We start from the raw sequence: 576,716 nt of genomic DNA, 5'->3' as shown, positions 1-576,716 counted from the left end.
AACATAAATATTATTTCATAATTTGTGCAAAATTAAAAATATGATATTTTTGAATTTGTTAAAAAAAATGGCGGCTATAAAATATTACAATATTCGTTTTCGCTTTCGAAAAAAAATTCTTCAGTAGCGACGACCTCAAATGCATTGCATGGAGTCAATGGATACAGGTGACTCTGGTCTGTTCCTTATGATAGTATATGTGGGAGGCCTATGTTCAGCAGTGGACAAATAACGGTTGATATAATAATGATGAATTGTTTTTCACTAATTTGTGGTTATTAATTTTATACTCGAGTATACATTTATAACATGCTTATTGAGATAGTGAAACGTGAAGTATGAGGGAAAGAAGTTGGCGGGACCTTACTTAGAAAAGTAGTTTAGTGTCACTTCTACGCGGATATTTATTCTTATGGTATTAATGTTTACTGAGTACAAAGATTACCTACGACGTTAACTTACCCAGTCTCGGATCCAAAGCTAGCCTTTAATAAATTTAGTTAGGTGGCACAGCTGTGAAATAGTATTAAAGTATATTTTCCTCGTAATGGCACTTTTCCAGATTTAGCAAAAAAATTGTTTCTTTCACCTCTACATTTTAAGCGTCTGCAAAAAGGTCAGAGTGTTAGAACGTTAGCATCTTTGTTTGTATGTCTAATTGTTATGGGATTGTAATTCGTAGATGAAAAGACAGTTTTTAGTTTTAGAATATTGTTTAATCGTAATTTTTATACCAAAAATTATAATTGAAATAAGCCAGCAGTACACAAAGCACCTGAAAAAAATATACAGTGATGATGATGGTTTGTATGTATAGTATTAGACTACACATACAACACAATAACTAGCGCGTAAATTCTGTTTAGCATTTTTTTTTTTATATAGCCCATGTTACTCTCTAATAATGTAGCTTACTACAGATGAATGATTTTTCTTAATCATTTCGATCAAGATCGAGAATTCGTCTATTACAAACGAAAAAAATTATGTCTTTTCTTTTTATTTTATTAAATGTATAGATATTATATTTTATTTATCTGGATCGAAAATTTAAATAACATGGTTACGATATTTGACTAGACCTTGTGTAGAAATTGAGAATGCATTGGAAATTGGTGTAGTGTGGAAACCTTCCAGCATTGGGTAAAGTGTACGAGTACAGCATTACTGCATCGGTTATTATTGTACGTGCCAAAACGACATTAAAACTCTACTTCACCCTTTCTAGAACTGATTACAGGACTCGTATTTATCTTGTTACAAACTATTTCCCATGGACTTGCTCGCGTGAAATAGCTTATAACAAGATAAAGACAAGTCCGATAACCCACTCTTGTAACGAAATTCAAATCCATTCAACAATTTAAGCATAATTTAGTAGTAAACATTCAAATGTACAAATATTCATTATTTTTACTACAATATTAATAGAATATTAATCAATAAATACCGAATGTGTTCATAGTAAACAAGCACTTAATTTTTTGTTTAGACCTATGCAATAAATATTTCTTTGGAATTACTAAACTTACATAAAAAATACATAATATTATCTGTATAATATTGTCTTCATATTGTGTAGAATTGTAATTCACATAATGGAGAGAAAGAAACAATAGTTTTTTTTTTCCCGGACCGACCTTCCCGTTAAAGCTTCGGATAAAAAATCTCATCAGTCCCGTGAAATGGATGTCAAGTGATTCCAGCAACATAATATTATGACTGTAGCTACGCCGACCGAAAAAATAGACGCACAATATCCCAACCGCTTTACAGAACTGCTTGATAGCGTCTAGTATCTATAGAATTATATTATCTATGGCAACATTATGGTTATTTCTACCAACATGCGTTTTACCCTAACAACCGTTGTATCGATTTTAACGAAACTTTTATTTAATAGCCACTTAATGTAATAACATGATTTCAAAAGTTCATAGCCTATAACTTCTCTCGATAGCTTAGAGATACTTTCAAGGACCTGCCTAATAACATTTCTCGTAAGTACCTACCTTTTACGATAATTGGCACAGCCAAGGTTTACAGCCGGTTTTCTTCAGTTGTATACTTGTTTTAATCGTTATTCGCAAACGAAATATCTGCTCACGGAAACAACAAAAAAAGTTACAAGAATATTTTAAAGAAAGAACGTTGGAAATATAAATGAAAAAGTTCCCTGTAATCTGTGGGTAATGCTAAAATGAAAGAAAAAATGTATATAATTTAAATTAAACATGCTATTGTTTTGAATGTCGAACAATTGTATCCATATTCTTTATATTTTTTTTATATTTTGATAAAGATCAGGTACTTATCTACTAAATAAGTAATTAAGTACGAAATATTCAAAAATATAAAGTCTATTTGGAAAATTTTGTTAAGAGTCCTCAATTAACTAAAGTAACAAAATAACAAAGGGTTTTGGAAATTCACAAGGGAAAAACAAACAGAAACGCGTTTACTTCTTAATTATATCTACTCGTATCTTCACGTCAAATACGTTACAATGTAAATGTTCTATAGCCACGCATATATAATTTTGTTAAAATGTTACAACTGTAACAAAATTAATTTATAATTTGTTCGTATAAATATAGGCACATTATATTAACTCATAAAGTGATTTAAAGATACTATGTTTTGTCGTCATTGTAAGTTTACTTGATGATAACTTTTACTATATATATTAACTAACTGTATCTCGCGGCTTTGTTTAGGTAAATCAGTACATAAAATGTTCTATGTGCTAAGTTAAGATATAACCTACCTAAGTGCCAAATTTTATTCAAATCGGCACTGGAGCTCTGCAAGACATTTGCTTCTGCAAGAAGGATCTACCATAATAAAATCCCAAACAACATAACACATTATTAATCCTTTTAAATTATATAATATTTACATAAATGTACGTTATGGTAGGAATAATTTAAGTTAATGCAGACAATTTCCTGAATTTATGATAACTTATATTAGTCTAAGTATTACTATTCATTAATGCTATATTATATAGATAGAATTTTCATTAATATTTAATAAATAAACCTAAAACCAGTTTTAGGTCTCCGTAAGGGGATGTCCAATAATTACATGGGCTTAAAATGGGGAAAGGGACTGCAAATCTCACCAAATCTCATTTATAGGGTGGGTGATTAATGAAAATCTGTCGTCGACTTTTTGTTTTTCTCTTATTTCATGGAAATTAAACGCTGTACATAGAAGACTTAGCGTTGATAATGTTTTTTCGATACTTAAAATGACAAATAAAGTGACAACCTACCTGATAGAAAGCGACAACTGTCTAAATCACCTACAAGCATGGCCAGCAATATCAACGACACAGAATAGACTGTGGTGCTTATGAATTTATATTTTTTATAGGGCGGTCACACGTACCTACTCCAGAATTGTCTGGTGTCCACCCCAAAATAAGGAGCGAAGTTGTGTCTCTTGTAAGGGATCAGGCCCTTCTTGGAAAATAATGTTAACATGCCAATGGTGATGCTCATGGCATCCTCTTCACACGTAGCCACCTGTTACCACCTGTTACCACTACCATACCTCAACGAAAATTCCAAAATGAACATTATATGTAAGCATACCTGCTTCATGACAAAAACACGAGTAGAACAGAGGTACCCAAAATTTTGGTATAAATTTTCCCTCTGTAAATATTTTTTTTTTACAACGCAGGGTGCAAACATGCAAACACGCAGCATGCGGCTCACCTGATGGTAAGTGACTACCGCCGCCCATGATCACCCACAACACCAGTGGCATTACAGGTGTGCTGCCGGCCTTTTAAAAAGGAATATACTCTTTTCTTGAAGGTTATGTTGTCGTATCGGTTTGGAAATACAGCTGCTGGAAGTTGATTCCAAAGAATAGTTGTGCGTGGAAGAAAGTGCCTTGAAAAAAGCACGGTGGAAGACCGCCACTCGTCCAGATTATTGGGATGAAACTTTAGTTTGTGGCGGGTTGTACGGTGGTGAAATCAGCAGCAGGTATCAATCCGAACAATTCCTCAGAACACTCCCCATGATAAATTCGGTAGAAGATGCACAGAGATGCAACATCTCTGCACAGTTTCAGTGGGTCAAGTCGGACAGTAAGGCGTTGACTATCAATAATTCGAGCCGCCCGACTTTGAATGCGGTCTAACGGAAGGAGTTGGTACTGTGGCGCTCCTGCCCATAGATAAGAACAGTATTCCATATGCGGCCTGACTTGAACTTTATATAATTTCAGGCGGTGTTCCGGCATGAAATACCGTCTCACCCTATTGAACACTCGTAACTTTTTGGAAGCTATCTTAGCCTTCTATCTATATATTCTATCCAGATGACCGCAAAACTGGACGTTGCAAGATATATCAACGCCCAGAATTCCTAAACTCGACTTATTATCAAGGGAAGTGCCCTGAAAGTGAGGAGATACGACAAACGGCGTCTTTGTTTGCGGTGAACGCGCAGACTTGTGTCTTCTTAGGGTTAAATTGGACAAGATTTTGTTCACCCCAGATCGAAACTTGATGGAGTGATGTTTCGATATCAGACACAAGTCTGTTCTGGCACTCATCGGTATGTGCCCGCAAGATCTTTGCATGACCGGTATATAATGCATCTCCTGTACTGTCATAGCAATGAATATCACTGATCTGTAACATATCATTGATATGCAGAAGAAACAGAGTCGGAGATAGTACACAGCCTTGCGGGACACCAGCATTCACAGGTTTTAAATCAGAGGATGCTCCGTCGACTATGACCTGTCCCTTACTCTCGATTGCCACTGCCCATATATGTAGTATTTAAACTACTTTTAAAAGAAGAGCTTTGTCAATTCACCTATATTTTTATGGCTATATTAAAAAAGAAAGAAAACGTTTCTTTCTAATAACAAATACTATATTATGACGGAAATTCTGAACTAATTTTAATAATCACCGTATCAATTAAATGTCACGTGAGTGACAAGAGGATCCTACTAGATAAATTCATAAAATCTCACTAAGTGGGACGTGGTCGATATTGACAAAAAAAATCCTAATTATAGATGTTTTTGAAATATATATTCTATGAAACTGGAGACATTTCACCAGATCCCACCTAGGGGCCAAAAGGAGTCCAAATAAAAAAAAATACTCGCATAATTTTATAGACTATAATAGTTAATATTTTAAAAACTTTGATAAAAATTGCGTTATAATAATGACTTATTTTTATACTATATTTAATCATTTATATATTTACTAATGGATATGAAAGTGCGATGAAATGCGATATAATTAGATATTATAATTAATTATTAGCTTAGTGTAAATACTAGTAATACAAGAAATATAGATATTTCTAATTATAAACTCATAAAGGCTTCGCATCGCGTTCAATCTTTGATCGCAAATGACCTTGCGAATGAAAAACACTAACATTTGGCACGTTCTACTGTTGGCTAGGTAGCTAATGGACGTGTCGTTAGTACTAGTCTAGCCAAAAACTATGTTCAAAACTGTATTATTCCTTTTTTTTATTTAAAAGTTTTCTCTTGTCGAAGCAAATACTTTACGTTTTCTTCTACGACCAGCTCTATTCCAGGATACGTAGCATTTTCTTCTTCTAGTAGGGTTTTTATAAAATCATTATATCTTATAAGGTGGTTCAGCATTTTGCCTCAACTATTTTCTATTGTTTTAGTTCATGCTCTTTTCGCATTAAGTGAATAAATATCATATATTTAATTTATATAAATTATTTTATATAATAAATATATATAGTCACCGAAAACATCCTAATTCTGAATTCGGAATAAATTGCAATGAAACCAAAAATAAAGTAATTGCTTCTATTGCCAATTCTGTAATAAATATATTGATGTAAAATTTATTTTTTGATAAAGATGGATACAATTTTCTAAAGAATTTTTTAAAATTTACTTTAAAAAATTCTTTATTTTTGTAAAATGTACATAAATATTACAAAATTGCAAGAATACTCTTAGTATTCAATGTAAAAAAAAAATATTGTTCTAAATGTTGAGAAGCAACAATGGACTTCTTTTACGCGACATAGCTATTGCATATAGATTCTAATTATAAGAATACAACTTTAATAGATAAAACAAACTCGCGGTCCACATCTATTTGTTTCACTGCTCTTTTCTTCTAAACCACCACCATAATTTTGATATGAGTTTCACTTACATTTGTATATTTTTTACAGAATGTTGGTGTGTACAATTTACAACTACAGTTTGCAGCGTAATACGCTTAGTATGGGGGAAAGAGTTTGTTAGTAATGGGCTCTAACAGCCCTATTGCTAGCAATATACCTGGAAACCGTTGTGGTCAATTCTTATTCTCGCTGGGCCGACTGACCTACCATCATCCTCATCTGTCATCTATCTCTGGTGCCCCCGCCAGCATAAAGTGACAGCGTAGACGGAGTTACTTTACTCCTTGTTTACACATTATAATTTATAAAATACGTTTGGTATTTCATAATTTCCGATTTAGTGATGTAAACGAAGAAAGATATTTCACTCACAAATAGTGTCAGGTTACTTTGAGCTGAAACTTTTGGGTCAAATTCCCAAGTCAGTGGAACTTTGTTCGTGCCAGTTTGTTTTGAATTATATTAAAATAAACCCACATTGGAAATTTAATCCCTTCATTTAGGTGCTGTATTTATTCACATTAATTTTGTATTGTATCTGATATTATGATGTGTTATAATATTATTATATTCTGTATTATATTATGATATGAAAACCACAAACATTAATATTTGATATGTTAAAATATTAAAAATGTAAAAATGAGTTTAATTATATATATGCTTGTTACCTCATAGCGCCTTAATGGCTTAATTAACCTTTATGATATTTGGTATACACGTACTATATATCCGGCCATGCGAACGAAGTCGCCGATAAAATCTAGTAAAACAAAAATCAACATTAATTTAGTATTTCAAGTGTAACCAATGTATCAAATAAGAGCGTAATTAGACTATTACTACTACTCACCATATTTAATAACAGATGCACATAAAAAGTGAATATAAAAAAATTAAACGATTAAAATAATATTGTTATATGCTAATATTTATTTCTCTGTTTATTTTTATTTGAGCCAGATCTTACTATCGTGCAGATATTGTTTATTTAAAATTTATAACTACAATTTGTGCCGTGCTTTGTAATCCTAAACGAGTCGGTAGGGAAAAATTCCATTTGCCAAGCTGACAGTGATTCCAGATACTATAATATAGTAGACAAATAATTACAACATTGCTTATAATTTTACCTTACTAAGTTTTTTTATAAAACTTAGAATGGCAAACAAGCTGACAGCCCATCTAATGGAAAGTAGTAACCGTCGCCTATAGACATGAGCAGTACCATGGACATAACAGAGTATACTGTTTCGCCCATGATACCCCCCATGCCTTGCCATTCCTGAGGACTCAGGTGTACATATTCATCATCACATCTTGATCCAACTTAAACCTATTATACTATATTTAGAGAGAGCTCATTTTAGTGCTAGAACATTTTTGATCAGTAATGATAATGAATGGCGGCGTGGTGAGCCACTTCCTTGGGCTCCCTATAATATGGTTGAACGTGGCAATAACTGACTCATCCTTCATACTCGTAAACGGGTACTTCTAGTAGGGACTGGTCTATTCAAGCATACTGTGATGATACCCCCCATGCGTTGCCATTCCTGAGAACTCAGATCGTCATAGTCATAGAATACTGACGAATCTATATATGTTATATTTGTCAGATCCGTTAGTATTCTACGACTATGACGAGATGTTATTCCTCTGTACCCGGTAAATTCATGCCATATCCCTTCAAACCGTAACACAGCAATGCAAACACAACTGCTTTACGGTTGAATCACGAATGGGACAGAGGTACCCAAGCAAACGACTTTTGTACAAAGTCTCCTTCTGGTTAAACCCTCCCTAAATAAACTTAAAACACGGACAACATCAGTGACGAATCCTTTTTAAAATAATCCTGATGACAGTCGCTTTTTGTTTTCCATAATTTACGCAAAAAAAGTTATAAAATATCAGCTATTATAGATTCATTCCCAAGAATAACCGCTTTGATTTGTTGAACAAAGTAAATTTTACGAGACTTCACAACAAGTGAAATGATAAAAAAAATACCTTCCGTGTAAAACGCTATAAGTGAGGCACTTATTTGGTATATTTCCCTTGTCCCCTTTCTCCTCTCTAAGATAAGAGACGATAGACGTACAAAAGGGTCGTAATCACAAAGGACAACAAAATAATGACGTAAAATTTTTGACATAATTTTAATTAAAGACTAATTTGCGATATCACAAACCGGAAAATTGGCCTTTGTACGAAGCATTGTACGGAAAAAACGTAATACTTACCTAAATTTACGTGTGTAAAACGAAAATAAGCCCGCAGGTTGTCGCGCGAAAAACAAAATGGCGGCTTAATTTAATAATTTCTAATAATATCTTGCTGAACCTTCCCGCTTTTAAAAGAATCTCTCTTGTGTAAAAGGTAATTTTGTATTACTTGTCATAAATATACCTTTTATTGTACAAGATACAACTTTGGTGAAACGACGTTTCTTAATATTGGGCTTTTACTAAATTTCTTTATTACTTTTAATATCTAATAAGCTTTTTATTTATTTATAAAAAAATAAAATAAGTTTTAGTACTGTTTTATGTTAGTGACATCGTTTTCTTGTTTAATCTTGTTACTACTTTGTTGTAGTCTCCTACTTTCTTACTTTAGGTAGATAGGTACTTATGATTAAAAAGTTCTGTTATAATATTGATATATTTAATATATAAAATTATGTTGTAAATATATTTGTATAAAAATTAGAAATCAGAAACCTTCTGCTCTGCAAAACTGGAGAATAAATATGGACCCTACGGTTTAAGACATTTATTTCTCTTAATATTTGTATGTAAATTAAAAATTTTGAAGATAACTGAATATCTACTGTTAACGAGCACAATCTATTATTTTGTCTAAATGGCAAATACTGAAGATTAATAATACCGACATGATTCTTTTATTTATTTATCCGTCAATTTTGCCGTGTGGTTCTAGCATAGAATGACCGGCCGGCCACATTCCTTTCCTGTGGGTATATAGATAAGAGGCGACTAAGGGAACCTAATGGTCAAGGGATAGGCAGTAACGTCCCTTTAAAAAAAATTATCAAAGCCTTACTGCGGTTGTCAATCTGCCTACCAAGCTTGGCAACTACTGGCAAATTTCCAATAAGGGGAGGCCTGTGTTCAACAGTGGACAGTTAACGGTTGATATGAAGACGATGATGATATGTGTAATATCTTAAATATGTATTAAAATTTTTATTATAGAGATAAATTTACACAATTTCACCAGAATAAACCCCATTATCGAGGGTACCGTATATTGTATGAGGTCGATAGTACCTAGGTATATCGACGATATATACGAAACGTTGAATAAGGTTAATCCTTTTAAAACCGGGTTTTAAAATCTGCAATATTAATATTTTAAAAAACTAAAACTGTTAAATTTATTGATTTTTACAGCGTTAATTTCAAAATAACAAAGAAGTAATTACCATATCAGCCGTTAACTGTTCATTGCTAAACACCTTCTAAGGGAGGTTTTGCCAGTAGTTGCGACACTTAGCAGGCAAATTGGCAGCCGCAGTTAGGTTTCGGTGATGTTTTAATAGGGACGCTGCTGCCCATTCCTCGAATATTAAGTTCCCTTAGTGACCACTACTCTTACGATACTCACGAGAAAGAAAAGGGTGGTCTATTTTTTCTTTTTTTTTTTATACAACTTAGAATGGCAAACAAGCTGACGGCCACCTGATGGAAAGTGGTAACCGTTGCCAATAGACATGAGCAGTACCATGGAAGTAACAGAGTATACTGTTACGCTCATGATACCTCATGATACCGTTGAAACACGAATGGGAACACTTTTCTACGCCGTGACCACTCAGCGAAATAGGTAGTTAGATTTATTAAACAACAATCAAAATTGTTTTTTTATGATTCTGGCAAAAACGATTCCCAACTAGATGGGCTATATGTGTGTATTCGTTTAGCAATATCTTTGCCAATGCTGTATCACTTTTAATAATTTATTACGTAATCGATAATATTTAATCATGTATTAGTTCTTTATTACAGTCAATTTGTTGAGCGACTTCAAAAATTAGGAACTTTTCGATTCGTTGGCATTTACGCAATTCGTATAGAATGCTTCTCAATGTCTCCGTCAATTCGGAATTGAACTCGGGTGTGAGCCTTGAAAGTTTACTGCCGTAACTGAGTTAATCTCGTATTAATTATAGCGTAATTGCAGCCTGTTTTTTTTTTTTTTTTTTTGCGGTAAAAACTAATTTTAATATTATTTAAGATTCATAATTCGCCGTGTATTCCCGGCATAAAATAGGTCACCCCTTCCTTTCCCGTGGGTGTCGTAAGAGTCGTCTAAGCGAGAATGAGGAATAAGCAGCAGCATCCCTCTTAAAACATCTCTAAAGCCTAACTGCGGTTGCCAATCCGCCTGCCAAGCGTGGCAACTACTGGCAAAACGTCCAGTTAAAGGCCGATATGATGATTATGATGAAGATCATGACATTAAAAGTCTTAATTATTTTATTTATCATCTAATCAACAGTCGTCAACTTCGAAAAACGATTATCGAGATATTTCTCTCTGGGTCGTGTGTATAAGGATATCCTGCAAAATTTATGTGATTGATGCTACTTGATTGATGAGAAAGCAATCTCTATATACCTCAGTGAACTGACTTCGATGACATCAAAGAATAAATTGTAGGGAAAATAAACCACATAAAATGTTCATGAATTTTTTTAAGTCATCTTAAAAAAAATTGTTTCATCATTGAATCGTTAATTGAAATCATTTATGAAAAGACATTTTCAGCCGTTTTGTCTGTACAAAGAAAATATTCATAATCTATGAAATGCTCTATTAGTGTGTGAAATACTATTAGAGCATGATTTTTTTCCATTTATTCAAATGTCGTGAGAGGTTGTTTAAAAGTTTTGAAAAATAATCACCGTTGCGCCACGCCTATTATAATGTTCTGAAAAAGAAAATGACCCACAGGATTTCGCATTGAGATTTACGTGTCTCTTAGGTTTTCTATGCGAGCGCATTTTAACCGCGTTGGATGTAAGCCAGCTCGGAATATAAACAATGAAACTAGCAGATTCTATTTGAATATGTTTACGAAATGCTGTACCTACTGAAAAGGCTTGGAATCCTACTAATGTTATGAACATTAATGTATGTAATGATGTTTTAATGTGTCTTAATTGATGACGATTAAACGGCTGAAGGTTTTTTTTTTTATATATGAATAGATAATGAGCTGATGATTCACCTACCGATTATGGCTTCGTATCTTTATTTATGGATAGAAAAAAATCCTAGATACCTATTCATTTTACAGAATATACTGTGGCACCAATAATACTCCTAATGAATTCATTAACCTGGATTAACACAGAATACTTTCCAAGGATTAAATTTTAATAAGTTACGTAATTCATGAGAACAAAACGCAGGTTAGTACAAAAATAAAAAACAGTATTGAGCAATAGATTATTTTATAGAAAAACATTATTTTTTGTTTAGTTTAAGCAGTAATCGTAGCTAATATTAGAAAAAAATTTTTCATTCTTAAAAATTCTATTACAGAATTTTATGGAATTTTTCATTTGGTCAATAATGTTCTTTAAATAATAACAATCAAGTATATAGGTACTATTTACAGTATATTTATGACATAGCCTAAAGGATAAGCAAGTTGAATTAGCAATAGACAGATCACATAGCTCAAAGGACTGACAACTAATGATGAAGAAAGGTTCATGACTGGTGGCCTCGTACGAGCAAACGCAGTGTAGGACGACTCCCCACTAAATAGAGTAACGAAATCAATAGACGCGGGTGCCTCAGGACTGTTCCTTGTGGCAGTCTATGGGAAAGGCCTATGTTCAGCAGTGGACAGATAATAGCTAAGATGATGATGTAGGTACTATTTATCTGTAAACAATGCGATAGTTAAAAGTAAACTATTACATATTATCATAAGTACATCAAAGAAAGTACTAGTTTATATTTTCAATAATCATATACATATCTAATATTATAAGTTCATCAATATGCCTTTCGTATGCTGAAGATTAGAGGTAGGTAGGTACATATTTGTAATCCTCACCAGACGCACCAGGGCATATTGAATTTGCTTAATACAACTGTGACCTCGTTATCTTCCAGTAGGTTAAGCGAATTCAAATCAAATACACTCCTTGCAAAAAATAAGCAAGCACTTACGAGCATGATTTTTCGAATATTAAAAGTATAAGATTATTTAAACTGTATAAGATTACACCATTGAAGTATAACAGTAGTATTTTTTATGTTAGTGTATTTTGTATGTTAGTATATTTATGTTAGTATATTGTGTACATCTGTAATTTTTTATTATTTATTTTAATGTTCTATTTCTACTGTAGATTCTTTTGCATATTTACGTACTCCATTATCAATTCAAATGTTGTTTTCAAAAGATTACTTTCAACGTCTTTGCATTCATACTAATTTAATAAACATTATGAATGTGAAAGTTTGTTTATTATTGTATAGAATAGAAAAGAACATAGGCTACATTTTAAACCGGTTACTGAACATATTCTAGTCACGCGGACGAAATCATGGGTAAAAACCAATTATCTACATGTATGATATTATTATTTTTATTCAAACGCTTGTGGGATTCACAAAATAATTTTTCATCTCTCCCTCTCCCTCATTCTCGTTCTGTCTCCCTTTCTCTTTAAGTGGAATAAATTATTAATTTAGAGTAAAAAAATTATCTTATGAATTAGTCTCTCTTTGTTCCTTTTTTAATTATGCATTTAAAACAGGGCCTTCAACAAAATAAAACGGTCCGTACCGCACAATTTGAGCAAACCTCAACCTTGCAATACGGTGACCATGGAATAACTGAACAGGCATTTTTCAACTGTGCATAATAATTTCTACAAATCTGCTTCTAACTGATGAGATAATGAATTATCTGTAGGTTAAATTTTAACTTATTTAATCATATTTTAACAACATTATAAATGAATAAACTTCATAAACATTATCATTTTTAAATTAAATGGCAAAAAAATTACAAGACCCATCTATAAAATTAAAATAATAATGCTCTAAAACTATTCAATATTTTCTGACTGAAATTTTAGGAATTCTTACAGGAAGATATAACAAATCGAATCATTCGGCATTAAAAAAAAATACATAATAATGTCAATTCTATAATTCGTGATCATTTCAGATTTTATTCCACAAAAAAACAGGAAATTAAGTCGTAACAAAATTAATATAGAACCGATGAAATGAATTATAAACATTATGAACAGTTCAGAACTGGCGATGTCCGGTAACGATTTGAAATCCTCTTCATTCTATAAAATAGATAAAAATTATCTTTTACAACTCTTTTCTTTTTCCTTATCGTGGTATTAGTAAATGAATTCATAAAGCACAGATAATAAGAATCTTACAATTACTGACCCGAGTTTGTTATACTCGTATATATTTTATCCTATTTTATCCCGTTAATCGACAAAAAAAGGGTCAACAAACCAAACAGCTCAGCCGAGTTATCGAATTAGTTCGGTACTTGAATTTATCCAACCGATTGAATTGAATGATAAAATAATTTATTTTAGGTCAGTAGAAATGCTTTAATAGATGCTTCAATAAGCACTATTTTTAATTTAGTAAGTTTATATTAAACGTCAGCTCTAAGGACATACAATAAGGACAATATTAATAAATTAAAATAAAAAATATTTTTCTTTAATATAATCTCTAATGGAGTAGTCAGAGGCATTGATAAACTATTATCGTTAGCGGGGAAAGGAGATAGTAAGCAATGGGGAATATAGGCCCCATTGCTAAATATATATACTATTAGATTAACATTTACGCGCTTGTCCTGGAAAATTCATCCTGCTTAATTTTAGTGAATTCATCACGATATGCCAACTGACTGACCGAGTCAGTAATCCATTTTGATCCTATAAAAAAAAAACTATTATCGTTATGATAAACGTAACAATCGAAATACCCACATTTTACAAGGCTTACTGCCGCAGTCACGAGTAATATTGGTCAAATAATTTCACAATAACACTTTGTAGATTTTTATTATTATTTGCTACATGTTTTGTAGAGCATGTATTTTTTTTTATACAACTTAGAATGGCAAACAAGCTGACGGTCCACCTGATGGAAAGTGGTAACCGTCGCCTATAGACATGAGCAGTACCATGGACATAATAGAGTATACTGTTTTGCCCAAGATACCCCCCATGCGTTGCCATTCCTAAGGACTCAGATGTTATTCCTTTGTATCCAGTAAATTCACGCCATATCCCACCCTTCAAACCTAAACACAGCCATGTAAACACAACTGCTTCACGGTTGAAACACTAATGGAACAGAGGTACCCAAGCAATCGACTTTTGTACAAAGTCTCCCTCTGGTGAACCGGTGATGGCGACTGGTGAACTCTGGTGATGTAACACATTTGTCATTGTCTTTCTGAAATGATGATCTCATTTTATTGTTATCCTTATTAATATTACAAATGTGAAAAAGAGTTTGTTTTTTTGTTACCTTAATGGTTTAACCAGTCAGTGTGAAATTTGGTATACACGTACTATTTAGGATTGAAAAAGATATCATCATCATATTAGCCTTTAACTGTCCACTGCTGAATATAAACCTCCCCCTTGGGGGGGGTTTGCCAGTAGTTGCCACGCTAAGCAGGCGGATTGGCAAACGAAGTTACGCGTTAGAGTTGTTTTAAGAGGAACGTTACTGCCCAACCTCGCCCTCCTTTAGTCGCCGTTTATGACACCCATGATAATAGATGTGTCCTATTATATGCCGGGACTACACGGAGAAAGAAATAGGCTACATTTTATCCTTATTAGTAATTATATACCGGTCACGCGGACAAAGTCGCTAGTAAAAATCTAGTAAACTTATAATGCCCACAAATTTAATAACTCTCTTGAAACATCTAGAATTTTAACTTCAGTGAATAATATTAAATCAATATATTTCAAATTGTCGAACTAAAAGGGCTCTTGAACGGTACCTTTTATTACCTTAAAATAATTATGCTAATACCTGGGGTGACTCCCATCCGCGCTGACATTAATAGACATTAAATTTCAATAATTTGACGACGGGAATCAGTTTACTTCACTGAGGGAAATCCAACGAATTTTTGGTTTCCTGGTCGCATAAAAACTGGTATTTATTTGACTGTTCGTAGGTCCACAATAAAATGCATAAAAAAGATAGGTTCCTCTTACAAGTGAAATAGAAGATATCGAGAAAACACCAGGGGGATAAACAAAGATCAGTATATTAAAATAAAATGTTTCTTATTTTGGGTGGTCTTCATATACACTAAGGATACGATAATTTATTGTCATATTATGGGGTATATCAATTTCTATTTTTCAATAAAAAATGATTTCAAGCCTTAATGATTAGTAAAAAATTTAGATTATAATATTATTACTATCTATAATTTTTTCAGTCATTATATCAATAAATAGGATGAATCTTAACCGTTCATAATAATATTTTCAACTAATTGCATATATTTCGTTTCTTAATCATTAAGGCTTATAACAGATTTAACATATAAGTTACTAAATTTTTTATTAAACTATTTGCCATATTATACTTTCAGATTTATATTTAGATATCATACATATAATAAAACTGTAGACGTCGAATATCTTTACATAGAAAACAAACCGAATCAAGGAAATGATAGAAGTGAAATAGAACACATCTTGATTTTTCAGTTTTTTCTCTGCTTGTCTGTTTGTACGGGCTAATCTCCGAAACTGCTGGACCGATTTAAATGAAATTTTGTCAATATTAGAATCACGGAAAATTAACGAGTTTCTGTGGAATAGTTAAAAAAAGTATAGTAACTTATACAACTTTGTATACAACCTATTTAAGTAAAATCATTTTGACTTAAGGCAAAGAGCGAGAACGACACATTATTTGTTAACTCTGGTCTAGTATTCCCAGACATAACAAATAGGTAGGTACATACATCGATACATACTTAACAGGAATAACAAATACCACGCAGACAAAGTCGGGGACATCAGCTAGTTTAAATATAATATTAGTAAAAATTATCTATTATCATATTTTAATATTAGTCTGTAGTCTGTGGGACTAAAGAACAAGGTAAAAAGTAGATAGGTTGATGATAAAAAAGGTTGATAAATTAATTACTGTGATGTAAAATAAAAGTTTATAATCTTTAAGCGTTTAGGTATCTATTATTCAATCTCGCTTAATTAACTGAACAGATTTAAATAAAATTTGATGTACAAAAATTATAACTCTTTATCTTAATTATTAAATATTAACTTTAGCCTGCTAATTAGAAATCTATAGTAAAACATTACGTAATTTTTTCTACATAAACCATTGTAAACTATTACAATAAGTTTTAAAAAGTGGTGAAAAATATTTATTTGAAAGTATTAAAATAGATATTTTTTACCCAGTTGATTTATTTTTAACTATATTTATTTAACTCCTTATTATACCAGAAACATAAAAATAAATAATGACATATGTTTAAGATAGTCACATCACTACAAATTTTATAATACCCTCCAATCACGTAATATTCTACCGATTCCTCTAACTTAAGACGAAGAAAAAACTGGTCGGCCCCAGTCCAACGTCTACCGCGTAACACTCTGCAACGGGTTGCTGTTTTGTGCCTACTTACTGTGTGGAGAACTCGAGAACCCCCTGGACATTCCCTATTATCGTTCCCGAGTGTCGCGAGTGATTGTTTACCCAACATATATAGTGTGGTTTTCACGAAAAGATCAAAATAGATCAGGTCCATTGTGACATTCATGTGGCGTGGCTTCCTGAATCCTGGTGCGGTCTGAGCGTGTACCGCTTACGCTAAATCTGCAGACAAGGTGAGTCCGAACCATTTTGACATACAAAGTTCTTTTATGAGACCTAGAACCCGGGTCCAGCCTAGGTCTCATATTAATACTTTCGCTTCCACTTGTGCTAACATATATTACGATTTAAATTAGCCACTTTCCTTAACAACATATAAAGAATTCAAATTAAATACAATAACATAAAGTACAGATTAAAATATATACATTAAGGCACAAAAGACAGTGCTAGGGCAATCTCTTACAGACAACCTTTCGTAAAAGGAAAACATATAGAAATGGGTAAGTGGCGCAAGAAAATTAATATTTTCTTACAATATAAGAATTTTTTTCAGTCTATTAGACTCATGATTGAACCTTTGTATGTATATTTAACTATAAACAAATATCATCCCTTATTATATCTTAATGAATCAACTAAAGTCTCTACCAAGCGAATACACCCAGGAGTTTCGCTTATGTAAGATATTTATTTCGCGCTGTTACAGTGAAGTTTGTTTCAGTAATCAGGTATATTGGGAATCGGCTGGGACACGAAACGGGCGGACTTGATTTACATTCCAATTTAGTTTTGCATTCTAAGTTTTTTGCTGCGTCACATTCCTCTTCTAACTTTTTTTAGTTTGTCTACCAATCCTAACAGCTTCCATAAATAAGGTTCTGTCTATAAATTAGAGTGGTGAGATTACACTGCACATTGCGACTATTGAAAAATAAATAAAAATATAAAAACTTCGAATTAAGCATGATTGAGTAACAAAAATTCAAATATCTTTATAAAGTTTCACATTTATAACATTAATATTAGTAGAATATATATATATATATATATATATATATATATATATATATATATATATATATATATATATAATTTTAATGAAAAGCTATATACATAAGGGAATTTAATGGACGATCGCGGCAACTGGTAAAATGTCCCTTATGAATGAGTGTTTGAGAATCGTAGATTGTATATATATATATATATATATATATATATATATATATATATATATATATATATATATATATATATATATATATATTTTAATGAAAAGCTACATATTTGGAAATAAACAATTAATGGCTAACGTCGTGTGGGCTCCGCATAGAATGGCCACCGCTTTCTTTCCCATGGGGACGATCGTAAGAGAGAATCGTAGATTGTATCTATATATATATATATATATATATATATATATATATATATATATATATATATATATAATTTTAATGAAAAGCTACATATTTGGAAATAAACAATTAATGGCTAACGTCGTGTGGGCTCCGCATAGAATGGGCCACCGCTTTCTTTCCCATGGGCGTCGTAAGAGACGACTAAGGGAATTTAATGGACGATCGCGGCAACTGGTAAAATGTCCCTTATGAATGAGGCTATGTCAATGTGGACAGTTAACAGTTGATACAAAAAATTTACGATTGAAAAACTGTAACAACAATCATAATAGATCATGTACAGGATAATAATAAAATCATTAGTATTCTTTTAAAGAATTATTCTATTAATGGAATGGATATTTTTCTCAAAGCCAAATATGACAATGATAAAAAAAAAAATGTTTGCACTTCACATAAGTTATATGGCCCATCTAGCTGTCATGTAAGTAAAGGAGGTTCTAATTTTTTTTTTAGTTTATTCATCAATGCTTCATTATGAAAAATGTTTAATTTTACCAGTATAACAATCTCTTAAAAGGATGGTAATGATGCTGTGTAGGTAAATATTATTTTCAATCGCATCTTATGAGCGTCTGATTTCATTTGCGAAAAACGAAAAAAATGTAAGATACTTTAATAAGTAGGGATTTTATCGTAGAGACAGTCTCTCCAAAGCGTGATTTCAAGATCCTTTTGTCTCGTTACTGCCACGATAAAATTTGGTTATTATTTTTTTGTTCTTACTTTGATTTTCTACTTACGTTTGTTATAATGATAGTAATAAATCACAGCACATCTGATTTCTGATATTTCATAGTCTGTCTCTGCTTTATTTAATGACGAAACTTGTACTTGATAATATAAAGATGGAAATTAATAAGAAATATAATTAATAGCGGTGGATGCTCCTTTCCACTTTGTATTTTCTGGAAGATCACTCTTGCAGAGTTAAGCTCGTCTTTGCACATTTACTTATCATTGTCATATTTCTGTATGTATTATTAGTATGTACAACGATGTATGTATTATTAGTATGTATAAATAAATAATGGCAAAATTCTTGGATTAAAGTTTTTTTTTTTTATACAATTTAAACGTAATCATGGCTTAATACATCCCTATAAATACTTCCGATATTTAGTGTGATTAGTGTTCAGATTAATTTGTTTTTTTTTTTGCAACAGAGGGGACAAACGAGCATGCGGCTCACCTGATGGTAAGTGACTACCGCCGCCGATAATCACACACAACACCAACGGCATTGCAGATTTGCTGCCAGCCTTTTAAAAAGGAATATGCTCTTTTCTTGAAGATTATGTTGTTAATTTTTGTTATTAATTGATGATAATCACATATAATGTATTAGTAGAAACATCAATTTACGTTACCAAGGTTCCAGGTTTAATATACCGTGGTTTTTTGTTTATGATACAGAATAAAAAAATAGGTATTTAAGAATTTGGTGTCTGATAAATTTTCTCATTTTATAGTATAAATTCAGAATTGTCAATATCATGACTTTTCTCTCAACCTACCTATTATCTACTACTAAATACATACATACATACATATCTGTCACGCCTGTCTCCCATTAGGGTAGGCTGAAACAATGGAACGCCAAATACTACTACTAAATATATTTCATTTTCATATATTAGATACAATCTACGATTCTCAAACACCGCATCCATCGTCTTCCTTGAAATTTTCAGTTCATCTCGTGATGTGACGTCCAATACTGAGAATTTGTAATAACATTACAAATCTAATGAATATCATGTCTAACTCCTTGCTTTGTTGGCATAGAAAACCGAGTTTCCAATGCCTCTATTCTTATATACATCATCATAAAGGATATATGGTATAATTTATACTTACATTACTGTAATAAATTATATGTAGGCAGGTTACCTAAGCGGAAATTAAATAAATTCACCTTTTAAGTATCGTTCAAAATTTGAGTGGTATCAAAGTTTTGAAACACCTGTATTAACTCCGACGATATTTTATGAAAGTTTATGAAATAGAACTCAAAGCTATATCCAGGTTATTAAAGCGAATTACATTGATATTATAAAATTGGAATTTGACTAGATTACCTAATATAGTATTCAAAAATCTTCTCAAATCCGTTCTTGCTCCAATGTGATGAAGTCGATTAATGCAATTACTTGAGAATCAACTTTTGTGGCAATCTATATAGGAGGCTTATGGGCAGTAGTAAATAAAAATAAATAATATAAATGAAATAATAATAATATGAATGTGAATATAAATGGTGGAAGTTCGCTGAATGGTAACTTTGTATATATTTTTTTATAATCCCTTATTTTTTGATGCTCATAAAAAAATTTTAGTATTCACTTATATTAAATTTTAAAGTTTCGCACTGCATGTTTTTAGAAGAAAATTAATCCGATGATTTAGGTAAACTATAATAATTTATTTAAGTTATCTCGATGTTTCAACTAGATTACACTGGCCATAATCATGAGTCGATTGATTTGGTACTATCATATTTACGCTTTTGAAGCAGAACCATTTAGTATTCACTTGTTCTAGCAAATACTCCTAAATCAAGAAATACTCAAGTTGTCTAAGCATTTAAATGAAAGTGTATTCTGGAGTGAATCCAGTAAACAATAAGTTACAACTATTATTAGAATATCAATCCGAGCTTTCCTATTTAAATTTGTAAACGCTTTGTTATACTTTTTTTTTGCAGCAAAACTTGCTGTAAAATATTGAGAATTTCCTAATTAAAAAAAATTATTTAAATAATATGTATACTAAATATATTGTCATATATTGCACAAAACTAACATCTATTAAATTTTATTGCATATAGAATCGTAATCGTTCACACAGACGTATACATACCTAATATTACGTCTATATAGGCAGAAGATTTTTGTGTTAAAATATATAGAACAACCAGAAAGAATAGAGCACTTAAAACAGCTTTTACCGTTAGGGGTACATTCATCCCTTTATTGAAACTGGTCGCGTAGTTTCACCGTGCCAAAGGCAAGCGCCCTATATTCTGTAAAAAGTAATACATGTATTGACTACCCATCTCAAAAAAGCATAATAGTTCAGTTTCAATTAAACGCTAACCTTTTTTCCATTTTGTTCTTTTTCTAGTGTTTCAATAAACCTTATTGAAAACGTTATTGAAAGTATTTATTTATTTTATTTTAATATGTTTTTGTACATTCACTTATAATATAGATATTAGGTTATACAAAAATGTACACAGACTTATTCCTTAAAAGGATATCTTTCATTCAAACTTAAGAACCCGAAAGAGAAAAGTATTTATAGACTTATAGGGTTGGTATATAAAACATTACATATATTTCTCCCAACAAATCAGCATGTAACCGAAAAGAAATATATGGTGCAAAAATAATACTTTAAATAATATAAATGATATAATACATATATATACATACATATAAGTAATTCAACTGGCAATTATATTAATCGTTTTATTAATAAAATCTTTAAGTATTACATAATGCACAAACAGTTGCTAAATTAAATTAGTAACAACTCTAAATATCCAGCCACCTGTATCCATCAGCAGACTCTCTTATAGTCAGATCAATAATTCGTTTGTTTACATTTTCAGTGAGTTATATTAAAATACTATATTACTAATACCATGCTTTTTTTATTCAACTTCGCATAGCAAAAAACAAGTTGACGGCCCACCTGATGAAAGTGGTAACGGTCGCCTATAGACATGAGCAGTACCATGGACATAACAAAGTATACTGTTTCGCCCATGCTACCTCCCATGCGTTGCCATCCCTGAAGATTTAGATGTAATTTCTTTGTACCCTGTAAATTCACAGCCATATGCTGTATTCTAGTTTAAAGGGTTAAATTATAACAAAATATTTACTGGATACTGTGGCGTATGATCTTATAGCATCCCCATATTCGGCTTGCTCAAATATATTATAAATATTTTTAAACGAGCTTACATAATATATTATAATTCTTGAGGCTCTATAATTATAATCTCATCGGAACATATTTGCATTATTTTATTTAAAATATCTTAATTACTACAAACTTTCATAGAAATCCTATTCACATAATTAAAATTCTTGAAACAAATAAATGTCTAGACAAAAATATATATATATTATAATTTGTTTATGAAATTCAGCTCGACAGATGTAAACAGTATTACTTCCAAAAATAGCGACAAATTGAGAAAAACAGAGTCCATTATATGATGATATTAAGGGCAAGAGTATACGTATACCGCCCACGCCTTCACAATATCAAAGCTTAACGTTTACTGGTTTCGTTTTATTTATATTAATAATTTAATTACTACATTTATGTCATTTAATAATTTTATTTATTATTACTTTGAATGCTTTAAAATAAATACAATCAAGTGCGTAGTTTAGATACCATTGGCTTTGTACAGGTGTGCCAGATACCATTTTTTCATTCTAGAAATCTTCAAGTCTCTGCAAGGAGTCGTTACATACATTATACAAAAGTCGATTGCTTGGGTACCTCTGTCCCATTCGTGTTTCAACCGTGAAGCAGTTGTGTTTGCATAGCTGTGTTTCGGTTTGAAGGGTGGGATATGGCGTGAATTTACAGGGTACAGAGGAATAACACCTGAGTCCTCAGGAATGGCAACGCATGGGAAGTATCATGGGCGAAACAGTATACTCTGTTTTGTCCATGGTACTGCTCATGTCTATAGACGACGGTTACCACTTTCCATCAGGTGGGCCGTCAGCTTGTTTGCCATTCTAAGTTGTATAAAAAACAATACTTTGTGGCGTAATATGAGAGAGACCTATATTTAATTGACAATGAACAGGTTGCAATAATGGCTACCATGTAATCATTGTACTAACAACAAAACAAAACAATTTAATAATGCTGATTTGCAATATTTAAATACGCTGATTTACCTTTTGACGACTGTTGAATCAATCCCACGCCGTCCTGTTTGAATTTTTTTACTGATGAAACTGGAATAATAATTTCATCTGCATTAAGCATCAGTGAAACTGATAGGTAAAGATGAAGTCAGGTTAACTGGCCCATTGCAACGGATTCAGTAATAATAGACACAAACAAGTCTATTTATATTGGTTTGGATGTTTTTATTATATCTGTCATTATTTAGTACCTAATTCTGCTTAGTTTACGACTAGATGGCGCTATTTGTAAAACTATTATTATTACTCCCCATTCTACATGAACATACGGCTATATATCATACTTAGAACGATCAATATGTTATACTGTTATAATTAAAATTATTTAAAATGATAAATATTAATTAATTAATATGCCCTATGATTCAAGCACCTGGGTTCCAAGGGCTTGGGATTTTAAATAGCATGAAACCTTTTTCATAATAGATCCCAATTCATCATTGCCAGTTTTCTACGAAAATCCACAAATGTAACCGCTTTATGGGAAGTAATTTACCAACGCGTTTCTTCTAACAATTCTGCAATTTGGCATATCAACAATTCATAGCAATTTTACAAATACTCATTGTCAAATGAATGACGTAATTAAGAACGGTTTTAGGATTCCTGTTTACGCTTGAAGAACACGTTTTTACTTCGACCGATCTGTTTCAAAAAGCTGTATTTAAATAGTGAAAATATTAAACGAATTAATAAAAGAAAAAAAATTGTGAGTCATTGTTTTTTGTTTGTTTTTCTTTGTCTTTTTCCTTTTTGTTATTAAGGTGAAATTCAAGTGAGATCCGATAGTGACGTCGTAGACGAAAATAAACGACGGAATAAAGGGTAAACAGATATGTTTGCCCTTAATTCATTGTAGTACCTACTCACATTCATTTTTTGCGTCGTGACCCTAACTCTTGCAACAGCCACAAAATTTCGGGAAAATCTAATAAACTAAATATAACCATAGCAGGGTAAGTGCGGGTTTTCTATATGGAGATTAATTTCAAATCTTAATCCTTACTAATATTACAAATGTAAAAGTAAGTTTGTTTGTTTGTTTATTACTTTCCGGTGCGTTAACGTCTTAACCAATAGTTATGAAATTTGGCTTATATGTAGTATTCGAGATGGAAAACGACATAAGCTACTTTATAATATCATCAGCACAAATTAAGTCACAGCTAATTGACCTGATTTTCACCACCGTACAACCCGCTACAAACTAAAATTCCATCCCAACCATCTAGATGAGTGACGGTCCTCCACCGTGCGTTTTTCAAGGCATTTTCTTCTACGCATAACCAGTCTTGGGAATCAACTTCCAACAGCAGTATTTTCGAACCGATACAACGTCATATTTTTATTTTATTTTATTTCAATAGAAGAATTAACCGTTTTGTTCATACCTCCAAAAATTTGCGTCACACAGCTATCACACACATACAAACATATCATTTCAAGAAAAGAGCTTATTCCTTTTATAAAGGCCGGCAGCACACCTGCAATGCCTCTGATGTTGGGGGTGATCATGGGCGGCGGTGGTCACATACTATCAGGTGAACTGTGTTATGAAAAAAAGACTATAATCATCTTAGTACTGTACACTACAATTAGACAGAGATAAAATTTGGTTAAAAGTTGCTACCTTGGGTACATGTGTCCCACTCGTGTTTCTACTGCGAAATGTGTACATAACTACATTCCAGTCCTCAGTAATGGACAAATTAAATATACCATGGGTATCACAGTGTTTTTTTGACTTTATGGTGCTACTCAAATCTGTAAACGACGTTTACCACTTTCTATCAGGTAAGCAATTAACTCATTTGTCACTCTTTATATAATTAAACAACTTACGTAGGTACAAAAATAGGGAATAACATAAAACAAAAGTGGAAGATAGATGCGAAAAATTATGAACTTAATCTAAGAACAGGAAAATGAGAATCGATAAAGTTCGTCAGTGTGGACGTCATATCGATTACAGATTGGTGCAGTCAGCAAAAGTAAATTATTGAGGATACGACCAAATGCCTGGAAATAATCGATTGTAATCTATTATAGGTTGAACAACGGATTGCGGTTAAAACAATAGTTTCATTGACGTTCCCTTTGTACCAAATATCTAGTACTATCTTAAAGCTATAAAGGCATTAAGTAATTGAATCCCTTTATAACCAAAACAGATCTTTAATAAAACAACTTTAATCGCTTCAGTCAAGCTTTCCCAAAACTGAATCGAGCGAAAATGCAAAACGATAAACAAGCTTAATAATCGTGAAAATCGTTTCCAAGTGAATCGACGGTTTATATTGGCTTTATATAAAAGAGAGAGAAAAATAGCGACACTCCATAATAATTGGTGAAACGCATAGCTAACACGCGATCGCACCCTATCTCCGGCGGGTACGTTGGCACTGCGAAATTGCGTGATTTTGCGACGCAATAAAGTAACCAAACCGACCGCACACAAACTGGATAATCCAATTACTTTTACTAATACTAACAGTCTAATAGTAACCATGTCACTATACTATATTTATATTCGTGTTCATTATCATCATCATATTAGCTGTTAACTGTTAAACATAGGTCTCTCCCATAAAGAGGGGTTTGCTAATAGTTTCCATATTTGGCAAGTGAGTTGCCAACTGCAGTTAGACTTTAGTGATGCTGTAAGAAAGACGCTGCTGCCCATGCCTTGATGATTAAGTGCCCTTAGTCGTCTCCTACGACACCCACAGGAAAGGATGAGGTGGCACATTCCGTGCCGCGACCACACAGTAGATACTCATACTCTATCTTATTAATTTCTTCAAAAAATTCAATTCACGAATAGGGCTTAACACGACGCAATTACAGATTTGCCCACATATTTGATTTATATTGCCGGCATTTCGACGTGCTTTACTGTACATCGTGGTCATGGCAGGATTAAAGAAAATTAAGAAATGACAACGTCTTCTTTTGGTACTGGGGACCTACCATAAAATGAAATTCCGAAGTTTCGGGCTCAATTTTGTGTTTTTAAATTCGTACCGAAATCAGCCCAGTAAATGGAGCTCGACATTTCGTTTATCATAATTCTTACAATAAAAGTCCAAAAAAACGATATTTAAATATTTTTAAACTATATATTAATTTAACATCAAATTTGTTTTTCATTCGGCCTCTAAATTTCGGAAAATGTTACTTGGTAGGCTTTCAGTTTACCTGTAATCGCGTCGAGCTAAGACTCAGCCGTGAATTTAAATATATGTAAACAACATAAAAATTTAAAATTAACTACCTATAAATATATTAAAAAAAAAATCTGAAGTTTGCTCCAACATGAGAGATTGGATATTTCTATCACAATGAATAACCCTACCCTTCTACCCTTAGTATTTTTTGTGGAACAAATCAATATTTGCCGGGTCAAGTAGTAATATAATAAGGAAATAAAACTTCATTCATCCAAACATATTTCCTTATTTGACTGTTAATTGCCTATAATAAATGAAAAAAAATACATACATTCATACATATCTGTCACGCCTGCTTCCCATTAGGATAGGCAGAAACAATGTATCAAAAAATAACGAACAAGAAATTATCTTTAGATGTTTATCGAATAATTTCATAAAATCAATAACGAATTATGATTATTATCAATGACCTTGATATATATATATTTAATGTTTTCATGTCTAATCAATTACATTTTACCAATACATTCACATGAAAAAACATTGATTTATTCAATACTAGATATTTCCAGTAGCTTTCCCCATAAAATATGAATAAGAATAAATAAATAGCGTCGTATACTCGTAGATTCATCTATCTGTGCACAAAATTACATCATAACTTCATTATGCATCGTTGAATAATAATTTATTCAGATATCCTTATAAAATTTTATGTTTCTATTATTGTTCTTTTTGTTATGTCAAAACTTACATATTATTATTATTATTGAGTTACATACGAGTAGTATCTTCATGTTAGGAAAGGCAGAGAGAGAGAAAGTGCCTTTATCCTTACAAACACTGTTTGCTTCATCTTTTTCATAACTATTTTTTATGCCAGTTCCTGAGTGTTTTTATGTTAACTTACTGAGACCTTATTAAAGCATAATGTTTTAAATGATTTTATATAATTTCTATAGATTCCACTATAAGGCCTCTGCGTGTTTCTCAACAAAACAAACCCAATTGTAGCAAATTTTTATAAGCATACATGGTAAACGTTTACCATCAGACGAGACATATGTTTACCGAATTATGGTATAAAAATACGAGTATATATAGAAGTAGACCTTATTTACTTAAAAATCCATCGTATATACGGAAACAACAAATATATAATGAACTAGTCCGATGATAAAAACTACGATCACTAATGGGGTAGTCATTAGAAATTTATTCATAGTATTGAGTAATTTTTTACCATCCTATATGAATATTGTGGTAACCCTACAATACGCGACATGTATAAGTATGTGCACGCGTGAGACGCATTTTACGCGTAAGACCATTATTATGAAGTATCGTCGCTTCTTCTCTGTCTTCTGATGATACTATATGGAAACCCTTTTAAACTTAAGGTTGCGAGTGTGCGATACATAAGAATTTTATTAATGGTTCCAAATTTCATTAGTGACTCAGTTATAAGTGGATATAAGTTCAGTGATCGTTAATATATCAAAAGTCATCCAAAAAAGTTTTGACTGTTTTACTATTTGATAAGTATATTACTTATCAATCGGAACGTATCAATAGGAATTTATTACAATATATTCTATCGTTTTTAGACATTAGAGATACTCTTTAAATAAAACAAAAAACGTATTGGAAATTATTTGCTCTTATTTTGTAAGCCCACTTGATTCAAACAACTTTTTATCATCAATATCTTAAATAACACTAAGTATAAAATAAAATAAAAAACTATTTATACTAGCAATTTTATGACAAAATCGTACTAACTTTTGATAAAACTAATTGTTTTCTATCGCGTTCTTATATAAATATATATTATATTTAGCATTATACTGTTAAGAAATTCACAACAGATACACAAATAAGAGAGAGGTACCAAAACAGACAACTTTTGCACCAAGTCTCCTTGTGGTCTAAACTAATATAATAAAGAAGAAAATTTTTATTTTTGTGTATATTATCATCATTTCACTGGTGACTTGTAACACAGGTCTTCAAAACCTACCGCAAGCACCAGTTTCTCACAAAATTGGTCTTCATATCAAATTGTACATCAAGTTGTCACTTTATACTACCTTTTGTAAAGAGAAAATAAACCATTCATTCATTCATTTATTCATTCATTCATCATCATGTCAGTCGTTAACTGCTAAACATACGCCTCTCCCATTGCCGATACTTAACGAATTTTAAAAAACCTTTCACCTATATAGAAAGCGACATTGGCCGTGTGGTTCCGGCATAGAATAGGCCAACCCTTCCTATACCGTGGGTGTCGTAAGGGTCAACAAAGGGAGGGCGAGGGATGGCCAGCAGTGTACCTCTTAAAACACCTCTAAAGCTTGATTCTGGTTGCCAATCCGCCTTCCAAACGTGGCAACTACTAGCAAAACCCCCAAAGGGGAAGCTAATGTTCAACAGTGGACAGTTCAAGGCTGATATGATGCTGATAATAAGATGGACTATCTTATTTAAAAAAAAACGCGCATAGCCGAAGTGATACGCATCAAAAAAGGGGTTAATGGATAAGACGACTATAGGAAAAACCGTCTACTTTTATTGTGTACATTCATGAATATTTATTTATACGACTTATCTGATACATTTATCTTGTTATGATCTAGACATGGAAAGGGATAAAAGAATTTCTAAGGAATTGTGAATTTGGACGTGAACGGTAATGGGATAAGAAACGCCGTGATGGAAACGATAGAACCAAAAGTTTCGCCCAACACTTTTTTACCATTCGTTGGTCGTACCTTTCAATGCGTTTATCGAAATAACAAACAGATTTGGATCGAGTTTATCCGTTTACCAATAGGGAACATTGATTGATTGCTGTATTATATTTCATTTGCATTTACATTAAATATATTGAATGAATACAAGCGATTGAATGTCAGCGTATTTATTTAATAATAGCTATATGTTATCGCCCATATGATTTGGAATAAAAAAGTATTGGCATGTTATATCCTATATTATGTTAATTTATAATATTATTTATATCTTTTCATCAAATTGTATTTAAATTACTTCAGATATCTAAACATTTTTTTACATTTGTAATAATAAGTGCAACGGATACAATACTATGCAATATCGCGGATTTGCCAATGCCCTTATTATTTATGTTGTATGTAGAATCAGGAGTTAACAAAAAAGGGTTCTTCATCCGTATTAATGTATTTAGCTTCTTTTATGAAAAAAACTTTCGTACAACTCCGTCATCTGAATCTTCTGTGTATATATATATAGTGTAAATGAGATAGATAGAATATATATATATATATATATATATATATATATATATATATATATATATATATATATATATATATATATACATATATATATGTATATATAGGCCCACTATATTACATAAAAAAAACTAATAACCGATAATACCGACCGAGTAGCAACCATGAGTTGAATATTTTTATATTATTTTTAATTTATATAGATAGATAAGTAGGTATATACTCTTCTATATACCTACTTATCTAGGTTTATATTGTTTCCTCCAACAGATTACAATATGAAACTTATTATAAATATAAATTCTTTTAATTTTTCGTATGAATCATTGAATGAAAAAACATGAAATGAGTAATATGAAAATCAAGCACGCTGTTGACTAATTAAAAATTAACGAAATATTGGTTCGCAATAACGTTTAAATCAGTAAGTTTTCACTGAATATTTATTAAGTATTTATTGTATTTAATATTTGCGAATAAATATTTAGGCTATTGACTTTGTAAATCAATAGATTCAATAGAATATCAGTTTAAATTAAGATATTTTGTTATGCCTATCTTCGCTGTATCTGAATTGATTTTCTCTTTGCAATTAGTAACTATAAAGTTAGGTTACATTGGATTCGTGGCTTAGTTCACGTCATTAAAAAAATGGCCACCAAAGGCCGCAATCGCATTGGCTGGATCTCGACACGGGCCGGACTCCAGCGGCAAAAGACGTTACTTCCAGTAGTTAGAAATCAGGTATGTCAGAATAGTCTGCAGCCACGAGTTACCTCTGTAAAAAGACTGGCTATAAAGCGGCGACGTGTACCGAAAACATAAAGTGCTTCGTTTGCACTACACTGGGTCTACTGGCGAATCAATGAATGAAGGAAAAGGCATACACCCTGCTCAAGGTGGCCCTTCCTGCCCGAGCTGGAAGAAACAAGCCATGCTGGCCCCAGGAATTCGGGAGAAAGCAGAGAGGAAGGAAATGAACTCGGGCCCCTAGATCTATCCTTTTCTGATTATCCACTTAAAGACTGCTACATAGCCGGGGTGACAACTGCAATCAATCAATCATCTTTATTCATATACATCTGTTACAGACTCTTATGATACGTCAATTTATAATTATAATAATTACTATATAAAATAATATTAATTTAAAAAATTACAATAATTACATTTACAATACAATTTAATCTCAATATCGATAACATCTCTAACAACATAACCCTGAAGAGCATGTCTCTGTGTGCACTTCCCCTTAAAAAGTGTACAGGTGCTTACATCAGATACCTGCCCCAAGTCTGAGTCGAGGCACAAGCGGGCTGTCAACGCTGAGATCGTAGTGGCGTACAAATAGATTTGTCCACCACTGTAGACAATCAATCTACTACAATTAATCAATCGCAACACTACAGCGCAACGAGGGACACCTTGGTGGTTTTAGCCAGCAGGAGGCCGGCAGTAGCCATACGTCTTCCCTTGGGTACGAGAGTCTGCATGATACATTTCTCCACGTAAAAAAGATATCTCCCATTTTGATCTTTTATTAAATTTGTCACAATTGAAATCGCTGTTTTTTTTTGTGGCAGTAACATCTAAAATTGTAAGTGTTTTAATAACAACCTCGTTTAATACCAGAGAATTAGTAATAACAATCAATATACGACTTTCACTTCTTTTTATACTTATTCTATTTGCAACAAATTTACAATTTTAAAAATTGCAGTATGCACTCTAAGTATTACAAAACAGACTTTTAGACAATTATGTACTTTTAATCTTTTTCATTATTTACAACAATTTTAGCATACAAAATATTACAAATTTATAAGTAAAAATTTGAATAACCACAGTGATACCACACAATGTGTTATGCTTTTATAGTGCAATAAATAATAAGTATAATAAAGTAACATCAAGTATATTTTTATTTTATTTTACTTACTAGTTTACTCCTTTATTGTCGCTAATGCTATCTTTTTGTTATCCAAATAATAAATGAAAATATTGGTCAAGTATGAATAGACGTTATCAAAGGTACTTGTCACGAGTTTTTTTCTCCCAAAATGTACTGAATACAGCTGTTATTACATAAAATTTAATAAATGCCGACACTAACGTCATAACAAGATTAAAGCTACTTTACAGTGAGAATTACTATTTCAAGTGAGTTAATTATTACGTCGTTTAGAGCATTTACACTAAAATATCTATCATTACATTGTGCTATTATTATCACTATATTATAACATTTCAAAGATTTAATGACAGGCTAGTAAAGCTATTTTGCTATGTTGCGCCGTTTTTATTAAGTCAATAAAGTTTAATTATTTTTGAATGTTATAAAGACGAAAATAAGGTTATTTGTTAGATACTTCTTGGTTTAATATGAAATCTTAAAATAAGTATTAAAATTTGAGATATATAGATGTATTTATAAGCATTTTTTCAGTCAATAACATGTTCCGGTCACACGTGCGAAGACGAGAATAAAAGTATTAGTTAAATAAATAAACATTTATATTTATATTCATATTATACATGTTGTCTATTTAATTACATTTATACAAGTCTTTGACACACTAACATGCAAACAGTGTCAGTACATCAACGAAGTAGACCACCCAGTAGACAACCCACTAGATAGAGAACCCTAAAAAGGCACGAGCGGTCACTCACAAAGTCGAGTGTGCGCAAATACTTTTGTTAGCTATAAAAGTGTAAATATGTCCAAATGTTAGAGGTAATAAAACATTACACAGAGTTTGTGTATGTGTGTGTTTACTTTTTTTTATACTTAATTACGAGTAGTTTATTTGACAGACAACCTGGCTAATGTCCAATTTTTTTTTTTATTTCTCTTATAACCGTAATTAGACTATCATTTTGACATTTTGTGACCAACAGGCAAATTTGTAATGCTATATAATAATTAACTAATAAAATTAAAGTGCTTGTTTGTGATGTCTAAATAAGTGTGTCTGTGACACATTAAATAGTACCCAACTAATAGGTAATTATTATCTTTGACAATAAATCGAAATATCACAACAAACTTATTCCTTACTACAGTATATTTTATTAACATTCCTCCTTGCGGAAAATGCAGAAATAACTGATTGCAAGAAAAAAATAATATTTCGAATAATCCATATTACGAAGAAGTCGCAGAGGGAATGGGATTGTTATTGTTAGCAATGGAGCCTAACAATTCCAATGTTTATTCATTCATTCATTCGTTCTACAATATTAATATTATGAACAGATCTTAGTGAAGTACATTGTGAGACCCTGTCGAGCATAACAATTAGAAGCAAGGAGGGCGTTACCTTTAAAATTTTCGTACGTACGTAAAAAAAAGACAAAATTTACCCTATCAGATCGACCACCACTCGGTCTATTCTGGAGACCACCGTGATTAATTCCCAATGAATTCATCACGTAGGCTAACTGACCTAATTTCATCCTCGCCATCCCATTTTCAACCATAAAAAAAAAAAAGTATAACAACATTATTAATGTGGCACTTTAAATTGAAATAATCGTTTTCTTTACTAACTTGCAGTGCTTGTCCATAAATTACTGACCAGGTGTATAACAAGATATCTTGAAGTTCTTACACTTAGATCTTATTTAATCAACTAAGAATGGAGGTACAGCTAGTTGACAAGCGATGTTTACGTGAGAATCCTCCGGCATTGTCTCTAAATATTATCTCGCAAATAACAAAGTCATAGTGACCCTAGATATCAGATTGCATAGATAAGGCAAGATCAATATTCATTCAAATAATACACCCACATTATTAGACATCAAATGAATATTCTATCAATTTACTGAAACATGTCTGTGGACATCAAGTGTTTAATATTGCTCTTTTTTTAATTTACATGTTTAAAATAATTTATTTTATTTATTTATTCTTTACAAGCTTTTACCTGTAACTTCGTCTCTATTACCGAAATGTGTTTACTGACCGAATAAAAAGTAGCTTATATCTTTCACCATTTCCAATTTAAAGCGTTATATGGTGACAAACGAACAGACTCAATTTACATTATTATATTAGTAGGGATTGACCACATATTAAAAAATGTTACTTGTAGTTTTTTAATTATTTTTGTACACATAAAAATGTTCTGATTAATACAAATACACATTTTTTATGCAGCTTGGTTGGAGCAAATAAATTTACTACCCACCTGATGAAAAGTAAACCGTCATCTGTAATAGTAATAATATTCACTATGAGATTCACAGAATACATTGTAATACTCATTATACTAAACCTTCAGACGATTCTAGAGGATGAACAAAAAATGTCTCCTTATAATTTTACTCTTATATCCCACCCTTTTCAAATGAAAATGCTGTTAAGCAAATACAATTATTAAAGTTGTCTTGAAATATTGCTTTCAACAACAAAGCCACTATATTATATTTATACAAATGTATTTATTAATTGTTTTCTTTTATTCCCTATATAGTACAATAAAAATAAAATATACTCATTCATTCACAACCTCTTGCGGCAGACTGAGAAGCACTCGTCGTACTTATCTAGACTATTATAATATAATTGAAAAGAAAACTCTATTTGTCAATATTTATGATAAAAAACACATAGATTCTTTTTTAAAATCACTAGAAATACTTACCACTTAAATTATCCATTTACCTGTTAGTAAATGGCCGTATGGTCCCGTCATAGAATAGGCCACCCATTCTTTCCCGTAGTTGTCATAAAAGACCACTAAGGAACGGCGAGAGATGGGCAGTAGCGTCGTAAAACATCTCAAAAGGCTTACTGCAGTTGCCAATCCGCCTGCCAAGGATAGAAACTACTGACAAAATCCCCCAAGTAGGAGACTTATGTTCAACAGTGGACAGTTAAGGACTGATATGATGATGATAATGATGAACTGGTAGACTTTGTATTTTTTTTTTTTAGAATGAAGTAGTATATTTAATCATATAGACCATCTATTTGTCCCAACATCTATGTCATTTTCTCTGATATTAGTTTCATTACCCTGCGTCAACATGGAACTGACAGACACGGAGTGGGGTCAGAAGCTTGCGCACGAATTGTTTAGTGAACGCTAATATTTGCACGGGTTTTTGGTTAAAATTAGTCATGATGAGTTATAAGTTATAGTTACTCCGAGTTACAACTGATAACACATTTCATAACTTAAAGGGGTATATGTATGTTAAGAGGTATCTATATATATACAACACATGTATTATATATTACTAGGTAAAATCTAAGTCGTTGGCCTTACATAAAACTACTACCCAACTACCCATATTATAGAACAAATTGTACAGAAATTTTAATCAAAAATTAATTAAAAATAAATAATAGTAGAAATAGGAATATAGAGAAGATATGAAGAAAGTAATAAAGAGTTATATGAATGAAATATTAGAGCTAACAAAGGTGTTGGAAAAGGATTAAAAATATAAGGAATATTAATAATAACATACCTATATAATATCATATATATTATACACCGTATATAACTAACTTTCAAATTTTAAAGAAACAGGTTGTTGTTTTACAGAAACTGCATCTGGTATGCATGAATAAGTTAAATCCAATTAGTTTATCCATTGCAGCGTACATTAAATTATAGTTACAGATAAATATTAGAAAAACTGTTGTTTTTCATGTTGCATCGACGTGAATCGTATGTTATTTTTATATGTAAATAAACAATATTCAAAAGAGTAAAAAGTTGATAATTAAAACTAAAAATAATATTAATTTTTATTTATTTGTAACATATATCGTCATAGTCGTAGAATACTGACGGATCTATATATGTAATATTTGTCAGAACCGTCAGTATTCTACGACTATGACGATATGTACATTAATTTTGAGCGCTTACTTCTAAAAATTATTATTTATTTCAAATTATTTATAACAATAAGTATATTAAATGTATATAAAGACTATAGAATATTTAAAAAAACTGATTTACTGCCTCACTTATATTATAATTCGTTATTCTTTTACTACAGATCATCATATTATTACTATTAGTTAATTTGCAGATTTATTACCCAATTTGTCAGTAATAACACTTGTGTCAAGTAGTAAAGATATCAGATATATACCCCAAGTAGTTACGATACTATATCACTAATGTGATCGCATTAGTTTGTGCTCGTGAAATATGAGTGTGATTTAATTACTACAAACGTTGGGCGACGATTAATGTGAGTAAGTTTAAGAAATTAAGCTTTTTGTTATTTGAGATATATCAATCATGGTTACAATGTTAATAAATCATAGTTTACTAGCTATTTCCTGCAGCTTTACCCGCGTGCATCAATATATCAAGTATTCTATGTTTTAAATTATAGTATATAACCTCTCTCTGTACCAAAATTCATTTAAATCCGTTCAGCCGCTTAAACTTGATTATGTAACAAACAACGGAATATATTTACAATTTTTACGTTTATAATATTGTATGCTAATAGGAATAAGAGAAATGAGAATACTAGGGATTTTGTGAAATATCTAAGCCTGCCTAGATAGGTATAATTCTTCGTATACCTCAACAAAGAATAATGCCAAATATTCCAATACATTGTCTCATAAATGCGATAATGAAAAATATATTAAAGATAACTAACTAACAGATAATTCATTATCTTAACCAGTATGAGTCGAGAAATATTATTTGTACAGAAGTTCTTTACATAACTCAGAAGGACAGTGACCTCTTGTTTACGCCAAAATATATATTATCGCAAAATATGTATATTTTCAACATGTATTACGCCATCTATAACGAAATTCGTGGAATCTGCCGTTGAAATACAGGACATCTAATAAGTAAATAAAACCGGTCAAGCGAGAATTAAATTAACATATCAAAGGATTCCGTAAATATTACTCGTATTTACGTTTATAAATAACAACGCAGAAGCAAAGTATACAAATAAATCCCTTTCGTATGATTTGAATTCGAAGGTCAATTTTGAAAATTTTTGTGCCATTTTTGAACTCCCAAGCAAAATAAATAAAAATATTTTTTCAGTTGCAATATATGTGAGCAAACAATATATAAAATTCAAATTTATTAATCTATTCCAAATTAATAACATTAGTGAATGCTGAGCGTTGCGATAAACGGATAGATGGATGGACAAAGTCCCACAATTTCCTTTGTACCTTGTTAATACGAAACCTTAAAAACATGTTTTATACATACATATGTATACCACAAATAATACAAAACTGGCTATAGATACTATATAAGTATGACACATGTACATATAACACATGATCTATGTTTTGTTTCAACGAAAAGATTTTATTGTTAAAAGTTTCGTAAGCACACATTATCTTTTAATGTAATAACTACTGGTTTAACTTACATGTAATAAGATTGAAAAAGCTTGATTAGTTTATTTGGATAAGGATCACGAATTGATTCCGAAACTAGTCGAGCATTTACGACCTAATTACACGGTACCTAGTTATTATATTAAAATACGAAGAGATTTCCAACACTACTAATAAAAACGGAAGATAATACTCGTAGTTATACTATATTAAGCTACACAAATTGACGAAGATACCAATAATGGAAATTAAGTATACCTATACATATAATGTTATATTCCCATAAAGTAATAAATATATATATAGATATATATTTAGTTCTCTTTCACACTAACTACTCGTAAACATTCCAGCCATCCACCGAACAATCCATCTTTATTAATTTACCGCCAGCCAAAAACTCGGATCCCTTTTAAGAGAAATTGCGTCACAATAAACCCAGATAATGCCTTGGAGATTTCATAAAACTCCTAATACAATTAAAGGTTCAGAAGTTTATTTTTCCTTTCCCATTGGTAAATTATATTTAACAAAATACACGACTTTTTAATCGAAACAAATGTGATTAGCGATGAAAAAACGGGAACAATATAGGTAAATGTTAGTCGGATAATCTTCTCTGTTTGTATACGTAATTATGTCATGTTATTTTAATGGATACATCTAATAGAATATGCAAACAATGCTCCTGGCGCGATCTAGTAAAATAACAAGCAGTCACGATTTAAATTCAGTTTTTTTTTTGTATAATAAATCTTGAAATTATTATTTTAATTTATATTTCCCTTCATTTCATTTCAAATACGGCCTTGTACGTGCAAACGCAATATAGGACGATCCCCCATTAAATGGAGTGATGACATCAAATGCATTTCAGAGAATGGATACAGGTGTCTTGGGACCATTTCTTATGGCATTCTAGGCGGGATGCCTATATTCAATAGTAGATAGATAATGGCTAACATGATAATGACCTTTCTTCTTTTAATAGATCTACTAGCTTTTATCCGCACCATCATCCGCGTGTCTTAGCCTTTCATCTCATAATAATATGAGATATATATATGATATAAATCTTGTATACCAAATTTTATACTTGATTAAGGATTTAAGACGCTATGAAATAACTTAGCTCTAAACTCTATAATAACTCGCTTTCATATTTATATTATTAGTAAGGATTTCGGATTTTATTAAATGCTAGTAATCGTCACTACTATCGTATTATTTAAAATATTACGTTTATGTTTTTCTTTCTACATATTCTATTTTTATATACTTAATTTAAATAAATTTGAGTAGCTTTTTTTATGTCCACATTTAAATATTTCATTTCTTTATGCCCATGAAAAGCCTCACGCACATATACATTATTACATTACACTATGCCCCTAAAACACTTTACGAGTCACTAAAAACACAGGTTTAAAGCTATCGAAATATAGTTTTAAACAACCTTTATAAAGCTAAAGCAGGAAAGTTTTCTAGTTACACTTATGTGAGAGGGTTGCACGGTGCCTCATTAAAGTTAACTCAAAATTAAACTTGATAGTTGCGTAACGGAGCGAACAACAACAAAATTAATATATAATACCGTTCTACAATACACGAACTAAAGTATAAACATTTAACATAAAAATAAAATCCTACTACTTGGTATTATTAATATGATTTTTTTTTAAATGTATGTATGGATACGTTCCTCTTTCACACATAAACTACTGAACGAATCTAAACAAAATTTAGTACATAGATAGTTTATACCCTAACTAAGAACATTTACTACATGTCCTAGGATAATTTATATAATGATTCAGATAGATGAAAGCATGGAATACAACTAGTAAAAATACAGTTAACATTATAATAAAATATTCAGTTTTAATATAATATTAGAGTCTCCAAGATCAACATTTACTAGAGATAAAAAAAAGTAATACGCAATGGTAACAAACTGTATTTTCTTTCTTTTTTCGTCGCCAACAACATTCATACATATTTTATTAAGTATATTATTTTTCACATGTATATCATTAGATACGTATATTAATACAACAAAACAATATCATTCAAAATATAAATAATATCTTAAAATTTTAAGGAACTCTTCATAAAAGTGTAAAATAATATTTATTGTTTTAAGATACGAGTAGGTACAATTCTCACTATGTTAAATATGAAATGACAACTTTTCCTTATTACACCAAAAATTACAAATATCTAAACGTAAAATTAGATTAATTTGTATAAAATCGAGTATTCTTTAAGAAGATGAGACAACAGAATTGTAGAAATGTGTGTCGCAATGCAAATTGAAAGACTTAACTGAGAGCGACAGCTTTGAAACCCCGGAAAATTAAAGAAATGAAAAATACAACACGCCGCAGTCGCGAATTTACGAGTTTTTATATATGTATATATTTGACTATATGCTTGTTAGTATGAAGCTTTATTATAATTTAGTAAAAAGTATTTCTTTTTCTACTCTCTTAAATTATTCTGTTTATAAATAAAACAGAAAAACGAAAAATTATAAATATCTGTTTAACGTATTAAAATATAACACTAATGAATGAGTAAATAATTGACTAGATTTTATGTATTAATTTTTTTTATTTTTTTTTACATACATACATACATATCTGTCACGCCTGTCTCCCATTAGGGCAGGCAGAAACAATGGACTGCCAAATGCTTCGATTCAAACAAACCTCTTTCGCTTCTTCCACATTCATCAATCTTTTCATACACCCTCGCCGGTTATGGGTACTTTTAATTTGGCCCTTCTTCAGCACGTCGCCTACTTGGTCAACATACGTCCATCTAGGGCGGCCCCTACCGACATCTCCATTCATTCTTGCTCGATATATCTCTTTCGTAATTCTTTTTTCGTCTACACTCTCCAAATGACCAAATCAACGCAACATTCCTTTTTCGATTTTTTTTTATTTAGAAAAAATCTTTCAATATTGCTTAGAACAAGAATATTCTAAATTCTGTTTTCTTATTGGATAACTCAATATATAAAGTATAAATATAAAGTATAAAATAAGCGGTCCGGTTATAGATATATTAAAATTTCTCCAAGATATCTTTATCACCATGATTTTATAGACCAGTCTATTCAGATAGGATAAGAGACAAATGTGCATGCATTTTGGCGTATGAGCATGCTTTATTCATATTGAGAAAGCATAATGAAAAGCAAGAAAAAGATTTGAATGTAAACTGATTATGCACTACTTTGTAGTTACAGTATCCTATTTTTTTTTAAAGAATTTGGCTTTTGTTTTTATAAAATATATATAAAAATTGTTTACTAAAAGTTAGCAAATATATAATAATAAAAACACAAATACCATTCTTTATACGAGTAGGGAGATATACAATGCTAAACACAAGATTAAGTACATTTTGCACCTAATGGCCAATAACTATTACTAAACGACAAGAACACACTATAAAAAGTATCCACTGTACAATCCAATTTCCATTAAACTAACCTTACCGCGTTCCATTCAATATGGCTGCCTGAATTTTTAACAGTTTCATTGAATATAAAGCTTCTCTGTTCCGCCCTCGCTGTAGATACTACCTGTGTGTTACTAGCTGTTGTTCTGCGAATTAGTACAAAAAATAGCCAATAAGTTGATTTAGAACAAGGTCTACTGTGTAGAAAATTCCATTCAAATCCAGTTAGGCTTTTAATAGTAATTGAGGGAGAGGGAGACTTTGTATAAAAGTCGACTGCTTGGGTGCCTCTGTCCCATTCGTGTTTCAACCGTTAAGCAGTTGTGTTTGCATGGCTGTGTTTCGGTTTGAAGGGTGGGATATGGCGTGAATTTACTGGGTACAGAAGAGTAACATCTGGGTCCTCAGGAATGGCAACGTATGGGGGGTATCATGGGCGAAACAGTATACTCTGTTATGTCCATGGTACTGCTCATGTCTATAGGCGACGGTTGCCACTTTCCATCGGGTGGGCCATCAGCTTGTTTGCCATTCTAAGTTGTATAAAAAAAAATTAAATAACAAACATCACATTAATAATAGATAATAAATACTGAACACATATCACGCAAACATTTAGTTTTACTTATGGTAGACGACTCCTATAGCCTATGTAGGTAAATCTTGCAATACCAAAAACATCACTCCAGCACTGCCGAGCAATTTGTCATTAGGTAATTAGATCTTGAGTTATAATGTCCATTAGGTAATTAGATCAGTACAATCTACCGTACAGCAGCTAAGCTTGCATAACTGTATTTCGATTTGATGAGTGAAATATGCCAGTGAAAGTATAACACCATAGTTCTCAGGTCAGATCCTGTCATGTTTATAAATGACGGTGACCACTTTCCATCTAGTAAGCTATCAGCTTATTTGCCATTCTAAGTGTCATAAAAAAATACACAAATGAAAATATTGTTATATAACGTATGTATTAATTAAGCGGTCATTTTAATTGAAAACGTATATTAAATAAGATATTGTGAAACGAAACGGATTTAAGTCGACAATGCGCACGTAATAGCCCAGTATTGTAGGCGTTCATAACCATTTATTATCACACGAGTTGTATGTTTTTTTTTGGTTGAATTTTGTAAAAAAAAAAACAAATTATTGTACCAAGTCATGATTTTATTAGTGACTTCATTATAAAGACATCTTAAATGTAACACTATGTGAAAATTTGTAAAAGTATTTATTTATTTTCTTTAAGTGTGAGCGGTAGTATGTTTATTACTCAATCACGCTTAAAAAACTAAATAGATTGTATTGAATTTTGGTACACAGATGAGTTATATCCTATGCTTAACATATAGAATACTTTACATTCTGATGCACTCAAACTACGCCACGGGAAACAACTAGTCTTAAATGTAACCTGAAATGAGATTCTCCACTAAACAGAATTTGGTCCCATTATTCCTGAGTTCATATAACGCGGGATTGCCATTTATTAGAGCGTGCTCGATTTCCATAACGGAGTCGTGAGTACCTGATTGAACGACGTTATACTGAGGCCACCCTCATACAGTCTATTTTATGTTAATACTATCTGTATTCCGCGGCTTTGCTTGCGTGAATTAGCATAGAAAGTGTCTTAACAAAGAGAAACTTTGTATAAAAGACGTCTTCTAAGATATTTACAAGTCATGTTTCTGTCGTGAATTCTTTTTTACAGCACAGGGGGCAAACGAGCATGTGGCTCACCTGATGGTAAGTAACTACCGCCGCCCATGATTACCCACAACACCAACGGCATTTCAGGTTGCCGGCCTTATAAAAAGGAATATGCTCTTTTCTTGAAGGTTATGTTGTCGTATCAGTTCGGAAATACTGCTGCTGAAAGTTGATTCCAAAGGGTGATCGTGCGTGGAAGAAAGTGCCTTGAAAAACGCACGGTAGAGGACCGCCACTCGTCCAGATGGTTGATTACAATGAAATTATAGGGTATAGAGTTATAACACCATAACCCTCAGAAATAGCATCGTATTATGGGCGTTACAGTTGTTACAGTAATGTAATGACCATAGTACATGTCTATCGATAACGTTTACTACTCTCTATAAGGGCTATCAGCTTGTTTGTCATTCTAAATTACATGAATAAAAGTGGTTCAGAAGTAGTACGCTTAGTTTTCATATCCTTAGAATACATACAGTAAATTATTTGCGCTATCTATGTTTTTCATCATTATATCTGTTTTTCAACGTCGTGGAACTATCCGACAACCGACATCTCACCGATAACAAAATTGTTTGCAGTGCAAGATGCATCTTCCTTTGATAAAGTCAAAATCATTTATTTATATAGTACCTACATTGTTTTTTCTGTTACTCAAACACGTCAACTCTTAAACTTGTGTTTGTTTTTAGTTCACATCTAGGATAGATACCAAAAAAAATCATAGTAGTTATTCTATGGCCAAGGCCAAACTGTGGTTTAATTGAAAAAATCTTCTTGAGCACACACATAAGGCATATAAGACACATTGTTATATGCCCGGGAGTCAAACTGTAAAGGATTAGTTATGCTATTGACATTTCATTAATTTTTTTTACTTTAATTTCTCATAAAATACTTTTACAGGAATCAAATCTCTTCTGTATAAACCTTTTTAAGTTTACGTTCAATATGCTACACAATCATATTCGTATAAGTATATTAAACTTGCTTGTTTTATAATCTCGTGAATTTTATTATTGTTCTCGTAATCACGAGACATAAACTTTTTATCCCGAATAGTTTTAAAGAATGATCACTGTATATCTACTATTATCCTTGAATAAAAGACACTTTTCAGATCTGTTTTCTAAAAGGAGCAAATTCGAATGACGACTAGAATTCCAGATTTCAAACTCAAATGTTAAGCTTCTTACTTATCCGATGCGACTCTGATACGTCACGTCCGTAAAAATTTTTGCAGTATACTGCGTTTGCCTTCAGCAGTAAAACACTGTCCGTGATAGAAATTTTAAATCCGTTCGCGACTAGTCCATAAGTGAATTGTGCTTTTGAAAATAAATGTACCGTTGTTAATTTGAAACTGTCACGACCAGTATGTACAATTCACGTCGTAACGTTAACAATACAGATGCCTTCTCTAAAAATATAGGTATGTTAATAATATTTTTATTACTCGTATTTTTCGTAGTTTTTACCCCCAACTTCGTCCACGTGACCAGGATATGCTAATTGATCAGTATAAATAATATGTCCTTCTTCATTAAAAATACTTAGTATATGTATAAGTACTATGAATGTAACAAATAAACTCAGTTTTTTTTTTTCATATTTTTTTTCTATATCACAGTCTATTTTATTGAATACAGGAATTTTGAAATATATATATTTGTTTATATGTGTGTGTTTATATATGTATATATATTTGAATATATTAGTATCTCTATATTAGTGCGCCACCTGCCCTTTGTCTTTTTTCTCATTGACCTCTACTCAAAGGTTGTCTGGAAAAGATTGCTCAGCAATAAAGCTACCTTTTGTATTACCTAATCAATAAAATTTACTGTATTTATTATTTTTATAAATAGTCCAATGAAGTGTAAATAAATAAATAAATATATGGTACTATAGAAAATTGCATCTAGCTCATCTAGCGATTAAAAGCAATAGTGCTGCGAAACATAACTATTTTTAATTGTTAACAATCAGTCACAAATTGCTGGCGCAGTTTTCCTTAATTGTTAATTTATAGGATATCCATCTATCAATCGAAATCCAAATTTAATATGTAATATATATATATAATAATAATAAAATTAGATAGTTAATGTTGTAACATCCTCCTGCACAATTAAAACCAATAGAAATGAAACTGTCTTGAACTGGATTTATGCAATTAGTTTCCTCAGTTCGCTGAGCATCAAACTCTCAACAGATTGCATATAATCAAATCCTACAATCTTGCTTACATCCCAACTTTGCTACGTGACTTCTAGTAATATGACAATATATTGTTACACAAAAATTTAACCATTGTACATCCCAAATGTGTGCAAATGTAAAAACTAAATATGTATCTAGGAGATGTTCTATAAAATAACAGTTGTTTTAAATATAACAAAGTTAATAGGAGGTCGACTATATCGATTGCTAACGGTATTATCAATATTAAATTAAAATTGACGTCAATATTGCGTTATTATCTACGCTATAACCTTCTTTTTTTCATTGGAAATACTAAACAAGGTTATCTAGTCCCAAACTAAATAGTGCTTCTATTATGGGCACTAGACGACTGATAGACATATAAAGTACCTACTTTTTTGTAACTACTCGTACATAGATGCGTATTATATACTGAAAACACCCAGACTAATACAAAGAGGAAAAATACAAACTCACAAATATAAATATTTGTATTGAACAGGATCGAACCTGCAATACCCAATCGTCAATTTTCTTATAGCAGTTTATCATTGGGGGTGATTTTGCCTTATTAATTTATGGTATGATTTAATGGTAACATTCTAATATTTTTTATCACAAGATTTTGTACTACAAGAAAGCTTTCCGACTTCATTCGTAGCTAAACTAGTTTTTTTTTTATTCAAAAACTAAACTATTGAGTTAATTTTGATAAAATTTTATGGAACTAATTTGAGAAGATATTCCTTTAGATAAAGAAAGAAGTTTCCAAATCGGTTTATAACTTACAAAGTTTTAAAATGACGAACATGAAAAAAGTATAACCGAATTGAAAACCTTTTCCTTTTTTTGAAGTCGATTGAAAAGAACATGGATGGAGAGAAAAACAATAAAAAATATAGGTGTAATAATACGTGTGTAAATATCTCACCGATCTGTGGTCTGTTTCGATACTATTAAATTCGCTTTTATACGAAATAAAATAAACCTACTTGTTACAAATGTTCTAAATCTATAAATCCACAACAATACAAAATTCCGTCAAAAGAGCTAAATAAAAAAATGAAGTCTAAAAATAATATAATCCTATCCATCTTCACAGAACAGAAGTCTCTCTCTGTACATAAACAACACGGTCGGGTTTGTTTATTAAAAGCAGCCAAGCGAAAGTTGTTAATTAAGCAATTAGAGTTCCACGCCGTCCGTACTTCACAAGGCAACCACATACTAAAACTATAATGAAATTATATGGGAAATAGTTTCTAAGGTTTTCTGATAAAGACTGGATTATTTAATATTTACATCTGCCGTTTTCAGAGCCGTACGTAGATTTTTTAAGCGACTTTCAATTCAATAGTATTTTGTTTCTGTATGTTACGTAATATCTTATAAAATTTTGGTGTTTATTCGCTTCACAGGTGTCCAGAGGTCTCAACATCGAAATTCTAATTCACCTCGAATATTCCAATTCAATTAAACCTAGAATAGAAGAAAACCTAGTAGGTTTAAATTCATTTCGCATAATCGAAAAAAAAAATACTGTAATTGTCACTTAATGCTTTAGAGGACACGTATAAGTCGTCGTTTGGTAAACAATAACAAAGCCCTTCGTGTAAAATCTCGATAGTTTAGAAATTCTTGATATCAGAAAGCGCCGTCCTTATATAAGCTCGAACAGAAATTTAAGAAAAAATTAAAATTAATCGACCTTTAAATTTACATACACTATGATTTTTTATGTAAAATATATAAATAAAGAAAACCATTTATTACAACTTATCAAATATTATTATTCACTTCCTTAATGACATCAAATCACAAAAAAAAACAACTAATAATATAAATTTCGTTTAAAACATTCTATCGCGCGATACGCTGTTATGTTAGTGCAGCCCATTTCGAGAGAACAAGTTAATAATTACACCCATTTTGTGTCGAACATTGAATTCAGTTCCATTCCAACATTACATTTTTTAACACCAGATATGGTTAACCAAAAATAAAAAAAAAAACCTTTGCAAGATGGATATTAATTTATATATATTTATCTTTACTAATATTAAACGAATAATTGTCAGCAACTGCAGAATGATATTATATATTTAGTTGCAAAATATATTTAATGGCCTATATAAAACCTTGCTTTTTTTACAAACTCAAATTACTTACAGAATTATAAAGTAAATACGTCTCTAAATGACTACTTCAGGCAGTGACGAGGGTATTGGTATTAGTCATTTAGATAGCCAGTCCAACTCCAGGTACGTAATGTTTAGAGACTGTATATGCCATTATACGATTATCTGTAATAATCTAAAGAATTCACTTGTAGACTGACAGCTATCGTATGAATTTTGTAGCTTTCCCTCAGCTTTACAGCTGAAAACACCGCGTTACGTGCACATGAAATATTCTATTTTTTTGCGGATTTTGACTTTTTTGTAAAAAAAAAACATTCAGTTGCATTGGTAGACTACTTACTACTGAACCTAAACATTGTTAAAGAAGCATTGCGACGATTTACTCTATAAAACTTCAATGTCTCTATTTAAAATTTGACGACGTCTGCAAACTGGAACAAATAGTACAAGCGACGACAGCATGATTTTGTTTTTGGCAAGAACTCTTAAATATCACGTTGTAGCTTTCTATTGAATAAGAGTTCAAAATGTTTCGCTCGTATTTCAATAAGTACCTAATCAATTAATTTCAGATTGTTAGTGACTCTTCAAAAATGGCAACACTACAACACGTCAATCAATAATCTTCTGTCAATGTCAGTAGCCTGACATAATATATTTAGTTATAAGGAATTATGCTTTAGGTATGATAATAACACTATACCGTCCTTGTGTCGCAATGCTCTTGTGCTCATCTTCAGTGTATTTTATCTATAATTGTAATTGCCAATACAAGTATAAACTAATCTATTAGTTTCATTGCAACCTATTTACTATACATACTCGTGTGCAAATAATACACAATGACCTGAATAGTGTTTCTCAGCAGGTCGCTATGATGGTATTCATCGTAGCGACATATTATAAGCTGAATAAAGCTGAATGAAATTTAACGTATATCAGTTATAGTTTAGAATATTACTTACTTATAATGTCACTTTGTAAAAAACAGGTATTATTCGTATATGATACAATCAAAAAGTCAACAGAGAATCTTTTCCTTATGAACATTTCTTATAAACTATATTTTTTTTTTAATTTTTATGAATTTTAATCCTAAATCCTAAAGTATATATCTTATAAGTGATATACATATAGGGATAAAGATCAGTTAAAGGTTCTAAATTACTCCTTAAGCATTCATAAACTACATTAAATACGACTATCAAAAATATGCTGCAGACCCATGTCACCCCTTATAATTGTTGCCACTCCTAAGTATTAGTCCTTAAGTGAAAGATATGTTATGCCTCTTTCAGTAATTGCGCTAATTCCCATATAATTTACTAGCTGTATTCCGCAGCTTTGTTTGTATAAATCCGTACGTAAAGTATTCTTATATGTTCAATTTGTGTATAACCTATCCGTAAATCAACTTTCATTTAAATCCGTTCAGTAGTGTTAGCATGAAAGAGTAACCGCAGTCCGTTTATTCTCAAAACTTTACGCGTTGATAATATCAGAAGGATATTTTCTAGTTTATAACACAAACATAAATATTATCTTGAAGTACAACATTTTCATTAATATTATCTCATATTTTTTCGTATTACAGAGATAGTTGAAATTTAATATATTTATACGAAATCTTGTCAATATCATTAACTTTACAAATAAACCAATATATTTAGTAATAAGCATAGTTTTATGCTATACTGGTGTAATTTAACAGGAGATTAAACATTTTCTTTAGTTTTGTGCTCTCAAATCCCATTAAAAATATATCAGAAACATGTAGGTGTACTTTCAACATCTTATGTATAAAGTAAAACGCTAATGTCTCTAATAACACTTAAATAATGAAACAAGTTAAATGCAGAATCTTAAAAAAAATATACCTAAAGACTATATTTAACTTATCCCATAGGACACTATAAGTTTGACATCTTATTTTATAGCTTTTACGAAACAATTGAGTTTTCATTTAAAGTAACCTATGTAGGAAGGATCTCCATAAAAAATAATCAAAATCAATATGTTTAGCTGTGAAAAGCAAGTCACTTATAAAACTTAAATTCAAAATCATCTTTATTCAAATAGACTCGTTTACTAGCTCTTTTAAAACGTCATATTTTACGATTCTACTGCAGGGTTGGAAATATAGTTAGCTTCTGAGAGGGACCCGTGAAACTCAACAACTACTCTTATAAATCTCGGTTAACATTATTTGCACCTACTAGTCTAAACATAATCATAGCTCTAATTCAATTAAACTTGTACATGATTGACCAACAATGTACAGACTGTTATTATACATATTAATATTACAATAATAAGTAAAATTGATGAATAATAAGTAAAAGTTTGTAAAGATTATTGTACGTTTATTAATCAATCAAAGCTTAAAAAGCTGAAAGGATATGAAAGAAATTTATTTACTTTTTTTGTTTTTCTCTCTTTACTCTTCTTCAAAATCCGTATACTTCAAATTACTTAAATAGTAAATTCCAATCTCTTTTTCAAAATCTTGATCGTAACCTACGTTTCTGTGATATTCTCTGTCAATCCTCTCCCACTGTACTGGTTTTATATCAAATTCTTTTATGTTACATTCTTCACGGCTGTGGAACGCACTTTCCTGATATCATCAAGAGACTTCCGTCTAAACTGTCATTCTAAAAACGTTTATATACACATTTATACTTTTTACGAGCAGTAAGTATTATGTACTATCCTCATCTTCGTATATAATATACTATAACTTATATATATTTGTTATTTATACATATTTATCTGTGTATATATGTAAATTTTAGTATGTATGTATATCTATATATACTAGTATTTTGTTCACATATTTTAACTTTGTCCGCTTTGTGCATATACCTGTACTAAAGAATAAATAAATAAAAAATAAATTTGATATATGGGTAAGTTATATCCTAACTGAACATAGAATATTTTATATGCTCGTTCACGCGGGCATAGCCGAAAAAAAATGTTAAAAATAAACACAATTCTATGTGATCTTGAATAAACTATTATTACTTGACCTTGACCATATAACGGTATAAAATCTTTAACAGTTGATTAGATACATAGCCTTAATAAATTTTATTTTTTTATATAATTTATTTATTTTATTATATCCTAAAAAGTGGATTTGTTATTTGATAAATATGTACGAACATGTGCACATTCATTTATATCCCTCCTGTCGTCTGGGGTAAACAGAAACAATGGAACACCAAATGTTCCGATTCAAACAGAGCTCTTTTGCTTCCACATTCATCTTTCTATTTATACACACTCGTCGGTTACGGGTACTTTTAATTTGGGCCCTATTCAACACGTTGCCTATTTGGTCGACTTGCATACGTCTAGAGCATCCCCTACCGTCGTCTCCATCCATTAGTGCTTAATCTATTTTGTAACTGTTCTTTCATCTATTCCCTCCAAATTGATAGAAAAATCGACATGTACAAAAATATTTTTTAAGATTAAAAGTAATCATTTATTTAGGTATTACTCTGTCATAAACAGAAAATTCTAAGTAGTCTACTTGGGAAACGCCTCTTTTTGATGTCGTTTAAAAAATAAAACAACATCGCAAAATGTTTTCATTTCCCAATTCCTAATTCAATCGATAGCTGCAAATAAAAAACTCAAATTTCGTAGTCATCGCAAATATAAATTAAAAGCTTTGATGTTCGTAATAAAACAAAAACAAAAAATGTAGGATCCAGCGTCGACCCTCACTGCGCACTCTCGTAGATTTATGAGATCCGGTCGAGCAGTTGGCACGAAAATACTTTTAAAATACATGCATTCTGTACACGTAAAGTACGCTGACGTTATTTAAGCCACATATCCGTTGTGTTTCAAAAGCATTAATTAAGATTTAAAAGCAATAATTCAATTCAATACCATGGATTACTTTATCGTACTTCAAACCAAGTAATTCCTTGTCAATTTAAATTGATATTATCATGTAACAAAATTGGGTCAATAATATTATAGGTAATCGATATCTGGGCCAAATCTTTAGGCGTTTAACTCGTGCTATAAGTAATGCATAGCATAAATAAATATGTATCGATGTAAAATATTACAACTTTGTTATTTTACTTTGCAAAAAAAAAATAGACAACAACAACAAGCATAAAAAGATTAATATGGGACTAAAATTCAGAGTATAATCAAATTTATCAGCTTACTTTTTACCAGTAAATTCGAACATTTGAACAAATAAACATAAATAAAAAATTACAACAAAATGTGAACTCCGCTGTACTAAATTAATAACTGAACGCGATGTATTTCAATTCCGTCCTATATATAAAAAATTAAGTTAAAATAAAAATAAAAAAATATGGTCAAATAGAATCTAAAAGTATTATACTGTACTACTACCCCTTAAATATAAAAACAACAAAAAAATCTAATGCCATATAATTATTTTTTTTAAAAGTATGGAAAATTGAATCATTGTTACTTTAAGGTTTTCTCTTTACATGTTCTACGAGAACAAGATGAATACGTAAACGTACGTATTCTGAAAACACAAGTCCACATCTTATTAAATATCCACCTCACGGAATCATAATATATTTATTATTCCAGAGGCATACAAAAAGTGAAGCTATGACGTCAGCATCGTAATGCGTATACTCTGACGTCACTAATCTGTTTATCACAACTTTTGTAGCTTTTCCCCTACGTTTGCTTCACGTTCTGATAAAGCCTTTCTTCGATTGACATTCTTTTATTATATTTGCAACCTTTTATATATGTAACTGTATGATTCTATATTTCCTTTTTAAAAGTGTTGACTTAAAGTGAATACTCGTACTTATTGTATTCTTACTAATATTGTAAATGTAAAAGTAAGTTTGTTACCTCATAGCGCTTTAATGGCTCAACGCTACGAAATTTAATATATGTATATATATTTATCTTTTCCTGGTCAATAAACACATGTCAGTTACACGGACGAAGGTATAGATAAAACCAGTAAAACATGAATTATTAGTGTCTCTTGAAGGTGTTAACTCACAACTTTAATAATAATAAATGCAAGAGTAGTAATTGTTTAATCAATGCTTTCATAAACTTTACTGAAATATACGAGTATAAAACAAAAAGAAAAATAGATTGAAGATTTACCTTTCGATAATTGAATTCTATAGATCAAAACCAATATCTTTCAGCTATCTAGACCAAGTGTGTTCTTAGCTACACCATGGAAAGAATACTAAGTAGAAATATTTCAACCAAATGGGTGATTGTCAGCAAGTGAGTAAACCTTTCAACTGTACTTTCAAATTTGAATCCTCAGGAAAGCGAATATCCCCGAAATATAGAATAAGAATTTTATAGAATAGTTGTTAATGTTATCAATATCTCTAAAGACTCAAGATCTAAAAAATCGTAGAAATTCAATAGAAATCGCATTTGTTGATAATCATCCAAATAATATATTTATTTATAAGTAATACGAAACAAATAATTTCCCCAAGAAATAACATGATTGAAGTATATAACTTTCCATAAGAAATTAACTACATAATTATACAGCTTGAGTGAAATTATTTATTTATACAAATAAAAATCTTTTTCCCCAAAAATTTAGCTAAGTTTTTAAATTGTGACACAGATCATGTATTCGATACGAGAAAAAAGATTATCAAAAATTATTCAGAACTAGCTTACAAGGCACCATGTATAAAATACAAAAAAATACTGTCTAATTAAGAACTTTCTCTTTTTTTAATTTACAATACCAACCTTAGATCCAGTAAGCATATTCGTCAAACTAAGCATGCTTTCTCGAGGAACATAGTCTTAAGAAGTTTTACATGTGTCTACTAGTTGTCAATTAGATTGTGTTTATTGTATAACCAAACCTTTGAAGCGTGAATGATTGTATATTACAACGTGATAGAAAATGATGCGAAGAAAAATTGTCGCGTAAGTACCTCTTGGTAGTCAGATGAGCGTTATGATGTACCTATAAATGTTCTGGAGAGCCAACGGTCCGGAAGGATAGATAGTGTGTACAAGCACGTCACTTAATCCTTACTAATATCATAAACGTAAAACTGAGTTTGTTTGTTACCTTTTGACGCCTAAACCGTTGTACTCTATCTATCTATCGAGATAAAATTTGGCATACCCATAATAGTTGAGACAGAAAGGAAATAAACTATTTTAATTCTTGTCTATCAATATATCATATATTCTTATACGAAGCCGTCGATAATTATTTCTAATTTATTTGCTCAATAATAATTAATTAAAAAAATGACAATTTAACAGAAAATATTACTCACATAATGTACAAATATAGAAATATAACATATTTTACCCTTCAAACTGAAACAACTATGCTAATACAGCTGATTTGGAAAAGTCGAAAGAATTGCTCAGTCTGCCTCTAGTAATTTTTATATTATTTTGCTTTGGTGATTTCTCTAAAGAATTTGCAAGCAATTTACTAGTTAAAAATTCAAGTAACAGTCATATTAGAATTTGTATTAAAATATTTGAAGCAAGATTGAAAAATATTACAATAAAAGTACCTATTTGGGCGAGTCGCGTGCTGTTACGGGGAGTTTAATTTCCGTTTCGTAAGTACACATTCTTATAGTCTGGTCGTTGTAGCATTGCTTTTCATAATTTCACTATTTTGATTTATGTTGACAAATAATTGTAATATAATATTTATGTAGCAATTATTATAATAGTAGATATGAAAATTTATATAATACCCAAAAATTTTGTATTTTGTAATAACTTATTAATATTTCAGACTTGGGAACGGTTTCTCCTATAAAAGTAAATTATTTGACTAGGTCGTGAGGTCATTATAAAAATTAACTAAAACTTCACTTTAAATACTTCAAACGACTTCTTTTAGATCACTTAATCTACATTAACATGATCTATATAAAAATATATTGAAGTCTAGCTAGAACTTTAGATGCTTAAATATTTGCTACTCAAGAACAGTTTTTATTTTTGGAATTTCATTCACTGTATTGATTTTCTTTATTAAATACGATTATAAAATATTTAGTATGCATATAAATAATGTCGAATAAAATATTAATACCATTTTTATAAGACCAAATACAACTCCAAAAAGATAAAAAAATAGAGATAACATAAGAAAACCCTTTTACCATTATAAATATATTACACTTGACATCTTGTAAATCATATAATAACTTACATAAAATACAAGTTTTTATTCGCTACTTTGCCCGCGTGACGGATGTAAATCTATGTAGTTTTGGTGCTTTGGTTGAACCGTTAAAGCGTCAAGACAAAAAAAAAAAAATATTTTTATTTTTTATATAGTCTCCCGCGCTTTATTTGGTTAAATCACTACATAAATTATCCTATATGTTAAGTTAGCACATAACCTATTCATTTAATAAATTTCATTTAAATACAATCAATAATTTTTGCATGATAGAGTAACAAATATGCTTCTATATAACCACACAAACTATGCCTTAACAATAGTAGATAGTAGGATTACAATAGTACTACCCAACATTATAAGAGGAATCTTCGTCTCAGGTAGGAATAAAGAGATTTCGATCCTAGCGAAGGTAGGCGTTACGATGTAATATCCACGGATAAGCTCATTATAAGAGGCAACTAAAAGTGTTATATTCTATACAAGATGTAATAATACTTCTTAGCTCGTACTTCTTTAGTTATTTTATATTATTTAGATTTCGCAAATGTAGATTTCGTTATCTCATAAATCGAATTAAATTTACATTTTATGTTTAAAATGTTAACAATTCAAATTCAATAGAATAAATTGGGCATCTAATATTTGTAATATGAAATTACTTACTCCTAATAATTTTTGGAAAACTAACGACTTAGTTGTCGGGAATGGTAACATATGGGAGGTACAATGGGCATCGCAGTATATTCTGTAATATCCATGCTAGTAGTTGCCGTATTTGACAGGCGGGTTGGCAACCGCAGTTTGGCTTTAGTGTGAAGAGGATCGTTGATGTCCATCCCACAGCTATTAAGTTCCCTTGCGTTGAGTTGCCTCTTACGACACTCGCCTGAAAGGAAGGGAAAGCCTATTCTATGCTGGAACCACATGGCAAAATTCCGACAATATACCTACACAATAGACAATATACAATACACCTACAAGATACCTATTATTTATTTCGGGATGTAAAGTGCCCTAGGGGCTTAATACGTTTCAGGGTATATAGTATTGAAACTGTACTCCTGAAACATAATAAATTGATTCACCCACGTGTATATAATAATAATATGATACGTTAATATTATCGTGAAATAATTTGTGTATTAAAATTTATACAGAGATATATAAAACATATTTTTTTATAATCTTTTTTATTACACAAAAGAATTTTTCAAATGAATAAAAATAAATATTTAAATTCCTCACCCAATGTCATTCTATAAGTATAGAATTTTTTTCTCCCATTTGCTTGAATACACAAAAATTAAGCCCTTACATAAGCTTAATTTAAGCTGTTCTTACTTTTACGCTACGAATAATTATTTATTGTCTTCAACTTTGGGCGGTATTTATTCATTTCTCAGTAATACCACAGTTCCTGGTAATACGCTCTTAATGAATGAACATTACAGTTTTTCAATTCGCTTTCTAAATCAGGCCTGCGGGAGATTAACAACTTTGGAAGTATTGCAAGTATTCATTGGATATAAGAGAGACGATATCATAATTTGTGATGAAATGCAACCGAAACTTATGTTCGACAATAGACGATGGACAAGTTCTAACGAAGACGTCCACTGTTCATGAAACTGTTAATTTTACTTGAATAAATCTTGGGAATAGTTAAGTCGTTCAGATGCCTACAACGGTACCAGAAAGCCTCTTCGCTTTTAAGCGAAGCTTAGCTGGCTATGCTTGCTATGATTTTACATGCACAATAACCTTAATAAAAAGCTATATTTTTACTTAGTTTCTGATATTAGACGTTTCTTCAGGGTCGGCAACACACGCATAATACCTCTGGTGTTGCAGGTATTCATAGGCTACGGTAACCACTTACCATCAAGTGGGCCATATACTTGTTTGCCACCTCAGTAGTATAAAAAAATAAAAATCAAAGCAATATGGTTTTACAAAGCCCATCGGAGGCGAAAGACAATCATCTCTCGTCCTGAATCTAATCTGTGCAACTTCATATAAACAGTTTGGTCACTGCGTAATTAAAACCGTTTAAACTCTTCCACGAATTTTAATTAAAATGGAAATTTGTGGAAAATACAAATAGTTTTATACCAAAATGAATTCAACGTTCCGCTGTTTTTGTGGATGATATACTCTAGAAATTGCACTAGTGTTTGCAAAACAACTCGGTAATTAGCAGTACCTACATTTACATACTACATACCTAAGATTTCGCAACCATCTACACTCCTAGATTAAGGCGAATTTTAGACTTCGTTTATTCTTCTATCAATTTTCAACAGACTTCAGTTGGATTAGACTGTATTTTTTTATATTAAACTATATATTCGTCTATTTTTTTTGTTTATCAATAGGATTTACTTCGGTATTTATACAAGTGTTTATACAACATTTAGAAATGGAAAAAAAAGCATTCTTACTCTAAGAGATTTTTTTTTGTCAAACTTGTCAATTGTTTAGTATGTAAACGGAACTTTCATATGCTAATCAAGTATTAGAAGCTAAGAACATGGAATGTTAGAAGATTATAAAATAATAAGCGGTGTACTTAGAGAGTGATATTAATGAATCACGCCTTTTTGTATAAAGTAACTATGAAGTATTATCTATCAAATCATTTTAACTCTATTTTCTTTTAATCTAAATTCTTCTTAAAATAATACTTTACTTAATGTAACATATCGTTCACTTTATAAAAATCATCTATTTGGTTATGTCTGTTCTGTTCTTGTTTTCGCCACTAAGCAGCTATGTTTGTATGACTGTATGTACATTAAAAGATAGTATAATTTACTAGGGGTATAAACTAACAATAATAGTATAATAGAGATATCTTTTCCACTTTCCATCAAGTGAGCTATGAGTTGATTGTATTTTAAGTTGCATAAAAAAATTTATGTAGTTCCTAAATGGACCAAACATTTAACGTAAATATCACAAACTTGTCAAACTAGCAAATGACACAAACATAATTTTGATAACAGAATCTAAAGGCAGGCCAGATGGACGACATATTTTTATCATTGTGATTATCAGATTCGAATATATTTAAATGTACATACAAACAAAAGTCGATTGCTTGGGTATCTCTGTCCCATTCGTGTTTCAACCGTGAAGCAGTTGTGTTTACATGGCTATGTTTCAGTTTGAAGGGTGGGATATGGCGTGAATTTACTGGGTACAGAGGAATAACACCTGAGTCTTCAGGAATGGCAACGCATGGGGGGTATCATGGGCGAAACAGTATACTCTGTTAAGTCCATGGTATTACTCATGTCTATAGGCGACGGTTACCACATTCCATCAGGTGGGCCGTCAGCTTGTTTGCCATTCTAAGTTGTATAAAAAAAAACCAACACTTGTTAATGCCATAAAGATATGCTATGTAGGTTAACTTCAAAAAATTTCTGACAAAAGTAAAACCCAATCATATTTGGAGTAACAACCGCTATATACCCAATATTTATGGACTATTCCCTTCGTAGGATACAGTAATGTTTTCATAAATAAAATAGAGCATCGTCGGACACACGGTTTGGACGGCGAACATATCCGTTTAATAGTTTAAGACTTGACCCTTCTGTATTATCTGGAAAGTCGGTCAAAACGAATACGCCTCTACACGCTCTGTTTTTACTGGTTGGCTGAATCTTTAAGAGCGTTCATACTAAGATAGATAAAACAATAGTATAAAGTCTGGCAAACATAGGTCGAAGAACGACAAAAAATATTTGTGCCTCCCATACAAACACGACAAGTTCAGCTGTACATTTAGTATGATGGTAGATTCTTAGTTTTACACCATTTTCTGCTAACAATTTCTATTTTACCGTGTATAGAAATTCTGTGACACAATATTTGTTCACGTTAATCTCTAAACCGCTTACGCGATTTCAATGAAAATATATATATGTATATTGTATATATTTTCACTGCGTATATATCTATATGTATAGTGGATGTCCTAAGAGGGAACTATAGAAAGTTAATGGTTTAGAAATGGGCTACAGCGTCCCACTTTAAACATCACCAAAGGCTAACTGTGGTTACCAATCCAATTGCTAAGCATGGCAACTACTGGCAAAACCCCCCTTTTGGGAGAGGCCTATATTCAGCAGTGGACAGTAAACTGATATGATGATGATAATGTATATTTTTTATAATTTATTTCAACTTAAAATCTTATATATTTTGTATCTCGATAGGAAAAAAAATTGACCTAGTAAGTGGCAGTTGTAGTCAAAATGATGATTACCGTGTTAGCCAGTTTCTTTATAAAATATATGTTCTTATGATATGCCAGTTTTCAATCAATTTTAATTATTTTTTTAATAATATTATTATTTTGATATATCTATCCCACAAAGAATTTTAAGTAAAGAAATATAAAAACTTATATAGCTTACTATAACATTAATCATAGAATAAGAACATAAATCTGCCACAGAAATGTTGCAACTACTTCACATTTCGCTTTTAAAGTTTCCAAATTTAACCATCATAATCCAAAATTCTAGTGATAATGTGGTAAGAGTCTTCTTAAAAGATTAATATTTCATTCATCGCCATAAAAATGTTGTTTAAATACTCGTTCAGAAACATTGAAAATTGTTTATTTCTGAAAACTGACAAATAATGCAAACATTGCTAGATTTCGATATGAAGGCTTTTAAATTGATTCCACTTTCTACTAATACCAATTCTTAGCGAGAATTCTATTAATAGAATCGTCTTTCAGTTGATAAATTATAAATGCATACTGATATAAATATAGATTGCAAACGATAACATGGTACGTTCCTTCAAAATCAAATTAAAAATGTATGAGTAAAAATATTTATACCAAGAAAAATAATACTCCACTAGCCGAACCGCTACTAAAGACATTTCCTCACAAACACAAACAGAGGACCACGTCTTTATATGGACGAATACATGGAAGTAAAAAGTTAAAGAGGCGTACCATGTTAAAATAGATATTCTATAAGCCTATCTTCGCGGGTCCCTTCAAAAGAAAATAAATTTTATATATAAAAATCTCCTGTCATAATATTCGTTTACGCTAATTTGAAACGGCTTTAAAACCATTTAACCGACTTAGTGAAATTGTAAAATATACATGTCTTAACATCTCCATCTTTGTGTATATACATGTATATACTAGATACAAATAAAGAGTTTTTCTATTTATCTACATATGTTGTTTACCTCAACTTGAGGGAGAGGATACCTAGCATCTCAATTATAAGTTCTCGTCTGATTATTGTAAATAAAAAAAAATCTTATTAATGTAATAAAATTGTAAATAAACATTCAATATATTAAAGAAAAATTATATTTGAGGTGTTTAAATATGCACAATAGAAGGCATAATAGTATTTTTTAGGAATTTTGTCTATCTGTCTATATTTTTATTCCGGCATCACTTAAAAACTACTGCATCAAATTAGATGCAATTCACAGTTAATTTAACCTAAAATCTGGTATATGTTTCATCTTGATATTCCATCTAGAAGTAGTATGTTTCATTGATTGTCTTACTTCTGAAATCCATGCATAAGAAGTTCCGGTCAAAAAGCTAGTAATATTTAATAAAACAATCAACTATTGGCTGAGGATATGTTGATGTTATTGGCTATTGATAGGTCCGGAAAAATATAACTTATGTGCTCCTCTATCCCAAATACTACGTATATACCAATATGTGTATTTTTCATGACAATTAGTCAAACCGTTAAGCAATAAGTTATACCTAACAAGCTCACTTTTACGTTTATAATATGTCCTAATACACAGACTAGCTGCAACCCATAATTTTATCTATACAGGAATTATAATACAAAATATTCAATGTGTTAATCCATAAAAGGGTTTATCTCCGTACCTTTGCATTGAAATTCATTCAACCGTTGAAGCACGATTGAGTAACAAACATCCAAACATATTCACAAACTATCACATTTATTATATTAAGTAGGATATTTACGGATATTCCGGGAAAATAGCGGTGTTATACGTTAAAAGCCTTTGTCTGGACTGTTCGTGTATACCTTTGTGTGTGTCGTATGTATTGTTGTTGGTCCCAAAAGCATTGAACGGATTTTTATGACTTTTTTTTTTATATTTAATGGAATCAACATAAAAATAACGGTACGGAAGTAGGTATGTTTGAAAAATAAAAATAGAAAGGCCACGTAAATTTAGATACTTTATTTCATTGGACTAGGTGTTATTTTTCGCAAGTCCATGTCACTGGTTAGTCGAGTAGAATTATTTTGTTTAATTCCGCTACCATTAATATGCGTGCGACTGCTAACATTTAAGGATTGACTACGTTTACTATTAAAGAAGTTTTAAGATCCTGCATATTAATCATGAATCTCCGACCATTATTCAATCCACGCCCATGTTGCGCAGCGACTTTCACCTCTAAACAAGGCATCTACAGGCAAATTAATAGGTTCCAAGCAGCGATCTAAATACTCTTAATAGATTAATGACTAACAGCAAAAGTGGCTGAACTTCTACTAACAATAATAATATAATAGTGAATCCTGAAATGTTATCACACGCATACTACGAGTTATTGTAGCGGAATTAAACAAAATAATTGTAATCGACTAAACTAAGATACTTGATTTTATTTTGTTTTTTCTATTTAAGTTAACTTACTTTGGAGTTTTATGGAAAATTATGTGTTATGTTTATACTTAACATTTTTGAACGAATTCTAAAAGAAAGAATTTCTCAGTTCGCCTGTATTTTTGTGTATCTTACGCAATATCTTCGCCAGTTCTGAAGTGACTTTATACTTTTTGCAATCCGTAGTAATGCATAAGTAATAAATAAATAAATAAACATTATTTCAATTACAGATTCAATTTAGAGCGAAAAAAGAAAACAAAAATTATACTTACATTAGTAGGTAGTATTTTAGCAATATTTACAAGACAACCTTAAAGTAACAGGATATTTTCATGATTGTAATTGCTGAAGTGAAATCCTGTTTATCCATAATCATAATAAAACTCATGATATTTCAATAAATGCAACTAAAAGTAACATGATATGTTACCTATTAGTGAAAATGGGTCCATATTGATCTTCATTTCCGCTCCAATAATCAGGACGGCACGTGTTGACAAAAACTCATTGAAGAAAATATAATAGATTTTTATGTGAATCTAAAAAATATCGAAGTATGAACTGGACTCACACAAAGATTTAAAAAAGAGAGAATAAATCCGTAAATGAGTTTTTCTTTTTTATAGAGGAAAAATTATTTAAATAAATATGTATGTCGAAGTGAGATAAAATTACCATAAATAGGTTTATTGTATTTTCTATATAAAGTAGGTGCCTAATAATTATTACTATTATGTATGTTTATTTCTTTCGGACTCCTAGTAGAGAAAATAATAATATTTCTTTTAAAATAACTGCATGAGACAGATCAAGGAAACACTGAGTGTCACGTCGTATAAGTCGTAGGATAGTCAAAGATATAATCTGGAATAAAGCTGGCTGCAAGAGAATGCATGAATTGGTTGTCCCGACAAGAGGAAGCTTTAAAATAAGAAGAAGAAGAATAAGGAAGGGGGAATTAACAATATATTTAAATATTTCCAATATAAAATCAATAATATTAATAGATAGATAGATACTCTTTATTGTTTCCTCCAAAAGATTACAATAGTAAACTTATTATAAATATAAATAATTACAATAAATTATATTATAAGAATTATAAAAATAATTAATGTAACAAAGCGTAGTTTTTCAAAGTGAGGTACGCATATCACTTGAGTTACAACAATCAATCGTAGGGGTATATGTTACAAAATTTACGTAATGACTCGTAATGATCGACTAAATGCTGAATTTAAATTAAGATTGAAATTGAGGAAAATTTTCTGTGAAAATAAAAAAATATCTATTTACCTAAGAAACTTATCTATTACTCTTTTGTACTTCCAACCACTTAAAATACAAAATACTTTATTTGTTCTATCGATTATGAGTTTTTAAGGATTCGCCGTGACGTAGTAAATCTAAGAGGGGTAAGTGTGTCCATAGTTTTAAAAAATCCTAAGATACATTATGCGAGGCGGACAAACGGAAAGATGAACAAAGTCACACTATAAGAGTGTACTTGTAATGGTACAAGGACGATATGGATCTTATAAGTAATATTATTATAAAATAGTTGTTCAATTGTAGTATTTTTTTCAAACATAGGTATTTAATTTTCTTTAAAAACATATTTTTAGTAAAGTACTTGAATCAATGAATGAAGTTTTGAATCTTTCTTTATAGCAGTCTATATGATGATGAATAAAAATTTAGAGAATTTTTAATATTTGATTCGTATGAGTATATGTGTTTGTCTTGGAATCTAATATTATGCTTAATTAAAAACCGTCTGACCAACAAATTAAGGATTATTATTGTAAGCATTTTATTTGTTATATTCTTTCTGTTTTTATTTTATATTTTTATGTTCATATTTTTTCTGTCCTTTATGGACATTGTATACCGTAATCGGATACTAAATTAAAAAATAATAATGATACGTTGATAGAAAGGTAAAATTGTAACAGTGAATTAATCTGATATTAATTTAATTCATATAGTTAATCACTAGAAGTTTCAATTTATGTAAATAATTGAGCATCGATAACAGCATAATGAATATATACCTTGTTTAATATTACTAATACTACAGAATAATTAATACTACGTGTACGTACATACTACTAATACTATAAAAACTGAAAATTTACGAAGGATTGTGTCAATCAATTTAATTGAACTTAAAGTCTTGAAGGCGTTTAAATTATATTTCTTTTTTTCTTATTTGTTTTGGTATATTGGGTTATAGCTAATTTAAACATATTGCTGAAAGTATAACTTATTTAAAAGACGACTGATGAAAAATAATTTTACTGTAATCAAACTGAATAAAAAAAATTAACATTAAACTGTGGTCAATGTGATAGTTCTTTATAAAACTGAGTATAGGATTGATTCATATGTACGTAACTAGTTAGATATTATTATTTAAATGTAAGACTTAGATATTTGATTCTTCATTATTTCAACCGTTAATTGTCGATTGTTCATATAAATCTTCCCCATGGACCCCATAAATAACGTTCGTAAACTACTTGCACCCACTGATTCCCTGAAATCTTGTGGTCATCACTATCGCCCATCATCAGATTTCCAATTCAGACTTGCCTTATGGACTAGATATTAAATGAAGTAAATATAATTTAATTATGTTTGAAATGTAATTTAAAAATATTTAATAATTACAGTAAAAAATTTGTCAATCGTATAGCAACACCTTATCAATAAAAAGAAGAGTATTTTTCTTTCAAATTTCTCCAGTTGCGAATGGTTTTTAAAACGTTTGGTACCTAATTTAACAGCTTTATTGCTTGGAAACGCTCTGCGTGCTTTACAATATTAAATCGAGATTGTATATCACTATGGCAGTCCATTTTACGAGTACTTTTCTATAATTCGTTTTTATTCGTTTACTGTTACCTTTTTGAGCACTTCGAGCCAATGAAATTTTTTGTGCCCTTATTTCGACAATTTGTAAATATTAGATGTAATTTTTATATCATCTATTGACTTTGAAGTCTCTATAGATGTACAGACATACGCTTAGTTTTAAATACAAGGCTATATACAGTCAAATCGTTACATATAAATAATGTATAATCATAATAAATTTGTTGACGAAAATTTAATAAAATTATTTGGTCATCGTTACCGTTTCATTATAGTCGTATTTACGTTTTTTTTTATATATAAAACTCAGAATGGCAAGCAAGCTGATGTTAGGTTAGGTTAGCTGCTTACATCAGGCAATTATGTATTAAACTCAGTAATAATAAGATTTTATAGATGTTTAACCTTTTCACCCGAGTTCAAAAAAAGGAGATTGTCAAAATTTTTATTTTTTTATGTTTCTTACTTCATAATTCCATCAGTTATAAACCGATTTGGAAAATTCTTTTTTTTATCTGAAAGAATATACTTACTAATTGGTTCCATAGAATTTTAATCAAAGTCAATCCTGTAGTTTAGTTATTAAATCCAAATAACTGATATTGCCATAATTAAAGTGTTTTTTTTAACACAATTTAATTATATAAATTAATTATTTAGGTAAATTTTATATTTCAACGTACGAATCTAAGTGCCTATATATATTTTAAACAAATATAAATAGAAGTATTTTAATAAAGTATTTCCTTGTACTATGGTTTAATATTGAACTATTACGTTACTTTATTTAGGTTTCCCACATTGGTTATGCAATATAAGTTATGTACGTCATCACAGTATAACGGTATTATTCCTGACATTGTTCCCCGTTTCGTAGCGGTGGATGTTTTGCTTCAAGTATTCTGCGTTGCGAGCATGAAATACAAAATCGCGCATTTATTCACGTCGACTGCAAGGTAGCCACTTCGGCCGCTTTTGTTTCGCTACGAACACGCAAGACGTGAATTTAAATTTACGTATTCTGTTGCATACTAAATCTGTGAAATTGTATCTGTCAGATTTTAAATATCGCTATGTATAAATTGGTAATCACAAGTTTTTTGGAAAATTTAAAAATAGAATCATAACATCGCCGTATTAATATACACTGGCAATTCATCAGTGAAGGATGATAAATTGAGATGAAATCAATTCAGTTTGTCCAACGTGATGATTACCCCATTAATTAACCACGATGGTTTCCGGAGGGCCTGTGTGGAGGGCCATCTGATAACATATATTGCTAGCAAAAGGGTTTCCAGTACTATTCCAGCCTATTATTAACAATCCTAAACGCGTTTAGTACTGTTGATTTTGACCTCCTTTTGAGTGTGCTCCGTACCTTAAACATGTCTACTTCAAAACTTAAATGATTTTATTCGTATCTCGTAGGAAAACGCCAACTAGTTAAGGTTGATGACTGCCTCTCGAACTGGTGTGATACAACCACAGGTGTGCCAAAGGGACGATTGTCCCCAATACTTTTTTCTATTTTCATTAATACCGTACCTTAAACATGTCTACTTCAAAACTTAAATGATTTTATTCGTATCTCGTAGGGAAACGCCAACTAGTTAAGGTTGATGACTGCCTCTCGAACTGGTGTGATACTACCACAGGTGTGCCAAAGGGACGATTGTCCCCAATACTTTTTTCTATTTTCATTAATACCATTACATAGTGTTTACTATTCTCATATCATCTTTATGCAGATGACCTTTAAATCTATACGGCCACCCTCCTCTCACCTTTACCATTTTTATTCATTTATTTCGATCTCCATTTAGTTGCGTAATGGATTAAAAATTTCGTGCTAAAAATAAACGCCGCCAAGTCCCAAGAGATTCTCGATAGTCCATATTTTATTTCCAAAATCTCGTCCACAGCAATGCCTTAAATTACTTTTGATGGTATTGCCATTATTATAGTCCAAACTCTCTCCTGGGTCCTTCAAATCAAAGAGATAAGTCGCAAAATATACGCTACTCTTTATCCAATGCAAAGACTTCAATACTTCCTTTCTTATGTTACAAAAGTGTTGCTGACACAATCTCTACTCCTTTCTATTTTGGAAGACTGTAATTTTGCTTACCTAAAACTTTCAAAAGAGTTGCTTGACAACTTGGAGCTACTGTAAAATCAATGCATCAGGTATGTTTTTGGTTTGCGTAAATATAACCATGTCTTCAGCTACCGCAAGCAACTGAACTGGCTTCCTATAAGGTACCGACGCAGTATGCATATCTTATCCTTGCTGTACAAGATTTTGGTTGACCCTTTGGCCCCAGACTACCTCTAAGAGACATTTTCCTTCAGAATCCCTGATCCCCGGTTGCGTTGTCTAAAACATTATACATTGGATTTACCTATCTACAACTTCCACTCCTACACCAAATCCTTTACAGTGCAAGCTGCTAGACTGAAATTCCCTCCCAAATGACACCAGAATAGAGCAGACTATCCGTGCCTTCAAAGCTCAATCAAAAAGATTTTACATTACAATTACTTATCGTATTATTTTTGTACTATATATGTTATGCTATAGACATTTTCTACTTTCGGGTTCTCAAGATTGACCGGAAGAAATCCCTATAAGGGATAAGTCGACCTGTGTACATTTCTGTTATTACCTAATAACTACAAATCAAATGTAAAAAAGAAGATATCTCTTTTAGAGATAAGCCTTTCCTTGCTAACAAGTTGTTAAACAAACCGCTGTGTCTATTGTTCAAATGCAATAAAGAATATATAAAAAAGCATATACATAAATAAATAAATAATCCCCCCAACTCGAAGTAGATTTTTAATTTTACTGTCGAATTAAACATTGGCCCTAAAATAAACCCAGGTGACTTTCAATGCGATGTAATTGAATCAAATTAAAATCGTCAAATGGACTTTACCTTATATATATATGTGTTTACTTGTAGTGTTTCGCTTTGATCCCAATTCGGTTGCATAGAAAATCACCCCGTACGTAATTCTTTTATCTGCAATTAGTATTCAATCGTGAATTATTAAATTACAAATAATCAGTGATATAAATAAAAAAAAAAGTCATTTGTAGATGCCGGTATGCACATTTTACAGAATTTATAGGCTACAGAGGAATAACACCTTGTCCGCAATGACAACCCATAGGAAGTATCATGGGCGAAACAGTACACTCTGTTATGTCTGTTGTACTGTTTATATCTATAGGCGACGATTACCACTTTTCATCAGGTGGGTCGTAAGATTGTTTGCCATTCTAAGTTGCGTAAAAAAAATTCTAAATTGCAAAAAAAATTAAGACTAGTGAAACTAATTTATTTTAGAAAATGAAGTTATAATGATGTAGATTTAATGTTAATATTGTGGTAAAGTGGGTTTAATTTTATCAAAGATACGATATGTAATTGTATAATATACTCCTTCCTATGCCACTATGTAACATTGACTGGAACAAATCTCTTTTAGAGATAAGTTTCCCTTTGCTTATTTTGTTACTAATTTACTATTATTACTGTATGTTTTAGTGCAATAAAGAATATATATAATGTCTTCAATTAATGTGGAATGTTGGTTTATGGCATTTATCTTTTTTCCATGAGGAAATCCTCACTTGTCTCGTGGGAACGAATATTATATGCCAGATTTGAAGTGTACCGGACAAAATTAGCACGGGTGGTCCTCCTTCTCGCCAATGGTGAGGCTATGGTGTCACTGTAGCGATCCTCCATCAACTATGCTCTCATGGGCATCACTTTGAATTACGACATTAACCCAAATCAAACAGGATAATCTATGGAAACTACTTTGACAGATAATAAATACATTTTGCACTACAGTAAAAGCGTACTTCTATCGTAAACACACATACACACATATGCACACATATTTCAAAAGTTCAGAATTTTCGAAAATAATTACAGCCTATGTTACTCGCTGATAACATTTTTCTATAAGTAAAAGAAAATTTAAAATCAGTTGAATAATTTTTACAAAAGCCGTTTGTTTGGGCACCTCTGTCCCATTCGTGTTTCTACCTTGAAGCAGTCGTGTTTGCATGGTCGGTCTGAAGGGTGACATATGACAATGAATTTAGAGGGTACAGAGTAATAACACCTGAGTCCTCAAGAATAGCAACGCTTGGAGGGGTTATCATAGGTGAAACTGTATAATCTGTTACGTCCATGATACTGCTAATGTCTATAGGTGACGATTACTATTTTCCATCAGGTGGGCTGTTAGCTTGTTTGCCATTCTAATTTCATTACATAAAATAAAATAAATATAAACTTTGTGTTTATCCATTACAAACAAAGAAACAAACATGCAAATCTTTCTTTTTTGTAATGTTAGTATAGATTTGTTAACTACTACTACAACAACTACAACAAATATCATTGTGGTAACTAAGTATTTGTTGGTTACTTCTTGGTACAGTATTTCAGATGGAGAAGAATATAGACCAATTTTTATGAATGAATGAATGAGTATACTTTATTTGTATTATACAATATAGGAAATAAGCAAGACAATTTACAAACACAACGATACAATTGTATAAGTACAGTAAGGCGGTAAAGACCACTTTTTATGTTAACATATCTCGCTCATGCGGACGACATCGCGGTAAAACATATTATATCTATATAATATTGAACAAATAATAAAAGTGTAAACCAAAACTTTCTAACAAGCAACAACTTTGAAAGAACAATCGTTGAAAGTGATAAACTGATAAACTCCACTTTAACGTACTGTTTCTAAGTGGAAATTCGCACTTGATAATAATACCCACAATCCGGTGCCTGATCTTTATTCACCGAGACTACTAACGATAATCGAGTCGTTTTTTTAAATCGATACCACAGTAAGATGGCGAATTTCGTTGGAACACTTTAAATTTAAGTCCACGGGTACTTATAAAAGGCGATTATAATCAAATCGATTTCGTGATCACGCAATTTATCTTAAATTGAGTACGGACTTGAAGTGGGAACCGGGAAAAGCGATTGATTGGCCTCGTTTCGTTTTGGCGGATATCAAGATTTTAAAGTTAAGTTTAATTAAAACGAAACAAAGTTAACACTCCATCCATTGATGACGGCTATATTTAGTTCAAACTCCGCTAAAGCTTCTTTTTATCAATTTGACTTTTGTAAATAAATTGGATCTGTTTCTACATAGTATTTTTGAAATTAAAATACATCCCATATACTCACTGATAATGTAGGTTTCTGTGGCTAAAAGAAATTTTAAAATCGGTTAAATATTTTTATATTTATCCATTATAAATAAAAAAAGTTCTTTCCTCTTTATTATATTAATTTAGAGTATAAATACATACTAAACAAATTATTTAACGCCATCTAGTTTCAAACTAAGCAGAACTTGTATATAAGTACTAAATAACTGATGGAAATATACAAATTGATATTTTTTTAAATACAGATTTAAAAACACCTATCTTTAAAGATTGGTGCTGTTCTTCTTTATCTAGATTATTCTATTTTTATAGTCAATAGATTATTCTGTCTTGACCTTGAATACAGAAAACATTGTATTAATAATGGTTTATTGACACTCAGTTTATTTCATAAATATAAATGCTATTATCTAGTTTCAATAGTCTATTCAAGTTTAAGAAATATTCTATTATATTTTACAAGATCATTAAATAGAGTATTTTATTAAGAATTTGATTATAATAATTATATATAAATATCTCAAATAATTGTTATATAAAAAACAAATCCTTACAATTCACCTCTAAAGATAATAAACATGGATATAAAAAAATCCTAGATTCATACTACTATACAAAGTATCTTAGAAATAGCTAGTGATCGTTGTACAGGACATTAAACTTTTTTTTTTTAACAAAAATATACAGATGCATTTTCAAAAGGTATATCATTACATAATAATTCACAGTAAGTGTCTCTAGCCTTCATGCTAGAAAAAAAAATTCTGTGTTATAAAGGTCAGGCTACCGTACTTTACATAATTAAATTTCTTATATAAGTTTAAGGAATTTTTAATAAACAAAAAATATAGAATTAAAGGTTAAACTGCACAGGATAAACAAGTAATACTATAACACAATATAGATAACAGTAATAATAAATTAAAATAATATAAATAACAATAATATTACTGTAAAATAATAAATGATGGGTAATTTATAAATAAATAAATATAAGTAAGGGCACTAAAAATAATAAATTTAGTGTCCTTACTTATATTTATTTATTTATAAATTACCCATCACACTTACAGTATCCCATATATTTTTTACGTACATATGTGAACTAAGCCATGATCATGAGTACATAATATGTATTTGCATTTAGAAGAAAAAAAAATTAAAAAATGCAAAATGAAAAGTAAAATATATATGACTGTAAATCTAAATCTCTGTAAGCGATTAGTTTACCAAATTTATAAAGCTTATTGACATGTTTGGTTGCAAACGTCACTGGATGGTAAAAATTATATATATTTTTTAATATTTTTTTCTAGTGATATACTAGTATGTTCAAGTTAAAATTGTTAAAGTGATCTATATGGACTAGAGATGTCTTAATAAAATGTATCTACACATATTTTTAGTAATAATATGGTGACAATTTATTACGAAACCATAAATAAATGTAAAATGCTACATTTTAATATGTAAATTATAATAAAATATACCATATATGTGTATACCAAATTTCTTACAAATCCATTGTATAAGATATATAAATATCTTTTCTAACTTTCATATTTATTATATTAGTTTTTCTATTCACGAAATTTATCCCTCTTCTCTTATTAATCTGGTATTATGCTACAACATTATGCCGTATGTTTAGTAGAGTAAACAACTAATAATTTATATACTAATGAATAACATACACATACCCACACCAACACATTTATACTAATTATTATCTAAGGTTTACTTACACGTGCCGAAGAATAATGGATATGTGTCCTTTGAGATCAGCGCGTTTTCAAACCATAGACGGTTATTACACTAACAAATACAGAATTATAGAGTAATATATACAGGCTGGAAATAAAAAGTGACTATACACAGTCATTCTTAATTTAAAAAAAAATATCTTAGTATACTTCTTAATCGTATGCATTATATAATTCTTGATATAATTTTATTTTTTTTATTTTTTATCAATATGAAAAAAAAAAGAACTACCTAGTTGATAATCAGCTAACACAGTAACATGTGTTGGGAGGAAAAGGATTTTTAGCAATGGAGTTTCACAGCCCTATTGCTAGCAATATGCCCTATTAGGTCGACCTTCACGTGGTTTCCCCTGAAAACCATCGTGAACAATTCTTGTTGAATTCGTCACGATAGGCCAACTAACCTGCTTCATCCTCACCTAGCATCCTTCACTGGTGCCCCGCCGGTGTATACTGGTACCACGGTACCATTCCATTATCACCCATTAAAAAAACTAGTAACATGTACTTTCGCAAAATAACACCCAACTCTGTAAAATATATGCAAAGAGAGAAAGAATAAATTTATAAAATACGTTTACGTATATAAGTAATGACGTTTCAAACAAAACTTTGTTCATAATTTGAACACACACGAACGCCCTGTTGATATTTGTACTAAACTATATCGATTAAGCAAAGTACCATACTCAGATTCGTGTTTTAATATAATTTATGAAGGCCGTAGCCATTACAATTTCTCACCCAATTAGTAAGTTCAGAGACGAACTTTCTGACATAATGACAATCGCCAGAAGTTGTCCAAGTGGAATATTAAGTGACTAATTAGCACACTAATTAGTAATGTTTGAGAATCTCGAGCGGACTAAAAACTGAACGAAAGGTTATAATATACTAAAGCGTTTATTATTTTATTGAAAATTGATTCAATTTTATAATATAACACAGAGAGTCTGATGTCACTGGCACTCTTTATAAATGAGATAAGTTGCCAAGTAATAAATTAGATATGAGCAGTGTTGTTACGCCAATCTATACAAAGAATACTATATTTACTTATATTATTATTTATAACCCAAAAAAATACTGTTTAATCAATACATTAGGGATTATATTTAATGAATGCAAGTTAAATATATCTTGACATATAAGACATCAAAATAGACTAAACTAGATACGTCTGAACTATTCCAATCCCTTTATATTAAATCTGTAATAATCAAAGAGACCAAAATTATTCAAAATATATCATAAAATCAATAATAATAATAGTTATGCTGACGACGTTATTCGCATGGCAGTTGTTCATATTCTTTCATGTGAGTGACATATTTTTCCAACTGTAACATAATTATATGTCTGATAGACCTAAGTATACTAAGTTCTGACCATACAAAATTTTAACAAAATTCAGTTTCTGTTTGATGTATGCATTGACAAGGTACGGTATTAGTTACAGTATTAAAATACTAATATAAGTATTGATACTTGCAACATAATATGGAGATAGCTTTATTGTGAGTATAAGAGAAAATGTCTTGGGCTAAGTTTCCCCCCTTCTTACACATTGTTACGAACATTTGTCATGTAGAAGCTATGAAATTGATCGCTAGTGTATAGTACAGTCTCTAACATAATTTACTAAACAACTTAAATGTAAATATTTTATATCTGTTGAATAGTAATTATCATATATTATTTACTAGTATTTTATTGTAATTATTTGTCAGCTTTACTCATATTTTAAATTAACGCGCATGGCATCCCTGGTGTTACAGGTGTCCACAGACGGTAATCCCTTTTGTCATCAGACAGGCCGTATGCTTTTCTGTCACCATAGCAGTATAGAAAAATTTAATGAGAACTTCTATTGAGTTCAAAACTAGTCAGGAATCCCCAAATTTAAAATTTTTGTCTTATTTTCCAATCAGTTCTTTTTTAAAATTTATTATGAATTTTAGGTTATATCTTAAATAATAGTGGATTATATAAAAATATAGAGATGATATTATAATTAATGGTACTTCATTATTGATAAAATAAATATTTTTAATAATATATTAATTTAAATTAAAATGGATAAATAAAAATATTCTCATCTAATATTATTAATTAATTGAAATTAAAGTCGGATACTGTACAAAAGGGGGAAAATATAATAATAAAGATACCTTCCTTCCTCTCAAATATTGTCAAAATCAGTAAAAGTAATGTTTCGCTGCTGAGTAATTACTACGAATATTAAATTGTCGTTGTAATTACGTATTGATGGCATAGTTACAGTGTAAAATTTTTAAATATGCTTCGTATTTAAATCTAAATATGAATTATTACTATTTCTAACATTATTAAACTATTTATCTTAACTATATCTATATCGGACTTTGGGTTTCTGACACTCCTCTGCAAAGTTTTATCGAAATCGGTCTACTAAACATAACAAACAAACAGTCACAACTTTGCATTCATATTAATTACTCTTATGTAAAGAATTCTACCTATATTACAACTTTATGGTTTATAAAATAATAGACATATATTATCTGATAGTTAAGTACATGATCTGTGGTCGTCTAAATTTTTATATTATACTGTGTATGGTGACACTGGGCAATCACGCTGCCCGCCCTCCCTGTTATATCAATATCTGTCGTCATTGCTTGTACCATTGAAAATTCCGAGTATATATTGATTAAAAATATATCAATTCATGACCTCAAAAGTAACCGATACGACATCATAACCTTCAAGAAAAGAGCATATTCTTTTTAAAAGGAATATGCTCAGCAGGCAGCCAGCATACCTGCAATGCCTTTGGTGTTGCGGGTGACCATGGACGGCGATGATCACTTACCAACAGGTGAGTCGCATTCTCGTTTGCCCCCTTGTGTTATAAAAAAAACCCAAACAGTAGTCAAAGGTATTTGTCAACTAATATAGCTGTGGTGAACATAACTCATTTGTGGTCTAAGTACATTAAAAAAACCAGTAAATTGTAGTGTTTGTACAAGAAACTTACAGTAACATTTCAGGAAAGCATTCAGTGTTACGTTAAGATAAAATATATTTACTTTTTGTCTTCAGTTCCGGCTTACCTGCGGTGAACCGAGTATTTATGGGGCAGGCTGACCTAAGAGCTGTATTTATGTAGTCTTGCGGTTTGTGTAGAGATAATTACAAACAATGCCACAATTAACTAGGTATTTGTTAAAGGTATTTCACTATTATCTAATTTTGAAGTTAAATTTAATAAATAAAAATATCAAACTATGATGACCTATGCAATAGAGGACACCTCTGCTTATATACATAAATACATATATATAACCATCGTATATAACAAATGAGTCATCTATCCATCGTGGACTCTAAATATTATTGTTATTATTAAAGTGTGCGATGTGGCAGTGAAATTATAGACTACAATTTTATTACACATTATTCCATGTAAGAAAGTTTCATGGACGTCGCAATATAATGTGCGATGTTGCGATACTGTTCATGTTTGCAAGTGACGGTTATAGCTTTATATCAAAGAGCCTTCAGCTTGTTTGCTATTCCCAGTTTCATAAAAAAGCCTGTTTACTTGCAATTTAGACTGAAGTCACATAAAAAAAAACACACTCACACACTTGACCAATGATTTTAATTAAAGTGCCTAATTCATGTTTAGAACTATTTATTATTCGACAAGCTATAGAAAGAGCTTACAAATTTCACATCATAACAGAATCCGAAACAAACATATCCACAGAACTAAAAGTGACTAATATGATGTGAAAGATCAGCAAGCTGAAGGGATACTAGACCAACGAAATAACTCAAGCAACTCATAACTGATAGACAAAAGATACAAGGCAAGATAAGTGGTGATCCCGTACAGATAAACGCAGTATGAGGTTGTCTTTTAAAAACTTGGAAAATGGATGTTTTAATTTGCTTTTATATACAATTTATGATACAATGTATACCTTCGCCAATTCTAGTGAACCTATTCTAACCGGTTGTAGTGAAGCAATAAGGTTTATATTTATATTATTTTTTTTTTATTAATGATTAAAATAACTATTATCTTTTACGGAACAAAATCTTAAATTTTACAATCGGACACAGAACCGGAGGGCTTTTTAAAGTCGGTTATAATGAATACTTTAAGACATTAATAAAGTTTTATTATCACTATATAACAGTGGATCATTATATCAGGCAGATCAAGGAAGGAGTTGGAGTCGTGTCGTATCAAGAGGTGAAGAGACTCGCTGAAAATCGTAGTGAGTGGCAAGAGCTCCACCGACAAGAGCTGTGCTCTTAGCCTTTACAGCATCTAAATGGGATAAATAAATAGATAGATAATAGTGGATATGAAATAAAATATATTTTATATTATCTTGAAATATATTTCTATACCTCTATATCAAGCGAGCTAGCCAGCGCAACAATAATAGTAGGATACTTCTCTTGTAAAAATAGTTTCATACTCATCTGTGGGACATTAATGTGTCGTTCAGATAATGACAACAACTTGTTGGATAATTAAAAATCCAATCATAATAACACGCCGTTGACTGTACTCCCAGATTTTCAAGTTTTATGACAAATGAGCAAGTCGGTTACGCACCTGCCGCCGTTTGTTCCTAAATCACAGTTCCGCAATCAGTTATGCGTGGAAAAAGTACACGGGGGAATAAAACAGTCGAAAACATTCTAGCTTCTATCCGAGCAAGGACTTCGCACACAGTTATATCGATACCCCTATAAAAATACGATAGCTCCTCCCTAGAGGCTTAGGGTTGCCAAACGTTTTTATTGAAACGGAACGAATGAGATTGAAACGAACGAGAATAAACATCATAAAGTCTAAATTAATTTATTAAATGGTATTTCCAGATGTTAATTAAATGCATGAACCTACTATCTCAAGTATAGATATTTTTTAAAATCCTTACTGAGTGATTTTTATTAAAAAACTAAAAAAAAACTAAATTTAAACTTTTTTTTAATTATAAACACGAATCATCTCAACAATTAGGTATTAATATATTTATTTTTTAAGAGTCGGAGATTTCATTTGTATATATTAATAATATTTCTAAATTAAATTTATCTTCTCGAATGTGTCCCCATTAGAGAAGATGAGTGAAATAACGTTCTACTCTTACCCACCAGAGTACAAACGTTGGTAGTCACTAGTGGAACTGGTCGAAACACCTGCTTTAATGGGATTTTAAAATTCCACAATATTAATGTTCGTACACTTTTTTAAAACTATATTCTATGTATTTTATTTGCACTTTAATATCACTTATTACCATCTTTCCTAAATAAATAACTATAATAACAAACAACCGAAGAAAAATATAGTAAATAGCTATTCTCTATCCGCCATTATGACATATATAGCTCTTATAGGTCAATATATTTGCTTTCTGTCTTGTCTATAACTGTTAGCTGTATTCTATTTTCCCATGAGTATGTTTATTCTTTCCTTCAGTGCCATATTATCAACACTATACGATCTATCATTTACACTGACTCTTCACATGAGTAGGTAACAACAATGCGTGCAATTATCAAAGAGAAATATTAGAAATTGTTATGTTTGTATCGGCCAAAATTTAACTCATTATCTTATGAGATATTAGCTTTTGACCCGCTATTTCGTACACGTGGACTTTATAAGTGGAAAAAGAAAGTAATAGACCATCTCTAGACAGCGTATCAAGTTAAATCGTATACCAGTATTTAAGTTACACCCCTCACATAATTTTTTTTAATATCTCCCATGTACAGGCATCATCCAGTTATAATTTTATTGTATTATATAAAATGAGGCACCGCTAGGTTAACAGGCTAATATCTTTCTATTTATTTTTATAATTATAGCTTTATTTATAAGTCTGTAAAAGTAGTTAGTTCTTTCATAGATCTCATCTAATGGTATTTTTAATAAATTTATAATTATTTAATGAAATTTAGCAAATTAATCCCACTATTTAAATCAGGAGATAAATAATGTCAGTTCTAAGTAAGGTGTTTGAAAAGATAATGTTAAATCATAATTAACGGACACATACAATGCAAGTTTATTTATATGTGTATGTGTGTGTGTGTGTATATATATGTTATGGTATAAGTAATGATCTAAAATTAATGTTATTTATGTGTGTGTGTGTAAAATCTAAGGGAGCTGTATATATATGTATATATATGTGTATATATATATATATGTATATGTATATATATATGTATATATGTGTATGTGTATATGTGTGTATGTGTGTATATGTGTATATATATTTATATTGTAAATTTTTAATGAAAAGTTAACAGACGTCGCGGCTAAACTGATATTTTAGTTATTTCTCTAATGTCTTATGGCATACAGCAGAATATCAGTGTTTTGAGAGCTCTTTTAAAGAGAGTCATTACGTCAGTGCTTTAAAGACAAATATCCTCACAGTTACTTCACAATACATTTATGAAAATATTATGTATACTTAGTGAAAAAACTCATTTTGTATAAATAAGTTATTTTACCTAAATGCCGTCTGCACAAAATCAGTAATTCATTCTATGAATTGCATAAGAATAATAAACTGTTAACAAGAGAGGCAATTCAAATCTTATATTAAACAATTTTTATGATTGTTAGATTATGTATATTTAATTAGTTTTTAGTATTTTTTTATTTTCTCATTGCTTTCTTGATTTAATTGATTATTTTTATTCTTTTTGTCTCTTCTTATGTAATGTGTATTATAACTATCAGATGGCAATTGTTTTTTTTTTGAGTATTGCTCACTAAAATGTTGTGTGCGTGGTGGGCCGGTAATGGTCGAATAAATTGTGGCTATCTATCATATCGTGAACGGGTGCTGCTTGTCTATCTATCTTATTAATTGTTTAACCAGTTGGTTATTATATAAAATGAATTAGTGCTAATTGGTGGTTTGTATTCACACAATTAAACTTAAAAATGTAAAATAATAATAAAATTATTTAAAAGAGCATCAATATCTTTCTATTTATTTTTATAATTATAGCTTTATTTATAATTCAGCTTTTAAATTATTTTTATTAACTTAGAATTGATAGACAATTTTAAAACAGCCTGTATCCTTCCCCGGTCAAGATACCTATTCACATAACAAATTTTATAAATTGGTGTAACCATTAGGCCATCAAAATTAAGCAGATCAACAAAGTCATTTATAAAAAGTTACTAATATAAGTAAGCAACAGACTACATATACCTAATAAGTTTTTATTATCACCTTTATCTTTGTAAGTCTATAACTAATTGTTATATAAAATGAATAAACTAATGCCTAATAAATATATATATTAGACGAAGATATAAGAATAATTGTAATTCTCTTGCACGAGTTAGCGCGCATCGGAGCATATTTTACTACGCGGTAAAGTTCATATTTGTTAAACATAAACAACCCTATAACTACAACAATCCAACGTGACAAGGAGGGAACCTAACGTCACCTCTAGAATTAATCCGGTTTATTAACAATGTTTACTTTTGCAGAAGAGGTTTTAAAAGACGAAAATGGAGTAGCGAACATGAGTATACGCTATCAAGATATCAGTGAGGGGTTTATAGATGATGATGAAGTCATCGTTAAAATTTAACAATAATTCATACCAGGAAGAAAAGCTTAGAAATCAACATCACTGGGCCCTCTCACAGGGTATCAATGCTAACAACATGGCCTTATTACTATCAATTCCTTCGTTCTATCAGAAAAAAGTTATTCAGAAATTTAAACTAACACACAAAGATTTTAAAGTGAGATACGTACTCGCGATCTCTGTGGAATCCGGACTGTGATGCTCTTCACAATTCTACTGGTAATTGTAAAAAAAATATTCTAAAGCTTTTAAGACTAGACGTTAATTCTAAAATACTGCTTTTCTAATTTCAATTTCGTTTCTTATTCCATGCATTATCTGTTACTGACACTTTAGGAATTTAATATTGTAAAAATTTGGAAAATTCTGAATGTAAATATGCAACAAATTAATAAATACCCCGTGAAGGAATATTTTTAGAAATAATGCTGCGACATTATTTTTTAAAAGAAAATGAGAAGGATTTTTTTAATTCGCCCACTAAATAAATGTTACGATAAAGTAAAATTCTTATTAAATCTAATATTAAAAGGTACTTTAAGAAGGTCGTTAATGGTTTGATTTATAGCGATTGAAATCGCTTTCTTGTGGATAAAAATTATATAAACTATATTAAATATAACAAACAAATATCCATTTTTTCTATAAAGTTGTTCCTGTCCTACAGATTGTCAGGTTCAATCTGGCAACACTATTCACAATGTACCATTACCACAACCCGACCCGCCCGAGTTCTTTCATTCGAATAGAAAACGTTTGCGTCTCTGTTTACATACATCTTTTTAACCGAGTAAAGTAAATGAAACAATAATTTGTTTTCAGAATGATTTAGCGAATTCCATGTAAATCGAAATGAATAGATTTAATTAAAATTTCATTTTTTTATTAAGGATGTGGCTGTATATACGTACCTACATGATGTAGTAGCTGAACATCTATTGCAATCATATAAAAATAACTCTGTCGCAACTGTACAAGTTACCTAATAGAAAATTAAAAAGTATTATGTTTCTTCAGCATGAAATCTTTTACTAAAGAAGTATATTTATTTATAATCTAATTATTTTCTCTAATTATTCCATTATATTAAACGTCAAGGTAAAAACTAGGTACCTTAATAATGTTTGAAACTTGATTACTTTTGATAGATATCGAATTTAGCCATTATATCTAGACATATTCCTAATTAATGTACATGATTAAGCAGCAGTAATATGCAATAAATAGATTTAGTATTTGTAACATGAAACCTAAATATCTCCTAATATTGGCATTATATGATTTTAAACCCTGTCTTCAATAATTTTTGCATAATGCCGAAGCTAGCACACGAACAAAGAAAAGAAATTCAAAAATTTTTGTATTCTCTTGCTCATATTAAGACCCCTCTTATCAATTTCTAAATATCTACTATGTACAGATTTCGGCTAGTTTTATTGTATGCATTTAGGTGTTAGATTGAAGCAGCAGTATTTCCGAACCGATACAACAACATAACCTTCAAGAAAAGAGCATGTTCCTTTTTAAAAGGCCGGCAGCACACCTGCAATGCCGTAGGTGTTGTGGGTGACCATGGGCGGCGGTAGTCACTTACCATCAGGTGAGCCGCATGCTCGTTTGTCCCCTGTGTTGTAAAAAAAAAAAACAATTCAGGGCCGTATGGTACCGGCATATAATTGGTCATCCCTTCCTTTCCCGTGGGTATCACAAAAGGCGACTAAGAGAATTTAATGATTGAGGAATGGGCAACATGGTCCCTGTATAAACATCGCCAAAGCCTAACTGCGGTTGCCAACCCGCCTGCCGAGCGCGGCAACTACTGGCAAAACCCGCCATGGGGGAGAACTAAATTGAACAATGGACAATTAATGACTGGTATGGTAATCATCCATTTAAAAACTTTAAAACCCCACAACCTGATGACAGAAAATTATTACTTTATTTATAATTTAATAAACAGGTTAAGGACTTCGTGCCTCGATTAATCTAGTCTTCTAAAAAATACACTGAAATCAATCCGTCCGCTTGTGCACTACGATATTAATACATACATATATACAAATATTTCCCAGTTATTAAGTATGTACAAATATATAATAACTTCACATTTTCTTTATTTTACTATTCTTTGAGATCCGTTAATGAATAATACTAATGGAAAATTAATTTGTAAATTGAAAATAAAAGTAATTTTCATATTTCTTTACCACCTAAATATTTATGAAAACGAAAACTTATTACCTACAGTGTAACCTAAAATTCAATATTTAGGTATTACGACTGATAGTGAAAAATGAATATAAATGTTCTAGATAAAACCAGTAATAATATAGCAAAAAAAGAATATAGCAAGTCAAATATACTTTGCGTTAATGGCTGGTAAAAGCTCTTAGAAGAAAGTCAACTCGCCTGTGCGATAGACAAAGAGCTCATAAAATAAAATAGATTAATCTCTTTTCTTATCACATTTTAAACTAAGTGCATTTTACTTACCCGATGACACTACTGGCATAAGAATAAATATCCACGTAAAATTGAGAATTACATTAGTGCGCTGACGGTTCGCACTCAACTCGCGTTCATTTCAGTTAGGGTTTACAAGCAACAGATATCGCAATAAAACCATATGTATGTCTCGCTCACATGTTGCATAAGACTATCATGTCATAAACATTTGGGACAACCTTACAACGAGTACTAATTATGTTATACACATAGACGAATGCCGTCTGGACTCCGACCATATCGGTGCGGCAGCAGTCATTTACCGTCCTAAAGCAGAACCCAACATAAAAAAGGTCAAACTGCGCCACGCCATCTCCGTATTTACCACCGAGCTCGTGGCGATTAGATCAGGCATTATGGGATTGAAGATGCGTGCATAGCCGGCGCTGCCATTACTGTCCTATCCGATAGGCATTCGGTACTCATGGCGCTACGACAACACAGCACCAGAGAGAAGACAGTTAACGAGATTCACCAGATAATATCTGACTTATTGATGTCATATATCACCAATTTACTTGAATCAAAACTCACACAGGAATCGTATTATTTTTTTTAATATTTCATCCATATAATAATTAATTCAGTAACTCATTCATTAACCCAATTACAAATCTCCTATTCATGATTGTAGCATCGGTTCTAGTATCCAATTTGCCGTTCGGTCTGGCGTTCATTTCGCCGCCCGATTCAATACCGTCTTTATATAACTTGTCAAACTCCCACTTCGGCCCTTTGAAACTCCGTATTTTGACTTTCTATACCATATTCCATATTAGATATCATAAATGAAATTATATATAATATTTATTACTCGTAACCTAATGAGTGGAAAGAGCTCCACCGACAAGAGCGCAGCTCTTAAATAGGATAGATAGATGTACCATATTAACCTATGCCCGCGATTTCTAGTGCGTGAATTTTGAGTGTAACTACTTAGACGCCAGTCTCGAGGTAATAAAAACAAACATCAAATTTTAAGTTACACCTTCAAAAACATAACTATGTAAACCATCCAAGCATCCAATTTGGTGCGATAGTTTTTACGTGATATCGGAATAAAGATACAGACAGACGAAAATCTAAAAATTCTTTTGGCTTCTATTGCCCTTAAAGAGGCCTCGTTCGTAACATTTTTTCTTAAATATATTTTATGTACAGTCATCGTCTAGTTACAATTTCATTACGTGTATGTATATAGAATATATTGCAATTCCAAGCAGACATATCTCTAAAAGCTACATAAAAATTAATACCTACGCATTACTTAAAAAGATAAAAGCTGTCATGTATTTACATATCTACCTACTAAAAAAGAAACACTCTTAGATTCTATAAGAAAAATTGAGCCTTTTATTTCTTTGACTTTGAATGAAATGAAAATAATATTTTACCTATATTTATTTATGATTGATATAATTAATTGTCAACTAAAATAATGAAAATCATAATTAATTTAATTAAAATGATTCTCATATTTGAAGTATATTTCTATATTATTTTATACTCGATATAATAAAAACAAGGAAATGTATAATAATGGCTTTGTATTCCTTTGTTTCATTTGTGGACTTCGAGAGGAAAATTGGTGTCTTTCAATCTAAGTGGCAATTAATATATTAATTAACAAGAGTACCGTGCAGCGGCAACATAACGTGTGGTTAAAATGCAGTTACATGTAATTATTACTTGTCAACAACCACGATGTCGATGCTTCAATAAATATTTATAGAATATTTAAAGCGTATGCAGAAATTTTATACTTATAAATTACTAAACTTCATCTAGTGAAGTGTATTTTTCTCGCTAACGAAGCAAAGATCATGCCCATTTTATTATCATATTCATCATTTTTTCTAAAGCTATACTTATTTTAAGCGATGACTGAAGACAGAAGGTTTAAAATTCTTTACAATTTTGATAGACCATATTACGCAGTTACGTTGTCAATTTTAAATTACTTTGCACAATAAAGAACTACTTGTTACGAAGCAAAATTTTATTGTAGACACACATGATTGCACGTTCTAATTACAAATATTTACAATTAAATGTGTCTACGAAACATCTCGCCTGTCCTCAATTTGATATCTATAATGAATTCAAAATATTTACAGAATATAATATACTTGTATTATAAACTTTATATAACTGTTATCCAATCATAAACAAAAATTAATATACGAGTAAGTTTTTAATTTTACTCGAACTCTATCTCACTCGTAGTTTATCTTTGTTATAATCTTGATACACACTTGAATTACTGGAACTCGAGGTAGTTCTGTACTTGGCCTACAAAAATATTTTTTCTGTCCCGAAAAAGATACAAAAAGCCCGAGTAATAACATTATACCTAACAATAGAGATGAAAATTTATTACCCTATTCTTTTCTCTGGCGACTAACACAACAATACAATTAACAAAGAACTTAAAAATAAAAACCGCAAAATATGTACTTGACTTTGAATATTAAACGATTGTATATAATTTCATAGAGTATTTTAATTTGAAATTGTTTAAAAATAGCGATATTCTTGTTTTTATTCCCTAAGTATCACATTAATGTAACATATATTATACATAATATATTGTTCCCATTATTAAGCTACATAACAATAATAAAACAATATATTATGTGTCAACAGACTTTTATGGAACGCGAACAAAAAATTGTATATGCACTTATCAAATTTTCAAACAGCTAAAATACAGTAACGTGGGCTCAAGGAGTGGGTGGATACAATGAATGTTTTAAGTGATCTGTCATAACGACCCCAGGACGATTCTCATTAGTCACTATATCAAATTATTTCTTCTCATTAAACATAAAAACTCGGCAGATACGTTAAGGAAATATAAGCAGAATTGATCGTAATTTTTATTAATTAATTTCATTTAAATTATCATCTTCTCAAAAAATTCTAAATTTGCCATTTTTATTTTATATGTTACGCGATATCTTCGCTAATTCTGATTTGATTTTAATAATTTTTTTGCTATTGTTTACTCCCATGTCGACTCCATATTTTGTTGTAATTGAAGTAGCCGTTTTTTACGAAGCGATTTGTTAAATTATGTCTAATCGTTTTAAATTTTTGAGCATAAAGAACTGAAGGATACCTACGGGTATAAGTGACACTTTAAGTAACTTTTAAAATGCTAACATTCTTAATTCGCGCGTTTCTTTTTTATTTAAATATGTTACGCAATATCTTTAGCAATTCTGAACCTATGGTTGTAAATACTTTTGGAATTGACAATATTTACTTCCGTTTAGTCCCACGTTAATTTCTTACGATTAAAGTATCCGCCAATGCGATGTTGAATAACAAATATCTTTACTTTTACATTTTTAATATTAAGTAGGATAAATTTCCAGCGTTTCGTGCACAGATCCATCACTTGTCTTGATTCTATGCCAAAAAGTTCCCTTAATATATTTTCATTTCATCTTATACATAGAACCAAAGCTATGGATATCAAGCTTACCTCGCCTGATTCTTCACGCTTTAGCCGTCTTACTTCGCAATTTTGAACGTCTTAGATACAAGCTTTATTTATTATACATTATATACTACTTTTTCATTATATTTAAATTTAAAATTATGTACTTGAGTATACTGTAATCCAATTTTATTAGAATAAATATCTTACGAGCCATTTCCAGTAATGGAACTGTAATAAATAAATATTACTTGATATATTACACAGCGCGCTTTGGTCCTAAATTAAGCAGAACTAGTACTATAGATTCTAGTAAAGTTATAGATATAATGTAGTAGTTTTTTTTTTTTAGTTATATACGGTAAACATATAGACTAAAAAAAAACAAACATATTCATAAATATAAATAAAGTTGAAGCAGTATTTTAAGTCACTAGTTCATTATAGGTTATTAGAACTATGATATGGTGATAACTATAGCTTATAATATGTTATCCATAATAAAGTTGCACATAAATATTAACAGTACATTTTTATGATATTTTAAATGGTAAATAAGCCCACCTGAAAGTGACAATCGTCGACAATAGACTGGTATTTTTATGCGTTGCCATTCCTGACGACTATGGTGTTATGGCTTCGTATACTATAATTTCACGGCCATATCCCTGTAAACTGAAGCACAGATACATAAATGCTACTGTATCACACGGAAATACGCAGAAATACGGATGGAAAATACATAATAGATAAGCAGACGATTTTTTTACAAAATCTCTTTCTAGTAATATAATTACATATAAATTGTTCTTTATATACCTTTCTTAAAAACAAAATCTGAATTAATAGGCATATAAAGTCTTTACAGGCAACATGTATAATGCTTAAACTCTCAGACTTCGACTTGTTACCAAGCTACAGACGTTTAAAGATGGAGTTTTGTTATATTCTTGTTTTAACTTAATCCTAAGTGAGTGTTGTTGTATAATTTACCCTAATTATTGTTACAAGTATTACTGAAACCCTATATTCCTTCATGTGAACTCCTTTAGCTGAAAATACTTGTTTATATATTTAATAAATCATTATCATGAAAACAAGATTCAAATAATTTTGATAAAATATACAATAATAATTAATAAAAGAGTATATTCCTTTTTAAAAGGTCAGCAGCCCACCTGCAATACCTCTAGTGATGCGGGTGCTCATGGGTGGCAATAGTCACTCACCATCAGGTGAGCCAATAGCTCGTTTGTGGGGACAAACGAGCTATCTGCTCACCTGATGGTTTTGATGATGATGATGACCTGATGGAGGTGATTTTTTTTTGTTATAACACAGTGGTGTATTATAACAAAAAAAATTGTGTGAATGAAAAATAAAATCTCTTAAAACTTACCTATATAAATGTAATTAGGAATAATATATATAATACTAATTTATAAAAAAAAAACTAGAAATCACTGTGAGCCGCGTCTATGCTTCTTTGTTCTAGGATTAAATTTTAGACGCTATTAACATTGACCCTCATCAAAAGTTTCTTTGATGTTACACCCTTGTTGGTGTCCTAATATTTCGCGAATGTAAATTGTACATATTTGGTAAGCTTAAATCAAAAGATTTATATAAACACATAACTACTTATACGATTAAGAACACCTGTGTCATTTATGCTTGATTAATTTTGTTTCCTTAAGTTATTGGAGATTTATTCAGGGTTTAAATCAGGTAGGCGCTTAATATTCAGGTGAGAGCAATGATTCGTGACGTCATTGCTATATAGGCGATAAACCCTAAATCAAACTGGAAGAATGTCGATAATTTCATTACAAACAAGAATCGTGCTCGCTCGCCCGCGTTATATTATAAGTATAATGGTGCCACGGTGCGCGCGTTCATTGCATAACTCTCTTAAAATAATGTTTCTATATTGTCTTATAATTTACGATGTATTTAGAATTTTGTAGATGAAATTGTACTTCGGCTTGTACCACCGAACAGTTAATTAAAAAATAATAATACACATTTTTTCAAACTTACCTATCTCCTTTTCTATGTTACATACATAAATATTTTTTACATTTATACATTGTAACTTGACATTAAAACCAATTACTTTACTTTCTGGTTACATCTTAATTCCAATAGAAACATTCTAATCAAAAAATTCTATAATACTTCTAAAATTTTATCTACGTTAGAAGTTATTGGCGGTTATTTATCTTTTTACATCTCAGTAGATAAAATAAAAATGCTTTCTAAAATCAAGAAGAAATTTCGAGATTAAACGAAAGATACATTTCTAGAAATAAAGAGCATTGTCATTGGAAATCAAAATGCTCCATATAATAATAGGTATAAGTTTGAATTTTGCATGTGACTCATTTAGTAGCACTTTCTTTGTTGAGTTGCTATACTAGTCGAGATATATCGAAGCCTTACCATGAGAGTTCAATAATCACAGTCGAGTGGAGTTAAGGTCACAGTTCCCACGTATACAGGAACTAACTGTAGCGAAATGGTGGATAAACGCAAAAGTAGATAGTCTCCCAGCAATTAAAATGCAAACCGTCTCTAGAAAACTAATTTTTACCCTCGACTTCGTCCGGAGCCGAATATATTGACTAACTGGGACTAAAAGTAAACTATGATCTTCTCCATCCCTAATACTGTATCACTTTTCATGACAATTAATTGAACTGTTAAAATACCAAAATGTTACAAACTCACATTCACATTATATAATCAGTAAAAGTTACAAATATTAAACTACGATTACTGCAAACTTCTATGAACTTCTAGAAGATTTCAATTATCACCTTGCATTTCCTACATATTTATATATATAGATATTTGGTGAACAATACAACTTAGTCCGACAGAATTCATGGCTGTATCTTCTCGGACCGAGTATATTATCTGTTACGCAACATAATATGTACTCTTGATACGCCATTAAAGGAATTGTATATGTAAAGATAGAAAAGATCAGTTTGTCAGTGATTTTTTTTCAACCAAAATCCTTATCCAAGATATATATATAGTCGTGTGGTCCAGCATAGAATAGGCCACCCCTATCCCGTGGGTGTCGTGGGTTGGGCAGCAGCGTCCCTCATAAAACATCTCTAAAACCTGACTGCGGTTGCCAATGCGCCTGCCAAGCGTGGTAACTACTGGCAAAACCCCCTAAGAGGGAGGCTTATGTTCAGCAGTTAGTTCAACAGTTGAAAGCTGATATGATAATGATGATATATAATATCCTCCTAATCTTCTAGAACAATAATATTTAATTGTTTATATTTATAATAAGTTTACGATTGGAGGAAACAATAAAGAGTATCTATCTATCTATATTTATGACTAATAGTATTATATGCTATGATTAAATTGAATTGTGTGAAAGATTACTTAATTACGGATGAATAACAGAATAAACCATCCCTAGAGCTTTCCGGTCACTAAAAGTACACGCCCTTTGAGATAAGAGTCAGCTGGCAACGACCGGAGATCCTGATTCATTATTATTATTACGGGCAAGTACATTAAGGACCAACTGTAATACTCTACTTTACCTGCTTTAATTATACCTAATGCTATAATCGCAGTATAAAGAACTACTGCTATAATTATAGAACTGGTCATAGTTGATGACCAGGAGGATTAAAAAGCTCACCTTACACGAATCATCGTAGGATTCGCTTTGCATAACCCGTTGAGTTTAATAGACCACTTGCGCTGATGAGATTCTATCAGAGGGAGACTTTGTACAAAAGTCGTTTGCTTGGGTACCTCTGTCCCATTCGTGTTTCAACCGTAAAGCAATTGTGGCGTAAATGGCGTGAATTTACAGGGTACAGAGAAATAACACCGGAGTCCTCAGGAGTGGCAACGTTTGAGGGGTATCATGGGCGAAACAGTATACTCTGTTATGTCCATGGAGTACCATGGACATGACTATAGACATGAGTAATAACTCATGTCTATAGGCAACGGTTACCACTTTCCATCAGGTGGGCCGTCAGCTTGTTTGCCATTCTAGGTTGTATAAAAAATATATATATTATTAACGGACTAGAACATTTATGTCGGTAGGGTATATCATTATCATCATCATTTCAGCCATTATCCGTCCACAGCTGGACATAGGCCTCCCCCATAGACTGCCGCCGGAATGGTCCTGAGCCACCTGCATCCATTTAAAAAAAAAAAAAAAAATCCAATGCCTGTAGTCCCTGCAAAGCATTTGTGGTCGTCACTCCATCTAATGGGAGTTCGTCCTACACTACATTTGCCCGTACGGGGTCGCTACTCAAGAGGTATTTGTACATGGTGGGGTATATATACAATACAAAGCAAATTCTATTATAATTGGTGTGCAAATTTTCAACTCTCCATGACGTCTTAACATATTAGTGTTTTCTATGATCAAAGACGGAAATTTTCAATCACACAATCTTTTTAATCGGCTTAACTCCAACTCGCGATCTTTGTTTCTTTAAGAATAAATAATGTACTATTAAACTACAATGCTCTAAAGTATATCCACTTAAAATACAAAAATAATAATGTATTAATGTGCAAAGTTCAGAATGTTTTTTGACTACAAAATAAATTGCCTTCAATACTAGAAACATAATATCTAAATTAGTCCTGTATATGTATTCGCAACAAACAATTCTTTTTATTTTACCTTTATAATATATTCTTTGAACTGACTGTACTTGACTTGTTTGAATTTATAATTGCTCATAAAATTCCTTTAATTTTATCGAAATCAATAAAATTATCTGAAACTTGAAATATTGGCAATTTGTAAGAACTACATTCCTAAAAAAATCTAATTTTCATAATTGAGGCATTATTATTATCTATATACTCTGTAAATTACCAATTTACCAAAACAATGTTAATTTATGCATACACACATATATTTTATAAAATAAAAACTGACATCTGTTTTTAAGTTGGTCAGTCCAAATGCTCGATCATTAATAAATAAGTTATAAAATTTAATTAAAAACTATTTTCTATTGATAATGTAATAAACAAAAAGATATCAAATGCTAAATTAATTCTTTACATCCTTTGATTATCATGGATCATAGTGATACTTTATAGAGTAGTCAAAAACATTTAAGAACATCTTTAACTAATCTTCATGAAAGAAACTTAGATTTGAATTCATTTTAAATTAAATTACAGATTAAATTACCGTTAACTATGTACTGTTGAATATAGCCTCTCCCATAAAGGGGGGTTTTGACAGTAGTTGCCACGCTTAGCAGACGGGTTAGCAACCACAGGCATTTGATGATGTTTTAAAAGGGACGCTGCTGCCCATCCCTCCACCATATGCTCCCTTAGTCGCCTCATATGGGACGACATGGCTAAATATTGTATACTTATAGATAATTTTATTGTGTCTACTATTTACCTATTAAGCTATCTGTAAATAAGTAGATTATACTTGGAATTATTAATTTAAAATTATCATCAACATTAGCAACATTATTAAATTATGAAATCATGCATAAATAAATTAATATTGTTGCGTGTTGTTGTAATTACGAGTATGGTGTTAATTCATTAATAATAAATTTAATATTATATTAAATTCTACTAACACTATAATTACTCAAATAGTAAAAAATATATTCGTAAGTATAATGGTATAAATATATGTATTCATGAGTGTACATTTTCTGTGTATAGTATGTATATATTTAAAAAAAAAGTATTAAATTATGTCTGTCAGTTATTTAGTAGATACTCAAAGTATAAGCTCTGCTTAATTTGGAAATATATGGCACTGTGTAATGTGTCAATTAATCACAACAAATATTAATTCTTGATAAATCAATTATTTCATTGAAAACCCCCATCAATTATACTACCTGTCCTTGTGAAATCCAGTTTTGGAAAGAAGCAATCCACTTGCCCGTGTTTCCATCCATTTTGACATGCCACTTAGGGGATGACAGATCGCCAGATCAGCACCATCCTCCGTTGGCGGACGTAAAATGCCCCATAATCTCTTCTAGATTATAGCGATCCCTGCATTAGTTACTTTTAAGCTTTCCCGTTTAGTATATCGCTATCAATATACTTTATCGGGTTTTAGCGCGATTTATATATTTAATAATTTAATCCTAATAATATCGTTGCTACGATGTATAAATTTGTTAAAATGATAAATGTTTAGATATTTAAATGTTTTTAGTTTGGTTTGGAAAGAAACTTTATATATTTTTATAAATCAAGGTTACTTTTTATTCTAAAAATTGAACCTACTCGTAAATATTGCAAGCTTCCTCATGACCCCGCATCCACTCATCTTTATTAATATCTTTTTTAATACCTAAACGTTGACTGGTAACGTCCATTCATTTGCCAAAATCAAAGAATCCCACTCATCTTTCGAATATCTTCATGAACAACTCAGTCCAATAATGCCACAAAAATGTTTTTATTCTCAAGCATCTATTGAAATCGAAGAAAGTATTTTATAGTTCAAAGAAAATTAAAACATAACAAATAAAATAAATACTTACTTTGTTATTGAATAATTAGCGTTTAAACCCACAACGACTCATATTAATAATATGATATTCGCATTATAGAAACAGCTAGGATAGAGACAGAAGCGAGAAGCAATGGGCACATTTAACATGTCGCCTCTCGGTAGGGTCGATAATTGGATTCATTGGCTGTTCAGAGAAATATGGCCGCCATTTATTTTCAACGGACATATTGACGACGACTAAGAGATAATTCTCCCATATTAATGTCATTCGCAAAGTTATGCCCATATGTATGTGGAGTTATTGAAATATAAGTACAAGTAACACAACTATGACACATAAATATCGACTTCAATTGTGGCAAAACCAGTTATTTTAATTTGATTATTAAATTAAACCGATTTTGATAATTTTTTTTTGTAATCAAACTGTATGTTCTTTCAAATAAAAAAATCCTAAATCGGTTAACAACGGGATTATGAGGTACGAAACAAAAAATACAGATGAATTGAGAAACCCCTTCTTTTATAAATCCGTTGAAAATAATATCTTACTAGATGGAGACAATACAATAATTGTCTGCATGGGTATCTCTGTCTCATATATGTTTCAGTCGTGCTTTTAGGGCTGTATGCCAGTTTGACATGACAATTTTTTAAAGAGCATAGTAGAAGGAAAATAGAGGGCAAAAGAGGAAGAGGAATAACTACATGGGACAAATAAACATTAGGTGTCATGTCGTATAGGGAGGTCAAGGATATGGCCTGGGATAGAACTGGCTGGAAGAAGATGCATGAATTAGTTGCACCGACAAGAGGAAACTCTTAAATGAAAAAAAGAAGTCAGTTTTAAGGGTAGGACATGAAATTACAGGGTATACAGAATGATAATACTATAGTCCTTAAGAATGGCAACGAATGAGGGATACCATGGATGTTGTTTGTCCATTACACCAAATGGAGTTAGATTTGACTTTCCTTTTTTTACATTTTGTTCCCCGCAGTCACCTTTATGATTTTTTTATACCACAAAAATGGCAAAAGGCATACAACGCGTCTGATGGTAAACGGTCACTGTAGCCTATGGACACCTGCAACACTAGAGTTGTCAAATGCGCATTGCAAACTCTGAAGAAACCTAATAATGTAGGGATGAAAAAGACTGAAGACAACAGTATAGCTTATCACTTAAATTTTAAAAATAATATTGATCTCATATGATTAGTGAAAGAATAAGAATGTTCACACGATGTCTTCACAGCTTTGTGAGTGTCGATCGCAGTGCGAGATGAGACGCTGCAATGTAAGCACTCTAAATAAAACCTTCGGATGCAGTCGAAACATTTGTCGGAAGTGACAAGCATAGTAAGTTCATTCATTATTTCCGTGATCCAATTTTTTTAATGATAATTTGTTTCTTAATAACCCATATTTGAAATACAAAATGCCAAAGAATACTAAGAATAATAATAACAAGAATACTGTTTTATTGGTAATAAGAAAAGGCAACCAAAGATGAAGACGCTGAATACCTGCTCTCTTATTTTGTGAAATCTTAAATATAATAAGCGTATACTAAACTAATGAAAAATTTTAAATTAGTACATGTAAATACAAAGAAATTATATAATATAATTTAATATACTGAGAAAACTAACTGAATTAGTTTTAACAAGATGGTATATACTACATAAGTTCATTTACAGGCTGTAATTCACTAGTATAATTGAACCTAATTTGTATTAACGTTATCTACCGGCAACATTCATTCATCCATTTGCCAAATCTTAAACAATCACTCATCATGTCCAATCACGACATATATATCAGTTTGCTGAGTAGTAATTAATATGAAATTGACATCAGGGAGCTAGTAGTACTAGTCTAGATATAGTGCCATTATTAGTGTCAACAGATGACCTATACTGCATTACAATTGAGGTGCAGTAAGCTTGCTCTATAATTCCATGAAATAATACGACTAAGTATCTATAGGTAATTACCAGATCAATCTTGATACAACCATCAAGACCAATATTACATTTTATGTAAAAGCAATTATCTATATAAATTCCCAGTCTGCCACTGTGAACCATTTCAAGTAAGTTATTGAATAATAAAACTCAAATCACATTCTTATTAACTCACTTTGTTGTCTGTCTGTTATTCCATAATTTAGACAAAAGTATGTTATACTTTGTTTTGTTGTTAACAAAAACTGTTCATTTTACTTAACAACTCCAGTATACCGTAAACTACCAAAAGTCAGCTTAAATTAGAGATTTTCCGGTTAATAAAACGGAACACTCGCGAGGGGTAGATTCTGCTCAAATATTATATATTCTAAGGGATATTATGCACAAATTGAATAAAAAACTGGGAGCAACAGCGCCTTAATCTCGGCGGAAACGAGACATTGAACCTTGGGAATAATCTTGTTTATCCTCCCCTACTTTAATGAGATTGTACTGTGATGTGGCTGTCACGTCAACTGCTGTAAGTACCAGGTACTTGAGAGGCGAATTTGTCAATAGACACTCTGTTCGTTCATTTGAAATGGAAATAGATATATATTTTTAGATACGACTTTGCAAAATCGAATTTACAAATAACTTCAAATTGGGAATAAATTCTTAATAAAATTCAACTGTACTTTTATAGCATACTTTACGCATAATTTTTGTTCGTTTTAAATAGATATTAATGACTTTTTGTTTTATTAAGAAAAAAATACTCTGGTGTAAAGCTATTAGTGATAGTATTAATAGTTAGATAGTGTTAATAATTAGATCGTACTATTATTTATAAAAGAAATGAAAAGTCTTTAACATTAGAGACCATTTCCACTTACTTCTCTCTTCCTATTCCATAAGAGACCTGAGGTGAACTACAGATAATTAAATAATAAAATCGTCGGTAATGTTTTTCTGTAGTAATATGGAAAAACAATATTCAACAGTGAAGATGATGACTTAAAAAAAAAAAACAGAATTTATAATCTTTAAAAAGTGAAATTATTCTATTCCATTGTCTACAGTAAAATAAATATTTCTAATGGGAAAGAATATTCAAAGTCGCTACTTTTCAGAAAAACCAAAAAACTACTTTCATTTTTTTTTATTCAATTATTGGACTTATGGATACTGCAACACTAGGGGTGTCACGTGCGCGTTGCCGACTTTGAAAAAACCTTAATATGCCTTTTTTGAAGAACCCCATACTGTAGTCTCTAGAGAAAATGAAGACTCCTCATATTCATCTTTTTTAAATGTCTCCCATGGATAATTGTCTAATTACGATTTTATTATATTACTAATAAGACTTATATTAGTAAGGATTAAGAATATCCCTATTACTAATCGTAATATAATCCCACTTTGATAAACTAAACACTTCATCGAGAACAAATTAATCTATTTATGAGGGTCGATACGCCAACCAAACGCCCAACACTTTCTTAATAAATAAATCTTATAAGGACACGGAATCAGCACTTAGTTAATTCGAAGGAGTCTGTGATAATTTAGGCCGTACTAACGAGACCTTTTCCTTTATTCGAGGTATATTTATTACCGGCTTGGCACTGTAATCTTGTAGATAAACCAACATTGTTGCGAGAGAGCCAAGATTTTATGAAAAGTTTGTATTACAATTATTACTTCCCAAAGTAGGTCTTGCGTTGGAGACTAGAGGTAACTTATAATATAAAAACGAAGAAGTATCTTTTATGCTACTATATTATAACACGTCATATAAATTAAAAATTAATGATATATAGATCAATATTAATAATGAGTCAAATCCTAGATACCAAAAAGCAACAAATAGAACTATATTAGACTAACTGTCTCCCACAACATTTCTCAAATGCATCAAAATTTAACGTATCCTATGTGTTAAAATATAACATATCTGTATACTGAATTTTATTATAATGCATTAAGCCGTTTAAAAATGATTAAGTAACGAACATATAAACATGTTTACAAACTTTAACATTTATAATATGTTATAAGTAGAATAGTACATAAGAATCACCAGGGAATTAATTGTTCATACACAATTACCTTTGGGATTTTAGAGCTTATACTTACCCTTAGACAAAGGGTTAAGTGCTGTCATCTACTGTGTTTACATAGTCTGTTTAGACTTCAGGGTTAAACTACCTATACATTGAATTAACATGTACAATAGTTACTAAGAGGTTTATTGAATGATATGAAGTTCACATTGCGAACGTATCACAATAATTACTAATATTATACGTGAATGAAAATTTATTTATATCGTCTTAACTTCTTAACAGCCCAAAAATCGTCATTGAGATCGCTTTTTTGACACTAATACAGAATAAAGATAATTCTGAACCATCAATATCTTTAAAAATTTAAAATTTCATAAATATTTAGAATTCATACTAAAAGTTAAAATAATAATCATCAATTTGATCTTGTCGTCTAAATGGTAATGGTCATGTCATTACCTCGAAATTTTGGTCATCCAAATGATAAAAGCGATGCCATTACCTCAAAAAAATGGTATAATTTACAGCAGATAGGGGCAAGCTAGTTCTACAATTACACCAAATATGAAGTTCTGTTTTTTTTTTTATTACAATATGATTGGATCTCATATACAGATACACTAATCCATATTACTACGAGTATGATGCTATTTTAAGGTACTATATTAAAATTTTGATATAAAACCGTAGATTACCACGTTTGTATAAAATGAAAAAAAAAATAGCAACTGGATAACACAAGAAAAAGATTTTTTTTTTTTTGTTTTTCTAGCTATTAACCATCACTGGCCCTAACTGTAAATAGTCGAGGAGCCTGTGAATATTCATAAATCTTAAAATATTTACTTGTAATCGCCTGGGGCGGTGTTTTTCATCCAAATTGTGTTAATTGCGCCTAGTCTTCCGGTAGTTATAACATATTTATAGATTATTAGACTATTATTCTACATCCATAAGATATATCAGTATTCAATTTATTTGTTAACGACGATTAAAATATGAAACTAAAACTTTTAAGAAAATATGAACATTAAAATACATATTATCAAGAAATTTATTACTAGACAACTTATTTTTTTATTTTATTTCCTTAGAGCGAGGGAAAAATTAAATCATTAGATTTCAATTAAAACTTGCTCACATTATACATTTGCAGTATTATATTTTTATTTTTAAATACCATATATAACAAATCCATTAAATGCAAATAAATAAGTTCTTCACAATTTTGTTCTATGTACCTATAATTTATATTATGTAAATATTTAAAAGTATAATTTATATTATGTAAATATTTAAAAGCATACTGTTATATTTTTAGAAATATAAATAAAAAAAAAATAAAAATATAAAATAAAAGAAATATAATTGAATTGGGGCTAGTTGCTAAATATACCTTTACAACACATTATCCACCACCTATTGATCACGAGATTCTCTATATAAGGGGAAGATATCTAGCCATAGGGTATTTTTGTTTCTATTTCCTGCTATTGCAAGATATCTAGGATTTTTTTTATTGCTAAAGAGGCGAACGAAAAGACGGTCTACCAGATGGAAAGCGGCTACCGTTACCCATGAATACCTGCAACATAAAAGGAATTGCTTATGCTTTGCCGGCTTTCAAATAAAAAGCAAAACATTCTAGTTGTATAGGCGAAAAACTAAAAGTCCAAGGGTCGGCAGAGAGGGCGGTTAACAATGACTTTCCTAGACCGGGATGCCGTTCGCAACAACTTAAATTAATCGTACCTCTTTGATGTGCTGGTTCACTTGCCTCCTGGGTTTGCTGTCTTTCTCCACGGCGCAGCTAAGGATCCTCACGGTCTCCGGAGCACGCACAAATGTTGTATTTGAATATGGTGGCGTGATGTCGGGTACTTCACATGTCCATGACACACATATCAGTTTTTCCATTAATAGAAAATTAGTCTTATTATGAAATATAACAAGTTGCACACAAAACCACGTGGTAGCAATTTATGAATTTCACTTATATGTCTTTTATTATAAAATAAGTACACAAAACAGAGCGTATGCTGCTAACAACCCATCATCACTTTTCGCGCCAACGCCATATTACTTTTTTTTTTTATCAATCTGAACATAGTTGCGCTCAGGTGCGATGCGACAGCACTCTCTTGTGTGGTAAAACGACCTTTAAGCCGTGCGATGCAACCGGTATCGGATTATCACCATTAAACTAGCCCAAACACTAGTCACATGTTAAATAAAATTATTCCATAAAAATTGATATTTTCAATTGTTTAAAAACATATAGTCAAATGAATAATTTAATGTAAAAAATACTGCTGTGAAATATAATGCCAAATAATATCTAATAAAACTGGGTACATTACAGGAAAATTGTAGCTAGAAAAATGTAAGAAGAAAGAGCAAATTAAAAACAAATAGCTCGCGGACTGTTAATACATAGTAAAACATGAAATAAATGATGCTTAAACAATATTATTTTTCTCAAACGTATTCCCTATAGTGTGTAAAATGTATTCTTTTTTTACACTCATCTACTCTCTCTAACACTCTATGTACTCATATATAAATAAAGATGAAATATAAAAGTTCCAACAATTATTATTAAGAGTCGTATATTTTATAATTTCATACTCAATCGTTAGAATAATTTATACTTATACTCAATAATATTATAAAGAGATAAAGGTTGTCAGTTTGGACGTTCGGAGTAATCTCCGGTACTACTGATCCAATTTTGAAACGTCTTTCACTGCTAGAAAGGTATATTATCCCTCAGTACTGCAGACTACTTTTTATTATGATAAATACATATTTTCAATAATATATCACTATAAATGTAATTGAAATCAAAAAGTCTATAACGTGTGTCATCTGAACGGTTAAAAATAAATGAATAAAATCTATATATATATATATATATATATATATATATATATATATATATATATATATATATATATATATATAAGCAGGTTGCTAGTAAAATGCTTACTAATATTATAAATGTGAAACGTTATTTCTTGGTACCTTAATGGCTCAATTTTAAGAGTAACAATGAGATAAGCTACTATTTATACTGATGAATTAACACATTTCAGTCACAAAGACGAGGGTACAATCCAATAATTAATAAATATGCTTACGCTCATACCTTGTAATGAATACTAAGTAATTTAGGGGCATTTGATGACTGTTACCGTTGTGGTGAATGATACACTTAACATGCCAACTTTTTGCTGAGCATATTAGAATTCAACGTGGTAAGGAGCGAGTCTATTACCATTACTAGAGTTGACAAAATATTCTTAGAATAATATTCAACTAAAAGATTAATTTATCAATAATAATATCCATATTTATCGACTACGGGAAACACTATCGTCCCATAAGATTTAACTGATAATAAATGCCTCACTATTAGTAATTTAATTGTTTTGCTTAAAAATTTGTCACTTTCCAAACTGTTCAAATCCATTTTAATTAAGGCAGTCTCCCGACTTTCTGGCGAATATCAAAAGAAATTAAGATAAAAAGCAATATACAGTTCGAATGAATGCAGAGTGATGGCTGGATTAAATGAAATTTGGAGAAGGAAACTGAATAATGGAATCTTTGAAAATGAAATTGTGAACTATTTGAATATTTAATTATAGCTTACTGTTCCATTACCTTGTTTATTATAATATCGAGATATTAATGGGTTTAATATAAACCGATGTTAATATTATTATTATTCTATATAAATATTATTTATCTAAACTTAAAGCATATTTAATTACTGTAGAGCAAGAGTGGCCAACCGGTCGATCGCGATCGATCGTGGCAAAGCAAAAATATAATAATTTGTTAATCTAGCGTAAGATGCTTAGACCCAATGCTGACACTAATATAAATAAGTAGTTGCTAAGAATAATTTTCAGTTTCAATTTTCAGTCAATATATATTTTGGTTTATTTATACCATAAACTAAAATTTCATCCCAACCATCTGGACGAGTGGCGGTCCTCCACCGTGCGTTTTTCAAGGCACTTTCTTCCACGCACAACCACTCTTTGGAATCAACTTCCAGCAGCAGTATTTCCGAACCGATACGACAACATAACCTTCAAGAAAAGACCATATTCCTTTTTAAAAGGCCGGCAGCACACCTGCAATGCCGTAGGTGTTGTGGATGACCATGGGCGGCGGTAGTCACTTACCATCAGGTGAGCCACATGCTCGTTTGCCCCCTGTATTGTAAAAAAAATAAAAAAAAATGAAACTGAAAATTATTCTTAGCAACTACTTATTTATATATATATATATATATATATATATATATATATATATATATATATATATATATATATATATATATATATATATATAATACTTTAAAACATTATAATAAAAATACATCACCCTTATAAACATACATCCTCACAAACTTTCTCATTTATAATAATTGTAGGATATAGTGCGTATCATGGACATGCACGTACTCATAGTGCTGCTCATTCGAGCGTGCATTATCCACGTCGTAAAGACCGTAGCACTGTAGCCGCACCGTAGCGCTTTGTTTTGCTCCTGTGAAACTGTGAACTAGAGCAGCCCCAGTCCAGACTATGTCAGGTGCGGCCGGCCAGAAAGAGCATTTTACGCCTCACCTTACAACTGGAATTTGTAAAACGTTCGCTATGTTTAAAGTTACCGTGTAATAAAATTCACATACAAAAACTCATTGAAAAGTAAATATTGTCTTCTCATTGTTTGATTTTCCATTTGCAACGAGAATGGAATGAGGTCAACTCGAAAGAGGTCCAGAAAGTGTCCTTTGTAACTTAAACAGCTATAATTAATTATTGTTATTGTATGGATCCCCTTCCTTTTCCGTGGGTATTGTAAGAGATGACTAAAGGAACTCACTGGTCGAGGGATGGACAGTAGTGCCCCTCTTAAAATATCACCAAGTCTAACTGCGGTTGCCAAACTGCCTGCTAAGTGTGGCAACCACTGGTAACATGCCTCCCCCGTTTAGGGGAGACCTATGTTCAGCAGTAGACAGTTAACGGTATGATGATGATGATTGCACGGAGGCACTAATCTTCAAAAATTCAGTAATAAAAATTATTAAAGTAATTACTTTTAGGTTCAAATGAACCTTCATACTGATTCAATTTGATTAACTAAAATGTATTCAGTTTCATAAATACAATTTCATAAAAAAATAACTAATATGTGGTACAAACCTGGTAAAAAACATCCATCCTTCTTATTATCATATTACACAAATCCCAAAATGACGGTCATTATGTTAAACAACATATTTTATTCGTATACCTAAGCAGCTTATGTAAATTTTGTTTCTATTAACCAAAGGTACACGTCGGCAAACACTACATAAAGTGTTGACCTGACATTATGGAAAAAAATATGGGCGCATATGTAAATTCACTCATCCATAAAATCAAATGTCGGTGACAACGGGCAGGTTTTTATAAAAATACGAAAATAATTATGCGAGACCTTTTTGGACTCGTCCGAAAGTTTATCATAAAATATTATTATATATATAATCCAGAAACTTCAGACCCTTTGGTACATATGTTTAGACACATTCATGCATAATGTCATACTGACATTCTTCGTCATAATGCCTATCATAATATCTGTACGGCCGAAATGGTTCTAGTTAACATCACTTTATAATTTTAAAATAAAATTTGTGTTTTATTTGATTTCGAAATTTTAAATGAATTATCATTGAATTTTTAATTAAATGCTTATTCTGATTGAATTGATATGCGCTCTATATAAGAGAAATAATTTAGATTTATAGGCACTTAATTAAAATAAATTTTGAGGTTAGATATCCTTAAGATCTATTTTAATTAATCATAGTAGCAGCGTCTGATAATGGGTTGCTTAATATAATATTGCAATTAACAGTATCATCATGGGTGGTAGGAAAAGATTCGCGTACATATTCCATTAATATAGTAATATGATATAATGATTCTTTTGATACATACCGCATAATTTTGAGAATATATCCGAATTGAAACCAAAATGCCACTATAATACATTTCATTTCGAGTTGTTACTAATTTAATTTAGTTTCTTTGAACAAAACTTCAACTTTCAACTAGTTACCATTTATATCATTTACCATTTATATATTAGTTACTGTTACCGTTTTTTCAAATTCCACTGAAACATTTACGAGTACGAATAGCTAGACTTTTAATACCTACGACAGAATTATTATTTTTTCTACATTCCAGCCATGAAACAATATATGCATTAAACAATACATGTATTCCTAAATGGTACATATATCTAGATAGTGCAATTACTAATTCAGGAATTGAAACACCGTAAGATTGTGTAGCAAGTAGCAACCCATGTTCAGTGCGCATTTACTTACATATCAAGGGCTGTCGACTTGTAAAATAAGTAAGTTTATTTTAATAAACCTAGTAGATAGTATTTAAAGAAAGTAGTTTTAATAATCAGTTTTTTGTAAATCTTCACGAAAATCTATGTAATTCAACGTAATTATATTATTGTAAATTACGGTCCAAGCTTGAAAATAATTGCTATAATCGATTGTAAATACGAAAAATCATATGACGGACATTAAAGAATATATTATTTCTAATCATAAATAATAATGTCTACTTAGTTTAATTTAATAATCTACTCGTCACTGTGATTCTTTGATTCTCTTCATTTCAAATCAGATTAAATAGGTAGAGATTACACAGCTCTTTATTAATTTGCCAAATTCTGTTAATTACAAAGTATATAATCCTAATAATTAGAATAAGAAGGACCTCGCACTAATTAAAATTATAATTATCAAAAATGGGTAGAAAGCTACCTAAACGGAGTGAGGATTTCATTTTAATTAAGTTCTTTTAAATAAAATGATACCATTTTCTTAATCCCAATTCAGTATATGATATGGTGTAACGTAATTAGATAGTTATCTAAACTTAATTAAAATATGATACTGATATATTATAGATACCCATCAAGCACCTAGGTACTTAGCACCTACACAAGCAGTCCGAAACGATCTCCTTATCCCTTCAGGTGGGAATTGAGATACGACGGCTTGGCCGAGATAGGAACCGCTCCGCGATGTCCGCAGACTCAAAAGTCGTATCCGGTGGGTAAAAGATAGCGAAAGACCATTTCTAAGTACAACTGCGGGTTTGGAGTGCCGTCTACACTAGCCCCATTATCTCCGATGAAACTGTAAAGGCCATCTGCGGCCAACAGCATTATAGTATTTCAAAAAAAATAATGGCTATTATACGGTCTGTTACAATATGCTTCATTTCATCGTGAAGGTAAATTGTGAACATCTTGTGTCTGAATCGAGAAAATGTTAGCCAGGTTCTGCCATTTCTGATGACAAAACTTAATCAGTTCAACCCCACTAAGACCCAAGCTTGCGCATTAACAGCTAAAATAAAACCATTTCATGTGGCTTCATCATTCAGGGCACGTCCCTTATCATCTCTAAAAGCATTGGCATTCTTAATATCGACACTCATAGCAACGTACAGTTTCATAGCCACCTCGAAAATAAAGTAAAGCTGGCATCCAAAAAAAAACTAGATGTGCTTAATAGAGCGAAGCAATACTGCCCGCCGGATCAACGATTATTGCTCTATAAGTCGCAAATCCGGCCCCACATGGAATATTACTACCATTTATAGGCGGGAGCTACTAAATATCAGCTTAATAAACCCTTCAACTCAGTACAACGACGTATTATGAGAATTGTCGATTTCAGGCTCAGAAGCGATATCGAACCCTTAAGTCTTAGAAGAGATTTTAAAGTTCTACCTTAATTTGCATGTTCTACCATCTATACAATGGACTGTATTAGAATCAGAGTTATTATTAAATAGCATACCTTCCGACATGAAATTCACCCCCATATTTTAAAGCCTGGATGGTCACGTACAACGTGGTTTCAGAGACTCTTCCTCCCACGAAGGCTCAGATTATGGATTTAACTCCATGTCGAGATTTTCCTAAGAGACTACAGCATAGGATTCTTCAAAAAAGAGATATTAATTCAGACGTTCATATGCTATAATAACTATTATCCATCAGGTACTTCTTTAACACCTCAATGGTATAAAAAAAATATGAAAACAACTATATGACTACAAAATCTTCAAATGTATTATACAAATAAATATAGGTACCTATGTAATACGTGAATGAAATAAAAGAAAACATGAAAAAATTGATACTTAAGCAATATAACAATTTATTGTCTCATTTCTATAGCAAATAAATCGCAGCTGGCTCACAAAACATTCCGGGCCCAATATCATGTCGATATTGTCGCGAAGATATTTAATTTTGTTTGTTCGACCCGTGGCATCGTCGCGGGCCCCGTCCACTATGAAAAAAGAGCGCCCTTTAATTCAATAGTTTCATATTTATGCCTATTTATCTAAAGGTGAAATTAGACATAGCGAACGATGTTCTTACTTTTCTATCTACTATTTATTCGTACTAGCTTTTACCCGCGACTTCGACTGCGTGACCGGAATATACTCACTAACCGAATTAAAAAGTAGACTATAACCATCTCCATTCTATATACATATATAGCAAATTTTATAGTAATTAGTTAAACCGTTAAAGCACTATAAGGTAACAAAAAAACAAAAACACTCATACTTATAATATTAGTAAGGATTCTTTCATTATATTTGATTTGTGAATAATTCTGTATTATTCTGGCTATAGTTCTTGCTCTGTATTATTTATTTTTTTATATTTCATGCGCATACCAAACTAAGACTTTCTTTGTGAGAGTATAGTAGAGTGGTGACGAAAGAAGATTGTTAGTAAAAGCATGTAGTAGTCCCATTACTAACAAAAATACGTTCTATTTCGATGCTCACTTTGAAAAGTAAGCCCATTGCAAAATTTCGAGTACTCTTTGAAATCTTCTAGCAAAGAAAATAACAATATATATTCAATAAAGGTGAGCCAACAATAGACAAACTGTGATGGACGAACGAAGACGCACCATAAAGGTTCCTTTATACTATTTTTGTACAGAACCCTCAAAATGTTGGATTTAAGAACAATAATTAATCTGGCCCCCAAGACAAGTAGCAAACTAATCCATCGATGGAATCGTTATTGCTAGCGAGCCCAAGAGATAGAATGAGATTGAAACTAAGGGTTGCGACGTCCGGTGTCTCGTTTCGAGCAATAAATTCACTTACGATGATTTCATCATTGAATTCCCTTGATGCATGTCCAGTCTTTGTAAGTTCCTTAAAAATAAAAACTTGGCTAGTTACCTAAAAAGAGGTATTAAGATGACGAAAAAATACCCCAGGTTTTTGCCTTGAACCTCGACTTTGATATTTATTTTCTTGTAATTAATTCTACTACTTTTAATATTAGAGGCAAAAGCTATATTGAAAATTATATTTAAATAATAATTTTATTGTTATTTTATTAAATATGAAAGAGAATGTTGAAGATGATTAAAACTATACCTGTCTCCTTCCTGATTAGCGTAAGAAAAAAATAGAGATAATAATTTTTTAATTTTTTTTTTTTTATTTGAAATATTAAATTTACTCGAAAAGTAAGCAAATTTTAAATTTTATTTTTACATCATTTTTATAATAATAAAAAATACTAATATGTAAATCAATGGTCGAGAAATAACCAGAACGTTTCGTATTATGATCCATATTTCTTTCAAAAATTCTTCTTAACATGTAAAATATTCTGCATTAAATTTTTTTTTTTTTTTTTACAACACAGGGGGCAAACGAGCATGCGGCTCACCTGATGGTAAGTGACTACCGCCGCCCATGATCACCCACAACACCAGCGGCATTGCAGGTGTGCTGCCGGCCTTTTAAAAAGGAATATATTCTTTTCTTGAAGGTTATGTTGTCGTATCGGTTCGGAAATACTGCTGCTGGAAGTTGATTCCAAAGAATGGTTGTGCGTGGAAGAAAGTGCCTTGAAAAACGCACGGTGGAAGACCGCCACTCGTCCAGATGATTGGGATGAAACTTTAGTTTGTGGCGGGTTGTACGGTGGTGAAAATCAGCAGCAGGTATCAATCCGAACAATTCCTCAGAACACTCCCCATGATAAATTCGGTAGAAGATGCACAGAGACGCAACATCTCTGCGCAGTTTCAATGGGTCAAGTCGGACAGTAAGGCGTTGACTATCGATAATTCGAGCCGCCCGACTTTGAATGCGGTCTAACGGAAGGAGTTGGTACTGTGGCGCTCCTGCCCACAGGTGAGAACAGTATTCCATATGCGGCCTGACTTGGGCTTTATATAATTTCAGGCGGTGTTCTGGCATGAAATATCGTCTCACCCTATTGAGCACTCCTAACTTTTTGGAAGCTATCTTAGCCTTCTCCTCCAGATGACCGCAAAACTGGACGTCGCAAGATATATCAACGCCCAGGATTCCTAGACTTGACTTTTTATCAAGGGAAGTGCCCTGAAAGTGAGGAGATACGACAAACGGCGTCTTTTTTGCGGTAAACGCGCAGACTTGTGTCTTATTGGGGTTAAATTGGACAAGATTTTGTTCACCCCAGATCGAAACTTGATGGAGTGAAGTTTCGATTTCAGACACAAGTCTAGTCTGCATTAAATAATGCAGACAGATTGCTTTCATTTTTAAAACATAGTGAGCGAGAGATTAAAAACATATTTTTTTGTTCAGGCTTGTATAGTTTTTTTTTTATATTAGGTTTAGTCAGTTTTAATATAAAAAATCGATATTCATTATTATACACATTGCAAAACTTTAAAATAGTACTGAGTTTGATAAAAAAAAATCTAAATAATTTAAAATTATAAAAATAGTGTACGTGACCTCCATTCAGAAAAGCCACAATTATAAAGTACTTGTATTTGTATCTGATTCCCGCATAAAATAAAATGAGTAGCCATAAAAAAGTACACAATCATAAAATAAAATAAATTATCTTATGTAAATGTTTGAAACTACATATATTTTTTTTATTTATCTATAAATTAAAAAGATTGTTAATTCATATAAATAAAAATATATCTTGAAATTTCTTTATTTGCTTAACTCTATTCACATAACGGAATCAATTCCTCCATAAAGACCGTTGTGCGTGTTGTGTGTATGTTGGGGAATAACCAAATTTTCACGTTCACTTTTTATATCTTACATAAAGTTAAACAATATTTCCTGTTAAAATAACGTCAAGTTTGAAAAACAAAATAGCAAATAAAACTAATTTTACTAAAATCTTCCAATCATTTTACTACCATAGATTATGACTATGATTGTCAAACAAGTGTGTACTGCTATAATCTATTACGACTGCTGTCCATCTTATGTCAGTATGTCAGTTGATCAGTTGCCACAGTGCCAGCACAGACTAGGCAAGAACTACGTTGTTTAGGAGTTGACATTGCCCTTGCATTGATATACAAAACAATCTATGCAACTAGAAGTATATACTTTTAGTTAGTTGCATAGATTTTTTTAATTGTTGTAATTACAACACTAATGTGTATCACTACTCCACTCATTCAACTCTACAGAACAGTTGTCACTCAAGTACTCATATAAATACACATACACTTTTCTATTCTATTCACTTTCTCTTGCACCTGCATACACATACACCTGTTGTCTGTACTTTATAAATAATTTCATCTAAGTTATAATTCTACTAAGTTTTTATGTTAAGTTCATTCCCACAATTTATATCTCTTTAACCTTAATGTAACATACAACAAAACAAATAAATCTTCATATTATTGTAAAACTATTTATAATATATTCCAAAATATGGAAATGAATAGAAAATATAAAATATTTAGTCAATTAATAGTGTAAAATTTACTAACTCGATAAACTGCTTGCATAGATTTGATACAAATTTTTTTCTTCTAAGCGATATCTTAGTTGTCAATTCAACGTTAAACTACTCTCTCAAGTGCGTCTTTCATTAAAAAGTCATTTTAAATACTTCTTCTCATACATCTTTTTGTTTAACCAAATTATTTACAGTTTACAAAATTGTAAATATATAACTGACTATTTTTGATATTGTAAATAAGTGCTCAAGAAATTAGTCTTAGTGTCCCTAATAAATAACCCGCTGATTTGCCGCTAATTGTGATTATCATTCCAAAAAAAAATATTAAGTTGTGATCAATATAGACTCAGGAGATATGTCGAATCAACAATATTGTGTTATGCCTTTGTGAATTACTGGGTCACAAACATAAAAAGCATATATCGTCAAATTCATAAAATTCCTGAAGGATTAATAACGTGTATACAGCATGTCATAATATCTTTAGATTGGAGTTTGTAAACAATAAAGTGGTGGCAATGGAAACCAAAAAAATATCATTTGGTTTCATGAAAACCAAGAAAGCAGAAAAGCCTCATGTGGAAGAAAAAAAAGAATTCATAGAATGTGTAGAAGAAAAGGCGATAAAAGTCGTTGGGTATGTATTTATGATATTTTTTATTTTAATTTATAATGTATGAGTAATAATTCTAGACATAGGCTACTTTTTATCCAAGGCAGTTTTGAAATTTTCAGTTCCAAATAATTCAATATTTTTTTTTGTATAATAAAAACTAGGTGACATGCTTAAGAAGAACCAAAATAAAAGTACCTGTAACTAGTGAAAAGATTAATGAATGTAGAAGAAGCGAAAGAGGTTTGTTTGAATCGAACCATTTGACTTTCCATTGTTTCTGCCTACTTTATGGGAGACAGGCGTAACAGATATGTATTTATATATATTTTTAGAAAATTATTTATAATTTAGTTTAAAAGGTAGGCACAAGTACAAAGTAATCACATAATTTACATGAACAAAGATAGATAATAACCTTAATGTAACATACAATCAACAATTTACCATTTATCAATTTATGAAATCAAACAAGGTAACAGAGTAGTATTTGAATGCATACCTGATGACTAAACGGGTTTGTACTCAGTCTCTCTTAGGCTATATAGTTCCAGTAACAAGTGGGGGGGTAACTAAGTAGTGAGATACTGCTAACAATATATAATATTAATAGAAGCTTGTAAATGATAACTTTCAAATGTTTAATATTAGTACTATTTGTTGCTTGAGTAAGATTGTAATTCAAACTGATCTGGGGGGAAAGGAATTGTTAGCAATGGAGTTTGACAGTCCCATTACTAGCAATATGACTTATTAGGTTGACCTCCACATGGATCCCCCTGGAAGCCATTGTGAACAACCTACTTCATCCTTTACTGGTGCCCTGCCGGTGTATAGTGATAGCGCGGGTGTGGTTACCATTCCATTATAATACATTAAAAAAAAACTCAAACTGATCTAAGTATCATAAAATATAATATATATATTTTAATATTTAATGTTTACTTAAGTGGTTTAGGTTTCCATTTTAACAGTCCTATTAATTAGGAGTGCAATGCTCATAATGACCTAGTAATAATTTTGTATAATAAATAAATAAAATATGTTTTCAGGGGAGAGGTGATTGAAGAAAAAGCCCCATTAGTGATACCCATGAAGCCAAACACTTTAATTACAGCTGAGAAATTAAAGAAAATAGCAGAAGAAATGGAGAGTGCAATTGATGAACCAGAAAAAGACAATAAACCCAAGAGTCTAGCAAAGGAAATACCAGAAAATGAGACACTAGATCAAATGGCTGTTAGAGAACTTCTAGAAGATGCTAAAAAAGAGACTAAGGTAGATGGACCTATATTAACGGTGCCTTTACCTGCAATACCTATTATGGATGGTGAAAAAGAAGTAAGTTTAATAATTATTATATAAATAATATAAATAAATAGATAAATTATCTATATAATTTTAAACTTCTTTATTGTTTTAACATATTTTAAGTTCACAATCAGGACTTAATTAGAGGTTATTTATCTACATACCTGATTTTTATTGCTGACACTTACACCTCATGTTCAGTTGCTATTGTGAACTTAAAATTATCTGTTTGTATTGCCAGTTTGTATTATATGTATATAATGACAAAAATATATAAAAAAAAAGAAATGCATAAGGAAATCTTTTTTATTAACAAATCAGAAATAAGTAAATTTCCCAGTAACATAGAATGCTCAGAGCTTTTTTATTATTTTGTTTCTCAAAAAACCAAAACACTAATTATTCTGCAAAAATTAACCATTTCTAAAATAAAAGGTAATATAACGTCACAGATACACAGATAATATAATATACTTATGTTACAATTATGATAATTCATTTGCTTCTTGGAACTTTAAATTTTTGCCCACTAATAATAATTCCTGACTAAAAGTGAGTTTGTATGTTTGTAACCTTATTTGTGCTATAAGGGCTTAACATTGATTAATATGAAATTTGTTATACATATACTATATAGGATAAAGTAGAATATAGGCTATTTTTTATCCTGGTCCTAAAAACTAGTTCTTTTATACATCTATGTTTAATCTTTAAAACTCCTACAATTGAGAATCAGTGGAGACTACATCATATATTTATAAAAAAAAATATATAATTATATTGCTTCATTAATTTATCAATACATTTAGATTACACATACTACACATCTACAAAATGTAAATAAATGAAATTAAATAAAAATAATTTCTTTTCAGTCAACATTGGATGACTATGAAAGTGTGCCCATTGCAGAATTTGGAATGGCAATGCTTCGTGGAATGGGATGGAAACCAAATAAAGACCAGTAAGTATATATTTCTTAAAACTAATTAATTTTTTTTTAATATAATTTAATTCAATGTTAATTTATTAGTAATAAAAACATTAAACAGTTATACTGTGACTATTTTAGGAGTATATTTAACTATATTTTTTTTTATTTTTAAACCAGTTGTTTAATAATGATGATTATTATATATCCAATAGTCTGACTTGTACATTATCAATCTGAATTATTTTTTATAAAATCAATATTAAGTATATGAACAGAAACACTTAAGGCTCTGAAAGCTAATGTGTTATTACACATTAAGCTTAAAGTTATGTTTTATTTGTTGGTTTAAGCACATGATAAAATTTGATTTTTTTTTTGGAAATGAAGTAATCGTTATGAAATTTATTTTTCTCAGATCTAAATACAAGCAACCTCAACTACGACCAAAAGGCCTAGGTTTAGGAGCTGATAAAGTAATAGCTGACAGTCAAAAGAAAAAATCATCCAAAGACAAAGAGGAAGAATTGTCTATTGTCAAGAATTCTTATGTGAAAATTACCACTGGAAAAAATAGTGGTTATTATGGAAAAGTATGTACTAAACTTTTATAATTAAAAAGAAAGATTTTGTTTTTTTTTTAATTATATTCCATAAGAATTGGGAATCTGCCGCTTGGTGCAAAGTTCTCATATTCATTTAGGATAAAGACCATGAAGAAATTTACTATACCATGGGCATAATACAATAAATTCTGGCACCTATCATGTATTATTGTTGCTGAATACACCGAATATTCCAGTTCTTATACAGAAACCAACTTGTTTGTAGAATTTTGTATTAGTCATCTGTCAACCCTTTTATAATTTATTAACTACTAATGTAAGGGTGATGTGAGGTAATAGCACCCTCTTGTGTCAAGAGTTTATAGGTCGCCTTCGCTAATACAAAGGACTATGATATGGTTTTAAAAATATGGAAATGTATGCTCTATTTTTTTCATATTTTTTTAAATGTCATTTCCATATGTTTTTCACAGAGATATGAAATGTTATTATGTATTAAGAATATTTTGGAACCCCAAATTTAAAAGTTTAGGTACATATTTAAAAAGTATTATTTTCTTAAGCTTCTAAATTTGTGACTATGGCCATAGCGCTTCTTATTTGAAAAAAGCAAAAACAATTTTGTGTGTTAGAATTTCACAGATAAACTATTACACTTTCAGACAAAATTTGCCAATATAACATCCTAGAATCCTAAAACTTTGTATAAATAATTGTTGTCATTTCATTTTAACTATATTCAAGTTGGTCCTTTAATTTGGTAATGTTACTACCATATTTAGCTTTACCGCATTCAAAGTCGGGCGGCTCAAATTATTAATGATCAGCGCCTTACTGTCCATCTTGACCCCCTGAAACTGCGTAGAGATGTTGCATCTCTGTGCACGTAAGAGTACTCTGAGTAATTGTTTGAATTGATACCTGCTGCTGATTTCCACTACTGTTATACAACAAACTAAATTTCCATCCTAACCATCTGGATGAGTGGTGATCTTCCACCGTACGTTTTTCAAGACACTGTCTTACACGTACAACCATTCTCTGAAATCAACTTTCAGCAGCACTATTTGTGAACCTATACAATATCATAACCTTCAAGAAAAGAGCATATCCCTTTTTAAAAGACCGGCAGCACACCTGCAATGCCTCTAGTGTTGTGGGTTATCATGAGCGGCGGCAGTCACTTACCACCAGGTGAGCCGAATGCTCGCTTGTTCCCTGTGTAATAAAAATAAAATAGAAAATATGATACATTTTTAGAATTATAATCATTTTCATATCGATTGATTTTGAACATTTATAATTTCAGGTGGTAAGTTTAGACGAGGACAATGGTCGCGTTATGATCGACATAACAATAAAAAAAGAGACTGTCAGTTTGAGTGAATTTATGGTTCAACCCGTTACTAAATCCGAATTTGATAAGGAGTCTAAAGTGATAAGTAAGTTCTGATTTATTTGCCACACTTCTGTCTTACAATTTATGAACACCTTTAATATTAGAAACTGTAGTCTTTATTCACATCTATGTACAAATTTACAAAATCTCCTTTTTTAAAAAAAAATCCTAATTACATTTGCAATATTTACAAGTAATAATTATTTGAATACTGTCCAAGTATTGCAACTTGCTAATATCGAAACCTTAAATAATATATCTTAAAAAGTAAAATTGATTGGTTTCTGTCCACAGATACAATCGAGGATCTGTCGAATGATATCCGGTCTTATTTGTATGTGTACTCCTCACGCAGAGGGTTGTAACACAAGGTACAACACTTGGACATAAATTCAAAATATATTATCACTCTTTAATATCAATGTCATGACCTTTAATATTTTTAGATGCTGATTCATTTGAGGAATACAAGAAAAATGAGAAACTTGATAAGTCTTCCAAACACGATTCGTCTAGAGCAAACGAGAAAGAAGCGTCATCAAGCAAGAAATCTAACGATTTAAATAAAGAGTACGACAAAAGAGAGAGTAAGAATAAAGAAGATTACAGAACGAGGGACTACGAAAATTCTTCAAATGGCCGAAGCAGAGATAGGCATAGGAGAGACTCATCAGATAGTGAAGAGAGGTATAGACGCCGTAAAAAGAAAGAGAAAAAATACAGCAGTAGCGATTCTTTGAACTCTCTGTCCGATTCGGAAAAACGACGGAGACATAAAAGCAAAAATCGTCGCAAGAGCACTGATTCAGATTCTTCTCCTGTAAGAGATAAAAGAAAAAAGACTCCAGAGGGAAAACGAGATATTGATAAGAAACGTAAGGGTAAAAAAAAGAAGAGGGACAGAGATCGCTCACCAAATTATAAAAAATATAGGAAGTAAGTACAAGAAAATAAATCATTATCATAAATAATAATTAATTTTATTTCTGCCATTAATATTATTGTTGTTCATCAAATCCAAAAAAGTGATCTAGAAAACTGTTTTAAATTGTCAGTGCCTTGCAAGCTGGCATGCTATTGACGTCACTTATATATTTGAGTAAACTATAAACAACTTATCTCCAGGACAAAGTACTTATGCAAATAACACCATCTATTTTTTTTTTTTACTATACAGCTAGACTACTCGTAGAACAGACTGGCATGTACTCAGTGATTCTATATATGTATTCATTTATTAACTTATTATATATATTAATTATAGCCAAAACCCCTATGGGCGAGGATGTGCAGTAGGGGACACTTAAGGTCTGATATGATGATATTTAATTGACTAGTTCCTGCAAATTTATCTATGTGAATCAGTATAAAAAGAATCGTATGTTAAGTTACAATATAACCTACCGTCTTCCAAATTTCATTTAAACCTTTTCAGACGTGTAGTGATAATAATCATCCAAACATCTTTATAAACTTTCACGTTGATTTAGACATCGAAAGCCACTAATAACAGATTGAGAGAGTATACTCGTAATTATATAAATTAACGCCATCTGTGTTTAATTGTAGAAACCAAATATGTTTCTACTGTACTACACTTCGTCAACAGTTTTATTCATTTCTGGAAAAAAAAACATTACTGTCATAAATAGATGGCATCTTTCAACCATTATTTGGGGTCAGGTCTTGTACAGCGTCGCCTGAATCATTTGTCCTGGGTTGTCACAGAAGCTAGGTTCCGTGCCTTTATCTCCTCGATACTGGACCACCATGAAGCAGGAGATCTTCCTTTTCCCCGGCACGTTGCTGGGATATTTTTTGCCGAGAAGTTATAATCCCTTCTCATGATATGACTATACCATCTAGGCCTGCTTTTTTTTTACTTTGTCCGTTATAAGTGCAACTCACGCAAATAGATAACATCGTAAAAGTAAATTATTGTTTTAGATAATTCTATTAAAATAATAAAATAATATAAATGTATATAGATAGGTACAAGTAACATACTTATTAAAATCTTTTTAACCGGCTTCAAAAAGAAGTTCTCAATTCGCTTATTTTTTTTTTTTTTGTGTTTTTGTTATTAAACCTCATAACTTCGTCAGTTCTAAACCGATTTGAAATTTTTATTTTTATCTGAAGAAATTTTATCAAAATCAGTTTAGTTTTTGGATCAAAATAACTGGTTTTGTCACGATTAAAGTTTTTTTTTTATTGTAAGACAATCTTCAATTTATTAGATACTTCAAGTATATTTCAATGTACCTAAATATTAAAGATGATTCTTAAACAAGATTGTATAATTCTAGCTGATCCAACAATCTTGTATCTCATGTATTCTTATCTGTATATATTATTAAAAATATACAGATGTATGTATTATTATTAAATAATGTATATATACAGAATTCCATTAATATCGGTTCAGCAGTTTCGAAGATTAATGTAAACGACAGTCGTGACTCGCAATTTTTAAAAGTAATAGATTTTTGAAAATGCATCCCTGGCCTAATGAATGTTGTTATGATTTAGATATTTTGATGTTCCAAGCAGATATGTATGATACGTGCTAGTACGCAAATTATTTCCTAAATATGCCAAGTATAAAAAACAGGTTATTCTTACCAAATTTCAGCATCGTAGGTCAAGCAGTTTTTGAGATAACATTCAGCGACTGTTATCTTCGCTTCTAGATAGATTAATTAAATACTGTAATAGCTAAGTTTCATGTTTTCCCTATTTGGTACGGACAGCAGAATATCTGAAGTATCTAAGGGAAAAGTAATCGATTGGGGAAGCGAACAAACGTCGATTTCAGGTAGCTCATGGGATAGGTTAGGTTTTATATACTAATATAACCTAATCTATCCCTAAAATAATTTATATAAATAATGAATTAGTTTATAAATTAATAATGAGGTAAATAACATTACTTCTTTATTTACAAAATGACTTTATTTATAGGAATAGATGAGATTAGAATCGCACCGGAAGTGAAGGTTATAGGCAGGATATCACATATAACATTTATTTAAGTCGTTTATTTTAATCGTCCACTTAATGAGCTTGGAAATGGTAGTTAAGTAGTTGTTTACTTGAACAATGAAACCACTAATTATGTGTTATTTCTGTACTTAGGTTATTACTAGTGACGTCATCGGATTCTGCGGTGTTATCATTATATAAGTAACATAATTATATACTCTTTTATATACTACAAGTAATGGCAAGTAATTCGATGGGTGGGATGGTAACCATCACTGTTTAAATAGAAACAAGTGACAAAACTTGAGGGCCATGTTCTAATTCTATACTTTTAGAGCAATTTTTTATGAATCCGATGAAGTCAAGTTTGATAGTGAGCTAGTATCGAAAGGTTCTATTTTGAAATGATATTAGTATTAATAAACATATCGTTGGAATATTGTATTTTATTAGGATTATGGTAGAAATACGTTTTCCACGCTCATTAATATAACACTGAGACAGATTTTCGTATCCTAATTTTATTAAAGTATTCAAACAAAATATAAAATATTCACCAAATATCTCATCAATCCTCACGTTAATTACGTACACACATTTTGTTCACAACTATCAAAGCTCTTTTTTGTAATTTTTTACTAGTAAGTAGATATTTTTCTCTCTTCACATACTTAATCGAGTCGACACACTTGTCTTTAAGATCCATTAACATTTACATTGTTTAAAGTAAATTATTATTATTATTCTACTTCTTATACATTCCTATATGTCCATAAAATGTTTTGCATTTTCTAAACTAAAACAAAACACTCAAAATAAATTTTACATAATATTTGAGCTCGATTCGTTTTTCCTGACATTTGTGCTTGGGACAATTTTTTTATACAAATTAATACAATATATGGGGTACCTACTCACAAAATGTATTAATGAATTATATTATATTTTAAATACTATATAATAGATATGTGAAAACACATAAATCTTATAGCGTACACTTTATCAAGAAATAAATTTTACAATATCATAGAAGAGTGTAGAAAAAACGTAAATATAGAAAATGGGCAAATAGGTAATTTTTTATACACGAGTAAATATTTAGTCGAAAAGGCATAAAATTGGACAGTGTATAAACGATGGGAGTATCCAAATAGTATCTTCTGCTAAATATTGCTAAATACATAGTCTTACATACTATAAGCGTCATCACACCGATCACATAACACCATGTTACACCGTTTTCTGGAGACTAAATTTAGGAAGACACCAAGGTTTTTATAAGGGTTTAGTCGGATTACAACATTAATTTTTGGAACTTGGTGGTGCACTACTGCGCACTCAAACGTACTATAATACATATGATTAACATTAAATATAATTATTACATATTTTTTATTTCTTCTCTCATTGAGATATTAATGTTTTACTTCAATATACAATAGTATTTATTATAAATGACAATTGTATAGAATTTCCTGTATCATACAGTCATATTTGAAATTTTAGTAATCCATGTAGAACATGTAGGGAAACTGAACAACTTACCCAAAGAACATAGGGTGCAAAATAGAAATACTTGTAGGTAATTCAACTTAAGCATCTATCAAAGTTTTAAAAGCGTAATGTTATACATATCAGAGTAAATAAATACCACTAAACGACATTACACAGCGCTATGGGTATTGGACAAGTGATGGGCATACTTAAATACTTTTTGTAAATACACAAAATTATTTATACATAAAAAATACTTAAACCAATATAAAAAAACGTACATAAAAATACAAATCTTATTGTGCAGGGACCAAACCTTCAAACGTCAGAAGGTAAGGCGGTGTATTAAACCGCTACAGCGCCAAACTCAACTTACTAATTTATCAACATAAATATCAATACAGCTGTAAGGTTTGAAAATTATTTTCGAAACCTTCATAGGCAGGTGCAAGCCGCGTGTTCTGATTTATTTAGTAAGAAAGATTCAAGGTGAAAACTATGGTTTTTGGGGAACGTTCAGTTTCATTAATACCTATCATTGCTGGGTTTCCGATTGTTAAAACCCGTACAATGATTAGCAGGAAAAATTGTAACTATTGTCTATTATTTTTAACCGACTGCAGAAGAAATGAGAGTAATATCTTTCAGATGTGTGTTATAATATATGTAGGTATCTCCTGATATTTACCTCAATGTAAAACCTAAACGCCTTGATGAATTTTAATAAACGGCTCACCTTATACTCATTTTAATTTTGGGAATGGCATAAGTTAGATGACGACAGAATAAAATAAGAAATAGCGGCCGTGACCTGTCAAAAGTATTTAACAATCGGATTTTTTGTGACTTTGTCACATTCACTTGTTGACATTAGGACTCGAGCTTAGTAGCTTCATATTCTCGACCGGTATTATCGAGCGTGACCGGGTTAGCGCTTAGTGAATGGGTTGTTCCGGGCAGTGGTGCGGGCGGCGGCGGCCGCTGTCTGCGTACAGTTGCACAGTGCGTCAAACATGCGGAGAACGAAGCCCCTCGCTCGGCCTAGCCGCCGCTTCATGTTACCTGAAATTAATGGCAAGACATTTCTATTATATGAATTGAAACGGAATAGGAACGCAACCAGAGTACCAGTCATGGATATTAGGTGAGAATGAAGTCATATCTCAATTGGCCTATTATGAGAAATTACCAGAAATTAAGCGCAATAGTTTCCAGGGGAGACCGCGTAAAGGTCGAACTTGTAGTATATATATTTTGCTAACAATGACACCGTTAACCTAATCCCTATTCTAACAACCCCTACCATATTTCTTTGCAGTCTATACACACATATTTGAGGATCTATGCTGACGTTATCTGTTTATTATAATTGAATGGATAAATGTATAATCTCAAAACCTGTTTATGTTTATTCAGAATTAATAGAGTGAATCAGCATTTGATTAAAATATTATTGTTTTATACAACTTAGAATGAATAATAAACTAACGGTCCATCTAACGGAAAGTAGTAGATTATAACGTCGCCTGTAAACATGAACTGCACCTTGAATATCACAAAATACACTATGATGGTCAGGTACCTCCAGTTTGTTGCAATTCCTGATGATAATGGTATCATAATATGCCTATGATACTTTTAATTTCATTACCACATCCAACCCTTCAAACCGACATATATCCATACAAACACAGCTGTTTTACGGCAGAAACTCGAATGGGACAAATATGAAATGTAGGTGAAATTTTTCTTTACGATCTTTACGTTTTCAAAGGGGTGTGCACGTGCACATCGCCGCTCGTAAAACCTACCATTGTTCCTCCCTGTGACCTAATATAAATTATTACAAGTAACGCATGAACTTAATCCAACCATTCCTTGTTTAGCTGCGATTGCAATGAATATTACGTTGTGGCATATATAACAGTTAATAATAGACTACAAATATTATAAATGTTATTAGTTTTGGGAACATAATAATATAACCAGAGTGGTGAATACTTATTATTAGTATCATGGGCGAAACAGTATACTCTGTTATGTCCATGGTACTGCTCATGTCTATAGGCGACGGTTACCACTTTCCATCAGGTAGGCCGTCAACTTGTGTGCCATTCTAAGTTGTATAAAAAAAAATACAATAATTAGAGATGAAATTAACAAGTATTAAAAATATATTATTATTATAATATCAAAGTGCCATGCTTGTATAATATCGATTGTAAATCATTTAGTATCTGCATTGTGTACAAATCCTGGCCAGAGGTTGAAGCAGTCCTCGGCTAGCGCGACAAACTATATTAGGAAAAGTTCTTTTTGATAAAGTCTATACTATTTTCAACTAACTTACAAAAAAGAAGGTTCTCAATTCAGTTGTTTTTTTATGTTTCTTACCTCATAACTGTATATTTGTAATTTTTATTATTTTTTAACCTTATTATTTTTTTTAAATTGGTGTCATAAAAAACTTCTCAAAGTCTGTTAAATTTATATTTAAAATAAAAGACTGGCTTTGCCTGAATCGAAGCCGGTGTTTTTTTTTGTGGGACATAATTTTTAATTATTATAATAATATGGTTAATTTCCTACCTAATATTTCCATTATGGGGGGAAAGGGATTGTTAGTAATGGAGACTGAGAATCCCATTGCTAGCAATATACCCAACCAGGTCGACCTCCTCGCGGTTCCCCCTGGAAACTATCATGGTTAATTCCTGATGAATTCATCATGATGGGCTAACTGGCCTGTTTTCGTTCTCATCTATCATCCTTCACTGATGCTCCGCCAGCATATCCCGTTAGCGCAGGCAGGGCAAACCATTCCAATTTCACCCGTAAAAAAAACTATTATTGATACCTGAATAATGATATTTATAGAAGAGAAGAATCTATTTAATTTGATATACGAGTACATACACAAAATTAATTATACAATATAAATAACCAAAATTCACGAGCCACAAAACTAGGTAAAAATGCTATATGTATCTCTATCTGATGTTGTAAATATATAACGGTGACCTACATTCAATAAATATGCTCATAGTCTAGTTTGGTAGAAACGTTATGATAGTTCTACGTTTTACCACAAAGCTTAAATGTGGGTTAGCGTGTTTGCCTGTAACTTTGATAATAGCACTTACATAACCCTAAATGGGTCCCTTTGTTATATCCCTTTCTTTAAGTCGCAGAGTCATCTTATTGATCTAACACTCCTAAATTGAATATCTTATTTGCTATCAAAAACAAATAGCTATCAATTAACTAGGAGTGTCATTCCGGCATAGAATAGGTCACCTCTTCCTATCCTGTGAGTGTGGTAAGAGGCGACTAGGGGAGGGCAAGTGGTAGGCAGTAGCGTCCCTCTTAAAACATTTCTAAAGCCTATCTGCGGTTGCCAATCTGCCTGCTAAGCGTGGCATCTACTAGCAAAATCCGCAAGAGGGAGGCTAATCTTCAACAGTGGTTAGTTAAAGGCTGATCTGATGATGATGATGAATTAACTAGCAATGCTATTAATTACTTATGTTTTTTCTCCGCTTATACCTTGTAAGAGAAATGAAGTGACGCTAGATAAAATAAAAGGCCTCAAAATACATAATTGTTAACCTTGATAGTGCCTATTTTTACCTCAAATTTCATATTTATTCATATGATCGAGTCTTCTTTTTCTTTTATTAGCATGATGTAATACCGCTGAGCTGGTATTGATTGTTCATATTATATATATAAAAATATGAGAGACGACATCAAGGACATTTTGTTTACGTATCCTATACTATTCAGAAGTCAAACGGCATCTTATCCGAGAACAAAGACTGTTATCATATAAGCAAAGTAGGTATGCAAATGTGATACTAGGATAGTAAAACAGATAACTGTATAAATTACAGTAGATCGCTATCTAAAATATAGATATAAAGATCATGTTTGTAATTAATAATTCCTGCCTACGTACTTTTCCTCACTTTTCTTATTACCTTATCAAAATAATTCATTTTCAACCGACTTCAAAAAGAACAAAATACTCAATTCGGTTGTATTTTTTTGTTTGTTACCTCGTAACTTGTCAGTTCTAAACCGATTTAGAAAAATATTTTTTATCTGAAAGAAAAGTATGCTTACAGAATGATCTCATAGAAATTTTATGAAATCGGTTCAATAGTTTTTAAATCAAAATAAATGGTTTTGTTACGATTGGAACTGGTTTTTTTTTTCTGTAGGACACAATCTTTAATTATTATGAAAATTATTTAAGTTAAATTTGTTCTATTTAGACACAATGACTTATGTATATAAAGTAAAGAACCTAGTAGTTTTAAATACCAGAATATCAATGACAATTGATATTCTGGTATGATGATAATGGTATCTGGTACTGATTGTTGAGTGTAAGGTTTCTAATGACGATCGACGACAGAGCAAAGTGGCAATGAAATCTATTTTATTCCCATGAGATATATAACTAGGATCGGAAGAGAGAAAAAAATAAGTGGTTTCATTTTCAGAAGTAGGTAACTTACATTAGCTTTGGAAACATAAATGTAGTATATTCTTTATATATTATGTATAGAGCAAGAAATGTTTGTAAGAATAGATGTCTTTGAATTACTAGGTTCGCCTTACATTAGGTCAAAGAGACCCGGTTTGAAGATAAATATGTTATCCTTCCCCTTTACCATAAACTATCTATATAAATGCTTCAATAATAAAACACATGTGAGAATATGTTATACTAAGTTTATGTAAAACACAGATAGTATTATGGATCTATCCAAGAGCATGAATAGAATAAAAACGATATAGTACAAATATGTATCTCGTGGGTATTATCTTTGAATTTACTAGAATAAACAATAAGGATGTCGACATACAAAGGTCGGAAATACCAGCCACTGTATTACCGACAAATTCAGTAAATCTCGAACATATGCGATCCTTGAATATGTAGTGGAATTTTACGAGCAACTGAAGGTGTCCCCTATACTTGTCATTCATACCTACTGAATACAATTGAATCTGTAAAAGGTTGAGCAGTTGCCAATTCGAAGTGATCTTTTTTATCCGACTGCTGAAGAAATTAGGGTAATGTATTTTAAAGTGTATGTAAATAAATCACTGAAAATGGCATATTTTATACAGTAATACAAGTAATAACTAACTATTAATTATAAATTATTTTGATACCATATTATACGACAACGGACCGTGTAAGTAAGTTCAGGTATGATTTATGCTAGAAATTCACTGAATAACAGAAATAAAAATAGTTGGGCAATTTTTAATGAATGTATATTAGAACATTGTTACAACACAGGTATCAGATTTACAAGCGTATTTGTCACTACCAGTAATAAATAAACCATACGATAACGATTTGTGATGCACTATATATTTTTAATCGACTTCTAAAAGTTTTTATGTTTGTTACTTCATAACTTTGTGAATTCTGAACCGATTTGGAAAATTCTTTTTTTTTCTAAAAGGATATACTTACAGATTGCTGCCATAGAGATTAGATTTAGATCTAAATAACCGGTTTCATCATAAAAAAAAACGATTTTAATTGAAAAATCGTTTTTTAGAACACAATCTCGTTTTTAAATAGACCACGATTGAGAATCGAACGCGAGATCACACAATGCGATGTTCCGCTGAAAATAATTGTCACAACAATAGTGTCATTTCTTTATTTTGTTTAATCTTCATACCTAGAGATATATACTCCAAAGTTATCAGTAAGTATATGTATACTTACATTGTTGAAACAGGTTAGGCACTATCAAAGATTAGTTCCAAAGTAAACAATGTATTTTGTCATTCATGTTTTATTAACAAGCTATTTTATACCATCTATTGTAGGTAGATAGGTTAATGAAAACGATAAACAAGCTGCACAGCAGGAAAATTAGGTACCTACTGTTTACGGTTATAGTAATATTTTACTTTAAAATTTTTGACGTACTGACAATATTTTACAACCATTTATTTTTTATATAGGTACATATTGTTTTTAATTTTAAAATAAATGCCTTTAAATTAAGAATAATAACTAGTAATTGGGTTAGGTCAACAATCAGTTTTAAATCAATAACTTGAATAATTACGCAGATGGACGAATGAAAAAAGTTGCGCCGTAAGAATTCCACATTACATGTTTTTGTTATGAAAATATACTACATAAGTAAAAAGATGTTGATACATGTTGGGAGCCACGCAGAACTACTATGGACTCCCAATATTTATACTCAGTGATACCTACTCGTGGTGTAATTATGATATTACTTAATTAATTTTCAAAACGACTTTTGAACAGTTTGTCGATAATTTTGTAATTATTTTAGATACGATTGAATTCTTTTTGTGGAGAAAAATTCTAAATTACTAACATCTAAATATTAGTAATTGAGAAAGCTAAAATATTTTGAGGAATACTACTTCTTAAAATACAAAAATAATATTAGATATTGGCTTTTTGCACGCTACTTCGAGTTACACCACTCAGACAGACAGCATATCAAGATAAAACATCACCAGTTTTTAAGTTAAGCTTTCAAGAATACAACTATGCAAACCGCATTCAATTTGGTGCAGTAGTTTTTTGTGATTTCGGATCAAACATACAGATGGACAGATAGACAAAAGCTCAAAAAAGAAATATTATTGTGGCTTCTATTAAAACTCCTCACAACATTTTTTCTAAAATATCCTCTATGTACAAACGACGTCCAATTTACTAGGTATATTAGTAAAATTGTGGAGATGTACCTACAAGCTAAAAATAAAATATATTTACAGGGCAAGAAGTTTATTTGATATTATCATCATCATCATACCAGCCGTTAACTGTCCATTGCTAAAGATGAGCCTCCCTTTAGCATGATAGATCATTGCCATAAGGCGAGTTTTGCCAGTAGTTGCCATGCTTGGCAAGCAGTTCTCTTAGCTATCTCTTACGACATACACGGGAACAAAAGAGGTTGCCCATTCTATGCCGGGACCACACGGCATCCCTTTAATCTCTTAAAAGGATAAGACCAATCTGTAAGTATATCCTTTCAGATAAAAAGGAATTTTCCAAATCAGTTTGCAACTGACGGAGTGAATGACGTAACAAACATAAAAAATACAACCGAATTGAGATCCGCCTTCTTTTTGAAGTCGGTTAAAAATTACTTTAAAAAAATATTAATGATGTTCTTTTCACTCTGTATAAAATTTTAAAAGTAGAGAAAGATTATGCGCTTGAAATCGCCACCTTCATTTTGTCCACACTCACTAATTAAAGTTACTAGTTAAGATTGTTTGAGTACCTATTTATTTCAGATATAGTTATATAGAGGTTTTCTCCCGAGGGTGAGTGAGGTATATATGTGTCACATGACGTCATTATGTCATGGTCATATGACATAGGCGCATACCTAGCTAACATTTAGTTTTCCTATTAGTTTTTGCAGGTAACATTTCTCTTAATTTAATTCACAAAATGGGAACCACATTTCAGGATTACCTACATGCCTGATTAAACGTAATTCTATTATTATCTTTAACCATATTTACTACCATTAGCCTCCTAAAACACAGCAATTTAAATCGTAATATAATTACCTAATATGGTAAACGAAAACAAGTGTAAAATACCTAATCCTATTGACTGCGAAATAATTTATCAAAATAGAATTGACAAAGATGTCACGTAAACCTCCATCTTTTTGAAGTACATAACTTCATTAAGTCGGTCTCTCGAATTTCTGGGATTATCATAGGACACAAAATCCTTAATATTTACAGGCACTTACTATAGATATATATATTGAGGTGTTATACGTGTTTACCGAGGAAAAACGTATTAATCATTCTTACATCCTTAACATATCCTGAGAAAAATATACCAAAGAAAATATTTCAAAAATTCTTTATTTTTCTGCCTAAAAGTCACTATTTATTTCGAGTGATAAACTACACATAGCCTAAACCATAAATTTGGAAAATCTAAATCTGTAAGTACAAAATTAAACAAAGAAGTAACTTGATTATAGCATACATAAGAAGTTAAGAACAAAAGGGGAATTTTCTGATATTACCATGGGAACGGTAAGTATAGGCCTGGATTTCAAAGGGTTCGTTCCATAAAGTTTTCTACGAGAATTTCTACGAGAATACGAAATCATTAGAATTCGTTTCTTATCGATTTTCGATCCTTGTTTAAAGAAACATGGATCGAAAATCGATAAAAATTAAAGATTTTTTTCAGTTCTACATCTCTCCCTTAAAAATATAGTAATATATTCGATTTCACCCTGCATACATTTTTAAAACAAAAAAAAAAAAAAAACAATTACGTGCATAATTTAACGATAAGCAAAACTTGAAATGTATGTACGTATCTATTACTACATACATTTAATAATAAATACGTTTTAAAATTACCTAATTAAAAGTTCATAATAGAATTCTTTTTTACTTGAAACGTAACAAAATGAGTACTTATGTATTCAGATAAAAGTAGGTAATGATCGCACGTCATAAAATGTCCTGCCGTTGACAATAATGGCCTGCTATTTTTAACTTGTCATTGCGTTTAGCGAAGCATTAACTTCACGTCTAGCGACACAGTAATATTTTTTTTTAACAAAATATCCACAGCTACCCCTGTATACGAGTATAAAGTAAGATAACTTTATGATAGGTTATTATTTTTTAATAATGTACAACACATTTTAATCGTTAATAACGTAACTTTATATTGATGAAAGAAGTTTCAAAATCAAAGATTAAGTATTTTTCAGTTAAACGATTTAACGCTTACAAACGATTAGAAGCAAAAAATCAATTTTATTCTGTTCATAATATTAGTTCAGGTGATTATAATTAGAATAGGTAACTAACCATTGCAGCACATGAAATAGAATTTTCTATTTAAATTACATACCAATATTGTACCTAAGATTTTGCAATTGCATGTGGTTGAAATTATATGGCTTTGAAAAATACTAGCGACCTACCTTTTTGAGACGAGTATAAAATTACTTTGACATGCCCTAATTTTCAAACACCTCTTCAATTAGGAATAAACCTTTTAAATAAAATATAATGATCATAATCGGTTCACCAGTGACGACGTTGATCCATGATACACATGCATGTACTATAAAAATTAAAACTAGGTTATTTATCCTTTTGCATGTAAACTTACTTACACTACACTTACATAAACAGAATAATTAGATTGTGTTCCACGAAAAATACCGACTTTTGTGACGAAATCACTTATTTTGGTTTAAAAACTAAACTACAGATAAAAAAAGAATTCTCCAAATCAGTTTACAACTGACGGAGTTATGAACTAACAAACAAAAAAAATACAACCGAATTGAGAGCTTTCCTTTCATTTTGAAATCGGTTGAAAAATACGGTCTAATTGAAAGCTTTCTTTTTTTAACTCGGTTAACATGATAAGAATGGTTTTATGAACATTTAGTCATTATTGCGCTAAAAATATGAAAGATTTTATGAGACACTTTATAGTAGGTATCTGTTCTCATATTAACTTATAGTTAAGTATCTACTTAACGAGTACAATAACTACAAACATAATAATGTGTATTGATTAACTATATAATATATAATAATAATCGTTTTTGTTAATAGATGACATTGGAATGGTAATCCCGCCTGCGCTAATAGTATTCGCTGGCAGACACCAGTGAGGGATGACATGTGAAAATGAAAAGGCAGGTCAGTTATCCCGTCGTGATGAATACACCTGGAATTGAACACGATGGTTTCCAGGGAGGACCACGTGGAGATCGACCTGACAAGGTATACTGCTAGCAATGGAACTGGCAGTCCGCATTACTAACAATCCCTTTCCCCCCTATAAAAGTCGGTTGCCGAATGTACTCGTATGTAAGCACATCACTTCAGAACAGTAACAGCTCCTTGGATAATCCTTTTTGTTGTAAGTGTCAGGATATGGTTTGTATGAAATAAAATGTTTGAAAAAACATACGGAAAAGGTCCAAAATGTAGATTAAAACGTCTCCATATAAAAAAATGAAAGTTGTACTGAAAGATTTGATCTCATTTTTTTCATTAGTACACTCGTGCGACGGCGGTGGATAGGTAGTTTACAATATATCGTCATAGTCGTAGAATACTGACGGATCTGACAAATAATACATATATCGTCATAGTCATAGAATACTGACGGATCTGACGAATATTACATATAAAGATCCGTCAGTATTCTACGACTATGACGATATATATGTAACTTGTTGAGTTTGATAATAACTCCTGACACTTCTAGTTAGTGATTATAATAGTTTGTAAATTATAAGTATTATTACTAATATTATTCACTTCTTTATTTAAACTTTAATGCACAGTTAATAAAATAAGTTCTATGTATATTTGGTGGACCTAACACAAGACGGTGTGCTCTATAACCATCGGGCAAACCGAAAAATAAGTAGACGGTGCATTATTGAATTGAAGAAATATAAATATATCAATTTGTCTTTTGCTAGATATGTCTTCATTTCAATGCCTAAATAGGTTTCAAAGGTAAAATTATTATTATTAATTTATTGATGGTCGTAATAGTCAATTTTCTAACACAACGCCTGCTTTTATCGAATCTAAGATGAATTAAGTAAAAAAATATATATATATAAATGCACAGAACTAGAAAACTTATTATTAGACATTATGATGCAAAGAGGAAACAATTGTAGCGGAGATGAGGGGTTTCCGCCGCGAAGCGCGTAGGTCTGAGCCTATAGATAATAGAACTATAAATTGGATGAACTATAAGTTTAAACTATAATTTCATACGACATTTATAAATCAAATAATTAATAAATATGTTACACAAAAAACTGACTTAAATCGTGTCATAACCAGTTTTTTTTTTTTTATTTAAAAACTAAATTATTTACATTTGATAAAATTATCTGAGGTAACAACATAAATATATTCTTTCAGCTAAAAAAACCTTTCCATTTTTTTAAATCAGTTAAAAAAATATTATATAAATAATTATTATAAATTATATATAATTAGTAAATTTTATATAAATAATTCATATAGTCTATATGAATTATTTATATAAAATTTATTATTAATATTTATATAGGATTATATTTTATCGAGGCAAGTTTTTTTTTTATATAGCTGAGTGGCAAACAAGCATACAGTCCACCTGATGGTAAGTTTAATAAACTTTTGTTTTTTTCAACACTATCGCGATATATTTATTCCATAGCTATCTCATAGTAAATGGTTATGAAATTCAACTTTGTAGGCCACAGACCTTTAGTTTTTTTTTCATCCATCTGCCTAATTCAAACCTTTAAAACTTAAAGTTGCAAAATTAAACCTCTTTCATGTAGGTACATTCATCCTACATTACGAGACTGTACTAGGGATATATCAAAGGAATAACAGGTGAAAAGGATGATTTAACTAAAGTTGTAAACTCATTATAACTTTATATCGCACTCTACTTACCCGCAGCTGGGTCTTGTTCCTGAAACAAACAAAATAAACAATTTAACAACACTTCAAATTCCTTTACGTACACATTTAAAATTCAAGTACTGGCTTTAAGCAGGCAATTTATAACACACAAAAATAAATTTTGCCATGTTTATGATATGGTTTGTCGGAAAACACGATTGACTTATATTTATTTACATAGATATATAAATATGCTATTATTTCTAAATCTACAATACATAAAATAATTAATAATCCATTAGAGAAAATCGTGCTGATAATAGTGTGTTATATGAATACAATGCAAGAGTCATCACGCTACTTGAGAAAATACTTATAAACATGAATTGTATACCTATTTCAAGAGAAATAATTGAAAAGACAATGAAATTTATTAGAAACGAAATCTGCCACATAATAAAGATTCTATGTATTTTATTGAAGATAAAATTGGATAGGCTACAAAGCAATTTCCTGTTAATATAACGATTATCAAAGCAATTTCACGACCCCAAAGGTTCTTTGATATCCCTGTTTGAACCGAACAATTTAAATCAATTAATTAAATTGTTTAGAACTTTAAACTTGTACAACTAATGAACTGTAAAACGAAATCAATAGGATTAGATATAGTTGGTACTTTGCCAATGTCGCGAAATCTAGACTGTTGACCTAAATGACTATCGATCAAACAATATGTGTTTTTTATCAGATAAATGTTACTTGATTGGTCTCTATTATCTCGTTAACATCAATATAGTATCAAAACAGACAGATATTTAGGAAGATAATCAATAAAATATAGATAAAAAAGTTTGCTAAATGATGAATAAATTAAATGAAGGCAAAATACGTCTCGACAGCTTGTTCAGTAGTCAAACAAATTTATGAGCTACCAAAACTTTGTTATCTCTGGTTTTTATTGAGATTGAGGTAAAGATACGACTCACCATTACAAAGATAAAATGTTAATATATCGATTCTTTGTAGCTACTGAAAATGAGCATGAATGATCATAAATTAAGAATAGTACCTATATGAATGATAAATAGTAACTCATCATTTTGAAGTTCAAATAATGATGAAGAGCATGCAATTCAGATTAATTTTTAATCGTGTGTCAAAGATATACTCAATGATGGTACAGCGTACTATGTCGAAGAAGCCGATATTTGCAATCTACAGCGGTAATACAGCACTTTTAACACTTACCGCCCTATCAATCAATCCATTTGTTCCTTACTTGGAAAAATATACATTGATACTTACGAATTTACTTCTGTCTTTCTCTTTATGTTTAAGTTCTGCCTCTTTTTTTGCTTGCTGAATGAGTTGGTCTACAAACTCAGTGGCCTCGCGCAGTTTATCTGGATCACTCTTGAATGCGGCTATTCGTTCAGCCAACGCTGAGGCATCGCTGTCTTGTATCATTTTGAGTTAATAATAATCCGTGTCCAAAAGTACAGGTGCAAAGCGGTCACAATAATAAAGTCGTTTGTTTCACAAAACTAAAATTAAATAAATCACTATAAATGTGTGTACGCTAATGTTTTTCCATCGGCCATAACTCGGACAGAGGGTTTGTTTCCCTTTATTTAAAATTGAAGGGTGCTCGCAAGGTCTCGGGGGTGATGTCAGTCATTATTGTTGCAGGCCCTGTGTGAGTGTAGGTATGTAACGACAGGCGCGTGGAGACGACAGAATGCGCGGAGGTACTGTGCCCGGTACAGCGACGCTCGGCTTTCGACGCTCGGTCATGCGCCGACTGGCGATAGGCGTCGGTACTCGGTAAGTACGCGACTTTACTCCAAAGATTAGACTCAATCATAATCTATGAACGATCTCTAGACATTGTCTGAATCAGTTACTTATCTATAGTATCTGCACATTTCAAAGAGCCTTGCGAATTTGAATACAATTTGATCCATCGCCTTCTTTTCAAAACACCACCAACAAAAGCATTCTCTACACTCATGTACTATTGTATAACACGTACCTAACTACTTCTTATTTAATTCAGTAATATTTAGAAGCTTTATTTACATTACAATTTAACTAGAAATAAATAATACGTGCATCTATCCAATTTAAACGATTTTTAATTAATTAAATTAAATATTTCTTTATTACTTAAAAATTAATTTATATAAATTTAATTGCGCCTTAGTCGAATATGAGTTGTGACGTTTGATGCCAAAACCAAAGACAAAATTATGTTTGGGTTACGAGAAAATCAAATCGTTTATATACTTTGTATTATATTGAAATTTTTACAAATGTTCAAGTAACATCAATCACTTGATTTATCAGACAGAGAATTATAAATTATTTATGTATCTACTTTCATCTCATATCCACCGTTCCAACTCACCTTATTTTGATTTGTTTTTTTTTTTCAGGATCGTCAATACGCAGGTTTATCCTCAAACACTACGACTGTATGGAGCACACTGCTAACCGTATAAGAAGTGAGGATACTCCAAGTCATTCAGCGAGCTGTAGGAGGACTAGGTATTCTCGGAGTTTTACTACGTAGTAGAGTCCGAAACGTGGATATTTACGAAAGAACTAGAGACGGATCCCTAAGGATCTACAGACTTAAATGACGTTGAGCCCACTATATAGTTTAAGCAACTAATAATTGATGGGGAAGAAAGATACTTGAGTAATAATCCTTTGCAAGCAAACGTAGTGTGAAGCGAATCCCACGAGTAGTACTTACCTAAAGATAACCTTAAAATATTACAAGGAGCTGACGCAAGTGCCGCGAGGTCTTTTGTACTTTGTGTCGAAATGTTATATGAAAAAGACTTATGTTAGTTAGTGAACAAGAAGTGTATATGATATATATATATATATATATATATATATATATATATATATATATATTCCATATTATATAATATTGTCATATATATATATTATATATATATCTGTAAGTTTACATTATCCTAGTCATTATTTTATAATAAACTAACTTTATCTTTCTAGCTAAAACTAGCTTAAACAATATTTTTTTAGAAATTTTTAGAATGTCTGTCTATCTGTCTGTACATTTTCTCCAATGTCACATAAAAACTACTACACTTAATTGGATTTAGTTTTCACAATTGTATTCCTGAAGATCTTATTTAAAATCTGGTATATGTTTTATCGTTATACATGGTAAGTGGTTTATTTACGTACAAAGTAGCGAGCAAAAAAATACTAGTAAGAAATAAAAAATATGAAAACGATTTTACCAAAAATACATATCAAACTTTCCTGTTTACAACTCTAGCTACAGCAAGTTTTGTCCTCCTTACTCGTACATTGTTCTTCACTTGAATAAGTATTTGACTGTAAAATATTTACATACTTTTGTTTCTATAATCTCTTTTACTAACTTCGTATAAGTACGCAATAAACAATATTGATTTTTTATCAAAGAAACAATGCATATAATAAATAAATAGTTAAAATAGAAAGTATTTATAAATAACAATTATATATTTTGCACATATAAAAAAACAGTTACTTCAATCGTTTTGTTGATGCAATAATTGTTAGTATTTGATAAAATTTTTGTAAGTGATCTTACTTATAAATACTTACTACAATCGTGACAAAAGAGACGGATAAACAATTAAGTATTTAAAATTAATTTATTTTAAAACTCAGAATCTTATCTACAAATAGATTTTGCTTCATAGACACGTCTTTTACTCTGTATAAAAAAACGGAAGCAAAATTAACATATAACCAACACCACATGGATTAAAAAAAATATATGAATCATTTTATAGTTAATGACAAAAAAATGACGAATTAAGAATCTCCTCCTTTAGAAAATTGTCCTAAAATACATAGACTAAACCAAATTGATAGAAATGATGGACTATAAATTGGAAAGGTACCTGCTTACGTTTCAACCATGAAGTTCTTGGTGATATATTGGCGTAATCTACTAACTAACAATAGGTATCATCTATTGATTTATGAGGTTATAAATTAGTGGTAATCACCACGCAAGTACTTACAATTCGAAGATTCCTATAGATACAGAAATTATAAATGCATATATCTTTACGTATAAGGTCCCACCTTTTTATATATAGACTTAGAGAGTTTTGAAGTTTTATAAATTCCTTATTAAACCTAATATATTATGCCTTTGGGTACTTTGTCTCATTTATAATTAAATGTTTATTAATAAAAGTTTCGTAGCACAAAATACTTTATTTTTAATCATGGCTTAGTATATATATAGATATAAAATTCCAGAATGTATCCATATTTTCCAGCTACTTCATATTATTAACACAGAAAATAACAGTTACCTACCTTACCTTTCAGGTGCCAAGTGCCCATGAGATCTTTCGCGTGACCGGGGTAAAAAGTAGGTTGTGTCCTTCTCCATTCCAAATTGGTACTATGTTCATGCCAAACTTCATAACGATTCGAATAGGTAACAAATAAACTCAATTTTTTATTTATAACTCTACGTTGTATACTATAATCTAATGGTACCCTAATACCCTGTTTTACCGATAGTTGACCAATTTTCATAACATCCCTTCGTATAAAATTCCACGAAAGACTTCAATAACGATTTAATATTAAATACCTACATACAGAGCTTTAAAAAAAGTATGCCTGTTTATAAAAAAAAGAAGTACTATTAATTTTATTTATTTTTTTATTTATAGACTACTTTTGTTGTGTAGATTGCAGGTATATATGGTAATAAAATTACAAAGTATGGAGTCAGAACACGTTAAACCACAGGAATAATCGCCATGAAGGGTGTCACAATATCTCATAATATCCCGGTTGACGTGAGGCAGGCGGCCGGTCATAAAACTATAAGTCAAATCTTTTTATAATGTGGATAAAAAACATATTACGCAGATAATAATAATAATTAGGATAAGGATAGGAAGACGATGATGATGATGATCCTTCATAGTGTTATGTCTTCATCTGTCTCCGTAAAAAAAGAATGTGATAATAGTTTGTGATACTAAAAAAGTACTGTGATAATCTATGATATTCATAGTGTCGTTCAAATGTATAGGCGACGGTTATTGCTTTTTATTAAATAGGTAAATAAGTTTGTTTGTTATTATATGTTTAAAAAAAATATATGAAGTGATGGAAAAACTACAGCCGCGGACAAAGGCTAACTAAGCTTAGCTCTCGGAACGAACCACGGCTTACAGTTCATTAAACACAACCTCGTCCATTGACTAAAAGCCTTTGGGAAATCAATTAATACCTACCGAGAGAGAGAGATGAATATTTTGAACAACGCTTTGCTAGTTATACTTAATAGATATTTTTTCAGTAATTATTTTGTACTAGCTTTTACCTGCTACTTTGTCCGCGTCACCGAGATATATTTACTGGCCAGGATAAAAAGTAGCTTATATTCTTATCCATCCATTATAGTACGTATATACCAAATATAGTTATTGATTAAACCGATAAGGTAACAGAATCACTTTTAGATTAACATAACTCCTTAGTCCTCAGGAATGACAATGCATGAAGGGTATCATGAGTGAAAGAGTATACTCTGTTATGTCCATGTCTGTTCATGTCTATAGGCGACAATTACCACTTTTCATCAGGTAGGTCGTCGGCTTGTTTGCTTTTCTAAATTGCATAAAAAATAAAAAGTGAGCCTAGAAACTCAAAGTGTACCTTCGCTGAAATAGTGCCTAGTTACTTAATTTGTTGAAAATAATACGTATTTTAACTAGACATATCGAATCAACTACATAATTATAAGTAGGTAAACGAAGTAAAATTAATAGTAGATAGGAATTTTATAACAACGAATATAGATAAATTCTCAAATATTCTGTTTGGGAAATATACCTATAAAAAATAACTCAATGAAAATAGCAAGGTCCCAGTTTACCAATTCCAATTTCAATAAACTAAACATACACGTGAGGCCTCTTTAATATATAGGGTTGTCTATAAAAAAAAATATGTTACAATATTTTTTGAAAAATATAATCGCAATTTTTCCTTTTGTAAAAAAAAAGTTGATCGAAAATTGTTATCATAAAATGTGTTATAAAAAAAAAAATATGCTCACGACTATATTTGTAACGGGATAATCAAAGGCATATATCGCCTGGCGTCGCTGTGTGGTAAATGTAATACTCAACATAAGTATTATTATTCATAATTATAATTTATTAATGAAATAGAAATAAAAAATAGAAACATTTATGTATATATATAATATAAAAAGTATTTTATAATAATAAGTATTTTATTTTTAAAATTTTTTCCGTAGGCGTTGAATAGCCACTGCTTTAGCTTTGCGGATGAGCTGTTCACTATTAAGATTCGAAGCCTCGTCACTGCTAGTACATGAATACTCACACGCATCGTTAAATTGTTCGTCTTTACCATGGTCGCTATGCATTGCTTGTGGATCACTTTCACACCTAATCAAGTGACGGCGATTTCGCCTATACCTGGCACCGACACTATTTTTGACAATGTAAGAACGAGGAGTGTCCGCGCGCCCCACTATCTTTCCTCTGCTCCTAATCTTTCCATCTATACAGATTACTGAGTCACCTTCTCTTAACATAGGAAGAGTTTTACTGTGCTGATCATAGTACATTTTATTGTTATTTTGTTTATGTAACATAGTTTGGTACTCAGAAGGATCGACAGGTTTTGGTTTTAACAGATTTTCATGTACTGGCAATTGACAACGCAACCTGCGACCCATCAGCAACTGCGCAGGAGAACTCAACCCATCCCTATGTATTTCTATAGTTAAGAAGAGCTAAATCAAAATCTCCGTTACTTTTAATAGATTTCTTTAAAATCATTTTAATAGTTTGAACTGCGCGTTCACTTTTACCATTCGCCTGCGGGTAATTCGGCGAGGACGTCACATGGTTGAAACCCCACACATTACATTCACTACATGGTACTCCCCCCGCACGGCGGCGACCAGTGAACACGTATTACATTGTCACTCCGCTCATTTATTACATTTCGGAAGTTTACAGTTATCGAATACCAACAAAAGTGATATCAGTGTGTAGTGTTGATAACAATTTAGACAAATCAAGCATCTGTTGCAGCTCTGATTTGTGTATTATGCTATAAACTGTAAGTTTAACTATTATCGTTACACATTTAAAAGTTACCGTCAGTTGTCTTTCTTGGCTAATTATAACTGCCGATGACTCATTGCTACTCGTCGCTTACAGCGCTCGACTGAAAAACCTTCGTACCATATTAACGCATCAATTACGATACATATCGCTTTATTATCGCTTAGCTGTCGCAGTATTGTTTGAACCCGTACTATGAGATTGCAATTATAGCGATATAAATAGTTTATTGTTTCGCTGACAGACATTATTTAACATAAATATTAATAATAATAATACACATATATACAAAATGAAATGCGCAGCATGCCTTCAGGGTTTAAAAAAGCAGGAGAATGTTATTGTCTGCTCTTCCGTTTTGTGTAAACAAACCTTTCACGCAGCATGCACTAAAGCTGAACGACTTAAACAGGAGGAATTTAAGTCTTGGGTGTGTCCTGATTGTTGTGCCAAAATGAGAAAAGGTGGGGACAATTCCCAAACTCCGGTTCGTTCCACACCAGACAATATCACCGTTCGTAAGAAAAGTCAAATACCACCTGGCAATAACCTCAGTCCGTCAGAACATACTTCAACTGCATCGGAGCCAGAAGCACTGCTTTCCCTATCTTCAGAGATTAGTCTTTTGAGGCAAACCATGAATGAAATGTGGAACTGCTTTAGAGAGCGCCTCGATACCCTTGGCGAGAAATTATCAAATTACGACGAAAGACTTAGAGTGCTTGAAACTCAAGCATGTGAAAATGCTGCTCTTAAAGCCTCAATTTCTGCCTTGAAGGAGCAATTAAATAACCAGACGCAGCTATCATTAAGGAAGGAACTAGAAATTGCTGGTCTCGCGGAAAGTTTAAACGAGAATCCCGTGCACTTAGCTTTGACTATATTTAAAGTTGGGTATTAATCTCCAGGAAACTGATTTAGACTATGTTTCTCGGGCTGGTCCTAAGAGGCAGGGTAAAGAGAAGAACAACGACCATATCCATCGATGCCTCGTCCTTTGGTAGTTGCTTTTGTTCGGCGGGCTAAGCGAGATGAGTTTCTAAGCATTCAAGGAATCGCCGACCTTTGAAAAGCAAGGATATTATTACAAATGACTCTGATAGCACAATATATGTAAACGAACGCCTTAAACGATAACCGCCGTTTATTTCGAGATTCCAGACTCTTTGCAAAAAAGCATGGGTACAAACACTGTTGGGTACGTAACGGTTTCATATTTCTCAGGAAGGAGGATTATAGGGATGGAAGTCCAGCAATTAGAATACAATTCCAGGACGACCTCGAACGACTGGTTACATCGATCTCTAGACATTTTCCGAAGACTGACACTGCAAGAGATTCATCTGTTATTGCATCTTCTCCAGCCTAGTTTATTAATTTATACTCACTTGTTAAATTATTTATTTTTAAATTCATCTCTACTTTATTTAAATTTTTTAATTTTGTTTGTTATGACTTCTACACTTTGTTAAGCACACTATTCTCTACACATACTTTCATTACACATAAACATACGGTACGAAAATTAATTAGTTTTGTCCTTAATATTCAATTATTTGCGCACTATAATTGGGTACTTCATGTCACTTTTTCATGTCTGTGGCTCATTATTTGTATAATACAAAATATTTTCTTTTTTCGATATATCCATGGCTCAAATCTGTTGGACGAAATTGATAACTAAGATAAATTGCCACACAATACCAATACCTGAGAACTGTTCCCAAGTAATTTCTAAATATTTAACTAAATGTAAATATAAGAAGCTACAAAAAAACTTTGATAGCTTTCTTGTCATTTATAGGAGATTAAATATTGATTTTGACGTAATGGTTTTCTGAATGTTGGTTAAATGAAAATTCTAAATTAAAAATGCATGGTTACATTCCTTCTGCTCCAAAAAATATATAAATAAGTCAGGCGGTGTTACCTTTGTTGTGTAGATAAGTGGTATAGCATCTGAGCTGGAGGTGGAGGAGGCAAATTGTGTTCTGATTGAGGTTCTGAATTGTTTCAAATGATGGCAGTGTATAGAAAAATCCCTGTACATTTATCAATTCACTTAATTCAGTTTTAAAAGAATTTACATCACTTCATGTTTTGTATTTGCTGGTGATTTAAATATAGACATTTTGAGTTCAGAATTAGACAGCGATCCCTCTGAGTAATATCAATAGTTTAGCGGAATATGGACTTGTTTCTAGCATCAATATAGCAACTCGCCAAAGAACCTGTCTTGATCACATTTTTGTTCCAGCTCAGAGTAGGGCAGAATCTGTCGTTTGTTCCGCTGATTTAAATCATGACATTACTATGGCAGGAATCATAATAAGCAATATTCTCTGAATCGTTTTAGGGTTAAAATTGATTATGTATCACTTGAAACTGATCAGGGAGATAGATTGGTCTCCTTCATGAATTGTGATGATCTGGACACTGCTGTGACACAGTTTACATCTAAAATCACTGATACAATATCTAAACATTCAAAAAACTTGAAGGTAAGCCGCTCAAAATTTATTACAGCCTTGGATGACGCCTGGTTTGATTAGGTGCTCCAAACACCGTGACAGGCTGCACAATGATCTTCGCAAGGATCCTAATAACTCTATGAAAAAACTAATTTTTTCAAGATATAGAAATTTCTATATCAGTTTATTAAGAAAACTTAAAGCTGATTACTTTAATAGACAATTAAATGAAAATAAAAGTGCGCCAAAAAAGCTTTGGAGTACTATTAAACGCATTACTCATAATTCTGTTACTGTATCGACACCTGAAGAGTTGACCAAATCTAAGAACACTATTATGGAGTCTCTTAATTATTGCAATTCCTTTTTCTCCTCTATAGGACACAGGCTAAAATAACATTTTGATAAAATTAAATGAAACACAAGAATCACTTGCCAAAAAAATAAAATTCACTTCCACTCCCAAAAATTCCTTTTTCATCGATCCCACTGACGCACAAGAAGTATTAAATGTTATAAACACTCTAGATTCTGGTAACGCCTCTGGTTTTGATGGTCTTAACAATAATATTTTAAAAAACATTGGTAATTTTATTGCGAGCCCGCTGGAGAGAGAGTATATTGTCAGGATTTTTCCCTCAGATCAAAAACAGCTGTAGTAGTTCCTATACATAAAGGTGGAACTAAAGATGACCCCAGCAATTATCGTCCGATTTCACTAATTATTTTCCAAACTTCTAGAGCGTATCATCTACAAGCGGCTAGTTAGGTTTCTACAGGAAAATAAAATTTTAAACAACAATCAGTTCGGATTTCGTCAGGGTAAGTCAACTGAAGATATGTGACACTTCTGACGGATACTGTTGTCGATCATCTGGATGAAAATGCTGTATTGGTGTCTTTCTTGATCTTGCCAAGGCATTCGATACGGTTTCAGTTCCAATACTTCTAAGGAAACTATATATTCGTGGTTTGCCCTTAAATTGGTTCAATAGTTATTTGTCACAAAGAAGCCAATGTGTAAAAATAGGAGATCAGAGGAGCGATCTTAACTGTGTATCCTTTGGTGTTCCTCAGATTTTATATATTAACGATATTTTAAACGCCCAGCTGCAGAATTGTGATATAATATGTTACGCAGATGATACAGCTTTGATTTTTCACGGTCAATCGTGGCAGGAAAGCACAATACTTGACGGAAACTGGTCTTCAGCGAGTATACAAGTGGCTAAATCACAACCTCCTTACACTAAATGCTTCAAAAACACAATTCATGTGTTTTCATAAAACAGGCATCTCGTCCTCCTACACTGATCGCTCTTAGGGTTCATGCTAATGGCTGCTCTCTTTCTGGTGGTAATCTCTCTACAAATTGTAGTTGTAATCAAATTGAGAAGGTTCGCTCGTTAAGGTAATTGTATTAGATGAAAATCTAAACTTCAAGAATCACATATCAATAACAACTAAACGGGTCCGCAAATTAATATATACTATGAAATTATTGTGTTACCGATGGTCCTACTGTCAAATTGGTGTATTTAGCTTTGAAATCCATCCTTAATTATTGTCTGCTGGCCTGGGGTGGTATTTCAAACCTAATAGCCCTAGAGCATCAGCGCGCTGTCTTAAAAGTATCACTGAGAAAACCGCGGCGTTATGATACGAAAAAATTATATGAGGAAGCTCAGGTACTAAGTGTTCGTAAATTATTCATCTTGCGAGCGACTGTACACATGCATAAATATGCAATTCTCAACATATAATGACATGTTATCGAAACGAATTTACAAACTCCCTGTTACAGACGTAAGAACAACTTTTGCACAGCGTTTCAGAAAATATCTCTTTACACGAATTTACAATCACATCACAATTTACTGACATAAAAGATAGCCGATTATCAACTGCAAGGAGAGTCATTCAATTATTGATGTCTTGGTCCTACGAAGATACAGAATTTTTTTTAAAAAGCGCACTGTAATGTATGGTACAGAACTGTATATTCACTACCTTCATCTATATACATATGCACATGTTACACACACACACACACACACACACACACACACACACACACACACACACACACACACACATATATATATATACACACACTCTCACTCGTGTACCCAAACTCACATGAAACATTATATAATTAAATTATCCCTGTTCGCCGACCATAATTGTAAAATTACTTGCTTTGCCTTCCACAAGACAGGCTTTGCCTAGTGTGGGGTCATAGCTATATTGTACCATAGGCTAATTTTGTTAAAGGAAATAAAGATATTCTATTCTATTCTATTCTATTCTATATATCGTAATACATTTTGAAAATACAAAATGCACATAAAAAGTAAACAGGTATTCTATAATATTAGTTGTTGTTGTTGTTAGTATCTAATTGAAGAAGTCGGTATAATTATTGTTTATTTTTATTTGATTACTAGTCTAAATATTATTATTGATTGCTGATGATGATGATGATGATGATACAGCCGTTAACTGCCCACTACAGAACGTAGACCACCCCTTCGTGGGTTATGCCAGTAATTGCCACGCTTGGCAGGCGTGTTAACAACCGCAGTTAGGCTTTGGTAATGTTTTAAGAGGGACGCTGCTGCCCATCCTTCAGTCTTTAAGTTCCCTTAGTCGTCTCTTACGACACCCACGGGAAAGAAAGAGATGGTGCGTTCTACTCCAAGACCATACCATATCTACATATTATTTATTTATTATCTCAAAATTGTAAAACATAGTAGTATAATCCAACTTTAAAATAATCGACTTTCTAATTTCATTAATAATTATAATTGAATTTTGACTTGTTACTCAGAACGTTACGTTCGCTACGTTCTTGTTCAGTTACACGTAAGAAAGTAATTAGTCTCTACTGACATCACAAGCATTCGAAGCATAAAATTAGTACTGTTTATTATTATATCCAAAACAATTATTTTAGCTCCAGTTAAATTAACTAACAGAGATATGTTCTATTTAATTTAGATGCTGTATCGCACTAAAATTATATTTGTCAACCCTACATAGCGACGTACATTTAATTAGCAGTCCGCAGTTAAACGCATTAACGGTCGTCAAGGCACAATAGGGCGCCCGCGCTGGGAGTCATGAACGTAACCATTTATTTGATGCTGTTGTGAAACACAATAATTACAAATAGATAACATCCTGCTTGCTATACCTATACCTAATAAAAAATAAGTATATTTAATTAAAACGCATTACTCGTCGTTTTATCAACTTAGATGCATAAACACTATTTATTGTTTCCTCCAAAAACAAACAACAACAAACTTATTATAGATACAAACAATTATAAAAAATGTTCACATTGAGAAAACAATGGGCGGCCTTATCACTAAAAGCGATCTCTTCCAAGTAACCTTTGGATGGAGAGGAGTAGTTACAGACAGTTGGATCGGAGGCACGATGAAGAATTCTGTTAGTTTTAAATACATATGAAGATGTAATACATGCAATAATGTAAATACATATTTAAATAGTATTTTTTTTTTTTTCATTTATTTATAAATTACTCACTACGCTTACAGTATCCCATAACGTATAGTGAGCCATAGGTTTATTTTACAAACTTTTAAACAACATTTAGAAAATCTATCTAATTTATCATATATAGATAATTGATTATAAGAGAAGTCTCACTGTACGGTAGAGATACTAAATTATAATATTATTCCCTTGCTTGAATGTGTTGGGTACCTATATAATGCTTCGGTAATCGTATTGATTCTACTAATACTCTAAATATGAAAATTTCTAAAGATATTTGGACATTTGTTAGTCAATCACGCTCGAACAGCTGAACCACAGGCTGAACGAATTTGAAAGAAATTTAATATTATATCATCGATAGTTTATATAATTATTAATTTTAAAAAATTGTTTCAGTTACAAAAAAAATTACAAGCTTACTTTAAAGCAGGTATATAAATAATAAAAATAAACACTATTGGGCATATAACACGATGCCATCTATTCCCAAATTGAACAAAATTTCTTTTTTTTATAAATACATATAATATGTAATTGATCGTGTAGAATATATCGGCATAGAATATGTCACCTCTTTCCCGTAGGTGTCATAAGAACCAATTAAGAGAGGGCGAGGGATGGACAGCAGCGTTCCACTTAAAACATCTCTAAAGCCTGACTGTGGTTGTCAATCTGCCTGCCAAGCGTAGTAACTACTCCAAAGAGGAGACTTATGTTCAGCAGTGGACGGTTAAAAGCTGATATGGTGAACATATAATATTTAATACAATAGTCGTCATAAACATAAACTTATTCTCTTTATCCCTAGTATTAAACTTATATTCCTATTTACAATAAATGTGAAAGTGTGTTTGTTACTTCTTGGCGCCTTAAAGGCAATTGTTATAAAATTGATATAGTACCTACACGTATTATAGGATAGAGAAGAGCATAGACTATTTTGATCCCGGTTAATGAATGAATGATTGATCGGAAGATCATGAGGAGTAGAAGCTCTTAAAATGGTTTTGATAGACTACAAATGGCATACTTATTTTCAGCTAATTTTAAAATCATTGTTATTATTATTACTTACATGCCAAATCACGACAAAATTGAAAGTAAATAAGACAAGTATCTAGGTAAGTATAATTTTGTAATAACTGGTTCATAAAACCATTAAGTAAGCAAATGCAATTTCTGAGAAAACGCGTGACTGAGAGAAATTTATACAGTAGGTAATATGTAAACGATTTACTATTGTAAGTATTCAGTCTAAATGGATTTTCATGCAGATTGTTCTATACCATATTGAGCTGCTTGCCCCGGTTTTGCACGTGAACCCATTTTTTTCAATTTTCCGAACGTTTTCTAACTTAGACCTTAACCTTGTCCTAACAATTACAACCACAACAAAAAAGAATTAGCCAAATAAGTACAACCGTTCTGAAGTGATTCGCTTATATATATATATTCAACAATTGATTTTTATTTATATAAATAATAATAAAACAATATTAATTAATACATAAATTTAATTAATAGCTTATAAATAAATCATTTATTATCGCTCTTGCGGTTGCATGTTCACGTTATAGATGTATTTAGAGGGGGCTAGGGGGGAGGGATTGCCCATTTTAATAACCGCAAGATAATGTGGAATCATATATTTATTGACTAACACAACTTAGATAACAACACAACTCAACTAAAACTCTATACAGTTGATGATATGGTCATATCATATGGTCAATCATATGAGTATGACCATAAATTAATACATATATCTAATTTAAGAGACAGACGTGATATTCACAACAGAAGTGTTTCCACACTGAACAGTATCCACGCCAGTATTATCTGGTACCCACCCCAAGATGCAAACAAAGCTTCGCAGTCATGTTTGAGTGTATTTATGTGCCTCTTTATAAGGAGTCAAGCCCCTGTAGAAAGTAACATTAAATATGCCAGTTTATGTAGATATAACAGTATTATGACAGTAGGTATCCATTCATTTGGAGAGAAAGGAATTAATGCGGGCTACCAGTCCCATTGCTAGCAATATACCCTGTCAGGTCGCCCTCCACGTGGTTACCTCTGGAAATCATCGTATTGAATTCTAGGTGTATTCATCACGTTGGATTAACTGATCTATTTCATTCTCACCTATCATCCCTCACACGTGCCCCGTCAGTATATACCGATAACGCAAGTGGGGTCATCATTCCATTATCATCTATGAAGTACCTATTTAGGGGGAAAGCGATTGTTAATAATGGAGTCTGACTCATTGCATTATACCCTATCAGGTCGACCTTCTCGCGGTTCCTCCTAGAAACTATCGTGGTTAATTCTAGTAGAATTCGTCACGGTGGTTTAACTGACCTGCTTTCATCGTCACCTATCAACCCTCACTGGAGCCCTGCCGGTATACACCATTAGCGCGAGCAGGGTTACCTCCATTATCACCCATTAAAAAAAAGTACCTATTTATTCTATAGTACCTATTTATTTTCCACGTATAAAGTCAGAAGAAACAAATAATCCTTATTCTTATAGTTTAGCTATTTTAGTCCAATAATTACATATATTTATACATTCATATATAAAAATTGTAACGGCCACATCATGTATTAAGATAATAAAAAGATAGGTATAATTACTTCGTCCGTGGCCCTTAAATAAATAAACAATTTATGATATATCTAGTAACTACTGTGTACCAAATATCTATTGCGTGGTATGTAGACATCAATAAAAATTGTCTTCTAGCAAACACTTACAGATACGATCAACAAAATGCACGCAAGCATGTTACAAAATAGAAACACGTCCATTTTATGTAAGTGTAGAGTTCTGAAAGTAATAAACAAGCTGACTTGATGAAAAAGTTTATCTATCTTCTTACGTGTTCAGTTCAATATCATTGTAATTTACAAAACAAACTGTACGGGACTTGAAACCCTATTGTGGCAACTTAATAGAGGATTTGGAGGTTGTTCAGTTGGATAATGTTTATATTATATGAATTTATCATGTATTGCTTTATTTTTCCTCTATTCAAAAATGCACCATCTGTATTTCTCGGTTTGCCTAATGGTTGTTTGGTAGAGAACACCGTCCGGTGTTAAGTCCTCCAAATGTACATAGAATTTTACTGTGCATTAAAGATTAAATAAATAAATAATGCCTAACTACAGCTTGATAGATCTTAAATATATAGTTTACGGTAGGTACAGTATTTATGGCATTCCGTCCTCGCTATTGAATACAGGTGACGGAATACTTATAGTAGTAGATACATGGTGTATTAATTGGTAATTTAATAAGCGCCATATTCGTGTAGCATGATGAAGGCATTGGTGGACGGCAGGAGATTGCAACAAATGAGTAAGTATTTGGCCTCCGAATTGGCGACTTTCACCGTCAATCGATTCCCTCGTCACAATATCGAATCACTGATCTTTTCAAAATCATGTTTAGATCAGCACGAAATTTGCAAAAGGTGGATAGATGAAGTTCTGTAGTAACAATAAATCATTAAAGATTAACCGTCCTTGGGATCCACTTTGAAGGAATGCTGTTTTAAGGCCCAAATCGTAATCAACCTGTGCGTGATGAGTAATGACAGTAAACTTGACCACATAGCAAATTGCAAAGGCCCACTGTAATACATGTAACCAACACTCTTCATATTAAGGTTTTCTAACTGGAACTTTTTTTAATGGATGATAATGAAATCGTAACACCACCTGCGCTATCACACGCGTTATATGCTGGCGGGGTATCAGAGAAGTTCTCGGGAAATGACCCAGGACTGTTTCCAGGAAGACCGCGTGGTGATCGACCTAACCGAGTATACCTACTGCTGGCAATGAGGCCGTTACACCCCATTACTAACAATCCCTTCTCCTTAACACTCAAGATGTGAGGTAAGATGTGATCTTTCTGAACCATGAAAGACCTTTAAAATAAACTTTTTTATATTTTTGTTCATCATATAGGATGATATTGATTTATTTAAATAATTTAATTTAAATCGTATAGGTAGGCACATAATAATGAAACCTCTTACCTCCTAGTTTTTCTTAATTTTACTGACTCATCAAATAGCGTAAATACATACTAACAAAATATAGAATAGAATATTCTCGAATTTGCATGAAATAGCGCCTTCAATGCTTTGGTATTTTATCTGGTGTTAGAGGGCACGGGGGTTCATTAGACGGCTGGCAGGGGTCACAGGGAGAACAGGGAGGTGGCGACGGCGGTGTGGCGCAGTCTTTAGGTTCGGGCGGAGGAGGCGGGCATGGCGGCGGCGGGGGAGGTTCGGGATCAGGGACGCACTCATAGTAGCAGTGCCCATCCCACCACCATGCAGTACCTGGACTCGGTAAATAGCTGAAGCACACCTGTTAACGATTAGATTTATTTTTAACATTCTAATATCAAAAACAATTGTTTAAAGAATTCAGATTATTGAAAATTCGTACTGGTCATTACAACAAAGGCGCCGCGCGAGGACTATTTTGGAACCCTTTGATGTAGCATCATGTAACTATATTTCAAGATTTTTTTCTGGGCTACAGCTTGTATAGAGGAGAACAGAGATTGTTAGAAATGTAAACTATCAGCCAAATACTAGCAAATTGCTTTATTAGGTCGACCTCCACGCGTTTCCTGGAAACACAGATTTACAAAACTTATAAGCATCGACACTTATTGTATATACAGCGTGGGAGGAGCAGGCTGGCCAAAATGAAAACAGCAGATTCAGAGAATGGTCAGAAACAAATGGCAGATTATTTTACCATCGAAAATGCACAGCCATATAAATAACGATTCTTAGTTTTGACGCCGCACAATGTATTTGAAATTTTATGATACACACGACACGTGATACTTCTTATTACTACATTAACTACAAAGTACTCTATACTCTGTAATTAACGTAACATTATGAAAGTATTAGTGTTCATCGAGTTTCGATACTGACCGTCTCTCTGGAGAAATATGTAAATATTACTTTATACTCTTATGGTATATCTATACAGTTTACATTCTGAATATATTTGTTGGAAATGATTTGAAGTTTTTTATTATTATTTACCGCATCCGGTTTCACACCATCAGATTCGACCTTCTTAGTTGGATCTCTGTTCATCGGCAGACCTTCAGCTATTGGCGCCACCACTGGAGGCTTCACAGAATTGAATGCATTTCTCTTGAAATAGTACTGATTCGAATATCTATCATCCGGCCCTCGTGGTATGTCCGGAGGTGGGATAGTCCTAGATGCCATTTTTGGTGGAAAACGACCGTGCAAAGTATGTTTCCTTCCTAAAAGAAACTCACGCAATATTTGTAAACCTAATGATATGTCTCTGAAATCCCATTTTGGTTTAGACATTTTACCATAGAAATTTCAAATTTTACAGTACAAATATTATTATATGTCGAAATAGGTCAACTAAAAATCAACGTCAAAATTATTTTTAAATGTAAATAAATGAAAGAGTTATTCAAACTAAATTCTATTTCAATGGAATATTCTAAAACACTTTGTAAATAATGTTTAAAATCGGTAGTAGTTTCGGAGATAAGCGTTAATAAATATCAAGACGCATGATTAAATGATTCAAAAAAATATATTTTTTTCAAAAGTTCGTAGCGGATGACCGCACTATGCTGAGTTAACAATTGCTACTTAACACAAATATCACAAAACTTTATTATTAAAAAAAACTATGTTATACGTAGATTGTGTTATGTATGTATTGTTGTACATGTATCATAAAGCTAAACAGGTAAAGTGGAAAGTTATTTTTAATTAATATTTTAACTTGAAATACATTAAAAAATACTTAAAATGGATGTAATGTAGACACCAAATCTTAAAAATTGTAGACGAAATAGTGTAAATTCAAGGAAAACTACAAAAGAGAAGCAAATATTTTATTTATTGAATAATAATAATTATTATAGTAATTTACTAGACTTAAAAGAAGTGAACATCTGATATTTACACAAATTATATCTCAGTCAAAATCACACGACTCATCATCATTATGATTACAATGAACTTAATAACATTTTTCAATTAAAATAGGTAAATATACATAAGTCTGGTACCAATATTACGGTTTATACTACACTTTAGCTAAAATTGTTGGAAAGTTTAGACATAGATTAGATGTTATTAAACATCTATACTGCGACAAATACAGATTGAAATATGTTACAAGGAAACCAAGGCTTCACTTGAGTGAAATACTTTTTCTCCTTTACTTAAAAATCTTTCTTATGATACATAAATCACAGAGATTTTATGCAAAACTTTAGCTCAACTATGCTTTATGGTTCCACTGGTACATAAATACATAGAGATTATTGTAATTTTACACTTAAAAATCTGTGCTTTTTATAATTTAACTAACATCAACATATAGATAACTAAAACAGAGTTAAGAAATTAAAATACAGGCATATAGGTGTATAGGTATGTACCTATTTAAATATTAATAATTATCATGACACTAATAACTTGCACCATTTATATAAAATAATTTTTAAATGTTTAATAAAAAAATTTAAGATTTAATTTTAGTTAAAAATGAATTTATACCGGGTTGATTTTTCTTAACCTCTGGTGTGTTTTTCTTGATATCTCCTTTAGGTTTAGATTCTTTTTCTTTCTTTTCCTTCTTCTTTTTATCACTTTTTGGACTTTGATTTTCTAGTTCTGGTAGCTTCTTCTTTTTAACTTTTTTCTTCTCAGATTCCTCTGGTTCGATTGAAGATGTTAATAGTGATGTTGGATCATTCATAATCATGGATAATTTCCCAAAATAATTCCATAGAGCATCCACACAGTGCTCAGGTTTTCCACCATCACTTGTTTCCCACAATAACCCATACAATCTTGGTTTTAATTTTTCAGTTGGTTTCCTCATTTCAGATTCAAATTCATCCTCTAAATGTTTCAATCTAGCTTGTTGTGCTTCAGGGGATAGTGACAATACATCATCTTCGTCCATTGTGGCTTCCTGAAAAATATAAACAATCACACATAATACATCTATTGCACATACACTCTTTTTTACTAAGTATACAGTAGGCATTATAAAAAATAAAAAAAATTCAAGTTAATAATGCTAATACATCAAAAATAAATATGATTATTTTTGATGATATAGCTCGTAAAACCCCTAATATAACAATATAATGTGGAACAGATTTTTTTAAATTAGTCATAAATACTTGTACATAATGTCTTATTTTTTTTTTGTTCTAATCTTTGTTGCAAGATCAGTATACCTGGATGACTATGTTGGCTTTACAGGCAAGGTCTGCATGTAAGATTGTCAGATCAGTTTGTCAAAGACTTGTTTACCCATAGATATAGGCATTTGACATTGTGACTGCCAGGTTAGTTATCTTAATTTACATATACAGAAATAACACACCTCATCACTAAGGTATCCATGTGGCACAAAAACTTCATTGTCAACCTCATACTCGTCAGCATCCTGTTCATCATCACTACCGGCAGCACTACCATCAATACTTTCGCCTTCTTGCTCTTCTTCCCATTCTTCATCACTATCCACTTCATAGTCCAATTGTTTCTGAAATAATTATTTTACTTTATCATATCTCAATACAATAGAGAAATATTAAAATATATAATTCATATTCCATTAAATATTGAAGCAACTGAAAAATTTTCAAATTGAAATTCTCATCAGATTTGTGACTTTCTCTTTTTTTTAATAGATAATAATGGAATAGTAATCACGTCCGTGCTAACGGTATACGCTGGTGAGACACCAGTAAGGTATGATAGGTGAGAATGAAAAAGTAGGTCAATTAGCCCATCATGATAAATAAACCTGGAATTCAAGACGACGGTTTGCAGGGAGGACCACGTGGAGATCGACCTGACAGAATATATTACTAGCAATGGGAGTGGTAGTATGCATTACTAATAATAAATCCCTCCTCCCCACCCGGATTTGAGGCACACTCGTACAATACTAAATCCCAATTTCTTTTCATCCTTAAGTGTAAAAGACAAATAAAGAAACAAAGAAAGCACAATGCAAAAGCCAGAAAACACAAAATAAAACCCTATACCAAGCTATCTGGTTTGTATCCATGAACTACATATAATAACAAAAAAAAATGGTAATCACTTGATAGCTTTACACCTATAAAAAATTAAATGACAAAAGGTCCCCAGATACTGATAAAGTTTAATTAGGGTTGCATAAGGCTTAATATGGAAAAAGCTTACCTCATCCTGGCCAAAAGGTCTTCTAGGTTTAACAGCTGTGCTCTTTTTTCTCCATGTGCCCCAGTATGGTGGACGCCTATTCTCATGGAAGCTTAACAGTTTCGGACGGAGTTTCTCCCTTATAGCACTGTCACATGTAATAACCTCTCCTGTACCACTAAGAGGAGGTAACTCGTCTTCTGAAAATTAAAGTGATAATAAAATAAAGGTATAGAACATCAATAGAATTTTATACTATGCTTATGAGATTAAATAATGACAACAGAAATCTAGTCTATGCTATACTAATAACATAGAGATAAAATTTGACTACAGATTGGTCATAACATGCAATCTCTAGAATTCAGTCACTCAGTGTTGTGGGTGATCATGGGCGGCGGTAGTCACTTACCACCAGGTAAGCCGCATGCTCGTTTGCCCCCTGTTGTAAAAAAAACTCATAAAATATGTCAATAATCTGTCATAAAATTGAATGGTCCTAAATACTCAGTAGTGTCCTGAATTCAATGATTCCCTACAAGACAATGTTAGAGGGGCATGAAGAAATACATTTATGGGCTGTCAAGATGATGATCACCAACACAGTATAAATTTTTGTGATAGCAACCTTCACATTTGAACTACATTACCTGCTTACCAGGTGCGGTGTGGTTACTTTGACTATGTGACTACTCTAAAAATAAATCCATTAAAGAATTTAATAGGGGAAAGGAAAAGGGGTTGTTAATAATGGAGTCTCAAACACTATTGGTATTATATATCGCTAAATATACCATATCAGGTTGGCCTCCATGTTCCTCCTGGAAACCATCATAGTTAATTCTTGTAGAATTCATTATGATGGGCTAACTGATCTGCTTTCTTCTTGCCTATAATTTTTCACTAGTGTCCTGCCACTGTATACCAATAGTACAGGTAGGGTTACCATTCTATATCCACTCATTAAAAATAAAATAACTATTTTAAAGTATTTATTATAACCAATGGATATGATCATGTAAATTACTTAAAATCTGTGTATCAATTTCATAACTTTTATCCATTAAATTTTAGAGGTCTGAGGAACTAAGTAAATTTTCACATTATAATATAATAGAGAAAAAATACATAAGTATCAAATGTTTACTTACCAATTATCATGACATCATCATCTTTATCATCAAGTGGCCATGTCTTTCCACTTGAAAGTGGTTTAGAGATACCACTTCTAAGTTCCTTCAAATATAATGCTGATAATTCTTTGTCTTGTTTTTCCAAAAAAGTATCTAGCTCTTGCCGTTTACTTTCATCTAAGTTGGTTCTAACAATAGGAGCCAATCTCATATCAGCTTTAATTGTAAAGCTTGAAAGTACACTACTTTTACTTATGAGATCAACAATATTTTGGTCTTTTTCAATTTTTTGTTTAGGAACAAAGAAGTTTACAAAAGCCTCTGCAGCTTTCTTTTTCTTTAATTCTTGTTCTTGTTTCTCCAATTCCAAAGCTTCTTGTTTCTTTCGCTTTTCTTCCTCTCTTGCTTCTTTTTCCTTCCTTTTTTGTTCTTCCTTTTCTTCTTTTTCTTTCCGTTTTTGGTCTTCTTTTTCCTCTTTTAATTCTGAAATAAGACAATTATTAAATTAAATTGATGAAAATCAAAACTTATAAGGACAGTAAGACTACAGTCTATGGCAAGTCCCAAAAGGGTTTTAACATGAAAATTGAGAGATAGTAAGAAAAATTTAAACTTCATTAATACTTACTTCGTTCCAATTCCTTCTGTTTCTCCTTTTCTTCTCTTTCTTTTCTTTTTTGCTCTTCTTTTTCTTCCTTTTCTTTCCTTTTTGCTTCTTCCTTTTCTTCTCTTTCTTTTTTCTTTTGTTCCTCCTTTTCTTGTCTTAATTTTGCTTTCTCATCTTTTTCTTGTTGCCTCTTTCGCTCTCTTTCTAGTTTTTCTTTTTCCCTTTCTTCTTTCTTTTTAGCCGATTCCATTTTTTTCTGAAGCTATAAAATAAAATCATATATAAATATATTATTATCCTCATTCAGTCATTAATTGGTTATTGGTAATCATCATCATCAACATTTCAGCCATTACCCATCCACAGCTGGACATAAGCCTCCCTCGTAGACTGCCATAAAGAATAGTCCTAATCTACCTGAATTCACTGACACCCTGCAATGCTTTTCAGGTCGTCACTCCATCTAGTAGGTGGTCGGGCTATGTTGGTTATTTTTGTTCTTTTGCGGATATCCTCGTTTCGGATTCTATCACGCAAAGAAACTCCGAGCATAGCCCCTCCATAGCCCACTGAATAACATTGAGTAAACTGAGTCAGTTTGCACATGGGCAATCGTGTAAGACCATGTTTCGGTTCCATAAGGCAACACACTGGTTAAAGACTTTTGTCTTCAAATTCTGAGATATTTTGGATGAAAAGATATTGCATAATTTCCGGAACACTGCCCAGCCGAGGTGGATTCGTCGACCTTCCGTTCCGACTGACCGTCGTTAACCTATCCGTCGAAGCTGAATTCACCCATTCCTACAATTTGTCCCAGGTATATATACTCATCGACAACTTCGAGCATAGTGTTCTCAATCGTAACCAGTATATGTGTGACATGGACATTAGACATTTTAGTCTTGTTCATGTTCATCTTAAAACCTGCCTGTTGAGAAACACAATTGATGTCATTGAGCATAGTATTCAGGTCTTCCAGGGATTCCGCCATAATTATTATGTCATAGACAAATCGAAGGTATATATAATATCATTCATATTCACCATTGATGTTTATACTATATCTTTTCCAGTCCAAGAGTTTGAAAACATCTTCCAATGCAGCTGTGAAGAGTTTTGGGGATATGATGTGACCCTGTCTTACACCTTTCTGCACTGGGATGGATTACATACTCTGGTTCTGTACTTGGATAGACATCGTAGCCTTACTGTACATACACTTCAATACTTTGATATACCTATAGTCAATCTAGTACCATTAGAGGGACTGTAATACCACCCATGTCTAGACCCAATCAAAGGTTGTCTCATAATCTACAAACGCCAGACATATTGGCAGATTATACTCTTGTCTTCTGTATAATATACTGTAGTGTATGTTTTTAGAAGTCAGCTTGTTTAGGGCTCTCGAAAACAGTACATAGATGTGATTCAAAAGGGATATCAATCTATATTTTTTCTGTCAACCTTCTTGAAGAACAGGACTACCCCACTTCTGCTCCACACCTCTAGTGTAACATTGTTATAGATGATGAAATTAAATAGCTTCTGAAGAACTACAAGTATGGGTTTTCCACCTGTTCTCAGAAGCTCTGCTGTAATTACGTCCTCCCCAGGTGCCTTAACCATTTTCAAGCTGTTTGAAAGCCATTTCAATCTCTAGCAAACTAAAGTCCGGGATATCATTAGTATAGTGTAGGGCGATTTTTGGTGTTAATTTCTAATTAACTTTAAAAAAAATGGTTATATAATCAATAGATACTTTAAAATAAATATTTTCTAAATGTATATTTCTCAAAGAGTCTATATAGTAAAAATAGTTCACTTTCAAGATGTATTATTTTTTTTATTTTAAAAGTTATAATAACAAAAAAAAAATTATGTCCAGTTTCATAGTACATGCATATAAATGAAACAGCATGTTATAGTATGCTAATAGATAGTGATTGGAATTCAGTATCAAAATAATTCTATTATGAACAATTCGTAATATTTTATGAGGAATCAAGTGATAATTAACATTGAATTAAGCAATTTTGCATGTTGTCTAAATTTGGATGCATTATTTTACATAAGAAAAATAAAATACCTGTTTAGGAGTTAAATTTGTAGTTGATTCATTTAGAGATTCATTTCCATGACTATTTGCTGAAGAACTCCTATTATGTTTTGGAGTAGTAGGGTTTGAATTTAGTGTTTCATTAAAGTTATTGCTCGTTTTACTTTGATTATGTTCATCTACTTTATTTCTAGTACTCCTCTTTGAAGCTTCTTTGTCATTTGTTATTTTTTTCTCAATCAAAGATTGCTCAGTTTCCTCATTTTTACTCATTTCTTCATTTTGAGTATCACAAGTAGATTTTATTGTTGCCTCAATATCAACATTTATAATTTGTTTATTTTGGTATTTTTTACTAACTTCAACATTAGAATCACATTCATCTTCTAAATTTATAGTTTCCAGTTGATCTTTTTTAGAAGTGTCAACATTTTTAGATGAAGAACATGTGTCTTTTGATATATTTATATCTATTTTTATAGGACTTTGTTTACAGTCTGGTCCGCTGTTGTCTTCCTTGACATGTGATTCCTTCTCAACAGTTTCAGTTACATTATCATGCTGTAAATCTACCTCCATGACTTCATCACCACTACTTTTGTTGATAGAAATATCATTCTCATTGCATTCTACAGATACATTCAAATCTTTTGATATTCTTTTTTTCAGTGCTTTCTTCTTTTTTGACTTTTGAAGTTGCTTTTTCTTAAAAACAGTGTCGACTAATTTAACATAAGGATTTATAGGTTTCTCTATTTCTGGACACACTTGTTGGTCTTTAGAATCATCATCACTAATGACGACCAAGTTATCTACTAAGTCATTTTCGTTACTTATTTTACCGATCTTTGTGACAGATTCAGGATCAGGCGTTGAAAGTTTTCTTTTCCTTGTTTGAGGAGGAACAGGTGACGGTGAAGTTTCACTTATCAACTTAAAAGGGAGACGAGCTTGCTTTAATTTCTTTTTCGAGGGAGTTACTTCTATATTTTCTGGCGATTTACTATTTTTCATGATGATATGATGTATGATAATATGATGTATGATATAATAAGAAAACAAATTATTATTTAAACTATGAAATATACAAATATATTCAAAAATCACTAAAAGATTCGTTAAATAAATAAATAACACAACTCATTTCAACACATTCAAGAACTTTTAATTTGACAGATTCCAAAAACGCGGGAGTTCAACACGCGTTCGAAACAAATGTGTCATTGAAATTGGATTCCAGGTATTACAATCTGGCAACTACAAATTTAAATAATAACATAAAAAAATCAATATAAAAGCTTAAAGAGCGTAATATATTAATAAGTTAGAATAAAAAAATATCATTATCCCTTACTGAATAATATTAATAAAATTTCATAAAATAAATTAAAACAATTTATTTTATGAACCATAAATTCAAAGTTTTGAACATACTTTTTAAGCTCCTCATACACGAAGATAAATTTAGTATTCAACAATTGCAACAATAATCTCAAGGACTTGTATATTTATTTAAAGTTGATCATACATAGATATAATCTTGCATATTAATTTTTTAACAGAAAGTAGATTTAGTTATAAAGAATTAATAAAAAAGCATTTGTTAGTTTAAATTGTTTCTTGTGATATTTTAGTAGACATAAACAATATATATTATATAAATATTTTTTTTAATGCGATCTATGTTAAATCGATTAATCGAATTAGCGGAAAATTAATAATAACAATTTTAGTTCCTCAATGACTCTACAGTGGCAGCACTAGAAGTAAGTTTATTTTGAACAAAATAAGATAAAAAATATAACATGTCAAAAATTAAAATTGAAAACTAATATTGACAAATATGCTGTCAGCCTGCCTGATGGTAAGTAGTAACCGTTGTCTATAGACATGAGCAGTTCCATGGATATAACAGAGTATAATATTGTTTTGCCCATGATATCTCCCCAATGTACTGCCATTCCTGAGGATTCAAGTATTATTTCTCTGTACCCTATAAATTGATTGTATCATATTCCACCCTTGAAACCGAAACACAGCCATGCAAATACAGCTGCTTCACAGTAGAAACACGTTTAATTTTATGATGAAATCACAATAGCGCTAACTTAACTAACAAATAAATACTATCAAATGTAATACAAATGGCTTCCATTTAACTAAACTATTACATGTTACGCAGATGGGTACATTACCCACAAGTGCTAGAGACAGTCCAACTGCGAGTACCGAATGCTTATGTTAGCGCGCGCCGTCATCCGGTTACGTTTAATGCCCCGCCAGTAAGAACTAAACTACTTCAGCACGCTGCCTTAACTCACGCAGTACGGTTATTAAATAATATTATAAACACCATTGATATTTTTAGTAGTAGCCTACCAAAGATATTGATAGTCGGGTTAAATATATTTATTATACTTTTCTACACTAGGTTTATAACATTAATTTGGCTTTTGCTGTTATAATGTTGTAATTATTTTTAATGAATAAATAAATAAATATTTATGGAACAGTTTTAGCTTTGTATTTCATAGTTAGTTATTTATATTTTTAGAATTGATATGATATTTTGACGTGGAAATTATGACTATGTTATATATTATAGACTTTACTACGAGGTTTACTCTAGAAATGGACCAGATATTACGGGGAGTGTTGAAAACTTGTGTTTACTATCAATAATATTACGAAATTGAGATCCCAAGATAACATTTTATAAAGTAATAAATATATTTAAGAATATTGTTTTTATTATCATATTTGCTAAAAAAATGTTCATTGGAACATGCAATTTGACATAAAATATATATTTCTTTTATTATGTTATTTAATTCGCGTTTCTATTATTATATTATAATAAAACTATAACACTATTCGATTCCATTTTGAATATCAGGTTAGCCAACATAACGAGAAAAGAAGAATTTTGTGTAGATTAGTAAGATAATCCTGACCCAGTCGTTTTATGTGACTTGTACAAAGTATGTTCCTTTTCCTTTGGTTATATACTCTTTGGTTACAGCAAACATTGTGCTGGTATTTACTGATACGCCTGTTATGGAGAAAAGAAATGTGAATGCAAATCTCATGAGATCAAGATGTTAAAATGTATACTTTTCAATCGCAATTTAAGAGACAACAATTGGCTGATTTCATAAAGAAGGAGAAACTCTTTACCATAAAATCTTTTTTCCAAAAACAGCTACACAGAAGATGGATCTGGACTAACACCGACGGATAAATAAAAAATGAGAATAATACATCATGACAACTTTCAGTATTTAACAGGTCGAGAAACGAATTATAGATAGGCTGAAAAGATTATTTAGACTTCAGTCTACGCTTCAACCTACGTATGCCTTTATTGAAAACCCTGAGATAATATTAAGGATAGGCTAATGGAACCTGTTCAAGCAGTGGGAGTTAAATTTTGTAAGCCCCAATCCTCAAAAATATCCCGTGAAAATGTCTAAAGGCATTCTATTACATATCTCTAACTTAAACTGTTTTATAGATAATGACCTACTTCATTGATAAGTACCGCCTACTTAGTGATGTATCACGTAGAATGAATCATCACAGACTATAACAAATCTATTTTGAAATGTATGGAAACCATAATAACAATCGTAAGTATTAAAAAATGGCTCTTTATTAGTAAAAATGTCATATTACATATGGTATACTTTTTTTTTATGTAAATTAATTAAGGTTCTTAATTTATAATCTTAATTTTCTTTTGGTCATGCAGCCAAACAAGATATCTTGATCATTTACAATTAAGAAGTCGCTCACTTTATTGCAAAATGCATGTTATAATGTTAATGCGGATTACTGGAAAAAAGTGGTAAAAGACACTAAAAAATATGTATTTGAAGACTAGGAGTGAGATGTCCACTTTGATAGCGTTTATGATTAAGAATTTATAACCAACTTACAGGACAATTTTAATAGCAAACATAATGATGACGATAATTATAATTATGATAATAAATGAACATGATTTAAGTAATGTACTATTATATCAGTACTTGTATGTGTTATGTAAAACTTGCTCCAACTAACTGACTGAATAAAATTACGCATGAATCGTAATCCTCTTCTGTTGTTGTTATATTAACAAATTATTATTAATCCAACAGATCAGATATTGTTTTATAATCCATACTGCATAAACATGTACAATTAATATTGAATAATATGAGATTATTAATAGAATATATTCATAAAACGATCGAACACTACTACATCACTAACGTGAGCTGTCAAAATTATCATTCTAAAATTGACAGACCAAATTGTTTCTCATCGAATGCCATTTTATTTCTGTTTATTTATTCACTAAAATTAATTGAATTCAGTCGCATGGAGTCCAGTTATTATTCTTTTATATAAATGCCGTGACGAAAAAGTGTTGAAGATGAGTAAGATGTCAAAGAATAAATTGAATTTGACCCTCCCACCAGGGTCTATCGACACGGCCCCGGCGGTCAGCCCGTCTAACATGACTCCGCAGCTGAAATCTGCGACAGCTTCTGAGTAAGTGGACAAACTTTTATTTTTTCGGAAGTAGGTATTTAATTAAATAAATTGAAATTATTTTGCGTATCTGATCAGTTTATAATTTTTTAATTATTAAGTATTGGTTCAATATAGATAGGACTATTTAATCTAAAATGTTACTCCAGTGGTTTATATCTGATTGAAATTTGGCAGAAACAAATTTTTGTAACATGATTTAATTTTACTAAAATGGTACTGTACAGAAACTAGGTAAATATTCTTGTTTGGCTTGTTTTAGGTTAAAGGATGGGATATGAAAGAAATTACAGGGTATATAGGTACAAAATCTTTAGTTTTCAGAAATGGTGATGTATGAGGAATATCATTGATGAGTGTCTCTGTAGACTATGACCTGATTTAATTGATATGGTGTGATATAATTATATATTAAAACAGAAATAAAAAATGTCTGCTAACATAAGATAGCGCAAGAGTTTGTTTGTTTGTTGAAACATATAAATCTATGGAAATACCTATCAGTTTTATTTTTTGCATTTGATATATCATTGCTTGAGGAAGGTTATTGGCTATTCAAAATCACGATGCAACCACAGATAAAGCTATGGGATATAGCTAGCAATAAATATTGGATAGAGATTAGGGGTATATCTATTTATCTTATAATTCAAGTCTGTGGTTGTCTTCTACATTATCTTATTTACTCATTACCTTATGCTATATAGTATGATTCATTTTGTTTAACCACTAGAGTTGTGTAGATTGTTATAAGTATTCATACAAATGAATTAAATAGGGATTGACAAAAAGTTGTTATTTTTAAAGACATATTTTTCAGGTGTGTAGGTTATGATTTATAACTTGTACCTGTCTCTGATAATTATTTATATTTTTAGAATTAAGGTCTATATGTTTGTCTTTTATGTTGTATGCATCAGTTTATGTAATAATATGGTTTTTTTTTTATATTTTATATAACTAGTAGAGTTCAATACATATTTTATTATATGGGTATAAAATTTCTGTTATTGTATGAAATTCATTCGTTATGTGAAATTGCATGAATAGGGAAAAGTGATTATTGTAAATTTTGTGATCTAAACTTTTTTTAATAGGTGAATATGGGATGGTAACCCTGCTTGCACTATCAGTATATGTTAGTGGAGTACCAGTGAGAGATGAAAGATGAGGATGAAAGCAGGTCTGTTAAACATCATGACAAATTCAACAAGATTTAACCATGATGGTTTTCAGGAGGGAAAGGTCATGGAGGTCAACCTAATATAGTACATCCCATACAAACAATCCTTGGGCTGAATGTTCCAATGTTGTCTATTTTTAAAAAATAACAAATTTATATAATTGTCTCTTTCATCTTATTATTGTTTCTAGGCGACAGGGTTTGGCTGGCAAATCTAAGACCAGCATAGAAGCCCTGACTGAAAGGCTGGAGCAAATTGAGATGGATGACACCCAAAGGCGCAGAATCGAAGTGTTCCTCTGCCAAAAAGAAAAGATTGGGGAACTTAGTGATGATGACTTTGAGAAGCTTGGTGAATTAGGTAATTGATTCTTACAATTTCAGTGTAGATTTTTAGAGGTAAATATTATTATTGTGTCTAATATTTTTGTTAAAAGAACTTTATATTGATGGTTTTCTCTTAGCATCTTATATATTGGGGTGCTTAAATTAGTTCAGTTCTTAGGTAGGGCAAATATAATTTTGTGAATGAAAATTGAGTCTAATTTTGGATTATAATGGTGTAATAGTGGTTGAGATGCTGATAGTACTATTTGTAATGATAATTCAGTGTAGGAGCTAAGGTAAGTGAGCATAGCGAAGTGATTTATTATATTTTTACAGAATAAACCTTGTGCGAGCAAAGTTAAAGGAAAATCATTATTTTTAAAATATTTTGTTATAGGTCAGGGAAATGGTGGTGTTGTTATGAAGGTTCGGCATAAGTCCACTGGCCTGATAATGGCTAGAAAACTCATACACCTGGAAGTGAAGCCAGCTATAAAGAAACAGATCATCAGAGAACTCAAGGTGCTTCATGAATGCAACTTTGCCCATATAGTAGGCTTCTATGGGGCTTTCTACAGTGATGGAGAAATTTCTATTTGTATGGAATACATGGATGGTGGTTCGCTCGACTTGATACTAAAGAAGGCCGGCAGGATTCCCGAATCAATTCTAGGTAAATAAATGTTTATACTTAAGTATTAGATACCTAAAAATTTTTTCTTAATTAATTTATAGTGAAGGCTTTGTGACTGTCAGTTATAAAAATGAGAGATGGAATAAATAATATAGTCTGTATAATTTTACTAAGTAAACATGGATTTAAACAATCTTGTCTTTTTCATTAATTTTTTTTTTCACAGGATTTTGTAGCAAAATTAATATGGGACAGTATGCCGAATGCAGAAAAAACTTAGTAAAAACCTCTTCAATTTAATAGATCATTTGTTTTTTGTTTAATTTATAGGAACAATAACATCAGCAGTACTAAAAGGGCTGAGTTACCTTCGAGATAAGCACGCGATTATGCATCGAGACGTGAAGCCGTCCAATATTCTCGTCAACAGTAATGGGGAGATTAAGATTTGCGATTTTGGTGTGTCGGGTCAGCTCATAGATTCTATGGCCAACTCATTTGTTGGCACTAGGAGTTATATGTCTGTAAGTATATTATATTCAGTTGATTTTTCTTTTTTTATTTTCTATTTTTAGGTCTAAGCTGATAAAAAGATTAATATTATTTTGGAACAATATTAATATTATATATAAATGTCAAAGTGAGTTTGTTTATTACCTTTTAACATCTTTTTCAATCACTGAAATTTGGTATACGTGTACTATAAAGGTTGAAGTAGGATCAACTACTTTTTATCCCTGTCAATGAATATATTCTGTCACATGGATGAAGTCGCGGATAAAAGCTGGTATATGCAGTAAGTGACGAAAGAATATACATAATTATTTATGTATTTTATTTTACAGCCTGAACGTCTGCAAGGCACTCATTATTCAGTACAGTCTGACATTTGGTCGCTGGGTCTATCATTGGTTGAGATGGCGATAGGTATGTACCCCATCCCTCCGCCGGACGCAAAGACCTTGGCGGCCATATTTGGCGGACAAAATGAAGATCATTCACCAGGGCAGGTTAGTTCTCGTGTAATATGGACAAGTTTGTATTTATATTTTATTCTAATAATAGCACATATAAGAGAGTTACAAGGAATTCAGTAATTTACAATGATTGCTTTGAGTGCAAAAATACTCCGTTTTAGTATTAAAAATTTTTTTAAGTGTATTTGGTGAAATAACAGTTGAGTTTCTTGCCCTTTTCATAGTTGAAATGGCATTCCGAATTGGGCAGTAGGATCATAAAAATACTGAAAATGATTATAATTAATTACTTGAATATATATATGTATGTATTATTTATTAGATTTATGCTAAAACTAGAAATGTATGCAGGCTCCGAACTCGCCACGTCCCATGGCCATATTCGAGCTCCTAGACTACATTGTTAACGAACCACCGCCAAAATTGCCGTCCGGAATTTTTTCCGATGAGTTCAAAGACTTCGTCGATCGCTGCCTAAAAAAGAACCCCGACGAGAGGGCGGACCTAAAAACGTTGATGGTGAGTAAAATTTTAAGAATCTATTCTTAATTAAAAGAAGACAAGTGAATGAATCTATGAGTATTTATATCTCTTTGTACTATGGTAGCAATGAAATAGATTAATTTTACCTTAACGTGGTTATAAATGAAATTATTTATCTCTTATACTGGAACCTGTTAAAGAGTACTTGAAATCGGAAATCGGGATTTGTTGAATATTAATATAAAATATATTTAATTACTTAAATCTCATTTACTAATTTCCTTTACACATTTTCAACATTCCCTTCCTTTTTTTCCTCAATCCTTTCCTCCATACCGCAGGTGGTGGAAACCACCAACAAATGCATTCCCAAAGAGGGTTGACGTCAGGCAGATGGCCCATCGTAAAACTAAAAACCAAATCTTTTTGTAATATGGACAATACCATATTATGCCGACCTCAAATAATAATTGGGATAAGGCTAGGAAGATGATGATGATGATATCCAATTGCAAAACTTATTAACTGATTGTAAATGTATTTTTTTTATCATGCAATATGTCATGTGTAAAAAGAGTTCTTAGGTAAGCTATTTAAAAACAAGTTTATATTGTATGAGAATTACCCCGCGACCCTTCGAAAGTGAGGTGTACTGTACCACTACATTACCAGATAATCAAAATGGCACATTACCTCAGCAAAACGAATTCTATTATTTCAGAATCACGAATGGATCCGCAAGGCGGACGCCGAGAAAGTGGACATAGCAGGCTGGGTGTGTAAAACTATGGACCTCATGCCTTCTACGCCAAATTCTAACGTGTCTCCTTTTTCTTCATAAGCTGCAAGAAGTGCATACTTTCATCAGCGAAAAAGGGTATGCCAAATTCGTAATTGACTCATACTCATTACGCAATTTTTAGCTTTAATACAATGGATATGACCCTGATATATTAGATTAGGTATTTAACCTTACATATCTATCCGTCAGGGTCAAATGTACTTGTAAAAATTATAAATTTTCTCAATAATACGTAATTACATTACACCCTATCTATTTTCTACTGTTAAATTATATAGAACTCCCCTTTATTATGCTATAAAGTACGATTCTGCGCCACTTGCATTCAGAAATTCCTTGCAACACGTTTGAGATCGACTCTTCATCTCGTGGGGAGTTGATAATTATTTTAGTTGGAGTACAGATATAGATTATTCATAAAAACGTCAAATCTCTCATAAACCTATTTTAGCTATTAAAGTAGTTTGTTTTTTCTTTAGCACTAATTTTTCAATTTGAAAGACTGACAAAATACTCTAATATTTAATGTAGATTTGTAGGAGTTTTAGTTTTTATGAATAAGAGGGTAAGAATATAATAGATGAATATATAGACATAAATTTATTTGTATCACTTACAACACACGAATAATAACAGATAAAGGCATGCACAAAAAACAGAGAAAAAAATATATAAAAAAGGAAATTTCATTAATTTTTGAGATGTGTGAGCCACTGTAACACAAAATTGCCACAATTTAGTTTATTGCTTTGCCCTCAAAAGGTTAAATCACTTATTTTCTATTGTAGTCAAGAGAAATGTTTCTTCACAATTAAATTTCGAAATTTCACACATAAATTACTAATAGAATGTCATAATAAGCATTCATATATAAGTAAAGTCGCCTATTTGTATTATACTTTTGAGGATAATTATAATATAAAATGATAATAATAGTCTTGTTATATAAATAGTCCTGGATTTTGAAATTAAGCAATGCATGCAAATAGTTATGGGCCCAGCATTGTTAAATGGGTTCGTTTAATGGCCTCTGCTTGGTCGAATCCAGTCTTGGATGTAAAATTTCTTAAACCTCAAATAAATTACAGGTCAAAACATATCCCAAGAGAGAACGGGCGACACAATAAGTGAGGACGCTGGCGCAGAGGAATAGAAGCCCTGACACCAAGCGATGACAGTTCACAGTATGTCAACTCTAGATACCATTGTCCAAACAAACAGGCGAACACAACTATTACATAACGACATTTAATGAGGGACGTGGTTTTAAAACACTGTCACTATCATGTGCCTTCGCGGTACGTGTTTGTGATTAATTAAGAAATATCACTTTATATTTTAATCAACTAATGTTGCAGCATAGACAAGTATCGTCATACTAAGTATTGATAATTGTACTCTGTCTGTAACTCGTAATAGTGTCTACATGTTATAAAAGTAACAGATTTCTTGTTTAATCACAAATGTTATTCAAATATCAGTGATGGGATGTTTACCATAATCACGTCTCATTGTTAATTAAAACTTATCAAATCACAAAACAATTAGCATTCTTCGGGAGATACCTGTCATCGAATAATGAAACTCAAATTTAATAATTTAATTTATAGAATTGGCTAAAATTAAGGTAAATTTTGTAGGAATTATTGAAAACAATGTGTTACGCTACACTTTGATATCGATTTTAATGCTGTTCGGTGCGATTTCCAATGTAATTGTATTGCAAGTCACAACTTTTAATTGTAAGCTAAATTTAGCTGACATAAAGCGTATCAATAAAATATGATTGGTCAAATTATAATGTTGTATTACGTACGTAATCCGTAATGGGTTTACATGTCATTTTCTTTGTGTTAATTGGGTACATTGTGACTGCTATGCAATTTGGTTATCGTGCAATGGAAGTGAAAACTTTCCTTCTCATATACAGGCTATATGAATACGTGAAAGTTGTGGATTGTGAGTAACCGATACCAAGGTGTCTGAAGATAGATAGGGGTATAATACTAAAACATAGTGCATTCGTGGACGAACTAATCGAGGTTTTATAACGAATAAAAAAACAACTAATCGATTAATGGTCAAGTAGAGTTGATTTCACTAGTCGCAAGTCGAAAAAAATGTTAGTAGTGTTTTGACATATTTTTCTTTGCTGAAAGTGCGTAATTCATGTCAGCTGGTACTTGGTATTTGAATATTTGGACGTGCTGCAGTAATCTGCACGCGCGTCCGAAGTACTGGAATACTCCAACGGCCGCGGTGCGCGGGCGTGAGAGCGTTCCAGAACTCGCACGAACATCTTTATAACATGTAAAATAGAATGCATTTTTTAGACGACAAAAAAGAAAAAAAATATAAAAAATAAAAAAACGTAGGTATGTTTTACTATTTTGACGTGATGCACTTTTTACGTTTGGTTTGTTGTGTTAATCGCTTCGTTTTAGTAAGTCCGCCATTTTTTTTACCCTGTCCCGAGCACCTAGTGTAGATAGTTACCACTTGAGGCTAATTGTTGCTTCGATGTGTTTGCGCTATTGAACGAGGCACCATTCATTCGCGATTTCATTATTATATTTATGATTTGTGATTGTAAATCAAATCCCCGAGCTTCCATTATGCGGCGTTACCATTGTTTTAATCAGTTCACCTGCTTTTATGACCTCTATTTGGCGGACAGTTTTGTGTTATCGAATTGATTATCCCCGAAACTGTTGCGCCAATGAGAGTAATGTCGGAAAAGGAGACTTATATTTTATTAGCTCCTGCATGAATAATATATCTACGCTTGAGCTTAGCTTTGCAAATTTTATTTTGCCAGGTCTTCCTGTTAGAATGGATATTGTTTATTCACATTTCCCAGATGTTTGTTATGTATTCATTGAGTGTGGAGTGTTACGCCATTTTTATTGTGCATTTATTTATTTTTGTGTTACATCAAGATGCTTAATTATTAAGTAGATTTAATATATTTAAAAGGTGCTTTTAAGTTGTTGCTAATTGAATCATACACACATATTTATTGTTTTATCTGTAATTAAATAAATAAAAAAAAATTAAACAAAAAATGTTTTTTGTATATCAGTCTTCTCGTGTTTAGATAGGTGTTTAATTTAATTCTTAAGGTGTATTGTGTGTAATCACCGTGATAGGTTTAAGTTAATAATTAATAGTCGATGTATTCCAAACAAAATTTATTAATTAAGTCGAATTATAAAAGTCTGATATTTGGATACAGTTCGTTTAGTTTACGGCAGTCTTCTATTTGGCGTCATCATAATAAAGCAACACACATGTATATAAAGTCCACATTGTGCTAAAGATGTTTTAGAATAAAATCGTTACGATACGAGTACAAGTTACTTTAGCACTAATTTGTCTATTTCTATTGATCCAAGGACAAATATTCAAAGTGAATTATTATGTTTTATGTATTTTTCCTTTTTTTACGGTTTCATGAAAAATAAAAATAATCAGTAACTTGAAGTATGGTTTATGATCTGAATTAAAGATTTCTTAATTGTATTCCGTTCAATTTAAGAAATAAAGTACATGTTTTATTTCTTAGTAATTAATTATCCCAGTAAACGTCAATCTACTAAGAAAACGACTGTGGAGTGTTTTGTATTTTTTTTTGACTTAATTTTTATTAATTAGAAAAAGTGACAGAACATAGGTGTTACCTTTTATGATTAAAAAGTGTATTATGACATAATAATATAAATTTACATATGTATCCGTGATTATCATGTTTTTAATTTCATTATATTATATTTTTTTATTTGATCGTTGATAGCATGATCATTTATATATTACATTATTTTACTTTCGACTTGAACGAATTGTTATAACTCTTCCAATTTGATAATAAGGAATGTGATATATTTATTTCCAAAAATAATCACTAAATGTTGACGCTCAATGAAGATTCAATCAGTACAGCGATTATGGATCAAATTTATTAAGTTTATTTTACTATAATTTAAAATAAAAAAAAAAAAAAACCTAAGATAAGTTAAGAAGACACTATGGTAACAGACATAATAGTTTTGACTGTTCTAAGTGTTTTCTAGATAGATTGAAAACCACATTGTTGGTATTATGTAAGTATGCCTACGTATTGAATCCTACTATTTATGTATTAGAGAAGGGTATTCAAATCGACTCTGCTCTTCATGTATTAAATTTAAAGAAACCATTTATGTATTTTTGTGATGAATGTAAACGATAATATGTAAGGGTTCTTTGTAGTTGATTATAGTCTGCTCTTGTTTATTTGGCTTAAGGTGGATTTAAGACAAATTTGCTCCTTCTTCACAAATTTTCGACTAATTTCGCGACATTTTTCTTGTTGTTGATTAGTCTTGAGTCATTTTCAAAACTTTCAGTAATTTTACATAAATTTTTCTTGATCAGTTGAAGAATTACCACATGATTATATTATTATTTAGTGAATTTCAATTAGAATTGCCAATTAATAGAGGGCAGACAAAGTTGCCAGTAGGTACACAGAATAGAAAAAATAGTAAAGTGCACATGCCTTACTTATGATATGAAATTTTTATAATCAAGTTACCCCGATTATAAGTAAGATTAATAAATTATTTGATATTTTATTGTAGAATGCATTGTTTTTGAAATAAAGTATCATTTAATTGTACAATTATTGTACTTTTAGATAAGACATTTTATGATTTCTAGATACCTCTGGTTTGCTATTGTTACCATTTTTAATCAGGTAGGCAATGAGATTGTTTCATTCCAAGTTATATAAAAAATCGATGCATTTTCTACATGTTTTTTTTTCTATTCTGTGCCAATGATATAATCAACTCGTATTAATTACTAGTTGTATACTTTGTGTCTATAGAAATTATTAATAGAGATTCGCATCGACGATCTCTCAACGGAACAAAACACCAATTTAGCAAAAGTTGTACAGATTCTATGACGAAATGTGTTTTAATTTTTTCGAGAAATAACTTACACATCTTACAGTTCTGGTTGAGTTATATATTTCACTATAATATTTATATTTAATACATTTTAATGTCAGTCAATATTTTTAAAATCGCGTCCGATGTCACAGGCCAGGCACACACTATGCTATGTTCTTATTTATTGGTCTTTGCTTACATAACATTCCACTTTTATGTTAAAAATTAGCTTGTCAAGTTTTAGGGAGGTATATAATATAATGTCCTTGGAAAGATGACATTATGCGCCCATGGAACTCGCTGCCACCCTCTATATAGAGTGTTCAATCCTTAGCTTCGTTTAAAGGAGAAGTCAAATCATATTTTCCTTCACTATAGTTACTCTTTTCCATTCTTCTGTAATTTTTTGACTCGATTCATCATATTTCCTTGTGTGTGCTATGTATGTATTTATATGTATATGTTTATGTATTATAGTAAGTATTGTAAGTAGTTTAATAAATTATGTTTTTGATATTTTTGTGCAGTATAGGTTTTTGTATTTTATTGCACGAAATAATTATTAATTTACTCTTGCGCTACATACTCACTTCTATCTGTTCTCCTATAACCAAAGGTTATCTGTAAGAGATTGCTCTAGCGATAAGACCGCTTTTTAAACCTTTATGTACATATTCCAATCTGTATTTATGTTACTGTAATTCACTTTAATTATTCAATTGTCATTGTATATTTTTATGTTTCTGGTGCAATAAAGAGTTACATAAAAAAATAAACAATAAATAAATTATTTTTCATTAATTTGTATGTGTATTATTACTATAAAACAGCGCAATATATGAAAAAAATACTATATGAATACGTTTGTAAAAACAACTTTTTATAAAAAAAAAAAAAAAACAAATGCTTATGAAATATTTCTGAACAACCCAAAAATAATGTTTACAATTTTCTAAAGCTGAGAAATTTTCACTTCTGACGTGCAGTCCTATGACTGATTTTTTTAGGCACTTAATTTTAAAAAAACATCTGTTTATCTCTATCTTCATTACTATTCTTTTTTGTTTTTGTGCATATATTATTATATATAAGCACAACCTAATGTCGGTGTTCAGGTCAGTACTATTTTACCATAGTTTGTATCCTGAATTGCCTAGTTGGAGAATCCTGGAAATTTTCTGAAGGAGTCCAAATCTGTTAAAGATTTTCTTTTTATAAATAAAAATGGCAGCGCGTGCCTGGTCTGATTTTTAAATTTCGCTAAGCCAACGTAAGTGTATTTATATAAAAATAAATTCGTATTATTTATAGTTAGTTTCTTTGTAGTTAGATACTTATGTACAAATAAATGTTAATTAAAATACTATATTGTTTTATTTCTAATATAACACTTGTGCAAATGTACTTATATAAAATGGCTTTTGTACTAAAGGTGAAGTCAAACTAATAATTTTTTGCATTCTGTTTTTATAAGCCTTTGGAAAGAAGGTTCATTCGACAATATTTATGATATATAAACTTCTATGACCAAATTTATGTGCATACGTATCGTGGAAAATTACCAGTATGTGTAAATATTAGATAAATAGATAGATACCACCCTCCAAAAGATTACAGTAGTAAACGTAGTAAAAATACAAGAAAGAAAATTCCAGGAAAAATGTCACGTAATAAAGATCTTATTGGGAGAATTTGTGTTTACTTGCTATCCTACTTGTTACTAGTACAATACAAAGTTTTATAATTAAACAATTTGATATTGAATTTGATAAATCTTATTACATTATGAGTCTGTTTTTATGCTACAGTCTATTTGTCGTTTACAATTCGTTATTAATACCTACTTGTATAGTATTTTCTGTGTTTATAACGTATCGAGTATTTATTATCTATCTATAAGTAGCTATGAAAAATTGTTCAACTATTTACCTATTCCAGGGACAATAGCACATGCACCATATTATTGTCAGAAACCATTTATTTACACTTTACAATAGTGATGTTGACTTAATTTGTTGAACACAACGCATTGTCTCTTAACAATAGTAAAGGGCTTTTTTTTTTAATTGGAAAGTGCTCACCTCATCTATAAAGTACTAACTGATTATTAATTTTATTTGATTGATGTTATTAATTTATTGATGCCTTAAAACAGAAATACAATACAAGCTCTCAGAAAACTATAATTAGGTAGTAAGACTTCTCATAATAAAAATCTTTTTTATTTAATTTTTCTTACAGACTAGGTTCAAGATTGATTATAAAATAATTTATAAAATGGGTCGCAATGGTATTTCGTCCCCTTTCAGATAGCGAAGGTAATTAGGCGTAGATAGGCTGACCTTGTTTTAATCTATTTGAATACTCTCCTCACCTTTGAGCTTGAGCTATAAGGCACGTGATTTGTAGAAGCGAAGCGCCCCCTAACGGCCGGACATTAAAATGAAATATGCGAAGTTGAATCGTAAGAGGTTAGAGGGTGAGAGTTCTTGTTCCTCATTATAAATGTGCGTAAATATTGTTTCTGCGAAGAGCCCTTTTGTCTGGCCCCATTAAGAACCCATTATGAGTTTGGGTTTAATCCCCGCTGCGACTTTTGGCAAAATGTTTAAGAAAAAATTGTTCTTGCCGCTTGCGATTTTTTTACCCATAAATAAGTATTAGGGATGAGATTGGTATCCACGGATCATTTGGTACAAGTTTAATTATGTTTTGTAAATAAGATTTCTGGGCCGTTTCCCGCTGTTTTTATTTTTAGAAATCCGTTAGACTTCGTATTATAACTTTTTAACTTATTTATCTAGGTATATGTACCTATACAAATATATAGATAGATATATAATTTATTTGCATTACTTAAAACACACAAATTACAACAGACGAAGATAGACATACATGAAAAAGAGATAAAAGTATATACATACAAAAAATACAAAAAAGAAGTAATGTATAGAACAAAATAGTTTTCAGAGCCCCCGTTTACAAAATACTATAATAGATAGGTGCATAATTATATGTCGAAAAGTCAATTCACAATATAACTAGAAAGCCACTATAAAAGTTGACAGAATTCTGCCTCATTCAAGTTCCTTATTTTATTATTTGCTATTAAAATATAAGTAAGTATATCGAAATTAAAACTTTTCTACTTGTATAAGGCGTTATTTATTGGCACCATATTTGAGTTCAATTTTAGTTCACGAGGTTTCTAGTCTAAATTTTTTTTATATAACTTAGAATGGCAAACAAGCTGACGGCCCACCTGATGGAAAGTGGTAACCGTCGCCTATAGATATGATCAGTACCATGGACATAACAGAGTATACTGTTTCGCCCATGACACCCCCCATGCGTTACCATTCCTGAGGACTCAGATGTTATTCCTCTATACCCTGTAAATCCACGCCATATCCCACCCTTCAAACCGAAACACAGCCATACAAACACAACAGCTTCACGGTAGAAACATGAATGGTAGAGAGGTACCCAAGCAATCGACTTTTGTACAAAGTCTTCCTCTGCTTCTATTGATCTATCTATCTAGATTCTAGTGATGAGTACCTATTATCGGTTTAAACTTCAAAGAAATTATCTTAATTCATAGAAATTTTGCCGCTCCGGGTAGAAATAATATTTGCCGGCTATTTTAGCAATTCAGCCGCTTTAGTTTTCATCACTTTTGCTCACTACATAAAACAAACTCTAATAATTATTTAGTACCTACCTACTAAAACACTTGTTCTATTAAGGTGTGTACAGGTATTGTCAAATTATGTAGGTATTAGTAATTTTATGTCATATCAGGGGTGTTCTTTCATAGTGATCTGTCCGGTTCTAGAGTAAAGGCACACGTGTAACTGCAGTTTTTTACTAGTACCTCTGCAACTGCAGTGCCCTCCTTTTCCCTTTTGCCCATAAATCTTTCACTTCACGTTGGGAGTGAGCAAAGGAAATTGGTAAAAAAGAATTTTACCAACTTCCTTCACTTATTCCCAACGTCCCCTCCTTTTTGCTCAATCCTTTCTTCTGCTGGCGGATACTACCTTCAAATTCATTCCTTCTTAGGAATATAATATATAATTAACGTCAGGCAGGCGGCCGATAGTAACACTAAAAGTAAAAAAATTAATAATTAAAAAAAAAATATTTTACGTCGACCCTATAATTGAGATAAGGGCAGGAAGATGATGATTTTATATCATATCACATCACGATTTACTGACAACCGATTTATTTATTCATACTTATATAATTTTTGTACAAAGTTATATAAGTAGATGACCAATTAGTTTAGACGTATTTTCGATTTATATAACTTCGGTATCGATAAATTTTGACATCGGACACCTACATAACTAATGGACTTCTCTATGTATTTACAAAACCCTTCGTTGTTTTATTACTTCAAATTGGCTTCAATTTGGAAAGTTTTGACGAGACTTAAGTAAAATTCTACAGCGTTACTATTGATATAAATCAAGTTTATCGGAAATAATGTAACTATATCTGTTTTCAAGTTAACGACTTTACGGCATTGGCAGAAACAGAGAGCTACCAACAGTACAAACTAATATAGACAGAGGATATATTTGATTTCTTGTTTGTAATTGATAAACTTCAAAAATACTTTACTGATTTTAAAAATTTACATATAGAAAGCTGCATTATCAGCTATATAACATGGGCTATATTTTATTAAAAAAACCGAGCGAAGCTAGGAGAAGTTGCTAGTTTATATTATAATAGTGTGAAGGTTATGGTGGTATCTGCTGTTAAGAGTTTTAGATCACTTGGACGCGAAAGACGGCAAATGTCGCCTCCTATATGCAGGTATTTTTTCCGTTCTATGTACGTATATAGATACCTACGTAAAAAATACCTACCTATTGTCGACTTAACAACCTCATCCTTTATTAAATCTGTTCAGTTCAAAGAGCGAAACTGTCAAGTTTTTACGACAAATGAAATTCAAAATTTAAGGCTTGTTATACAATAGAGTCACGTCTAGTCTAGCGACATTTGTATACCTACTTTGTTGAGAAGAACGAAAGTTTGAGATTGTTCTTCATTTTATATGCACTTTAAGTTAAACATTGTATTTTGAGTTGGATATGTAAATTCAATTACGGGATTAATTTCTTCTGCTCAGTAATTTCATTATATTTTTTAAAAGAAACTCATTAATGGACGAAAATATATTTAATAGACATCTTGGAATTTAGTACGCAGACAGAATAGTGTATCTGTCATAGAGTAGTAATAACTACGCAGAGTCAGAATAGCTTTTATATTAACGCAAATGGAAAATGAAACTATGCAACCATGTAGTAATACTTTTAAGTGGATGTATAGTTGCTTTGTGGAAGAGACTTGCTTAGTGTCGTCTACAAGTAAATTAAATCTAAGTAGAATAGGTTTTTGTTCTAAAAATAAAAATGGTTACTTTAGTCATGATATAATTTTATTAATCTAGAATTTGTACGGAATTGGCGAAAGTTTACCTAATGTATATACAAAGTACACAAGTGACTTGAACTTTGTCATTTTTGGTAATTTCTTAAAAGTAATGAATATGTAATCTCAAGATTTGTAGAACTATGATATATCAAAACGGAAATAAAAAAAAGGTACTAGATATTACCTGAAGACAATGGCTGTATAGGTTTAGTTCTTTTGTCTTCCCAATTTATAGGGAAAACGGTACGAAAAAAAGTAGGTAAGTACCTGTTAATTAACAACTATTAATAATTTAAAAAAGCATAAGATACTCTATTTCTAAATAGTAATAGTAAATAAAGTAGTAAATAGTAATAAAGTCGTTCTCCGCATTATTTGTTTCTCTGCTTACTTTTATTAAATTACGCAATGGACTTTGACGTGGGTTTCATTATCATTTAGATATTTTTTACAGAAGGTAATATGAGAAGATAAATTTAATATAATATAGGCAGATATATTTAATGTTTCGTAATAAACTTCTGGGAAGCCGGAGTCGATAATAAATATTTTCAATAATATATTAATTATCATAAGTTCGTTGTATCAAGTCTCCTAAAATTTTTTCCCTTCTGACCTTAATAGTTCTTGTAATTTGTCTCTTTCCTTTAACTCTAAAAGGACCTCCTCATTACTAATTCGATCTCTCCAGCAAATTTTCTCTATTCTTCTCCAGCACCACATTTCAAGACCAAAACATAGTTACATCAGGCAGATCAAGGAAAAAGTTGGTGTCGTGTCGTATCAAGAGGTGAAGAGACTTGCAGAAAATCGTAGTGAGTGAATAGGATAGATAGATTAATCATTATAGATTCGCAATCATACATGATAGCAGTAAACGTATTTGTAGGCTTCTGTCCAAGCACAATATCCTTGATATTTTACTAAAGGACCTGAAGCCCGTCTAAAAAGCCAATAAAATATCTTCGATGCATTTGTCTAGAGTTGTTTTAAGTTACAGTTAGATACCTAATAGTTGGCTGTTATATAATTACTTTAACTGATTTTTATTCACTAGAATGAATAAGTAAGTACCGAAGCTATTATAAATAAACTAGAACTACTTTGTTTCTCAAGTAACGCCAATGTAATAGAATGGAGCCACTTGCTTTGTGAAACTGCTTCCGAGCTTTACGGCGTAACAGCGAGGTAGGTATTATCCTTAGACATGTTTATGTTTGATTTATGATCGCTTACCTAATATTTTTGTATAAATATGGCAAACAAGTAGATGGCCCACCTGATGGAGAGTGGTGTATGTCGCTTATAGACATGAATTCACACCTGCAATGCCGTAGGTGTTGTGGGTGACCGTGGGCGGCGGTAGTCACTTACCATCAGGTGAGCCGCATACTCGTTTGCCCCTGTGTTGTAAAAAAAAAAATGAAGAGCCTGGACATTACTGAGTATACAATGATACTCGTGGTACATCTCATGTGATGCCATTTGTAAGTACTATGGGATTATAGCTTCGTACTCTGTTATTTTACTTTTACATTTATTTATTTAAATTTTAATGCACAGTGAAACTTTATGTAAATACGGCGGACTTAACACCGGATGGTGTTCTCTACCAGTCAACCATTGGGCAAACCGAGAAATAAGTAGGTAGTGAAAATTTGAATAGAGGAAATATAATAAAATAATATTTAATATATTCATATATACGAGTAATAAACATATAGTTAGACTAATATAAATATTCACATAATATGTTAAATAATGAAATATATAAATCCATAAATCCCTGCAATATTATAAATGCGAAAGTAACTCTGTCTGTCTGTTACGCTTTCACGTCTAAACCACTGAACCGATTTTGATGAAATTTGGTACAGAGATAGTCTAGAGCTTGAGAAAGGATTATTGCGAAAAAAGGGTTCAAAAGGTTGAAATAGGGATTGAATATAGTTACACGTCGCGCTCACGGGACTCGCCAAACGCCATGCACAATGAATGATGCGTTGCCGGCGGCGCGACGCCGTTTACTAGAGGTAATATTGCTAAGTGTGACTATCCGAAGGGCCAGATACGTGATGGCAGACGATTGTGTCGGATGTATGCGAGTATTGGAAATTTTCCGATTCAGCGGTTTTAATTGGTTTTTAGGATTTTTTTCTTTAGTTAATGTTCTTCGTCAAAAAATATCTTATCGAATTCTTTCGGTTTTTTTGTAAGTTCATGCATTTTTGCTTTTGTTGGATCGTTTTTTCTTTCTTTCAATCGTCAAAAGTAATTTATTATATATGATTTAAAAAATAATGTATATCCTGATCTACATATAAATAGGCTAAGCTATAATCATGACTGGAAGGGCAAAAGAAGAAAATGTTTTAATTTCCCGTATTCCGGTAATTCCGACCGATTTGCCATTTCAGTTAAAAGAGTGCAATTTCCCTTGAAAGTAGCCTTTGAAATGACAATAAACAAAACTTAAGGACAGACCCTTAAAGATACAGGTGTGTGTATAGAAAAAAAAACTGTAAATATATAAATATATTAAAATAGTTATTTACTACAGCAGTTTGTAAGTATAGTACATTACTGCAGCGGCCAGAAACTGAGGCATTGATGGACGAACGTGCAAATGTAAGCCGAGGCGTAGTCGAGGCACACATATGTGAGTCCATCAATACCTAGTTGTGGCCAAGGTTTGTATAGAACTTTTCTCAAACAATGCGCGGAAATCAAAAACACAATTTTACTTTTTAAGTTCAATGACGAATAACGAACAATAATAATTTTTCACGCGCCATAATGTTCATTTGTTTTTTTTTTTTCAATAAACAACTTTATATTTGCAAGGCAGTTTGAAATTTAAATAAAACCTTTTATTAGTTACCTCCTTGGTAGCCATGTTTCGAAGTAAAAGGTCATTCCATATTTAAATTACAGGACAGATATGAGTTTACATAGTAATTTATCTGACCGCAAAACACGACAGATATGGATTTTCATACAACTTTTGCCGGCCGCTGCCCGCATGTATCTGGCCAGTACGGCAATTTTGATTTATCTCTAAGAAGATTGTCAAAATAATGTTTACATTTCCAAGCATGTTTGAGAAAATACATATTTGCAAAATATGATATCCAAAAATATTCAAATTCTGTCTAAAATAACTATTCCACGCGGATGAAGATGCAAGTAAAAGCTAGTAAATACCTAAATATTACTATAATAAACAATTAACTGTATTGGAAGAGTAAATAAAAAAAAATATAACTCAAACAGTAACCAGCAAGATTGTTTAAAGGGAAAGTGAAAAAAAAAGGAATTAAAATTTATAAAGCGGTCTTTTTTAAGAAAGAGTAGCGCAATTTATGTTTAAAAGCTGGTTTTCTTAAGGAAGATTTTGTGTCAAGTGGGATTATTATATCATTCAAAACGAAAAACTGTCATGAAAACACGGTTGCTTCACGGCAGACACGAACACGGGTGGGACAGAGGTATCCATGCAGATAACCTTTGTACAAAGTCTCCCTCTAGTATATATTATATTTTATAGGTTTACGGTGTAGTACTGATAATTCAAAAGACCCCAGATCCTTTACTGTCTTTTTCTGTTTCCATGTTTGTAGGACGGAGAAAGGGTAGCGAGTTCCTAAGACCTCTATTTTTTAGCTTCTTACTTCATACACTTTAATAATTCCTCTCAATTCGTCTAAGGAATATACTTACTTTCGTGTATAAAAATATCTGGATATCTTTATTAAATATAGTAGGGAGGTAATATATATGTAAACCAAATCTAGTCTTCGAATAGTGCCCCTTTTTTTCAATCGACTTCAAAAAGAAGAAAGTTTCCAAATCAGTTGAATTTTTTTTATGTTTTTTACCTCATAACTTCGTCAGATCTAAACCAATTTAGAAAATTATTATTTATCTGTTTAGTAGAAAATAAATGTAATAGTAAAAAATAAAAGGTGTTGCCATGATTGAAATCACTGTATTTTTTTGTGAAAGGAAAACTACTTACTAAACTATTATGATTAAAAAAAATATATAATATAAAAAAAAATGTTTTATGTAAATGTAAATATCGATCAATCTGAGAAAGAAGATATCTTTCAGCAGAATTGTCATCAGACGAGAGCAGATTAGAAGTCTTGGGATATAAAACGTGTCGGGATATCATAAGTAGGTCAATCGATATACCATATCCAGTAGATGCGGCGATTAAAATCCTATAGGCAATATGGGAATCATAAAGTTTAAGATTTTTATTAAAAACATTATTAAAATTAAAACATGATAAAATTATATAGCCTTGTAAATATATTATTAATTTTTTTTAAGTAAATATCGAAATATAAACAAGCTAAAGTGGCAAGGGCTGGTTACGTAGCTTAAAGAACCGACAAAGTAATTGAGTGACAACCTAGTACAGGGAAATATAATGTAAGACGACCCCCCATTAGATGGAGTGACGACCTTAAATGTATTGCAGGAGTCAATGGATATAAGTGGCTTGTGACTTTTCCTTATGGCGATCTATCGCGGTGGCCTATGTTCAGCAGTGAACAAATAATGGTGAAGATGTTGATTGAAATATAATTTCAAAATTTTTAATATGGACCTTAACATATATTACAGAAAATCATTATTACTGTAAAACTAATTTCATGGGAATAATTTGATTTTTAAAAATCCCAGTTCACCATTTAGTTAGATTCTTAAGTATTTTGAGTGTTCTATTATGTAGGTATTATGTAGACAGAGTATTCATTCATTATTTCTTATTCTTATTTCTCTAATAAAATGAAAGGATACGGCAATTTAAAATGATATGGGATAAAAGATAATACAGTTTTTTTAGTTTGAGAACCCATTAGGAATCGTTCATAACTTATGCTTACCGAAGTGTGGCAACTGCAACGTAGTAATTATCCGTCAATTTACAAAAACATTTGAAAACTTTCAATATTTCTGATTGATTATTTAAAAATCGTTATGATAGCCAACTTAAACGTGAATCATAGAATACATTGTATATATAATCTATCACTAAAAATTTTGAACCTACTTTATATTTTACTTTGGCATCTTTCAAATATACTTTTGCTATCAAAGTCCAAATTTTCATTGATCGCTTAAAAATAACATTATTGCTAGATTAATTAAAAAATAATTAACATTTTTTTATTATTTTCAATTTATTTTTTGTTATACTAACCGTGTTAAGTTCCCAGTACAAATGATACTCAGTACCCACTTACTTAACCTATTAAATATAATAATACTTTCAGATAATTTTTTCGATTGTCATTGATCACACAATAATTACAGATACTTACTAGTAAGTAGTAAGTATAGGTAAGGTATTTAATAAGAAAGTATTTGATATTTCGATATGAGGTTATCGTATCTATGTTTCGCTTCGGCACGTTATTATCTTTTTCTATGACAGTATTTCATAAACCTACATTTATCTATTTCTATTTAGGCTCCGAATTGATAAATTTTCTTTGCACGAGTAATCCTGAATAAGATTCAGCGTTCGCCCTCTATCGGAACACCTTAAAGTGTATTACCTGGGATTAGGGGTTCGATCTTTAGAAATCATACATTGGAAAATATTCCCCACAACCTTAATATCATTTTTTGTCACAGATAGGTCTCTAAGCTATAAAATAACTCCTTTTCTCATAAAATATATGAATGTATCTGTCACTGGGAAAGGGATTGTTAGTAATGAGGTATAATAGCCTCATTGCAGGGGGAAAGGGATTGTTGGTAATGGGGTCTAACTGATCTATTGCTAGCAATACACCCTGTCAGGTCAACCTCCACGCGGTTCCCCTTGGAAACCATCGTGGTTAATTCTAGTGGGATTCGTCACGATGGGCTAACTGACCTCCTTTCATTGTCACCTATCATCCCTCACTGGTGCCCTGCCAGCGTATATCGATAGTGCAGGCCATTATTACCCATTAAAAAAATAGCCTCATTGCTAGCAATATATCCTCTCAGGTCGACATCTACGCGGTTCCCCTTGGAAACCATCATGGTTAATTCTTGCCAAATTTATCATGGAGGGCCAACTGATCTGTATTCGTTCTCACCTATCATCTTCAATTGGTGCCCCTCCAATGTATCAATAGCGCGGGCGGAGTTACTATTCTATTTTACCTATTAAAAATATCTGTCACTACTTTTAACTTTATCAAATGATTCTAAAAAATTATGGACTACTATTAAAAAAATAACTAACATTAACACTGCTAAAATTCCACCGCTGGAACTTCTAAAAACCGAAAATAGACCAGACATTGCAGTTAACAATATTAATAAATATTTCACAAATATAGGAAAGCAATTAGCAGATAAAATTCCAACTACCATCCCTTATTTTGCCTGTGAAGCTGAACCTTCTGTAAACTCCTTGTTCTGTTGCCAACTGATATTGAAGAAGTTCAATCTACTATTAAACAATTAAAACGTAATTGCTCTCCTGGGTGGGATATGATTTCTACTGAGGTTTTATATGCTATTTCTGATACGGTATCTCCTGTTATTACAGATCTAATAAATCGATGCTTCGATTCAGGAATTTTTCCGGATGCCTTAAAAAAAGCTGTGGTCCATCCTATATATAAAGCGGGTGACAGAGGTTGTGTCAATAACTATAGACCGATTGCTATATTGTCAACATTATCTAAGGTATTTGAGCGAATCGTAAATTCAAGATTAGTTAAATTTCTAGAAAAATATAAATTACTCTCAAAAGCACAATATGGTTTTAGACCAGGACTTTCTACAGATGATGCAATCAATGATTTTGTAAATTACCTTGTTGATAAAATTGATACTAAAAAGAAATGTTTGACAATATTTACTGACCTTGCCAAGGCATTTGATACGGTCTCTGCCACAAAAGTTATTAATAAACTGAACAATTTGGGTATTAGAGGTACGACACTTAAACTAATAACTGACTACCTTAGAAATAGAACACAGTGCATTAAAATAGGAAACTTTGTGAGTAGTGACTTACCTATAGAATTTGGTGTGCCGCAGTAGCATTATGGGCCCAACGTTGTTATATATATATATACAACTTAATTTGAGAAATTGTAGAATAGCGTCATATGCAGATGATACCACTCTCACATTTTTGCAGACTCATGGGAAGAACTATTTGAACTTGCACAAAGTGGATTTAATAAAGTATCTCATTGGCTTATGAGTAATTCTCTTACTTTAAATGAAGATAAAACTAAATATATTATTTTTTCAATGTATAAATGCGCTAAAATGTACAATAATAATTACTCTATTCGCGCACACAAATGTAACTTTCCTCCAATATCAGATTGCAATTGCCCCAAAATTAACACAACACAACACATAAAATATCTAGGTGTTATAATAGATGCAAATTTAACATTTGAAAAGCACATTGATTCTGTTTCACATAGGGTGCGTAAACTTGTCTATATCTTTAAACAACTTCGAAATGTCGCAGACGAGAAAACTATAAAATTGGTATACGATGCATTAGCAAGATCTGTCTTAACCTACTGTATTAGTACATGGGGTGGCTGTGCAAAAACTAAATTGATAACACTAGAAAGAGCTCAAAGATTAATATTGAAGGTAATGCTGCATAAACCTCGTCTTTTTCCTACTATAAAACTTTATGAAGACGCAGAGAGGCTTACTGTACGACAGCTGTATATATTACAAATAGTCTTGCGCAAACATTGCTCTCTATCATATGAAAAAATAATTAGCGTCAGCAACACAAGAAGACACTTCCAAGTCTGTGAATCAGTAAATGTTAAGACCTCATTTGCGCAGAGATTTTACCAATTCCGCAGTGGAATCGTATATAACAGGATAAACAAATTATTAAACATCTTTAAATATAGTAAAAATGAATGTAAACATATTGTAACAAATTGGCTATTAAAACAAACCTATAACGATACGGAAAAAGTAATAGAAGTAATAAAATTATAATAGTGTATAACAGCGTTATCTACGCTTAAGTACATAATTAATTAAAACAATAGAAAAGGAAGGGTATAATAAAACAAAATAAAACATATATGATATTTTTATTTGTAATTCGAATACAACACATACCTAATATAACACATACACACACACGCACACACACACACACACACACACACACACACACACACACACACACACACACACGCACACACACGCGCACGTACACGCCCACGCACACGCACGCAAGCGCGCTTGCACACATACACACACACACACACACACACACACACACACACACACACACACACACACACACACACAGGAGCGCGCGCGCGCGCTCGCACCTCTTTGTTCTAATATTAAATTATATTTATTTTTACTCCACGCAACTACCTTTTACTTTGAATTGTCAATACTTTATTATGGGGGGGGACCTGGTGTCTAAGATACAAGTTACGACTTAGTTTAGGCTCCAGATCTCCCACAAATTATGATACTTTTATTTTGTATAAAGTAAAATGTAATATTATTATACATTGTAATTTGTGGAGATGAATAAACTAATTTTTATTTATTTATTTATTATTTACTCACATAGTGTTTTATTCCGTAAAACATCATATTTCTAATAGGGGTTCAGTAAATAGTTATATATATATGTATATATTTACACGCCGTATATAAAAATTTCGATATTTTCAGTACCGTATCATCAAGGTTTTTTACGCAAACATTTATTGCATATACCTACTTGTTAAAGAAGAGGGGTACAAGAGAAATACTTCGGAAATGTGACGGGAATAATAAGCGAGTAGGTATCAAAAGAGAATATAAACAAAACTGAGGCGACCTTACCTCTTATTTATATTGAAGTTTGCTGGAACTTTCTAACGAATGGAAAGACAAAGTTTGCGTTGAAACATACCTTAGGATTACATGAGTGTGATTGCTTACCTTTATGATTATAACTTGCCAAAGATTGTGGGTGAAGTTAGTACTTATTTCTCGAAGATATTCCATTAGTAACTCTAGCCAATTAAAGTTCATTTACTGCGTAGAAGCCTTATTACTCGCAGGTATATTAAAGTCTTTCGGACTAGATATTTTATCGTTGCTTTTGATGTTTATTTTTAATATATGAGTAAAAGCCATGATTAAGTTCAATCATAATAAAAAATATAAAATACATTTAATGTAAATAAAATAAAATACCGTTTGTAAGCGCATACGGCTAGATAGATTTGACAAAATTTTATTAGAAAGGTTCTTCAGTAGCGACCCCGTATGGGCAAACGCAGTGTAGGACGACCTCTCACTAGATGAAATGACGACCTCAAATGCAATGCAGGAATTTTGTGGATGCAGGTGGTATCTGTGAGGTGGCTCAGGACCGTTCTTTATGGCAGTATACGGGAGGCCTATAAATAAATAAATAAATAAATATATACGGACAAATCACACAGATTGAGCTAGCCCCAAAGTAAGTTCGAGACTTGTGTTATGGGATACTAACTCAACGATACTATATTTATAATAGATACATATATAGATAAACATCCAAGACCCAGGCCAATCAGGAAAAGATCGTTTTCCATCATGACCTGGCCGGGAATCGAACCCGGGGCCTCCACGTCGCAGGCAGGCGTGTTGACCGCTGCGCCATGGAGGACGACATGTTCAGCAGTGGACAGATAATGGTTGAGATAATAAAGAAGATGATGATAGACTACTAGAATCATTTATTAACATACCTTCTTATATGTACGAGGTATGAATAGAAAATTCAAAGAAAAAGTTTTTTAATTTTTTTTATAAATATGTTAAGCAATTAAATCGCCAATTCTAAATTGAAGAATTGTGAATATTAGATTCACAATTCTTTGTCTAGTCGATAAAGTTTATTCTTGTGTTGATTCAATATTATGTTGTAATTTAATTTACTATTTTTCTTTGCAGATCAATTAACTACTTGTTAAGGCAGTAAATTTTGTAAACACGCGGTACCGTGTTCTAAATTAAAATATTGTCAATGTTAGTTGTCTATGAAACATTTCGTTCAGCTATGTGTCCTACGTGTGTATTCACGATTGACGTTGCTTTTTAGCGGAGCAAAACGTATTTGTTTGTCTCACATCGAATAGCGTCTGAAACCAATATCGTCAGCTTTTTACTACAAGTTATTTGAATAAGGACGTTTGTTATCGGCTTATGAAAGTTTCGGTGTATGCAAAGGCGCCATATTGACGTGGTATGGTAACGCAACTAAGTTTCCAACATGTGACAAAGTGTAACATCTTTCATGTAAGTCTCATAATCTCGACACTTTATTATTTTAATTATATTTACATTTATTTCTTGCGCTACTTATAGGAGCGTATTTATTAATATTTCTTATTATGTCACTAAATTAAAAGATATAAATTACAAATAACTATTGTAAATAATGTAATTAAAAGATTTGGGATTTTCCTTTTTTTTTTAAAATAAATAAGTGTATGCGAGTTCACGAATAAACTCTCGGTTAAATACTGGTTCTATATATACTTATTTTGTATTACGAATATGAAAGTGAGTTTATTTGTTACCTCTCGATGAATAAACGAGTAAACGAATAAAGAAATAAATATATGATTTATTTTTAACAATTAAATATGTTAGATCAGTTTTGTGACAGACCGGTGGCTGCAGTAGGTTATATAAAGACCTGTCACCTCTTGATGTTTGAACGGCTCAACCAATCGTTATGAAATTTGATTTTTAGTTTGATTCAATTCATTTCAATTTATTTATTGCATTCTACAATATTATTATGAAAGATGTTAATAATTGATATAGTACATATGAGTATGTAATGTTTGGGTTGGAGGAGCTAATATTTATTCCTATAAATCAACATATTCCGGTGACGTGTATGAAATCGCGAGTAATTACTAATCTATACAAATATTATAAAGAGGAAAGATTTGATTGTTTGTTTGAAATAATTAAACTCAAAAATTTTATTTATAAATTCTTTCATCTATAACAAGCTAACCGAAGACAGTATTGTAGGTCACGGCATAGAATAGGGCAACCTTTTTCCCGTAGGTGTCGTAAGTGGTGACTAAGGGAGCTTATGGTCGAGAGATGGGCAGCAACGTCCCTCTTAAAATATTAACAAAAGCCAAATTGCGGTTGCCAATCTACCTGCCAAGCATAGCAACTAATGGCAAAACCCCACTTTTGGGGTGGCTATGTTCAACAGTGGACTGTTAACAACTGATACAATACAATTGAAAGCTACATCATCCGCGAGTGACATAGGTCATATATTATTTTCGAAAATTCTATTTATTCGTGCGAAACCCGGCCGAATTGCTAGTAATACTTAGTATAACAGCTTGCTAAAAATTTGTATTTTCACTGTATTTCACAATTATTTTATAATAAAATGTATAAGATATTTTTAAAGATTTTAGTTTCCGATATTAGACTACTTTGTACAGTTTAATTTGTAACCTATATTTTATCACACTATTGTCCACGATAATATTTATGAATGGTAAACAATCATATTGTCTTATATTATAGAAGGCTTTCCATTACATTCGATTACTTTCCTTATTTCCTTAACTGAATGTAGGTAGGGTCTGTCCCATTAGCTCGACTGGCCTATTGAACGAGGGACAGGATTTCATTAATTCGCTTTACGACAGTACCCAGGTAGAAACAGTAAAATATATGGCCAGAGGTGAAGGAAGCTACTCTAAGAATTTTCGTTTGTCCTCTCCCTTAATTTAATAGGTCACTGTGTTTGATAATTTATTTACTTACTCTAACTCGTGGCTTTGTCTGTATTGTGTATATTATTTCAGAATATGGCATATTTAATTTACAAGTTTAATTAAAGTTCATTGATTTAATTTTTTTTTTTGCATTAATACTAGTATTAGCTATTATCAACAGCTATTTCAAAGTAATTTAGAATAAAAATATTCTATAAATGTACAGGATATTATATATCTCTACACCGCGTATTTTTAGCTATTTAGAAACGATTCCGTGACAAATATTTACATATTAAAATATCCTTACAAACTTTTACGTTCATAATATTATTAAAAACTAGATAAAAGATTTTTTTTCTCACGCAAATTATTATAAATTAGGACTTGGTTTTAATAAGGGTCTTAAATTAAGTTTTTAAACAACGGTAAACGTAAAGAATTAAAAAGGTTTTGTCTGTCAAGGTTGAATTCACAGTTTCTGATGCTTGTTGGTGAACATAATCAACACTAAGCTATATATATGTTGGGTATAAATTATCCAATTAATGTTAACTAACAGCGTAATACGAAACATCAATCCACAAGTTTATGTACATAGTTTATTATGTTTCAAATCCTCTGACCAGTGTCCGACGAATAGTTGAACCATATTTTAATTAAACTACATAATAATAACTAAACCAACTAAATGTAATAAACCGAACTAACAACAGGATCGTAAAGTCAATGAAGAAGTAAGTAAGCTAGTTAGAGGCTCGCAGCTGTGCATAACTGAATTTATAACTCCCCAAATACCTGTTAGAATAGTTAACTCAGACTGCATGCTTCCCCGACTGACTTGAGTAGAGTCGAACAGAATTCTTAATGTCACACTATGCTTACATAATAATCTCGTAGCGATAGGTCCTTAATTATATTATAATTAACAATCCGCCCTGGCTTCGCACGGGTAGATTAATAAAAAGATAAATTAGTATTTTAAATTAGCGCTAATTATTGTAGCTTTAATTGGGTATTAAATTTTTTTTGAAAATAATATACAGCCTATGTTACTTGTAGATAATACAGCTTTTTATAAGTGAAAGCATTTTTAAAGTCGGTTACGCAGTTTTCGAGTTTATCTATTCTAACCGCACTAGTCCCCAAAATACAAATCTGACCTAGTTTGGTGACTGATGGTAATACAGACTTTTCTCTTTCAATATAATTTGCAAAAGTAACTTATTTTCATAATTATCAAATACTGTTTGGCATATTTGTAAATATTTAAATGTTCAATCTCGTTTTAAACTTTTATCATTGTGATCAACTAAAACTTGCTCAGCGGTCGGTCAACTGTCAGACTACGTAGATTGACTTTTGACGGACAGTGTTGCGGGTGTCAATTCTTTTTTATTCTAAGTTGAATTGTATTTGTTAATGAGACTCGATGTAAAATTGGAGGAATGATTTGAACGTGTAATATGTAGTATGTAATTGGTGATCTGTTCTTGCAGATTAAACTTATTTATTTATTTATTATAAACAATAAAAATCTTTCTTGTCTTTCTTGTAGATTTCACCTTTGGGATGTACCCTAAAAAGTGACATAATTTTTTAAGAAAATTTCGGTGAAGGTATACGACACCTCGCAAATTAAAAATGTCAACCGCATAAAATGTAAGTGTGAAGTACCAAAACTCATAAAATTCGACATTAATCCTATATTAAAGTAATTTCATTTTCAAATGAGTGACGCCCACGGACTTCATTCAGATTTAATCGTAAATTTAATTGCACGTAACATTTCTAAAATATTGTATAATATTTTATTTTTCGATCACTTAAAGAAATTTGATGTGAATAAAAGTATTCGAATGGAATATTAGTTTTAAAAATTATACATAAAATGATCTACTTCTATATGTATCTTATTTTTTATTTGCATTAATTTTGCACAGCTGAGTTTTCTATATGTTATATAATATTTATTTCGATGAGAAATAATGTTTTATGAAACGGAGAGACTTAAACTTTTATGTATAGTAATTACAATTTCCATTTCGCTTGCCTATCGCACGAATGTTTCATATTGAATGGTTTTCCATAAATTCGTATCGACACAATATTTCCAAGTATCATATATTTTTAGCTTTCAAATCTGTAAAAGAATTAAAAATCAAACAGTTTAAAGAAAACATATGAAAATAGGAATTGTAAAGATATTAATCAGTTCTGAAAGATTAAAGATTCACGTAATAAATCCTACATATAGATATTAATAAAATTCCTCTCAACTAAGTACGCAGTAATAATATTTTTTTGCAAGTTTTTATGTTTCGTTTTTAAGATTATATTAAATCTGTGGGAAGGAAACTCTTTTAGGCTAACTTCAACATTTTCATTCCAGCAACTGGAATGGTATGTCATTTTTCTTGGTATATTACGAGTATAATAAGAAAAGTTTCCATCGTTCGGACACTTTATGGTGAAGTTTATTACGAATAAAGCATCGTTTTTCCGTGTAAGGGCCTGATTTCAATATGAACGTGGTTTATATTACGTATGACATTCGTGTCCGAAAATTCGGAAATATATTTTATGGCAGATCAGATGAATTCTTATAACTCTTAAATAATACGGATATATTTACCGGATTCTAACTTAAGGTAAGGTAAAGTATGCTTGTATTATAAAAACAAAAATACAATGCCCAAGCAATTCTACGTCATAAGACAAGCGAGGCTCCATTTATAACTATTTTATTACCTTAATATATAAAAATTTCGTGTTACAATATTCGTTCACGAGAATCTCTAAATCCGTTTTAATTAAATTTTGTATTGTATTATGAATTGTTTTTTCCAACAACTAGAGACAGGATATTTTTTATTTCGATAAGAAAAAGAATATTTGCCGGGTCAGATAGATAAAAAAAAATTGATTATCTTCGTGCTATAGGTGATAAAGCACCCTGCATTGCACAAATTTGGTCCTGAGTTCGATTCTCGGCCAGGCTCATTTTTGGGTAAAACTTTTCTGTTGTACTCTAGGCCAAATGCTCGTTGTCTGATTGGATGACATTTAGATATTATTAGTTTATTGCACATAAGTACATTACACATATATGTTATAGTATCTATGTGTTAATTCTAAAAATAACGACTAAATTTAATATTGCTACATGTAGATTAATGTAATATATTTTTAATTAATTCTGTCTAATGAAGGTTTTGCATTTAAAGTAAAATACTTTTGGATTTTTCAAACATAATTACTCCAAATTTAACTCACGAGAAGTATAAATCTCCAATTTAAAACAAAGGCAAAGATTTAATTAGTTTTTATTTTTACTTCTTTAATTAATTGGGCTCTTGTATCATATTATTATTATTTAATTTATATGAATATATGAGATTTATGGTATTGTTAGAGAAATTGAATATTACGTTACCAGATTTTATTAAAATCTGTCAATTGTGAAAATATCGGCCAGGTGTATAATTATTTAATCATATCGTTTTCGTTTCGTATATAAATATTTTTAAGTTAAGTCGAGTTTGCTTTATATTTTGAACGTGCAGAAATAGAATATATATATATATATATATATATATATATATATATATATATATATAATATATATATATAACGTCTTTAGTTATATACGCAGTCGGGTTAATGAGGATATTTATTTTATTTACGCCGCCCCCTGTACCATTAGCCGTCCGTTCCGGAACTCTAGCTGTGACATTGTCCATTATTAGGGGCCCTTGTAATACGTAACCATATATTGTCGAAAGGGAAATTCCTTTTGTTCGGTTGCACAAAGTTAATATACTATTTATGTAATGTCATAATCCATGTTTGTGGTCAAAATGATTAATTTTCTGCTCTTTTTTATTATTTAATTTTAAACTGTATAAAAGTTTAGTAGTACCATTGCTAGCAATGTACCCTGTGAGGTTGAGAGCTTGAAACTTGTCTGCGAATTATTCAGATTCTAATTGAACTGACTTATTTGCATTTATCATTACTAACTGGTACCTAGCGTATTACTAATAAAGCAGACCCGCTTGCGCCTATTATTAAATTTTCATCTAATTAGAAACTGCGAACACTTAAAAAATAGATTCTTTAAAAATCAATTCATCGCTAAAAATATGCAATATCTAAAAATATCTTTTTGTTCAATTCATTTGGTAATTGACTAGAAAATCTTTCAAATAATGCGATGAAATTTTTTTAATAATCTAATTATTTAGAGAAAGCCACAATATTCGTCGCCAAATTAAAATCATCTTCACGCTTGTTCACATGAAAAGCGCCATTTGCGTGCAAATTAAAGTTAGAAAGTATGTTAATTCATTCAGTATTCGTAGCAGAGGGCGTGACAGACACTGGGATCACACAGTTCTCGCAACCACAGGGTCCAAGACTGGGGTATCCACAGAAACACCCAGCGCCAGAGTTTTGGCGTGACAGGCGGCCCAAATTAGTACATTTACATATTTTCTCTCTGAATTTTGGCAGTGTAAATATTTTCTAGTAACTTCGAAAATGAAGTTATGAATTTTATACATCTATAGGATTAATTTTAAATGATTTTCCAAAGTCAGTGATCGTATTTATAAACTGAACAACAAAAAATTCTGCAAAAGTGAATATTTCTGTTATCATCTGATAAGTTTATACGAAATTTGTACACACTAATCATTAGTTTTTTAATAATTATTTATTGACCACATTACAAAAAATTTTTGGTACATAAGGAGAATTTAATGCTATATAATATTCTTATCCAGTCAACCTTTGGCTAAACAGAAATGTAATTATTTAGTAAAAAATTGAAAAATTATATCTTATGAACAAGCTGAAGATGGTCACTAAGTTTTGGGTTGGTAGGTAGGTATAGGTACTTTTTACTGCTGACCTGAAAAAAAATTAGTCTACAATGAGAAAAGAAACAATATACCACTTTAAAAATGTAGCATTATATATTAAAGGAAGAACACAATGAATATTTAGTATTAGTACAAAACAGTTTTCTATTTGCAAGCCAGTTTGAAATTTAAATAGAACCTTTTATTAGTTACCTCCTTAGTAGTCATGTTTCGAAGTAAAAGATCATTCCATTTTTAAATTACAGGACAGATATGAGTTTACATAGTAATTTATTTGACCGCAAAACACGACAGATATGGTTTTTCATACAACTTTTGCCGGCCGCTGCCCGCATGTATCTGGCCAGTACGGCAATTTTGATTTATCTCTAAGAAGATTGTCAAAATAATGCTCACATTTCCAAGCATGTTTGTGAAAATAATATTATTACTGGCTAAATTGTTAGTAACAATAATATATATTATTGTTACTAACAATTTAGCCAGTCGACTTATATTTTATAGTTGCTGTATCACGTGGCTTCGTCCGTATAAACAAATAATATTAATCTCCAGAGGGAGATTTTGAACAAAAGTCGATTGCTTGGGTACCTCTGTCCTATTCGTGTTTTTACCGTGAAGCAGTTGTGTTTGCATGGCTGTGTTTCGGTTTGAAGGTTGGGATATGGGGTGAATTTACAGGGTACAGAGGAATAACACATGAGTCCTCAGGAGTGGCAACGCATGGGGGGAAACAGTATACCCTGTTATGTTAATGGAACTGCTCATGTCTATAGGCGACGATTACCACTTTCCATCAGGTGGGCCGTCAGCTTATTTGCCATTCTAAGTTGTATATAAAAAAAAAGCAAGGTATAATATCTGATAAGTTAGGATATAACCTTTCTGTGTACCAAATTTCATTTAATTCCGTTCAGTGGTTTTTGTGCGAAAGAGTAACAAATATCCATCCATCCATTCGCCCTTACAAATTTTCGCATTTATAATATTTAGCCTTTAACTATCCACTGCTGAACATAAGCCTCCCCCTTGGACGGTTTTGTCAATAGTTACCAAGCTTGGTAGGCAAATTGGCAACCGCAGTTAGGTTTTGAAGGGACGCTGCTGACCATCCCTCGCCTTCTCTTAGTTGTCTCTTACAACAACCATGCGAAAAAAATGGGTGTCCTTTTCTAGAACTAAACGGTCGAATTTGAAATAATTGGATTTCTAAATTTGAACCTTTATACAAAATTTCAACGCATTAATATTATAAACCCCTTGTAATAGATATGTATGCTATAATTTGTGGAAACCCATAAACTCTCTCGGGTTTATGACTTGTGATTCAACGACATCTGGTGTGTAATAATTTATATGAGTATGTATGTACATACAACAGTAGGTACTGTTAGTGACATGGTCTATTGACTACTATAACGCATTATATAATTTGCACCTTATTGCCACCCATTATGGTTTATTAACGTTTGATCACAGTACTTGCTAGCTGTAGGTACAACATTGTTCTGTTACATCATGAGTAGTATGGCGCAATTGCACCTAAGTAAACTGTCTAATAACCTTGCCTTGCTCATAGTTATGACAGTCTTGCCAGGTAGATATTTCTTCCGACATTATAAGTTATCACAGAGGGTAGTTATTAGGTTAGTCATTGTGCATCATAATATTTTACTAACATAAAAAAATTATGACTAAATGATATATATCGTAATTAAAAATAATTTTATTATATATGTACATATATATACATGGGATATATTTAAGAAAGAATAAAATTAGTGATCTCGGTAAAACCTATCATCATCTTCCAATCCTTATTCCAATTATTATTTGGAGTCGGCGTAATATTTTTTTTATCCATATTACAAAAATATTTGGCTTATAGTTTTACGACCGGCCGCCTGCCTGACATTAACACAAAAAGGGTTGAGTCGTAAGTCGGCAGGCAGACTAATAGATACTAAAACAATAATTTTTGAATTTTTTTCTGTCTGTATGTTTGTTCCGGAATCACGCACAACTCTCAATTTGGTACAATATTTATTGTACCAAATTGAATGAGGTTTTCATAGTTGTGTTTCTAAAAATCTAACTTAAAAACTGGTGTATATGGTACTTTCTTTTGATATACTATCTAGAAGTGATCTATTTACTTGGTTTTCCTATTTTTGAAATCTACGAATACAAAGTAGCAAGCAAGAAGCCAGTTGAAAATATAAAAAAATTAAGAACACTAGCTGACACGGCAAATGTTGTTACGTCCTGCCGCTACCAATTGTGTCTACTCTTTCTTGTCAGAATATAAATCTATTCAACTCTCAAATTAGAACAAATAATTAACTGTCTATCGCTGAACATAAGAGGGGTTTTAGCAGTAGTTGCCATGCTTGGCAACTGCAGTTAGGCTTTGATAATGTTTTAAAAGAGACGTTGCTGATCATCCTTCGACTAATAAGTTCCCTTAGTCGCCTTTTATTACATCCACGGAAAAGTAAGTGGTGGTCCATTCTATACCGAGTATATACGGCAAGAATATTATAGGTATATTTAAAATTTAGCTCTGCAAAAATCTTTATTTGTGACACTTACCATAGATACAATAAATTAAATAGACACGTCTACAAGTATAGTTTGCTACGTCTACAAATATACTTCGTTTCGCAACAAGCAGGTTTTTGATCAGTTAAGAAAAATGTCAGTTTCAATCGTGACTAAAGTAACATGGGACCAACACGTGAGTAAACCCTCTCGATTGCATAAACAATTGTATACACAAAAAGTATATAAGTAAATAGTAAGTATAAATAAAAAAAAAACTCTTGGAAATCGCTTAAAAGGTATTTCATTTGTTATATGCACGTCAAGTTTTCCAATATACTACACGCCAAAGTGATAATACAAGTCCCAGGACATCACGTTCACGGAACTATTGAAATTCGGAAATATCACTGCTTACTTCTCCCGGGACGTTCAGTGTGAGCCAGAAAATCCTCTATTTATATCTGTTAATGTCCGTATTGCGTTCAGGCCACCTGTCTCGGTACCGGTTTTGCGAATACTTGCCTGCTTTTTGATTACTTTTGCATTATATATTTATGTAGTTTTCCTTATATTTTTATGAAATATATTTGTGGAACTAGGTATTAACCAGCTATAAACTGTGATTTGCATGCATGTATGAATCCTAAGCAAATATTCATCACATCTTGATCACAAGATATTAGTTCCAGTAAAAATGTTTATATATCCGGTTCCATGGATCAATGTATTTTCATTTTTATACAACTTGGTATCGTAAACAAGCTGATGGTTTACGTCAGTAAGAGGCTATATACATAAACCACAATATGTACATTACAGAATACACCATAATCTTCTAGAATACCATTTATTCATATGTTTTGCTATTCTAGAAGATTAAGGTGTTTTACCTCTCTTCTAATTTTTAAAACTAATATTATTTTTGTAAATTTTATCTTTGTAAAATTTTTAATAATAATATTTTTTATATATCTAATATATAAATGTATTATTGGATTAATAATAGTTATTAAACCAATCTTCATACAATTTACAGTATTACACGAACAGTTTTTAGCATAGAGAAGGAAATGGGCTTTTTGGTCAAGCGGACAAAGTCACGAGCATATCTAGTAAGACATAAATATCTTAAAACTGATTTATTGTGTTGTGTTATGACTCGGAATCTAACTACGACGCTGCCAATTCCGCAGAGTCGGAAGGATACAATGGCTGCCAGTTTGTTATTGTGAAATGAATTTAGGATAGACAATACAATCTCAAATTCTGTGTTGCTGTATTCCTGTCGCCTAAACAAATCTTCATCTATGTATGTACTTTCGTCGATCCATTACAGATAACTAATTTTATTAGGTTTGTTTGACGACACGCGTGCCAGAAGTTGTGTTGATGTTTGAGATAAACATTGGCGTTGTGTATCTTACGAATATAATAAAATTATAATAAGACGATGTCTGTACATGGAACATATTTAAGAAAATTTAATAGGAGGAGTCTTCATGAGACTCATATATGAAAAAAATATAATTTTTGAAATTTTGTCACGTTTCAGTATCACGCGATACTATTGCACCAAATTCGATGTGGTTGACACAGTTACGTTCCTGAAGGGTTAATTTAAAATCTGATGTTTGTTTTATCTTGATATGGCGTTTGTATGTATATTAAATAGATAATTAGTTTTTGTACTTTTGAAATATATGTGTACGAAGTAGCGCGCAAAAGCTAGCAATAACGTAATCCAGTTACGTAAACAACTAAACGTGACGAGGTTTTATGGTATATTGCTTATTACAGATGGGTGTAAATATTTTATATACAATTTTACAACATATATATATATATATATATATATATATATATATATATATATATATATATATATATATATAAAATACAACTCAGCTTTTTGCTTTGCCCTAAAAAGAGCAAAACAGTAGTTGTAGTAGTAGTAACGACAAATTAACGTTTCTCCATAAGGGGACAAATGAGACTATTATACGCTGGCCAGATTGTTTGGTATAGACATTTATTTAGAGTTGCTCTTTTTTATACTGGTGTCTATTATATTTTGGTACTGATATTATAGTTTGATATTTTTGAAAATTTATAGAAACATGAGCAACAAAGTACTTATAAAAACCAAGTCGAAACCTACGAACGCTACGGCAAGCTAAGGCGTGCTACGGTATGCTACGATATGCATATCGTAGCATACTTCGACACGTCGTAGCATACTTCGGCAGGCTCGTAGCTGTTTTTAAAACTGTAATAATTTTGTTTGATTGTGCACATTACTCGTACATTGCAAAATAAAGAACTTCCTTCTTCCAGAATAAAGTATAAAATACTTACGGAATAGTTAAAGGACTTACAGAGTAAAATACTTACGAGTTTGCTTAAGTTCACTTAAGTTGTCACAAGTTGGCTCAACTGTCATCTTTTTATTTATACTGTCTAATATCAAGTAGGTTATTCTCTACAAGACAATAGATGGCGTTAAAAAATATATATTAAGTAATAATTACGTATATGTCTCTATTACTATATATTTAGCTAAATCTACTGAGAAAATGTTGTCACGGTAAGTTCGACTGTTTTAATGTAAAACACTAACGTCTTCGGTTCAGTTTCGCATAGAAATTATACAATTATGGAAATAAAAATAATAGGTAATAGTGAATGTATAATTTAATTTCGCGTTGATTCTTATTTATTTATTTAACACTTTCATCATCATCATTATATCAGCCGTTAATTATCCATTGTTGAATATGGGCGTTCCACATAAGGAGTGTTTCGCCAGTGGTTGTCACGCTTGATAGCCGGGTTGTCAACTGCAGTTAAGTTTTTGGTGATATTTTAAAAGGTGTTGCTCATTCTTCGACCATTAAGTTCTTTTAGTCGTCTCTTACGATAACCACGGGTTTATTGTACTAGTATTACATGAATAAAGAGCGAATACAGTTAATCCACTTTATTTAGTGATAATAAATTTATTATTTAGTTGTATTTTGTTGTTGTTAAATACAATTCTCAGAATTTTGGTGGCTGTTAATAGATGTCCTTTACCTTCGTATCATTCGTTTGCATGCCTGAAACCGATATAAACCGATTTAAAAGGGACTATACGAAACGACTAAGGCTTCTATTCCAGACCAAATTTAATTTTAGGCCAGCTAGACTCTCAGAAATTACTATTATCGAATTAGTACTCCTTGAGCGGGTAGACTATGTTGTAATTATATTCATAGATATACGTATTATTACCTATATATCTGTATATGTCTCCCAAGCTTAGAAGGAGATTTTGAGATTTTAGAGATTGACGAACGACGAGATGTTTTGGAGCATTAAAAATATTTTCGTTTAGAACGCTAAGATCTAACGCACAATAAAAATATGTTTATTTTTGCTCTGTAACGGCGATTTCGGTCGGTCCAAAAAAAAAAAAATAAAGGAGCAACATGGAAGTAAATAACATCGTTTGCAAAGAAAATTTATTTTTGTTTATTTAAATAACTTTATTGACCAAAAGAAAATATGGTACAAAAGGCGGACTTAATGCTACTAGCATCCCTACCAGTGAATTTTTGGGGAAAATTATAAAAATCTGCTCAATATTGGCGATATAATCGGATCTATATTATTTTATTACGTCCACAAAAAATCTGATGAATTGAGAATCTCCTTCTTTTGAAAATAATTTGAAAAAAAAAACTATAATAGGTTATAATTATGGGCGCAATACATATTTTATAATATGATCATATACAAGTAGTTTAAAGCACTTCTGTAATTAAGTCAAATATAAATACATTCTATTTTATTAACCATTTTGACTACACTTTGCTTCGAAGAACTATACTTGTATGTTATGTACATGTTTTCTTCAACATTCAGGTAAAAATAAGTAAGCTTAAATACTGGACTTACAATTTTAATTACAATATATGGAAAACACTGATAATAAATCAAATTAATTCGAGTAACGGCGATAGGTATTCCCCCTGCCGCGTTGGATTTTAATATGCTCGGCGGAAGGCAGCCATGTTGAATGTTACGTTCACCACAACGGCAAAAGTCGACTAATGTTTTTGACTATTCCATTCGTTTTATTTTTAAATAATTTTAAAAGGAGGTACTTCTCGATTCCTCTAATTTTTTTTTGCATTTATTTTGTTTATTTGTTTTATTAAATTATGTTACAGGATAACGATAATTCTGAACTGGTTTTCATAATCATTTTAATTTTATAACAATTTAAGCTACTATATTTATGGAGAAAAAAAATTTTTGCTGCATAGCAAAAACTATTAATGGGTAAATGCAAAATGATTACAAATTAGGGCATTTTAAAATTTAGTCGTTGTAAGGTATCATATTGTAATATTGTAGATATTTCGTTATTTATTGGTGCATTCAGAATTGAAGGTGCTTGATTTTTACAATATACATTTTTGTGGATCCGGCCCGACTTTGCACGGGTAGATGGAATTTTTGAATATAATATACAGGCTATAATTCTCGTTGACAATGAAGCTTTCTATAATTAAAAGAATTTTAAAATCGATTAAGTAGTTTTTGAGTCTGTCCATTATAAACAACTAAACAATCTAATCTTTCCTCTCTATAATGTTAATATAAACAATATAGATATAGTATATGGACTACTATTGAAGTTAATTGCTAATGCTATCGTCTATTGAAATAGGATGAAATACATACATTAGCACTACTCTAAATTGCTATCAGCCATTACAATGAGCTGTGCAGCACGAAATAATGTACGCTAAACCCAGTTTGCTATCTATTTGATACGTAACCCTCCATTATAATTTAACGTCCAAATTGTGTCCAATTACGGAATTGCTTTGTTCGGACCTTGTTTATATATTTTAATTGAACTATGACGTCATTACTCATTATGATTGTCTCAAATTAATATTTATTATTAAATAGGTAGAGAGAGGGAAGGGATTATTAGTAGTAGTTCTATCAGTTTGGTCTTTACGCAGTTTCTTCTAGAAACCATCGGGATTAATACTTGTTGAATTTGTCAATATGAGTGAATCGACTTGTATTTATTATCATTTATCATCCTTCACTGATACCAGCTTATATCGATAGCAAGGGTTATTATTTCATTTTTAAAAAGTTTTTTAAAAAATGTAGGAAGGTAGCGTCCGAATGATTTCGTCAGCTTGAACATGATTTAATTAACCGAGTCAATTTTTTTTATTAAAAATCAGGGACTCAGAAAAGTATACTTGCCACACGAATGATTCGCCCAAGTGAGGGTTTTATACTGCACGATGGGAAACAAGCAAAAAACTCGCCTGATGGTAAACATCTAAGCGGGTATTTTACCCCGCTGCTGTATATAGATACACAAAGTGTCATGTGTGTTCTTTCCGTCCTTAAATTCCTAAAGAAACCTATATGAATATGTTTCACCAATAAATAGTAGCCTTTTTAACAAATTTCATTAAAGAGTTAGTATTTACCCAAATCGGTTAAATATAATTTCTATTACCTTATTCATAGATATATATGTTTGTTTATTGTAAAATATATAAACATAAACAGTATGAATCTAATATTACTTCAAAATATTAAAAAAAAAGATAAATATAAAGTGATGAAAAAAAAAAGCTAATGTTAATTAAAACGAAAACAAAATACCATTCAGCACCTGGTTTTATTCTAAATTTGAGTTTAGCGTGTTTATCTACAATAAAGAAACCGCCGCAATATAAAGTGTGCAATGTAATTAAAACTCAAGTATTACTATGACTAGGATCGATTTTGTCGTGCACTTATTCGATTATATAGTCTTCGAGACAAGAAAATAGCAAGTAAATAGGTTTCTAAATTTATTAAGTTCCATCTTACAACACGTTATAAGAAGAAAATTTACATTTAATCCAAACGAAATCTCATTTTGGCACCTAATATAAAATCCCTTGATGTAATTTAATATAGGTAGGTAATATGAAAGAATTTAGAGAAATATAATAAATGCTTCCTTATTGGTTTTATATGCTCACATATAACAATAAAATACCAAATGAATTTTAAAAATGTAATAACAATTTGTTTAGAAAGAAATTGTACAAATAGCTCGTAGGAAACAATTTTTATTATGTAAAAAAATTTCTTGATAACAATGTTTGACTTGTAACAAATTTTCTGCACAAAATAATATTAATTAAATAATCTTTTTATAGATCTTTATATTTTAAATCGTAATGGAGTTAAAACTGTAAAAAATATATATTATTATTACAAACTAGGATAATTGGGTTACTACATTAAAAAATATTATGTTTTTATTTCAATTTTAACAGACTAGTCATCACATTGAAACCACTATATATAAGTATAGGTGATGACCTCGTAGCACAATGGTGAGTACTTTATATAAATAATCTTAGTTCGACTATTCATCAAGATAATTTCTTGTTTCTTATTGAATTTATTTTTTCTACTTATTGTCACATTATTACACATTATGGTTATTATTATTTACGTTTATTATTATAATCCACATTCATTTACTCAGTAACACGTCCCACGCGACGGTAAAGCTATTTCCGTATATCAACTCACGCTAGCACCACTTCCGTCGCTCGGGGCCAGCAAATCAGTAAATTCAGTAAATATCGGTTTTTTGTACAACCTCTATTGTCCGTGACGTAAAACCTTTGTAGTTTATTTAAAAATAAACTATTATGTATTTTCTCAGAATAAATTTATTGACTGATAAAAAAATACTATTATGATATTTTGTTCGCGTCAAAATGGAAAACTGATTTATACATAGTTTTTGGTCCTTCGAGCCGGACATAATATAGTTATCCATAGATCCATAAATCAAGGTTTAATAGTTGGGACAAATAAAATATCATAATTATGTTTTTTCATTGGACAAAAACAATTTATTTTAAAAATACGTAAGAAAAAGGGACATGGCGGGCAGATGCCTAGATTGACAGAAATTATGACTGACAAGATCGGGTTACTTGAGATGACTGTCGGCTCAAAAATAATATTCGAAAGATAATAAGTTTATTTTTAGTGAGCATGTGACTATATTTAATACCATATAGTGCTAGTGACAACATTCTTAAGAATTAGTGTTGGTAAAAGCGTTAGTTTCATTACGTGTGGAGCCCAAATAAGAATAACAACAAAACAACACGTCCAAAACAACGAGCACATTTATTTGGGCAACGTCACACTGGATAATGTCGTTTCTGTGTGTTAATATATCGGTGACACAAAATATATTTCATTATAATACTTAATTATCATTGTCACTTCCATGTGTTATTCTTAATTATTTTATCACAATAATCTTTTACGCTTATTTGCTCGACGTGAAGTGGCAGTGTAATTATTTTTCTATGTTAGATGAAAATTGCTTCGCGGTATTATTCTTAATTTCGTGGGCAATGTTGAGATTACTTTTAAAATTGCAAAAGACTGTATTATAAATATTATAATTATTAATGAAATTCGACATTGCATGTTTCTAAGAATAAATTTGAATAAAAGAATTGTTGAGAGTTAATTGAAAATTTAAAAAGATGCTTATAATTTTTGGTACTTTAATTGTCTTTATTAAATAGTAAATCACATATAGTCAGATCTACTAGCCACCGAATTAGACCGAGCCTATATCTCAGTGGATAATTAAATAACTTCCATTGACTTAAATATTAAATATTTACAATGTTTAAAATACTTTTGGTGCAACATAGTTAAATGTGGGTAGAATCAAATTACCTCTATTACAGTTACATTATAGTTTACCCACCCAATATATTATATAATTTACCAGTCATCTTATTAACCACATAAAGTGTTGACTTACGACAGAAATATACGAGTATTATATAGGTAATGTAAACAGACACCTAGTATTGTTAAACATATTATTAAAATTACTATGCATGTATGTATTGCCATTTCACATTTAATAATTTATGAGAACATTTATGTTGATTTTTTTATTATTATTTAAACATCCTATGAGTGATAAAGTTAAAAGAGAAAAAATAATCATAAATCTTTAAGTTGACATAGCTTATCACTGGTTCACATTGCTTTCTTTTAAGAAAATATTATATACTTTAATTTTCTATTTCTCTTACTGCAAGTAGGTAAATGATACTTTTTAATCTAAGAATTGCATGACGAGTCGTAGCTTATAATGATAATAATTATAAGTAAATTCAGCAGAGACAGTTAATGAAATACGTATAAAAATTACGCTACTCGGTTATAAATGGCAAATGTATGAGGAACTTTTAAGTAGGGTCTAAAAAATAAATTGTCATTTTTTATTTAATTTTGTAGTAGTAGTATTATTCAGACAAACATGTTAGGTATATAAAATTGCTTGTTCCAACAATGTCCAAGCCTATTTGCTCAGCGTGACATCCAACACGACGCGGTGGTGGTGACGCTATTTCCGCGCGTCTAACTCACGCCTACCCTGTTTCCGTAAGGCCAGAGCTACAGGAGTATCTTTACAGAGTCTAAACTACATATAAGTAGCCTTTTGTAGGTACATTCACACATAGCTGAGACTTAGCGGTGGCGGTATATAGGAATGTTTGTAGTGTAATGTAATGTAAATTAGACTCTATGTAGGAATGTTTATTCGTACTGCTACTAAACCATTGAAAATTAATGGTAAAAATTTAAAAATTACAACTCGAAATTATAAGATTCAAATCAGTTTTTTTTTCAATGAGTATGAAATGGCAAATTCCCTCCTTTGCTATCGCTATACGTTGGCGGAACACTAGTGAAAGATGATAGGTGAGGATAAAAGCAGATCAGTTGGCCCTTCGTGATGAATTTAATAATAATTAATAATTATGATTTCCAGGAGGAATAGCATGAACGTTGATCTTTTAGGGTATATTAAGATATAGTGTCTGGGACTTCGAACCAGGCTAGACCGAGTGCGTTTTAAGTCCATTTATATCATGAACAGTATTAAATGATAAACTCATTCTCTTGAATGTAATTAAGCATGACTTAGGTGTTCTTTACAATAAAAAAAAAGAATCCAAACGATTAAAAAAAAGAAACTTGTAAGTGAAGCAAGATATAATTCATAGCATAAAAAGTTACGTCCACATAGTCAAGCTATGTGTGAGTGCACTATTAACAAGCCACTTGTATATAGTTTGGGCTCTGTAGAAATACTTAGTCATGTGTCAGAGCCATCCAGGGCGCTTCAGTAAACGAAGGTTTTGTATGAAAGTACGTGATAGGAAATCATCTGAGATGTGGGCAACAAGAATCGAATTCCAATTCCCACATTATAAAGATTTTTAGAGCGTTATTTTTAAATATATACGACGTTTAAATAATTTGTGTACTTTATTATTATTTCCATTTATATTTTATTTGACAAATTATATAATTATATTTATTTATATACGTATTTCGGTGATAAGTAAAACACAACCTTTTATTTTTTCTCTGCACGATTTCTCGTTAACCGACTTCAATTACGGAGGAGGTTCTGAATTCAATGGTATTTTTTCATGTTTGTTACCTCATAACTCTATCAGTAAACTGATTTAGAAAATTCTGTTTTTGTTGTTTTATTTTCAAATTAGTCTTATAGAAATTTTATCAAAATTTATTCAGTAATTTAGTTTCAATTGTGGTTTGGCCACAATTAAAATTTGTTTCTGTTTGTGGAATACAATCTTAAATTATTTTTAAACAAAGGTTGTTGTTGGTGTACAATATATAGAGCTATACTGTAAATAAATTTAAACTACATTTAATAATAAAATTTATTACTTGGATTTTACGTATTCTACTACACATAAAAATTTGATTCATATCTACCGGATGATGTAAACACTCCTTTCTATTCTCTGCACATTTTCAAAGTCGTTATAGCCATTCTATCTCGTAGAGACTATCAACTAAAAGTAAAATAATATAGAAATAACAAATTTATATCTAATTCATATCAATAAGTTTAATTTCATCTATTTAGCTCTTATTTCATTATATTTATTTATCAATAAGAATAACAACCCTCATGACCGTATAGTATCATATGGGTGATCGGAGATATTGCCCATTGTTCGCAATATGGAGACCGTAATATTTGATTTGGCAAGCTTCGCCGAGTATATTCAGACCCAATGTGGTAACGGAAAAGCTTATCGCCGACTCACAGATCAATTAGATTTTCTGACGTAAAATAAATAATAAAAAAAGTAAATAACTATGTACTGTGTCATTATATCTGGAAGGATATATATTTTTAATACAGCCTATTCAAAATGTATGGGTATATACGTATTTATTCTGAACACTTCCTATAGCAATCTTAGTTTACTTCTAGACGTCTAGAATAGTCTAGATTAATTAATCTAACTATATTCTCTCGCACAATGACGCACTCAGGTTGTTAAGTGTGGATATACCTTATCAATCAGGCTAGGCGACCCAATGTGTTTATCATCACCAAAAATAGTTCAAATGTGCTCTAAGATATGTTTTCGCGTATCTTAAAGATCCACTTTGAACTTAGGGTGCGCATCAAACAATTCTGAGATGGGCACGGCTTCCTCTTTAATAATTTGCCTATGAAGAAAAATATATGCAATTATATATATAAAAACGCCTTTTTCTGTGCCAATATCGTAAACATTCAAGCCATGATAATATCGTGCACGTGTACGGAAATTTAAAAACGTCTCCGTACAATTGCGTATATTTTCCTTTCTTATTATATCGTGAAGGTAAAATTATACGTTATTCCACCGTTCTACGGTAAACGATAAATTATAAAAGCGTTTAATGACTTGGGTACGAATCCTCGTGTCAGACTAAATTTGATTTAGCGATATAAAATAAAATAAATAAATGCAATTTGCGATCAGACCTCATTTGCTGGTTGCTGATTACAATTTAATATATTATATACATACAAATGTAAATGTAATGTAGACAATTTTAATACATTCGTGACAAGTAAACGCTGCTTGTGGTAACACGACTCACTGAATTCGTATTCTAACAAACGTATAATAAAATTACGTTTGGTATGAGACGTGAGTTAAACAAGGAAATACGACGCGTACTTATTATAGACATTGTTTGGTTTTATCGCGAAACCACATGCGAAACTTTCTGAGAATTTCTCTAAAAATATTTCTAATGTCTCGTCGTATTTAAAATATCACTTACAATGTTATCTTTACTAATTAATAACATTGTAAATATGAGTGAGTTTAAAATCGTCATGAAATTTCGTATATACGTTATTACAGACAGGTAGACTGTGATAAACGATAAAGAAATTTAGCAAAGAAAAATGTTTTAAACAACGACCTAGAAGGAGAAGAATATATGCTGTCAAAAGATACAAAATTGAAATTACAAATTAAAACATTCTAAAAGTCAATCTGTATAATGAAGTATATATATTAAAATAAAAAAGCATTATTTATTAACGTATCTTAATCTATTTTATTACGTTATACATTTTCATTTGATCCTTTCTTTCGTGACGTGACGTGACGTTGAGCACATAAGCAGTATTTGCGGTAATACCATTTTACTCGTACGAACGTCTAAAAGATACTCCAAGAGTCGTCAATATTTCACCAACATGTTTTAATATTTTTTTGTGCAAGCCATCTCTTTAAGTGTAATTGATGTAGGATAATCTTCCAAGTTTTTTAAAGCAGAAAAGGTGAAGTTATAAGGTGTATAGATCTAAAGGAATGTGAAAGGAGTCTTTTTGTTTTTTTTTTTACCTCTTGGTGCCTTAATTCTTTAACCAATCATTTATAAATTTAATATACATAGAACAAGGACATAAGCTACTTTTTATTCCGTTAATTGTTATGTTATATATATATATATATAACATAATGAAACGCAATAATGAAAAGCCTTAATCTGTTATATAATTAGTTATTATTTATATATTTATTAATTTAGTATATACTATGTATGATAATTTATATATGTATTCTATGTGTATCATAGATTGTGATTTCTTAAAATATTTATTTAATTTACTATTTTCTTAAATCTGTGCACCGCCATTTGCTCTCTCTATTTGGCGCGGTGGTTGACTGGCCATAGAAAATGCCATCAGGCATTAAGTCCGCCCTGTAGACATTTTTCAATGTGTGCCAAAGTATAAATAAATAAATAAATATAAAGAAACTTTATAAAGTTTACTTATATATTTTTTATCAATTTATAATTATATGAAATGATAAAAAAAATAAGTGAACGTCGGTGAAATATGTTTTTCTTTTCCATTCTTCTCTATTAGCAGTTATTTCCGCATTTATTAAAATTACCTAAATTAAAAATCTTGACTGATTGGTTGTCATTAGATTAGACCGAGTGTGTACAGGGCCTCAGTTCTAGGCGTGCTATTGAACATGTCACAAAAAGAGACATACCTACATGCATGTTGGACAAATTGTACTCGCGTGATCCATTGTCCTTTCCATGTTACTGTTGTTACTGTTTATATTTGACAGTGTGAAGTATGGCAGTGCTTTGTTTTCTTTATGAGAACTGCTGTAATATATTGCTTTTGCTTTCACATATCGGTGATTCTGTGTTAACGAAATACCTACATGTTATCAAATGGATATAAATTGATAATGACATAGAAAAAGGATATTATTTAGCATTTATTTGCTATTGGTGTAATTATTTGATAAAGAATGAAATTAATTTATTATTCCACAGCTCTTAAAATCTACATCTACAATATTTTAGTGTTATTATATATATTTTTAGTACCTACAGCCAATTACAAATTCACAATTTATAAAATATTTCTTATTAGCGGCCCATCCCGGCGTCGCACGGGTAGACATTTTTACATTTTAAAAAGTGGCCATTAAGGCTGCACACGCGACGGAAGCTTAAAAATAGAGTAACTTTTCCCGTTTTCCCAACATTTCTCTCCACTGCTCTGCTCCTATTGATCGTAGCGTGCTGAAAAGTATACTATAACCTGCCCAGGAGTATGAAGAATAATTGTACCAAGTTTCGTTAAAATCTGTTGAGTAGTTTTTGTTTCTATAACGAACGTATGTTTTTTTTTTTTTACTGATTGCATTTTTGGCATCAGTATTGATCATTAATCACCTCCTGATAGTTATTTTGGAAATATATTTCATGTACAGAATTGACCTCTCTACAGATTTATTATAAGTATAGATTAAAAAGTAAGTGTTCACAAAGCTGGTATTGTGCATGAGTACGTGCGTGCGTGCGTGCGTGCGTGCGTGCGTGCGTGCGTGCGTGCGTGTGTGCGTGCAGGCGTGCATGCGTGCGTGCGTGCGTGCGTTCGTGCGTGCGTGCGTGCGTGCGTGTGCGTGTGCGTGTGCGTGTGCGTGTGCGTGTGCGTGTGCGTGTGCGCGTGTGTGTGTGTATTTCAATTTTAGCAGATAATATGATTTTTATATGATATTTGCATAGAGTAGTGCCAAGTAATTAAATTTATTTTTCTACGGCCATACCTATTTTACGTATTCTGAATTGTTATCATGATCGTCTTTTCAACTGTTAATTATCTACTGTTTATCTAGACCTGAATTTTATTACAAAATATTTTTAATACAGTCAACCTTATCTTATCTAATATATGAGAATTTCAGTGAATAATAAAGAAACAGAATTATTTATTCATTCATGGGGATGGACTTTGCTATTCAATTTTATTGGATGATTTTTTATTCTATATATATATGAAACAAATAAAAGCGGTTACTGACGTAGGTCGATGTCAAACATTAATAATATCGTGGAATTTTCCAATATCGGTCGAGACCTAGTTGAGATGAAGCATTTCAAGACGTGTGGGTATTCGAGGGTAGTTAGGTATTTTTATATAAAAGATCCGATCGCTTATTGTAATTAATTCCAGACTAATACTTTTAAGAAATATATTATATAAAGGTTTCTTCAAGAAATGTTTTAAATCATATTATCTTTCCAATATCACTTGATTATTACCTACTACTATTATTGATTACAAGACCGTCATAATTGTGTTCTCATTTATTTAATATGCATATTTATGGTATATATATATATATATATATACATATATATATATATATATATATATATATATATATATATCTGTTTTGCACTATATATATATATATATATATATATATATATATATATATATATATATATATATATAAATGTGAAATCGAAGTTGTTGACTATACGTAAAAGTAAAAATGTACGCAAGCTAAAGGATATATTAGGACAGGAAGTTTCGTGAATCCAAAACACAAAAAAGACAAAATGTCTCGTTTTTCCCATCTTACCAGAGGGAACCTTTGTACAATAGTCGTTTGCTTGGGTACCTCTGTCCCATTCATATTTCTACCGTGAAGCAGTTGTGTTTGCATGGCTGTGTTACGGTTTGAACGTTGAGATATGGCAGTGAATTTACAGGGTATAGAGGAAAAACATTTGAGTCCTCAGGAATGGCAACGCATGGGGGGTATCATAGGCGAAACAATATACTCTCTTATGTCCATGGTACTGCTCATGTCTATAGGCAATGGTTACTACTTTCCATCAGGTGGGCCGTCAGCTTGTTTGCCATTCTAAGTTGGATAACAAGAAATTTTATAGTGTAATTATTACTAATATTTTAAATTCGGGGATTCTCGACTAGTTTCGAACTCAACAAGAATCTTTATTCGTGAGCGCGACTGTGTTGCAAGCAGCAAATCGAGTATCTCTGAATTTAAAACATGAGTAAAATCGATAATCAATGTAAATCACGATAGTTATTATTTCTCATACTAACTTGATAGTTCGACGCTTCGTATTAGGGAGGTTCAACATTGTTGTCGTTTCTCGATCCATGTTCCTTACGAAAAATTATTTAGTATTACATATTCCCTTGAAAGGAATTTAATTACTAAGATTTCATTAAACTTGTAGTAAAGTGTATAATTATTATTCAACTTTATAAAATTCTGTTAAGATCCAGCTTAAAAATAAATCCAAGGTTACTTAGTTTTTATTCTAAAAGACTAATAAACGAAGGATATATTTTGTTTTAAAACAAAATATATAAAAAAGTCGAAATCACTGTTTATATATGATTATCTGCTAATAAAGATTCAAATTGACGGTGTGGAAGGAAAATATAATGGAAATTAACATTGTGATTGAGAGGGACGCAAATTATGTTTTAAATTATAAATTTTTAAAGTATACATTTTCATTTTAGGTACCAGAATACAATTATCACAAACGAGATCGATTTGATTGTTATTTAGACCATTAGAAGCAGATCTTTTTTTTTTAATTGACTAGGGTCTGACGTTTCCCTGTTGTGATTTATTTAGTTTCGATTTACAGGTTTTTCTTGTTAGAGAACCTAATGCCTTTATAAAAAATGTATACAAAAGGATCTTGCGAATAGTAAGTACGTAGTATTTGTTAATTTGATAGTACTTACGGAGAAATAGGATTAAATTCATTGTTAGTAATGTCAATATACTTAACAGGCAACGGATTGCATCTGAAGTACAGACTACTTAGCCACGTTACTTCCTTTGTATAAAAGGATTCGCGTCGATATAGTTACGAAAACTACAAATAGATGGTAGTTCTATTGAATTATATTGATTATATTTACAAAAGAGTATGAGAGAATATTTCATATTTGCCTTAGACACAATATTCGATAAATATAATGGTACCACAATTATTATAAATCCAACAGGATCACGTTATTGCTAAAAGTAACCTTGAAAAAAATAAAAAAGTCCTTTTACTTCCACTTTTACTATTTTATGCAAATAGTAGGTATACGTATTAATCTCATATCTGTATTTAATATTAAAATTGTTATTCTATTAATATTATAAATGGGAAAGTTTGTAGGGATAGACAGATGATATTTGTTACTAATTTCCCTCAAGAACTTGGTATACCTATAGATTAAATCCTAATTTAACATATAAGACACTTTATGAACTGATTCACGCGGACGAAGCCACGAGATACAGCTAGTTAATTATAAATATCGACAATATTTTAATGTCGTAAGCAAAATATCGATATTAAAAGAATATTGATATTTGTTTAACAGTTAATTTGATCAGTAAAAAATATATATTCAGAACATTTGAGCGTTCCATTCTTGTCAGCATAAATTGCGCATAAGCGGTACTAGCTTACGAATTATTAAATTACAATTACTTTGATATTTATATATCGATATTTCTTCTAAAACGTCGATATTGCTATGTTTTTATGATACTAGAGTTGTTGTTAAAATTTCGATATTTATTATCAGTAATATCGCTCATCTCTATCTTGAAGTCTTTACTGGTAGTGGTCTCGATATATATGTGTGTATATATGATCACTCTTCCTAATAAAAATAAAAATAATTGGACGTTATATGATCACTTACCTTACACGTCTTTAAAATTTTGTATCTATAATTGCTAAAAATTTATTCACTTTGAGAATTGGAATACTTCAATGAGATATAGTACAGACCCATATCACCAAGCGGTAGTTTCATCTCCTAGCAACTAATTAATACCCGCCTCCTTCCAATTAATTAGTTAGACGCGCAAATGAATGCCCAGCATTGCTTAGCTAACTTACTACATTACTTCCAGGAATATTATAAATTCTTGTTTTATAATATATACCACAATACTACTTTATGTACCGCTCTAAATTTATCTTCTTATATTGGAAAAAGCGTGAAGAACTAAATCCTTTCCAATAGGTGTCACGTTTTTATAAATATCACGTTTCTTGGAATGTCAGGAAACGGTTATGTGAAGTGTGAAGGAGTGTAAATGCAAAGAAATATTACTGATAAGGTAACCCACGACAAAATAAAGTTAATAAAATATTTTATCGTCTTTACAATTCAAGAGTTTCCTTTGGTCGGGGTAACTAGTTCATGTACCTTTTTTATAATGGACTCCGATCATCTTTTTGAATTAATGAAGTTCAGTAGGACTTCTACTATGTATGGGTATTGCCCTTTTATGCCAAGAGTGTTTAGGCCGCTTCCCTTATTGAAGGCCTCTGACGTGCTTTTTCCGAAACACGAAGTATGAATTTAAGGAAAAGAGAATATATATATATTATATTTTGAGATCCTGGATTGTAGTTGAGTGTTGTTCCACTGAGCTATTGGCTATTTACGGAAGCTGATTTTATTTTGGACATCTTAGAAAAGTCAAAGAAATGGCTAAATAAGTACTTATAATTGTTATTCAGAATAAGTTGCTAACATGAAGAATTAAAGTGAAAAAGAATAGTAAAAAATATAAGCCGCATGCCACATTCTTTGAGGAGTCCGCTCCATTTATCATCTTAACAGCTGGGTAAAAGAAAAGTTTTCGTGTTTGTTTAAGAAAGTATCTAAAATGTGATACTTTCAAAGAAAGTATTAACCAAATATTTTGCAATAGTTTAAAACAACGTCAGCTTGTAGGGGTACATATATAAAAGTAATATAATTATATAAGTACTTTTAAAAAAGTAGTCGAGGGAAAGAAATGGGATCTAATTGTTCCATTGCTAGCAATATACATTATTAGGACATGAATTCACAACGATGGGACTACCGACCTGATTTCATTATCAGATATACAGACATTGCATATCAATAGCTCCTATAGGTCACCATTCTATTCGTAATATTTTATGATGCCTAGAATGATAAACAAGCTGACCCATCTGAAAAACTTAAAACCTTTTGAAGCTGATTGCGAATGTTATTACAAATGAGAATCATTACATACATGCGTTTAATATTTTTCCATTATTATTAATATTTATGAGTGATATTACTAATTGTGAATTTATTTTGTTAATTTTCACTTTCCATAAATAACAATAGTAGGTTAACAGGTACTGTTACAGGTATCTCATGTCACCTTAACGCCTTCGTAATGTTTGTGTAGGTATTTGAGATGGAGAAGATCAGAGGCTTCTCATTATTTTGAACAATCAACGTACTCAAAAATAAGTAGAGACCACTGTTGTGTTTTGTAATATTGTTACTTATATTTAGGAATTTGTGTCTTGAAGATAAAATGTTTAAAAAGTATAAACATTTTAAATGAAAAGCAAAACATTAAAGCAAATTCCATAAAGGAAATCTGTGAAATTTTTATGAAGTTAAGTTAAAGATATAGCAGCGGTTACCTCCTCGCTGAGCTTAGAAAATGAGACATTATGTCCGTATTACGCTAGTAAGTAGCTATATGAAACAGGATATGAATGAGTTATAAAAAATGAAACTTTTTACAGGGGATTTTTTTACAAAATTGTTATTTATTTTGTTTTTTGGAAGAAATTTGAATGAAGCGCAAGTATATATATAAGAATTTAGTATAATATAATATTTGGGCGAGAGGTGGGCAGCAGCGTCACTCTTAAAACATCTCTGAAAGCCTAACTGCGGTTGCCAAACCATCTGCCAAGCGTGGTAGCTACTGGCAAAACTCCCCTTTTGGAGAAGGCTTATGTTCAGCGGTGGGCAGTTAACGGCTGATATGATAGTGACGATAATATTTGAAATAAGAAGGATTTTGCAAAAAAAAACTAAAGAGTGAATTCTATCTAAATATAAGAGATATTTTGATCCTTGATTATATTTGATATTGATTGAGATTGATCGTAAAGCCTTTACCAGTGGTGATATTTTGGTGATGGTTAGTTATTATAAATTTAGTATCCATGTCAGCTAAAGATAGATTAACTATGAAAGTTGGATTATTAATTTAGTTAATGAAGTAACTAAATCTGTGTTAATCTAATAAGTTTATTTATAAGTAGTTCCAAATTGGCACAGAATTTGCCTAAATAAATATAAGAAATTTGAAAAGTACTTAATTTTTAAAATTCCATAAAAATGTTAAATAGAATTTAACAAGTTATTGCTGGCAGTTGGTGAAACTATAAATTTTTTTTACTCTTCCAAAATTTGTAGGAAATAATATTTTGTAGGATAAAACTTACTGATCGAGAGATGGACAGCAGCGTTCCTCTTTAAACATTATCAAAGCTTGATTGTGGTTGCCAATTGATCTGTTAAGCGTGGTAACTACTGGCAAATTCTGTCAATAGGAGGAAGCTTATGTTCAGTAGAGATAGATAAGACAGATAATGGTTGATACGATGTTGATGATAACGAATACTTTGTAAATAGAATATGTTACAATTTTAGTTTAAAATTATAATAATTACAATATGTTGCTTATAAGTCAGTACGAGCTGTTTTTTTACTGCTATTTTATACGCCACATAAGTTTTTACTATTACAATAGACAGTGTTACTTTACAAAAATATTTACCTAGAAGTTTGTTTTAGTATATCTCTATGTACTCTACATAAAGATATATACAACGCAAGTTTCAAGGTATTTCTGGCTCTAGTCCATGCAAACATGCTATTTCAATTACCTAGTAGATATTTGTCGCAGTATTGTACTGAAATTTATCGTAGATATACTTTAAAATTTAAAAAACTTATAAAACAATTGTTAATTAGAACTACAATTGAAATACAAAAATTATATTTCAATAATTATTTAGTGGTTGAATAGTTTTGAAACCGACGGGACCTAAACCTTTTTACGCCATATCGGAGCCTATGTTTTCATCAGTTGTGCTACCACTTCACTGGACATTTGGCCGAAATCAACAGGTATTTAAATATTCATACTTCAATTTGAAACCTTCCGAACAGGTATAAAATTTCTCTTTCTATATTATATATATATGACATATGTCCTAATTTTTTGAATACATAAGTTATATTGTACTACTGGAATTCCAAATTTAACTCACTATAATTGTATATATTTTATTGTGCAGGGTGAAATCGATCATCGGCTTCCACATTTCCATCAATTCGGTGCTGTTCTATCAGTGAAATTGTATATTTTACGTAGAGTCTAGAAATGACAAAAAAAAATTGAGCCACCCATACAAATGCAAACGAATAACGACAATGGATAAAAATTGTTATTATATTGCTAGTGATTTTTATTTAATTTTGTTTATTGTTATTTAATATTAATACTTGTTAGTCGTAGATCTCTTATAAGTGAGCAGAGGAATTATGTATTTGAATTTCGAAGACAAGTTAATTTTACGTGATATCTTTATTGAAATATTTGAACATTGATATTAGAAATAGTGTAGTATACACTCATAGGTAATATTTTATTATAGTATTCATATATGATAGAAAATATGAAAGAAACATTCCAATTTTAAATAAATACCTAGGCACTTTAAGAAATATGTATTTGAAAAGAAAAAATCATATTACGCACATTCGAATTGGATTCATTAACAATTACTGATGATTACATGGATATATGTCTTTTATTATCATCTGTGCTTAGTCAATAGGAAATAGGAATTACAAAGAAAATAGAGACAAGAATTGTCAATCAATTTTCGACTACCATTTATTATAAGAGAAATAAATTTTATTTTCCAAATAAAGTGACTTCGACGTTGCATGTTGTTGTAAACAGCTAAAAATATTAGATAGATTGTGTCTCTAGGAGTATAATTTGTTTTATAATTAACAAAATTATGCTTCGTTAAAAAAGCGGATTTAATCTTCACAGATTTAAAATAGAAATAAAATGAAATAATCCCTATCGTTAGCAAATCGAATTATTAAAATCGCGTCAGAGCTTGTGACGTAATTGGTACACACAAATCAAAAATACAGGTGAATTGAAAATACTTCTATTTGGAAGTGGCGTAAAAATTAGATTGAGTGTATTAGATATCTATACAAAAGTTATATAAGTTTGTTAGTTTGTTTGAACGCGTTAATCCCTGAACTACTAATTAGATTTGATAAATTCTTTTTGTATCTGATAGATTAATGTAGATTATCGAGTATAGCCGCAGAGTTGAGCTTGTAGCACATTACAGTTGATCAATATGTAACAATTTTATTTTATTTTAGGTCAATACTTTTAAAATGTATTAAGAATACATTTTGAAAAAGTTTAATTAATTCGGTATTTATTTAATCAAACATTTCAATACTCGGAGTATTGTACTGCTTAATAGGAAAATGACCCTTTAAGTGGGTCAATTTTTTTAATTTTTGTGAACAATACAACAGAGATTTGAAAAGCGATGTAAGTAATTAACTATATAAATTCCAATCAAGTTCGGGGTATTTAAATTAACGCTTAATACAAAGTTTTCAATGAAATTGAGGCATGGAGAACTTTTACTTCCACTGACTTATATTTTAGCTAATGTATTTTATTCAAAGGTCTTTAAACTTTGTGTGGGAATAAAACAAGGCTTGTACTTATTTAATGAAGTGGTATCATTTGCAAACGAGTTTCATAAAATATTATTGCTCTAAGCATTTATTTATAACTGAATATTTTTTTAATGTAATAACTACTGGTTTAATATACGTGTAATTAGATCCAAAAATCTAGATTAGTTTTGGGATCAATTTTTGATCCTTCGTCATGAGTGGCTGTGATGCGAGCACGAGCCTGACTGTCTGAATATGTTTTGTAAACAAAATTTTAATATATCTATTAGTTTGTTTTACAGTGCTGTTAGTCCATATTATAATAGGATTTCATTGGCTTGTGATGATGACGATGTATTCGAAATACATTCTGAATATAGACAGATACATTTGGAGAACCAATTAAATATTCATTATTTGAGAGGGAGAAAAAGGGACTCGCATATAGCCCGCGGGATTTTTGCTTGTTTTGAATTTGTAAAGTACTTAAGTACGTATATACAAAGAGGAATTGTCGTTTATAAGTATTGAGTTGAGTGTAAGAAGTATTCCATATTGCAAATTGCTACAGGCTGCTTGTTAATGCAAATTTGTTACTAACATGTTGATTTTAAATTATATGAAACTAACTTTTACCAGTGACTTTATCTGCGTGACTGGGATATATTGATTGGGATATAAGAAGTCTATGTCTTCCCCATTCCTTATAGAATGTGTACATCAAATTAAATAGAAATTGGTTAAGGCGTTAAAGAGGTAACAAATAAATAAACTCACTATCATATTAATAATATTAATAAGAATTAAATTACATTTTTTTAAGTAAACTAAAAGAGTTAAGAGACTCATCCTTGTCTGTTTTAAATTAATATAATATATATCTAACCCAAAAATATAGGTTTTCCCTCTTCCTCTTTCTCTTTCCCCCAAACTTTTTCATACTCTGTTGCGTACAGACAATAAAAAAAATTAAATTATAATATTTGGCATAACTATTAATTATAATATTGACGAGGTACTTGGTTCACACATAAGATACTTTTATACTAATTCACGTAGGAAAATAGGTAGCCAATTCAAGTATAATTTTTTTAAATGTTTTATTTGCGAAATTATATATATATATATATATATATATATATATATATATATATATATATATATATATATATATATATATATATATATATATATATATATATATATATATATATATATAATGGACTACTATATATACAGAGAACTACCGTTACGTAACGACCTCATCTTAATTTATGAATTTTGTACAAAAGAAAATTACATTTTGTTTTAACATTTATAAAAATAAAAAGACAAATATTTTATATTCAGGCGGGTCAATCTTGCCATAGAACAGTGCATCTGTTTTTGTAATATCAAAGACAATAATAAATCACAGATTAAATTAAATTTTGAGTCACAACAAGGTAAAAGATAAATAAAATTCGGACTAACAGACTGACTATTTAATCAATTTTTTACAATTAAGTCCGCCCCCTTATCCTAATGTTTTATCTTTTCTTTCAGAATTTATAGCGTTAATATACGTAATACAAACCTACGTAATATATTCGTGAAATAATTGAGAATAATAGATTGTAATTTAATGCTACTCTCTTAATATTAAATATTGTTGATAAATAAAAAAAGAACTCAAGGAAAAAAAAACAATCGAATTAAAAAGTTCCTTTTTAGATATTTTTACTTAGAACGACAAACAAGTTGACGGCTGACCTGATAGGAAGTGATAACCATCGTCTATAGATATGTACCTATTATGATTTGCTATAACTGAAGAATATGGTGTATGTTTTACCGAGCGGTCCCGGCATAGAACGGGCCACTCCTTCCCTCCCAGTGGATGTCGTAATAGCCGATTTAATGAATTTATGGTCGTGGGAAGGGTAGCAGCATCCTTCTTAAAACCAACAACTACTCCAAAGCCTAACTGTGGTTGCCAACCCGCTTGCTAAACGTAGCAACTACTGGTAAATTTTTCCTTATGTGGGAGGCTATGTTCAGTAATGGACAGTTAACGGCTGACACAATGGTGTAGGCTTTGGTAATTTGTAATTTTGTTTGCTATATCTCACCCATTATGTCGAGTAGTCCTGACATAGAATAGGCCACCCCTTCCTTTCCCGTAGGTGTCGTAAGAGGTGACTAAGGGAGGGCAAGAGATGGGCGGCAGAGTCCCTCTTAAAACATCTTCAAAGCCTAACTACGGTTGCCAATTCGCTTGCCTGCGTAGCAACTGCTGGTAAAACCCCTTCAAGGGAAGGCTTAAGTTTAGCAGTGGACAGTTAAAGGACTGATATAGTGATGATGATGATGATATCACCCATCAAATCAAAACATAGTCATGCAAGCACATGCTGCTTCACGACAAAAAAGAACAAACGATTTTTTTCTACACAATCTCCTCCTAGTATTTAAATATTTGTAATATTCCCTTGGGTAATAAGGTAAGTATCGCATTTAGGTCATCTGTTAGGGTGCTAGCAGCGTCAAGCACGAAGTGTAGCGGCAATTTATCAATGCTGCTGGAACTTTTGCTGTGTCTGTGCCGTACAAGTGCTTACTGCGCTGTCTTTTCTGAGCTAATTAATTTAAATACAGTATCAGATGATAAGTAAAAGTCAGTGTAGATTTATTTTGTTATTTTATAATACATCGTAAAGTGATACACATTATAAATTTTTGATATTAATGTGTACTAAATTCATCCTCACATTCTAGAATCTAAATGGTACACTGCGTTTTTTTAAGTAGTTTTCTTCCGTAAACACACAGACTGTAGAATAATCCATATGCATACTTATATATATAATCGTGCATTTGTTTTAAATAAATAAAAAATAAATAAATATTGCCAACATAGATGAATTATTTTGTTTAGTAGAGTAATTTATTATTTAACCTATTCATACTGTGTCAATATATTTATAGAGTTTAGTAAATATAAATAATTGAAGTAGTTAAATTACCTATATGTCAAAGAAATTTACATGTGGTATTATGTCAAAAGAAATTTAAATTTTTTTTAAAAGATTATCTGATGTTTTAGTATATTTTTTTTCTACTAATTTGACCTACCCACTTATGCATGGGAAAAAACTAGTGTAAAAATTAACCTTTGAAAACGCCCTAAATAGTGAATCCGGTCAGGTATTTATTATAACACATTTTTGTGGAAGTGTCCTTTAATAGTATAAATATTTTTTTGTAATTTAACTTGCATAATAAAATGCCAAAATGCTTAAAATCTATTTTATTATTTCAGTCGTTAACTGTCCACTGCGGAACATAAGCCTTCCCCATAAGTAGTTGCCATGCTTTGGCAAGTGGGTTGGCATCCGCAGTCAGGCTTTATAGCTGTTTTAAGAGAAACGCTGCTGCCCATCCTTCGCGCTCCCTTAGTCGACTCAGTCACACAGCGGCTTGAAATCTATGTTATCTGTATATAATATTAATGTAAACTATTTAAGATCTTTACTAAAAATATTTACATTTTCATCTGTATGTAAGTATATTACAAATGTCTTGCCAAGAACACAGTACAGCTACATAAATATATAAATTATTCTGACTGCTATCCTCAAAACATTCAAGAAATAAACTGACATTCAGCATCTCGTGGCTACATCAAAGGTGCAATAAAACATGGCTGAGTCACTTTATTGCATCTCGACGCAGTCGTTACAGGCACGTGTGTGCATATTGCCGATAAAAATATATTAAAATCTATATTAAAGCACAAACTGTGTGACTAAATGTGTGTAATGCACAGATAAAATTGATGGGGTTTAGAAAGGTGAAATTTGGTGTATGTATAAAATTGGCGAGCTTAAAGACTTTCGAAATTTCCACGAGAATTGTAAGTAAAATTGCGGGAAACAGCTATTTGAATAGAGGATATATGACAATAATCAATTGTTTTTGGCGGTTTTATTCGCGTGAATACATTATCTTTTGTTCATCTTAATATTATTTAATATTATAATGTGAAAGTCCTTCAGAGAATTACATAAATACTAGTTTTTGCTCGTGATTTTGTCCGCGCGACCAGAATATATTGATTGAGACGACCCGTTATAAATAAATAAACAATCAAACTCATTTTTACATTTATAATATTGTGAAGAATAAGAAAATTATGAAAGATCATTGGGAAAGAGATCTTATAAAAAATATGTAAGGTCCCATATTTTGTAATTTATATTTGTATTTTATAACAAGTATGTACCGTACAAAAGTTAATCAAATTTAATATAGTGAACTGTTAACCCAACGAACATCTGGAGCTCAATCTAAATAACTAGACCCAATAAAATTGAGTCGAGAACTTGGAAGGGAAGCTGAGATCTTATTTATGCAAAACAATGTGCTTCAAGGCTCAATGCATACAGACAGATGGCGTGAAATTACAATTAGTTTCCTTTTGAAGTGTTTTATGTTCTATATTTCCTTTAGTAATACGGACTGAATCACGATAAAAAATTTTGAGTTTCCCATACAAATAGCAGTTAGTATACGAAGCATCAATTTATAGTTGAAAAATTAAAAAAAAATCTTTCTCTTTGGTGATTTATACGAATGGGGGTTTCGATATATAATTTAACAATCAACCGCATGACCGACATCAAAAAAATCGTTTAAAAAAATGTTTAATTTGAACATTCCCGTAAAAAAATGATTTCATTGATATTTCATCTGTAGGTATACTTTATTATTATCATTATTATATCAGCCGTTAACTGTCCATTGTTGAACATAGGCCTCCACCATACAAGGAGGGATTTCCAAGTAGTTTCCATGCTTGGCAGGAGGATTGGCGACCGCAGTTATGCTTTGGTGATGTTTAAGAGAGATGTTGCTACCCATTCCTCGACCATTAAATTCTCTTAGTCACTTTTTATGATACCTACAGGAAAGGAAGGGGTGGCCTATTCTATGTCAGGACTAAAAGGCAGGTAGGTATAACATATACCTGGGAATATACATCGGAAAAAATAAACAAACTGACCTCCCTTTGATGCCAAAATGTTGTTTGTAAAATGTGAATACGTAACAATCGTCTTATCCTTTAGATTTAGATGCTTAAATAAGAATAATATTATATATTCTCTTATCTACTTTTGAAGAAATACGTAAAAGCGTATTCTTTCTCTCTCTCTTTCTCTCCGAGTCATGTAAAACTTTAGTAATATTACGTCGACTTTGCAACTGAATTGGAAACGTACGTACATCCTTATATGTATATAGAATAATTTAATGTTATTTCCGAGCAGCATTTTCATTTCTACTACTTTTAATATCGGCATAGACGCTGCGGTCGGTCTTTTTCCGAGGAATCTAATTTACTTTTCGACTTTTACACCAACGAACGAAATAAACCAGAGAGAAATAACAAGATGAGACGGCTTCTAGCAATACGGTAATGGAGATATTTTCTTATATCTAAAGGATATAGCATTATGGATGTTTTACTTAAAGATAAGTTTTTGCTATTGCATTACCTAGTTGTTCTGTTACAGAGGCGTTGTGTCTGCATTAGAAGACAATATTGTAAAATTTTAATCATGTGACTAAGGAACTTCATTCGTAAAATGTATTAAAGAATGATGTTCTAAATTTCTAATTGTTACTTACGACTTTGTTCGAATATCTGGTATTATCTATATTGATTGACAAGCTTCTTGTTCGCTATTTTGTATGTATGAATTTCAGAAGTAAGGTAATCAATGAAATAGACCACATGTAAATAGTGTATAAGAAGGATGGGCAGCAGCGTACCTCTTAAAACATCACTAAAGTCTAACTGCAGTTGCCAAACCGCCTACCAAGCGTGGCAACTTGGCAAATTGGCAAAACCCCCAAGGAGACAGTTAACGGCTAATATTATGAAATAGTGTATAAAAATAAAACATACAGATCTGATCAGAGGGGAGGGAAGGAATTGTTAGTAATGCGGACTACCAGTCCTATTGCTAGTAATATATCCTATCAGGTGGACCTCCACGCGATCCCCTCTAGAAACCATCGTGCTGAATTTCAACTGGCAAGTCATCATGATGGGCCAACTAACTTGCCTATCCATTCTCGCGTATCATTTCTCACTGGTGCCGCCAACGTATATCGTCATCATTCATTAAAAAAATAAACTGTGAATCAGAAAGGAACTAGGAGGTACCTAGAATTAAGTAGGTTTAGATTAAAAACACAGCGTATAAAATTGTTTACGTAATGAAATAATGTTTTTAGAATGATTTTAAAGTTTTATTAACATGATTATTAAAAACAATATGTTATGGAATAACGAAGGATAAGAATGTCTATCTTGATCTAATTATCTTTCCTTTAGATGGTTGTATTTGCCTATTAGCCAATTACAATCCTATATGACACATTGAATTGACAATTTCCACGTAATTGCGCCTCCGTATACATCTATTGGTTTAATTATTAATACCTACATTAATTTTGCCTATGACATTACATTGATTAAAATAGGTATGTATATACCTTGATTATATGGCGTATTCACAAACCTTATGAACTTAATTAATTAAATGACGAAAACATTCAAGCGATGAAAATGTACCATAATAACATCTATTCAATTTAGTTTTGCCTTTGATAGTTACGTACCTTTGATATCATTACCGTGTTATATTCCCGTGCCGTAATTAAATTCTCATATTACAGGAACCACTATAGTAAACAATTATCTAAAAACTGTTAGTTGTGAAGTAAAATCTGCTTGACTAGAGGCGCAGTCACGCGTTCCAATTTCAAATGGGTTTAATATAAGATATTTAAAAACTACCATGCCGTTTATCGGCGTACATATACTCTTATAATTAATGTTTTTTTTTTTTGAAATTGTAGTTGTACTCGTATTCTCTATAGTTACAGAAACATAAGCGGTCTCATAAGCAATTTAAAACACTGTATATCATCTGAAGAGTTTAACAAAATTATGTCTAACTGATTAAATATTTTTTAGTCATTATATTAATGTTTAGTTGTAAGTTTATGTGCTAAAATTTATATTTTGAACAGCCTTTATTTCTAAGATAACAGATTTTATTTTGTTTAAACATAAACTGTTTTTAGATATGCACACATATATATTAATAGATTCTTCATAATTATATTTTACAAAACTGGTATATGGTATACTTTTTCCTTTGCATTTGTAATGGGAAAAATGGATCCAAATATACTTTATATTTGGATCCATTTTTCCCATTACAAATTATGGATCCAAATATAAAGTGATTATCACGCCGTAAGCTATAATCAAATGTATTGCTTTTAAGTTCTTAATGGGAATATCTTTATTAACGGTCGTATAGCTTATAATTTAATTAACATAAAATGGATTGGATTTGGTAGAGACTCTGAATTTCATGCTCAAGTTTCATTTAAGTATTATCAATATTGTAATAAAAGGTGCAAGATTAGTCAGTTCGTCTTATTTCTTTCAATCGATTTCAAAAAAAGGAGTTTCTTTATTTAGTAGTATTTTTTTATGTTTGTTTGTTACCTGATCTCCGTTATTTATAAATCAATTTTGAAAATTCTTTTTATATCTAAGAAATATTTTAGATTCGTCTTTAAGAAATTTTATCAAAATCAATTCAGTGGTTTAGTTAGTAAATTAAAAAAAAGCATAGCTGTTTTGTCAGAGCAAAAACCTCAGAAGGTTGACTAGGAAAGAATATTATTTAGCATTAAGATCGCCTCCTGTATCATATAGTGTGTGTGGTCAATAAAGTTTTTAAATAAATAAAAAATCGTCAAAGTTTTCAAATAATATATAACAAGGAAGAAAAAGCAAGGAATAAAGATAAAACTTTACGAATTCACAATATTATACTTTTCGTTATAGAATAGAATTCAATGAGGGAGACATGTGAATGTGTCCTTATATTTGCGATGATATATTGACCACACTGCAAGTGACCAGTTCCGGAATTTGCCACATATTTTTCGTCAAACCGTATTTTTCTCAGTTTGAGCTTTATCATGTGTGAAAATGCCTCCGCAAAAACTTTCTGAAGTATGACATAAGTTTATTGTTCGTTTTTCTAGTTGAAATAATATATCTTTGGATTCATAGAAATGATAAGTGATACGTTGATAAATGAGTTTTTGGGCTCGGGGAGGTTATGTAAAAAATCCGAGAAGTGATGTATCCTTTCCCTAGAGGCGCGAGTCCATAATGGCGTTAGCTAACGACTGGAAATGTTTGAATATTTAAATGTGCACTTTTTCTGTAGGTTTCGCTTAGAAAGGCGGAAGCAAGGGATTGTAAGTAATGGAGCCTCGTGACCTCATTTTTAACAATATATCTTGTTAGGTTCAATGATAAATTACGACGTCACGATGGGTTAACTGGCCAGCATTCATCCTCAACTATCATTCTTCATTGATGCCCCGCTAGCATATATTAATAGCACAGGCTGGGTTGCCATTTAATTGTATATTGTATAACAATAATATATATTGAAATTATAGACTTGCCTTAAAGAAAAAGGTAAATGTGGTGATACTGTTGATAATTATATATGAAAACAGTTTTCAAAATCCTTACTAATCCTACTACCGTTACAAACGCGACGGTTTATGAGACCGTATGGATAGACATTTGTTACTCTTTTACGCAAAAAGTAATGTAATAATAAAATTTGGTATACGACTTTTCTTTTTTAATGAGAGAAAATGAAATGGTGAATACCAGCGCTATCGGTATACGGTGGCGGGGTACCAATAAGGGATGTAAGGTGAGAAAGGAAGCGGGTCAGTTGGCCAATCATGACGAATTGAACAATAATCAACCACGATAGTTTCCAGTGACCTTGGACGTTGTCCTGATAGGGTATTTTGCTAACTATAAGGCAGTTAGACCTTATTATTAACAATCCTTTTCCCCCTAGTACACAGTTAAGTAGTGGTATACATGACCTTAGAATACATCCTAAATTAACATATTGGATATCACAAAACCAAACATCACAAAGTTTGGCATACACGTACTATTTGGGATGGAGAAGAATTATAGAATATTTTTATCCAGGTCTCGTTTACAGAACGTAGTCGCGGGTAAAGATAAGTATCATATAAATGATACTAAATTCTTCATGATTTTTAAGTCTGATGAATATAAGAAAAAAATAAAGTACACACAACCCTACTATATAAAAAAATATTGGAGTAACGAGCAACAGTTTTATTATGATTGTACAGCGAAAGTACTCTCCGGTACATTGATTTTACGAAAAAGGTTTACTTATAGCCTATAAAAAGACACTTGGACCACAAAAGCTTTTGGTTGGTTAACGGATCATAACTAATATTGTTGTGGACAAGCCCACATGACGAGGAGTGTGTCAAGTTATAAACCACTTTTGGAAATTCCTGAAACATACATTGAAAATAAATATCTAGAAATGTCCGTGATTTGATTCTTATAATGATCTAATTTTAAGTTTTACGCAGGTTAAAATAAAGAATCGAAAAATATAATCATTAACAGCAACAACAAATAATATTTATACACAAAAATGTCCAAATGTGAAATTGTTTTATAGTTATAATAAATATGATGAATGTAATTAAAAAAATAAATAAAAAAAGTAGCTATTTTTATTTTAATGAAAAGATTTTAACTAAGTATAAAATTTATTTAATACAAATTAGAAATATAATTAAACAGAGATTTCTAAGTATCAACTAGGAAATATCAACAAAAGACATCGGTGTGTTTTACTCAAAGAGTTTATATCAGATAAATCACCACAGTCATTAAATAATTCTCAGTATTGCGACTGGAGAGTTTGGTCTGAATTAAAATAATTTTGTACTAAAGTGAAATATTCAAGTTTAAAATATAATTAAATTTGTGTTTTAATTTTATCAGTTTCAAAATACAATACAATGAAACTGATAAATACATTTTAATCAGTGATCAATTTGTTTCAATTCAGATGAATTACCATTGTTTCCACGTATTATATATACATAAAAAATGCAATAAAGAATTTTAATATACATACATGCAATATCATTTTATTTTTACATCGAAATCAAGTAATAAATTATATTATTAACTTTATTAAATTATTAGAAAAATATGTGTGACAAAATACATCATCATCATCATATCAGCCGTTATCTATCCACTGATGAACACAGGGCTCCATCGTAAATTACGGGGGTTTGCCAATAGTTGCCAGCCTTGGCAGGCAGATTGGTAACTACAGTTAGGCTTTGGTGATATCTTAACAGGTGCTGCCCATCTTTCGACCTCTAAGTTCCCTTAGTCGTCTTTTACAACACACGGGAAAGGAAGATGTGTCTCACTCTATGCCGGGGCTACACGGCGAAAAGTAAATTTATGTAGTTATAATTTGACACAAAAAAAGAACAAGCTTACAAGAGTCATCATACAGTTTGCATATTTCGTTATTAGAGGCTCTTCCAGTATAATAATTGCAGCTGTAGGTTCTTGCTTTTCAACAATTTGCTTCATCACTCGTAATAATGGTTGCGGACAGGCTTTCAGCTTTTATGCGAGCAACGTGTGTGAATTGAAGAAGCTTGTTTGTCGGACATCGCTTTTTAGCGTCATTGTAATTATACGCTATATTTTAATTAGATTTAACATTAATATTATGAGAAAATTTTTGCGCAAATAAGGTTTTTGATGTAATAAAAACTTACTACTGAGTAACCTTTATTAATCTTCAAAGTAATAAGCCTTAAGGGTCTGTACGTCCCTTACCACTCTCGTTCAATTTAAGCATTATTTGGCATATACCGTCCAGGGGAAGGTATTTGGTCTAATTTGATTTTTCGTTTATTATTTTTTTTTATATTTTAAAAAGTTTCTATTGATTGTGACATATTTTGCATTAAAACACGTAGCAAATATTTTTAGATAACTTTTAATTGATTCTTTCTCACTGACTGCCGTATATAACAGTCTGTAGCCATCTTCATTTATTGACTTCCTGCAAAACATTTGAGGTTTTGAGGTAGTTGTTTCATTCAAAGGAGGCCATAGTTTACAATACTTGCACATACGGGGTTTTATTCGACAACTTTTCTTCCCATCATCGATAGTTGATAATTCCAGCTTTGCAGTCAATCTTACTTAATTTAAAACTATCACGTAGCGAAACTCAGAACCGATTGCCATAAATATAAAGATAGAAACTATTATTTTTTAATGCATGTCTTTAACTTCAAAGTTCTCGCTCAGTGAGTTTCCTCATACGGTGCTAAACTTGGATCATTAAAGATACAAGATATCGTTATATATATCCGAGTCTGAACTTCTATTCTAAGAATATATTTAGAACAAACCAAGGTTTCTAGGTTTCTAGGTAGATTGATCCATTATAATCAAAAACTTAGCACCTGCGACGAGGAGTTGGAACGAGTGTTGACAAACTCCTGTTACTACTTTTGATAGATAACGCGACGAATGATAAATGACGTTCGAGATATTATATTTATATTAAAATAATTTATTTCTTTTGATAATTATTTTATGGTCGTATTTTTTGTGTTACGTTATATACATATACGTTTGTTATATGATATTATATTATGATAAAATATACATTTATTTTGTATGTCCTTCATATTCTAGTAGAATCGATTCTGGTATAATCTGGTAGAATTTATTATTTTAATGACAATGTTTATTTGGAAGAATTCACCTTAATAGAAGGAAAGTCAAAATGATTAACATTGCACTCAGTCAGTTAGCTAAAGTGTCGAGGGGCAGAGGACTAATCACATCTACAGAGGAAGAGATGGAGCAGAATACGTAGAGGAGATCGCAAGCAGAAAAACGCTTCGTGGGTCGATCGGGAGATCGACCCACGAAAGGGATTTAAATGGGCCGACGATTTTCAAAAGACAGCGGGAAGACATCATTCATTTAAGACATAAAAAGCAGGCAACCGTATGATTGGGAAACATTAACGGACGGTTATATTCAGCAATAGTTTAAAATTGATGATGATGATCCTTGACGTTTTTTGTTATTTTAATCTTTGTTCCATTTGTAAAAGAAAGTGTTACAGTATTTTTATATGGTTCTATTTCTGGATCGGATAAGATTTTAAAAATGTGAATGATTATTTGAATTAAAGGAAAATGTTCTTTTATTTTTAGAAGTAAGTTATAAAAATATCACAACTTTTAATTTGGGCAAAATTTGTTATCTTTAATATTTACGAATAATAAACATACTTTTCTTTCATATCCTTATAATTTTTTCCACTTTGCGCACGTCCTACTCCTACATATATTATAAATGTGAAAGTTTGTAAAAATATTTGTATTATGGATGTTTGGATATTTGTTACCCAATCACGCTTAAACGGAATACATTTGAATGATACTTAGTACATAGGTAGATTATGTCCATATTTAACATATAAGAAACTTTATATACAGTACGCAGGCAAAAATGCAGAAAATAGCTAGTACAGAATAACCCTTTAGGGTTTTGAAGAACATATATATGATAATAAATCTTACGTACACAACCAGTATAAGTCTCTGTAAGATTGGATTACCTACAAGATCCCCTTTTTTATAATTTCATAAAAATGTTTATCATTATTTTTAGTGGTCGATAAAAAGTTAATATTATTATACTATAAGAAAGAATGTGCAAAGCACATTTATTTGAAATCGGTAATGGTTTATGAGCTGTGTAATTCTAGCTGTCGGCAGTTAATGAACATTGAATCTCAAGGGACTTTGTATGTATTTTATGTTGGAAAACTGTATTCGCAAATGTACAGAATTTTTTAATTATTTTATTTTATTAAATTTTCACCGATTAAAAAAGTTCATTGATAAATTGGAGGATTAGGATATAGCAAACAATGGCAGAGCATACGTGAAAACTTCATAAATTTCCTTGTGTATTAGTAACATAGATAATGGTATGGAAATTGACATGTTAGCTTTAATATCGATAATCCCATATGATCGGTTTCAAAATATATATCTTAATATAAATATATTAAAAATAAAAATCAATAAAAAAGTTCTCTAATATTATATTTTAACAAATAGTAATTGCATATAAAAGGATCAGCTTAATCCCAATTTTGAAATACTATATGTCTTTTTTCTAAAATATTTCAACTCTAGCTCGTACATCCAGATATACATCTGGATGTACGATAAATATTTCTTATTCCGGAAATGCAAATATTTGTACTTGAAATAATAAAAATTGTTCCGAACGATCGAGTCAAGTGCAAATGGATTTGACTGAAAGCCAACATGCGTTCTAACATTTAGGGAGGCACATCACGTCTGCAAATACTTTTGTGCGTAGCTAAAGTCGCAAAAATCGACTTAAGAAGTTTCTATGTATTAAATAAATATACACTTATATATATTTCGTGTTGATCATTTATTATTTATTATAATAACTTAACATATCGTTCTTTATTTAGAAAGCATATATTTGTACTATCATTTTATATAAATATGCAGTTTTATTCAATTTATAATAAAAAAGAATGCCCTAAAGCAGATATTCGCTGCTGTTTCATAAAAAGTATGCACCAAAACTTATTTTATAAAACTGTAGTAACAATCCGGTCTAACAGAAATGCATAGTGACTCTCCTGAGAACGAGAAAACAAATTGCTCGCGATTGCACTGAAAAATACGGGAATAATGATAAAATGGTTGTGTACTTATGTTTTAAAAAGATTTATATACTATTTATTTATATTTATGACTAGTTTTTAAGGGTTTGGAAGAAAATACTTAGTATCAAGTGAAAGGAGCAAGTGGTCTTTGTTCCTCCGAAGGTATTGTACGTACTTACTATTTATTAATGTAATTTCACCTCACCATTGGATGGCGGGTTACCATAGGTATAAACGTAGTTCAGTTAACTAATTGTGATAAATTCAACAGAAATCTAACCGCGGGGTTAATGGTTTCTAGGAAATGCGTTTTACCTGGAAATCGACTCCAGCCATTCTATAGTGTATACGTATATCTTATATATTGAAGGTCAAGAGGTCTATTCTGAATTTCAAGTTTATTGACCATTAGTGATATTTTTTTATTCCAGTTTTCGATTGAGAGGTAGATAATGCTATGTGGTATTAAGTCCACATTTTACACCGTCTATTAAGTATATTAAAGTTAAAAATTAATTGATATCTATTATATTTACTGATTACTAATAATTCCTTTTTCGTGTAAAAATTATATTGCCGTGTGGTCCTAGCATAGAAGGGGCCTATTTCTTTCCCGTGGGTGACAGAAGGAGCTTAACGGTCGGGGGGTGGGCAGCACCATCAAGCATGGCCACTAATGACGAAACCCGTGATATATGATACGATATGATGATGATATGATGTAGAAATTATAAAATAAATATAAGAATATATGTGACAATTGAAAAAGATTTTGAAATTTTTGAAATGAACATAAACAGCTGCATAGTGTTGCCTAACTTTAGCATATAGCTACACAATATCTTGAATTACTATTACTACTGGTACATAAGTTGCATTTTACCTAGTTAATGCGACCCAGAGGGATAATATACATTCGTAGTCTATGCCAGTGAAACCTACTAGGATAACATGTTTTTAATCTGTTGTATCTTTTTAAATGGATAGATAAGTCATTCTGCATAGTTGTCTATTATTTTAGATCATTTCAATATAGAGAATTAAGTGTAAAACAGACCAAAGGATGGTCAACCAACTCATTATTTTGTTTAAACAAAATTATCCCCACCCTTTTGATATTGCAAGTAATAATTACCTAATATGATATTTTGATATCTCTATTCATATACACACTGATTAATAATGGTGAAAATTTAATTTAACAATTACATAATTTACACAAGAAGAAAAACGTTGAACTATTTTAAAAAAAAAACTTAAATAAGCGGCTAAAAAAATAACATATTAAAAAGAGAGAGAGAGAGAGAGAGAGAGAGATTTACATCCTATTTATTATATTTGATAAGAAATTGTCTTTTTATCAGTACTTCTTCGAAAACATTCCAATTTGATGACAATTTGTTATTGTGTAAATGTAATTCTATTATAAATCATATTTACAAATATAAATTAGGTATAAATTTGTGAGTGTGTATTTTCTATCCCTATACACCTAAAGGAATAGAGAAATATTACAGTTTAAAATTATTCGTGTTTTAATCATAAGTTGGTTGATTCACAAAATTGAGGTTATTAAATATCCGATCAAGGTGGCAGCGTTCCGGGCCAGAGGCGAGACGCCCGCGGCGGGCTGTCATCGGTGTACGAGCAAGACCCGTCTCGCATCCGGCTCGGATTGCCCCCGTTCCGGTTTCTGTGTGGGTGAGAAATTACAATTGTAAATGCTCTAAGCTTTCCGGTGCAGGTAAACAGTTAACGTCATTAATTAAAGTTATTAATCCTAAAAGCGGCGGTAAGCGCTCCCTCTGGTGTTTTGAATTTAAATATTTTCCGTGAAATGTCGGCAAGTCGAGTGTTACTTTCGAGTGATAGCAACAGTTTACAAAATGGTTCATACTGGAGGGGAAGGAAAAATACCTATTATTTAAATAGATAGATAGATACTCTTTATTGTTTCCTTCAAAAGATTACAATAGTAAATTTATTATAAACACATACCTGTTAGGTCAACATTCACAAGGTTATTCTAAAATTTCTTTAATTCGTAGTGAATTTTCTACTTAAAATACTATTATGTTTTTAGTTCCTGACATATAGTGATTTAATATCTATAATAAAAGCTTAAGAATAATAATAACTCACGTGAATCATACTGTATTGTAATTATTAATGTTCGCTTTAATCATGTTTTTTATTCAGGTATGTTTTATTAGTTTCCAACTCAATAGCAACTCGTAATAAGATTCATGAGCGCGGTTCACGGCTGTGTGACAGTGAGCAGCTCGAAACCGACATAAATAATTAGAAAAGTAAATTTAGGACCGTATGTTATATATATAACATACGGGCCTAAATTTACTTTTCTAATTATAGGGATATTTATATGTTTATATTCATGCTAGATACCTTATGAGGTACGCAAGATATTTCTGTCTATAGAGAAAACTGAATGCCAAAAGCCTATTTTTACTTCACACTACCTATTTCATAACTCGTCTCATATAGGTATACATGCTAATTCCTGGAATTATTTATCTTTTTCTAAAGATATTATAAGCTTGTTCAAATCAACCTAGGTCAATTAAGGTATCCTCATCCATTCGTTTTCGCATTGCCATAGTATTTGATACATATATAATAAATATTCAATCAAATATCAATATCACGATTATTATATTATATTTGAGAAATATTACATGGTTGACATGTGTTGAAAATGTTAGATCAACTTTGACTACAAGCAAGTCACGAGTTCTCCACATATTATATATCTATATCACGTATCAATTTCAGCCAATTGTTACATGACGTATGTGGCAAAGCTTTTGATAGTTCGAAATGTACGGTTACACAACTTGCAACATTTCTCCATTCACAATGTATTCCTAATAAATCAATATACTCGATTACTCGGAATAAATCTATCTACACACTACATTTCATTGTAACTAATCTCGTATTAAATACACTGTATAAGCGATTGCTGTAATGACCAAAATTATTTTCGGTTATTGAAGACTAACAATATCAGAACGTTCTATAAATGTTTCAATTATTATTAGTTGCTTGGTTACCTCTATTCTACTCGCGTTTTCCTGCCGTGAATATGAAATGGTCACGAAATTATAGTTTACGAAGCCATAATATCATAATCTTCAGCAATTTCAAGGCATGTCTTATTGAAGTGTACGAGGTCTGTCCGGAAAGTTCGTATAAAAGTGTTCTGGAATGCGAGAAAGAGGAGTAGGCCAGGTAAGCGCAGGACCCCTTCCTTATGTCCCTAACAATGCTTCATGGTCTGACCGCCGTGCGGTGCGAACTGGCTTGTCACGCCATCTGTGAAGTTACCTCTTAACGAAACCCCGTCGGCATGGAGCCCGCTTCCGTTGAAGAGCAGCGCGTCGTAATCAAGTATTTTTGCCGATCTCAGAACAGTTTATGGGGATGATGCAATCTGAAAACGACAATGTTGATTGTTTTTTTCGATGTTCGGGGGATTGTCCATCAAGAATTCTTTTTTCTACGATTCTTCAAAGCTCGTGTGGCACGAGTTCGTCCAGAATTGGACAATGCTCTTGTTGTCCGTGAGGAAAGATTCTTCTTGTTCCCAAAAACCAAATGTATTTTTCGATAGTCACTCAGGTTTACAACCAGGTTTTTTTATGTCATTATAAAATTGATTTAGAATAATTGTAAAATAAAATTTTTAAAAAACTTTTATACGTACTTTCCGGACAAACCTCGATTGATCACGATCTTTTTTTGATTCTTGCATGATGATAAGCAAGGATGTGGTCTTGATCACGATCTCGCATGATGATAAGCAAGGATGTGGTCTAAGGTGGAGCTCGCGAGCACACGGTATTGTTGACCCTGCTTCAATAGGAGGAAATTCTAAATTTGATTTAATTTTCTGTATTTATTCGGTGCTTCTAAAACGAATTCATGTATCTTTTTAAATCGAAAGGATATTTTCCATCCTAATTTTCTTAACATTGATGTCGGTTTTTTACAGAACAAAATTTTAAACTGGGAGTTCCAAAAGGAGAAAGCTCTGTATTTGTCTGTATTTTTTATGTAACTACGTCATGATTTATAGACTTATTTTGATGGCACTTTTTGCAATCGACAGGATTTACTCCTGTGTTGGTTCCATCTTCATTTTGTGACTGATGCTGTCACTATAATAATTAATTAAAGCTGTAGTTTTTTTATGGGACAAAGTCATGCCTGTTACGAAGCTAAATGCTTCTAACAGGCATGACCGCTTCCATTTTCTGCATTCTAAATTCAAATATTTGAGTTCGTATTTTTTTGGAGAAACCGCTTATTATATCACAAAAGAAATAAGGAACATTTAGTAAGCTGTTCCCGTTCTCGTCATATTATGGTTCAGCTTTTCACAAAGGCTGTAATATTCCACATTGTGATTTGTAAATAAACACGTATTCCCGCGAATTACCACATGAGTGGTATTAAACTGTATGTCAGCAACGATAATATTGTAGTGCGGCAATCGTCGCTTGCTCAGTTCGAACACACGTCACGTCGCCGCGTCGTGTTCGGAAAGCGGCGGCACGTTTAGATTCAGGCGCACGTTCCCACGTTTGTCTTATTCTGTGTACTACTAACGCTTTTGCTTTTGAAATGTACTTAGGTATGCCCTTTATATATTTTCTAGTACTACTAGAGAAATAAAATATACTTAAGTTAGCTCAAAACACAAATTTGTATTCCGTAGCACAGAACTATGTTTGAAGTCATGGAGTCTCAATAATTTTATTACATATGTATAACGGACGATAAAAGGCGGAAGACTTTGAAATTTAGCTTGTCGATTGTCACTGCCGCAGCAGATGACTGATTCTATTGTTAATTTCTGCATCAAGATAGTTTTTGGATGATATAATGCTCCTTAGAAAGCGAAATTTATCGACTTGCATATATAATCAATAAAAAATAAATTACGTAGGTATATACTAGGTACTTATCTATAATTTAATATATAGGTATATTATGAATATACTATGCCTGAAATTCTATAACTATGCGTAAAACAAAGTTATTTTATGGTCTTTCTTGAGTTAAAGGGCAACCGCGCTTAAATTAAGGCTGAACTTTTTGATTTACATGAATTACTCATCTTTACATAGAATTAATTATTCAAAAACAGAAGAATTAATTTCAAGACTCCGTCGGTTGTTAGATAAAAGCAGTTTCTTCACAGGCCTCGAGTGTAAATTATTCACAAAGTATCCCAATGGCCAAGTCATAAAAACCTTTGTAATTAATTTTTTTCTTTTAAAATATGAAAAGAGTTTTATCATTAAGTTAGAAGTACCTATACGATTGCGACTTGTGTCCCATTGTTTTTTTTTTTTTCAGAAAAAGTTTATTTGACACGGGCAATTTAATTAATTAAATCTAGTTGTACCCGTGGGTTTGCCATTTTCTGTCAGTTTCTGAATCGATTAATAAGTCTGCAGTATAGTTTAGTTAAGTAGGTACTATTCCTTTTCTAAATAATATTTTTTTATACTCTAAGGTCTTAAAATGTACCTTTTCCTTGTACTATATAGGCTAAAAACTATAAGCAATTTTATTGTAATTTAAATTAATAAAGAGTAATACTAAAAATATGTCCAACAACTACTGTTGTTGTAAATATTTTAAATATACTGTAAATACACTTTGTTCACGTGTTCTTTACAAATAGCACTAAAAGCACTAAAGTTATGTTCTTTTCAATTTTCTGACTATGTTCATGTTGGATGGCCTCGACATTTACATGATGATGAAGTCTGTGTTGGTGAACGGTTGCTAACTATCAATATTATTACAAATTATTATAAAATCCATTTTGTAGTCATCGTCATTTATAATGTATTTTTTTTTTCTTGTTGGGTGAAAATGGTATGGTAACCCTACCTGTACTAACGGTATACGTTTGCGGAGTACCAGTGAAGGGTGATAGATGAGAATGAAAACAGGCCAGTTAGTCCATCATGATGAATTCATTAGGAATTAACCATGATAGTTTCCAGGGAGAACCGCGAGGAGGTCGACCTGGTTGGGTATATTGCTAGCAATAGGATTCTCAGTCTCCATTACTAACAATCCCTTTCCCCCCTTTCTAATATATTAGAATGCGTTTACCTCTAAGTTCTTTATTCTGAAAACGTTGTATAGATTTCGTATTGTTTTATATGGTACATTTCATAATTGTATACCATAAGTTTATATTAAAGACTTAGCTGTACAATTATTCTTCATTGTGTACTGACAACTTAGAATTCTTTACAAGTAGCCAGTACATATTTTTATAGCGAAGTTTTAATTTATCACGTTTCTTTTCGACATAAGCTTTCCAGGGAAGCTTCGTGCCGAATGACATGCCCAGTTCTCATAAATACTGTATGTTTTTGCAAGATTATTTATTAATGTGTTATAACTTTCTTATTAGTATTAGTACTAGATTTTGTCTTATTTAAAAAATAATTAATTTCATTAACTACGGTTATTAATCCGCCTGCGAATCGTAACAACTCTTGATAAAAACCCCCAACGGGGAAGTCCTATGTTCAGCAGTGGGCAGTTAACTGCTAATTTAGAATTTGATTAATTTAATTTAATGCACCAATCCAGTCTTCCAGAGAATTAATAGTAGTTTGTACTTTGTCTGCTATTTCCTTGTGAGTGACTTCAGTAGTTAATAAGTATAACAATCGTGTCATCTGCGAAGGTAGAAATAATGTTGACTCTTAAATGTGGTTATTTTTTATTTATTTATTTAATAAGCATGCAAATACATAAAAAAAAACTATTGATTTTTAGTACCACTTAAACCCTTTGGGCTTGTGTGTGATACTTTACATTTCGTTCTCAAATGTCAATATTTACATTAATATTCTGCTGTTTTACAGCAGAATATTAATGTAAATATTGACATAAAAACATAAAAAATTGATGCAAGGTCGGACAGTAAATAAGCTTTCAGTTTATTTGATTAGAATTATTTTGTTTTATTATTTATTTATTATTAACAAAATAAATCTGCTATTATATATATCTTTAGTATGTGTGTGATTGCCAACTGGCACAATTGGCAGTTACACATATACTAATTAGTGGTAGCGGAATTAAACAAAGTAATTGTAATCAAATAACCAGTGATTTCCGTGAAATAACATCTAGTTTATTAAAATATTTCTTAACTGTGGGATATCACAAGTATGTAAGGTTTGGACCTAGTATGCTTCCTTGAGTCACACCAGCCTTTATTTGTTTTTTGTTTGTTTTAATTCGAATTTTCATAAGTAATAAATAATTATACACTATGTATTTAAGGTATTTTGAATTTACAACCGATACTTTACAAACATTTTGACAAGAAAAATAAACAGACAATAACGGTTAGAATAAGGTATATAAATAAAATTTTATTTAATACTATACAATATTTCAGTCATTCTATAGCTCATTATAAATTAACATAGTAAGTATAACGTACTAGCTTGTTGAAACAAAACAATTCTATTCAGGATCACTTTAGCACCTAATTTACTCACCCCAAAAGCCCCTAAAGTGCCTAGTATAAGAAACTTTCCGTATTGTTTAAGAAAGTATAAACCTGCTTTTTAAATTAATGATTATTTAATTTACTTACAACAAACCAGCCATAATTTAATTATATTGCCATTATATTTAATTGAATTATAATAAAACTTAAATATTAATACATACAAACATTAAATATATTTAGAAATATATATTATGAGTACATAGTATATGTGATATCGAACTGAAAACGATGGTTTTTAAAATATTTATCTATTTGTATTTTAAATTAGAATGCCCCAGATTTTCAGAAAGAAATTTTCACAATATACTAAACTAAATATGATTCAATATTAAAAGGCTATAGAAAACTTTAAAATTTATTCCAAAAAGACCGTAAATCATCATTTTCAAAGCTATCTACTGTTATGAAGAGTATTGACTCTACTTGATATTGGGTGGCGTAAAAAATAAAATAAAAATCTGTAAAAATATTGTGTAAATTAATTGTAATGAAAGGTTATTTCAGTACCTTAATACAAAGTTAAGAGTACATTTAGTCTTTAATAAATTATATTCAGTGAGCGATTAGATTTTAATTTTCAATAGTTGGTACACAGTTGCACTATGAGCTTGAAATTTCTGGATAAATATACTTTACACTATGTATTATTTCATGCTAGCGAAGCTATGGGTTACATCTAAAGCAAAGAATTTTACCTTTTCTGCGATTGTCTTCAGAGTTTTGAAGAATTTGTCAGCATTCTCAATCTTTACCATACCTCCATAAGTACGAATCGTCTTTGATGTTCCTTCTTTTTTTTGCGTAAGACAGTTCGCTGACATATCGCCACATGTGGAACTGTTCAGCTGTCACTTGACCTATTTCACACGACCCCTCACTTTGACTACAACCCTTGTAATATGACAGTCTATCAGAAATATTCTCGTATTTCAATGTCAGAGACTTGAATGACATTGATTTGTCTGAAAGTTTTACAGTGTTTGCAAACATATTTATTTGTCTGGGGGAACACGATACAGTATACGATACGCTTTTATAGAATATTGACCAGAGGAAGACTTTTGTTATTAGCTTTAGTGCTGACTTCAGATTATAAGAATTTTTGTGAATTAAAGATATTTAAAGTTATTTTTTATATTTACTATTGGTAGTGGGAATCGTAAACATGCTTCCTTTTTTTTTCTATACGCAATAATTTACTACAATATTCATTTTATATTCAAATAATATTTTTATAATAATTAATATAATTAATAAGTGTCCGTTAATAAATTTTTGATACTGAATCCCGTTTATAGAATATAGTGCTTTCCGCGCTTGAGATTATGTAAATATTTTATAACAACAGATTATACTGACTGAAATAGAACACTAATTAAGTTAAAATTATAAAGACAAAGATAATTAATTCTTTTTTCTAATTTTTTACTTTCTGTTGAAAATAAGTATGCAAAATTTGTCCTCACATCAATAAAATAAATTTACCTACTTGAAAAACAAGGAGGTGATCGACTCTATTTCGGTCCCACATTTATAAATTCTCGTTTAAATTGCAATAAACATGTCAGCAAAATTAAACTTACCTAAGCGTTTTTTTTTTCAGAATGAATTCCCAAGAAAATAAGAGAATCTCCAATCACAATATTTTACCGCTTTTGCAGGTGTTCACTTACGTTACCGATAACGTGAAAGCCTGACGTTTGCATCTATTCGCTGAAACAGGACCCTTGAGATTCTAACTTAAGTTAGAGTAGATGGAGTTTTGTTGGAGAGAGAAATCCTTTTGGACTGTTATTTTATGTTTAACTGTTATTAATAAGTTTTAACCAATTTCAAAAAGGACATAGTAATCAAATTAATTTTAGGTATATTTTTTATTACAAAGATCGTGACTTTGGATTGGGGTGATATCAAACATTTAATTTATTAATTTAAATTTCCCAAAGATGATGGAAAACACTGTAATTACCAAATCAATGCCCAGTGCCGTCGCCTTCAATGAACCGAGACATCCAATGTGGTAAGCTCGCCCCCACATTAGATTCTAATATGCCCAGCGAAAAGAGGGTAGGTATGTTGAGTGTTTAAAGTTTACCACAATGGCAATAAATTGTAAACCTATTTTAATGATTATTATTATTTTTTTGTAACTGTCGTAAACATTTTTACATACAGAATAATCTTTTACTATCTTCGCAGATATAAAAGCTACCTACTTATTTTATTTTTCTTTGGTTAATAACTTTTATGTCAAGATTTCACACTAAAATGTTAGGCGAAGCTTTTATATGACATCTCATAAGTCGAAGCCCTACTCGAGTTTATGTAGGACGATCGGATTAGGGCTGTAGTGAATCCGAGATGGCACGATGCGATAGAACACGCCACATTGCTGTCGATGGACTGACAGACAGTAGTTTGCGAAATAATCACTTACATATAACAAACCTTTACACCGTGCGTTGTTACACGATGCAAGTGACTGATGGTATTTTGATTTGAAAATTAAAAAATAACGGTATTTAAAGATTTCGATGTAAACCATGACAATTTTTTTTTATGCAAGTTATGTTTTAGTAAAAGATAGTTTTTATTCTGTTTTAATAATCTATCATCCACACTGTGTTATGATGTTCATGTTTATAAATAGTATACTTATATATATTAAGAAATTCCTATATGATGTGTTTAAAAATCTTTAACATTATACCTATGGATATAAAGTAACTTCCATTAAATAAATTTAAAATTGTATTACGTAAATGGTTACTTAGCAAAAGCTTTTACTCTGTTGATGAATTTTTCAAAAAAGAATAGATAAATATCTAATATAGTTGTCGATGCATAAATTAATCAGTTCTTCTCAAAATGGGACATTTGCATGCTATTCTGTAATGGCTAAATAGGCACGAAACTTTATAATGCAAATAAATTTATTATTATTATTATTATAGATTGTCGAATACTTTTGTTAAAATAGTTAAAGGTACGGAAATTTCATTATAATTTTTTTTATTATACTTCATTTGTACATGTTCTTTCCTAGTAAACTTGTTGGGCAACTGTGGCATAGGACTTTAAATACATTTCTACTTACATGTGATATTTGTTCTTTTTTTTTACAACACAGGGGACAAACGAGCATGCGGCTCACCTGATGGTAAGTGACTCCCGCCGCCCATGATCACCCACAACACCAGTGGCATTGGAAAAGGAAGAGGAAGAGGCCACAGACAAGAGAGCACACACTGTCATAAAAAACTATAAGCAGGTGTGCTGCCGGCTTTTAATATATATACACATAATATACTCTTTTCTTGAAGGTTATGTTGTCGTATCGGTTCGGAAATACTGCTACTGGAAGTTGATTCCAAAGAATGGTTGTGCGTGGAAGAAAGTGCCTTGAAAAACACACAGTGGAAGACCGCCACTCGTCCAGATGATTGGGATGAAACTTTAGTTTAGTCTTTAAAAAGAATGAAATATTTATTTAGTGTTTAGTTTTGTATTTAATTATAAAAATATATAATATTTCCTTGAGTTAAAAGCTTGCCAAATCAATTTAAATAAATCCCTATAAATATTGTAAAAGTAAAACTACATACTGGTAAATTAAAATATCTCGGTCACACGGGCAAAAATGATTATCATATAAATATATTTTATACGTCATTCACTTTTATAAGTCATTTAAAAAAAGAATAAGCTATGCGTAATAATAAATTTGTGTGAGTGCTCGGTAAACGTAAATTACAACAGGCAAATATTAAAATTCCGTGCATAATAGCAGGGCGTCTTGAGAGCTGGCTGCTTTTATTGCAAAGAATTAGCGTCGCGTCGCTATTCAACGTTCTACAGTTAGTATCTTGGACGTCGTGCCTCGATGAATTTTCTTTTCTTAATACTTCTAATTCTTCTAATATAATTTATATTTGTATTAGTTTTTAGACATGGATAATATCAGGGCGGGGGAAGGGATTGTTAATAATGCTAGCAATATATCCTATCAGACCGACCTGCTCGAAGTTCCTCATGGAAGCTATCGTGTTAAATTCCAGATATATTCATCACGATGAGCTAATTGACCTGTCTTTCCATTCTCACTTATCATCTCGCACTGTCCCGCCAGCGCAAATCGTTAGCATCCATAAAATATATATCGTACCGATATCTATATATCAGGATATTTATGGCAAAAACCTATTTTGATATCGCCTCTTATCAGCGGTCAGGTATCTATATTCGTTTTTATTGTGTTTTTCATCCCGATATTATATTTTGAATAACCGTTATTGACATATCCGTTTTTCGGCTGATATATAGATATTACGAATACAATTTATAGATTTTACTATATTTTACCAATTACTTATAGTTTTAAACAAAAATTTCATCCGAAGTACGTTACAACGTACAACGTACAATTATTCATAATTGAAATCTATTGTTTGATTACTTTCTGGAACTAAAATTATTTTAAAAAACATTTTATCCGTATTACTGTCCAATATCCTTCTCCGTTTGATATAAAAAGAGAAATGGAAAAACTTGTTGTTCTATATGAAGACCGATTTTTTCATATATGATAATCGTGCCGATTTTGCGTTTATGATGTGCGGATGTTTAAAACAATTAATGATTGGTTTCGAATTTTTGTCAATCAAATAAACATACTTCCATGTGGTAATATTGTTTAATAATAGATCTTGAAGTTTTATTCTCGATTTTGTTGAGTTAATCAGAACTTTAAAATGAACTAACTACAACTATTTTTAATAATATTTAATTTATCTTTTTGGATCAAGTTTCAGTTGGAAAAGGAAGAGGAAGAGGCCAACATTCATAAAAAACTATAAGTTAATGAATAATAAGTTAATATTAGAATATTAGTCTCTATAAATAGCTAAAGTGCTAAAACAATTAATTCAAACTTATGCAATATTACGACTTTACAATGCGGTTTCAGCATTGAATAGGCCACTTCTTCCTTTACTGTGGGTGTAGGAGGCAACTCAGGGTACTTAGTGGTAGAAGGATGGACAGCAGCGTACATTTTAAAACATTATTAGAAACCTAACTGCAGTGATCAATTCCTCTACCAAGCGTGGCAACTGGCAAAACAACTTTTATAGGGAAGGCTTTAACAGCGGACAGTTAATTGTTAATATGATGTCTGGTATTAGCTTTTACCCACGATCCGTGGGTAAATGTTCATCGTTTGGATAAAAAGTAGCCTATATTCTTTTCGATCTCATATAGTACGTGTAAACAAAATTACATAACGATGGTTAAATTGTTAACATAAACAGAACAAAGATTTAATAAACAAACCCACTTTCACATTTATAATTTTAGTAAGGAAAGGATGCAGAATATCATTCGTAAAACAATTACTGCAATAATTTGATAAAAGGTAATAGAAGCAGATATGGTTATTACGATGATGCTAGTACAATAACTATTTCATAATTTTATTTGCGAAACACTAAGTTTCTACGCAGATAAATCTTTCTTCTATCTACTGAAGTTATTATGGAAGATATTTATAGTATAAACACACAACAAACTATTGTTAGACAACAAATAAGAAGCTTAACCTGTAGCCTAGAAATATCTTCCAATGAATATTGCAGTTCATTGTAAGGAAATAGAGTTTTAGTAGCTTTACTATTCTGTACAATTGTGTATAAACATCGGTGGACTATAAGCCGGTTGATAGTTTTGAAGAGTAGAAAAATTGTTTTAAAAGAAGGTTTGATGTTAGAAGCACAAAATACATTTTAAAGTTTAAATATTACATAACAAAACATATTTTGGAGTAGATTTCGGCGCACCGCTCTTCATCTCTATGTTTAAAATTTAATTTTGTTATTACTGTAAAATTATTATTTCAAGGACCTGTATAAACTAAATTTTTAGTAGAATTACGGTACAAGTGCTTTACGTCTAGTCCTCAATGGTAAAGTTTTGCTTAACCATCAAATAAAATAATTAAATTTAGGAATAAATTTAGGGAATTCTCATCATCATATCAAAAGATAGGGTTTGCCAGTACTTGCCACGCTTGGCATGTGGGTTGGCAATCACAGTTAGACGCTGGTGATGTTGTAAAAAGGACGGGAATAGAAGCGGTGGCTTTTTCTATGCCGGGATCATATGGCTTTATATATATATATATATATATATATATATAAATTGTCCCCTGATCAAAATAAAATATGCATAGGTCAATATGATTAGTTTATACAGTTTAAACGAATATTTTCTATTAATTTTAATTGTAAAAATAAACAAGTTGCAAAATAAAAAAAAATAAAAAAACGCCATTAATAAAAATGCTGTAAGCTTAATATCCTTCTGTGAATTTTGGTGGGCTAAGAAATTCATGAACGTACTAATCCGTACAATAGATACGGTCATTCCTTGCCTCTCCTCTCTTGAGGAATATAGCAACATTAAATTTACGACCTGCGTAAAATAAAAATATTACCATCTAAAATTAAAAAAAGCTGTAATTATTCTATATAATCACCACCCCAACTGACAAGCTACGAGCTTGCAAATGAATTTTATAATAGAACTCATAAAATGGAAACTTTGCGAAATGTGGCAGGACGTCGTAAAAGGATCTTTACTGACTCAGCCCAATCCAGTTTAAGAGTATGATTTTATATATTAATAACAATATAATCGCAGAAAAAATTGTATCTATGTATGTACTGATATTTTTTTAAAGGCAGATCATCACCATCATCATTCACACATCTATACAATCTATACAAAATCAACAAATGGACTTTCGATATCAGTTTACACAAATCAATTAATGTAGATTTTAACTGCCCACTTATTTGCTACGGTGTCACGAAATAGCATCTGAAATAATTTTGATAAAATTTTATAAAACCTTTATGGGTTACAAGTTGTAATAAAAACAGTGTGCATTTTCATGGTAAAAATATTCGATTTAAAATAATTGGTTCAGAATTGGCAATGGTAACATGACACATAAATATATAAATGATGAAATTAGGTGATGATTAGGTTTATTCCTATTTATGGTGTTGGTTAAAAAACATATATAAGATATGTATTTTCGCCTCTATACAAAAAACCATAATACGGATCGAATAGAAAATAATGCCTTGGTATGCGGATCACGAGATTATAGTAGAAACGTACGGAATATGTGTTGAAAACAGCAAGTGGACAAAAGTAAGCACTACTTGGCATTAATATTAGCCGAGGACAAGAATGGAAAAAAAATCTACTATTATTATTTTAAAATACGAAATATGTAATAGAAAATTATTGTGTCGGAGAGTCTCTAACAAGTTAAAAATGATATTTGAGACTTTTCTTTTTATATTTTTTTTAAACCTCTCAATAAAGAGCATCACATTCTTGAGTTTTTCTGTACAAACTTTCTATCCATATATCTTAGTACTAATACCTACGATGTAATAAGTAATTGTGATATCATGGCGAAAGCACAGAAGAGCGATGTTTCAATTTCAATACAACAAAAAGAGTACAAAACAAATATTACATATTGTTTTGTTTGCCATAATCACTCACAATGATTGAGCAATGCAATATTCGTCAAACCTTTTGTATAAGACGAGATCTTGTTTACCTTAACAATCGTAACAGAATAAATGAAATAATATCTACCAACGTGAATACTATTTTAGCCTCAGTCTGTTTTGTCAACGAGTGAAATGTCAACAAAATAACATTAGAGCGAAGCGCTATTAATTAATTAATTTTCAACTAAATTATTTTCACCTATTTTTTAATTACTTAACTGTATAGTTGTAGATTGTTTGCAAAATAATTATAAGTACTTAATCAAAGTAAAATATATATTTTGTAGTGACCATTATAAAGGTCATATTGAAGATCAACAATAATATAGGTACAAGTTCAACGCGATATTTTTAATAATAACTGTGTATATGTAAATAATATTATATTAACTATGTACTGTTAAAATAGTTATTAGTTTTAGGTACAATAAATAGGTTGTTTAAACTATCTACAGCAATTTAATGTTTGCGATAAGAACGATTACAAAAGACTGGTTGCTACAGATTATGAAATAAAAATTGTAATCAATCGATCCATACTTAGTATTATAATACAAATACTCGTACTAGTTGATTTAGGACATTTGGAAATTTGAACACTAATTGGCTAATGTGTGTCAAATATTTAAATTAGTTCAGTTGTTTGAAGGTAATTGAGTGACAAACTTCAAATATGATTCTTACTAATATTATAAATGTGAAAGTGAGTTTGTTTGTTTTTTACTTTATAATACCTTAATAGTTTAACCAATCACTATGAAATTTGGTAAACACGTACTATATTATATGGTGAAGAATATAGACTACTTTTTATCCTGGTCAATAAACATATCCTGGTCACATAAAGAAAGTAATAATTTTGTTTATGCAACTTAGAATGGTAAACATGCTGACGGCCCACTAGATGGAAAGTGGTAACCGTCACCTATGAGCAGTACCATGGACGTACCAGAGTATACTATTTCGCTCGTCGCTTATAGACATAATAGAGTATATTGTTTTGCCCATGCGTTGCCATTTTTGAGGACTCAGTTGTTATTCCTCTGTACCCAGTAAATTCACTGTCATATCCCACCCTTCAAACCGAAACACAGCCATGCAAATACAACTGCTTCACGGTAGAAATACGAATGGGACAGAGTTACCCAAGCAAACGTCTTTTGTACAAAGTCTCCCTCTGGTGAAATATTATTAAGATGTATGAGTATATTCTGATAGTAGTGAAATGTCGCGGAAACTGGGATCACTCTGAACCCATCTTAAAGCAAAACATGACACTCATACTGATATTGTTTATAATGCAGTATTGTTTCATTAGGTTATTTTACAATAGTAATATGCACAAAATCACATGTAGCATACTTGTATAACAATACAAAGTCGAATATAATGGCTGTATGTTATGGTTTTGAACAGCTAATCTAGATAATGGTTTTCATATATTATTCATATAGGTATCGGAATATTTGCTGTGTGCCCGCATTGAACCGATATCGACGAAATATACCTGGAAATGTTATTTTTGGAAAATTAATTCATATGAGAGCCTTGTGGCCCAGTGGTGCACTACTCTGATTTATAAACCGTAAAGATGGCAAGTTCAAATCTGGCCTGTTATTGGCCAACCTATTTCCACTTTTCCCACTATATGAAATGCCCTTAAATACATTGCAATGGATACAGGTGGCTTGGGACCGTTCCATATGGCAGTCGGTAGGACTTATGACGATGAACCAAAAATTTTATGTTAATTTAAACCTTACAAATCTTAAAGCTCTTTATGAGTCTGACGAGGATTACTGACAATAAATACAGTCAAACGAAGCTTTTATAACTCTTCACCTTAGTCCTGGACTGAATAGTGTCAATTTGTACAATGAAATAGTTATGTATGAAATAGTATTTAAAATTTCGTTCTATATGCATTTAAAAATAAAATTGAGTTTTATATATTTTTCAAATGCTTTATTTACAAGAAATATAAATGAAATTCATTTGGATAATAAAAATAGCAGCGGTTAGCGGTTTATGTGAAATCCCCTAAAAGCTGAATGAGTCGAGTACTCCATTAGTTTAACGCAGTGAATGTTCCGTCCGTTTTACGTTTCAAATCCCTATAAATGTTATTGCTTCACGATCGATTTGTGATTATTAGTATTGTGCTTTTAACCAAATAGTGAGGTATAAATTATTAGTAAATGCATTTTATTGGCATCTAATTCAATATTCGATTTAAATGAATGCTGCCACAGCACGTAGTTAGGTACTACTTTGCGTTTTAATTTTTAATCTTTGACTGAGTAGAGTACAAATTGCTCTTATTTTATTTATGCCTATTTTATATTATAATAAATTATTTTTCAAAATAGTCTAGTGCATGAGAGGATTTATTCATATCAAAAATTATCATTGAGAATAGAACATTTTCTTTTAAGTCGAAGATCGCATTCATGAACCATTTTGTCCCTGTGTCTATTCAGAATGATGTCACATGTCGTGCTATAATAATAATACAGTGTACCAGTTAATCTGTGTGGTCCCGGCATAGAATAGGCAACTCCTAACTTTTCTGAGGGTGTCGTAAGAGGCGACTAAGGGAACTTAATGGTAGAGAAGGCCAGCAGCTTCCCTCTTAAAACATCTCCAAAAGGCTAACTGCGATTGCCAACCCGTCTACCAAGCGTAGCGAGTATTAGCAAATATCCCTTTATGGGGAAGGCTAATGTTCAGCAGGGCTGAAATGAATGAACACCAGCTAATGCTGTGAAAAATGAAAGGATGATAATAATAATAAAAAATCTGTATTTTCTTTTATATAGATTAAAGTAACTATAAATATTCATAAACACCGATTATAAAACAATTTTTGCTGTAATTGAGAATTGTTACTATAATTTTACTGAGATTTTTGTCTATATCTACGAGGTTTGTCCGGAAAGTACGTATAAAAGTTTTTTAAAAATTTTATTTTACAATTATTCAGGTAAATCAATTTTATCCCCTTCAAAGTACTCCCCCTGTGACATAATGCACTTGTGCCAACGCCGTTTCCACTGTGAGAAGGCTCCTTGAAAGTCCTCTGGTTGTAGGTTTCTCAGCTGCCCCGTCGTAGCTTTTTTTATCTCATTTATGTCCCCCAAATGCCGCCCCCGAAGTACCAATTTGGTTTTTGGGAACAAGAAGAAGTCACACGGGGCCAAATCCGGCGAATAGGGGGGTGTTCGGTCACCGTAATGGAATTTTTACTCAAAAACTCACGGACAACAAGAGAGGTGTGGGCAGGGGCATTGTCGTGGTGAAGAATCCAACGCCCCTCTCGCGCCAATTCTGGACGAACTCGTGCCACACGAGCTTTGAGGCGTCTGAGCACATCGTCGTAGAATTTTCCATCAACTGTCTGGCCTGGAGGGACGAATTCTTGATGGACAATCCCCCGAACATCGAACTCTTTCTCGGCCCTCTCTGAATCTTTTTAGCCACTTGTGGACGGTTGGTTCCTTCACAGCATCATCCCCATAAACTGTTCTGAGATCGGCAAAAATTTCACGGCCATTCTTGCCGAGTTTCGAGAGAAACTTGATTACGACGCGCTGCTCTTCAACGGAAGCGGGCTCCATGCCGACGGGGTTTCGTTAAGAGGTAACTTCACAGATGGCGTGACAAGCCAGTTCGCACCGCACGGCGGTCAGACCAGAACTGAAGCATTGTTAGGGACATAAGGAAGGGGTCCTGCGCTTACCTGGCCTCCCCACTCCTCTTTCTCGCATTCCAGAACACTTTTATACGAACTTTCCGGACAGACCTCGTATACTAATATTGTAAAAATGAAAGATTTGATTGTGTGTTTGTTTGTAATGGATAAACTTAAAAATTACTAAATTTTTTTAAAAAATTCTTACACCTGTAGAAAACTACATTATTAGCGAATAATACAGCATTAAGTAATTACTTTCGAAAATTGTTTCTACCCATGTGAAAGCTGGGCCGGATTATTAGTATTTGGATAATTATTATTAAGTTTATTAAGATAAATATAATTATTTGAAAAAGTGTCGTATACATATTAGTTAATGGAAAATGATATGAAGCATGTTCACATCTGACCTAATATTATGAAAAAGGACTATTTAATTTTTTCTTTGTTATGGATAAGGTTAAAAGAAATTGTTTCACTTAGAAAAAGCTACATTATTTTATTATTAATCTGCAGAAATAATTTCTTGAGTACAAACACAACGTAACGGGAATAAGAGGATATTTATTGTGTACTTTAAAATTAGGTCTTGTTAAACTTAATAATTCGTTTAATATTTTACTCTTGAGTATTATACAAAGCCAAATAAAATCATAGCGGGTTAATTAACACTATTATCTAGAAACAGAATAATCTGCTTTGTTATATTCTAGAAATTCTTCTGTTAATTATTGAGCCCATTTTCTTTCACTGAAGAGAATATTAAATCCATATTTTGTTTAATAAATTGCACTGTAATTTCTGACTTCACTACTGTTGACCTTAATTTTAGTGTTATTGGAGCGTGTCGTCTCTTTATTTACGTAATACCTATTTGCTGTGGAAACGTTTACTTTCAAAGTCGAGTCTAGTTTTACAGCTTTTGTAACTATGATATTCTTTAGTACGCACCAATTATTGGACTCTGTTACAGAACTATGTTTTAGGTTTAGATTTATAGTTAGTTACTCAAACAAATAATTGTTAGTTAATCATAAATGTATAAACTATTAGAAAGTACATATGTGTATTTAACAAAGTCTACAAACATACACATACATATAATATTGTGTTTTAAACAAAATATGAGTAAAAATTGATATTTGCAGATAAACGTTTATTTTTTCGCATATTCATTGTCAAAACAAGAAAATAATTTAATAGTAAAAAATTGAGTTAATTCACTATTGTAATGTTTGCATAATTTTATTTATTTAAAAAGCATTATTGTCAGTTTATTTTAACATTCTTATTACTATCAATTCTATATCCTCCTTCCGTTTTGCTTTTAAAATAATAGTTTTTGAAGAAACCAATTGACATTTTGAAGAATGTAAAGGAAATGTTACGTAATATGAGGAAGTATGCCAACATAGCGCATATCTTAGGATTTCTCCTTTGTCGGCTTATGAAATGATGGTAGCCAATTCTCAGGCCCATAAAGCGTGTACAATACATCTTTCTCAGGGTTTTGTATTAGCATAAATTGACATAATGTAATATCCTCGCCTTAGGACGGTATTACATTTGTGTAAATATTTGGCATACGGAAATCTTATACATCCAATATTGCGAGATATTCCAGTTCTCTGTAATACCTAAGAATTATAGGTCTTATTAAATTAGTTGTTTTTGTGGTGTGCGTGTAATATTTTTTCCAAAGTAGGCGACAGAGCCTTGGAGGCATGTTTATTGCAGGCACCCTACCATTCATCGTATAAGTGCTCCCGTAAGAAATATTTTGTATTTCCTACGCCAATATTTGCGTTAATCCTTTCGCCTCATTGAATCGTTCCAGATTCTTTATGTAAACATTACGTATGGTTAGTCGACGAACCAGTTGATTTTAGCGGCAACGAAGGTGAAAATTTGGTTAAATTTATTTCTTTTTTTTATTTAGTTTTAATGTAACTTACCATGTCCTCTGAATACATGTACCTTTTGGGTATGGGCAGCAGGGCCCCTCTTAAAACACCACCAAAGCCTAACTGCGGTTGCCAGTTTGCCTGCCAAGCATGTTAACTATTATCAAAACTCTCTATATGAGCCTATGTTCAGGAGTGGATAGTGAACAGTTGATCTAGTATGGTATGGATATGTTAAGATATAGACAGTGGTTTTGGTAATTTGTAAATAATTGACTGACGAATATTTAAATGAACATAGGATTCCTGCATAGACAGCCATAGGATACTGCCCTGAACCACCCTTATCCCTCAAATACGTTTGAGGTCGCCACTCCATTTAGTTGGTTGTGGTCATACACCGCGTTTTTCCGTATGTATCGCCTGTCAAAAGTTCTTTTAATTACTAATTATGTATGAGAATATACTTTCATAACATGGATATCAATGAATAATTAGATAACACTTTAATGATCCAGGAAGATTAATTTATTAATTTAATTCATTCAGAACGAAATATATTATAATGATTGATCATGTAAAATCATTAAACCAATAAATTACGTAGCTATCATATAAATGTACACAATTACAGCAAACATATATATATGTACATAAAGTTGAAAATAATAGTAATTTGTTACTATATTTTTTCATCACAATATTTCCCAATGAAGAGTGGATTTGTTAATTTAATTTTGAAATAATAATTTGTACTTTTGAAACAGATACTTTTCAACATTTATCCGAAAATGTGCCTAGTTTCAAGAATAAACCTTGTATAATGGTCCCATTTATAAGGTCTGCTTGAGCCTGTTATTTAAGCTTAAATACAAAGTAATTAGCAAAGTATTTCATCGTCTAATTTGGCGCCTTCTTGTAAGAGCATAAAATTTACATTTGTTATAGATTCATAAAGATCTTTCAGAAACTTTTCTCCACTGTGCTAACATTGCCTACCTACTTTTGATTTTAGATAATAATAGTGTAGGTATTGTAAATTAATAACAGAACATCGAGATAAGAAATGCAGTATTTTTTATTCGGTGTGATCATTATAATTATAATATAACTTTTAATCTAGTTATATCTTCTTGTGTGTATATTGTTTGATAGTGTGTGTATGAATAGCATTTTCTTCGTTACTTCTAAATAGATTGTAGTAAATATTATTGTAATTGACAGTCCCATATTAATAATATATATATATATATATATATATAACTTTTTATATAATTTATGATATATTATTAATTGATAGATTGCTATGGTAGATTGGTATGGTATGGTAACTTGGTATATGCTTAATATTTTCGGGCTATTATTGCTTTTATCAAAATAGCTGTCGATAAAATTCTTTAGAAATAAATATTATAAATTGTTTGTTTTTTTTTTTAAATAACAAACAATTCGTTGTTTAACTTTTGTGCATTGTTTTTAATAAATAATGTATTGGTAATAAATAATAAAGTAAATGTGGATAGATAACCCTTAAAAACAATGGCTCATGACTGTAAAAGATCTAAAAATATCCATTATTAGGTTTATACACATGTATCATGTAGGTTTTTGTAAGTATATTGTTTCGGAAATTGTATGGCTACCCAACGATGACGTTGAATAAATCATTACCAGGATAAAAAGTTCATTCCCCGGAATCAAAGTGCAAGAAGTGCGGTCCATCAGTCATAGGACGTCAGTGTCTGGGACGCACCATTTATCATGGCCGCCGGCGTGACTGGAACGAAAATCTGTTCTCAAGTTATACATCTAAACCGAGTGACCTACTATTGCTACGTCAATCTCGATTATTTTGTGTAGGGTACGTCAAATTAAGTAGCTCTTCAGATTTGCTGAACAGTAAAATTTTAAATGACAGACAATTGACGGTGCGTTTTGCGAATAATTGGATGGTTACGAGTACAGTCAATCAATTAATAACAGAATTATTTTATTTAGTTCTTAATTTTATTAATACCAGAGAATAACACCTGAGTCCTCAGGAGTGGCAACGCATGGGGGATATCATGGGCGAAACAGTATGCTCTGTTACGTCCATGGTACTGCTCATGTCTATAGGTGTCGGTTACCACTTTCCATCAGGTGGGCCGTCAGCTTGTTTGCCATTCTAAGTTGTATAAAACAAAAACAAAAACTATTATATATCGTATATCGATTTTCACAGAATTGAAGCGTATGAGTTTATTTATTCTAACTTTAATGCATAGTGTAAATAAATACATTTGGAGTAATTTTACGTCACATGGTGATTTCTACTTGTCACCCATTGGGCAAACAGAGAAATAGGTAGACGGTGCATGAGTTAAGTGAAAGAAATTAGTCTACTACTCATATAACAGTTATATTTTGAGTTTTCTTTGTCTTATTTTGATACAGCATTGTTTGATTATGAGAAATTGGATAGTAAACATCTGAGAAAAGCCAGCTCAACTAGATCGGAGTAAAATTTTTGGTTGAGATTGTGTATTAACTGAATTGTGAACTTAGTACTTCTATTTTATCTGTCAAAAGGTTAATTAATTCCATTACAACTTAGTTTTTCAGAATTTGAGAAGTTTGTTTTAATTTTAAATAATATTGTTTCTTTTCGAGTATTCTTTTTATCTGAGTAAACTTTATTGGCTAATAAATTATTCAATTGTGTAATTTATTTTAAGCATACATATTTTTAAATATGTATGCTTAAAATAAATAAATAAATAAATATAGTATTTATTTCCAATACCATTCTGTCCAATAAAAGGCGCGAATTACATATTTTATGAATTTTTATTACCTCTATTCTCAGATGCAAAAAAAAATTTACTGTTTAAGATTATTGCAATCTTGCTTGCAATTACAACTTGGCACATGCACTTATATGTAATGTACGAGTGCTTCAGCAATAATTTTTTTTTTCTTAAAAACATATTGTTTTTTTGTTATGAAGATTGCGTTAGTATTAATATAGATTTATTTCTGTGGTATTGGTATACACAATACGCAAGAATACGTATAAGATAAAGCATAAGGACGATTGTAGCTTTGTGTTTGGATAAGGCATTGTTTATACAAGTTTTGTTTTGTATGCGTATTTTAGTATACAATTAACGTATTTACTTCGTAATGGTTAGGTATATCATGAAAATGAACAAATCATTGTACATTATGTATTTTGTAGACATCTTAATAATATTATAATTGTGAAAGTTTCTAAAGAAGTATTTGTATGTTTGTTACTTAATCACACTTAAACGGCTGAATGATTTTGGATGAAATTTGGTACATAGATAAAACCTTATCATATGGGATACTTTACATACTTTACATATTATAAATGTGAAAGTTTGTAAATAAATTTGTTACTCCATCATGTTTAACTGATTAAACTAATTTAGAATCGAATGTAGTATACAGAGACATCATGTCTTTTATTAATATATTACACATTTTATTTTAATTCACGTGAGCAAAGCCGCGCCAAATAGCTAGTAATTATCGAACATTAACTACTTTTAACGCATCTTACAGAAAGTATGTATAAATTTACTCCTTCGGTCTATCAACCAATCACAATTTACAACACCAATTTCATCACCTTGACATCAATGTATAATATATAGCTAATATAATATAATAAACATGTGTATAATATCAACTTACAACCATTGTTTTGACGGATATTGTTATTATTCCTGTTTCTTAGGATTATATTTACTATTTTTTGTTTTATAAAAGGTTATGATGCTGTAACATACGGACGGATACCTATACAACTAATATGATAAAAGAAGATCCTCATTCAGACATTTGGCACAGAGCAGAAAAATAATAATAATATTCATGAAAAAGTATAGCAAAGTTTCGTAATATGGAACTACATTAACATCTGTAATGTTCAAAGTTGCAGACTTTTATTGAATATTTAATACTCATTATCTCTGTCACTTACCTCATCCTTGTTTATATCAAAACTTTAGATCGTTTTCTTACATACTTGCACCCTACACTCTACGAGGTTTGTCCGGAAAGTACGTATAAAAGTTTTTTTTTATTTTACAATTATTCAGGTAAATCAATTTTATCCCCTTCAAAGTACTCCCCCTGTGACATAATGCACTTGTGCCAACGCCGTTTCCACTGTGACTCCTAAATAACTCTGGTTGTAGGTTTCTCAGCTGCCCCGTCGTAGCTTTTTTTATCTCATTTATGTCCCCCAAATGCCGCCCCCGAAGTACCAATTTGGTTTTTGGGAACAAGAAGAAGTCACACGGGGCCAAATCCGGCGAATAGGGGGGGTGTTCGGTCACCGTAATGGAATTTTTACTCAAAAACTCACGGAACGATCTTGGCGCAAATTTTTTTCATTTGAAGTTCGTTTCTTAGAATTTCGTGGACCACGGTTTTGCCCAAATTAAGCTCTTCAGCCACCTGTTTGACCGTTAAACGACGGTCCCCATTAACACAAGTTCGAATTCTTTCCACGTTTTCGTTGGAATGTGAAGTGGAAGGACGTCCTGAACGTGGGTCATCTTGAACGCTTTCTCGGCCCTCTCTGAATCTTTTTAGCCACTTGTGGACGGTTGGTTCCTTCACAGCATCATCCCCATAAACTGTTCTGAGATCGGCAAAAATTTCACGGCCATTCTTGCCGAGTTTCGAGAGAAACTTGATTACGACGCGCTGCTCTTCAACGGAAGCGGGCTCCATGCCGACGGGGTTTCGTTAAAAGGTAACTTCACAGATGGCGTGACAAGCCAGTTCGCACAGCACGGCGGTCAGACCAGAACTGAAGCATTGTTAGGGACATAAGGAAGGGGTCCTGCGCTTACCTGGCCTCCCCACTCCTCTTTCTCGCATTCCAGAACACTTTTATACGAACTTTCCGGACAGACCTCGTACTTAGAAGTTAGAACAAACTGAGTTTTTTTTTGCATTGGGGTTAATAAGAAAGTTATATAGGTGTGTAAGAGATACACACCTATATAACTTTCTTGTAATAAGTTTGTTTCTTTTTTATACTTTTTTTTGCTTCTTTTTTCAAAGTATGTATTCATGTTTCCTTGATTACTTTTATTGTACTTTTATATCTGTATAAATGGAGATGTTTTTTTCGGAATATAGATCACTAAAGAACGTAAATCGATGAGATAAAGTCATATTTCAATTTACATTTCCAACTATCTTTTATGTTATTTCAAAAACAGTTAATCTAAATCTATAATTGTCGAATTACTTAGTGTACCAGTATATTTACGATAGTGGACTATAAGGGTGATATAAAGATAATATAATTTCTCAGATTATGTCAGTACACACACAGCCTTAGAAATATAAATAAAGGCAGGTGTTCATGTGACATGTTTCAGTAAACATCACGCTTGAGGGTGGGTGTATTTGATAATAATATATATTATAATATGCCTGTCAAGACGTAGTACGAATATGTATTATATATTATATTGTGTAGTTTTCGTGTGGAAAAATATTAGATAAGAATGAATAATATCGGCGATTGCTTTGAGTAGGTACTTGAACGATTGTATACGACGCGTTTAGCGTGAGTTTCCACCTTCCATGTTACAGATATGAATCCTTTCTCTATTTATATGGAAATTTGTTTATTTTATTTGGGCTGGAATTTTTTGTTGTTTGTTTCACAAGACTTTATTTTATTTTATTAACATGTTTTTCTATAATAATATAAAAATTGGTAGTTTCTCAATTTGTTACCTTTTCTACGTTTTGATATTAATTCTTACTAATTTTATAAATGTGAACATTTGTATAAATATAAAATATTTTACATGTATATAAAAGAGCTTTAATTCTTGATCCAACTACAAGAAATTGTTATTAAATCATGTACATACATATCTGTCACGCCTGTCTCCCATTAGTCCATAAACAATGAAACGCCAAATGATTCGATATAAACAAACCTCTTTCGCTTTCTCAGCTTTCATCAAGATTTTCATACACGTTCGCCGGTTTCGGGTAATTTGGCCCTTCTTCAGCACGTCGCCTATTTGACACATGCCCATCTAGGTCGTCTCCTATCGACATTTCCATTTATTCTTGCTCGACAAATCTCTTTTGTAATTCTTCTTTCGTCCAACCTTTCCAAATGGCCAAATCAATGCAAAATTTTCTTGTTAAAAGTAGAAGGACGTAGGGGTAGCCTATGTCCTTCTTTTATATTCCAGTTAATCAATATCTCCCAATTAGGCCTGCTAAGTTGCTGCTAAAACCAGTACATTATAAACTATAACATAATATCTATAACAAAATAAATTAATAAAGTAAAAGTTAAATAAGAAATTATCATATTGATTTTGTTTTTGTAAAATACAGTGTATATATCATCTGGACCATAATGAATCGATTGACATCACGTTTTTCATAATCGAATAAGTAGTTTAGGCGTTGCGGTAGAACGTACGTAAATATATAATGTGTAAATACATAGACTGTTACAAATTTGCCCTAGTCGAGTAATGCTTACTAATATTATAAACATGTAAATGGGTATGTTTGATTATTTGTTGATATTTAGTGCTTTAAGCTCAACCAATCATCATGAAATAATAAGTAGACATGTAGTATTTGGAATAGAAAAGGACCTAACTACTATTTGTTTCGGTCAATCGATATATCCCTAAACTGCGTCGCCTAAATTGCGGGAAAAATCACGTATTATATATATATATATATATATATATATATATATATATTATAGTATGTAATTATTGCTTACATGTCTTTGTTCTTATATCGCCTTTGATACAATATATACTTGATATTGTATTAAAGCCATCCAATCATTGTTATGATACAATAGAAGTCTCAAGATAGCAAATTAAGCAGTATCCTCTCCAGTTCTCGTCTATGACATATTTGGAAAATCCAATATCCTCCCATCATTACTCACTACACATATATAATGATCATAAAACCCGAGTACACTTATAATTGGTTTTACTTCGGAAAAACAAATCAATTCAAGGTATTCCTCACATGTAAAACCATTATTATTCAGTATAAACTTTTGATAAAAAAATATTCACGTCCAGAGTCGTGCCAGTGTGATCCAGGGTTGATAATTTTGTCGATTTGTCACTGGGCTCGAGCTTGAACCAGACGGTAGGTTAATCAGGCGTGAACTGATAAAACTGTTCCGTCAACCGATCTCAAAACGAAATATAACACGTGCACGACATTTTTCAGCTCTATTGTGACCTATAAAGGGGAATATTGAAAGTAATAGGTTAATAAAATAAAATATTTTTTATTTAAAAAAAACTTATTTACGAGCTCTTTTAAACATTCATTTTTTATGATTCTACTGCTAAGTTTGGAATGTTGTTACCTGTTGAGAATAACCAGCAAGAAACTCCACTATTATTTTTTTTAATTTACTTACGTACAAGATAATATTAGATACATTTGTATGGGCATAGTAATTATAATTAGCGTTAAATTCTATTCATATTTATAACTCAATGTAAAATTACACAATCAGTTATAAACAATAAACATAAGCAGATCAGTAGCTACAAGCAGCACTCTTTCACGAGTATGACGGATAAACCAGTCAAAAATGCGCGCAATTATATTTTAGGGAACTCAGTGACTAGGCCCACCACAAATATACCACTTTATAGTAAACATGATTTGCTCTAAGTATTTACAATTTACATCAATTATCCATCCATTATAAGATTTGAATTGCCATTTACAGTCAGATATTTATATCATAACAAGTTTTACTAAGTTTATGTAAATGCGAGTTAGTTATTGAGCTTATATGTCAAATTAAGTTTGTATCCATTATATAAAATAGTTATATTAACTATTTATTATATAGGCTATATGGTGGCCCACCTATAGGTGCTGATATTGTTTTGGTCTTGTGATGCATCATGGCGGCGCGCCACCGCGATCAATTATTATATATTTATATTCCTTATTGCACAAAATATTTTATTCAGTCAAAAAGCTAATAATAATATACCAATTGAAGATAAAAGTAAAGTGAAAGGTCGTTACAACACAAACTACTTGAATTTTACGAAAGTCGCTCAAATGACATAGATCAAAGATATGACCAATCGTGGAAGACATATCATCAAACATTGACGTTTAAACAATATAGTCAGTTGTATCTGGCTATGTCATGAAATACAACCATTTTATGAATGGAAAACTTTTCGGAAACTTATTACTCACATTGCTTGGGTGCGTGGTACACTACCATTGACCATGCATCCTGTTCATTCCTTCCTCGTAAATCTGTGTTGTGGAATGCTTCCTTCTTTTCTTTTCCTCTTATAATATACGCGGCATTTGTCATTTTCCATCAGGTAGTCTGTCTGCTCGTTTGCCTTCCCAATAATAAAAAAAAAAAAATTTCTAACGGGATTAGTATCCATGTAAGAAAAAATTTTACTTAGTATTAATATATATTAATTAATAATATTTATAGAATATTATAAATATTATTAATGTAAATTTATTTTAAACTTATAACCAAGGCTTTAATGTGAAATTTTGTGAAAATCCATGTTCCAATCTTCTTGTTTATTATAAGACCCTGTTATATCCAAGAAATACTTCAGTTCAGTTAACTGTCTATGTGAAACGATAGATAATGTCCGTTGTTAGTCTTTTCATTTCCGGGGACGGATGTTATTTCAACTTAGCGAAGTTCAAGTCAAATATATTTTACCATCTACCATTTAATTCAGAATTGTTTAGTAAACAATAACTGGCATGGTGTATTGTGATATTATTAAAAAAAAAAGAAACACAATCATGGCAGGTTTTTTGGGATAAAAATAAAATCACATTTCATTGTGTCTATGACTCTTGCATCAGGTTCGAAATATCAATGCGTTGCAAACAAATAAATGTGATCGTGGTAACAGTCCATTAATCGCGTGTATAGTCAAAACAAACGCTAAAATATAGAAAGTTTTATAATTGACGTTAATGCTGCAACGCCTCAATACACTACCTTATTATCCGATGGTCGCGGGTTCAATTCTCGCACAATACAAACATTTGTATACATGAGTACATCTGTTTCTATTGGACTGGGTATTTTCTATTTATAATATAGGTATGTATTAAAAATATATTTAAGTAGGACGACCTCCATGTAGTCTCCTTTGTGAATCATCATGGTTATTTAATAGTCATTATTTTTAGGGTTCCGTGCCGTAACGCTATCAAACGATATGGCCGTTTATTGATGTATATATGGAACATTTTGCTTATTTTGACATTCGCAAAGAGAACCGAAGTCTATAAAGTAAATTTCGTTGACTTAGAATCATGAAATTTGGCAAGAAGCAATGTCATATAGCACAAGTAAAGGGAAAATCTGAAAACTGTAAATTACATATTTATTTTACAAAAAAAAAACAACTTTTTTAAACTTGATGATTTTGTACGGAAATTTGTTGCGCTAGTCCGACTCGTACTTGACCGGCTTTTTTAATATAAGCTAATTGATCTGACTTCATTCTTACTTGTTTTTCTTCATTGGTATCCTGCCACTGCAAAAAGGAAACGTAAATTCCATTTATTTCTGTAAAACATGAATAATTCGTAACGATTGCGAAAGCCGCCGTTGTGGTCTTGGCTATAGAAAGGGCTACTACTTCCTTTCCCGTGGGTGTTGTAAGGCGACTAAGGGAACTTAAAGGTTGGGGGAGGGCAGCGGCGTTCCCTTTAACACATCATCAAAGCGTAACTGCAGTTGCCAATCCATCTGCCAAGCGTGGCAACTATTGGCAAAGCCCCTTAATAGGGGTAGGCCTATGTTCAGCAGTGGACAATTAAAGGCTGATATAATGATACTGATGATTGCTGAAAGTATTACCAAGATCGGTACAGAATTGGCAATATATAAAAAATTCTGCTATTTTCGAAGTCGATTAAAAATAAATCTTTTATTCGGTAGCAATATTGATTGTTCTGTCAAAACAAGTCACTCTTGTATAGACGTACTCAGGGAAAATTGACTTGACACGTTGTCGTCCATGACTGCGGCCTCTTGTGATGTAATTGAATAACTGTCATCGTCTTATTCATAGCCCTAATGAAGTATCTGCAAGAAAGAAAAAAAAAACATTTAACGTTATGCACTATTATACTAAATTTTGTATTCATAAAATTTGGAGATCAACATTTAAAAAATAGCACTCATTTTAGTATTTACGAGTGAAAAAAAAAGACTACACAGAAACAAAAGACCAAAAACTTATAAAATAACTTTAATATTAGAAAGATACAATTTTAATTCTAATTACAAATTACAAAATATCGATGGGTCAAAGTAGGAATCAAAAGAGACGCCGCGAATAATTGGAGCTTACGTTAAAATTCACCGACGCGTTGTGCTGACTAGGCGTCACGTGCAGGTGGTATTATGCGCCGTGTGGGGGCCGTTGCTTGTGCAGCGCTTTCCGTGAATTATGCTTTCGTACCAAGTGCTTATTGGTGGGATTTGACAAAACGAATATTTAGCGGCGCTTATGGATCTTTTAAAAATATTAAATTGAATGTTACATTTCACCTCAGGAATGGCAACGCATGGGGGTATCATGGGCGAAACAGTATACTCTGTTATGTCTATGGTACTGCTCATGTATATAGGCGACGGTTACCACTTTCCATCAGGTGGGCCGTCAGCTTTTTTGCCATTCTAAGTTGTATATAAAAAAAAAAAAAAAACCTCAAAATATTTTTGCAGGTTCAGCAGGATGCCAAGATTCGCTGTCCAGATCATATTTGATGTAAAGTGACAGGAGTACTTCCGTATACTCCCGTTTAAAGATTAATTAGTAGTTTAATAATGGTTTTAAGTAGCTTAATGTTGATATAGAAACCATAGAATTCGTTTAATGTAGCGATAGTGAACTATAAAGATGAAATCTATATAATTAATATCATTTTAAGGAAATGTTCTACAAGTGAAATTTAATTTTTTCCTAAAAGAAACATAGGTTAAAATTCAATAAAAAAAGTTTGAGCGTTTCATACTAATTTGACAGCTTGATGTGCCGTAGTGGCACAAGAACGTCAAAACTTTTTTTTCGTATTTCGACCGATGTTTCTGTTGATAAGATATATTACTGATCGGGCACTACTTTTAAAGTATGCTACTGATTGAAGAGTCGACTTTAATTATGTATAAAAATACACTAAGTTTTATGAATAATTAAAGTTAACTTAATAATGTTGAAGTAATACTTGAATTTTAATATAACTTTATTGGTATAGCCACAAAACTCTTTAATTGCCTACAGTGCGGTTTCAAAGGAATTTTATCCCGCAAACGCTCAGCCTGTGGAATGAGCCCACTGCCAAAGTTTTCCCTAAAGAGTACAGTATAGGGTACTTCAAACAGAGTATATTAAGGTTTCTTCAGGGTCGACAATGCACACGTAACACAGTGTTGCAGATGTCCATAGGTTACAGTGACCGTTTACCATCAGACGGGCTGTATGCTTGTTTACCACCTGTATGGTATAAAATAATTTGGCATTTCTCGTTCATAGTTACATTGCAAAACTTTAGTGTGTAATGAAAATTTACGGTTCATACATTCTTTCAAGAGGTCACTACATTCATTACCTTATTAGGTATATATATATATATATATATATATATATATATATATATATATATATATATATATATATATATATATATATATAGGTATTTAAACGTTTAAAATAATACATACTTTATTTCAACGATGTATTGTATTATACCTACACAAAGAAGGTATTATCAATATAAATTTAATACCAGATTATTAGTTTTTAAGTTAATGGAATATATAAATTATTGAATCCTCTTGTTTCGTGCATTTTTTTGGCGACAACTCGCGTATCCCGTTTCTGTGGAAAATATCAAAAAAATCATCAGTGTTTACTTTACTTTTACGTTAACCGTATAAAGAATTTTTGGGCAAAATTTCATCGTCCTAGACCAATAGTGAATAGTTATTCTTATAGCCAGTCTAGGACTCAATAGCTTTGATCGTTTATTGAATAGTCAGAATAAAGGAAAACAATTTACTAAATGCTTTTCAATTTTAGGTTTAATTTTTTGTCCATCAACAGGACAAAAAAAATTATTGGATTCAGTAGAATAGCATAATAAGTAGATGATATAATAACATATATAGTAAAAAACTTAGTATTCAAAATTAAGAAGACAAATTTACCTTATGAAATATATTAAAGGTCAATGGGTCCTTGGTTCAGCTCAAGATGCGAGATATACCTGCTACAACTTTGCTTTTAAGTCGGCTTATTGTTCGCATTAAGTCTGCTAGGTCTGTATCAATAATTCAGTATCCTTAATAAGGTTGATGTAATGTTGATGCAGGAGTGAGTCGATTCTAAATTAATAAACAGAATAATTTATCAAATGGACAAAAATATATTACAATAGAAGAGTATAATTTTAATTTTAAAATTAGACCAACAAAACTATTTAAATAATAAATGTTAATATTGCTAACAAAGATAAGGGGGGAAAATATTTATATATGTATATATATACTTTTTTATGCAACCTAGAATGACAAACATGCTGATAGCCCACCTGATGGAAAATTATAGTCGTCACCTATCGACATAAACAGTACCATGGACATAACGGAGTATACTGTTTCGCCCATGAAACCCCGCATGCGTTGGCATTTCTGAGGACTAAGATGTTATACCTCTGTACTCTGTAAACATACTACTATATCTCACCATTCAAACCGAAACAACCATGCAAACACAACTGTTTCATGGTGGAAACACAAATGGGTAGAGGTACCCTAGGAAACGTCTTTTGTACAAAGTCTCCCTCTGGTGAAATTATATATACACATATAATTTTAAATAACTCCCATTTCGATATTTCTTTTTTAGAAATATATATGAGGGGCCTTTGTAAGAGCTATAGAAGGAAAAGCAATAATTTTTAAGTTTTTTGTTTGTCTTTTTACAAAGACGTGTATATGTTTAGTGTGGCTTCACGCAATAATTGTTGCATCAAATTGGATGCCATCTAATCTAACTTCAAACCTAGTGTATTCCAAATTACAAGTATACGAGTTCAGAGGGCAAAAACTACTCTTCAGCTATTATAGTACGTAATTATTGCTTACATGCTCTTGTTATTATATTGCCTTTGATACAATAGAAGTCTCAAGATAGCAAAATAGGCAGCATCCTCTTCAGTTCTCGTCTATGACATATTTGGGAAATCCAATATCCCCCTATCATCATTAAAGATTTCTTTACAGTATAATATATATATATATATATATATATATATATATATATATATATATATATATATATATATATATATATATATATATACTATGATGAAAGATATGTGGTATTTAAGACTCAAAGAAAATATCTTATACTGTATGTATTTACTTCATTAGACACTTTAGTTCCTATTATTTAATTTTTTCACCATTTGATTCAGATCGGCAATTTTAAATCATGCTTAGTTTTAATTTCAATATTCCTGATTATGATCAGTAATACTGTTATATACTTGTAATATAATTATTGCCCATTTGGAACAGCAAATAAAATAAATGTATACAAAACAATAAAAAAAAAGTCTTCTACCATCGCCATCTATCATTTATATTCTACTCAAATCTGTCTTGAATAGATTTCCCTAGCGATAAAATCACTTGTTTTATTTTCGACTTCTTGTAATATTTTCGAATAAGAAATCTCACTGTCCTATATATAAAATTTGATTTTAAGTAATTAAAGAGTTTATACTCTTATTAGAACTTTTAAGATTATTAAACAATACAAATTGAAGTTATTTTGAGAAATTGTATGTCAACCCAATAATTTAAAGAAAAAAAATAACTTGGATTCCAATGTTTCGGTAAGGGGTGGTACCGAAGGCCGGAGTTTATTCCTGACCCAGCAACAGGACCGGCCCCACGGATCTCGATTCAAAGTCCCTAAAAGTTCGTCATTGGCTCAAATCTAGGCCTCGCTGATCATGTACTGTAACTTACAGTACATGATTAGTAGTATACTTACAGTCTGTAAGGCTTTCTTGGTCGTAAACCTCATAAATGTTATATCTTATCAAACTTATATAATAAACAACTGCTAATCTTTCTACTATATATACTTCGGAGATTTTCCTTACTAAGTACAGTACGGGGTTCTTTAATAAAGCGTATTAAGATTTTTTCAAGGTCGGTAACGCGCATGTGACATACCTAGTTTTGCAGGCGGGAGGGATAGGGGTTTTTAGGTATTGTTGTCTAAAGCTTCAAAAAAAAAAACAATTAACCTCCCTGGGTTTTTCTTGGGAACTATGGTGGTTAATTCTTATTGAATTCATCACAATAGGCTAGGATGACTTGCTTTCATCGTCACTTATCATCAGTTACTAGTAACCAGCCAACGTATACCGAGACCACGGATGGGGTTATTATTCCATTTTTATCCATAAAATAAAGTATTGCAGGCTGCAAAGACCGTTTACCATCAGACATATGATGATAAACAAAATAAACAAGCAGACGGATGTAAGCTTGTTTACTATTTTCGCGGCATAAAAAATAAAACATTTTAAACATTTAATTTGCTTATAATTATTAGTATAAATGTATCCTATAAATAATTTCTTCAATTATTCGATTTCCCTAAAAATATCCAAGATACAAAGTTTTTCCCAGAATTGTTGAATATCCAATTTGGCAACACTAAGTTAAGCGTTCAGCACAACGGTCGTTTCTAATGGAGACCCTTTGTGAGTTATTCATTACTACGAGCTCATTGACGGAAACACTTGAAATGTTCTCATAAGTGGAAAACTATTTACAATATTAAAACGTTTAAATAGTAATGGTTTAATTCTGTTTTATTTTTAACCACTATAAAATAAAGGAGGTTATAAATTCGCGAATATTTTTTTGCGATGTGACCAATAACCGATGAGATGTCGCGAATTTATTTATTTGTTGTTCTAATATTATTAATTTGGAGTGGCGACCTCGTACTGACAAACGTATTGTAAAACGACCCCTGACTTGATGACCCCTGACCTCAAATGCTTTGCAGGGAATCATTGGTTGCAGGTGCCTCAGGACGTTCTTTATGGCAATTATGATGATAATGATTACACAACATTATTGCAGAGTTTAAATTGATTTTGAAAATTCTTTTTACAAATAATATTGTTTTATTCCATATCAATTTTATCACGATTAGAATAACTTTCTTACGAATTGAAGTCTTCAAATGTTTTATTTTTATTGTTAGGAAGGTAAACGAGCAGACGATCCACCTGATGGAAAGCAGCTACCGTCGCCCATTAACACCTGCGACACTAGAGGAAATGCTTGTGCATTGTCGGCCTTTTAAATATTTGTTGCCTCTAAATATTTAAAAGACTTATGTATTTTAAACACATATCTATATATAATACTAATCATCATACTATCACGTCTTTAATGTTCCATGTGGTGATGTTTCGATTTTGTTTTTTATATATAGATCGAGTATAAATATCTCACATTAATTGTAATAAAAATAAGTAGGTACGAAATCCAATTAAAACCTTTTTTTTTTTAATTTGTAGATCTTTTAAAATGTAAATCCGTAACCGTAGGCGTCCAATAAATTGCTTTTTAAATAATGCATAAGCTATATTATTTTGTATGTGTATAAATTCAGCTGAATGCAGCTTAACATAAAGAGATAAAAAAATTATATTTATTAAATATTTTGTGTTTTGTTTAATATAATATAAAAAGGTACAATGATGACTTATGGTACCCAAACATGGTCCTATTGTTGTTCCGGTTGTTGTATGCAAAAGTTTCAAGTTACTCAGCGAGCTATGGGCTATGCTCGGAGTTTCGTTACGTGACAGAATTTGAAATGAGGATATCCCCAATAAAACCAGGGAGGGACATAGCTCGAAGGATAAACAAGCGGAAGTGGAAATGGGTTGGTCTCATAGCTCAAAGAATCGACAACCGATGGGAAGAAGGGTTCTTAAGTGATGACCCCGTACGGACAAACGGTAGATGGAGTAACGACCTCAAATGCATTGAAGGCTGATATGAAGATAATAAAAAAATATACAATAACTTGTGAAAGATAGAAAGGGCTTGTGACATACAATTTTTTAAATGTAATTCAAGGATAAAAAAAGTAGATAGATAGATACCTTTTATTGTTTTCTCCAAAAGATTACAATAAAACTTATTATCGATATATATATATATATATATATAATATATATATATATATATATATATATATATATATATATATATATATATATATATATATATATATATATAAAGTATTTCAAGTTTGAAACAGAAATGGAGATTTGAAACTTTTAATCATGAAATAATTATCTAAGACGGTTTAAAATTGACAACCATATCGGGTAATATGTATCCATAACCATATAGGGAAAAGATTTGAGTTTTTTATTTGTAATGTAAAAACCTAAAAATACCCAATCGATTTCGAAAAATTTTCACCTATTGAACACTACATTATCAGTGAGTGTTATGGACTGTATTTTATTTGCAAAAAAATAGAGATACAATAATGATAATTTATTAGTGCAAAGTCGGGGTGAGTAGCTAGTAATTTATACAATAAATTATATAATACAATAATAAATTATGTCTATTTATTATGAACTAAATCACGCTGTTAATTACAACTTGGTCAATAACAAACCTCTTCGACGATCTCAGGTCCGATTCTAAAGTAGACAATAGTCTCTTTAATTGCTTGTCAAATAGGTTTGCCTAGTAAATATGGCTGTAGTACCTCAGTTCTCAAACTTTTTTAGCGACAGGTCTCATTTAAAACATACATTTTTCTATTAAGACCTTAATTAGAAAAAAATACCTGTTATTTTTTTTAGTTAAAGTCATATAAAAATAGTAAATTTACATAACACTGTATTGATTATATTGTGAAATGAAACTTAGTTATATTTTTTCTTTATGTATTATATTTTTTTACAGTACATCACCGCTAAAATTTACTTTATTCTTTGAGTAGCCTTTTACGAGTATGTCTTCCTACTTCGTATTTTATAATTTTATTACTATATAACACGTACAGCTGATCGATTTTAAAAATACAAGTGGTATAAAGGCAAGCTGGTATAAAGGCAAGCTCTCCTTTTAGTGTGACTTGGTACATTTTTTCAAAGGGACTCCTTGGGCAAATATAATATGTACTGACTATAGTTTTTTTTATATCTGAAGCCATTCGCGTAGCTGTATCTGTGATAAGTTAATTAATTTTCAATTCAATAAGTATATTGAAGCATTTCACATATCAGTGAGATTAATTACGAATAAAAAAAAATCATGGTCGATTTATACTATGGTTTAAAAAGGAGTTCGAATGGCCTCATAGAAACAATTAACATCGTAGTCTGATCCGAACTGCATGTCGCTCATGAATGGCGCGGAACGTCCAAAAACAGATAGTTATTCCTAAAATTCAACGATAAACCTTCCATTCATTGGTAAACGATTATCGATTATCCGATATTTCAATATTCACAGTGGATATTCAAAAATGTAAACGCTTTGTAATATTAATACCGATTACTCACTCGAATTATAAAATTTTTAATCCGACATACAGAGATTTGTTTAATATATATTTCGTGTGTATTTGTCTAAGTAAATAAATGTGTACTCTGTTGCATAATTATCCATAATTTAATCGATAATGATAACAAACAATAATTTAAATAGCGATTGATATTGATTAAATTGCTTGCACTGCGCGAAGTTTTACGCAATGTAATCATTTTATAATCTAGTAATCGATAAATCACAGTGTTATCCTAGTATACCACCTCATTCTCCCGTTCCTTACCTGTACCTCTCAAAATATCACCAAAGCCTAACTGCGGTCGTCAACCAGCCTGCAATGCGTGGCAACTATTGGAAAAACGATCTAACTAACAGGGAGGTCTATATTTAGTAGTGAACAGATAACGGCTGATATGATGATAAACCGATGACAATGTTTAGATTAGTTATCAATTAATAAACAAAAAAACAAAAATACTATATCATCTTCTTCAATTATAATCAATTGTTATTATAATTGAAGAAGATGTATACAATATATACTGTCGATTATATAATCGATTTTTAGGTTATTTGTATCCTCACGGAAATTATTACAATTAATAATGGATACGCTAGCTAAAGGTACCGATTATTAATTGTTAATGAACAGTGTGGCTTTTTTCTAAAATTTCTATTTTATATCACAGCGTAATCTTCATTCTTAGGACCAATATTAGTGAAATTTTTAATAAATTTAAGTGAAAATGATTATTTTAATGTGTCATCGTCCATAAAACGGTAATTTTGCGAAATTATCAAATTAAAATTATGTTAAGAGATAGGTTTAGAGAAATAGCGCCTCAGAATCGATCTCAGTAAACATTTTCCTAATCCTTATGACTTATACTCGTACATGTTGCATGCAGGTATATCTAATATCTGAAAAATATTATAACAAATTTTGCATTTGAATTATAAGATAAGTGATACACGTATATATATGTGTAACATATACATAGATACTATATTCATTATAAAATATTTCTAATTCTGATGTGAAGTTCAGAAAAATGATACGTACCTTTACTCAAACACTCCTCGTCCTATATACGTCATACAGTCTTTATAATTCAATAATCTTCTGATAATGTTACATGTTTTGCCATAAAGTGTAATAATATACTACTTAATATTCTCTACATTTGTAAATCTTATAATATAATATTTAATATAGAAGTAATGCAAATAAGTATTATACGTTACAAAAGAGTAAAATATAAAGTAATATTAAATTATATTTTGACATTAGAAGGCAATAATATGCGACATGCAAGTAAGCAAAACTTGAATCAACACTAAGCCGGATTATTGTATAATAAATTTGTGGAAGTAAGAAATTCCTTGTACAGTCACGAATAAATTTAATGTAAACACTTTATTACTTTATTGAATAAACCATTTATTGAAGTAAATGATTAAAATCGATCTTTAGAATTGTCGGCAGAATCTTTAAATAAATAACCAAAATGCTAACATATTTATCGTTATTATCTTACAATAACGAATTTAAACATGATTTTACAAGTAGAGACTTGAGGTGTGCCAACCCTTAAAGAGAGGGGGGAAAGGGATTGTTAGTAATGGAATCAAATAGTCCCATTACTAGCAATATACCCTGTCAAGTCGACTTCCACGTGGATCCTCCTGGAAACCATCGTGACTAATTTTAGTTGAATTCGTCAGGATAGGCTAACTGACCTAATTTCATCCCCATCAGTCATCTATCACTGGTGCCCTGCTAGTGTATACCGATAGTGTAGACGGGGTTAACATACCATTATCACCTATTAAAAAAACCTTAAAGAGAAAAAGACCTGTAAATGTTGTAATAAAAAAAAAAAAACTTCCAAAACTGTCAGTGTAAACACTAGCATTTATTTATAGTCTAGTAAAAAGGCAGATTCGCTTATCTAAAACTCCCACGTGTATGACCAAATTTAATTTTACGAGCTGTCAGGAAGAGTGTTGAAATACTTGTATGTAAATTCTGTGCCAACGGTCGTCGTCCTAAGAGACCGACATTGTAGTTTCATAATCGGATATTTTGACAGTAATGCTTTCGAGTTTATATTATACGGTTTTTTTACGGATTTCAATAGAAAAGAGAAGTTTCTTATTAAAAATGTTTATTTTATAAAATCATTTTATACTCGATATCTTCTTTACTTCCGTGTTGGTTTTATACAAATTTTGTTAAAATTAAAAAAAATATTTCTAAATATATAATATTGGAAATTTAATCAAGGATGTTTAAGATAGCCTTCATTAAAATTGTGTTTACATTAATAATATTTGAAGGAAGTAGGATAATTTATTCTACTATCACTAAAAAAAATATAATTTTATAAGAACGTTTGAATGAATTTAAAAGAAATATGTTTGTATATTGACTAACCATGCTTGGATTGATTTTATTCTTCTTTTTTATTCTATTTGATGCAGAAAAATCTATAGAATATAGCTAGATATATAAAGTTTGATTAAAATGTAGTCAAAGGGATTTTAAAGCATTTTTTTAAAGGAATTTTGTATTCAAAACTTGAAAGGAGCCCAAGTTGATAATCTGATCAACGAAGCGAAGCTACTGAGGCTTGCTAGTCTATATAGATGTATAAATAGAATTTAATTACTCGTTGAGATTTAAAATTAATTTTGTAATAATTATCAAAATTAGTTTTTTTTTATATACCACGGTGATGGCCATCAACCCGCTTGATGTTAAATTCTGTGGCTTCGGTCCATAGATCATAAGGTGTACGTCTATGGTCACAACTGTGAGCTGAAATGTTTTTTTTTTTTTGCTTCGTAGACATAGTATATACATGCTAATTAAATCTAATCTATTCACAGATACATTTAAAATTCCTGTGGTTTTTTTTTTTTTTTTGGTTAATATTTACATATTTCGTTACTATAATTTATTGATTGATAATAATAAAATGTAGTTTATATATTTTTCCAAACTTTGTGATACTTGGATGATATGTTGAAAGTAAAAGCTAATAGATAGGTGTACTTTTCATCCTCTAACCTCGGATCCTTCAAACGTATCGTGAAAAAACACTTAGTGAATCAGTATAGTGCGACTATCCGTTGTAACTAGAACATTATCTTTTTGATTGATCGGATTATTGGACCATATTGTCCCTATATTCAGAACAGTGTGTTTATGTGTTATATTATTATAAAGAACAAATAAATAAACTAACTTTTATATTTATATCATCAATTCTTTTTTTTTATCTAATAATAAGTGTTACACAGAGAATGTATCTGAATGTGTCTACGCTGTCATTTATTTATTTTCATTTATTTATTTAGGTTCACCAACAATTGTTTCCACAAGATAGTGTAAGTATTTATACAATCATGGAGTTTAGAAATAAGTGTAACAATTTTTTATAGGCAATTAGCATATATTAATACTGACAATTAGTACGGAAAAAAGCAAATATATACAGCTTATAACTATTATTAAATGCTTAACAACTAAAGCCACCATATCCATAAACAGATTTAGCAATACGACTCTTTTTATACATTTATAGACATTTCGTACAAAAGCATTTGGACTATCAAAATTAATATCGACCTGGTCACTGCAGCTGTTTATAGTTTTACAGAACGTTACCTGTCCTATTGTATATTGTGGTGAGAGTTAAAATAATTTATTCCTATTTTATTCTAATTAATATTCTACGTTATATAATGCATACTTAAATATGTGATGAGTTATTAAGTACAATACATTAGCGGGGTAAAGTCAGTGGGGGTACTCTTGGTATTCCCTGGGTACACCTCGTAATATGCAAATATTGAACGATTAATTAACCAAAATGCTACCTTCTATTTTGCAAGCTCCACGAATACATGAATAAATTATTACTTCTACTTAAATGTATAATAATGTAGTTTCATGCTTGATATCGATCACCTGAATTTTTTATCGCTTCAGTCTAGTAAAATGTTAAAAGTTCGTATACATTTAGACTTTCAGAAAATGTTTTTTAAATGTACTTTATCGTTCAATTTGTAACGTTTAATTTTTAAAAAGTGGAAAGGTTAATTTATCTTATTGGATTTTTCTTAAATATATAATAATTGTGTTTCTTTTTAAACGACTCCAAAAAGTAGGTTTTCAATTCAGTCGTATTGTTTTATGTTTGTTACCTCATAATTTAACAGTTCAAAACCTTTTTGGACAATTTGTTCTATATCTGAGAAAATATACTTAGAGATTGGTCCCATAGAAATTTTATCAAAATCGATTCAGTAGCTTAGTTTTCAGATCAAAATTTTTCTCATATTTGATGTCGGTTATATGTCAGACACATCCTTTATTGATATGGAAAGCGTAGAGTTAAAATAATCTAATTGCTTCCAACTTAATATAAAATATTTTCTATTCTCATCAAAATAACACTATCGAGGCGAGCTTATCTCCAAAAGAGATTATATAGCTTGTTTATTTAGTTGTTTCTTTAAATTGAATGTTTAAAAGGTTTACTTAAATAAGCCATGAAAATTAAGAGTTTACTCGGTTCGCTCAAAGAAATCACTTCGGAAGTACTTGGCTTTGCCTCGTCCTTATGATATTACTAGGCCGTCAATTATTTTATTTCCTTTCTCGATGGTCATGTATTATTATGTAGACTAATAGTCCCTAGTGAAGTCCTTTTTGTAGTTTTATTTTATTACAAACCCTTACGACTCCCTTGAGATAAGATGAAGTGGCCCAATTTGTAACCATGAAACTACCTCTAAACGACGTGATGCAATAAAATTATATAAGTGAATTTTGTACATTACTTATAAATTATATATGTCATATAGAATAAATAAACATTTATTTCTGGATTTCTCATCTAGTCCCAAAGTTAGAGCTAGAACTGTGAGGATTTCATTTATAATGGACATATTGTAATACATTTATTTTTTCTTAAAAATAATTCGTAGAGAATGTCCTGATCAATACAAACAGACTTACACATAAATACTGTAATAATAAATTTGCATTGTGCGCGGATTAAACCAGTAATCTTGGTAAAGTACTCGTACATCAAAATAAATACCTTAAACTATTAAGGAAATGTTAGAAATACTAGGCATAGGTAATATTGGTACCGCTCTGATACCTGTATATACCGGTCAAAAATCTATATTTATTTCGTTCGGGATATAGTCTCCAAGATTACATTTTAGGGATATATTACCTTTTCCTAAGATGTAAGAGTATGTGCTTATATTACAAATACATACTCTGCGACAGATGTGTGTGATCTAACTTCCTAACTTACTTATAATTCTAAAATACACACATCTGTGTACAGCATTTACATCAACGAAGAGAAAGTTATCCAGATTTATTACCGTGCCGTGTGCATTTTGTTTTGTCGAATAAAGTTTCGTCATATTGTTGCACATTGCACCTCGTCGCAACCAACCCCAAGCAAGTATTTGACGTAACGTGGCTGAAACAAATTACAGTACCAACGGAGACTTTAATAAATGCTCTGGTCCAAAACGAGTGCTATAATATTTTTCTATTTTAAATAAAGTTTTTCCAGCTCAGCGTAGTTAATTGGATTTCTAGAATTTTTTTTTAATTTAAAAACGCATAATATACATTTATGTCAGTGGAAACTACGAACTGAATAATTTAATATTGCCCATTAAGTTAGTTTTCAAAGCGTGTGATATATTAATTTATCGGTATTTTGTTTTTCTACTTGGGTGAAATATATCTATTTATAATTCTACTAGCTATCCGATATACTTCGCATGAATTTTTTTTAAATTAAAATATAATTTCTCTCTATAGGTTGCCCATAAGCTTTTTATAGGTGAATATTTTTTTTATAATATAGTATAAATATTTTTTTGGTTTAACCATTACAAACAAAAAGTCTATCCTCTTGATTATATTAATTTAAATATGTATAATTTTATATATAATTTATAGAATTTTAAATTATGCATTCACCCAACAAATTCCTTTGTTAACTGGTAAGGAATCTTTATTATCGTTTTATTACGAGTTATGTCCGCTGTGTTTACCTTTTTACATTAAACTCAATAAAATATATTCACTCATAGCTATGTGTAGTTCTTACAATACGCTATAAAATCTTATATTTACAATTTTTTTTTAATTAAAGTAATATGCATACTTTGTTTCTGTTTTGTACTCATTTTTTGTTCTTTGTGATGATCGTCCATGAAAGACATTGATGAATTTATAAGGCTATTACAAAAGGTAATCTGGTTTTTCTTTTAAATTTTCTATATTTATTGTAAATGAATATTTTATATTTCGATGTAACAACGGCTATAAATAATAATGATAAGACAGTGTATATACTACCTATTTACTTTTTTTTACCAATTTTCATCTCTAAAATATATGTTCCTTTAGATAAGTTAACAAATTTATTAGACAACGTGAATTTTTTTATATATTTACTACTAGCTGTATTTAATGGCTTTGCCCGCATGAATAAATACATAAACTACCTTATGTGCTAAGTTAGGATACAATCTACCCGTATACCAATTTCATTCAAATCCGTTGAGTAGTTTTTTATAAAAGTATAACAAATATCCATCCATCCATTATTATAAACTCTCCCATGTATTATATTAACAGGATAATAAAAAAATTATACTTACATACAACAGTTTTCATAAATTATAAAATAAAAATAAACAATATCAACTCATTCATTATAAATGTAATATTGGTAATTACCGACCGCCTGCAGGCAACAGCCACGTGTTGTGGTTGGATGGCATTATGGCAATGCATGCTCATATTACAGCCTATTTTACAAAATTAAGCTTAAACTTAACAATCTAGATTTTTTTTTTTTAATAAAACCGGTAAAATATTTGATGCTAAAAACGCCAATAATTTTTAATCTTAAAGTTTTGGTATTATTTGTTTTTGGAACACTAGAGAGATAGTAAAAGAAAGGATCTTAACGTGCTTCCGTATAGTTAATTTGTTGTTTTTTCTTTAGCACTTTTTTTACGCAAATTGAAACATCGTTGCAAGAAAGTTGATAATCAACCTCGTTGAGTTTTTGTCGTTTATCGACAAAAACAATAACATGGGTTTCTCAGAATAAATACTTTTCTATACATACAAGATTCATGCAGGATCCATAGGTGTCAGGATACATAGTGCATAACACCTAATTGCCTTTTAGTTAAAGTCCATTTTTACGTGGAGAAATCGATCAGAATCCACTCGTTTCGTCGGAAAGGAGAAGACTGACGGCCAACTAGTATTTAAAATCCTACGGTGTTCTGCCTCTTTGTCGTTGTGGTAGATCACTGATTCGCTTTCGCATTTTACCGCAACCTCGGCTGCGATGGCCTACTCAGGCCTCTCCTCCTCACGTGAAAAGAAACCGCTTCATCTACTTTCCAACTTTAAGGGGCCTCTCATGAAGTTATACTAAAATATTCACAGCTATTAACTTAGGTCCTTCTCACACGTGAAGGTTCTAAGCTGGAAGAAAATTACAATTAAATGTTAGTAACCAAAACATCAAACAACAATGAACCTTTTTGGCATTCGAGAGTTGCACTTATCAGAACACTTATTTTTGACTGTATCACCTGGAATTAGAGTAGTGAAGTCACTTTTTGTCAATGGACTCAATCTATTTTTGTTAGATACTATTTAACTTTTTAATCTTTGAGTGCCGTTTTCATTTTGATTTATATATAGCAATGGTTTTGCGAAAATCAACATCATTTATCATTCGGAGTTAGAAATTAATGATGCTACCCCACCCGGGGATATTAATGATATTCTTGCTATATTTCTATTATTTTAAAATCCGGATGCCATGAGAAAATATTAATCTTATTTAATGTAAGCTGAAAATGTACATTTTTATTTAATTTACAATATTGTATATACAAGAAGCATTGACCCGCTTTTCTCAAAGCATTTGTATGAAGATACTCTATCTATATAATCTAAGATAAAAAAATTATTAGTCCTTCATAGTTATTTAACTTTAAGAAGATTATTTACACTTTTTTATGGTTTCCAGGGGAAATCGCGTAGAGATCGAACTAATAGGGTATATTGCTAGCCATAATCTCCATTACTAACAATCTCTTTCCCCCCAAACCGGTTTGGGTTTGAATGAAAATTAGTACACGGGTAGGTGTACTAATTTCCTGTCCTAACTTAATAGATAGAATACTTTATATAATAATACACGCACGTAAAGCTGCAGGAAACAGGTAGTTTAAACATACTTTTTGTATTTACGTATAGGACAAAGGCATGAGAGTGTACTCACACGATTGGTCGTTATTTAAAGGTAATTTTTGCCTTTTCTCTTTGCATACTTTCAACATTCGCATTATTGAGTTTTCCATAAAGTTGAAAAAGTCTCAAGTTTATAATGCGCGTAACGGAATAATTGGCCACACAGCCAATTAAAGCGTCTTCAATCAAATATGATTCTGAATTCACTTGTTATTTCGTTACGCGAATAATAAACTTGATATATTTTTTCCGTCTACTTTTGAAATGGTGTCAGTTACAAATTCTAAAGTAACTTACGTCATTATAACAAAGAGGCGATGTAAACTCATAATGGGTCTTTCGTCTTCCTCAAAAAGGCAATTTAGAGAAAAATATTTACGTAGACAATTTTTGAATAGCGTCAAAGACGTAAAACGAATGAAAGAGTCTGCGTGTTTCTAAGATTGATTTGCTTCTGTAATTAACATTATTTATTATCACTCATTTACTCATTTTCCTCACAAAATAGAATCCTTCGTCATTTACATTTAACGATTCTTCGTAATACCTTTGAGTCGGTCACTCAATTTTGCGGGTTATCACCTCATCTTTGCTTGCTTGTACGAGGTCAAAGAGAATTTTTCTTTCTCATCAGTTACCAGTTGCTCAAGCTATATAGCAGTCCCCTTACCAATTCGGCTCTGAGTTTTTTAGATTACGACGAAATATGATGGAGATATATGTATGTTTAACAATAGGTGGTAGGTTATAATGATGGTAATGATTATGTAGGAATTGATATTCTTACAAAATGATGGTAGATACATTAATTTAGAAAGTAATTTTCTATACTTTTTCTTCGTAGGGTATTTTTTTAATAAACATTTTGTTTATTTATAGGATCACCAACATAAGATATAGCGAAGCATTTCAATACAATACACTACTGGATTAGATCTAACTGTTCTTACATGTAGAGGCAACCACATGCTTTGTGTTTGATAAATATTAAAATGGAATTAAATTATTAAATTTCATTAAATATTACCAATATAAGTAAATGATGAAAATTATGATAAAATTATTTTAAATTATAAATAAATAAAATATATTATAATATAATGGCGAGGTACATCAACTTTTTAATTTAGACATACACATAGAGTGGCTATGGTTGTGAATAAAGTTCACCCTTGGTTTTTACGATATCGTTATACAGATGTATTATGCGGACGATAAATTTATTAATCCATAAGATTTATAAAATATTGACATTTGATAAAACTATGTGTAGGCCACTCGAACAATCGACAACCGATGGGGAAGAAAGGATCTTGAGTGTCGACTCCCATTAGATAGATTGAAGACCTCAAGTGCATTTCAGGAAGTCAGTGGATACAGGTGGCTCGGAAACGTTTCCTATAGCAGTCTATGGGGGAGGCAGTTAATGTTGTTGTGGAACATAGTTCAGCAGCGGACAGTTAACAGCTGGAACGACAATGATGTGTAGATTGAAGTTTTCTAATACAGCTATATAAGATATGGCTTACTAAATTGGAGTATAAATAATGTTTGCATATTTATCGGAAATACAGTTTCAAATAATTTATTTGATTACAAAACTATACGTATTTCATAATTATTGTAAACAATTTTGGAGGATGAAAAAATTTAAATTTAGAGCTCAATTAGCGTCTATTATTATTCATCGCATATTATTCAAATATACTACCTAGAGTTTCTAGGTAAATGTAAGTAATTTCCATTTTCTAGATTTAATCCAGATTTTTAAAACATTATCATAAGAATACCTTTCTAATCTCTTATCATGGTCACACCGCGTACTACACTTACGTATTCTGAAGCAATATTCTCACTATGCTTTATAACCGAGTTTTGCTTGTCTCTCGTCATTTGTCCGCGTAATTGCAGCCGCTTTGAGTCATCTCGCAAACGGCAGACGGCTTGTTTTAAAGGGTCCCTCTTTTTATCTACACTCTTGATTCTCCTCAGTGGAGGCGTACTGAATCGCGAGGCTGCAAAAAATGGTCTTATAACAAATTGCTGTAATTTGTTTCGTAGCTGCTACGAGGAAGGAAAGGAGAGACTGATCGTCTTGAGATCGTGTGATTTTTGATTGCATGGATAAAGAATGAATAAACAAAATATTTTACAACAAATTGTTTTTTTTTTTCGGAAAACTAAGTACCTAATTTGGATATTAATAACTAAATAAATAAATCAGTATTAGAATTTATATAATTACTTTTATTTTGGAGAGATTATCTAGGGATATAAATATAGCCTTTGTACTTCTCCATTCTAAATGCAGTATATATGCTAAACTTCACGATATTGAAAACGCGAAGAGGTAACAAACAAACAGTCATTTTTACATTTACAATATTAGTAACAATTATGTATATTGTTGTAGAAAAATTGAGAAATGTTTTGTCTGAAAGCAATCATCTTTAATATATAATATCTAATTATTATTCTTTGAATTGAAATAATTTGAAATCGAATGCCCGGAACATAAGTATAATATAAAGAAACAAAAGTAAAAAATGTCTATTTTAGAGAATTCATTGTCAGGTGAAAAACATTCAGCAGAAAAATAAGGAAAATGGAGAGATTAACAGGTAAATACATTGTTGCTAAAAATATTTTATGAGGTGCTGTTTTAGCCATAAATTTGCTGATATTTATAGAAATAAAATTCAAATCTAAGTATTTCCTTTTTTCTACAGCTTGATAAAAGACACCATTTTTACACATAGGTAGGTTTATTTTTATATAGGTTTCCTAGTTTTTATCAGTCTTTTTCTCTTTGGTTTTAATTCTGTATGGTGTCTATATACTGTAAAATCTAACTATTATTGTTTGTTGTACCATGTCGAGATGGGATATATTCTGTAAGGACACGGAAACAAGGAAATAAAATAAATAAATATATGTTTTTTCTTTGATTATATTGATTTCAATTTATTATTACAAACTTTATTTGTTCTGAATTCTAAATCCATAATTTTAAAACTAATATATCTATACAGACTGTAAATAAAAAAATAAACAACTTTAAAGCTAATACCTGATAAAATAAATTTGGGCGTACGATGGAGCCACATATGTGTTTTTTTATTTAGTTTTCCAGCTATTTGTACCAAAAGTGCTATTTGTTCCGTCCTCAATACTCATTTAAAGCACCCATTGATGTTAGAAATGGGGCAGAAAATGGTTTTCCCATACAATTTTCCTGTTTACTACCCACAATCTTGGCTATCCAGTTTATCAAGATTTCGACCCAAGATTTTTATTTTACGACCAACCACTTTAGTGATATTGTAGTCATTTGTGTAAATGTGCCAGTTATTATAGTTAGTTCGTTGTAAGAGCACTATTTAAATGGTCATTCAGAAAAATTCTTTACATGTAACAGAATTGTTATGAAGTCAGAAATACACGTATTAGGTAAACATTTTAAAAAAGTGAAAAGCGATTGTTATTATATTTTGTTTGTATGTGTGTTGACTTGTATTGACTGTTTGTGTGTTAACGTTATAAGTACTATTAAAAACGGTTAAATTAATCATGATGTTCACAATATATTAAAGTTACCAATTCTGAACCGATTTCCTCGATTCTTTTTGCAGTCACCTATGACTATAACCCTATAACCCCTAGGTTACTTCCGTATTCGTTCTGTTTTCAACCGACTTCATAAAGAAGGAGGTTCTCAATTCGATTGATTTTTTTATGTTTGTTACCTCATAACTTCTTCAGTTGTAAACCATTTTGGAAAATTCTTTATTTATCTGAATGAATGAATCAGATCGGTCCCCTAGAAATTATCGAAATCGATTCAGTAGTTTAATTCTTAAATCAAAATAACTGGTTTTATCACAACTGAACTAGTTTTTTTTTTTTAATGTGGGACACGATCTTTAATTAAACTATGGGACAATCGAAGCTGTCGATTTACTTTGCAGAGCAAAAAACTACTTACTGCTTATTAAAATCAATCCTTTTATTCTAAATTTCAATATTTACAAAGTATTAAATATATATTTACATCTATAAAATAACATGTTGTTCATCAATGTGTTTTTGTATTTGTTCACAGTTGAAGTCAGCAGAGAAAGACTGTACAAAAGTCGTTTGCTTGGGCACCTCTGTCCTATTCGTGGTTCTACCATGAAGTAGTTGTGTTTGTATGGCTGTGTTTCGGTTTGAAGGGTGACATATGGCAGTGAATTTACAAGATACAAAGGAATAACACCTGAGTCCTCAGGAAGTGCAACACATGGGGGGTATTATTGGCGAAACAGTATACTCTGTTATGTCCATGGTACTGCTCATGTCTATAGGTGACGGTTACCACTTCCCATCAGGTAGGTCGTCAGCTTATTTGCCATTCTAAGTTGCATAAAAAAATTATATAAAAACTTTATTGCAGAGCAGAATATATTTGTAACTTTGCATTAGTTACCGAATTCCAATAATGAGAATGTAATTTACTAAAATGGTTATAATAGGTCGATCATTAATTCCTAAAAGTGCATATACCGAAAAGCAAATACGTATTATATTGAAATTAGCCTGAATAGCAGTGGGTAATAGTTTTGTGTATTCTATATCAACTTCCCAATATCAATTACCAACCCTCTATTTACCTACGAACGACCTACGTGTCTGTACATTTGTGTATATCTGTAATATGCATATTGGCCATTCAATCAGTCTAATAAATACTTGACCTGTAACTATAATATAGTCGTGTATGGATCTAATAATTTAACAAATGTCCTGTAATGAGGGATATTTTGTATGCGAATAACATTTTTCCTTATATTTCTTTATTTATAATACACATATATACATATTTTTGGTGAACTTTACAGATTTACCAATGCACTCACCAAAAACCAAAAATAGAACATTATAATAATACGATAATGGAAAAATAATGGTAAAAATAAAAAAAATCTAATTATACTATAAAAATAAATATTAAAAATGCGATTCTGCGTAATTTGTTACCGTCCTGCGAAACTCTGTGGCAGTACAGTGTAAAAAGTCCAGTTCTGAACACGCAACTACCTCATTGAGCCTATATTATATCTGTATACTTATTATACTGCTTTTTAAATCGAACATAAAAAATATAAAGAAAAACATTCTAAATTTATTTATTAATTAATTTATTTATTCATCAAGTCAAGTATATATTCATCAAGTTTATTTATAATTTTAAATAATTACATTTCAATTTCCATTATTATTCACATTGTTAATATTTTTACTTATTTAATGACATTTAATAATTTAATTTTATTTTAATGTTTATCAAACATAAGGCATGCTGTGGTTGCCTATAAATGTAAGAACAGTTAGATTTAATCTACCAGTGTATTGTACTAAAATGTTTAGCTGTATCCTATGTTGGTAATCCTATAAATAAATAAATAAATAAGTCATTAAACTCGCTAAGAGAGGAATTTCTCAATTTGTCGGAATATTTTCATGTATGTTACGCGATATGATTGAAAATTCTAAGTACGTTTTCATATTTTTCTTGCAATTGAATTGAAGTTTGAAAGCAATTACAAACTTACGTCTTTCTATCAAAACTTTATTTCCGTTATTGCTCCATATTATTCGTCTTTATTTACATGTGTATTATTTAGGCATATATTACTAATATACTTAAACTAATATAATAAATTTATTTATTTGAACGTAAATGCGCTTATCATTGGAACTATCAGTAAGATTTGAAAAATTCTTTTTGCACTTGATAGCTCATTGCTCGAGGAAAGTACTGACTATTCAACATTATTATACCACCACGGGCAAAGTCAGAGAATACAATTAGTTTGTTATATAACCATGTAACACTGAAATTCTTGTTTGAAGCTAATATAGTTGATATCGTGATAACTTGCTTATGTCAATAAATAGTAAAGGCTATTTGGACGTTGGCCAAGTTTGATCGGCATACCGACCTAATTTGCCTTGAATGACAGTAACATGACCAGTATTGGACACTGGTTCGAATTAAGTCATGTTTAAACTAAATAGTATTTTGGTGACTTGAAAGAAGGTTCAGTTTTCGGGTATTATAAAGGCAATGTATAAATCAATGATGTAAAGTTGAATAACATAATATTGTGCGAATGTTCATTTGAGAGAGTCAAATTAATTCCAAAACTTTTGTATCGTATAACGACCCATTAAATTTCACTGCTGAGTAGTAGTCTTTCCCCTTATAAGTGAAATTATCATTATAACGCTAGCAAATTAAGAAGCATTGATAGCACCAGCTATTTTGTTTTTAAAAGCAAAGTACAAATATATTTCTTATCAAAGTATGTTTGTATAAGTACAAAATTTCTCATTCATTCGTATACAAGGCTAAGTCTGTTCTGTAGGAAACAGGATTAGTATTACAATATACATACAGAAATTTACTTAGCCTTTACAGATAATTATTTACATACAAATTTATATAAAATAGTGAAATAAGAAATATAAACGTCAGTAATCGAGAGTGACTCAAATTGTAATAACATAGAACCCCTCAGAAAACTGTGAAGACTTTTTCAATATAACCTCCCTTCTCTCTACCTACCCTCATATTGTTTTTTCCATAAGAATTGTAAGGGGCGATTAATTTTAATGAAAATATACCCTAAGTTATGTTATCCGCCGTACGAAACATGCGTTTCTGGAAATCGCGACGTATATTCCACGAGTCTATGTCCAATTTTGTATACATTTTATTTGCTAATTTCCGAAAACCGATTACTGCGGTTTGCACAGCGAATGTCATTGTAAGCCCACTGTTGTTGATTGTTTCGGTTTATGCCATTTTGTAGAATAAATGTTAATCGTGAATTAGCTTCATTTGTTCTTGTAATGTATACAATGTGTACATAGATAAAATCTGTTGTTATTTGTTATTTTTTTTTGTTATGTTTGTTTTTTTTTCATACAATCTTGCCCTGAAAAAAAATCGTTCAGATAAATGAAACTACTACCTGTCCTAAGCCAGGACATTTTTCCAATTGTCAAACTATGTATGTGTCTATGTGTGTGTGCGTGTGTGTGGCTGTGTGTGCGTGTGTGGCCGTGTGTGCGTGCATGGGTGCGTATGTGTACTCTAGCCATATACCGCGAACTAATAACATAATCTACTCTTTTACAGAAAATAGCAGTAGAAAATGACGGGACTACGGTAACAGTAAAGGATAATGTTGTAAGAACAAAATCAGGTTAATAAATTAGTTTTGAGACTAATTCACAAGGAATTAATGAGGAAGAATTTTTAGAGGACTCAGTGCAGAAGTATACCTCAGAGAAAATATTGAGGGAAAGGGATTATTAGTAGTAGGGTTAAATAGCCTCATTACTAGAAACATACCCTATCATGTCCTTCATGGAATTCCTATTAAATATCGTGGTTAATTATTATTGTTGAAGTTACCAGGTCGGTTACCATTCCATTATTATTCATTAGAAAACAAATCTTACAGACGATGTTTGTCAAATTTTTCTCTACTCGATTCTAAATTTTGTACCAGAGAGTCAGTAGGTAGTTCAGGCTCGACCCTTAGATTCTTGACATACACTGCGCGGCCGGGTGCAAAAACTCCGCGAAGTTCATATAGTGCAGTATCATACGAATAATTAATCTTATGGCTGTACTTTGCCTCTTGTGCCTAGCCGCGGGGCCAACCACACGGTTGGGAAGTATGCATAATTGAAAATCACCTTATCTTTGTATATGGCGCAGGGGCGCATTTGCGATGGGCCTTATTCCAGTGTGTTTCAAACTAGATGAATCTAAAAAAAATCTAATCACTAAATTAAAGGATAAAGTTTCAGATTTTGATCTCTGTTCAACAGGCAATTAACAGGTTAAATGGTGATGACGAATGATCTTAACTTCGACCCTTCTCACAAATATCATAAGGTACAGGACTAAGAAATGTTTTTAATATATTTCAAGCTAGCGAACTTATTATCAACTCTCGAACAGTTGTTGTGAACAAAAATAAAAGGTATTAAAACTTTTGAATTGACAGCAGACATTATCAATGCTGTTTGGCCTCAAAATTGTTTCAAAATTGCAAAGTTAACTTGTCTAGTATACGTATCAAGTTAATAATTTTGCCGAGTTTCATTTTTAACTTACACAATGTTAAGAAACACACAATAAACTTAAATATCATCTAGATAGGTTTCTTTAGAAATTTTTTATTAAAATAATTTACCTTTTTTTTTAAACTTGGCACACTCTTTGAAGATAATAAAATTAATTGTGTTAATCTTATAATCGGTAACTTCACAGAAACCGTAAATTTATATAGAAATATTATTAAAATATAAAAATCATATTCCTGTAATTATTTAGTGGTTGAAAATTTTCGAAACGTCAATAATAAATCATAAATTAATGTAATTTCATCAATGTATTTTACCATTTAATTTCATAATCAATTACATAATATACATTATAGATAATTTAAAACTAATGACAAAAAATAATAAGTAAATGAAATTTATCCTATTTTTTATGATTATTACATTAGTAGTACAAATTATCAATAAAACAAATATTATATAAAGTATAATAATTAAAAATGACGATTTTTACCTAAACAATGATTTGTAAAAAATATCCTCATGTGGCCGTATTACTGGCCACCGTAATACGTAAGATGAAATAAAGAGAACTACAATATCAAGCATTTTTATTATCAACCTTCTATAAACTACAATCTCTCATGAGGTAGCCGGAGGTATTTGTCAAATGTTGCCGTTATAATGAAGTTAAGTAAAAATTTTAGAATAGACATGTTCTATTAGCATTTGGTAATCACGCAGGTTTATATTAATGCTATATACATTGAAACTTTAAATTAGAGTTTTACTTTTTTTATAACTTTCATTGAAGTCATTTTTTTTAAGTCAATAAATTGATTTCTTTATAATAATTTTATTATAAACGTTCAGTTTACTTATTAAATTGAAATTATTATAATATGAACTTTTTTTAACATTATCATTATATTAAAGGTTCGGATAATTAAATGTTGGCGAAAGAACTCGCCTTTGTCTTTATGTCCGTCTTTAGTTTAGTGGAATTTGGGGTTCAATATTCCGTGAAAATTTTCTTTGTAGTAACACAATATGTCTCTGTTGAGCTCTTATATTGCTAAAAGAATGTATTTAAAAGAATTCCGTTGATTCTACTTTTTATTAGTTTTTAAGACAACATACTGATATATTCTACTGTACTGATATATATATATATATATAAATATATATATATATATATATATATATATATATATATATATATATATGGATTACATTTTGGGAATAAATTTCGTAGTTCTACATTTTTTTTAAATATTTTTATACAGATTAAATTAAACCTTTTACGTTTACAAATTAAGTTAAAATTAATGTAAAAAAAATTATAACCATTAAAAATTAAGTAAACTAAGTTGAAATTTATTTTTTATAACTCATCAATTTATGGGTAGGTGCTCCTTTTTAATAAACTTTTTTGAATTGGGTCTCTTTAATATTAGGTTGAATTGTTAAATCATTGAGTCCGGTAATATTCCTTTTATAGCTCATTACTTCCACGGTTTTAACTTTCATAACCATTTAAAATGAAATGTTTAAGTACCTATTGCCTCAAATATTTTCCTCGACAACATTAAATGTTATCTAAATAAAAAAAAATCGAATCACTAAATTGAAGGATAAAGTTTCAAATTTTGCGCAGTCATTGGAAAGTAATCTTATTATTTATAGAGTTAGCCCAAAGGGACTAAGGGTACAATAATAGCTTTGTAATACTGGTAATTAGGTAAAACTTCGTACTTTAGGTTGAGCACTTTAAACATTGTAAAGAACAGTTTAAAGAACTTGATGATAATACAATGTATCGTATAATTCTTATTAAAATTTGAAAAAAAAAAAAAAACTATAAGCGTAATTCTATTGCACAATACTGTTTTACTTGTATACTGCTAAAGATAACAAACAAGGTAATTATTCCGATTTAACTATGTATATGTATTTTAAAAAAATCTTTGTATGCTAATGGTAATTCCACTTTTGAAATAACTGTTGAAAGCTGAGGTCATTAATTTTTTTATAAATATTTATTTACACAAATAACCAACTAATTAGATATATAGTTAGACTGAAAATACTTTGTACCAGAACATACGGGTAACGCGTCGAAGTCATATTTAAAATGACAAGTGAATGTGAGTCGAGGCCTCCAAGTTCCGTGGGCAAATGGGAAAGTTCGTACTAATTAAATACCACTCATTTCATGTTAAGCGGCACGTACATGCTTTAGTTTGTTTGCCGTGCCGGCAGGCCGTCCAGCCTTTATGCTAATTGGCTGAAGTTTCACACAAAGGGGTGAAGCTCGGCCGTGTTTGATCCCACTTGTTTGTGTTTGGGGACAGATGAGTGCGTGACGATTAACCGTTTAGCCCCTTTGTACATTACGCTGAAGTTTAGTCAATGAAACCGACTTGACAGGAACTCTGTAAAGCTTATTATGTTTTAAACTACAAACTTTGTTGTAAATGAAAACTTTGTTCTCATGCTATGCAATTGGAAGCCTTCATTCTGGATGTTCAGCCCTAGTGATATTTAAGCAAGTCACAACTAAAGAATATGCTGAGTCTTTCTATCTTATAATCATTCCTGATTGATGAGGAGCGTGAGTCCATCTTAGACAGTCAATATTTTATTTATAATATTTACTACTTTATAAATGATGCAATAAAGTTTAAAATAAATAAATATTTTGTGTCAATTTGTTACGGTATATTATCAAATGGATGCTATTCTATTTGACTAGAATTTTTTTTAATGCTTCTACCATAAATATACGTGTGCATTCGATTTTGGAAACTAACCACTATTTTTTTTACAACCTTTCCTAACAGCAATGAAGCTCTGGTCGTTATTAAACCTACACCTATATTACGGGACGTATTACCTCTAAACAAGACAACATCAGACAGTAAATTGATCAAAGCTTAACCCTTTAGCTTAAAATTAAGTAAAATAATTCTAATTAAGTATGTAAACAGTGCCACTATTCTGACTTGTGCGAAATATCACTTATTTCAAAAAATTACAAATTATGCACAAATTGATAGTGGCAAAGCTATTAGCTATAAGCTATTTAGTAGTAATTCTATTAAATTTAATACATTATATATTATAATATTTCGTGTAGCGTTTAATACTTTTGGATGCAGATTTATTAGTTTCAAAGTCTACCTCTATTAATAATAATTGTGACTCAGACGATAAGGGTTTTGATTTTTATATTGATAGAGGAGAGTTAATATAGTACAGTTTAGTTCATTACTGTAATACTCTCCGAGTTCAGTAACAATATGCAACATAATCTTCATTAAATTATAAGCAAAGTGAACTAAACCTAACAATTTGTTTACTAATAGTACCATAAAATACACTAACGCCCTTGGAACGTATGATTATTGCCCCTTATTTTCACTATCATGTTGCAATTTTTATATATTTTCATGCCATGACCATTGTGAGGCATGCAGAAAGAATCAAGTGTCAAAAGCATCTCCATATATATATATGTTTTTTGCTTCATGACAAAGTATAATTAATATTAAATATTACACCGAAACACTTATCATTCATAGTGACGTTGTAAAAATCACTCCGCTTTAATTAAATTAATTATGTGCCTATTAAGATTAATTAGAGGATGTCACAAAATTAAGCGTTGGTGTTCGATTTACATAATTGGGACATAATTGCTGTGTATGACAAATATTAATAGCTATTGTGATGATTATAAATATTTGAAAATATTATAATATTTTAAAATTAGCCGACTCGACAGATGTCATTTTGTCAAAAAGTGAGTTTGTATGGAAAATAGAAAATTAGGGTTTTTAGAGTAATTTTTTCAAATTTTTTTTTCGCTAAAACCTCCCTAAGTTCTAACGAATATTTGAAAAACATTGCCGAAGTGGTACAGTCATTCTCGAGGCTTTGCAACAGATTTAGCGATTCATTTTTATTAATATAAATAGATAATCGATAATACAGAAACCTGCATTTGGCAATTCTAAATAATAGGTTAAATATTTATCTTAGGACAGCTCAATCGGATGAGATTCCAACACGATACTTCTCTTATATCCAGGCTAAGTACAATATGTTCTCAGGTATAGAAGGAATACTATAAGATGACAAATTTCTTAACCATCCTTCTACACCGATATAATAGATTATCAATTTGTACGTCTACAATACAGTAGGAATAGACAATTTTTGATAAAACGTATCTAATTATACTTGAAAACGTTTTAAAACTAGTTGTTTACCCGCTACTTCCTACGCATGGATTTCAGAAGGAAAATCAATTAAATAGATCTACCTAATAGACCAAACAGATCCAAATAGATAGCGCATCAAGATAATACTTACACCAGATTTTAAGTTAGACTTTTAAAACACGACTCTGAAAACCTCACCCAATTTGGTAGTAGTATTTCCGTGATGCTAAAATAAACATACGAACAGACAGATAACATTTCTAAAATTGTTGTTTTGGCATCTTAAATAAAATACGAGTATATTGCATCATCTAGTTACAATTTTATTATATTAGTATGATTCGTAATCCTCTATTGGAGTAAGTGGCTTAAATAATATATTGTACACATAGTACGAACCCTACCAAAAGGTGTTGTAATAACTTTGTAGGCTACCTGCGAAATAACATGGACATAATTCTTTGAATTATTAAATCGTGGGATAAGTTACGTATAAGTATTCATGGGGTTACATTAGGCATAAAAAGGTTTCATCAGGGTCGGTAACGTGTAATTTATACGCTTTATTATATACATATAACGTGTAGATATATTAGTTAAAAATGCAGAAAATTTAATAAAATTATCTAACTTAAGTGTCACGAATTTGCTTAAATTTTTGTTGAAAATTAGTATAAGTATTTCAAATTTAATTTTAAAAGACCTTTCGAAATATTATCTACTTTTGATGTATATAAACAACTAAATACTTGAAGGTAAAACCCCATTTTAAAAAATTGTTTTAATAGCAATAAGGTTAACTTCCGTGTTTGTTTCATATTAATGACCTACTTAATTAAGTATATATATATATATATATATATATATATATATATATATATATATTTCTGTAGGTTTATTTTATATATATATATGTGTATGTATGTATTGTATTGTTATTTAGATTTCTGTTTTACACTACTGCTGCTCACTCTCTACTTTCTACGCCACCGTGTTAGGTTGGAAGAATTCTCTTTTAGAGATAAATTTACCTTTGATTTTCTTTTTTTTCTTGATCTTTCATTGTCTTTAATTGTTATTTTTAACTTTATGTTTTAATGTAATAAAGAATATAATTGTAATATTTGGATGATTGAACTTAATATCCCATCCTTACAATAATTAATTTTGTCCCAATTAAAGTCGTGGTTATTTCTGCGAATCTAAATGTACTTATTACTAAACTAATAACTCACATTAGCTTCGCACAGATTTTTAATATAAAATAGTTAATATGTTACTCGCTGAAAATGAAACTTTTAAACACACGGGATTTTTTTTAATCCCTCAAGTATTTTTAAGTTTATCCATTACAAACAAAAGATCTTTCCTTTTATTGGTTTTGACATAAAATTGTACTTTGGGCATTTGATAAAAGAACTCTAAAAAGTATTTTTCACTCTAACAACTTGATTCCTGGGAAACTAGAATAAAATACTTATTTCTTACTATACAATTACCATGTAGAATAAAGCTGAACTTAAGTCGACGGGCGAATAAGTGCGAATTCTTGGGTGGATCAACTCCGAATTCCTTCAGGACCTTTTTCTTGTCACTTTCTTTTATCTTTAGTTTTTATTAAATATGTAAAGCTGGCGTATATAAAGGTCCAACTAGTTATAAGGAAAAGTTTTCTTTTTTTATTTCCTTCATGCAATACTAGTATTTTTTTTTACGATTTCGTCCCCTTAATCTAAATAAAAAGTAGCCTTTTCCGTACCCTCCATTTTATATTTCTAATACTACGTGTATCTATATAAAAATTTAATGGCAACTAGTTGAATCGTTAAAGCATAAAAATGTAATAAACTTTTTCACTTTCTTGTTTATAAAATAAATTCTTATTGAAGAATAAAATTTGATTGTTTGTAGTATAATAAGGATATGTAAATCCATGATTATACAGAAATTGGTTTTCCTCCAAACTGATGAAATATATACCAATTATAGTAATTTTACTTATGACATAAAAAAAAATAAACATCATTTACTTTTTTCTAATCCAACTAGATTCTAATATGGTCTTCTAACCTGTGGGCATATCGAATTTTGCGTTCACTACTAGGACAACAAATGCCAATTTTATTGTAGCCGTAGTGAATATATTCTCATAACCGATTTCAAGAAAAGAATAAGTTCTTTAAAATCAACACTTGCACCTACAATGAATAAAATATAGTAACCTATTTTTTAAGTCTCTCCAAGCGTTTATAGGGAAGTGATCAAAGATTGTGCATTAAACCAACTTCACCTTTGTTCATATATAAAACATTTTACGTTAAACCTCATTTATCATCCCATTAAGGTGTAGGACTTTGGCATAAGACATTTTTTTATTTAATTTAATCCCATCTCATTCTTTCCATGTGGCTTACACAAGATAAAGTAACAAAATATTTTTATGTTGAAAATATTTCGTTAAGTTGAATCCTTAAAGCGTGTTTAATTTAGTATTCGTTTAATGGATTTTATTACGGAGACATTATAATACTATAGCAAGCTTGCTAGCGTTTTAGTAAAGATTTAAATTCTATTAAAATAAAATAAATACCAAAATTTTAAAGTTTGTAAAGATGTTTATAGTTAATTCTAAATTTGAATGAGATAAGCAATCCGACGGTTAATATTCTTAAGTAATAAATTAATAATAAAAAATTAAGTACTCATTCTATAATTTTATTTTCGTTTCTAAAAAACAAACAAAATTACAACACTTATATATCCTGTTCACACAATTTATCAATAATAAAAATATAGTAGAAAACCTCCTATACTTTTTGAGCGCAGTTCTTTTTGACTATATACAATATATCATATTTGACGTTAACTGTCCACTGCTGAACATAGGCCTTACACTTATTAACAATAGAAAACAAACATATTTGTTGTTGCCAATGTAACCGCCACTCAGCATGTGCTGCAGAAAAAATTGATTACTGTAGCACTAATACTCTGTGTTGGTCATGCATCTTTCTTCATCATACAAACGGCCAAGGAGTGGAATTCTCTCATTGCTCATGTTTTAAATATAATCTGTACTAATTTAAGATAAATGTGAATAGATTATTTGTGGGCCCATGAGCTCCATTTTAGACCACATCATCGCTGTCTATCTGGTGAGACTGTCATCAGTACGGGACCCTTCAATAGATGGCACGAAAAACAACAAAAATTTTGAGTGTGATGGGAGCATTCAGCAGTTAGTATGGGAAGTTCGACATTTATTGCTGATTTTGAATTTTAGATTAAAGAAATTTCTATCCTAATATGTATATTTTACAGCTTTTTACTTTTTACGCGTCGCTAATGATTTAAATTTCATTCCATATATTCCATTCATTGACTTCAGTAGATTTTCTCTTATCTATCTAGACCCTGATCTATTTTTAGGCCCTTATTTAGAGCAATTACAAATTTTTAATTTCAGTAAACTCATTAAAATGTCATGACAATGTTACTATTGAATATGAGATTCAGGCCAAAATACGTATGTTATATGTTAGGAACATTTCCGTGGAAATGTCGAAACTCTGCGAGAACTTCTAAGAAATTTTCCTTTTGAAGCAAACGAGTGCCTCAGTGAATTCAGACCGTGATTGTTAATTAGTATTTTCTAAATGACTTTTGATCACCTTTGATTACGATTTACTTATCTTTTGAATAAATAAATTGCTATGATTAAATAAATTACTATTCCGATTTGTTTGTTTGTCTAAATTCATATTATAAAGAGGAAACGATATATTTTTGTTTTTTAATGGATAAACTTAAAAGTATTCAGCCAACTTTAAAAAAAAATCACTTGTAAAAAACAATAGGAACAAGTATTATGGGCTGTATTTTATTTTCATAAAAATCGTGCGAATCCAAGATGTGTCGCTTGCGCATTATAAAAAAAAAATTCTTGATAGCAGTCGTAATTTTTTCTTTATTTTGATATATTTCTCTCCTATTTCATTAGATATTTTATTCAAACAATATTATAGGTTTAAATAATAAATAATAGTAAAAATATATCAAACTATTTAAGAACACGAATCAATATAAATAAAAACAATGATATCAGCATTTAACTGTCTATTGTTAAACATAAACCTCACCCTTGGGGGATTTCGCCAGTAGTTGCCAGGCTTAGCATACGGATTGGCAACTGCAGTTAGGCTTTGGAGATGTTTTAAGAGGGACGCTGCTGCCCATCCCTCGCCCTCCCTTAATCGCCTCTTACGACACCCACGGGAAAGAAAGGGGTAGTCTGTTCTAAGCCGGGACTAAGATATAGTCTTCTGCAAAGTAACAACTAATTTAGTAAAATATTTAAAAACAATTAATTATTAAATGAACATTAACTTGAAAGCTCTATTGACATAACCTATTTAGTGGGGCTGTAATTAATTACATATGGAATTTGCCAATGATTACATATTCATTAGACATTGCACATACGAGTAGTATTAAATATTTCAAATCTTTCAAGGTATGATGTAAGTATAAAACCTGGATATAATTAAGGAAGATTTAGGTGGGATGAAGATAAATTATGAAACATGACAGAGACAAATCGACTAGACTAACTGAAGGTCGCTTCCTCATTTATGCGGCAATCAATTGAAATAACCCTTAAAATACCACTAAGTCAATTACAATAAAGACAATTTAACTGTAATCTTACTAACTCTTACCCGCAACTTCGACTACTATATTCTTCTCCTCTGTATATAGTACGTGTATACTTAATTTCATAGTTAAATCGTTAAAGTACTAAGAGGTAACAAATATACTTTTAAGTTTATAATGTTAGAAAGGATTTATTATCCTGCTATTGGTCTTGACGGCCAGTACTCGGAAATATATTCTAGGAAATCAGACAATTGTCTTTTAGGTTTGGAATATAGAGACGAGTTTAGGAGTTTTGTTTTTAAATTAATCCAATTAGTAACAATTTGTTAAAATTTATTTGAGGCAAAGGAAAATATATCACTCCGCTATTATAATAGTAAAAATAATTATAGTCTAAAGAATTCTTCTGTATATCACTTATGTATACCACAGTATACTTTTTATATGATGTAGTAAGATTAAATAATTAATAATTGAAATTACAATTTTTCTTATTTTACATAAAATGACAAATAAATTGCAAGTCCACCTGATAAAAAGTGCTAACCGTCGCTTATAAACGCAAGCTGCATAGTTGTCACAAAATACGAGAAAAATGATTAAAAGGAATTCTATCTTGAGAGCTACGGATCGCCTGATGAATATTTTTTTTCTTAGATAAAAATCAAATAATGACCTCGCCTGCGCTATTAGTAATCACTGGCGGAGTACCAGACAGTGATAACTAATAGCTTAATATGAGACTCAAATCAATGGGTTCAACATGACGAATTAAATTTCATGATTTTTAAAGGGAACCGCATGAAAGTTGATCTGGCAATTAAATGTCGTAAACTAAGCTGTCGCCACTGTAATTAAAAAAAAAAAACGGAATTTGACGCGCCAAAAATACTTTACATATTTTATAATAACGGGCCAAGGTCATTATTAAAAAAAAAAGTATGTTTTCACGATCGCTCTACTTGACCTAACTCTGTGGCTTTACCGCAAAGCCTCTGCGGAAATAATTCACAGCTTCATTCTCTTTACAGCCTCGTAAATACAGATTGTGTCGAACATTCATTTGTTTTAGGTAAAACGTATTGCGTACGATTGTTTGTTCGCACGAATATTTAGCTGTTTATGCCCTTAATACTGTATATATATAACCATTGTTTTCTATCTCGTAACGCCATATATTTTCATTTAAAAAGATTATAATAAAAATATACTGTACACAGTCGTTTTTACAACTTTTATTTGTAGGAGAAAAGTTTTGTAAAGCCGATTTTATAATTAAATTTAAATTTATTAATGTATACTTTAAAATAAAAAAAAGCGTTACAAAGAGACATCACTTCTTTTTGTTTGAATTTTTATTAATTAAGAAAATCAATAGCGTTAAAACAAATGGTTAACAAATAGATTACTGATTATAGTGAAGCCTTCCTATATTAAATACTGTAGTGACCGTAGTGTCAGCATTCTTTATAACTATATGCTTTCTTTATAACTGTATAAAATTAGCTCTATAATTTGTAGAATCAAATCAGTGGTACATAGATAAAACTTGTAATAAAAAAATATATATATTTCTACGAATGTTAATAGTTTAGATTACATATATTTTTAGACGTATATTAAGAATCCTATGCTTTAATAATCTCCACTAATTAAACAAAGTTTTATAAAAAAAAATATTAAATTTTATATAACGTAACTTTGTTTTAAATTATTTACTATCTAGTCTGCATTCGCTAGTGCTTGTATGTGACAACTTTATAGATAGATTGTAGATAGTTGACTAATAAAAATTATAACTAGTACGAAAACTATTTCAAGAAGTCAATATTTTTATATCATGAGACTAGTAAGTATTATTACAAATAACAACACAATAATCAGCCTCTGATTACCCCATTAGGGATTTTAGTCGCAAGCATATTTTAATTCCTATAAATCTCATAATTGTATAGAAATATATTTATTTATTAAATTTTTATTGCACCAGAAACATAAAAATATTCAATAATAATTAACCAATTTAATTGAAATACAGTATTTTATATACATCTTTTTACTCAGCTTTTATTTATTTACCACTGCAGTGTTATCTAAGCATCATGATTTCGTGTCGTTCTTGTCCTGCTTAGAATATGGACATATTAAAAATATACTGCAATTTAATCATTTTGTGTTCTCAGTACTCACTTTGTTTCATGAAACAACTTTAAGAAATTCTTATTTAAAGACACTTATTTTTATTCATAAGCTTTTATTTATCTATAACTGCAATGTGTAAATTTGTTAGTTTCGAATTGCCCTTGTTTTTTTTTTCACCAACGTGGATATTTTAAAATAAATAGTTATTTAATCGTTTTGTACATTTTTTGCATTTTTATAGTCACGAAAATACCAATTGGATTACGTAAAATCCCGTTGCAAACGAATAAAAACCGTTCAAATCTTTTATGCCCTCTCCTCAGAGATGTGGAAACGTAACAAACCTGTAAATAAAAGTTTATGTATATGCGTAGTCAGTATGGGATTTCTTCCTGATGTTTATTTTATCTTTTAAATTATGCATGACAAACCCAAGGGTCGTAACGACTGTTACTTGCGGTTACGGATTGTAAACTTTTCAGACCCTTTTTTTCATATCATTATATAGTATCTAAATATAAACAAAAAAGATAAAAATAAATTTTAGACTTTCGTGCATGTTTTATAGTTTATAAAAAATGGTAATTAATAATTTAATATCGATGGAATGGAATTATAAAATAAATATAGGTAATAGGTAATACCTATTTAAAGAAAGTAAATTTATAAAACAGAAAATAATAGAATATATAATTTAAATAAAAATTTAATAGGTATTCAACTACTTATTAAATCACAGTATCTGTTATAATTGTGTAATTCTAAAAATGTTTATAAAATCCAACAATAAAAATAAAATAAATATAGTATGCATATAGAATATACTTCCCAAATTACTGGCAACAGTTGTTATGGATATATAATCTGGAGTTATAGTCCGATGTCTATTCCTATGAAAAAAAACACTCTTTCATAAAACTTGATTCTGATAAAATAAAATTGAAAAGATTTTTAAAAAGAAAATCAACCACAGTTGTATCATAATGTAAATAGTAATAATACTAAAAGGAAATCGTAGAAGGAAAAAGGTCGTTACTGTACGATGTACATAAAAATATTATTTGTGCTTTTAAACAGAAAATAAGAAACGAGGGAAAAAGTAAAAGAGAATATGGCCAATAGGAAAAAATTCATAGCGTTTACAGTTCACCCGAAACGGTTAGATAAAGCGTAAGATAAAAAATACTAATAAAATTTTTCCCACCAGTACTCAGGAGAGAGCTAGGAAAATCCGAGATAGAACCCGGCTCGCATTTGATCCTACATAATTCTATTGATTTGGTGTTTCGCACACGAATTTGAAGGGATATTACTTTATTAATATATATATATATATATATATATATATATATATATATATATATATATATATATATATATATATTTTTAATACGTCAACGAATTTGGATTCTTTTTTTTTTTTTTTTTACATTAAAAATAAAGTTTATTTTTAATACATCAACTTTCGATTCTTTCTGGCTAGTTCTCAAGATTCCTGCTCTTAACGAGAAAACGCTTTTTCTAATGTAACAATAAATCTTTTCTTTATCATTCATTACCAAAATATTTATATACTGTAAGTTGACATACAAAAAAAAATATTTGAGTTAAAAAAAAAGGCTAAAAGAATACTTAAATAAGATTTTTGGAAAATTTATGATTCCATGGCGTCTTTCTAACGTCACCACTTCTATGGTTTAACCCCTTTATTCACAAAACTATAATATTTTAGAAATATATTTCAACTATTACAGTTTTGTCACTTTCTTTTAGATTGGAAATTTAATTAAAAAAAAAAGAGTAAAAATAGTCAAAATAGATCTACAAGAGATTTGACGTTATTATGAATAAGAGGATAAGATGGTAATTATCGACTATATTATAATTATAAAAAACAAAAAAATATGAATAATAATTATCTAAATACTAAGTTTGTGTGTTGTTGAACCTGTTACGCTTTAGAAATACGTGTAAATCAGTCTAAGTTTGTCGCTAACGTTTTTGTTAACCCCGAGATGTTTTCAGAGACTGGTTGTTTGCTTTTGTTTTATACTTCTTAGTCCCGAAAAATAAAGGCACTTGAATAAGGACCGTGACAATTCAGACCCGTACAGATAGTTGCCGTAACACAGTACGTGGCAATTTACATTAATTCGCAATATTTTTGTGTACGCCCGTGCCGGTGGCCCGCATTATGCAAACAGTGGTGTCGTGACCTGATTCTAAACTGTTCCTTAGCAGGAACCTACAAATAGTGTTGTTAGCCTTATTTAGGACAGCTGGATAATTAAAACGGTAATTAACTTTTGGAAACTGGGAAACTGTTTCGAACGCTTTGTTTTAATTTCCATTTATCTTAATAACGTATGTTGAAAATAATTTCCGTCTAGCAATTGTACTTAAAAATATAATAAAATTAAACAGTTGTCACAACAGTGCGTCCTTTTAACGTAGTGCACTGTTGGGTACAGATCGCTAAGAGGAAGATCTTATACTCACAGGAAGGTCTAGACTACAGGATATATACTCTTTATTGTTTCCTCCTCGTTTCGGGATTTTCTTCTCTCTTTCGCTAGTACAAACAATATTATTAACATATGTGGAGTACAGGCGGTATATACTATTTATAGTTATTATATTATTATTTATTAAATTCGAAATTAACACATTTTTTATAGTTACCTTTTGGCTCCCCTTCATGGCTCTAGTGTTCTAAGTTTCTTTTTATAATATACATATATTATCAATTTCCATCCTTAGTTTCCTTTGTTGCACACATATTATTAGTGCTTTGTTCTCTTAACAACGACCACGTTAGTTTACGGTAATTTTATATTCCTTTTCAGTGCTCTTAATTAATTCTCTGTGATATTCTTTTTTTTTCTTTTCTGTAAAGATGGCATAACAGTGTATATATATTGTAAAAAGTGTATTGTGACAAATAAAAGGAACAGATACAACTTACGCTAGTTACATTAAGATAATATGTTAGGATCGAAGTTTGTTTCTTTGATGTTTCTTACTACTTATATCCTGCGGAGGAGATTGAGCAGTAGCATCGTTAATTGTAGGTATATATATTAAATGATCTATAACCAAAAATGTAACAGGAAAAAAATCTTCACGTGTTTTTTTATGCATTAGGTGTCTATCTACACCCATTAGGGGATACATCGCAAACATGGCGGCGAAATGACGAATGCCGAAGCAATAAATGGAGGGCACGACGCTTTGAGATGACGAGCGATCGGGTGCCTCTTTTATTGCACTAGCTAAGAATTTACGAGGCTCTCAAGGAAATGGCCCGGTCGATACGCGCCCCTAGCACTTTGACATAGTTTTCATTGTGATTTATTGTATACACGCCGATATCTATTGCGGGAAGACGTGAAATATCTTGGGATTGCAGTGAGAAATGCCGCGGTTATTCTATGGTTATTGTGTGGCGAGTCGTGTCCTACTGTGTATTCTAGTATATCTTGTTAATGGATTTCATACGAACACCACTTCTGATACGAACAGTCGCTTATATGTCAAATGATATTGAATAAAAATAATAAATTGTAATGTAGGTAAGTACGAACCTACAGACTGTTTTAAATCATACTAATCACTGAATTAATATTATAAAAGTGAAAGTTTATAAAGATGTTTGGATGTTTAAATGTTTCAATATTAGTTAGCTGACCAGATGTGATTGATATTTGATACACTGATAGGTTATATTCTAACCTAACGTACAGGTTACTTTACATAATGATGCACGTAGGAAAGAGTAAGAATATAGTATGATGAACGATTTAAGATTTTTTTCATGCAACTTAGAATGGCAAACAAGCTGACAGCCCATTTGATGGAAAGTGGAAACCGCCGCATATACATAGACATGAGCAGTACCATGAACATAACCGAGTATACTGTTTCGTTCATGCGTTGACATTCTTGAGGACTTAGGTGTTATTCCTCTGTACTCTGTAAATTCATTGCCATATCCCACCCTTCAAATCGAAACACAGCCATGCAAACACAACTGCTTCACGGTTGAAACATAAATGGGACAGAGGTGCCCAAGCAAACGACTTTTGTATAAAGTCTCCTTCTGGTAGATTTCTCTAAGAGGTTCTATATACCAGATACGCATTAAATACTAAATAAACAGAGTGTTGCAAATTATGTAACAATAAGTAAGTTAATATTCAGAGATGTGCAGATCATTTTCTATGACTACCTACATTCCTTTAGACCATTGAACTCCATCGCTCTAAACATCGATAGCAATTTTTATATTAAGAACTTCAATAATATTCTACAAAGATATGACGGTTAATAGTGTAAAAAATTTCTATTCCCACAGAATAGATAAATATTTACATTTCTTAGTCCTTAAACATTCATTTTTTAGGGTCAAATTATTGTATACAGTTTACATTTAAACTAAAAAATGAATGAAATGGAGAATTGATAATGGAAACTTAAAAATAAGCGATCAAATATTATGGCATAATAATTGGAAAACTTTGAGTTATCGATATAAGTATATCAAATACGCAAAAAATTCTACCTTGGAGAATAGAAAAAAATAATTTATAAAGCTATTTAATAAACTTTTTCACTTTAATTCCTTTTTCATATACTTGGAACGAGCAGGTATCTATAATTCGATCATTTCAACATTTCCTCATACAACTTTACAAGAAAATCAACAAACGCATCACAACTTCTAACACGTGTTTAAACTTTCTTCGCGTTCACTTCAAGATAGCAAGCATTCAATATTTTTTTTATTCCACTTTGAATTCCACTTTCTAAGATAGATGTTAAAGAAGAGCTAACTTTTAAGGTAATTTCAACCTAAAGTTCTAGTAATTCAATATTCGCTCCATTGTTAGTCTAGCGTTTGATATTTGATAATCTTTTTTTTATAAGATTTATCTTGAATGAAGTTACAAGTATGTTATTCACGACTTACTTTTGCTTAAATTGGTAGTACTGGATAGTATTTTAAGTTCATATGTATTACTTTATATAATTATTACCTAAACAAAATATAAAACATTAAGATCAAATTAATATTATTAATAAAAGGTATAAAAGAGTCCATGGTAATATATTACAAAATGAAGCTGAATAATAATTGTAGTTAATAAAATATTTGAACTCGAACTATTCATATTGTTAGGTATTTACGTACTTACGTAGTTTATTGATTTAGTTTTATTAGCGCTTATTAAGGAAGTTTCGAAAGGACTCGAATTATTTTCCCTATTTGTAGTTTTGGGAGAAAATATCAAGGGTAAGGTCCTTGATACATATAATATTTATTAAGCAATTTTAATTTGGTCATATGGTCCCGGCATAGAAGGCCTCCTTTTCCCGTGAGTATCGTAAGAGGCGACTAAGAGAGGGCGGAGGATGAGTAGTAGAAAACAACCTCCTAAAACAACTCCAAAGCCTAACTGCAGTTGTCAATCCACCTGTCAAGTGTGGCAACTACTGGCAAAAGACCCAGTGGACAGTTAAAAGCTGATATGATGATGATGAAGCAATTTTAAAATAAAAAAATATTCTAAAATTATATAGTCATTATATTATGAGAACAAAATATGCGAAGATGTATGGAGATGTTTTTGATTTTCTACAACGATGGACGACCACAGAAATTTAAATACAATTCAATGAATTAGTTAATCCACTTACTGGGTGCTTACACATACATAAATACACTTCCTGTTATATACATGTCACGAGGTCGACAGCGCGTAAGTGAATTATTTAAAATAACGTCAAAACTGACAATGATGATCGTGTAACATACACGTGAAAAATAAAATAAAAGAAAATATATACGATATGAGAAGTGTTTTTTATAATTCGTTGACGAATAAAGAATCTTCTTTTTGAAATAAATGAAAAACTTATTAAACCATTTTATGTTTGAATTCGCATTTCACTGTAGCCTTACGTTTAAAAAAAAAATTAACGTATTTTACTATATTTTTGCTTCATTACAATCAGTTGGTAGATAGCACAAAAGAACTTAAAAGCAGAACCGAGTATTCGTATATTTGATCTCTCTATGAGTGTTTGTTATCTCGGAATCTTATTTCCGCGTCTTTGGTTAGTTTTCTTAACACTTTGATTTATATCGAACGTAATAAAGTCACTGATATTTTAATTTATTTTAAACTTTAGCGTTGATTACGTATATTTAAATACACAATCAGGACGTGACGCGGTTGGAGATAAATAGTACCTACCTGTTGTTAATCGCATCGCCTTAAGTCGCGATTGTGAATAATATTTTAATTTTATTACGACGAAGCTGTACCTTCTTAAAATAATTTAGTTTTCCTTACTACGTTTACAGATGTAGACGCAATTTTAGTAGGAAACCTTTACATTTTTTATGACGATTTTTGACACTTTTTTTGAGAATAATGTTTAGTTTCATCGATAATTACATACATTTTGGAAATATTACGATATTTTCGATTTCAATATGTATTAAGTAGAATAGATATTCCCGCGTTGTAATATAGCTGTATAGTATAGTAGCCGATACTTAATATATTAGGACTAAATTAAATGTTGTATCCTTTAATACACTTGATTGTTATTATAAATAAAGTATTATTCATGTTAGAATGGTGATACCAATATAACCTCTACAATTACATGGAGATGTAGACTCTCTTAGTGTCTTCTATCGCCTTTTCCACGGGGAGTACTCAGAGGAATTTCCTTCCCTTATTCCACCTTTCCTTTTCCGATATCGCACCATGAAGATAGACCAGCAACTACATTCATATACGTAAGAACGCCTCAGCTCACGTGCAAATAAGTTTGCCAATTCTTACGTGAACCGTACCGTAGCGATGTGGAATGGCCTTTCCCGAGACATGTTTCCTTCATCCTATAACCTCGGATCTTTCAAAGGCAGAGTAAAAAAGCATTTAGCCATCCAGCATAGTACACTCAACTGTTGAGATTTAATCACTTTCTTTTCGGTTGATCGTATTCATGGACCATATTATTTCTGTGTTCACTCAACATAGTGTAGTCACAAGTCGTGCTATAATAAAAAATATATCATTATTTTTTTACGAATTACCTGCTAAGTTATTCCAACTTGTTTTCACCTTATATTTACAAGTTAGATGTATCTGTCAAATACGCTTTTGTAGTCAAAAAATATTTTTGTCAAATTGTAGTAAAATTATGACAAGGAGATAAAAAAATATTGAGACTGGAATTAATTATATTTACCAAACAAAATAAAGTTAGTTAACCGACTTCTTTTGTTAATGCTAATAATTTTTCATGAATGAATATGGTATGCTCATAGTATAAAATGGCAGGGCAATAATGAAGGAGGAAATGATAAGAATGAAGTAAGGTCAGTGGGTATTTTATGGTATTTCTTCTCCATACGAAATAGTATATAGTGTGTGTTCCAAAATTGACATACTTAGCGCTTCAATGATTTTCCATTAAAGCACTGAGATAATAAAAAACTTTTTTACATTTCTAATATTAGTAAGGACTAGTTTTAATTGTCTAGCTTCGCTCGCCTGAATTAATTCTATATGTTAGGTTAGGATATAACTTATCTGTGTGCCTAATTTTATTCAAATTAATTCAGTGTTTCTTGCGTGAAAGAGTAACAAATATCCATCCATGTATGGATGTTTCCTTACAAACTTCACATTTTTAATAATAATAGGGTTTCAATAAAATAATGTTCTAGTGAAATCGACAACTATATATTGTATGCGTAATTATGTATTACAATTTCTAGAATTTATTGAAGTAAACCTCAAATTGCTAGAATTTTGGATATTATACACATGTAGTTAGATGATATTTTCGCTTAACAATCTCAAATTTTATCTGTGTAAAAATAAGATGGCCAGAAACGGATATAAAGATGGATGAGAATGAAGATACTGAGATGAGTGCAAATAGAGGTTAATGAAAGAGAAAAAGATATTACGCCGACCCTAAATATGTACAGTAAAAGGGCAGCAAGATGATGAGTTACAGTAGCATAATACGTTAATTACCTAATTTGTTTATAATCTTTTAGATAAAGTTGGACAGACCATCAGCTTGTTTGTCAAACACCTTAAAAAATACATGTATTATTTAGATATGTGATACATATCAATAATATTTATACAATAAAACCATTATAAGTGAGTAATCAATAGATTTACTGTTTATTTTTGCCATAGATATTTGTTATATTAATAATTAATAATAGTAATAGAGTTCTCTAAAGGGGGTCATATATAAAAATATTATATATGCTTTTCAAACCAAATACGTCGATGCGAACACATCTACATCACGATAGAAACACGAATAGAAAAAGTTATCCATGCAGACCACTTTTATACAAAGTCTCTCTCTGTAGTCATATCATGAAGTAAGTCTAGTATTCGACATGTACATATTTCCCCGAGCATATTTGAACTCAATGTGACAGGAAGTGAGCGTACCTGGTAACCGTAAACTGTAAATAATAATAACAATACAAAAGTGCCTTTGTTTGTTTCTTTTTTACGTTAAAACGAAGCAGAAAGCGACGTGATTTTTTGCACAGATAACTCCTACTAGGCATGGGAGGGCCGGAGAGTGACATAGGCTACTTTTTATCTCGAGAAAATATCGTTCTCTCTCAGGAAAATAACAATAAATGCGAGCGTTTGTAAGCTTTTATGTATTATTCAAAGTACTGAAAAAATAATAAGGTATGTTATCTAATAGATACAAGTAGATTTCATATAATTTTAGATAAGATATTGTATAATTAAAACATATATATATATATATATATATATATATATATATATATATATATATATATATATATATATATATATATATATATATATATATATATATATGCCTGAATGACACAGATATGGATTTCAATAGATGTCGCAATTGTCGACTTTGAGTGTCTTTTTTGACTTACTATAGGTTTAATAAGAGCTCTTCCATTTATAAAATTTTAGAGAATAAAATTACTAATAAAGGTATTTAAAAAAAATAGCGTGAAAGATATCTGCTATCAATAAATAGATTTTGTAATATTACAGTAAAGGAATTTAGTAGCGGCACGCTTAGTTTTCATATGAAATTAAGTAGATTAACCAAACGTTAATAGATGAAAACAGAACGATAACTGGGAAATCGATTTAGGAATTTCTAGTAATACAAAGGTAGCAACTGGTGTTCACTCGTGGAAATGAAATTTGTTACGTAGAAGAATTGGGATCATGTAGGACAGAGTACGGAGTACAACATTCGTAAATGTCGAGTCGAAATTGTCGGATTAGTGACTTAGCTTAAATAAGCTGACAAGAAAAATACTCTCTACCTCGTTGCGATAATAAAATAAGATGTAGAATAAACACAAAAAAATGGTTAATGAAGTATTTCAATGTCATTAAATCTTTTTATACTTTCCTGGTTGTTTTTAAGTTAAATGTGTAACTGTTAACCTTGTTTTTACTATAATAATAAAAATGGTATTAATGGTAGATACCTGAAGCGTAATCTCACTAATTCCATTTAGTCTCATTTTCCATCAGTAGGGCGATGTCATATATTTAAGTATGTTATTTAATTAGTTTACGTTATGGATTTTAAATAAAAAACAAGAAATATATATGCTTAATTATTTCACCTCATATACTGTAGGTATATATTTCGTTTGAAACACAGACAGCAAAGACAAAGTAAGTGGCTCAATTATTCTAACAAGATGTCAAGTGTATTTACATAATTCACACATCTCCATCTTTTTGTTACTGTGAAAATTATGTTTCGTCTACAAATTGAAGTGAGGACCTACCAACGATGTAACTCTCACGATTGTAAATTTTATCGGAGCTCAAAAATTTTTTGGAACTTTTAACCCGAGTCTACGAGTTACTTGTTAACCAAATTAGATTGCTGTAAAATGTACCTAAAACCTTAAACATGCTAAATACTCTCTCTGTGTAAAGATATACGGTCGATGTGTGAAGCGCCTAACAGTATCCACCTTATTATATGAAAGATATGTTTCCAAGCGACTCGAAACTTCCGTGCGCGCTTATCTACACTTATCTAGTGACAAGAACCAGAACGTAAGGTGTTTCGTGTAGTCCAATATACTTCGATATATCTTCTAACAATTTTTACAAGTTTACATTGGTAATTTATATTTGTATAGTACATTCTTCTGATGTTCAAATAATGTGCTGTATTATCTAATATTTCCTTCATATTTTTTTTTGCTATAAAAAAAATACGAGAATAGTTACAAGTTCAGTTCAAAATAGTGATAGTTTTAATACTTAACATATGTATGTTATATCTTATTCTCAAGTGGTATGTATATATATCTTTTTCAAGTCCTTGCACCTTTGGAATACGATTGTCTACGATCAGGATTATTTCGGGATACAGGAACGTTTCATTGTCTTGTTTTGTGTGACTCGCTTTAGTGCAAACCTTTTCAACTATTTCTCCTGTGAAACTGCAATACTTACATTGTTTTGTGTGAAAGGTTTCCGCTTAATTTATATGAAATCCCGTTTTATACTTCATGGAAGGCAAGAAAGGCTAAGGTGTAACCTTCGTAGTATAGTAGTATAGTTATACTAAGTCTATGAGTGTAACAAAGATTTCCTTGTTCTTAGGAGTATACAGCTGTGCTCCATTTTACGCAATAGTCAATTAAATACTGCAATGCCTAGTTTCCAGGAAAGACGACGTATGTTGCACAAAAATCCTATTTATCTGCGATGCTTATAATTCTTAAATACTTCTCTCTTGTTACTAAGTTTATCTATTGAATAACAATTTTGTCCAACATTTTTAATTTATTGAATTTATGAAAGTATAAAATGAAGTGTCCCTTCTTAAAACTTTTATGTAATCAAAACTTTTTTGAACAAAAATTCTGATTTATTGTAGTAAGGGTTAATCTTGTGTCAACCTAACGAAGCGATGGTATCTTGCCCATTCTTTTAGGGAGACAAGCCAATTGAATTTTCAGTTGGTATTTCCAGTGTGCAGATACGTGAATAATTTTATTAAGAAACTAAACTTATTCACATACGTCTGTTGGCTATGTTTAGAATTTTAAAAATATATTCAGTATATCGGATTTACAAGTAGTTCATTATTTTTGACTAACGATGTTTCTTGACTTCGCATGTTTTATTTTAAATAAATGTACACTTGTTGGTAATGTAGCTTTCTAGGCAAAAGAATTTTTAAAATCATACCATCTTAGCTATTATCTGTCTACAGCTGAACATAGGCCTTACCCATAGACTACCATAAAGAACGCTTCTGAGCCACCTACATCCATTGACTCCACATAGTTACAGCGCGTTGAAGTCATCATTCCATCTAGTAGGAGGTCGCCCTACACTGCGTTTACTCGTACGGGGTCGCCACTCAAGAACCTTTCTTCTCCATTGGTTGTCAGTTTTTTGAGATATGTGAGTAACCCACGTGGCTATGTCGGTTTTAAAATAAGTTAAGTATTTTTTGAGTTTATCTATTGCAAACAAAAAGCCAAGCCATTCCTTTTTAATATTACTTTAGTTTATTAATATTACTGCATAGTCTATATTATATAGATACATCTCTTCCTTTTGTTATAAAGGGTTATTTTATTAACATAAATATTTCCTCACAGAAGAGTTCTTGGAACGAGTTGTGTAACTTAGTCATGCCCTAACTTTAATGTTGATATTACATTAAGTAGGCTACCTACACTTTATCAGCCACTTGAGCAAGCTTGAGTCTAGTTTGTAAAGTGTACTAAGGTATTATATTTGTTTACGGGTTTGTCGCAGATACTGTAGCCAAAGATGGTAAAAATAAGAGATGGTATAAACATGAATATTTTGTAATAGATACATGATAAATAAAATAATAAATAAAAACCTTCAAGAAAAGAGTATATTCCTTTTTAAAAGGCCGGCAGCACACCTGCAATGCCGCTGGTGTTGTGGGTGATCATGGGCGGCGGTAGTCACTTACCATCAGGTGAGCCGCATGCTCGTTTGCCCCCTGTGTTGTAAAAAAAAACACACATTTGCACATATACATGTACGTGTGCAAACATTTGCATGTATGCATATATACATGCCTTCTTTTTATATAGTATTCAGTGACAGTCATTAATCACGCCGTTTTTTATTGTTAGGGATGTACGTAGGAGATACGAGTAGATACTTAAATTGGCTGCGACATTTGCTAAAAGGAACTGAAATTATACAGAATCATGTTACGTACTTAGTAGTGTAATGATCGGTAATTAAAATATAATAGCAGTCCATTAAAGTTTTGTTCACGCAAACCTACTCACAATACGGAGTAGCTGCGGCGGATGAAGTTTTAGGAATTTGGTTTTTGTAATAAATAACAAGAGTTTTCGTTCCAAGTCAATTAGCGGAACTTGTTTTAGGGTGAGTGGGGTTCAAAAAATAAATGGACGGCCAAACAACCATTTGTTTCGTCCACAGATTCAACTTTGGGGAAAAAGTTGTGGTTCACGCAATGTCCGTATATGCATAATACGAGTATGTTGATGCCTAAAATCCTTTTTAAGCTTTTTTTCCAAACGGACGAGTTTATCGATTTGTCTATTTTTTTTGTGTGGACATAACGCTACTAGTATATCTACGTCAATTGTAAACTTATTTTTATACTAGTTTTTACCCGCAACTTTGTACGCGTGACCGAGTATGTTCGCGGCCAGCGATAAAAAGTAACCTATACAAAACATAGGGCACTTGAAGAAATAATGGTGAACAAATTCCATATACATATTATATGTATACCAAATTTCATAATAATTAGTTAAGCCATTAACTTATACATACCAATAAACAAATAAACTCACACATTTATAATATTTGTAAAGATACTTTACACATATAATAAATGTATAATATAAATATTATATATTACTGTCCGACTAGACCCACTGAAATTATAGAGATATTGCACTTGCATCTTCTACCGAATTTATCATGGAGAATGCTCTGAGGAATTGATATAATTGATAATTAAAAGGAATTGATATATAGGATATCTGCTGCTGATTATCACAGACGTGTGGCGGTCTTCACCATGCGTTTTTCAAGACACTTTCTTCCACGCACAACCACTCTTTGGAATCAACTTCCAGCAGTAGTACTTCTGAACCGATGCGACATCATAACTGTTAAGAAAAGAGCATATTCCTATTTAAAAGGCCGGCAGCACACCTGCAATGCTTTTGGTATTATAAGTGATCATGGGTGGGTAGTCACTTACCATCAGGTGAACTGCATGCTCGTTTGCCATTTTTGTACTTTATTGTTATTTTTTTTGCTATCTGATATGGGGTTTACTCTCAATTCAGTCCTATTGTATCAAGGTGTCACAGATTTTTCTTCTAAATGAGATTTGAATATATATTGTTATTAAACACTTGTAAATATAATAAATAATTTATGTAAATTTTAATAGATTTCAAAACCGATTTTAATTATTAATAATTTAGAGTTATTCTAAGTATAAATAAATGTTTATAATAAGTAAAAATAAATGTTTAATATTATAAAGAAAAAAATTAGCTTTTAAACTAGCAGAAACTAAATTTATGTACAGAGCAGGTTGGTAATTACTTTGAAAGTTCAAAATAAGCGGTAAATGTTGTATCGATAAGCGAAACATACAAGTTGTTGGTTTTAAGTTTGTTCGTTAACAATTTAGTTTTCTATATTATCTATTTTATAAAGTATTTTTACAGAAATGCATTAATATTCATAATTAATACGTATTGAAAATTGATTATGGTTTGTTTTGTTTGTTAAATTTTTTGAACCATTTGGTAGTGCAAAAATAAGTGAAGCACTATATTGAGAGCGTGGACTGTATTTGTGGAGTTAAAATACTGACTATACAAAATTGGTGTATTTGTACATATGTACTAGTTAACAATTATGTATAAAGGGCGACTGACGAGTTTAGAGTACGGATACCATGATACTTTGATAATACTATACTATGACGCAAGGTAGCGTCACCAGTTAAAAGTAAAGATATTTTTAAAAATACATTTTGTTGCTAGGCACACATTTAACATCATAAAATATATGCCTATGCCGCTCATGGCATCTATATTTCACAGTTAAACTATGGACACAATATTATATTAATATTTTGTTTTATTTCAACAATTTATTGTTTGCGACATTTATGTATACACAAGAGGTTATTAATTTCATCCGTTACATAAGCTAATAAGTAGCAAACAAATTAATTTTCCCATCTTTTTACATTACAATAAAACTGAGCTAAATTGCATTAAAATCTGTATAGTACATCCTGTTACGCAGATATACAAACACAAAAAAATATCCCTCAATGTAATATACAAGAAATGTAATCCCAACCATCCCCTCAGTAGCTAAATAGAAACTTAATAAACGGAGGCTTTGAGAGATTTCCTTTTTTTCAGAACTGTACAATTATTTACATAATTCACAATATTAATATTCAGCTTTTGCGATGGCCTCATCTTATCTTCACTTATATCTTCCTGTTCATTTATTTTTCTAATTTTAATTATCTAGATTAATTTTTCTATTTTATATATATTAAATCGAAATAGATAAAATGTATTTTTTAAATACCGGTTTTTAACGTTTGGATTAACGGTTGTATTATAAAAAAATGACTATTCATGAATACCCAAATTTAAGTTTATTCCAAACAATTTATGACTACAAAATCATTTTTTTACAAATAATTACTGGAACGCTACAAAGTTTAGTTGGATTATTTTGTTCAGAAAGACCGCTTACGAGTTTCACTGCAGGTCCAATATTTGCTTAATTTTAATACATCAATATAATATTTACCAGTCCAATTGTTAGTAATATATCCTGTCAGGTCCCCCCTAGAAACCATCGTGCTGAATTCCAGATGAATTCGTTACAATGGGTCTGGGCGTTAACTGATCTGGCTTTTCATTGTCACCGATTATCACTTCTGGTGCTTCGCGAGCGTTTACCATTAACACAGCCGGGGTTACCATTCATTTATTATCATGCATTAAGATAAATATTCCTTATGTGTTGCCATTCCTGAAGAGTATGGTGTTATAATGGAGACATTTTGTAATTTCACTATAATATCCTATCATTCAAACCGAAACAGCTATGCAAATATCAAAATAAATGAAATAAACAAAACAAAATTAACAAAATATTTACAACTGTGGTTTATATATTATTCCATTAGCCATAATATTTATGGAACCTCGGATTAAATCTTGTTGTTTTAGCATTATATATATAAGCCTTCAAATATGATGTATACAATATGAATGTAATAAATATGTTTTCAATCATTTCAATATGGATTCGCGTCAAGGGACCACCTTATTTAAAATTGTTTAATATCAATAATTGACATCAATGTACAAATAATATTGAACTAGTAATGTATATTATGCCGTGTGAGACCACACCGCATAGAATAAACCACCCCTTCCTTTCTTGTGGTTGTCGTAAGAAGTATCGTCGCTAAGGAAACTTAATGGTCGAGGCATGGGCAGCAGTGTTTGTACATCTTAAGAGCTCACCAAAGCCTTACAGTAGTTGCCAATCTACTTGCCAAACGTGGCAACTACTGGCAAAAACAAATAGGGGAAGCTTACGTTCACTAGTGGACAGTTATCGGCTGACATGACGAATCTATATTGAATGTTCTATGTGCTACGTTAGTTTGTAACCTGTGTACTAAACATTAAATTCCGTAATAGTCTTTGCATGAAAGTGTAATAAACATCCATACATCTATCCATCCACAGTTACAAAATTTTTGCATTTATAATATTATATTAATAACAGAATGTAATATAGTTATCAATTTAGTTCTATTGCTTTCACTGAAGCTAAAACTTGTTAGGTAGCTATCTTTCGAAGTTTGGAGTAAGTTAACAGCTCGGTAACTACAATTGCCAGTCAATTGACAAATCAAAACTGAATTTCTTGAATGAAACTTTCAAGAAACATTATATTTAATAACAAAGTTATCTAATGTAACACTTTCTGAATAAATGAAACAATTTCTGTGTTCATAAAACTCCCCTTATACATATATACCTATAGACATAGCAAAAATATTAACATATAACTAATTTAAATAATAAAACCATTTCTGTTTTGAATTGAACGTAGTGCACCTATTGTAATTATCAAAATATTTAAGAAAATAATGATATTATTTATATTGATTTAATTTTTTTTATGCAACTTAGAATGGTAAACAAGCTGACGGCCCACGTGATGGAAAGTGGTAACCGTCGCTTATAGACATAACAGAGTATATTGTTTTGCCCATGCATCACCATTTCTGAGGATTTAGATGTTATTCCTCTGAACCCTGTAAATTCACTGCCATATCCCACCCTTCAAACCGAAACACAGCCATGCAAACACAACTGCATCACGGTAGAAACACGAATGGGACAGAGGTATCCAAGCAAACGATTTTTGTACAAAGTCTCCCTTTGGTGAATATAATTATTTAGTTATGAAATTTAATAAAATTAAATTTGAAAAATAATAAAATTACTTTTTTTTTCTTAAAATGACATTTTCATAAATGTTTTGAGAATCTCTTATTGTTTAATTGAGTCTTATTTTATCATTATATTCGTTATTGGAAATTATTATCTCCCAGCGATAGATTTCCTGCGGTTTCTACGCCCACACCCATTGTGTGATAACATTTGATTACTTGCGTGAATATTTCAAATTACACAGATTCATTAAGTATATTAATAGATGCAACGTGGTTACAGGTGAACGAGGCCAGTATAACTTGGTCTAAATATTAAGATAATCCTAATAAATTATTATATTTTACCACCACGTAACAGTTTAAAAGTCAATATTAACATTCGGTTAACCGTATGCGTAGTACACATAAAAACACCTTAGCAATACTCAATGTAATAAAATTTTGTATTTCAACGTTTAATATCCTTGGACAAGTTTACTTGTCGACGACATCGTAAATTTGACCCCTGTCGAATATATATCACTACCAAAACGTGCTCGAGTTTATAAAGCCTCAAGCGGAGAAGTAGACCTGTACAGACAGCCAGGTCAGGAGCAAATTTTAAGATTTATAGGTACGATGATGTACGTAACGGTAATAGATTATTAGAGTGTCTCCATATAATTCATCATCATCATATCTGCCCTCTGTCTACTGCCGAACATAAACTTCCCCCATTAAAGGGGGTTTTGTCATTTTGCTATGCTTGGTAGATGGATTGGCAATCGCAGTTAGGCTTTTGGTGATATTTTAAGAGGGGCGCTGCTCCCCATCATGCCGGGACCACATGGTAATACGATACTCAGTAAAAACGCTTCGCTAAAAATAAGTTAACTTTTTTATCCATATATGCATGAATAGGGTTATCATGTTGTATTTATAATTTAATGTATAGGAAAAGTTCTATTGTAATATTAAATTAAAAAATACAATATATTTAAAAGAACAAGAGAAAAAATGCATAATTATTCGTAATGACGTTAATATTTACTGGATACTTTGACTTATATCTGAGTATAGACAAAAAATATGCTTTTGTTTTAAACCATTTAAAATGATCGCCATTTTAATTAATACATGTATAATAACTTTTAAGAAATATGTAGATGTAGAAAATTGACCATATACCTGGGAAACTTATAGTCTAATTACTTGATACACTAAAAAAAGGGTTTTCATATAAAAAAGATATGTATCAATTTTAGTGTGTCAAAAAAAAATCTAATTAGTTGACTAAATGTTGAACCGATTTTAATACTCGATGCTCGATGTATAATTTAAAATTACCACCTATAAGTATAATCTAAAATTAAAAAATAAATTCACCTAATATGCATAAATTTCTTGAAATTTTATTGTATATTGAACTATTGTACAGTTAATTACAAAGAACGAAAAAAAAAAAATTCAAATAATATTCTACTCTCCACTCATTAAAAATATCTTTCTAATGATTTTCTAAATAAATTTTAATGTAAATTGTCTATAAAAATATAATAATATATTATAAAAGTAAAATCTCAACAAAATTACTTTTTTTATGCAACTTAGAATGGCAAACCAGCTGAGGGTCCATCAGAAGGAAAGTGGTAACCGTCGCCTATAGATATGAGCAGTACCATGGATATAATAGAGTACACTGTTTCGCCCATGATACCCCCCATGCGTTGCCATTCCTGAGAACTCAGGTGTTATTCCTTTGTACCCTGTAAATTCACAGCCATGCAAATACAACTGCTTCACAGTTAAAACACGAATGGGATAAAGGTGCTCAAGCAAACGACTTTTTTACAGTCTCCCTTTGGTAGACATTGCGTAGTATATAAGAGTTAAACGGAAAAATAGACATGATTTTTTATTATTTTTTTTTTATCATTAAAATAGGTAATAGGTAAAAAAATATAGTAGAGTTGAAAACTTCTTTTTTGATCTCAAAAATGCAGCGTCTCACAAAATATATAAAGACTTCTAATGATTTTAGCAGTTTTTGAATCAACTTCCAGAATCAGTATTTCCGAACTAATACGATATCGTAAACTTCAAGAAATTATCATATTCCCTCCAATTAATCCGGTGTTGCAGGTACTCGTAGGCGAGGGTAGTTGTCATCAGGTGAGTTGCATGCTTGTTTGCCACCTGTTTTTAATAAAAAAAAAAAAACATTTAAATAAGGAATACCTACAGGTAGACAAAAGTTAATTAAAGTTACTAGAAATACGGGGATTCAGCTTCAGTTACAGTTTCGACAAGTTACAAGGCCAGTCATTTGTCTATTTAGGCTAATGGATGATCTCTCGTGTTTTGTATCTTCAGATTTTTGGACATAACTCCTATCATATTCTGCCGAATTTTAAGCATGAACAATTGCTCTCCAATATTTACATTATGATATTAATATTATGTACATTCAATATTTCACAATGAAGGCTATGTGTATCTTTGGAGCCTTGAGGGATCATTTCCAATTTTCTACACCGGTGGTTTTTTAACGATTTATAAACAGGTTTAATTGTATTCGTAGCATGTTTGTCTGCCTGCAACATAAATAAAGCGATTCTCTGTTATAATCAGAATATATCAAGGGACAGTAGTCATTGACCGTTTTGCTTAAAAAATACAGTAGGTAAATACACGTTGCAATTTTTTTTAATGGGTGATAATGGAATGGTAACCCTACCCGCGCTATCGGTATACACTAGTGGAGCACCAGTGAAGGATGATAGGTGAGGATGAAGTAGGTCAGTTAGCCCATCGTGACGAATTCAATAAGAATTGTTCGCGATATTTTCCAGGGGGATCCACGTGGAGGTCGATCTAATAGGGCATATTTCTTACAATGGGGTTGTCAAATTCCATTGTTAACAATCTCTTTCCCCCCACACGTTGCTATTAGCTATAGAACGAACATTTATTTTCTCATGAATCCCTAATTTTTTATCTGATTTATAAGTATTCCGTATATTTGTATATATTCATGTTTGCTAATAACTACAATTATTCTAAAAAGAAATCAATCAGTTTTATAAATACTATTGTTGTATTTCAGATTAGTAGAGTTTATTTATAATACATATATATGATTGAACTCTGATAGAACACCAGAGACACCAGGAACCCAATGAACAAATTATTGCATAGCTAGTATAAAAATCGCCGTGTGGTCCCGGCATAGAATGTGCCACTCCTTCCTTTTCCGTGGGTGTCGTAAAAGTCGACTAAGGGATGATGAGGGATGGGCAGCAGCATCCCTCTTAAAACATCTCTAAAAGCCTAGCTGCGGTTGCTAACCTGCCTGCCAAGCGTGGCAATTACTGGCAAAACTCCCCTTATGGGGAAGGCTTCTGTTCAGCAGAAATAATAATAATTAATATTGCATAATAAAATATAACATCATATAATATTTTAAATTTACCCAAGATACTGGCAGTCTTACCTCTTTGGATTGCCAAACTTATCTTTTATGCAAAGTAGCTACCAGCTCTTGGGTCACCAGTATACTCGATGAGGCATGTTGCGATCATTCGATAAAAATACTTTACATCTGGGCCCCACGGGCCCATGGTCTCTACAGAAAATGGCAGGAAATAATAAGAACCCTACAGATAAGATATAATTTAGTTAACATATTATATAATTGTAATCTGCGTCTAGATAAATCCTAAATTACATCTAATAGATTTATATCTATGTAAATGTAAAACTAATTATGTAATGTAGCCTTTGAATTTTTATTATTATATAACAAAATGGAACATCTAATGATGATTAAAATTTTTCTCTTCTTTACAATTGCGTTGCCTTTTTATTAGAATGAGCCAATTCTAAATGAACCAAATTAATTAAGGTAATACATTACATATACACCTACCTAAGTAAAATATCTTTTGATCTAAATTCAAAATATGTTAACGAAATATTTTTCAATACCACAACAATATATAATGTGGAACACGCGAATTCTTTTATAAAGCCTTTTCTATTTTTTAACAATCCTACATTTCATTTATTAAGTGGATCGAAGCTTACCCTCCGCATCCGCTTTCTGTATGATTGCGTTTTATAATAATTTTAAAAGCTTGCTATTTCATGTGCTTACTTACGTAACAAACAGATATTTTGTTTACCAAAATTCGTAAATACCTCTTATATTTGCGGCTTTTCTGCTAAAAACGCAAAATAATTTTGTGAACCTTTAATTAATAAAAATATTTTGTTTGATTTTAACAAAAATAAATTTGCCATGATGGATTAAGAAATAAACATATAATAAGCATAATTTTTCAAGTTTTTTTATGCAATTTAAAATGGGAAACAAGCAAACAGTCCACCTGATGGAAAGTGGTAACCGTCGCCTAAAGACGTGAAATTGTGCGTTTTATAATATATCTCGGTTGTGCCTGGTGAGAGGGTCCCTTTGATGTCAAGAGTTTTAAGATTGTCCGAAGGATGGCTTTCCATTTCCTTCAAAGCACGAAGCTTGTGTCAATTGTTTACATATGCTCCAAACATGAATTGAAAATTTAAAGGTTTGCGCTAGATATTCGGGCCATAATGAAGGGTTAATATCAGACTCAGATGTCATTGCTCTATTTAATATACTAATATATACTATTTGTATAAGTAGATAAATTTATACAGATAAGTAGGTATCTAAGCAAAAATACATTTAAGTAAGTATAAATTATATACAGGGAGAATCTTTGCCTAAGCCTAGCGAACTCACAAAATAACTTTCTAACTTTATCTACACCTACATAATATCGTGATAACAGAAGATTAGATCGCTGGGCATTCTCTCGGTTGGCCAGCCAACAAGGCTATAAAAACCTCTGCTCTATAAAAGACTTCAAGATAGGCTTATACGAGTTGTTTTATATCTAAACCTCGTTGGTAGTGGACAGATATCTTTTATGATCTGTTAAAGCTTATATAAAGGCGAAAAGGTGATTTATGGATGACAAACATACTCTCGTGTGTATTGTAGATGCGCTCCGGATGCTATATCGGATCTTTGGATTGTACGGGACACTTGGATGTAAGTTGTATAGATGCCTATATATGTAAGTATTCTTATTTCAATTTTCATTGCACATTTTTTTAAGATGACTTCCATGACGCAACGGTAGTCATAATGCTTTGCATAATGAGGTCTCAGGTTCGATTCTTGTGTCTATTTACGTATAACTACTGCTTATATTTAAATTTGATCTACATAACTATAACTATAAAAGTTTGTAAAAATGAATGTTTAGGTCTTATATTTAATAATAATAATAATAAGCCTTTCAAAGTCCAATCCTGTGTCCGGGTTGTTCAGCTCTTGCCAACACTGAGTACTTGCATAGACAAAACCAGATAGCCAAAATACTCCATCAAGAGTTAGCTCTGAAATACGGCTTCACGAATGAGAAGTTGCCGTACTATAAGTACGAGCCCCTGAGGGTCCACGAAAGCGACAGCGTCAGGCTCTACTGGGACCGATCACACATACAGGACAGTTCTTGCGAATAAACCTGATATCGTGGTGATATCAGGTTTGTTATCGGGCAATCTAGAGGGTGTTTTGGTGGATGTCACCATACCGCATGACGAGAACCTCGTGAAAGCCGAAACCGAGAAAAAGAGAAAATATCTCAACCTGGCTCATGAGGTGACCGAAATGTGGGGGGTGACATCCACCGAAATCATTCCAATCGTTATGTCGGTGAACAGTCTTATCCCAACCAGTCTGGAACAACATCTCAGACGGTTGGGATTCCGAGGCGGCTCACTCCTGGAAAAGATGCAGAAAGCGGTGCTCTTAGATTCTGCCCGCATTGTTCGCCGGCTTCTCTCCCTGGGGCCCTGAACTCCGGCCGACTATGCTTCTACCTGGTGTTAGTTTGCCATCTCCTCTACTTAAAAGGGAAGATGTGAATTTTTGTAGAATTTAAAAAATAATAAGAAACTCTTATTGTGCATAATAAAGATTCATACAAGGAATATTTATACAGAATATGCATATACAAAATGTTGCCTTATCGCTAAAAGCAATCTTTTACAGACAACCTGACATAATTAGTAGATAAGTACAGAGAAAAAAGTAGAAGGCGCATATCACATTCAGTAAATACACAAAAGTAACCAAACAAAATGCATAATATTGTAAATATCATTTATATAAAAATAAGATTACAATAAATACTAATACATCATATTCTAGATCAACGCTAATACTATCTCCTTTTCTTGGTCGTCATACAGAATGTCGATTCTAAATTAGCTCAATGATAGAACTTCACACGAATTATTTACCTTTCTTCTCTTCTGTTTGACCGAAAACCATATGCAGGATGAAGAATGGAAACTTTTGGCTGAATTGAATGAAACCAACATTTTTGGCTGATTTCGAATTGTTGTACAGTAACCGTAACTCCTTTTCTAATTAGGTACTAAAAATCACTCAATTCCGCTGTCTGGTCCAAAAATTTCCTGTTCTTACAAAACTGATGATATTTTGAAACAAATTTTTCATAGTTTAAGACATATCTAATGATCTAATTAGATTATTCGCATACTATATTAAGGAATATATTTTACTATTTAGTATACTGCCAATCCATCATCAATCATGTATATTTGATAGTATAGATATTGTACCTACTTACCCACATATATATTTTAAATTCTTAATATAGTTAAAAACCATAGGTTGAGATAGATGGTACATAAACTAGTAAATGGGTCACGTATTAGAGCGCGAGGGACATTGAAAATATAAAGCATCAGGAGTCTATTACCGAGAGCTAATGAGCTGGAAGTAATTTTAAGTGCTTTTAAATTTAATTGTTCAACGGAAAGCAATGATCACTTTATTTGAAGATTTTTGGGGATTATACTTATTTTGTAAGGATGTGCTACGAGGGGACTGACACGCGTAAAAAGGACAAAATCCCCAAATAAATAAAGATTAAACAAGCTTTTGCTTCGCATTGCTACATTTTGTAAATTAACATGGGAGTAAATCCTATATGTAAATAAATAATATGAAACTGAACCGTGAAAATATTTACAATTGGCATAATAGCATAGCAGTCAAAATAAAAAGACAAATAGAGACGTTTTTGAAATATCATTTTTAAACATTTGTCTGATGCCACTTCTACTTCCGCCCCCAGTCCTGCCCGCATTGATGTCTTCACAGATTCTGTGAGCTGCAAGCCACAGTGTTAGGTAAGACACTGCAACGTAAAGCATCGAAATTACCTGGAGAAGACTTCCGGATAAAACTATATATATTAAAAACAAAGTCTTCACATTTATTTAAGAAGTAGGTACGCATTTCTCGTGTAATGTAATTGAAAACATACTCAAATGCAAAAAACACATTTGAGGGATACAATTTCGAGTCTTGATGGGGAGTAAAATATATTAGTACAGTATTTACGATTATTTGTTAGAAAATTCACATGACTGTAAAAGTAAATGGGAAAGGCTCGTCGAGCCAAAATATTATTTACATCAAAATCACTTCATATTTATGTTGATACTCGAAAACTATCCACATTATGCAACTAAGCGTGAAATTGAATATTATCTGTTCATCATCACGTTGGCTTCCTTAGGGGGAGATGAAGAATTCAATACCAAAGTTCTGTACCTACATATCATGCGTCGTCCACTTGCTATTCTATGTTTTTGGAGTAAGATTTTTATTACTAAACTTTGTAAATATGTCTATTATTAGTTCGGCTAACTGTTGTGTATTTCTGGGACGAAAGTGATTCACTGCTCGGGTGTTGTGTGAACTGAGTGGGTACTATATATAATCTTAATTCTTGTTTCTGGTGTAAAGCAACATCGTATATTGTCGTGTAAAAATGTAATCTCTGACATCACACTTTTTTATGCCACTGAGATGGCGAACAACAAACATTGAATATTATATACAATTTCAATCTATATCAGCATTTTTTTACTGTTACCGTAGGTTATGGTGTTTAACTCATGGTATCACGTAATGGGAACTAATAGCCTAATTATTAGCAATATACCCTATAAGATCGACTTCCACGCGGTTTTCTCTGGGAACCATCGTAATTAATTTTTCAAATTCTTCATAATGGGCAACTGACCTGTGTTCATTCTATCATCTATTACTGATACCACGCCAGCGTATACCGATAGCGCAGACAGGGATATCATTCCATTTTCATCCATTAAAAAAATATATGATAGAATAAGATACTTAAGTGCATATAGACGATATATAATAACTATTCGCTAATAAGCGCTACATATCATGTTACCAATCTTATAAATATGAATCTTTATTACTCGATCTCTACTGAACGGATCTGTATGAAACTTGGTATCGACACATGTGAATCATATTTTAAATTATCACACTTTATTACTATATTTGATTACTTTTTATCACAGTTCACACAAGTACAGCTGCGGATTTTGTTGTGAAAATTTTGATACTCTGATTACTAAAAAGAACATAATATTTTATTTGAAAATAAAAATAAAATATGAAAAATAATTTATGAAGTTTTTATTGCTTTGGAATAAATACTTACATATATACTTACCTACACGAATGTAAGAAACATTCTTTGTAGTCCCTGTATAACGAGTAAGCGATGGGTTAGGGGAGCAAGCAAGTAAATATTTTTCTCCCCCACGTAATTATTGGTATTTTTGAGAGGAATCTCGAGTTTCGAAGGTGACAGGAACATGGGGGATCGGAAAATTTAGCGAAAACATGATTTTGGAACGGACATAATAATAAATTATATCGACTCTTTTATTTATTGTATTAGTACTAAACGTTGTATGTATCTATTAGCTTAAGACTTCCTTTTGTTGTGTTATCAACTAATAGAAGTGGAAAATAGAAAAAAAAATGAGAATTTAGAATGATTTTAGATAGATACTTATACCTACATCTATTCTATATTCAATCTTGGAGTTAAATTATTTTTATATTTCTTTTAAGTCAGGTAAATTGATAAGTATCTATTCGATGGATTGTGTTCAGAGGAATTGTTCAATATGATCGTGTACAGCGCGGTTTCAGAGATGTTTTCTCCCACCAACGCTCAGGTTATGGAATGAGCTTCCTGCCGAGATTTTTCCAAGGGACTACAGCATGGAGTTCTACAAAAAATGGATAAAGAAATTTCATCAGGATCAGCAACGCGCGCTTAACGCCCTTGGTACTGCAGGCGTTTATAGGCTACGGTAACCGCTTACCATCAGATTTTTGTAATCATCATTAGGTTATTTGTTGTATATCAGTAACACTATATATAGTATAGGGTAGAAAAATAAATTAATAAACAAAGTGCTCTTTCTAGTATCTATATGACTGTACAAAGGTCTTCCGTTTCCCGATACATTAGCTATATTGATCGTTCTACACGAACGCATTTATTTCAATAGAATCGACTTAATAATTGCGTTAGAATATAATATATATTATCATATATATTACTTTGCGTGGGAATAGGATATATTACCTATTTCTTTAACAAAATATATTATAAATTTTATTCAGAAGTGAAAACAAAGTAATAAAGCCTATGGTCCCGTGATTCGAATTTATTTAAATTTTAATATGAATTTCTCCAAATTCACCAGATCAGAAAAAAATTTTTTTGGCATCATACCATAAATATTAACAAGCTATTAAAGTCACACTGTTGGGCGTGGATTACACCCTCACCCCATAAGAAGTTCAGAACTTTAGGGCCTAGACCTAGGGAAATAGCCTACTAATGTTTTATCACCAAATTTTGGATTTTTATCTAATTACAACTTTGTATCAATTTTTACTTTCATTTTTTCATGCACCACAAAGTAAATGACGAAAAAGAAACATCTTTTCTTTTTTCTTTTAGCCTTATTTTACTTTCGCCTTCTGCCTTCTTATCCCATCCTCTTAAAAATTACTCAAATTTCTCCAAGTCTATTTCACTATTTTTCAAGAATTTCATTTCTTAAAAATTTTTCTATTAGAACATTTTTTACCTAAAATTGCAAATAAGTACCTAATCTGGCAACACTGAGTGTTCCTTTAGCCCCCTTTTTCATACTGGGAATAGAAATAATTGGTATTCGTACTCATCAGCACATAGATGACATTATTTTTTTGAGAAATTTAATTTAAAATTAGAACCTTACAATTTAAAATAGCTATATTTTATTTTTATAACAAAGTAAAATATATGTTAAGTATTCAAAATAGTGTATATCATGATTACTTTGTTCATCAAATCATGCATGATGGACCATAGACAATGATGACTGAGAACACCACGGTCGTGATATCCAGAACCAATAAGAAAAAATATATATTAAAAATAAAAAAAGAATTGATAGGTACATTTTGACTAAGAATTGACGTTAAATTTTTCAAAAAATCCAATACTTACCAGAAACTCAATAGTTTGATTGTTATTATAAGTATTCGCTTTAATAATTAAATTATGTGTAATTAATGCATTATGCACATAACCAGTACCTTTTTAAAAGGCTCAAGCAACTCCAATAAAAAGCTGAATAAAAATAGGAACTCATTTATTTACAATACAAATATTTACATCGTACAAATTGTGTTGAGTATCTACATACAATAAAATGGCAACTAGACTCAATGTACTTATATATCTATTTTTTATACTTGGCACATAGATTATAAATTAAATATTTTTTATCGAAATAACAGAATATGTAAACTGTAATATAATAAAAATATCTTTTAATTACTAGATTATATACTTTTGCAAATTATTATTATTTTTTTAAAAATAAATATAAAATGCCAAGAGTTTTTATTTAAGATTCAAAGTATAAAAAATAGATTATAGCAAGTTATGTTAAATATTCCTAATCATTACTTATTTGAAATATTATTCAGTGCATCTAAAATATTATTATACTTATCGTTTTATATAATACACAATCAAATTGTGATGTTTATTATATGGATGATGATTAATTTAAATACGCATTTCAGTTTGCAGAAAAATAAAACCATGGCTAAGGAAATATTCTGCAGAGAGTTAGTAACCTCAGTACTAATTTACCCTAAAACAAACATTAGACACTGTAAGCTTTCGTATAAGAATTTAACTTTAATAGCAATTACTAATATATCTTTGGGTCAAAATGAGATAAGAATTTAAGTAAATGTCTATGTAAGGGTCAAAATGAAATAAAATTATAAGTAAAAAGAGAAATAGTTCCCAATTAAGCATTCGGTAATATTATGGGAGAATTTTATTATTCATGCCATAATGCTTCGATTCGATGTCTATTCCAAGAAGCAATGACCTATGATATTTATTAACATCCTAGACAGAATTGTAATACATTATAACTCTTCTTATAATAATTATATTCTTTTATATTGAGCAATGTTGTAAATTATAAAAAAGAAATCATAATATTAATTTCATAATTTTTTTCTTGGCGAAACTGTACCGTCCATATTATTCTTCGTAATTATAGTTCTTGATACTTACCATAAAATCTAAAATACCTACCTAGTATTTATATAAATCTTATAAATTATCTGGAATGTTGAATATTATTCTGAAATAGGCTAAGATTATAAACTAATAGATCCTTGTTTTAGGAAAAAAGTTGTAAGAAATAAGGAGATCCACGTCGTTTCAATAAATTCAGTATATGTTCAGTAAAAATCGATAAAAATATCTAAATCAATGAAAAAAGAACATTGTATGAATAAAAATATGTATCTAACTATGGTACAATTTTTAAAGTAAATAGTGATATGATCGTTATAAGTATTTTAAAAGGAGAATTAAAAAAATTCTTTGGATTGTAAACAATTGCTGCTAATCTAAAGAAAATTTTGTACGAACATATTTTTCCCTATTTTTCTACTCCTTTCTTCTTACAACAGTCAATCATTAAAAAAATAATAATAAAATAAAAAATCTGTAAATTGTGACAATTGATTCTATAATATCACAATATATGCCCTGCATTTTGTCTTTATAAATGTTTTTTCAATCACTAATATATTGTTGACCAACTAATTCGTAATATTCACGACGAAAAGTAGCATCATATCGCTATAAATTCAAATCGTCTTCAGATTCACTTTCAGTATAATCGTGCAGTGCTTTTTTAATTTCATCCTCGATTTCTATAGCACTTTGATTTTTATCATCATTTGATAGCCTGTCATACGCTATATTAATATTAGAGTTGTAATAAGAACCACAACAATAATATCCGTACTTTCTTAGAATACACGCGATTAAAGTATATAAGGAAATAAAACTAATAATAAACAAGACGATAGAAAGAGCAACATTCAGCCTGTAATGCCAGTTGGCATTGTTAAGTTGCGGTACAATCGTATTAGGATAGCAGTAAACTTTGAGTTCTACGTCTGTCAAGTTATAAATTTGAGCGTCTTCTGAGCATGAGGTACACTGATTTTCGTGGGGACCGGAACATGTAGCACAGGTGTAGTGACAAGGAAGACAAACAGAAGGAGATGTTTCTAAATTAACTATAGGTTCCATATCTAGAGCCTCGAAAGCGGACGGTTTTGGAGCATCAGTGCCTTGACGTTTCATAACAGTGGCGCCAGTAGAGCTTTCAAAAAAGTAAGTAAGATTGCGTCTTCTTGAGCTTCGTTCCGTTAGAACTTCACTGGCATATGTACCGGCCGGGCAATGCTTGTAACACCGCCCGTCGTACAAGTGCAAACCCTTCGCGCATTCTAGTGAAAGAAAGAGAACAAAGATGTTTAATTACATAAACAAAAGGCAACTCCGCCACCACCCATCACCTTTCTGAGTCCATGCAGCTTACGATCTCTCGCCAGCAGATCAAATGATGCAGATGCGCCTCGTACGATGTAGGTATATTATGGTAAATTCGCAGCATAAGGAAATTACGGGAAGGATCGATAGAATCTTGTCACTGATCTCAAATAATTTTGTTCTTGATTAAAATAAAATAAAGTAAAAATAACAATAGGACATGCACAAACAAACAACGTGCTCAAAATTAAATGAAATCAGAGAGAGTTTAGGTGAACTTCTAAGTAAAAATTAAGAATGAGAAGTAATGAAAGTTAATTGAAGTTACTCGTGCAAGACGTGTGAACTAAATTATAAAGGTAGTGAAGCGTGAATAGCAAATTAATAAATATTAGAGGAAGCACGTAAAAAGCTAAGCAAACATGCAACAATCAGAGCGAATGTAAAACTAAATTACTCTAGTGAAATAACAATCGCATAAAACAAACAAAATAACAATAACAAATCGAGTTGTGACTAACTGCTACGTTATAAATCGACGATTTGATATCAGAGACAAGACTCGTAATTACATTATGATACAATCAAAATAAAAATCTGTATAAATTTTGTAATAAAAGATTGTTTTTATTATTATTCTCCGTCACATCAGGTTCCATATATACAAATTATGCATAAACATTTACAATACAATTTGATGGATCGCTAATTACTGCCAATATCGTTGAACAATTTTACATTTATACAACCAAAACGTTATAAAAATGATAGATTTCTAATACATCGAAAGATAGTTAATATATTTTCTATTCCTCGAGGCACAGACGATACAACGTAGTTTCATGCGCGCTTCAATTATCTATTAGAGATTAATTGTGTTTGTATAAGATATTGTATAAAATTGTAATTACACAAGATTATAATTAAGATAAAAGAACTTCAACGATGTTCAATGTGGCAAGCAGAAATTATGCATTGTATAGAATTGTGCTATGAGGAATCTGCCTAATTTAGACCATGATATAAATAAATAAATCACGACAGTGGACATGCATTACGCAAGTTAGGAAGTTACACTAAGCTGCTTAATTTAGTATACAATTTCTTAATTTAACTACCAGTCGATGAGAAATCGTGATCGTTCAGTCGTTTTCATTTACATGTTTGTGAGCAAATTTGTACAAGTTTCCAAATACTTATACCGATATTATATACTTAATATATACATTTCTATATATAGTTTAAATCTAGATGGATTGGCAATTTCTGCTAACATCACAACCACAATACGCAATTGTTTTGTTTTTAATATCTACATATTATGTCAAATACATCTAAGTTATATGTCTCAGTCATAACAGCATGACTAATTTGAAACCTGTCAGTTTGACATCTGTCAAATTGACACTCATCTCGCGTCTAGATCAACAATCAATGCAACAGTCTTTTTTCAATTTGCACTTTATATGTCCGCATTCATTCCGATAAATAACCTCTAGGTTACTCTTCTTAATCGTGACTATCATATACTAACATATCTCTACCAGAGCCATGACATACAATTTTTATACATGTATCAAAAAACGTTGTTAAAGAGAAATTAAAATAACTGTTTTACAAATAAAAATAAATCATGTATACATATAATAAAATGATTAACTTCATGATTAGAACGTGACCTTGAAAATATAATAAATTTATAAATAAAGATAATATAAAATATAAATTTGAAAATGAATCACAGCTACCGCGTGTGTTATTGTCATGCTGTTATAACTGTTGGCGAATTTTAATCATCGAGTCTAATAGACGGTTGGAAAGCCCTCGGTACAATCTGCATTCTCCTTAAACAGGCACGCCGGCGGCACACTGATAGCCTCATCCACACCAATCAGTAGTATGATACGATATTATACAATTTTACCGTTTTGGTAGGAAAATATATACAACTAGCTTTTATCTACGACTTCGTCCTTGTGACCGGAATATTGACTAACAGATTTCATAGAAATTGATTAAATCGTTAAATTGCCAAGAGGTTAGTAAAGATTAAGTAAGGATAACCTATACAGAGACGCTTTTAAAATTATAAATAAAGCATATCGTAAGTGCATCATTGGGGAAGATGAAATGCGTCTCATTACATTTATGTATATTCTATTTTTCCCATAATATAGTATACAGTAAAATAGTATGTGGACAGTGCGCTTCATTATCTTACTATAGTAACAGGGAAGGAGGAGATATTTAAAAAAAAAATAAAAAAAAACTATTTGATGAGGTATTGCTAGAACTCTATACATGTATTTAGGGTATCTATTTAATATATTAATTAATATCTATAAATTATCATCTACCGATGAGTGTGAATAGTTCCTTTAATCCAGCTGCGAAAATTCGGTAGGTAACTATCAGTGAGCGATCGGCATAACTTCAATCGAATAAGCGAATTGTCATTAAACTACACTATTACTAATGGTGTGCGAGTTAGTAGACAATCCGCCTATACAAACACTTAAAAACAGAGACTTTTATAATAATAATAAATTTATTTTAAATTCCACTTGCTAAATGTAAAGTTAATAAACAAATAAAGTTGAATAAATAAAATTTATTGCTAAATAAACAATAAACAAATAACTCATTAGTTAAATATATAACTCATTATAAATTGGAACAACTATTGAATTTCTAGCCATATTATTCATTTATATATGTACCAACGTTTTAGTAATTTTAGATTACCTTCGACTAGTAGATACAGAAACTTTCATTACTTTAAAAAGTAGAATAATGATAATATATAAATTATATTATATTAATGTGAAAAGTATTAGTAACTCACAGTATATGTCTACAACGAAAATATAATACACAGCACTAAATACACAGAGAGTGGAAATACAATAACAATATATAAATTAGGAGCCTCACAATTTATTAATTATGTTACCATATAACAAACATATTACATTCGTAACCACATTACATTAGTATGAGATAATACATACAGTCTACCAGGTGTTTCAGGTATTACGACGTGTATAGACGTATATAAAAATGTAATAAAGGAATCATTTGTGTGTGTATAACTAATAAATTATCTTGTTTATTAGATCAACTAATATATAATAAATATAATATATACTATCTATACTAATATTATAAAAAGAAAACGTTTTGTTGTTTGTTTGTAATAGATAAACTCAAAAACAACAGATTTAAAAAAAATCACATATAAAAAGTTACATTATCAACGAGTATTATAGGTTACGTATTATTTTCGAAAATTCTATTATCCGTGCGAAGCTGGGCCGTATCACTAACTTACTATATTTATGATAATTATATGTAAACCAGTTAATCCTTCTGCGTGTCTACCCATATGTCCAGTATTATAATTATAAATCGGATCATATAACAATTGTTTACTACTATTATTTCACCGTATTTCACAAATGGCATTACTCTACAAGTTTATGTTTATAAAGAGGTTTAGATCTTTGTTGGAATTTCTTTTTTTTTATTTAAAAAAGTACAACAGTAAAAAATACACTTAGCTGCAAAAGGCCGAAGCTCAGGATATGATCAGGCTTTTCTATGCAATTTCATTATTATTTATAAAAGTCTCTGAATAACTAACTACATTTAACAAATTATTATAATTTTGAAACTTATTATAACAGATATGTGTTTCTGTAATAATTATATGTAATTATTACATACGTATTGGCGAAATTGCTAATAATTATATTTTATTATCAAATAAATAATGACGTTTTGAATGAAATATAATTAATTATATGCAATATAATTAATTATATTTATCGTCGCGCTAGAATGCTTAATTTTTATAATATAAAAATTAATATGAGACTCATAATACAAAATTAATATAATTGTCCTATCTATTTATATATACGTACTTACTTAGAATAATGATAAATAAATAACTTAACGAGAAACGTTATTATCTCTTTAAATGCTTTTACATATTTTGGTATCATTATGCATTTAAAACAAAGAAATAATCATAGTTAAAGAAAATTATAGCTACTAAATTTTTGAACGAATGTCATTCAACAATAATTAAATATATTTGTAATATAAATAATTATAAAAGGTATAAAATTAAAATTATAATATATTTTATAAAAGACGGAAAAGGTAGTTGAAACAATCAAAATATTGATTAAGTTTTATTTATATATTTTTTTAGTATATTTCACTCAAATCATCAGTGAGGTGAAACTCCATAGTAACTTGACTAGAACATAGTCTATTAAGTACATTTAATGTTCCGGATGAAATGTTTAGTACAATTTCATTTTTTGACAAATATTATTTTACAATAACAATCGGTTAATTAATTGTTTTTTATACAATTTGTTTACTGAATTACTTCACATAACTCTAAGACCAGCTGTTATCAATCTATTCGTATTTACGTAATTAAGATTGCAATTACTCGATCAAAATGGACGTTATTCAAACCGTAAATATTATACATTATTTTAATTAGTATTTAATTGCACTTGGTCAATAGCTCTTTAATATTTTTTGCCAACTCATTATTGAATTTTCAAGTTAATTACGATATAAAATCGATCATTTGTAAAGCCAATGTTTCCAAACAAATATCATTATTCTGTTTTAGACAATGGAATTCCGTAAATAAATATCATTAATACAAAAATTAACAGGAGATTCTTTGAAGTACGGAAATTATGTTTTAATTTAAAATAATTATATTGAAATCATATTAATGTACTAAAATTGAAAATCGTAGATATTCATATTTAATTATGTCTAAAATGTACTTACTATATTTTAATAATATATTCGAAGTTTAATAAAAAGTAAGTACCTACAGATTTCTATTTTTAAAATTGAATATAGCTGACATTCACTAATGGTTAATTATAAAAAAGAAAACAATTTTTTCATGTATATATTGCTGTCAAAATTATTAAGTAGAATCTATTAGGTACTTGGACTCGCAATATGTAATATTTTTATTAATTAATATATATATAGGTTGAGCATTCATAATTAAAAAAAATCACTACATAATAAATTTCTGTTTCAAAATGAGTGCTGCCAATATAGATGTATCCTGATAATTAGTATGGCAAGTTATGGTCTATTTTGAATTCATTGTGTCGTATATCTTTATATACGTATTTATAAATTAATATTTTGATTGTATAAATAAAAAAAAGTTGTAAAAGTTTGCAAACAAGTTCTCAATGAGATATTTTTTATATATGTTATATCTAATAATTAATATAAATATCATAATAATATAGTAACCATGAAGTAAACGTGAAGTAAAATTATATAAGATAACAGCTTGTACTTAATTGTAACATGGTAAATTTAACTAAAATCACATGCCGTGAGATCGGCGAGTACAAAACAATTCTTATAAATCATATCATTCATATCAAAATTGTTGAAATATTGCATTACTTTATTTTAAACTGTAATGTATTCACTATAATTGCAATAAATCCGCACGTCTATTGAGACATTTATAATGAGTAATGCTTTGTGATAATATAACTGAGGTCCCTATGAATATGTACACACATTGCCGTTTTAGTATACACAAACAAAACATTTAAAAACCGAACAAGTATTTTGAAAATCGCTATGTCCTGATATTGAATTAAATAGATAACTTTGGATAACTATTATGCTTCCAGTCAAAATGTTAAGTAAAAAAAAACTTACAATTGGCATGGGTATAAGATATAAAAATAAAGTAGGTACTTCATGCTATGTATAATAGATAAAAAACATTATGTGAAATAAATTATGCCGAAAAGTTAAATAATTTTAAAATAAGCACGAAATATAAATTATAAATAATGTGCATATTTTATTTTTATATAAATCCTATCAATCGGACTTACCTTTACTATCTATTTAATTAAATATCCGTGAAATATATTAATTTTAAGCGTGTTCAGATGTCAAAAACGCTTTACTGGTTCCTAGAATACCTGCACATAGCGTCACATTTCATACATTCATGTAAATGTTATTTTTACAATTTTGACAATTTGATATAACTAGAACTGTCGTAAGTACTAGGGCACCTCCTTTGGGGTCCGAAGTAAGCACGGGGCTCGAGGGGGCCTACAACTATTTCCTCTTACATCTAAACTTAGACTAGCAGTTAGTGCACAGTCGCGCTTAACATTAGAGTACACATTGCCCGAATCCTGTGCAAATTCGGATGATTCTTTTTCCTCTGTGCACAAGACTCGGGTTTGCTGAGTTTTAGGGGGAAGTTCTATATTTGAGGATAGTAATAGGATGAGGAATAGGCACAAACCTAGGCAGCGATGCAGCGGTGGCGCGGAGTACGAGGCGCAGCCGCTGCTCGCGTGTTTTTGACCGGAAACCGCGTCCGGCACAGGTGTATTCTCATCGGATACCTGAATTAAAAGAAAATATATTCAGTACAATTGATTAATAAATTAATATTAGTTTGTTAGATATTATTTAATGTGATTTAGTTGCCCCATAAATTATTATATTGATAATTTTATTATTATATTGTCTTATTATAATAATAACTTATTTTTATATATAAAAATAATTTATATATTATATATATTTATATACAATATAAGATTTGTTACAAAATTTTTCCAATAATAATAATAAAATAGAATAGGTTGTTTCATTAAATACCTTTAAACAAGAAAAAGAAAGACTAAATTAGTATACTGTTTAGCAATGAAATTAATTTATTAAAAACATAATTTGTTATTTAAAATACATTTTTAAATATTTTTTAATTAAATATATATATATTTTTTAAAGTTATATAAGTATATTAGGCATTACCTTATTATGATGTTTAAAACACATAACAAAGAACAGAATGAACTATGAAATATAAAAAAGAAATTATTTTAAAATCAATGATATATAATATATATAAGTTAGCTAGCTAAACAGGCACTAAACATTTCAATAATATAAAATAGTCATAAACAATTATAATTTTTATTCATATAGTATGAATAAAAATTATAAATATTTGAGTAATTTCACGTTTTTCAACAAAATCATACATCTAATTGAAAAGTCATATAATTATTTCGTATAACATAAGCATATTGCAATGTCGGCATGTAAAACATATAAAAAAAGTTGACTCAGTATTTTACCCCTATCGTCTTCTGCTGTGTTATTTTTTCTTATCGGACAAAAACTATCTCATATGAGAGGAAACAATACTTATTTTTAAAATTTCATTACAATCAAATGCTGGGTTTTATAAAGAATATTAGAGTGAATAAAAATCGTGACAGGATTTTTAGCGTAATATTTTCACATACGCTAAAATATAAGTTTCTCACGTTTACTACTGCTCACGTTTACGAAATTGAAGAATACGCGAAAAATATTTTCCTTTCTTTTCGTAACAAAAAACGAAAACTGAAGTAATAAAAACCTTTTCATATAAACTCGAGACCTGAGACAACCGCTTGATAAAACGTTTCGCGTCGTCTTAAGGGTGATATGTATCATGTCGTGGCGAATTCTCCTCACAATACGGGAGTGTCATGAGTGGTAATCTCAGTTATTATTCATCTGTGGTCTCAGCTGAGTGCTGCTAAGATTACTTGTCTCATTACCTATATTAAGACGTACAAAAAGATTCTAAAATGCAGTCCTATAAAGAAGCGCATTCAATTAGAAAGCATTCTTTAGTTAGTTACGCACAAATATATACACAAACACTCTCACACACACACACACATACACACAAACACACACGCACGCACGCTCAAACACGCACGTACGCACTCACGCACGCACGCACGCACGGAAGTACGCATGCACGCATAGAAACTTTTCCTTTCTGAAATATAGAATTTATTCGTGCCATTATTTTTTTTTAATTAAAATCATTATGGAATCTGTATATATCTATATCTGTTGGTATATTAATGAAAAAGGTACATTTTTAAAAGAATGCAATATATAAACAGTTAAGGAAATCTCAAGGGGTCGAGATACTTTGAGCTAATTAACCCGGCCCTGAGCTAAACTGAGATAATAACATAATACTCGTAATGTATGAAAATTGGTAATTAAACGTATTAGATGGCCGCTTAATTTAAATTCTCTGATGACCTTTTTATATACGTAATATGTGTATATTATTTAAAGGTTTTTATAGACCTGCAATCAGAGATCTGCAAATAACCAAATATACAAAGATAAATAAATAAAGATAGATAATGTAGTCAATGTATATATGATTCGTTCCATGGCCATTTATAGAAAGATCTTTGAAAGATGTCAGCGTGAAAAATGTTATTTGTTAACTATAAATTAAAATTTATTAACTATAAATGTCTTAAAGACTAATCGTCATATTTGGTATATACGAAATATTTTATTGCAAAAATATTAGTATTTTATAATTGTACATACTAGAGTATATAATGCATACTCGTTCACTTAATGTACATTTGAAATATTCAATATTTATTTTAAGCTTTCCTTTTTATTTGAAAGTCTTTTGGTGATTTTCTGGTAATTACATCGTTGTAATCTCTTGTTAGTTAATTTGACAAGAAACTGTCATAGAGAAAATTTTAAGGTTTTCCAAGCTAAGATTTAGAACATTTTAATTTTTTGAATTTCTATTAATTACGGAGAAAAGCAATATTTTCTATTTCTATACACTGGAGTTCAATTATGAGCAAGTGAAATATGTTTCAACCATTGTTTTTTGACAATAACTTATCTGTTCCTAATCCCCATATTTTGCGGTCTCATTAAATTCGACGACCATAGATTTCCCCAGAGACGCCATGAGCTCCACCAATCATTTTGTCTATCTAATAAGACGCTGTATACTCCGATTTGCAAAAATAACAATGGTGGGATTGTTAGAGTAGGGGGATTTGTTTCCATAAATTCTTTAGCTAATTAAATCCAATTTACATTATGATTTTAATAATAAGACACTGATTTATGAACATTAATTTCATGAACATTTTTTTTTAATAAAACTAGTATCGCAAATTTAAATTCATCAGACATGATATAAAACTAGTACGAAGAAGACTTTTAAGCTAACAATATACAGAAAGAGTAGACAGTAGCAATAGAATGCTTAAATGATCTAAATGAAACAAGTTTTTTTGCCATCATATTAATTAATTATACAGATTTATCGATTCAAAAGAATATTTAACTCGATTCTGTTAGCATTTCACCTATTAGGGCGCAGTACGTAGAATGGCCTACTAACATTTATACTCAATCGTACACTTTAATCAAAACATCTTTCGTAATAATTTTTTCCAGCAAACTTCCAAATTTTCAAACCAACAAAAGAAACCTTTTCAATAAAGGCACAATTGTAGTGGCAATGTTTTCAACTCTAACGTCACTGATTAATTGATTACAGTTATTTTGCTTAATTTCGCTACCATTAATATGCGTGTGACTGCTAATTTGAAGATTGATACGAATAGAAGATTGACTATTATTATAAGTCAATCTTCTAATATTAGTAGACAGTATATCAACTAAACAGCGACATAGATTTAGCAAAATAACACTTAATTTAGTAAAATATAACGTCAATGAGTTTACATACCGAATGAGAGTCGTGCCAGACTAAAGCGATGCCATCGTCGATGTCGTTAGATCTACTCCAGGCTGTCACGGGTGGTCCTGCGTTCGTTCCTATGGAGTTGGTCTCCGAAGAAGCATCATACTCTTGCGCCGGAGTTTCTGTCCCGTAGAATATCAGCTCCCATTGTGTCAGCGGACCCGCTACTAAACAATTGTGTTGATTAGAGCACAATTTCGAATAGTTTAAATAAATATTGCAATAATAAATTTTATAGTGCAAATACATAATATCTCTCTATTATACAAGGTGCTGTAAGCAACCTTTTGAGGTAGTGTTCTAGTAAAACTAAATATTATTCCAAATTCCTGAAAAACAGATAGATTGTCATTTCATCTAAAGTAAGCAATATAATTATAATGTTTATATTCAAATAATCAAATTAAAATGATTGATTATTGCAATAATAATATAAATGAAGAATAGAATATTCAAATACCATACGTATTTTTTAATAATATTGCCAAATTTTTTCTTTTAATTTGATATCGCATGTTCGAGATATAATGTATGTACAAAAATGTTCCAGTAATATTATTAGGTACGTAATTAATAAGTTATTAATATAATATAGAAATAAAATAAGAAAAATTTTACGCCAAGCAAAAAAAAATACATTGAAACTTTAAAAAAAAAAAACAGCAACAGTTAATCAAAAATCTCCTGTATAGCGTAGGTACTGTGCGAAAACACATTTGTGATGTTTATAGGTTACAAAGCAATTAACGAAATTATAAAGTGAAAATACACGTATAACAAAATTATAGTTCCTGCCTGTTATAAGTTAATTACTCAACTGAACAAATTAAATTCAAAACGAAACACTTTCTATAAAATAAACTTGCACTACGAGATACAATTTAAACAATGCAAACACACGACATGCAAAGAGCGGCGGACTCTGGAACAAAGGTAATTGACGTGCAGGCTCAAACTAGGCGGCCAAATAAAACGCTGTCGACAAAACGAATCAACGGATACAACACATGCATTGGCAGTACCATTGGCCCGGAGTGGAGCCGGGTATATCCGCTGGATTTTCGGATATTGCTCGAAGAGACTAGACATCTTCCGCCCTCTGGCGTCTGCCAGGGGATCGGTTAAGTCGCCTCGCAAATTAAGGCTCAAATCCGGGGTCGACGACGTTGTTGTTCTCGTTGTGCTTTCGATAGGTGAGCGTGTCGCTGGCCGACCCTGTTTTGATTTCTGCGAGTTCCTATTCGGATTCTTCGAGTTTTTATTCTTCTTTCTCTTCACCAATCCCACAGTGTATGTCGGCACTATGGAGATCGCCTTTCCCTTATTTTTACGACCAGCTTGCACCATTACGGGCCGCGTTGCGTTACTCTTGTTCCGTGTAATCGGATTTCGGAACGGTATTGGGTCATTTTTAGCAGCCGGCGTACTAGTTCCGTACAACGTTAGAGACCAATCTTGCAATGTTGCTCGACCTATGACGTCGAAATTTAATATAACATAAACAGAATTCTTTGTTGCAAACTTATGTAAATTAAGAGAAGTTTGTATATTCATTTTGGAATAACAGTTTATACTAGTATCATTTGGTATTCGTAACATGTTATAGTTTACGCAATATATTACTTCGTATTATGCTTATACCGATACATTGGAATATAGTCTTTGAAATTCTATTAGGCACTTAATTGAGTTACATCATTAGGCCTCTATTGAGTTGGGATAAATTAGCTTTTACCTTTTATGCCTTATTCGATACATCACATAAGTAAATCATCATTTTTAATAATAAGGAAATTCGTTTTCAGATATCCAGCAATTGAATAATGGAAGAACTAATTGGCGGAATGGATCATTATAAGTTGGGAATACTTCGATGCTACGTGAACCATATTGAGAACGGTCCAATAAATTGTAAGTTCTCTACAAATGTTGAATATACCTATTTTAAACATTTCCATCCATTAAATCATTGAATTTTTCTGAAATTTAATAAAACATATATATATATATATATATATATATATATATATATATATAAAAAAAATGATAATAAGTATGTAAGTCTTATGTTGTTCTCGTTAGCCAATTAGGTACTTATTGAAAATCGCATATTTTTTATAAATTATATTATTCCTACTACCTGTATTTTATATTAAAAATATTATGCTATGCTCTCTATAAAGTAAGTATACAGGTTAAATCTGTAAATTAACCGTTAACTAACATTTCAACACACTCTTCGTACATACAATGAGAGTCAGACAGCATTAAATTCATTATAATAAATGTATTCACTACACTGCACTCCAGCGAGAACATTTTGCTGTCTGATTTTATTATGCATTTACTTTAAAACTATCTAAACATTAGTATTTCTTATTACAGGTTCATAATTATGATTCTTAAGAGATAAATTATTAACAGGCTCATATTAATAAAATTATTTGTACAATGTATAAATTGTAATTAAAATAGGTAATATGTATAATGCTAAGCTGTATAATTTACTGTTAATATTTGATGTAGTTTAGCAACTAATTCAACTTTGTAATATACCCTCATAAAGTTTCTAAATACTAGGATGTTTCAACTCTATAGTGAGTGCATTTATTTGAATAAGTTATTGAAATTTGCATAGTGAATGTTTTGCGTAATTGGCCCAAGTATTTGGGTAATAATAGTTTTACATAGAAAAGCGTCTACTGCGCACGTTTCATAGTGTATGGTTCTGTAAAAAGTTATTTGCAACGACCATATATGTGTCTACATAAATAACTTATTTCTTCGAAGCACTTTTATTTCTATATTTAAATTTTTGTTGTACTGTATTCTATATAAGATAAAAAATGTATCTATTTTTAATGATATTAATAAGAAATTTATATATAAGATCCTACATTCTAACATTAATTATGACTGCATACGATATATAATCTCATTTTATAACAATTATATTATTTTGCACATTAGTGCAAAACTGTAAACAGACATGTAAAAGTTAAAATATTATATTTTACGCGGGCGAGCCCTTGGGATAAGTTTACTGTAACCCGCGGCTTCACTCCGCATGAATTAGTGAGTATATAATGTATCCTACATGCTAAGTAAGGATGTAACTTACCCGTATTCCAAATTTCATTCTAATCCGTTCAGTAGTTTTTGTATAAAAAAGTAACAAATAACTATCCGTTCTATCTATCCATTCCTCCATCCATTCTCACAATCTGTCATATTTATATATTATATATTATTATGATTTCAAATGAATAGAATCTGAAGTAATTTAAAACTTTGATCTGCATAAAAAATGGCGACTTCAATCGTATCAAAACTGATGGACCCAACACGGAAGTGAACAAACAAACAAAAAATACAGACACATTACGAACCTCCTCATGATTGAAATCCCATTGAAAATTAGTCCTTAGGAATGACAACGCATGAGAGAAGACACTGGTGTTACCGTGTATTCTGTGATATTCATGGCGTTAGTCATGTTTATAGACGACGGTTATTACTTTCCATCAAGTAGAAGTTTATTGTAAGTTTCATAAAAAAATGGAACATTAAATTAGCTTACTTTATGAATACATATAATATCTAACAATCTTACCTAAGTAACGTCCTTCGTTGGAAACCTCAAGCTGCCAGATGCCTAGAGGCGACTCTCCCCACATATGCACCGACATAAAGGGCCAGGAGGTAAAACCCGACCGCGACGAGTCGTGAGCTCTGGCGGGAAATTAACTCTAATTACTTATGTTGTTTATGTTATGATTAACTTTAGTGTTATTTAGTTTACAACTCCTATTATAACACACATGAACTGATGACGTATTTCAAATAAAATAGGAAATAGATATAGATAGTACCAATTTTTAAAACATTTAATTCAAGAGCGCCACTTTGTACGCTTCTGTGCTTTACGCATCCAATCGTTTCTAACAATTTTGGAAAATTCGTAACGCCATCTATCATATATCACGCTAGGTAAATTCCTCACTTTACGCCTGCCTAAATACAGTCTCCACTTCAGAACACGTTTGCATAAACGGCAATCGTTTCTGTGACAAATGTGACAAACAATTTGCTATTTCAATCTACAATTCCTATTCGGTATATCAACGACTCTAATTCTTTAACAGATTATACTTTTTAGAATCAGATCTCTCAAAGAAACTCCGAGCATAGCCCTAAACCTATGGCTTTCTGAGCAACTTTCTGCTTATTCACTAGTCCCACAGTCAGCGTTCACGTCTGAGCAGCGTATGTTATTCGTATTACTGCAAGCACGCATTGATTGAAAACTTTTATTTTTAAGTTTCAAGTCGAGATGGACGACTTAAAGATGTGGCAAAACTTCCTCAATGTTGCTCAATCCAAATAAATCCTTTTATAGGTTTCCTTTTTGAATTTGATTTTACCTACCAGAGGGAGACTTTGTACAAAAGTCGTTTGCTTGGGTACCTCCGTCCCATTCGTGTTTCTACCGTAAAGCATTTGTGTTTGCATGGCTGTGTATCAGTTTGAAGGGTGGGATATGGCGTGAATTTACAGGGTACAGAGGAATAACACCTGAGTCCTCAGGAATGGCAACGCATGAGGGGTATCATGGGTGAAACAGTATACTCTGTTATGTCTATGGTACTGCCCATGTCTATAGGCGACGGTTACCACTTTCCATCAGATGGAATGTCAGCTTGTTTGCCATTCTAAGTTGTATAAAAAAAAACCTAATTTACATATTTGCCCGGAATAAGGATATTTTAAACAAATTAAGGAAGTGTATTAACGACGATAGGTCGTAGACATTACACATCGAGTGGTCATTAAAAACAACTTTAGTTTTATTTAAATATATCAGGAGACCCATGTATTGAGAAAAAAAAAAACATTAAAGTTATCACCACAATCTCATTGGCTAAACGCGAGTGTAAAACATGTTCTAGAAAGTACACAGAAAAAAAATTGCCTTATCGCCAAGAACATGTACATGCCAAAATCCTACCACGTTAGAATGAAAAGTAGTAGTTAGTAGAAAAAAGTAGATTGTTACTATTTATGATATATCATACAATTTTATAAATATTTCTAAAGATATATAAGAATTTAAAAAAATATATAGCATAACGTAATAAGTGTTTCGATGTTTCGTTTTCGATCGAAGATTTATAGGTATATGTATATAAGGTATCAATTTTGTATATGATATTTTTTTTAGTACAATAAAGATTTTAAACTGAAACTATAGAATGACACATAACAATATTGTCTACATAAAATTAATGTAATACAAGTAGCCTGTATAAACATGTATCATCATCATCATAGTCACTTTCAGCTATCCACGGCTGAACGAACATAGGCGTACCCAATAAGGGGCGATTTGCCAGTAGTTGCCACGTTTAGTGGGCGGGTTGGTAACCGCAGTTATGTTTTAGTGATGTTTTACGAGGAAGTCTGCTACCCATCCCTCGACCATTAATTAATTATAAACATGTATGCTGAACAGTAAATTTAAGAAAATTTCAACGAACCGAGCAACAAATTGGGATACAAATTTCCGCTCGTAAGATCTACAAGAATTACTCGTAGATATTTTTAAGTATTCAAATATCCAGAGCTAGAGGGTAGTGCCTCAAGAATACTTGCTTTCTCGCAAATTTTCCATAAATTTTCTCAGCAGACGCTAAAGCGTTTTGAGAGAAAAAAGCAAGCCTTTTATCCTCTTCTATAAATAGCGCAGAACTCTATGGATATTTTTTAATGTTGCTATTAGAATGATACTAATTTAAATAATCATTATTTAATAATGATGTTTTTTTTTATTTTTATTTATTTATTTATTTGATCAACTGGATGAGTTTTATAGTCTTCCTATACGCTCACCCAGGAAAACATCAGTATAATGACACATATTTTAATAACACCAAGATTTGATTACAAATGACGTGCGAAATAAAATCTTCATTATTACTACATATTTCCAACAAAAGTAGTGACAAATCAGACGTGATTAAAATATTAATAATCAGAGAATACACGTTGTCTTTAATAATTACATAAAATAACTAACGATCCGCCTCGGCTTCGTATACGACTACGTATACAAGAGCAAAAATAATTCTATCTCTCAAGTTGGAGTTAATAATGCAATTACAAAATACCTCTAACATCAGTTTTAGAAATTAGCGTGAGCGAAGGCGTGATAGTGGATTTTAATATATGAAAATAAATTTTAAAGACTTGAAGATATATTTGTTTTATTAATCACCATCACTGAAATTACAATTTGCAGCCTTACCTGGGAGCGAGTAGTGTGACATTAGTACCCGCTGGCGAAGACAACGTGATACGTAGATCTCCTCGACGGAAAGCTGATAGTGTCACTCTTGCTTGAACATGTTCTAAGTAGTTGACGCCCGGACATGATGCAACATCAAGCTGTAGAATAATATTAATTATTAGATTTTGACATAAAGTAAATAATTCAAAGGATATTAGATGCCTTTGATACTGCTATTGATGTATTTAAGATTATATTCCAGAAGCGAGATCTGACTCTTTAAAAAAGGAACATATTTACTCGCAGTTAAGTCTTTGAGCATAACTGAAAGCTTCGCTCGTATACTGAGGTGCCTACCAAACAATTATGGTGTGGGCACAAACATAATGGATCTCCCTATAAACTTTTTTATATCTGAATTATCTCGTCACCTTTTTTCGTTAATAAAAAAAACAATGTATATAACTATCGTAGTTTGAAATAACTAAGTTATATTTTATTCTTACTGAAAACTAGGTATCAAATCTAGTTTTTATTTAAAATTAAATATAAATAATACAAACTACCCTTTTAGAAGATGAACATTTGTAAATGACACAATTATAATTTCATTTTAGGTCTGGACATATATTGTGTTGTTATTTAACAAACCTGCAAGGTAACAGTAGACCTTGGGGGCACAGTTCTCTGTACCCTTGGTGCAGCCAGCTCGCATCTCCGTTGCGGCGGAACAGTCCTCCAGGTCTTGGCTAATCGTACCATCCCAGCAGCATCAAGTAAACCGTAGCCGAAGGAGTGAGAGACGTTCCTTCCAACGCCATTTACTCTCCATTCACCTCCCAGACTCAGACGTTCAGGTCTTGCCGTTCTAACCACTGTAAATGAGTTAAAAATTAAGCTGACAATAAGTGGTCTTGAGTCGGATGAACTATGCCATATTCTGTTGTTCTTATGGCAAATTTATATATATATATATATATATATATATACGAGGTCTGTCCGGAAAGTTCGTATAAAAGTGTTCTGGAATGCGAGAAAGAGGAGTGGGGAGGCCAGGTAAGCGCAGGACCCCTTCCTTATGTCCCTAACAATGCTTCAGTTCTGGTCTGACCGCCGTGCGGTGCGAACTGGCTTGTCACGCCATCTGTGAAGTTACCTCTTAACGAAACCCCGTCGGCATGGAGCCCGCTTCCGTTGAAGAGCAGCGCGTCGTAATCAAGTTTCTCTCGAAACTCGGCAAGAATGGCCGTGAAAGCAAAGAGTGGAAGACATCCGGGGAACCACGAACAAAAAAATCAAGAAAATCCCGCTCAAATGTCAAGACAATGTTGATTGTTTTTTTCGATGTTCGGGGGATTGTCCATCAAGAATTCGTCCCTCCAGGCCAGACAGTTGATGGAAAATTCTACGTCGATGTGCTCAGACGCCTCAAAGCTCGTGTGGCACGAGTTCGTCCAGAATTGGCGCGAGAGGGGCGTTGGATTCTTCACCACGACAATGCCCCTGCCCACACCTCTCTTGTTGTCCGTGAGTTTTTGAGTAAAAATTCCATTACGGTGACCGAACACCCCCCCTATTCGCCGGATTTGGCCCCGTGTGACTTCTTCTTGTTCCCAAAAACCAAATTGGTACTTCGGGGGCGGCATTTGGGGGACATAAATGAGATAAAAAAAGCTACGACGGGGCAGCTGAGAAACCTACAACCAGAGGACTTTCAAGGAGCCTTCTCACAGTGGAAACGGCGTTGGCACAAGTGCATTATGTCACAGGGGGAGTACTTTGAAGGGGATAAAATTGATTTACCTGAATAATTGTAAAATAAAATTTTTAAAAAAACTTTTATACGTACTTTCCGGACAAACCTCGTATATATATATATATATATATATATATATATATATATATATATATATATATATATATATTACGCGTCATTTTATAGATATACCACACATTAGTTAGCAGCAAGATTGATAAATCCATGAAATATTTTCCTTAAGTTGAAGATTGGTAGAAATTATTAGTAAAAAAAACAATAAGTCTTGGAGATATATAGGCAAGAGATACAGGCAAGGTAATGCACGCAATCAGTGTTACAATCTGTTATGTTGTTTTATTACAATGTTACGAATTTTTATCAGTTGAATTTCCTATGCATTCTTTGTACCTAGTAAAATTATTTACCGCAATTTATAACGTAGTAAAATAACAAATTTTCAATATAACTTTCTGCTTTAAGAAAAATAATTCTCAGAATAGATAAAAATAGCCGCTCACGAACGCCAATTATACGACATGACAGGAGGAGCTTTGAATTGTGAACCGAGGACCCTGTACCTCCACATGATTACAGTTGTACGCCTAATGGCCATTAATTATTTTTCTTACCTTCATTTTCACTCAGAACAATGCGATTGTAATTTGGAAGTGAGTGTCTCCCGTTATACGTGGGATCACTGAACAAATAGTGTACCTTTTTCTCAGAAACAGAGAAATCAATTTACTTTTCATAATATAATAGAGGTTAATAAATAATAACTTCATTGTTAGTATATAGTTTAAATAGTCTCCACTTAAATGCTCTTCTCTCTAAGCACGTTCCTAATTATTGCGATAAGTGATGTAGTAATTAAGCACCCTAAGGAATTCAGTTTCAGCTTAAATGAATCATTTTTGTCTTCGCAAAATGTAGTAGAGTTACTGTTTGAGTTACAATTAAATATGTAAGACCAGTATTGTGAGAGACTGGTGCCGGCAGTAGGTTTGAAAAGATCTGTGTTACAAGTCACTAGTGCTCCATTATTATAGACTACGTAATTAATATTATAATAGACAGATAAAAATCAAGCTAGAATTGTGAGAATAATAAGTTTATTCTATATATTAATATGTATTAAATACTTGAAATTTATTAGAATTATAATTTAGGTAACATTATCTATAAACTACAGACTGTATTTGTTGTTTATAAAAGAAAGAGAGAGAGATAGAGAGAGGGAGAGAGGGAGAGAGAGAGAGGAGAGAGAGAGAGAGAGGAGAGAGAGAGAAAGAGAGTATAGATAGAGTGAGTGAGTGTGTGTATGTATATGAGCGTAAGAATTATTTGTAGAGTCGAATATGTGGATATGCTAAGTCTACCTACTAAATTATTTTACATCGCTTTTCTATTTAATAAAGAACAACTTTTAGTTAATAGTAAATATTGATGTACTTTTTTTTATGCCATAAACAGCAAACAAGCATACAGCTCATTTGATGGTAAATGGTTACTGTAGTCTATGACGCCTGTAACACTAGGGATGCCACGTGCAAGTTGTCGATTCAAAATCACTATTATAATTACGCTAGACAGTGTTATTATCATTTAGTTGTTGTGTGACGCAAGTTGCAACGTACAAGCTGTCAAACTTAATCCAGTGCTTAACATTTCAATTATAAGTTTTGTCAAGTACACTCGTACGAGAGTATACTCTATCTAGATAGGCAAGTATGTAAGCGAGTTCGTGAAAGTTTGAATTTGACATTATAAAGTAAGAGTTGGCGACCAGTGCATCCTCGCAATAATAACGTATGGCTGTATAATCCAAACCTTGAGAAAGCAGATTAAAGCTATCAAATGCAAAAAGCATTTTTGCATTTATGGAGGAAAATTATTGGTTCTTCAAAATCATGATACGATCAAGAGTAAACCCGTGGGATACAGCTAGTAGATTATATTAGCAAATATGTTTTTATTGGTACGATATATATTAGATAAATAAAATATAATAAAAGATGAATTACTTACGTAGTTTTATTCATATACTTTTTATATCGACAAAAAAATTTAAAAGTTTTGAACATACCAATATGCTGCATATCCCTCCAAGTTAGGTCTCTGTTCGCTTGCAGCGCCAACGCACAGATGCCTGCGGCGAGCGGCGCAGATGCCGACGTGCCAGTGTGGCCGGCGGTACATGAGTGACGTAGATCGGTAGTTATTACCTGGTAATAAATATAGTACATTATAGTACAATTGATTCATTTTAATAAATTTAGGAACTTCTTATACTATTACTTATTATTGATTTTATCTGTAACAAATTTTGTTACGAATGAAATCGCGTTTTTACGTAATTAATTGTAAAAAAGAAATATCAATGTTGCCATAAAAATAAAAATCTTATACTTCAACTAAAAGCAAGTTCTCAATTCGGTTACTTTTTTTGTTACCTCATAACTCCCTCAGTTCTAAATTGATTTGGTTTTTTTATATGAAAGGATATTTTTTTATATTATTGATAGATATTATTGGATCTATAGAGATTTTATCAATATCGGCCCAGTAGTTTAGTTTTAAAATTAATATAATTGGTTTTGTCACAATTGAAGGCGGTTTTTTGTGAAACAATTTTTAATTATTAGCCATTTAGGAAGTAAAACGACTTAGCATGGTAATTATAGCAACCATTAATAAATAAATATTAATTATAGATATTATAATAGGTAAAATAATACAGCAGACTATATAATTTTACCTATCATAGTACTGTACTTATATGTAGATATAAAAATGCTAATATTCCATTATTTTCTTTACCGCTGTAAAAAATAGATGGTTTGTATAGGAACCTATAATAACCAAAGTTATATTTTTAATTTCCGACCAAGGAAAATGAATAGTATTTTGGTTTTTTTTTTCTACGTTTAACCGAAGACTTTTTACACTTAAAATGATAAAGAAATCTACGGTATCTTTTGATAAGAGACAGTCTATAGTCATTTATTTATTTAAGGAGAATGTATATTCAAGGTGCCAGCATAAATATGATTCATAAATATGCATCGTTTTCATGTTAAAGGCTCTCGCTCGACTTATTGTACGAAAAACAATTTCGTTTGACCCAAAAGTTAGTAACTTTTTTAGGTCGTCCCTTTAAGAATAAAATAAAGGCAAAGATGTCAACATATTGAACTATCAGAGACAAGTGTAACCTTTTTACTTTATTCACTCTTTTTTATAATATTATAATCTACTTTCAATACAATGTACTGGATAAAATGCGCTGCTTCCTTAGAAAAAAATAAACTCTTGTAAAGTTAAGCTCGCCTGTTATACATCTTTATACAAAATAAATTATAATAATGTAATTTTTATGTACAATAAAATATAAATAAAAAATAAAGAAATAAAAAAAAAACGGTTTTATAGTAAAGAAACAACAATGATGCAGATAATATACTAAAAGCTAAAAAATAATACCAAGCACCAGTCATAATACCACTCTCCTCATAATCATCAGTACTAAAGTTGTGTACCAAATTTCAGATCGATCGGTTAGCAGGAAAAGGGTAAAATTTCATTAACTAGAGTTAACCCAAATAAGAGACAAATAAGGTAAGTTGAATAAAACCGTTTAATATAAACCGTTTAAATAATTGACAATGTGTTAGTTTAGACGAATTCATAAAATTTTTAGAGTTGCATAAAACATGTGCACTTACAAGTATGCTTATTTATGTCTGGAATATTTTCTACATTACGTGTATTTAAAGAAAATATCCCAGACAAAGGTCAAAAATCCTAGACAGATATTTTATTACAACTTTATATTACCAATATTCAGTCAGATACTAATAAAATAAATTGAATCACTTAATGAAAAATTCGTTGGAATAGAATCTGATATTAAAGTAATTAAATCATTTAGTGTAAAAACTATATAAAATAATAGCATATATTTATTAGTTTAAGGGAAAGATCTTGTGAAAGTCTTTTGTTTCCTTTTGAAGAAATGTTTTAATACGAGTAATTAAATTAACAATAAAAGCAAAAGATAAAATTGATGGCAGAATTAGCACCTTTTTTTATCTCGGATCATAATAGAAAAAAAAAAAAATATATTTTACCTGTTTTTCATTAATCGCACCACTGCTGTACGTAGCCGCTAAGGTGGAACTACACATCTCTGAGTACCAAGGTACCTCGCCCCGCTCGGTCGCCGATGAGATCGACAGCGTCCATATCGAGTTTGTGTAGCCATCGCAGTTGCAGTTGTCATGTTCGCGGCCGCCATTCCCTGACGCCCAAACGAATATGGACCCTTTACCGTTACGACCCTGGTGTGGAGAAATGAATTTTAAATTGTAATATTATTTGAGTAGGTATAATACTTGCTAATATTATTAATGTGAAGTTTATTTTTATTGCCTCTATAAATTTAATTGTATATTGTAAGTAGACTTGCTCTGAATTATAATAAAATGAATACTAACTATAGTAATCTAATTATTCTTATTTAAAAATAAAGATATAACAAAATGTTTCATTTAGAATGTAAAATCGTGTCTATAAAAAATTTTGCCCTGGATCACGCAATTTGGATTTTTTTTCGACAAAGAATAATAATTGTTTTAATCGTTATAAACTACATAGACTAATAGAGGAGAGCGATTCTAAAAATGAATATCAAAATCAATTCAGATTTACTGTTTTAATTTTAATTTAAAATATCCACCAACTAGTAGAGTACTTCAGTTTCTTGTTTTAGATACATGAATATGTAAAGTGGTCCTAATTTATACAACATTAAAATTATGTATTACACGCTGAATATACGGGAATAAATTTAGATCCAACTTTCTAAAATTAAATTAAAACAATTCATATAGGTATTTTGTAAATGGTTTGTCTCGTATTCGTTAGTAGGTAGGTACGTACGATTCGACTCCCACGTGTGTCATTAATTTGCCGAGTCTCACCGTCCCGAGTTAAATTTTTAAATTGATCAAATTGTTTGTACTTTATAATAAATTACACTAGACACAATTATTATAATTATATACCTACGCCATTTAACACATTAGGCAAGATTACACAAAGTAATTTACTATTATTTCCCTTGCTTTCTTTATATTCACAAATTCTTCAAGCTCCTTTACTATTGGTTTATTTTTTATCGTCAACTCCATACAAAATAACTTTAACTTTGACCTGATGTTAAAATTCGAGTTAGGCTAAAATTATAAATATTCTTCTAATAGAGCGTTCTATCAGTAAATATATTTTTTTTTTTACAAAAAAAAACACACTAAGTATGACAACTATTGTAAGTCTCGCATGATAACAACACTCACGTTCAGCTGTCAATTTGGTATGTGACGCTAATATTTTTCTTTTTTGACCCATGCTTTTTCCCGAGAAAACGTTCACTTTTACTTATACACTCGTAAATATTACTATTTCATCCTATATTTACGCGAATGCAGTGACAGACTTCACTTAATACTCCTATTTAGTATTATTATTATTATTTTATATAAGCACGTACTATTTATCACAGTCGAGTCATAAAAAAATTAAAACGATTAAAAGAAGTATATAAATAAATATCTATCGTATAAATGAGAAGCAAACTAAACTTTGTATAGCTGAAAAGCCATACGGCATTATGTAAATTTTACGGCCGTCGAGCGCTTGACCATATAGTGCAGAAAATAGAGAGAAAGTAATTGCACCATTACAGAAATTACCGGAGCGAAGTGTCGCCTCGCTAGCTGCCATGTGCACCCTTCACTAACTTAGTTATAAAATCGACGTTTATTTATAAACTAAAAGTGATCTTAGTACACATTGCACAAAGACGAATTTTCGACGGCTACTGGAATACGACAAATTAAAGTTGCGAATTTAATGCAGTCGCTGTTGTATATTGGACTTTATGTACCATGACTGCACAGTCAGAGTGAGATGAACTCTCATATATATTTTTAAACGATATTCTCTCATTCTCGTTTATACGCTAAATAAAAAATATATATTTTAGTACGAATGTACTAATGTAGAATTTTCAAGCGCTAAATTAACTAGTGCTATTTCTTTTGTATACGACAGTGAAATGACAGGGAATTAAAACAATGTGTTAGAATGACACACATTACATAGGATTTATTATTGCATAGCGGATTGATATTAATAATACACTGATTGAGTTATTACTAGATTAATTTATAGTTTTTCATCGAGAAAATTATTTGGTTCCAACAATAGAACACTCATTTCAAAGTTCATTTAACGTCATAGAATAATATTTTATGGAAGCCAGTTGAAAATTAAAAACTAATATAGTTTATTTTAGCACTATGCATACTAATGTAGAGCGCTCTTGCCACTTCTTTTATTCGATTGTGAACTAATTATGGTTAATGGAGTATTGGATGACATTAGTATATATTCTCCCGTATGTACCTATATTAGTAAAATTATCACAGTCTAAAAAACTACCACCCATCCAACTGATATGTTTAGACAGAATAATGTGTCCCAAAATATAATGCAGGAGGCATGCTAAAAATATTGAATCACTACCAGTTTCTTACACAAATTAATATGATACATAGATATTTTCATAAAAAAACTGTACCCGAAATTTAGTCTCCATCAAGATTAAAAATAACCTATGTTTTTTTCCGAGCATAATATTACATACACGCCAAATTTCATGATGATTGGTTGAGTACAGAGGAATAACACCTGAGTCCTCAGGAATGGCAACGCATGGGGGGTATCATGGGCAAAACAGTATAGTCTGTTATGTCCATGGTACTGCTCATGTCTATAGGCGATGGTTACCACTTTCCATCAGGTGTACTGTCAGCTTGTTTGCCATTCTAAGTTGTATAAAAAAAAGCCCCTATAACGTCAATAAATAACAGAACTCACTTTCACATATATATTATTAGTAAAAACTATACATAAACTACTACGTACCTTAGTGACGCCCTCAATGAAGGCTCTAGTGGCTAGTTCTCCAGGGCCGTCCACAGTTTTTCCATCATCATCTGGTCCCCATGAAGCACTGTAGATATCAACATGCTGCGGGTTAAGGCTTAGAGAGCGAGCTTCTACAGCATCCGTGACGTCACCATCCAGCATTCGAACACCTGATATAAAGAACAAGCCATTATAAATTATTATAATCTTCTAGCTGATCTTTGCCGTATGATCCTGGCATAGAATGTGTGTGTGTGGCCACCCATTCCTTTTCCGTAAGTGTCGTAAGAGGTGATTAAGGGAACTTAATGGTCGTGGGATTGGCAGCAGCGACCCTCTTAAAACATCACCAAAAGCCTAAGTATGGTTGCCAATCCACCTGCCAAGCGTGGCAACTATTAGTAAAATCCTCTTTATGACAATTAACGGCTAATATGTGGATGACCATCTGATCCGTTAAACGTAGTTCTGCCATATAAATCTTTTTTTCTGGATAGGGATACCCTTATCACCTAGCGGTATTAAATATACATTACGACCTACCAAATGTAGATAAATAAATTTATAGAAATCGGTTTACTACAAACACCGTGACACGAGATTTTTGTACTCGTAAATAAGAAGATAAAATAATACCATAGTTCATGTTACTAACCTGTTTTAATTCCTTCACATTATTTAATGTTCACAAACTTACAATTCTGATTTCATACATAAATAGATAAACACATAATAATAATATTATTAAATGAATGATTATTCATTTATTTGTTTGTAATGAATAAATTCAGAAACTACTCAAACGATTTTAAAAATTCTTTCACCCATAGATAACTACTTTATCAACGAGTAACATTTTTTTTTGTATTATTTTCGAAAATTCTGTCTACCCGTATGAAGCCGAGCAGGTCGGATTAATAGTAAATAACATCAACATATATTGTAAACATAGATTATCGTCTGCATGAAACTTAACATATATCCATGATAATACAAGACGGAGGTCAAACGCTAAAAAATCTAATTTCGTTAAAACTTCGGCTACACTACGAGAGACTCGAAAATATTATGTAACTTATTGCATCTTCGTAGCGTATCCTCTCACTATATGAAAAGAGCAAAAAGAGCGTAGAAGAAAGTGAAATCTCTTTTAGTGTCCTTGTAGCATTGAGATAAGCGGATGATATATAAAAACTATTCTTTTGCAAAGATAGATAAAAAAAAATCTTGTAATATTTTCGTTAAATTATTTATATTTACTATTATATTAGCAATGTCAAACAAGCTAATGTCTCCGCCAATGGAAAGTTATAGCTGTCGACAACACAATGGGCATGACATAATGATGTCCCTCAATTGTTTAACAAACTTTCATCCATCTACTATTAACAGAGGTTTATACTAAGATGGACTGTAATAAGCGACCTTGACAACCGCAGTTTTAAGCAGCTTTAGTGACATTTTAAAAAAAAAGATGACTTCTATAAATTCACTATTAGACATCCTGATATCATGTAACAGTTACTCATCGTAAGGTTTAAAGTCATTTTATGTAAATGGTTAATAACAAAATGTTTTTATACACTGAAAGATTATTTTGCCCATTATATGATTGAATCTGTACCAAATATCATTTAAATCAGTTTAGTTGCTCTTGAGTCAAAATTAACAAACTTTCATCCATCTATATAGTTCTTTAGAATGGAATGGCACTAGCTTATTAGTACAAATATTGTTAACAGAGATTTAAAAGAGTAACTGTTGAGTTCTTACAATTTCTTCTCATAATAACATTCTGAAGCCAGCAGTAGAGTTATAACAGATGACGATTTAAAAGAGTTTGTAAACATTTTTTGTTTGAATAAAGATAAATTTGAATTTACACTGCTGAAGCATGTAACGGTACTTCAAAGTAAAAACGGATACATACTAGTAAAGTCTACATCAATCGATTTGCCTATGTGCTTTGATGGGGTAGACAACTTTTTTCGTAGTTTTAGGTTTTTTTTTAATAGGTGAAAATGGAATGGAATCCTACCTGTGCTGTCGATATACGCAGGTGTAGCTCGATTTCATTCTCACCTATTATAAAAAAATAACTCTCACACACAACTACAAAAAAAGTCTATGCCATCAAAGCATATAAGCATATCGAATGTTGACAGATTTTTGTTTACAAGTATGTATTCATTCAAGTGAGGATGAAAGCCGATCAGTTGGCCCTTTGTAACTAATTTCACAAGAATTGGCCATGACAATTTCCAGGGGAAACGCGTGGAGGATGACCTAATAGGGTACTTTGCTAGCAATGAAGCTATTATATCCCATTATTAATAATTACATTGTTCCTCGGTAGTTTTTTTAATGGATGACAATGCAATAGTAACCCCGCCTGCGTTAACGGGGACACTGACGGGGCACCAGTGAGGGATGATAGACGAGATGAAAAGCCATATCAGTGAATATTACACGTGATGAATACACCAGGAATTTAGCACGATGGTTTCCAGGTTAGGACCACGTGGAGGTCGACCTGACTATTTAACAATACGAGGTTTGTCCGGAAAGTACGTATAAAAGTTTTTTAAAAATTTTATTTTACAATTATTCAGGTAAATCAATTTTATCCCCTTCAAAGTACTCCCCCTGTGACATAATGCATTGTGCCAACGCCGTTTCCATCCTTGAAAGTCCTCTGGTTGTAGGTTTCTCATTTTTTTTATCTCATTTATGTCCCCCAAATGCCGCCCCCGAAGTACCAATTTGGTTTTTGGGAACAAGAAGAAGTCACACGGGGCCAAATCCGGCGATAGGGGGGGTGTTCGGTCACCGTCATGGAATTTTTACTCAAAAACTCACGGACAACAAGAGAGGTTGGGCAGGGGCATTGTCGTGGTGAAGAATCCAACGCCCCTCTCGCGCCAATTCTGGACGAACTCGTGCCACACGAGCTTTGAGGCGTCTGAGCACATCGACGTAGAATTTTCCATCAACTGGTGGCCTGGAGGGACGAATTCTTGATGGACAATCCCCCGAACATCGAACTCTTTCTCGGCCCTCTCTGAATCTTTTTAGCCACTTGTGGACGGTTGGTTCCTTCACAGCATCATCCCCATAAACTGTTCTGAGATCGGCAAAAATTTCACGGCCATTCTTGCCGAGTTTCGAGAGAAACTTGATTACGACGCGCTGCTCTTCAACGGAAGCGGGCTCTATGCCGACGGGGTTTCGTTAAGAGGTAACTTCACAGATGGCGTGACAAGCCAGTAGACCAGAACTGAAGCATTGTTAGGGACATAAGGAAGGGGTCCTGCGCACCTGGCCCCCACTCCTCTTTCTCGCATTCCAGAACACTTTTATACGAATTTTCCGGACAGACCTCGTACTAGGCATTACTAACAATTCCTATCCCCCTACTACTCGATAATTGTGGGTTTCGTAGATAATAGAGTGACTCTTCCTTGCAACAATATCAATGTTTAGAGATGACACGTAAAGGCGTACCGCAATTAGATACGGTAGGAATAGATGAAGTGAAATTGAATATTAGAGTGATTGGCATAATCGAATGGATAATTTATTGATATGGATATACTCATAGGGTATAGCTAAAATGGATAAATAAAGGTACACTAAGTAAAGTGGTATAAAGGATCTGTGAGTGGGTAGGCCGCATGCTTCCTAATAATAGCGAAAATAGTTCAAGCTATCTTTGTTAATTGACTTTAAATTTATCAATACCAAAATAGAACGCAGCGATTGAATTATGTAACAGTACCTGAAAATTTACAAAATTAATGATTCCCTCAATCGATTTTATATTATCCAAAGTGAAGTTGGTAATTGGATTTTCGTAAACCGAAGATAGTAGGTAAATTAATATCTGATGGGCAACCACTTGATATGCACGGGTAACTCGACTCAAAGTCGCTTACAATTAAAATTAAGCGATGTTGGAATTAGGTTAACGGAAAGAGTATCTTCGAGTTTTAATAACAGTTATTAATACTGAATGTTTCTTAGATAAAGTCATAAACAAGCAATAAATAAGATGCAGTAACTTATGTCAGTAGGTCAGAAAAATATTGAAATATATATTTTTAGTATTCTGTCTGCAAGAAAAAGCATTTAGACTTCAATTTTTATTAGTGCAAATCTATTTATTTATTTTAATTTTAATACATAGTGAAACTATGTACATATGGTCGACTTAACACCGGATAGTGTTTTCTACCAGTCAACCATTGGGCAAAACGAGAAATAAATAGGCGGTGAATTATTGAATTCAGGAGATATAAAAAGTAATACTTAATATATTCATATATTATAAACATATAAATAGACTAATATAAACATACACATAATATATTAAATAAATATATACATAAATATTACTATAACAAACAACTGTATTAGAAGAGCAAGTGAAACAATCTATAACACAAATCGGAGTAACCAGCAAGATTAAGTTTAAAGGGAAAGTGAGAAAAAAATAAATAAATAAAAGGGATAGAAGTTTATAAATTGGTCTTTTTTTTTTTAAATAGGAGCGCAATTTATGTTTAAATGCTACTTTGCTTAGGGTAGACCTTATGTCAAGCGGGTGTTTGTTATAGTGTTCATTAGCCTTATTCTTTTATTATTATTATGTTCATTAGTACGATGAGCAGGCATATAATTATTATTCATTAGCTGTAGCCTACGGTTTTTCCTGTATTAATCAATATATTCAATGTTCAAAGTTACGAAAAGGATATAACTAAAATATTTTTTTATTAAAATCCGTTCAGTACCTTTGCCAAGAAAGAGTAACAAACATTCATCCAACATCAAAAACTTTGACATTTATAATAGAAGTAGGAGATAGACGAATAAGTATAATAAATATAACAAAGTTATATTCTGCAACGTCGTCTGTGTAAATCAGTAAACGTATTAAGTATTCTATGAGTTGATTGAGTAGAGTATGAGATAGATAGATAGATTGATGCGTAGGTAACGCATGTACCAAATTTCATTGAAATCCGTCTAGTAGATTCTGTTTAACTTCTTAACTTCTTCTCAGCATATAGGTCATGTTCGCATACAACGTCTCTTTAAAGTTACATAAGTAAATATCATGTCTATTAATGCAATCCAGTCTTTATAACTGGTGTTATAGTATTCATTAATAGGGCCTCAAAATATTCCTTTTTTTTTTTTCTACAAAACAAAATTATCAAAACATAAAAATGTAATTAAAAATTTCCAAGAAAAAAATAATGCATATTAACACTAGTATTAAGGATTTGGTTACATTAATTAATTATATATAGCAGATTAAGAAAACTCGACGATTTAAAAGTGCTTGTAAACAAGTCTGAATAAAGATGATTTGAATTTGATGTATGTATATTGATTTTCCGTATGGTCCCGATATAGATAGGCCAGGCCTTCCTTTTCCGTGGGTATCATAGGAAGCAACTACGTGAACTTCATGATCTAGAGATGGGCAACAGCGACCCTTTTAGAACATCACCAAAGCCTAACTGCGGTCGCCAAATCTCCTGTTAATCGTGGCAACTACAGCCAAATCACCCTTTATGGGGAGGTCTTAGCAGTTCATTAGTGGATACTAGACGGCTGATGTGATGATGATGATTGATGTATATTAATGCTTTTTTTTTAATTATCTATACAGATTGCTATACGAAAACTTAAGATTTAGATATTCCACAAAAAAAAAAAAACCTACTAAACCTAATAATTGGTTAACAGTTATTTTGATTAACAACTACTGAATCATTTTTTGTAAAAAAAAAAACATTATGTGACCAATCTGAAAGCTTATCCTTTAAGATGAACAAATAATTTTTCAAATCGGTTTATAAATCACGAAGTTATGAGGTAACAAACATAAATAATACAACCGAACTGCAAACCCCACTTTTTTCTGGAATTCAGTCGAAGACTAGTTAATTCTGATCTAGAGACAAATTATCGCTGTTTTTGATAGCATCTCCATGTCATTTGACTCCTTAGAATATCAAAGAACCGTCCGAGTAGTCCATGGATAATAATGTTTACTTCTTCAAACAGAATAATCGTAATTATACGATCGATAGGTACAGTTAATAACTATGTATATAATATATGAATATATATTATGTAAATTGTTATATCCGTGGATTAAATTATGCTCTATTTTATATTTGGTAGATATATATCTTTTTATGTTAATCATTCACGCTTAACCTGCTGAAAAAATTGGAATAAAGTTTTTTGCACAACTAAATTATATCCTAACCTAACTTATAGGAAACTTTATATATCGATTCTGATTCTGTCAGCTGTAATTGAAATTAAGAAAAGTAATTGAAACATTCCAACATCTTTAGAAACTTTCACATTCATAATATTAGTATGATTTATATAATGAGACCTCATTAATTTTATTAAAATTCATAATGCGGCAAAATATAATCCGCCCTTTTTTGAGAAATCGGCTAAAAAGGTATCCAAATAGTAATAGTTTAAATTTATACATTCCCCCTGGGATCAAACTTCCAGCCGACCGAAGCTGTGGGTAAAAAGCAATCGCGTATAGAATAATAATGACAGCAATAAATGGATCCAATAAAATATATAACCGTGTTTTATATATCATAGTTTTCGTTTGGTTTATTGAAAACATGAAACATTGATTCTGAGAAATTGAATATAGTACTACGAGTATTAATCCATCAATTTTTTTCGGATATTGAGATTACTACAAGGGAGTATATATATGTAGTTTACATTTTCACATTTTAAATTCCATCTTTTGCAAACATTCCGGAATTCCTTGTTCTTAGCTCCCTTTTAATAATATTATAATAATAAACATACAGTTAAATACATTTTTATAAACATTATCTAGTGTAATTAATTAAAATTATGTTTTACAAAAAACAAAAAAATCCGACATCAATTATAGCAAAACCAGTAATTTTGATTTAAAAATTAAACTATTGAAACGATTGTAATAAAATTTTTATTACATCAAATAAAAAAATTAAAAGAAAAAAATTAAGAACCTTCTTTTTTGTAGTAATATAAAAATTATAAAAATATAATTATTTAATAAAGACGACCTTGGTGGTATAGCGGTTTAATACATCGCTTCATCTTCCGATGGTCGCTAGTTCGGTCCCCGCACAATACAAAAAAAATTATTTCATGAAGATGACTGTTTGTATTAGTCTGATTGTTTTCTATGTATAATAATAATATGTATTTACAAAAAAGTCTAGATGTGTGCTAGGTACATGTCCAGTGGTATTTATTAAAAAAATATTAATAACACACTTGGTCCTCTACAAAATATAAATATTTGTATTATGTAAGGATCAAATAGGAGTGTATTAATCACTTTATCGAATCATATATCATCAAATGGTAAAAACGCATAAATAAATTTATATCATTCCTTTCAAGAGTACTTACTATATTTATTAAACCTTTAATAGTTCTACCATTCTCATTTTCGTGTATAAAATATCTTATATATGTGTCAGTCCATTTGTTATTTATATATATGTATATAAATTAATACTAATACCGCGTTCAAGTTTTCCCTAAAGTTAACTGGGGGAGAATATTTTTAGCACTAAATCCTCCTTGTACACATATCTCGAACTAAAGAATAAATAAATCCTACATTTAAAATGAACGCATCAGCTGTGTCCTTATTACTGAATATTAGTTCATTTGCCAACACAGAACTACAGCAGTTCTTATTAGCCAACTTCCACACACGCCACGCCACCGAGCGTAATAACTCCATGCCCTGAAGGTATTTTCATATCTCTACCAGTGGTGGTAAATTCAGAAAATTTCACAGTTCTTATATACTGACACGATGCAGACAGCTTCACGTTTCGTATGGTTATATTTAAAGAGATACGAGCGTAATAAAAACGTATTACAGCATAAAGAGGCGCACGACCGGTAAGTGTGTATATTTTATTTTTTGTGTACCCCCGAGGAAGCTTTTATTGCACTTCGCGAGTTTTCAGATGGTACGATTTTTTCTAGGTTTACTTACGTATATATGCATAAAAACGAGTATAATACGTATAATAATATATAATATGTCACGCCTGTCTTCCGTTAGGGTAGGCAGAAACAATGGAACGCCAGATGCTTCGATTTAAACAAACCTCTTTCGCTTCCTCCACATTAATCAATCTTTTCGTATACGCTCGTCGGTTACGGGTATTTTTAATTTGGCCCTTTTTCAGTACGTCACTTATATATATATATCGTGTATAATTAAGTTAAAACTTCTGAAATACGACAGTGAAAACCGCATACAATCTTGTGTAGTAATTTTTGCATGACGTCGGAACAAACATAAATCAGACTTCTATTGGTTTTATTAAGACCCCTCATATCAGTTTCATTAAATACCTCCAATGTGCAGTCATTACCTAGTTCCAATTTTGTTATATAAGTAAGATAAGATTATACAAATTTAACCATTTAAAATTTTATTAGGCAATAAAGCACGACTTTAATCGTAATAAAATTAACATGGGAGCATCACGGATACCCATGTTGACTTATATTAATTTCGTTACGCGATAATTTATTCTGCAATCGATAGGGTAAATACACCCTCTCGATTGCAAAGAGAGTTATAAATTAGATTGTGCCTTCTTAATATAATTTAAAAAAATTTTAATAATGAATTCTAAATAGTTAAATAAATCAAATAAATATAAGCGAACTGGTAACCTCCTTTTATATGGATATTTAAAAGGTGTAAAAGTTGATAGCCCTCCTGATGGTGTGATGAACGCTAATGATTCTCCATAAAGGTCACAGATTATATTATAATATTGAAAAATTATAGAAAACTGTACAGTTAATGATGATAAATACATAATAAAACAGATCGTCTTACCTCCTACACTAGCTCCGAACGCGACACCAACAGCACACAAGGAGTTGTTAGCAGTGGCTGCAACCTCCCCGGCACACCTGGTCCCGTGGCGATTTGAGTCAATAGTGTCATACCGAGGTTGCGGGTTCGAGTCGTGAGAGTTCACATCGTACGAAGCCATCGGATCCTGATAAATAAAAATGAAACTATAAATATTTCTGTCTTGTGGACCCGGCATAAAATGGGCCACCGTTTACTTTCCCGTGGGTATCGTAAGAGGCGACTAAGGGAACTTGAATGTTAGAGTGATGGGCAGCAGTGTCTCTCTTAATACATCACCAAAAGCTTAGCTGTTTTTACTAATCCGTCAAGTGTAACAATTATTGGCAAAGGGGGGCCTTATGGAGAAATCGTATGTTTAACAATGAACGATTAACGGCTGATATAAAAAAAAGACGATGATGAAAATACCTCTGTACTTATCTATAAATAACAATTACAGAGTGTAACAATCTTTTTAGCTTGTGCCACTCTTATATATTCTAAGAATAAACCTGTAATTGTACTGAATTTAATAAAAGATACATATATTTCTATTTTCTTTATATATTTTAATGCCACTAATGTTTTTAAATGGCAAACGAAATTTCAAACATCGTTGTTTATATAAATTTATCTAAGATGCGTAATTAATGGATGACAGTGAGAAATGGCCAATATCGAGTGACGGTAGGTAAGATAAAAGATCTCCATTAAAGGATATAGTCGATAAAGCGTCCCTGAGAGTAAGTATCAGATTGCTTAGTATTGTTGTTTTTCGTGAACTGTTTAAAGACTACTACGACTGTAATACATCTTCATCATTATCATAATCTCAGCCATTATCTGTCCACTGCTGAACATAAGCCTTTCCTTGTAGTCTGCTAATTCAATTCAATTCAATTTAATTTATTCTATAACAATATTACATTGTGTTGAATACGATAGGATTTTTAGACTACAAGTGCAAAATTACAAAAATACAACAATTTTATATATTAACAATGTCACATACAATGTCACAACCAAAAACTAAATGGACAAGCCAAAAGGAATTGTATCTATTGACTCTCTACAATGCATTTGAGATTGCCACTCCATATAGTCAAGACATCCGATGAAAAAGAAAGGTGAGTGGCAACCTCGTACGTGCAAACGCAGTGTAGGCACGATCCCTTACTAGATGGAATACATCCTTAATTACATAAATAATAAATATATAGTAAAATTAAATACCGTTATTAATAAACATCACTAAAGAATAATTATACAGATTTAACTATATTTTATGTTCATAACAGTACCTATATTTTATATAGAACCTTTCTTAGGTTTATATATTTTTTTTAGGAAAAAACTGGAATTTAGATAGGATAATAGTTTTGAGATCGTTAAATTTGCGATTGTAATGTTCACATTCATTGTTCGTCAATTTAACTCGATATATTACATGAGTGCAAAAATTCTAACAGTAAATAGAGTACGAGTAGAAGAGTCCTTTTTTGTGGGATAAAATTGGAAATTTAAATTTAGAAGGGTATGACAAACATCCCTTTTCATCCCAAGGACCCTGTAACCAGGTCTGGAATGTGCAAATAAAATCCCTTCATGTGATACCTCAGTTAAACTATTTGGGGTAATAATATCTAAAACTATTCCAATTTTCTAATCGATAGTTGTTGAAATATTATATACGAGTAGTGCTGTGTCGGAGGGACGGACGGATGGGCGAAAATGTACCAAAAGGGACTTTTTTTGTGCGAAATCATTATAGAATAAAAAAAAGAGGAAAAGTAAATATTCCCAAAAGAACCCATTATAATAAAGGAGATGATCCACCGAGTATAACTTAGTAGATTACTGATATAATAATTATTAAGCTCCTTTTGTGTCTCTCCAAAATCCTTTCTCAAAATTGCGGTTCACGGTTTATTACGATTATAATTTAATTATGTAAAATCATAGAACCAAGTATGTCGAGGTACTAGGCCTCACTTAAAGATGAAAGGAAAGCTTCTACCCTGTTTCGCAATACAGTAAAGGGGGTAGCCCGCGACCCAATTACCTATTTTTCCGAACATCAACAGAGAAAATTAAAGCCTGAAACAGTGAATCGTGTAATTTGAAGCTAGCTTTTATTCGTAGATGTCGCTACTAGTTCCAACACGTACCAACCATTCAAACACTCGTCCCATTTCGTTTATCGTTGTTGCTCGTGATAATGTATGCGATTCCATTAAATGTTCCATTAAACCTTGCTTAGCAAAGAGCAGAGTCTCTTATACCATCTATATGATTACATAAATTCTTCATTAATACTCATTTATTAATACAAGCCAATTATTATTAGTATACATTTCTATCGGGGAATTTAAACAAAAAAGCCTTTTGTTCAACATTTTTATTTAAATTGAATTATTTTGATTTATTATCTACTACTTATATAAGTATTGGATAATGGAAGAAGTAAATCGTTTCATTATCAATCCAAATATCTTTAAGCACACTTTAAAATACCCAGAGGCAATTAAAGAAAGGTTATTTCCTAAATTAACACGAATAAAAATGTAATCCGACCAGATTGATATACTATATAACAACTGCCACTGACTGATGTCATTTCGAGATATATTTTATAGGAATTACACGTTCATAAAGTAATAAAAGAACACGGTAAATTCCGACACTCATTCCCGTTGCTGTCTATTCTATTTATCCGGGATTTACAAGGGCATCTTACAATTTACACTGAGATTGAATCCCATGGAATCTCAAGGGGAAATCTATTGCTGAAATTTAATCTGAAATAATTACAAAATAAAGATTGTAAATATAGATGTATGTACAATTCTCTCTGTTTAGAGAACAAGAACCTTTTAAATCAAGGAATAAATACTAAATATAAAATATTTTTATAGGGCTTAGCCGAAATTTATACTGTGTTGACGACCGTCATCTTGACCTTTCAAATACATCGCCGCCGGATTTAACAAATTACATTTATATTACATCAAGAGATATGAACAAAAATTAAAAATGTTGCAGGTGGCTGTGGGAAAAAAATATAACTTGGCCAGGAAAAAGGAGCCTAAATAAAATTCAATATCAATATTAAACTACCTGATCAGCGTAAACATTTTTTTTTTAATAAATTGTTATCATGACATAATACTCACGTAATTGGCAACTAAATCAGGATGGTCTGTCTCCAAGCCGTCATCGAGTATAGTGACGACCACACCCCGTCCTGTGATGCCTTCCCGCCAGGCGGGTATCACGTTCATGTCTAAACCGCCGCCACGGTTCTGAAAAATGTATCTTATTAATAAACAATACAGTTAACTGTCGATAAAGCTCAACACAGCTCAGTAATCTACCCACAGCTAAATAAATAAATACCAGTGGACTTATTATTTAACGCCATCTAGTTTATTAGTTTACTAGTACGGGTACTAAACAACTAATACACGTGCTCAATTGTTTTTATTATTAGCGTAGTTATTGTTTATTATTTCAACACTAAATAATTGTCATTATCCAGAAAAAAATAATTGTATTAGTTAATATAAAGCGTTCATTAATGATACTAACAATCACAACAATTGCCTAGTCTTTAAGCTAGAATACCGTGTGTTATAAGAAAGTTGATTACGTAAATCTGGGGTACAACCTAAAGCACACGAGTAAAATTAGAAAACTATTTCTTAAAAATTGGACAGACCGGTGTTCGAACCCGAGGCCTTATTTACGCAAATAATATGCTTGCCGCCGTGTCACTTATGTCATCGACACAATATATATTTTTCTACATGTATGTACACGCATGTATGGATTCGAAAGTATCTAATACACAATTTTAGCTTTACAATTTTTAATACTTGTAAGAACAGCACTTTTAATTCTTTAAGTAGCTCTATTCAGTAGAGACTACTTGACACGGTAATGGCCACGCTTATTACTACAATCCTATAAGTATTATTGAACGAGCTCAGTATATTATATATATATAATGATGATGAAAGTATTTTAATATTATTATTAACCGATTTCAAATAAGAGGTAATCATTTCCACTGTTCGCTTTTTGTGTATATATGACTTTTAGATGACCTAATAGGAATTTTGATAAACTTGCTATATATATTATAAAGGTATATCTTTAGTCAACAGTGTAATATAAAAGGATCAATTCCGAGGTATTAAAAACTTTGAATATTTTGAGGTTATTTTTTGCCAGAAGTCTCAAACACAAAAGAGATGCAATTCATAAATTTTAATATTGACAGATATAAAAATTTTTACGCTAGTGAAAAAAAATGAAATAAAGTAACATACGCTGATAAGAAATTGCTTGTGAGTACATCGTTGTCGATATCGATGGAAATAGTTATGAATTTTAAAATAAATTGTATTTCAATATGAAAAATAAATCAATATGCAGATAACCTCTCTTTGTGACTTTGCTTTGCCTCACACATTTTATTTAAAGTCGATTCTTCTCATTGCTATTCGCTTAGCATAAATGTTCTGAGTCATCGTAGTGTCTATTGTGTTGTAGAACTAGTGTAGACAATATTGTGTATGAAAAGAAAAACCCAGCAACAAACTTAGTTCCCAAATTGTGAGTGAAGTAAAATGTACTGACAAATCCGAAACAATAACAGGTAGAAAAGGAAAACAAGAAAGTAACCGTACACCTACAAACAAAACGGGAAAGTAAATAAAAATCTAATTTCGAAATTTTCTAACTTAATTATAAACACAATGCTTATTTATTCGAGTTACAACTTAATTTACGAAACAAAACTTAAACAAGCGAAAATATCAATTCTAATGAAAAATTCACGAATTTTCACTTGACTATTAAAAACTGGGAAATTAACATTCGAGGAAATTCTACGTAATATCCCAAGTGAAAAGAAAATTTTTGGCTTTACTCTCATCAATATTTTACGAGGCATAAGATGAACTTTCCGAAAAGAAAATTAAACTTCTGGAGGGTTTAGATGAAACCATTAAAAGAAAACAAAGCGTTCTAAAAATGAGTGCTTATATTGTGTTTTTTATCCCTCATCATAAACGCCTATTTTTTATCACAATTAAAATTGTATTTCATAGAAAATAAGACGAAGTTATTTTCTTGTGTATATTTTCTCTGAGTTTTAATACAGAATAATTTCGATAGGCGTGTAAAACCTACATAATTTTGCTATTATAAAGTGCTATTAAAATCCATTATAACAATACCTAAACTTGTACTTATGCTTTTATATAATATTAAAAGGGCCATTGTTAGATTTATTACCTTTCTACTAAATTTATAATTGGATTTTATTGCTTCTCTATTAAAACTGATATAACAAAGGTACTTATAATACATAATGTATGTGACTAAATATGCATTATATACATATTAAAAATTAAATTATTAACATCTTTTGAGGAAGTATTTTACCATCAAAAATAAGAATCCTTAAGAAACATAAGTCAAAGAACGACAACAACAAAACTACGCTTTATAATTCGCATTTAAAATTTAAGTTTGAATTAACATCGAAAATCTATAATGTTTTGATTTTTTTATGTCTTATTAAACATTATTTATTTATTATTTGTTTTAATTTCGTATACCAAAATAAATCTCAAATGTGTAAAAAATAACAAAACTCAATATATTTCAGTTTTGTATTTATCGTTTAGTGTATTTATCTCACAAAGACATTTTTTAAGCTATTATTGATCAAAATTTATAAAAAATATCTTACCAAGTACCACATATGGGGCCATTTGGGATCATTGAGCAGGAATTTCGAGTCAGCAAGTCGTGGCCGCCCCTTCACCCTCGCCTGTAGGAGATCTCTCTTGGAGCCAGCGTCGCGTTTTGTAGCGGACGATGGTGAAGGCACGTCAGATGTTTTTGTTTCAGCTGTTAATGTTATTCAGTATGTTAATAAAGTGAAGTGTACGTTATTATGATACTTAGAATGGCAAATAATTTAACGGTTAATCTAATGGATAGCGAGTACTATCGCCTATAGACTTGAAGAGTACAATATAATATTACAGAATATACTGTGATATCCATAGTAGTTTTCATGCATTACTATTTCTGAGGACTATCGTGTTGTGTCTTCGTATTCTGTTATTTTACCAGAGGGAGACTTTATACAAAAGTCGTTTGCTTGGATACATCTGTCCTATTCATGTTTATACCGTGAAGCAGTCGTGTTTGCATGACTGTATTTCGGTTTGAAGGATGGGATGTGGCAGTGAATTTACAAGATACAGAGGAATAATGCCTTGGTCCTCAGGAATAGCAACGCAAGGAGGGTATCATGGGCGAAATAGTATACTCTGTTATGTCTATGGTACTGCTCATGTCTATAGACGACGGGTTATTCGTATTTAAAGACGAATGTAGCTAGTATGATTTTTGACATTTTAAGACTCTTGTTTTATATCAATGCATATAGATAAGGTATATAAAATAGACCCTATCTAGATAGACGACCGTAGATATGTTGCAGAAAGTCATTGGATGCAAGTGTCTCATGTTCTTATGATAATCTATTCGAGAAGTAGAAGAACTCAACAGTAAATTGAGGGCATTTGATGATATTATGATTGTAGATCCCAGATTATGATGTAATATAATTATTAGCTGTTAGCCACGACTTCTTCCGCGGAATATATTAATTGATCCGGATAAAAAGTAAAAGATGACTCACTATGTATAATATGCTAAATTCCAAAACGGTTTGTTAAGTTGATCAGAAGGTAAAAACGAACAAGCTCTTTATCAGATTTATGATAGTATTAAAGATATTTGAATATTACCTGTAGAAGAAAAATCATGTAAAGGTATGAAATCCCTTTTTTTTCTGGAGAGAGCACGCTGTTGCTTCGCCCACCGCACTCTCGAATCTCCCTCCAGCCTGTTATGGTGTTCATGGGCGGCCGATATCGACCGCTTTGCTACTGAGTTGTGATGAAAATGATAATGGTTGTCAAATATCTGAAACAAAAGAAAAAAATATATTATGAGGACAAATAAATACGATACTTAGTATATATTCTGAATATTAGACTTGATTAGTTAATTTGAAAGATTCGCGTTGTTTGCACATATTTTAAATTAACGATCGGTACTTAACGCGATACCTGATTTTTTAATGATTACTTGATTAGAATTATTTTAATTAACTCCGCTACCATTAGTATTTTGTGACTGCTAATATTCAAGGATTGGCTACCACTATTATACTACCAGCAGTTCCACAACCTTACATATTAGCTATCAACTTCCGACTGCCATTTTGTTCACGCACGTTTTGCGAGAGGTTTTATTAGATTTCTACTCGGAACTTAGTATTAACCGTTAGTCACTCAAACTGCAAACTATATATATATATATATATATATATATATATATATATATATATATATATATATATATACTATTTATATTTATTTTATAGTAATTTACTTGTAATCGTGTCACGTTAAGTCCCGGTAATAAATTTAAAATAAACTTGATTAATTTGGTTTTCTCATATTTTCTTAGAATTTTGTACTTTGTTATTAAAATACACAGTAAGACAATTAGTTCCATTCAAGCTTTAACAATATAGGATGTCAGTAACTCTCAATATGGCACTAATATACACGTTAGACATTTTATTATTATTTTTGATACAACTCTCAAAATCAAAGCTTTTTATGTAGATATGTAAGTATTCAATACCTTATTTTGTAGACAATAGTATCAAAAAACAACATCACATTACATTATCACGTGGGTTTATTTTAAAATGTGAAATTTAAATTTAAAATAATTCTATTGTTAATTTAATATTAATTAATAAAATATTAATTTCAATTTATAATTAATTCTACATTTTGCAGTACACATCAGAATGCAGCACGACACAGAGTAACCTAGTTTTACTTTAATAAGAAATTTTAATTTATAATATCGCGGCATATTTAATAACTGTTAGAATTAAAATATAATTTTAGTAAATACTAATCTCTCCATATAAACAACAACTTAAAAAATCACTATTATGCACCAGTTACCTTGATTTAAAATCAAAAATACAAAACCGATTCTGACATGAAAGTATATCCTTTTAAATTTAACAATTTTCAAAATCAGTTTATAAATGACGGAGTTTTGAGGTAGGTAACAAACATAACAGAATTGAGATACTTCCTTTTTTAAAATTGGTTAATTAATGCCAGACTTTCCAACGTATATAATATCAAAAAACAACAATGCAACCACATTAAATTATCCCGTGGTTTTACTTTAACAATACAGTTAACGATTTTATGGTCATAAAATTTGTAAAGTGGTATTTGGCTTAATTTTATTTCGCGTTTATTTAATACGTTTATTTCGTTTACATACGGAAAACACTTATTAACACTTAGTGTTTGTTAAAAGCTATTTACATATATAGATATATGTAAATAGCTTTTACCCGCGTCTTCGCTCGCGTGACTAATATGTTTACTAACCGGGATTAAGAAGTTCATGTCTTTCTCCATTCCATATAGTAACATATATCTTGTATAGTACATCGATTCAGTTGTTAAAGCACTATTAGGTAACAAACTAACAAACAAATAACATCACTTCCAAATTGACAATATTGGTAAGGACTAGTAAGGATGATTATTGATTTGGTAAATACAGATTAATTACTAAGTCGCCGTAATTAAAAGCTCATGATGATGATATTTAGGTCTATATAAAGGTAAGGTCAATAAGGTATTTAATTAAAATTTCTATACATTGAATAACATAGTAAAAATCACGTGATTATATCGCAGGCCAATTTTAAAATTAGGCAGATCATGGTATTCTACATTGCATCATCATATAGGGTGCATTAACTGAATCTGATAACGATTAACGTTTAAAGGTATACTGTAATATATAAAGAGACGTAGAGCTCTGTTGAAACGATAAAGGTGGTAATTTATGGAATTATGATAAATTGATTGCGCATCTGAAAAAGGTATTTATAATATATATATATATATATATATATATATATATATATATATATATATATATATATATAGTATGTGGGGTACTACGTTATACTAACTTTACAAGTATATGATATATTATTTAACAATATAAAGGTTGTAAACCTCTTAGTGATAAATAGAAATGAAGCACAAGTACTTACAGTTCATTTAATTTAGATATCATACTATTAAATCATATATTTACTTATTTTACTTTGTATACGAGATATAATAAATAATATAACATAAATACCCAACTTCTGTTAATCCATTGACACTTATTTAACTATAGCTTCTTTAGGACTTCCATCATCAATAATTGTGATATATTTTATATAATGACAAGAAGTGTCTCCCCACCCAGATAACAATCTTTTATATCTACAGGGCTGAATTCGAGGGAACAAGTCAGCGAGACCACGTGTTTTTATAATTTCATTACTTTTTATTCAAGTATCATGACAATAAATAAAATTATATAATTAATTAAAATATAAATTAGTGTTCTATATACAATACAAGAATAATTTATTACTAAATTTGGTATAATAACAATTTTAACGTTTTATTATATTTAAAGTAGTTAGTCTGATTTTTATTAATAAATGTAGGTACACATTTTAACATAAGATGTTTAAGAAAATTAATATAATTTAAAATAAATATCTAACACACGCAACCTAACTCCATGCACAAACTACTTATGTATGCAAGCAAGAAGATACGACATCCATTAATGTAAGCGTCAAATGTACATATTCGTATTGTAAAGTACCTACAAATTAAGAATTATTATAACTGTGATATATGTTATATGCAGTGTGGTTCTGGAATAGAATGAGTTACCTCTTTCTTTCCCGTAGGTGTTATAAGTGGCGACTAAGAAAACTTAATCGTTAGGGGATGGGCAGCAGTGCCCTTTTTAAAACAACACCAAAAACCTAATTTGAGTTGTCAACCCGCCTGCCAACCATGGCAGTCACTGAAAAAACGCCCTCTAAAAGGTAAGCCAGAAGTAAACAGTCAAAGGCTGATATAATGATGATAAGATGGTAAGTGTGATCCTAAATTAAAATAAATCCTTTCAATAATAAAAAAAAAAAAAATAGAGATTTTAAAGGAGTAAAAAAAGCACTCTTTTTCATCACGAATTTCTTAAGAGTTGAAAGGAAAACAAACTACAACACAAAAAAATTTCGAATTATAACGCTGTACAAAACCGCTAGATAAGCGAGGTTAAAATAAAGGCTATATTAAAAGCAAATAGGAATGGCAAACAAATCTAATGGAAAGTGGTAACAGCCATAGACGTTTATAGACACGATTAGCACCATGAATGTCACAGAATAAATTATGACGCCCATGCGTTTCCATTTCTGAGGATCAATGTTAGTCCTTCGTGTTCCTGCTATCAAAACACAGCTATGTAATCACAGCTGTTTAGTGGTCATCAATGCAGATGATTATCGTAAAAAGTTTGTCAAATTTATTTATTTATTTCATCAACTAGGTGAGCTTTATAATCTCCCAATACGCAGGAATTTAAGATTACGCAACGCAATAAAATACAATCTGATTGTGAATTTAATTAACAAAGAGAGACTTTATACTAAAATCATTTGCTTAGGTCACCTCTGTCCCATTAGTGTTCCTACTGTGAAGTAGTTGTATGCATGGCTGTGTTTCAGTTTGAAGGGTGAGATATGGCAATGAATTTACAAGGTATAAAGGAATAATACCTTGGTTCCCAGGAATAGCAACTTATTGGGGGGGGGGGGGGGGTTCATGGGCGAAGCAGTATACTCTGTTATAACCATGGCACTGCTCATGTCTATAGGTGACGGTTACCACATTCCATCAAGTAGGTGTGCCGTCAGCTTGTTTGCCATTCTAAGTTGCATAAAAAAAACTTCCTTCTTAATCACAATATTTTCAAAAGAGCCAAATTATAACTAAATTATTAAAAAAGTCTCGATTCTGGCACGTCCTTGCGATAAAAGAAGCTTAAATAAATTTATCGAACAAAGTGGCAGAATTATGATAGTACCTACCTGAAAATATACTACGTTATATTTAAAATCCATGAAGAAATTTATGTGCAATATAATGTAACTTTATAGTCGTTCTTTGCGGAACATAAAGTTATGTTTATAGCAAGGTGGGACCATCTTTCTCTTCTTCGGATAATATCTCTAGTGAACGACTATTGTGCATATCCATTATCAATTTTTATTCTTCGGGTTTAGTATTACCAGAATAAAGTATTACATATGGATATGATACGTATTGTGGCTGCTTTTAGAGCGAACTCTTTTGTTTTATATCTAATATATTCGTAAAATAAATATTGTAAAACAATTAAACAAAAATTTTAATTTAAACTTTCCCTGCGACTTCATGCGCGTAGTTTTTTGAAGTAGTTAACTGTGTTTTTCCTACACACATTAAGTATACTGTGTGTGCTAATTAATCTATTGTAAAATAAGATTCGAACTTCAAATAAATATGATTATTCCTAAATTACACTGGGATATGACGTGCTAAATATAAAAAAATCTAAACATTAATTCATAATTGTATAAATAAACAACTTTAATTAAGAAATAAAGTAAAAAAATAAGGCAATAGTTACTACTTTTTTGAGATTGGTAACTAATCCAATATAAACCGACATATAACTAACAGAAAAACCGGCAGAAAAAAAAAATTATTCTATGTACCAAAATAAACAAAGAGCTCTTTAAAAATAAGGTTTCAACAACAATCAAGGGATCGCTCTGCTCTGGTTACTGCCATTATCTGCATTGCGGAGTCGTACATATGAATAATTTTATTATCCACTTCTCTCTCACGATGATGTCTTTTACGTCCCATTCAGTACTAAAATGAAGATATTACAAACATAGCTTTTTATTTCTTTTGTAGTGTATTATGATATACCTGTACATTTAAGCGAAATGCCTCGCGAAGTGGTGAAAATTATTGTTGCGAGAATTCGCTCTATGAAGAAAAAAAAAATCATTAATCACAGAGCTTTGAGAATGAAATTGAATTCCCTTTATAGGCTTCTATGATTTTCAACTCACAATATTTTATTCATTGATGTATTAAAAAAATTAAGTATCCATCTTTTTCTCACTGGAATTTTATTTTCAAAGTAAAATTCTAAAAAAATATTTAAATATTATTCAATTACATTTTCAGAGTCTGTCAATTTTATGCAAATATAAAGGTAATATATGGAAATGCAACACTTACAATTTTATTGTATGTGTTGCATAATCAGTAGTTGACTGGACAAGATATCAGTCTCTAGTTTGTCTTTTCCAATCAACTACTAGTACTTTATGGTCATTCTAATGAGAGTGGTAGGTTTACCATAAATATAGTAAGAATCCAATGACATCATCATCAGAAAAACCAATGTCGATTTGACATTTGATACGTATTGGACCGGAATTGTTCTGCCTATCATAATGGGAGACAAGCGTGACAGATATGTATGTATGTATGGACCGGAATTGTTCCTAAACTATCTAGCAATATTTGACCCAAAAATATTAACAAACTAAATAAAAGCTTGTATTAAAAAAAGGTCTCGACGGCAGCTGTGAATGATTAGGTCATATGCAAGTTATATATAACGTTGATATAAGACTTGTTACTTTACATCAACATTATTTGGTAACTTTTATAGTATGTTCTTACTTATTTACTATAAAGTAGAAGTCATAAAATGGTCACTATTGCCTTATGAAGACATATGTTCTTCAACTGACTACCAGTATTTCCAGATATTTTTTTCTTTTAATGGGTGATAATGGAATGGTAACCCCACCCGCGCTAATGGTATACACCGGCGGGGCACCAGTGAAGGATGATAAGTGAGAATAAATGCAGGTCAGTTAGCCCATCGTGATGAATTCAACAAGAATTGTTCACGATGGTTTCCAGGGGAACCACGTGAAGGTCCACCTAATAGGGCATATTGCTAGTAATGGGGCTGTCAAATTCCATTGCTAACAATCCCTTTCCCCCCTATTTCCAGATATTTATATAGGTAAAGGTCCAGGTATTGTTTACATGACACGCGATCCGATTCTAATCACTGATATTCTTAAAAATACAAGCTAATTAAGAACCTTCTTACAGAAATCGAGGAAAATTAACTAAAAATTATTCAATGAACAAACTTGACCCTTCCCATCTACCACTATATCATGTAGCGACAATTAATTTTCTACAAAAGCTCCTATCCAGCAGCGTTGATTTATATTGTTACAAATCAAAATGGTAGCAGCACCAAAAATACATAGTTGATGCCTGAAGCTGAAAGTTTTGATTGAAATATGTAATAGCAAGCCGTACATAGCTACGGTGCACAATACAAAAGGTTCAGGGGAAATAGCGGCCGCCTCTGTTTAATTATTCCCTGAATTTCAAACTGAAGTATTTGTTCCTGTGCATTTTGTTTATTTCTGAGCATGAATAGGCTAAAATGGCCACTTTAAAAGTTTGAAATAGTTCTCCATTACGATATACAAAACTGGCCAAATCAATGAATTAAATGACAATCCTACTAATATTATATATGTTAAAATTGTATATTGGGACGATCGTTACTCGATATTGTTTACAGTGAAGTAAACATACATAAACATTTATATATACAGGGATAGATTTTTAACCGACTCCAAAAAAGAAGGATGTTCTCAATTCGGTTGTATTTCGTTTTAACTCTGTTAGTTATATCCGATTTAGAATTTTTTAATCTGAAATGATGGACCTGATGGAATGTGATAACCGTCGCTTATAGACATGAGCAGTACCATGGACGTAACAAAGTATACTGTTTCGCCCATGATACCCCCCATGCGTTGCTATTCCTGAGGACTCAGGTATTATTCCTCTGTACCCTGTAAATTCACGCCATATCCCACCCTTCAAACCGAAACACAGCCATGCAAACACAACTGCTTTACGGTTGAAAGACGAATGGGACAGAGGTACCCAAGCAAACTACTTTTGTACAAAGTCTCCCTCTGGTAAATAAACAAATATTAAGATTTTAATATGTACTTTTGTTATCTTTATTTTTTATGTATTTTAACATACCATATCCTTTATACCAATTATTTCTCCAAGAAATAGGATATATTTACCTTATTCTACATAAAAGCAAATAATCATAATACCGGGCACTGAGAGACATATCATTCCTTTCATGTAAGTCATCTTTCAAAGAAATTGTTCTTGGTGGAACGGCTTCTTATGATTTGATTTAGCGTCGCAGCAAAAGGTAGCATTTAATTGTTATTGAGTACAAAGACATATATCTATACATATCGTAGAATAACGAATAGGATAATTTTTATTCCTTCTACCAAGCAAAGTTATTATAATTTCAACCCTTAACTGTCCACTGCTGAATATAAGCTTTCCCCATAAGGGAAGTTTTGCCAGTAGTTGCCACGCTTGGCAGTCGGGTTGGCATTCGCAGTTAGAATTTTGCAGGTGATTTAAGAGGGACACTGCTGCCTATCCTCCGCCCTCCCTTAATCGTCTCTTACGACACCCACGGGAAAGGAAGAGGGTGGCCCATTCTATGCCAGGACCGACATGGCGAAAACTAAGTATTACTGTTTAATATAAAATTCTCAGAAAAATATAATCATGATTAGTATCTTGTTTATAAAATGTGTAAAATTACAAAATTACTTTAATTAAAGATAAGACGACTCACAGTCTTCACGACTGCCTTTATTTTTTCAGGCGCTTTATATTAGGTAGAAGAAGATTCTTTATTTGTCTATTTTTTTTTAATTGTTAAGCAATTACGTCGTTGATTCTATATTAATTTTCACAATTCTTCTGCAATCTATAGCATTTACTTGCGTGTTAATCTCATATTAATTTTGAATGATGCAGTGAGTTTTCTTTGTGAAACCAAAATAAGCTTTAAGAAATATGGTAGGAGTCTCTCTTGTATGTAGAAATAATTATAGCTATTTCATAAGGTCAATATATTAATCCACAAAATAACGTCTCTAAATAAATAAAAAATACCATGTGATATAACCAAATCTAGAACGATCTTGCCACAACGTCTAATACTCATTATATTTTTTATTTATATCTGAACATTCTTTTTTTTTTTTTAATACATTGCATGTGTAATATATATGTAAATGCGCATTTACATATATATTACACATACATACATACACGTACACAAAAGCGTAAGCACCCATTAATTGTAATATGATAGGTATCAGCAAATAATTCGATGATAATTGAACTTGTCACACGTAGAATTTCAAATACATATTTACAAATCGTACAATGTCCAAGTACTGTATTCGCTACATCGCTGTAGAATATAAGTAATAAAATATATATGACTTGATAAAACGGTACATGAATATAATCTATTACTATGTAGAGGTGCTTTTAACTGCGCTAAGTTTACGCGTGACGGGGATCGATCCGTTTTAAAGCAGGCTTTCCATCAGTGGCAGTTTGAAGTGCACCGGATTCTGAGTGATCCCCGGAGCTGTGAGGTAGTATATATTATAGGTATATAAAGCTATGTGGTAGGAATTCAGGAACAAGTCTGTATCGTAGATACATTGATGTACTTTATATTATTTTTATGTAGAAAAAGATTCAGGAATTAGTTTTTATGTTGTAATCGATTTAAAAAAAGAAGAGCTTTCCTATTCGCATATATTTTGTAAATATATTTATGTAATATCTTCTCTAGTAATAAACTAATTTTGAAATTATAATTGATAGAGTTTACTGTACTGTAGGGTCCCCATGGTAAGAAGGCGCGGCGATGTGTGTATAATTTATGGGATATATTATACGCGTAAAACACAGAAATATATATGTATGTGTATATATATATATATATAATCAGATAATGTAACTACTACGAATATTCCACCAAATACTGTCAGTTATATTTGTTTTAACAATCTTCCATAAACAAATCAACAAGCATACCTAAAAGTATGTTAACAGCCCTCTTTTTTACATTAGACTAAATAAAACATAAAGAAATTAGATTTAAAATATCTGTCACTTTAACTTTATCTTATTATTTTAACTTCCGCTCAGTAACAGAATTCCCAGTTGCGAATTCAAAGTGCGAACATCTAAAGATTGTAAAGGAACCCATCCGTGCCGCTTGTTTCGCGCGTCCTGTACGCGCCGTTACTCAGTCTGTGTTTATGAACTGGCCCGGAAAAAGGATTAATGCAGTCAAGCCGATACAATGTGCACGGCGCTTTGGGAATCGGAAAGTTAACTGGGAATAAGTAAGGAAAGGTTTTTATATAACACAGTCGATAAGATAGCTGAAATTTTGAATGTTAAATATACATTTGATAGTCTAAAATATATAGATATATAAAAATCTATCCGTGAAGTGATAGACAATGCAATACTATAACAACAATATATAACAATATATATTAATATAACTTTTTGTTTCAAATATGTTCGTTTTTAAATATGTCTATATACATATATGTATGTATAACAGGAATTTATTATTAATTTTTATAATTTTACTATTATCATAAATGTGAAAATGTGTAAAGACGTTTTAATTGTAATGTTACTAGATCACAAACAAAGAAAAGACAATAGCTTGTTAATAATAATTAATACCAGCGATGATGCAGCCTCGCCTTTTATCACGTTGGATCCTAATATGCTCGGTGAAATACGTGCATGTCGAATGTTACGTTCCCTACAAGGCCAACAGTAGAATACTCCTGTCTAGCCTAATACAGTCGTGAACTCATTTTTTTTTCTCTATGAAATGAGTATTTCAACACAAGTCTTCATCTAAGCAGAGTCTTAAAGAGCGTAAAATAGATGCTGCTGCATTTTAGAAAACGGTGATCGCTCGAGGCAACGTGTGACCTATGTCGGAAGACCCTTTAACCGCAAATGTACGTTTATCTGGGACGTGAGGAGAGACAGGTATCTCGAAAATATGACTATTTGATTATAAGGGACGCAGGAAAAGTAGAAGTAAGAGGCATGTGACAAATGATTAGCTCGGAAATTCGAAAATACGTAATAGTTGAATTCTAATACGATAATAAAATATCTATTTTTTTTTAAATACAATAATATTACAAACTAATACTAATTGACTAACTTACAAATAAAACACAAATAATTTAAATAATAATAATTAATTATTTATATTAAAGTAAATAAAGATGTAAATAAATCCTTTGTATGAAATTATCTAAATTTGGCTATGACGTGGTCTTGAGTAAGTCATGCTTGCTAAAATGTCCAGATAAGTGGTAGCGTGGTGGGCCGGGTTATTGACTTTCCTAAAATATGGTTGAGAGCAATGATGGCTGGCTTACTTGTCATACTTGTCAACGGGTGCTGCCTGTAGGGACTGGTCTGCCCTGATCACTGCAATTGATTTATTTTATTGATTTGTTTCAATTATGTAATATATATTTTAAAATTTATGATCTGCTACTGCTTAATAGTTCGTATTCACACAATTTCATTATTAATATAATTAAACTTTTGGAAAAAAGTAACAGCCGAATTGCTTGCCCGTTCTTTTTGGCTGAAATTGCGCCTAAAAAGGGCCGTAATGAAAAAATGACTATTCAAAAATGCTTAAATCTGTGTTTACTTGAATAAAAATATTTCTTTCTTCTTTCTATATCCTTCTTTCTTCTTTCTATATTCAGCAATGGTCAGTGGCTGGTATGATGATGATGATGAAATTGAGGATTTAAATTATTATTAAATAAATCTGTGTATAATATAAAATTTAAAAGTCATGAGATTAGATCAATATAATTTTAATTCTTTTCTAATAATATGGCAAAATAAGAAAAACTCTTCGCAGTAAAGTTTACCTCTGGGGTAATAAGTTTTCCTAAATTGCTCTGGGTATTCTGAGGCCCCAGAGACTCGTTGTGGAGTTTCGTTTCCGGAACACGTTATTTTTTACTTACGGTTGGCGTAATTTTTCAAAACTCGTATCTCCAAAAAAATAAGGACAGTCTCCTATAAAAATTTTCCTGTAAACACAACGGTTGAGATACCTACTTACCTACTCTTAATAAAATAAAAAAAAATGCTCATGATATCTATATCAAAGGACGGTAAGTAAACTGAGGTGCTCCGTTACTTCGTTACTCCCGTATCGGGTTCCGTACGCGGTTGCCATAGCAACCGACTAGGGCACACCTAAAATGGATCTCCCTTGCACAATAACAGTAAATATTCGCCCTCAGAGCTATTCTGCTTCAAATTATGAATGTAGTTTGTACCTTAGCTTAGTGTTATCTTTTTTAAAGCATTTTTTTAAATAAATAATACCACTTAACGGATCTGCATTGTAGATATGCCATTTTTCATAAAAATAAGGGTATGGAGGCTGTAAGCGACGCGTTCTGTGCCTCAAAACTGAATTATTAATAAAATAGTTTGTCTATGTCATTGTCTCTGCGTGCGGTCGTTTTTAAACTTATAATCGGCGCAACGGACGCCACGCCCAGTCTGCATTGTAGATTGACACCACACGTTTTTATTATCTGTAATTAAAATATTAAAAACGTAAAATAAAATCCAATTGTAAGTATGTTTTCTTGCATTATACCATACCATACAGTTATGCCATAGTCATCGGAAATAGTAACATATAAGGAATATTGTGGGTGTCTAAATGTATTCCTTGGTATTTTTCATGTTTTCATGTTCATAGGCGACGGTTACTGCTTTCCATCAGGTGAACCGTCAGGTTGTTTTTTTTCTTTATTGTGTCATAAAGAAAAACATAAAGGGGATTTTTATCCACCGCAGACAAAAGTCTCATCTACACTCATCATTTTCGATGTTGGGTTCTTTTTTGGTCACAATATCTTATGAAATTGGTCGTGTGGTCTTGGCATAGAATAGGCCACCCTTTCCTATTCCGTGGGTATCGTAAGTCTCTCTTAGTCGTAAGCCGACTAAGGGAGGGATGAGCAGCAGCGTCCCTCTTAAGACATCCCTAAAGTCTGACACGATTATGATGAACTTATAAAATTAACTTTTTGTGTTATCTAAAAAAAATGTCATAAACTCAATAAGAAGTAGATGGCTAGATGCCAAGGGGTGTAATATAATCGAGGATAAGTTTTATGTAAAGACATAACAATAACATAAAACAAAGTTAATAACACGTTAAAAGACAAATATTTATTTGTCGTCAGGCTGAAAACTCATTCAGTATGTGCTGTGCCCGGAAACGGGCGGCGGTTGCCACGATAACGGGCGGGAGTTCCTGAGACGTAAACAGAAAAGTTCGGGTAATGCACATTTACATTGTACCCATCTAAATTTAAACGAAGTCTTTGTTATATAGGTACATGAAAAATTCAAACTTTTATTAAGAGACCTATACACCAAAGGGACATATCAACGCATATTTGGAGCTGTTAAATCTAGAAATGACGTAATAAGCATCCCTTCCGTGGCGCAATTGAAAACGTTCGAAATTCATGCCTCCTCGCACGGCATTAAATTTATAACATACCGAATACGTCTCACTACTGGATAGTGATGTGCCGGATGATATTTTTGGTATTCGAGTATTCGGAAAAAAAGAATTATATCCTGACTCGAGTTGGAAAAGTCGAGTATTTCATCAGACTGGAATATTTTTTCAACTTAATTCTAAAACTTACTTTTATATTCAATAATAAATATGTAGTCATTTAATTATTTTTCCTTTGATAATTAATGAAACTATGAAGCAAAAATAAAAACTTCCAATAAACATTCGACTAATAGTTGAGTACCGTAACTACTCGAATATTTTTCGAGAATAGTGTATTCGAATTTCCTATACTGAGTACTCGAGCGTCTGAGTACTTAGTAAGTACTCAGGCACTCGTGTACCGATTCGAGTAGTAATCATATCTCTACTACTGGTCGTCTCTTTCTACAAGTCGCTTAATAATACGGAGAATTAAACTCCGTTGGATTTTAAAAAGAATTATCATAATCAGCGAAGATACAATGTAACAAAATAAAGAGCAAATTGAGATTCTTGCTACTTTAAGTCGCTTAGTTATAACTTTTGCACTACTAAAAAGTTCTTATGCCCTACCAAAAATTTAGGTCTAACTATGGCCCAGTTTATAAGTGACTACTTAAGACTACTAGTGACTATGTTATTAGAAATCATAAAACTTAAGGACTTTTATTTGAGCAAGTTGTCATCTTCTTAATATGTTTTTATGTCTGGTTAACATACTTATTTCTTGCATACTTTTCATGAACAGTAGTTATATATTTTTATGTATTTGTGTAGGCATTTATATATGTATGTATATGTGCATATTTATGTATGTGTGTATGTATGTATGTATATGTATTTGTATATGTGTTAGTTTGTATATATATAATAATGAGTAGGGATAATATTTATATTATTATATGTATCACATCTCCCATATTTAGAACTAACAAAATTTTTCATCGTGCCTCCCACCAAACTGTTTATAATTACTCCTCTCCATTCAAAGGTTGCCTAGAAGAGATCGCTCTTAGCGATAAGGTCGCCCATTTTTTTCTCATTGTGATTATTTCTTATAATTATTTATATTTATAATAACTTTACTATTGTAATCTTTTGGAGGAAACAATATAGAGTATCTAACTATCACTACGTGAAGTGGTTTGTAATAACATTTCATTTCGAATTTTATTTCTCTTACATAGATTATTACACAGTCGGTTTTTATAAGATCCTAGGAACGAAAATATGGTATGATAATATCCTCAACTCCGCTTTCATATTGACATTAAGTAAGACGATATATCGGCATCCCGTTTATTAAAAATCCGTCAAGCAATTTAGACTATACGTCGAGTCGAACATCTAAAAATATCATTAAGAATTTAACATGAATGTACGTTATTGTGTAAATAAATCTCATTTGTGTCGTGTTGGAAACAAGAGAAGCTTAAAGCCAAGAGGATTAAGTATAGCTTACGTCAGTGTCATATATCAAAGAATAACTAATTCCCATTTAATATCTGAAAGCAATGCGCTTATTTAATAATCATACTGTATTTTCTTTTATTAGTTTTATATTTTATAATAATATTATTGAAGAATGTTATTTGATGGCTTTAAACGAAATAGTCCTACTGTTATTATGAATACTGGTCAGTGGTTCCAAAAATGTCTTTTTTCAACGGAATCATTAATCATAGGTTACATAAATTTCATAACAATTGGTTGAACCATTAAAGTGCCAAGAAGTAAAAATCTACCTTTTTACATTTATAATAATTAAAATCGTTAGTAAGAAATCTTTAAAAAGAAAGTATCCGTATTTACTTAACTTTTTAAAATCTTCATTATTTTTCCATTAATTTAAATCATTCTTTAATTTATTTTCGAGGCATTAAACATTGAAACCCATTTAACTGTCGGCCTATCTGATTATTATTTATACTCTAATTATGTCTATTCTCGTAAAGTGAAGTAATTAACTAATTGATTATAAAAATAATTAGCAATTTCAAATTCAAATCATCTTAATTCAAATAGTCAAGCTACAAAATTTACAAAAAAAGCAAAAGAAAAAACTCAGTAAAATATTTACAAGCTCTTTTAAGTTGTAATTTTTTATGTAACTTAGCTTTTGTTGAATAAAACTTAAGTTTAAAAAGATCTGGAAACAATAATTATCATAGATAGACCAATTCCTACAAAATACATTCGTTAACGAGTATAATGGAATAGCCAGCCATCGTCGTGTTAAACCTTATTACAGGGACTCCAATGACGCGACTCACCACGTTATCTCCAATCTAAACATTGAGTAAAACTTACTTCAACATACGTAATTATGGTAAAAAATATTTAGTCTATATTTCTATACTAACAATATAAAGATGAAAAATTTATCTGTTGGTAATGAATAAATTCAAATACCACTCTAGCTATATTATCTTAATACATGCATCATAGGAGGAGGACTAAAAGAGTTTATTGGTCGAGAAACGGACAGCAGCGTCCCTCTTAAAAAATGACCTAAACCTTAACTACGCATGCCACCCTGCCTGCTAAACGTGGCAACTACTGGCAAAATACCCCAATAGGGCAAACCCTATGTTCAGCAGTGGACAGTTTACGGCTAACATACTCGTAATATACATATTCCAAAAATCTATTTTTCCGTGCGAAGCTGGGCGCAAATATATTTATTAAATTAATGTTATCTCATAACGACCTCGCTTTTTCTACTATAACACGGTATAATGATATGATAAGATTCCGCAACTAACAACTTTATAATGTCGTCAAACATTCCCAAGAGGAATTCATGTTTGTTCCCCAAATAATGTGTGTTGTTAGTTTTAATGGATAACGGCGACAGTATGTACCTATTATGCGACAAAAGTTCGTAAAGTTAATCTACTATGAATGTGTGGGTTTACTCTATTTCCTTATGTGATGGGTATCTTTAATATGGTTTGTGATTACTTTTGTCAAATTGTAATTAGACACAATTTGCAGTTCCATAGTCTTTTAAATGATTTCATAACCACATTTTTCTTTTATAATGTTTATTTTACACATAATTTTAATGGACAGCTAATGTTGATAGCTTCATGAAAAGAGTATATTCCTTTTAAAAGGTCGACAGCATATCTGCGATTTCTTTCGTGTTGCAGGTGCTTACGGGGCGGCGGTAGTCACTTACCATTCAGTTGAGCCCAATGCTCGTTTAACCCCTGTGTTTTAAAAAGAAAGTCCATAAAGAGGAACTTCTTAATTCCTTGTATTTATTGTCACACGATACCTTCGTATATTCTGAACCAATTTCGATAATTCTTTTTGAAATCAATATGGTTCCCTCCTCCTCCGTGTTGGTCCTACTATATTTTTGTTATGAATGAAGCAGCTGTTTTTATTGCAGAATAAAAAAAACAGCTAAGTAATATTTTTAGTACCTAAATAAAATTTTAATATTTTGAGAAATATTTTTTTTAATTGTATAATATATTAACATGGAAACAAATAATATAGATAGTATCTACAATACCTACATGTATAAAAACCAGACAATCGCATAAAAGTGACGCCTATAAAAAACATATGGAAAAAAGAAATACAATTCACGGTACAATTTGTACCTTAGAGATTTTATCTAAGTATTACTAAGACATGTCATGGTCTTTGATAACAAAGTATGCTCCCATAGGATTAAACACTACGAAGGAATAAGGAAAGAATTGAAACTAAAGCTTCGGTAGGCAAGATTTACGTGACACATGGAAATGTTTTATGGTTTTATAAATAATGATACATTATTTTTTCTTTAAAATACGTTGTAGATTAGCCTGTCACTTGTATATTTGGCTACATTAATTAGGAATATAGTCGCATTTTCTGCATATAAGTTATGATCCTTTATGTACACCAATATATTCAAATTCACTGATTAACAAACATTCACATAATTATGTTAGCAACTTACAGGCATATATGATACATATTCTATTGACAAGTCCGTACAACTAAACGGAGATTGGTTTCAGCAATAACTGGAAATAGCTTTCGAAATCAGTAATGTAACTAACTATTATACTGGAGCCAACTATCAAGCTGATCAATGTTTCCTGGCCAATTTGCAGATGTTACGATGTGTAAGTCCCAAGCGAGCGTCTATTGCTTTCATATATTCCAATTATCTCGTGGGTATTTACATTTTTTGCAAAGTTTGAATGAAGTTTGAGATATATATGTATGTTTATTAAAGAAATCCATTTCTTAAAACTAGTGTTAGTAGACGTTGTACAATAGTCTATATAAAAAGATTTCACCAACGGCACTACACAGAACAAGGTTTATGCATATCTATTAATATGTAGTGCCGTCGGTACAGGTACTTTTTATTATTAATATTTATTTATTTATTAAATTACAAGAAATATACAACATGAGTACATTGGACCCCGCACTAGGCGAACCTGTATCGCGGAAGTCCATAAGGAATTACCAAGACACAGTGTTTTACAAATATATATATATATATAATATAATACAGTGAGCCAATTTTACGGAAACAAACATAATAGAAGGGAATCGTTAACGAATGTAAAAGTGCTTCGTGAAGACATCTGTATACTATATGTTTAATTGTTTTTACTTTTTTTTTATTATAGCATAATATATAATATGATTATCCTGAGTGAACACAGAAACGACATGGTCCATGAATACGACCAATCGAAAAGAGAATATTCCACTTTTAATAGTTGGCTGCACTATGCCGGCTCACTAAGTGCTTTTTCACGCTACGTTTGAAGGATCCGAGGTTATAGGACGAAAGTAACTCGTATGGGAAAGGTCATTCCACATTATAAATGTGAAAGTATGTTTGTTTGTTGGCGCTTGTCGCCTTAACATTTCAATCATCCATTATCAATCATCATAAATTTTGAAATACATTAGGGATAGAGAAGGGCATTGACTACCTTTATCCCGCTCAATTAACATAGTCCAGTCACACGGACAAAGTCACGGGTAGGCACTAATAATGTTTATATATATTTTTTTACTTCAATATAATCTGTACAAATATATAATTTAGTCGCTATATAAACTTTAAGTAGGTAAATACACAGTTCGTGTATTCAAAAGGCTACGATGAAATCCTCGGAATCTATTACTTTTTTAAGCTGTATCAAGTTCCCGTCACAGAAGAGGATTCAATCCTTTACTACTTTGTTTGAGTACTCAGTAGCGGCTTTGTGAAACGGCCCTGTATAATCCGTTGTTGTTGGTTTACATACTAACCTTTTTTTCTAATATTTATATATGTTAAACTAGCAGTGGTCACGGCGTCGTTTACGCGTCAAATTCTCTCATTCTTCTGGGGACTAACAAACTAACGAATATTCGTTTTACAAGTAAAATTAAACATGACTCAAAATAAGACGGAAAAGGGAAGGTTTGCATTGCATTTACATAGCCAGTTCAGCTATCAAGTTAGTGTAGAATGTTCTATTTTTTTTGTTTTTTTTTTTTACATATATGTATTTAATTTAGAAAAACCTTCTTATTGTATTATAGATTAATATTTAAAGTTATGTTCAGGTTCACCATTTGAATATTCACATAATTTTAATCACTGTGATATCATCCTGTATTTATTATATTTTGCAAATAATTTTGCAGCTTACTGGCTGCACTCGAGTGAAGCTTTATAATCTACAATATCCGATTAAATCTTATATACATTCAGAATAAGCTTAAAAGCTGAAGAGCTGAAACTTTCAGTAAAGATTGGATTCATGTCTGCACAGTATAGTAATCCGATCAGTCCAGAATTTAAGATCTTAGTCTCACACTTCTCTGTATATTGTAGATAATATATTGTTATTTAATAGCAATTACACTTTAGAAATAAGGTAAATGCATATCAAAGACCAAAAAGGCTTAATAAAAGTGATCATATAAAACAAGATAAATGAAAATATATTAATAAGTTTGCGAACTTTTACTTGAACCGTATCGTAACATTGTGGAATGGATTTTTCTGTGAGTACCCTTTGTCCTATAACCTCGGATGCTTCAAACGTAGCATGAAAAAGCATTTCGAGAGGCGGCATAATGCAGCTAACAGTTAAGAACATTCTCTTCGATTGATAGTATTCTTGGTCCACGAATAGTCGCTGTACTCGGGAGGTCAGGAGGTCGTAGTCACATGTCGAACTATTATAAAAAAATACAAAATGTCACCTTAATTCGGCCTTCGGCGTGCCAGATTTGACCATTTTAGCTTACCTACTTTTACATACAAAATATGCACACAAACGACTTACTACTCGACTACAAATCCATCATCATATTCGGTACAAAATATTTGATATTTAGGAAGAACTTGTTTTCTATTTTGTAGAATACGATTGAAAATATGTTTTTTTATATAGTTTTATCTTTTATATATTTATATAACATTTTAATTATTTCTTTTTATATTATGTGTTTTCTTTTAATGTATTACTCAAGCTGTGCACATAATATAATTGGATTATTACCTAGCCGAATCACAAATGTAATTATTACTTAAGTTTCTTATGGTTGTAATCTGTTTTATGTGCCAATAAAATAAAATAAAATAAATGAAGTTAGATGTAACACTCGTTTGTTACAAAGTGATAGAGTACTAAAGTATATATACTCTAAGAAATAAGTATATGTTCAACGATTTTTTGTCATACATTTTTTTAAAGCTAAAAATGCCTTTTGTTATAATTATTTTCAAAACATATCGATAACACTGCATCGACATCGTTAGTAATATTTGCGTACCTCTAACATATTATACCATACGAAAGATAAATTAAATTTCGATGCAATTTGCAATATTATATACCAAGCTATTGAATAGAAAATGTATTATGCCACGGCCGCAACCATATCAAGAAGCACATAAGCGCACGGTGCATCTACTGATTCCTACAACTGAAATTCATTGGAAATAAGATCCGGAGCGGAAGCAATGTAGTGAAAACGTGCCCTATTGTAACGGGCGAGGCTTTTACGGTTGCAGCGACCTCCCTCTCCCTGTTGTACTCCCAAGACCCATTTCTCACCCACCTAGGGCTATCAAATGATTTACAATAAATGTTAAAGTGTTTTAGAATTAAAATTTTTCTACATGCCTTAATTAAGTTCTCATAAAAATATATTATTGTATTGTAAGTAAATACATAATAGATTTTGTATCACAAAAAGAAAATACCGATTTCAATCGTAGCAAATATTTTGATTCAAAAAACAAACTTCTGAATCGATTTTGATAATATATCTATGGGATTTCATTATAATTTTTCCAAATCCGTTTATAAATGATACAGTTATGAGGCAACAAATATAAAAAATACAACCAATTGAGAATCTTCTCCTTTTTTCGAAGTGATTTGAAAATCTATATAGCTATATATGCAACGAAACAGTTCAAATAAAATGATGTTTTTTCTACGACTTTTATATTTATTATACATCACTTTTATACATTAGATTTTTTATGTAACTTACAAGAACAAACAAGCTGGAGGTCCATCTGATGGAAAATGGTAACTGTCCCTATACCATAGATATGAATAGTACCATGCACAGACAGTGTTGCTCATGATATACCTTGTGCCATTCCCAAGGACTGAACTGTTATGCCTCTGTGTCCTGTTATTTCACTTTATATCTAGATACATATATATATAATATAAAAGGGTAAAAAATATATTCTTAAAACATCTGAACAACTATTTCATATCGCTTGTCGACTGTGAAAAATAAAGATTAATTTTCTTGAAAGTATAATAATAATTTCGACAACACCTAACGCGTCAATTCGACTTTAATATTACGTTTAATAAATGATATATAAACAAGTATTAAGTCAAAGAACAAGCTCCACTTAGCTGAGCCGATGCTCATAAATCAGTATTCTACTACTATAGATTTATGGTCTTTTTCTTGTTCAATGAAAACAAGCGTACCGTAATAAATTACGGTACGTAAGAAAACGTATGCGTTATCTATTAATGTCACATCCATGTCAGCAACCCTAGGAACACCCTACCCTATCCGTGCAGACAGCGTGGCGGCTCAGTAGGTGTATTTAATGTCCTTCCCGTTTGTTTCCTATCTTTCGGTACTAGTTTAGGATCGGACGCTTTCATTAGTATTTTTGTTTTAAAAGATAAACGGTAAATAGATTTCATACATTCACTTAAATCATTGAAATATTAAAGTGCTTTATAAATATGATTACAGACAACTAGTTTTGTCTGCGACTTCGTTCGCGTGATCGGGATAAAAATATATAGGTTAGAAAAAGATAGGTAATGTCTTTTTTTCATGCCAAATACAAAGCGTTTGCAAATTTTATGAAGGACATAGGTTACATTTTATCCCGTTAAGTATCTCAACAAGTATCTCAGCTACGCGGACGATGTCGCGAGTAAAAGTTATAGTACATATATATATATATATATATATATATATATATATATATATATATATATATATATATATATATATATATATATATATATATATATATATATTTGATAATGTAATGACTTAAAAAAATAACATTCTCCATTCCATTATTTTTTTATATATATAATTTTTTAAACAAAACTAAAACAACGTGTTATCTTTCGTAGTATTTTTTGTGACACAAAATCTTACTTAGTTTTAAAATTAACCTGAAATTCAAAAACACTCGTATACAAAGTTAATATTCCTAATTAACAACATGCATGCAACAGTGAATTAAGTAGAAGTAGCGGTAGCTCAATGGAAGCTAATTTAATATCCTTCATTCATCCCCTTTGTGGTGAAGGTACGAGTGTGTTGGTACGTACATACAAATTTTACAAAGCTTAATCAAAGATTAATGGCACTGCCATAGCATTTATGCAGAATTGTTATATTTGCATCAATGACTTCATTTAGACTAATAATTAATATACAGCCAACTTTATTCATTAATTAATGTCACAACATCAAGTAGGAGGTCAATTGGCCTGTATTTTTGTATGTCATCATTACAACGTATCAAGACTTCTTTTCATCACCGGATGGCAACTAAAGACATGAAGTACAACCGCGTGGGCATGAAGGATCCATCCAATAATAATTTAAGCTTAATACTCTTAGACATTTTTCATAGGTTTTCATACTTATGAAGGTACAGAATCTTTGATACGAATCAAATATACAATATGTTAACTAACGTAAGCTTTTCCTTAAAACTGGTATTAATATTTATTAACAGAGTCTCAAATTGTTTTTTTTTTCCTACAAAACAATTTCATATTGCCAAATAAAAAAAAAAAATGTCAAAAAAAGAACAGTCTGTATCTCTACCGATGGCTCCAATTAATAATAGGTATTCATATAGCTTGTATTGTTAAATGCCGTTGGTACAGATAGAGGTTGTTTCTTTTTTTGAGATTTTTTTGTTAATAATAAAATTGTTTTGTAGGAAAAAAAGAACAATTTGAAACTCTGTTATTGAATATTAATACCACTTTTAAGGAAAGGGTTACATTTTAAGTTTTTGCTAGTATAAAAAAAAATTTTAGGAAATAATTTTACACTGTTGTATTCATTAATAAATACCAACAGTTTTAAGGAATGAGTTATGTTAAGTAACACGCTGTATATAAGCCATATTAAGTGTTATATATGAGAAATAAGACTGAAAATATAATAAATTGGATAAATTATTATTCGCTAAGAGTCAATGCATCAGCACGTCAACATTCTTAGAATCACACTAGAAATAAACAAAAATATACAGATTTGACTAAATACCTCGAAATATAAAAGGGCGTTCAATGGGTATCTAAGCTTTCAAGAAATAAGATAACCTTTAACATAACATGAGACATAAGAACATGACAAATCGCTCTAATCCTCTGGAGGTGCGTAAAATAAGGCATTACTTGATTTTATTTGACGATCTTATAATTTTGTTAGTCAACTTTCCGCTATAAATTCTTAAATCAGTTACATATCTATATTCGTGTCATAATGTTACATCTATCATCATACATATTTTACTAGTTGTTCCCCTGAATTTTCCCGCGTACATCAGTATAGTCAACTGATTCTAAAAAAGGAGGCTTCTCAATACGGCTGTATTTATAACTCCATCATTTATAAACCTATTTGGAAAATTATTTTTATTTATCTGAAAGAATATATTCTTTGGTAGGTTCCATAGAAATTTTATTAAAATCAATTTAGTTTATAAATCAAAATAACTGGGTTTGCAACAACTAAAGATAGTTTCTTCGTGGGACACCATCTTAAATTATGTATAAACCTTAACAGGTGCAGGTGGCTTTGGACCGTTCATTATTGCTGTCAATGGGGGAATATTTTTATTTAAACTCAGCCATTATTTGTTCACTACTGAACATAGATGATGAGATGATGATGATGAATAACACAACATAGACAGTACTATAATAAAGTAATATCATATTTCGCAATTTTTTTACGAGCACATTGCAATAGCTTATAGTAATATGCCATTAATTTATCATCACGTTGATTAGATTAATTGAAAGATTATATTATTTAAAATTCTACAAGCATTACAGCAACAGTAACTTCTATATTGTTACCTGTACCCCGCGACGCCGCCAGCGTGAATATGCAGATAAAATCCTATGTAAGTACTAAATTAGGATACAACCTACCTGTGTACCAAATTTAATTCAAATCTGTTTAGTAGTTTTTTCATGAAAGAATAACAAACATTCATCCATTCATCCATCGTTATAAACTTTTGCATTTATTAAATTAACTCAACGATACTACTCATTGAGTTAACTCAATATTGTCATTTTTCTCCAACAATTTCCCGATATTGAGCTGTGCGCTAACTCATTTTGAAGAAGTGAGTTCACACATCCAGCGCAGTGAAGTGAGTTACCACAATTGCGTCGCATAGCGTAGTGTTACCCATGTCTAATATTAATAGGATAGGATTACATACTAAAACAGTAGTAGAGACTTCGTCTGTATGACCAGGGTAAAAAGTAAGTTCATTTCCATCCCAAACATAAAACCATTTTTTTTATACGACTTAGAAAGGCAAACAAGCTGACGGCCCACCTGATGGAAAGTGGTAACCGTCGCTTATAGACATGAGCAGTACCACAGACATAATAGAGTATACTGTTTCCGCCCATGATACCCCCCATACTTTGCCATTCCTGAGGACTCAGGTGTTATTCTTCTGTACCCTGTAAATTCACGTTGAAACACGAATGGGACAGAGGTACCCAAGCAATCGACTTTTGTACAAAGTCTATGTCCACTAAATCAATGTTTATACCAAATTTCAAAGATTGATCAAGATAACGTCAAGAAGTAACAAAAACAAACAAACACACTTTTACACTTATAATGTTAGTAAGGTAACAAATTATATTTTAAAATTTAATATCTCGTCTTCATTACCTCTGCACGTTTATATTTGGAGAATGTATTAAATTTCAATTTTTTTATTAAGCTAACGAACATTATTTTCCAAAGAGATATTTTCTGAGTCATGTAAATATTTTATATTAAAATATAATTAAATTGAGATTTTCTACAAAAATAATGAATTTCACGTCGAAATAAGAATTACGTTATAAAACGTCATTTCATTAACGCGACAGAAGAAACGAAGAACTTTTGTCATTTACAAGTAAAAAGTGTGATGTCATGTATCACAGAATAAACTGTAAATTTATTTTTGATGGCGTTTGAAAAAATATGTCCATAGTAAGTACAATATTTATTGGATAATGATCTAAAAATATTATAGTTCTACTAAATTTTAACTGTTATTTTTATTATAACTGGACAACGCGAATAATAAATTACACATATGCATACACAGACTTAGTATACTTTGTTATGTGCAGAATACGACTCATGTCTGTAGGCGACAGTTACCATTTTCCTTTCTGGATGATCATTTATCCAAGTATCAAAAAAATTTTTATACTGGTTTCGGACGATTATTTTAATCTCATCCAGAAGCCTTCTTTAGGTACGTCGTATATGAAAAAAGTAACATAATTTTTTTATGCAACTTAGAATGGCAAACAAGCTGACATCTAATGGAAAGTGGTAACTACATCAGTATATTACCGGTAATAATTTAAGCAACGTAATTAAATTAATTGCGCACATACACACTCGTTCTTTTGTTGTTATGTAATATTCACCAGACGGAGGCTTTGTACAAAAGTCGATTGCTTGGGTACCTCTGTCCAATTCGTGTTTCTACCGTGAAGCAGTTATGTTTGCATGGCTGTGTTTCTGTTTGAAGGGTGGGACATGGCGTAAATTTATAGGAAACAGAGGAATAACATCTGAGTCCTCAGGAATGGCAACGCATGGGGGTATCATGGGCGAAAGAGTGTACTCTGTCGTGTCCATAGTGCTGCTCGTTTATACGGTTACCAATTTCCATCAATTGGGTCGCCAACTTGTTTGCCATTTTAAGTTCTATAAAAAAAAGGTATTATTTCTATTATTGTTATAAGTGTATTTGGTATAAATACTAACGTGGTCAACTTATTAGAAGCAATTTCACATATGTTCGTTCATACGAGAGATATTTACTGAAAACATTCACGTAAAGCGTTGAAAACATTTTCACATAACTGTTGATTTTTAAAATTTGAACACATGACATTTTAAGGGTTGGTTTTGAGTCGGGATAGTAAAACACAACTAGGTTTTTTGCGCATATAAACGCGACATCTTCGCTAATTCGCTAATAAAAAATAGAATGCTGAACGAATTTTCTTTTAATTTGGTAATTACTAGATATCTTAGATTAACACATAGAACTAATAAAAATTAAAAATAAAATAGGTTATTGAATGAGTAAAGAATAAAAATTGGTTGAGTTAGGAAAAAATAATGCGATGAGATGTGACGTTATAGAATTACTACGAAGCCTACCTATTATCCATGGAATGACCTCACAAAACAAAAAGTAAATGTTGCCCTATAGAGATATAATGGCATTAACAATAAAATGGCGGACATTTGTTATTTTAATAGACACCCCCAGTGGAGCGAGGAGGCAGTAAATGTTCCAAATTTACGAAATATTAACAAACAGAGTGAAATTTCACCCATGGCGTTAATTATAATTTTACAATGTCATATGTTCAGAACCGTTCAGTGTATTCAGTCATACTTTAATAATATAAAATATTTTATATGTACACTTTAACAAAAATCTATAAAATACAAACAATTTATAGATTTAAGAATTTTTTTTACAACACATTTAAACACAGGGGGCAAACGAGCATGCGGCTCACCTGATGGTAAGTGACTACCGCCTAATTACTATTATAAAATTTTTAGGGAAAATATTTTCAAAACTCTGGCAACACTGAATATCTCCATAATTATTAGATAATTACAAACATGTAACTTCGAGTACGTTCATTTTCAGTACGATCCATCATAGTAACAAGATTTTGCAACCACAGCACTGACTAATGCAGGCGTAATAAATTAATCTGATATGCGACACGATCGTGCGCCATTTTGATTTACGACAGCAGATACTGTATATTCTGATCTACTGTTTTGGCGTAAACAAGATTATTGTGGTGTCATATTCGTAGTACGCTACTGTCAGGAAGGATGTTAGAAGTTTAATGATAAAATATCGTTACAGAAATCTTGTGTGGAATAATATCGTAACGGGATCAAAAGAAGTAGATAATTTTTTCCTTGTAAGACTCATCACGTATGAATACTGCAATAGAAACAAAACTTGATATATATTCGTATAATTCTTATCCTTACTTCCGTACCAATGTAATAAATGTAAAAGTGAGCTTGTTTGTTTCATACATCTTAACGTCTTCACAACTCAATTAATATTTCTAAAATTTTTTGTACACTACTTTTTTTGTAACTTATTATAAGTTAGCATCTCAAATTATAAAGATAGAGCATTGAGCGTCAAAATTGATATTTAGTCAGCTACTTCAAAATTTGATTCAAATTGACACAATTTTTTATAAACGCGATATTTTGTCGGTGTTGCAACTAAATTAAAAATGTTTGAAACCAGGACAATTTTTTAAATTTGATTTTGGAATTTTTTTTCTGATATTTTTTTAATAAATAAAATACTTTAACAAATATATTCGTAAGAATGTTGTATCATTTTTATTCTTTAATTTAACCTTATATTATAAATTTTTCCCACATGTTAGTTGTAACTGGTAACCCGATTTACACACACATGGATAGAAAATTTACCTGTTTTTGGAGAAGCATTTGTGTGCAGACACTATCTATACCTTCTAAAATAAGCATAGAGCACACGTATATTTGAAATGTATTAGAACATAGGCTACTTTTTAACCCAATCTATTAATGTCCGTCTATTTTTATATGTTCTTCCATTCATAACTCTTTTTCTAATCGATGCAGTTTAATTGCTTTTAGTGATTATTACTTATTTGTAATTAAAGTAAAAGAATTCAATTCCACAATTTTAACCCAAAACCTTGCAACAGTGTAAATATTTCATGAATACTTATCACAGTGTTTATGAAAATAATATTTGCGACGTGCTAAATCAATTACGTGACCGCGCGATGTGCACGAAAGGTTCATAAATTATTTTCGCTTTTCAACCCATGTTCCTCAGGGAACGTTGTTGAGTTTCATAGTTTCTACTATTTAATCAAAATTATAAAACCACAGGAAATGGCTATTTATTTAAAAAAAATTTAGTGTACTGATCTAATTAATATTTCATTAAATAATGTATACATCAAGATAATATATAGAACATAACCTTCAAGAAAAGAGCATATTCCTTTTTAAAAGGCCGGCAGCACACCTGCAATGCCGTAGGTATTGTGGGTGACCATGGGCGGCGGTAGTTACTTACCATCAGGTGAGCCGCATGCTCGTTTGCCCCCTGTGTTGTAAAAAAAAAAGGTGTATATTATTTAAATCATTAAGCAAGTTTGTCAACAATTTTGTATATTAAAATATTGTGTTTAGATAGAACCAAAAAAGACTCAACTACTACTAATTATTGGGGAGATATCGAATATTACATCTGGCATCCCTGGCCACGTCAGAGGATTTCGAATACAATGAAGACGACCTAGAAAATCTTGAGGGTGCCACCCTTATATGATTAGTAAAGTAATCCTCACAATGATCCTGCACAATACGTATTGGGATCTCAAACCCCGCTGGGAATTAACCCAGGACATTAATAAGATGTGAGGGTCTAGTGGCTTACTGTGACTACCTACTTTGACTCATAAAGGTCGTCACTGGTCGTAAGCTCATTGCAAATTTGTCTGATACTAAAACTTTGTCTATAAAAGATCATTGTCAATCATGGTGGTCTAGCGATTCAATACGCCGCTTTAAATTCCGATGACTGTGGTTTCGATCCCTGTACAATACAAACATTTGTATTCACAAAATGTCTATTTTTATTAGTCTGGGTGTTTTCTATGTATAACATGAATTTATCGTATCAGTCATAAACTGTCCACTGCTTAATATAAACCTCCCCTCTAAGAGGGAATGGTATTTACAAAAAAGGATTTACAAAATGGTATTTACAAAAAAGGATTTAAATACGAGGTCTGTCCGGAAAGTTCGTATAAAAGTGTTCTGGAATGCGAGAAAGAGGAGTGGGGAGGCCAGGTAAGCGCAGGACCCCTTCCTTATGTCCCTAACAATGCTTCAGTTCTGGTCTGACCGCCGTGCGGTGCGAACTGGCTTGTCACGCCATCTGTGAAGTTACCTCTTAACGAAACCCCGTCGGCATGGAGCCCGCTTCCGTTGAAGAGCAGCGCGTCGTAATCAAGTTTCTCTCGAAACTCGGCAAGAATGGCCGTGAAATTTTTGCCGATCTAATTCGATAAGACATCCGGGGAACCACGGACAAAAAAATCAAGAAAATCCCGCTCAAATGTCAAGACAATGTTGATTGTTTTTTTCGATGTTCGGGGGATTGTCCATCAAGAATTCGTCCCTCCAGGCCAGACAGTTGATGGAAAATTCTACGTCGATGTGCTCAGACGCCTCAAAGCTCGTGTGGCACGAGTTCGTCCAGAATTGGCGCGAGAGGGGCGTTGGATTCTTCACCACGACAATGCCCCTGCCCACACCTCTCTTGTTGTCCGTGAGTTTTTGAGTAAAAATTCCATTACGGTGACCGAACACCCCCCCTATTCGCCGGATTTGGCCCCGTGTGACTTCTTCTTGTTCCCAAAAACCAAATTGGTACTTCGGGGGCGGCATTTGGGGGACATAAATGAGATAAAAAAAGCTACTACGGGGCAGCTGAGAAACCTACAACCAGAGGACTTTCAAGGAGCCTTCTCACAGTGGAAACGGCGTTGGCACAAGTGCATTATGTCACAGGGGGAGTACTTTGAAGGGGATAAAATTGATTTACCTGAATAATTGTAAAATAAAATTTTTAAAAAACTTTTATACGTACTTTCCGGACAAACCTCGTATGTCTATCAATTATCTAGTATCCACACAAGCTATGCTTAATTTGGAATTAGATGACGCTTTATAATACGTCCGTACGTTTATAATACGTGTTTTTTTATTAAAATAAAAACTATTAATCTATCTATGTATATTTCAATGGAGAAAAATATCTTAGGACTGCCATTAATACACAAAAATGAGCAAGCGACATAAGAAAAATTGCCAAATTTGAAAACGCAGCAGTAAAATTGAAAAATATACATGATCTTGGACATACATGCTAAGAGAAACAAAAGAAAAATGTAACAAAAAATTGGCAGTGACATCCGGGTGAAAGTAGTAAAGGGTGACAAAACAAGAGATGGTCTGATAATGTCAAGGCAACTGTAAAACTATTGTGATTAAAAATAGTTCAAAATAGAGATATGTGGAGAAAGCTAGAGGAGTTCTATGCGTCAACGAATGTACAGAATGACACATAATAGGATAAAAGTATCTATATAATTTGTATAAACATTAAAAACTCTGTAAATAGGATATATATAAATAAATAAAATCTTTTTAACGGGTATATGCAAATTTTCTTACAAGATAGGTAGAAATAAGCAAGAGGACAGCTGAAAGGAAGTTATTGTCAATAACCTAGTCTAATGTCTATATTGCTATCAATATATCAGAATAATTACGCATTTTTTTAAATACCAACATATTTAATTGCTGTCGATTTTATCATAACAAGCCAATGGACCTGTTTTCATCATCATCCAACGGTATCTCGATAGCTCACTCCAATAGGGCAGGTGAAATTAGCGTTCCATTTTCAAATTATAAAAAAAAATAAGTACCAAATAATTAATATATTTGTATCTTTCTTCATTATTACAAATTGTTCCATTTATTTTTACTGGTTCTAAAGATTCTTAAGTCCTTTTTCACACTACACAAGGTTTATCTGATTATGTCTAGACTTTTTACATTTGCATTGTATAATTATAAGTTTTATCACCCTTTCGTGAAACATTCCTTTCATACATATTACAGACATAACAATTTAAACCGCATTTCTTCTATGCAACCGTAGGCTACTGATTTTTTAATATCACTCCATTCCAAAGTTTAATTTTTAATAAACGGTATCGTGGTAAACAATTATCCCAAAGCTCACCCCTTTCACATTGAATACAAATATATTCAGCGAAATATAGTCAAGCCGAATGTTGTGTACACCAGAACTTCAGTTAACTAATGCCTCTCTCCCTATTGGGATTACAGTCGAGAACAATTAATAATACGTTATATTACCACAATAATAGTTATATTAGATTTCAAATATGTTCCTAATTATTGTATCCTACACATGGCTTTGCCTTTGTTTATTAACGTTTCACTGCCTAACAGAAAGTGTCGAGTAACAAACATCTAAACCTTTAAACATCCAAAATAACTTTACGAATATTCACATTTATAAGATTTTGTGCACAAAAAAATATTCAATCTTAATAATATTAATATGAAATTAATGAGAAATTAATTTATAATAGAACTTGTACTTTTGAAATTGCAAAACAAACATCATAATCAGATCAGAATTGATTAATATATCGAGTAAAATATTAATTTTAGTCAGGGTTTCTTTGATCCTTCTGCTGGGCAAAATCCTCTTTCAAATTGCTGTCACTTTTTACATTAGCTAGAAAATAAGTCATTGGCGTGACATATATTAAAAAAAAAAGAATATTTTGGCGAATGGCTGACTTCCAGTTTAAATCGTTCGAAAATAATAACTCAATAAACACCTATTGCTTAACCAGAAACTCAAATAAGCCATATCCAGAGAATTCCGTACTAGAAATGTAATTATCATACACTCGAGAGTTGCCCCGTGAAGACGATAATTACATTGTGACGTACTGACAGACCGTTGTGACAACTTTATATTAACATTGCAATAGTAATTTAATTTGTCGATGAGTTCAACGTCTTGTAATTTTTATGTACCTACATATAAGCGGATTGATTTATTCATTGTTCCGAAAATTGAGTTGAAACAAATGTAAAATATACAGTCTGCGTTGGCATTATCTTTTTTTGCGATTAATAATAAGTAAAATATTATTTGCCGTGCCGCCTGGCATAGAATGAGCCATCTTTTCCTTTCCTGTGAATGTCATAAGACACGACTAAGGGACATTAATGGTCGAGGATTGGGCAGCAGCGTCTCTCTTAAAACATTACTAAAGCTTAATTGCGGTTGCCAAACTGCCTTCTAAGCATGGCAACTACTGGCAAAACCCTCCTTATGGGGGGGGGGGGGCTATGTTTAGCAGTAGACAGTTAACGGCTGATATGATGACGATGAAAATATTATATAGAACTATGTATATACTTTTTGTAACACGAGTACCTACATAATTTAATTTTCCTTTGCAAAATAAATGCACAAACACACATGTTAAGATAAACAGCGTATTAATAAGTTAAGCACATGTATAAGAAAGGATGAATTTAATTATATAATTAACGATTCGCTCCGACATCGCATAGACATTATACTATATAATTTCTATTAAAAAATATCAAAATGACACTGAAACTCGTATCAAAATCTGTTGCGTTATTTAGTGGTAAGCAGAGAAAGTACTTACAGTGACTTTGTTTTATACTATTCCTATTAGAGATTTTGCGCAAAAATTCTTGAAATAAATAAGAGCAGGAAAACTGTCTTTCTGAAAATCGTCCTTGAATATAAATAAATATTATAAAAGTCAAATTTACTTAAAACGATTCTCAATTTATATTTTCCACTATCGAAAAATATAACAAATCTGCTGGATCAATTGGAATGAAATTCTCCATTTAGTTTATGTGACAAATTCACATATACATATATATCACAATAATTTCTTACGACAAGTAGAACTTATAAATATTAAAACACATATGTCAATATCAGAATTATCCATAATTCAATTCACGAGTACAGGTATTATTGTAGATTTATATGAATTGATACTTGTCAATACGGTTTATCTTATGAATTTTATCCATTAAAGTACGTAATAGATTTGTTGAGTTACCATGCCATGTTATTTCATTTAATTTATTTTAAAGATACATTAAATTTTTATTTAACTACGATTTCTAATGATATCAATTTGGCTCCCGTGTGGTTTTATTTTACTCTACCATTTTCATCTGTAGTCGGCATCGGGTATAGTCACTTTATTAGGTTTATGTAATAATAAAAAAGGTGGAAAATGTCAATTTTGAATAATTAAGAACATCAATATACTTTTAAAACTGTATCATAATTGCCACAGTTAGATTCATTTCCCGACTGAAAAAATATTAGATATTACAAAAGAACGTTCTTTTTCAAAACGATCTTCTAGGTCTCTTACGATTTAACATGTGCACCAATAATATATTGAAATATTTCTCGTATTGTATATATCAAACAATTTTAAGGAGATTAAAGTTACTTCTGCCGTTATTACAAAACAAATTTTCTGAAAAAGGTTACTCTAAAGTCCTCGGCTTTTGTTTATTTCAGCCCTCAACAGCGAAGTATCGTTTGTAGCACGATAAGGTAGTTTTAGAATCTTCCATCAATTTGCATATGCGATTATCAGTTGCCAAAGGTCAAATGGAAATCACTCGGTCACAATAAACAATTGTTCCCTTCATATAGGGATTTCCTATACAACCGTACTTGGACTATAAAGCAATAGATTCCAAACTATAGCTCATTTAAAATGTTCTTCTATCTGCCCTACTTACCTGTTCATTGGCGCACAAAATGCAATCCAAATAATCAAGCTCTAAGCTGCGACGATTTAACTTTTTATCTTACCATCGAGTCGCAAAGAAAAATACCCGGAAAAACGTTTTGATAATCAACTTGACACGAAGACTTTAAAAATCTCAAAGGCAAACAAAACATTCAACAGTTAAGAAACAAAAGAACAAGAGCAATAATTTAAAGGTGGATTTAATTGAACAAAATACAACTCCTTCTTTAGGCTACAGTTTGGTTCTTATTTCCCTTTAACCTCACTTAGTCTGGTATCAAAGCTTCACGTGGTTTTATATAACCAAATAAATTTGTCAAATTAGGTATTGTGTTTGATTTGTTTACTATAAGCAAATTTTTTTGTAACCATTTCAATCGGGACCCGATAATAATCACACCGCTAGAAACTAAAAGTACGCGTTTCTCAATATAATGCTTAGTAAACTATATAACTTATACCGATACAGTCAGCAACCACTAAAAAATGACAAATATATTAAATTTAGTAACAAATTTCTATCCCAACAATAACTTATGCTAATTTTGAAGTATTTATTGACATAAAAATGTATAATGAAAGTTTAGGCATTTTCCTTTACGAGTTTAATAGAATATTAAAAAAGTATTATTAAAAGAGTACAATATCAACGTAACTATGTAACACATTGGCTTAATGGAATTTGTAACTTTATGTCGAGCGAGCCCAAAATCGGCACCGTTTATTACAGCTAAGCTACTATTACGAAACAGTAATACACGTTCCTATTTAACAGTAGTAGCAACGCCATTATAATGTGCTGTACTAGAAATTTATTTATCTTAGAAACAATACTAAAAAATCCACAGCTTTGATAAAAATTTAGAAATATAAAGAAAAAGAGTATTCTAAAATTTATACAAATTAAAAAAGCCCAAGTACCTAAAAAAACGTAAATTTGAACAGGACGTTCTAGGGTCGATGAAAAAGACTGGACTGGACAATAATTAAAGGTAAAAAAAGAAGCACACACATTGAAGTGTAATAGTATTAGCTTCACCCGTAGCAGCCTCGAATGGAGATGAATGTTCACATCAAACTCTAACAATTTTTGATTTCGAAACATAATAATTCATATAAATTTCTATCCGGTAAACTAATAAAATTAATTTGATCTTTTATTTTAGTATCCAGCTTCTAAAAACCTAAGTACTTCAACAAGTTCTATATTTAGCAAACCAATTTAAGAAATTAAATTGGTTTACGTCTATAATATGCGTTTTATGTAACAAAATTTTAAATATAATTTACACAGGATACCAAGGTTTGCAAAGCAAGCAATTGCTGTGATTGACATTTATTGCTTTGAACTTATTTTAATATATAATATATAATCAAATAAGTATATTAATATAATATATAATAATATTTGTTCATAATTATCCAATTATGAATAAATATTATTTATTTACAGAACGGTAATAGCTATTTACAATATGGTTCAATATCTTCTAAATAATCATTGAGAAATATTTTAAACGATATTTAAATTACTCATTCTAATAAACCAGTTCAAGATGAAGATCCTAAGATCACGATATAAGATCAAGATAGAAAAGAGTAACAATAATACTGCTAATACTTGTACAATGTTGTTAGTTACAAGTTATAGGTGAGGTAATAGTACCATGCATGGAGCATCTAACGTTCAAGCTTTTGCGCAACTAATTGGAGTTAGCGAGTTACAACTCCCCAAGTTCTCAAGTTTAAATAAACGAAAGCAAAAGTGGAAATAAATGTACTTCAGCATCTTCAACTGGAGTGTGATGTCGTTAGTAACTCGCCTTAAAGTTAATACTTTAAACTTTGATATTGCAAATGATTTCTATTAACATCCAATACAGCTCATACTTTTGCAACAGTTTCGTTTTTGAATCCGTAATAGAAAATTCTTCAATAAAATATTGGCTTATTATTTCTGTTTTATACACAAATAATTAGTTATTAATATTGATTGGTACTTTTTTGTTTGCGAATAAAGAAACCACAAAAATGTGACTTCTATTTGAACGAAATTATAACCACAGTGAACCAAACAGGGAAGCCTTTCGCAAAATCATCTAAATTGAGTATTGACAAACATACTGCGTAACGTGCAAAAATCACAATTATATTAATAAATTTGTCAGTTATAATATCAACTGAAGAAACATCAAATAAAAGCTTTTGGTAAAAGTTAAAGGTTGAATTAATTTGAAAAAGAAAGAATGTCGAACCCCGCCAGTGGGCGCTGATGCAAAGCAAGCAATACAGGTAGCATCATTAAAATGTGCCGCTCCTTGCATTTTGTAGCACTTATTACGGTTGCTCAACTCTGACCCTGGATTCTAATCAGAAACTGAAATACACATTTTAAGTTATTTTGAAGAAAAAATATTTCCAACGAAATACTAAATGTAATTATAGGAAATATCACTAAGCTTTAATTAAGGGTTTGCGCAGGGAAAGCCACAGGAAATAACCTGTATAATTATAAAGATAATTATTTAAATGAATTGCGCATTTCATCAAATATATTCGCGTGGGTAGATAACCACAATTAGTGTAGGCATACATATATGTACTATGCGTAGGTTTTGTCTAAGTAGGTGTTGGAACGCGTGCTCTACAATTTCTTAAAATATCTATTTGTTGTGCTCTTAGTTACAGAACGTAGTATGTTAATTAAACGGAATTAAACGAATGAAGGTATAGATATTAAAATTTTTGATATACCTGATTTATTTCGACATTTCGACCAGGTTACACCGGCCTTGGTCATAACCAGCCTAATGACTAAAAGTAGTCTACTCGTTAATAAATTACCGTAGTTTACCTAAACGATCGCATTAATTCCCGTCTCTTATAAAACATAAAGTATAAAATTTACTATTAATATTAGGTACACAAAAATACCGATTTGAATGTTAATGAAATTAGTACATATGTAGAATCATAAATTCGGTTTAGAATTGGCCGAGGTATCGCGTATTGTTACATCATCATCATATCAGCCTTTAAATGTCCACTGCTGAACATAAGCCTCCCCTAGACGGGATTTTGCCTTCTGGCAAAATCCCGTCTAGGGGACGTTCTGGCAACTACTGTTGCCATACTTAGCAAGCGAATTGGTAACCACCAGTTAAGCTTTCGAGATGTTTTACAAGGGACGCTGCTGCTCATCCCTCGGCCTCCCTTAGTCCCCTTTTACGACACCCACGGGAAAAGAAGGGGGTGGCCTATTTTATGCCGAGACAAGAAGTAGTATACACAAGTAAACAAAGGTGAATACTGAACATCTATCTTTTGGAAAATGCTTAAAATTATTTAACAACCATAAAACTAAATCTTGTATTCTACAGATTGAAACATAAGAAGTTATTTTAGATTGGTCCTAAGTCAGAAAGGACCAGATCCACTTTTTGTAATCAAAGTTTCATAGCTGAGAAATTTGAATTTGAAATATCGCTGTCTAACGTTAAGATTAATTCATAAAGTCGGCCTTACTCAAACGAGCACAATTGCCAAACTTTTTGACAAGTAAAGCGTTTGAAATTATCGTTGCGCTAAGTTCGGTTCAACTTAGTATTGTTTGCAAATTCAACGTGTACGGAGATGTGACTATAATAAAAAAGTAACGCATAGAAGAAAAAAATAGCTATTTATTATAATTATCACTACATAGTATAAAATAAAGTTGCTGTCACTGTTTGTCCGTCCCTATGTATGCCAAAATCTTTAAAACTACGCAACGTATTTTGATGCGGTTTTTTTTTAATAGATAGAGTGATTTAAGAGGAAGGTTTATATGTATAATACATGCATAATATAGTAGAGAAACACTGATAATTTTAATAGTTTCTAATGTGATGTGATGTGATGTGCACCCATGCGAAGCCGGGGCGGGTCGCTAATATTTTATAATTAATTAATATTTATCTATCTTATTGATTTATTTATAAGAACAATAACAGCATATTTCACTATTTACCACTTTCTATCAGGTGGGCCGTCAGCTTGCTTGTTTGCCATTCTAAGTTGCATAAAGAAAAAATATTTCACTTTATAAAAAACATTAACTATAATACAACATTAATGCACATGCCTAATAAAGGTATTCACACCATTTACTTTAACACAATTATGCAGTACGAAAAGAAATAGAACAATTTTAAGGAATTATGTAGGTATCTTTCTGTCCTTCTAGTTCCTTCTGCGATAATCAGAGAGTACCAAATGCCTCTGTACTCCTATAATTAATTAATATTTTTATTAGTATTTATTTACTTATTCGGAAACTATTCGCAACTGCATTGGCAAATATTTTGAAACTCCACATCTATTCATTCAAAATACCTCAAAGTTTGAAGTCGAATATCTTTAATCAATGCGTGTTTCCAGTGACGACCTGTAGATCTGAAACATGGTCCTACATGATTGTCCGTATGCAAAAACTTTAAATTACTCAGCAAGCTATGGAGAACTTTGCTTGGAAAATTTTGCGTGACAGAATCCAAAATGAAGATATCTGCAAAAGAAAAAAAGTGGCCGACATAGTCCGAAGGATAAGCAAGCTAAAGTGGCAATGGGCTGGTCACATAGCTTGAAGAACTGATAACCGATATAGAAAGGCAGGTGGCAGGAGACTAGGGACCGTTCCTTATGGCGGTCTATGAGGGAAGTTTGTATTTAGCAGTGGATGATGGCTGAGATGATGATGATGATGACTATTTTATTCATTTTCCAGGTGACTTTTCCAGGTTCTGCCATATAACAACTAATTGAAAGACGCAAAAAATATCCTTTCCTATGCTTAACTTCTTGTGAGTTCTGTTTTGCTACCATAATCGATATATTTTATTAAATTTATATACTGTTGTACAATATACCTACCAATATGAAACCAGATAAAAAAAACCTCTAAACCCATATCACTTTTGTCCAGAGAATTCTCCAAGAATTTCATTTTTCCAAAGGTTTGCACACAAAAAAATTTCCCTAAATTTCGGAAAAATAATCTGACAACACTGCCTCTGCAGACGAAACATCGCTGAAGTTCAAGGCCTATGCAGACGACGGACATATTATCACTTTGAAGGCTGTTTGTTATCTCTTGACTCTTGACTTGGCTCAACATGTATTCTATACATACTCGTATACTATTTGGGACGTAGAAATACCTAGGCTACTTTTTATCCGGGTTAATCAATACATCGTAGTCGAAATTGCAAATAAAAGCAAATTAAATATAAATTAGAATAAGATAAAGTATAAAATTTCCAAGTATGTATTACATTTTGTTTCCTGGCGATGAAAGGACAACAAATAAATTACTTTGAAGCACGATAGAAACAAACACAGACGCGTTCCTATAACTAAAGAGGAGACGTTCTGACAAACTAATTGGCCATAAACTCGGACGATTTATCGCTACAAAATCCAAGATTACATTTTATGCAGCATTTCAAAACTCTATTAGTGTGATGTAGAACAATTTAATTGTTTCGATAGCTTATTTTTAGTGTTCAATATTAATAAATTCTTTCTTTTTATTCTTCTGTCTGTAACATAGTCATATATAATTACATAGTCATTCCATCTTATTTATTAATATATAAGTATTTTAATATTATTATTAACCAATTTCTAAAACGGGGTAATCATTTCCACTGTTCGCTTATTGTGTATACTCGTATATGACTTATTGTAATAGGAATTTTGATAAACTTGCTATATATATATATATATATATATATATATATATATATATATTATAAAGGTATATCTTTAGTCAACAGTGTAACATAAAAGGGTCAATTCCGAGGTGTTAAAAACTAAACAAAAAATTTCTAGTATATATGTATTATATATTCGTTTCTATTATAAATTTAGTTGATAATTTACCTTAAAATGACAATTCCCCAAGTTAGTTTTAGATTTAGAGAATGACATTTTAGAATCAAATCTATTGAGGTTTAAAGAAAATAAATAACAAAGAATATAATCATATAATATCTATATTCATGTATATAAATCACGGCAAACTTCAATAATTACTAATTAATGTTATTTTAATGTAAATCCAGCTCATTATTCCGCTTTAAACTGTAAAAGATAATCGCATTAACGCAGTAATATTACAATAATGGCTCCCATAAGTCATGTTTATTGTAATATATATTTAACAAAGAAATAAAATCAGTTACACCTTATTCAAGTTTCAAAGCATCGTCATAACTGACCAATTTATAATTTTATCTTGTCTCGTGAAAATAATTTAGAAGTATAATTCGTTAGTCAGCCAAAATTCAAATTGACTGGCATATGTACTTTCTAAATAAAAACAAACGCATTTTTTTTCAGCGTTGTAAGTAATTAAATTAAAAATTCCCAGTTTTTTTTTTTATTTGAATTAGGAACTATTTTTCTGATATAATATAGATATACAAATGTACGTATAGCTTAGGAGTTAATATACATGTATTAATTAAAATGGCGGTAATTTTTAATTATTTAAAAATGAAAACATATTGTCTTTACTCAGATGTAAATAAAAGTACACAGTAAAGATAAGTCTCATTACGAAGCATTTGTGTGGAAACACTGTCTATATAATTTAAGGTCATAATATGACAAGAAACAGTCTGATTCTTATACACAATATTGTAATTTGAACGCAACAGTTAGCTATCGCCATTGCATTTGCCCTTAACTGTCCACTACTGAACTGTGGTTCTCCCCCTATTGGAAGGTTTTGCCAGTGGTTGCCACGCTTGGCAGGTGGATTAACAACCGCAATTAGCCTTTAGTGATGTTTCAAGTGAAAAAGTACCCATCCCTCGTTAAGTTCTCTTAGTCACCTCTTCTTCTCTTAGGCCCATTCTATGCGGGGATCACACCGCACAGATAGTGGTTTACTATATTAATTAACGAAATAGGGTCTCAGATTTTTTTTTTCAGTAAATATTTTTATATAACCAAAAACTAAAGAAATAAGTTATAATTCTCGAAAACAAGAACAAGCACTATATCCATACTACAAATTATGTACATACTTATTATTACTTTTAACGAGAATAATTATTTTTTTTAATCAAATTCACAATAATATTACATTATATTATACAAATTCCTCTCACATACAAATACAATGTTGATATTATTGTCAACTGTAAGTGCAGCTAAACAGATAACCGTTTGTATTACATTATGTTACTTTTAACAATTTTGTAAGATGCTTTTAAGTTACAACGATATACTCGTAGCTCAAAACGATTTGGGCCACAATTTTTTCTCCGTTTCGTTACCGTGTAGATTAAAGCTAAATATTCTTTAAAATTATTTAATAAATATACCATTTATTATAATTCCTAATATGGTAGTCAAAGGTATTTTTATTATTATCTTGATTGTTCATTATGGGTGTATACTAGGTGTTACAATTTAGATAATTATTCCAAAAGATACTTTTATATTTGTCGAATATGTATTTTGTTCAATACAAAATACTGGACATCTAAATTTCACATATTTACAACAAACGTATTTGAATCTAACGTGACAAGAGATGAGCTTACTGAAAATAGTATTAAAATCAATTAAGCTGTTTCAGCTTGCTTTAGTAAACTACATCCAAACATTTTTAGAAACATTTTCATACTATACACACGTATTTGGAGGAATAGTTAATATAATTGAGATGGGAAAATTGTGAGTGCATTAATTATTTGTTCCACTTTAAATTTGTAATACATTGTACAATTCTAGTAAAACGTTATATAAGTAATGGGTCACCCAAACGGATTAAGTGCAGATTGGTGGTTTAGATTAAGGTTTGGAAGAGGACACCCCGAGAGCTTTTATTAAGTACCTTCAATCGCCTTTTGGTGTGTCCATTATAGTGTAATGGAGTAAGTAATGAACTGGGATTGTTATTTTAGATACTTAGATTAGGCGGCAGAAATTAAGTTTATTAACTATGCACAAAACTAAAAATATTGATTTTGTTTGGGCTAGTTTAATGGTGATAATCCCATACCGGTTGCATCGCACGGCTTGAAGGTCGTTTTACCACACAAGAGAGTGCTGTCGCATCGCACCTGAGCGCAACTATGTTCAGATTGATAAAAAAAAAGTAATATGGCGTTGGCGCGAAAAGTGATGATGAGTTGTTAGCAGCATACGCTCCGTTTTGTGTATTTATTTTATAATAAAGGACATATAAGTGAAAGTCATAGTTTGCTACGAAGTGGTTTTGTGTGCAACTTGTTATATTTTATAATAAGACTAAGTTTCTATTAATGGATGAACTGATATGTGTGTCATGGACATATGAAGTGAAAAAAAAAAATATACTACTAAAAATTATTTACAACTAAATAGTATATAATGTAAAAAAGAATGCAATTCGTAGACGTTGATGATGCCATTATATGGAACATAACTCTCAACCGGGAAAATAACAATAAAAATCAGGGATTATTAGTAGGTAATTGCGTACTAGCATGTTTATCGCCTACAGATGACCTACTAAAAGCACAAATGACCCACAAATGGCTTTGCTGCCCTTATTAAATGGCTAGGAGTGGTTTCAAATACAATATTTTCGTGTTGGGAATTTGGGAGTTCACACTATTCATTGTAGTTAATGGTATTTTTTTGATCTCATACATATAACGACCCGTCAAGTCGTTCGATTGTAACATTTTTAGATCGATACGATTTCACGATCGATCGATCACACATGTAACATTATTAAGAGATAAATTTACAGAAATAGCAACTCAGAATCCACCCCAATGCCCTCAAAATAAAAAAGGAATCATTTTATAAAATACTTTCTGGGGAAACTTTTTGAAGACTCGAAACCAAAACGGTTCACCGAAATTAGATAAAAATCGCATTTGCTAAAAATCACCCAACGATAAGCCCCGAAAAATATCTGATGGCAAATGACGTGATCCGATTTTATTGGATGCGATCCTTAGGTGCAATCTTGCCAATTCAGCCAACTTTCAGCTAAGTCTGGTAACTTTTAACAACATAAACGAGTATGTGAATAGAAACTTTTTAACAACTTTTCAAAATTATTAGCATTTTTAAAATAATTGAATCAGCAATACCGGTTTCTTGCATTACGCGTTTAACGGAGCATGCCCGCGTACACTCTATTGAAAATAAACGATTTTAACATACATACATGATTGACATAAACAGACGCATCGTTGTGACTATCATTTCAATTGGTCAAAGAGATTAATCTTTCAGTTAGTGGTAAGTTTTATTGAATACCTACAATATTATCTCGTGCTCATATAATAGGTTTAACGATATAACCCACGGGATCCTGGACCTCGTCCAGACCACCGCTGCGCTGTACGCTCGGGTAGATAGTAACTTGAATTATGACCCGGCCATATATTATATTGTGACTTAATTAAATAATTTAATGAAAGCACATTTAATATATTTTTAAAAGGTATAAAAATATCCTTGCCGGGATTATGCAGACATATCTCTCTATTCACACCGGTCGTAATTAATATATTAAAATATTATTACTCGCTGTTTTTCGCCATTATTTTTATAATTTTTAAAGTTCTATAAAATTATAATACAAAAGGACGCAAGTTCGTTCGTCCATCGGTTTAAATCTCAGTACTAATATATATTTTTTCATTTGAACACAGCTTTAATTAATAGTTTTTGAGACGTAAAATAACTGGTTGCCTTTGAAATAAGGAATCCATATTTTTTTACTTAAATTCAATTAATAAAATTAATTTCATATTGAATCTATAAAGAGGCAAAGCAAATTTCCATTTTTTTTTTGTTTGTTTATTTATAGTTATTACTGCCTGAACAGCACACAGGCGACTGTATGCCTTTTAACTTCTTTCACCATCCGTAGCACTGGCATCATTCCAAAACTTATCGACCATACCCCCCTCCCCTCCACATTCTCTACCACCGCTCCGCCTACTTCTATACAACTGCAATTTGCAATTTGATAAATGTTTGCGACGAACGCATTACATAAATACAAGGAAAAGCAATATTTCAAAAGAGTACTAACAAATAGGAAAACCGATAAGCATCAAGATTTATTTCATGATCTTCAAAACAAATAACAATTATATATAGCTATGTGATGTTATGATATTCATTTTAATAGGTGTATAGGAGTACATATCGCCGATCTACTGCGTATTGCATTTGCACACCTACAATATCTCTTATGTTGCATGTGCGGCGGTAATCATTTACCATCAGGTGAGCCGCATGCTCGTTTGCCTCTAAGTTATAAAAGAGATATATGTTTAAAATTTTAATTTAATATACGGGTATGTAATTCTGAATATATACACAATTTTTATACCTGTAGATTATTCAACACTAGGATTTTTTAAAATGAAACGGTAAACTAACCTACGCTTACTGATATACTCTGGAAAGGTACCATTGAGGCATCACAGGTGAGGATAAAGTGAGAACAGTTCACCTATATTGACGAATCCATCTAGAATTAACGATTATTGTTTCCAGCCAATGTCGCATAGAGATCGACTTGACTTGATCGACAGTGAATTTTGCTAACAATAGAACCACTCGTCCTCGTTATTAACAATTTCCTCTCACCTTCATGAACCCAAGATATAAACTTCGTGATTTACGACACTACAAATCTATACAAATTTATAGGTTTCAAAGTACACATTGATTTTACAGCGAGAACACAAATAAACTATTTATGTTTATAAATAGTTAAATTTATATACACTTTCCAATTTCGTAAGAAACTAAAGAAGACAAAGGTTAAAATTGTGAATTAAATTTCGTACTCAATGTCTCTAATAATCTCCATAATCTTTTAATACTGCTCTGCTACCATTACGTGGAGCTGTCGCTTTAAATCTCCACCAGTAGTAAAAAAAAAGAATTTGCAAAATTTATCATCAATGGCAGTAATGATCTTGTTAATTATAGACATGGACCCCATTGTTTTTTTTTTAATGTGTGATAATGGAATGGTATCCCACCCGCGCTATCGGTATACACTGGCGGGGCACCAGTGATGGATGATAAGTGAGGATGAAGTAGGTCAGTTAGTTCATCGTGACGAATTCAACAAGAATTGTTAACGATGGTTTCCAAGGGGAACCACGTGGAGGTCGACCTAATAGGGCTATTGTTAGAAATACCTAATATTGCTAGAAATATTAGGTATTTCTAACAATAGCCCTAATATTATAATACTATAATACCTAATATTGCTAGAAATGGGAATGTCAAACTCCATTGCTAACAATCCCTTTCCCCCCCGGACCCCATTGTTTAATTTTATATACACGTATTTATCTATACTATAAGAGACGGATGAAGACATAGGCTACATTTTATCTTGGTCAATGTACATATTTCGGCCATAAGGACAAAGTCGCGGTTAAAAACTAGTTCAATATAAATCTCAAAGAGTAAAGTCAGTATACCTAAGTCCAAATTTTTAAACGACTTCTAGAAGGAGGAGGTTCTCGATTTGTTTGTATTTTTATACTATGTTACCATAAACTATTGTGTTAGCAGTTTATATAATCCTTATTGCAGAAACAATAATCAAAATTATTTGATTATTGTTTCTGGAATTAATAGATTTTACTTTGTATTCTTTTGTTGTCAAGAAAATAATACAAATAATTCCTTGTTCTAAATTAAAATATTTTAAATCTATGTTTACAGACAATACTTTTTATTCGTTTTGAATTAAAAAATAATAGATTACTACGTACAGTTTTATAATGATTGAATTTACATTTATTTTTTACAAAATCTACGTAATGTCTATTATTCTGACACAGGTCTATTAGCTATTCGTACTGGCTTAGCACGGTTGTTTGTAAATAAAATACAATCCATTTTTAAAATAAAATCTTTTTATAGTAATCAATATGTGATGGGGAAAGGAATGGTTAGTAACAGGGATATGTTCTATTGCTAACAATATATCCACTCAAGTCAACCTCCATGCAGTTCTTCCTGAAAACCATTGTAATTAATTTATAATTTATTATAATAGGCTAATTGACCTGTTTTCATCCTCACCTATTATCTCTCTCTCTCTCTCTCTGGTATCCCGTCAGCGTATACCGATAGCGCAGGCAAAGCCACCATTTCATTTTCATTCCATTAAAAAAAAATCAATACAACTTAGACCATGTTTCTGCTGCACTACCATCGCTGCAGTTCTTAACCAATTAATAACAGATAATATTATCAGAGATCAGCGGCAGGTTATCGTAATTGTAATAAAGTGCACGCGGTCTACGCCCAACATAATGACTTTTAAACAGCCGCTTTGTTCTTCTCGGAAAATATTCCGTTTCGAATCGGGCTGTTTTTTCGCAATTTGCATCTGTTTTGAATGTAAATGACGGCTAAATTAAAAAAAGGGATTTGGGGATATTCCGTTTTGTTGGTAAAGAAAGATTCTTTATGAATTGATTGATCATTATCATTATTTATTGACAGTTAGTTGGTGATTGACGACCCGCTTAATCACTTGTTTTTATTTTATAAAGCTTTAGATATTATTAACAAACTTTATTTCGCACCAAACTCTTTTTAAGATATTACTGTATTAATCTTCTAAATTTTAAGTAACTCGCTTCTGAAGAGTAGATTAAGTTACTAATTCTAAGTCTATTTTCATAGTCCTTTTAATAATTGTCTTTGCAATCGACACGGTTTACACCCGCGTTCGTTCCATATAAATTTGTGAAGATTGAAGCTGCTAACTAAAGTCGTTTATCTTTACGGCACAATAACCTACTTAGGTATTGTGAAGTAAATCTACTTGTATAAACATACAACTCCGCGTTCTAAATTCAGATACTTTATCTATGCTAGTTTATACTTCTGTACTAATTCATCATCGTCATCATCATCATCATCGTCATCATATATATCACTATCCACTGCTGAACATAAGTCTCCCCCCTTATGGGGTTTTGCAATTAGATTGTTAGTGATGTTTTAAATGGAACGCAGCTGTCTATCCCTCGACCATTTCTCTCCCCTGTACTAATTGTTTCTTTATAATTGATTTACTCAAAACCTACTTAATCGATTTTAAAAATGCTATCATCTATGTAAATGTATATTATCAGCGAGTAACTATGGTTAACTGGGAGAGAATGCTTTTAGCATTAAGTCCGCCATGTACACATATTTGTACTAATGAATAAATAAATAAATAAAATAACATATATAAGTCTCGAAAATTCTATGTACTCGTATTCGTGTGAACCCGGGCCGGATCGCTAGCATCTAATATTCTGACATTTCATATTTCATCGGTGCATTTCATCTACGATTTTATTACTTTTTACTATGGAACTAACTTCCAACAGCAGTATTGTCGAAAAGATACGACATGGAAACCTTCAAGAAAAGAGCGTATTCCTTCTTAAAAGGCTTGGAACACACCTACAATTTCTCTGATGGGCGGCGGTAAGCATTTATCTAAACAACTATCAGGTATAGAGAGCAAAAATTTAATTATGAAGAAAAATAATACGAGCCAAGAAATGTAGCTAGAAAGCAAAGTTGATTATTTAGGCCAAAAATTAAAACTGCATGCGACATCTACTTCAATTCACGTCAGCGGTTGTAAGTCATTGTACGTTAATTAATTGTCTCCGTAGAGCTATGGTAAGCGAAAATGAGGATGCCCTGCTGTTCTGATTTTCGTTCGTGGCAATTTAGAAAGGAACGTTTCTGAATTATTTCTGGTATGTACCATTTTATTGTTGTTTAGTTTTTCATTGTCAATCTATTCTATTTTAGGTGCAGACAAACTGAGATTTTCTAGCAAATATTATGTTACCTAACAAAATACGAGTGTGAGTAAACTGGTTGGATCTGAATTATACTAAATTCAAATTTAGTTTTCTTCTTCTTATTCTTCTTTATCTCATGCAGTATGTGTATACCAAATTTCATATTGATTGATTTAGCCGTTAAGACGCTATAAGGTCATACAAACGAGTTTGTTTATTTCGGTTTGAAGGGTGGGATATGGCAGAGAATTTACAGGGTACAGAAGAATAACACTCGAGTCCTCAGGAATGGCAATGCATGAGGGGTATCATGAGCGAAACAGTATACTCTGATATGTCCATAGTACTACACATGTGTATAGGCGACGGTTACCACTTTCCATTAGGTGGGCCGTCAGCTTGTTTGCCATTCTAAGTTGTATAAAAAAAACTCTTGTAAAAAAATTAAAATTAGTAACGATTCATATTTAATAGTAAGTTGTTACATAGGTACCTAGAGGCCTCTGTGCATTATAGTTTGTTAACTAATGCCGCTAATTCTAAACCCATTTTTTTAATTCCTCTTGCTTTCAATTGGGTTCACTCCCCTATTGGTTTCATATTAATAATGAAATCATGATTGAAGCCACTTGTTTCTACTGAGTAAAGTTTAAAGTACAATTACATTACTCACCCCCCAAGGGGGAGGCCGTTATTCAGCAATGGACAGATAACAGCTAATATAATGATGATGATGATGATACATTTCTCAGCCGTACAATGATATCTTATAATAGTGTTATTTCGTCTTACATCGAGTCAAGAACATTTTTCCTCTTTTATGCGAGTTCATGGTTCAAAACATTCAAACAATGGAATTTCATTTTTAACGCATGGGATTAAAGTATATGTTTGAACAATCAGATCGCGGATGACGAGATAAGTCAATAATAGGGTTGTCAACTACAGGTGCGGGAAATTATTTTATTATTTTTTAAAAGGTAAATTATAATCAATGAATAAAAATAATTCATAATTCATATTAATATTCAAAAAAATAATAATAGCCTATTGCTAAAAAGCAATAGGCTCGATTAACGCCTATCACTAAAAAAAAATTATATTTCATATATTCAACTATGTTTCTTAAATGTTAATTAGTGATCATATTATAATGTAAAATCCGTATTACTTAAAATCATAATAACCGTCATTTTAAACTGATTTCAAAAAGGTGTTCTCAGTTTACTACATTGTTATGCGATATCTTTATAGCGATTCTTGAAATTGATATTTTGTTTATTCCTATATTAATAGCGATTTTCATAGTTGTTTTTATAATGCATAAACATAATTTTTTTCTTATACAACTTAGAACGGCCCACCTGATGGAAAGTGGTAACCGTCGCCTATAGACATGAGCAATACTATGGACATAACAGAGTATACTGTTCCGCCCATGATACCCCCCATTCGTTGCCATTCCCGAGGACTCAGGTGTTATTCCTCTGTACCCAGTAAATTCAGGCCATATCCCATCCTTCAAACCACAGCCATGTAAACACAACTGCTTTACGGTTGAAACACGAATGGGACAGAGGTACTCAAGCAATCGACTTTTGTACAAAGTCTCCCTATGTTAGTCACGACAAGTCCTAATTTCTTTCTTTTTTAAAAACGAAATCTTAACTTTTAAGGTAAAAAATTTTGATAACCCTATCGAAGAGTAAGTGACCCGGAAGCTTTTAAATTACGCCCGTTGAATATTTTATTTGGCACCGACCGATGTTGTGCGGATATTTCCGCGGCATATTAAATATATGAGATTTTTTGCACCATTCATTTTGTGGCTTCCAACCTTCCTGTGTCTGGAGTGAGACGTACCTGCTCCGGGAGATGTTAGATGTTATATTTACCTGCAAAAGAAATTAATATTTTCAGTAACACAATTATAATATTATAAAGAGGAAAGATTTTGATGTTTGTTGTATGTAGTAACTTAAAAAAATATTTAACCGATTTAAAAATTCTATCAATTATAGAAAGCTATTTTACCAGCCAGTAACATGTGTATATTTATTTAAAATAAACCCTGCGAAGTCGAGGCATGTCGTTCATATCTAAGATATTTAACTACTCGTAACCCATCCCCCATATTATGTATGAAATATTTTGGGGAAAGCATATATATTAAAAGCTATGTTATCAGCAATTAATATGGTCTATAATTTATTATAAAAACAATTGGGTTGGGTTTATTCTTTATTGATTACATTTACAAAAAAACGTTTAATTCTAAAATCAGGCTCTATGCTTTATAGCATTCTCTTTTAGTAAACCTTTAGGAAAACAAATTAAATAAGTTATATAGGTTAATGTAATAAATATGAAAGAGAATAACTTATAATGATATATAAAGTGAAAAATGGCACATTTTCCATTTAAATAAGTGTTTACACAGCTATCCATTACTAAATGAACAGTTAAGTGTAGCCACCACAACAGACTCCATTAAGGAAATTATTTAGTAATTTATCAAATGCTAGAAAATTTACAAGAGTAATTCATTTCATCTTATTTTTTATTAATACACCTACGAATTCATAACGAAAAATAAGAAAGTCATTTATTTTCTAAATAATATACGTATCTAGTATAAGTTTAAATAGAGTAATTTTTGTTTCATCACAATAATACATTTAATTCGCCGCGGTCCCGATATAGAATGTGCCACCCCTTTCTTTCCTGTGGGTGTAATAATAAGAGAGTACCAAGGAAAATCAATGACCGAGGAATAGGCAGCAGCGTCCTTCTTAAAACATGACTCCACCTCAAAAAATCCTCTTTATAGGGCCTCCACCATGTTTCTATGTCTTTTTTTTATACAACTTAGAATGGCAAACAAGCTGACGACCCACCTGATGGAAAGTGGTAACCGTCGCCTATAGACATGAGCAGTACTATGGACATAACAGAGTATACTGTTTCGCCCATGATACCCCCATGCGTTGCCATTCCTGAGGACTCAGGTTTTATTCCTCTGTACCCTGTAAATTCATGCCATATCCCACCCTTCAAACCAAAACACAGCCATGCAAACACAACTGCTTTACGGTTGAAACACGACTGGGACAGAGGTACCCAAGCAAGCGACAAGCGAATCGAAGCGAGAGCTTATACAAAGTCTCCCTCTGGTTTGTTTGGCTGATATGATGAATATATTTAATATATTTAATCCCTTCGTTTTAAAAGGTATAAACATTCCTTACAAAATATATCAATTAATAATATATATATTTCTTCTACTAAAGAATATTAACTATAATAAGGCTAAAGAGAGATAAATGAACTGTGGAAAAGATAACTGTAGTCAGAAAGGAAGTCCATACTAAAATGAACACATATAGAGATGAATGGAAGAGGAAAAGATATTACTGCGACCACAAATAATTGGAATAAGGACAGGAACATGATAGCTAACTACTCCCCTGTTGGTCTTATTCTAGTTTTGTCAATTCAGTTTTTCTTATACTTGATTCGATTGCAAATAAATCGTCGGACCTTATATTTATGCGTAACAGCGTGCTTAACTGTTAAATCTTCAATTATTGCCTATAAAATCTGACACTAAACATATTTACGATGTTATAAAATATTTCCGTACAAAACAGTTTAAATCGCCATTCAAATTAAATTAATTAATCAATTTAATAAATCCAATAATGTTTAATGTAATATACAAAATCTGTATATGAAAATATTTTAATTTGCGTAAGCCCATATTCAGAGACTCTAAAATTATAATAAATAAATATCCTAATATGTTTAAAGTTAGCAAGCTATATTAATATATATTAAGAATACATAAAATAATATACGAACGAATTGAATTCAAATCCTTTAAATTGGTTAAAAATATAAAAGTGGTCCAATAAAACGATTAAATGTTTCCATTTTTTTATAATAAATATTAACGTAATCTAATAAATACGGGTACAAAGTGTATTTTGTTAATACTTGTTCGCTAATCGTGAAGCTACTTACTTGTCTCTAAAACTAGAGTAAAATTAATAAATGGTAAACGAGTAGAACAAAACTCGCACACATACATAATGAAAATTGTATCGTTGATTTCTTAAAGTAAAAATTAGATTATATAAACAATTATAATTCCAAATTTATTTATTAAGAATTGTTTATTTTAAAAATATACATGTTTTCATTATGTATATATATATATATATATATATATTATAATTAATATTAAACAACAGTTAAGTACAAATGCAACAAAACTTTATAAATAGTAATAAACATCCGATCGACTCCCTGAAGAATCCAACTCCCATTTTGCGCTACGAGTAATGATCTGACCTAATTTATTTGAAATTGAATTGACAGAATTAAATTCCAATGCAAAATGTCATTAAAGTATTTAACATTTCGAAAATTATTAATTTTGCAGCTAACTTTAATGATGTAATTTGTAACTTGTACATAACATTACAATATATAAATTAGCATATTGTGTATAAATTAATATACAATATTAAATATAATGATGACAACTTTCAATGATCCTGACAACGAATAAATTATTCATGAAAAGCATACTTGTGAGTTTTGTTGCTTTTTTGCTCCCTTCTTTCAAATATAGACGTACTAGTGTTGAATTGTTTTAACCCTTCAACTTAACCTTATAATATATATTTCCCTCACTTTTTTATCGTTTCAGCCATCAACTGTCTACTGCTGAACATAAGCCTTCTAGACTTGGCAGACAGGTTGGCAATCGCAGTTAGACCTTGAAGATGTTAAAAGAGGATCAATGCTGCCCGTCCCTCGCAAATTAAGTTCCCTTAGTCGCTTCTTACGACATCTACGAAAAATAAGGGGTGACCTATTCTAAGCCGGGACCACACGTCATTTTTTATTCTCTCATTACTGATTAGTAATAGTAGTAATTACTGATGATATTCCGACGTGAAATACCGCCTGAAACTGTATAAAGCTCAAGTGAGGCCACACATGGAATACTATTCTCACCTGTGGACAGGAGCGCCACAGTACCAACTCCTTCCGTTAGACCGCATTCAAAGTCCGGCAGCTCGAATTGTTGACGATCGGCGCCTTACTGTCCGACTCGACCCACTGAAACTGCGTAGAGATGTTGCAACTCTGTGCATGTTCTACCTAATTTATCATGGGGAGTGCTCTAAAGAATTGTTCGGATTGATAACTGCTGCTGATTTTCACCGTCGTACAACCCGCCATAAACTAAAATTTTATCTCTACCATCTGGACGAGTGGCGGTCCTACACCGTGCGTTTTTCAAGGCACTTTCTCCCACGCACAACCACTCTTTGGAATCAACTTCCAGCAGCAGTATTTCCGAACCGATACGACAACATAACCTTCAAGAAAAGAGCATATTCCTTTTTAAAAGGCCGGCAGCACACCTGCAATGCCGTTGGTGTTGTGGGTGACCACGAACGGCGGTAGTCACTTACCATCAGGCGAGCCGCATGCTCGTTTGTCCCCTGTGTTGTAAAAAAAAAAATACTCTTAATTATACAAACTGGTCTCCCTATCAAAAACAATCCAACATTATCATTTTTACATGTCTGAATAAGAATAAAAAACTTGGACTGTAAAAGCGTTTATAGAGAAATGTCCTATCTAGAGTTGTATGATTTACTATGAAATATATCAACAAAAGTACTTTACGGTCTATAAATTTTATTATAACGGGGATTATCTAACTCACTAATATTAGTAGAATCGCAGTGCGGTTTATCACTGAACTCTCAGCAGGGTGAAACTTGGAATGACTTGTTCCAGCTCGTTCGACTATTGCTACGTGACATCGGCATATGGCGGTAACTATCAAATTCTGAACTGCTGATTTCAACTTTAAGTTACGAATTTCACTGTTATATGTGTTCTCGATTCTACAAAATTTTCAATTTCATAGGTAAAGAATAACTGGTGAAAAGAATAAAATAATTGCAGATGTTCATAGGCTACGGTAACCACTTACCATCAGGTGGGCCATATGCTTGTTTGCTAGCTCAGTGGTATAAAAAAAATTGATATTTATTCATTTAAAATCTACACCATGCGTATTTATTATATTTATTACTAGTTTTTACTTGCGACTTCATCCGAGTGACCGAGATGTGTTCACCGATCAGGAGAAAAAGTAGTAAAAATAACCGTCTCTACATTCCCATCTATCTCTATAGCAAAATTCATCATAATCAATGCAGCGGTTTAGACGTGAAAGTATTACAAACACACTTTATAATATTAGTTAAGGATAATGTATTTATAGACATTGAGCAAATAACGCTATTCATAAAATAGAATGACATATGAAAGACTAAAAAAGGATTTCCCAAACGTTGAACAACCAAATTAATAAACTTGTTGTTAGACGTTTGGGTTTTTCTGACAATTTATCTACCTATGCAAAACAATTACTAAATTTTGATCCATATTAAAAAGTAAAGAAAACAGCAACAAATAAAAATGTACAAGCATATTTGTTGAAGTTGCATGAAAATAAACAGCTATATAATGATAAAAGTAATGGAAACACGAGAGTTAATGAAGAGAGCAGCAATACAAGATAGTGTGCTAAAGGTCTTAGGAATTTGCAATCTTAATAGCAAGTATCCGGAACTAAGGCAAATGAAGGACCAAGTTGGGAACTACATATATAACTTGGACTAGAAATACTGTAGTGAGATAGGCAAACTTAAATAGGCGACTATCGAGCGAGCCAGCATTGCAAAGCTGGTAATCTGTTTTCTGAAGACTTAAATTCAACTTATATAAGTTTAAAATGAGGTAGCCAGTGAAATGAACTGGTTAGTGCTAAGGTAAAGTGAGTTTGTATTCCTTACCAATACTATTCTCATGTCAACATAAAAAAAAAAGTCTCTAATATAGTAAACTGTTGCAACTATTTAAACATCAGAAAGCAATAACTATATCCAAACTAGTTTTTTTATTCCCCACGATGTGATTCGTGTTACCTGAATATGTGGATCGATCATGATTTAAAACAGCCTATATTTTTCTCCATCTCAAATACTACAGATATTCCAAAACTTAAAAACGATTGGCTGAAGTAACAAATAAACAAATTCACTTTCACATTACAATATTCGGATGAATGGGAGTACTCGTAAATTTTCAGATTTAAGCTTCAAACCAATTCTCAATCCAAAATTACAAGTTAACTCAATATTACCTAAAATTACAACTTGGAGAGAATGTATAAACTTCATTAATATCTGTCGGAGATTATGTGATTTTACTCTGAGAAATAATTGAGAATTGAAACAAGGTTACTGACGGTATTTAAGCCTATATGTTAGGTTAATGGATGCGATTGGATTGGAAACAATGAATTATTACGCAAAAAGCCAACCATAACTTATAGATTTGGCTGAAAAGTTATGTCCTCCTTATTTAAAGGTTTTTTTTTTATTAACACTATTATAATATGTAGAAATATAACCATCTAACTATACAATGATAAAATTTATTTTAAATTTTGCTGTATAAAAAACAGCGTCATTAAACTTGAGAAAATTAATATAAAACCAACATTACAATAATTAACTAGATAAACAATTTAGTTCTGAATTAAAGAAGATATCGTGTATCATACACAAAAAAATATAGAAAATATCTGAATCTTTTCCTTTCTAAATTACTTAAAAATGGTGTCAAAATAGAAATAAGGCAAAATCAATTGATATCTTTCATAATAAGTAACCACACTAGGTTAGACGATATTCTGGACGTTTTTAATGATTTGTCTGGACATCTAATTGTATTGATGATTATAATTATATTGAGTAATTGTGGTTTAACTGCGGTGTAGATTTGAGTAACTGCGGTTGCCAATCGTGGTAACTACTAGCAAAGCTTCCCAATAGGGGGAAGACTATATTCAACAGAAGACGGTTAACAGCTGACATAATGATGATGATTATTTTGATTATAAATAATATCTTCTCCTAACTTTTATTCCCCGATCCCATAGAAAACTTTTTTTTTTATTTGGAAATGCGCTCATTATAATAGATACCTTACTCCAAATTTCAATAATTAAAGCAGAGGCTTTATTTGTTCGTCGATAAGTCTCTCAGTCAAACAATTTACTAAATATTATTATATATTATATTAAGTAGTTGAGACCATAAATATTAATTTGAGTTTAATTGAATTGGAGTTGAATTTTAAATTTAATTTCAAGAGTTATGAATCGAAAACTTAGTTAAGTCTTATTGACGTGTCATATGAAGTACCCTAACAGAAAATTAGAGCTCTTAGTTTTAATATTTCTATTTAAGTTAAGCGACATTCGAGTGATTCAAGATGTAGGAATTATCGAAGTGGCAATTACAACAGTCACAAAAGCTCTTAAGAAAATGCACAGGAATTGTTAAGAGATTTGAATTACCATTAAGATTATCGTAATCTATGTATTTTTACGCCAAAACTTCTTGCAAGATAGGCAACGCCAAAGTCCTTAATATGAGTACATTACTTCATCCACTTTATATAACTCATCTCAATTTTATACGTTGATTTCAGACACTTTTAACTTCTTCCATAGCCAGCACACGTTCTTTCTTATTATTTAAGTCAGTCTAGGTATTCTTTAATAACTACGTCTTTCCACTGTTGCACTGTATGTAAATTTTTGAATACGGAAGATAATAATCCTCTTTACAAAATACACATACAAATACCCGCCAACGATCAGGCTATGGAATGAGCTCCCAGCCGAGGTTTTATCCAAAATTAGGATTAAACAAAAGTTCCTTTAGGATCAGCAAAGCATACTGGAGACTCTGGTGTTGCTAAGCTAAAATAATCATCTATGATGAGATAGGTAATATGTTTGTTTGTCACCTTTGTGGTATAAAAAAAAATCAAACCTAATGATGAATAGTTCCGTTTAATAATGTCTGCAGTAGCGTGACATGATACTGCAGTATCACCCCTCCAGCCTTCAGTCATGCAACTAATTGAATTTTAAAATAGACTTCCATAAAACACGAGCACGATGAAAAACTAATTTGCGCCAACTTGCATATCGACATTTCTACATCGTCGGAGAATATACTGTAGTAAATGTAATGTTGTACATTTGCATAATCATTGTAAATGTATATAACATTTACAATGAATTCAATCAAAACAAAATTAATAAGGAACGAACACAGGAAATTCGGCCTCCTTTTTTTGGAAGTGAAAAATATAGCTTTACTTACAAAAAATACGAGTGTACAAACAAATAGAGAAACTCCTATTTCCTCTCTCTCCGTCCAAACCTTGACTTTGACCTTATTTGCTTGACCTTGAATTTGACCAATAAGCGGACTAATCAATCAAAATTATAATAATGATAAGAAAATGCATAAACCTGCAATACATTTCAAAGAAAATTATAAAACTTAGTTTTAATATATGATTAATAATATAGCTATATTCTCTAGTAATCTAAGAGAAACCTCTATTACATTTATGGTTTCATTATTAAACCTTGACTTTGATCTTGAATCAACTAATCAGAATTATCCCCATCTAAATAAAAAAGGAATTGGATCTCTAATGCCAACATTAGCGGTATCCCTCAGCTATCGATACCAATTACGTCAGCAAGCAATCAAATGGGCTGAAAAAGCTAAAGCTTAATTGATCAGGAAGAACCCATTTATTTGGTTTATTACTTCAAAATATTATACTAAATGTACAAATATTGATGAATTGAGAATTAAGACATAGGTTTTTTGTTGCTTAGTAAGGATTTATACAGGTTTAATTAACATAGGTTTTTTAAAATTATTAGTTCACTCTTACACCACCTATCCACTTGTATCTGTTCTCCTTTAACCAAAGAGAATCTTTAATCTGTAAGAGATAGCCTTAGTGACAAAATTGCCTTTTATACCTTTATGTAAACATTTTAATATGTGGTTTTATGTTACATTATTTCACTTGATTTGTTTGTATTTTTTTATCTTGTATATTTTTACGTTTGTGGTGCAATAAATAATTATATAAATAATATTATCTTCTATACTTATAATAAATCTGTAGAGAAATCAATTCTGTACATGAAATATATTTCCAAAATAGCTATCAGGGGGTGATTAGTGATCGATATTGATGCCCAAAATGCAATCAGTAAAATTTTTGTCTGTCTGTCTATACAGACATACGAACATACGTTCGTTATAGAAACAAAAACTACTCGACGAATTTTAACGAAACTTGGTACAATTATTCTTCATACTTCTGGGCAGGTTACAGTATACTTTTCATCAGGCTACGATCAATAGGAGCAGAGAAATGAAAGGAAATATCGGGAAAACGAGAGAAATCACTCCATTTTTAAACTTCCGTCGCGTGTGCAGCCTTAATGGCCACTTTTTAAAATGTAAAAATGTCCACCTGTGCTAAGCCGGGACGGGCCTCTAGTTTTAAATAATATTCTTTTTATACCACTGAGGTGGCAAAGCATACAGCTCACCTGATCGTAAGCGGTTACCGTAGCCTATGAACACCTGCAATACGCGCGTTGCCGACCCTGAAGAAACTTCTTTTTTCTTTTTAAAGAACCCCATGCTGAATCCTTTGAGGTTTTTCCAAGAGTCTCTTGGAATTGAACTGAAGAGTGTGTAAGTACATTTTTTGTAAAAAATAGGTTCCATGTTGCACAAAGAAGATGCATATATGTTTTTTTTTTTTTATATAATACATGCAATGTCGCTACGGACAACTAGAAAGTGGTGCGACACGATCGCATTGTGACGGTTCGCCTATAGTACAATAGGTTTAATACCATAAGTACATAGAAAAGAAACAGGGGTTCCTATGGGTGACCGCTGCGAAAGCTGAGCTATTTAATATAAACAAACTTTAAAGTCAAGGTTCACAATAGCGTACAGAGAAGACGTTACCATATATGAAATATTGACACAGAAGGGAAACTCCTTTGATGTGTTTTCAAAGTGTAGTGGATGTCCCAAGAAAATTAAATAAATTAAACAAAATATATTATATCTTATATATAACCAAATTATAGTTTACCTTTTATCATCAGGTGTAAAAAGGATGCATACATCACAGTTTAATAAGGTTTATGAGAGTCTTTAAAGTTTTATAAATTCGATAATCAATTTAATAGAAAATACCAAAATACATTAACATATAATTAAATTGAATTTGAAGAAAAGTTCAGTTCGAATAATGGGCTAAATCTGATTATTGAAATATCTACCCTTCGGTGAGATAATCTATGACGTTACTAGATGAAGAGAAAGAAAAGAAAAAAAAAAAAAAAAGAAAGGGACGGCAGATCGGCGGGCGCGCGGGAGTCGCTTTTTAGGAATTGCGCAATAAAAAAAAAGAAAAAAAGAAAAAAAAATGGCGGGGAGTCGTGTTTTAGGAACTGCGCAATAAAATAAAAAAGATAACTGGGATATAGAGCTAGGAGTGACTGGATCTATGAAGGGGTTTAAGATCTTAGTGTATCACTATCGATTAAGTGTGTGAAAAGAGTCAATGGAAGACTGGAGAATCCGGTGAGCTTGTTCCATTTATTACTACGTAGTTAGATTTTTGACTGTGATCACAGGCAAAGTTTATACTTAATATTTTTCCCAACAACTATTAAAATACGTATTTAATCGAGTCCATATACCTTTAGGTAATGCGTATATAGTTAAATGCAATCACATTTGAACAAAGATCTACATCAATATAATTTACGTAATAATAATACATACTTACGTTATTCTACTCATATACAAAATTCAATTATATGGCTGTTTGATAGAAATTCATCGATTTGACTCAATATTCTAATTGTCCAGTTTTGGCAAATACTTATTGAATCAACTATAAAACTATTATAATACTAACTAAATTCATATCTAGTTACTATAAATTATTTATTTATTGAGGATAAATAGACTGAGGTGGCTGTGGTCTGGTCTCATTGCTGGGGAAACAACCATTGATGAGACAGAGGGGTTATTGAGTGGCGACTCTGTATATGCAAGTGTGGTGAGGGCTGCCTCCATTGGTTGGAGTGACTGTTTTATGTGTATTATGGGGACTCGGTGGGTGCAGGAGTTTGGGGCCGTTCCTATTGGCAGTCTATGGGGAATTGCCTGTGTTCAGTCGTGGATTGGTGATGGTTGAGACGATGATGATGATGGAATAGTTGTATTTATTACACTATTACAGTGTTGATTTGGAACACCTGCTCATGCTTAACGTCTCATGGTAAAGTGTTTTCATACCATTGCTCGGTCAACTGTACTAATGATTCTTTTGTATACTTTTAATTACCCATGATTACATGTGGGAATTTGTTTTACACCAGATGTACAGAGAAACAGCTTAGCTGTTGCAGGTGATTTTATGTGAATGTATTACTTTTAATACATTAATGTGTTAGTAGATAAATTCATGTAACGGTGGGATGTTTATGGTAAACAAGCCTGTATTGTTTAAATAGATATTTTGTCTTGATTTATTATAAACTTTAATATTGATTTTGTTGTAGTAAACAAGCTGATAATAACAATTCTGTGTGTATTACTGATTACTAATAATATTTAATTATGCTGATATTATAGGTGTGGATTTATTTCCTAATGGTAATAAAAGTACTAAAAGATTCTCTGACTATAGTTACTCTTAACTAGGTATGAGGTTCAGTATAAAATTGGTACTGTATGATACTTGTGAAGCTATGTATTTTACTCATATTTAGAAAGGAAGTTGTCCCGGCGATAAGGTTTGTATGTGTGTTGTTTGTTCATGTTATATAGACTAGACAAGTTCAGACAGGGTTAATATTAGTGAATATTTACTGGATTTATATTTAATATACATGTTTGGAATATTTTATGGGAATAGTATGGAGATATACAAGTAGTAAAATATAATATTAGTATTTTATAAATTTAATTATTGAGTTATATGTTTATGTCGGACTGTATCCAAGGAGATATTATCCTATTGATATCAAGTTAGGACAATTACTTTAAATATTAATAAAGCAAACACTAACACTGATTATTCACTTCTTTAATAAATTTACATTAGAGGTTAGGAATCAAATAGATAGCATATTGGGAAAATCTTCACCACACATGTATTTGAGGAATGTTCTTGATAATTAGTACTGTATGTATATATTATTGCAAGTACAATTGCAATAAGAATGTTAAACTTCTAATCTTCTGTTCATTCTTGAATTTGAAAGTAAGCTTGGCTACTGATATGAATATAAAACTGTAGCATTACTGGATACTATTAATTATTTCTGGTGTAAACCATGATTATTTATGTCACTGATAATTTAGTTGTATATTACGGTTGATATATGATGATTTTATATTTAGTTATATTAAACAAATACAAATAAACAAACTTGCTAGTATTTGTTACGTTGACAGTTGTGATAGATAATCAAAATTCAATTCAATACATCAATACGTCATTCAATACGTCATTAATGTGACAGATGTCAAACAAAAGGAGATTATACACGTTATGATTCTATATCTAAGTCTATAGAAAATTTATATAATTTTCTGTTATTTTATAATACCTGTAGGGGAAATATTGGAATTATTTATATGAGAAATTTCACTTAAAATGATATGATAATTATTTAAAGACCTAATTTCTTAGGGATTTAATCATGATGATTTAAACACTAAAACACTTGTTTATCTGAGAAATCCTCTTAGTAAATAGGTTTACTAAGACACTAAATGGAAGTAGATATAGTATAACTATAGTACAGCTACAATAATTGTATGGGACTTACTGTCCTTTCTATACAAATATATATTTAATCTATATCTTTCACATTATAATTATGCAATATATTGCCTCTACTACTACAACATACACAAATAGGACTTATTGTCCTTCCTATATACCTATATATAATAATTGACCTGGCACTTTAATGTGTAATTTATCAGTATTTATGACAACAACCAATTAGGACTTATAGTCCTCTCTATAAAGCTACATAATTATTTAATCTGATTATTTCACAATGTGATTAATCAAACCTCTACAAATATTACAAAAAAATCTCTATTACTCTCAACACAATAATAGCTTGTTGGACTTAGTGTCCTCAAACTTATAGAAAACCCAACTGGTTATTTCACGAGACGTTGTTAACTTGTGATTAATCAGTGTCTTTTAAAGGACTTATAGTTCCTTTAGATATATCTCTCTGAATAAATAATTGGTTAATTCACAATGTGGTTAATCAACAATAATATTATATATAATTAACTGGACTTATAGTTCATTCAATAGCACTCATTACTTTTAGTAGCTCTCGACCTATGTGTTGGACTACTCGTTCTTAGGCTCCGGCCTAATCAACAGATTTAACTTGAACCTTGAGTATTCTTGGTATTAAGTAAATAATATTAAATTGACAATGCTATGTTATGATATAGCAATTATCAACATTATATGGCTTGGCCAATTCCAGGGTGTGGAAGGTATCCCCTATCACACAAATCTTCATCTCTATCGGACTGTCTTCACAGGTGATCTCTAATGTCACATTATAGGGCCGAAGGGTTATGTCCCAACAAAGTAAGTTCTGGTGTCTGGGTGATCTCGCTTCTTGGTCTGATCTCTTGTGGAGCCGAAGGGAAACCCCCATTGAGTAAGCTCGTAACAGGGTGACGCTGGGAAACAGTTTCGTACTGTTAGTGGGTGATCTCTATGTCGCCATATAGGACTGAAAGGGTCATCGCCCATGAGTAAGCTCTCGTGTCGGAGTGATCCTGGGATTTCAGTTCCGATCCGTTTGCCTCTGGCAAGCACTAATTTATACTGGAAGCATCGTGGGGCTGGTGGAGCCACTGTAATGTTGAAGTAAATGTACTTATGTTTGGTTTGGAACTGAGAATACTCATTCCCTTATTACCATCAGAGTGCATTAATAAATAGTAATACCCTTCCCTACCTTTTTGGAGGAAGAGTTATAGATAGTTGGAAAGTCTTCCACTGGTCCGGGCGTGTGAGGGACCCGACCGCTCCCCCTTTTTTTTTATTATTACAGTTATTCTGTAATTTACTATTAAATTAACATAACTTCCTAGTTACATGAATTATGAGTATAATTCATTAATTATTCTTAATCCTTAAAGATTTATCAATCATCTTTATTATTTAACTCCTATCATATACCAATTAAAGAACCTTTTGGTTATTACACACACAACGGGTCCTACATTACTAGACGATCACACATTTATTTATCTGGCCAGATGATCAAGTGTTCTACTATAAGATCTGTTCAATATTAAGTGTTTATTGTAAGGGTTTATATGATTCATAGGATGTTTGGGGTGTATAAGGCAATATAGGTATGGGATTATATTGAGGATGTTAGGTCATTCTTTAGGGTAGGTTTTCATTAGATTTTCATGGGATTTCATTAGGTAAAGCCTTCGTAGGCTTTTCTTAGGCTTTGTAGGTTTCCATGTGTAGGTTAGTTTAGAGGGTTATTATTATAAGGGGTGCACAAAGGGGGGGACCATCACAATTGGTGCCGTAGTGACCAGGATTTAATTGGTTCATGGCTATTTACACATATCAGATCAATAAGAGCACTTGGTCACAATTGGAGCTTGTGACTTCAGGGATTGGTTATTAAAAAATGAAGGAGTATAAAGTTAAACAGTAATATCTGCTAATAGTATAACTCAAAACCAACTTTGATGATTATGACTAAATAATTATACCGTCATAGATCTAGGATTTGGACCTAATTTCATGATCTCTATGTCTATAGGTAAATAGCCTATTTTACTGTTATTTTATGTTATTAGGATTTAATTTATCAAATTCATTCAATCGTTACCTATTGAAGTCAATTGTACAACAAATTACATAATTTGGTTTTTTTTTCTCATTTACTCTATATCAGTTGAATAAATTATATTAAGAACTACACTAATAGGTACATAACAATAGCAGCAAAGATAGCTTGCTACGTTATACTCAGTTCACACTGATCTAATTTTATGCTATAGGACACATTTATTATTCTTTTGCTTCATTAATTCTCAATTGTTACTGAACTATTAATTTAACATTATATTAATTTTATAAACAATAATTATGCTATAATGACTTATACATAAAATTTATTAATCTCATTTTATTATTAAAGAAATAAATTAAGATGAATTAATGACATTATTTATTTCTGAGGAAATATCCAATTGATTTTTATTTCATAAACTTTTATGATGCAGTGACATTGATTTTATATATATATAAAAAAAATCAAATATTATATAATTATGATTTGATTTTAATTTAGGATGTTTAAATAGCTTATACAATGTTTTATAGGGGTTTCAAATTGAAAGTTAGACGTTTCATAAAAGATCATTAAGGTTAGTTAGGGCCTTTAGTTACTTTATTTGATTACCTAAATTTGAAAATTTAATTAGGTATTTTCATATTGTTAAATTTAATTCCAACAATTTATTAGGATGCTATTATAAATATTTTATTTAGTTTTCTTCACATAATTTCTTTATTTCACTTTACAATTATAGTTCAGATTTTATTTGATTATTTACTTATTTTGACTTAGACACTTTATTATATAAAAAAAAAACCCCTTATACTTATATCAGAGGGAGATTTTGTAGGTTATTTATTCAAGTACACTCTTTACATGCCTAAGTATTTTACATACTTAGATTTTGCGCACACTTAGTTATTTAGTTCTTTGTAGTTGCACATAACACAAGACATCTGTAACTTTTGAAATAATAATTTATTGTACAAAATAAATTAATTGATGTATCTAATATAGTTGGTTGTATTTATGTTGGGTTTGCTGTTGTGATCTTTTGGAGGAGGCGATGGGGGGTGTCTATCTACCTATCTAATGTGGTTACATAATATTTTATTATAAAACTTATTGATCATGTTATTTCTGAGAGTATTAAGAAATAGTCATTGGTAATTTAAGTATATTAAAGGAATTTCTTATAATAAGAGTTTTAAACTATGGGGGCCGTTTGTATTATTTTATGCAACATATTTATAGGAGTCTTAAAATTGGGGGGCCGTGCAAAATTTGTCAGACAGGGGGGCCGGTGGTGATTAATTTATTATTTATATAAGCTTTACTTCTATGATTAATAAATAAAAATTAAATTTATTTGAATTTTGTTACGGACTAGTATTTTTTTTATTCAATGAACACTAGGTTATTTCTTAGATGAAATATGTATTTGTGGTTACTTAGACGCTTCATAAAGTTTTATTCGTATTGTTTAAATTTATTTTAACAAATTTATTTGAACATCTTCATTTTAATATTTAATTAACTTGGGATTTTATATAATCATTTGTTTACACTTAGACAATTATTTTAGGATTCCTTTTTGCATTTTTTTACATTTTAATGCTTAGATTTTTTCACTTCATTTCGCTTTAGGTTTTCTATTTAGGCTCTTTCGCTTTGTTGATACATTACACTCATACATTTAGGCTTTTAATTATGAACTTCCATTTAGATGTTTTAACTCGTATCTTTTAAATAGATACTTTATCTAAATTTACTGATACAAATAACGTATCTATTAGGTTCTTTACTTGAAGCTCTTCACATATTTAGGTTTTATACATTTAGACTCCTCACATACTTAGGCTTTTCATATATTTAGGTTTTATAGATTCCTTTACACACATTTAGGATTGTATTCATTTATGCTGTTTATGATATTGTAATTACATGCATTGAATTTATTACATATAAATAAACGAGTATAAAAATTTTAATTATAAAATTTAATGGATTCACTCTATCATTACAGCGTATGCAAATTAATTATAAATAATTATTTACAAATCTATTCATAAATAAATATTATGCTTAATTATTAATATATTGAGTAGAAATTTTAAGGCTATTCATACACATAACATTCAACAACACATAACTTCGGGTTTAAAGATCCTTTTGATACTTTTATTGTTTTGAGTCTTAAGAATGTCAGAGTGTTATGCTAGTATCGATGAATCAATGAAAAATTTAAATGATGATCTTAAGCTCTGTAAAGTTAAATTATATACACATATGTGAAGTACATTTTTAGGGGTGAAAAAAAAAAATTGTAACAATAAACTTATCTTGTTGTAATTATCAATCCGGTAAACTCCTTGATAATTAGGGGGCCGGATGTGACGGTTCGCCTATAGTACAATAGGTTTAATACCATAAGTACATAGAAAAGAAACAGGGGTTCCTATGGGTGACCGCTGCGAAAGCTGAGCTATTTAATATAAACAAACTTTAAAGTCAAGGTTCACAATAGCGTACAGAGAAGACGTTACCATATATGAAATATTGACACAGAAGGGAAACTCCTTTGATGTGTTTTCAAAGTGTAGTGGATGTCCCAAGAAAATTAAATAAATTAAACAAAAATATATTATATCTTATATATAACCAAATTATAGTTTACCTTTTATCATCAGGTGTAAAAAGGATGCATACATCACAGTTTAATAAGGTTTATGAGAGTCTTTAAAGTTTTATAAATTCGATAATCAATTTAATAGAAAATACCAAAATACATTAACATATAATTAAATTGAATTTGAAGAAAAGTTCAGTTCGAATAATGGGCTAAATCTGATTATTGAAATATCTACCCTTCGGTGAGATAATCTATGACGTTACTAGATGAAGAGAAAGAAAAGAAAAAAAAAAAAAGAAAGGGACGGCAGATCGGCGGGCGCGCGGGAGTCGCTTTTTAGGAATTGCGCAATAAAAAAAAAAAAAAAAAAAAAAAAAAAAAATGGCGGGGAGTCGTGTTTTAGGAACTGCGCAATAAAATAAAAAAGATAACTGGGATATAGAGCTAGGAGTGACTGGATCTATGAAGGGGTTTAAGATCTTAGTGTATCACTATCGATTAAGTGTGTGAAAAGAGTCAATGGAAGACTGGAGAATCCGGTGAGCTTGTTCCATTTATTACTACGTAGTTAGATTTTTGACTGTGATCACAGGCAAAGTTTATACTTAATATTTTTCCCAACAACTATTAAAATACGTATTTAATCGAGTCCATATACCTTTAGGTAATGCGTATATAGTTAAATGCAATCACATTTGAACAAAGATCTACATCAATATAATTTACGTAATAATAATACATACTTACGTTATTCTACTCATATACAAAATTCAATTATATGGCTGTTTGATAGAAATTCATCGATTTGACTCAATATTCTAATTGTCCAGTTTTGGCAAATACTTATTGAATCAACTATAAAACTATTATAATACTAACTAAATTCATATCTAGTTACTATAAATTATTTATTTATTGAGGATAAATAGACTGAGGTGGCTGTGGTCTGGTCTCATTGCTGGGGAAACAACCATTGATGAGACAGAGGGGTTATTGAGTGGCGACTCTGTATATGCAAGTGTGGTGAGGGCTGCCTCCATTGGTTGGAGTGACTGTTTTATGTGTATTATGGGGACTCGGTGGGTGCAGGAGTTTGGGGCCGTTCCTATTGGCAGTCTATGGGGAATTGCCTGTGTTCAGTCGTGGATTGGTGATGGTTGAGACGATGATGATGATGGAATAGTTGTATTTATTACACTATTACAGTGTTGATTTGGAACACCTGCTCATGCTTAACGTCTCATGGTAAAGTGTTTTCATACCATTGCTCGGTCAACTGTACTAATGATTCTTTTGTATACTTTTAATTACCCATGATTACATGTGGGAATTTGTTTTACACCAGATGTACAGAGAAACAGCTTAGCTGTTGCAGGTGATTTTATGTGAATGTATTACTTTTAATACATTAATGTGTTAGTAGATAAATTCATGTAACGGTGGGATGTTTATGGTAAACAAGCCTGTATTGTTTAAATAGATATTTTGTCTTGATTTATTATAAACTTTAATATTGATTTTGTTGTAGTAAACAAGCTGATAATAACAATTCTGTGTGTATTACTGATTACTAATAATATTTAATTATGCTGATATTATAGGTGTGGATTTATTTCCTAATGGTAATAAAAGTACTAAAAGATTCTCTGACTATAGTTACTCTTAACTAGGTATGAGGTTCAGTATAAAATTGGTACTGTATGATACTTGTGAAGCTATGTATTTTACTCATATTTAGAAAGGAAGTTGTCCCGGCGATAAGGTTTGTATGTGTGTTGTTTGTTCATGTTATATAGACTAGACAAGTTCAGACAGGGTTAATATTAGTGAATATTTACTGGATTTATATTTAATATACATGTTTGGAATATTTTATGGGAATAGTATGGAGATATACAAGTAGTAAAATATAATATTAGTATTTTATAAATTTAATTATTGAGTTATATGTTTATGTCGGACTGTATCCAAGGAGATATTATCCTATTGATATCAAGTTAGGACAATTACTTTAAATATTAATAAAGCAAACACTAACACTGATTATTCACTTCTTTAATAAATTTACATTAGAGGTTAGGAATCAAATAGATAGCATATTGGGAAAATCTTCACCACACATGTATTTGAGGAATGTTCTTGATAATTAGTACTGTATGTATATATTATTGCAAGTACAATTGCAATAAGAATGTTAAACTTCTAATCTTCTGTTCATTCTTGAATTTGAAAGTAAGCTTGGCTACTGATATGAATATAAAACTGTAGCATTACTGGATACTATTAATTATTTCTGGTGTAAACCATGATTATTTATGTCACTGATAATTTAGTTGTATATTACGGTTGATATATGATGATTTTATATTTAGTTATATTAAACAAATACAAATAAACAAACTTGCTAGTATTTGTTACGTTGACAGTTGTGATAGATAATCAAAATTCAATTCAATACATCAATACGTCATTCAATACGTCATTAATGTGACAGATGTCAAACAAAAGGAGATTATACACGTTATGATTCTATATCTAAGTCTATAGAAAATTTATATAATTTTCTGTTATTTTATAATACCTGTAGGGGAAATATTGGAATTATTTATATGAGAAATTTCACTTAAAATGATATGATAATTATTTAAAGACCTAATTTCTTAGGGATTTAATCATGATGATTTAAACACTAAAACACTTGTTTATCTGAGAAATCCTCTTAGTAAATAGGTTTACTAAGACACTAAATGGAAGTAGATATAGTATAACTATAGTACAGCTACAATAATTGTATGGGACTTACTGTCCTTTCTATACAAATATATATTTAATCTATATCTTTCACATTATAATTATGCAATATATTGCCTCTACTACTACAACATACACAAATAGGACTTATTGTCCTTCCTATATACCTATATATAATAATTGACCTGGCACTTTAATGTGTAATTTATCAGTATTTATGACAACAACCAATTAGGACTTATAGTCCTCTCTATAAAGCTACATAATTATTTAATCTGATTATTTCACAATGTGATTAATCAAACCTCTACAAATATTACAAAAAAATCTCTATTACTCTCAACACAATAATAGCTTGTTGGACTTAGTGTCCTCAAACTTATAGAAAACCCAACTGGTTATTTCACGAGACGTTGTTAACTTGTGATTAATCAGTGTCTTTTAAAGGACTTATAGTTCCTTTAGATATATCTCTCTGAATAAATAATTGGTTAATTCACAATGTGGTTAATCAACAATAATATTATATATAATTAACTGGACTTATAGTTCATTCAATAGCACTCATTACTTTTAGTAGCTCTCGACCTATGTGTTGGACTACTCGTTCTTAGGCTCCGGCCTAATCAACAGATTTAACTTGAACCTTGAGTATTCTTGGTATTAAGTAAATAATATTAAATTGACAATGCTATGTTATGATATAGCAATTATCAACATTATATGGCTTGGCCAATTCCAGGGTGTGGAAGGTATCCCCTATCACACAAATCTTCATCTCTATCGGACTGTCTTCACAGGTGATCTCTAATGTCACATTATAGGGCCGAAGGGTTATGTCCCAACAAAGTAAGTTCTGGTGTCTGGGTGATCTCGCTTCTTGGTCTGATCTCTTGTGGAGCCGAAGGGAAACCCCCATTGAGTAAGCTCGTAACAGGGTGACGCTGGGAAACAGTTTCGTACTGTTAGTGGGTGATCTCTATGTCGCCATATAGGACTGAAAGGGTCATCGCCCATGAGTAAGCTCTCGTGTCGGAGTGATCCTGGGATTTCAGTTCCGATCCGTTTGCCTCTGGCAAGCACTAATTTATACTGGAAGCATCGTGGGGCTGGTGGAGCCACTGTAATGTTGAAGTAAATGTACTTATGTTTGGTTTGGAACTGAGAATACTCATTCCCTTATTACCATCAGAGTGCATTAATAAATAGTAATACCCTTCCCTACCTTTTTGGAGGAAGAGTTATAGATAGTTGGAAAGTCTTCCACTGGTCCGGGCGTGTGAGGGACCCGACCGCTCCCCCTTTTTTTTTATTATTACAGTTATTCTGTAATTTACTATTAAATTAACATAACTTCCTAGTTACATGAATTATGAGTATAATTCATTAATTATTCTTAATCCTTAAAGATTTATCAATCATCTTTATTATTTAACTCCTATCATATACCAATTAAAGAACCTTTTGGTTATTACACACACAACGGGTCCTACATTACTAGACGATCACACATTTATTTATCTGGCCAGATGATCAAGTGTTCTACTATAAGATCTGTTCAATATTAAGTGTTTATTGTAAGGGTTTATATGATTCATAGGATGTTTGGGGTGTATAAGGCAATATAGGTATGGGATTATATTGAGGATGTTAGGTCATTCTTTAGGGTAGGTTTTCATTAGATTTTCATGGGATTTCATTAGGTAAAGCCTTCGTAGGCTTTTCTTAGGCTTTGTAGGTTTCCATGTGTAGGTTAGTTTAGAGGGTTATTATTATAAGGGGTGCACAAAGGGGGGGACCATCACAGCATCTGTTCTCAGGAGGCTCAAATTGGGTCACAGTCGAGCTGAACTAAGCGTTGCATAATTAATAGTTCCATTCCCCATCTCTTAAACCTCTCGGATCTCGCTTACAATCGGCACGGCAAGCATAAATCCCTGATTCTGTCGTCGCTTGCGCTTATATAAAGCGGCTTCTGTATTTACGATTGACACAATCAAGCTTAATTGCGATCGTCAATCTTCTTTTGTAAATATAATACAGTGCGATCACGGTGTTTTGTTTCTACTATTTGCAATAAATACACGGGTAGTGTCTGATTTAACTTGAATGCGATTCGATAATAGTAAAGGGAAATTTCAGGTATAAATTATCTGCATAGATACCTCTATCTGAACAACGTATGCTTGCATGACAATTTTGTGATTTGAATGGTGAGATATACGTAGCAACCAGAGGGAGACTTTGTACAAAAGTCGATTGCTTGTGTACCTCTGTCCCATTAGTGTTTCGTGAAGCAGCTGTGTTTGCATGGCTGTGTTTCGGCAACGCATGGGGGTATCATGGACGAAACAGTATACTCTGTTATGTCCATGGTACTGCTCATGTCTATAGGCGACGATTAGCACTTTCCATCAGGTGAGCCGTCAGCTTGTTTGCCATTCTATGTTGTATAAAAAAAAGCAATAAAATTATTTCATATCACAAGACTTGACAATTCATGAATGATACACTGTGTTCCAGACATCCATAGGCTGCGATTATTTCTTACAATCAGACAAGTAGCATTGTTATTTGCTACGTCGTTGTTTTAAAATAATTCACTTGTTGATACTTAGAAGTCGCGCTCTCGTCATTAGAACTCTTGACACTCACCATGATTTTCGTCAAATTGGTTTACCTCTTGACTTCGTATGATTACGACACGACACCAACTATAATTACTATTTATTAGTTTAATAACGAACATATAAATATCTTTACAAACATTCATATTTATTGTAGTTGGATATTATCTTGTTTTTATCGTTATTTTAAGAGTGTTTTATCTTCATTATATCAGTCTTTAACTATCCACTGACGAACATAACCCTCCCCTTTAAGGGGTTTTGCCTGTAGTTACCACACTTGGCAGGCGGATTTGCAACCGCAGTTAGGCTTTAGTGATGTTTTAAGTGGCAAGCTGCTGTCCATCCCTCGCACTCCTTTAGTCGGCTCTTACGACACCCACAAGATAGGAATGTGTGCCGAGACCACGGCTATTTGAATATTTAGGTGATTCTAAATTGTAATATATTTCATACAGAAAAAGGTTTTCAATGTGCCAATTTGATCCTAATTAGTGGATTTCTAAGTTTACTTAATCGAAATCGTTTTATTTTAGAGCAAATATAACTAACTAATAGGATTCTACACATTATTACTTATTACTTTACATTTACACATACCTTAACATTGACTAGGGGAGAATGCTTTTAATTCGCCTTGTACACAGGCATATACTAATAAATAAATAAATCAATTAAAATAAACTTATTACATTATATTTATTTTTTACAGAAATCGAAATAGATATTTACTATATTTAATTTTTATTATAATTACATTTACTCGTCTTTAGATCATTAATCTGCACAATCTAAAATAAATCTAAGAGAGGGCATTTGTTGAAGTTCAGACGAGAATTTTATTGTTGAAATTAGATCCAAGTTCGATCGTTTCTATCCAATTGAAGAAACGGTCACTTAATTACAATGTTGGAGATGGTTTCATCAACTAGTTTATCAGACTAGGACAACAATTTCCAGAGCAATTCTAAGGTGTTTAAAGCAATCCCCGAAATTTCTTGTCACGTCGGTCCTAGTGATAAATGTTAGGAATTAATTCGGGCAAAGGAAAGCTACGGGACTACTTGGATAATGGGTTGGTGGAATTTATGCACAGGCGAATAAGCACGCTAAACATCGTTTGGTACAAAATTGCCTCGAATGACAATAATATTTGGAGAGAAAATTCTTCCAATTTTATATATTTAAGTGACTTCAAAAGAGAGATTTTCAATTCGACATTATTTATTTTTGTAAATATTACGCGATATTTTGAACAATTTGTGATACCGATTTATTGATCTAAATTGTAAAAATATGCGTGTATGTGTATTTGTCAATATTTGTTTAAAATATGTACATTAAAAAATAAGTACTGTTAAGAACTTTTTAAATATTAATTCCCACGTCTGCTACCCATGGAAGCTTGACTAGACTATATTTAGTGTATCTGTATTTTCGTAACAAACTTTACGTTAGCAGAACGTTTCAAAACTCAGCATTTACTACATCTGCAATCAGATATACAAACACTCAAAAATCCAAATTGAATCATCGCTGCTTTCGACACATCCTAGCCCGTTTATCATAAACGACAAGACAATGTTTACACGACATACTTTAGTGAAACGTTACCGATACGAAGTGCATTCTGTGTGTTATAATTTCATATATTTACAAGTTGGCAATAGCTCGCATATGCCGTGTTTACCTTATAAAGTGGCACAGATGCTGAATAATACGGTTATTATGTTACATAATGTTTAAACTGTATTATACTAGTACTTAACAGAAAAAAAGTTTGAACTCAAATTCTAAATACAGCGTTCGAAATGTACATTCCTAAAATTAATAGGCGCAAAGAATTTAGTGGACTAAACTCTCAACAATACATCTAAGTACTATAAAATAGAAAAACATGTCATTAATAAAACTATAACACCTCTGGCGATAAAATATAAATGCGATGTTTTTATATCATTAATACAAAAAGAATAACAAAAAATTACGGCATTAATTTTGATGCATTGCATCGTCAATATCTAAAGTTTAAAAGAATAGATAATCCCATAAATATATCTTTTACCATCTCAGCTATCAACCTTTGGAATGCACTGCCTATTGATGTCAAAAAGTCCCTAACCAAATTTTCCTTCAAAAAGTCCCTTCGTGAACATTACTTGAATTTATCACAACAATGAAAAAGCCTTAACCTGTTATATAATTAGTTATTATTTATATATTTATTAATTTAGTATATACTATGTGTGGTTATTTATATATGTATTGTATGTGATTTATGTGTGTATATTTTTTGTAAGTAAATTATTCTATATGTTTGTATGTTTATTTATCATAAATTGTGATCTCTTAAAATATTTATTTAATTTACTATTTTCTTAAAACTGTGCACCGCCATTTGCTCTCTCTATTTGGCGTGGTGGTTGACTGGTAGAGAGAGATTAAGTCCGCCCTGTAGACATTTTTCGATGTGTGCAAAAGTTCAAATAAATAAATGAGAAAGTTTATAATGATGAATTAATGGACGGATATTTGTTACTGTTTCACACAAAAATTGCTGAACGGATTTAAATAAAATTTGGTACACTGAGAACTTATTTCCGAATTTAATACATAGGATAAGATATGTACTAATTCACGCGGGTAAAGCTGCGGGATACAGCTAGTTTAGAGTAACTGTCATTCTTATTTATAATAAATAATAAGATTGGTGAAAGAAGATTTGTATGAAAGAAGTTCTGTACAGAATTTTATAAGTAACAATAACTTTTCGAACAGCAATGACAAATTTAAGCCGACCAGCTGTGTCCTCCTTTCTACGAGTTTCAATTGGTTTTGGACAATCACGCAAAGGAGTTTCAAACACAACCTTATTTACTTAATCAAATTGAAATTGTAAAGAGCACTCTACTGTGAATGACAAAAGAAACGAACTCGGTTCTAAGTTGAGTAAGAGTCCCGCCGGCACAAAAAGACCACGCTTTGATGGTCTTTTCATGCACCAACTTTCTAACATTAACAAAATTCGTTTATAACTGCCCCTGTACATGGTAAAAGCGCTATGTTATTTTTTTTAAAACAATCACTTCAGATTCACGAAACACGAAATGTGAAACGAAGCGATAAAGAACTCGCACTAATGATAAAATATAGGATATTATTACTTAATACCTACTATAGAGGAAAATACAAAATGTAACGAAACAGGAAAAAATATATTATTATACTTATAAGAATTAAAAGACATTTCTATTTTCAGACAATTTTTTTTTATTTTGAAAACATTCCATCGATTACCATTGTAGGAAAAAATGGGATGTTTTTTCAAACTGACTGTCCATTAAGTAATGTTACACTCGATTGTTGATTTTATTTATTATATAATATATTGAAATCTTTGTTAAAAAATTAGGATTTTTTTTTCTATCATTAAGCTTAAATTTGCATTGTTAATATTAACCTAAGCTTGACACTTTAGCACCTTTACCAGTTCTAATTTAAAATGCGCGGTAGACAGAGAAGCAGAAAATTAAAGTAGCGATTCATAAAATTCATAAACTATCACCACTCAAAGTGCTAAATCACAAAAACCTGCTATTAATCATCCGAAATCACAGAAAGAATATATCTTAATATAGAAAAGTCTCATTATCTCAGTCTTGTAAGGCGGTCCATAAATAAAATGATCATCAAAACAACTTGAAAAATGCATTTCTAAGACAACTTTGATACCATTCTGTAAACATTTTAAATAGGCCAGTTTTCAACGAAACTAACGGCTATTTTGTTTTTAGGGAAATATACTGCGGGAACTGAATTGTAAATGAATACGATTATAGTGATCTTTTTAAATTTGATTTTCAAAATTTTGATAGAGCTTTAGACATGTTAAAAAGACCACTTGGTGAAATAAACTAATACTTAGTTTATCTTTAATAGATATCTAAAAATAATACAGACTTATGGATTTTTTTTTATTTCATTGTACAATATAATGGAGCCTTCTCTTTAGATTTTAGATCTTTTTAAATTTTACTCGAATATAAAATTTTGATACTACCTTATAATCATCATTCATACATCAAACAAATATTTCAAAACATATTTCAAATGAAGCCAAGGCTATTCTGTAATAAGGCGAATACGACAAAATAGTTCTTTCGGAAAAGATACTATACAATTGTACAATCGTATAAAAAATAATTTACTCATAGTTATTCCCATCGACGAAAGATCTCGAAGAACTTTATGCACAGTTCTTTATCTCGATTTGTGGGTAAAGTTGATAATTGAAAATTTCTTAGCGTCGTTATTGGAAAAGTTGAACAGTTACATTCACAATATGTCTATAGTGAATTAAGAAGAAACGATAGATCTTATTTCAGTGGCCAAATATATTTTTCCTTTTAGGGTTCCGTACCAAAATTGTACAATGGAACCCTTATGGTGAAACTTTCTCCGTCGCTCTATCCACCCGTCTTGCACAACTCTATTTTATATATTAGTTTTACATATTGTTGGCCCACATATACCCCTTCCTTTTTCGTGGATGTTGTAAGAGGTAAGTAAGGGAATTTAATGGTCGAGGAATTCCGCGTTCCTCTTAAAACATCTTCAAAGCTTCACTTCATTTACCAAGGCGCCTGGAAAGCATGGCAACTACTGGTAAAACCTTCCAAGGGGTGGGCCTATGTTCAACAGTGGACAATTAACGGTTGGCATAAATAAATGAGGGCAGGAGTGGATAAATAATGACTGAAATGATGATTATGATAAATGAATGAATATTGCAAAGGAAATAATTAAAAAACATTATCACTTTCTTTGATACAAAGTCCAAAAGGGTACACAAAACTTCAAAATGAACCTACTAGTTCAAGTGAGGTATCATATGAAAGAGCTTCATTTGTACATTTTGAAACTGGTTTTTATTTATTTTTGTACCGCGTGATTATCAATTTATGATAAAAAATGTAAAAAATGTACCATTCCTAGTATTTATCGCGTCTTAAATCCTCTAAGATAGTTTAAAATTATGTATGACAATTTTAAGCGATTTATGTTGATATAATTTAGTTTTAAACTTATTTAGTCCACAAGGTGATTTAAAAATTCTAACAGGTGAATATTACCTATCCATTCGAAACAGGTCAGCTAGTAACAAATTATAGGTTTCAAAATTACGAATTCCGTCGCACCTGACGCTCAATTCGACTTTAATTAGTAGATTCCTCGATTTTTCTCGTCCATGTCTCTGACTAATTTCGCTGTGATTTACGCAACCATCCAGTTTTCTACAGAGCCAGTGGGGAGATGTAATTGGGCGCCTAATCCTCTACCCCTCTGCTCTTGTGCCATGCTCGTAAGCCTCCCGGAAATATTAAGCGGGGTGACCAATCTCTGAAAAGCCGGGACTGATTTGAGAACGTCTTTTATTTGAGAAATATATATGAATTTGATCTGATCTTGAATTTCTTTGACAATTCAGTATAAACATAATTATTATTATGTATATTTGTAGATATTACTAACTTGTACCGGCGACTTCATCCGCGTGACTGAGATATATTCACTGATCGGAATAATATGCTTATATGCTTTTCCATCGCATATAATACGTGTATACTAAATTTCATTTAAGCTGTTAAAACGCTATAAAGCAACAAATGAAAAAAAAAAACAAACTCACTTTCACATTTATAATATTACTAAGGATTTTACTACAAAGAAGTTATTTACAAATTACATTATGAAAAACTAAAAAAGAGAACAACAGATAGAATTACAGTTTTAATAAATATAATCGCCGTTAAGGTTAATTTAATTTTATGGTGTCAAATCAATTCACACAGTGGTTTATTTCACTACTATAAATTGATTATCTAACGTTAACAATAGATAATTAGAGTAATTTACAGCATTCAGTATATTATTTTAATCACTAACCAATAATATGAAAATGTATTTCACTAATGAACCAACTTTGTTTCTAGCGGAAACTTTTGTTTATGAATTTCTGTGTCGATAAATAATTCATATTTTGTATTTCCGATAGTAATAAATTAATTAGTAGAAAGTATAGATATTTATATATTTATTTGCAATTTTGTGGACAATTGTGGTAAAAACAAACGAGATAAATGCATACCTTCATTTATTTCAGGAATATTTATAATCTACGCCTAGTATTGAATTCGAAATGAATTACCTACCATTATGATTTTATTTGCATTTTTATAAAACGTACACAAACATCTTTCGTTTGTGTACATTTTTGTTAAATACCTTATATAAAGAATATTATCAATTATATATGATTAATTTTCTGTATTACCTATAATCTTAATTATTATAAGTTTGTATCAAGCAATATGAAGAGAGAGAGAGAGAGATATTAAATAATATGGACATGGAGAAATTGAAAACATTAGCGTTCTTTTAAAGGATGTTTTTAAAAAATAGAAGTAATTTTTTTTTTCATAAATAACATGGGACGATTTAGTAGAATCTTATTTTTAGGTATAACTAAATAGTTTGATTTATCCTGTATATCTCGATCTGATAATTTGAGATTTTTCTCAGCAAAAACAAAATGTGATTTTTATTGTGATAAATTAAATAAAACACACCACACGAGATTAAATATTATGCAAAGTATTAAAATCGGTTCGAAATTGACGAAGATATCGCCTAAAATATAATTGTTATACAAAAATAATGGGAAATTAGTGTAATTAGAAAAAGTATCTCTCGGTAGGGTAAGAAGTAAAATAAATTATATCCCATTATCCAACTAATGTTCAATATAATTTGATCCGCCCCGAAACCATTCCAAATCGACATATGCAATAATTAAAAAATACCGATACACAGAGGTCCAATCTATCTTGTTTTGCACCATTAATAAACGAATGGCAATAAAATGTGCCCTCACCGTGTTAAATATCTACCGGATCCAATAACGTTTAAATTGTGCTTCGCGTCGACCCTCGAGCTACTACGGGCACGCAGGGTCCATACAAACATTTATTTTGTCGTGGCAAAACGTCGCCGAAACAATATTACGGCTATAAAGAAAGGAATGGAGGCAAAGGGGAGATTCGAAGACTAATGAAAAATCTTCCCCCTCACATAAAACTTGCACCTCATAGATTTTAAAAACATATTTCTCGCAGTTACCGAGGGATTCTGCGAGTGGGGCGGTTACTATAAAGTTTTGCACGTATCGCTTCCTTGGATGTGTTTTATCGTTCGTTTTATTTGAGGTGCGCCTTAAAAATTTGTTATCCACTTTTCAAACAGTTTTTACTTATATGTTTTTATAGCTACGTATTTTTAAATGACTATCAAAAGAAGTTCGTTCTTAGTTCGTATCTTTTTTTTTTTTTTGTTACTTGAAATAAATTTTGATAGTGTTTTTTTGAGATCTGTAGGGTTTACAATTCCAGTGCCGCTTTTTTACATTAAAATATACTCGCGAAATACGTACATAGGTATATAAATAAATAAATAATACATAGGTACTTTTCCACATTCTAAATTTAAATATTTTCATATCTAAAATATATCCTCGTTCATTGGTGTGTGTAGCTGTTTTTGAGATAGCAATATATATCCTAGTTCAAACCGTTAACTGCAGTTTTCATACACCTATTTTGTTATACAAAAAAAAACACACGTTTATCTCGGATTAAATCGAAACATTGAATATTATTATTTTTAGGAAGTTTTACCTTCCTTGGGTATAGTAAGTAGTACTATCGTGCCGATACCTACATTGCCTAGATACTGAAACGAAGAGTTCATAGAACATTCAGTAATACAAATTGCCATACGAACTTCTGGGATTTAACTAAACACGAACGTTATAGAAAACTTTTTTGAGTCGGATTAGTAAAAATTCACGCCTCGAAGCTCTGTTTCAAATAACTCTCTCAACTATTTGACATATATAAAGCAAATAAATAAAACAAGAAAAACGTTAAAACCTGGAAATATGTAAAAAAATACAACTCGTTGCATGATATAAATATCACTCAACATTATAAATTCCGTTCCGGATGTGCAAGCTACAAAGTTGTTATTTTAATATTCTCGGTCAACTTTTTAGGGATCCGTGGTGAACAGCAAAACCTCAGCAGTTCTAATAATGTATACGAAATATTTTACATAACGTAATAAGTGCCACATAATCACACTAAATGACTGGTCCTCAAACTAGAAAACCCTGTTTTACGAGAGCCATGAAATGAATATCTGGGCATACAACACAAAATACACAAACCCAAGCTAATTTATAAAAGTTTATATCGTAAGTAGACCCGAGTAAGAATCGTAAAATGAACTGGGGACGCTATTTACGCAAAATTACGAGCCAACCAGTGCACGAGGTCGTCTATGTGGATTTATAGACATAAATTGACGTAGTAACAAGTATTTAAAAAACGCCCGACGCATAATCCGTAAAACCGTTGAACCGATTTTCAGCAAACAAAAGCAAAAAACAATCCGGATTAAACCAGCTTTCGAATAAAGCCGCATTGAAATCTGTTCATTCGTTGAGCTAGGTAACCCAGACACACACTGACAAGGGCTTCAAACTCATAACACCTCTCCTTTTACAACGGGGATTAAAACGAGACAAATTAAAAAATACCTGCTACATACTCCTATTTATATTGTTTAAGTATACTTTTTATACTGTGTATATAATATACAACATATATATTCATATATCTTTATACTATGTATATAAATTACAACTTTTTATTTCGTTGCATAGTTTTAAAATAATTTGTCAATAACAGATAAATCACTATGCCAATTTTTCTTTTCAGGCTTGCACCAATTTTTTTACACTATTGCCTTATAATGTGGCTAGTTTTCTATAAAAGAAAGCAGATCAAAATAAACAGATAAGTGAAATTGGCATGTTCATTCACGGCGATCTTGATATCTCTAATTTTCATTTTTAATTTTTAGATTCTATAATATTATGACATTATGTGCGTAATTTCAAATTTTAATATCCATTATGTCTACCATGCATCAATAGAAAACAGTTACGGAACCTTTCTATATGCGTGGCCTACGCGCTCTTGGACTGTGTTATTTGGTTTGGTTTTATTTATTACTTCGATATAACAAAAAATCGAGCTCCACATGACTATTTGAAATATTATTTTGTTCTGTCATTTGTTCTCTATGCAGTGACTTGTGTGTTTATAGTCATATATAAACAAAGAATCACGATGAAATAAATAAATAAGATTGACTTCGTAGTTTCAGATCCTAGGGGTTGTCCCTTTCCTTTAATTTAATTTTAATTATGTCTGCAATTTAGATGCGAATATGTTATTATTACTTTACAAAATTCCATTTAGAACTTTAATAAAATAAATTAAAAACTTACTGGTGACTTTGGCGCAGATTAAAGAAAAATCCTTAAATGTAATTGTCAAATACATAAATATACATGAAACTATTATAAAAGGATGGCTTTAGTAATTGATCTCATTGTATTTCTTTTCTACATATTTCCATTTTATTTAATAAAACATACTTATCTATCGTCATGCTAAAGGACTCATATTAAAGATGGATCAAGTTCTGAGGCAGTCAAAAAAGAGTGTTATTCGTTATTATTAAAACATGGCAACCCCAAGCGGTCAACGTACTATGTGCTATTTATAACAACGGCGACATCTCGCGCATATCGTATATCAAATCGGCGGACACCCCTGATCTTTCATCTCATCACAAAGTATAAAGTAACGGTCTTACTTAAGCTGTTTGCACATGATTTTATTCCGATTAAGGACTGTGATGAACCAAAATAAACAATATTGAAAAGGTTCTCGGAAGTATTTTATCTATTTTCGTCATTACAGACATATTACACAAGATTTGTAAACGTGTATGCCACCGAAAATGTTATTTAAATTCCATGTAGGCAGTTTATGTTCCATTTTTCTAAGTATGAATAAATAAATTTAATATCTATATTAATAGACCGGCAGCACACCTGCAATGGCACTGGTGTAGTGGGTGATCATGGACTGTGGTAGTCACTTATTATCAGGCGTACCGTATGTTAGTTTCAAATTACTGCTAAGCGCAAAACTTCAGAATGGCTGGGCCCATTCGGCATTTTCTATTTTCAAATATTCGTCTTTTTCAATTATTCAGTCTTATGAGTAAAAAATTAAAATTATCCGTTTATAACTCATTTTTCAATTGACTTAAAAAAAGTTAAATTACGTTATATCTTTTTTAGGATACAGTGATAAAATGGTACAAAGAAACCCTTACGGTGCAAGTTTGTCTATTCGTCAGTTTGTTACACCACTATATCTCAGCAGCTATTAATGCTAATGATTTGTAATTTGGAATAGTTTTACATTATGTTATCTCACATATATTACAAGAAAAATAATTAATAAAAAATATTTTTATTTTATTCTTGCTAGGAGGTCTAAAAGAGGTACTTAAAAATTTCAAAATTGATCTACTTGTCCAAATGGGGTATTATATGTAAGGACTTTATTTGTAAATTTTAAGACTGGTTTTTATTTATTTTTAAGTTACGTAGTTTTTCAGTTTATCATGCAATAAATCTGATATACCTAATTGCGGTTTATAAAAGTACGTATGTGTGAATTTTACAAGAAAAATAAAAGTTTTAACTAGTACAGCTTTTAACAATAAAATGTTTATAAACAAATTTAGTGAATAACTATTGGTCCAGTTTTTAACCATAATTATGGCCAAAAATAAGAAAATACGAATTGTATTATTAACAATAATAACTATTAGAAGTTTATTTCCTATAAGAAATGTAATTTCATTTATCTTATATTTCTAAAATTATATACGGAACCCTTAAAGCGTGTGAATTTAATAATTACCTGACCAGTTTTATTTATATTTGTTGCCTCAGCACCTCGTCATTTAAAAACCGATTTGGAAAATTCTTTTTCTTTTTCCCATTTTCTAACCAAACTTCTTCTAATAGCTTTTGACAGAACATTTGTCGGGTCGAGTAGTATTATATATATAAAAAAAAAACCTTTTATGATCAAAATAAGCGTATAAAAGAGCTCAATTGAATTGTAGACAATTCAAATGTAACTAAAGTCGTTTTAATTTTCCGAGACATATTTTTATAGGCAGACTACGTTCGCTTCGGATTCTTATTTCAAAGAAGTTCAGTGGTATATAAAAACATCGATTCTTTGACTTGATTCCAAATCGTAAAAATATTGATTTTACCACAAAAATGATAGACTTGCGATTGACAGGTGTTAAATACGTGTTTAAATGATTTACCACAACGGAGACATACTTAAGTAGACTTTTTTTTTAATGGATGATGATGGAATGGTACCAGTGAGGGATAATAGGTGAGAATGAAATGACAGGTCAGTTAGCCCATCGTGATGAATACATTTGGAATTCAGCACGATGGTTTCCAGAGGAACTAGGTGGAGGTCGATCTGGTTGGGTATATTACTAGCAATGAGGCCCTTAGTCTCCATTATTAACATGTTAGACACATCTACTTATGTTTAAATAAAATAATGTTTTTTAATCTAATAACTACCTGTTTAATTTACGTGTAATTACATCGAGAAAGCTCGACTAGTTTCGGGATCAATTTATGATCCTTAGTTATGTTCGACTGTGAAGCCATTCCGAGCCTGACTTAGCAATAAAAGAAAGTCTGTCTTAAATATATAAAATTAAATAAAGTTAATAGATACTATTTTATTAATTTACAAATTTTGGTACATAAAATTAAGTCTATCAGTGTTTTAATTTATTTTTGTGGTAAGATCTATAGATTTCAGATCGTGTGCATTAAGCATAAAATTTGAGTAAACATAATCTGAATAGAAATTTGAATCCTGTCTGTCTGTACATAATAGCCGCATAGAAATAGTAGCAGTGTATTTTGTTGTCTGTAGATGAATGAACTGACATTTTGAAGTTCAAATCTATAAGGATGTTGACCTCATGAGACATTATTAAAATGTAGCCTGAATAAATATATACATTATATAGACATTTATATGTTTATAACACTATGTCAATATTAAAATTAAAGCTATTTTTACTACTAGATTTCTATATTCCTATCTTTGTTTATGTACAGATTTATTAGTTCCCGGTTAAGTGTTAGTTTTGGGAACGTGATAAAATAAGGACAAAATTACTCTTTATATTTAACTCGGCGTAAATTTTTGTTCGGTCAAAGCAAATATTGAGAATCTATATAAGATTCCTAATTTAATTAAGGAAACCAATAAAATACAATTTCAGATTTTGTTATAATACATTATTCCAAGTCCTCAAGGTTCAAAACTAATAGTCGGGCAATAGTTAAAGAACAGTGAGTAACTTTAAACAGCAGTGAAGTATATTAAGCGATCTAATACCTTTCGACATGTCCCGAACGTGTACATGACAATTCGGGACGCATTGGTGTCTCTTGACACATCTGTCAGGTGTCTTTAGACTGTGCTAATAGTAGTAACCATCTAGTAAATAAAACGATAAAACCTGGCGCAACTTGCTCTGCAATTAAATGTAGCTACACAAATAACAAAAAGGAACGCGCTAAACTCGCTTCAGCGGGTATCACTGGCTGACCCCATACATAGGCTGAAGATTTCTCTTATTGCACTAGTTTGTTTACGAGGAAAGCTTTGAATCTATACTGTTGATGATGTAGAAAAATAAAAGCGTCGGTACAAAGGAGCCGTTTGACTCTGAGTGTACATATATTTGAGTATATTTGAGAATGCAAATAAATTGATTTACTAGAGTGACCGAGGTAGAAAAAGCAGCTTATGTCCTTCTCTGTCACAACGTGTATCCCAAGTTTCATAGTGATTGGTTGAGACGGCTGAGGTATCAAAAAAATGGTAAAAAACAAACTTACTTTTACATTCATGATATTAAGTAACGATATCTAATACAGAAAACAATTATTGTCTATATTATACATCCTTATTTATAATGTAATAATTATAATACGTTTTATTTTCTCCCTGTGTGCAGAAAAGAATGAAGAATAAAAAAAAATATAAATTACTTAGCAACTTTACAACAACAGACTTCAATTTAATTAACAAATGAGTTCAATCTTGTCTCTCTTAATAAAACGTGTCGAATGGGTAGTAAAAATAAATTGTGTCGAATTGTTGTTTCCAGTGCACCCCCGGGGATATTGTCAGTAGGAACGGAACCATCAGGACGTGTCTCCCACACACTACACACACCTTACCTACTCTTTTATTAAACGACTAAATATGTATTGTTTTTATTATCTTCTATTAGTTTGGTTACATTAAAATATCACTTTATTGCAGTCTGTTTGACATTTCAAAGCTTTATATTTATAAAACTGAACAAACTGGATTGTACGCCCACGGATAATCCGCTAAATTAAATGTTGTTTTGTCTAAATGGAAACAAATTGTCACTTTAAATTAGTCACCTATTTCATATATGTATATACTAACAGCTTTCGTAAATAGGATTTCTTTAGAAAATAACTGCCTTGAAGCGAGATTTATTTGGTATCTTTAAAATTTCTAAATATTATTAATATATTAAAATCATATTTCGGTAATTATAAATGTATGATAGAAAAACTTTCGAAGTGGGAGGGATTGTGTTTGAATTAAGAAACAAGCGACACCTACCGCCATATTTCGATAACAATTTCTAATTAATAAAATTATCAAGTGTCTAAATATAAAATACTTGTTTATTATCAAATTTATTAGGAAGTTCCTTTATAATTCCTGTTTCTAATTTCAGATTCCTTTAGTAATCTTAATAAGTATAAACAAAGATTGTCTGGAAGATTGCTTTAGCGATAAGACCGCCTTTTGTACTTTAATTCTGTAACATATATTTTTATACTATGTTATAACTAGTGCAAATAAAGAGTAAAATAAATAAATAAACTATTACCTAGAGCGAAATATATTCATTAAATATTTATTTTCATCAAAGTTAAAGCTAATCAGTAAATAGATTCATACTTATTATTACTTTTATCTTTGAATAAATATTTACATGACTTATCTTTAAATTTAAAATAATAAACAGTCTCTATTTGCATCAAAACAAAAGAATATTGTTTTCATATATTTGTGTCGTTTATATAAACTTCCGTTAAGTTTTGATGTTATGTAAATACAATTAAGTATTCCATTGGATCCCTTTTACATCAGCCAACGTAGAACCCTTTGTGCTAGAGAAATTATTATTTGTATAACCCAGTTGCGAACGAATTATAAATTGTGTGTATTTACTACGAAAACATTTCCCGTGACGGCGCACCTATCTGCATTGCTACTTCGTGATAGAAATAAGTAGATTAGTCCTATCTCTCTATTATTATTATAATTACTGAGAGACAGACTTTTTCACGTAGAAAAACCTACGACCTTTCCGTAATCTTTTGTGCTCGCCTTTTTTTTGTAAAGTCGCTGCTAATTCTCAGTAATAAAAATTTTAAGATGGTTTTTGTAACAATGTATTTTATCTCCTCAGGATATAAAGTGTATTTTACGAAGGAGATATATCTCCTTTTGTTATCTCATTTTGATAAAATCTTCAAACACTTTTTAGCCATACGCCTAGTTGCCCCATGTGCTTGTTTAGTTTGCAGTGTCCAGTGAGAGCCCTTGTTAATACACACATGTTTTTTTTTTACTCATAAGAGTTAATTTCTTAGAATAATTCTGAAAACCCCTTAATCGAGGCTTACGAGTGATTTAATCCTTGCAACAAGAGCTAGCAATTATTTCCTACCTTTAATCTTTCGAATTTGAGGTATCTGAGATTTAGGTTTCCAGGCATGCCGCAACAAGATTATGGTCCTATTTGGGCATTCTTTGCCCCTTCCTTTGATAATCGATCAGCTGTTTCATTCCATGAATATTTTAATGACCAGGGATCTATCTCAAGATATTGTTATTTCTGCTGCCCAAGTCATTTAATAAAATTATGCAGTTGTTTATTTTATAAGTTTTAATTTAATTTCGTATAATCCAAGAGCAAGTAATGCTGTTAGACTATCCGAGTAAATAAAAATATTATTATGTATGTAGTTAAAACTTTGATATGTACCTATATCTCTATAACATTAACCCTAGAACACTAAACTTATTTTTCAACTCTTATTACTAACCTTCGTCGTTTCGACTACGCTGTCAAAAAAGTAGGTTTATAAAATTTTATTGAATAAAATACTTATTTCTTTTACAATATTTGTTTATTACAATCATTTGTTAACAAAAATATAACATTCTTATTTAATTAAATCACATATTTATTACATAATCAGCCTTTGTACTGAGACCATATGTTTCGCTCTAAATAAAGATATTTGTTTTTTTTAAGTGCTTATCTCTTAAAAACTAGAAAAAAAACTTTGAATAAGAAGTCAAATAATAAAAATTTAAACATCGAATCAACAAAAAAAGTAAAAATTTTGGTAAAAAACTATGAACTAAGACATTTGTGACACATATCAAGTTTGTGTTCACCACACATTGATTTATTGCACTTGTAGCAACTAGTTTTCGTCATCCTTCGTTTTGCTGATGGGCATACGGCACAAATTTTTCTTTTTTTTTGCAATAGGATGACCTGTAGCTTCAGTTTCAAGTGTCAAACTCGATCTACTACTTCCTGGCATATTCAAAATTTGTGTAATCGAATCGCGCAGGCCAGTTTGAAGTGTGGGCACAAGTATACGTTTTTGCATATGTGGCTCGACTAACTTGTGATGCAAAATTTTTATATAAGTATAAGTGACAATTATATTTACTATATCATCTGTAATAAAAGACGAAAAGCAACGTTCTAATTCATTTTTTAGCAAGGATCTAATTCATTTTTACACATACGAGTGGGGCTTGGTCTAATATGCACAATGTTTTTTGCGACTGTTCGGCCTTGTGACTTTGGCTTTAACAATGACCATTTGTGCTTATCTTTTCCGCGAAGTATGTTACGCGATGGTATAATAATCAATTCGTTAGGTTCTTGTGCCGAAGTACTTGGTATCTGTTCTTCAATTGATGCCAAGTCCAAAGACGAAATTTCATCCTCACTCACTGATACATAACCCGGATCAACCTCGATGTGGTCTTCCTTCTCACTCTCTGACGAATTTTCTTGGTCACTATTATCTTCTAATAATAGTTGAAGAATCGTATCTAAAATAGAACAATACTACACATTACTTTTATGTTGTAAAAACTAAAAAATAAACTTAAAATATTACAAACACAATAGTACAAAATATATCGTTATTACTAACCTTCGTCGATGCGACGAGTCATGGTTGCTGGTGCGGCGTTCACAAATCTCTTACACAAAAAACACTACCGTCTATCGCGGGGGCACCGGGCCAACTAAGATTACACGAGAGTTACAATGGATGCGATCGCGCACTCAAAATTTACGGCACCTGTTTCGAATTCGCGTCGTCGATTCGACGAAGCTTAGTGATCTAGGGTTAAGCAAGTAATACAAAATCCTTCGACTAGTTTTATGTAACTTAAGGTAATGGTTTTTAATTCGACGTTATTAATTCAGGATATAGTCAATCTGTGTATCAAGTGTGTTATAACCATTTAAGCGTACTTGAGTAACGGACTTCAAAAGATTTAAAAAAACATACAAAACCAGTGATATCGTGCAGCTATATATCTTATGTTTAGCACATAGTTAGGGTATATCTTAGTCGTGTACCAAATTTGATTTAAATCCAAGAAACATACATCCATCGTTACAATCTTTCACATTTATTATAATAATAAGATTATTATATATGAAATAGCTACCTTTATAATAAATATCTAATTATTAAATGTAATTAAGTTTATATTATTAAGTTGTTATAATATTAAGTTTATTTCAAATTAATTTAGATCGAAACCTTTCGAGTAAAGCTGTCATAAATTAAACAGTTAGGTTCCATTAGAAAATAATAATTACAAAGGTTTAATGGTAAAATAATGTGGAAAAGCAAGAACCGTTTAACATTAGCTGCTAACTAAAATTAAACACTGTTTAGCTGGCATATGTTATATTTAGTATTCGCTGTAAATACTCGACTCAGTTATAACAGGAATTTGAATCTTATTGAGGTTACATTAAAGCTGATTATTAAATGTGTTAAATAATAAATGTTCCACAGTTATTGCAAAAATTAATTTAATACAGCTAGCAAACAAAATAATCTCCCATTCCATTAAGTAGTTTAGAAAAATAAATACTAAACATGAATAATAAATCGTAAAATACATGCGAATTGATATAAGGTTGCTTTATAAAGTTTTAATATTAAAGTTGCTTAAATAAGCGAAATAGAAAGATTACTTTAACACATTTTTTAATCGACATTGTTACTGGATAAAAATAATTAATTTCAACCCAAAAAAAGTCCATTTTTCCTAAATACACCTTCGAAACGGATTAATTGACTTTCAGGAACATTTTTATAACGACCAGAGATTTGTTTTTATCTATATTTAGATCTAATAAACAAGTAATAATAAGTACGTACACGCATATATTAGTGTATATTTTTTTTAGATATATTCATAATATCAATGTAAATAGTTATGTTTAACCCCGTTCGTGTTTCAACCGTGAAGCAGTTGTGTTTGCATGGCTGTGTTTCGGTTTGAAGGGTGGTATATGGTAGTGAATTTACAGGGTACAAAAGAATAACACCTGAATCCTCAGAAATGGCAACGCATGGGAGTATCATGGGCGAAACAGTACACTCTGCTATGCCCATGATACTCTTCATGTCTATAGGCGACGGTTACCACTTTCCATCAAGTGGGTCGTCAGCTTATTTGCCATTCTAAGTTTTATAAATAACCATATTATTGCAAATTTCTTAATGATTGGTTGGATTACAGTACCAGGTAATTGTTGGAAGAGATTAGTAATAACGGAAACGCTAGTTTCCACTTATAATAATATGGCATTGTACACAATTATTATAGACCAGTATACAATATCAGCTCCATTTATTAGAGAAAAATACCCACAAATTATATTGTTTGTAGTAGAAATATTACGGTTTATAAGATACGAGAATGCGATCATTTAGATAAAATATAATAATTTTATTTAAATGATCGTGTTAATATTATAAATGTGAAAGTAGGTTTGTTTTTCTTTGTTACCTCTTGGCGCCTTAACGGCTTAAGCAATCACTTTAACATTTAATATATAGTTACTATATAGGATGTAGATGAATATAGGCTGCGTTTTATCCCGGTCAATAAACATACCTAAAAATTTTGGGCACGAAAATCTAAAAATTAATAGTAGTAATTCTATTCTTGTCGGCGTACTTTATTGTCAAACTGCAACATAAGTAAAATGAAATTGAAATTCAATGAAAAGTTCAATAATTTCGAAAAAAAAATAATCATACATTTTGTATATAGAATTGCAACTAGCAACAAGGAAAATGAAAATGTTTTTTTCCAATCCATTTCTTAGCTAGAAGTACCATCTTTTGTGTACGGTCGAAGAGCACTAGATTAATTGGAGCATCCCTGAATCCTCACCAAGGCTTCATAAGCGATAAATAATGGCACCATTTTTCCTGGAGTAATTCGTATTACAACACTTCCTCACGAGGCGCGTTCGCACGCCTCAAGTTTCCCCTAAGTTTCCTTGAGTGTGTAATAAATAATTTCCTTCGTTAGTTATTGAAACCAGTGATCCTTTTGTAGCAGGAGCAGTTTATTTTATCTACTAGCTGCAACCCGTGGCATTGCTTGCATAATTATGACAAAAATATATAAAATATATAGTCAGCAATTGCAACGTATGTACAGTATTCAAAAGCATCATAGTGCATTCTGTAATATTCAAAACTCATGTCCATAGAGAACGATTTTCACTTTCATATACTGTCATTTTAAATTGTATAGAAAATCAATAATAACGTTCTAGATGATCATATCATGATCTCAACTGTGTATCAATTTAATTCAAAGTTTTTTAGGCGATATCAAGTGATAAATATTAAATATCTCTTCAAAGTTTTGCTTTTATAATATTAAACTGTGAATAATATAAAATTTTGTCTGCATGTTATTCTGGAGTATATTCTATTTGCCCTAATCTACCGCGTGGTTCCAGCATAGAATATGCCACTACTTCTTTTCTGGTGGGTGTCGTAACAAGCGACTAAGAGAACTTAATGATCGCGGGATGGGCAGCAATATCCCTCTTAAAACATCTCCAAAGCCTAACAACGGTTGTCAACCCGCCTGCCAAGCATGGTAACTACTGGCAAAATCCCATAACAAAGGGAATATTATGTTCAGCTGTGAATAAATAACGGTTGATATGGTATGGTATATATTCTATTTATATATTGAATTTCAATATACACCGAAGAACAAATAATAAAATAACTTGACAAACTTTCATATTTGCCAAATCTACTATTTAATAAGATCATATATTGAATTTTTTGTACTTTTACATACATTTCTCACTTTTCTTCAAATAAAATAGGTGTAACATCAAATACTCCGATTCAAATAGACCGCTTTCGCCCGCTACACATTCATCAATCTATTCATACAAGCTCGTTGGTTACGAGTAGGTACTTTTACTCCTTTTTCAGCATGTCACCTAATTGATCGATGTACGGATCTAGTACCTTTGCCGTTCTTGGTTATATTCTAGTGAAATCGTCTCAACGGACCAACTGTATTTACTTCATTCATCCTCACCTATCATCACTTACTGCTATTTTGCCAACGAATACTGTTAGATAATATATTTTTATTTATAACTGTAGGGAATGAAAACATTCTAGAATCTATGGTTTCATTCATACAAAAGAGTAGCTATGCATCTTTCAGATTATCATTTTAGTTTGGTGTACGAGTATTATAACTTATAGGAAATAAATGACCCTGGACTTAAATAATAAATTGGTCTTATTACATAACACTAACTTCTAGTTCCAAAACTAAGCATTTTATTGTGGATTTGTACTGGACAGTTGATAAACACGTCCATATTAATACAAACGTAGTCATGAATGTTTATAATGAACGGGGGAAAAACCCTACGCCATTAAAGTTTTGGTGATATAACTAAATACAAAAAGTTTTTCGTAAACAAATCACATCGTATTGTAAATGTTACTATTTATATAATATAAATAGACCCTTCGAAAAAGTTTCACCACACATCAATTTGAGGTACGTTCCTGCGCCTACTAAGTCGACCAAAATGGGCGGCAAGCCAAACCAATTTATCCGCGATACAAATACTGAACTAATCAACTTGCTTATCTCGATGCCTTGTGTGATTTATTAATGTACTCTACTATATATGTTTATATAGTTAAAACATTGTTACAATGACAGTTGATTTTTAACCGACTTCAAAAAGAAGGAAGTTCTCATTTCGATTGTATATATTTTTTATGTTTGTTACCTTATACTACCGTCAGTTGAAAACTGATTTGTAAAACTCTTTTTTTATCTGAAAGGATATACTTATAGATGGATCCCATAGAAAATTTATTAAAATCAATTTTCTTTTTTGTGGGACACAGTTTTTAATTATACATTGGAAATAAGTATTATCAGATTTCATATAATTAAATTTTAACAATAACATGTAATATGTGACATAGAAACAACTATGTTAGCAACATATTACGTTTAAATGCAAATATATAAATATATTTAGAAATAATTATTAAATACCATATTTTAACTGTTACCTTAATTTTCTAATTGAATAATTAAATTATAAATATAAGGAGACATTCATGTCTATAAGCGACGGTTACCACTTTCCATGTGATGGCCGTCAGCTTCTTTGCCATTCTAAGTTGTATAAAAAGACATTAAAAGAGATTGGAAACCTACATAACTATGGCCTAGAACAAAATTAACAACAAGAATATACTGTCATTCAAACGTTTCATTTGCTACATTAATTAATTATATTTAGACACACCGATAGTTTTAATTAATTCACACACATATATGGTGTTGCGTGTTAATTCTTCAAAAGCATTCTCTTCTCAAATTGATTCAAACAATTTCCCGTTACAGCAATAATTTGATGAAGTTAGTCAAGTTAGGGCAAAGTAATAATTAATTTTACTCAACAATCAACTCCTGCCTGCCTTGTTCTAACTGAGGACAAACAAGTGGCGGCAGCGAGCAGTCAAATTAAAAAAATAAGGTGGCGTGTTACCGTAACTAACGATTCTCGTGTTATATAAGAATCCTTCTGAGAAAAATTTAAATTTGCTGGTTTCATTCTAAACTTTGCTTGTAGGTCTTACGATTGACATCATTATTAATATTATAACATTTAAATATACGAAGTTATAAAAAAATCAAAACAGAATGCGTATAATTCAGTGTTACATCAAAAGTATAAATATTTTCAACATTCTTAACTTGATTACTTCTCTAGTTTGGATATTACAAATTATACCAAAATGTGCAAAATAACTTCAACCAGAACTTTATTTACATCCTTTTTTTATTAAAAATGTTTTGGAATAATTTGTCTATATTTTTATTTTTAAACTCATAAATCCCAACCATTGACTACTTATTGAAGGATAAACTTTATTAAAAAAGTGATTTTATCTTAATAATCTATTTTTTATACCAAATTGCAACATTATTTTTTTTCTTATTACCGCAAATTTTCAACTACTTTTACAATTCTAGAAATAATTATATATATATATATATATATATATATATATATATATATATATATATATATATATATATATATATATATATATATATATATATATATTGACCAGCCGTATGGTCTCAGCATAGAATGGGCCATTTCTTCCTTTCTCTTAGGTGTCAAAAGAGGCAATTAAGGGAACTTAATGGATAAAGTATGGACAGCAGCGTCCCTCTTAAAACATCACCTATCAGCCTAACTGCGATTACCAACCCGCTTGCTAAGCGTGGCAACTACTAGCAAGGCCTATGTTCAGCAGTGGACAGCTAATAGCTAATATGAAGTTTCAATTGCTAACAATATACCCTGTCAGGTTAACCTCCACGCGGTTCTCCCTGAAAATTGTCATGTTTAATTCCTGATAAATTAGATAGATCATAAATCCTACTACAATAGTTAAAAGGAACGATATTTTAACATTTTTACGGTATGTACTACGTAATTTTAACATCAATTTTGTGTTTCGTTTGTTCCTGATATTTCTAAAAATATATCATAGGTCAGTAACTGATATTCCACCAGCGTATACCAATTACGAAGGCGGGTTTACCATTACATTTTCATCCCAAAAAAAAATATAAAAACAAATATTCGAATTAAAAATATCAGGTGGTGTTGCTACGGTAGCTAACGACCCTCATGTAACTCGAGTGCCCTTATGTGAAAAACCGACATTTGCTCCGGCTACGCTCTAAACAACGTGAGTGCAACGAATCAACTAAATTGTTAAGTTGAAACTTGTGCCATTTTCTGGCGCTACATTCATAATGGTCTCTTTTTTTCTTTTTCTTAATTTAAATATTGTTACAGAGTAGCCACAGAATATATAGATAGGTGAATTTAATTTCAAAGAAAGATACTTAGTTTTATACTACTTATATTAGGTACTTAGCTTTCAATATCCTAATGACATATTACAATAAAAATTCAAAACATCTTTAGTATTAAATCAAAATAAAAAAAGTAACATAAATAACCATTATTTTATCTATTAATTTTTATGTTTTGAATAATTAGTTAAAATGAAAGAAAATCTGTGCATAAATATCGAAGTTAAGGTATTTAATTAATATGCTACATATCAGTGTATCAATTTATAGAATAAACTCAATTATCTCCACTTCAACTATCACTTATAATAGAAGTTATTAATTATAACTACAAAGAAACAAGATTAACGCTGATCATTACAAATAAACGACACATTACTTATCTTACGAAGTTGCCCATACCCTTTTATGAGGTGGTTAAGAAACTTGTTTAAAACATAAACGATTACAATCACAGATAACGTACTGCCACAATTAATTAGAAGTAGTCAAGACGACAGTAAGAAAGTAATGAAGGCGAAGGTTGCTTACAACTATTCCTTGTTACAGTCTGTACAAAGGCGATGTTTGGTTGTGGATAGTAAATGATTAAAGACGTTATACGTTAACTTTAAGGGTTATTATCTAGTTTCAATTGTCTTTTTGCAGCCAAATAAGAGTATGTACAACGTTTTCAAAGTTGTTTAGGTTTAAATAGCTGCGAGCGTATTAACAACTTTTGAATTATTAACATTGCCCCACTTTCAGTTCTATGCGCACCAATAGGGAATTGAAACGCTTTGATATTGTCAGCGTCTTAGAATGGCACCGCTTTATAATATTGACAGATATTGGCTGAACTGTTCGGAAAACGTTTTTCTGGAGCACAGAATGGGATATTTAAAAGCGAATGCGAAGGCGCTACATTGATATGACCGTTTTGTAAGGGAATAAAGGCTTTCCTGGTACTATTTTTCTTCGCGTATGATTTATGATGTTATATGATTATTCAACATTTACAACAAATAATATTTATTGTACTAAGTTTGATGAAAAGTTTAAAAAAGGAAACCAAATATTCTATAACATACTCAGCTCTGTGAAAAAAGCGACCAAAAAACATCTAAAGTTAAGGTATCTGCTTAAAAAAATTTCATATGTTAAATTTATCCAATCTAAATCAAATTTGAAATCAACAAGAAAGATATCTCCTTAACCTTTTTTCTTTTTAAAATTAAATAAGTAACTCCTTTAATTTTCGTTTAGTATAAACATAATTACAAACAATCTATCCAATCTTTTTTTTTTTCATCTATTCATATTTTTTGTCAAATAAATTTAAAATATTCAACGCTTTATGTTATTGCAAAAGTGCTCGTTTTTTTACATAATTAATATGATTTTATATGCTATTTGGGATTCAAGACAGAACGCATCTCCCACGAGTAATGTACGCAACCAAACAAGTGTACATTTATAATTTACGCCCATTTTCGTATAGCTGTTTCCAAAACCTTCCATAACTCATACACAACAGAATATTTTCCTCTCACGTATTTCTCGATAAGTAAGAATAAAAAAAATAAAGGATATTTATAGAAATATCAAATGTTACACCTATCTCTGTCTAATCCTGCGTTTAGTGTAAAAGAAAATTTAGTATATCATTAATTATTTGATTATAATTATTTTGTTTCCGCTACCATTAGAATATGTGGGTCTGTCAACACTCGAAAACTGACCACCCCTATTACTACCGGAAGTTCCACAACCTTCCATGTTAGTCAACAATCTCCAACTGTCATTTTGTTTACGCACGTTTTGCGACACCTGTTTCACCTCTAAACAAGGCATCTTCAGACAAATTATAAAATCGCTGTTCAGAGCCTAGTGTTAACCGTTTGGTGGTTTTCGCAGTTTACCAGTGATGACAGTGATATGGATATTCGCAAGATAACACTTAGTTTAGTAAAAAAATTTGTGTATGACTAGGGCACACAATGGAAATTGAGAAAAATTTCAACTTTCCCAATGTAATCTTTTTTACCTAATGTATTTATATGATGATTTATTTTTCTTTATATTTATGATGATTTAGTTTGATAAAAGATCTATTATCACCAAGTGGGTCAGACGTCTTGGTATACGGTTTTGTTATGTATTTTCCTCCATTATTAAGTGCTTCAATAACACCACACCATAACAAAGTACCATTGTTTTGTTCCCTTAGTCTTTTCTTACAATATTCTAAAAATGAAAAGGAATGCAATATTATTTATTCATAGAATGTACGCAAAGAAAACGTAAGTAGGGTAGAAAATCACAATCACAAATTTATAATCCAAATGTCGTCGTTTATTTTCATTTAAAGACGCTCTAAAAATTAGACGCTCTAAAAATTAGACGCTATGAGACCAATCTGTAAGTAGATCCATATTACATGAACATAGTAAAAAGTTAGCTTTTAATATTTAACTACCATTTCGCTAATGGTTTCAGATAAAAAAAAATAATTAAAATCGGTTTAGAACTGACAGAGTTATGAGATAACAAACAACTTTTTGAAGTCGGTTTAAAATTGAATAGTACTTTATCACCACAACATCAACGGCAATATTCTATAAAATTTATCAGAGTTAACAGTTGGCACAGAATCTGATCTTATATTCTAATGCCAAAAGAATCTACTACGTACAACGACTAAATGCCAATCACTTTTACTTTACAGTATCCCATACATCAGAAATCGTAATAAAAATTAATTTAAAATATTACTGTTGAAAATTCGAATAAACACAATATATTACATTTTATTTTCTAATGTGATTAAAAAACACTCAAAATCTTAGTTAAAAATCAATGACTAGCAACAAATTGCAAGATAGCTAGTAAGCTCTATACGTGGCAAAGTTCAGGCACACGTACGCCCTTATCAGCTTTACTTAAGCTACACATGCTTACGCAAAATATCCAACAGCCCAAAGTAACACGCAACCTCACCTACACCTAATTAATTGTTCAAGGAAATAATCAGTCCGAAGAACTAACAAGCGAACTTGGGTGATTGGGATAGACAAATGGAACTTGCAAAAGGCCAGCACCCGAGAGAGAATAGCGGGACAAAGTCGGAATTATAAACAAGGGAACCACTCACTGGGGAACTAAACTTGTTGAACACGCCGGAGCCTGACTGAATTACTGTATACTTAAAGCCTGCATAGAAGTGGAATAGTCCTTAGCCTACTTTTTCCCACCAAAATCGCCATTAATACAATTCTAGATATTCTAGAATCTAAACTACTAACTAAAATATATAAGTATTATACACAAATTCCTGCAACTAATCAGACTGGTAGACTAAATGACAAAAAATAAGCGTAAAATTAAAATGAGCATCACTATCATCCTTTGGACCTTTTCCCATTATTTAAGGTCGCCACAACATGGCGCCTTCTATTTTGACCTTAATTCAGTCATCACACTTGTCACACCACATTTATGTCTTCTTTCATATCGTAGATCCATCTTTTTTAGGTCTTCTCAATTGTATCTATACACTTTCAGACTCATACACGAATTTTTTTTTTTATTACATGATCATTATCCCTACTAGTAACATGTTCACATCAAAGTAACTTTTCATTCTCTTACTATATTAATGTTTGATTTGACTAGCAAAGTAACAGAATCAAAGCTGCATACGCTTCAAGCCAAAACGCGTAAAAGTATACTACTAGTAGTATGGTATTATCATAATATCAGTAACAGTCAAAGTTATTATATAGTCCACGGCATTGAGAATTTTAGTTATCATTGCACGTATAAAATTATTTTTAATTTATATATATATATATATATATATATATATATATATATATATATATATATATATATATATATGGGTGATAATGGAATGGTAACCCTACCCGTGCTATCGATATACACCGGCGGGGCACCAGTGAAAGATGATAGGTGAGGATGAAGTAGGTCAGTTAGCCCATCGTGACGAATTCAACAAGAATTGTTCACGATGGTTTCCAGGGGGAACCACGTGGAGGTCGACCTGATAGGGCATATTGCTAGCATTGGGGCTGTCAAACTCCATTGCTAACAACCCCTTCCCCCCAATTTATATATATTTAATTAATATTGATGGTATTACCAGCACACATTTATTCTGAGAACAGAAAAATCTCTTATTAATATAGGCTCATAGGAAGGCTTAATGAATAAATGAAATGTTATATACTCGTGTCTTGTAACGTTAATTAATATTACACATTTCCCCAAGGCAAGGAAATCACTAGTATATTAAGATTAAACAGCCAGTTGACAAAATGCAATTTATAAATAAATATTTAATCTCGTGCGGGCGTTTCTCGCAATGATGTTTATTCTAGACATTTTTATTCCTCATGCGCATACTTAAGTAGTGGAAGGAATTCTCTCGGAATCTTAGTGTTCTAGAGCAATATTATCTGATCTTCTTCAAACCTAAACTGAAAATATTTTAGTGGATCTAAAATCGTGGGCCCGCAAGCAATATCTTGACCTCGTCGTTACTTCCTATCAGGTAGAAACTAAGACTTTTTGTTGTAAAAAACAAAAGTAGCTATAAAAAAATGTTGTGCATCTGCTACCATTATAAAAACGTATGGGTTTTCAAATACATAAAATGCTGTGTTTATCACTACATTTGATTAAATTATTTATTGATATAGTTTTAGTTAATGAACTGAATCATATTTACCTATTTCAACCATAAAGCAATAATTCGTGCATTGTATTTGGAGAATGTTTAATTGTCCTCAAATGCCATACATGGCACAGTACATTCTAGCGCTGAATAATTAATAGTACAAATGGTTATTAGCTCATATATCACATCATCATATGCGGAGTTAGTAGTTTATTTTTAAGATGATTAGTACTTTTTATTTCCATCAGCTGGACCGTTAATGTTCGTCACTCCCGTATTTTATTTCACTATCTTTTTATTGTTATAAAAGAAACGCGGATTGGAAAATGCGATACTAGATGACGGGAATGTAATGAATAAAAATAATATAAGTCGAAAAATTATAAAAATACATTATATAACTTTCTATATTAATTCACATACTAGTAATTCTTCTGAGGAATTTGCTATAGCAACCTGACTTATAACCTTCTGTAATTGGCTAATGCATGGTGTGAATATATTTTAATTATTCTAGATATAAGCTGTTAATAATAATAAAATGTTAATATAAATTATAATAATAAATTAAAATACATAATCTTTAATAAAAATAACGATTTTATTAATGTATAATAATAAATGATTACACATTAATAAAATCATTTTAACGTCATTAAAGTCATTGCCTTTTAGAAACAGCTGTAGCCGTGTCTAATATCGTGATGTATACGAAGTTCAATCAACTGTGTACATTTAAACAGATAATAACAGTTCAGCGAATATCCAATCCAATACGTTAGTTCAACTAAGGATATCCTAGTTTCAGATCACGAATGCGGCGTAGCCAATTGGTCTGAATTACACTAACTAATTTGTTCCACAACTAAGCGTTTCTGACTTGTTAAAAGAATATCAAATAACCTGCGCATATTCTGTCCTACAATGCGTTACAATTTAAACAAGTATAAATCTTGATTAACATTTTCCATTGTTCATACAAGTATATTTATAATGAATAATTTTATTTATTAAATGATTATGACGAAAAAGCATACAATCCGTCTGATGTTAATTGCTTATTACAGCCTATGAACGTCTATAATATACGAATGAATCAATATTTCAAAAAATATGAAATCAAATCACACTACTCAGATCCATAACGAACCCATACCGAAATATTTTAAGCATGGTTGCTTGACAATACAGTCAACTTTGTACAAAGTCTTCCTACAGTAAAAGTCAGAATGATTACTAAGTTGTTTCTAGTTTTAATAAAAATCTTTAGTTGTTTCTCAAAATAGGTATTTCAGTGAGTAAAGAACAAAGGCCTGACAGTTTAACAATTTATAAATTGACAACATAAATCTATTATTCATTAAAGTTAGATTATATTATTTACCTCAAAATAATGCCCCAATAAAAAATAAGTCAAAAAAAAACGTGTCAGCCAAAAAGTAACTTTTGTTTAATATTTACTTGTTAATTTTTTTAACACTATGCTTCATAATGAGGTATATGCTTTAATAAATTAGGAATTTTGTAATTCGATTAAATGATATTACAATCATCGACATTATTATATTAAAAAGATTAAAAATTAAATCCTATATAGAGAGTTATAATAGAATTGTAACGATTATGCGACGAATTTCAGTGCGACTTTAACTTTCAAGAAACTGCAATGCGGACGGTACAAAGGAAACTAAATTGAAAAGTCTCACAAAATTTTTCACAGCCAGTTAACTTATTACAAATATTATGAATGAAGGCAATTGTAACCTTCATTGGAAAACTCGGTACCAACCAGCTTCTTTAACTGTTTTTATTTATTGAATTATCAACAATAATAATTATCATACTAGATACTAAGAGAGATATGATTAATTTCTCTTCATGTTTGTAAGCGATGGACTCAAAATTTATAGTATTTTTTCTTTACAAAAAATGTATAGTTCCATTTGTAATATCTTGCCTTATAATGATACTAATAGTTTCAATTACACCTATATATATACAATTATTATTGCATTTGTAAAAACAGATTGTAATAAAACATTATTTCATAACAGCTTCTACAGTTTACTGTAGAACTTTTAATACAATAGTAATTTTTACCCGCGACATCGTCCGCGTCTAGAGATATATTGATTGACCGGTATGAAATATAGTTTTCATTTTTTTTATATCATAGAGGTAGCAAACAAGCATACGGTCCACCTGATGGTAAGCAGTCACCGTAGCGTTATGCTACCATATAAACGCCTGTAATACCGTCAACTAGATTCTTGTCCATATTTAAAAATAGGTGTATACCAAATTTCATTACGATAATAAAAAATATACAAAAATATTATTTTTCACGTTTATATTAATAATAAGGATTGATATAATGCGTCAATAGTTTGATAAATTGGTCTATATATATATATATATATATATATATATATATATATATATATATATATATATATATATATATATATATATATATATATATATATATATATATATATCTTTCATATATATGAAATAATGTAACTCTATACCTTATTCAGGTGAAAGACAAAAATTTACGAGCAGTAAAGATATGGCCGAGCCATATTCCACTTTAATACTTTGAGCTGTGCGGTAAACACACGAGCGCTTAAACTACTAGGTACACCATACTATGTGACCTGAATGAGAATTTATTATTTAATATTTATTTTTAACCTACAAGTACAATAGGCTCCGCTAAAATAGCATCTTGAATCGAGACAAAATACATCTATGAATGAGCAAGTGTTAATAATATTTAGAACACAGAATCATGTGTCTATAACTGCTTGTTGCACAGTAATCTACCTGAGATTACTGTGCAACAAGCAGTTATTTACATTACATAATAAAACGGCAAATTTAATCATTGCAAAATTAACATGGGAGCAAATCCTATCAATTGCAAAAAAAATATTAAATTCAAGTCAGAATTAATGACGTAATCAAGTAGCATATAAAAATGCAAACGAACTGAGAATCTCCTTCACATTGAAATAAGTTGTTCATCGCTGTGATTCATCACGATTGCAATTGCTCTTCTTTTTTCATGAAGCAAAATTAACTTGTATGAATATTTTTTGTTACTAGTAATAACGAATTGATGTAGAAACATTATTAAAATATGAAAATCATATTTCAATGCTATGCCATGTGATCCGGGTATAGAATGGGCTACCCCTTCCCTATCCGGAGATGTCGTAATAGGCGACTAAGAGAACTTAATTATTGAGGAATGGGCAGCAGCGTCCGTCTCAAAACATCACCAAAGCGTAACTGTGGTTACCAACCCGCCTGCTAAGCATGGCAATTACTGGCAAAATCACCCAATAGGCAGAAGCTTATGATCAGCAGTGCACAGTTCATAGATGATTAATAATGCGGAACCATTGATACACGAAATTTACTCTCATTTGTCCGTCTTTGTATTTATTTTTTAAAGAACACAACGGATGTTCTTTCTGTATACGTAAAAGTGCTCAACTAGTCACCAAATCACCAAAGCACAACTGCGATTGCCAACCCGCCTGCCAAGCGTGGCAACTATTGGCAAAACCTCCCAATAGGGAACCTATGTTCATTAGTGGACAGTTAATGGCTGATATACAATATTTTCTGCAAATTTTTTATATTGAATTTGAGGTGTCTTCATATGTACAATTTAAGTCCAGTGAAAGTCACAAATATCCATTAGTCAAACGCAATAATAGCAATAATAACAATTTATAGTTTCAGTTCTCATAACTGTAATAGAGTCATTAATTTATATTGCCTAGTACATTAGTTTATGTCACGGTATACTACACTATTGATAAAATTTACAATTTTAGTCCCATTGTCATATTATTTAAAATATCCATACAATTACATTAATATCATGATCGTTTTATATCCAACGATATTTTATTATATTTTTGTTCTATTTCGCCGCCGCTAAAAAATCTTCTCTCATAAGTCTTTTCCCATAAAAGGACTATATAAGCCTAATAACGACAAGACAATTTTAAATACAAAAGCATCTACTGTGCAAATTTTATTTTCTATGGTCTCGCTTGTAACTTGAATGAGTTAAAAAATGAAAGACAAAAAATAAATGTTAATTTTGATGCAACGTTTATATACTTAAGAGTGTATACACAATGCTTGCAAATGTGAAACGTTTTGCCGTATCTGAGTTTCTAAATAGGGTAGCCGAAGGCATTTTGTCGATTGTTGCAATGCCGTTGTGGCGAACGTAACACGTGACTTGCTTTGTAAGAGCCAAGCTTACTAATGCTGGATTAATTAGGCTTGTTATTTATTAATTAAACGAGTTTACCCTCGTAACTACAACGTCCGAAACTTAAACTAAGCAATAATAAGAGGTATAATGATCGAAAAATTATGAAATCTTATACAAGTTTTATTTAGAATCATTATTAAGATTTTTATATTGTATTAAAATATATTGTATTACAATATATTCCACACTCAGGCAAAAAAACCCGTTACTTTGGATTTAAGGAGTAAGAAAACCGCGTGTTTTTTTTTAAGTTACAATCTTACCTTCAATGTTACCTTTAGAAACACAACTATGAAAATCGCATCCAATTTAGTGCAGTAATATTTGCATAATAACAAACAACTGAGACCACTCATAATAATGTTTCTTCTACGTCTGTACATGGGAGATAATTCATCATTAAGATGTGGGCACTGTCTAGTTACAATTTTATTAATATAAAATTATTCAATCACGCAAAAAAATTAAAGAAATTTTTATACAGTTAGATCATATCCTGTATTTGGAAAAATAAATATTATTTCTCCGCAATATATTTCCGTTGGAAAATATAGTTACAATCATTGTTTACGTAGATGAAGTCACAAGTTTTCGCTTGTTAATAATATATGATAATAATAATATTGAATTAAGACGCCATACATGACTAATTATCACAGTTGTAAACATTAGAATTTCTTGTTTATTTTGTGTATTACATGCATACGATTCTATCATGACATTACTATTAAATGAAATAGGGTCGATTTTAAAGTGACGATCTCTACTCCCTGAAACTAAAATTACAATTTGATATTACATCAAAATTATTATTCTAAGAAACAATATGAATTTATAATAGAATTTAATTGAAACTACTCTGAATTCAATTCGTATTCTTTTAGAAACAAGTTGAGAGTTTACATTTAAAATAGACTCCAATGTTCCATGTAACATTGAAACATTATAAAAACACATTTAATTAAAGTTTAACAAATTAAAATATCGTGAATTCATAGTGAATATTTTTTTTTTTACAATTTTCTTGTTTACGACTCATAAATTAAAAAAAAAATGTTTAAAAAAAATATATTCTGTTCCGAAACATATACGAACAAATAAAAGTGTTGCAACTTGAATTCATTGTTTCCATATTTTTCATTATTTAGTGTATAAACAATATTAAAATAACACTAGCCGTATATAATCCACGTCCTATTGTAATGGATAAAAAATAACAAAGACATAAACTAGGTCAGGTTGAGTTTTGATGAATCAGCTAAATAATAGACCTTCACTTGCGTCGGCTATACAAATAACAACAATAAAGTTAACCATTATTAAATCATGACATTTTATTACGAAAATGCTCATGTTCGCATATATTACAATTATCAATTAATTAAAATTTTAAATAAATATACAGTAAATAATTATTTATTGGAAAATAAAATCAAATTATTAAAACCACTTATTAACAATAGACAAACGGCATTGTTTTAAAAATTCTCGAATATTTCGAAAAAAGAACAACCGGAAAAACTATGATTTAAATTTAATGTAAATGTTTGTGATATAGTATCCATCCAACAGGCAGAGTATGTAAAATTATATAGATAGTTCAAACTTTAAAAATATTAACTTTATTCGAAAAAAAAATAAGATTGTCGACTAATCAAAAATATTTTTAACAAATACAATGATAACTCATCAACATAATCTAAAATATCGGTAGATAAAAAATAAATGGTAAAAGTTATCAGAATAAAAACAACACAACGCAGAGAAGTAAATAAAATATCCATCGTTTTCCTGAACGGAGGTCACATTAAGCTCTTGGAAGAGTTAAGACAGGGCCGAGTGCTCTCTATCGCTCGCGAAGGATTTAATGATGCCTGCACAGACAGCTGGATATTTTTGTATTAGATACTGTAATATATCAAATATTTTTTGTGTCAAATATTATTCACCAGTTCTTATCCACTTGATGTTTTTCAATCCTATTATTTTATTCCACGAAAAAACTAAAAGTAAAATTCTAGTAAGTCAAATAATTGGTTGAGCTTTATAAGGGCCAAAAACAAATAAACTTACTTTGATATTTATAATTAAAGAATTGATTTTAAATAATTTAGTATTATAGAAGTACGCGTATAAACAATAAAAACATACAGTATACAATACAACATATCAGGACGGGTACTTACTGTTTCTCGGTTTAATATTTTAATTACCGGAATTTCTATCGCCGGAGAGCTTAATTCGGCACACAAAGATTTGGCACAAATAATATAATAGTATAGTTAGCTTAAGTAACCGCCGGACTCGAACAAATAATGTCTAGAACCGGAATAATAAACTATACCGAGGTTCCGCATAAAATGTCAAGTAAAATTCCGACAAGTACCTACCGATCCAGTAGACACAAGGTCAGGCGGAACCTACAAGTGACATTCAATACAAAACTGATTACCTTCACTACACTTCTTAATCGGCGTGTTTGTTGCACGACATTTAGCCATACCAGAAAGATCACTTGCTTTAACGCTCTGTATATACCTGAAACAAAATAAGTTACTTTTAATATTTAAGTCGAAGAAACCATAAAATGACTGGGTGGGAGTATAGATAAAATAATAATGATCCGAGATTGTTTTCTTAAAGGAACTTAATTTCACTTTTTAATTTTTTTAACTAGCAACTCACCACGGCTCTGCATAGATGCAAATTAAAATATATTATGATTGTATGGTATATAAAAATCATTCGTAAAAAAAGTATCTACATGATAGTGAAACTCGTATAAAAATTATTGCATGCTTTAAAAGAAGTAAACGTAAAAACAGAAAGACGCGGACATCGGCTTTGATTTATAATAAGTATTTGAAGATTTTAATTAAAGTTAAAATTATACATTACACATTTTTTACAGGATCAAATAGTAAACAGTCTATCGAATGTCGACCCAATGGAAATTTATCAACTGTAACAACATCAGTATCATAGACATTACAAAATGGAATACATCCTTTTAGTCATTCCTGAGTCATAAAGTGTTATAGACTGTTAGCATGCATAATCAACAATTTCATTGCACATCTATCTTACAAACTATCCCACAGTTTAAACCAAAACCCGTATTCATATGCGGAAACACAATCGTACAAATACAGCAGCTTAGCGGCAGAAGCTGTGGCTAAGTTACCCATGCAGACGAAATACAGTTAAAGTTCTGTTTATATTATGGTGGTTAATTTTTACTGATTTTTCATTGATGGTAAGTCTACCACCAGTAAAGACTACCGCCACACATGAGCTCCTGCAACGTCGAAAGAATTGCAGGTGTGCTGCCAGTCTTCTACAAAGAAATAATCTATTTTTTTAAGGTTGCAATGTCATAGTTTGGAAATACCACTGCCGGGTGTTGATTCAAAATCGTAGTTGTGCATGAAAGAAACTACCTTGAAAAAAGTACGGTGAGTGTTTGATATTTTACAATTAAAATAAATCCCTTGTAATATGATATGTATGTATTATAATAATAGAACACTAACATCAAGAGAAGTGGTAAGAAAAATTCAATATAAAACATCTTTTGCGAATCTTAATTTTTTTTAGAAAAAATTGGAAAAATGCCAATTATTATAAAATTATTCAAACATTGACAAATTCGATGACAAATTTGAAATATAAGAAAAGTTTCAAGATAATATAAAACTAAAGTACAGCAAAAGCGTTATTCATCTAACGTTTAGTGTCGATTGTTTAGTTTCATTTAACTCTGTTTTCTACGCCTGGGAGAAAACAGACATAATTAACGTAACGTAATTATTCAATAAAAACTTAAAATCATATACATTCTTCTTTATATGTGAATGGACTAACAATAGAATTTAATGTAAAATCTTCACACATACGTAAAACACATCAAATCTTACACTTTGATATTAGTGTTTATCATATCAGCCGGTAACTGTCCACTGCTGAACATAAGCCTCCCCCATAAAGGGAGTTTTGCCAATTGTTGCCACGCCTGGTTGCCAGATTGGCAAGCGCAGCTAGGCTTTGGTAATATTCTGCTGCCTATACCTCAACCATTAAGTTCTGTTAATCACGTGACTAAAAGGAAGCTATGGAAAGGAAGAGGTGGCCCTTTATTAAATTAATGTTAGCATAATACAATTAAAATAAACATATGAAATCATTGCGTTTGTATAGTAAAGCGTATAGAAAATTTATACAGCAAACAATTTTAATCATGCAAATGCCACGGGTATAATTATTTGCTACACCTATTTTACATCACGAACTTATTAATAAGCCTGTGGTATGGACTAATATATTATGCAGTCCCTTACTTATAGCGTAGATAAAGGGATATGTTTTTATGAGTGACTCTCACCATAACACGCAAAATTATGATGGTGTATTCCTGTTACTTTGGGTGCTTCATTTAGTAATTTGTGGAGAGAATGAACAAAGATGCATATTAGTTGACTTGGTATTTAATATCTATGTTACTTGTATTATTTTCTATTATATATATATTGAGTTGCTTGAATAATACTATAGTGATTCTAATATAAATAATATAAGACCAAAAAAGGCCTATCAACCGCTAAAAGTTTTATCAAAATTTGTTCAACATCATCAAAGAAATCACGTAATATACACACAAAAATAAACAAATTGAATTAAGAACCCTCTTCTGTAGCCTAAAAATATTGATTACAATTTATATAACTACCTAGATTTTCTCGTCAAAACTTTTCGCGTTGAATTTGTTAATTTGCTCACAGATTTCAATTGTCATTCTATTCGGGACTTTCTGTAACTAGAAGTTTAAATTATTTGTCATAATAACGAACATCAGTAATTATTTCGAGGTTAACTAGGTCCAAAAGTATTGTTTCAAAGCCATTCTAGAAACGTGAATAGGATATGCAAATTTTAAATTGAAATTATTATTTATACTATATAATATATGCTACCAGTCATAATTCTCAAATAATGTTTGAGAACTATGACAAACAAGTAGACTGTGATGGTAATAATAAGACTTTTCAAGCCAATGCTCATGGAGCGAAGGGATTATTGGTAATGCAGACTACCAGTCCCAAGGCTAGCAAAATACCCTGTCAGGTCGAATACCATGTGGTCCTCCCTGGAAACCATTGTGCTGAAATCCAGACATATTCATCACGATGGGCTAACTGATCTGCCTTTTCATTCCCACGTATCATCCCACTCTGGTGCTGGTATATACCACATATTTTTGTTGTTAACAATAGGTCAACAGCAAAAATTCACATCGGTTATGAAGCAACAATTTAAAGGGTCTATTTATACACGCAATTTTTTTAATAAGTAATTTATTAATACCTCTAACTGGTCTTTCGGGGACAAAGTCATAAGCATATACATACTTATATAAAATTAATGAAGCCTCTTTATCCATCCAACCTACGAGGGACATTGTGCATATATTATGCGCATGCTTGTAAATAAGTAAAATATACATAAATGGAGCCGCTTAATTGTCCCCTCATTTCCCGCCATTTATTTAACAGTACCTTAAGTATGTAACCGCTACCCGCGACATTGCGTGCATATATTACGAAGGTATTTATTTTATATATATATATATATATATATATATATATATATATATATATATAAAAGGATAAAAATAAATACCTATATCATTGTACTACATCCTTACCAATATTATAAATTTGAAATTGAGTTTGAAATTAAAATTGTGTTGCACAAAAAAGCTGATTTCCGTGATGCCAAAATTAATTAATTTGAATTAAAAAAATCTAGCTATTTTGTTGAACTACTTAACTGATTTTGATAAAATTTCTACGGGACTAATTTGAAAGTATATCTTTTAATATAAAATATTTTTTCAAATCGGTTTATAAATAACGTAGCTATGAGGTAACAAAAAGTACCACCGAATTCAGAACCTCTTTCTTTATTTGAAGTTGATTAAAAAGACAAAGAATATTCTACTTTTTTTTAAATTGGTTTAAAGAATTGGTGTTAACGCTATTTTCATCTTGAGAGCTATCTTGAGAGCCATGATAAGTAAATATTATCTTTCCGTTTGAAACTTGGTCGCATATAAAAATATGGCTTAAATTTCCCATATTGAAGCATCCATCATTATGTGCTGAGTAATGACGTAATATGTTGCAAGTATCAAATTTAAATAGGATATAAAATTAATAATGTATGATTTTTTTTTGAAATTCACTTTGGTACAGCTGTTAGATTAAATAAAATTTAAAAAAGTTCCATGATTAGAAAAAAAAATTACTTGAAACAAATCTGAAAAAGCAGCTTTTTTAAGGGTAAGAAAGAAAAGAGGTTACCCCGTCTGCGCTATTAGTTTGTGCTGACAGAGCACCAGTGAGAGGTGATAGGTGAGAATGAAATCAGGTCACTCTGCTGGTGATGGATTTGCTAGAAATAAATAAAGATGTTGTTGGGGGCCGCACTAGATAAAGGTATGTCAACTAAATAGGTAACGTACTAAATAAGCATCAAATTAAAAGTACTCGAAGACGACGAACGTGTATGAAAGAAAAGATTGATGAATGTGAAGGAAGCGAAAGAGGTTTGTTTGAATCGGAACATCCAGTTTTCTGGCGTAACGTATATGTATGTATGAAAAAGCACCTGAATAGGTATATTATTAGAAATCGGGACTGGATTCCCCATAACTGTTTGGAAGTCACTAAAAATAAGTGCTCATACAAGAATGAATGTATTATTTTACTGAATTAGGTGTTATTTTCCAGAAGTAATGTCACTGGTTAGTGGATAGGATTATTTTGTTTAATTTAGTGTTTTAGAGGTGAAATATGTATCGCAACATGTGAGTGGACTGGATAACGGTCGGAAATTGATGACGAATATGGAAGGTTTTAGAACTTCTACTATAATAGAAGTAAATCTTCAAATGTTGGCAGTCACACACATACTAATGGTAATGGTGGCGGAAATAAACAAAATAATTCTAATTGACTAACTAATGGAATAAATGTGTATTTATTCAATCGAGTTTTTGTATCTTTATCATAGAACTTGTTTATTTAAGTAATGATTATATACAACATATTATACTCATTACTACTACTGCTATACTCATTACTATACTGCTTGCTAAGTATCAATTCTATAAAATTACAAGCTATATTACACAGACCTTAGCTTGAAGTCTTCGGAAGAAGCGATTAGGTAAATAATGGTGCACTAGTGTATAATAGTTAGTTCTTTGACGTCAAAGGACTTTGAATGTCCAAGAACTGAGAAAATAAAATGCACTCGTATAGTAGATATACTAGACTAGAACCCCTGATAGCAAAAGCACTTGAATTTTTTAATGGCTTCAAAAAGAAAAACTCTCTTCAATTTTTAAATGATTATTCAAAGGGAATAATTTCTCAATTCGAGTGTATTTTCGTGTATAGATTACGCGATAAATTTGTTAATTCGAATTTCAATAATTGTTTTTACAATCAACAGACAGTTTATGCTTGCTTATTACAGAGCAAAATTTACTTCATAGTACACGAGTACACATTCCAAATTCAAATATATTTTTTTGACTCCATGTGTCTGACTGACATATGTCTATGAAACGTCACGTCGCCATTGACGCGTTTTATTCGTTTAAAAAAAGAATAGTGAAATAACTAGGTAATATTTTTCAAATTCAAATTGTTATTATTTTGCGGACCAAAGTACATTTTGCTATTCTAAATTCCGTTTTGACATGTTATCGTTATGGGAATTTATACTACTTACTATAACCTAAAAGGTAAGGTAAGGTATAGTAAGTAGAATAAAAGATAAGGCTGTGACGAGCTTCCTACCTAGAGATTTCTCCCTAGGGATTAATTTATTAAGGTTTTTACTAGGTTAGCGCGCAATGCGCACGTGACACCTCTAGTGCTGCAGTCATTGTTTATCATCAGACGACCTGTACGCCTATTTGCCATTTCCACCCTTGAACTATAAACAAAATCTCAAAAAAAAAAAGAAAAATAAAAACACCTCTCGTAATAGTGAGGATCACTGTGTCATCATATTCTGATTTACTACGCAATAGCTGAGAAAGGGTCCATAATGGCTTTTATCGTCCACAATAACCCAGTATTCAGGGCCCGGGTAGCCAAAAGGTCATCTAAAAGTACAAATGACGGACGGAGAATTCGACCGCGCACGATCCCCGCAAAAATGTTTTTACATCAGAGGACAGTTTACAAAAACAATGGCAGCTATTTGGAAAAAGTTAAATACATTTTCAGACAGCATCAGTACTATGCTTTCAAATATTTTGTACTTACCGAAAAATTTTACCAAAGGCTTTTTTAAATACACAAAATATGTTTTTAAATTGGGAATGTAATTTGCAAAACAAATTACATTGCCATTTTTTTTTTATTTTGATGAAACGAAATGACGATAAAAAAGCAATATTTGTAAATTTCATAAACTACCAAGTTAATGTACCTATATAAAAACACTTCGTAAATGTCAAAGAATAATTAGTAAAATTAGTACTCTTAAATATATGAAATAGTTATATTTATACCTATTTCATTACTAAATGCCTATTTATGAGGTAACTAAAAAAAATTGTGAATTTTGAATGATTTAAAAAAAATATATACTGAAAAATTCAAAACTGTATATAGTTTTAATGATTTAAAAAAAATATATACTGATACAATATTGCACTTTCAATCAAAACGACGCAAAAACTTTTATTTTTTTTTCTCTTAATTTCCAGAAAAATTCAAAACTGTCCAAACAAATGGACAATACTCCCGAATGACACTGATTAAAAACTACATTTTGTCGATTGCTATCACGGTTGCGAGTCAACCACAAACCCACACGTACCGCAATATTGTATGTAACATTATAACAAAATTTATTTATAAATAAAATATGCACCAAGTAATATATACAGCCTTGGTTTAGCAGCGGTTTAACACACTACTTCATTTTCTGATTATACATATTGTAGTTTGAACGCTCGCTTTTTCTCGCAGTGCATTATAAACGTATTTAAAAAAAATATTTAACATGTTATGTAGTACCCAACCATTGATATACAAAAACCCTAGACACATACACATACAAAAACTAAAAATGTCCCATAATGTCACTAAACAGTATCAGCATTTCATTTATTTTTAACTATTAACTGACAATTGAAATCAAATATACCGAAGTATTCTTACAAGAATTGTAAAATATGTCTTTTAGAGATACAATTTTTAAAATGTATTCGATTCCACTTATGTCTTGTCTATTTTTTTTTTTTATTTAAATTGTAGACAGTTTAGAGTATAACTTTGATAATGTAAATTTGGATTTTTTTTATAGATATGTCAATCTACTCACAGTAACAATCTCTATGTAGTTTGGAAACTCAATTGTTGATTTTTTATTCTCTTTATATCATTGGTACTAAATTATCAATGGAAAAACAAATTGATATGACTCTTTTTATTTTATTTTTAAGAGCCTAAAAGGATTCCTTCTTTTATATATGTATAACATTATACATGTATATAGAAAGAGATGGATCGGCGAAAGAATATATTAAAACGGCAACCTGAATAAACTTGAGATGAACGCCCAATCACCCACCTAACAAAAATCAAACGAGACGGTTTCGTGTTGAATTTTTGTAAGTCTTCTTTTTCATTTTTGTTATAAAATGTGTTCTTCTTTTTCATGTTTGTTATGAAATGTGTATTCTATTCATTTGCCGTGTTTTAATCAACTACTCAAATCAAATTAAAAATGTAGAAATTTTGATGATTAATGAACTTAAAACTCTTAAACTTACTCCGTGATTTAAAAACCAATTTGGAAAATTCTTTTTTTTTTGTTTGAAAGGATGTATTTTCAGATTAGTCCCAAAAAAATATATGAAAATCGATTCAATATTTTAGTTTATGGTTGTGCCCTGATTGAAGTCCATGTTTTTTTTTGTGAAAAACATCTACTAGTAAAGCACAACGTTTGCAAAGCATTAGTATTTTGCCACTACACATAAAAAAAACGTTCTAAAAATGAAGGTTTTATACGTCTGCATTTTTTTCGAATCTATATTAAGTAATATCTTCGTCAACTATGATATTATTTTATAAATTTTTAAGATTTTTTCATATATATGAAATAATAATACTATGCCCACGGTTTTGTAAAAATATCTTTTTGCAGAAGTTTGTAGCTTTCAGACTTCTACGAACTATTAACTGTGTGTAGCTATTATTCCTTTAATTTCAGCTTCATTTCTATTTACTCTAACACAACATTCATTTTGTATTCGCAATATATTCTTGGAAATCTCAACAGTATTACTTTTCCATTTATACTCACATATGCAAAAATATACCATACAATTATATTAATCATATTTTCAAAGAACATTTCTCTACTAACATGAGTGACAAAGTACGTTTTTTATCAGCAAGTCCCATAAAGAAACTCAACCATAGGTCCGCGTCGAAAATTAAATGTCTTTCGCAAAACATATTGCTTTTCAAAACCCCATATTATAATTCTCATCACGTGCGACGCTCTTTTGATAAGGGTAAACGAATTACTCAGAAAATGATTCAAATAAATTCCCGGGCTGTCTTTCGGTAACATACTGTGAGTAAGAGATTAACATTTCAGACTACAAACCACCAGTCAGTCGCGACTTGGAGAAAATAATAAATATTCCGATATATGTTAGAATAGTGAACCACCCCGCCACACACACACACACACACACACACACACACACACACACACACACTAATACAGCCAATGTTACTAGCTGATGATTTAAATTAAGTTTTTTTTTTAGTTGAGTTTTGTTTGAATTGCAAACAAAAAATGAAATCGTGAAATTAGTTTAGATATCAAAATCTTGCCATTAAAATAATGTATATAACGTTTGATCTGATTTGACGCTTAATGTTGTTTTACTGCACATGGTACAATTAGTAAATAATTTTGTTAATATTATTAAAATCTATATTCCAATCACAGTTAATGAATAAAAAATTTCGATGTCTTTTATTGAAATATTACCGTAGCACGGCATAGCATCATATGATTTTATCGTCGCGATACAATAGGAGAGTAAAATGTATGTAATTGTATGAAAATGCTTTTAAATTTCCGTGCACGTCCACGATATCGTCACGCCGTGCACGTTCACGATATCGTCGCGTCGAAAATTAAAAGCGATTGTAAAAATACAATCTTCAAAATGATGATCTTGATAGTGTAGGGGTTTAATACATAGCCTCTCCTCCTGATGGCGACAGGTTCGATACCCACACAATACAAATATTGTTTGTATTGGTCTGATATTTTAACGCAAAAAAATTAGTTTTTTTTTTTTTTTTTTGTAAATTAATACATATTGTGAACAAAAAAAAATGTATATTAAGAAACATTAGGACTGCATAAAGATGCTGTATAATATGTCCAATAGTGTTGAAAGAGATCCAAAATTCATAACATTGTAATTTAAAACTATTTATTCACTTCTACTTAACTGAGCTGTATACGAAATGAATAATTCAAAAGAAATGTATTCTCTCAAATCTGTGATTGGTTCAAGCGTGAAACGGTTTGAACAATAATTTAATTAATACAAAATTAATCAGAACTGCTTCCATTGATAATTCAAATGAATAACTACCAACGACCAAAGGATTGTTCAGAGATAAATTTCAAATATTTTCATCGCGACTTATTTTACGGGATTCGAAGACAAATTTCTTCTAAATAACATTTAATTTCGGTAGTCCTCGTCCTCGTCCCTTTGTTTATTCACATTTATAATACATTTATAATACAATATGAAAAGTGTTTTCGATCATTCACCAATTGTCTTCGTACTCCAAAGGTCCTAAGCAAATTAATCCATGAATGAATTATGAAGTACTAAGATTATTTTAAATTTATTTATCCACAAAATATGCTTTTTACGCCAAACAGCGTGAGAGTTTGTTGGCGATAAATACATCCTAATAATATTACAGAAGTTTAAAATTAATACCTTAATAAAATACAGGTCCTAGTACGCGTCTGCAATTAGTGTAGTTAAATAGTTACTCATAATTGCATCGATTTTGATGAAATGTCTCCGCAAAGAAAAATGTCGGCTTCGATAGTTATAAAATAATATAGGACTAACACGAAAACGAACCCTGGCCATTTAAAAAACATATCAAAAACGCGTAACATAGTCTAAAATTAATTGAAAAATATGTTTATTGTAATTTTTATTGTTAAAAGTAAAGATAAAGAAAAATTAAGAACGCTTGATTAACTTACAGCCGTAACACGACCGCAGTTAGGATCGCGCTCGCATCATAGCCACCCATGACTAAATGTCCGGAATGGTCCCGAAAATGGTCGAGCATCCTCGTCTAAAGCATATGTAAGTTAGTCCGGGTGTTCTCACATAAAAAGGCAGTAATCCACTAATCTTTACTGACTTAATTTATAAATGTTAAAATGAGTTTACTTGTTTGTTATTTTTATATGTCTTAAGAACTGAACGAATCACAACAAAATTTGGCATACACCTAACTTTTATCCAAGTCTATCAACATACGACAACAGTCAGACGTAGCCGCGGGTATAAACTAGTGAATAATAAATGTAAAATGAATCAACAAAGCGAATACCTACAACAAACTTCATAAGCAGAGATTATCTTTGTTCTGAAGTTTCCGTAATATTAAGCGATTATTCACTTTCAAGTTTTGTTATTTATATCTACTCCATAAACTAATCTTGTGCCACAAACGTGTTTGGAATTACTCGAGTTAACCTCTAAGTAACTATTTCAGTAATTACAGTGAAGGTAATGTTTCATCTCGGTTAAATACTGTAGATTTTACATCATATAATATAACAGTGATATAATCTTCTTTAGATAATGGCCGTGTGGTCCCTGCATAGAATAGGCCACCCCTTCCTTTCCCGTGGGTGTCGTAAAAGTCGACAAAGGAACGGGATGAATGCACCGAATGGGTAGCAGAGGTCCTCTTAAAACATTTCTAAAGCCTCATTGCGATTATCGATGCGCCTACCAAGCGTGGCAACTATTGGCAAAACCCCCCCAAGGGGGAGGCTTATGTTCAGCAGTGGACAGTTAAGGGCTGATATGATGATGATGATGATAATCTTCTTTAATATGATATAATACGAGTATGCATACTTTATTCAAGTGACAATAAGATTTTGGTTCCAAAAAAGCTAAATAAAACGATTTCATACAACAATTTAATATCAATGGTATTATTTAGTTTATCTTTAATTGTACGGTTATTATACATTCATTTTTTTTTTCAGCTTCTCAAAAATTGACTGTAAGAGATCCCTAATGGGATAAGTCCGCCATTGTATATTAAATCATTTAATGTATTCAATATGAATTATGTACAATTACAATACAATACAATCAAATCAACTTGATAATAAACCCGGAACAACACAATATTGTAAAAATAACCATCGAAACCGGTTCCAAATTAGGCGGATATCGCTTATTATACACTACTACACTAAATTGCAAATACTGAAAAAGAACGGAGAAAATGAGAACTCCTACCTTTATGAAGTCGGGTAAAAATGAAAATTGCAAAGATACACTTTCAAATAAATATAATTAGTCTAGAGATAACCGAGTACTATTGTAAGAGTTGCAAATGCGACACGAAACAACAATGAATGCATTACAGTAATATAGTTAATGATAGGGTTGACATCCTTCATTTAAATATAATTTCTTTTTTCATTTGACGTTCAAATAGTACACATTTTTACCTAATCCAATTTAGCAAGCAGTTTCAGTGTAAAACTGGCAAGAAACCCGACTATTTAAAATAAGTCTGTTAATGTAAAATGTTAATAAGATTATTATTGAAAATAGCCTTGAAAAACACATAACACTTTACTCATAATGAAAATATATTTTTGTTGAGGGTAGAGCTAAAATACCTATATATGTGCCAAAATAATTTACATATATATAGAATGTGTATTATGTTTAATATTTTTTATATGTTGTCATTTGTAGTGTATATTAAATTATTTATTATAAAAGTGCAGTTGACAACCCTAGGCAGTAGCTACACGCAAACTGATGATAAATTTAATTTCCGTGATACAATTGTGTTAGTGTGATCCAAATAAACTCACTTTAGCAAAAGTTTAGCTCGGTTATTATCCATTCAGTAAATCCAGCTTTCTCGAGTATGACAGAGCGACAGTTTCTGGTAGACAGAAAAGTTAGACGCCTAACCTGTCAGTAAAATTTAATACGGTGGTAGAATGAGAATTAACAGATGTTGCACATATGTACAGACACGTACTACGTGTTTAAACAATTTTGTACTATGTCTAATATGGAAATTTTTTACAAGATTTTTTTTGATTGGTGGAAATGAAATGGTAACTCCGCCTACACTATCAGTTTACACTGGAGAGACACCAGTAAGATAAGTGTGAACCAATCCCATCGTAACGAATTCCATAAGAATTAACCAGGATGATTTCTAGAGGGAACTACATGAAAGTCGACCTTACAATAATCCTAGAAATAGAGCTATTAGATCCCATTACTGACAATCCCCTTCCCCGCGTTTATAGGTTTCCGTGCTCAGAAGTGAAATGGAGCCTCGAACTCTTCTGTCACTCGATATTCTGTCTGACAACCAAGTGTAGAAAGATCGAGAAGGTTCTCAATTCCTCTGTATTTTTTGTATTATACTACAAGTATTTACAAAGATACTGCACTGATTTTTATTATTCTTTTTGCAATTGATATTATTTATTCCTATGTTGATGCCATAGTAATTATTTGATAACGACTGTGGTCCGATTTTTTCAATCGTCACAAATTAATATTGGACCAACACAAGTGTCTAGTATCGTAATATGTTATCTGTGCAAGAGTAATCCCTGTCAATTGTAAAAAAAAATGTAAATATCTTCGTTTATAAGCGACGATGTAATTGCGACACATAGTTGCAAAAAAATTCAGACAAATCGATCCATCCATGTTTTAGAAGACCCTCAAATACAAAAATAATCTGTAAATGACATTTATTTTGAAACAATTGCTGTCTACAGTTGACTGATAGATAACGTAATATGGTGTTAGGTCCGCCATTTACAATTTCTAGGTATATTAAAGTTTAATAAATAAATAAATAATTTTGAATTAAATAAATTTCCTTCCTACTTAATAAGTTCATTAATTAAGTTGCTCGGTCTTTGTCGTCCATTCCGAATACATAATAGGTAAATAAATTACTCGCGGTCTTTGATTTTGTAGTAAACATCCGGCAGCCTAATAAAATCACAAGCGCCATATTTATGACAGTAAATTACTTGGAAGGTTAACTGTTAGACGATATTTTTGTTATTTTTCGGAGAAGTTATATTCAAATCGTAACGATTATTATGTGAAAATGAGTTTATTTGTTACTTAATGGCGCCTTAACATCAAAGAAGTGCTATTCAATTTTACATATACATAGTAATTAAGTTTCTTTGCCTGATATAATCCGAAATGAGGATATTCGCAGAAGAAGCAAAGTAATCAATATAGCTCGAGGAATAAGCAAGCTGAAGTGGCAATAAGCTGGTCACAGCTCGAAAAACTAACAACCAATGGAGAAGAAAGGTTCTTGAGTAGAAACCCCGAACATGCACACAGTGTAGGATGTCCCTCCACTAGATGAAGTGACGATCTCATATGCATTACAGGGAATCAAGGGATACAGTTGGCTCAGGACCGTTCCATGCGACAATCTTTGGGGGGGGGGGGGCTTATATTAAACAGTAGACTGGTAACAACTGATATAATGATGACGATAATAATCGTCATGGAGAAGAATACAGGACTGGAAAAACGTATTTTAATTCATAACGCAAAATTGTGTGTTTACAAATAAATACTGCTTTGCAAAAAATCCGTTTTTCCTTCGTAAAAATCAGCAAATTCAATGTTCACGAAATAAGTATGAAACCAACACGAAAGTATACCTTATCAATCACAAAAAGTGTCAGCAAAATAGGTTGTTGGGGAAAATTAAAATTCCCTTTTTACGGCATCTCTTCACCCAGAACTAGAAGATAGTAAACATATTCTTCACTTTCATCTAAATTTTCAAAAAGCTTTTAAATATGTATATCTAGATATCATAATTTACTTACACATGTAGTAAATTCTCTCGAAATAAGTAAAAAACTGTAACATATGGATAAATACAAAAGATTCCTTACATATTTGACAATTGAGCTCATTGAGATAAAATATTCAAATAAAATCGCTTCCATTCTCTCGAATAAGTAAATGTGACATATGAACAAATGCAAAATTATAAGGTTCCTTTTATAATTGGGCAGTTTAAGGTAAAATAAACAAATAAAACATTATTACGCTGACTGCTGATGTTTATTGTTCTCGCAAAAACAAATCAGTGCGGTTTTCGATGTGAGAAATACCGAATTTGCATGCTAATTGAAAATTTTGATTGAGTCTCTGTTTCATATTATACTTTAATTCGAGTAAAAGAAACAATCTAACCAATGTTTACTGCGGGCTTGATTGGTTTGCACTGCCGCATTTAATTCACCCCGGCTGGAACCATTTTCAACATTCTACTCATATTCATATAGTATATATATATATATATATATATATATATATATATATATATATATATATATATATATATATATATATATATATATATATATATATATATATATATATATATATATATATATATATATATATATATATATATATATATATATATATATATTGATGTGGTAAACAAGCATACGGCCCAGCTAATGGTAAGCAGTTACCGTAATCTATAAACAACTGCAATAGCAGGCATTATGCTCGCGTTGCCAATCCTTTTTTTTTAAAGAGCCCATTCTTTACTCTCTTGGAAAAACTCATTCCATAATCTATAGGTATATTTGTCGAGATGCTTTTAAAAAAATTCGACAAAAATTCAACAGCTATATTTCAAAGTTACGAATTTCACTGATGAAAGGAAGAGAAGAAAAAAATAACATGCAATATTTGACTGTACGTAACCGTGGTAGGTGGATGTTAATAATTCTTTATATAAACTTGTTTCATTAAATTTCTCGTCTTGTTTATGTTTTGAATTTATTTTGTTCCCGTCTACTCCCTTCGGAGTAAATATATTTGTATTTGTATTCGTATATATTTGTTTGGAGTAACGCGAAACGCATTTAAATTAGGAGTAAGTATTAAATTACTTATAGAATATCTACTAATAGCAGCAATGAAAAAAATATAAATTAGTATTAAAATTATGAAGATACTATACGTAGTACTTGATTATTCTTATCTGTACTAATATAGGCCACCCAAAAAATTGCCATAAGAAACGGTAGTGAGTCACCTGCATCCACTAACTCCTTGTGTATATATATATATATATATATATATATATATAAATTTAACTATTCAATAACATAGGCTATATTTTGAAAAATCCTAATTATCCATGTAAAGCCGAGCCGGATCACTAAAATAATTTCTTAAAACATGGAATTTGTGTTAAATTTAAGTAACATGGTCCTGTATCTTATAATTGTATTTTTACTTTTTCCATTACTTTCGGTTTCTTATAATTTTAAGCTTATTCACTTTTGGTCACAACAGAATATCAGTGTCTTGCTCTTTTGAGGGCAAAACAATAAACTTTGTTGTGACCATTCTGTGTTACTATGGCACAAGCACGAAAGGAAATTATGTTACTTCTTTTATGTATTGTCCTTTATACTTTTTGTATATATATATTCTTTTATCTTTTATCCTTTTATGTGTATGTCTATTAATATCTGTTTATTTTTGTATGCTGTAAGTAATGCAAATAAAACTGTTAGTACAATTGGCAGTACACGAAGAACTTTGCTAGCAATGGGATTTTTAGTCTCCATTACAAACAATCCCTTTCCCCCCAGTAATACGAAAGTATTTAACGATGCATGGATGGACAAATAGTAGTTACCTAAAAACTACTAAACAAATTTAATGAAATTTCGTACACGGGTAGGTTATATATTTTAAATATATACACGCACACAAAATATTTTATGTATTCAATTTTTTTAATTTAATTCATGCTGGTAAAGCCACGGGATGCAGCTAGAATCTTATAAACAGAATCTTATATAGCTAGAATCGTATATTCGCAAACTCACTTCATTTTCATCTCGCCTAAATGTTCATTTCATCTAAATCTCATATTTTCATATCTATAAACTTTGGTAATGACAAGTGAAGTAAAATTAGTTTTGAAAACTAAAGTGAGTTCCTAAGAACGGTGGCGCACTTGTCCCAGTTCACTACAACGCCACCTTAACGAAACAGTGCTGTCATCAAATTTACTTGCTTACAAAATACCAAATGTAAATCACTCAAAGATCCGCTAGTAAAATTCGAGTTTATTTTTACAGAACAGCTCTACTGATGATGATAATTCTTTTGAGTATCAATCGATCGAACATCGAACATAATCCCTATTCTATTCCCTTCGTTCTATTCCCACACTGGTTAGATGGATCATATTGGATTTTATTATAAATTTCTCTTATACTAGTTGATTATACTGAGTTCTGTTTATCTGTATGCCTTAGTCGTACCTCTGAACATTTCACACCGTTATTTATTATTCCCAACAGTAACACAATGACTTGACAAAGAGTAGAGACACATTATATTCTCAAGTACTCTAGCACCACAGGGATCCCACACACATGGACATTTATATCCACAAGTACTCTAGCACCATATGAGTCTTACACACATGCATATATACATCCACAGCAAGTATCCGGGAAATATTTACATACACACACACACGCACGCGATAATTTCACGACATCATTACCATTACCCGTTAAAAATAAAAGCCTCTAACATAAGCTAGATGCAAATCGCAAATAAAGCCCACCCATACCGTTGGTTAAATTTTTTTTTCATGCATACGTAATAAGGTAAGAAATGGTCACCAAAATACTTAAAATACTAATGATACCTATTCCGTTACAATAAGGCGTAAAATCGAAAGAAGCTCTTAAGCTCCTTTTCTGATTCTGAAGATAAAATTACGGCGTTCCCAATAATCTGGCCTGTCATTTGGCTCACCAGAGTATCAAATTTAAGCACTGTCTATCTACGGAATAAAAATTATTGTCTCCACAAATGACAAGACTAGTTAGATACAGTGGCATTACTTCTCAATGATTAACTATCAGCTTGTTTATTATATGCATTAAATGTAGTTTTATGATTAATAAAAACAATTAATTTATATCTTTACACAACTGTCCAAAAAAGGGGACGGATTCATGTATATGTCAGTGAATTTCTTTATTTCACTATCACTTCTAAATGCGTGAACAAATTTGGATGTATATTATTAAAATCTTTACATCATCTCGAAAAACACTAGCAATTTTTTTAATCGACTTCAAAAAGAAGGTGTATTTTGTTATGTTCTTTACATCATAACTATATCATTGGGTCCTGATGTATTTTTATTTATATAATACTTTATTGTACACATTAGTTATAAAAATATGACAGAGGTAAACAAAAGTACAAAGGCGAGCTTAACTCTGATAGAGGTTTCTTCCAGCAAACCCAAAGTGGAAAGGAGCATCAATGTCAGGGGATACAGCAATATACAATTTTTAAATTGTACACTGCTGCAAAATGTACTTAATATACAAAAATGTAATTGGCGATCGAAAGACTTTAGGTACAGTAAGTATTCACGTCGATATTTTTATTTATTTATTTATTCATTAGTACAAATATGTGTACATGGCAGACTTAATGCTAAAAGCATTCTCTCCCAGTCAACCATAGGGAAATATCAGAATATTCGAATGCGGTACTACTAATTATTGATATACATACTAACTAAAATTACATATATAAACGAATAAATATATATAAATAACAAATATACTTAAACATATATGACATATACTATATTATACACGAAATTGAGAATAATATTACTTACTGCTCGGATAAAGTAAAAAAGTGAGCGTGAAAGTTTTTTTTTAAAGACGGTAGATATATGAGGCAAATCGAGCCGTATACAACATTACACGTAAGCGCGGGACGATGCCAGAGAGAAAAGAGAGGTGTGTGCCATAGACCAACAAGGCAATAGACAATTGTACATCTAACAACAATTACGTCACATCCGATTTGGAAAATTCTTTTTTTATTTAAAAGGATATACTTACAGATTGGTCTCATATTCATTGAAATTGTATTAAAATCGGTTCAGTAGTTTAATTTTTAAACCAAAATAACAACTAGTAGTTTATTTTTAAAGGGTAGTCATGTGTTTTAAACTAAGCAAAATTCACTTATTTTGTGATATTTCTAGTCATCATTACCATTATTTCAATCTTTTTTTTTTATACAACTTAGAATGGCAAACAAGCTGACGGCCCACCTGATGGAAAGTGGAACCGTCGCCTATAGACATGAGCAGTACCATGGACATAACAGAGTATACAGTTTCGCCCATGATACCTCCCATGTGTTGCCATTCCTGATCTTTCATTTAAGCGTAACATAGACCTCTCTTCTAGACTTTCAGTTGCATCTACTAATTTCTAACACATTTTAGTTGTGCCTATCAAGTAGTGGATCGTTTTATACAATACTAAACACAGGCCCCGGCTTCGCATGTATTTTTAAATAAAATACAGCTCACGTGACTCGTTACTAATGTAACTTTGTGAAATATTTTTAAAACTGGTTAATTATTTTTAGAGTTAATCCATTACAGATAAAAATAAAATTTTCCCTCTTTCTGATATTAATTTAGATTTGCTATTACAGATTTCCCGCAAAAAACTCTTTCCTATCGACTTTTAAATATACACCCACTGTTACTCTTTAAAGAGTAAACAGATTACTTTCTTTTACCTGTGACTTCGTGCACGTGACCAGGTTATGTTTACTGTCCGGGATAAAAAGATAAATTACAACCATTATTGTGTACTAGCTTTTACCTGCTACTTCGTCTGTATGACTGGAATATGTTTACTTACTTTTATAAAATATAGCCTATATAATTCTCCCTACCATATAGTACGTGAATAGCAAATAAAAAGTTATAAGGTAACAAACAAACTAACTAGCTTTCACATTTTAATATTAGTAAGGATGCAGCGGTATAGTTAAAAATCATTTTTTTTGTTTTTAGGCATATACAAAAGCGTGAAACGAACACAATGATAACTTTGATAGTAGCGTAACTTTTAAATTTTAAATATAATTGAAGATAGTCTCGTATCCAGGGCCGTAAAAACCATTAATAAAAAAAAATTATACAAAAACAGCCAGGCATTAGATTAGTAAAAAGATTTTACAGTTACTTCCCTTTAAACTTATTCAGTATATAATAATCCAGTACATCTAGCAGTTTCGAAGTGGCAACGTAAAATACAAACTTATATTTCATCGCTTAAAATATTCGGAACAATTATTATTTCTGCCACAATGCAGAAGTTGATTTGCCGTGGACACCTAAATACTAACCGGTATTTGGGGCAATCCTCCAATTTATTTTACGGCGCCAACTGAATACTAATATTTTGTTTATAAATTGTGACCCGTTTGTTTTCATATTTGACAAACTTTTTACTTATTCAACTTTATAACGACATTTATTATACATATATTACTATGCCGCCTTTATTCGCATGTTTTAAGGGTCTTTTATTCATAGGTTGTTGGTAATGTTATTGGAAACTGCCCATTTTGGGTAAAATGGAAATTTGGATCAAAAGGTAATGGATATATCAAATTTATTATTCATGAAAACTTGTATATTTAGTTAAATCTATTTTTATGCTCTTAACTCTAACATATACATATAAATGTATATATTTGTTAATAATAAAACTAACTGTATTTGAAATAAAAAATTTTATTTTTATTTTTGATTATGAGGTCTGTGTTACAACCTGTAAAAATAATGTAATGTACTCACTCATCCCCTTATAAGAAAATGTGTTCAACTTGAACATTTTATATAATAATAATTACATTTAAAATAGTCAGATGTCACAAAAGTGTCGAACTTTTGACATTTTATATCACAAAACCACTTTTCTACATAATTAGATAGTAGGTACTTTAAGAAAATTTTAATGAGGAGTCCACCGGGCCTGACAAATTATTCATGGGGTGAGTGGGACCCTAGGAGGCTTAAGTATTAACGAACAAGATTTTGAGGGCCCAGTGGATCCGAGAGTAAATGAATTTTACTTTGTCTATGCCCTCTGGTCCCTTACGATAGAGTATTCTCTATCCTTTCATACATAAATTATCAAATTAATGTTATCTAAAAGAAGTCGCAAGCAAAAGCTAATTAAAATTTTAACAAAAATCTAAGAATATAGTGCTTCTAAATGATCACTAATCTAATTAAGTTTTATTTTTATTTTTATCTTCGTCTATTTGTAATATATCACGTGAGAAAGAAAACATTTTAACTGAAGAACGTTTCATCTAGATGAAACGTTCTTCGATCCTGGGACGCTGTTTATTATCTCTATTGTACAATTGTCTATGGAAAGTGGAGAGTGCAACCAATGGGACGAAAGACAGTAAGTGTGCGTGTGTGAATTAACAGACAATTTATAGAGTTGGCACCACTTAATAAATTATGTTGTATCACTATCGTCTAATACGTACACCGTAACCTTAATAACCCATTAACGTCCCATCGAGCACGGTTTACATACTATAGAGGGAGGATGTCTAATATATATGTATGATAAATTGTTAACACTTGCAACTCTACCACAAACATGTTGTCTGGGTAAATGGGGTATCGGGTTCGATTTCGATCGGGTCGAGTAGTTTAATGAATTTTTCAAATTAGGTCAGCTGTAGCTTGTGTCATTAACAACAATTAGTTGTCTGGTTTGTAATACTCTATTTCAAAACTTACGTCATAATTAGTATAACTGTAGAATAATATTTGTTAATATTAATCAATAATCACTAAATCTATTATAATAAAAATGTAGCTGGACGATGTTTGTGAGAAAAATTCACATGAAAGATCTTAATGAGGCTAATAAATGCTTGCATGTTTGTTTCTACATCACGTAAAAACTATTATACCAAATTAGATGGCGACTTAAACTTGGTGTATGTTTTATCTGAACACGCCATCTAGTATTTATCTACTTCATTAATTTTTCTACTTCTGAAATCCACGCGTAAAATACAGCGAGCAATGAGCTGGTATTTAAATAAATAATGTAACAAGGTATAATTACTATTCAAATTTGTATTCTTTATTTGATAATGAATGAAAATATTTATGATTTCATTCATTGATAACGTTGAGAGAATAAAAAAAAATAATTATAAACAAAGGAGGTTCTTAATTTTTGGATACATAAAAAAATCGCCAACAATTTGTATAACAACAATATAAATTTATTAATTACAAATACTTTACTCATTGTTAAAGTAATAAAGTATAGATCTTTACCACTTTATCTGATAATGAGTAAAGTTAGTTATTGAAAATTCCAATCATTCTCTAAGCACTTGTCGCTTTGTCAGGATGAGAATCCGATATTACTGGAGAAATTTAATGAATTCGTCTGATTGAGAAGGGAAAAACGAAAAGGAAATAGTACTTATTTCTTTGTCCGTTCTTCATTCAATCAATAAGGCAGTTTGTGTCTTGAGGAAAAGATTTCTCCTAATAAAATGCCTATTCGAAGAGAAAGTCAATTGCTACATTTGTAAGATACCTGAAACTTAAGTAATATATGGAAATAAATAACTGATAAAACCATACCATAGTGAATAATTTTGTTTTTCAGTGACAATGGTTTAATAGAATCTTTACAATTTTCCAGCGTACGTCCATACTCGTATTTTCTTCCGTTCATTTGCTGGTATGCCACAGCTTTACTTTTTCTGTATGTACAATTTATCATTATGAAACTTTATAGGATATGAAGAATAGAATGTTAATATGTCGACCCTCATGAAAACACATAAAAACAAAAGTACATAGAAGCATGTTTTCTCAAAAAATATTTTAACGAATAATACCGGATGCGATAATTATAACTAAAACTAAACTAGTTATAACAAAAAAAAAACTAAACTAGGTGTTATCTTGCGAAAGTTACTTGAGTTAGTTATCACTACTTACTTGATTAGAATTATTTTGTTACATTCCGTATGTGTGTGATTGCCAACGCTCGAAGATTGACCACCACTGTTACTATCAGAAGTTACACAACCTTCCATATTAGCCATCAATCTCCGAGTGTCAATTTGGTCGTTTTGTGACACGTTTCTACCTATAAACAAGGCATTCTCAGGCAAATTCCTAAAATGCTGCTCGAAGCCTAGTGTTCGCCCAAACTACGAATAATAATTTCGACAGATAGAATATTCACATTACCCATGTTTCAAAAAACCGGCATTCTTCATAAATAATATACAGTTTACCTCAGAAAAATATCAGTTTCCTATAAATACCGGATACATAAAATACAGTTATTAGAAAATTTGTCATTTGGCGTAACTAAATCACTGTTTACGCTACGTATATCTACATATTTGATAGGTACTGACACAACACGTTAAAAATTCTGTTTTTGCATTTACGTTATCTCCAAAACTATTACGTAAATCAAGTACAGTCAGCATCAAGGTATTTCACCCCATAGCATACATATACTATTATTTAAACACAAATATTCAATTGATTTTTACCTTATACAAAGTTTGTCCACTTATGATGCTAAACTTGAAATTGAACTGAGAACTTGAGTTGATGTTCATCGAATTTTTTCACTGACTGTACCTACGTTTAAACATTTTAGCTTTTCATGTGGGTATTTAACAAAAATATAGAATGCAATGAGAGCATAAAAGTAAATTTGCTCGACATTTTATAATAATACAAATCTTTACCCACGATTTCGTCGGTGCCTGTTTGTATTGGTTTGGGTGTTTCCTATATATAACAGATATGTATTTGCAAAAGAATAAAGTATTTACCTTAGTACAAGCTCTGCTTAGCTTAGAACTAGACGGTGGTCTTGTGGTATTTATTTGTCCAGTGGTATTTATTATTTATCATTTCAGCTTTTAACTGTCCACTGCTGAACATAAGCATCCCCCAAGGGATTTGCCAGTAGTTGCACGCTTGGCAGGTGACAACCGCAGTTAGGTTTAGTAAATGTTTCAAGAGAGACGCTGCTGCCCATCCCTCGCTCTCTCTTAGTCACTTCTCACTACACCCACGGGAAAGAAAAGGGTGGCCTTTTCTGTGTCGGTACCACACGAGAAGGTATTTATTATTATTAGTATTGAAATATATCTAGATATTATACTGTGTGGATATATGAGTATATATATTTTTATTTATATTATCTATACATTTGCAAAAAATGTGTACCTATCATTTATCTAATACTCCTCGATTTTTTTCCAACCTAAGAGGGTGTAGACGGAAGTTTTGAGAATAATCTCTTTGCTTCAATTTTATTTATGGGTAACAACCCTCAGGTCAATTCTTCGGCCCGTGCCCAACCCATAATGCAAGTTTTCCTTAACTTTGAACTAGATGGCGCTTTCCAGTGTTATTTATTTCTAAAATTTTTATTTCCAGTAGATAATTTTTTATTATTATTTAATACCAGCTAGTAAATGTATCCCACTATTGGACAAATGTTATTCATTTACATTTTATTATGAGTTTGGTAAGCTATGTATCCGACTATCTTATCAATGGAACCATTCAACATATTTCACCTTCCGATGATTGCAGGTTTCATCGCCGCACAAACAAACATTTGTATTTATGAGTACCTGAGTATATCTATTGGTATATATATATATAGTGATCTAAATATTATCTATATAGAAAAATGTATTTAAAAAGTAATTGAAATATGTTTACCAACAGCATCTTCAAACTCTCCGAGATTGGATGATTTCCTAGATGGCGCTGTCTGATGAGTTTAAGAGTATTTATTACCTATTTTAACAAGGGTACCTATTGTAACATTAAGTATATTTAATAATTTATTTCATCAAATTTTTTTTTGAAAATGACGAAATATAGGATAGATAGAAATATATAAAATAGATAATGAGATCATTTCAGATTAAACCGATGTTGCGTAATTATCTCTTATCAACTGTAAATAAACCTAAATAAATACATATGTGAATTAACAGGTGTAATTATAAAGGCCATTTACACAAATGCAAACGTTTTCACCCCAATATAAGATCGTGACCTAGATACACACATATAAAATGCAGGTGCCGCATATTTTCAGGGTTGTCACTAACGTGTAACTAAAAATAAATATCTATAAATAATTTCACGCTTGGTCTCTTACAATTATAGAGTAGATAGCAAAGAAAGGTAAGGAATACATAAGTTATAACTTATTGTACTACTAATATACTACTATCATACTACTTCTACTAATATTATAAATGTGTTAAGATGTTCGTATGTTTGTTATTCATTTACGCTTAAACAATGATTTGAGCGAATATTGTTACAAGAATAGGTTATAATCTAACTTAAACATTAGTTGTTGCACGAGAATTCATCTGTCTAACAGGAAAATTACTCGCATATATTACTATATGGAATATAATAATAATAAAAATAAATATAATACTATAAGAAACTATGTACAATTTCATACTTCACCAGTTTACGTAGTGTTTGTTTGTCCATCAGTCAGAGTTTTATTACATAGATTAGGTACAGTTTTTTAGGTGTTATCGCTATTACGCATCACTGAGCCCGTAATAGGCAGTAACATGACCACTAAAATGCATATAGCAAGGTAATTAATGCTTGAGATACATATTTTACGTGAATATTCTTATACCAGTAGTATCGTTATAAAATAGGATAAAAAATCCAGAATCTCATCACGTTATTTCAAAATAACTTTTTAATTTTCATTTTGGAGGACTGCCAATAGAAAGATACTAAGTAATAGAAGTAGAAGTGGCCGTACGTGTCGTAAGAACAGACTAAGGGAGGGCGAGGGATGGGTTACAGCGTCCCTCTTAAAACTAAAGCCTGACTGCGGTTGCCAATACGCCTGCCAAGCGTGGCAACTACTGGAAAAACCCCCCAAAGGGGGTATGTTTAGCAGTGGACAGTTAAAGGCCCATATAATAAATAGAAGTATCACCTGAGTTAACCATATGAATACTAGTTAATCTGTGCTGTTACTAATATAGAAAAATCATCCACTACGTAATACTTTTAGAAGTACCAACGAGAGCAAAAGACATCTAGTTCTACACAAATAAAACCGTAATGAAGTTAGTAATGGATTGCTGGTCATATCGCTTCAAAGGGTAAATCTAATTATACCGATCAACTGCCAGAACTTGGTAACAATAAAAAATAAATATAGTTCCAATTTCAAAATTACTATTTATTAAATTAACTGATAGCAGTTAATTAGCCAAGTTTGTGGAAACCCTGTAATGGACAAAGTATTAACGGCTATTGTGCGAGGGCGCGAGATTGGACCGTGCGGTTTGCATCCGGGACGGCACAATAGCCTTTCCGATTAGAATCGCGATGTGATCTGTGAATGCACGGTAACGCGTTCATTATACATCCTGGCAATGCTGTTGCCCTGGTACATACGAGGGGCACCCATAGCTATTCCACGTCAATAATTCGGTATGATTTTCATGCCTTCGATATACTCTGCTTATTCGATATCGTAGGCGATTAAACAGCAATCGAGAGCAAATTGTAATCTTGTTTTGGTTTCTTACTTTTATAACAGATATCATAGTGATGTCAAAAAAACTCAATATTTTTATTAACTTTTATATTTATAATATTAGAAAGATAGATCATTTATAGTATGGAAATAAAAAAGCATATAGGTACTGATATAAGATATTTTTATTTAAATATTTTGCATTTGCAGAAAAAAAAAAAATTTACAGCGGCACACAAGGCACGTGCTGAAACTATCTAAATTTATCCAACAATTTTTATATATTTTTTTATACAACTTAGAATGGCAAACAAGCTGACGGCCCACCTGATGGAAAGTGGTAACCGTCGCCTATGGACATGAGTAGTACCATGGACATAACAGAGTATACTGTTTCGCCCATGATACCCCCATGCGTTGCCAGTCCTGAGGACTCAGGTTTTATTCCTCTGTACCCAGTAAATTCACGCCATATCTCACCCTTCAAACCGAAACACAGCCATGCAAACACAGCTGCTTCACGGTTGAAACACGAATGGGACAGAGGTACCCAAGCAATCAACTTTTGTACAAAGTCTACCTCTGGTTAAACATTTTTTTTATTTAAGAATTTCCTCTTGTCAGGGCACCTAATTCATGTATTCTCCACTAACCAGCTTTTCTCTTCCAAGCCATATTTTTGACCTCCCTATACGACATTATACCAAATGTAAAAATGTAAATTAAACATGGTTTAATGACTTAATAATATGTGGTTTGAAATTACAATTTAAAAATTGTATTTCCTATTATGATTATTAATTCATATATTCATATAAATAATATTTAATGACTTACAAATAGATTACAACAAGAAGATTTCACCAATTTATAGTACCTGGATAAATCCGGATCGCGTCGCTATTCTGTTTTGGAATAATTAATTAATTCTGTATTAAGACTACTCAAATAACACTTCGTTAGCTAAAATCATCGTAAGACTTTAATGAGTTCCGAGATCATTTATATTTATTAAAATATGTGCTATAAAATTAGAAAATAGAAGTAAAGATAGAACTGTCATATTAGTAATTTATAACATCATTAAATATAACGGTTCCGCTTTATCAAAGTTTTAAATACTCCAATTTAATGAATATTAATGAAAACTCTGTTTTGTTCTAAAATAAATTATCTCATCTGTTTCCCAAATCCTTATTATAAATTTGAAAGTAGGTTTGTTTATTACATCTGAACTTTAACCGCTAAAGCAATCGTTATAAAATTTGTTACACACGCGGTAGTATTTATTTGGGATGATAAAAAATATATACTGTATATCTGTTTCCATCCTAAATATGTATAAATAGGAAATGTATGTATATATAAATATAATATATGTATGTATAAATACATATTATATACATATATACATATTACTTGTTAGACAAGTTTCATTATTTGTTTGTAAAGGATAAACTCAAAAGATTTTAACCAATTTTAAAAATTCTTTCACTTACAGAAAACTACACTATCAATGAGTAACACTGGCTATATATAATTTTTAAATATTATATTCACACGTGCGAAGCCAGAACGCATCACTAGTAAACTTGTATAAAAGCAATCTTACTATTTATTAATCTACTCTTTAATCTTGTGATAAATGAACTTTTTATTTTTTTATTAGTGAAAATTGTTGGCTATCCGTTTTAACCGTTTTTAGGGTTTCGTACTAAAAATGTACATAGGAACCCATAAGGTGTGACTTTGTTCGTCCGTTCGTTCGTTCGTCGGTTTATCTGTCACAGCGTTATATCTCATCAATTACTAACGATTATTTACTTTGCTGAAGGGTCCAAAATGATTACTCGAAAAATCAAAAGTAATATTATCATATGAAAAGGCTTCATTTGTATATTTTAAAACTGATTATTATTTATTTTGATGCTTCGTGGTTTTTGCAGTTATGACTGAAAATGTGAAAAAAAAAACAATCTCTTCTTTATCTACAAAGTTTCTGAACCGAAAAAAGGGAAATATTAACGATGTATAAAAATATATGTGATTATTACGAGAAAAATAAAATTACATTTCTAACTAGCACCGTTTTAGAGGAATAACCAAAAAAACTTCCAAAATACTTGACCCGCATAAGGGTCAATTTTTAACCACAATTTTTGCCCAAAATAATTAATTATGAATATATAATATGAATAATTATTATTATTACATGACTATTTCGCACGAGAAATTCAATAAATGTCATTTTACTCGTATGACATTTACATATTTCTGTATGGAACCATCGGCATGTGAGTTCACCTCGCACCTGACCGGGTTTTTTTACACAAGACACTTTATCTAGTTTTATATGATTTTATGTTCCAAATTTATCAATATACCTGTAAAACGAAAATTAGCAACAACAATTGAAACCATAATAACTTGCTGTTAAGAGGAAACCAAATCAATAGTACGTTTATAATTCCAAAAAAGTCCGTGAAAACAATAAACCTGTATGTTAACATAAAACAAATCCACCATCTAAGAGATCTCCGGTGGGTAAAACGTGATCCTCACGTTTGCGGTGGAATTTCACTTCAACTATTTAATGAACGGTTTCAAACACTATTATAATAATATTATGTCTAGTAGACATCATAACATTGTGTTAAAATTATGTTTCACAAAAAAAAAAACCAACTGCAAACTTGGCAAGTCCAGTTATTTTGATTTAAAAACTAAACTTCTGAACATTCATAAAATTTCTATAGACTCTAGATATTGTATGTACAATAATTAGATAAGATAAAAAAAGAATTTTCCAAATCGATTTACAAATGACGCAGTTGTAAGGTAACTAACATAAAAAAAATTAAATCGACTTGAATACCTCCTCCTTTGTAAAGTCAGTTGAAAAGGTAAATGAAATTAAAAAAGTGTAAGTATTTGAATTAAAATTGAAAATTAATTAGAAATCCTACTACTATTATCAATTCGAAAATTTAAAGATGGATAAATGTTTGTTACTCTTTCAAGCAATAAATACACGTATGTACACGGATTGTTTACATATATTCAAATTAGATATAGGATTCTTTATTTATTGACTCACGGTAAACACATGTGTTACAGAGAATAAATAATAATTTCTAATACGCACTTTTAAGAAACATAAAATTTATATATAAGTTACTTAAAAGAGGCACAGAAGCAAGTTCAATCGACTGTTTTGCATTTACGAACAATTTTGTAGATTTGTATACTGGTAGACACTCTTCTTTTATGCTTCATTTAGTTTGTAATTTTGTATGTGTACTCGTAATTGATAACATATATTAAAGCTTCAAATTCATGTCACAAATATCCACAAAAAAACACTTGCAATTTATCACATATTAATTTCTATAATATAACTTTAATATTAATATTGTGATATATTCTTGCGTTTTATTGTTAAAAATTTTATAATTATATTTTAATATAATAATTCTTAGTCATGACTAAAGGTCCCGGATGGTCGCGAAACTAGTCGAGCTTTCTCGACTAAAACACGCATAAGTTCATTCCTTCGTAGTTACTTTAAAATATTCTTTCGTTGCTCATTTTTAATATAATGTTTAGTCCATTCTTTTCATAATATTATTTTTTCTTCTAGTCCTCTTACACCCTAATGAAACAAAAATATTAAATATTTCTGTACCCGGAAAAAGTACATCAACATTATGAAACATTTCTTTAGATAAAAAAAAATATGTAGAATTATTATATCTATAAAATTTGTAGAATTGTGCATTTAGTTTTCAATAAGGGACAACCTCACAATGTATTCGTAATTGCAGTACATTTGAAACAAAAATCGTATTGTTCTATCTCTGAATTGTGCTTTAGTTCACAAACAAGCTCCAGTTTGATTATCAAAGTTAGATGCTAAACCTTTATTACCTACAGCATAGTATTCGTAATTGTATGTACACAGAATTTGGTAAAATAAGCAGAATATAAAAAAAGTCACCTTCTTTGACTCTTCGAACGATGTGATAAAACAAAACTTCTCCAAATTGAGTTGCCAAGAGTCCCACTTCGTTTTTACAGCCTGCATCAACTGTCGAACGTCTCTTATTTTACAAGCGTGCCAATAAACAGAAGTTTCTCGCGTGTTCTTATTGGGATTAAACAAAATTTGGGGACTACATATACATAAGTTTACGTATTTCTGTTGGTATCAAGATTTAGTAGAGTAATAATGATCTTTCATGCACTGTTCGTCAATACACACACTTTTCAACATACATACATACATACATAGGTCGTACAAAATATATCAAATAATTTTCTATAATGAAAATTTCAAAAAAATTAAAAGTTCCTTAGACAAGGTACAAACGTATCTATCGACATAATCGCTTCGGTCAACGCTCGTTGTCATTTTATCTTATGAACTCGCTAGCGATAACGTTTCTATTAATACATTCGTTTGTATTTTATCTAGAAGGGTTTTACGGAATGGGACTCAATAATAATGCATAAATTTAAAATAAAAATATCAATAATCATTAAAGATATGGGTTTGCTGGAAGAAAACTCTATTAGAGTTAAGCTTGCCTTTGTGCATTTGATTACCTCTGTCATATTCTTATAACTGGTGTGTATAATAAAGAATTAAATAATACACGAAAAAAAAACAACCGAATTGAAAACTTCCTTCTTTTGAAGTCGGTTAAATATAGAGACAATTTGATGTTCTTGTAATATACGCATTCATTTTATAAAATAATTTGCAAGCTCATCATAAAACCATTCAAATCCATAAAGGCTTTAGCTGTGTCCACAAGTCATCGAAAGTACGCGACAAATCAAAAAATAACTCATCCGTGAGTTATTTAAGTTCAATTTCCTTTCTCCTATAGCTGGATGTTACACTTAAGAATTGCAATAAACCGGAACAACTCTATAAAAGTTTGTCTCATATAACCGAGGATGTTCTCCATTTCACGTCCTGGTTATTGCAACTTCAATTTTAAAATAGTATTGTTTATACACAGCTTACTAATCGGATTTCCGATCGAAAAATACATTTGTGCCTAATTAGGATGTACCTTGCATAATTAAACGAATAATGAAAAATAAAATGTTCAACATTGCTATTACCTACATACTAACAATACTATTTATAATACAGTACACAGCTAGTAATGATGTATAGTTATAACAAACAATTATACTGCACTATCAAACGTATAAACTGATTTATTTTAAACTTCCCTATAAACTAAGAAAGCTTTAGTTCTAAAATAATGTTATAACTCTACGAAAATAAATAGAATTTTATTAAATCTATTATCTACATATTATACAATCAAGCATGTAACTATATATAAGCCTTAGCCCATATTATAATGTTATTGTATAATTTATTGTTTAAATTTTATGATACCGCTAATTACAAAGTTACTTTAGTTGCACTCTAATACTTTTCAACAGGTGGACCATTAGCTTGTTTATCATAAATTTCTAATAATATCCCTCTACTATGAAAACAAACTTGATGAATTCATTGTCGATAATGAGCAAGTGTGACATCACGATAGGGTGGATACACTCGTACGTGTATCAATCTTCGTGCAAAACAGCCTTCGAATGTGAAAAGATACGTATGTTTCTTGTGTCGGAAATCAGAGGTCTTATTCTAAGTACACTAAATGGTTTGAAGGATATACTACAAAACAACAACACATATATAAGCGAGTTATATAAAAAAATATAACACTTAATGAGATGGTAAATAAATCACAAAGATAATACGAAGTGGATTACATTATCATCTAAATAGGTAAACACGTTGGAATGATTACATAATAAAAAATGTCAGACACTGTCTGAGGATATATGATTACTTCACAATCTGAAATTCCGTACAACGATAGTAGATTTTCTGTGAAACGGACTTTTTCTAGAATAAAATACGATATCGGTCTCATATTCGTATCAGATATAACTTCGGTCAAAGGTCATGTTAGTACTGAACGATACGAATACATTGGAGTGCCTGAAACAGCGTCCGACTGCTGTCAAACAGTTGTACCAGATTGAAGTGCCGAATATCGTGTTACGAAACTTTTCTCTTTAAATAGATACTGTAATTTAACTCAATTTTATAATTATGTATACATACACAGTAGTGTTGTAAATTTTAAAGTAAGTTCAAAATACTTTCGATATTATGTTGATGTATGATTGACTGAAATAATTAATCTTATAGAGATCTATCAATATTGATAAAAAATATCGTTAAATAATGTTTTAACCATTACAATAAACCATACACTTTATAAATAATCTTTAATCGATTTAAATGCTTTATCAAACCGTGATGAAAGATATCGACAGTACACGCAAAACTTAAACTATGTGTTTAAACGTGTAACAGAAAGGAAATGATTTCTCCGAAATTATATTAATATACCGTGAGAAGAAACTTTTGAAACTTAATATTAGTAACCACAACGGTACCACTATCTACTAATATAATAAAATTGTAATTAAACAATGTCCGTACACAGATAATAATTAAGAAATATTAAATGAGATGTCTTAGATCTTTTCTTAAATAATTAAGTAAAAACAAAGACCTCTCATTTAATTACAATTAATTTTGAATTAATAAGACTCTTAGGTGCCTAAACAATAATTTTTAGATGTTTTGTCTCTCTGTGTTTGTATTTTGTATGTTTGTTTCGGCATCGCGCAAAAATGACTGCACCATATTTAAATCTAAATGAAATCTGAAGATCTAACTGAAAATTGGCTGTAGGTTTTATTATTGTTTATTATAATAAAACGTATGCCAAATTTTAAATATGCCTATTTGTTTTTTTTTTTTTATAATACAGGGGCGAAAGAGCGTGTGGTTTCTCTGTTGGTAAATGCTTCTCATAGGCACCGCACTATCAGAGAAATTGCAGATGCGTTGTGTTGTATATAAAGAGTATATATTAAGTAACTATATCCCTGTTTATCTTTTTCCATCCAAATATAATCTGCACCAATTTAAGGCAAATGTGAATAGGGTATTTGTGAGCTTGCGAGCCCCATCTTAGACCACATTATCGCTTCCTATTAGGTGATATCGTAAATAATCGCTGATCACTTCAAGTGTATAAAAGAAAAACCCATATCCATTTCAATTACATTATAATGAAAGTTCCGTCACATAAATGAATTTGATGGCATGATAACGTTAGACAGTGCTCAACAAACAAATAAATCCTATTTGGAAATCCTCCTGAGCATTGTAAGACGCGACAAGAAGAGATTTGATATATTAAAGTCGCTGGAGAAATAAAACTGTAATATACCTGTCTAAATATTTATTTTTCTAAGACACACAATGATTCTGACAATAAGGAATTTCATTTCGCAGTTCCGTTCAACGACGTCTGTGTACGTAATAATCCTTCAGTTCATAGGTAGATATATACCATATTTTACCTGTTACTTTTTTCACAGAATTAGTTTTTTTAATATTTAATAGATTTTTTTTTATGTAATTTAAAATGGCAGCTGACGACTCACCTGATGGAAAGTAGTAACTGTCGCCTATATACATAAGCAGAACCATGGACATAACAGAATATACTGTTTCACCCATGATACCCCCATGTTTTGCCATTCCTAAGGACTCAGGTACCCTGTGAATTCATTGCCATATCCCACCCTTCAAACCGAAACACAGCCATGCAAACACAGCTGCTTCACGATAGAAACACGAATGGTACAGAAGTGCCCAAGCAAATGACTTCTGTACAAAATCTCCCTCTGGTTACATCTTAAAACGATAGTTTCAATATATACATATATATACATATATATACATATATATATACATATATATATATATATATACTTTGTTACTAACTATATCATCATTATCATCGTATCAGCCTTTAACTGCTGAAGACTCCCTCTAGGGGCTTTTGCTAGTAGTTGCCACACTTGGCAGGCGGATTGGCAACCGCAGTTAGGTTTTAAAGATGTTTTAAGAAGGAAACTGCTGCCCATCCCTCGCCCTCCCTTAGACTCCTCTTACGACACTTACTGTAAAGGAAAGAGTGGTCCATTGTCGTATGTCGTATGCCAAATGTCGAGACCATATGGTTAGCCATTTAAATTAAAAAGTTGATGAAATATGTATAAAAATAAATATTTGTTCTTCGTACATAGGTACAAACAATAAACAGTGACAGATACCAAAACAAGATCAGTGACTAGTCATTCCGGAAGAAATATTTCCAATAAAGCTTATAAAAATCGTATAACTAACTGTCTTCTGCCACGCGAATTATAAGTAAATACAACGATATTTTACACTGATATTTACGAGTTAGGTGCGCCTTAATTGAATAACAACTGCAAATGCCGAGCCACCCAGTCCTTGACGTCGAATCACTTTAATGCATTCACAATGAAGACTTCAACTCTTGTATGGGATTAACAATGATAATCATAGCTGCGTATATATAATAAATATACTGAGATATTGATGCCAAGTATCTAGTGATGTAGGTTTTTTACAATAAATTATAGTAGACATACGTCGCTAGCAACCATATAGGATAAAACAGACAAGATTTATTGGCAATAAAACAATTTTACATGAGAATTACAAAAATCATAGATACAGAATTAAAAATTACCAAAGGATATCTCATCATTAAGCTATTAACAGCGAGCACATTAGCCACTGTTAGTAAACGCTGATATTCTGACAAAATAATAGTCTGTCAAAGTCATATTTATGTTATTTACATAATTGCAAAAATATTCATCATCATCATATCAGCCGTCAACTATCCACTGCTGAACATAGGCCTCCCCCTTGGGGGGGTTTGTCAGTAGTTGCCACGCTTGGCAGGCGGATTGGTAATCGAAGTTAGGCTTTGGTGATATTTTACAGGGACGATTACGTTCCTTTAGTTTTGGTGATGTATTACAGGGGCAATTAAGTTCCCTTAGTCGCCTCTTACGACAACCATGGGAAAGGAAGGCGTGGCCTATTCTATGCCGGGACCACGCGACGGATTGGTTTGTATTTTCTCTATCACGGACACGGTCAATTTGCTTAAAAGCGCCAAGTTCTAACCATTGCCAATAAGTTTCACGTATCACGAGAGAAATATTGGAAAACGATCAAGAAAACAGCAACACGTGTTGTACTTCATGTGTGTTTCTTCACAGTTAATTTATATACGTATTTGGGGATAGAACGGTGAGTTTAAGATGCTCGTATCCAGGAATACGTAATACAGAGCAATAAAACAGCATATTTGTGGTTGCACCGAATCGTTGTTTAACTCTTTCGAACGGTTTACGATAGCCATAAAAGAAGTAAATTTACCGTCCCACTAATAAAATCTATTCTTGGACGAGGTGCAGGACTGCAAGGGACCATGAAACACTCTACTAATAAAGTGACATAAAAGTTTAATATACATTTTGGTTGTTTTGAAAAGTTTCGTATAATTTATTGCTAATCAGACTAGAGCTGTTACCTTAATGAGCTAAGCGTGTTGAAGAGAACCGAGTGGGACACGAGTAATTTATTTATTAATGAAAAACAGCTTCTACTATACGAATAAGTAAATTAATATAATATTCTAATATGAGATAGTGAATGATATGCTATTTAGTGAATAATATTTTTTAAGTATTATTAACTATGTTTTATATAAAAAATTTGTGTCAGTATTAAGTAAATACCTTTAAAGATTTCAAATTTACTACAGCATTTTTATGTATTCAATGATATGGACTATTTTCGGTTACAAACTGACAACTGTAATTATTGTCTATTTTCAGTTTTATGTATACTGGTAAAAGAATTGGGTATTCGTTCTATTTTTTACTTAAAACTGCAATTGAAGGAAGTTGCCGGAAGAAATGTCATTTAGGAATATTCGTCATTGTACTCCTATCGGAGATTGAATTGATAGCATCGAAGCAATTTATTTTACATTGCCCCTCTGAGGAGTGAAGTTAACTGTGTTGCATCCAAATCGCTCCCAAAACTTATTTAACCAGGATTAATACTTTGCCGTGTAATCCCAGCAAAGTAGGGGTTACCCTTTCCTTTCCGTAGATGTTATGAGAGGCAACTAAAGGAACTCAATGGTTGAGAACTAGCGTCCCTCTTAAAACGACACCAAAATCTAACTGCTTTTGCTAACCCACCTGCCAATTATGGTAACTATTGGCAAAACTCCCTTTATGGGAAAGGCATGGGAAAGTTCAGCAATGAACAGTTTTAACGGGTGATATAATAATAAATAATAACTGCTTTACTACAATAAAACTCCTGGGTTAGTAAATTACCCTCTTGTAGTTATTTAACGTTCTTCACAATAGAACAGTGCTGCTCTCTGTGTTCAATAATGCTACAAACAAAAAACTTAATTCCAGAGAAAATCGAACAACAAACATACAACTCTTAAAGGGATGTCATTTTTCATACTGGAACTATTACTGTCCTATTCAATACATCTTTCACTGTATAAAATACATGAAATACAATCCGAAGTTACCGTGTTTGATGAATAAAAGAAATCCAAAACACGACGTCATCTGTCTGTAGGCGGTGTAGATACGAATTCAGGCATGAATTTCGATCACACACCATCACTTGTTTGTAATAGAGGAACAGGTGTTCCGCGCGCTGAGTTATTGCTCACTCGATATGTGAATAATGGGAAAAGCAGCACATTCCAATTTTTTTTTTAGTATCTGTACGGTTGTACTATTCTATTTTCTCTTCGTCGATGATAACTGTGGTAGGTTGGAGATTTATAAGTCTACATTATTGTAATTTTGACTTTGTTAGGGTCGAATAATTTATTTACAAATCAATACGAGGTACAATTTTCTTTTTCATCTGTCTAATTGTTGACTTTTATTAAGTATCCAGCTCGAAAAACAGAAAATAAAATAAATTAGAACGGATTCGAGACGGCGTCATTAATTAATATTATGGGTTGGGAATTCTTTTTTTTTTTTTGTTGAAAGTCTATTCTTTTTTTAAAAAAAAAAACTTACGTAAGAATATTGGAGAGTATAAATACATAAGTAATAATACATAAGAGTATTGGATCTTGGGCATTTATAAATATCAAACAAATGACAGGATTACATCAAAAGAATAATAAAAGGCTTAGTTCTTGTAATAAATATTGTACGCAAGATCAAAACCTACAGTAAACGTACTTACTGATACTGACAACAATTAATCACCGCAATTTCAGCCATCCTTAATCCAGTTCGGTCTAGAATTCCAGATCTTTTTAGGCCAAAAGGATTTATTTATTGCTATAGAACGTTTTAGCCTATAGCTAGATTATTCGGTCGCGGTCGATGACATAGCTAAGCCATACATAATTTGAAAGCTATGTTTTCTAAAATTACGTATTTTATTCTAAGATTCATTTTATGTAGTAATTGTTAATCTCGGGCCTCAATATTATCGAAATTAGACTGACCCATTTTATTTTTAAAGTTTTATTTCCTCTATCACTTGTATATAATTAGTAAATGAGAACATAACAACGAATATGTTGAAATTAGGCCGTTGGAGGATTCGTAGAACTCGTACATATTCTGGGATTTAATAATAATCCTCACTAATATTAAAGTTTTATCTTTGTTTGTTTGTTACCTTATAGCGTCTTAACGGCGCTATCACTATGAAATATGGTTATACAATTTAGAATGGCAAACAAGCTGACGGCCCACCTGATGAAAAGTGGTAACCGTCGCCTATAGACATGAGCAGTACCATGGACATAACAAAGTATACTGTTTCGCCCATGATACCCCCCATGCGTTACAATTCCTGAGGATTAAGGTGTTATTTCTCTGTACCCTGTAAATTCACGCCATATCCCACCCACCCTTCAAACCAAAACACAGCCATGCAAACACTATGCAAAAACTTTACGCTTGAAACACCAATGGGACAGAGGTATTCAAGCAAACGACTTTTGTACAAAGTCTCCCTCTGGTGGTCTGATATGATGATAACGATTTTTTTCTGTAATATTAGTAACTATGCTAAAATCGAAATAAGATACGAACAATAAACGTAACTAGTAAGAAAAATACGGTACTAATACGATCACGTGACGCGCCGTTTACTTGTATTCGAATCCGATAGTTCGGAACTGTTTTTATCGAAATCCAGTGCACCAATAAAATGTAATTGGTGTTCGGAACTTGGGTAACTCGAATCGAGAACGACGTACAGATATTGGGTGTGTTAAACTGTAATAATTATTGTATTTCGTTGGCAGCTGACTATTTTGTTGGAACTGGTACTTCATTAATTGGTACTAAACTTTCTTAATATTTTCTGGTCTCACAAAAGACAGGTTTTGTGTTTCTTGACATGATTGACAGATGGCGTTAGTTACTGTTTTTAATTGACTCGCTTTCAAGTCTGTTTAAAATAGATGTAGTATTTGCCTAAATATTCTAAATAATAATAATATAATAAATCCTATTATTTTTAAATAATAATAATGTAAATAATAATAAATACATGTAATAATTCCATTGCTAGCAGTATACCCAAACAGGTCGACCTCCTTGCGGTTCCCCCTGGAAACTATCATGGTTAATTCCTGATGAATTAATCATGATGGGCTAACTGGCCTGTTTTCATTCTCATCTATCACCCTTCACTGGTGCTCCGCCAGCCGTATCCCGTTAGCGCAGGCGGGGCTACCATACCATTTTCACCCATCAAAAAAAAATGCATGTAATAATGTAAATATATATCCCTACTCACTTTATTGTTACGTCTTGGCGCCTTAACAGCTCAACCAGTCGTCATGAAATTTTGTATATACGTTTTATATGAGATGGAAAAGGATATAGGTTACTATTTATCCCCATCAATCGCTATATCTATTCCATATTAATCTCGGGTAAAAGATAGTACTATATATAAAGAAGGTTTTGACTATCATACAGCTGTGTTTCTGTGTTCGCCATGTGTGCCCCGACATAGAATGAGCTACCCCTACTTTTCCTGTGTCGTAAGACGCGACTAAAGAAGGGCGAGAGATGAGCAGCGGCGTCTCACTTAAAACAGGAGTTTTGCCAGTAGCTGCCACGCTTGGCAGGCGGCTTGACAACCGCAGTTAGGCTTTAAAGACCTTATGAGAAAGGCTTATATCCAGCAGTGGACAATTAATGGCTGAAATAACCCTGAACCCCGGCCGACTGTGCTTCTGCCGGGGGTTAGTTTGCTATCTCCTCTCCTTAAGAGGGGAGATGTGAATTTTGTAAAAATTTAATAAATAATAATAAAAAGTGTTTCTGTACAAAGCTACGAGTACATATTACACAGTCTGTATTCGGCTTTCTCTCTGTGAAATGTATTCATAAAAGTACTTTTATTCGTAGATATCGGTTTGCGCATCAACACGACGACAGCTAGGTCAGCTGCTTTTGACAGTATATTTCAAATAAAGGTAGTAAAAAATATGCGTAAAACATAATAAAATATATAGATTACTCTAAAAGTAAACTAAATAAAATAGAGAAATTATTATATTCACTGTTGAATATTTTAAGGATATTTATCTATATTTTTTTTTAATGTCGTAATGGAATAGTAACCTAATCGCCTGCGCTAGTTCTATGGACGATAGGTGTGGATAAAGTCACACAGTTGTTCTGGTGTATAGATAAAATCTATCATTGATTAATATATAATTTTCATCCTAACGAAAAAGACATCGAAATACAGATAGAAAAATAAATACATATCATAATAATATTACAAATGTGAAAGTTTATGAAGTTATTTGTTCGATTAGATATTTGTTACTTTATCACGCTTAAATAATCAACAGATTAGAATAAAATTTGATACATGATTGGTTTATATCTTAACAGATCAGATACTTGATATAACTGATTCACTCGGTCTAAACCGCAATATATGGCTAAAATATAAACATAAAAGTTTGTAGATACTTACTCACTCACACTTCAACGGCTGATCGAATTCGATGGACATTTTATACGATGGACATAGATAGACCATATCTTATATTAACAGATAGGATACTTTAATTTCAATTCCCGCAAGCAAAATCGTAAGATATAGATGTTGTAATAATGATCTCTTCATAATTGTAAATATATATAACATTAAATATATATATATATATATATATATATATATATATATATATATATATATATATATAACATTCGTCATCATCATTTCGGGCATTCATTCTCTGATGTCGAACGTATGTCTCCTTCATTAACTATACACTGCAAAGGGGAGAAACGCCCCTGCCATTTCTGCTCTGTTAAGCATAAGTCATATTTTTTTATGAAATTGAATTAATTAAATTCCCGGATGCAGGAAAAAATGTAATTTTTCTGTTTCAGATTCTTTCCGATACTCGCATGATGTAAGGAATTATGCATGCACAAGTGCATTATGTTTTATCCAACTCTATATTAATGTAACTAAATTACAAAGTTTCCAATTTATCTGAAAACTAGCTCATCATAATAAAAGAGATAATCAGTACAGAAGTGAAATTGCAATGTATTCTGTGTTGTTCATAGTCGCTGTTTGAGTCTACGTGTCGGTTACCACTGTCCATCAGGTGGATCGTTAGTTTACTTACTATTCCATTAATCATAAAGAATATTCTCAATTTGTTTGATTTTTTTAAAATAAGTGGCTATATTACGCGATTTCGTTGAATATTTTGCACTATTAAAATAATTTTATTTAAAAAACGACAAATTTTATTCCTTTTTTTGCTCTCATACTAATTTCATGATATTCAAAGCCGCCGATTTTTCTTTACGTAGCAAAAATCTGCTTGTTACGTCGCCTCGTTGTTCATCAATATTTTATCAAGATCAGGGGGTAACTATTGAAATAAGTTTCGATGGATCGATTAAATTTCGTCTCTCGAATTCGAAAAATCGATATTAAAATTGAAACGTTTCGTCTCTCGAATTGCAACACTAGCGACATAACAGTGTCATATGAGTTCTTATAACATCTGTAAGTTACTAGTTACTAATATACATAAAAGTTGCTAATATACATTATATTAGTAACTTGTCAATGCAAACTATTGTAAATCTATCGCAATTATAATCTAATTCCTGGCTATTGTTTCATGAGTGTAGTATAAAATTGTCATTAGCACTAGATTGGATTGGTATTGATATTAGACTCAAGAGTAGACACGCAGGTCACTATTATGTAAAATTTACTAGGCTTAAATTTGCAGTAATTAATATTCGTAATTATTTACTTGCAGTGTTGACACGCCGGAATGTAAACGCTTAGTGAGCGAATACGTATGATATCCGGAAAGCATGCGGGGTCGACGTGGAAACGATGCTGCGTTTGACAACGAATTTCCAACTGCGGAAATAGATTTCACGTACCACACATTCGCTTTACTGATATCGTCCATTATCCATCTCTACTAGTTTTACTAATATTATAAATACAAAAGCTCGACATAAGATTTACTCTAAGCAAACTAGCTTTTAAACATAAATTGCGCTCCTATTTCTTAAAAAAAGATTTATAAACTTCGCTCCCTTTTTTTCTCACTTTCTCTTTAAACTTAATCTTGCTGGTTACTCTGTTTGAGTCACAAATTGCTATTTGCTCTTCTAATACAGTTAATTAATTGATAGTAATATTTTGTGTATTTATTTATGTATATATGTAATATTATATGTATTATATGTAAATTTTTTATCTAACATATTATGTGTATGTTTATATTAGTCTAATTATATGTTTATGTTATTTGAAATATATATTTATTACTCGATCACACACAAACAGTTGAACTCCAATTTTAATTAAAATTAAGTATAAAAATAGACTATAATTGTCCTGGATTAACGTAGAATGTTTTATCTTGATTCACGCAGCTAAGGATACAGCTAATATTATATTCATTTACGCATATATATTTATGTTTTTAATCTGAATAGATTCATCTGACACATCCAAAGATATATATCGAATTACAAGAAAATCGTTAACCTATTTTTAATTATTATACTAAATTCAATAAATTAATAAATAAATTACGTAACGAATAAAATATATAGAGTACATACACTTGATTTAAATATATTAACAATTTAAAACCTTATATATTGTTAATATTATCTCCATAACAGTAACTGTAGCTGGCGATAAATGAAGAGCATTACCTGAAACAAAGTAATAAATAATAATTAATTATTAGTTACTGGTACAAGAATTTTAAATTAAAATACACAGTATATAAGTTTTGAGAACAGCAATGTATTATCTTCGAAAAGGTTTAATGCAAAAGGAATTTACTACCAATAAATAATATGTATATATTATAAATACAATATGTATATATTAGCTCAAAAACATTATATTAAATATTTGTTATCCAATTTATAATATCAAAATAAATAAGCTGATCGAAATAAACATAGAATTCCAAATTTATATAGGCGTTATCAAAATGGGTGATGATGTTTTTTCGGACATTAATGTCCACCTAAAGAAACCAACATATAGATATCGAAGTGATACTGATATCACTTCCTATTTATTAGTATTTATTTAGTTTTGAAGTGGCTATTAGATAGTGACTTATTGTACTTGGTTCTCTCTGCCTGAACTTAACGGAACCCGGCGTGATGACAGAAAAATAGATATTTTATCTACACTGGCCTATTACGAGTATTATAGATTACAAATTAAATAAAAAAATTCTAAAAGTAACATTTTGTTTCATTAAAAAAGCTGACCAAGACAATCAAGATAAAAATATTATGCCATCAACTAGGAAATAAACAATGTCGATTGCAAGAACAATCATAAAATTCAATTCTGAATAGGTTTTTGTATAACAATATTTACTTGTCATGTAAATTGAAGTGTTTGCATTGTCTATTTTCTCTTTATATATGTCTGTGATAACATGACTCATTTCCTTGCAAATTGTGCTGTGAGTCATGGACCTCTTACTTTGCGGATAAAATTGTTTCATTGAACCGTTTTCTTTATTGTCGATACCAAATGTATCTTAAAGGACCGTGACCTGAGATAAATCGTGACCTGAGATAAATGTGTATAAAGAAATAAGTAAATATTTTTCTGATATTTATTTTATTTATGTGATCAGTGTAGTCCAAAGGATACTAACGAGACGGCCTAGAAACTGTTCACGCCAGGAGGCGCCATCTTCCTCTTACATAATTTAGGATTTTGTTCCACAAAAAAAAAGGAATTCAATCGTGACAAGAACAGTTATTTTGATTAAAAAACTAAACTATTGAAGCGATTTCGAAGAAAATATTTTGTAAGCCGGTTTATAATGACGGAGTTCTGAGGTAACAAACATAAAAATAAATACAACTGAATTGGGGATCTGCTCCATTTTAAAAGTCGGTTGAAAAACCGAAATTATTATAATACCTAATTACTGTTATAGTACTGATATTATTATTACAATTTATACTTCCTTTTTAAAGCTTTTCAATGACATCAAGAATTTTTGTACACAATTATTCCAATCCAATCAACCGTGTAAACGTGTAAGATTGAGAAGTAAACATTTACATTTGTAACATCAGTAGAATTGTTATCTAACTAGCTTTTTTACCCGCGACTTCGTCCGCGTGAACGAGATATATTTACAGCCTGGGATAAAAAGAAACCTATTTTTTTCTTCCCATATTGTATATATATGCCAAATTTCATAGTGATTCGTTACCAGGGGGAGACTTTGTACAAAAGTCGTTTGCTTGGGTACCTCTGTCCCATTCGTGTTTCAACCGTAAAGCAGTTATGTTTGCATGGCTGTGTTTTAGTTTGAAGGGTGGGATATGGCGTGAATTTACAGGGTACAGAGGAATAACATCTGAGTCCTCAGGAATGGCAACGTATGGAGGGTATCATGGGCGACACAGTATACTCTGTTATGTTCATATTACTGCTCATGTCTATAGGCGACGGTTACCACTTTCCGTCAGATTGTTAGCCATTCTAAGTAGTATGAGAAAAGTCGTTAAGGCGCTAGAATGTAAAAAACAAACAAACTCACTTTCACATTTATAATATTACTAAGGATATCACCATCATTGTCATCAATTAATATTGCAGCTAATTCATGATTGTGATCCAAATTAAATAAGTATCTGCTTACATACATACATATAATACCGAAATTAATTCTAAACGTATTTAAATACGGTTGCTCAAAAATTGTCAGTTTATAAAGGGTAAAAATGATAGATTCCATGATCCATTATAATCTCATATTCTATGGCTGTTCCCAAAATACATACAACAGTTATTTGTGGCCGATGATGGATAACATTGTTTAGCCATAACAAGGGCAATAACAAACTGGGTGTTTTGTCCAATTTGTTGCTGCAAAATACAATATACGCAGAAAACTGGTTGATGTATTATAGTACCTATACACACACATATATATAATACACTATATTAAAGAATTTTATTAATTTTCGAAAAATCTAATAGTGATCTACCGTGAAGCAGTTGTGTTTGCATGGCTGTGTTTCGGTTTGAAGGGTGGGATATGGCGTGAATTTACAGGGTACAGAGGTAAAACATTTGAGTCCTCAGGAATGGTATGGGGGGTAACATTGGAGAAACAGTATACTCTATTATGTCCATGGTACTACTCATGTCTATAGGCGACGGTTACCACTTTCCATCAGGTGGGCCGTCAGCTTGTTTGCCATTCTAAGTTGTATAAAAAAAATCATAGAATATACAAATCTATGTGTTATTCAAACAACTTTTTTATGGAACTTAGAATGGCAAACAAGCTGACAGACTTCCTGATGGGAAGTGGTAAACGACGCCTATAGACATGTAACAGATATAACACGGTAACAGTAAACATGTAACAGTATGTAAGAGATGATAATGCTTTAATATTCCTGAGGAATACGGCGTTAAGCATCTGTACCTGGTAATTTCACAAAAAGGATATAAATATTAATGGACAGTTCGTTATAACGTTCAAACTATCAATGACATGTTTTCTACATACTCTCTTCTCGTAGAAAGAGAATGCCACAATATCTTTAATCTATGATTTTTACACACTCTAATAATACTACTCGTATTAGATTAAAAATAAATGAATTTAGAACGTGGAATCATATTTTTACAAGCAGATTTTGCTATACAATATCAGTTTTTTGAACCGCATAGAAAATAGCAGTTTTAATTGTCACAGAATTATATATATATATATATATATATATATATATATATATATATATATATATATATATCTGTGACAATTAAAACTGATATTGTATAGCAAAATCTGCTTGTAAAAATATGATTCCAATGATATATATAAAGATGTATATTTGGCACTCTTTGTCTTTCTGTAGGAATCTGATTAACAAATAGAGTACTATACGTATATAACTAAAAGATAAACATTATACAAATACCAATAAGATTAAAAATAATGTAATAATGTAGAGTTAACATTTCCTAACAACTTGACGAAACTAAAATAAATAAAACCAATATTTACAATGTACAACAATCATATGAAAGAATACAACTCTCAAAACCTTTTGAAGTTTCAATAGAAACGCGATGACAAGCACTTTTTTACAATGTGAATAACAATAATAAAATTACTGACTCATAAAAAACACGATCAAAGCGAGGTGGTCCCGGGACCAAATGCGATACAAGGAGTAAAAAAGGAAACATCCCTTTAATGACATCATTCATCATCTCGAGGCGGACAACTAAAATCCCAGTGTTGGTTTAACTACAGGAAAATTACGAGTTTTTTAGTTGAGCACTTTTACGAATACAGAAAGAACATCCGTTGTGTTCTTTAAAAAATAAATACAAAGACGGACAAATGAGAGTAAATTTCGTGTCTCAATGGTTCCGCATTATTAATTTAAATCATCATCATCGTTCATATCATCTATTAACTGTGCGCTGCTGATTATAAGCCTTTGCCTATTGGGGGATTTTGCCAATAGTTGTTACGGTTGGCAAGCGGATTGGCAACCGCAGTCAGGCTTTGGTGATGTTTAAAGAGGGACGCTGTTATCCGTTCGTTAACCATTCAGTTCCCTTAGTGGCCACTTACCGTACCCACAGGAAAAACTTTCTATCCTTTTTTTTTTATACAACTTAGAATGGCATACAAGCTGACGGCCCACCTGACGGAAAGTGGTAACCGTCGCCTATAGACATGAGCAGTACCATGGACATAACAGAGTGTACTGTTTCACCCATGATACCCCCCATGCGTTGCCATTCCTGAGGACTCAGGTGTTATTCCTCTGTACCCAGTAAATTCACGCCATATCCCACCCTTCAAACCGAAACACACTCAAGCGAACACAACTGCTTTACGGTTGAAACACGAATGGGACAGAAGTACCCAAGCAATCGACTTCTGTACAAAGTCTCCCTCTGGTATCCTGTGGAGATATTGTTATGTTAATATATAATATTAAAAATTGTAGAGCCTTCCTACTTTAAATACTCATATTAAACAATAAAAGATGCTTTCTAATTACCCTCAACTAAATTTATCGCTTTACTACCGTAATAACAATTACTTATACAATTACCAAACGGAACAATCGATATATAAAATTTTGGCCGCTCATAAAATCAACTAAAACCATAAATGTTAAAGTTTTTATTTGTTACCTCTTGGCGCCAATACCGCTTGTCCATTTGTTGTTATTTTATAAACTTGCTAAACACGATCTATTTGGATTGGATAAAGACATAGGACACTTAAAAAAGAAAGAGGTTTTTAATTCGGTTGTATTTTTTTTTGTTTGTTTCTCTCAGTTGTAAACCGATTTAGAAAACTCCTTTTTTATCCGAAAAGATATACTTACAAAGTAGTCCCTTAAAAATGTTATCCAAATCGGTTCAGTACTTTAGTTTTAAAATCAAAACAATCGGTTTTACCTGAATTCATGTCCGTTTTTTATGGAACACAATCTTACATGATTTAAAGTACTATTAAATTTTTAATAAACCAAACCGTAGTTGAACCATAATAAAGATTATTTTTTTTAAGATTCCAATCACGGAATGAAATCGCGGGTAAAAACCTAATAGAAAATAATCCTTACCTAAAGTCTCCATTTCATTTATTGCGACATAGAGGATTCCCTTGTCTTATTTGATATACCAAATGAATACAAATGGCGCATAGACTTAAGCGATATGGATACTTATAATTTTCCCTTTCATGATGTTTTTGGCTTGTAGTGTGGACGGCAAATGTAAGTCTGATCGATAACTTCTGAAGACGCCTAATTTATAGGCGAAACGCGTGTCATAGCAACATACTGATCGAAGAGAAATAAAACTAAATAACACTGATTGGGTAGATAATGTAATTAACATTTCCGAACTAGTATTAGACTCAAATGAATCTACTTATTTGTTGCTTATAATATAACTGATGAGTTCTTTAGTAAATAGTAAATAATTTATCAGTTAATACGCTTTACAATTAATAATAATTTAGAAAAATGTATTTAGACATTGCTCCAATAATTAGTTTTTAAAATATAATATATAAAGTAATATATTAACAAACAGACATGTAATCATAACTCTAACATCGGTTTCCAATCCCTTATGACGTCTATAACCTCATAAATATGTCTTATATTAAATCGTTTAATTCAGATGAATACCATTACCTACTGTCATTCCATTAAAAGTTTTAAAACATGTACACTTTATAGCCTATTATAACACTATATATTTTTCCCATTATATGTTAATCTTGCGGTCCAGGCAAATGGACCGATGACGCACATGCTACCGTTCTTGGTATCACAATAAAAGCCACATAAAACGTGGGGATCCTGCGGCTATTGTATACTTATAAAGTTGTATATCAACCATCCCTAAACCTATGCTCACACAGATGATTGTATATATAACAGATGCATAAAATACATTGCTGTTATATTTCAAGATCCTTCAAATCCCGTCATATTGGTGATGTTATGTAATATTGGTTTTGCGGAAAAACCACTAGCATTATCAAGCCATCTGTGAATTTTGCTATACAAGATTATCATATACTAGTGTCGAAAGGTACGATAGGACACTCTGAGCTATTGAATTATTAGTTACACGCAGTATTTTATTATGTATGTTTTTCTACAATATCCTTGAAAAGTAATTTTAATCATTAAGATCGAAGTTTGATATGACTCGTAAACATTTGTCCCTGCAATATAAAGATTACAAAAAATAGTTAATACTAATGCTTTATTATGATAAGTAAACAATTGCTAAATTATTCAACTTTATCAAGGTTTAAGTAATCACAAGACAGAAGACGATTTTAGGAAATCTATTTTCTACATTGACATTACTAAGAAACTAAGGCCTTTATTTATTTATAACAACCTGTCACTACAGGTCGTTATATATAAGTCGTCATATAGGTCGGTAAACTATGAAGGCAGCTTCATAAGCATCTGCATAGTGAGTTGGTCACGATTTCAAGGCTCAACTAGGAGATATATATGACAAATAAAACTTCAACAGAAACCAGACTCGACCGTAATATGAAAGTAGTAAAACATATACATATTGTTAAGTTACAAGCAGTTTTTTTCCTCTGCAACGAAAAATGACAACTTTAATCGTCACAAAATTAGACTGGAACTAACAAGGAAATGAATCTCCATCGATTGCAAAAATAATTGTGAAAACAGAAACGACAAAATGAGACCATCCTCAAATTGGAAATAGCTTAAATATGGGTCACTAACTTCACAGATGCCATCAGACGATATGAGTGGACACAAGAAATGACACAAAAAACAGTAAGGTAATAATTAAATAAAATGAATATTTATTTTTAAAAACACAATCTAAAAATTATAAAATATTATGTTCCCGACTCTCTCCTAACAGAATTTTAGACACGCATACGATTCGCACACTTTCTTAAGAAATACATAAACCTAACCTTTAAGGGTTCGTTTGAAAGCGACGTCGCTTGCGTTCCTTCACGTTCTTTGACAGTGGTACTTAAGAGCACTTCGTTAGTTCTCCGCAATACATAGCAATGTTATGATCCTTCACGTCTCAGCACATCTTCAAGTGACTCTTTCATCAAGAAAAAGACAAAAATGGATGGAACTGATGGAAAATTGACGGCGTATTCGTAATGTACTTGACGAAAATTCTGATACGGATACCTAGAATTGGTAGATATATAAATAATGAAAAAATCGAAGTTATTAAAAGCAAAGATTAGTCCTATATTTTCCGTAATATGACGCATTATGTATGCTCTTATAACCAACAAATATCTAATAGCTAGCCAATTTGCCAGAAGATATACGATTATATTGTTTACCCTCAAAATACTTACTTTACCATTACGTCAGTGATAAGCATTTCATGTAGTGATTTATTAGTACAGAGATAGCCATAAACTGAAGTAGGCGCCTCTCAGTCGAATCTAAATCTGAAAATGTAAGTAGGCAGAAAGATATTAACAGAAATACAAAGAAATCCATTTACTGAATAAAGAATAAAACTTCTCTAAATGTGTTGTATAAATAATGTATTATACAGAAGTAAATAATCTCTCACGAATTTATTATCAACTTCTAAAATGTTTCTTGCCTGTCTTTTAAAAATTTGTATATAATCATATTTTCGGTACATATAAACAAACGAGCATTGACTCTTTCAAATTGATCACGACAAGATCTATATAGGTATTTATGACAACAAAATATACAGTGTACCTTTTCATATACTTTTAAAAAAAGAGTATATCATTAAGAACGCCAAAGGCTGCTAAAAGCTTCCAGCAAACTCAGTCAAAAGAAGGATTCAACACGCTCGGCTTATGAACAGAATTGTGTTAAAAGACCCAACGCCCTAAATCCAATATCCCAACATTTTCTTTTGAATTTAAAACAGATCTCTAGAGTGCTACGAACAAGATTTCAGATTTTTCTTGTAAGAAAAAAAATAGAACTTTGCAATTAATAAGGAGAGTTGAAGTAGAGCAAGCATATAACTCTCCTTAAATTTGCATTTAGTAATTAAAAAAAGTAGTTTATTTCGATGACTTTTAGAAAACCATAATGTAAAATTTTTCAATTATTAATCACTCCCAAACTTTGTAATAAAATACATCATTCATGAAGAAACGCAACTCGATACGTTATTTAAGGGAATTTTAAAAAGAAGTTTTTAATTCTTCTACATTCTTTGTATAGGTATGATACGCGATACTTTGATCATTTTAAACCGATTTTAATAAGAGTATTTCTTTACTCTTGTACTGGTCTCGAATTAATTTTGAAGTAGCTATATTTTGCGGGAGAAAATCTTAATTAACTATCAAATAAAATCAAATCCAATGTGATAGATATGAATCTATCATGGTAATGATAATGGTATTTAGCATTACACGAGAGTGTTAAATTTAAAAACCTCGTACATTGAACCCGCGCTGTGAGCGTTTGAGTTACGATAGTGATTTAATACAATAAGCCACGGCTTTCTGAACATACTACCTTGTATTAAATTACCTTAAATTTTAAGCTATGCTCGACATATCCTTTATGTTTACGGTCTGTAATCTGTCTGGAGGTTAAACCTCTTCAATTATTTGACTTAAGTTCAGTATTACTATTAAGGTCTTCATCAAAATTGAGCTTTACTCAAATGGTATTATCACTTGTTAATTACAATTCTACTGCTTAAGTTTGGTGTTATTTCAATGAATATTTCAAACTGTATCATTACTCTGCGACGTATTTTGCATTGACTACTATTGTAAGCTATCTCTAGGTCTCTATTATTTTATTAATTTTACCTATACGTGCCGCTGGTGACCAATTATTATTGATGGTTGTTGGAAAATGATTACATTTAAATATAAACTTTAATATAATATATGTCCACCACAATCGACTGCTGGACATATTAAGCCTCATCTGAAACCAAGTTTTTTTTTCCAGTAGTCTGTTAACTGTTGATCACAGATGGTCTATACAGCTTCAGCGAAAATTAAGGAACAAATGTTGAAGATCGTGGATGGATTTTTATAAGTGTTGATAGATATACGATGTAAGGTTAACCCATTGAGTGTAAAATAATCAAAGATTGGACTATTAAGAGAGATGATGAAGTCTTTTAAATAAATGTATTGAGACTCGTACTATAATAATCTTCTTGAGGGAATGCCTATTAAATACGAATACTTAAAATGGAAAACAAGATTTGACAAAAACTTATTCTATATAAAAAAATTAATACATAGAAAACATCGGTGTCAAAATCAAGCAAAACACAAAACATATAAAATAAATTCAGATCTTCCGTAAGGTTAAAAGAAGGGATCTCGACACACATTACCAAAACCAAAGGGGATAAAAAATAACACCAGGTAATTAATGAGCATGCTCTAACAGAGCTGATAGTTGCATGTTTTCTTAAAGCATTAATATTCACAAATAGCTATGAATTATTGATATTATTATTTGCAAAATAATGCTTCAATCCACGACTAACCTTATCAGGCTTGAACATTTAACGATATACTTTTACAACAGATTATATAATACTATACTAGTACTTTTCGTACGTTCCCTATTTGTGGTAAATGTTCCGACTAAGAAAAAGTACCTAATATGATGTGGGTAACTTCAGTCCAAAGTTACGGGCCAGTGAGATGGAAATTCATGAAAAGAATTATCACTAGCGCCGCAAAGGCACGAAGTTAATTAATATTTCAGTACCATAAAGCTTTGAAAATGTTTCAAAACACGTGTAGAATTTAATTAGAATTCTGTAAGAATCAACTCTTACTTGTGAGAAGAGCTAAATATGGATATGCTGGTTTTGACTTGAGATTAGTTTTTACCCGCGACGTCGTTCGCGTGATTGCGATATATTGATAAAATCTGAAACCACTTAGGTTGTTGCTACGTATTAACCAAAATCAAAAATTAACTATTAAATTGTGCTTCTCGATTTATCAACGTCACCAATTCCGGATCGATTAACAAGATTCTTTTTACAATCGATTATATTTATTTCCTTATTAGACCCATATTTTGTGACGATTCAGACAACCGTTTTTCTTTGCAGCAAACATGCAAATCCACTTATACGACTGCGTGTTCTAAATTAAAATAATTTAAATATATGTATAGTGGCTTAATAAGGTATAAGAAACTGTTACATTTAGTTTTCTCATAAGTTGAAACGTTTCAAAAATTCTCGATTAATTTAAAATTTGTATTCCGCAATAAAAACGACTTCAGTTGTGGCAAAACCAGTTATTTTGATATAAAAACTAAATTACTAAGCCAATTTTGATAAAATTTCTATAGGATCACTTTGTAAATACTATCAGATAAAAAAATACAAATCGGTTTACAATTGATAGAGTTATGAGGTAACAAATATAAAAAATGAATGAATGAATGGTTTATTTTCTCTTTACAAAAGATAGTAAAAAGTAACAACTTGAGGTACAATTAAATATGTAAGACCAATTTTGTAAGAGACTGGTGCCTGCAGTAGATTTTGAAGAACCTTTGTTACAAGTCAGCAGTGCCCCATGGACTACATAAATATAAGGCAACCAATTAGTGTTATACACAAGTAACAATACACAGATAACAATAAAGAGATATAAATTGCAACAATAAACTTAACATAAAAATACAATCTACTTGAGAACCTCCTTCTTTTTGAAATCGGTTAATAATAAAGCTACTAGTAATATTTAATTCTGACGTCAAAACCATTCAAAATAATCAGGCAAGTAACAGATAAGGATACATTGTAATATGCTTATCTCTTTATTTCATGATCCGCGGCCTTTGCCACAAGTCTCATTCTTAATTAGGCTAAATAACGCGCGTGTCTCAGTTATCATAGTTAATTAAAATTTAAATTAAACACGACCATGCAATGTCGTACATGTATTTAACGAGATTAACGTATGGTTAAACAGAATAAATTTCAAATAACATCATTAGTCTCAGTCAGATTTCTTGATCCGAAAAGGATTTTCCAATATAAATTAATACTTGGAGACTTTCTTTAAAAAGTTTTAATTCCGCCAACTTATCCAAAGATTTGTTGCATTAAATAAAATATTTAATTGCATTTTAAAAGTTTTATTACCTATTATTGATTTTATAAACTGTTTTTCTATCTTCACACCAAATCCTTTAACGAGTAGGCAAAGAGAATGGAGCGTCAAAAACATCTATTCTTACATATTTCCTTGCTTCTTGTATTTTTATAGCGTGTCTTATTAGATGCACGTCAGTTCCGGAAACTCTTGACTCCTCCTCCAGAAAGAACATGATTTATCTGTTCAAGATAGGTAAGTCTAGGTCTCCCCCGATATCTACTGCCATCCACATTCGCATAAAAATATAATTAATGAATATTAAATTATCATCGTCATTGCCTTGCCTTTTCCCATTTACTCGTACTTGGGGTCGACGCAATATCTTAAACTATCAAATTTTATTATATTAATCTATATATTTTCTAAAATTACATATAAATATTATTAATTTCCATTTCCTGACTAAACAATATTTAATTATTTAGAAACAGTTTCGTTTAATACTATTTGATAAACAGTATTTTAAATATTTTTTGTAGCAAGACTGATGTCTTACTATCAACTCATTTAGTTAGTGAGTATCAATTCGTTAAAAAAACTTCTTTAAAACGTAATATATGTTGAATAGTTCACTGTCAATGTGTCTAGCTCAGTCCACACAGGAATACTTAAAAAACGTACATCTTTAAAAGTACTCTCTCTGAAGAGTCACTACTGCCATTTTTAATAGTTTTTTTTTTTTTTTTTTGTATAGATTTAATGACATAAATAGATGTTAAAAACGCTTTTATTGTAAAACTCGCGTAATATACTGACAAAAAAACTAATAAATTGAGAACTTACTTCTTTTAAAAGTCGCTTAAAAACAAGAACAGATTCCTGGAAAGCCTTAAAATATTGACTTGAATCAATAACAGAGATTTGTGTAGTACAAAAAACAATGTTATATCAGACATGCCCTCTCTTTCTCACGTAATACTATTGTATATTTCTAAATTTCAATTAGAATTCATCTTATAGGCCCTCATAAAAGCAATTTAATTTTCCTTGAAATAGATTCACGGGTAAATGACTTAAATATAAAATCACTTTAGTAACAGATAATGAATATTAGTTGTAAGTGGTAATAGAATAGCTACGGTCACCCGAATATATGGGAGAAAATAGCAGGAATTCGATTACACCATTCACAGTGGCAAATTGAACATGGACCCTTGGCGTTGCTAGGCAACGGGACATTGAATCGTGAGTGGTCACTATTGTATCAATGGAAATAGCTTACGTCTGTACATTAGAGTATCTGCAACGGACTATACAGATATGACTGTTTGTCGTATTTTACTAGTATAATATGTGAATTTATTTTGCGACTTTGTCTGTGTGAGTTAATCGGCTGACAAAATAACACATGTCAACTATTCCGTGCTATCTGTTTTACTTTATTACTAGCATTATCATGTGGCTTCACTCGCGTGAATCAGTATATAAAATATCCTATATGTTTTTATAGCATTTTATATGTCATTCTTTAGATTCAAATAACTTTTTTATTTATAGACTGATTAAAATAAAATAAACACTTAATGTTAAGTGGAGCAAACTGCAACGTATTAGTGAAAACCGCATTCAAATCGGTTTAACTGTTCCTGAGATTAGCATGTACAAACGTACATACATACAAAGAGACAAAAAACTAAAAATCATTGTTTTTGGTTCTATTGCATTCATAAAGCCCCCCCATATAATAATTTTTATTATATTATACCTTCCATGTACAGACAGCGACCAGTTACGATTTTATTATATGTATTGATTTTATAGATCATGTGCTTATATTTTACGACATCCCGCAATTTTCGATATACGTAGCCTTCTGGCTCTGGACAAGCCATTCGTAGTATACTTATACACATACTTGCCAATGAATCACAATTGCACATCAGGTGTTCCTTAGATTCCTAATCTTCACTGCACAATCTGCATAATGTGTCCGAAGATAAGTCCATCTGCTGTGTATAAAGTAACCTATTTTTAAGTGTATGGTTCACCTATATACCAGCATTTCTTTCCAATCAAAAGTAACAAAGAATTCAATATCTAACTTCAACTTTTATAATCTTAGTAGTTATGGGGGAAGAGGATCGTTAGTAGTGGAGACTTGTACCCTCATTGCTAGCAGTATACCCTGACAAATCAACTTCGCCCGCCCCTTGAATGTCATAGTACTTAATTCCTGGTGCATTAGGTACGATGGACCAGCTGAGTTGACTTTATCCTCACCTACCATCACTCATTTCTATCACGTATGAGTATAACAATATATACTGCTAACGCAGGTTGAGTGGGGGGAAAGGGATTGTTAGTAATGGAGACTGAGAATCCCATTGCTAGCAATATACCCAACCAGCTCGACCTCCTCGCGGTCCCCCCTAGAAACTATCATGGTTTATTCCTGATGAATTCATCATGATGGGCTAACTGGCCTGTTTTCATTCTCATCTATCACCCTCCACTGGTGCTCCGTCAGCGTATCCCGTTAGCGCAGGCGGGGTTACCATTCCATTTTCACCCATCAAAAAAAAACGCAGGTTGAGTTACCGTTCCATTTTCACAAAAATATATTAACGAATAGAATCAACTTGTCTCAATCAACGTAACAGGATTTTTAACAAAGTTAATCCACAGTTTAAATAATTGCGTTCCAGATTTTTGCGAACCGATTGTATTAGGTTTCTTTGAGTACAAAACCAACAATGTCTGTATGTCGTTACAATTTCACGTTGATTCATTTTGCCTCTAATTTGGTTTTTCATTCTGTTTCAACTCTGACCCACAATTCGAGAATACTTCGGCTGTGACGTTGTTGATTAAATAAAGTGCCCAATAAGGTTGTAATTCGTCTGTTTTTTTTTTTTTTTGAGAGGAACAAAATGTGTCTATACTATAACTATATAATCGAATTTGAGTGTATATTCCACGTACAACCGAAATGCGGTCAACGCTATTTAATTGACAAAGTGGCAATGAGACAATTAACACTAGAGATAAATGTATGTGATCATGAAACAAAAATACTGTTGCAAACAGAATAATAATTTAAATATTACATGTACATTTTTATGACTAAATTACGCAATAACGTCAGTAAATTGTCCGTTTTAACTAATTCTGTGTTCAATCAGTAAGTTTTAGTCCTTATATTAATTGTGTGATGTCTAAATGTACAATTTATGAATTGCGAGTAAACAATTTTGCAAAGGAAAATCTACTTATAGACATATAAATCCAAGTTCTAAATTCAATTGTTTTCAATCTAGTCCGAAAAATCTCATTGTAAATGACTGCAGTGGTCGTTGTTTTTTTACTATAAACTATAATATTTTGAATCCACTTGAAACATTGTTATCTGTCGAGTAATAAATACTCGAAGAAACTTGAACTTAATTTGTGTTACTTGTTAATCGTTCACGGCCGCCTTATTTTATTATTTACTGTTGTTATGTAGCCCACATAGTACTCTCACAATAACACAACTCTAATAACAACCATTTAATATTTAAATCCCTCAAGACATATTGCATATCTGGTCTTAGTACAAAAGTAATGTAAAATATCGCCTACTTTAAATAGTGTTTAACAAAACTAAATAATTAACTATTGTTTAGTTAATGTAAAAATGTTTATTTGTAATTTTATATACCAAAGTCTTATTTATAAAATTTATAGTTTTTATTTTTAATAAGAGAATTTTAGTTTTGACCTTAACAGATATAGAAAAGACTACGCACTTTTTTGTGGTAAGTCCTATATACTTCCACAGATGCATGTAAAAATATCAACCCTTTGTCATTCGAGTACATAAATAAAATATAATGTAGGTAATGTGTTTATATGTTGCTAACCGTACTTGTGTCTGACACGCCACGTCCGTGCACATACTGGAACTATCTCTTCAGAGCGAAGATAATTAATTAACGGCTGTTCAGCACTCTGTCACGAACACGTGCGGTGACACCCGACACCGCAGTCGCAGGGTTAATTTGAGTACTTACTTTAACCCTCATGCGCCACAGTTGGTCACCTTGTATTATCCGACGGCGGGTAACATCATTTAGGAGATATTGTTATACCTATAGAAAACAACCATAACTTATGTCCATAAGAAATGACTATTTTCTGCATAACTAGCTCCATATATCCCTTAGAAGGGTCTTTTTTTCTCTTCATTGGTATTAGATCGGCTTTCAATTCACGGCGGTATTAAAACCGTTTCAATGTGATTTTAAATCTATAGCTAAACGAAATTTGTATTATAACGTGAGCTACATAGAATATCTATCTCTTCACGCCCGGGATTACTGAAAGGCAGAGAGCCCATCAAAATGACAAACGGATTTAGATTAATTGATTGAGATAAGTGAATGTAAGCGACTAAAATTCCCGAATTTGACAGTAATTTTAGGCTTTCTTTTTCATTATTATGTATATTAAAAACAACATCACTGGCTAGTTAATTTATTCGAATAAATTAATAAAATTTACACCTATTTTCTCCATCTGGTTTAACAACACTGATTTTATACATAACTTTTTTTATTATTTATTTATTCATCATTATTTATCTGATTTTTTTTAACAATTTTAATGGCATTACTTATTTATACTAACTAAATAAAAAAGACAAATCTCAGTGTCAGTGGCAAATTTAAATTTTCGGCTATACACAGACTCTGGTGATGGAAAACAACCCATTTTGAAATTCTCTTTGTATTACTCATAAAGGTATCTAGTTAATATAGGATGGTTTATAATTCATTTACCTTTTTTTAAATGCATGTTTTCTGGAAAAATTACAATCTTTACGGTTTTTTTTATCTAGTTAATATAGGATGGTTTATAATTCATTTACCTTTTTTTAAACGCATGTTTTCTGGAAAAATTACAATCTTTACGGTTAGAATATTCCATTAAATTATACTAATGATTTTGCCTTAATTTTTGATTATGATAGAAAGATAAATACAATTCTTACCATAGAGTGATAGTTACTTCAAATTATGTAACCGGTGATTTTAGTCCAATACTGTAAATTATTTCTCGACGTACCTACTCTCATAATTAATTCGGGTGCCTATTCATACTATTGTCACCTTAGCGCCACCAACCTATACAGTGACATCTGACACTGCTCTCAGAGTGATTATTATATTAATTACTGTTAATTATATATAAAGGACTTATGTATATATACATCGTCTTCTATCTATATATAGATTACAAGACGATCCGTACGTGATCCTTAATGATATTATCAAAGTAAAAACATTCGTAGCTTTCACGCCTAGGAATAATTCTTGGATGCTTTTTGTATACACATAATGTGTCGCCCCCGCTTTTGGATAATACTTCTAATATTCATGTGGGTTTTTTTTGTAGGAGATAATAGAACAGTAACTCCACCTGCGTTAACGGTATATACTGGCGGAGTACCAGCGACGGATAATAGGTGAGTATGAAAAAGCAGATCAGTAGGTCCATCATGACGAATTTATCTGGAATTAAGTACGATAGTTTCCAAGGAGGACTGGGATGAGGTCGACCTCACAGGGTATATTGCTAGCAATAGGATAGCTGAATCGCATTATTAACAATCGCTTCTCCTTGCTGTTATGTAGGTATCGCCCTCTAGCGTCAAGAATTTCTATGTTGATTTCATTATATACGATGTCTTATATTCGACAATGCTTACCAGATGGATTAATGTTATCATTTAGATTAAAAAAGATTTTAGACGGTATATACAAAAGCTCTTAAAATCGTTTACTTTTTTGACGATTACAAAACATCAAGTCTAAATGTCATTAAGATAAAATCTACCTCGTACTTGATGTACTGTAATAAAAATTCATTACATTTAAAAGTATTGTAAATACACAAAAGTTGATATCGACTATTGATATTTGTTCGAATAACGTTCATTGATAATTATTTCATGATTCATTAAAGAAAATATCTATATAATTCATATTCATAAAAAGTATAAAATTATGCAGCTTTTATATATAAAAAAAAAGCTAAACAACAATCCTAGGGATGGGGTAGCTCACCTTATAATGGTAGTTCTATTATATTCATTGAATTTGTTCTAATACCTACAGTAATCGGTCAGTTATCAATAGGTTTCTTTATCGAAAAAGTTCTTTATGGTAGTCTATGGGGAAAGGTTCTTATGTCCAGGAAAGACAACCTGAAACGACGCAGATAATGGTGACTTCTTTATGAAATAATGATGATGATGAAATGACAAAAAAACAGACTGCCCACCTAATAGAAAGTCTTAACTATAGCTTACAAACATGAACGACACCATTAATTCCACAAAATATTTTAAGATTGTGTTTCACAAAAAAAAAAAAACGATTGTGACAAAATCAGTTATTTTAATTTAAAAACTAAACTACTGAACTGATTTTAATAAAATTTCTGTGAGACCAATTTGTAGGTAAAAATAAAAAATAAAAATCAAATAAAAATCCAAATCGGTTTTTAACTGACGGAGTTATGAGGTAACAAACATAAAGAAAATATACATCTCGAATTAAGAATTTTACTGTCATATTTTTCTTCATTAAGATTCATTAATTAAACAGAATAAAAGTATACTTTTATTCTGCAGAAATAACATTCAAACTGCAAAGGAAAACTAATAATTATTTCAGACCTAAATCTAAGCATTTTCCAGCACTAAAGTCCGATTCTTAAAAGAACTGAACAAACGCGTCGATCTGAAAATGCACCATCTAAAGCCCATCACTGTTTGTAATTTTACTGTCATATTTTATTCATTAAGATATAATTCTATATATATTAAACAGAATAAAAGTATACTTTTATTCTGCAGAAGTAACATTCAAACTGCAAAGGAAAACTAATAATTATTTCAGACCTAAATCTAAGCATTTTCCAGTCACTAAAGTCGCGAATTCCTTTCATAAAGTTAGGGACTGAACAAACGGTCGATGCTGAAAATGCAATCCTTATCTAAAGCCATCAGTCACTGTTTGTACTCTATTATCTGTCAATTATTTAACTGAAGTTGTCTGTCTTTAAATAGATATAATTATATTTGTATATATATATATATATATATATATATATATATATATATATATATATATATATATATATATATATATATACAGATATAGATAGATTCTTGAGTGGGTATCCAACCACGCATTTAACGCCACTCCATCTAAAATAAAAATATATGAATGCAAATCTGTGTTTAATAAGTTTTATCATAATGAAAAATTGTTTTTTTTCTACAGTGCAAAATCTTGTCAAAATAAAGATCAATGGTAACCTTTATGTATAAAAGATGAATTAAAATGTATAGGTGCGAGACTGTTTTTATTATATAATACAATCCTTCAATTACATAGAATCTATCTCCTAGTTTACGAGAATTCTAGAGAATGAAACCCACGTTTAACTTTTAACTGACTTTAACTAACTTTCTATTAGGCATTGCTATGTAAATTTAAGTTTAAAATTTTTATTTGGTTTGTAAACGGTATCGTGGATAACTTTAAATATTAAATAATACGGGCGTGCTTTACGGCAGTGATGCAAATAAGTAATTTCCATAGTCAGCTATTACCATTCTTGGAATGTTTTCTGGGCTGGCCCGGAAATTACACAATGGTCATATATATAGACAGATACTCTTTACTGTACTTTCGAAAGGATACCAATAGTACCTAAATTAGCAAATTCAGTTACTTATCCTCTTTATTCATATATTTGTCATAATATAAGTTTTATATACTAAAACACAATTTCTAAGATATTATATAATAATAAATCTATATATAAACTTATTCAAATAAATATCTAATCAAAAATAAATTAATCAAATTGCAATAAAACATATATTAAATAAAATAAAAATAAATAAAAATATTTTAAAATTAAATATTTCTCCGACAATAAAGCCTAATGGAAATAAAAAACGAAAAACAAAAATGTAAAACACACCAACATTTCATATTGGATATTATATGGACTCCATATGTGTAGTGGCTATAATATAATATATGAAGTTGATTTTACACCACATATTAACATCCAATAGATATAAATATGTTAAACACGCTGTCACTATTCCTATACATTAATATGTGGGACTAATATAATACTTGAACTTAATAAACGTATAACAATCATAGTTCTTCGTCGAAGTAGGTAAGGTTAACTCGGGCATAGAATCAGTTAATGATCCTTCTTTGACTACAGAAACTACAAGTTCAGACAAGAAAAATCAATAGCAACAAAGAGAACGAAAGAAAACAGAAAAATCACGACTACCTATTGGCTTCTTCTTATGTTATTTCGTATATATTTGAGAAAGTTAAACTAAGGAAAATAAAGGAAAATAATAGAAAGTAAACCGCAGTTGGAAACTACGTACAAATACGCAACGGCTTTCTGTACTTCAACTGTGAAGCCTCATATTCCGAAGCATTACATTGCATTGGCAGTTTTTTTTGTCAATTAAGAATAGCGAAGAAATGTTTTTTACGAACTACATGTAAATAAAAATGAATCACTAAATTTGTTGCTAAGCACAGAACTCAAGAACGGCTCAGCCGATTCGGCAATTTTTTTTTAATTGTATTTTAAAGTCGAAAGAAGATTTTTATGTAAGAAAAATCGGAAAAATAAGCTCGGAAATACGTAAAACTTTTTCTTTGTTTTCATACAAATTGTTCTTAACTGCTAATACAATATAATAGCTTTTGACAGAATGATGTCTGAAGATCAGTTAGTTTCAGATATATGTATATATAAATATTATTAGACAGATCTTATTATTGTATTACAATAATAAAATCTATCTAATACATATGTTTTTAAACGAGACTTCGTCTAATTATTTAGTCGAGATGACAATTAGTTTATGCCCTATCTTATCTTTATCGTAAATAGTACGTATATTATTATATAATAATTGATAGAACAGTTAAACTGCTAAAAAATTACAAACAAAAAAACTAAGCAACAATCTTAACTAAAATCTTACTGTACCGCCCATGTACGTTGCATGGCTACTCCTAAGAACTGTTATTATCCCTCTTATGTCCGGCGTAGCCCTGATTATCTTTAACCTTTCAAACTAAGACAAAATAAATGCGTTATAACATAATATTAATAATAAGTAAATCGACGTAACTATAAGGGAAGTCGCACAAAACACATGAATAAAAACATACATACTCGTTAACACCGAAAACTGTCTAAAATAATAAATCATTTTGTGAAAAATTAAAAAATAATAGAGACATTGTCCAAATCTACTCGGAACAACAGACAATTTACACACAAATGCAAATTTACATAAAGTCATTTACAGACGTCAGTGCCGATGCCGACGGCGAAAACTGATACTTAGTATTTACATTGAGTCAGTCAATATGTTTGCGATGTAAATGAATTTGGCAAAATTTTATATATTATATGATTTTTTAACTAAAAAAATCCTTCAGAAGAATTGGTAGAAATATATTCAATTCATATAAATAAATAAATATCAAATATATCAAATATCAAATATAATACGTATTAGTGAGCCAGCAACAACCATCTGTCTCAAGACGAGAATCGATAACTAAATTGGCACTAAAGGCAAAATTAATTTACGTGCTAATTATTACCGATCTATTAGATAGTCTGTAATTACCACATAACAATTTTGTTTTTTTTAAATCAAACTTCGATTCACCATAAGAAAAATTTCATCGTTAACAAGGCTTTAAAACACCACTTTATGCGTGACCAGACATACACTTGACCGGTTTTTTATTTAATCATCGATACTAGAATTGCTCTACCGTAATATATCACTACAACGCCCAAAAGCCTTGTACCCGGAGCCAAATTAACAGCAAGAGAAAAAGATAAAAATCTGAAAAAATAAACCTGGGAGACGGTCAAAAAATAAAGGACAAAAAGAAAGAGATAGCAAATTGGTGTACAAAAGTAAATAAAGGAGATGGAGGTAGATTGTTTCAAATGGACCTATTATGAAGTCAGTATTACGACCTACCGCGAACACGAGACCGTTGAATACCACTCTCTAAACCTTTTTTTTTACTTTGATATTTTAATCATTAAGTTATCATGAAGTAATTTGAAAAGACAACATATACTTAAATCGATTTACATATCTGTTATTATAAATCATTTTCAAACGATGTTGCAATCGCATTATTGTTATGATAATATAATAAAATAAGCAGATTGTCAAATTATACTATACTAACTGTGGTCGTTACGTCATTCCTCGTATGAATGCAGCGGCATTTTGTATTTTCCCATGCGTAGAAGACTGTAATAAAAACTATTTTACATGTTGACCCTTGTCCATTGAACTGTCACTACACAAATTTCATCAAATCCGTCCAGCGGCGTGATACACGTGTAATTTAACATTTACACACATACACACACACACAGTTACCATTCTCGTTTTCAATTAAATACTAAGAGCATCATAAATCTGTACCTAACTCTAACAGAATTTGCGGGTATGTTTGATTGTGATATAGGTATACTAAAATGTCAATCTGTCAATTTATTAATACTGAAACAGAGAAAATTAATTGGGTAGTTTTCAATTTATTTAATTAAATATATAGTTAAGTTCAGGTGCGAAGGTTACTAATTAAACCCAATGGACTGTGGGATTCATTAAACAATTTCGAAATACTGAAACACTATTGAACGTAATAATTTAAAAAGTGAATCTGTATAGAGCACCGTCCATGATATTTCTAGTAGATATAATATGTCTGTGAGTTATCTCGTCATCTATGTATTTGTTTGTGTGAGTGTGTGTGTATGAATGTGTGTGTGAATGAGTGTTATTAATTTTGAAACAAAAGTAGTAAATTTAAGTCGCTTATTTTACCGCAAAATATTTTCACAATAGAGATCAATGGTGACCTTTAGGTATAAAAAATGTAGAAAGATGTGTAGATTGAGACTGTTTAATTATACAATCATTCAACTACTTCGGATCTGTCTATTTCTTAGTTTTGCACCATCGATATTTATATTTCTGATGGATTATATGAAGAAAATATTTATATGCACTTAAAAATTTACCTACCACTACATCTGTTTTCACATACAAATTCCTTGACCAACTACAAAAAAAATCAATGTGTAAAACTAATAAATTTATAAAATCTGATTTAATTATTATGAACATCACTCATTTGAAACCTTCAACCAATGTAATGGTGAAAGCCTGTTTTATTTTCGATCTATTTTGAGCAATCGTAGTAGCGGAGGCGCTACTTTCATCAAATCATCTTTCCACCTCATCCACTACTCACCATCAATTTAATTACAATCTCATAAAATAATTATTCCATTATGTACATTTAATCTGTATTGGCAATTCATCAGACATGTTTTGTCCGAGTACTTTATTGTATTTCACAATATTGCAAACCGCTTGCGTCTTTGAAAAAAGCCAATGGAGCGCTTTTTGTACAACCACGACGTCGCATTATCTTAGTTATACAAATGTACAGGTATAGCTATTCCGTTCTCGTTCCGTTGTCCTTAGAATTGGCAGCTTTTATCTCAACTCACTTTTGTGTATGAACCGCAGCAGACGGTGGGGTATAATTTGTTTGAAACGACCTTCATTAGGAAAGGAGCAGGTACATGTTTTTTTCTACCCACCTCAGTATAAGACCACCTTATTATCGGGCTGTATCGTCCCAAACATGACTAACTTTTTATTTCTTTAGCTCTCAATGCTAATGGCTTGTTACTGCTGAGACGAAAATAAGAATAGCTCAGACAGATTGTATCGACCGTCTGCTAATTTAGTTTGAAAGACAAAAAAATTACATCCATTAAATGTATCGAAATACAAATATAATGATGATTACAGGGCTCGTATTATGTCTTTAATATGTATATTCATGCCAGGACTCGAACGATGTAGGCAGAGTAAAGTTAACGCGTGCTAACGATCTTTGTAAAAGATATCATTATTTTTGTTGTCAATTTTTAAGCCAGAGAAGGTTTTACAATTCGAGTGTTTTGTATATATATTACGCAATATCGTCACTAGTTATGGCACATAAGTTCTATGATATTTTTGCAATCAATAGGGATTCTATCATCACTCCCGTCCAGTGTTAGTTTGCTTATATTTCTGTTACAATGAAATCTATTTTAATTTCATGAAACAAACTATTAAATTACGGTGGACGAAGCCAATGTAATCTCTCGTATGTTTATTAACAGTGTTTACCATCCCCAGGTATGTAATTAGAAATTTAATTTGACAGTGTTCGCCAATATTATATATTGGTATTGGCTACTTTCAATTTGCCTCTGAATTTTTATTTACAAAAATAATATTATATCATTCCCCATTTACTCACTTGTTCGATTGTTCCCTCTTAGCACTGTCTTTTATGGTTCAACAATTCGTCAAGAAATTTGGTATAGAACACATAGTATTTGGGATAGAGAACGACATGATAATATTTATCCCAATTCACATATCTCGGTCACGCAAACAAAACAAAAAATAATATTCGGCAAACATTTACAAAAAATATATAAGTGTGAAGGTATATAAATAGGAGGAAGTGTTAGGTAATGTTTGCCGAAATGGTCCCGCTCAGCGTTATGCTGGAGCCGACGAACTAAAGTACTGATTTTCCAGCGAGAACCCTTCGGGTAAGATTTCATTTTATTTAAACTAGTACTCGCCCAATAGTCGAAATACGACCATAAAATATATTGTAATAAATGAATTTATGTTTGACATTCAGTAAGACTATAGACAAATAACAATAAAGACAAACAATATTAATCTATTCTCAATTTGACCACAGATTTTAACAATACACAATAGACTATACATGCGTGTGTGTCAAATACATAGTAGTGTGTGTAATCTTTTTTTTTTATTAATTTAATGTATTTTATGTATAATTAAAAAAAAATATTAGAATTCTGAACTGTTTCTATATATAAACTATAAGAGTGCGAAATTTTATACTCATCAGTCCGCGCAATTTTCGTAAAAAGGGGTACAAAGATTTTGCTTCACGTATTAATATATAGATTAATATGGAGATATCATTACTCACATAATTTTGAATATAGCATAGCCTTACTAGTACTAAACTACAATCACACGTTACAGTCATAATACACAGAACACTGATTACATGTCGTAGGCACAATAATATTTTAATTGAAGAATCAAAGCCACATTGCAAACACAAGGGAACTGTGCAAATTTCAGTTGTGTTTATTAATATGCAGATCAATATATAAATCTCAGGTAGAAACTGTTTATTTATATTTCATGTATATTTAATACGATTCCAATAGAGATTTCGAATGTCCTTCGTATTTTGTGGCGGGTTGCGAGAATGTTCTCTGAAAGTTTGATTTGATGGAAAACCTTGACTTAAAAGATTCTTCCACAAGGTATTGATTTATTCGAAGGTTTGTAAAAAATGCCGTAAATGGTAGACTATTACGATGTTCTTTGAAACGTGGCTGTCTTTTATTGCCTTAATACAGAAAAAAAAATTACCTTTATATATAAGCACGAAAAAGTAAAACAGTCATTATATAAACAGTCTTTTAATGTACGCATAATTTGGTATTAATTTAAATAGCAATTTAAGTCAACATTTTATAGCGTAAAAATGTTAAGTCTTTATTTGCGTAATTGTTATTAAGCATCATCTAGAATTATAATCTGTTAACATTACGCCAATTATAATATTTATAATGAGCTGTATTCCGCGGCTTTGCCCGTGTACATTACGATAAAAAAATATCCTATATACTAAATACAGAATTTCATAGCCACTTGATTTGTTGGCTTTACAATATTAATGTCAATAAAGTTATGCAAAAATTAAAGAAAGTTTAAGAAAAATCCATCCAAAGTTAAAAAGATTCAATCATAACATAAATACTGAAATAAACCTTAACCCATTATTCATATAAACTGAAACCTACTAAAAACTTATTTTAGCTATTGAAATGTTTTGTCACTTTTATTCAATTTAAAATAAAAAGAGACAAAACAGTTCAATAGCTAAATTAGGTTCATGAGTCATTTGACGTTTTTATAAATAAGAACGTAAAATACTTCATAATTTATCCCGGTAACAAGGTAACGATGTCTAACACAAATAACAAAATAGATAAACAAATTGTGTTATGTTTACACATTATTACTTGGTGACTGTACTTATTAATAGGTGTGTTTTAGCTAATTAAAACAAATACTTGTAATTAGGTTTGTTGTTGGCGTATCAATTTTCCTTCTTGCAAAATAAAGCTGTAGAATATTCTGTTCGTGACAGTTCAGTTAAATAATATTAAAGCATCCGATCCCATTAAGGATCTTTTGAAGGCACCTCCAGTTAACCCGAACATACTTACTGGAGCCGCGCCTCCCTTTGAGTCTGTTACAGTACGCATTTAATATAAATGGCTACACCTAATGTAGCACCTGATATAGCGATGACGCTTTAGTTGGATAACTCTTGGATATTTTTTCAAATCCATCTTTGGATCATTTAAAACGATTGTCACTCGTTTGTACTTTGAAAGACAAGTAAAATCGTCGTCGATTGCGCTACCCTCACATGAGTACCTAATATATTATACTGTGTGGGAAAGGGATTGTTAGTAACGAGATCAAGAAACCCTATTGCTAGCAATACACCCGTTGAGATCGATCTCCACACGGTTCCTCCTGGAAACCATCGTTGTTAATTCTTTGTGTAAATACATCATGATGAGCCAATTAATTTGCTTTCAACCTAACCTATTTATCTCTTACTGGTCTCTGTGCCAGAGTGTGCCACAGATAGTGCAGACAGAAATGTATATCAGTTTCTTTTTGTAATCGAATGACTGATGAATTCCATAAGAATTAACCACGCACATACTGATGGTAGCGGAATTGAACAAAATAAATCTAACCAAATAATCAGTGATATGGACTTCCGCAAGTTAACATCTGGTTTAACAAAATATCGATAGTTGTTTGTAACAAACATAACAACGTAACCAGTTTCTTTATTCAATATTCCAGTAGTGGAACAACTGAAGATGACGATCAAATAATATTAGTCTATATATATATATATATATATATATATATATATATATATATATATATATATATATATATATATATATATATAATAGCCTATACGATTATAAGAGTAGAAATATTTCCATGACAACATCCAATTACTAATGTAAAATCAATAATAAATTTAATTAAAAACTGAAAAGAACTTCTAACATTCTCTTACCTAGAATTATCTTATAAAGTGAGTACTTTCAATTTAATTACAAAACTTAATTAGTTAAACATTGAAGTACGTCAGAATTATAATTACTAAAAATTACAAGTACTCAATATTATAAATTGAAACTTTCCGTAATCATAATATTTACAACTGACTAAATTTCTGTTATAACGGCTAATTAAATTTGTGGTGTGTATTTGACAGTCTACTAAATAAAATCAAGTTGAAACTCAACAACAAAATAGCAATAAGTACTTACGGCCCTAGTCAAACTAGTTGATATAAATAAGGGGGAAAAAATAATTAATTCGGAACTACGCCACAGCGTGTATACTGGGAACTATCCTACCATCCAAATAATGTTCTTATTAATTTTATTACGTAACATTAATTTGCAATATCACATTAATAAAATATTAAATTATATAGGAGCATATCTTAATAATAATAATTAATGATAATAAGGGATCTTACGGAAAAAGTTAAAAATATACAGATATATAAATTAACATACTAATTGAAGAATCTTCATGCGGAAATGAGGCTTTATCTACGTTATCTGTCAGTTTTTAAAAACAATTAATTTTCTTTATTTCTAAATATTTAAAGATAAACAAATTTACATTAATCTGTCATTAAAAATTTGGTAACTCTTTAATATTTCGCTTCTGATTAACGTTTTAATTCAGTATTTGGAGAATCTTTCCAAATCAGAAATATGTATTGAAAAATGTTACTATTTAAAATATATATAAAGGCTCCTGATAAAGTGACTGACCCATACATTAACGTGCAGCCGAAAGTGCTGAATCTTAAAATTTTGCAGATAGGACTTTCACATAGTATTTTGATATTCTCAGAAAACACTTGTGCTCTTCCATTAAAAGGGTTTTATAGTACTCGTCCGGTTTCACCATTTAGAGCATTTTCAAGGGTTAATTTTTTACACTAGTTATTTTCCCGTGCAATCAATTGGAAGATGACTGTATAAAATAAATGGGCGCATACTTGTTTCTATTAATGTACATGAATTTAGTAGAAAAACAATATACCGAAATATCAAATAGTTTCTAAAAAAATTTAATGTTGTCAACATTGATTCTTCTGTTTTGTTTTGATAATGGAAACGTTGTTAGACTTCTGAAAGAAAATATCTTGGCTATTTTCATTAGTATCTAGTGTGATCAAATTTCGTACTCAGCCTGTATTTATACCTATATAATATTTCTATATAGGTATTATAATAGTGTAAAATGGCGCTAGACCGCACCGTTCACATCAATCATTTGTTTTTGAGCTAATCATAAAAGCATATTGAAACCGTTATCACAAAACGTCAAATGTGTAATAGATCACAGAATCTAAGGATCTATTGAGGAAGGGTATTCAAAGCACTGGCTTATCAAAATCGGTCAATGTACCCGAATATATCACATCAATATGTTTACGTACGAGAATGTTGAAATAGAAGTTCCACACTCTACTGCCTTTCACTAAAGCATATCATAAATTCTTGTCATCGAGATTTAGCTGAAGATTTCTCAAAATTTAGTGGCAATATCATAAACAATTTCGAGAGGATCAAATACTGGAGGGAATACTAGAGAGAAGGAGTTGTTAGGGAATGTCTAAAATGTAATAGTCTAAATGCCAAATTGCTAGCAATATACCTCCTATCAAATCGACATCCTCGCGGTCCTCATGGAAAATATCGTACTTAATCCCAGTGAATTCATCGCGATAGGCTAACTAACCTGCCTTTTCATCCTCACCTACCATCTCTCACTGGTACCCCGCTAGCACATCCCGTTATACCGTAAGCGGGGTATTCATTTATCTCCATTTAAAAAAAAATTAACAGTGATAGTTAAATATCGCTTTTTAATAAATGAAAACGGAATAAAGTCCCCGCCTGAGCTATGCTGGCATAACACCAGTGAAGGATGGTGAGAATGAAAACAGATCACTCGGTACATCGTGATTAATTAACCAGGAATTAATACGATAGTTTCTAAGCGGGACCACGTGGTAGTCGACCTGACACGATATATTGCTATCGATGAGACCATTAGTCCTCGATTTACTTCGATTACCTAAAATCCTGTACACCTACAATTTTGTACTGAATTCAAGTAGCACCCTATCCGTTTTCGTCGTAATCTGCACATATTTTCTCTTCTTTATGCAATCTTTTTTATCCCTATAGTTCCTGATTATCTAAAAAACCACTTAACGTTCATTAGTATAGTTAAAGACCATAGTTTGCACAGTGTCAACAATCTCCGTCTTAAATTTCCTGCTCATTCTTCTTCCTTTCATTCGAAATCTTATATGTTGTCTTTTTTTGGTTGTCTAAAAGAGATTGATTAGCGATAAGGCCACCTTTTGTATCACTTCTCATTAAAATTTACTATATTTATTATTTTTAATTGATGCAATAAATAAATAAATCCTTTTCTCCGATAGTTCAATATCTCATAGGCCAATTCTAATGACCTTGTTTCTAACTCTATTGAATTTACACAATGTGTCACCTTCTAGTCAGTACACAGGTTAGTCTAGACTTCTAGACACATTTACACGTTGTCTCTCTGTGGAATACCATGCTCAGTTAAGTCCAATCATTTGCTTGATACAACATACAGCTTTAATTTCCCGCCACTCCGTACTAATTGATTAAATTAGGTAAGCTTTATACATGTAATATTCAAGCAATTTGAAGAGATGGGAACATGGGAGATATTAAGTAATAATTCACGAAGCCTTACATTAAGTAGAATGTAATATTACAAAAGCCCAAACCCAAGACCCGAAACTGCTTATTAACTTAATTAAGACATAATATGAAAATATGTTTTCAATGTGATGATACTTAATGGTGATACATTTTTACAAGATAACTAGCTATATTCGATAAAGCTCATAATTTTACATGTGTTAATTTTTTATTCACCTTAGAATAGCAAAATATTTGTCAGCTCGCCTGATGGAAAGTGTTAATCGTCGTATAGACATGAACAATACCATGGATATAACAAAGTATACTATGTCGCTTATGACACCCCTCATGAGTAGCTTTTTCTGAGGACTAAGATGTTATGTCTCTATAATTTTGAATTGTAACATGAGTATGTGATTAAATTCAATCAGATATTTAAGGATACAAATATATATTAGCAAAAATATATTTATACATGTAGGATTCCCCAATCCACTCCACTACTCCACCTAATACATGTTTGTGGCAGTTCATAGGGAAAGCATGCAAATAAATGCTGACCAAACGCTAGTTTCATTACTACTCTCTTCTTCTCCATCCTAAGATTAACTGGAAAAGATCGCTATTAAAGCAATAAGACCGCGCATTGTATCTTCGTAACTTTGTTTCTTATAATGCTATTTTTGGCAATATATTTTGTATATTTCTTTGAGAGGAACGATCAAAAGTTTTTATTCATTCTATACCGGAGTAAAATGAATTTAATTTTTGTTTAAAACTTAAGAAATATTACTCACAAAAGTCGTATTCCCTAGATTAAGTCAAGCTGAAATACGAACTATGTAATCCGATTTTAATATAATTAATTAATTTCAATTTGTATTAATTATTGTTTTTATTTAATTTAATGTATTTTTTTTAATTCAATCAATATTTATCTAAGTATTCGTTAAAGAAACAGTTTATAAACCATAAGATTCAAAGCGAGAGCAAACAAACGAGAAATTTTGCCCTAGAACTGGAGAAGTTTGAAGAGATACTCAAAAACGTTTACACTGAACGAAAATCGATTACCGTTTTCCATGAAACAATTATTTTGTGAAATTCAATTTTGACTACTTTAGCATAGGTAGATAATACCGCAAACAATATGAAAGGAAAAACACCCGAAGCTTTATTGAACCCTTTGATTCGACTGTGGGGTGAGATTGCGTCGGAAGGTTCGCATTTTCAACCCAAGTCCCGCGCCCCGAATGAAAACTCGTTTGCATAATATAAGACAAGCCTAGTATCGGAGACTAAACGCAAATAAATGGTTCCCTCAAGTTAAGACGACAATTTCCCGGGTCAACGGAGCCGAGATAAATTTGAAAGCAGACCTTCCCGAATACAAAATCTGGCGGATGGTTTTGATATACGGTCATATAAAAAATAGGTTCACAAAAATTCACAATATCACTAAAATGACTATAATATTCAATGTAAGAACAGAGTGCTTCCAATTTTGTTTCGATATCGTTGAAAGAATTAGCTGTGGTTATGTCATAAGAAATGGCTAAGGGCATAAAGTATAAATATACCAGTGCAAAATAAATAAATAACTTGAAATAAATCCCTACACAGCGTAACAACAATCCAATATTCTCCTTTTTTTAAAAAAGAAACTGGTGCCCAGCCGTAGGCTATTATTTGGCTGATACAATAATGGTGATGATGATGAGATTATTAATGTGATTATTAATATTATTATTAATAATCCTTTAAAACTGATGCACAGTCTTAATACATAATACAGTAATATTATATTTTTATTAGATAAATAAATTTATTTCTTGTAAATTTATACTTATTATAATTTCAAGACGTAATCAATTAAAATAATCCCATCTGGAAATATTTTTTTGTTAGGTCAAAACAACACAAACAAAGTTAAACTAAGTAGAGTTGTCAGAAGTCAAACCAAAGAAATGAGAAGGTATTGGTGTCGTCGGCAATTTTATATTCAAAAAGTTTTTACTTATTCAGTAACACGCTTGGAATTGGAGGAGACCGCAGAAATATTTCTTTGTAAATCTCGTATCTCTGTAAAAAATTGGGGCACTGAAAAAATGTATCCATCTATTTATTTATGTTCATACAAAAATCCATAGTCGTGCGGTCGCGGCATAGACTAGGCCAACCCTTCCTTTTCGGTTAGTGTCACAAGAGGCAACTAAGAGATCTTAATAGCAGAGAGATGAATAGCATTGTCCCTTTTAAAACATTTTTAAAAGCCTAACTACGGTTGCTATCCCGCTTGCAAAGCGTAGCAACTACTGGCAAAACTCCCCTTGTCCTCATAAGGAGAGTTTTGGCCCCATAAGGCTTATATTCAGCAGTGTATAGTTAACGGCTTCAATGATGATACAAAAACCCAGGCGTGGTAAGCAAAGAAAATTTAATGTAAAAAAAAAATTCATCTCTTGTTTTATCCACGTCCATAACTCTTCTCATACATGCCCGCCGATTTTGGAGACTCAAAATGCTGAACACTGTCTATCTGATAATAGAAAAAAGCTACTTAAGAAACCTACAAAAATAATAATGAAACACATGAATCATATTTTTTATATTTATTTTCCGTATCAGGTAAGGAAACTGTTTACCAAGAAACTGGACAATCGCATAATAGTCATCATAAGTAAATATTTCTTTTTAGTAATAATAACGTTCATGCTCATTTAAGTAGAATAATACTGGAACTACTCGTATCTGTAGATAAGATACAATCATTCCATTTTAACCATGTAACATGGTTTAAAAAAATTAATAATTCGACATGTTTTTTTCAGTTTTAGATTAGCCAATATAATAATAATTTATTTCTTTATACAAAGATAGTTAAATTATAGAGTTTGTTATCCAACTCCTGTTAAGCAAAGCATGCTTATGTTAGGAGAGTATCTAGCAAAGCATGCTTGTGTTAGGAGAAACCGCTCTTTCATAACAATTATATTTCATAATCTTTACAATTTCCTTATTTTTATTAATAAACATGAATAATTTATTTATTTTTGTTTTTCACACAATAATACTAAAATTGTTATATATGATAAAAAAGTGACTACGTATGAGAATAAATATGCGAGTATTTCTCATTATGTGTATAATCTTTTAATATAAAAATATAATAATATTATATCTTAATAATATATCATACTCTTTTTCACATCTTACATGATGATGATTAGACGGTTCTAGAAGATGAGTAAAAAAGACAATAATGAGAACAAGTGTTACGAGTGACAGATAGGCACAATATTATATATCCTCATGCTGCAGTAGATGGTTAAGGCATGAAGGCATGAAAATAATAAGTACGATTTGATAACTTTGTAATGTTCCGGAGCAAATAAATTTAAAATTGTCTTTTCATTTTCAGCTTCCACATTTATAAAGTAATTTGGTAGTTATTAGTAGGATGTCATATTTTATCACTACGTTTCATAAGACCCCAAAGGTCGAGAGTTCAAATCAATCGATAACAAAAGCTGTGTCAATATAAATCGTTCGAATTCAAAGAAAACAAACTCTCCGGCAATTTTCACTGCGGTTAATAAACTAAATTGTTTCAAAAGATAGCGCTAGGTTCGCTTCTTACCACGATGGATTTAAATGTGCTCGGAGAAATGTGACAAGTCAAGTGTTAAGTTCACCACAACGCAATATTTCTCAGCCTTTGACTACCCCATCTCGAATTACAATAGTAAGCATATTTTAACTAAATGTTTACAGCGACTTCTCTAATTTCATTAGTTGGTTAATGATCTTTCAAAATTTTCTAAAACACAGCTTTTAGCTAATCTATGATCAGATGATGAAACCTAAATAGACAATAAATTTTTCGATATAAATATCGAAATTCAGTGACAGACTCAAAAAGTATTAATGTTTAACCCCTGTTTTACCTATTTTAGCGGATTATATTTTCAATAATCCTTTTTTATTCCTCTTCTCATTTATTTAAAAAATGTATCAAGTCTTATGATTTTTGTACCTTCCCCGGTTTCGACTTAACAAAGATGAGTTGTTAAATTAGAGCTCTTTATATTAGTACAGATTGTACGAGTATATCCTAATTCTATGTTTAGTTTAGTTCATAGCCAATACAATCCATAAATCCCAATATTAACCACAATCAACCCATATTGAATGTCTTGGCTAATAATTGATGTTACAGAAGACACAAACCTATCAGATTAGCGTACACCCACATCAAAGCTATTTTATAATTGACAGACAGGCTTTATCTTACACGCTTTCGATTATATTGGTTATCTAGTACTTAAAACTAGCTATTTCCCACGGAACCTGTTAAATATTATGTTTAAATATTTGTAAGCGAAAAACTTACTCTTTCACAAGTTTTATTGAGTTAAATTCTTTACGGAGGGTAATAAAGATATTCATAGATAAGTAGGTACATTAAATCAATACACCATGAAAGAATGGGATTGAACATGCTGGATGTAGTACGGCGTTGCTTTGGAAAAGATAACAAATACACATTAGGGTGAAAAAATAGAAGTAAATCTTCTTATAATACTTTATATACGTGTTGTCAGTTTCTGTCGTCATTATTCCAAATAAAGGGGGATCGCCTCACACAACAGTAGTACGGGGTCATCACTAAACATATACACCTTTACCTTGTACACTAAAATAAAGTTCCCTGTGTCCATATTTTTAGTTCCCTTTGCATTATCCAATAATCTTTTTGTATGCTTACCTTACATTAAGAATGCTACCTTCGTCTATACGAGCCTTCAAGATTCTACATTGAGAAGTTGAATTTTGTCTGTGTATTACTTGTAGTGTTGCTAATAATAATGATCTTTTTTTATTCAATTTAGAATGGCAAACAAGCTGACGGCCCACCTGATGGAAAGTGGTAACCGTCGCCTATAGAAATGAGCAGTACCATGGACATAACAGAGTATACTGTTTCGCCCATGATACCCCCCATGCGTTGTCATTCCTGAGGACTCAGGTGTTATTCCTCTGTGCCCTGTAAATTCACAGCGGCATCCCACTCTTTAAACCGAAACAGTCATGCAAACACAACTGCTTCACGGTAGAAACACAAATGGAACAGTGACGCCCAAACAAATAACTTTTGTACAAAGTCTCCCTCTAGTGGTCTACTTTTATATTTGAATAATGCACAAATTATTAACATATAATTTAACATTTTGATCAGAATCGGTTCAAAATCATTTTTCGATTTATAGTTTATTACAAAATTAGTTCGTCACTCAACATTGGCAACGAGTTTTTCTAAAGTTAATGCAATCGGTTTTGCGGGCACTCTGCCGGACAGGGTGTTTGTGGCTCGCCGGAGATAAAGGCGCACACACAAAGCCCGTCTCGTGTCTACGGTGCCCCTCCCCTCGCTCCTCAGGCCTCCGGCAGAGCGTTTAAGCCAACGATTGCCCCTTAGAAAACGCAGACAACCCCACCCTCTTCGTATACGATTGCAGAATGAATTCGAAAGAAAACAGAATCTCATTCCGTTCGAGCGATCGTTGTTTGGAAATTTGAGAATCGTCCACAATTGCTTTTCCAATTTCACAAATCTCCAACTGTTCTAGACATAGATTTCTTAGAAACACTGAGTGTCCTCCCTTCCAATCAAGGATAACGATTCATTGAATGTCGTTAGTTACTGCGGTTGCGAAGCGCATTTCTAATAAACTTTGAAAATCCATCATTCGTAGAATTGCCTGATTCTTTGGTACCCATAACTACTTTGAAATAAGAGAGATTTATCACAAAATACTATAGCACAGAACTCATGTTTGATAGTGTCCTTAGACAATCTAAAATCATGTTTTTTTTATTATGGATGTAAATGAAATGGTAACTCCGTCTGCGCTATCGGTATACGCTGGTGGAGTACCAGAGAGGAGTGATAGGTGAGAATGAAATAGGTCACTTAGCCCATTGTGACAAATTTAACAACAAATTAATCATAATGGTTTCCATGGGGAACCACGAGAAGGTCGATCACTAACAAACCCTTCTGCCCTCTCTAAAATCATGTTAGCAAGCAGGCCGATAGCAGATACAGGTATTTTATCTATCATCTTCAATTTTCTAATTGAGATTTATTCAAAAGGACATAAGTAAACATTAATTTTAAAATTTATTAGTTACATTACTTTATAATTATCTTCAAGCCATATACATCTCACAACTTGGCAGCTGCACCCTTACATTGTCAAAACTTTCTGATTATCCTAATTGCCTAAAAACTATTTAAAACTCTTGATGTGAATGACTTGTTAATAAAGGCGACACACTTTCATGCTGCGAATGATGGTTTGTATACCAGCAAAGGCGCCAACGCATTTTGGCAACACGCCGAGACAGCTGTGGGTAATGAGAGAAGCGAGAGGATCAGCGATTATGCATAAATAAATAGATATTGAACGCGTGTACCGCACCGCCTATGAAGGCAGTGTTGCCAGATTGGATATTATTTACAATTTTAAATAAAAAAAATATTCTATTCGCGAAATTTTGGAGAAATGAAATTATTTTTTTATTTGTTTAGAAAAAAATGAAATGGGCTTGAAGAAATTTAGGTATACTTTTTTTGTCAGTTTTCATTGGCCTCGGCATTGATGCAATATCGGAGTTGTCTAATCTAGATAGAAGTTTTTGTGTACCGACAGTCTACCGTACACAAACACGTCTAGTAAATGCATAATTCTAACTAAGCAGTGCTTACTAATATAAATAACAAACAATCTAATAACGAACGAAATTATCTATTAAATATATTTTAATGTTCCCTCCAAAAACTTACAGTAAAAAGTTTAGAAAAACAAAAATAACAACAAACGATGTGATATACACAGCGATAATAATGAGCGGGCTTATCGCTAAAGCCGATCTCTTCCTGGCAACCTTTCGATGTAAAGAGAAATAAACAGTCGGGTCAGAGGCACGATGAAAGTCTGTTTAATTAATATAGTTATATAAATTGATAAAATCTTAAGATATTATTGCTTAAATAAATAAATATTCGTTTCATATAATTTGATTTTTTTAATCTTTAATTATTTATATATATTTAGTCTGCCAACGCTCCATACACAAAGTTGTGTTTAAAATGTTAACATTATCGTAAAAGATAAAGATAAATACGAATATGTTCGGAGAGAAATATTTAAACCCCGGTCTGTGGTCTAAACAGTAAATTAATTTCCCGTTATACATATACATATAGACATAGTAAAAATCAGAATATTATAAAAAAATAAATTTTTAACAATAATAATTGTAACAAAATTTGAATAACAATACAACCCATTATAAACAAAATTCTTGTATATAAACAACGTAGATACATTTAAATAGAAGCGAAATAGGTATACCCCAAATGTAAATGGACGCGTTTGACAGCCTTCAATGGAATTTCTGCACACCATAACACGTTTTGGTGTCCTTATATCGATAATCTTAGCACAGGTCATTGCCGTTTCCTGTATACGATCACAGTTCTATTAAAATGTGCGTGAAATTCAATGGAACTTGAATAACAACTTATATGATAGTACATGAATTACATGTATTCTCAGACGAACAAAAAAATATGAACAAATAATGAAATTATTACAAAAACTTATTAATATTCATTGCTAGTTAATATAAACTGGAGCTAATTATGGAGAAAACAGTCATATAACCTGGAATATCCATGAGAAATTATTGCATAAATATTTTCAAATGATTTTAATACAATTGAAAAAAATACCTCCTTTTTTTGGAGTAATCGTTTTTAAAGATATAGCAATTAATTTTTAAAAACGAAAGTACAATAATCATTTTTAAAGTTATTAACTAGAACCGATAGCTACAAAACTTGGCTTATTCGTATTATTTGATATGACATAAAAAAATTTATGGTTGGTACATGGACAAAGTCGTAAAGAGAGTTTGTTCTTTTTCATGCAACTTGGAAAGACATACAAACTGACGGTCCACTTGATGAAAAGTGGTCACCGTTGCATATATTCATAAACAACACCTTCCCTGAATTGTTGCAATTCCTGGGAACTAAAATGTTATGTCTTCGAACCTTATATTACTGCCATATCACATTATATCTAAAAAAACTGTACATATAATGCTAATGAGAAACAGAACGCTAACGAGACAGCTATAAGCTACCTAAGCAGACAACTGGGAAAAGAAGTTTTGATAACCTATCAGTCCCATTACTCGCAATATAGCGGTCAGGTCGACCTCTTCGCGGTTTTCTCTGGAAACTAATTACGATGAGCTAACTAACTTCATCCTTACCTACTATCCACTGATACCCTGCCAGCATATATTAATAGTGCAGATGGGGTTAACATTTTATTTCCACCTCAAAAAAAAAAAAAAAACAAAAACTATTGTACACTCTCCCTTTATTAGAAAAAGCAGTAGTCATATATAAACACCGCCGCCCCATCACTATGTGTCAGCGGCGACCACAATTTACAACCCGTCTACGTCAACTCCGAAGTACGTTTAATGTAAACACTCCGCAATACACGACTGCACTGTCGACAACCTATGAAACTGAACATGCCTAATGTACAATTTCAAGAAAATTCTATCTATTCTTATCTTAGTGCTACGTTTTGGTGTACACAGAGATCACCAAGTACCAAATATTGGCCTCTCTATCTGTATATTATAATTCTGATAATATTATGAACTGAGAGAGGTCTAGAATTACTAGTATGTATATATATACATAAAAACATAGATGCAGACATAATACATACATTTAAATTATATGTGAAGGAACTACGTACCAAACGTGAGTCATATTCTTAATTCTCACTTTTGTGGATCTGAGCAAGCATATTATAAAATACATACCGGCTACCCACTTCGATATTGCACAGTTCTTTTAAAAATAAAATAAAACCTATGTTACTTGCTGATATTGAATGTTATAAGCTTTCTACAGGTAAAAGAACTTTAAAATAGATTATTTTTATCCCTTACAAACAAAAAATCAAATCTCTCTTTCCTCTTTATAATATTAGTTTAAAAACGCTTCAGAAAAAAGCTGAAAGCCCCATCCAATACAGATAATTTCTGAGAAAGCTCTCCTTATACGGATTTTACCAGTGGGATCCCTGTGCAAAATTACAAATTCTAAATTACGAATAAGTAGTTTTAAATTTACGTTATATGTATTTATTGCTGTAATACACTATATACATATACAATAAGGAAACAACACAGTCATATGATTACACCTATCTACCTGCAAATTGTTAGTAATAATAAATACCTTAAGTACATATGTTGAAATAACACTTTGTCAGTTTATCAATAATTCAAGTTGTTTTTCAATACACACAACATTATTGTAGTCATTTTAATGCAAACAGTCTGATATATAGTAATAAATGATCTTTTATAACGCTATTCGCTATCAATACATATAAGTGCTAATTATACAATATATTTAGGTAACCTAGTTCTTAAAACTGATGTTAGTAATTACGAGTAGGGTTTTCTAGGAGAAATTTTTTTTTTTCTCCTAGAAAAATTTCTTATTAAAATTTATTATATCAAGAATTAGAAAAAAAAATTTCAAAAAAGAACAAGCTGTATCTGTACCAACGGCACCATATAGTAATACACTCTTTGAGAATTTTAAATTATTATTATTTGTTTTTTTTTTTAGAGATAAAAAATTGTTGAGACTCTATTAATGAATAGCAAGGCCAGTTTTTATGAATAAGGTACGTCAATTTACACGTTGCATATTAACAATCACATTCGAAACCTTATTACGAAACATATTAAAGAATTTATTTGGAACCATGTCAAACATACGTACGTGCTATAAACGAAGTTAGAAAAGGCGATGATTTTGTAGATTTTAATATCAAACATATAAACAGCTTTTGAGGTCACTAAAGTTTGTCGCATATTGTCAGGAACACATATAACAGTTTTTACTACGAGTACTATTTATACAAGCACGTGTGCATTTAAATATGACGCTACCAAATTTAAAATATGTAACCGAAACTCAGTCCCTACAGCAATATATTAGTGTCGCTCAAAATAGTTCAGGGCCCCAATTCTGTTAATTGACAAAAACGTTTTATATAAACAGTGTCAATAGAGTTCATTTTTACAATAATGTGTAAAACTAGTGTATTGACTCTTTTCATAATGTTACATTATGAATTAAATTAAATTTTGCGGAAGTCAAACTCATTATTAGTTACTGTATCCCAATTGGTGTCGCGCTCTAATTTTGCTAATTCATATATGCTTCATACAAACGGCATCAAAAGCCGAGATACTCTTCTTTCCACCCCAATCATAGAGTTCTATATTTTTATATAGGTTTTAGATAAATACATATTATGTATAACTTTTTAAAAGCGAATCTCATCATTAGTTAACAGATCTTCATTATTGCAGCGCTAGAATTTTATTCACTAACAAACCATTCACATATAATAATAATAATATAATTAACTTTTAGAGTTACGCGCTGCATGTTTTATATTTTGTAAGAGACTCTCTTTTCAATAACTGGACCTCAATAAATACCAAAAATTGTTTATATAAACAGTGTCGATTGAGTGTAGAGTTTATTTACAAAGATGTGCACCGACTCTATTCATAGTGTTGCATATTTCATGAGTCAAACTATTATTTTCAGTTGAATCAAGTATCATTTTGCGGAAGCCAATTAGATCTTTGGTTACTGAATTAGTAGTATGGGTACAGTGTTCTAATTTTGCTATTTTAGAAATGCTTCATAAAACATTCAATATAATAGAAAGGAACATTGAATTTAAACTATTCTGTTGACTCAATTTGGTCCTTTGATCATATGATGGTAAAAACAATAATATTTGCTTACATATCAATCAATTATTGGATTAAAATTATACATTATCATCATCATCATCATCATCATAATATCAACCCTTAACTGTCCACTGCTGAACATAAGCCTCCCCCATGGGAGGTTATGCTAGTTGTTGCCACGCTTAGCAGGCGGATTGACAACCGCAGTTAGGCTTTAGAGACGTTTTAACAGAGACACTGTTACACATCCCTCGCCCTCCTGTAACCAGCTTTTACAACACCCACTCACACACTCACAGAAAAGAAGGGGTGGCCTATTCTATACCGAGACTATACGGCCAATATTGTACATAAATGGCTTAATTTTTTTTTTTATAAAGTTACTTTTTTACTTCGTCACGGGCACTTGTTAAGTGAACAAACATTAATAGTGAGATTTAAAAATTATCAACCCTTCAGATTTATTATTTCGTATATGTTACTTAACTAACATAATAAACTAAATAACTAAACTATTATTATCAACAAATGATCAACAATTAAAATGTTTGGGAAAATATGTTATATATAAAAATTTATATCATGAAAGTTAACCTTTATCAACGGTGATATAAATATTGTCTGATAACGAATTAGGTTAATATCGATATCATAAAGCAAATAAAGAAATATCTAATGGCACTATTCCTAATGTTTTAATTTATTTGCAAGTATACCTGATATGCGAAAATTTATATTTTGAGTACTAATTTTTAAACGCGACTTTAGCTGTGTAGCCGAAATACACCCTTTCACTTTCTAACGGTTATAACGTAAGTAAGGTTATTAATTTAAGATTTGAATAATTATTATTTGAACTCTAGTTACTTGCAAATTACAAGGGGCTAACCTTTAGTTACCTTTACCTAGAGACGACCTAAACTATCTTTCCTAACATCTTTTGTTTCGTCCATATTTAGAACTTGTCTCATGTATACGACCTTTGACTCCTCTTTTAGATAGCACATAGATAGTCTATATAGGAGTATGCCTTGACCTCCTATATCAACTTTTTTACCGTGTAGTGCGGCATAGAATGGGCCACCCTTTCCATTGCCATGGGTGTTGTAAGAGGTGACTAAAGGAACTTATTGGTTGAAGAATGGACAGCAGCGTCCCTCTTAAAACATTACCAAAAGCCTAACTGCGGTTGCCAACCCGCCTACCAAGCAACTACTTAGTACTAGCGCAAAACCCCTCTTATGGGGGAGATCTATATTCAACAATGGACAGTTAACGGCTGATATATTCATATATATTTTTGTACATTTGTTCTTTTCATATACCCAAATCAACATAGCCTTACTCATTTTTACACCGACATATAAATCTTTGTAACCAACAAAAACAACAAATTAAGTAAAGAGCATGTTCATATGTTACTATAATACTTGTATTAGTGATGGCATTGGTCCAATTAATTTTAATTTGTATTTCTTTATTATTATTATATTACATGTTAGTGAACATGTTTAGTTTCATAATCACTAAAAGTCAAAGCTATGGAGAAATGTCAAATAACACGATGTCATGAATGTACCGACCGTTGTTGAGCACTACGGGAGCATGACCTGTCCTCCCCAAAAGTCCCCAATGATTGGCTATTTGGCTATTGATTTTGTTAGATTTGGTCGCTGCGGATTACATTTACACTCTATTCCGAAACCTCATTTGACAGCTGATTACAATAAAATGTTGTACGCATTTAATATTGAACCTTTACGTCAATATTATTAGGTTGAATATCGTTAAATTTGTGAAATAGGAATCTATCTTCGTATTCGAAAGCGTGTACCTACCGCAGCATCTTAATAAGCAATTACATATAATGAACAAATACACAATAAATAGGTATAATTATAAAGGAAGCTTACCACAAAATTTACTTATAAAAACATGTCAATAACTCACTGATAACTTGTGATGAATAAGTTGTTATTGTATTCACTTAAATACTCCCCACAAAATAATACAATAATGACAAAGGATAAAACTGATAGAGCAAGACATTTTAGTCATCAATCTTCTATTTTATTAACAATTAATTATATGTATAGATTTATACGTAATACAATATATTACATACTATATGGCAGATTTCTAAAAGAAGACTTTACACGTAAGTCACAGATAAATACCTCTTTTTAGATTTAAAGCGTATGGAATTGAAATTACTGGCTACGGGGAAATTATACATTAGCCCTCAAGCATAACAACGTAGTTTTTTTCGGCGGAAGCAAATAGACATAGTTGTTATACAATTTTTTTTTAAATTAACTGATTATGGAAACTTGATGTCGCCACAGTCGTTGAGTTCGCCATGGTCAGTGAAGCAGAAAGGCGTGCTTCTTACGAAATATAGTAATTCGCTTACGTAAAAATAATTGATCTATAGGTATTTCTATATATAAACAGAACCAACCCAGGAAAATTGTACATTCTTCCTGAAAAAACGTGAGTTGAAAAACCGCTGTAAATTTTGATCCTATCACTCTAAATTGACAATTGGACGCTCCAAGCATTCCTTTAGTGTTCTGATTAAAACTAGGGACACTAATAATTTAAATTTTAACATTTTATTAAGTCTGAAATTTAAAATTGTACATAAAATTCCATAAACGTAAAGTTAGACCAAGTCAAAAATATACTTAATCTTCCTTTACTCTTCCAATTTTTGTTAGCGTAAACGTGCGTTATTTTGTTAATCTATTGCATTCGAGAACAATGTTTCAAGTAATTCTTGCAATATTCTTTTACCTCTTCTAGATCTTGTTCCGAGCTCTATATTTCTTAACCAACTCCGTCTTAATATATCAAAATATTGGTCCGTGGCATCTACTAACAAAAGTTTATTTGTATCATAGAGGGAGACTTTGTACAAAAGTCGATTGCTTGGGCACCTCTGTCCCATTCGTGTTTCAACCGTGAAGCAGTTGTGTTTGCATGGCTGTGTTTCGGTTTGAAGGTTGGGATATGGCGTGAATTTACTGGGTACAGAGGAATAACACCTGAGTCCTCAGGAATGGCAACGCATGGGTGGTATCATGGGCGAAACAGTATACTCTGTTATGTCCATGGTTCTGCTCATTTTTATAGGCGACCGTTACCACTTTCCATCAGGTGGGCCGTCAGCTTGTTTGCCATTCTAAGTTGTATAAAAAAAAAAAAACATTTGATATTAACGATATTGCGTACAATGTGAGAAAAACCGCGGTACTTAACGACGTATATCGATAAGACGACGACATGCTCTAACATGTCTTGTCATTATATTGCGTTTAACTGAATAAATCGTGATAAACTTAATAAATATACATGACCTTTGACCTAGGTGTTTTATCATTTTAAATTATCTCCTTACTCTACTACCTTACTTGTTTTATTATTGTACTTATCATTACTGAACACAGATCTCTTCCCCTCAAACAATTTTTTTTATTATATCAGTCTTTACCTCTTTACTGCTGAACATTGGCTTCCACCATAAGTAGAGTTTTGCCAGTAGTTGTAACACTTGACAGACGGGATGGCAATCGCAGTCAAGTTTTGGTGATGTTTTAAGGGAGACGCTACTGCCCATTTTTCATCCATTAAGTTCCCTTAATCGAATCTTATGACACCCACGAGAAAGGAAAAGATGTCTCATTCTATGCCGGGACCAGACGACAGCTAAAACAATATAATTTAATAATAGCACACTGACTAGCTAGATTATTATCTCTAGCAAGCAATAGAACAATAGCTAGTTTCTCTTATACTAATGAAGATATTATGTTTTTCTTCCAATTGCCTCTTACCCAACGATGACCAGAAAAAAATAGATTTTAGAAAAATAAAATTATGCAATCTTACTATAACCATCAGCATAACCTTATAGAAAGTACTTGGAAGGTTATTTTTTTTATATTCATGCTATGATTGGAACAGCACCACATGCCCAACTCAATTATTCACAAATAAGCTCAGTTACATTAATTGGTCAGCATACATCAACGATGTTATCCGGCCGACCATACCTATTGTTGCTGTTAGATAATAGTCGTTAAGCCAAGTCAGATAGTTTCGTTTGGCCAGAAATGGTAAAGTGGGTGGTTGATGAATTAATCTCACACAATCCACTGATCCTCATTCGACCCCCTTAGCTTATCAACGCATATATGGGACTCCAGTATGTGGGTGAGTATTATGTAGTATTATATTATCTGTGATGTGGAGAACCAATATCCCAACATTAGTTTATAAAGCTGTGAAATCCAGTTATGATGTTATTCTTGTTACTATGCAGATTATACATAGAAACATAAAGATCGAATTAGACAAAAAATAAAACAAGAACAATAAAAGAATGGAACAAAAATGATCACAATGTTTGGAATGTTTTTAGCATATTTAACGAAACAAACATTTAAAGAAATACCTCATTTCTTTCCTTTATTCCTTGTTTAGGTTAGTTTAAATGTTAAACATAGCGGTCTACTACGGAATGATAAATCCGAAATATTGGCTGAGTTATGACATTTTCTACCATGAACCTCACGGAATTCAGTACAGATTACGGGAGGGTCAGTACAGATTTTCCTTTCGACCAACTGGATTAAAGAGGTTTTAATGTATCGTAAGGCCTCTTCCAAACCAATTTGATTGAACTGATAATTTGTTATGTTTGTTATAGAAACCAATGTATGATAATAGATCTACTTTAGATCTAGTATCATTCGAATTTTAATCTACTTTACGAGTATGTTCTGCGTTCTTTGTTATTACTCAAACCGGACATTACAAAAACGGCGTGATCCATGACTGTCACTTTTAATAAACTGATGACGTCTGTACACACGCAATTGTGTGTAGCATTACAGGCCGTGTACAGGCGTGGTGTAATCCTTTTTCGTATGGTCATAAATTGCGAGTATGACACACGTCAAAGGATGAGATTAACCTAAGTGAAGGCAAAGAATAACCAATAACCATACTATCTAAAATATTATTATAGTCTAACCCTAGCTTTAGATGCGACGTGCCTGATCTGAACCACAGAATATGTAACAAAAGGTTAGTTTATATTACGAGTGTTATATGTATACAGTTGAATAAATATTGTGTGACCCATTGAAAGACACGTTAACTACACCCTAAAACAGTAACACAAAAGATAGACAGGGAATATACAGTCATATTATGACGTCATCCTAAATTTCAGACGAACAAGCTACCCACGCCTTACCAATCTGAAAGGTTACCCACCTGTTATTTGCAATTGATATTCTACAGTTGAAATTTCAAATTATTCTTATTTTGCGTTTTATACAGTAAATACCGTCTAAAAATATATAAGTTATTATCCATCTGTATTAGTGCAAAAGGCAGAGAGGACAAACAGATATAAAAAGGCGATGCAATCATTCTCTGGCCTTTCTTTTCGTTCCAACTAACATAACAGTAATGCCATCCGACATTATTCCATAATTAATTAGCTAGTTTTTGATTATTATTCCTATAATATCTAATTTGTGTTCTGCCAGTAAATTTTCTAATTGCATTTATTAATAAAATTACTTCTAAGTTGTATTTTACCTTTTAAAAAACAAAATCATCCTAAATATACAAAGCATCAATAAATTTGAAATTTACATTATCATAACCAATAACCAATTGTTTCTAAATTGAGGTAAATGTATGTGTTTATAAAGTGATTGTTTATTACTTTATTTGTTCGTTCGTCTAAGGAAAAGTACACAAATTAATATTTGTGTATGTATTGAGTATTTTTTGTATATAATAGTAGTTTTCAAATAAAATGTTGCGTATTCTACATTTCTTTATAAAAAAAATATTATATTTTATGTTTGTTATTTTGTTGTTAAAATCTCCTTAACCTTAAGAAAATTAATGTAATAAACAAGTGTCACACATTCAGACTAATTAATCCTGGTAAATACAGTTGATCTACGAGAGACTAGTCTTGCGAGAATCGTCGAAATCTGTTTAAATAGCGTAAGTACCATAATATTAAAAAAAAAGTCAAAAGCCTCCTTACTTTCAAGTCACTTATAGGTCGCGAGCTTGTCGCGGTCCAGACAATGCTATTCTAATAAAATTCATGGATCCAGAGCAATTTACACTCTAGTTCTAAATAGTATCGCCAATTTCCCAGACCTGTCATAAAAAGAGAACAAAAAGACAAGATACAGTACACATACATTTTCTATTAAAGTAAACCGTTCTAGACAAACAAAAATACACAAGCGTATTATTCCCAACGATTGACTTCGCTGTCAGTTCTTTTAAGTTTGACACTAAAATGAAATGACATGAAATGTGTTTCATTTCATCTTGAATTACATTACTATGTACAAAAGATGGCACCTCATATTATTATAAACAATACTTAAATCACAAAGTTCCGCCCTTTAAAAACATAATCTGTGCGAGAAATTTACACTTGCAAATAAATACCAACTAATTAATATTATAGCTATTGTTAACTTTACAAATTGTACACATGAAACATTAACAAAAACAAATGCATATTAGATTAAGTACATTTATAGTATATGAGAGCGTAATGTGTATATAAAAGTATAAGAATATGTTGTGTGTGTGTATGTATGTGACAATAATACTGATCTAAAACCAAAATATAGCAAAAGAATACATTAAATAAAAAATTAAGCAAAAATTGAATAAAGTTTATGAATTTAAACATTATTAGATACAAATCCAATACACATAATGCATTTAAAAATATTCCCGTACTACAAATTCCTATTCTAAGATAAAATATACTTAATATTATTCATATCTGCACGTGTGTGTTGTTTTCCAGAAATGTGCATGAGCTCGAATCTTTTGTCCTTTCATTACTACGAGTGCACCAAAATTACAGGTACCACACAAACAGTACTTACTTAAAATAGGTACACGTAGTGTAGACATAATGTAAATACGTACCTTAGAAGACATAAGTAAGTAATTTGAACCTACATTTAAAAAAAAAAAACAGAATTTCCAACACTTAAACAATAATAAACGCGCATGGTCACCCAAGCACAACGGACAAGATTGCCATCACACTTTATAATGGAAAAATTTTAACCTGTATGTTTGTACCATAAGATGCAGTTTCGCTTGATTTATGTTGTGCTACATTTATCTCGTCTCGTGACGTCAGTAGCCTGACAACGACGACACGACATTTTGTTATCGAACAGCAACATAGAACCGATGGGTCGAGTGACAGCAACCTTTTGTGCTCATCTCACTAAGGCTTCAAAGCATCCATTATTCTCTCTACCAATGGACAGTGTTATATGTGCACAAACAAATTATTTAATATAACAATTTACAATCATTATTGAAATTGACATATGTGACATTACAACCTCTGAATTTATGTAATTAAATATGTATTAGGAAACAATGGCATCGACTTCAAAGAAGCATTTTCTAAATCTACCAAACTTAAATTAAAATTCGATTCGATGTCACACTGAAATCTTTATTCTAAGAACATGTAAGGATTACATTAAAAAAAAGAACAGTTCAGTCAAATAAAATTTAAATTATGTTTATGTGTTGTATAATATATTTTACTATCCAATTCGAATTTTAGTTTTTAAGATTGATTTAAAGAAGGGCGTTTTAGAATCAAAGCTATAAACCCTAAAATCTTTCTTGAAATTTCCAAATCAAATAAGTTTAACAATTTATCTAATATCTAAGGTCTTACTTAAAAAATAAATGTTAAACAATATCGGCCGCCACGCCATCTATGTTATTCAAAACATGTCCCTAAACTTTATAAATTTTACATAGACTATTTCAATTTATCATGCCATATCTAACATTGTTATTAACTTATTGTTGTTACTGTATGTTTTAGTGCAATAAAGAATATATATCTTCTTAAATCGATATCTGTGACTTTGTTCATAGTACAAAAAAAAATATTGCATACATTATTTATTAACGCTTATAGGTGCAATTTATCCATATCCCTCGTATCACTCTATTACATTATTTTTAAATTAGTCGTGTTATAAAAACCATCATAATCCGAGTAGATAAACAAAGTTGTCAAGTCTTTTGATGGATGCTATCTGAAGCACTCCCAAAGTGTAATTATAGTCTGGTTCTGATCTAATTTCTGCCGTTTAATCTTATAGCTCTTTTCTAATACATGGAGATTATAATTTTGTAGTAAAGTAAATGGCAGATGCTCGCGAAATCGTTTATATTATGATATTTTTAATGAAGTGATATATCTAACATCTGGCTAATTTTTCGCTTATTTTTATTTAAATTTCTCAAATAATTTTCTTATTACATACATACATACATATCTGTCACGCCTGTCTCCCAAACAAATTATAAACTCAAAAATAGCAAGCAAATAAAGTATTTTCTTGCTTATTTATAACACAATAAAAATATATAATAATGAAACAAATGTTATTTATTAACATTAAAACAAAATCTCAAGTTTTTACTTTTAAATTTTGTCATTAGCATATGGAGAAAGCCGTATGGTCCTGGCATAAAATAGGCCACCCCTTACTTTTCTGTAGGTGTCGTAAAAAATTACTAAAAAACTTAATGGTAGAGGGATGGGCAGCAGTGTCCTTCTTAAAATACCTCTAAAGTCCTAACGTGGTTAGTTGCCGGTAGTTGTCAAGCGTGGCAACTACTGGCAAAATTCCCCCTTATGGGGAAAGATTATATTCGGCAAAGGACAATTAATGGCTGAAATTATATGGAGAAACTAAATTGTATCAATCTACATCCAATATTAAAATAGATGGCAAGAAAAAATTGATTATAAAACAAATTATAACTGTGACAACATACGAATCGGTCATTTATATAACCTATAGCATTTTGAATACTAAAATCATATTCTGGTGTACAAGGAAAGGTCTAGGAACCGGCGCTCTAATGCATCGGTGACAGGTACAGAAATAGAAATCTTAAAGCAAATGAAACGCTTGCCACTTTAAATAAAACCCACTTAAATTTCACGCTTATTTCTGTCTCCCTTCGCAGGACGAAGTTTTCTATAATGTAGGACTGTTTTTGTAGATTTAAGGAAGGGAGCAGAAGCTATTTATTTCAATTCACAGACAGCACAAGAAACTTCCCTGGATTTTTGTAATTCATTATTATTGTTAGTGGTTTCGTTTGGATTAACTTTGATTTTTTATCCTCCTATATGTATATACTCCTTTTAAAAATATCGTATTAAAAAACATCCTAATTTTTGTAGCTTAAATGTGAACTGACCGTAAGTAAATAATTATAATTAGAACAAAAATGTTTCATCATTATCCTACAATATAGCCTGCCAACTTCATTAATATTATTAGATCTCGTAGAATTCCTATTAATTATATAAACATCACTCTTATTGATACGCAGCATATGTATTCTTTAGGTCATATATAAACTATAGACTTAAACTATAGAATTCTAAGCCTAACCTTAGATTAACATCCACACGATGCATCCTCCACACCCGCCTGGAACCCATTGTGGTTAGTTCTTGTTGCATTTTTCAGGATTGACCAACTGACCTGCTTTCGTCTTCACCCATCATAACTCACTGGTGCCCTATCAACGTATACCGATAGCGCAAATGGGGTTACAATTCCATTCATCACCATCATCATATCAGCTATTAACCGTCCACTGCTAAACATAGGCCACGCCTTTAAGGGGTTAGCTGCCATTTTGTTCACGCACGTTTTACGACACGTTGTTTTTCACAGTCTGAGTGGCAAGCGGTTAACACTAGGCTCCGAGCAGCGATCTAATAATTTGCCAGAAATGCCTTGTTTACCTTCGCCAAAGGTTGTAGAAGTTCTGATAGTAATTGTGATGGTCAAACTTCAAGTGCTGGTAGTCACACACATACTAATGGTAGCGAAATTAAACAAAATAATCCTAATCAAACAATCTGTAAATTTTCGAGCTTCCAATTTGTTCCAGTGCTGAAAAAATACATAATATTATGCCATCAGGCTTAAATTCCAGTGTTGAATAACAAAACCGATTTTTCATTACGCATAAATAAATGTATATATAATAATATATAACATACTATAATATACTTATATATATAATTAATAAGAAAGAGAAACCAATAAAGCACGTGCATATTATTCCACGTATGAATCCATAACAAATAAACGCACTCTTTATTAAGATGTTGAAAACAAAGCGAGTGTAGTGGCCATAATATATGGAGTATTACCTCAAATCGTATTACGCCACACAATTTTGAATCTCACTTGAAATAACTCGCTAATTTTATACCAATGCATTTCGTGAAAATCCAATAATAAAGCTCTTAACCTCAAGGAGTTTTCTTTGAACATGTGGTAAATATACGATTTTCTGACACAATAACTGACAGGTATGTAAATAAACATAATGAGGAAACAAAACAAGCTATGATGATGAATTCTATGGAAACCAACAGGTATACATTTGTTGTATATATATATATATATATATATATATATATATATATATATATATATATATATATATATATATATATATATATATATATATTCAATAATGTCTTGTAGTAATTGAAAATACATTATCTATTAATAATATTAGTTTGGTTCCATTTCCAATCTCTATTTCTCGCTCGCTATTCACTGTCTGAATCTAATGTAAACCCATTATAACGACAATAAGCAAACATAGTGTCTTGGTAAGGATCCAAATCCAACCGCGACTGAGTTATACTGGATGTAAACAATAGTTCCTAATGGGGCTAGTAACCTAAATTCCATTTTCTTACAATCGAAACCAAATTCCGATTTAATTTATAACTTACAGTGACCATGACAATATGAAGGTGAAACTGTATTAGAAAACAATACTAATGCCAGATAGTACGTACTAGGAGGAACGTTTCGAGCAAATTGCTTCCGCTAAAGGAAATTATAAATCGGTCAATGTTAACATTCAGTCAATTATAACTCTTGAATGGAATTGATTGGTCATCGTTCAATTATTAATCTAAAATTATACGGAATGTATAGGCTGCTAAGAAAGCAACGATGAAGTACTTCACGGTTGACATTAAAATTAATTCAATTGTAATATTTTATATTGTATTGTGATTCATAAGGAAACACTATTTTATTTGTAATCTAAAATTTATTTTTAATTTAAATTAATTCATCACATAAACTGATAATTTGAATAATCATAAAAATTCTATCTATCAGTGTCACATCGCTGTAAGATTTATTAAATATCTATATTACTTTTTGTATATGAATTTAAAGATTCTTAACAAACCCTAAAATAGAAAATTGAATGTGCATATTTATTTGTATAATATAATGTAGCTATAATTTCAAAATAAACAAATTATTACCTAAAATTCCTATACAAGTATATAATATAATATACGAGTATCAAATCTAAAAAAAACGTAATCCTAACTATATGTAAAACAACCTTATCAAACCCCTTCCCAACCGAGCTCAAATCCAAATTTCGGGGAAGAAAATTTTCACTCATTTGACTAAAATCTGTACTTGAAAACAATATATTTGATATAGTAATTGCCTGCTTCTCAAACTTAGCAGGTAAAATACACCTGCGCCATAAGTAAAATTAGGAGTTTTTGGAGTTTATCATTCTTTACACAACACCTAGAACAAAGTCATATTGGCAAAGTTCGTTTCCGTTGGACCCAAATCAAGCCTTTGGGACCAAGAGAGATTCGAAACCTTATTTATGCGATACGTAAACCGACTGATATAAAAAAAATATAGTCCAGTATAATAAATTTTTATTCATTTTTATTATGTTTATTGTCGTATCTAAAATGTACCCTCTACTTTTGTTATCAATACTAAAAATGGATATTAATTTAGAGAAATATTGCATGGAAAGAGCATCAATCAATCCGTGTTAGACATATGTCTTTTTAGGTATTATTTGTTAGAACAAAATTTCGATAAATCAATTTTTAAATATTTCATATTACCTTTACTATATATATTTTTTACCATGTCGTCATTCGTTCGTTAGGCTATTATTATCGTCATTATTTTATAAAGAAAAATCTTGTTTTCTCCCTACTATTTATTTCATTTTTTGTTTATAAACTGTATTTGCAAACAATTTTAACTTAAACTAATCTATATTCCGACCTTTGTTCTATATCTTTCTCGTCGAATCCTTAAATAATTATTTTACTATAACGGTACAAACTATTATTTAGCCATAAACTTATTTGAAAGTTATTGCAAGACCGTTTACAAACAACTACTTACCTCTCCGAGATTGATGAAACCATGATCTCTGGCTACAGCATCCGCTGCCTCTTTTCCCGCCGGTACGTGGACTGCCCATGTCGGCGTGTAATGCGCACACGCAGACTCCACCAACAGCAAGAGAATGGCTGAAGACACCACAGCACTTCGCGCCATCGCACACACTCACACACACACTCAAGGGCTAGTACTTGTCAGCATTGCACACAAATAAAGTTTAAGTACGAGATACTAGTGTTGTAATATAATGGTCTTTGTCATACAATCGTGTTCATTGCTCTTAGATATTACATTTAAATCTAAAGAAATAACTGTAAAAAAGAATTGTATTCACTACACTTTGGAATATCTACTAATTGAATACTAAGTTATTTTTTTAAATGAATTTAAAAACATATCATTATTATAAGTGCCACATGAATCTTAATCCTTCACTTTATTTTGACATATACTTTCTTATATTATACTGAAACAACATACTTTTTTCTCCAAATACTAACATATTTTTTTTTCTATTTGTAACTTCAATTTACGATTCAAGATAATATCAATGCATATAGCAATGACCGAGTGAACTTTGTGTGACAGATAAACAGAAGTGTTTAAATTATTTTTTGTACAAAGAACGGGTCAATAATATTACGACACGCCTGATGTCTATTATCTATGACAACAGTTTATCACATGTGTGTTACCGACTGTTCATCAACATTATGGAAATATAACTTCACTTATTAAAAAACTATCTGATCTGGTCCCACCCAAGTACTCTGCATACAGCTTGTTCTACCCGTGCTTCCTAAAAAACGTTAAATATAACGTTTCAAGTCAGCAGACTAACAAGTGACAATTCTATGTTGCACTTGTCGGCTTTTGTAAATGCTGTACACTACTGTGTATATATCTAGCGGTCTAATTAATAAATAAATACTTACGTAATTTGTTTAGCCTCATTAAGTGTAAACACATGTATATGACAATGTACAGTGACTAAGACTCGACCATTACAAGTTAATTATTAGTTATATTTCCTTTTTGACACAATGTAAATTATCGTTTGATAAAATGCAAATATATCAACATGAAATTAATTTTACCAATGAGCAGAATGTTAAAACATTTCTACGCGTCTAACACATTACGCTGAATGTATCGCATGAGAGCTGATGAGACTTTAACCCGCATCTAAGTGACGAGGTGTCGAAAATGTCTCTCTGAATATCGTGTCATTTATTTGAATACTCGTGTTTCGGTGTTTGATCAAGATGCAAATGGTAGATTTCTCAATACATAACACACGGGGAAAAATTTGAAAACATGAAATAGGAGGAGTTACTACGTGTTCGTTCGTTTCATTCCATTTTACATATATGTTTGTACAGATGAACGGTTCTCATCCGTGCGTGTGGAGGACGACATCGTCTTTACGAGCCCCGTGAGCTTTTGAATCACACTCTACACAAAATCCTTTGGCTTCTTTCTCCTCTGTATCCGTTAACATTCGCATGTCTCCTGAATGTGTAGATGCTTTAGGCGGTTGGGCCCTCTAATGCACTCATCGAGCATTGTTTTCCGACAGATTAAAACTTTGAGCGCGGGAATGTAGCCAACTCCATAATAATTGGGTCAAGTATACAAACGAAGGACATTGTTCGAGAGGGCTAGAGGGTAGTCCGTTATATAACTCTTTATTGGCGTATCATGAGATACCCATTAATCACACTGCTTTCCCGTCCATTGCCGATCTATCTGCATGTTCTTGTGTCTCAAAGTATCGTTTTCTATCAATCTATATTTGACCTTATTCTCGATAAACAAGTTAATTATGATATTTATTCCGTTTCTCATAATAAGACCTGACTCGATATGAATTAATCATCCGTTACTTGATAAAATAATGCCTTGCCTTATGTATGTAGCATGACCATAAAATAAGTTACAATTATTTAAAAAAAAGTCGTTTGAAGACAAATTAATCACATTAAGAGTATTTTTGTTTTTTTAGAACATTTATGTCATCAATAAAATAAACAATCGTGTAGATAAATACTTGGGTATTTTTTCACTCTTCTGTTGGAATGCTCAAGTTTTGTTATCTGCTACAGCTACCGATTGAGGTAAAATTCAATACAGACAGTATAGATAGTAGTCCTATCTATAAAAGTAAAAATTTAATGTAAATATGTTAATTTTATAAAAATTGCGTTTAAAATATTTTCTTATATATTTACATAGCTAAATGAATTGGTATAATTTATATGCACACAATACATTTTTGTATTTATATCCGGTTTAAATAAATTTTGTAAATTGAAAAGAACTCGGGCAAATGTTCGATTAGGAGTTTCGAAAATTCAAAAGTATTGAGAAAATTACCAATATATCTAGATTATATTCAAAATAATATCTTGAGGTAGGGTCAAATCAAATTTGCAACATCAATAAGTAGTCTTGATAACATCACAGATGACAATAGAAAAAAATTAACGAGCTCACTAATTACATCGATTATATTATAAACTTGCGTTGTCTATTTCTCTCTAAGTCTGTACCAAGTCAATTTTGTACCAATTCTTTTTATTTTACAGTTACAGTTATGCCACTGTATTCAGTCATATTTATGGTATGTTAGGTAAGTAGTATGTTATTTCTTTCAACTTAGCTCGACTGGATTATGTGTATAATATTGATGAGAGTATCGTGAAATAATAGCGTCTTAGTACATTAAATTAATGTACTGCCTGGTTCTATTTTCACACACAATAGCTTACATTGTTTAGTAGGTGTCTATTATAATACACCTAATATATTTATCTGCATATCAACATGGGTAATGGATTGGATTTGAACCTCATGTATATTAAATAAATGAATTAGTACCTACTGATAATTTTCGCACTTTGTCTTTTCGGTTTTTCCACTGGAAAATATTTAAGGCAAGTAATGGATCGTATACTTCTAGATGGAGTGTGTCAATACAAAGGCTTTGCCAAAAACAGGCCAACTAGGCAACTTTATTCTTAAATTTATTAAATAGGAATACCATAATATAGTTATTAATCAGTGAGTGGAAGAAATGTAAGTATATAAATAAATAAGGTTGAATTGAAAATAAAAAAACAATACGAAATTATTATAACTATGTTTGGTAGGAAATTAATTCAATATAAATTTGTATATAATATAATATATACACATATGTATATAAATATTACATGAGAAAAAAATAGTTCGCAATTCAAATAAAATAATCCTAACTAGGTATTTTAGTACAATTACTTGCAACACTGAAAACATTTTAAAAATATGTCAGTCAGTTGTTTTTGGATGACTAGATTACGGTCCGTTTTTGGCAACCAATGCTCCATCTTGAGGTATAAAGATACCTAAATGTGCGCACGACATAAATAAATAGATGTAAATAGATAGAGATGTAGTTCTACATTACAATATTGACTATATTTAGCAAAATACCTTAAAAATATACATAAAGAGTCTACTTTCCTATATAAAACTATAAAATAGCTTTATGAGTCAAAATAGGTACCTCGGTACTGTTTTATTTTTTTAGGAAAAAACTGTGTCTCCGTCTAGAATTGGGGCCAAATATCTGGATGTATTTAATCAGATTATTAAAGGCTTAGTTAGCACAAACATTAACGTATCTATAATAAAGATGCTTGTTTGTTTTCTGTTTACAGTTCAGCAGGAAATGCACCACAAATGCATTGAAATGTTAATGTAATATTATGTAGGTGGGAACCTACCTAGATGAGTATCTGTACTAATCTACCTATCTGGGTTCTGCACTAGAGAAAGTTTATTCAAACAGTTAATAAGTAGTTTAGGTACTTACCATTTCTTTGATGTTTTTGCAAAAAGAAATGTTTGAAATAAGTGGGGCAGACGTTCACAATGTACTTACCCAGTATTATTAAAGTAGGTAAGTAGTAACTACACTTATATTTAGAATTTGCACATTCTTTATTATGGATAATCGCGTGTTATGCTACAATGTTTATATTTAAAAATAATAACATATGTAATAAGGAAATAAGTAGACAAGTAGGTATCTAAAGTTTTATCTTATCTGTTTCTATAAAGTCTTTGTAAACATCATTGATGAGCAACCGCAAGTATTTCGCGTGCAGTCCACGTCGAAGGACGGATGTTTCATCGATGGAATCCGATAGGAAGGACCAAGATTCCGTGGCACTTAGACAATAGTGGACGGTGAGAGTCGGCGCCGCTGTGACGAGCGTTCACCTCTCGCATCCCGCCTCACTGTTATTATAATTTTCATTATTATAACCAGTTTTATGTATAAATTCCCCACGTACAAGTATGCAGCAACAATCACTACGTTACACAGTGTCGGTCTATAATCATTATTCAGTACGGTACAACTGTCAAGTGACGCGTGAATAATACAGCGGCCTGGCACGGCACACACCCGTCGCGTTCGCGCACGTGATGCTGACTGGTTCGTTTTCATTTATCGTTAGCTAGTCTGCTCTCAGTCGCTCCCCGCGATTCGAGCCCGAGAGGATACCGGTATTGCCAGCCTTACAACATTTCCTATAAAACAGAGAAAATGGAAAAGAAGTGAAAATATAATGAAACGAAAATATTTTCACTCGAAGTGCTGTTACAATGTTTTTTCAACAATTTTCTCAACATTCTATTTGCAAGAGCCACTTCCTTTTTTGTTAATTTTTTTTAATTATATTTTATAAATTATTACTATACTACTTACTTACTTAATTTTGATCTAGTCTATTTATTTAATTGAATCTTTTGTTTAGTACTTATTAACGCCAAATACTTACACATCGACATAGACACATAATTATCGATTATAAAAAAGTAACATAGGTAACATTTTCATGCCTAGTAGAATAAAACCGACTATTAAAAGACTAAATAAAAAATGGAAAATCAATGTTAGTAATGGGGGTTTAACAACCCCATAAGAATATGCCCTACCAGATTGATCTCCACTTAGTACGCCATGGAAAATCTATCATCCTAGTTAATTCTTGTTGAATTTGTTATGATGGGCTGACTGACCTGCATTCACCCTCACTTATCATCTGGTGCTCCGCCAGCATATTTCGATAGCGCAGGGGGGCTACCATTCTATTTTCACCCATTAAAAAACACTTTCAGATATTGTACCGAAACAAAAAGTACAACAGATTTTAAATTAAAACCTTAGATTATGTAGATAGAGCATCGAGACTCAAAAACGGCACGACTTTTTGTCTGCTAATTATCAAATTAGCTAATTTTTTCGTTAGTGTTTTATGTACATATCTATATTTAATTATAAAACACAACACAACAACACATACAAAAATTATAAAACAAAATTAATTATAGAAGTTATAGAGGAAACGCTTATAACTAAGTTGACTCGCTTTTCTCGAAGCATTTGTATGAAGACACTCTATGTATTTTATTTATTTATTTATTTACACTTTATTGCACCAAGTAAAAAGAGAAATAACAAATACAGTAAATATTAATGAGAAGTGATACAAAAGGCGGCCTTATCGCTAAGCAATCTATATCATATAAGCTATGTATATCATATAGGATTAAAACTAATGGAATACATTTATAAAAAGCATATCCAATTTGGTGCAGTAGTTTTTATATACCTAATGCCGAAACAAACATACCATATAATCAGATATAGCAACAATTCTATTAAAAATTATTTTAGCTTCTATTATTCTTATTAATACGCCTCATATAATTTGTTTTCATATATCCTCAATGAACTAACATCGTCTAGTTAATTTTTTTTACAAAGATCATTAGTACTCCACCAGCGTATACCCGCGCTATCGGTATACACTGGCGGAACACCAGTGAAGGATGATAGATGAGGATGAAGCAGGTCAATTAGCCCACCGTGACGAATTCATCAAGAATTATTCACGGTTTCCAGGGGGAACCACGTGGAGGTCGACCTGATAAGACATATTGCTAGCAATGGGGCTGTCAAACTCCATTGCTTAACAATCCCTTACCCCCCTCCAGTATCTATTAACTGATCCTCTCTGAATTCCAGCTATTTGCGAGCACAAGACGCGATACAACATTCCGTTATTATTTCAAATGGGCGCGTGGACTAGACTATACGAACTGTTTAACCGCTGGTGAACGTTTTTCTTAAAGAGACGACATTATGACGACTCCAGTTGACAGCTTAATTAAGTCTTTAAAAAGATGTCAATTTAATTCGATTATACACCTACAAGAGAGCCGTAAGTTATCATGAGAGCCGACTAAGGGAGGGCGAAGGATGAGCAGCAGCGTCCCTCTTAAAACATCTTTAAAGATTGACTGCGGTTGCCGATCAGCCTGCCAAGCGTGGCAACTACTGGCAAAAAGAGGCTTATATTCAGCAGTGGACAGTTAAAGGCTGATATGATGATGATAATACACCTACAAAGTCATTAAAAGTTAAAAAAGTCTATACAATATTAATATTCAAAAGTATCAGAATGTAGAGTGCGATAGATATTAGGTAATTAGGAATTTTAGAATCCTTACAAATGTCCTTAAATTTTGAATAAATAAAAGAGTCCTAAAGCTGTTTTAAAAAAAAAATATCACGTTGTTGTTAAGATTTTAGAAGATTCATTTTCAATTTGAGAAATTTCAAAATTGATTATCTATTGTTGGCCTAGCTATCTTTCAGTCAAAAATAAAGCTCTACAAGTTTTATAATTCCTGATTATATGCACAAGAGACAGTAGGTATCCCATGAAACGAAACATCAAATTCTCACTGCTTAGATTTATAAGTAGGTATAACTATAAAATAATTTATTCAAAGTTTGTTCTTTTTAGTTTTGGTTGTAATGTTTTATGTATTTGTTGTTAAGCGTATTAAGTCTCCTATTCGAGAAATGGGTATTAGCAACCCGTACGCATGCTAAAGGTAAAGGAGTTAAGAAAATCAGCGCTATATGGGTACATCTCACTGGAGCTGTACATACATACAGCACACTCGTCGTACGTATTTATTATTGATTCGACTAAAAATGAATTCAATTTATAAAAGAAATTCCTTTCAAATACATACTAATTTTCAAATTATTTTAAAAAACAGGTCTATTTAATTAATTACTACACAAAATTGCCTGACAGTTGAACCGGAACAGCTAAAACATATATATTACAAAACACAAGTAAGACCATACCCATTTAACCATAAACGAACCTTCTATAACAATTTTGGATCGAATTTTATAACGATTATTACGTTTTTTTTCCAAGTATTCGAATCTTTTTATCAATTTTCACATCTGTAACTTTAGAAGATTCGTTCAAATACTTTAACCCCCGATGCAAAAAGAGGTTAATAAAAGAGGAATTAATAAGTTTAAAGTCATTGTGGGTAAAGTTTGTTTTTGGACCGATTGTAATCCAATTATTTTTTATTTGAAGATTAATTTAATCGATGGTGGAAATCGGTTTACAACTAAAACACTTAGTTAGCCTATATATTTCATATCTAAAGTTGGGTGAAAAACAAATAATCTAATTGGAGTGTGTATTATAATTTTATATTCTTACTTGTAAATACAAATACAAATATTGTAAAGTCCGTTGATCTACTGACTTAATTTTTTGTTAGGATTGTGATATTTATATTATATTATAATATTACGCTAATGTGGTAACCTTGATACTGATCAACACATGATAGTCTGCGAAGAAAGTTAACAACGTCACTTTTTAACAATATACATAGAAATAAGGATCCCACTACAACACATCTACAATATTGTATTGTGATTCCTTCAGATTTGATTTCAATGAGTTGTTAACTTAAAGAATGATGATAGAAGAAAAAGATAGAGTATAAAGATAGCTTGGTTCTAAAAATTATTTGTTAATAATACTTAATACACCTACTATCTAACAAGAAAAAGATAGGAGAGGCAATTATTGTTGATAAAGGGGATCGTAGTTCTCATTACTAGCAATATAGGCCATCAGGTCGACTTCCAAGTGATTCACTTGGAAACTGTAGTGGTTAATTTTTGAAGAAATTGTCGCCATAGACCAACTACGAGTAACTTGACTACATCCTCACCTGTCATCGCTCTGTGGTGTCCAGCCAGCATATACTGATAGTGCAGGCTGCGTTATTATTCCATTAAAAAAAACATAATGAAGACAAAACAAATTGGAGTAGACGCATCGCTTACTGTGGGGTTATTCTTAAAATAAATTCCAATAAATCGATATTGAAATTAAGACATTTCGCACTCTCAAATTGCAATACTAGCGACATAGTAATTCCATACTGTTCTGATAGATGCATATTAGTGTAACTGCAGTACAAACTATTACAAATTGATCCCAAATATAACCAAATTTCTAACTGTAGTTTCACGAGTGCAATATAAAATTGTCATTGGTTTTATTATTTATGGATTGGTAATATTGATATTAGATTCAAAAGTAGACCTGCTATTCGGTTTTCGAGATAGTAATATAATCCATTTTTGGAGTAAATGTAGCATAAAATATTATTCTAAGTTTGCTTTCGGTCATGATTTTTTATTGCATAATACATTATGCATCCATTCCGAATCAGAATGAGGTTTGTCAGTTCTAAATCGATGCGATAACAACGGAAAGGGTAGAACTCCCTGTCACTAATGACGTTTTCATGTTCGTAGGACTAAATTAGTCCCGACAAGCTAACCAAGATCGGACCTGACATGACCCCGATATTTCTGGCCAAAACCATATCATCCTTTTCCATATATAATATATTTAATATTAGATATAACTACGTTACAAAGATTCTGTCTATTTTATAAAATGATGTGATTTCTGTGGAGTACAAAAACAGCATCTGTAATGTAAATCAAATCTTCAGATACAGATTAATGTTGCAGCTTCATGGTACTATTCGAGCCAATTTTTTCTCTGATGATCTCGAAAGGACACATTTGATTTCTGATTTCTCGATTTAGAGTTCGGAGAAAAGTTGAATCAAAAAACGTAACCGTAACGTAAACTCGTTTTTAAAATACCTTCAAGACAATACACTCTTAGCACAATACGCCCAAACTAACTATTCAGCTTGGTAATAGGTAATTGTCTAACATCTTCTACAGATCTTGACAGAAATACTCATTTCCAGCAGTGGGACGTTGATGAAAATAATAAAATTAAAATAATAAAGATAAATATACAAAATAAGTCCCAAATGTTATTCTGAATAGTCTTAAAAGAATTGAATTCGCCACTTTGTTAACGATAAACAAAAATGGGTCAGAAAAAGCTGTAACGAGATGATAAAAGTATTAAACAAAACACAATTTTTTTCATGTTATTATAGCTATATACGAGTAACGTAACATAATAATCCTCTCTTTAGATATCAATATAGTAAGTTTTTCTCTAAAAAAAATAAACGAGAGATGAATATAGTAGCTAACCTGTGTATGCGCGATTTACGATCCTATAAGTGTAACTAAGTAAAACGTTTTTATCTATTACAGATATTTCAATTCATCACTGCAGGAGAATCGTACATTGTACTGTATAATACGCGTTATGTACACGTTGTCAAAAATGTTTTGTCTCCGAAATTAAGTAACATAGAAAAATGAAGTACCTAGTTAATGTGTGTAAACTATAGTGATGAGAACTAATATAGTACGAAACTTTACTTGAATAAGAAATAAATATATTTTATTCTTTATCAAATTATTTTATTTTTTTATTTGCAGAATCTACTTTTATATTATTAAATTCATTAATTAAAATGATATGTATAACTGAAATAACTATAATATAATAAATGTTGCACAGTAAATGATTATTTCTTCCTGGTATGAGAGCAATGACCTTCGAAATCTCATTTCCTTGTAAATGTTAACAAAAACCATCATAAAAACACCAAGACTATGATCAACTGGTACCGTCAACACTCCTATCTCGAAATGGTTCAGTAAGTATAAATTTAAAACCTAAAGGCGTACATATAAAGCTGTTAAGTAATATTTCATATACCGTTAACGACAATTGGGCTGTCCACAGAAAGTACGAAATGTTTTTATGATTTAAGGGGAAGAGATGTGGAGCAGACAAAATTACGTTTGCAGTGAAATGTATCTTTATACTAGATGGCTGGCTGTGCGATTTTATGCACTTGAATTATTTGCAGTTTGCAGTTGTGTGTGAATAAAGGTGTATTGATTTAACGGGATACCAAAGGAAGACTTTGTACAATAGTTGTTCGCTAGGGTATCTCTATCCTATTTGCGGTTTTTGTCGTGAAGTAGTTGTCTGTGTTTCGGTTTGAGGGTGGGATATGGCAATGAAATTACATGGTTCAAAGGCATAACACCTTAGTCCTCAGGATTGGCAACGCATGAAGTGTATCATGGGCGATATACTCTGTTATACTGTATGTTATGATGGCGGCAAAAAAGTCATCACCCATTTCGATATCGCTCATATCGGTCAGATCTATCCTCGAATATATTAAAAGTCTGTTATCCAATATAATTTTTTATGTAACAAATTTTGAGTAACAGATTTTTAGCATATTAACCAGTATTTTTTTATACAACTTAGAATGGCAAACAAGGTGACGGCCCACTTGATGCAAAGTGGTAACGGTCTCCTATAAACATGAGCAGTACCATGGACATAACAAAGTATACTGTTCTGCTCATGATACCCCCATGCTTTGCCATTCCTGAGGACTCAGGTGTTATTCCTCTGTACCCAGTCAATTCACGCCATATCCCACCCTTCAAACCGAAACACAGCCATGCAAACACAACTGCTTCACGGTTGAAACACGAATGGGACAGAGGTACCCAAGCAATCGACTTTTGTACAAAGTCTCCCTCTGGATATTGTAATTAAAGTATGTAGATATTGTTATATATTACCCACCCCTAATTACTGGATACGAAGGCGTAATAAGTCCTCAGAAATTCCAATACGTGAAGGGTAAGTAACAGTTTTATATCAATTTTATCCACGAGGTGGGCCATCAACTTGTTTGCTATTACAATCAATCAATCATTGATTTGCACAAACATATTATTCATACATTTATAAATTGAATTTTATCTTTTAAAAACGAGTTTAAAAAAAATAGACTTTTAATTTTTTAATATTTTATTAGGTATTATCTAACGGCCTTGGCTTCATTCAAGTTGTTAGAAACATAAATTAGTATTTTATATTAACAGGCAAATTTTTTATACTTTTGTTTACATGACTATAATTTTCACAAGAAGCTTTATTTTTTTTATAATATATTACTAATAACTTTCTATAAGAATGAATTGTTAAAACAATCAAGAATTTATAAGTATTATCAAATCTGTAATGATTAAACAAACCTCCTGAGATCCTGATCATTTTCTGCCAGCTAACTACTTATCGACACAATTGCATTGTGTTAATAGAAAGTTACTTTGTCTTTAAGACATTTAAATTCATAATAATTTATTTGAAATATATTACATATCCATTACATAGATAGCTAACAAAATTTTAAAAAGTGCTTGAAAGATGTATTATAAATTTGAATAAAAAAAAAAACTATTGTAATTACAAATAGCCATGACACATAAACTGAATGGTTTTCGTAAAATTTGATAACTTGTGCCTGTCGTATTTAAGCAAGAGTACACATTTTATTAAATATTTAATATTACTATGTGATCCCGGCATAGAATAGGCCACCCGCTCTTTTCCCGTGGGTGTCGTAAAAAGCGATTAAGGGATCTTAATGATAGAGAGAGGGGCAGCAACGTCTCTCTTAATATATCACAAAAATCAAGCTGTAGTTGCCAACTCGCCTACCAAGCGTGGCAACTACTGGTAAAACGCCTCAATAAGGGGAGTCCTATGTTCAGAAGTAGACAATTAACGAGTGATATAATAAAACCTATTTGATAATGTCATCGTGATAAAAATATAATGATCACCCTGTAATCTAAGATCCCACCACTGAATTCTACATGTATAATTTTTTTTTTATTGAAACTTAGTATAAATGTACGATGAGCAAAAATTCAATAAAATGCACTCTGGTTATCAGCTCTCAGTTTGCCGAAACCAGGTTGCCAAGTGGCAGCCATTACTAGCACCCCCTTTTCAACCGACATCAAAAAAAGGAAGGTCTCAATTCGTTTGTATCAATGATGTAACAAACATAAAAAAAATACAACCGAACTTCATTAGTTATAAACCGATTTATAAAATACTTTTTTATCTGAAAGGTTATATGTACTTACAGATTTGTCTCTTAGAAGTTTTATCAAAATTCGTTCATTAGTTTAGTTTTTAAATCAAGAAGGTTTTGACACACATGAAGTCTAAAATCTTATCAAAGTGCAATTTATTATATATTAACTTACGTGTAGATCAAGAAAGGTTGACTTTTATAACAATAGAACTGGCAACCCTAGGTTGCGGCTAACTGAGAGTAAACAAGCCGGGTTCGTTGTATTATATTTTGAACCATTTTTCATTTAAACTAAATTTCATTAAAAATATTTTCTGGTGAAATAAATAGTTCAATAAATAAACAAATATAAGTTTAATACATGCAGAAAAAATAAGCGTCGGGGTCTTAAGCTATTGCCTGCGCTATTAGTTTACGCTGACAGTGCACCAGTGAGGGATAATAAATATGAAGTCAGATCAGTTGACTCGTCGTGACGATTTCACTAGGAATTGTACTATTTTCTAGGTTTTGCTACCAGTGGGGCCGCCACCAGTAACGAAGATTCGTTATTGGAGGAGAAGGGATTGTTAGTAATTGGAATTAGCTAATTTAACTATCGTACTTTACCTTCCTAATGCTCCTCAAATATTGCGTCTATACTGCGCCCACCATGTACCCTCTTGTATAGGCATTCCATTCAATAGCGAGGACGGGATACCTTAAATACTGTACCGCAAACCATATACAAAAAAACTATCGTACTTATTTTCTGGCTAAATGACCTTCCTCTTCATCCTCACCTATCATCTATCACTAGTATTCCGCCAACGCTACTAGCGCAGGTAGTTATTACTTCTATTATCAAGCTTTGAAAAACAAGTCTTCGTTACTTATCTTCTCCTCGTGGTAAAGCTATGCGGTCTTACCACAAAAATAATTTACACTGTTTATCTAAACAGAGTTTAACAAAACTCTGAGTGATTAATTCTTTTTATAGCACGAAGGTGGGCAAACAAGCATACAGCCCGTCTGATGGTAAACTGTCACAGTAGCCTAATAGATGTCTGCAATACTTTTTTTTTAATGAATGATAATGGAATGGGAAAATTTATGCATCTAATATTAATTTAAACACTTTTTGTTTTCAATCGGACATATTTCTTTTGTACATTCATAAATAGATATTAGACATTATAGTAACACGTTTAAATATTTATTTAACTCCTGTATATTGCAAGTTTAACTTTTTTCTGATAAGACCGATAGTATTTATTATCGATCTAGATATGTTTTAATATGAAAAACGTTACTTTCCTTTGTTCACTAAAAATATAAAAACTTAAGCCATAAAGTAAGTACATAAATAAAAAAATGAGAGTTACATCTATGGTCGGTTATATTGAATTCACAATCCCTCGGTTTCTGCACGACACACACTAATGGAAAATATTATAAGACACAAAGGCCTTCCAAAACCTCCCAAAGTGCACGGTTTCGAGAAAAAAATTGAACAACTATTTCTACTTTTCCCTGGCACAAGGATTTCCTTCTCGACACACCCGATCTTTTCTCCCCATCGCTAATGGATACTTATTGAAATATAAATGAATAGTTATTTGTCTACTTCACTAGTATTGTATGAATGTGATACCCATATGAAGGGCATATAGGTTGGTTCACAGACTCACAAAATTCTGCTTGTTTATTCTTTAACGTATTTGACATACGTAGACATTGACCTTTTTATTCACAAGTAAAAACTTACCACCTTACTTATAAGAACTAAAATCTACTACAAATCTATAATAATAATTACAGTGTAATTTTTTTCAAACTAGGAATTTAGAACAAAAGAAAAAGACAAAACACTTCAATAGCAAAAATTGGTTTAAGAGACATTTGACGTTTTTATGAAGAATGGCGTTGAGGTAAAAGCTTATCAATGTTTAAGATTGATTTTTACAAGAAATGAGAATAGATAGATTTGAACTGAACCTCTGACTACTATTGGTGTGTTTTTAGGGCCGAATAGGTTTTGCCCGATTCTGAATTGTCTGGGTTCCTCCCAAGGATCAGGACTGAAGCCTCTAGCTGTAAACAAAGACATATTTAAGAGTACATATGGACCTCTTTTAAGGAATCATAATTTTTAATACGCCAATGCTGGCTACATCATTTGAGATTAATTATACTTATTACAATATATGCGCAAATAAATTCAACACGGCTGGTGGCGAGCCCACCACCTTCTGTCCAAGGTGTCTTGGTTTGTTTATAATGTATATAATAATAACCTATGGGTTTTTTTCCTAAGTTTGTGATTTCTGTCGCTATTTTTGAGGCGACAACTTTCTAATCTATTTTGTATTTATATCTGTGAATTGAAATTGTAACTGAGTTTTTTTCCCCTTATATATATATATATATATATATATATATATATATATATATATATATATATATATATAAAGCTTAATGCTATATATAAGCTAATGCTTTTGGTAAAATAAGGTATTTCATGAACTGAGATTAGATACTTAGATTTCAATCACATAACAATAATAGAATATTATTGTATATGTTCAGAGATTTAAGATATAACATCTATGTCTTAAATCTCTGAACACAAACACTCTGTGGTCATCCGACGAAACTCCAGCAAGTTGGAGGCAAACACGTCTAATTGCGAATACCGGCTCAAAATATCATTGAGTAGTTTCAATACAAGAGAGAGGAGAGCTTGTTAAGCCAATTCTATTCTTTTTAACGGAATATTAAATAAATGGCGTCTACGTGCTCGCACATAGTTACTGGGTGCTCCTATTGATATTGGCATTACAGTTTAATTATATTTTTCCCTCCGTACTAATTATAATACGTAATCAAAAATAATACATAAAAACATTTATTCATGTAGTAAACTCTTAAAAGATAAACTACCTACTAAAGGCATGATACTGTTCGTACAACGAATACCTATTTGTTATTACAAACTATTAACTATTGTTAATTATAATACCTATTTATATTTACCTAATCTTGCCTTTAATAACTAAAAGGTAAATAAACTACAACTTCATGTTTTTTTACGTTGCACCTTTTTAATGTTTTATCTATGCCTTTACATTGTATTTACCTCAGAAATGCTTAGAATAAAAAAAAAACAATTTCTTAAAAATCTAAATTATGTAAAGTTATGTAGAGACTATTCTAGGTAAATAACGCTTAATGGATAAGTATAGCCTTAGGTTATAAAATACTAAGTCTTTGGGGTATAACTGTCCCCTTGTCATGAAACTTAACAAAGATATATAAGTAAACTTTATGGGAATGTTTATTATAAGATAGAAATACATTTTTTATAATTAATGAATTTAATCTGTTCTTAAATAATTTATACATCGTATCAATCGTTAATTGTCCAATGCTGAACATAGACCTAGCGGCGGCCTTACCCATTGCAAGGCTACAGGCGGTAGGTCTTTGCGAGTCTTTGCGATGACATACAAATAAATAAAATTTGAGTTTTAAGTTATTGGAAATTTTCCTCTGACTCAAAAATTATTTTATTTTTTTACAATTTTTTTTACTTGTGTATTTTAGTGTTAGTTGTTCATTCGCGATTATTCGAATGGGGAAATTACGCGAATCGGGAAATTTTTGCAATTTGTCACTAGACAAAATGCCACTCACTGGTTGTTTAAAATTTGTCTGGCTTGTTGCGCGCGGCCCCTGCAAAAGCGAGACCCCGGGCAATTGCCCTGTTCGCCACCCTCTAAGGCCGCCGCTGCATAGATCACTCCCTTTTGACGATTTT

At 31.1% G+C, this 576,716-nt stretch overlaps 7 protein-coding genes and 1 long non-coding RNA gene across 15 annotated transcripts; 2 read left to right on the top strand and 6 right to left on the bottom strand.

Annotated features, from left to right (window-relative positions):
• Positions 1-106,426: 106,426 nt before the first annotated feature.
• LOC113510640 (G-patch domain and KOW motifs-containing protein) lies at positions 106,427-112,136 on the top strand. The gene is made up of 6 exons (XM_026894109.3): positions 106,427-106,979; positions 108,008-108,296; positions 109,142-109,230; positions 109,616-109,790; positions 111,073-111,205; positions 111,609-112,136. Exons 1-6 carry the CDS (start codon positions 106,861-106,863, stop codon positions 112,100-112,102), a joined length of 1,299 nt encoding a protein of 432 aa, XP_026749910.2. The 5' UTR covers positions 106,427-106,860; the 3' UTR covers positions 112,103-112,136.
• A 1,959-nt stretch (positions 112,137-114,095) lies between these two features.
• On the bottom strand, positions 114,096-128,871 carry LOC113510631 (uncharacterized). Its single transcript, XM_026894100.3, has 3 exons — positions 128,413-128,871; positions 127,156-127,174; positions 114,096-116,703 (listed from the first exon to the last, which is right to left on the bottom strand). Exons 1-3 carry the CDS (start codon positions 128,572-128,574, stop codon positions 116,570-116,572), a joined length of 315 nt encoding a protein of 104 aa, XP_026749901.1. The 5' UTR covers positions 128,575-128,871; the 3' UTR covers positions 114,096-116,569.
• Positions 128,872-144,390: 15,519 nt separating this feature from the next.
• Positions 144,391-145,733, bottom strand: LOC113510815 (uncharacterized). The gene is made up of 2 exons (XM_026894351.3): positions 145,368-145,733; positions 144,391-144,669 (listed from the first exon to the last, which is right to left on the bottom strand). Exons 1-2 carry the CDS (start codon positions 145,665-145,667, stop codon positions 144,433-144,435), a joined length of 537 nt encoding a protein of 178 aa, XP_026750152.2. The 5' UTR covers positions 145,668-145,733; the 3' UTR covers positions 144,391-144,432.
• Positions 145,734-146,199: 466 nt separating this feature from the next.
• On the bottom strand, positions 146,200-153,546 carry LOC113510816 (chromatin assembly factor 1 subunit A). Its single transcript, XM_052896341.1, has 6 exons — positions 152,365-153,546; positions 150,294-150,534; positions 149,684-150,148; positions 148,554-148,732; positions 147,724-147,885; positions 146,200-147,303 (listed from the first exon to the last, which is right to left on the bottom strand). Exons 1-6 carry the CDS (start codon positions 153,346-153,348, stop codon positions 146,848-146,850), a joined length of 2,487 nt encoding a protein of 828 aa, XP_052752301.1. The 5' UTR covers positions 153,349-153,546; the 3' UTR covers positions 146,200-146,847.
• Positions 153,547-156,604: 3,058 nt separating this feature from the next.
• LOC113510599 (dual specificity mitogen-activated protein kinase kinase dSOR1) lies at positions 156,605-167,576 on the top strand. The gene is made up of 8 exons (XM_026894056.3): positions 156,605-156,873; positions 158,248-158,417; positions 158,781-159,056; positions 159,348-159,541; positions 159,863-160,027; positions 160,346-160,513; positions 161,199-161,354; positions 162,368-167,576. The coding sequence occupies exons 1-7, from the start codon at positions 156,755-156,757 to the stop codon at positions 161,316-161,318; spliced, it is 1,212 nt and encodes a 403-aa protein (XP_026749857.1). The 5' UTR covers positions 156,605-156,754; the 3' UTR covers positions 161,319-161,354; positions 162,368-167,576.
• Positions 167,577-258,504: 90,928 nt separating this feature from the next.
• LOC128200966 (uncharacterized) lies at positions 258,505-264,742 on the bottom strand. 2 transcript variants are annotated; one of them, XR_008252991.1, is made up of 3 exons: positions 264,680-264,742; positions 258,985-259,161; positions 258,505-258,655 (listed from the first exon to the last, which is right to left on the bottom strand). It is a non-coding gene; the product is annotated as an uncharacterized LOC128200966 (long non-coding RNA). The 2 variants fall into 2 exon arrangements; XR_008252990.1 differs by lacking the exon at positions 264,680-264,742 and adding an exon at positions 263,516-264,236.
• A 54,315-nt stretch (positions 264,743-319,057) lies between these two features.
• LOC113510669 (furin-like protease 1) lies at positions 319,058-565,161 on the bottom strand. 7 transcript variants are annotated; one of them, XM_031907132.2, is made up of 16 exons: positions 564,591-565,161; positions 560,666-560,976; positions 361,773-361,950; positions 360,701-360,861; positions 358,113-358,241; positions 354,919-355,084; positions 345,990-346,162; positions 343,130-343,339; positions 341,086-341,224; positions 337,892-338,115; positions 337,259-337,398; positions 334,568-334,686; positions 331,977-332,426; positions 330,940-331,121; positions 327,643-327,745; positions 319,058-321,256 (listed from the first exon to the last, which is right to left on the bottom strand). In XM_031907132.2, the coding sequence occupies exons 2-16, from the start codon at positions 560,819-560,821 to the stop codon at positions 320,598-320,600; spliced, it is 3,189 nt and encodes a 1,062-aa protein (XP_031762992.2). In that variant the 5' UTR covers positions 560,822-560,976; positions 564,591-565,161; the 3' UTR covers positions 319,058-320,597. The 7 variants fall into 7 exon arrangements, with proteins under 7 accessions (XP_031762992.2, XP_031762994.2, XP_031762993.2 ...); XM_031907134.2 differs by having other exon boundaries at positions 564,978-565,161; XM_031907133.2 differs by having other exon boundaries at positions 565,006-565,161.
• LOC128200964 (uncharacterized) lies at positions 447,801-449,175 on the bottom strand. Its single transcript, XM_052896320.1, has 2 exons — positions 448,960-449,175; positions 447,801-448,855 (listed from the first exon to the last, which is right to left on the bottom strand). The coding sequence occupies exons 1-2, from the start codon at positions 448,979-448,981 to the stop codon at positions 448,512-448,514; spliced, it is 366 nt and encodes a 121-aa protein (XP_052752280.1). The 5' UTR covers positions 448,982-449,175; the 3' UTR covers positions 447,801-448,511.
• Positions 565,162-576,716: the final 11,555 nt, after the last annotated feature.

The sequence above is a fragment of the Galleria mellonella genome, unplaced genomic scaffold (assembly GCF_026898425.1).
Source record: "Galleria mellonella isolate WM207_F2 unplaced genomic scaffold, CSIRO_AGI_GalMel_v1 utg32, whole genome shotgun sequence".
Taxonomy (NCBI): domain Eukaryota; kingdom Metazoa; phylum Arthropoda; class Insecta; order Lepidoptera; family Pyralidae; genus Galleria; species Galleria mellonella.
The sequence above is the reverse complement of the archived record's forward strand: the minus strand, read 5'-3'. Positions and strand labels throughout refer to the sequence as shown.

What these genes read in the sequence shown, in the direction of transcription:
- LOC113510640 (XM_026894109.3), top strand. Translation starts at nt 106,861, where the DNA reads ATGGAAACCAAAAAAATATCATTTGGTTTCATGAAAACCAAGAAAGCA. An exon ending in AAGGCGATAAAAGTCGTTGG is followed by an intron (nt 106,980 to 108,007) that starts GTATGTATTTAT and finishes ATATGTTTTCAG; the next exon opens with GGGAGAGGTGATTGAAGAAA. An exon ending in TTATGGATGGTGAAAAAGAA is followed by an intron (nt 108,297 to 109,141) that starts GTAAGTTTAATA and finishes ATTTCTTTTCAG; the next exon opens with TCAACATTGGATGACTATGA.
- LOC113510631 (XM_026894100.3), bottom strand. Translation starts at nt 128,574, where the DNA reads ATGATACAAGACAGCGATGCCTCAGCGTTGGCTGAACGAATAGCCGCA.
- LOC113510815 (XM_026894351.3), bottom strand. Translation starts at nt 145,667, where the DNA reads ATGTCTAAACCAAAATGGGATTTCAGAGACATATCATTAGGTTTACAA. An exon ending in ATGGTGTGAAACCGGATGCG is followed by an intron (nt 144,670 to 145,367) that starts GTAAATAATAAT and finishes AATCGTTAACAG; the next exon opens with GTGTGCTTCAGCTATTTACC.
- LOC113510816 (XM_052896341.1), bottom strand. Translation starts at nt 153,348, where the DNA reads ATGAAAAATAGTAAATCGCCAGAAAATATAGAAGTAACTCCCTCGAAA. An exon ending in CAAATTTAACTCCTAAACAG is followed by an intron (nt 150,535 to 152,364) that starts GTATTTTATTTT and finishes TTTATTTTATAG; the next exon opens with CTTCAGAAAAAAATGGAATC. An exon ending in TGATGATGTCATGATAATTG is followed by an intron (nt 148,733 to 149,683) that starts GTAAGTAAACAT and finishes TTTAATTTTCAG; the next exon opens with AAGACGAGTTACCTCCTCTT.
- LOC113510599 (XM_026894056.3), top strand. Translation starts at nt 156,755, where the DNA reads ATGAGTAAGATGTCAAAGAATAAATTGAATTTGACCCTCCCACCAGGG. An exon ending in AAATCTGCGACAGCTTCTGA is followed by an intron (nt 156,874 to 158,247) that starts GTAAGTGGACAA and finishes TATTGTTTCTAG; the next exon opens with GCGACAGGGTTTGGCTGGCA. An exon ending in GATTCCCGAATCAATTCTAG is followed by an intron (nt 159,057 to 159,347) that starts GTAAATAAATGT and finishes TTTAATTTATAG; the next exon opens with GAACAATAACATCAGCAGTA.
- LOC128200964 (XM_052896320.1), bottom strand. Translation starts at nt 448,981, where the DNA reads ATGACTCGTCGCATCGACGAAG. An exon ending in GACTCGTCGCATCGACGAAG is followed by an intron (nt 448,856 to 448,959) that starts GTTAGTAATAAC and finishes GTTCTATTTTAG; the next exon opens with ATACGATTCTTCAACTATTA.
- LOC113510669 (XM_031907132.2), bottom strand. Translation starts at nt 560,821, where the DNA reads ATGGCGCGAAGTGCTGTGGTGTCTTCAGCCATTCTCTTGCTGTTGGTG. An exon ending in GGCCCCATATGTGGTACTTG is followed by an intron (nt 358,242 to 360,700) that starts GTAAGATATTTT and finishes TACATTTTTCAG; the next exon opens with AACCGTGGCGGCGGTTTAGA. An exon ending in TCATTGAGGGCGTCACTAAG is followed by an intron (nt 343,340 to 345,989) that starts GTACGTAGTAGT and finishes TCTCCACACCAG; the next exon opens with GGTCGTAACGGTAAAGGGTC.